Source organism: Apis mellifera, linkage group LG11, assembly GCF_003254395.2.
Source record: "Apis mellifera strain DH4 linkage group LG11, Amel_HAv3.1, whole genome shotgun sequence".
NCBI lineage: Eukaryota > Metazoa > Arthropoda > Insecta > Hymenoptera > Apidae > Apis > Apis mellifera.
The window spans coordinates 11199241-11775956 of record NC_037648.1 but is presented as its reverse complement, the minus strand read 5'-3'; the positions used below and the strand labels follow the sequence as shown (position 1 = coordinate 11775956).

General features: G+C 39.9%; 10 protein-coding genes, 2 long non-coding RNA genes and 1 pseudogene across 20 annotated transcripts; 8 read left to right on the top strand and 5 right to left on the bottom strand.

Annotated features, from left to right (window-relative positions):
* Positions 1-20928: 20928 nt before the first annotated feature.
* LOC113219084 lies at positions 20929-21466 on the bottom strand (annotated as a pseudogene).
* Positions 21467-31537: 10071 nt separating this feature from the next.
* Positions 31538-49939, top strand: LOC726415 (LIM/homeobox protein Lhx9). Of its 2 annotated transcripts, XM_016914845.2 has the most exons (7): positions 31538-31915; positions 32598-32779; positions 34198-34508; positions 39644-39814; positions 40812-41044; positions 46150-46385; positions 46813-49939. In XM_016914845.2, the coding sequence occupies exons 3-7, from the start codon at positions 34231-34233 to the stop codon at positions 47065-47067; spliced, it is 1173 nt and encodes a 390-aa protein (XP_016770334.2). In that variant the 5' UTR covers positions 31538-31915; positions 32598-32779; positions 34198-34230; the 3' UTR covers positions 47068-49939. The 2 variants fall into 2 exon arrangements, with proteins under 2 accessions (XP_016770334.2, XP_016770335.2); XM_016914846.2 differs by lacking the exon at positions 31538-31915 and having other exon boundaries at positions 31922-32779; positions 34173-34508.
* Positions 34352-73502, bottom strand: LOC113219097. Of its 2 annotated transcripts, none has more exons than XR_003305633.1 (3): positions 73074-73490; positions 72574-72663; positions 34352-34484 (listed from the first exon to the last, which is right to left on the bottom strand). It is a non-coding gene; the product is annotated as an uncharacterized LOC113219097 (long non-coding RNA). The 2 variants fall into 2 exon arrangements; XR_003305634.1 differs by having other exon boundaries at positions 34362-34487; positions 73074-73502.
* A 433-nt stretch (positions 73503-73935) lies between these two features.
* LOC410318 (otoferlin-like) lies at positions 73936-90567 on the top strand. The gene is given in 24 exon segments (XM_026443689.1): positions 73936-74262; positions 74354-74495; positions 74593-74746; positions 75478-75925; positions 77417-77611; positions 77643-78014; positions 78336-78887; positions 79634-79871; positions 80622-80716; positions 81589-81705; positions 81962-82096; positions 82237-82398; positions 82928-83200; positions 83910-84129; positions 85076-85497; positions 85500-85637; positions 86051-86195; positions 86261-86390; positions 86743-87071; positions 87150-87280; positions 87472-87659; positions 87741-87976; positions 88174-88714; positions 90114-90567. Coding segments are annotated over 24 exon segments (5787 nt in total). The 5' UTR covers positions 73936-74019; the 3' UTR covers positions 90295-90567.
* Positions 90568-95545: 4978 nt separating this feature from the next.
* LOC113219069 lies at positions 95546-96995 on the bottom strand. The gene is made up of 3 exons (XR_003305574.1): positions 96779-96995; positions 96158-96298; positions 95546-95785 (listed from the first exon to the last, which is right to left on the bottom strand). It is a non-coding gene; the product is annotated as an uncharacterized LOC113219069 (long non-coding RNA).
* A 268-nt stretch (positions 96996-97263) lies between these two features.
* On the top strand, positions 97264-325317 carry LOC410317 (small conductance calcium-activated potassium channel protein). Of its 4 annotated transcripts, none has more exons than XM_006566310.3 (12): positions 97264-97787; positions 161848-162362; positions 170233-170503; positions 183575-183796; positions 250429-250842; positions 281078-281173; positions 306888-307309; positions 311660-311795; positions 314048-314158; positions 316221-316348; positions 316439-316508; positions 317260-325317. In XM_006566310.3, the coding sequence occupies exons 2-12, from the start codon at positions 161890-161892 to the stop codon at positions 317869-317871; spliced, it is 2955 nt and encodes a 984-aa protein (XP_006566373.1). In that variant the 5' UTR covers positions 97264-97787; positions 161848-161889; the 3' UTR covers positions 317872-325317. The 4 variants fall into 4 exon arrangements, with proteins under 4 accessions (XP_006566373.1, XP_393798.4, XP_016770332.1 ...); XM_016914843.2 differs by lacking the exon at positions 97264-97787 and having other exon boundaries at positions 162057-162141; positions 162267-162362; positions 317260-317871; XM_393798.7 differs by lacking the exon at positions 183575-183796 and having other exon boundaries at positions 97271-97787; positions 317260-317871.
* A 5438-nt stretch (positions 325318-330755) lies between these two features.
* Positions 330756-334747, bottom strand: LOC410316 (A-kinase anchor protein 17A). Its single transcript, XM_026443688.1, has 7 exons — positions 334150-334747; positions 333160-333788; positions 332927-333075; positions 332644-332851; positions 332385-332561; positions 332150-332273; positions 330756-332080 (listed from the first exon to the last, which is right to left on the bottom strand). The coding sequence occupies exons 1-7, from the start codon at positions 334322-334324 to the stop codon at positions 331185-331187; spliced, it is 2358 nt and encodes a 785-aa protein (XP_026299473.1). The 5' UTR covers positions 334325-334747; the 3' UTR covers positions 330756-331184.
* Positions 334748-335809: 1062 nt separating this feature from the next.
* Positions 335810-340807, top strand: LOC410315 (G-protein-signaling modulator 2). The gene is made up of 8 exons (XM_393796.7): positions 335810-336188; positions 336734-337099; positions 337184-337326; positions 337414-337653; positions 337747-338218; positions 338316-338521; positions 338601-338745; positions 338844-340807. Exons 1-8 carry the CDS (start codon positions 336144-336146, stop codon positions 339042-339044), a joined length of 1818 nt encoding a protein of 605 aa, XP_393796.4. The 5' UTR covers positions 335810-336143; the 3' UTR covers positions 339045-340807.
* Positions 340808-342305: 1498 nt separating this feature from the next.
* Positions 342306-347195, top strand: LOC102653840. The gene is made up of 2 exons (XM_006566306.3): positions 342306-345734; positions 345822-347195. The coding sequence occupies exons 1-2, from the start codon at positions 343443-343445 to the stop codon at positions 346440-346442; spliced, it is 2913 nt and encodes a 970-aa protein (XP_006566369.2). The 5' UTR covers positions 342306-343442; the 3' UTR covers positions 346443-347195.
* A 4246-nt stretch (positions 347196-351441) lies between these two features.
* On the top strand, positions 351442-378453 carry LOC100577456 (fibrillin-2). 2 transcript variants are annotated; one of them, XM_003250856.4, is made up of 42 exons: positions 351442-351969; positions 354270-354700; positions 363908-363990; positions 364419-364526; positions 364609-364746; positions 364827-364929; positions 365065-365249; positions 365307-365555; positions 365668-365823; positions 366024-366308; positions 366456-366578; positions 366651-366899; positions 366988-367107; positions 367187-367402; positions 367477-367676; positions 367785-367965; positions 368148-368453; positions 368532-368873; positions 368997-369122; positions 369191-369524; positions 369661-369827; positions 369903-370231; positions 370425-370851; positions 371699-372052; positions 372141-372254; positions 372334-372492; positions 372562-372776; positions 372866-373223; positions 373303-373448; positions 373529-373637; positions 373708-373995; positions 374082-374507; positions 374614-374862; positions 375058-375261; positions 375337-375462; positions 375536-375775; positions 375847-376019; positions 376095-376289; positions 376361-376465; positions 376536-376688; positions 376765-376968; positions 377081-377305. In XM_003250856.4, exons 2-42 carry the CDS (start codon positions 354540-354542, stop codon positions 377303-377305), a joined length of 8631 nt encoding a protein of 2876 aa, XP_003250904.3. In that variant the 5' UTR covers positions 351442-351969; positions 354270-354539. The 2 variants fall into 2 exon arrangements, with proteins under 2 accessions (XP_003250904.3, XP_026299688.1); XM_026443903.1 differs by lacking the exon at positions 351442-351969 and having other exon boundaries at positions 354540-354700; positions 377081-378453.
* A 52-nt stretch (positions 378454-378505) lies between these two features.
* LOC726225 (aldose 1-epimerase-like) lies at positions 378506-381234 on the bottom strand. Its single transcript, XM_026443687.1, has 5 exons — positions 381137-381234; positions 380925-381064; positions 380626-380836; positions 380355-380591; positions 378506-378951 (listed from the first exon to the last, which is right to left on the bottom strand). Exons 1-5 carry the CDS (start codon positions 381232-381234, stop codon positions 378783-378785), a joined length of 855 nt encoding a protein of 284 aa, XP_026299472.1. The 3' UTR covers positions 378506-378782.
* Positions 381235-388534: 7300 nt separating this feature from the next.
* LOC102653993 (transcription factor Sox-21-B-like) lies at positions 388535-393039 on the top strand. Its single transcript, XM_016914839.2, has one exon. It carries the CDS (start codon positions 389233-389235, stop codon positions 390202-390204), a length of 972 nt encoding a protein of 323 aa, XP_016770328.1. The 5' UTR covers positions 388535-389232; the 3' UTR covers positions 390205-393039.
* A 5742-nt stretch (positions 393040-398781) lies between these two features.
* LOC726180 (transcription factor Sox-19b-like) lies at positions 398782-510585 on the top strand. Of its 3 annotated transcripts, none has more exons than XM_006566309.3 (6): positions 398782-399602; positions 461563-461652; positions 480452-480717; positions 493746-493940; positions 499295-499452; positions 506265-510585. In XM_006566309.3, the coding sequence occupies exons 1-6, from the start codon at positions 399448-399450 to the stop codon at positions 506820-506822; spliced, it is 1422 nt and encodes a 473-aa protein (XP_006566372.1). In that variant the 5' UTR covers positions 398782-399447; the 3' UTR covers positions 506823-510585. The 3 variants fall into 3 exon arrangements, with proteins under 3 accessions (XP_006566372.1, XP_001121937.1, XP_016770327.1); XM_001121937.5 differs by lacking the exon at positions 398782-399602 and adding an exon at positions 476577-477448; XM_016914838.2 differs by lacking the exon at positions 398782-399602 and adding an exon at positions 477343-477448 and having other exon boundaries at positions 461573-461652.
* Positions 510586-576716: the final 66131 nt, after the last annotated feature.

Sequence of the window (576716 nt, the reverse complement as noted above, 5' to 3'; positions counted from 1 at the left end):
TACTCCAATGATTCTTAGAGTTAATTGATTCGAGGATTTTATTCGGAGGATTTAAATTAAATCGATTAATCGATCTTTTAAAAAAATAATTGAGTAAGGAAATAATTTTAAACGCCTCAAAATTTCCCTTTTCCCTTTGATAAAAATATATCCTTAAATTTTGAAAATCTGCAAACAAATGTACACGAATAAATAATTAATTTTTATTAAAATTAGTTTGAAAATTTCGCCCGCTCGCGAGGCGAAACAATTCGGCAACAATTCTGGGATGTGATATGATCGGCGCGGTTTCCAGCTACAGCACAGTCTCCAAAGTGTTTGCACGATTCTCGAAGCAGCGGTGGAGCGAATCGTATGAGGGGTTGTTTATTCGATTGATCGCAACCGGGGGGTGGCCAGTCAGCGGTAAACTAATGCGCGCCAGTGATGCTCGTTGCCCGCGCTAATTGATTGATTACGCGGCCAAATATTATGCTCATTTCCGTGACGGCTGGCTTGCCAAGCCGTGCAAACATTTCACTCGAAAGCGTAAATCGGTAGCGACTTTGTGCTGCCGCTTTGCAGCTTCCGATGCAACCAAAAATCACTGTTTTTCGAATTGCTCGTTATTACTTCTTTCTCTCTCTCTCTCTTTCTCTCTCTATTCCCTTGCAGACGAGGTGTGCAAACATGGTTGCAAGCAAACAAGTCGTGCTCGTGCAAGTCGATAACGATCGTCCGTTCCACTTTGCGGAGATTCTTCATCGAGATTTTTTTTAATACGGATAAAAAACGAAGGCGATGAACAATTTTGGATGAAGATTTTTTTTTTTGAAACGTTTGTGTTTTTTTAGGTGATACAAATTGATAAATCGTTTAATCTTCAACTATACGATTTCCGATTTTAACAATTTGTTGATGATGTAAAATTCTAAGCTTTGAAAATTTATCGAATAGAAGATTACAAATTTTCAATACTAAAAAAAAAAAAGTTATTTAATTGAATATTAAAATAAGAATTAGAAGGTTGAAATAAATTTTGTATTTTTCTATCTTCCTTTCATATCTTCATATTTTCAAATCTAACATTGCTTTTTTATCTATTATTTTAAGTGAACGATAAAAATAGATGTATCTTTATAAATATGTCGTTCGTTAAAAAACTCGTTAGAAAATACTTATTTCTTTCAGGGGAAGTTATCTCCTACGATCTATCAATCTTATCAATCCCTTTACGTCATCATCGATTCGAAAACTTTTCACTAATTATTGCAATCCTCCACCCTCCAAAAAAAAAAAAATAATAATAAAAACGAAAGGAGAATTAAACTTGAAAACCATCGATCCTCTTTCGTCGCAATCCAAGCAAATCCCTCTCTTTTCGACGAAAAATCGACGATCGACAATCCGAGAGCAAAACTCTGGCCGCGTTTATTCATCATCGCACAGCCATCCTTTGTCGCCGGGGCAACTCCTCGCCCCAGATCTCCTTCGGTTCCAAGTTGAAAAAGCGGGGGGGAGGTCCTCGAGAGAAGGAAGATCTTGGGGGGACAAGCGTTTCGTCCTCGTCCGCCCGAGATCGAAGTGGCTCTTCCGTGGCCAGGAGTCGCCGAGAGAATTGAAAATCCGCGCAATCGGTCACGAAGGAGAGGGTCTGGCCGGTTGAAGAGGAAGAGGCAGAGCTCCGATTTTATCCCCGGGCACCAGTCGTCGTCGTCGTCGTTGTTCCACCCCAATTAGGGTGGAACTTCGCCGACGTTCCCCTCCCCCACTCTCTCTCTTTCTCTCTCTCTTTTTCACCCTCTTTCCTCTTCCTCTCTCTCTCTCTTCGCCACCCACGCGACCCTCGTCGTACGATCCTCGTCCCTTCGAGAAGGGGAGGGGATTTCCTCTCTTTCCTCCTCGTTTTCTGCGGCGACCGTGACGTCGACGACGCTCTCGATTTCACCCAAAGCCGACGCTAACGAGCACATGGAAGTCACGTGGAAATACGACGTGGACGTAGCCAGGAGGGAAAATGGGAAGGGGGGATGAAATGGCCTCGTGAAAAAAGCCGTGACGGTCACGTGGATCTGACAGGTGAGCGCGAGAAAATGCTACGCTTGTGTGTACACGTTTCCGGGATAATAATAGGGCTGCTTCCTGATCGATTGGAAGACATTTCTTTCTTTCTTCCCATTTTACATCCTGTAAATGTAAATTTACATTTGTTTCGAATCGTAATTCGTTAGAAAGAGAAAGAAAGAGAGAGAGAGAATTATAGATGAAAGAAAGAAAAGTAACCGTTTAAATATAAAACGCTCCACCGCAGGAAAAAAGAGGAAATCCTTTCACACCGATTAACCGTGAAACCGGATTACACAATGGACGATAATTGACGAAGGATCAAGGATCACGAGGCGCGACATACGGCGTGGTAAAATCGCGCGGAGGAAAGAAAGAAAAAAAAAGAAAGAAAGAAAGAAAGAAAAAACACGGGGGGCGACAATTGATTGCGGTGCGCATAAATTCCCTTGATGTCTTCATATGGTGACGATCGGGGAAGGGTTGGGGTGCGATAAATTGCCAGGGGTTAAATTCGAGATTCTACGAGTCGATACGGAAAAATAAACAAACCCCTTTGTGCTCCTCCCCGATTTACCTCTTTCCAAGTGTTTGCCGATGGCTTTTCCAACGATCCGACGATATATATATATATCTGGATGTTCGTTAACGAGGCGTCGATTTTATGGAAAAATTTTACGGAAAGTGTTATGTATAGGAGAGGGATAATTGCGCGAGAAAAGATGAGATGCAGATAGACTTGTTGGCAACAACTGTCACGGGGAGGGGGAGCGCGGTTAACGAAGATGAATGATTTCCGAAAGTCCAGCTTTCTGCGCTTCTGGGCAGAGTGAGAGATTTCTCTGATTGAAGGATCGGTAATCGGCTCGTTAAGATATTAAAGAGATGGAGATCTGTATCGAGGTGAATGGATATTGCGCGAATCTTTGCGAAATTCAGATACACGACTATCACCTCTTCATTAACCTCGTGACGTTTCATCATTTCATTTCGTTAATTCTTCATCAATGTTCTTTTCCATATTATTATTATTATTTTCATACACAATTGCACGGTTCAAAAATTTTTCGAAAGAAACGTATCTTTGTTGCTCGATAACGCGCGATCGTTGAAAAATCAGCGCGGAATTTCAACGAATCTATCTCGGAAACCCTGCTGAAAAAACCCACTAGAAATCTCGAAAACCCTTGACACCATTCGCTGCTCACTTCGTCTCCCCACTCGACGCGAAACAGATTTCGGCCGTTCGCTCGCTCCAAGCCTTTATTTATCTATTACACACACACACACACAGGGTTTGAACGGGATTGAGAGATCAGGACGAAGGATTAAGACCAAGCGCCGCAACGTGGGCCGTGCACGGAACGACGAGGGGATAGGTTGTGATCGAGGGTAGCATATGTTAGGGGTTTCTGGTTCCCCCGTGGGGGTTGCGGGTTGCAGTAGTGGGCTACCCCCCCAATTACCGGCTCTGGCCTCTTTCTCCCGGACTGTTAGGCGGGATCGACCCCTCCAGAAAGTACTTCATTACGCAGGCAGCCGTGTTGACTTGTATTGTTCCGGTGCTTCGAGACGAGGAGGAGAAGGAGGAGGGAAGAAAGAGACATCCCCTTCAAATAATATCTGTGACGAATCGCTCGCGCTTCTGCAACCCTAACCGTGCAAAACCCTAAACTCCCCTCCCCTCTTCTAGTTTGTTTCTGCGAAACAACTATCACCGCCGAGACGTTGATTTTTCCTCCAAGGATAAATGTTCCTTTTACATTTGTTCTCTTCTCGGGGCGGCACAACCCGTTTTCGCTCTTCCTTCACCTCCTCGCTGTTTTTCCACCGGGATGAGAGCGAGAACGAGATTTCGAATACGCACGAGAGATCAGAACACCTGCTGCGAAAACGTTTGGAGCGGCGTCGCCTTTAACGCCAAGTGTTGATTCGAAGAATAATCAGTTTTTTTCCAACTGGCTCTTCTGGTCCAGGCTATTTTCCAAGATTGCTTCTCCGTATTCCTGTGTTCTTCTTTCGTTCTACCGATTATGGTAATGTTGCACATATATGTAGAATTTTTATACAAACTTCCACTTCAATAATATAATAAAAGGAAATACAGAATACCGTGTTTAATTTAAGAATTCTCTTCCTCTCTTCCTTCTTTCTTTCCACGTGCCTTACGATTATAAATTCGAAATCGAAATTTAATCTGTACAATAAAATAAAAATGCAACACTTTGATTTCTATGAATCATAATCACAATATGAAAATATATATATATATATATATATGTATATTCCTCTCCTCCCCCCCTCAAATCGAACGCGATCTCGAAAAGCCAACAACGAGCCGCGTAGTCGACGATTCCTCATTGATAAATCGGGCCACGGTTGAACGAGATCGACGAGCGATATACGCGTGGCTTACAAGCATGGCAAACAAGTCTACGACTGCTCGGCCGCGACTAAGTATTTGGCCAAACACACGTTTTAATCCGGCTTGCAAACAGGCCTAAGGGGTTGCTTGTTTAAGGAGCGGACGCCGTGGTAATCGAGATAATCGTCCGCACCTCCGACCGAACGGTTGGAGCAAGGTGTCGGCCACGCCGAGTTATAACACTCGCGATACTTAACGCGCAGGTTGCGATCAGGTGTGGCCGATAGCCCGCGCGCTGCGTGCACGATATAATACCGTGTGCCGTGTGCCGTGTTAATTGTCGATCACGTATTGCACTCCGTGCAACGGCCGTTTTGCTCGTGCACGGCGAATTTTGCGCTCGTTGCCGCAAACTTTACATTTTAATTAAACGGATTTTTCATTTTTCGTGCGCGGATTGAGCGATCAAGGAGGTCGCGCCACTGGTTTCGTCGTTGTTTTTTTTTTTTTTGCCTTAATTCAATAATATCAAATTTGACGATAATTGCGATGTTGTTCTTCCTTTTTTTTCCTTTTCTTTTTTTAATTTATGTTATATAGTTGATTTATATATTGGTCGTTGATAAGAATTGATTGCGCTGGAATGAGAAATAATAGCGGTATAATCTCGATCAATTAACACGCGTGTATTTTTAAACGTATTAATGTAACAATTGTAATAAGAAGAGTTGAACAACAACTCGCGCGCATTAAATTTTAATCACGTTACGCGCAATTCTAAACGCAACGAGTGCACTCCATTTAGGCCTATTACGTTGATAATGATTGTATTTAACGTAATAACAGTATATTACAATTAATTGAGAAATAAGCGCGATTGAAATACGATATCTGTATGAAACACATTCTCTATATATACGCCACAAGCCCAGACAAATTGCAGAATCATGATTTCACGAAGGAAAGAATCTTCGAATAAATCTTCTCGTATATATATATATGAGAATCTACTAACGCAATCTTCATCGATTTCTATGCAAAATCTATGGTATATGCCAATCTGGACAAGTGGCGCAACTGGATCGAGCTGGAACGATTTCGGGGAGGAGGAGGGGAGGGTGAGGAAAGCAGGTGAGGAAGCGAGACGCGACCCAGCTGATTAATGATGCGCAATCAAAAGTCAGCGTGAGAGGATCAGGAGCGGGTCATAAAGGCAGCGTTTAACATCACGCAATGCCTCATCATTCCTTTGCTATAAATCAGTCTAAGCGGATCCCCCCTAGAGCTGGAAAGAGAGAGAGAGGGCATAACGATTTCTTCCCTCTCCCCTCGTTCCATCTCCATTTCCATCACCAACACCTTTCATCCACGGATCTTACGTCACTCCTTTCATTTCGAATAATAATATTGTTGCTCGAAACGAATGGCTCATGAACGGCTAATTAACGATCTCGTCTCCAGGCGATCGCTCGTTACTTCGAATCGCCAATCGCCCAATTTCGTTTCCACGTTTTCACATCAATCCTATGAAACACTTCTCTCGTAATTTATTATTACAGTGACAATCGTGTTAACGATTGTTAGAAAAAGGGAAGAGAACGAGGAAGCGATAATAAATCATAGAGAGGGTTATCATAGAGATGGAGGATAGATTCGTTTGGATCGTTTTGATGTATTATTGGTAACGAGCTTTACGAATTTTATCAATTTTATCGTCAGATGGTAGATTGAAATCGAAATACAGACCGTGGAGAGGATAGATCGTAGGGTGTTGGACAGGTGGGCGAAATGATCGATAGAAGGATGTAGATGGAGATGGATAAATAGATTGGGGGGAGGGATGCAACACGGAGGATGGAGGATATACGTTAATCGGTCAGGGGAGAGAGAGAACTTTCTTATTTCTTACTATGAAACATTCAAAGATTCCTACGGAATAACGTCCGGCTCACAAAGGGACAAAAGTTACAGGAAGAATACTGAATTTCTATGAGTTTCAAAGAAATCCTGTTTCCCTTCCTTTTCTTCCCATCGTGTTCCCTTCTACTCTCCGTTAATCCTTTGATACCCCAAAGAGCAAACCTTCCTTTTTTTTTTTTTAGAATATTCCCTCTCCGAGATTTCTTCTTCGTTCTTTTCAAGAAAAACTTATAATAATTCCACGTTGTCTATCTATTTGCGTAATCATTCCGATTATATCGAAGAATCTTCTATTTTTTCCCTTCTTATGAAAAACAAATCATTCCAAATCAACGAGGATACGCCGCGAAATTGATCCTCGTCCGCGGATTAGTCTCGATTTTGCTCGCCCTTTTGTACACCCTTTCGAATCGATATCGATCGAACACGATTCTTGGTTACGCATCTGCTCCATTGCGTGGTTGCGCAATCGAGCGAACCTCCGAACCGACCGATATTTCGCCTTCGATAATAACATTCACCAACGTGGCGTGTGTTCAGCTCCTCCTCGCGGCGGGTAATCACACACCATTGAGGTTGTACGAGATCGCACAATGGCGGATGCCACGAAGAGAATCCTCGAAATGATTAATGTTCGGGGCGGTGGATCCGCGCTCACGTCTTAATTCCGCGACATAATGGCCTTAACGATTCGACGGGAGCGCGGCTCGACGCGGCTCGACGCGCTTCTCTTCGTCGCCACGACGAAGAAAGCGGAGGCGTGTCGTTCGTTAGACACCTTTTGTCCAACCGAGATGGAGTTGGAGTTTTCGACGCTTTTGCTCCTCACCGACTACCGGCCGCCGTTCCCTCTTTTTAATTTTGCCCTCTCTTCGCGCTCTTGCTTCTTTTTCTCTCTCTCCCTTTCTTTCTTTTTCTCTTCGATGAAGTTTCGGTTCCTTCGGATCGGGATGACTCGTACCAGTCTTTTTCAATTATTCGAGCGTACGGGCTTAAGATTACGATCTCTAATTTTCTTTCTTTATCACACAGATAAATTCCAAATAGAAAGATAATAAAATTTTGAACTATAAATTCTTCCAATTTAAAATTAACCAACTCGAAATCGAATACTTCTTTTTCCAACTATACACAACGATTTAAAAAAGATTATTTTTGCATTCAAGAACATCCAATTTAAAATTCTCGAATTCGCGTAATTATGGAACGATCGATTAAGAAATTTAAAAAAAATATACATATACTCGGAATAACCAGATTAATTGGTACTCGAATCCAATAATAAATCCACTCGGGCAATCAGGAATCGAGAAAACCGGCCGTTTTCTCTTCAACAAACCGTTCCACTCGTCAGCCGTGTTCTCGCGCGTGACAGCGTCGCTTACACGCTTCTATAAGCGTCCAGTACTAACCGCTCTAAATACCAGGACAATTTCGCGAGCGAGAAAGAAGGGAGACGAGAAGAAAGAGAGGAGGAGGAAAGAGAAAAGGAAAAAGAGGACGAGCGATCCCTTGGCGCGCGCGATTTCGAATGAATCAGCGCGACTCTAAGGAAACTGGATCGAGAGGAGAAGCGAACGCGCGCTGCATCCGTGATCGATCGAGCAGGGGCCCAATATCCGACGTCGCGACAACCGCGATCGAATCCCTCGTGGGGAGGAGGAGAAGTAGCTCGGATGAAAGGTAGCCAACATTGTTGGACGGTGAGAGGAGCGCGCGACCCGATTCGCTTTAACGAGGATTGTGTCGCCCGCGATGTCACTTTCGTTCCCTGTGCACGGATTATTATTGCGCCGAATATGGACCATCCAGTCTATGGCGACAGGGCTTGATCGCCAGGAGCTGTGTCGGTCGAGGGACAAAATGGAGAAGGAATGGAGTAGCTCGACGCTCGCTAGGTGAAGGGAGATCTCTGAATTGAAACCGTTCGAGCACCGTTCTTGGAGATGAAAATGGAAGCTTGGCCTATAATAATTATTGACGATTTTTCTTCAAGATTAAATTTTTATGAACTTATGAAAGTGTCTTTTTCGTAGGCTTCCATATAATATTATCGTGTATGAAATTGTTTTTGAAGGACTAGTTCGAAGTTAAATTTCATTAATCGTAAAATTTGCTTAGTTCACGTACGATGATAATTTTATTGATCGTTCCAATTTCGACCAATCCCCTGAAAAAAAATAATAAATTAACGCGAATTAAAACAGGATCTCTAATATCCAATAATCTCGTATCGAATACCGCAATAAGATCTGCGTCCACGCGTCTGCATCAACCACGATCGCAACGAACAAAAAGAAAGAGAGAGAGAGAAAGAAAAGAAAAGAAAAGGAAAAGGCAATCCTAGGCATAGATCGTTGAAGATCGCCGATCACCGTTCGTCTCATCGATATTCGAAGAAGGATCTGGTCACGGTGGTCGCAACAAAGAACAATGGCGCACGGTGGCCAGCGCGGATAGTCCGTCATTGTTCCGTGGCAGGGGGTTCGTTCGAGATCCACCCAGGACGTTTTGACCCCGCAGCGAGATAAGAAACGGTCGGCTCCCTTTGATTCGAGCGGCGGAGAGGAAAGGGGTGCCGCGATGTGGATCATCGGGCAGAAGAGAGGCCGAGGCCTCGATCGGGCCCCGAGTTACAAATGGACCTTTCGATTCGGTCATTTACCGCAGCATGGACACTTACTCGCGGCCACTGATACCACTGATTCGAGCCGGCGATAGCCCCCATCTTCGACCGAATCTCCCTTGTCGGATTCTCTTGTCGGAGATGGAGAGTATTCGCTTCGTTTCTATCGTTCCAACCGAATTGTGAATTAATTCCAAGAGGAGCAGATTTTCTTCTTTCGACGTCTCGCGGGGGAGGGAAAGATTATAATTTATCGTAATCATCGGTCGATCATCGAAGTATATACTTCTCTCTCTGAATTAATAACGTCTGCCGATTTTCAACGGTTCGAAGTTAATTTCTTCGCTTCTTCAAGTTGGAGTGGTTACGTAGAAATAATTCAATAATGCAACTTCATCCAAAGACGCGACAGTCACGAGGACGGCGCATTCGTTCGAATAGAAGGGAGATTGGAGGAGGGAAGCATTTATCCCATCGTCGGGCAAACATAAATTATTACCTTCCTCTTCGAGGAGGAAAAAAGGCTCGACCTTCGATAACAACCTTCCCCTAAGCGGCCAAAAATCGGCGACGATCGAGCTTCCGTGCGCAGGATTCCTCTCTCACGAAGCCATTCTCCCTCGCTCGAATCGTCGTAGTCATCGTCCAGATCCCGGCTGCGACCGAGAGTGACTGGCAAATCCTTCGAGGATGTCAACGAGTCCCGTACAGATCCTCCTCCTTCTTCTCCTCCTTCTTCTTCTCTTTCTCCTCCTCCTCTTTGTTCCTTCCGTTGTATTCTCCCCTCTCTGTCTCTCTCTCTCTCGAAAAGATCCACGTCTATGGCACAAGTGTCATGAGTCATCGTCCAGTCATTCTTAAACTGCCTTTTAATATCTCCACTCGAATCCGTGGTGACACGAAAGAAGGTGAGAGGGCACACACGGTCGATTGTGGCCACGACTACCTGCTCTTCGTGGCGCTTCGTGGCAACGACAATCCTAGCATGGGTTGCCCGTGTGAAAGGAGAGGAGCAGGGAGGAGGGGCGAGGGAGGGAAGTCGACGGTAAACGGGCGGTTTAATAGTCGGAGGCTCGAAGCTATTACTCGGCAAATTCCATCCTCTGGCCCGGGTTCCCGGCCGCGGACCTCGACAATCGGTCAACAGTCATCGGTATGTCCTACCGTCCTGCCACTGTCAGAATGTATCCATTCTGTGACGATATCTCTTCTCTCGACGGATCGAAAATTCGATGACGTTCGATAATTTGTTTTCAATGTTGGAATGACGATACGTGGAAGATCGATTGTTACTTAGTAGATTCTTGATATTATTAAAATGGATAATCGTTCTATTTCTTTTTTTTTTTTTTTTTGGAAATATCGATTATTTGTTGATTCTTCAAGACATTTTGCATCGCAGAAACCGAATCGTATATATTAAAATATTCAAACTCCATCCATCTGTGAAATAAGCTCAATAAGTTTGCTTCTTTAATCGCGTTAATAAAGAAATTTCAAAATCCACGTATACTCGAAAATTTAAAATTTTAAAAGTCGTAGCAGACTATTTGTCTAAATCACGCGGTTTACTCTAACCAGAATCGTGTACCTACACCAAAGCGACACATTAGACGTGCACACGCGATGCACCGCACTGTAATTGAACGTATCGGCGTGTATCATTATCGAACGACTGTTTCTTCCCCACCTAGGCGGCGGTCAATTATCAATCGCGTATTCCGGGAAACTGCACGGCAGAGCTGCTGGAATGGACCTACAGCCGGCAAAAGGTTTTCGGGAAACCGGGCGCCATTTTGTTCGAGAAGCACGCAACGACGATTTCGAGCCCCATTCGCTTCGGGCGGCCCCTGCATCGGCTGCTGGATGGCTAAACAAAAATACGAATACAAGGAACGGGCTGGTCGCTCGCCTTCGTGCGGCGAAACGTATCGCGTAGAAGAGCGAAAGATTGCAACAATGTCGGCGGGATAAGAACAGGTTAGGGCTGTGAAATTGACGAGACCGAATTACCATCACCGTGCGGATCTCCACGCTGCCATCTAGCGGCGGTTATCCGTAATATGGGTCACGGTTTCTTTCTTTTGTCGTTCGAAATTCTGCCTTCGGGATACATATATGTATATTTTTTGATCGTGCGTTTCCCTTATTCGTTATTTCGATAATAGAACTCGCGTTAACATGATTAAGGAAAAAATTTGGAAGATAAATGATAAAAAATATCGTCGAGAATCGCTCTCGAGATTCATTTCTCGTTAATAGCCACTCTCGAAAATCTTACAATCCTAATTGTTTCTCTTTTCTTGGATTTACAACAAGCACCATATACATATATAAATATCTTCTCTGTAACTTTTGTGCACAAAATCACTTGTTCGAGGCCGCTAACCCCGCTACTCTGGTAGCCACGTTGACGAGATCCAACATTGAAGTTCGCCGCACGAAAAGCCGATCGGAATTACCACCGCTGCGGACATAAATAATCGCCTACGAGGCCGAACAGGTTATTTACCATGCCGATTCTTCTCCGGATCGTTTAACAGCGCCCGCGTCCCGCCATCAATATTACCCGTCGAACACTAGAGCCTTGGTATATACGCGTCCTTACCGTTTCCAACACACGAAAGGTGGTACACACGCGTGCGCAGGGTACACATTCGAATCGTATACCGTGTACGCTATTTACGCAAGGTATAGATGGGGAACGCGTATACGCGTTTCCCAACCCCCTTTTGTCAGCATCTTCGCGAGCCAGGGGATATTTAGCGATGGTCGCCCGGAGCAACGGACGGTTAACTAATACACGAGGGCCGGGTGTGATGGGACACGGTGACGTATGGGCGCCGGTAAATAAACTATTAATATTATAGTAACACATTCCTATCCATATTGGCTGGCTCGGCGCCTCGAAAGCCCCGGCCGAGTATCGGGAGGACGGAAGGATCGAGTCGAGAGGAAGATTTACAAGCCGAAGAACAAATACGTAAATTACGGGACGGGCTAATGGCCACGGAGTACCATGGCCACGTTGAACCGCCCGATCCAGTTAAACGCGCCGCGGCACGGAGGGGGGAGGGCACGAGGAATCGAGAAAAGGGGGAGAGTCTGTTGACGAGCGAAGCCCCGATCGCGGTTACAGGTGTCCACCGAGAGATCGCCTGTTAGTTCGTTGTTGTTGGTGCTTTTAATCCTTGTGGCTCGTGCAACGAGTGGGTTCGTTGGTTGGCTTTCGCTTCTGTAAATCCGTAATTCGCTACGGTTATTCTAGTTTCATTCTCTGGTTACTGGATATATTTGCCGCTTAATGCGGATCTCTTGCTTGTGTTTTCCAACTGTATTATAAAAAAACAAATTGTGTATTGTTTAAATAGATGCGACAAGAAGAAACAAAGGTGGGCCGAGTCTAAATTCATCCAGCCAGCGTTAATCTCGAAAGGCCCTCCTTCTCGAGATCTTAGTGGGCAAGTCGCGGGCAGGAGCTTGTCGTAAAAGTAGCGCGGGGACGGTTAAATAGGAATCGTCGGGGCAACGTGGAAACGTTTTCGAGCGTGATGAGATGCGAGGCAATCAATGCGCCATCAACTCGCCTCGATTTACGGCTACATCGTCACGAGGCCTATTCGAGGCGAGCCACGGGATCGTTTTCCTCCTCGGATGCCCCTGCACGACGGCTTCTAGCCCGGCACCGATTCCACCTCGCCTGGCCAAAGGCTATTCTCTTTTGGCCGAGAATTATTTCAATTTACTATCCCGCGTGTCCCCCCTTTTCTTTTTTCTCCATCCTTTTCACCATCCTTCGAACCCTTTTCTTCTTCTTCTTCTTCTTTTCCTTCTTCTTCTTCTTCTTCTTCTTCTTCTTCTCGAACCCGTCGAAAAGAGAGAGATTTATGAAGACGCGTCTATTACCATGGCTCCACGCGATACGTCGTGGCCAATGCTTTATCGTTCGTGGTCGATATCGCGATTGCAATGAGTCTGTTTAGTCAACGAGATCGTTTCTCGAATCGATATGGAACGATGGGTGAACCTTCTCGACTCGTTTATTTTTGAACGCGCTAAAGGAAAGAGTGATTAGATTTACGACGATGAATGTGAAAAATACAATTGGCTAATGGACGAATGTTATCGTGTGAGAAAAAGTTTTTGATCGTGCGAATTCGTGTGAGAAACGTGGAACTGTTATCTGTTGTAGACTGGTATTTAATTTGTAGATAATAATTCAATTCGTCACGATAACTCTCGATACTTTTTGCACAATGTAAATTGTAATTGTGGAATTTCAAGGATTTCCACGATGCTTAATGCTTTCAGATTATATATATTTCTTCGGATTGTATAATTTTACGAATCGACGATGGTATTAGCTTTGAATTAATTTGAATTGATTAAGTTATTTGTTATTACGTTACATATCCTTTCATCATTTCCATCCATATATTATATTGTATTCTTAATAATTTATAGAGTTATTAAATTCGTATTTTTTAACGAAACGATATGCAAATCAAATTCTATTCGCAATTCGACAATTCTCTACGTGTTCTCTGATTCTCAACTTTCCACGCTTTGAATCATCGTCGCACGTTTTCAAACGATCCAGAAAATCCGATTAAAAGAATAAAAAAGAAAGAAAAATCCAAAGGAGAGAAGAGGAAAAGGAAGAAAAGTACGGAACTCGGCAAAAAGTCGCTCGAAACCAAGAAATCGCAACCCCAACAAAAGATCAGTAAAGTTATCGGTGTTATTTCTCGTTCAAGTGGAGATAGGGTCGAAAGGAGGGTGAGGAGTCAGGAATAAAAAGAGAAAGAGCAGGACAGCTTAGAATTTCGTGGCCGCGCGTTAGAGACGCACGGTCTGGTTCGAATAACTCGTGGCGGTGGCGCCTTGACGCATGAATAACTAACCTCTGGCCCCTCCTCGACTCGCGGTGTGGGTGGCGTTGGGGATTTTTTCTCCTTTTTCTTTTTTTCCTTTCTCTCTCTCTCTCTCTTTCTTTCTCTCTCTCTCTTTTTTTTACACGACTGCTCGCCGGCATCGGGCCTGGAAACTGTGAGCCCAGTAGTAATTATTGCTCTGCCCCTCCTCTTCCTTCTACTCTTTTTTTCCTTCCGCTCCTTTTCCTTCCTCGCGCCTCGCCACCCCCCTCGCCACCTTCTCCCCGTCTTCCCGCTTCTTCTTCTTTCTTTCTTTCTTTCCTTCCTTCCTTCTCTTTTTCCTTCCTTTCCTCTTTTTTTCCCTTTCTTTTCTTTTCTTTTTTTTTTTATCTCCTTTCTTTCTTTTCTTCCTTTTATCCACCTTTCTAGCGCCCTCTTTCTCCTCATCGCGCTCTCGGGTCGTTTAATTAAAGGGCGAGAACTTGGTACGGAAACGCATCTGTAGCTTGGATGCTGATTTCTCCTTTTTTTTCTCTTTTCTTTTTTTTTTTATTGATTCTTCTTCTTCTTTCGTTTTTTTGGGAGAGAGAAAGGAAGACGGAGAATCGATCTCTCGACGACATCGACGAGTGGATACTATTCGCGATGGATGGAGAGGAGTACTCGGTGGAGGGGGGAGGAGTGCGTGATTTGTCGTCCACGTTTTCCACGATACAGTTTTTACAGGCAGAAGCGTGTTTTTGCCTCGGGAAGAAAGTTTAGAATTCGCCTCGGGACGAGGCAAGAAATTTCAGGTTAGTGAATTAGAAGCTGGACTGATTTCTCCATTTTTACGAAATTTCTTAACTTCTATGATAAAAAGTATCCTACTATTAGCGTTATAATAAACTTTTCAGAGATTGAATCATGATTCATTTCCTTTTCACCCATACCTCTACTTCAAAAAAATATCAGTCACGCCTTATCGATCGAATTATAAACGCGACTCCCATAAAAGAGCGCGAGGATAATATTTTTCCATGTACACGCTTCGTTGCAGCGTCAGATAAAACGAAAAAGACACGAGCTAGGAATCGAACGAGGAAGCGCCAATTCTCACGAAATTTCCACGCTAGGAAAAAGCTCTTCCCACGCAATCTCTCTCCCACTCCTCCTCCCGTGGACAGCTTTTTAATAACTCGTCGTTTCTATCGGGGACAACACCCGACAACCTCTTCTCCTAGGGCGGATACCGATTCCGATACTTAATTCGCCGTGCACGTAGCCTTTGGAAAGTCCACGGCGCATGGCTGCCGCTGTCAAATAAAAATGCGGCGAGAGCGTCGTCTCGAGAAACAAGATGATTTATATCGTATCTGTGAAGAGAGAGAAAAAGAGAGAGCATCTAAGAAATCGGCGAGGGGAAGGGGGAAAAAAGACGACTCGCCGAACGAGATTATCGACCATCGTTCGCTTCTCCGCGTTATTGGAAATCTGTCCTCGCTAGAAGGCCAAGAATTTCGCTAAACTTTTATCTCTACGCGGAACGAATTATCCCCCGTCGTTTAACTAGAAATCGCGAGCGGAGAGGGAGAGAGAGAGAAGGGGAGACGATCCGCCTCGTCGAGGAATTTCAAATATTCCCGCGCAAACGCGCGTCACCATTGGCCGCCCATTCTTTTTGCCCAGAGAATCGTAATCGCATTTTGCAAAGGGGGATATTTTGTATGGAAAAGAAAAGGGGAGAGGAAGGAGACTATAAGGGGGAAGATAAGCATTGTTGCGCCACGTAAACTCTTTCCTTTCTTCCTCTTCTTTTCTTTCCTTTTCTTTTTTCTCTTTGTCTCGTTTTCCATTTAAAGTAAGGAAACACGAGATTCTTATGTTATGTGGTTTATCCGGTTTCGTGAAACCGCTTGGGGATTTTTCTGTTGTTGCATCGTTTTTCGTCAGAGAAGGATGTTGTTGCGAATAATTTTAAATTTTTCCACCCGTAGAAAAAAGATATCTAATTATTGTCCTCTTCTTCGATTTACTCTTTATTCTTTTCTTTTCCATTTAACCGTTTCTCGCGATGTACGAAGAACTGTACAATCTCTCGTTTCTTATCTCGTTTCTTCAAACGCTGTAACGCATTCCAAATCAAAAGTTGCAAATCGAATTTTCACATCGAATGAAATGATAAATCCTTTTTTGCCCATCTTCGTTCAAACACCACCCGTCAGAATCGACCTCCATCCTCCATCGTTTCCCCATCCGGCGGAAGGTCTTAAATCGACGTAGCGTAAAATTAAATAAGCAGTAAATCGCGAAGGCCGGAGGGGACAGGTGGCAAAAAATTATTCGCTCACGCACATCGTTAAAGAGCGTTTTGCAACTCGGATGGATGGATTTTAATTACTAGACCTCGACGAGGCGCGCGTAGAAGCCCGTAAAATTCGAAACGTTCGATCGTTCCCCTATTTTTCTTTCCCCTTTTCGTAATATATTTTCCATCCGACTTTTTCTTCTTTTCGCGATGTCCACGACGAGGGGAGTCGAGGCTCGAGAAAGGAGAAGAAGGAAAATAAAAAAAAACGCGAGACGACACGACATTTCGGACCCGCGTTTCAATTTGGCGGATGAAAACGAGGCGGAAAAGGAAAGGCGGTGGTTTTCCTCTTTCTTCGCCCTCTTTGTCCGCCACACTGAATCGTATGAATTTTTCAGCCCCGTTTCAACTTTTCACCCGCCTTTTCCCGTGCCGCTTTTCAAACCCTCTCCGCTTCCGCACGCATCAAACGCTCGCGCGGCGGCTTTCAACGCGGACACACGCGGCAAACGCACTATTTCTGTACCCCGCGTTTTGTTTTCTGATACCACGGACGGGGATGAGTGGTGGTTGCGAGGAAACGAGAACCGAGATACGTTTTTTTCCCGCTCGCTTTTTCTGCTCGTTTTCTCTCTCTCTCTTTTTTCTTTTTTTCTTTTTCTTTTTTTGAGATCGGTGAAAATTAACGTTTCGAAGAAGAGCTTGGTGTTGCAATTCCGTTACGGGAGAAAATTTTTCAGTTCGACATGCGAATCTTGGTAATAGTTTAAAACTGAAAAATTAAGTTAATTGTTAGACCGATCGTTGCTGCTTAATTTTCAATTAAAACGATTTTTGATATTTAATTTCTCATATTTCGCGAGAGAAAAAACGTTTTAATTTCTTCATATTTCCTTTCCAAGTACACAACAAAAACTTTCTTCCTTCTGAATCTAACCAATCGGTTTTAGATTTTTGCTTTCTTTCTGGAAAATTAACATTCATAACATAATTACATATTCCGTATATTAATTAAATTATACATTTAATAATACTTGTAATTAAATGCGACCTCTATTAAAAGATCCAGAAAAAAAAAAAAGAAGATTGAAAATAATCGACGCGACGATTCAAAGAGAATAACGATTTAATTTTACATTACGAGTGGCTTGCGAAGAAGGAGAAGAGGGAGAGGGAAGGAGGGAGGGAGGGAAGATACGACGAAACAAAAATAGGAATTTAACTCCGATCCGGAGGAGAGTATCCGGCGGGAATGTAAATTCTGCAGAACAGACTCCTGCGGGTCTGGAATCCCGTGTAAGTGTAACGTGGCGAGGACAACGCCACATATGGTTTCGTATGCGGCATGAATGGGGTCGTGGCGCTAGCTAGCTTTTTGCCAACACGAAAGAAGCGGAGCTATTTATCAGTGGCCCTGCCTCGGGCATACTAAGCGGCCTTTTAATCAGCCCTGCGATTTTTCCCTTACAAAGGAAAGAAAAGGAAAAGCAGTCCGGGGAGGATGAAGGGAGGGAGGGAGGAGGAGGAGGAGGAGGAGCGGGGTTAAGAAGCAAGAAATTGCTGCGGGATTATCGTTTAAACGTCTTCATTGAAAATCGACTGGCTCGAGATACTTTTGTGGATCGCGCGTACGTACGAAATTTCTTTTAGAAATGTTCGAGGGATAAATTGAAAAGGGATGTGATTTCGTGGATGGAAGATCGAAGAACGAAACACAAGAATTACAGAATTATTGGAGATTCGAAAGGAATGAATGGAGTTGTTTGAAAGACGAACGTTCTGGTTTCCTAACTAACAAAGTGTAGCAAGGAATGTAATTTGAGGATGAAAATACAGAAGGATAATATTTTTCCAAGAAATATTAAGAAACTTAATAAGAATATACAAAGGAAGATATCTTCTGGCATTCGAGGGAGATACGCGCGACGCGTGTAATCTCTTATTCAAATTCCATCTAGAATTTAGAGACGTTCCTTTCAACCTTCCACTCGTCATAAGTGAAATTAAAAGCTTACAGCCGGTGATCCATTATCCGTGATTTCAGAGATACGTACGTTTCAAAACGGAAAGAATTCCAGGGTAAAATTAAAAATAATAAATTATCCGCATACTCCTGCATATTCCGCATCCTGTATATCATTAAAATATATATACTTAATCCTTTGAATAACGATACAATCACGATAGAAAAAAAAAAAAAAATAGAAAAATACCAATAGAAAATCCTTCTCCTTATTATATCCAACAAATTTACTTACTTACTAGAAAAAGAAACTAGACCAACTTCATCGTTAATCTCCACGAAACAACTTGATCCAACGAATTTGCGACACTTCAACTCTGTTCAATCGCCTCCAATTAAAACGAATGCGAATGGAAACGCTAAAAAAACAGATTCCCTCGATCCTTCCTTCTTCCTTTCCCGAGGAAAGTGGAAACGCCATCTCTACAAAGGCAACAGTGGCGGTCTTTAATCTTGGCGCGCGCTTATCTGTTCCTAGTCTCTCTCTCCCAGGTTGAGGTTAGAAACCCGAAAGGGTCGACATCCCGCGGCGACGCCATAACAAAGATGATAAAGATGAAGTTGATACTCCGCGGTTAGAAAGGAGGAGGGGAAGGGAGGAGGGGAGGGGAGAGAGGATCAAGGAGGCTAGGAACGCGGACTTTCCAGTGTTACGTGTAACCCTGGCGAGATCTTATCTGTTACGGCCCCGGCCACAGCCGGGACCTTGTGAGAAATTCGGTAAATCGGTGTGCGCAGCGCCGTGTGAAAAACGTTGCCGAGAGTTTTACATTGGTGAAGTTGTTAGCGAAACGTCTGAATGCTACTTGATGGAATCCAGGCTTTTTTTTCCCCCCTTCCTTTTTCGTTCTTTTCTTTTCCTTCGTCGATCGATGATACGAGCGAAGTTGTCGTTTCGTTCTTGCGAATTGGAGAGGAGAGAAGAAACCATGGTAATCTTTTAATTTTGATACACGGTAATTGTAATTGTAGTATTCATTCATTATATCACGCAAATTGGATTTTCTTCGAGAACGAAGACAGTTTAAAAAATTATCACGATTCATACAGTTGTACGTATCAATTGTTCAAGATTGGAAGAGGCATTTTTTTCATTATACTATCGTAGCATAATCAATTGAAACAATTTTTCGTAACGAAACAAAATTTCGTTAGGCGATAAAAAATTGAAGAAGCTACGAGGCAGGGAGAGGAGGTTGAAATCTCAATGTTGGCCGATTCGATGAAACGATCGGAGGTGGTTGGCAAGGTGGTGGGCATTATCGTGGAGCGATGAGAATGGGGCCGGCGGCAGCCGGGCCGATCGTGATAAGAAAAAAATCATCGAGCCGGTCCGGCGGGAGAAAATTCGAAGCTGACGGGGCCTGCCACGGGGATACGGTGGACATTACCATAAAGCCGGGAATTTTACGAGAATTATGCCCGACGTCGAAATCGCGGGTAGCGCCGCGGGATACCCCGTGGCGTCCCCTGTCGTTATCAAAATTCCGTCACAATGGCCACACATCAACTCCCAGCAAGGAGTTTTTCTTCGTGGCCTACTACGCCTCTACTATACGCGTACACGGGGATCCTCCCGTTGTCTTTATACAGGGTGTTTTCGTTTTTTCACAGGGCAGGGAACGCGGATAGGGATGGCTCGAGGATCGTCCGTGCTGATCGTTTGATGCTGATTTAAGGCCCGTTTTTATGGAGATCCTTTGGTTCTTGGGTATAAAGTTAGTGAATCGTGGGATTTAAAAAAGGAGAAGAGAAAAGGATTGTAAACGATTGCGAAAGGTTAACGACGTTAAATAAACGTTGAAGAGAAATTTCTTGAAAGAGGATCATTCCTTCGATGAGATATATATATATATGAAGTTTTGAAGTTTTTCATTAAATTTTTTTCCCTTCTTTAAGATTAAGATTGGATTATATAGGTCGATTTTCTCACGCGTATTTCTCACGCGTCGGGAGAAGAGAAGTTTTTCAAGTTGAGAATAAAAGTAGTGAAAGCAGATCCCCCGTTCAAAAATCCCGCATAAGCTGAAATGGAAACGCGGTGAAAGTTGTAAACATTTTAACCGATATCGACTAAATTTAAAAAAAAAAAAAAAAAAAATTTTAAATTTACATAAATTTTTTATCTCCTCCTTGTGTATCGTTATACATCGTATGAAATTAAATTGAATGAAATGATAAAAAATACACGGAGAGAGATACCTGGATGTCAGGTTTGAGAGGGAGAGAGGAAACGATCGGATCATTGGCGAGGCGGCGAAGTTCGTTTTAGGAATGAGAAACGGCCAAGTTCCACTTGATTCATGGCTACATCTGACGGTGAAGTTCGCAGTTTATTTCTGAAATATTCCTCCGTAAAACGTTGCAGTACGTTAACAGTCAGTTTACGCAGCCTGAGAAGGATTTCACGGAAACTATCCTGCTGTAACAGATTTCTAGATCCGACTATCGCATATCTTATATTTTTAACGAATATAAAATATGTATCTTGCGTATATCTTTAAGTAATATAAAAATTGATGAAGAGAAATCTATCTATAACATAGCCAAACAAAATTTGTGATCTTATCGTATAATATCTCAATTAATTACATTCAAAATTTTATTATTTCCCTCCTTGTGTTTAACGAAATAACAATATAACTTAACAATTAACCCAATTATTATATGAAATAGCGATTAAAATTAATTGATTCCATCATTACGAAATATAAAAATGTATCTTGTCGAATTAATCTTTCAAAGAATTAAAAATTCCGAAATTAAAGAAAATATTAAACCCGGTAATAAAACACATTTATATATACGTATATATATATATACATATATAAAATAATTCAATTCACATCGCGCCACCCGTTACATGAAAGAAAGCTCGTTCAGGGAGCAAGCGTTCAGGTAGCAGCAAAACCGGCGCGGCTGCTGCGTTTTGTCGTCCTTCGTGAGTCGTCCTCGTTCTCCTCCTCGTCATCGTCTTCCACCGCTTCCTCCCTGCTCCACCGTCTCCCGTTGTCTTCCACAAAGTGAACCCGTCAGCGAATCGTACGTCGAATAACCATAAAGTCGTCGCTTTATGCCGGAATCGTATTCCCACCGTTCCCCGTGGACGGCCTCTCCCCGGCCCGGGATTAAAGCCGTCGGTCCTTTAATCGTGCCGAAGGATATGACGCTCCGGAACCATTCCACGGCTCACGATTATGTACGAGGATCCAGCCAGCTCGCACAAAGGTAAAACCTTGGATTCTGCGGCCGCGAAATGGCTACTATGCCATCGATGAACGAGCGTCTCTTGGCGAGGATGGAACGCGAAAAAAGTGGCCGTCAATTATCGACGCCGAGGGAAAAATATTTATTCAAAACGTATCATGTAAAAGCGTCTTCTAAAAAACTTTGATGATAAGAGATAGATAAGTTAGGCGTGTCTAGATAGAACTTGGAATTGGAAACTTTGCGTCGAATTTATCACACTATTAATTTAGTAGACGAAGAAAATTAATCGTGTTGAAACACGATTGAATTCAACATTCCTGCCGACACCAAACTTATAATTTATAAAATTCGTTTAGAAGAGCGGACAAAATTTCCAAAAAAAAAAAAAAAAAAAACGTCCACGGAATTGGTCAACGGAAACAAAATCGCAATAAACACGATTAACGCGCGACAACAAATTGCGTCAAACTCTTGGACCAAAGTTTAATAAAATCATTTAATACCGGTTACTTTTTAATTGCACTCACCTGGCTCCAAACCAATGGCCCCACTCCTTATAACAAACGTTGCAATTAAACCGTAATTGCAAGACAATCGGGGGAGTGGGGGAGCCGATAGAGCCAGCCGCGTCTCTCCCTTTACACCACGAAAAATAATACGAATCTCTCCCTCCCCCTCCTCCACTTATGGAACAACCAAAAATACAAACGACGATATTGTTTGGCCAGAAGACATCAGAGGGAAGCCGCCACTCGCGCTGCCTCGCATCAACTTTCCTTCGCCACGCGACATCCTCGTTTGTCCTCTTTGACAACCCGCCGAATGGGGTGCGGGTTCGACTTGTTTATCCAAGCCTTCCTTTCCTTCTCTCCGACATCGAAAGAAGACGTTCCATCCATCCACACCCGCCCTTAACGACCATCGACCCCGAGTCCTGGGGACGGCCAGGTGAACAAAACAGGGAGACGAAGGGAAGGGATGTTGCCGATATCTTTCGATACGAGGAGGGAATTGTTCGCGTTTAAGAAGGGATGCGACGAGCCTCTCCGATGGTGAAATTATTCATAAGAATTTTCGAGTCAATTTTGAAATCGAAAGATGATTTTGATAGAATTTTCTCTCTTTTCCTTTTTAAAAGGAGAGAAATTGACGATCGAATATCGAAGTATGGAGATAATATAATTTCAACGAGTGGCTGTCCTCTTCTTCCAACAACGCGTCCTCGAATCTAATCTCGAATATCCTGCTAGGTGGCGTTACTGATGAGTCCATTAACGGGTAGCCCGGTTAACGAAACTTCCTCTTTTCCATTCTTTCGCCACACACCGCGAGGAAGAAGAAATATATTTTCGCTAATTACATCTCTACAGGCACGGTATTAAAGGCATTAATGAGCGATTCAGGTTCGTAAAAAAAATAAGAAAAAAAAAAAAAAGAACCGAAGAGTTAAACCATAACCATTCGAGGCTATCGCGGGGAAGGAGGAGGTAAAACACGAGCCTCGTATAAATCACACTCGCAAAACAATTCCGTTCATACCAACTAGGACGAGTCAAAGAAACACGAATCAACTGTTATTATGCCGATAACGTACGTTATATGCGTTCCCATTTTGCCAGCCGGTTAGATTTTCGCGGGGCGAGCTTACATAAATAACGAAGGTGTGCGGGTGCAGCAAGCCAGAAACACTGTTACAATCACACTTGGCGGAATGGCGCGATTCCCCGCCAGTGCCATAACTCACTTTATCATCGAGCCTCTTAATGAGTCTTCACAGTTTATATTCCCTCTTTTCCCTCTCCCTCTCTCTCTATTTTATTCTTCCTCGCCCCCTCCCTGCCCGAACTGTGCGTTCCCTCCCCACCAACTTTTGCCAAGTCGGTTTTCGCGCACAATATAATAGGATACGGGATCCAGGCTGGTGAAGGAAGCCAGCCAACCCAGCGAAGTGGTTATGGTCTATATCCTCTTTCACCCGGTGATCCTGGCCAACGATAAAGACGGAAGCTCAAATAAATCGCGCCGCCGCCGGATGCTAGACACCCAACAGTATACAGAGAGTAACGAGGATTTCATTCCTTCGGGGCTACACCCGCTTAGAATAGCGTTAGGATCCAGCCGTTTTCACCGTCATAAATATGGCGGAAGCCCATGATCGAAAACGATTTTATTTATTTGGTTGTATTATGTACGCTCGCCACTTCTCGTCATCCTTTCCTCTTCCTCTTTCACGAAACAGGTTCTTCATTTCCCTCATCTTCGATCGGGATATTTATTTTTTGAAATTGGGAGGAAAAATTGGATCGGGTTGGATTGGGCGAGAAAGGAAAGGGTTGGTGGCACGGAGAAACGATTTTATTTATTTGGTTGTATTATATACGCTCGTCACTTCTTCTCCTCTTTCACGAACAGGTTCATCCTCTTCATTTCCCTCATCTTCGATCTATCGGGATATTTATTTTTTGAAATTAGGGGGGAAAATTGGATTGGGTTGGATTGGGCGAGAGAGGAAAGGATTGGTGGCACGGAGAAACGCGGGTGATAAATGGCGCGCCAGTTAACTGTTGTGGTCGCGCAGAAACGCGAACCGTGTACACTACTCGGTTGAGTAATGTAAAGGAAGGAGGAAAAAAGAAAAAGGAGATGCATGACGGAAATCTCTTACGGAACTTTTATAATCTCTTTTCGTAAGCTCGACAATGGTTTCTCGAAAGTGGTTACTCGATCATTTTGCGCTTCTTCTTATTCGTGGTGAATAATCAAAGGATGGAATGAGATGGAAGATTTTTTCAACGGTGAAGTCGAAAATTATTCGCCAAGGATTAGGACGATGTACAGGATATTTCTGGTTGAAACGAGATCGATTTCAAAGTGTTTGCCGAGTTTAATGGCTCGCGAAAGAGAAATATTAGACGTTCCAACGACTCGAATTTTCGCATAATTAATCGCGCACGCTCGATTTCCCGCCATGATCATTAACCTGTCGAAATTTCCCGGAATTTCTAGCGTGACTAATGAGCGGCGAGAAGAAACGGACGAGGCGGGAGTTGCCTCGATATTTTCACAAATTTTGGTAAAACAGCGAGCATCAAACGATTCTCGTAGCAAGATTTCGCGTATAATCCAGGCGAATTATTATTATCGGTTGTATAATTGCACGGCAACTATAATCGCTATTTCGAAAATTGGAGGCGCGATGGATACACTTTGAATGCGAATAACGAGAGAAGAATTTTCGTTTCGTTGCTAATGAGCGGCGTTAGTTCACTCGAATTCGAAAATTAATCGAACCTGTAGATACGTAAGATAATTCCATTTTCGTTCTCCTCTTTTTTATTTCATTGTTCTTTCCCCCTCCTCCTTTATATCCTCTTTCTTTTCTCTCTCTCTCTCTCTGGAAAGCCTGGTTCTTTCCTACTGAAACTCGACATGCTCACAGACTGTAACTCCGATATCGGCCGAGGCTAATCTATATTTATGCAATATAGGAGAACGCGGTTCATTCGAAGCACGGATTTATGCATCTAGATTCCATTTTTCTGATGTACGTGCGCGCTCCTTTTCAAACCTTCCTTAGATTCGTTGATATTTTATCGCTTATAATTTCAAATTTGCCGTGCGCACGGGAACGCGCGCTCTCGAATGTTCCTCCTTCCGAACAATACTCTACTCTTGACTATTTAACATTTCTTTCTTTTTTTTTTTTTTTTTTTCTTACAGCCACCTCTAAGATCGATCGCAGAAAGAAGAAAAAAAAAATCAAAGTTCAATTACATTAAACGTACGTAGGAAAGTTTCGCATCACGTTGGGAGAAAAATCGAGAAAAATTCGAGATCACGAGAAACGAAGTTAGAAACGGTGGATTCGAGAATAATTCGACGAGCATGGACGATACACTTTGGCCGATTGTTCGATACGATTGGGAGCAGGTGGGACGATTCCAGGGGAGATATCGCCGGCGCGAAACACGCAGCCCGCTCTCTCGCCACGGGGGGAACTATGCTTTCCTTTCCAGAGTGTGAGATGCATTTTTTTCAGCTTCCATTTGCAGACAATCGACGCGGTAATCACGGGTTGGGCGCCGGAAGCCGAGAAGATATTCGCGCGCTCGCGATCAGATAACCCTACACTGCCTTCGCCTGACCTGCCTTGCTTTCTTATTCCTCCTACCGTGTCTCCTCCGCCTCCACCCGATCGCTCCGTTGCCACAGGCGTCGGCCCCCGTTTCGCCCGACAGGACGAACTCCGTATCGGCGAGGAACAATGAGACGACGGGTTTCAATCCGGGAAGGAAAAGGAAAAGAAAAAATAGTCAGAAGGAGACGCGCGAAACTCACGATCCCCGAGATATTCGATTCGATTCGATTCGATTCGGCGCGAAATCGTCCGTTTTATGAAGCTGCACTTCGTCCTCTTTCAACGAAGGACGGGTTAATTAGATTTCGAAGCGCGCCGCCACGGTGAAAGCTTGCCGCTCGCGCCGAGTTGAATGAAACCCGAGAACCGAGAGGCTTTCTTGCTCGCGTTCGCGTTAACGGTGTGCGTTGTGGCACGCATCGAAACGCGCTTCCTCCTCGCCCTGCCTTTTAATTGCGATTTAAGCCGGTACACGCGGCGGTGCGCGTAGCGTGGGTCGGTCGAGCGGATGGCCGATGCACCGGCCGCGAGCGTTGGATAATTCGGGAAGGACGGTAATTTTTACGGTGGACGAGCATCGTGAAAAAGAGATTCGGATCTCTTCCACTGGCCTGGCTGGAGGAACCGTTCTTCTACGACGTAACACAATTACGAGGAAAGGGAGAGAGAGAGAGGAGATCAGATCCAGAATAGAATAAAATAGATTCAGATTCTAGATTTACGAATTTTTTCTAACATATAAGTTTCGAACGAGAAGAGGATCGTGGCAAGAAAGAAACAATCCCACGTCGCTTATGACGCGGCCACCTATATCGACTCGAAGCCTTCAACCTCTTCGATCTCGAGCTCTCCCACGAGCTCCCGAGACGCTATCATCGACCCATCCCCGTTATTAACAATTCAATCCGCGTTGGTACTCGCCTTCCATCCAGCCGGTACCACGGCGCGGCGTCACGGTCGTGGCGACTCGCTTCCTCCTCCTCCTCCTCCTCCTCCTCCTCCTCCTCGTGCACACACCGATCGGCCGTTGCACGAGGAGTCCAGCAAGAGGCCCGGAAGATCACCGGTTATACGTCTCCCGCGGGGAAACGCACCATTTATCCACGTCAGCCTCATTCACCAACACCGGCGTGTCCCGGCCGCACAATCTACGATCCTTCCCCCACGTGACGGTGCCGCGCATAAATATACTTGATGCACGCGCACACGCACCCACCGTTTTCCCTCGTCTCCACGCCGCCCCCGCTCCCCGTTTCGACCGCCGCCGCCTCCGCTCCTTCTCCCTCCGCGCGCCGCCGTCTCCTCCCTGTCCCTCGCTCGCGGTGCTCCTCGCCCAGCGGCGAGATGCAAGCTCGAGCCTCTTGGTAGCGAGCGCATGGTAACACGCGAGACCGCGTGGAACACACATGTTTCGCGATCAAACGGAGGAAGAGAGAGAGAGAGAGAGAGAAGAGAAGAGGTGGACAGGTGTGTATGCGTGCACACACGGGGCAACATATTCTTGAGGGATGAGCGCATGCGAGGAGGAGAAGGAGGAGGTATTGTGCGTGTCTGAGCGGGTAGAAGACACACGTGGAAGAGGCGACCGCGGCAGATTCACACTGGAAAGAGCACCGGCATCCTGCTGCTTGGGCGGCTCGCCGCGGATAGACGTCGCGATAAAACGCGGTTAACACGGAAATTAACCGTTATATCTTTGCACTTATTTACTCTTACACGGGGGAGATAACCTAGTCGGGAACCGTATTTTACATAATGCGGATCGGAACCCTTGGAACGAGGCTAAACCTGCCCTCGGGCCCGGACCTTTTACTCGCTTATTCCGCTAAACCTTCTCCGATTCTTTTCTTCCCGGTTCACTGTATCGTATACAGATTATCTCCCATCCGATTTATTTCCGATTATTTAATCGAAAGTGAAAAATTTCTTTCGAAAAGTTATCATAGTATTGTTAATTCCGAACCTATTGAACGTTATTGAGCACAATTGTTGAAACAGTGTGTGCAACGAGGGTGTAGGGTAGTTGGAGTATCTTACGATGACGCTTATGCACCATTGTGCTATTGTGAGCGGTGCACCTGGTTTTGGACCAATGCTGTTTGAACAAGTTATTACTCGCGATGACATCACGAGAGAAATGACGAATAGCGTGTATACAACTTTGATACATATATATATATTGATTTTAAAGGGATTATTAAATTATGTACGAAATAAATCTACCGGATTACCTTGAAATTGAATGATATTAGGACAAGTTAGAACGAGTATAACAAGTTTGAAGTTAGTTAACGTACGAGGTTAAGGCACGCGCGTTTTCGAGAAGAAAGTGTTAACGAAGCCCTCGAACAACACCCCGACTCAATTACAACGCTAATTAACACTTCTTTTGCTCCGATTAATGGAACGAGCTCGGACACGAGTTTCAGAGCGAATCGGAATCGAGTTTGAAATTCTGCCAACTTGCGAAATTTAGGACGCTAATATATCGGAATGCCGATCAAACCATCTTTCTCGTTCCAAGATTTATCGTTATTCGACTCGTGCCGATTCATCTTTGATTTCCGAAGCGGCGTTAATTCAACCCCTCGACTCGAAGAGTAGCGCCAATTAACTTTCTTTCTCCGAAAAAAAGTCCTCGCTCTCTTCAACTTCACCTATCCTCGCGCCAAATTTAAATTATCCAATATTCTCCGATCCAGATTCTCCCAAAACCTTGTCAACACCTTGCAAACACATTACAAATTCAAATAAAAAAAAATCCAAAGATCGAGGACGAACCCTCCTCGAATCCACCCCTAAAGAAACTAAAGAAACCCATTCGATCCGAATCCTCCTCCGAGTCGATCTCCGCCGATTCCTCTTCCCTAGGAAGCGGAACGTCGGCAGATCTCGAGGCCTCGAGCGGCATTCGCCAGATGACTCTCGCTCCCGGCACGGTTAATATCCCCCGGATCCGCGGACGGATGCTGGTGGGACCAGTTCCATCTCCACGACGCGCCCGTTGGCTCGCCCGTTTCCCATCACCGCGGTGTCAGTGTGAACGCCACGCCGACCAATCGGGCCACGGCTTTATCTTCTCGCGTTCCTCCCATTGGCTGGAACCGGTCGGGTTTCTATCGAGCGGGCGTCGGAAGGCCGCGCCTAGCGGAGAGAGAGGCTCGCCGCTTCGGATCTGGGGTTAGTGCACCTTCGTTTTCCCCTCCAGCAGGTCGGACGAGGACACGAGCGGAGGACGAGCAGGGGAGAGAGAGAGAGAGAGAGAGGGAGGAATGGGGGAGTAGAGGGGAGGGAGAGAGAGACGTAACTCGAGGAGGGGAGGGAGAGGAGATAGACCTAGTGCTCGTCTTCTTCTTCTTCTTCTTCTTCTTCGTTTCCAACCTCGTCGTCCCTCCGCTAGGCCGTGCAGAAACACCACCCTGATCGATATGACGTCGCATCCCCGGAGAGAACGACACGGGGTTGCTTCTTCACCCGTCTTACGTTTCCTCTCCTCCTATAATCTCTCCTGTAAGATTGCGACAGGCTGCCGTTGATTGAGAGCACTCGGATATCGCTGGGATTTTTCTTCTTTCTTTTTCTTTTTCATTTAGTTTGCTCGGAGTCTAAGAAAAGGGAGAGAACGCAACAACCCCGTTCGTTGCGTAATACGATTCGAGTAGATACGATTGCGATTTTTCGAGTGCGGCGCATCTTCGAGGTAGGTTGGGATAAGACTCGAGAGGATGTCTTGAGGGAGAAACGGGGGATGAATCGAAGGAGGTCTGGTTATCGTCGTCAACGATATTTATTTTGCACGATGATTTCACGCGATTGCCTCGTTAAATACCACTCACTCTCTTCACTTAGAAAGAAATTATACACAGTAGGTGTTTATTATTTTGATTGCAATTTTCGAAACACAATTTCACAACTTAAAACATTTAAGGATCCTACATTTCCATCATACATACGAATCCAAATCTAACGTGCATCGCTCCAACGATTTCATTCAACGTTCCTTTATTTTCGATTACTTTACTCGCTGTACAGAAACGTTGGAAAGAAAGAAAGGAAAATGGATCAATCGCTTCCACGTTCCCTGTATATTGTTCCATACTTCCTTCCGTAAACGGAAGGCAAGAACTGGGGGAAAGCCATCGAGGGTAATTGGCGTGAAAGCTCGAAGAAGCTGTCGAGGTAAGGAAAATCGGCAAGGATTCGTGGTCGACGAATTTAATGGGGGAGGAAGGAGAGCTCTGCGCTCGAGGAGACGCGCAGAGACGGTTCCGTCGGTGAACGGAACGAATTTCCTCCTCCGTGTACGCGCACCGCCGCCGCCGGTTTTCGTGGCCAAATATAGCCGGCCGTTTTCAGGCCATCGAAACTGGCTACGATAACTGTTTAACTGTCGCCGCGATTCGATCACAATTAAAACGGGGAAGAGAAAATCTGAACAGGTGCACGCGATCGCGTGTCTCCGCGAAATGTCTCCTCCTCCACCGTTCGATTTCCATTCGATTCCTTCTTCCGTTCCCGTGTTTCACGAATAACACGGGATTTTATGTACGTAAAATTACCACATTACAAGTTCTCCCTCATGATAAATTATTTAACCGACATAAAATATGAAAAGGAGAATAACGTGTTCTGTAATTTTTCTAAAGCTATGAAAGAAAAAAAAATTAAAAGAATTAGATTTAATCAAAAGTAGGGAAGAATTTACGTAAAAGTTAATAACTAACGATTCTGTATCACGAAACAAGGAAAAGCAAGGAAAATTCGAATCTCCACATCGCCCGAAATCTTCTCACCCTTTCACGATGCGATGACAATTCTCAAACCGATTATAATTCAGACATCCATACTCGATGCACGACAAAACGATGTACACAAAAAAAAAAAATGAAACGTCGTCTCGGTTGGATTATCGTTCGAAAATCGCCGCGTATCGGCCGCCACGCGTTTCTAAACGGGTTGTTCCGCCGAGGCATTCATTATTCATGATTAGCGCCCCCAGCCCCGGTCCACGTCGTTTTCAAAGCGTTTACCGGCGCGTTCGCGTTTCACTCTCAATTAATTTGTAATCGTGTGCGGGCAGAGGGGGGAGGAGGGCCGGGAGGAGGGGCCACTGAATGGGAAGAGGCGCGGGTACCCAAAGAGAAATGACGTGACACGCGAATGGTTAGTCACGCGTCACTCACGCGTACAGGCTACAAATTGCGCCCAGCTCGGAACAGTCCATCGTGGCTGCGGGCGAAAAACGGGTGTCCCGGCAACCATTTTAATATCGCTGACCGTTTGTCACGCCGTTTGTCGAGATATACCCTCGAACGAGCTCGGCACGAGAGCTTCGACGCCTCTTCTGCCCGTCGCGCGAGCTCGTTCCTCCATCGCTTTAATCTCGTTCGATCGCAGCCAGGACCTGCGTGAACATATACCATAGTTCGAGGTATTAAATTTGTCATCGTTCGATGATGGATCGAAGTAGTAATCTGGATACGATTACGTGTTTTAAATACTCTCAGTTATTCCAGAAATCATCATTTCGATTCACCTCTCCTCGTATGAGGATGCGAATTCAAGCGAAATCATACACGTGCGTTTCTCGAAATTCCATCGATCTCGGCTCCGTTCAATCCACCATCCGAATCTAGCATCGAATCATCCCTTCGTGCGCGATCACATCCCTCCATGCAACGAGGGTCCCCTTTACGAGCACAGCACACGAGGCAACGAGCCCTCCACCTCCCGAGCCAGACAGGCGGCAGCAGCGTGCTCAAGAAGCTCGCAACATCCCACAAACCCGATGACATAATTGACACCCGCGAGGCGAGTCGTTCCGAGTGATTCTTGTCATCCGGCTTCGTTGGTCGTCGACTAGACGCGGCGCGGCGCGGCGCGGCGTGGCTCGACGAGGACGGCTCGAGGCGGTAGGCGTCGCGTTGGACGAGGAAGGAGAGGCGGCGCGGCACGGCGCAAACGCCGGCCGTCCCGACGTCTCTACCCCGTGCCAGCCATCCACCCGAGACCCCACCCCGTGGCCCCGACGCCGGTGCACGCCAACCCCTGTTCTTCTGCCATGCCGACGTCCGCCCCTGGCCCTGGCCGGCCAGCCCAGGATTCCTACTGTCGCCGGGCTTCCCTCGCGGCCAACTCGTCCGCCGACCTTCTACGCCCGCGAACCGCCACGATTTTCCCTCTCACGCCGGGCAAAAAGAGGAAAGCTCGAAAGAGACGCCAAAGTGGCGTCTTCCGCCACGGCTCCGCCGCGTATCGCCACGTAACCGCGCGAGCACGTCGTGGCGCGTTCGAGCTGGCGATCCTTGGTGATGATCCTCTGCGGGAGAAGAAGGTGATAGAGAGCGAGTTCGAAGGGGTTGGAGAGGAGGAGGAGGAGGAGGAGGAGGAAGAGGAGGAGGAGGAGGAGGACAAGGAGGAAGACAGGTAGAGGCATAAGAGGAGGAAGATCGAGGTGGATAATTTGGATACGATAATGGTGGTCGAGGAAGAGGAGGTTGGACGATTGGAGAATGGACGTTGGATGAAGTGACAGTGGTTGTAAATGGTGCAATGGATTTTCTCTCTATTGTGCGACTTGTTTTATAATCCTCGTGACGTGGTGGGGTTGAAGATTGTGCGGTAGATTTTGCTCCTTGGCATATTGCAATTTGGGAAAGGGGGGTTTCAAATTTCGTGAAAAATGTTTTTGCGCTCCATGCTCGCGAAAAGTAGCTACGCGATTATGTGTATTGCAATAACGTAATGATTCTTTCACTCTGGAAAATTGGGGATTGGATTCAAACATACGTAGTAGATTCGTAAAATGTTAAATACATTCGTCGTTCGTTAAAATTAAGGAATCAATCGAAAAAAGTAAAATACCTACAGGCAATGCAGTGAATAGTATCCTTCAATATCGAGGAAAAAGAATAACCACAAATTTCTTAAATACTTTTAAATACGTGCTTCAATCGTCCAACGACTTCCGCCTCGACTTTCCAACGGTGTCGCGACACTGTTTCCGACGGACATTGAAACGCCGACACTCGATCGTGCCGACTCTCGTCGTCAACCCCCACCCCCGATCGTCGAGCCTGGAAAACCATCGTGGTGCTCGTGGTTCAAGGTCGCCGCTACCGTCCGGATGGAAATAGCCAGGCTCGAGGCATAAATTCACGAGGTTGTGGGAACGGCTTGACGGGAAGCGACGGCAGACACCGAGCAAGCGAGCGGAGGAAGCGTCGAGGGCGTCGGTAGCATCGGTGAAATCCACCGGCGTGGATCGCGGCTGGTCGAACTAACACTCAGGTGAGCTCAGGGATCGAAAATAAATCGATTTGGAATTAGAATTTCGCGCCAGTTCAGATAAAAAGGTGTTGAGTTTAATCGAAGAATAAGATCGGGCTTGGCGGGACGATTAAAAAGACGTATCTCCTATTTAGAATCTCCATCGAGATCGAATATTTTTACGAGAACAGAGTTCTAAATCCGAGTAAAATTATTCCATCTCATACATTCGCATCCAATCTCCTCTGTTTTTAATTTTAAAAAATACGAAATATAAAGACTACTTATCTCTGCACAAAATCGATAGAGTGAATTAATGATTAATTTAACTTGGATCTAAGAAATTTGAAATAAAGTTTACGGTACGTGCAGCAGATCCGAATAATGTTTTAAAGAATGGTTTCACGCCAAGCCCCGAGCGGAGCGGAGGAGAGATGAGAGAAGAGATCGGGAAGCGGGAAGGGACGGGCGAAACGGTGGTGAAAAAGGAAAAGAGAGGTGGAGTAACAGTTGTAAATCAGCGTGCACACGGTTCGGTCTAATACGGCCGGGTGACAAGCGGCAGCAAAACGGCGTCACCTTGGGTGGAACGAGGTGTACGGTGATTCCAGCCGACGTCACCTTCCATTTAACTTACGGAAATCACGTGCGGCCCGCGCTCGTAAAGGACGTTGAGTTATTGTGGCGATCCGCAAGCTTCTACTAATTAGCTCGCGGCCGATTCGAAACCGAGAGAGCCACTGCCCCGGGAGTCATTCATTAACGGGACAGCAGTCACGAATTGTTTTCATTCATCGGTTCTTGCGTGCGCCGCCGCCGAGAAGTGTCCTGAATGAATGCGGGGCCGCCTCCTCTCCACCTCCTCCTCCCCCACCCCCACCTCATCTTCGCCGCCGCCTCCGCAGGAGGAGAAGGAGGAGGAGGAGGAGGAGGAGGAGTCCTTCGAGATTTCCGAGCTTCATCATCGCGATGACTAGATGGCCAGAGAAAGAGAGAGAGAGAGTAAAAGAGAGAAGTCACGATGAATTTTCACCGTGAAATCGGGGACGAGTGGATTCGTGAATACAATCGTGGGGCCTTGGATCTCGTGGAAAATCGATGGGATCGGTGGCTGCTCTCAAAGCGTCAACCCTCTTTTTTTTTTATAAACCATGCTTCATCATCCCACTGCCCATGTTTTTGTGACACGATAGCAAAGGATTTCGCACAATTGAGAAAATTCGATTTCATCGTTGAAATAAAACGACTCGAAGACGATTATAATCTTTCTCTCTCTCTCTGAATTTACCAATCCAATTCGTCGTACAATTTCAATCGATATTTCACTTCCGTGAAATTCATCCCCAGATGAATCGAGACTATAACTAGAGCTTATACTTTGTTACACACATACCTTGGCGAAATTTCGGCAAAGATCTGAGGAGATTTGCGTGCGGCAGAATGGGCCGGTGGCCGCGGCGGTCCGTCTCGAGATGCTGAAGGAAGTCGGGTGCGGGAGCAGCACACCCCCGCCAGGGGATGGTGCCGTCAGCAACCGGCAGCTCGGAGGCGGCGAGAACAACAACACCGACGGGGTCCTCGGTTGCGGGGGTTGCGGAAGGGAGATAGCCGAGCGATGGTACCTGAGGGCTGCGGACCGCGCGTGGCACTGCGGCTGTCTTCGTTGCTGCCACTGCCGTGTGCCTCTCGCCGCCGAGTTGACGTGCTTCGCCAGGGACGGCAACATCTACTGCAAAGAGGATTATTATAGGTTGGTGCAAGTAGTCGTAAGAGGATTAGGGGGCAGAGCATGCCGGGAGGGAGGGAGGGAGGGAGGGTCCTTAGACCGCGCGGAATTTCGCTTCTGGGGTGTTCGCAATTGCTTCGAAGCGCTTCCCGATATACTCGCGTTGCCTTTCGCCGAGGGGATTGAAAACTTGAGGAGAGTAGTCGGTTTTTGTCTTGGACGCGGTTTCCATGTTTATTTCAATTGTAGAGTTTTCTCGTATTTGTTTGCGTTTCAATTTTCTATATAAGTATAATTTGAAGCCTCGATTTCGAGGGATTCGAGGAATTCTTTCTCGGAAAAATGTTATTCCACGTTTTATATAATTTTTTCTATTCATGCTCCGAACATCGTGCAATTCTAAATAATATATATATGCAGTTTCGAAGGGATTTCTTTGCGATATTTTCGAAATTTTTCCTATTATCGTTGGAATCGTGCAAGATTGTAAAACAACCTCTCTTCTTGTTCGACGTACGGAGCGAAGATCGAATCCAGCCATTCATCGTGGCGTTTTACGTCGAATTATCGGGATGACGCGCGAAATTAATGCAAGATCGTCGATTGGCCGGGCCCGGGCTTCCCGTTTCAGTATTTATTAGGGTATCCGCGAATTTGCATACGAGCGTCCGCCCCGCTCAAAACTCGGTCCAGGACCACACAAAATGTCTACTAATGGCCAGGTCTAAGCCGTTCCTTGTCCTAGGACTAACCTGGTCCCCGAAATTCCTGCAACGGTGATACGTTGGGCGCGATAAAAACAAGCGGTCACGATTTCCAACAGGCACCCCTCTTTCCGCCATTCGGGTGACACTCGGTTTTTCTTCGAGCACCCACCCATTGCCGCAATTTCGATCGATCAAACGCACGCGTTTTCGAACCTCGTTTGCCTCGCATCGTCGCCGATCGTAATCGCTACGTTTCGAAAAAGAAATTCTTCCTTCCCAAGTTTTAGATTCTCAACCGAGAATTTTCCTCGCGATTAGTTACTCGATTTCTAAACAGAGAAATATATGTATGTTTGAAATAGTTTGAAAGAGTTGGAGAAAATTGAAAACTTTCAAAAATTGTTTTAAAATTTTTTTAAGTTTTTTTTTAATCTTCTCGCGAAATTGAGGAATTTTCATCTTGATCTCGATCCCAGAAGGAAAGTAATTTGATAATTTAATTAATACTTCCTGTTTCCTCGAGAAGAAACAGTTGGAAAATATTGTTGAAGAAGATTAGAGAACAATCGGGTGGAGGCTAACGAAAGATATTCTCATATATTGGAAAGGAATATTTGAATCTTCCCTCACAGGGATAAAGGAGAGTACATTTCAAATTTAAACGCGCCGTGCCTAGCGTTCCGATGCTCAACAAAGATAATCACTTATGCGCAAAGCGAAACAAATTTTTCCCCGTGTTCCGTTCCTAGGCGATCCTCGGCCGCACGCATTCGCTTCTTATGCGAAAGCTCTGGAAAGCCGCCTCGTAGATTAAGATATAAAAATGCAAAATCTCGATGAATGAAATTAATTACGTTAAACTTGGCCATTGTGGAAATGGTAATTACACGCGGAGGAATCTGTTATTGTGTTTTTTTTTTTTTTTTTTTTTTACGTTATGAAAACCGTGCTCTCGTTGAAATTCAGAGAGAGAGAGAGAGAGAGAGAGAGAGAGCAGTTAGCGGACTGGTGGCTGGAGGAGCACGCGTTGCATAATTCCGCGTGGCTCTCGAAAGCGTGAGAATCGTTTCTTCTCCTCTCCCGTATCGTGTTTCCCTCCGGTGTTCGTTGTTTCCGTTTCGCATTAACCGGATTGAAATTGTTAAATTGACGAGGTTCGGGAGGCCAGAATACCGGCGTTAAATATTCAATCCCCCATGAATTATTCACCTCCAATGTATATATTCTTGTCCAACAACCGAGTAATAACCGATTTCTTTCCCCGAATATATGAATTAATTGACAAAAAGATTAAAAAAAAAAAGGAATGAAATACCATCCCTTGAAGAAGAAGAAGAAGAAGAAGAAGAATTTTAGAACAAAATTGTGCGAAACGAATAAAATTTTCCTTTCTATCATTATTGTTATCTCGTCGCGTTACATCTTCGAGAATTAATTAAGAAGAGGAAGAAAAAAGAAGAAGAGAAAATTGTGTATGAAGAGAACGAAATTCTCTTTTTTATATACGGTATTATCTTCAAGCATCAGTTTCCTTGTCCTCTCTCTCTCTCTCTCTTTTTTTTTAATGACAGGAAAAAGGGATTAGGTCGCGAGGGTTCCCTCGTCCCCCCCCGATCCTGTAATCATCGCTAATCAGTGGCGCGTAGGCTGCGCGAGCAACCTCGATGAAACGGAATAATTAAAGGGAACAAAGCTAGGTCGGGGAAGAGGACGAGGAAGATTTTTCGTGCAAGCCGGGTTGTTACGGCCGGAAAATTGAAACGTTTTCTTTCCAGAAAGGAAAGACAGCCGGAATAACGAATGCAACGAATGCGGCTTTAGCCGGAAGCTCTCCTTTACGGAAGAAAGCTCTTTTTTTCCAGCGAAATATAATATTGCGCAAACAAAGGGGCTCGTCAAAAAGAATCCACCCTTCTCCTCCCGAAGATGAGGATCCCGCATCCCCTCACGTAAAGCGTACGTACGTCGCGATATATCAACGAATCAACCATCGAGACAAGGCGAAAGAATATATATAACGTAATTTTTCATGTAATTTTCTTCTTTCTTTAAGACAATACTTTCGAGAAATCTTAATAATCAGGAGTGATAGGCAAGCAATAAACAAATATACAACGGTTACGAAATTATATTATATTTTAATAATTCTTTATGAATTAAAATATCCTAAAATCTTTCTTTCCACTCGTTTCATGGTTAAAAAAACATTCCGTCGAATAGTTATTATTATCTCGAAACGCCTCCTCCTCCAAAACTGAGGAGGTGATAAAACGAGGCGGTAAAAGTATATTCAACTAAAAATTATCCCCGTTTTATTAATCGTAAAGATTATCTCGCGACCTTCCTCCGAATAATCAATCCCCCCGTGCCAGCATCCGCATCCCAGCATCGCCCTCCCTCCACTCCTCCCCTCGTCATCCTCGAGGCCGATCCAGACGAGATTCCAGACGAGGGTGCAACACGCCCAAGGCCCGTGTGTCCCCGGCCAGGCCGGGACTCGAGGCTGCCGGTTCGTTAGAGAAGAATACACCGGGCTTCTCCCATGCAATATGCAACGATCCATATCCAGGCCAACCCCTTTGTCTCTATTTGGTTTTCGCGCTTCGAAAACTGTAGTTACCTCGCCTCTCGATCGTCGTCGGCCGATATGAGAGAGAGAGAGAGAGAGAGAGAGAGACCACCAAGGAAACCCTTATCCTCTCCTCTCCTCCTCTCCTCTCACCCATCCGGGGACGCCTCCTCCCTTCGAGGACGTTATGGTGTATTAGTGGAAGAAAAACGCGGACCCAGGCGGAGGCAGGGAGGGAGGCAGCTGCATTGTTCTCCGATTTTGGTTCGAGCCGATAGTCACGAACAACGGGGGTCACGTGCTGCGAGCACGGAGGGGGGAACCGGAGGCGGAGGATCGATGAATTCGAGCGGCGACGATCGGGATCGTTGATTTTGTAATTAGGGGATTCTACGAAGAACGCGTGATCGAGAAACCCGGAGGAGGAACCCGGAACGAGGCTCGCTTCGATTCTAGCCGCTCTCTGGTAGCTAGCTCGATGGTAGCTCGCTCTATTCCTGGATCGAAACCTGGTTTCGTATTAAGAGGGTTGATTGGTGGACAGATAGAGGCGGGATACGTTGTTGTCGTGTGCATCGTTGTGTGCTGGATGTGGGGTAGGTAAGGGATCTTGCAGGATTTTCATCGTGGAGGAATATATATATATATATATCTGTGGTTTCTTTCGTTGTTCGGTATTGGCGAGATTGAATAATTTGTTTCAACGATAATTGATCGTTGAATCGGTGTTTTGGAAAGTTTTGGATGTTGGATTAAAAAAAGTAGGGTATGAATAAGTGATTCACTTTACGAGAAGGAAAATCTCGGTCATCGTAACGTAATGGAATATCTTTGAGAAAAATTATCAATTTTAAGATCGTTGGAATATCATTGCGCGAAAGTTTCTAATAAACATTAACAATAGATATTTCAGAATTATTTAATTAATCGTTGGTTAGAATAACGCGTTATTTTGTTTGCAACGAAATTTTCACGCTCTTGAGATATTGTCAACTAGTGGATGACCAGATAACGTTCTACTTCATCGTGGATGAAAATAATCGAGATTGAAACGATTGGTGGGATCGAGGAAAAAGTAGTAATCGTAAATTGCATTAACTGGGCTAAAACTCATTCGATTATAAAAATGTTCGATCGGGCCGGCGCGCGCCACGCTTTGATTTATTTATTTATTTATTTATCTGTGTATTTGCGCCGGATTATATCCGTTGCTTGGAAAAATGATGCAACAACAACGATATGGAGAATGAAGGTAAATACGCGCGGGATTAACGTAAAAAAAAAAAAAAAGAGAGAGAAGAAAAAAAGAAGAAAAAAACGTGTAAACACACATGCGTGCGGATAATGTATCGCGGAATATCATACACTCGTTAAAAGTTGTCCGAGTGAGGAAAGGATTTTAAAGTTTTAACGATAACGTGTAACTTTTAATAACAATAACAACGTTACAACGACCAAAATCTATTAACATTTTTAGTTCCGTTTCGATCACGAGCTATTTTTTTTTTTTTTTCATAAAATATCATCGCAACAACAACAACAAATATTCTCGAATTCACCTTTTAAATTATTCCCCACAAATTTCTACTTTCTTTCCTCTTTTATTCCCATTATTCCCATCTCAATTTTCACAAAACGTTTGCCATCAATATTTTTAAAGCTCGATCAAAATATTCTTCAAACGTACCACATTTAACCAAATCTTCCATCCATCGATCAAAATTAAATTAAAAAAAAAATACTCGACGAGTAAAAATTATCCAAATATCCTGTCGATTATTATTACCCACCCTAAAAATATCTTGTCGCTATTTCTCCCTATTCCTTCCGAATCCGGGGCCACGTTAATAACATAAAGAGAGAGAATCGATAATCTTGCCCAGGTTGTTTGCCGGAAGATGTTCCCGATGCCGAGCGGGAATCTCCGCCACGGAGCTGGTGATGCGCGCCAGGGATCTGGTGTACCACGTGGCCTGCTTTACATGCGCCTCATGCGGCACCCCGCTGAACAAGGGCGATCATTTCGGGCAGAGGGACGGCCTGGTCTACTGTAGGTGAGAAACACGAGCCCGAATTACCATCCTCGAAATGGCCGTCTCTTTGTTATCAACGAGTTTGATGACGAGAGTGACAGAAACACGAGGCGCGTCGACGTACGACACTTATTATCGTTCGTTCGCGAATAATGACAGCCCTCGGGCGCGGGTGAAATCCGGTTTCTTTTTCTTTTTTTTTTTTTTTTCTTCTTCCTTTCGATTCCCTCAGAGACGAGATCGTGACAGAACGGAAAGAGAGAAAGAAAGGGAGAAAGAGAGGGGGAGAGAAAGAGAGAGAGAATGAGAGAGAGAGAGAGTCGAGATCGACGCGCGCTCTCGTAAAGGGAAAGACGTCGCGGGGCCGCTTGCCGCTTGCGATTCGATCGGTAAGCGTTTCTATCGATCCACGGGAGGAATAAAAATATATATCGCGATCTTTCCTTCGATCGTTATTTTTGTATTCAAGGAGAGAAGAGTATATATCGAGTGGATACAACGCGTTACGTTCGATTCTGTGAACGTGCGCAAGGGGTTGAAACGAAGAAGAGAATTTAAACACGAAACTTTTTGGACGAGCAATACCTTTGTAAATAAACTATCGAAAACGATTTTCAAATCCGAGGATAGCAGATTCAGATACAATTTTAAAAATAATCCAAAATTATCTTACATTTCCTCTAAGCGGAACTATACGATCGAACCAAGATTCAACAAGCTCGATCGGAGTTCCGCTGTATTTATATTTGGAAAACGAAGAAGACGTCCCCGTTACTTTCGAAAAAAGTAAAAAGTGGATGGTGGAAGGAAGGAAAGAGAAAGGAAAAAGACGAGGATCGGTCGATCGATGGACGCCGATCGAGCGGTAAGCGGGCTGGCCCGTTCGTCTATCGCCTCTCGCGAGCGTGTTACGCGCGCGCGCGTATCCGCGCGTTCATCGAACTCGGGGGATAACGCAGGGTCGCCACTCAAATACTCGACAGCAAGGTTCACGAATGACGAGCTGGTCGGTCCCAAGACCCCACTACGAGTTGCTGTGCTGCGCTGGGGATTACGGGGGCGCAGCAACGAGTATCGAGGACATCGGTTCGCCGGGGGTGTCGCCGCTTCCGGCTTATTACAGCGCCGCCGAGCAGAGCCCGATCACCTCGTCCGGCACCGTGCAGAAGGGACGGCCCAGGAAGCGCAAGCTGTCCGAGGTCACCGGATCCGAGCTACCTGTCACCATGAGGCTGGCTGCTGGGGCTCTCGGTAAGACTTTTATTCCCTCTATTTTCATCTTCTCTTCTTTTTTTTATCTATCAGGATGGAATAGGGCGAGGAATTCTTTTCGAAAAAATTGTGGAAAATCGATCGATCGGAGCATTCGGGCGGAGGAGGGGGGAGGGAAGACAGGGCAACAACTAGGCAAGGGACGGAGAAGAAAAACGCCTGCCCCGGGGGCCCTTTGTTCCTCCCGTCGTACAGTCGAGAAACAATAAAGAATTCACAAGAATCGAGTCTCGGCTCTCGGCCTCTCTCCGAGTCGAGGACGCAAATACGTGTAATTGGCAGTGGTGAAATAACGCGAGAACGCAAGAGAGGGATGGAAAGGGTTGCCGGAGGGATAATTGGGCCGGATGGTAAACGGGGGTGCTCGCTTGCTTTCAAACGTAGGTCTTAAAAACCATGGGAACACGTGCTACGCTTCCCTTTCCCCTTCCCTCTAACTCTTTCCCTCCCTTTTCCACCCCCTAACCCAACTCCGTTCAACTCATCTTTCCTCCCATTCTCTCGCTCTCTCGAACAAAGAACAAGGTTAGACATTCTTCTCTCCATCCTTCGAATAAAGAAGATTAGATGTCTCTCTTCCTTCTTTCTCCTCCTCGACGCGAACAGGTCAGACCTCTCTCTCTCTCTCTCTCTTTCTCCTTCCATATTCCATCCACCTCTCGAGAATCGAGTAGAGTTGGACCTCTTCCTCTCTCTCTTTCTCGCTCTCCATCCCTCGAATCGGGTTGGCAGGTTGGCCGGGGTAGTTGTATTATTTGCCGAGCAATGAGTATAATGGGCTGGTTCGTTCGGTGAGCAAACATTTGCACGAGGTTTCGAGAATCGGGCAGAGATTGTTCGCGATCGTTAGCCGTGTTCCCTCATCGACGCACACGCGAGGAATTCTTCGGCGAAATTTCGCCCATGGTTTAATTGATCCACGGGCCCAAGTGGCGCGGGACAACGATCCTTTCGTGCCTGTTCGCGCTCAATGCGCCCGACATGTGACAACCGCGATTTTCCTTTTCGAGAGGAACGCCCGCCCCTCTCGTGCGTACGCGAACGCGTCCTCGCTTTTGGTCGCGGCGGCCGCTTAAATTGGCCCGCTTCGATACGCGGCAAGATGCGGCCACCTTCCTTCTTCGATCCAAGAAACTCGCAAGAGGGAAGGGAAAGGTAGAACGTATAAGGACGAGTCGAGAGACGCGGAGAGACGAGGATTGTGGTGTAAATGTTTGACGTTACTTTTCGATGGACGATTTGTACTCTTTACCCTGAATCCGCTATTTAACCCTCGAGATTAAAATTTTCCAATTATTAATAATTTTTCAAAGTACCAAAAAAAATTATCGCAGTCAATGTTCAATCCTCATATATAAAGATTTCCGTTACTTGTGAAAAATCATATAATTCTCCCTCTCAAAAAAAATTCCCTCTGATCTTTACTTCAGAGATGTTTGCAACGTAAGCGAGATCTCGTCGCGCCATCCGTCGAAGCAACAACTCGTTCTCGTTCACGAGATACACCACCATCCCCTTACTTTCTAATCGACGCGCCGGGATCACGTGGGATCAGTTTCGAGGGAGCGGAATTTACGATCAACGGGCACACAAAATCGGGGCACGAAGGCCTGGCCCAACCTTGGACGGGGTGGGAATCCGCCGGTTGCCTCGCGTTTTATTGTCTTTATATATAATTGGGACACTTTTTGCAAGACGGGTCCGCCCGATCCCTCGAACTATTCTCGTCTGGACGTCGGCAGGCGCGTTCGATGGATCGTTGGAATTGCGACCGCGATAAGCCCACGTCTCTTCGCCTCCGAGAATACCTTCGTCCTCCTCGGTTACGGTTCTTGCGATCCTGAAAAATTACCCTTCTTACGAGGCTGAGAAGCTTGTCCAAGGGATGCTGCTCGATCCTTCTTCAAAAATCCATCTCCGATTTCCCGTGAGAAGAAAAAAAAACGTTTCCTCGACACGATTCAAATCTTCCTTCTCCTCAATTCTTCTCAATAACCCGCTCGTAAAAATACTTTCAATCGAATTTCCATTAGATCCCAAACTTCGAATATTTCTCTCTTATCCAACGTTAAGAAAATAACAAGGAAGAAGGCCGATCGAAACTTGCCGTACTTCAAACGGGGGATATGAAAAAATTGCGAGGGAAAAAGAAGAAGAAGGAAGAAAGGGGGGGAAAAAAATGTGGACGAAAATGTCGTCGGGCGAACGAAAGCACCGGAAGAAAGGATTCACGTGGAAGGTGGATATAGGAGAGATTTGAAACACACGGGGATTCGAGGCACGCCGGTCGCGCGAACGGAGAAAAGGCTAGGCCCCCTCGGACAGTGACAGATGGGTATCGGTGGCGAGATGCATCGATTGGCCGATCTGGCAGGAAAAGAATGCTGCCGCGGCCAATACGTGGCCGCGGCCAGCAGAATGGCCGGCGGAACACTATAATGCCGGCCGCGTGAGTTTCTTGCCTCTGAGAGAACGCTCCCCAACGTCCTCCTCGCTCCATCCAACGTCCGTCCGTCCGCCCGTCCGTGCCATCCGCGTGATTTCGCCCTCTCGACCAGGACCTGACAAATTGTAATCTCATTCTTGAACCACGAAAACCCTCCCCTCGAACCCCCGCCTCCTGCTATTCCGCCTCGCCCTCCTCCCCTCCCTCCTCCCTTCTTTTTCGAGCTCGGAGGAGCTTGGGAACCAGGCCAGCTCGGTGAAAAAACTTGCGTATTCCTTTTGCAGGGCCTCGCATTCGCCCAGCGTTTATTGATAGAGCTGGTTTCTAGGGAAAGCGAACCGTTCGGGAATCGAGCCGGAGCCGTTCGATTTTCTTCGCTTTTTCTCGACCGGAGAGGAGGAAGGGAGACTGGGTGCAATGAATGGATGTACCTTGCGCGGGGAAACTGGGTTCCCCGGGTTGGATTGGGTCGAACGTGACGCTTTTTGTCCACGGTGTTCGAGAATATAGAAAACGTTCGATTTTTCCCCTGCATTGGATATACGGGTTATATAAACTGCTTCTTGTCCCGAACAATACAGCGGTGGTCAACCTTAGAATCGAATAGTTTTCGAAATTGTATCTAATCTGTATCGGGATCTTCTCGAAAATGATCCGCTCGATTTATCCATCCCCATCAGAATTATTCTCATCGCGTTTATAAATAATATCGTAGCAAGATTGAAAACAAATTTCGAAAGAAACGTAGATTACGTAGATTAGAATAATTGTCAATTTCAAATTTATAAATCTTAATGGAGCAAAGGGAAAAAATGGAACCATCCTCCAAAAATTCCCTAAACTGGAAGTAGGAAATTAAAAAAAAGAAAAAAATTCTGCAAGCCCGTCCGATCCTGAGATTGGAAAGAAAAATCGGTGTCGTTCACCCTTTCGCAACAAAACGAATTCCAACGTCGGTGTGGCCGCGTCGCGATTCTTCTCTTTTCTGGATCGCGAGCCAACGTCGCGTCCGCAGGGAATGGAAGTTCGGGACAATAAACAGTAATGGCGGATACGTGCTCGGGGATTTACTTCTGGTCGTGGTCCACCCCCCCTCCGTCCCCCTCCCCGGCCCCCGGTTGGCGCGCAGCGGCTGTCCACGAACGTCGCCTGGAACCCGTTCTTTCTCTCCGATTGAATTCAATGGTTACCCTCGTCGTCTTATTTATTGGATGCGTTCCTTCGCTCCGCCGGCGCGCAACGACTTCGCAACCGTTGCACACCGATGTCGTCCCCCCCCGCCGGATGGGGGGAAGAAGGGGAAAGAAGGGGGCGCTCTGTCTCTACGTAAGAAAATTTCTATTCTTACGCGAGTGAAAATTCGCCTCGTCCATTTGCAGAAAATTTTTCTTCTTGCTTATGGGATGGGGGGATTTGGAGAGATTTCGAGTGAAAGCGTATCGAAGGTTTTTTTGTTCGAATTTAATTGACTTGCGTTATTTAACGATTGAAAAAAGGAAATGAAAACATCTAAACAATATTTAATACTCGTTCGAGGTTAATTAAATGAAATTAAGTATATCTTAATTATGATGGAAATATTGTATCACGTATATTTGCAAATTTCATCGAATTGATTATTGATTATTCCGTCTATAAACGAATAAGAGAGGAATTAATTTAGGAAAATGGAGACGAGGGTAGGGGAGGAGCAGGTAGAAGAGGAGACAAGTCATCTCTCTCGATCCCTATCTCAACTTTTGCTCTCTAATTTGTCGCTGCACCTGTCCGCGCTACAGTTCTTTCAAGATTTCGAAACGAGACACGCCTCGCGTGTTAATTTAAAAATTGAATTATAAGTGGTTTGGCTTTTCAATCCGTTATAAAATCCCACGTTACGATGAAAGATAACTAACTTGAGTTTGAGTTTCTCTCAAAGATCTAATTTCGGCCGTCATCCCGATCGAAAAATTCTTTCCCGCTCATCTTTCTTCTTCCGAGATCAACCAACGTTGCACGATTGTCGCCAAACAGAAGAACAAATCGGGATCGATAGATGGGTTAGATAGTCGGCTAGTAGCCGATTGATGGATCAGCACTGTTCGAACCAACGATCAAAGAGGAATCCTCCTCGTTTACCATCCACCGTTTTGTTTCTATCGTTTCGATCGACGCCTGCCTTTTTTCACCCGATCGCTGTTCCATCTTTTTACGTCAGTTGCGTGTCTCGTAAGCCGATCGGACTCCAACAAACTCGCGCGCATTCCACACTCCCCTGTCTTTATTTTCGCCGTTCGTTAATGCTTCTTAGAAAAATTAGAATCGAATCGATCCACCTTCGCGAATAATTAAAACCTTCAATCTCGATCTTGACATTATTTATTGCGAAGAAAAGAAATTCAATCTTATATAAAAAAATTCGAAATTTAACTCCTGGATTAAATAGTTTCCACGAGAAAAAATTATATCACGTACAATATCTCGATAAGCCTGGTTTTATCTTATTCCTCTCTTATTATTATTCTCTTATTCTCCATGGATGAAATAGATCGAGCTCCCAAGGAGAAGAAAAGATTCGAAGTTTCCCGTTTCGTCCAATTAAAAAAGTAAAGTTTATATCGAAATATCGTAAGAAAGGTGGATAACAATTCGGTTTCAGAGCTTCTCCACCCGACCGAACTGTCCTCGTCCATGGAATCATTGGCGGCGTACGAAGCGTCTGTCGGCTCGCCGGGGCCTGTGCATCAGAGCCAACGGACGAAGCGGATGAGAACGAGCTTCAAGCACCATCAGTTGCGGACGATGAAGAATTATTTTGCTATAAATCAGAATCCGGACGCGAAGGACCTCAAGCAACTGGCGCAGAAGACGGGGCTTTCGAAGAGGGTGCTTCAGGTAGGATAAAATAAATCTCACCCGCCATTTCCTTATTCCCGATATATATTATATCGAGTTCGAGAACCGGCAAACAATCTCGATAATTAGCCGATCGTTTTTTTTTTCTCCCCTTTTTCATTTTATCAAGCGAGATAAATAAAAAAAAGAATGTCGAGAAAACCGATGTTTTTATCGATAATTCGGTATCTCTGTGCTCGTAATATCGAGAGATGAAAATTATAGTATAATTGAGCGTTTAATATTCCAATTTCCATTAATCATAATTTCCTTCTCGATTCGAATCGATCGATATCCTTCGAATCGTCGACCTTCTTCATCTCGTTCATTTTTATTGATGTATCCTCTTCGTCGGTCCATTGCGAAAAAAAGAAAGAAATTCGTCGCGAAAGAAACGAGGCCCTGAAGATTCTCGGTTCCCGCTTAGGTCTGGTTCCAAAACGCCCGCGCGAAATGGCGGCGGAACATGATGAGGCAGGAGGGCAACACGACGACGAGCAACGTGGGGTGTCCAGGCACACCGGTGCCCTCGAACACGGCCGGCTCGCCGAACGTGGGGCCGGCAGCCAGCATCCTGGGGGACAGCAACAGCATGCCGTCGACCTCGATGGAGGAGCTCCACGCTCTTCATCACCTACATTCTGGCGTTTCCTCTCAGGTCTCCTTCTCCGATCTTTACTGACGACGGCTTGAGATGGAGGAAGACAGCTACAGCAGCCTTTCCAGCCATCTTGGATGAAGGATCTTCGGTCTTTCTTCCCCTTTTCTCGTCGATTTTTTTTTTCTTTCGTCCACTTTCAGGAGAAGGAAGAGCCTCCTTCTTCTTCTTCTTCCTCTTTCTTTCCTCTCTTCTGGATCGATTCCAGAAGGGAACGGATCCCTCTCCCTCTCCCCCTCCCTCTCCGTTAACTCGCGAAGAAGGACAAGTTTCTATTTACGATTTATCGAATATTCCTCCTCTGAGATGGCGCTGAGAGTCGAAATCCAGGCGAAGGGGACTGGTTATTGAAAGAAAGAAAGAGACCCGTTGACCAATTTCTTGGCGAGCGATGATCCAGAAGATTGGTTGGAAGATATTAGGAAATCCAGTGAAAGAAAGGAAGGAAGAGGGAACGTGTTCGTTTATTCGAAGAAACGGCGAGAGACAATCTCAATCAAGCTCGTTTCTTAATTAATAAGAAGGGACGATCACGCGGCCGAATGAAGACGTTCACGGTTACTAATAGGGTGGAAACGGTTTCTTCCTTACGAGCTTGTCAAATCCCAGCAATTATCGCATTCGTTTGTATCAGCGAGGCCGATACTATTAAACGCCTTCCAACGATTATACATACATATATATACACTTTCGACAACAATCCGCGTACGTCAATTACAGGTAACAAGAACAAACGAGCGTTCATCGATCACCAGGCTCGATTTACGTGGCGAGCTAAACGCTAAAAACGATCGGTCGATCCATCAACTATCGGCGAACGAACGGACAGTTTTCGTTTGAGCGAGAACGAGAGGTTCAAAAACGAGGCCATCTTCCGCAATTCTAATCTTCGATTGAAATTTATCGATACCTTTTTATTTTATCGATAGCCAATTCGAGAACGAAACGAAGAATTAGAAAAAATTCGCTCGCCAGGAAACGGTCAATGGTTTCTCAACAAATTGGAAACAAACACTGCAGGAGTAGTGAGTGAGATCGGCGGCAAGACGAAACAGCGTTTCGGCTGGATCGGATTTATATTTAAGTAATCAGTGATAATAATCATAGTTCCATGCACATCCGAATTACCAAAGAATTACTTATAGGCGATAGTTTGTCTCGCTAGCGAGAGCGCGAGTCGGGTCCCGGTGTTACGATAATCGAAATAACCTTCCCTTTTTTTCACGACAATGAAATTTTTATTTTTCGTTCGAAGAAGATAAAAAGTATTATTAACAAGGATCGAACGCGTTATTTCTCTTCTCTCCCCTCCCCTCTCTCTTAACTCTCGAGAGTGTATATCAAACGAGCCATTTCAAGGGAGAAGGGATAGATCTTTATCATCGAGGAAAAATTTCTTTTGCGCTATCTTCCTTTTTAAACTTGCATTCGATGGAAGTATAAAAGTATGTACGATCATGATGGATCGATACGATGGTCCCTATCGCTTCGATACCTCCATCTTGCGCGCGCGCGCACACACCGGCCCGACTACGCGCGCTGCTTCACTCCTCCTTTTTAGCCGAGTACCGTGTCACGAAGACACTTTTTGATAACGGCGATTTACGGGCTAGAGAATCGCGAACGAACGAGCGACAGGTGTGGTAAAACGGCGTTCCTCTCCTCGTGCCAAAAAAAAGAAAAAAAAAAAAGGAAGAAAAAAAAAAAGAAAAAGAAGAAACTCGTGCATACGAGTAGGTTAATATTCTTCTTTTGTACGATGTGACGATCGAATTCAATTTCGCCTTCGAAATTGTTACTTTTCCCTTGGCCTCTAATCGATCTTGGATAGATAGATCGATAGATGCGTTTCGCAATCGTTGGAAAAATTCGAAGAAGAAAGAATTAGAAAAGGAAAAAATTTATTCGTTTAAGACGGGGATATGTTGGTTGTTTGAATTCGATCGACATACACACGTTCGACCACCGACGACACACAGTATATGTATATTATAGACAATGAGAATTAGCGGACGGATCGCAAAGTTTTTAGCCAGAGACGCGAGCGACGTATTAAATAATAAGGCTTGGATCATCGAGTAGCAAACTGATCTGGGAAAAAAGGGGGGAAAAAAGAAAACCAAGATGAGAAGAGGAAAAGGAACACGAACTTTCGCGAGAGTATTTAAAAAACGTGAGCGTTTTCGAAGAATGAAGAAGAAAAAAGAAGTAGAAACGTGGATTCCTATGACGAGAAGATGAAAATTTATTCGTAACGCGCGATCGAGAACTTATAATTTTTATATATATACCGTCGTAATTAGGAAAAAAAAAAAATGTTAAATATTTATCGACTGCATTAAGCGACGAGACGTTTTCGAGATTAAAAAAAGATGATCCCGATGGAATTCTAAAATACCGCGATTTATCCTCTTGGGATATATATATATATATGTTCCAATTCGAAAATTTCCACGCTCTTTCGACAAACATCTCGTCAATTATCGCGATTACATAGGACCAGCATAGCGAGCGCGGTCTTTTCCCACATCTTCCCACATTTTGCGAACACGGGCAAACAAATCTCCCCCTCCCTCCCTTCCCCCGGAAGGTGGAGGCTCGACGCGTCGAATCGGAAATAGTGTGCATAGTCGGCGAAGTGGCGGCAGTCGCGTGTTAGGCATGTGTAGCATAGCGATTAATGTACGTCAGCGTCTTAAAAGTCGAAACAAAAAAAAGAAAAAAAAAAAGAAAAAAAGGAAAAAGAAGAAAAAATAATAATAATAATAATAATAATGAAGCGTCGTGGGTGGAACAATTATATTAAAAAAACTGTATAGATGAAATTAATGTGCAGCATTCGAGTGCGGCTATTATCGTACATAATAAATAGTTACGTACATCTGGACTTTGAAAATGGCATTTGATCATTTTCTTATTTCCATTTCGTTTCCTTTTCCCTTTCCAATATCTTTCTTTATTTTTTTATCACGATTATCACTATCAGCTTGTTCTTTTCCCCATCCCGTAAATTTAATTTCAAAATCCAAACGATCATTCGGAAACGGGATCGATATTACTTCAAGATGGAGATCGATCGAGAAGAGAGGAGGACGCAGACTCACAAAGTAGCCCCAAAATCATCCCCAAACCGAACCGTTTCAAAGGATCCCACGAATCTCTTCTTCTTAATTGAATCGCAAATTAAGGTCTCCGAATCCCTTCGCAAAAGGAGACCTCGAAGGAGAGCCTGCCGACCGAGCCGTTTCACGGCCAGCACTCACAAAGTTGTTGGCCGTCGTGTATGCGAATATGCGAGCCGCGCCACGCATCAAACGTGAATTTTATTCCCGCGTTACACCCTCCCCTCCTCCTTAAATCCGAAATCCGTACCGACTCGTGAATTCAAACGGCTCGAAATATGAATAAGCGAGTCGAAAAGAGCGGCCCTCAAACGGTCAATCGTTTGTCTTCCCCGTATTTTTCTCGCCACACGCGAGCCGGCGAGATCGAGCGCCCGTTCAGAGCAAGTGCGAGTTCTAATTAGCATCAAATTAGGTATTTAAGGATTTCACGTTCGTGCGTGAAAGAATCGTGGAAGGAGGGCCCGCCGTGCGAGGGTGGGAGAAGGCTGCAAGCGGCGCAGAAAAGAAGAAGAAGAAGAAGAAGAAGGAGAAGGAGGAGGAGAAGGAGGAGGAGGAGGAAGGTCGAGAGGCGGAAGGAAAAAGAAGACGAAGGCTTCTTCTACTTAGGGGTTATACCAACATAGGGACCTCTCGTGTAAATTGTAGGCCCCTGAGTCGTATAAGTGCAGCGAGCTGTACGGCGCGTATACACATATATTTCGCCGCCGCTCATATAAGTTAATTTTCAATCTATATGCGGGTTCTCGGATGGCGCGCGGCGACTCATCAACGAAATGAAGAAATTGAGACTCTCGTTAATATTTAATGAGCGCGAGGAGGAGGGAGAGGAGAAGGAGGAGGATACAATGGGGCCGGGGCCCATACGCGGCGGCTTCGAAATATCACCTCCGGATCCGTCAAGGATTCGCCGATTTTTGTGTTTTATCGAGGCGACGATCGGGAATGAATCGAATGAGGATTTTTATATTTTCCACTTTACGGATGACGATTCTGGGAAGAACGAGGAATCATTCGGTGTCACTTTTCGGTTTCACTTTTTATAAATACGTGAAATCGATGAAGAATGTGTAGATCAGAAATATCGAATCGAAATAAATAAGTCTGACGACGATTCCCTCTTCTCGAATAAAATAAAATAATCAATTATTGAGGAAAATCGATCCTTGATTTCTAATTACGATAGATATACATTCCTATCCTTCTCTCGATTCTTTTTCAATGCATTTTTCGGCACTTTTTAATACCGATTTCTCGCTCGTGAATAAAAAAATTATTAATATTCGCTCATTGTTCACCGTCTTTCTCCTCCTTTTCTTTTTTTCCTTTTTTTCCAAACGGTGAAACGATGAGTCGCGCGCCTCCGAAAAGAGGATCCAATTTGTGCCCCTTTTGTTGGCTGGCCTATTTACAACTAATTTACGAGCCGGGTCCATCGACAGCGAGGAGGCATATGTGTAAACGGTTAACGAGAAGGGGACGACAGACGAACACGGTCGAACGTAAGAAGCCATCCCAACTCCTCGGTGGCGGAGGGACGCGCGCATCCATGAATTCCGCGTATTTTCTGTCTTGTCGAAAAGCAGCGGTCGTCGCTGGCTCGCCTTTTAAAGCGGCGACAGCTGCATCCAGAATCTGGTTCCTCCCCTTTTCATTCGATGATCGCGAACGTCCGCTTTTGCGCGCTTTATCTCTCCGCGACACGATCCTCGAAAACACTGCGCCCGATACGATTTCGATCCGTGCCTCTTTTTCGCTGATTAACCCGATTCCACGGGCACGAGACGCGGTCAACTGCTTCCTCCGTTTGATCGAAAAGAAATCTCTCTCTCTCTCTCTCTCTCTCTCTCTCTCTTTGCTTCGAACGGTGACATTTCGGTTGCCGTGGTCCAGAAACGTCACCGATCGACAGATATATATTATCTCCGGTTTTTTCTCTTTTTTTCTTCCTTTTCGAGAACGGCTCGAGATATCGAGTAACTCTTCGCCGTAGATCTGGACCCGATGTTTTCGTCCCATTTCCTTGATACAATAAATACACCGAAATAAGTGTGTATCTTTAAATTGTGAATAGGATTTTTTTTCTTAAATACTTGGAAGAGCGAGAGAAATTGAAGAGAAATAATCGGTTTAATCCGAACGAAAAAAAATAAAAATCAACCGCGTGTCTACTTATTTTCGTCCTCTTCATCTTTCTTTTTTTTTTTCACCAGGTGAAATCTACAACGAATATTAATTATATTAGAGATAAAAAAAAAAAAGAGAAGAAGCATATCTCCTCACGTGCGTTCCCCATCGTATCCTGTTCCACTTCATTTCACAACCCACCGCGGTTATCTCGTCCGCTAAATGTCCTCACCTCTATTCGTTAAACGCCGTATCGAAAAATAAAAAAAAGAAAAAAGAAAAAAGAAAAAGAACGGCGCTAATTAGGTCAGGCCCTCCCCCTTTGCATTACCCTCGCATTATCTTCGAATAATTTTCCCGCGTATCGCGTAATTACACAGTACGTTACCGGCCACGCGATTATCGGCAATCTGTACACCGGTCTGAACGGAAGCCGGCGGCAAATTATTCCAACGAGATCGATTTACAACTCTTAATAACCCTTAGCAGCCCGCCACCCCTCCCTCCTCGCCCGGCCAATGTCACGCTCGAATGTCGAAATCGGCTCGAACACCTTCCAATTTTATCGCTATCCGCTCGCTTCGGATCCCGTCATCAACGGAGCAACGAGAAAATTTATCGTTTCCTCGAACGTGGACGAACGGTGGCGGCGATGAATCGCGAAAATGGCCCGTGCACGGCCGGCTAATTTGCGGCCGGTCGCTCCATCTTTCTTTCACAGGTGTTTTACACGCTCGAGCCAACTTCATTTGTCCGTGGAAATCGGCCGACCTTTAACACCGGTCCCCGCCGCGGGACACCAGTGATATTCTTTGCGCGGGAAAGACGAGGTAACGGCTTGTCTGTGTATATATATATATATATGTATGTAGACAGGTGAGGGAACGTGGAATGGTTCTCCATGACCGATCGAATTTTACGTTAATTAGTTAAGCGTGGTTGAGCGCGCACGCGAGGGCGCCCGAGTAACGAAGGTGACGATGTAACCAAAGTACTATGCGTGGAATGAATTGTATTCGCCGGTTACCGGAGGACGAACGCCATTTCAGGATGCTTCGAGGAGGTAGTTATTCGCCTGGGTTGCAAATGAAATTTTCGACGAATTGAACGAAGAAGAAACAGACTTTCCAATCTTTCCCCTTCGTTCTAATAATCCGTACGGTTGACGCTGCTTCCCTATGATTAATCCTCAATTCCTCCCCAATCACTCTCCGTTTCCTGCTCATTCCCGGAATCTGGCCTCGGAATTTTTTCGACTGTACGAGGAATACCGCTTTAAAGATCGGGTCTAGGAGAGCGTAGGCCGCCAATTAGTCTACGCTCCCCTCCATCGCTTCGACGATCATTGAAGTGATTCGGCAAAAGGCAAGAAGGAAAAAGAAGAAAAGGAGGAAGGAAGGAGGGGGAGAACTGTCCGCAAATCGTCGCGTTCTCGGAGGCAACAAGAACGAAAGGGACGGCTGTCATGGAACGGTGGAAAAGATGGAGCCGTGGACGTCTCCAAGGGTCTCGGTATCCGGTCGGTATCCGGCCGGTGTCGAAGCGGCCGGCCGGGTTAAAAAGCGGACCAATTTTCAGTAATTTGTACGCGTTGGAGCCGCGAACGCGCGCGTATTCGTGCCGCCGACACGATCCAACTCCTCGCCTCTCTCCTCTTTGAACCGCATGCCGTGCGCTGGACACGGTAGCGCACTGGTGCCCTCCTCTATTCCCGAGGACATCCGACAGAGCAGGCGAGTAACGACGAAGGACGATCAAGGAGGATCGATGGAGGGGAACAAGGAGGAACAAGAGAGAGAGAGGGTGAGCACGATAATAGAGGACAGGGACGAGGAAAGTCTCGAGAAGGCTAGTTTCGAGGGAAGAAGGAAGGCTTGGACGGTGCGTTCACCGGTTCGGTCGATAGTCTTTTGTTCTGTCAAACGTCGGAACGTGGACCGCGCCCGGTTCCTCCTCGAGGGAGAGAACGAAAGGCGGAGAATCTTCCTCTCCGCTCTCTCTTCCCCGTTCTTCTTTCCTCGAGGAGACGAAGGACGAGAAGAAGAGAGATAGAGAGAGAAAAAGAGAGATAGAGAGAGAAAAAGAGAGAGAGCGAGTACGAGGAGACAACGAGAGAGGACCTCGAGGAGCGGAGTTTTTATTGGGGCGGCTGCTCTTGCGGGAGCCAGGGTCCGGCAATCGTCTCTTGCTTGCCAACTCGATATATACACGACTGTCTCTCCCGGCCAGAGAGAAGCCCTCGTGAACGTGTGTAAGTGACGCGTACGTGTATACACCAGCGGCACAAGGATGAGTCTACGCGGACCGAGTTGGAGCGCAAGAGAGGAGACCGCGACTCGTTTTCTGACTGCAAGAAGGGCAGCCACGTAGAGAGCCAGCTGCTACCAACCACCATCTACCGCCATTGCATTCGATGCTACGCTTCCGCCGATAGCCGAGGGGACCTCGTCTCTCTCTCTCTCTCTATATATATATATATATATATGCTTCTTCTCTCTTCGCTTTTTCTTCTTCTTTTCCCTTCTCTTCGTTCTTTGCTCTCCTCGCGATAAGCTTCGCTGCCGATTCGATTGCCTCTCGGAGTTGGCTCGCTTCGCCGGAAGCTGGGACGGCAGATGGCCGCCGACAGGGTGACAGAGGCACGCGTTACCCGTGTATATCGGTTATACCCGCAAGAAAACCAGTATTCGGTATACCGCGCTCCTCCGGAGATGGACCTACCTGCTGCGGGAACCTCTCCTCCTCCTCCTCCTCTTTCACTCCCTCCCCTTTCCCACTCGTGGAAATGATAAAAACGGAAAGCGACGAAGGGGCGAGGAAGGTTCTCCCTTCTCTCGATGCCGTGTCCACCACGTGGCCGTATGAGAAATTGCGTTTTAATTAGGGGAGAGGAGGGACGAATTACAATGGAGAGCGGAATTACGAAGAGTGGAAGGAACGTCTGCCACGTTGACCAGGTGATTACTCGGGAATCGTAATAAAACGCGGCCGCCGTCGACGAGCTTTCACCGGGGGGAGCAAAAACGCCGTCCAAAGGGATGTGGCGGAACACACCTGCTGAACGGAACGTTACGACCGTTTCTCGCTGAAGGATAGATCGGATGGATAAGATCCGTGATACAGGACAGGAAGCATCATCATCCGTGGCGCGGCCGTGTCCCGGCTAATCATAGCGCATCCGTTGAATCGGAATGAGCCCGCTGTTCCAGCTTGCGCGTCTGCCAGACAATAGATTATTACTCCACCGTTTGAAAAAAAAGAAAGAAAAGAAAAGAAAAGAAGAGGAAGAAATCATAGATTTCGTTCCAAGGGACGAAACGTTACATAAGTTGCATAAGTCAATCGATCAACTTCAAAACTTTGGATACTTTAAATATATATACCTTCAAATATATGTGTCCAGAGGCACGTGTTTCACGATCGATTTCGAAGTTTAAGTCGAGTAGAAGAAATTCGTAGTAGATGTTCGCAGTGGACGGAATCGACGTTGGGGAGGGTGTAGCGAAGAAGAAGAGGTAGGAGTCAGTTGTTCCCTTTTCTCGGTGAAGAGGAGCCCGATAGGATGGTCGGAGCAACGGCAGATGCTGTTGCATATGGAGAACAGAAAAGGAACGAAAGATGGCCGCGGGTACCCCACAAGCATTGTCTACCAAAGCCTCCGTTGTAAATAATGTCTCTCCATGGCGGCGAACCAGAAGGTTGGAGAGTTGGCAAAGTATACACAATCTGGTTGGCCCCTGGGCTCTCTTCCTCTATCTTCTTCTTCCTCCTCCTCCTCCTCCTCCTCCCACCCTCCCTTCTTCCTCTCCCTTTTCTCCCGCTTTCGGCTTCTTTTTCTCTCTTTCCAGAACCTGTCGCGCATAAACTGATTCGGTCCCGATGTCCCCTCGCACGGGACTCCCATTGGCCACCGCAGTCACGCCGTTCGCTTTGTTTCCTTTCTCATTCTCCCCTTCTATCCTTCTCTCTCCATCTCTCCCCTTTCGATCCTTCTTGCTCTTCCTTCCGCGTTTTCGATCACCCTCTTCTCTCTCTCTCTCTCTTGTTCTCTATCGGTACGTCGCCGAATATTTGGCAAAAGTTACGGGGTCCATCAGCAGAGAGGGGGAAGGAAGGTCTATCAGCCGCGTAAATCGCGCGGCCGACACACGATTGCACACACGAGGGTGGACCACGGCCTGACTTTCCTCCCTCCAGGGGTAACGAGTCACTCGTACGCCCTGTCGTTACGATCTGCTGCGCTTTCGAGCCGTGCAGGGGCTTTTGAGCTTTCCAGCTTTTGAAGCACTCCTCGTAGCCCGACCATGAGCAACCCCTCTCTTTCTTCCTCTCTCTCTCTCTCTTTCTCTGACGAACCATGATTTTCGAAAGAAAGATCGAAGAACATGGATGGACAAACTATAGAGAAGAAGAGAGATTGTAAGAAAAAATTTTCGTTCTTACATCGCGTATTTTTTAATTATTATGTTTCCTTTCGAATTCGAGCATTGAAAAGATAGATGTTTAATTTTCCATGTAAAATTTCGTGACTTAATTAATTGGCTGCCAGAATTGAAGGGAATGAATAAATCCCTCTCGATTCGAAGATGGCCGCCACCAAGTTTCCAAAAACTCGTTACACTCGTACTCACCCTCGTGCCACACGTGCACACACACGTTAACTCGGTATCGGGACGATCGAAGGGGGCGAGGAGAGGGAGGAGGGGGGCGGGTGGAAGAGTCGTCGGAGGAAGGAGGAAGGGGGTTGGTTGGTGCGGCACAGTGCGAGTTCACGTTTCGCGGTCTTTTTTCTCGGATTATCCAAGCGGCGCATCGCTTATTCGTGTATCGACCTTTTTCGCCTTTTTGCCCTTTTTCTCGTGGGGGTGCAGGGAGGATTCTTTGTTTGCGACGGTTTCTCCAGGAAGAAGCGGAGAGCCGAGGGAGAAGATAGTGGCCATTGTGGCACGATCCGGACAAAGGTCGCTATAGCGACGGAATTCAAAGGAGCTGAAGAATGGCGGCCGATGCAAATTGAAAGTTTTTTTTTTTCTTTTCTCTCTCTCTCTCTTCCCTCCCCTCCGTACGTGGCTACCGTGACCACGGCAGCTTTTCCACCATAATAGATGCAACGAGAGTTTGATTAAATCGCGCGTATCATCTCCCTTACTCTTGTCTTCTTTACCCTCGAGACAATTTTTACGAAATTACGATTATCCTAAACGCCGTTTCCGTTTCAAACGGAATATCTCGAAAATCGAGTCAACAGACAACTCTATCCACGAGTTATATAGTAGTAAGTTTCCAGTTTGAGTAGGATAGAAGGAACAACGAGTTAACCGAACGCGACACTTGTAATATTCCGATATCTCCATTTATCCCTCTCGAAAGAAGAAGAAGAAGAAGAAGAAGAAGAAGAAGAAGAAGAGGTTCGTTCAATGGGATCGCATACGTCCAAATATGTCCCTCTTCTGATCGAACTTCACTCATTTTCATCCTCAGTATCTTCGTCAGCTTCGTCTCTTCGTGTCCACGCGACTCGGCTAGAAGAGGCGAGAAATCGCGGCGAGGAATCGCGGATCATCTATTTCGAGGCCGCTCGTCAAACGCTCACCTACATAAAATTAATCATTCCCCGGGGTTGAGGTGGAAGGAAGAAGAAGGAGGCGAGGAGGCAAGGAAGAGTGCAGGGGAGAAGAGGGAGGGGCAGGGAGCCTCGGCGAGCAAAGTCCCGCCTTTTGCTTTATCAAGATCATTTGATCCCGCGGCGAGGGGAGAAACCGCGCGGTCTCTTCGAGGGGGTCGAAAAAAACGACGGTCGCGAGATTTTTCCGAGAAGTGGGCGGATTTTTTTTCTTATCCGGGGGCCGGGGTGGAGAAATTTCGTGAATGGAATCTCGTCCTAGGAGGCACCATTTATTCCGGCAGTTAATTCACTATCGTGCCCTGTCGAACGCTCCCTGACAGTGGTCGGGAGATTTACTTCTGATCGGTTGATAACCCGCCAGTGGCCATGTCCGCTGTGTCTACAGTGTGTTTTTCAAGCAAACTTGTATCTGGACTCGAAGCTCGCCGGCCACGAGTGTGCCTCTAGGCCACTTCTCTCTCTCTCTATCTCTCTCTTTCCCTCTCTCCCTCCATCTCTCTGTTTCCCTCTCTCGATGAATGGTCGGTCTTTGTCTCGTGTGCTTTCAGACGAGCTTGATAAATCTTTCTCATTTTTTAATCGGCCGTTTATTGCCGCGAGAAACGCGAAATAAATCACGGGGGCGTCGTTAAACTATACGGCTACGTGACGCTGGATATCTTCCAGCTTATTCCCCCGGCCAAGGGGGGGGGCAAGAGAAGCGAATGAATGACTCTTTCTAGAATCCATTTCACGAGTGAATTTTATTTTCTCGCTGCCTCGTTTCTAAATTTACGACGTGTTATCGCGACAATCGTCGACATAATGCTCGTTCATAACGGAATGTTTGTATCTATACACGGATATATCGAAACGATAATATTTTGAGAGCGAGAGAGAAACTCGTTTCACCTCTTCTTCGATACTTTCGCGAAATATTCCACAACAACGCGCGAATGAATTGACGATCGTCGATAAAACCTTCGCGAAAAAATAATAGAAAAAAAAAATCGAGGAAGAAGCCTATTCGTCGCGCAATATCATCTCGCGTTTCGTTTCGATCTTTCTCGTTTCGAGAAATTTCATTGAAAAAAAAAAACTTTCGAGAATTCAGTCGCGCTTCTTAACGCGCCATAACTCAATCGAACGATGATCTACGATGGCTACGCCCACGTATCGGCTCCTCTTTTCCTTTTCGAGTTTCGAAGTTTCCACGAAGGGGCCACGGGGCCCGGGCCCCGATCACTGAACCCCCCCCCCTCCCCAACGGCTCGTAAACGAGGCCGGCCGCCCGATTAACATTCAAATTGCTTGCGCTGGTCGCGGTTTGGAACAAAGTGGCGCGTCCGGTTCCCAATCTTAATCGGTTTCGATTATTCCATCCTTTTTCCTCGATAATACGGAATAGCGTTGGACGAGGCGGAGGGGAACGCCGAGGAATTAATTTCGTTCGCAGGAGGATTCTATTACGCGCGAACAACTTGGAAGCCGGCACTGCTTCGAGTTATTTATTGCCGAGGATACAGTTCGTTCCTCCCCGATTATTCGACTCTCCTCTCGATTATGCATATTAGATGATCCCAGTATTAAGTATTCCCTGGGAATTATGGGAAATCGAAGAAAAATGGCCGTAGTTATCATATATATATATATTCTCGATCCGGAGAGAAAAAGATTCGCTCGACATTTATCATAACCTCGAAATTCGAAAATTCGTTCGAACTTTAACCTTTAAAAAAAAAAAAGAAGAAAAATCTTCATCAATCACACTCTGCTCTACACTCTTCGTTTTTTCATCGTGCTCAGGAAGGAGGGAAGGACCACGCAGCCACCGCTCTTATCCACGACTTGTAAAAGATCGGGAGAGGGATTTTGGATTCGACGCGGTATAAAAGGGAGGAGGAGGGGAGGGGCGCGCAAAAAGATCGGTCGGTCTAATCGGGCGTGGGAAGCGAGACGGGGCGAAGCGAGGTCTCTCGTTGCTCTCCCCACGAAAGAGGGAGACTCTCCGCCGACTTTTTCCATCGGCGCCGAGAGGTTTCGCGCGAGGTCACGGAGTTTACGCCAGGCCTGGCCGTGATATATACCCGTCGCTCTCGGTCGTCCAACGGGTGTCGCGGGGTGGGGCGGCGGAAAGGGGGGCGGAAAGGGCGCGCGGGCGTAGGTTTGTTTTAACAAGCCGTTTAAAGCGTACTCGGTAAACATTCGACGAGAAATATCGGTTGTTTATGGCGCGGTGATTTATCACCTCGCGCGCCTCCACCGCCAGGCCCGCTAGCGAAACTGGCCCTGGACACGGGGGGAGGGGGCCAGGCTGGAAATAAGTTCAGCCACGGTTCGTGGTGCAGGTCCTGGACGTGGCCGTGGGGCATCGGGGGCCCTCGATGCGGCAGGCGGTTTTAGCGCCGCTTAGAAGGGGGGGGAGAGAGGGTTCCGATGGCGCATTTGTTTCGCGATAACCGCGAATAAATTCCGTCGTGGGTGTAATTATTGCGGCGTCCTCCGCACCGCGTACGAACATTTATCCCTCGTGGCTCGGCTCGAGGAGGAGGAGGAAGGGGGTTAAGTAATGTCTCGTCAGCGTCCGACGACCGTTTCCTCCGGGATAGAGGCTCGAGCCGAGGCCCCGAGCTTGAGTTATCGACGTTTTTTAATTGGGCTCGTTGCGTGGGCGGTGGAGAGAAATTGGCTGTCTGACGACTCGTAGGTCGACCCTTCGCGGCGGCGGCCCCCTTTCACTTTCTTCGGTGTACATTTGAACAGGGTGAGGCGGTGGAGAGAAGAACAGTGGACGAAGTTAGAGGTAGAGGTAGATGAAGAGGATGGGACGATTTCGGAGGGTTAAAGGGAAAACCGATACGATAATAAACTCGAAGAACTACTACGTTCGTTTACGTAGTTCTAGAATCGATCTATCTTAAATTTTTTGAACGATTTCGGGCGAAGTACGATCGATTGAATAAGAAGAAGAAATTTGAATAAAATATCGAAGAGAATATGGTAACAGAAGCACATACGATTTACTATCCATTTTTCTCTCTTTTCATTCCTGCACTTTTTGCAACCCAGTTTCCCCGAGATCTCGTTTCGTTCGTCGGCCATGCGTGAAATACCGACGTCGGAACGGAGAGAAAAGTAAGAATAATCGCGGCGGTGACCGCGTCGTTGTCCGCAGCGGGGGATGATCCCGAACAGAACCTCTTCAGGATTCTGCGCGTGGCACGAGACGGATAATGATGCGGTATCGTACAGAGCTTGTTGACAAACATCACGAGCACATACTTTTTCGCGTGTATATTTATATGATGCCGGCCTCGATAATCCATCGCCTTTCCACGGTTGATTGCCTCTTCACCATCGAATCGTAAAGAAAGCCCGCTACTCGAGATCCTTATTATGATAGATGCATTCCTCGAATTCGCGATATTTCGCGAAAAGAGAAAACTTGGTTACGAGATATATATATTTTAAACGAGAACGGATAAGTTTAATTGGCGTAAAAATATCGCGAAAGTAAAGTATTTTTCGATTTCCCCCGATTCAATGGGAGAAATTAAGGGAAACTTACTTACTGGACGATCCAGAGTAGAGATCTTTCCTCGAACGAGTTTCTTCGAATAAATCTAAACCTAAACTCTAACCCGCTCGTTCGTTAACGGAACATTTCAACAACGAAGTCCCCGAAAATTGAATTATAAAATTCCTACGGAATACCTGTCCCAAAATCGCGGCTATTAACGAGATCCAATAATCTACGACACGCATCCTTGTTGGGTCCTTGTTGCGTCCAACAGGCACATTTATAGACCGACCACCGTCCAAGAGCTGTCGGTGCTTCCCATATTTCTGAGCGGAAGATCCGCCCGTAAATCTCTCTAGTCCTCTCATTAACCCGAAAAACACCGAGCATTACCGGTGCCCCCGTGGCCCAGGAACGTCCCTATTCGCGCCACCAAATTAGGGTCCACGGCGGATCCGTGGAATCGTCGCTGAAATATTACAAAACGATCCCCGGCCTCCACCTTTTCCACGAAGGGATACGTGGAGGAAGCATGCGAGCGAGCGTGGTACGATCTCTCTCCGCTTCTCTCCGCTCCTCCAGAGGACGAGAAAGAGAGAGAGAGAGAGAGAGGAAGGAAGGAAGGAAGGAGGAAAGGAAAGAGAGAAAGAAAAAAAAATTCAAGAAGCTATTAAGAGGGAATCCCTCATAGCACCGCTACCGTGGAAGATGATAATCTCGGTCGGCTACCGGTAACCCCGGACCGGACCCCTCTGGCCCGATGACGGGGTCTCCCCCGTGGCTCCCGATAGATTTTTACCTCATAGTCGCTGAAATTTCGCCGTAGGAGGTCCAGTCGAGTTGACACCGAGTTAAAACCGATACCTCGAGACAATGGCCGCTTCTGCCAGGAATCCCCGTGATCGTGGTCAAGGATAGAGAGGGGGAGAAAAGGAAGGGGGGCAGGATGTTTTCGAAACGAGGCGAACTCCTTCACCAGGGGTATTCTTAATCTTCATTAGTTCGTTTAGAATTTGCATACCAGAGATACTCTCTCCCTCTTTCTCTCTCTCTCCTTCTCACGGTCGTTTAATCTGATCGTAGGCAGCGACAACAGTTGAAGGACCCGTGAGCTTCCTCGTTGTCCTTGCCCCATGTCGCGTGTTCCTGGCCAACGTATCCTTCGATGTACCCGTCCTCGTAACCGAGAATTATGGAGCATGCTCGCTTTAGTATATATATATATATATTCGAATTTTTGGATTTCGAAGAAACGCGAAAAAGTATCGAAACTGATGATTCGTTCCCTCGTTTTCGATCAATTTCGAGTTATCCTGATAATTTTCCGATAATCGCGTTCAAATCAGAAGGAAGAAGCGAGGAATAAAAATTCACTTCGACGTAGAGTTATATTATGGAAAACGTTAATCGAGAAGAAACTCGTTCGGGAGAGGAGATCATGAAGGAGAGGTTGTCGAACGTGAATCCCGCGCACGTGAAATCATTCTTTTAATCCATCAGCTCAGGGAGGACGACGTTCCCTCGGTGAAAGTTCTGCATACAGCACGGTCCCCGGTTATTAGGCCCACCCAATCAGTGCTTAATCGTGACCTAACCTCCAGCGCGGACCGCTTTGGGAAGCGCATCGAGCGAAGGGGGGCCAAGAAGGTCAAGCTTAGCCCTGAGACGCTCAACCTCACCTTATCGCGCTCCCTCGTCCGGGTGGCCTACTCGGCCTTAATTGCGGGCCCATATCACGATCCAATATGGCCGCCCACCGCGAGTATTAGACCCTATGGCGAACGTCAATGTCCGCTTTATGTAAGAAATACGGTATATCGTGGATCGGGGGCCGCTGCCCGCACTTCGCCAAGGACAGCCGCCGCGCGGCCAACGATGGACACAGAAATTACACCTCTCTCTCTCTCTCTCTTTCTCTCTCTCTCTCTCTCTCTCTCTCTCTCTCTCTCTCTCTTTCTCGGCTGGACGTAAAGCGATCTAGATCATCTGGAAACGCGTTCCACGAATGCAGGAACGGGTGGAAATACCATCGATATCGAGAACTCGTCGAAAATTCCTTCTTTTTTTTCCATGTACACAAATCACCTCGTACCAGCGATCTAATTTATCGATCGCGTTCCTTCACCTTCGGTGATCGCGCGAGAGAGAGAGAGAGAGAGAAAGAGAGAAAGAAACACGGCCGCGCTCAATGGGAACGCGCAATCCCATTTGCAGTACATCATTCCACTCCTACTACCCACGATACTACACGCGTATAATCTACTCTCTAAGAGAAGATCGCACAAAGAGATAAACGAGTTCGCCTTATCCTTACCTCGGTCTCGGTTTCCGGGCAAAAATTCGACGAATATTGCACACGCATGCGTACAATGCATGCGTCCGCCGCCGGTGTCCGTTCATTTTTCATATTCCACCAATTCGCCTGAGGGACGCCACTCCGTTGGAAAATCGGCGACCCACGGTTCCCGGCTTCATTTATCAACCAACGGCTTCTCTCCTCTCTCTCTTTCTCGTTCGGTATCGCGCCATTGAAAAATGATCCCTATCTCTCGTGGCAGACCACCACCCCTCCCCTCCCTCTACGCCGCGCCACCAATGTTCATTTTCAACCGTTCCTTGTCTATCGGCGATCGGGTAGCCGTGAGTGTCTCAATCTGCCTCTCTCCGATCCTGGTCGGGTGATCTCAGCCTCGTCGAGAGAGCACAGAAAGAGAAACAGAGAGAGAGAGGGAGGGGAAGAGGGAAGGGTTAGAGGGAGCGCGCGAGGCCGATCGGAAGGGAACGCGTGACCCGTCACTTTTCCAGATCGGTAACGCCGATCCCCAACGCACAAACTTTTTCCACTCGTACGTTTCCTTTTTCTCAGGTAGCCGACCATTAGTAATCCCGCGATATCCTCGATGGCATGCCGATCCGGCATAATCCGTTTCCCTCCGGGGACGATATAACCGATTCTAAGTCTGGTCGGTGAAACCAATCCGTGTCTGTCAGCGTTCGACGTTCTTATCGGTGACGTGATTAATTATTCTCACGGTGGAACCGTTTGCCACTTGACCACGTTCCTCTCCTATATCCTCGCTTCATCATTCCGTTCGACGTCGATTTCCGTTCTCCATCGGTCCAACGATCTCCGTAATCTTTCGTCGATGATCGCCGATTTTTTTCACGATCGAAAAAAGCCGCAACTGTTCGTTCTCTCGTTTCCTCCATCTCTGCTCCTCCCTTTCGAAACAAATTTTGGTGCAATCCACGAGAACAAGTAGAATTCGCGTGGATCATGAAGACTAGTCTCGTAAATTAGTCCAGGACGACGTCTTGTTACACTCGATCGTTATTCGAACGAATAGAGTTCGTTGAATTGGATGACGAGAATCATCGCACGAGTCATTTTTACATTTTTACTCGTGTAATATTCGTTTGACTTTTACATAACCATCATTATCGATTATTCATATCGGGTATAACCTCGTTTCTCTCGTACGTGTTCAAAGGCTATCGCCAATAATTTCTCAACGATGGAGACTTTTTTTTCTCGTGTCCAATCGATCCAAAAGCGCAAGTTACAGATCGTCCAAGGCGATTCGAGAGGACGTAATGAGGCCTAAACGTCCCTTGTCCCCGCACGTACGCACGCACGCACGTTGCCCGACCACCTGTGCCGTTGCAAGTATATACGGATATATCGCCACCGTAATTTCGGCGTAGGTATGATAATCGTCCTTCATGTCCCACGATAACCGGTCATCCCGTGCGAACATCCACCGTGACCATCATCACCGTTGACCACCACCACCACTACCACCACCACCACCACTGCCACCACCACTACCACCAGCGTGCAGCACCGTCCAAACGAACGAACCTTCGTGGCTTTTCCCCTGACACGCGTGTGTGATACACCGAGGAATCGGTCACTGCGAGAGTAAACGGTGATGACGAGAGAAGGGTGGGAGGAAGGGAGAGGGAGAAAAAAGAGGAAGAGAGAGAAAGAGAGAGAGAAAGAGAGATAGTTGCACATTGGATGCCGCGTGCAGCTGCAATTTCGCGTGCTGCACGCATGTCGAATAGCCAAGAGGGGCGATCAGGGCAAACGCACCCTGGAGGACTGGGCGACGAGAACAAACTAGCCTCCGAGCATTGGTGCCCGTTCCGTTCGCTTCTCTCGGCGGCCTCTCAGAGAGCCGAAGAGAAGTCGCCCGGTTATGGCTACGCCTGCTACGCCAGAAGAGGCGGTTAACGAGTCTAATTAGCGACGAAAACGAAAACGAGTTTGACCCTTTTTTCTCTCTTTCCCTCTCTCCGCCCCGAGATTGTCTTTCTCCCTTAAACCCACGCCCCCTAACCCTCGCTTGCTTCTTGCCTCCTTTCCTCCTTCGTTCGCCAAGAGGTTGGCTCCAGAGCCTGGAATCCTCTCCTTTCTTTCTTCTACCGGAGTCGTTTCTCTTCCTTTCCTTCCTTCCTTTTCCACATCCGTCCGTCTCTTCTTCTTCGTCCTTTTTTCACCGGTCAACCGTTTCCTCGTCTCGATAGGATGAATCGCGAACTCACCCGTCGTGCATTTCCTTTTTTTCCTTTTTTTTCTCTCTCTTTTTCGAGCGAGGAAACGAAATCAGGTCAGTGGGACGCGCGAAGGGAGGTCGAGACCGATGGAGAGAAAGAGAGAGAGAGAGAGAGACTTTAATTTGCGTGCTTGCGCTGATTACGCTTAGACTCCGCTCCGCTCGTCGTTGAAATGCGACCTCCGCCGCGCCACGGAATCAGGTTTTCGAGTCTGTGCTCAGATGCTGCACCAGGCTTGCTTAGGTATGGGTTGTAAGGGTTGTTGGTAATCGTAGGCGTGGGTTTTCGGAGAACGAGTATAACTTTTTACGAGTGAGCCTTGTGTGTGAGTTCGTGTCAATTGACATGTCATGGTAAATTTAAAACCTGTATTATATATATTGTATACGTGTGTCGAATGTATGTATGTTTATTCTTATTATTTATTTTTCTTTTCGATAAAAATTTATATATAAACTACTCTCCTATTTTATCCTTTCAATTCTGTTGTCAATTACTATAGTAATAATATCGTTCTTCCTCTAAGAATATGAAAATCAAATACACGAGAACGTTACGAGAATAATATCGTATCGAAAATTTTAAAATATAGATTCGAGAGAGAACATGAACAAAGATCGGAGACGATTTTTTCGAAATAAAAAAAAAAACGAATTATTATATCATATCTGAAATACAAGCGTGTGCGTTCGTACAAGAGAAAGAAGGTAGAAGTGGCGATTGGTATCGGAGAGCAAGAAGGGGCGGAAGAAAACGAGAGTGGCCATTAATTAAAAGGAGTATAACGACCTTAAAGCTTCGTTAGCATACCCGCGGGCGGTTTCCTAAGATATTTGTCCGGTATTCGTAGATTTCAAACCGAATCTCTACTTTCCCTTTTCTTTTCTCTTAACCCCGTTTACACAATTTCTAATCCGTCGAAAGAGTTATCGCCCCATTTGTCTCCTCTCCGGTGATTCGGAGCGAAGCTTCACCGAAATACCCCATTTTTTTTATCCAATTTACCGTTGTTGAAACATTTACTTCTCGATTTTCCCCTTCGTCAAACAAACGAGAAAGAAAGAAGAAATATCCGCGCAAAGTTGTTAAAAAAATCCGTGGATAAATATCGAGAAGAAAAATCGAAAATACTCTTAGAAAGAAAAAGTTCCGATCTTCGACTATGCTCCTAGTTGCGAAGGGGGGTACGTTTCTCGGAACAGATTTGCTTTCGATACACCCTCACGGGCATCGACGTGGCCGTCCACGTTTTTAAGATAATCGCTGGAAAAGACAAAGTTGAGCGCGCGGCATGCCGCGCCGCTGCTTGGCCGGCCGCCGGTTCCTCTAATCGAGATCGTACCCACCGTGGCCATTTTTTCGACTACCGCACGGCTTGATTGAGCTTCGGTGAAAAGCATTCAATTTATACGGGAGATATCTTGATCGGGTCGGGTAGAGCGAAGAATGTACCTTCATTAAGGCGGGTTCGACGAACACGGTTTCGCTTTCGCCTCCAAACCTCCCAATAATAACATTTTTTTCGTCGGAGGGATGGGGGGGGGGGGGTCCTAGAGTCGCGGGCCCCGAAACAGGAATACCATCCCGAAAATTTGTTTAACGACGCCGACCAGCTCGAAATAGGCGCGGACGATCGATAGCGGGACACGTGGAACGATATCCGTCCTCCTCCTAGGACGAGGCTTCTTAATTTTTTTCTAAATTTCTCGGAGGAGGCTTCTGGGGGAATCTTTGCATTTTTGCGTTTATATTCGAAAAATCTTACGGTAATCGAAATTATTCCTTTTTCGTATCTGGAGATCGAGATATCCAAGAGATAATATATTTACAAAAATAAATAAATCGAATCGCAAGAAAAATACGTGGCGTCTTCTCTAAGAAAAGTATAGAGAAAATTCCTCTTCTTCCAATTCAAGTCCATTCAATCGCCCGTATATTAAAAAGTAAAAAAAAAACATTCGACCCATCCATTCTTCCTCCTCCTTCCTTCTCCTCCTCCTTACCCATCCAACATATCCCGATCGAGAATCAAGATCCGCGGAAAGCGAGGAGCAAAACGTCCCCGTCCACCTTTCGCTCGAATACGATTCGACCGAATCGGCGATCTTCCGGCAAGAGTCACGAAGAAGAAGAAGAAGAAGGAGAAGAAGAAGAAGAAGGAGAAGAAGAAGAAGAAGAATAAGAGGAGCGTGGAATACGGGGAGGAGAAGGCGATGCGGCTGGGCCGATGCAAAGCTCGAGCCGGGGGCCCTCGCAGAAACATTGTCGGCTCCGTGGCTGTCGTCGGTGGAGCACAGTGCGGTCCGTTAGTTCGAGAGGCCGTTGTGTCTGGCTAACAAGTCGACCCTCGTGGCCCCTCGAGGGTGGTCGGCCCCGGGAGGTCTGCCGATCACGCGCCCGGTATCGGCTACTCGGACACGCCCGCGGTCCGTCATCCCATCATCCACGCTCGTACCCATGGACACGACACCGGGCGTCGTCGTGCACGAGCGAGGAGAGCATCCTATATACAGCGCGAGGAGCACAGGTACAACGCGTACTCTACCGCGGAGGAGATAGGATAATGTTCCGCTATTTGGACGATGCCAACGCTCGCTTCGAAATAACCGAGAGCCACCCATGGAGAGCGCGAGCCAATCGTTCCGACTTCGCTCCCTCCCCCCCTCTCAGGGGGGATCTATTTCGATTGTTTTATCCAGCGTTGCGAATTGGAAATTGGGAATAGGAGGGAGGGAAGTGTTTCGTCAAGTTTTGAATTCTAGAGATTTCGAGAATCGGAAGGGATTCGGGAACACGAGTGAGATGAAGGATTCTTAACAGCTTTTTTGAAAATAAAGAATTGTTATATAAAATTGTCGATTTCTTTCGAACCGCTGTATCTTTGGGAATGATTATCAAATATTAAAATTTAATTTTAAAACGAGCCAAAAGATTGATTATTGTACGATATTTCTTTCCGAGGTTACAGCAGTTCATTTAAACGGAAATTAAAGATACTTTTTGCTCTGTTAAAAAAGAAAAAAATAAATAAATGAATATTGATAAATATCACTTTTATTATCTTTTGTTTTCGCGTATTCTGTAATTGTAACGTCTATTGTCTCGAGACAACAGAAATTAATTAATAAAATAACGAAAAATAATAATTACAGGGACCAACCAACTCCATCGAATTCCTCCCCCCTCCCTATAAAATCGATCCAGATACACGAGTCGTGTAAACCTCAAAACTTTCTCAAAGACTTCGTTCAAAGCTGACTTCTCTCACGCGCGGTTTATTCGAGAGCATCCCCACATCGATATTCCGATCGAGGGACGAAAAAAGAAAAAAAAACAACGAGAAGGACGAGAATAAAAAGAAAGCAAAAAAAAAAGAGAATAAAGATGAAAAAGAAATAAAAAAAAAAAAAAATAGAAAGAAAGGAATAAAGCGACGACGTTTTCCCACGTGATCCGGCGAAACGAAAGAGCCGGTTCTCTCTTTCTCTCCCCCCACCCCCTCTCTCTCTCTCTCCTCCCCGTCGAGTGGTCCGCCGATCGCGAGTGCCTCATTGTTTCACGGCACAATAATGGGCCTGCGTTTCGCTCGCACAACAAGCCGGTAGGACAAGTGTGCGAAAAGCCGAGAGGGCGCCCGCTCCGCTCCATCGAAAGAAAACGAAGGCGTGTGCGCTCGCGCTCAAAGAGCGCGCAAAACACACAAACAGCCGGATTGCAATAATGGATGCGTGTTGTACAAATACGATATCGGGGCTCGAGGGGGTACGATGTCCCCCCCTCCCCCTCCCTCCCTCTCGGCCACGTGACCCTTTTCAAAAGGACTCGGAATATAACGAACACCCCCAATGGCGCAACCCCCACAGGGTGCACACGCTCCTAGGCTCGTGCCCTCCACCAGTTACCGGGGTTAACTTACATGTCTATCCGCTAATACGCGCTGGAATATGTTGTTTTTCTTTTCTCTCTCCCTTTCCATCTTGCTTCTTCTTTCCTCTATTCACGAGGGTCGCTCTCTTTTCTCTCTTTCTCTTTTTTTGTTCCCTCGGTTTTTTTCTTTCGATCCCGTCGTCGAATCTATTGCTAGTTAGCGCGATAGGTAATAATTTCGTCGCGGATTATATTAGGGTGAAAGGATGGATTCACACGATTTCTATTTTGGAATAAATTTTCCTCTAAGAATCGTAATTTTCGTTTCGAGAGAGAAAGAGTTTCGATGAATCTCGAAATAGAGAATCTATCTATCTAGGAAATTTAAGAAAAAATATTCAAATACTTGTAAAATTACAAATCGAAAAGACTATATGCTTTCGAGGGAGAAAGAGTTTCGATGAATCTCGAAATAGAGAATCTATCTAGGAAATTTAGGAAAAAAACTTTCAAATACTTGTAAAATTACAAATCGAAAAGATTATATGCTTTCGAGGGAGAAAGAGTTTCGATGAATCTCGAAATAGAGAATCTATCTATCTAGGAAATTTAAGAAAAAAACATTCAAATACTTGTAAAATTACAAATCGAAAAGACTATACGCTTCGAATCTCCTCTCGAAACGAAACGAACAATCTAAGAGAAACATGGAAACGAATGGCGAATGGGAATCGTGAGGATGGACGTCTCTCATCGGCATCTCTATCTAACGAAACTTTAGAAAATTTAGGGGGATGGAAATTCGAGAGGTCGGAAATGCGTGATTCTCATTCTCCGAGGTCCCGATCGCTCGCCACCCTCGATAAATCACCGGCCGGGTTACAATTAGAGAAAATGCATGGCGCGATTTGCGGCGACTCGGCCGAATGCCGAGTGCTGAGGAACGGCGGGGATCCGCGTAAAGACACGTGTCGAAATAAACCGCGTGCCTATAATAGCTTCTGAATTGCGCGTGCACGCCCCATGCGATATTCTCGCGCGTTTCTCTTTCGTGCACCACGCCCCATAGAGAAAACCTGGGGTCCACCGAAACGACGTGACGTTTTTATCCTTGCACGCTGTCCACGACGCGTGTCACCGATACCGCTCCATTAGAGGAAAAGTTTATAGTCGATCGTTGGCGGGAAATTGCGTCGTTTCGACAGGAAGACGAACGCGATTATTATGCCACGTTTCACGAACGGGATAAAGAGACATCTTGGACGACGTAACTTCTTTTTTTTTGCACTTTATCCTGTATATGGTTTTTCTTTTTTTAATTTTCCTTCTCCGTTCGTTTCTTTCCTGTATTCGATTTCGTGTATTCGTTCGTTTCAAACTTTTTCTCGATTACGTAAATTATTATGTTTAATTGATCCTCGCTAAATAAGAGGGTGGTTGTAAATCAAGTTCTTACGGGTTTAATTGAAGTGCTTGAATATCTTGTTAAAAAATTCATCTTCTTCGTTATTCAATTCGAATTGATGTATTCGTTCGTGTCTCCTTGATAAAATTATTTATATTTTCATAATTTTTTCATAAAATCGGTTTATCGTCCGGTTAATCGATTGTCGCTGAATTATTCAAAAGGCGAATCTATAATTCAATAAACGGTATGATCGAAACTCGCCGTGGACTAATTTCGATTCACGGATCGATAGCCGTTGCTGTGATAATCGAGGGAATAAGTTGAAGCGCGCCACCATTTTTATTTACACACCGGTACGCAAATTGACGTGTGAAGTACACACTTGTATCTGACAGTTCAGGCCGGTAACATGAAGTAGTTGGTGGAGAAAAGTTGAGTTCGAAAGGAAATTCGTGTATAAATATTAGAAATCACGTGTTATTTCTCACGATATTTAAAACGCCAAGATTATTTTACGATTATCGCGATTTTAATCTATTTGATTTAATTTATTTTTCAAAGAACAGAATTTATTGATTTTTTTCTTTTGATACGATAAAACTCGATGGAGTTTTTTTTTTTTTCTTTTTTGCACGGCAGATAGAAGATTTTTACGAAAATTGTATGGGATCGTTTTAATTGGATTTATTCGATTATCCGGTTCAATAAACAGGAAAAATTACTTTAGAAAAGTCAGCGTTAAATTCGACGCAACGAACGCTCTTGGGGCAATGCAATTCTGCAGATTTGTGATTACCACCAACGCTTCGATGGATAGTTTTTTTTAACACGTTCGAGAAAATTTAGAATAATAAGAACGGTGAAAATTTTATATCGAAACTTTCGTGCAAGTGCAAATTTTGTATTGATTGGACGCGAATGTATTAAAATATTTATAACAGCTGGTAAAGGATCAATAATATTGTCGGTAAAACAGAATAAGGGATCAATTTCTGTTTTACTGTTTTACCCACTGTTATACTGACAGAATTTTTAGAGCTTGAAATTACCGAGAGTGGTTTATACAGAGATTTATCGTTATACTGAGATTTAATATTCCACGAAATATTAAGAAATACGCGAAAAATAAAATTTAAAACGGCAACTTTAAGAATTATATTCAAATTAACTATTAAATTTATAAAAATCCAATAATTATAATAATATAGTTAAAGCAATAAGTAAGTTAAAGTATGTTAAAGCAATATATTCGTGAAAAATAAAAACGACTGTCCCATGCTAAACGACTAACTATCAGAAAAATAAAAATACAATGACTCACCATTAGATGAAAACAAAGAGGCTGTTACGAAGCGATAGCACGTAATATTCCACGAAATGACGACGAACTTCTTACGAAGGTCTTGTAAATCTGCAAAAATAAATTATAAACATACATTATATAAAACTAATGTAAGAAATAAGTAATTAGAAAATTCTAAAATATAATAAGAAATGTATAACAAGAAATTAAATAAAGATTTAAAATATGAAAAAGAAATTAATAAAAAGATTAAATAAATCTATAGATAAAGAAAGCAAATAGTGAGAGAATAATGAAGATTATATTAAAAATTGCGGAATTAGCGCCATCTCTAGAATGCCATATATGAAATTAATATAAAGAAACTAACACAGACAAAGATAGGAAATAGTAAGAGACAGAAATATAGTAAGAATTGACTATCAGCGCCATCTTTTATGTATCAAATACATTTCTCTAAAAGCACTTAAAAAATGGCGCTACTCCTGAACAATTTCCTAACCGTTACGTTAACTTACTCTGTTTTTGAAGAAATCACAGGAGTTTGTGAAGAAATGTCCTCAACATTTACGGATAACACTATCACACCGGCAATTCAATAGCTTCCTTCCGTCCACGACAACGAAATGTACCTTCTCACCGCGAATAAAATGCGCAATATCCTCGCAGTCGTAAATAATCGCGTATATACTATAAATATTCGCAAATAAAACACGTGCACTTTAAACACTCGCGAATATATACACTTTAGACACTCGTAGATAAAACGTGCGTATTTTAAAAACGAAAATTATGCACGATTTGAAATTATATCGAAAATCGACGTGCGTAGTACCAACGCGTGTAAACACTACCGCGGTCGAAACAGAACTGTGCTCTCTCCCCACTCGGTAAGTCGTTCGATGGGTAAGGACACGCGCCGCTTAACAATATCGATAACGACGCAAATCAAATATTTACTAAATATTTAAATATGAAATATTTTGATTTTACGATTTTCAATCTTATACGATTAATTTATTAACTTTGTAATGAAAATTGTTTACGTATAATAATTTACAAATTTATAATTTATTATATTTATCAATTTTATAAATAATTTATCATTAAAATTTATCGTTTTTACATCATCGTTTGATATGTGACGAATAATTATTATTAATTTAATCGTAAACATTAAAAATAAAAAGAATTTATAAATTATCGTGATTATCGATTATTATATCGAAATAATGCAGGAATTTTTCTTACCCTCTCGTACATATTTTTGCACTTTTGATAATATTTTTCTATTGAATCGATTAAATTATTTTAGAATTTCTTTCTTCGAGAAAGATTCGCTAAAAAAAGAAAAAAGAAAAGAGATATAACCTGATTTATTAAATATTTTTTTGCTTTTAAAGATATATAAAATCAAACATCAAGATCGAATATATTATTAATTAGTTATACGCAAACAATCCTATGAAATTTGCCAAACAAACATACGATACATCAAATAGGGAGAAGTACACTACAAACAATCGAGTATATCGAAACGCGATGAGCCCCAGGAAATATCGTCAAAATGCTTATCAGGTTTGCGTAAATATTCTGAAAGCGAGACATTTGCCCCAAAATGCAAATTCAAGGGTGGTGGTCAGAGTGGGGAAGAGGAAGAGGAAGACTGTGATTCGCAAAAAAACGGACTCTCCGATCTTCAATGAGGTGAAATCGAAAAAAAAAAACCTCGTTCCGAACGAGCCTCCCCCGAATCTCTTCCCTATTTATTAAATTCTTTCTAAATTCTGCTTTACAGTACTTCGTGTTCGATCTTTTGTGCGAGTTAGACGAACTATTGAGCACTAAAATTATGATAACCGTGTACGTGAAAACTTTTCTGCGTTACAAATTTCACGGAAACGCGACTTTCGAAGTTGCTCTGGTGTGGGATCAACCAGGTGATGAGTAAAAATTATTCGATCCGCTTCGATTTATTATGATTAAATTGATCGATTCTGATTCTGAAAATTGTCGAATGGATTAAAATCGGTACAGATCATCAATATTTTCACAAATGGGCAATGTTGACAAATCCGAAGGATCTTTCAGCGGGGCCGAAAGGCTACGTTAAATGTAATATAACAATTAATGTAAAGGGAGAGAAGATGAGAGTGCATCCGGAGACAGAGGGCGAGGACGACATCGAGGGGTAATTATTATTTTTTTTTTTTTCTTCACTTTACAAAACTGAACTGTTATCGAAGTCATAGTAATTATTAATTACAAGATATTAAGAAATTTCGAACGGAGGAAGAAACTTTGGACGTGCTTCGACGAATCGTGTTAAAAATTACTGGACCTTTTACCGGACGTTAATATTGTTCGTCATAATCGATACCTTGCCCGAACTTTAATAAAACCCCATCAAAAAGTGCTCTAATATTTATCGCATTAAAATTCAAAATTCTTTTTCAGACACCGTCGCGTCTTATTTCCAATTTACATTTTAAACTGTTATTTCATTACACTCGTGTTTGAAATTATGTTGGGAAATTAATCGGAAAAAATAAAATTCTCAAATACTCGTCGAATTTGAATCGTCCATTTTTTTCAATCCAATATCGATTGTAGTTGGAATAAAAAAAAAATCGAAGATTATTCATATTTCACCATACATTGCACGTAGAATATATTCGCACAGATTTCAAAATTCTCAATGTTCTCGATCTATAAATTTCACTCTTAACCGTTCATTTACATACATATAACCTTCCTTCTCTCGATGATGGAATACAGAGGCACCTCTTTTTTCTTTTTTTTTTAACGTTACACGATTCGTTCACACGCGACGCGTGTTGCGAAATCGATTCGGGAATTGCCTCCGACTCGAAATGCAGGGGCTCGCGCAGGCCGATTAATGGAAATCGAATATAATTACAGGAACCTCTTGCTGCCGGTCGGTGGCGAATTTGTAGCCTACAGGCAACGAGCTTTCTACATTTTTACGATTTATCGGGCCGACGGTTTGCCAGACATGAGCAGTTTCTGTATGAAAAGCGATTACGAGAATATCAACCCGTTTGTGCAGATATCGTTCGCCGGGATGAAGGTTAATTGTGATATTAATTGGATATTTATACATTCTTTATATAAACTTATCTTCTATAATATTTGATGATATTTCCAGCAAACGACGAGGGAGGAGTGGCAAACTTACAGACCATACTTCAATCAGAAGATAATATTCAACGAAATGTTTCCATCTCTTTGCCAACGTGTCAGGATAGCCATTAAACATCGCGTTAACACTTGTCGAACGTGCGTGGTCGCCTCTTACATCCTCAATCTGGCGAAAATTTTCCAATCCGGAAAGTACGGTAAATTCGAATAATCTTTTCTCGTTGTTTATTTTTTTTTGAAAATTATTTTCGAACGATAGACGGACTAGGGTAGCTTTAAGGTAACTTTTGACCCGTGGAATATAAATGATGAAATATTCCCGTTCTGGAAATTAATAATAATAACCGTTGCATCCATTGGAAATATTCGGAAAAAACTCGATCGAAGCATTAAGCGGTAAAATAAACGGGAAAAACGTGTCGAAGAACAACATAGAGGGAAGGGAATAAAGGGAAGAAACGAATTGGAATCGATAAATTAAGAGGGTACGAACGATCGTACATAAACGAAATTCAAATAACCAGTTGCAAACGAAACATTGATTAACCGTGGCCATGTTTGCACCGTTCTATTTGTATTTTAAATTCTTTCTCCATCCTTTTTTCGTGTAACTCGTTTGCATTTAATGCGATATATGCAATGTCGCAAACGTTCCCTCGATTCGATTCCAGTTCGATTTATCGCCTTTTTTTCTTCCCTCCATTTTTCAATTTTATTTCGATATTTCAACTATTTCTTTTTTTTTTTGCAAAATGAAACGTAGAGAGGAAATGGTCGATCCAAATTGTTGTCCCAACAATTTGGATTGAAAGAAATATCGATAAGTCGTTGAATATCGATTACGATTATTTCGATCGGAATAAACGTGGAATAGAAACTTTTGTTCCTTTCGTTTTTTCATTAGATTTCCTCCCGACTTTTGGCCCGTCGTTCCTTCACTTTTACGGATTCGGAGCCGCCGAGAGGAGCACTTGTTTCGGCAAATGTTTCTCAGCTCTCCCTTTGTACCGAGGAAGAGTTCTCGTGTCCTTGAAAACTGAAATCGATGATTCCGAAATGACTTCTGGAATTAGCGTTAAAAGAGAGCTCGCGGTTCCCATTATCGAGGTCTGTACCGACTACATTTTCCATATTAGATTAATTTCCTTCTAAGCTTCAATTCTATCTAAGCTTCAAATTTCAAATGTCTCTTCTTAAAACCCTAACAAATCAAATCGAAAGCAAGAACCTAGCTTTAAGTAGAAACGAATCGTCTCTAGTCAGACGCGACAAATTGTATCTCTGTGTAATTTACGTGCTCGTATAAAATATTGCACGAATTAAAATTCATATTTAAGAAAACGAATTTCTAATAATAATTAAAAAACAAATATATATAAAGAAAAGGATCAATTCGTTCGAAAATCAATGAAGATTAATTTTAAAACCGCGCGCTTCGTATCGTGTCCTTTATAAAGAACGAGCGCATAAATAATACACAAGATAATCCGACGTAATCTCATCGATTTAACGATCTGCTCGCGTGATTCCTGCACGGGACGATTGCTTTCGTTGTAACGTTCAATTTAATGTCAAAACCGTGGTAGATTTCACGAGAATTTTCTCACGAGCGATTCGTTTCAAGAAAAAACATCGACCGATCAAAATTCCTCTATCCTTACTCCATCCCCCGATTCGCAAGCATTAACATCGATCTCTCTCTCTCCCTCCTTTCTCAAAGAAAAGCTTGTGGAGAACGGAAGAATATTATCTGGTCGCAGTGTTGTACGACGCGAGCATGATCGATCGCAGGAGATTTTGGATGAGATCGATAATCTTCGAGATCAGCATCGGGAACGCGGGCAACGTGCAATTCGGCCATAGCCAATGCTTCGAGAACGAGAGAGATAAGGAAGGTATATTGTTACTGTTCGATCAACGGAAATGATTACCACTTGTCAAAACTTGCACGTATATCAGACGCGTATATCAGAGGACAAGAAGCCCTCCCAAATTTCTCGTTAATTAACACGCTCGACGAGTTTGCACGTGGTAGAGCACGCATCGTTGCCCCGTGTAAATCGCGATTAATTCCCGAAGCAGGCAAGCAGACGGCGGATCGGAGGCCGGAGTTCGAGAGTCAGACCGTGCCGCGATACACCGGGACGCTGGACGGGAAATATAATTACGTGCCTCTTGGATCGCGAAAACCCTGCCTCCACGTTAAATCCTGGTGGCCGAATCTCGAGTGGAGGATGCATAACAGTAATTATTTGACTTTCGTCGCTAATTTCCTGGTGAGAATCGATTATGCGAATTAATGAATATTTATTGTTATTTTGTTCTTCTCTGGAAAAGAAATTAAATACAGTGGAATTTCTATGTTCTACATGCAAGGAGGAATAAATTTCTTCTATTTAAAAATTAAGGGGAAGGGAGGGAATGATTGATAGCTTCAATAAATAAATAGTAAAGTAAGTAAGAAATTTTTTTGGCAACGAATATAGAGATTCCACGCGAATAATTTGCGAAATAATTTTAATTAGATAATTTTTAAATGGTAGAATAGAATCGAGACGAGTAAGTGAGATATATATTTCGAATTTCCATGAATTTTCCTTCGAAAATTCAATGTCACGAAATTTTTTTTTCCAAAATTCTCGATAACCGGCCAATTTTGCAAAAGGCAACGCGAGAAACATTTATACTTTCGAAAATTTATGAGAAAAAGTGATGGAAAGTTTGCAACAGCGAAATCTAAAGAAATATTTAATATATCAGGAGCAAGGTTCTCACGGTTTAATCGCGGAGAGGGAGCAAGTTTGTTTCGAAACTGGCACAGCGATTTCCAGAATAATTTTAATTCGTCTCGACAGGAGGAGAAGTTGGAGAAACTGGAAGGCATGGTCGCACTCGAGAGCGCTGACGCTTACATATTCTACAACGCGATGATTTATGACTTGAACAACCATTGCATCCGCTATTTGGATATATTAGACACGGGGCGATACGACGACAGGGGTGGCACCACGAAACTCGATCGGTATCGCGTGAATTTCTGCCGTAACGAGATCGAGAACATTCTGAAGAGGATCAAGATCAACGGCCAACTTCCAAACAACAATTACATCAGGATCGCTATGGTGCACGGATACCAATATCTCGGCAAAGTGAAGAAGCTACAGGAAGATGTGAGTCGTTTTCTTTTCTTACGTCGTTTCTTACGCAAACATTTTATTATTCGAATGAGCGATTGTTTGAAAAAAAGAAAGAAAATAGTCTTAACGGAATGATAGTCTCTCTTTTCTTTTTGTTTAATTTAATTTTAAAAGAAACGATATTTGTTTGCATTTTTTTATTATAAAGCGATTAAGACTCCAAAAAGATTTCGACTGAAGAAATTTCATCGATACTTTCTTTCTTTCAATTACTTTTTGGAATTTTCTCTTTCTAATAGCAACATCTTCCGGATTATATAGAAATTCCTTTCAGAGACGTATTAAATTCATTACATCACAAAAAAAAGGGAGAGACACCCAAAAAGGAAGTTTTAAATACTGCAGTCCGAGACAGTCCAAACTTGGCTGCAGCTTTTTTCCTCCCTTTGACAACTAGTTCAATTTCGCGACAGACGCAAGAAACTGATTCTTGGGGAGAAGGAGAGAGAAGAGAAAAAAGGAACAAAACTCGTTCCAAAACTTTTTATCTTTTTCTCGCCGATCCCTTGTCCTCCTCCCACTCTTTCCTTTTTCTTCTTATTCCACGGAGGATCTTCGACGGTGAATAGGAGACAACGAAAACGCTGACCTCCTCTTCTTTCCCTTGCAAATGGTGAAATATTTAAACGCGCGCGTGTCCTTCCTCCAAGTTTCGTGCACCGTCATGGAAAATTCATTTCACCGCGCGATACAGGACACGTCTTTTATAAATTCACCAGCCCCAGCACAGCCTCCCGGACGTTTTCATTTGGATGATAACCGGGTCGAAGCGGCGGGTGGCGTACGCCCGATTTCCGGCCGAGAAAATTATTTACTCGGAGGAGGCGGCGGAGAAGGGGACGCTTTGCGGCCGTCGGATGGACGTGTTTTTGAGAAATCCATGGGACAAGGAGGAGGCCGATTATATGGCATGCAAGCTTGAAATTTTCCTCTGGCTTGGGAACGCTGATTATGTCGGTGCGTAAGAGTTAAGAATAAAAATAGAGGATCTGATAATTGGAAACTTTTGTTTTGGTAATTCTATATATTCTATATAGGCGAAAGTTTTTTTTTTTTTCGTGTTAAAATCGAGAAAGAGAATGTTAAGAGTCTCAAGTTAAACTAAACTTTCATTTCGTCGCTTTAACTTGCCTATAGACTGAACAATATTCACTGAAATGTGCTCATTCTACTAGTTTTATCATTCATAGCTCTAAATTAATTTGTCTGTTGCTTGTAGTTTTGTTTCTTTCTCAAATTTTCAACCAGCCTATTTCTATCTTTATCAACATGATTTCTAGAACACTGGTGTGAAACTTCAAATCTGCCTTTTAATATAATTTTTATTAATCCATATAACTTTTGCTTCAGTAATCATCCATGCTTCAAAAGAAGAGACTGAACAGACTGCTAACTCTTTCATCATTCTATTAATTTCGTCATTCATAGTTTTACTTTAAATTAAAGTCTCATTCTGTTAATTCTATATGTTGTTCATAACTTTGTTCCTTTCTCAAATTTTCAACCAGTCTATTTCTATACTCTGTTATCAACAAACTTGATTTGAACAAACACTGGTGTAAAATTTCAAATATCTCTTTTGGTATAATTTCTATTAATCTGTCTGTAGTTAACTTTTGCTTCAACAACCATTCATATCCCCAAAACAAGAGACTGAACAGAGACTACTGCTAACTTTTGTCTAATTATTGTTCTTGTTATTTACAGCTGCCTGTTGGTCCTCTATCCCTCCTGGTTACAACGTGAATCACGAACAAACTATCTACACATTCCCGAAATATTTGGAGTACACTCATTCCACGGTAATTTCCATTTCGATGGAAAATTTTTCCGATGAATGGAACAAGGTCAAGCTTGAACGCGTTTATATTGGAGGGGGAGGAGATTTAATTAATTCAAGAGACGGCTAGATAAAACAACAGCTACATATTTTTTTACTCGCCAAGAGTAACTCCTTTTTCTTCGTTTTTTTAACTACTTTCAAATTTAATTAGTTTTGAGTTAAAATATGACACGATCACACGCATCCTTGACAAAAGTAATTATATTATCCTAACGATGCACTCCCATAAACGTACACACCTCTTTTTTTATATACGGAACTGACTATTATACAATAGTTGCTCTTTTCTCTATTACAAACTTGTCGATGCGTGAGACATAGTGTCATATTGCTTTATATAATTTTATCATGCTAACACTAGTCTCTTTCTTTTTTTTCCTCGAATAATTCATGAAAATTAAAAAACAGAAAAAAAAAGAATAATTATAAAAGGAAAAGGAGCTATTTTTGGCTCCTTGAAAGAGAAAGAAAGAAATTAATCGAAACAACATTTTTTTTTTTATATAGCTCCCGTTGAAATATCCACTTTAGAATTCCACGTTGAACGTAGAATACGATATCCTCGTTCTTCAAGTTCGATTAAAACGATTTCACGTAATGACAAAACTTTTTTTCAAAACTTGATCGAGCATCGACGAACGTTGAGGAATAATCCTTTCAAAGAATTCGAACCCCTCCCCCTCCGTAATCCCTCCGCGTAATCGCGATTGTTCAACGAGAAACAAACTTGACGTTGATCCCTCTGGAAACTTTTAGAAAACAGTTCAGCCCCCAATACCATTGGAAATATTTCGAACGAAACGACAAAGTTAGTTTGCCATTCGGTCGCAGATATTTCAGTTGCGTGCTCACATATTCCAAGGTCGCTTTGATCCCGGCATGGACACATCCGGCTTGCTGGATCCGCTGATACGCGTCTGTTTCCACGGTTACTCCATCTCCACCAGGGTAAGTTTTTCAATCCGAATTGAAAATCGACAATTCATTCGTTGAAACTCTCATTATTATTATTATTATTATTAAGATTTGCTTGGATAGTTACTCGGATATTTTCGACTATTTGTTCCTTCCATAAGAAGGAACATTCAAATTTCCATCGATCCATTTGAATTATTTTAGAGCGGATTTTCGAAAGTCTTAGAGTCGAAAGTTCTTCTAAGGTTGAGGTTGCTCGGGGGGATTGAAAGTATTGTAAATTTTTCAGGTTGTTAAGCAGACTCTGGACCCGTTCTGGGATCAAACTTTGATATTGCCGCCGAGAACCGTGCACGGATCGAAAGAGTACATTAAATTAAACCCGCCTATAGTTATATTGGAGGTGTACGACTTGGACATATGCGTGAGTGGATCCTTTTTTCTTTACGCATTTCGCTTATACTTTAGATTGGAATTACTTGTACATCGTTGCAATTTATCGAAACGATCGACGAATCTGAAACGAGTCACGAAATTTCAGTTTCACGGAATCGAAATTTACAGGGCATAAAGGAGTTTTGCGGAAGATGCACGGCGATTCCGTTAGTTAAACTAGCGGAGGAAACTTACTCCCCGCCCGATTTCCCACCGAAACTTGGGTGGTACAAATTTAAATCTCAAAGGGATTTCTCTGGGTCGGTGCTCGCCGCCTTCGAGCTCATAGAGGTAAGGGATGCAACACTCGATCGATATTCGTATCGCGCACCAGAAACAGAGGCTATCCGCGCCTAATCAACCCTCTTGTCATCCTTTTTGCGTGGATTATTTTTTTCCATCCACCATTTACGACGTATCTCTTGCGATAAAAATACAAATGTTGGGGGATATTGTGAAATGATTTGATCGAAATAAAGAATATATACAATGAGAAAGGAATAGAGTATGTTATATACCGATGCTTTTGTTTTACTGCGTTCACTGTGTCATATCGTAGTTCAAAAAAAGAGAACAGTAATAGCGATCCAGTGACACCCAATTCATAACATAAATGTACGAGATCGTACATAAACTCAATATTAGAATATAAAAAATAACGAATAGAATATTATTAAATTAATGTTTCATAATTGAAATTATGTTTTTTGGCGAGGGATAAAGATATGAAAGATTTATTAAAGTTACTTGGTTTTCTGATTGAGCAGAGGTTTCTTCTTTTTCTTCTTTTTAAAAGGAATGATTTAATTTTGATGAACAGGTAAAGGAAGAGGATGAAGATCTGGACAAACCGATCCATCGCTCGATGTTGGATACAATTTACACCATACCTGAAGATATCAGGCCGAAAATGGCAAGTTACAGGCTCGAAATAATATTTTGGGGAGTGAGGGATATGAAAAAGCTGTATTACATGCCCGTGATGAATCCACGGATTATCATAGAGTGCGCCGGTATCGACGTCAAGTCGGAAGTAATGAGAAACGTGAAAAAATTCAGCAACTTCAAGGAACCTCACGTAATCACCGAATTGGTAATGACTTGACATTGACTCATCAGTCCGAAAAAAGTGCTATCAATCGGACTATTTCGTGGATTCTTCCGTTTCGATATTTTTTTCTTTTTTTTTTTTTTAATCTCGAAATGGACGTGATGGACAATAAGAATTCGTAACGAATTGTATTAATTACAATCGTTTCGTATCCATACGAATAATCGTCTGGATCACGATCAAACGCAACACGATGTCTGTGTTGTCAATATATATTAACGGATGTTGCAGAAATTATCGTCCATCTTTGTCAGGAAACGAACGTGATATTCGATCGTCCATTCAGAGATACAGAATATCGGCGATCATGTTATATGACGTCGACTTATGACTCTCTCTCTCTCTCTCTCTCTCTCTCTCTCTCTCTCTCTCTCTTTAACGTATCTCGTATGACAGCTCGTATGCATCCTAATATTAATCTATCTTACCACTAATATATCGACGTTCTGAAAGTCGTGTATATATATATATATATATATATATATATATATATATATATATATATATCGACTTGATATTAACGCTTGACTGCACTCACTTTGGATATTGCAGAAAGAGAGAGAGAAAGAGGGAGAGAGAATCATTCCATTTCTCGTTCCAATGTTGCAAAATAAGGTTTTCGGTTCTCCGAACCGAAACACATCGATGCATTTACGTTAGAAACAGTATATTGATATAAAAATTGTCGAAGGATATGCCAGAGCTCGAAATCTATTATCCAAGCGTGGTAATAAAAGCGTTCGACTCGCGGGGGCTCGGTTGCTTCAAGTACGTTGGAATTTGCATCATACCGAGTATCAACATATTTCTGGAGCAGTTGATAACCGAGGATGATTACGAGGAGCAGATATACGGGACGAGAAAGATCTTCAAACCTGTGAAACCTTTCGTGGAAAAGCCTGAAACCATTCGTAAGTCCCCCTTCGATTCATTTCAAAATTCAAAGATTCTTAAAGTTTACGCAAGTTTATCCAATGGTTAAACGCAAAAATTTCAAAAAGTTCAAATATGAAATGGAAAAGTGTGTAAAAATCTAATTTTCCGTATTTTCTACCATTAATACCGTCTACGCTATATCGATATTATTTCTCTCAATATGTAAAATATACAATATTCTCCGAGTTCAATTATATTGACACGGTCGACACGGTGTAGTAGTTCATGTTCACACCGTGTTCAACCGCTGTTTTCAGGGGTATTTCAAGTAGTTATTAAATATTTGAACGCGGTCGGTTTCAACGGTTTAATAACGCCATGGAATATCCGGTCCCACTCGGCACGCAACGGAAAACTTTGTTAATTAAAGTTGAACAGAATGTTTATACGCTGTGAACAAATATTTTTTACCAACACGGGAGGAATTTGTGCCCGTGTTTCCCGGAAATCGAGATTAATTTCGGATTGAATTTTTAACAGATTTGTCGTTTATTCGACGTTTCGATCTTCGACAACAGTTTTTCGTCGGTCCATTGAAAATTTTTCGACTCAAAATCCTTTTTAAAATAATTTGCACAATATCGTTGTAATAATTTCGACTAACTAAACTTGAAAACTGTGAAAAGTATTCGTACAAACGTTTTATCTCTTTTCGAGATATACGTTTTAAAGTCGTTTACCATCTTGCGTGAAAAATATGTAAGAAAAGTAATAAATTTATTTACTCATAATGAGATTATTCGAATTTATTAAAATTGTTGAAAATGAAAATGAAAAGATTAAATAAAAAAAATAGAAACACGAAGTAAAACTATATCTCATAAATAAGATCAAACAAGAAATTATCTATAAAAATACTTTCCAGTTTTTAATCGTCGACAAATTTGACGAACCGATCGATGATAAAAAATTATTTTCAAGTGCCCCTGCCGATCGATTTCGATCCGAAAAAAGAAGACGAGCAGAAGAAATTAATCCCTTACAAGAAGATGGGAGACAGAATCTCATGGATCAAGAAGATTTTTCGCTGTTTGAAATATTTCTTCACTCATCTGATCCACGCAAGAAGGAAAAAGCGAAAAAAAGAATTTCTCACGAGCGACGACGACGAGTCGCTAGACTGGTGGACCAAATACTTCGCTTCCCTAGAGGTAAGCGTGATGATCAAATATCCACTCGAAATATCACGTAATTGTGAAAATTGTGGACGATTCTTTCCAGGAGGAAAGAAGAAGGGAGCTGAACGGTATTCCACCACCCGAACAGAAGGTCACAGCGACGTTCAAGGTATCCTATTCGCGTTTAGCGAATTTTCACCAGCTCAGGTGTCTCATTGGGCGGGAAACAGGTATACGACGGAGAACTGGAGATGCAGCCGCAATTCTCCGGCTTCCAGGATCGTCTGAGAACGTTCGAGCTGTGGAAGGGGCGGAAAAGCGAGGATCCCGACTACGACAGCGAGAATTACGTTGGAAAATTCAAGGTTTGCCCAATCTCAGCTTTTTCCCTCCCTCCTCGACAGTTTTGTGTTCCTCCTCTCTAAATATTTTACTCGGCGAGATTCGATGGAGGAGAGGAGAGTTTTGCATCCTTAAACGTTCGATCAAGGAAAAATGTTTAAATGTTTGCTCAAACGAGCTATTAATTGGAGGAAAATCCACGTCAGGAGGGAAAAAACGTTTTCTGGTGAATGATTGAAAGATAATTTCCAAAGGCAATTCCTTCTTTTTTTTTATCTTTTTTTTAAATCTTATAATAAAAGAATGAACGTGAAATAATAGCGATTGGATTCGCGTCTCGTTCCGAAAATTTCACTTTAAACTCCGATTCCTTTCTTCTCTTCGTCCGAGAAGAATTAATGAAATGACAAATCCATTAATAAAAGTCCACCGACAGGGTCGTATTTGCGTGTATCGCTGGCCTCACCCAAGCAACCTGCCTTGCAAAACGAGAAGCGGGAGAAGCGCGAGTGACGGCCTGTGCGACGATTATCCGCATTCGGAGTCTATCAAACTCGTGGTTAGACTTTACGTGGTGAAAGGTGCGCGATATATATTTGATTCATCGTGTGACGATGAAGCTCACGGGATCGAATCGATTCCACAGGCATCAACCTGCAGCCTCAGGATCCCCTAACCGGAAAGTCTGATCCGTATATCTGTATCCGGCTTGGTAAAACGTATATCAGCGACCAAAAGAATTACATACCGAACCAGCTAAATCCAACTTTTGGACGGTACGTGCTGACCATTGCATTTTTATCCAATCCTTTGGAACTGGACGTTACAAAGAAATCATCCGTCTATCCGAGATATCGCTTGATATATTGTCTCCCAATTGGGATCCCTTCTAACCTCTTTCAAAGTTTCCTCTACTAATAATTTTGAATTATTATACTGATAAAACTATCAATATCGAAAGAAAAAATACGTATTTATCGGAATAAGACATTATAATTAATATATTTTCATTCCTTTTCTTATTTGTCAACTCTGAAATTGTCCGTCAGTTCCACGAATCTTTTTTTATTTTTATTTTCCATCGAAAAGAGCTCAACTCGAAATTATATCTTCAAAACGCATTTACAGGTTGTTCGAGATAGAGGCAGTTTTCCCTCGCGATTGCACGATGATCGTACAAGTATGGGATTACGACGCGACCACTGCCGACGATCTGATAGGGGAGACGAAAATCGACATCGAGAGTCGATTCTACAGCAAACACCGTGCCACGTGTGGTATATCCAAGATATACGCGTCCGAGGGTTACAATCAGTGGAGGGATCGCGAGAAACCGACCCAGATACTCGAGCAACTCTGCAGGAGGAACAATCTTCCGTTGCCCGAGTACAGGCACCATTACGTGAAAATCGGACGGAAAAGGTTTCCCTTCGACGAAACCGAGCATCCGGAATCCGGTGCGTTTTCAAAATTCGAAACGATTCTTCCGAAAATTTCTCGAGATTAGAATTGCATCCACGACGTTCCTGTTTCAGAATTAAACGAATGCATGGCGTTGAGCGTGCTCCATCGGTGGCAAGACTTCCCCATTTGCGGCTGCTACCTGGTTCCGGAACACGTGGAGAGACGGCCGCTTTTTAATATAGGAAGACCCGGGTTGGAGCAGGTTGTAACCCAAACGATTTCTCTCCTCGAAAAATCGTTATCCTTTCTTCCGGATTCGAACGAATCGGTGTTAATTCGTCCATTTTCGAATCCCGAATCCCCGAATCGAGTGGGAAATTTTCTCGAAGGGGATGACGAACGATACACCGCGTTCTAGAAATCTGATTTGTCGATTTCTCGTGCGATTCTCAGGGTAGATTGGAAATGTGGATCGACATGTTTCAAGTGGGCGAAGTACCTTTGAAACCGCCGGTCGACATCAGCCCTCCCGTGCCCGAGGAATACGAAATTCGCGTGATCGTTTGGAACACGGAAGATATACCACTCGTGGACAGTCAATTTATCACGGGTGAAAAGTGCTCGGATATTTACGTTAAAGGGTAAATTTGAGGATAAGTAGATGCAAGATCTGAGAAGATTATCATCTTCGTCTATTCGTGATATTAAGAAATTGATCGTAGCTGGATCACTTATGACGATTATCAGAAGACCGACATCCATTACAATTCTTTGAACGGGGAAGGCAATTTCAATTGGCGATTCGTGTTTCGTGTGATGTATTGCAAGAGCGAGCGCGTTATAATCGTCCCGAAAAAGATATCCATCTTTTCGTTGACCGACACCGAGGAAAAACTGCCGTGCAGATTGTACCTGCAAGTTTGGGACAGCGATCACTTCTCTCCAGACGATTTTCTCGGTTAATATTAAAATTAATCTACCCCTTCGATCGATTAAATCTTCGTCTATTTTCATATTTTTCTCTTCATTCTTGAATATTATAAATATTATTACAAATACATTATTACCGTTAATGCCATCACTTTTCCTCATAATTTTTGTTAAAGAAAAAGGATGTAGGATCGATTCGATGGAAATAAAAATTTATTTATTTAGGAGCGCTAACGTTGAATCTGTCCGCGATGCCACGAGGAAGTCCGAATTCGAAAAACTGTACTTTGAAATTACTCAACCCGAATCTGCCCACGATTAATTTGTTTAAAGTAACTCGAGTCAAAGCTTGGTGGCCGTTCGAGCAAAGCGTGAACGCTGGCCAATACGTTCAAGCGGTGTGTAACATTATTTTTATCATTAAATCCTTGTTTCGCTGTATCAATCGAAAAATAAAAATATATATCGTTGTCTTCATGGCAGAAATCAAGGTAGTCTCGATTAAAAATCGAAAGCTTTTCGATTCGTCTTTCAAAATCACTCGCTCGAAGTATTTTTTCGATAACAAATACCTCGATTTCTTCCGACTCCATTTTTATTTTGTAACGAGTATCCGTAGAGCATTCGAAGTGGGCTCATGTGATGATGTAATGTGTACGATCCAGGGTAAAATCGAAATGGAGATATCAATATTGAAAGCGGAGGAGGCCGACGAGAATCCCGCGGGCAGAGGAAGAGAGTCGCCTCAAGAACTTCCGCCACCAAAGTATGAAACTTTATTAAAAAAAAAAAATATGGAACTTCGCAGTCAGTCGATGAAAAAACTGAAAAAAAATTCGCATAATATTTGCGCTCGAAAATATCTTTTCGCAAAATTGTATTCTCGTTGAGTGACCAGAAAAATTTTTAACCCTCGACTCGCAGTGATATTCGAGGGTGACGCTTTTGCACAAGACTGATGTCGAGGTTCCAATGAATTTTCAATAACGTGTTACATTATCAAGTATCAAGAAGTTATCATTATACCTCGGCTATAAAGATATTTCGAGGAACGGCATCCGCCTCGAAACGAAATATTTAATTATCGACGAGAAACCAATTCGAAAGGATGTATCATTTATTCATCGATCGTATGAAATCGGCAATCGCGGCTGGATCGAAATAAAACCGTGATACGACGAACGTATCAAAGTTTAATAACATGCTCAGCCACAAATTAAATCAACGTGGATATTGCTCTCCATCAAATTTAAATGGATTAATTTTCGATTTTGATCGTCAATCTGTATAAATGCAAGTAACTAACGAGATTATTAAGTGAACGTAGTTAATTCGGGTACCGGATGACATCGACGCGCATATTTCCGGCTAATCTTCGAGAGATCGGCTCGCCCTATTTAAGGCAATCTGTCCGTCTGCTTCTGCAAAAGAAAGGTTGAAATATATTTGACCCGTCTGCTATTCTATTTCGTTGACAAAAAGCGTTGAACGCTTGTATCTAATTAATAATCCGTGACACGACGAATACGTTCGTCGAATCGTTAAACAATTTTAATTTCACGTAATTTCCGTAAAAATTCCTAGCTTAACGAGTTTTTAAAGCTTGTTCGACGTGTTATGGCAAATATTCAAATTTCTCTCTTTAATTAATTAGTTTTTCTTTTTTTTCTAAGATTATTAAAATTCATTTAAAGAGAACGAGAATATTGATGATTGAATTTAATTTGTTGTTTTAAGGAAGAAATTACTTTTCTATTTAAGTACGATTAATCATAAGAGATTTCTCTCGATATTTAAAAAAAAAAGTAGCTTTCTGTAATTTTATTTACGAATTCATTTACGAAAAAAAAAAAAAGAAAAGATAGATATTTATAGATATTTTTTGTTCGATGGACAAACGAAACAAAATTGTATCAAATTACAATAAACCTTCGAAACTATCTATCCCAGCGAAACGATCGATGAATAACGAGTGTAATTAAATTCAATTAAACATTAAACATGGCCGCGATTAAAACAACATTATATAATTAAATGAATATGAATAATAATAGTGGCCATTAATATCCATCCCTACGTTTGTTAATCCGATCCGGAAACATTGATCATTTTTCACCACACGAGCCAATCACAACCCAGAACGTCCTATTTCCTATAATTTACAGCCGGCCGGAGACTTCCTTCTCCTGGTTCCTGAATCCGTGGAAAGCATTTCGCTACGTGGTCTGCCGCTATTATAGATGGAGGATAATATGCTGCATCGTGTGCTTGCTGTTGCTGGTGTTGGGCGGTTGCGCGATTTACGCCTTCCCTGGCTACATGGTGAAACGTCTTCTCGGCGCTTGAATCGTCGGCGAGAAAGAAAACGAAATCATAGAAGATATATCCATTGGCCGATCCATTGCAGCTGGCCTGCTCGTAAATCAGGAATTGTGGTATGGATGAAATATCGATTCTGACTACTCGACGACAAAACCAGTTCTATATTTCAACACCGATTAATTGCGGAGGGACTCACACACAATGGACTCGCCTATTTAACGAATCGCCTATTTTTCCAATTAATTCTTTATAAATTCGAATCGATAGATCGTTTCGTTTTCTCTATAGTAATTTCGAAATAAGTAATAGTTTAATTAGGATTATTTGTCTTTATTGAATATTAATATTGATATTTCGCGTATAGTAGATTTTATGTAGTTTACGAAATAAAATAATAAAATATATCGTTGTATCGATTAATCAGAATTCTTGTTTCTTTTTTCTATTTTTTTTCTATTTAATTTGAAAATATGGAATCCGCGAATTGACCATGTTTTGGATGGACAAAAGAAGAGAGATTTCTCTGAGAGAAATAAATGGTTCGTGCAATTTTGCATGTCGAACCTATGGAAATGAAAATTGAAACGTTCACAGGTCGAATTCACTCGGCCGATCGGTTCTCTGACGGATGCACAGAACTATTTGCATTAATTCCTTTTTTCTTCTTTTTTTTTTTTTTTTTTTCGAACGTTCACGTTCGCGTATTCTAAAAGATATCGAAAACCCAGTGAACCCAGTGAATAAAAAATTAAACCAGCGAAATAATATTTATTGAAGTATAATCTCGTATATTGAATCATATATGCTATTTATTAAACTTCGTGACGAATGAGGTACGGCTTTCTAAATTTATTGAAGTTTCTTTTAAAATAACTCGTATATAATAAAAATTCATTTGTTTTTCCTTTTCCCCAAAATTACTTCTCTCAAGCTTTTCAATAAATTATTTTATTACTCGTTTAAAATTCATATATTCACGAGTTAAATTGGATTTATATTTCTCTGAAGAGAATTAAAGAATATCGCAAAATTTAAATATTCTATCCACAAAAAAAAAAAGAAAGAAAGAAAGTATTGTTATTGCAAATAAATTATTGATTTAATCATATAATCGTTTTACGATCAATAATTGCCGACATTATTTACTACCTAATATAAATTAACTAGTATAAATAACTATTTAATAATCACGATCAGTAATTTATATTAATAACATTTGCATTAATCGTACAATTTTCACCCGTTATATCTTGTTCCAATCGTATCCATTTATTTATCATATCGCGACACGTCGTTTTTCTGCTAAAAATTCCACGCGAAACTGATCGATATAGCGAGAACACGCGAGGAATAAGAATGCAGAAAATCGTGGCGTGGTTTCATCGACCGTTTCGCTTCTTCTTTCGTGATTCGAGGCACTTTTTAAGGATCATTTGCTCGTCGGTAAATGCGGCGTCTTGGTCTATGCGGTTCGATAGACGAGCTACCAGGTGGAAAAGAGGTAACGTGACGTAACTGGAAGATCAATAACCCAACCGTTTTGTTCGAAAGTTTATTGAACTCGACTTTTCTTAACGGCCGTTGTCTTGTGACCTGGTCATCAGACGAATCCCTGTGAATCTTCCGTGTCTCTTTTACGATATCCGTGAAACAACGGGTTCGTACGGTTCCTTTGTCCCGCCTTTCATCCCTTTTCGTTCTCCCCCTCTGTTAAACCCTTTTACCGTTCAACTCGAGGGGACGCTTCTAATCTTCCTCTTCGATGCGACTCGAGCCGTGACTTCGCGACACTCTTGAGAAAAAAAAAAAGAAAAAAGGAAAAAAAGGAAAAGAAAAGATAAATCCGACTATTGGATTTATACACCCTTGTATACATTGTATACAGCTTTTAAAGTAAAAGAGTGTCGTGAATGGTTATGATATTTGTGTCGAGGCGGGATCAAATAAAATAACGATGAAATTTTTCGTTCCATTCTTTCGAAGAGTGCTCTCCGACAAATCGCATATATTATATTCGATCAAAACGATATCTGAACTTTGAATTTCTTTTTTCTTTTTTTTTTTTTAGACGAAAAGTGATGGAAATTTATACAGAAAATTTTATCGAATCGAGAGAAATAAAGAGAGAGATAAAAGTCGTAAGTCTTCGTTGTAAACGTTGTTGTTGAAACGTGAAACTGCAAATTTCGCGTTGCGTTCGTATTTCTTTCCTCCTGGAGCGAAACGTTCTTATATATAATATTTCCGCTCGTTACTCGTATTAAGATCCGAGGAAAATTTCGAGGAACGCGATGCGAATTCTCGTTGTAATGCAAAACCTATTTTTGCTCGCCGGATTCGACGAATCCATCAAGTGTGACTGACACACGGATGCGCGAGATGGATGTGTCGGGCGATGTCCACGCCGCTAATGAATTTATTTCTTCCTCCCTATTTTTACATTTTAGAGACGCATTAATATCCTAATGTCCAAAAATTTTATCGTTGCCGCGGTAATTATCTTACACCTCGAATGTTTAAATCTGTCGAGTAAAAATTATGGAATGTGGATTTAAAAAAAAAGAAAAATTCCCTTCAATTATCAATTATAATTTTCAAAATTACGAATACAGCAGAAGCGCGAATGCATTACAACGAAAAACACGAGGCAAAATACTTGGAATAAACACGGGCGCGAATCAATGACCGGCGTCAGGCGAAAGGGGTGAACACACGCGAACCTGCATGCGGTGTTCCCTGTGGCGAATCCATAGTTCACGACCGCATTCGCGTTGCATGCTGCCCGTCGAAAAACCAGGTCTCTGGGAAACCGTTAAACAGATTCCAAACAAGCGGGGAGTTTCGCAGGCTGAATGGCCTCGATGCAGCGGGCCGAGGTTTGTCAGCCCAAGTTTTCGGCCCGAGCCAACCTGGTAAATTCACTTATTATAGGAATGAGAGGAACACGGAGTCACGCGAATGCAACGTGGCCCAAGACCCGGCGGTGGTGCATGCACCCGATTGCCCGCCGAGTAAATTCGGTTTTAATGCATCGCGTGCCCTATCCGGCCGAGTATCTCTCGATTGCTGGGGAGGGGGGAGAGGCCAATGACCCCCAACCCGATGAAAAGTTCCCGCCAGTTTCGCGATAACGTCCGGATTTTCGCTCAAGACGCTGCTAGGATCCTCCACCACCGATTACCACTCTCGGATTTTATGATGCAATTATCACGAGGATTAAACGATGAGATAACGGAATTTATGCGATTTTCGAAGATATTAATTTCTGACTTCGTTTGTCTTGATTTCCTGTGTTTCGTGAATGCGAAAGTTAGAATCTGATATTCAAAATTTCTAAAATATTCGACAATAAGTATATATGCGCTTAAATTCGAAAGCTTCTAATATGAAGATCTTGTTGAACGAGATGTTTAAATCGGAATTACAAACGATTAAAGCGTAAAGACGATGAATTAAATCCCAGATCTAATATTTTTTTTTTTTTACTATATATTATATAACGCGTGCAACGTCTTCGATTAAATTATGTCTCCAGAAGACCACGGAGTCATAAATAAGACCGTAAGGTTGTTACCTCTATTCCACCGAGTTATCTCTGGGGCAGTTGCACCGCAAACTGAGGAAGAGCAAGTTTCTGACGACTATTCCGAGGGAAAAAAGAAAAAAAAAAAATATAGGAGAGGTTGGAAATAAGGAACTTGGCCGTTCCCCGGAAGTTTATGAATGGGCGGGGAAAAATTTATTCGTAAGAGGTGAACGAGGAACAAACAAATTTCGCGATGTCAGCTAAATTTTTTAAAACGTCTGAGAAAAATAACGTGGGTTCGTTAATAGTGGTTGAATATACGGGCGGCTAGAGGAACGAGATATTGTTGGCCGATCTTTCACGAGTTCTCATTTTCACGTGAAAACCATACTCGACGCGAAAGTAAATATCAGGGTGAGCGTTAACACGGTGCGAAACAAAACTTGGTGCAATTTTCTTGGGGAATTTCGCGGAATTTCGCAATGAAGCAGAGGCGAGTCGATTGTTGGCCGTTGGCCAGTTATCGAATCCCTATTACATCGTGACCATTAATATCGCAATCGTAGACACACGTTCGTGCCTCGAAAATTTAACGCCGCGAGTTCCTGGAACGGAGGCGGCGGAATAAATTTCGTTACATTATTTAATGACCATAAATCGTCCCTTCTTCCGTGCTACTTCAACGAACGAGGACTTAGAACGAGGACTTCTGCGTCGCGGCTACCAACTCTTTGCATTTACTTTACAACACCTGGCCTCGTGCTGCACGCCAAACAACTTTATGCAGATCGAGTATATAAAACCAAGATAAATAAATTTTAGTTAGCCAATGTATGGTGATAATAGCCATAACGATGGCAATTATGATACTTTATTGCTAATTATAAGAAATATATTCGAAGAACACGTTTGTATTTTCCAATAGTTATTATATTTTGCTGATCTAAATTTCACATCACGGTCCTATTTTTGAAAATTACACAATGATGTATGATATCAGGGCCAACTTTTAAATTTGAATAATTTAACTATAAAACAAGTATGCAAACTAGTCATTAGTATGAGACACTGGTGAGAAAACTCATCAAGTCTTTGAAATTCGAGTAAAGAAACATACCTCTATGAAATCTAACATATGGGTCGCGACAGAACTTTGTGAAAAAGTTTCATAAGACAAATTTCCAGGCATTCGCACCCTGTTGTCAGGAAAGAAGTGTCGTGCATACAAGGTTGCAAACGAGGTCGTGCTGAAGTTTCTGAGAAGTTTTATGAACGACAATAAAACTGGTGAATTATATTTTATCGCAATATCGATGAAAGCAAATTAGAAGATTAATAAATATTTTTAATGGAAAGCACGATTTTCTTGTAAAAAATGTAATAAATTATGTATGTTGATATAAACTTGCTGATAAGTCACAATTTTATTTTTATATTATATTTTAGGATTAAGAATCTTTTTTCAAACAAATGAGAGGAATATAAAGTATAAACGTTAATTTTAATATCCAATTTAACCTACTCTTATAGTTTTTTTTTATGGTTATTTCATAATCATTATACTTTGAAATTTTTTTTTTTATTATCTGAATTATTTTCTACTAAAAATACTCAAGCCTCATTCATTATACAATTCTTTATATAAATGATAATAAAAGAAAGTCTAAATTATAATAACCTTATCCTTTATATAGGTAAAGTTTTTGATTATTATTGGAGAAACTATTGGAGAAATAAAAATTTCTCATAGTAAATTCATAATCGTGTATTGATGTATTCAAGGGATGTATTCAAGGGAACAGTAATTTATAATTTGTTTACAGGCGATTTCATCTAGAGTGCTTTGAGTGCTTTTTACGAGAACCCCCGCATTCTAACGAGAATGTTGATATTTCGATGAAACTCAATATGGTTTAGAAGGTAAAAGCCTTTCTTCGAGATGACGAGCTTCCATCTTCAATTATACTTGATATCTTGCAATTATTTGCCCTATATTCATTTTTATAATGGGAAAAAAACGCAATTATTAGATAAAACAATGACTTCAGAATTTCTCGCATAATTCTTGCAGTTTTTTATTTTTGTCGTATTGTTTCGATAAAATATTTAGTTTGAAACATGATAATTTTATAAACAATTTTACAAAATTCTACTTTTATTAATTTATCTTTTTCAATATATTTATATATAAATAAAATATTTAGGATTTCAGAAAAATTTTGTTATGTATTCATAACCTATAAATTTATAGATCAGAATCTCGATCGAATAAATTACGAAAAAATTCGAACTAACTTAGATTATTATTCTTAGAGCATATTCTCTAGCATAGAACGAATAATATAAATTCAGATACTTTACCTACTATGTAATTGAAGATTGTAGAAATGTATGATTTGAGTTTCTTTTGTTGCACAAGAATTCTTCGTTTCTTACAAATATAGTCTTCCATGAATAGCATCATGGCCGTCGTCTATCGAGAAATCGAATATCGAGAAGATCCTGTTTCATGATACAATATTATTTATGCGACTTATATTATTTATTTACCATAATAAGAATATTTTATAAATAAGTATAATTTTCTATAATATTTTAAATTCTACAAATTCGATAAAAGTTTAACGAATGAATGATGATTTTATTAATATTTTCGATTCCATTCCAAATTTTCTATTGAATATTAACGTTCAATAAGATTATATATATAAAAGTTATGCTTTGAATTACGATAATTCATTTCCATAAAAAGAACAAAAACAAAAAAGGATAGTAAAAGGTAAAAATATGTACGCTTATGTATTCTATTCAAATGAATGCTTGCACGACACTTGCATAATGACAAGTTTGCAAATTATCAACAATAACCATTAAAAAGTGTAGTGATTGACTTATTATACATATATTGCACTTTTATATTCACAGAAATATCCAATAAAATAATTTTGCGATAGGCAATTGTCATTTAACAACATACTTAACCTCATTCTTATAATAACAATTTGAAATACGTTTGAAGTATTGCACAATATTTTCACTATTTTATACACTTCATAATTCGAAACAAAATATCAAACTTATAATACATATTATGTTTTCATTAAAATCGCGCGAAATCAAAACTCGATACTTTGTAACAACGATATTCTTTTATACATATCGTACATTAGGTTAGAAAGAATATGTTCGTAAGAATATAAAGTACCTCCACACATACACACATACACACATATATATATTCACATAATTCTTCGCTGGTAATCAGTATTTTGCAGTCATTCGTCTCTTTTGACTATCCTTTTTTATCGTGAAGTAAAACAAGTAGAAACGGCTGGCAAACATCGAAGCGAGAGAGAGAAAGTCGCGTCGTTCACCCCTCATATGACCACGTGACCCGAATGGCGCCGACGGCGAGTGCGACGGCCCTGAACGCTGAGCGAGACAGTGGTACGCGAAACGTGCCGATGCCGGCCGACTACGCACGAGGGCGTCGCGAAGGCAACCACGTTTTCTACCCTCATTTTCAGTCTGTCGTGGTGTGTCCTGTCGGCCGGCTGGTGCTCTACTACACGCGTCCTTCTCTCGTTTTCTCCCTCCTCCGTTCGTTTCTCTTTCTCTGGTCGGTGTTTTCTTCGTGATTCACTCACTGCGTGATTTTAATTCTCGCGCCAAATTCGTCGTTGTTCCCGTGCAACACCGCGGCGTGGAGGGAGTCATTCGATGGATGTACGGGATCCAGTGAAAAGCCGGCGAACAGTGTTGTGATTTCTTTATTTTTTTTCATGTGAGAACGACGCGTATTCGTAATCGACTTAGTTTTGCCGCGTGTTTTAATCGAGGACCGGCGTGACAACGATAGTGTGCTAAAGGAATCGTCCACGGCGCGGATTTGATCATAGTGAAAACGGAGCGGACATGCATCAGAAGAAACGCCGTTCCACGGACCGATGAACGTGGCTGGCAATTGACTCGATGGCAGAGGGACGCTGAGGTAAGTGAGTTCAATGTACGCCGACGACGATGTTGGCACGCGAGAATCTTCGTCTAGAAAAATAAACTGTGTCGGTTAAAAATTCGACAGGTATTCGATTCGCCGCGATGTGTTGGTACCCCTTGCCCGCCTATTCTGTTAACCGTTCCCCCTCCCCCCTAGTGGCGTCTCGCGCATACTTCGACCGTCGATCCTTCGTTTTATCGTGACATGTTTGAAATACGTTACACTTTGCGCGAAGATTAATTTCCGTACTGTTCGCATGTGTAACGTATCTCGTTATAAATGCGATTTCGATGCGTTCGATACCACGTCACGCTCTTATTGTTTTAATTGGCTAAACTGATCGATGAAAAGTACGAACGATTGCTACGGAAAGTTTCAGTTACGAACGTATACGCTTTTTTTTCTCTAGGTTATGGCTACTTCGCGCGTCCTTGTTTAAATCGTAGTAAATTACGTCTCATCTAATGTTATGTATATCTTATTTTTAATATCGTCGCATATTCATGTTTGTTATGAATACACGAATATTAGCAATTTAGTTATTGTTTCCACGAAACGGAACAAGCGGAAGCATGTTTTGTTTTGAATTTCGAAGTAACCTTTTGATTCGTTGATATATTAGTGAATCATAGAACGTTTAATAATACAATAATCATCGATCACATTGAATATTGTTTCTACACGTCTATAACGTAAAACCACAAGCTTCATAATGCACTTATGTTAGATTATTTATTTATTCATTGCATGGTACATCCATATTGTAAATTATTTTGCAAGTATATATATAAACTTTGTGTGTAGGCGTGTACCGCTTCTCTTTAATTTTACTTGTAAACTGTTCCATTTAATTATGCGCGAGAATAATAAGAAATGCTTGGCAAAAACAAAATACGATATCTGACACGATAATCTGTTTGTTTGAAGATAGAAAGTATGATAAAAATCACTTAACGAATCAATATGAACGAAACGAATAATTATACGGGATAATCTATGAGGGATAATATTTCTTTTTTCAACGCGGATTAATGTTTGTAGATTAATAAAATCTGTTAAGCGATTTTCTTTCATCTTTCTTTCTAACTAAGATAAATATTTATTCAAACAAAAATCAATCGTAATAGATATATTTTATATCTGAAAATTTATATCTATAACTTTAATAATTAATCCATATAAACGTGTTATAAAAATATTTCGCTATATAAATTGAATCCAATTGCATCTAATTCCAATATGTCCACGTTTTTTCCGTAAATTAATTAGAAATCTTTGAGTTGGATGTAATTTAGCGACTGGTTTCCGGGTTAACGTGCCGTAACAGTGGTCGAGAAAAGAGTTAGAGTTTATTAACAGGAGCCACGAATAGATAAACCATGTGCACCACGTATGCAACACGCTACGTGTCTTTCTTCTTGCGGCATCGTTGCAAAGGGTGAAAATAGCGCCGGTTGCGTATAATTTATCTGCTTATACGACCGCGATGATAACGTGGTAAAAAGAACGGGTGAAGAAAAGACGGTGAAAACAAGGGAATAGTTAACGTTCGTTTAACAAGATTATCCAAAGGAAAAGATTAAAATTCACGGAAATTCTTCTCGTGTTAGTTAATTCCTTGTTATTTTTCACGAGAAAGGCGTGAAATTGTTCTCTAATTTCGTGTAAAGATTCAAAGATAACGTTAACGTTTGTGAAAGAATAAATGGAACTTGTGTCTCATTTTATATTTTTTTTTACAAAAAAAATATAAAAGTCAGAAACACCGTGATTATATTACGGATATACATAGGGGTGTAAAAAAGCACGGGGATAAGGATGGATAGATTAAAAGTAATTTCTCCGTTCTTAGAAGCCGATTTATCGATGTAGAAGTAACGTAGTAAGGAACAAAAACGATATAATGGAGGACGAGGCGTAATTCAGCATAGAGCAACGTTTTATGCGATCGTAACAGGCTTGAAGAGGAAGATGTATCGATAAGTGAAACGAACGATACTTTTTATTCGATGGATTACAGGCCTCTAAAAGAGAAACGTGATAACGATAAAGCGAATAGGATACATTTTTTTCACGATAGTGGTAGGATGTAGAATTCTTCTCGATCCTCCAAGGAATTTTATTCTCGAGAAGGGAGATATATCTTCATATAAAAGGAGAGTTGTCGAATGGAGGAGGAACGAAGAATTGACAAACAGTGAATCATGACTCGCAAGTAGTAATAATACCTAATTTGAATATAATACTGTCTAGCTTTTCGGTAAAGAAATTTTGATTTAAGATTTAAACGGAACAATTGAATAAACGGAATGACTCATTGTTGGTATGCGGAAGATATAAGTAAGTTCGAAACGAAATTTTCGCGAAAATTATTTTCCAAGAGCAAGTTGGTGGTCCCTGTATAAAGCAATCTAATTAAGTACACTAATAATATTTAATAAAGAAAGGATATGGGAATAACGAAGTTTCTTATGTATCATGGGAATTTCGTTCGTTCGGGCATAGAATCTTCAATCTTTTGTTACTTTTCCTCATTGTTCCTCTTTTCCAAGTTGTCCTTCCTTTTTTTTCTTCGCTTCACAAAGGATCCTATGAGCATTAATCTTTAAAAAGTTCATCCGTTGCTCAAATTTCCGCAACAGAGATCGTTTCTAATATAAGCGGGGTAAAAAAAAAAAAGAAAGATTTGTAAATTAATATGTTCTCTCATGAGAAAACTCGTGTATCGGAACGATCTCTTAATAATTCTTTAAACTTTTCGTTTAAAGAAATTTCAAAGAAAGATCTTTTTCTTTTTTTTCGGTCGATTTCGATTACATTACTATACAATTTAGTATTTCTCTTACAGTTTTTATTTTTAATCGAAATTCATTTCGCAATTCATTCAAGATTGCATGCAAATTTCACACCCATTGATTTTTCATTTTCTTTATTCTCTTTTTGTCTTTTTATTACGTAAATCCACGTAAATTACGTATGATATTTTTCTCAATTTGTTTTTTTTTTTTAATTATCATCAATTATACGTAAACATCGCACGTGGTGGTCTACGTTTCTTATCCTTTTTTACCAACTCAACGTCTAAAGTTTTCAAAAATTGAATGCTCTGTTGAAACACGATTCGGTGTTTCCACGTTTTCGAGATGGATCGCGGGTGAAATAATGATGCTGTTAACATGCCCTCCTCGTACGTTGAAAGCTCTGTTTATCTTTTGAAAAGAAGCGAAAGCACATTGCAACCGCTATGCTATGTTAATCGCAATATGGTTGTAATATTATATATATATAGATCTGAAAATAGAATGTTACGGAACTAATTTTGAAAAATGTGCCGGCATAGGATTGCTTGGATATTAATAATTGGCAAAAATAGACGGCTAAACACGGATAAATAAAATTCATCGTTGGAAGCAATGAAACGATAGTAGAGCGAACATTAGCTCACCGATGCTGTTGGTAATCTCGTTGCGTAATATCGGTATGGTTTATCGGCGAACTGTTCTACCACTTGTGCGAGGAAAACCGTGTTTTATAATTTACTGGTCGAACTGTGAGAGAAGAAGAATTTATTGCATATCGAGCAGGAAAATTTGAAGTACTTTCGAAAAAGCGGTCGTATATTTTTCCCGTTCCTGTTTTCTATCGATCATATATGGGATTAATACGATTATACATACATACATATATAATACGGATCAAAAGTATATCAAATACTCAAAAAATTAGATTATCCAGTAGAAAAGATTCTTTTATGCATCGAGTTAAAATTACTGATTTCGAATTTACTTTAATAATTTAGAATTAATAAGAAAAGATTAGAAGGAGGTTATGAGAAATAATTAAACAATTTTTTTTTTAATGTAGTGTTGGTAGATAATACGAATAATAGGATTGAAATAGTATAAGTTTGTCTATCAAATATATGTCAAAATGATATTTATGATTCGGAAGAAAAATCGAATCGGGTGAGATAATAGAGTGCATTATTAGAGAATAAGAGAGATTTTTATCCGATTTCGTATTTCGGAAATGGATGCAATGATTTGTCACGTGGAACGATCTTGAGCCTGCTGCATGGTATTTTTCATGCAACCCGACAGACAGAGAATAATATATCGGATTCGAATCCGATGATTGATGAGTTTCTCGCGTTATTTGCTATAAAAGTTATCTTATGCGAAATGGTACAAAACTGTTTCTCGCGAAACATTTTAAGGATTATATCACACTATTTTTAAAAATTAAAATCAATGTTTCCACGCAAAGAACGGGGGAATTTTATATCAGTCTGGCCTGAAAGTTTGAAATTTAAATTACAAATTACAGTAAGATGTTGCGTGTATTGTATTAGGATGAAAGTTTCGATCAAAGAGCTCACGATGTAAGAAGAATCTGATAATGAAAAGTAACGTGTGCAAATATGCGTTTTGTATGCGTTTAAATCAAGTAAAATTGAATTTATGAACGCCGAGCTTTACGATCGACGAATTTCAACGCGATACATTACAAGAGAAGCATAATTGAAAAGATGACAGGAAAATAAAAATATACTTCGTTTCAAGCAACGTTTAAATCAGATTATCGAGCTGCTTTGCATCATTATCATATTTATATCGTTGAACGTCGTGTAATTAAACTTTCGATCGAAAAAAAAGTATTCATACCCTCTTAATTAACCGTCTGCATCTCATTGAGCAACATCTCATCATCGTGGATAATCTCAGATCAGTAGATAATAATCCGCGAGAAAGTGGACGCGGCGTGTAAAAAGTGGATGTGAAAAAACTTCGTAATCTAATTGTTACAACATCTTGAAAGAGCTTTACCATCGGCCGTTGTCTTAGGTGTATGAATATATTTGAGAGTAAGATTCTCGAAGAAATTGCATTTTTTCGCAAGGAGAAACTACCATCTTGAAAAGTGAGAGAATTTCAAACGTATTCATATATCCTCGAAATTCTTTTATTTATTTATTTTTCCTTTTTAATAAAATCATTCGTAGTAGTTGAGATTACAAATACTTTAATATGATATTCACGGGGAGAAATAAATCGATTTCTCAGAAGATGAAAGTTACTTTTTACTCGTGCAAATAGAACAATAGACAAGATCTATGGAACTCTATTTGTATTACGAGAAAGATGTACAAGTTGCGATGTTTTGTCAAATAGAAAATACAAGAGGAATCGTGGTCAGGATCAAACAGAGGCAAAGAAGACAGATTTCGAATTCAACGATTCGTAAAATTCCACCACTCGTAAAATAGTCCAAGCATCGAACGAAATTACCGAGAAAGCAGTTGAGCAAATGGACGTGATACAAAAACGTGTGCCATAAGAAACCCATCTGGGTATATGTCATCGAATATCTCGAAATCGATACGAAATCAAAACATAGCGTTTGAAAGAAGATAATAGCGGTTCCATTCCCATTTGATCGTTCGCGTGAAAACCTAGAACCTAGTTTTGTATCGAAGATCGATAGTCGAAGATCAGGTCGATTTCACCCACCGATTTTTCCTCCTTTCGATGGAAAATTGAAAAAAAAAACCCATCCGTTCGACCACCGATTGATTCTCGATCCCCCCTCTTTCTTATCTTCTTAGACAGCGCGAGTTCTAAGAAAAAAGGAGGGAAAAAGGAAGGAAAAAAAAAAAAAGAATACAAAGAGAAGAAAGGGAAAGAGATCGACTCTTTTGTGAACCATCTCTTCTCTCGGGACAAATTGAATTTCTTCAGAGTTGGAGGGGGAGGAGCGGAGGAGAAAGGGTTGCACAGAGAGCGTGCAAGAGTGAAAGAGGCACGACTTATTTTTATCCCGGACGCAGCACCGGAAGGTACGGTTTTTTTGCTCGATGCAGAAGGTCTCGGGTATCGTGGAGGGCTTTCGAGGGGCGGCGAGGAAGGCGAGGCGGAAAGGAGAGGGAGATGGATATCCGAAGGGATGGAAAGAGAGGCGAAAGGCGTCGCGACTCCGGAAGAAAGTTCAAAGTGCTTCTCGACTTATCCTCGAAAAGGAACGGTATACCGACTTGGTGAGTGTGCAGTGTCTGTCTGTTGTTTCGCATTCGGCCTCCTGAAGATAGGGATGGCTAGGAGATGGCTAGGAACAGACGGCGGATAGACGTTCGTTCTTTGAAATTCGCTCGTCGAGGCTTCCGTCGAATTATTATGTGGGTTTATTATAGAGAGCGCGATCTTTGAATACGACTGTGAAACGTGTCTTTGATGTTTGAAGAATACGCGTTCCGATCCCAAACGAGATGAATTGAAACGACGTGGGTTTGGATCGAGAGAAATTTTGGAAATCTTTAAAATTCGATTCTGAAATTTCTTCTGTCGAAATATTTTTCAGGTTAATCGATTTAGACAGTTCGAATTTAGACTGTATCTTAGTATCTTAGTATCTGTGTGAAAGAGTGATGTGTGGAGAATTGGAGATTTTGACACAAAAGTTTTATATATATATTTTCTCCTATTATGCTCGAACGAAGACGAATAAGATTTCGGGGCTATCTGAGAATTTCGATCCCTTGAGAGTTTCTAACGAGGTATAAAGTGATCAATGCTCGCCGACCTTCCAGATCTCCCAGAGAGTAGTTTGCGAGAGTAGTTAAAAAGCTCTCGAACGAGATAAATTTCTCTCTCTCTTTTTTTTTTTTTTTTTTTCAAGTAACAATTCAGTTATCCACTCGATAATCGTTATTCGTAATTTCCCGTGTAAACTTATCTCGCGAAACACGATATTTCAGAGTGGAAAGAAAATATGATTACTGGGTGCTCAATTATCGTTTCCACTTTGCTATTGTATCAACGTTAATTTCATCCAAGGGAACAATGTAATTTACGGTGATACGTGTTACACCGCCCCCATACGCTACGCGTATTAAATAACCGTATTTGTTGTCGTTTCATTAAATCCTGTTGATTAACATTCGCAAAGTTCAGACATTAACGTCTCGGACACGCTTTTTACGCCACGCTTCTTTTTTCTTTTTTTTCAACGCGAGTTTTCAACGCACCTCCGCCGAAAGGAACACCGAAGCCATTTTAATGAACATTCGAAGCGTTAATCACAAGCGAATTGAAATTTACGACTCCGAGGTGATTAATCGGGGATATTATCGGGCACGGCCCGCCGTGAAATATTAACGCGAGGTAGGCATTGTACTAACAGTTAGCTACCCTTCGAGGTATTGAAAAATTTAGGAAAAATTATCGCCAAGTCCGATTCTCATCGTAAAATATTTCCGTAATTACTTTCGAGCCAATGTGAAAAAGAAAACTCGTCTTGAATTCCTGTCATTTTCTAGAAGAAGACCTAACCATATCCCCCCTCTCTTTGGAAATTGATTAAATTTTCGCAATTTCCAAAGAATCTTTTGAATCTTTTCACGTTCAAAGGAGAAAGCGTAATCAAAGATCGAGATGAAAGGAAAGAGGATTCTAACTGAAATCGGATGATAATGTCGCCAGAGAAAATGAAAATTAAATTTTCGGTCGTACATATATATAATATATACTTTCGAATCAAGATTTTTCATTTCATCAAGATTATTGTCAAAAAATATTGAAATTTCTTGAAAAATCATCGCATCAATTCCCTTAAGCCTTAGCCTCTTATTTTGAAATGCAAAATATGTAAAAGTTTTATTCTTTAAGTCCCGAGAAATCCCGACAAATTAGTTCCTTGCGGTATCAATGAATCTTTAGAGCGATTATTTTTAACGCAACGAATACTCGCAGAATTTAGGAAACACGGAAATAAGCAAACACACAAAGGATGGAAACAGATGGAACACGGTGACTAGAGTGAGAAAGAGAGTCGTAATGGATTCCTTTAAAGCAGAGCATGTAAATCGAGCGAAGCTTCGTACAGGGAGAACGAGGTTAGTCGTAATGAAATTAATTTAATAAGTTTTGCAAAGGTCGGTGAAGAAGGCGTGCAAATAAATTGTGCAATGTTAACGAGCTATTCTAATTACATAAACTTTTTTTTATTCCTTTCTTCCAACGTATCGAATCCTTCCCTAATAACGAAGAAATTTCTAATTTTTCTAATTTTTAATCTCATCACGAATTTCGAGCAATTCGAATATATATTTTTTCTTTTTTTTTAATTAATAATTATTTTATATTCGTTTCGATTCGTTTCCAAGGGAAAATCAAGGAAGAGGTTCGAAATAAGAAAGGAAGGAGAGGGTGTTCGCACGACAAAATGAATATTTCACGTGCCGTTATGTTCGCCTACGATTTTCATCGCGTAAATCATTCCATGGCATCGATCGTTCTAATGGCCACGCCACGGTGAAACCTATTAATTTGCAAATTAGATGCAAAATGAATTATTGATCGAGATCCCACGTTCTAAAGGAGATCACAGTTGATGCGTTTCACGCGCGATCCAAAACGACACAAAACATACGTACGAAACGAAAGTTTTTTTTTTTAAAGCACACAATCTCCAAATTTCTCGTTAATAACGAGATATTAACAATTAACTCGAAGAGAGGAAATTTTTTTCATCTCAAAAGGAAAATCGTATCGTTTTTTTTATTCGTATTTCAATTTTATCATTTACCGTTTTCTTGTTAATCGTGGTCGATCGATTCATTCTGTTAAAAATACACGAAACACACGTAACTCCGCCCGCGTATTTACTTTACCATTTATTTCCATACGGATTTTCGCAACAAAGCGTGCAGGAAATTCCAATTAAATCGTTCCGTTATAAATCTTAATATAAAAATCATTCTCGATTACATTCTTCTGTGTAACAAAAAATTGTAACAATTCCCCTCGCCATCGATACTCCCCAATTAATTATTAATACATGCTGGAAAATATAAATTCGTAACGAGCTTGATATATCAGTATATCAATTATTACCGTATTGGCCTGCGAGTTTTCGTGCATATTTCGAGGCAAAACGTGGCTTCGAGTAGTTTTTTAAATAGAAATATTCCCTTGGAAATTTGCTTGGTATAGAAAGTATAGAAAGTGCGTGGATAAAAATAAAAAATGCATACATAAAGTCGTGAAATTATCGCGCGAGGAAAGAAAGAAAAAAGAAAGAAAAGCAACGAGGAAATGTACATCTTTTTTTCTCTCGTTTTCGATTATCTTGCTTATTTAAATCGCGATAGATCTCGTTGAAAAAATGAATACCCCCAATGGATTTTTCTCCATTTTTCCTCGAAAACGAAACACTCGAACGCGTGATCGATAACAACAACAAAGAATTTGCATTCCTCGAGCAATTCATCTTTCTTTTGTATCCCCTTATCCCATAGAAGTCGTCGCCTCTCTTTTCAGTTTCCAGCCGGGGGCGGTTGCAAATTTCCATCCTCGATTGTTCGTTGAGCATTAGTGTTATCGATGAATTCGTGTTTTGGAACACGTCAACAGGATAAAAAAAAAGAAAAATGAAATTTCAGTAGAAATATTTGGAGAATCGTTTTTTTTCCAGATTTTTCCTCTACCTTCTCATTATTCCATAATATCTCTGCTCCTTTCTTTTTCTTTCATTTCTCTTCTCTTAAAAAGCTATCCTTAACTTTTCCTTTGGAAGTGATCAACTTAATCTTGATCTTGGTTTAGTTTTTCACAAATTTTTTTCTGAGTTGTTCGATCAAAGAGGAGGATGTAATTGTATTCGATTCGTTTCACGATGGTTTAACAGCTCCTTTTTAAGGAGAATATTTTCCTCGATTAGATTTGCGTAAGCTACGCCTTGAACTGTCTTTCATCGAAATTGACGTTTCCGCTCGACGCAACACACAGGGAAGGGTGTGCTACGCGAGACAGGTGTTTACCCTTGTCTGGACCTGCCCTTACGATTACATTACCCATTAGTCAATCGTAGTTAACGGATTAATCGGTTCAGCTTTTTGAAGGAAGGGAAAATTGCTTTGGAAATTTCAATCGAATAGTTGTGATAATGATTTCAATTATTTTTTTTTTCGTTAACAACGATATTTTATTTCTATTTCTTTTTTTTTTTCAATTTTGTCTTTGAATCGTTTCGAATTCATCTCGATCGGCTGCCGTCAATTATTCGAGATCGGTATCGCTTATGGGAGAACGGAATTTTGACAGTATTTTGACAGACTCGTGACGGGACAGAAATCGAATTTATCGAATATTGAAACGATATCGGAAGTTTCAGTTTCTAGCTTCCCGAATATAGAGCTATCGTGATGCAGCTATCATCATGATCGTTTCGATTCTCTCAAAGTGATGACGTTTTTCATTCCTCCTATATTTCCTCCTTCCTTTCTCCCCTCTATTTTTAAAATTATACTTTCGACTTCGTCGAATCTCGGTTCTCTTCGACGAACTGGGGACGGAAAAAAGAAAACCAGAGATTTTCGATCGAGATGGAAATATCGACGTTTCCACTCGTTCATTGACGACACACAAGCGCTTAATAACTCCTAGTTAACTCCACTTATTATCGAAAGTAGTTTAATGGCCCGTTGTTCGAAACCATATCGTGGAAAGCTAAGTCGATGTTCCTTTAATATTCACCGATATTCGCGATAATTAACGAGCGACACTCGTTAAAGTAATTTGAATTAGATTCGCCCGGTGAACGTTATCATTTAATTAAATCCAATTACGAACGCGCGATAAATCGATAAATACGCCGGAGTTCGAACGGGATTCCGCGCAATTTTCCTTTGTCCTTCTAAAAGTAAACGCGCTTATTATTAAATACGTATATATATATACACGCGTGTATACGCACGTGTGTCTCGAATCCAATCGTGGAACAGACTCGAAACACGGTGGACGTATTTCGATGATTTCACAGTGCTGCAAGAATTGTAGTCGAACGTTAGAGCGGCGAACGAAAGACAGAAATATCTGTGTGTATTCGGAATACGTGCCGGATCGAAATAGCCCGCGAAGGATTAAAAGAGAGTGGCGAGAAATATTGGCGAGAAGTTGTCTCGAGATGTTGCACTCTCGAGAGAGAGTCGAGGAAATTATAAATAAACGAACGGTGGTGCAGTCGCGGCAGGGGAGGGTAAAAGCGGATAAATACGCGAGATCGATGGGATTTAAAAAAATTTCTCGGGGAATTCGAGGCGTATATGGGATCGTTCGAGTTCAAGTTCACGGCACTTTTGGAATCTTCGGTGTCGCGATTGAATTTCACGAAGGAATGGGTTTGAAAATTTCCAAGTAATTCGAAAATTATGAGATAAACGTCATTCCTATCTTGGAATTCCGGAGAACGTCGATTAAAGATTTATTAAAGATATTCCAAAATTTATTTAATTTTGAGGATTAAAAATTTCTAAATGAACGATACGAATTCACAGCCATTGCGTCTTTGTAATTTCATCTAATCGTTGCAGAGGATTAAAAATTTCGAAAGGAAGATTTCTAAGATTTCGAAATACACTTCAGAATTTTAAAGGACAACAAAAAGGTTCGATGCAACGGAAGGTTCGATTTCCATCTGATTTCGAAAATTTATATCCGCGAAATATAACGGAAAATCGATATGGAATAAAAATTTCGAATCTTGAAGTAGCTCAAATTCGATAGTTTAGAAACTTTGAACGATCATTAAAAAACTTTTTTTGAGTTTGAATCTCGAGTTGATTTCGAAATTTCGGAATTATATTTAGTTGGTTCGAATTCATTTTCGAATCGATTCAAAAAAATCTTACCCCAGTTACCGGTTCACATTTTCTGATAATTTCGCGAAAATTATCGATGTCCATTTCTGGTTTTACAATCCGCGCATCTGCGAGATGATTTTCGAACGAGCTCGTAAAATTTATCGTTGCTTACCTTTTTGCTTGCCATATTATCGGAGGGAACGCAAATTCTCGTTGTCTAAAAACCGTATAAATTATAATTTCAGATCTCTCTCTCTCTCTCTTTCATTATTACTTCCTCTTAGACGAATAACAAGTTATCAGCGAGATCACACGTGGCACATCGAGCACATTATCGTTTCCATTAATTTGAGAGAGAATTCGATGGACGATTTTACGCAGCATTTAGAACGACTTTTATAACGATCGTAACATCGTGTTTGTGTGTCTTTCTCTTTATTGGACCGATGGATTGTTCTCTTCGTGCTGTTACAGCTCGATAAAATTGCTACTATTATCATGCAAGCCTCTCTCTCTCTCTATTGTGAATTTTGTTTGTACACGCATAGTTTATTTTGAGAGAAAATTCTCGATGTGGATAAACAAACGGGAGAAATCCGAAGAGTGTGGTAACTCACGTAATTCACGTGTGTTACGTTAAATTAATCGAGATTTTTGATAAATATATACGCTGTACGCGTAAATAAAATCTATTTAAATAAGGGGAAATTAATAAGAGGGAGGGAGGGGAGGGAAAAAGTGTTTCAATATTGTCGAATATACGTCGGACGAATAAATTGAATAAATTTTAGTTTCGCGTATTTTGCTGCGGTAACGCGTGTTTTAATAGCGTATATCAGCTTTCGTGTTGCGATTCAAACGTTCTTCCGTCCAATTCGACGATTCCTGGCCCAGAAAAATTTGTCTCTTCGAAGAAAAAACTTTTACCTTCTTATTTACATTATTCCTCTTTTTCTATCCTTGTCAGGAATAATAGTATAAAATTTGGATTTGATTATAAAATCTCGAAAATCTTTCGAGCATTTCGAAATTTTTAAATACGAATTCAGAGAAAACAAGCACTTTGAAAAATTTACGTAATAATTCATTGGAAAACTTAACAACTCGAAATCATTTTGCAAATTTGCCTCGGTTGTTGCATTTATTATTAAAAATTGATTACCTTTCGAGATTCAAATATTACTTCTACATAGTCGAATTCGTCCAAAAATTCTTACGCATTCTAGATTTTCAATCAACTGCTCGTCAATTGTACAATTAAATTCCATCGTTCAAAAATAAAAAAGAAAAAAAAAAAAGAAAGAAAGAACGGTTTACGAATCTCGATTTTCCTCGCAAAATTCTCTAATCTCTTTGTCAATCAGAATCGTTGGAGTGTGTGTGCTCTCTGGATCCCGCGAGAAATACTTTTCCATGGGTATTTCGTACGTCTACTATCGACATTCTGCCAAGATGCTCACCCGCTAAAAGAGCGTCTCGCTTTGGTCGGCGAAAGAGAAACATTTCCAAGAGTCTTGAGCACGCTTCTTCGTATCCCCGGCTGAGGAACGACCTTATTACCAAGCCTTAATAAGCCGTGTCGGCGAGGTCACGTTCACGTTGCACAAGGCCGAGATTCAAGACGCGAACCTTACAATTTGTGAGAGAACGATGCGCTCTTGGATGTTGAGTTATTGGCTCGTTACCTTCCACAGGTTTTCGCGGCTCGGCGAAAGTATTTGCCAAACCCTACCAAAAATGAAATTTCTTCGTATCGATTCTCAATCACGGATCTTTCGATCCGATCTTCTTATTCGAACGCAGATCGATTTAGAACGAGTCGAGTTTATTTCGATATTTATTTCGGTACGTAGTTGATGTTTTTTTTTAAAAGAAGAGGATCATGAAACTTTAGAAATTTTTAGATTTTTCTTTTTATCATTGCAATAATAATAACGATATGGAATAAGAATGTTTCAAATGGTAATCATTGATTAATCTCGTAGAGCAACAAACATTTGTATTTGCATTGCTTAAGAAAAAGGAATGGAGGAAAATTTAAGATACAAAGGATGATAAAACAGATTATTTTTTCGAACGAATACGTGATCAGGAATTCGCTTCGAGTGAATATTATTCGAAGAATCGATCTCTTCCAATGAGATCCTATGTAAATGAGATCGAAATGCAAACAAAGCTCGCCGATAAGAATATTGGAATATTTCTAGGGAGACGAGGGGGAGGAAGGGGGATCTCAACGGCAAACAAATTTCGATCGCAAGTGTTGCTTTGGACGGGGGTTTCGAACAAACAACGGAAAATTGGAAGGATCCAGTGATACGAGACGAGACGCGAATTTTATTTATCCTCTGAAGGGTGGAAAAACGTCAAAACGAAGTGTATGAAACGAAGAGACCAGCCCCGAATGCGAAACGAGCAAGCAACATTTTTTCTCCTTTTCCTTGAGCGGTGTCGCGGGGGAAAAAAACCTTTAGAAACACCCTCTTTTCGCCTTCTTTTCTTCCCTTCCTTCAATTATGCCACGTGATGAGAATTTGCTCGCGCCTACGCTCCGTGGCCGGGAGAACTCTGCCCCATATTCGACAAATGCCTCAAGTTCAAAGAGGAGCGAAAGGGAAATCGATTCGTCTCGATTTAAACCGCGTATACAGGAATTTGCTCGCGCTTAGGATTTTTAATACGAAGCAATTATTTTCTCACGGGTTATTTCATTCTCGTTTCTGCCTCCTCGCTTCGCTCGTTTATTCGGGTGAAGGTGTATAATGAATACGCCTAAGGAATACAGTAAGGAAATACCGTTCAAATTATACTTTCTTGAGATGAATATTTTTTTCGAAGTGACTTTTTTTCTGCGTAATTTTCATTTAATCGAGTTCAATGTGAACTCGTTTTCGTAAATGCAGCGGTTCCTAATCCGATGTTAAACGCGATATCTGGAGTAGATGATGTTTTTAGATGATGAATTAAATTATCTCAAATTTTAAAATTACTTACATGCAATTTCTTTTAGCACCTCGTTCGTTACAGAATATAAGTCACTTAACTAAACCTACTCCATCTTTTTTTCTCTTTTTTTTTTTGAAAATTAAATTAAAATTAATAAAAGATACTTTTCATCAGATCGAACGACCGGTTACGTTAGAATTCATCAACTCGGTTTCTCAATTATTCGATCAAGAATATTTTCGTGTATGCAAATAAAGAAGAACTGGAGGAACGATTGATGCACGAATTTGAATAAAAAAAAAGAAAATTTGTCTTAAAGAATTCAAAGAAAATTTATCGCGAATGTGAAATGTTCCACCACTGTTTGACAAAACCTTGACAAATTTCAATGCTCATTGGGCGATCGCAATCTCGTTGGATTGGAAAACACCGTGGGACATGTTATCTGATAAAAAGGAAGTGCTCAAAGGTCATAGGTGTATGTAGGTCGGCCAGTGGAAAGAAAAACTGCGGTCACTTGCACAGGTTGAACAGATTCCTGCGAAATAGCTTTTAACGAACCCGGCAAAGAATTTTTGTGTTGAACGAGAAGTTTCTATAAAAATTTCACGCAGCTTGGATCAACTAGAGAGGTTAAGAAAAACTTTTCCACTCCGTAGAATTTTCCTAGGATCGAGTTCTTCGACCGGGGAAAAAATGTGAGAACGTTAGATTCGATCTTGACGGTCTCGTTTAAAGGAAGACGAAATTTCGCAGTTAAGAAACGATCTCCTAAACGACCAACACGCTTTTCCTCCCGAAGACGTGACGAAGTGACTCGCCTCGTTTCTCCAACTGTCCCTTCATCCAATCGTACGTCGATCACTTCCTCTTTCTCGAGTTGAGAAAGTTTCCTCGAAGATGAAAGCGCGACATGTTTTCGATACGATTTCAAGATTCTGCTCAACGGATAAAATTATTGAAAATTGTGCTATTAGATAAATTGGTGAATCGTCGCGCAAGAATATTGAGACTTCTCGAAACTTTTTTTAAAATTGAATAATTTGGAAAAATATCTTCTAGATTCGTTTCTTCTAAGATTAAAAAAAATCTCTTTCGAGAGCTTGAAGAAAAAAATGCTCTCACTCTTACTGTATATTTCAGTTTCGTTCGATGAAAAATGATGCAATCGTAAGAGAGTAGCTACACTTCGCTACACTTGTCAAATCGCTCCTATCATTAGTTGTTAGAAGGAAAAGAAAAAAAAATTGTGCAAGAGTGTCCAGATGTCCGACTTTGAAAGAGGAGATATATTTCTATTCTTGAAACTTCTATTTTCAAGATCAGCGAACGATTTTAACATTTTCCCTTTCCCGTTTTCAATTGAATATATCCTGGATGGAAAATTAATAACGGCGGTTCCATTCAGAATTGAAATTTCCTGTTACCTAGTTCAGTTTCTCGCAATAGCGATAGATGAGAATTATAATCGGAGTAAACTTCACGCCTCTCGGACGCCAGAAACGCTTAAAATTCTAAAGACGTCGGTTGTCAATCAATGAAAGTTATTTATTCCACGATGGACCGTTTCCAACTTGTCTATATTCGTAGCCCCGATTTGTACAACAAAACGTGACATTCGCCGTGCCTCGAGCTTTCCAATCGGCCGACGAAAATCTCTCGTTTATCCAATTCCAGATCCTTTTCTTCGTGCAATTACAAAACAAATTCTCGTTTCCTCGAAACAAAAGCTTCGTTCATTTCGCTTTTGACGCGAGAAAATTCAGAGCTTCGAGATTACTTGATAAAATTCTCACCGGCGTTGTAACCGATGTTGCACGAATGATTGAATTTTATCTACGATTCGATATCGCGAATCGAATCAACCATTGGATGAGATTTGCGGAGGAAGATCATCCAATCGATCGAAAAAAAATATATATATATGTGTTCGAGTTTCTTTCAGAGAAAAAGACCTCTCCGGTTATCACGAATCTCGCGTGGTTGATTTATTTCTGGACTTTGCTGCGCGTCTCAACAAATCCCGATATACACTTTGACAGGGCGTAACAACTTGCTGAATACTCACCGCGGTAAATATACTGGACGAGTGTGCGCCAACGTTTGAACTCCGAAACTTCAATGAGACCAACACATAGTTACGCGTATTTGTAGTTATAATATCGCTTCTCTCATAATATGGCGAAATTTCTAAATTAAATCATCGAGTGGTTGAACTAATATTCCGCCTTTAGCAATGGGAAACGTAGCATTGATCGATTGTTATTTTATTTATTTTTAGGAGGAATGAATCGTCATTTTTTTTTTAAATAAATAAAATAAATGCTATAGTTTCGAGTCTAAGAACTTAAGTGACATTATTATTGAAGAACGGCTGTCTCGAGGCTGTGTCAAGGGTGGCACGAAACATTTGGTCGATGATAGGTTCTATTTCAGGTGCATTGTCACTCGTCAAGGACTCGTAAAAGGATGGGTGACCACCACCATCGCTATCGCGACTTTTTCACCGGTTGTTGGTGAAAAAGTTGGTTTCACATGTTTTCAATTAATTTATTATGATATAATAATATGTAATAACTTTGATCTTCTTATTTATAAAAGCTCTGCTTTGTAAAAGCTCGCTATATGTATTATCTAATTATTCCTGCAGCTTAAATGCGATATCTCCGTGTATGGTCAATTAGTGGTCGTCGTTATAGTGCGTGGGTGTTTGGTCACTTTCTCCAAAATTAATAGAGATAAATGTTAAACCGCAAGCTGTGTCATATGTACAGAGATATATTCTGGAGATTCTCTCTTTCATTTCCAATTATTATTCATGGACAAGAATATCCGTGATTCTGTCATTCTCAGATCTCTTTCTCTTTCTCTCTTACATCTATCACAATAAAAATTTGAAACTTTAAAAAGATTTTCATATCAGAGCAATATCGATTTAGTTAGAAAGCGAGGATTTTTTCAGCAAATAAAAGGAATAAAACTTTTTAAAATCTTTCAAAAAAAATAGTAAATGAAAAACGCCAAACATTGCAACGATAGTGGGTGTATAGAAAGAAAAATACACACCAATAAAAAAATATATACATATAATTGGAAAAAACATCACGAAAAAGAGATTGGTAACGCATCAAAGCACCAGGGATAAGTGAAATTTCCGCAAGAAAAAAAGAGCACAAAGAACGAGTTTCAAAAAGGAATATTCTATTACAAGAAAAAAAAAACGAATAAAAAATTGCTTATACGAAAAAGTGACATCGATATATAAAAGTTGGCTGCCTATATGTATGCGTATACGGATAACATTGGAATCGATGTAACATATATTTCGTTTCGCAAATTTTCTATTTCCGTCTGACCACCGAACGCTATTTACAGAGCTTTATTTCGTACGAGACTCAAATTTCTACGCGCTTGAAACAAACGATCTAACTACGTTCCATCCAATGGAAACCCCTGGCTCTTTTAGACATACTCAACCTATACGTCATTAATTCAGATAATCCTTTTTTACTTAAGATCTTCAACTTTTATATCATCCCGAAAGATTTCCAAATCCAATTGAATCATTCGTTATTTGATATATTTATCGTTTTCTTATTACGTTAGATCTTATTAATGTAGAAAAATTATCGAAATCGAAATCGGCATTGAAAAATTTTGATATAATCTTGAATTTGACCATGATACACATGATTTTGAACGATTGTGAACTTGATCGTGAACGGTTACAACGGTTAATCATGTCGAGAATTAGGAAGCCGAATTATTCAGACTCAGCTGAGTCATTCGAGTGTTCGAATTCCGTGGAATTTCTCTCTCTGATCTTTCATGCGACATCCGCTCAGCGACTCGCTCTTCGTGGAAGCCTATAAATTGTCGACAGCTATGAGTGGCAGCTCCCGCAAAATTATTTAGAAACACAGAGTTGGCGGAATCGAGTCGTTCCTGTAAACGAACTATTTTCGACGGGTTAGACGCTTGAAACCATGGTGACAGATAAATCCGTGGTTGGTAACCTCCGAGCTTGCAAGTTTTATCCGATCACCGGAAATGATAGGAGCGCGCTTCCGGCTTGTTTACGCGTGGCAGAAATCGATACATTCCACGAGGCTTTTTTTTCCTTTTTCTCTCTCAACTCGTTCATCAACCTCGTCAGATGATCGCGATGTGACCGCGGCTACGGGAATCGTGAAAAATGGATATCGGGGATTTGGATTGTTTATGGAGCTTTCGATTTTTGGCCCACGTTTCGCGGAGGATTAATTTATCTAGATAAAAAATTTATGGAAATAACAGGGAAAAGAGAGGAATAACGGCGTTTGCCTCTTTCGAAAGAAAAAAGGACGAAGGACTTTTTCTATTCGATTAATCTTAGCATCGAAATTATTCTTTTCCTTTAAACCAGAGACATTTCCTTCTAATTATCGTAATTTCGTTTAATTCTATTTAATTCGATATCTTCTTGGGTTGAAGATCACCCAAAAATATCTTACCCCGTTATAGTCAGAAATATATGAAATTCCAAGGGTATTATTTACGTTTCGAAGTCACGATCGATTTTTACGACAGGGTTATTTGCCTGGCAAATCGATGTCGAACGAACGTTCCACGTTACATTCGAGAAGCTGTTGCTCTTACCGAGATGTTGGGTCCCCGGCCAAGTTCGGGTTGCAGATAAATTCGAAGGGTATCGCTCGCCCGATATTTATGATGCACTTGTCGGATTCTGTTCACTTGTATTCACGGGTGGGAATAAGTATACACGTGTGTACTTGTCCAAGCTCGAAAATACATCAAGTGTATCATCCACGCCAGAATTTCATGGCTGTATAAGGCTCCGTGTGTATTTTCAGGGGAATGATGGACACTTTTCGATCCTTCAAGGTTGTCGAACCTCTTTCTCCTTTTTCTCCTCGAGGTCAATCATTCATATCGCCTCGATTTATTCTCTCGCTTTTAAACTTCAACGTATCGGCGTGAAATTTTGAAATTTCTGATAGCTCTCGTTCGTAGAGATAAGACAAGACGTTATTCGTCGAAAGAAACTTGTATCTTCAAGAGATAAATTAGCTTCGAAACAAGAAGATTCCCCTCGTAATACTGGAATTGTATTTTTACTGCGAGTTTTAATACCGGGGATGAAGCTACTTCATCTAACATGGAAACTCGCTTAATCCACAATAGTGTTGCACCGTATCTTATGCATACAAGTCGTCCTATTCAAAGTTCTATATACTGGGTACGGCAAAAGTCACAAGATACAGGAAAAGTAAGGAAATGCTAGTCGGGAAATACAATTTTTACGTAGAAATTTTAGAATTATTATTCCTTCTTCCTCGTCCCTTAATAATTCGTTTCTCGATCTTTCGAATCGAGATCATCGTCCTCGACAATTATTCTATTTTAATGTATGTAACTTTCAGCACACCCTGTACCTCTATTTTCTTTCCTTCCTCCAGTTCCACCTTGCTTCGAATTGTCTCCGATTCAACCGACAATTTTCTAAACAACCTTTCGACCGCGTTTCCATATATTTTCATTTTCAACGCTAATTTCCCTGAGAAAGGAGAGTCATCGAATTGGTGGCCAATTAACGAAACGATGCCGGTTACTTCGCGTCGTCCCAAAATATTTGAAACAAGTTGTCGTCCCAACGACAAGAATCTTGTATTCGTGGAATTAGGGCAGGGTGAATAGACAGGGGAAGGAAGGAAAAAGGGGATGGATAAATGCGTTAAAAATTCGCCGAGGAAGACGCTCGTTCGTTGTTTAACGTGTTAGAGAGGGGGTGAACTCGATTCTGCGCTTCCTCTTTTATCACACCGATGTGAAACGGTTGCGCAAAACGAGACGAGACGATTTCGAGACGGGCGGCAAAATTAAATTGAAAATGAAATTAAAGGACGGATGGAATTGTGGAAAATAATGCAGTTCTCCAATTAGGAGAAAGGAGGGGGGGAGGGAGAAAGGGAAAGAGAGCGAACTTGTTCAAATCGCGGATACGCGCCGTTAACGAATTCCAGGAAGATTGCCAATCTTTTAAAATAGAGATGGATGATTAACGTTTTGTTTACTTTGTTTCGTCGTGAATTGATTTTGGATTATTTTATTAAGCTGGTGTATACGAAATTTCGTTTCTTTTCGATTTTGAAAGGATAATTGCGAACGATCGATTTTTAATTATAATTGTTTTAAGGTATATTCGATGAAGTCGAGAATAAATAAATTTTCTTTTGGAATAATTAGAATATCGGACAGATTTTCTTGTAATCGGTTTAAATTTAGAAAAGGAATGATAAGAGGAGAGATAAATTTAATATTTGTTTTCCATTAAAAAAAAAAAAATTAGTTTTAAAAAAACTTGAAGAAGAGTTTGAAAATTTTTTTTAATAAATAGAATAACGAGATCAGTTGATTAATTGAAGAAATTTCATACGCGCCAATATTTATTTCATATATTTCGATATTAATTTAATCTTTCCAGCGAGAAGAGTTGAAAAATCTGAAAATTTTGATCGATCGATCGATTATACTTTTTTTCGATCTTTCGCCTTTTGATAATCGCGCGTATAATAAATAAAATTATCAGTCGAACTCAAAGTATCCCGAACAAAAGGTGTAAATTTTACGATAATTGCGTCGATTTAATTATAATTTGCTCGTTTTTGTTTCAACGTTTATGTAACATCATCAAATATCGATATTTAATTAAATATTTATCATGTAAGCACAAGCTTAAACGAAGCTTATAACTGAAACGTAATAAATTCCCTTTCGATCTTAATTTAGAAAATTTTGGTATTTTATTGTTCAATATTTTGCAACGTGTTAAATAACAATGAAAAATATACATATATATATATATTTATTTCCAATTTACACCAGAGAGTATAAACTATAACAAAATATTGTATCATCGATAAAACTTGTTTTCTCGCGAGTTTACTTTTTTTGATGAAATGAATATCGCGTTAAGGAAATTAACTCGAATCGAATGTTTTATCTTAGTTACAACAACCTTGAAGCTCGCCTCATAGTTGCAACTAGAAAGAAGCGAAACGTGACTTCTTTGCGCGAAGAAACCGATGAACACTATCGATAAAATATGCAAAAAGAAAAAAGGAAAAATGATCCAGCCATCCTTATTCAAAATATGATGGAATCACAATTAATCCAATAACGTTGAACAAATGTGAATCTATTATATGCACGTCGTGTGAAAAATTCTGAAAGAAAATATATTTACCTCTACTTTTGACAAAATCGAATGCTCGAAAGAAAATTATAAAAAATTCCATAACTTCAGTTCCCAACAGTTTCACGATACGGAGACGAGAATATTGAATATCCCAAAGGTATGGCATTAATAATGATATTCGTGAACGTCAATTTTAATTCTCGAAAGGTCAAGCGTCGAGAAAAATACGAAGAAGAAAATGCGAAGAAAGCAAGCAACCATTTTTCGCGTCGAAGTGTTTTTAACATTTTTTATCCTCCTCTCGATTAATTTGTAAAAACTTGACCAGAGTTTTAAAAAACGGGACATTTTAACGGCGTATTATTAGTACACAGAGCCATTTGTAAATCGGGAAATTCGCTCGATTGCCTCGTACACGTAAGGCTTCGATCGATCTGTAATGATCGTTGAGCGTGTGCTCGGCCATCAGTTTATTAGCAAAACCGATTAATGAGGCGCGTCGATCAGCGATGGCGTAAAAAATCCGTGTAACGCGATCAACTATCACGGCGACGGCCTCGTTTCGTACACGTTGTATTATCGTGTGCCTCCTCCAATACGTTGCACGAGGTGATGTCGTGTCGATTCGAGTCGTTCGATTCGTGACGTACACTGCTTTTGTGTCGTTTCGATCTTTCAACTCTGCGATAATCGCGACAAACACCTGATCCGCATTCGTGTATTTTTCATTCTTTCATTTCTATTCCTGAACCACACGATTTCTCTCTGTATTTTCGTGTTGAATATTCATCCGTTTCCGTCGCCTTTTTCAATTTTGTCCCTGATTTGAAGAAATTATTTATTCGCCATTTTTTTAAATTATCTTCCTTCTTCTTTTTTTAAAAATCTTTCCTTTTGTTTTGTTTCTTTTCACATCGAAGCAAAGTAAATTATGGGAATTTAAAGGAAAGAAATTTTAACACGTTCTTATAACATTTCAAAAATATCCATTTCTGTATCTTAATTTTAAGAATCTCGTGTATCCTTGAACCCTTCTAATTATTCTTCATTACAATACTTTCTCTTCAACTGAGATTAAAAAAGGGAAAGAAAAAAAAAAGGTGAACTCGTGATATTTTCTCTTGCAGTTTTCACTTATATTCGGTTTATTTTTCAACTTGAGAAAAAAAAAAAGATAAAAAATGGATTTACCACATTTTTCCTCTACACTTTTCTCCACTCATTCCTTCTTCTCTTTTGTTCAGAATTTACATTCCCCTTCCTTCTCTCTTTCTCTTTGGTCCGCTTTCTCGCGTCCGATCTTCGTAACCCTTTCAACCTTCGAAACACACTCCTCTCCCCCTTCTTTTCACCCCTCACATTTTCTTCCCTCCTTTGTGCATCTCTCCTCCGCTATTTGTCTTCCTCTCATCCTCTAGACGCTGTCCATCCACCGAGCTCTCCCTTCCCGTCACCCTTCGTCTCTCATCCTTGACTCGAACTTTACTCCCGCCACCCTAACCCCATTTGTTATCAGCCCTCGTTAATCTCGCTTCCTCTCAACAATGTCAATCCGCGTAACTTTGGAATTTCGATAGATTTATCCGCCATCGAAAATTGCCATTGCGTATTTTATTAACCCTCTTCAATCAATCGAAGAAAACGTGTGTCTGTGTGCGTGCACGTTCTGTTGTCAAGAGTTTTTCTCGAGTCTCGAATGGGATTTGAGATGTACGTGATTAAGAAGCGTGATTTTCCTTCCTTCAATCGATTCTTTTTTTAATTCTTTGCTTTTGATACCATCAAATTTTAATTATTGTCACTTTAGAGAAGAGAGATTAATATCGTTATTATCGTTTCGATTTTATATCATTGAGAAGGAATTTTCTTTTCTATTTTATTCTCTCTTTGCAATATTGTGATTTAGAATCGATGCTTTCTCGGAGTTTAATTGCAGTTATAACGAGAAATGAAATACTTTCGAAAGAAATTCGAAACGATAATTGAATGTCTTGAAGATTTTCTAGTATGATTAATGAAAGATGAAACGAATATCGATTCGCTCGTTCATCGATACGATGATTGTGTAAATCATTTCCCTTAAGGAGACGATATTAATGATAGAAAATTTTCGAAATTGAGAAAAGACAACGATCTTCATCGTTGAAAATCGGATGATCGCGTTTGAACGATCGTGATTAATATTCAACGTTTCACCTTCCATATCACGGGAGCGAAAAAATAAGAGTAGAAGTAACGTTCCACGAGGAAACTGACACGCGAGAAAATTGACTTTTATAATTACAACACGAACCGTTTGTAATTCGCGCTCACCGGGTCTAAATAACACGGTGCCGCGCGTGTAATTGTTTATTCAAACGTAACCGAGCGTAATTGTAATTTACAGCCCCGGACAATATAGAAACCACGAGCAGCAGAGGCTTGTTTTGTGCTCCGTTTTTAAAACTTCGTCGTGATGCGCATGATTAATTCGTGGAAATCGATACACGGATTCGATGAAATATTCACGGTGTCGTGCATCGAAACGGTTCTAAAGTGACACAAAGATCAATTCTATCGACGGAATTCGTCACTTTGCGTAATTCTTACATTTAGAAAAACTAAAAAAACTGATTAAAATTCTTCTTCTTAAAATACATAATACTTGAAAAGGAAAAAGAATACAATTGCATCGAATTACGTAAAAAATATTAATCAGGCGCGTATCGATATTCCAAAGTTTTATCTCCGCATACAATCTCTCAGTCAATCGAGTAAAAAATTTAACTCGACGTTCTCGAGTTGATCAACATTCGAAAACTTGCGAAATTGACAGTACAGGACAAAGTTGACGCAAGATCAACGTTTGAAAATCCTTCTCAAAGCTCGCTATCTAAAGTCCGTGGAAAACCAGACGGTCCAAACTTTACAAACGAGAGAGAGAGAGAGAGAGAGGGAGAGGGAGAGGGAGAGGGAGAGGGCAGTGGAATGGTAACAAAAGTAAAGTCGTCCGAATTTCAGTTTGCCCGCCGCCGAGATCCGTGTGTTTACCTCGCCACTGCAAACATTCCACCGTGTAAATCGTCGAACCCTTTCCCTTTCCTCGCCTCCCTTTCCTTTTCACCCCTTTGGTCTTTTCTTTTTTCTTTATTATTCATTACGCGTCGCCGCGTTGCTATCTTTAAAAAAAAAAAAAAAAAAAGGACGACGAAGGAATTGCTTCAATCGATTCGCCCTTTTTTTTATCTCGCTTATCGTGCATTAATATGACGCGTCCTCGCTTGATATTACGCGAGCAAAGTGACGATTACGAATATTTTTATCAATGTGTGTATTTGTCGGTTCGTTCGATCATAGAGGAACGAAATTGTTTAAATCGACGAACGTGTAATTTGTGAATGAAGGTTTTATCTTAGTCAGACGTTGAATTAATTTTGAGAAGAGAGTAATTTTGGGAAGATTTATATTCAAAATTCTGTCTGAAACAAGTTGGAGTTTGTATATTTTTTTTAATAGTTTATTTTATTCACTTATTTATTTTGAACGAGACAGACGATTGGAATAAGAAAAGGAATTTTTCATATTTTTTTTATTGTGAGGAACAATGATTCACATTTTTGGTACTTGATTTTAATTGATGGAAAATAATGTTAAAAGAAATGTTTGAAAAAAGAGAATGAATGGGACGAGTGAAAGATATGCAAATTAATGAACAAGAAGTTTTGATAAATAATTTTAACTCTTCAATAAAAAAAAGAAAAAGAAAGAAAAACGTTCTGGAATATTGTATAGAAAAGAGAGAGGATAGATTCGAAGTTTAAGATTGAAATATTTCTTGAATGACTCTGAAGAAGAAAGAAGCACGATTAAATAAATAAGTAAAACAATTGCTAATGAGCTACTTATCGCTTATTCAGTTTAATTACTCCTTGAATAGATGTTGGTATTTTTAACGAAAGATATCATAACTTGGAAATTTTAGACTCGTACAACTTGAAACGATATTTCCAGTATCTGTTTCTCTTAAATAATTAATACAGAGCAATCCAAAGAAAAACAAAAAATTAAATTTACGAAAACTAAATTTTAAAATCAATTTCAAAATTCAACTCAACGGAATTTCCGAATTATTTCATCCAAAGGATATAAAAATTTGTTAACGAGTGATTGTGTACTTCGTAAAAAAATTTCAACATTTTTAACCAGAACATTTACGATTCAACTTTCAATTTTCTACGAATTTTTCCTTTCTCGACTTTCGTTCGACTGTTATAACAATTTTTTCAAATATTTCTTCGTTACCATATAAGTCACGTATATAAAATTGTACGAAAAGAGAAGAGAACAGTTCGTTCATTCGAAAAACTTTTTACCTCGATTTCGCGATCAACTCCAAATTTGAGTAAATACGATAATGGAATGGCATTATTTCAACTTGGTTTTAACGCAAAGGCCGTTCAATCACGGCTAACATGGCGCTCGGTCTAATTAGAGAAAGTGGCTTCATTAAAGGAACGACTGCAGTCGGCTCTTGTTTTTGTTTGTTTCAATTACGTTTTCTCTTCTCCGCTCCTCGACTCGTTTTTTTTATTTATTCCAATTTGTAATTTATACGTTATACGCCTCGTCAATCTGATCATCGCAGATTTCAATCGTACCAGTTTCCCAGAATATCGAATATTTCACATCGAATCGCGCGATTTGTACAACGTGTGTAATAATACATCACAAAGAATAAAGTTTCGAGTTGCGATCTGTTGAAAGTTTCAGTAAAATATATCCGGATTTTTAAAGTAGAGGGATGTAATTACACGGAAATGGTATTAATTAATTCGATTGAAAAAAAAAAAAAAGATTATCGAAATTCTATAGGTATCGTATATTTCACTTTTCGCGAAATTGGCATTGGCGCAGTAATCCGTCAAAAAAATTCCACTTAAATTTCAAATTATATTTTTTTGTCGAAAAGAAAAAAAAGGGATGTATAACGTAACAAGCTATTAAAAATTTTTAAATTTTTTTCACAAATTTATAAATTTTAATCCAAGGTCGACGAAAGGTTGACGAGATCGTAGAATAACCCTGAAGCTGAAGCAGCGTGGAGGGAAAACATTTTTAACAAGTGCTTTCTCCTGAAAATGTAAACGCCCCTCGACGAATGGAACGTTAATACTTATAATTGCGTCACGCGTTGTTAAAATCTTTTTCTTTTCTTTTCCTTTTTTCTTTTTTTTCTTTTTTTTTTTAAACATCGTAATATTCCATTTCCAAGTTAATGCTGCGATGATCGATGAAAAATTATCGGTCGTTCATCGTTCCCTTAACTTAATCCGTGCGCATATCCAATTTTCTTTCCAGCCATGCATATGCATAGGGAAATATATCCGGGGGGGAAATTGAATAAATTTTTTAAGAAAAAATCTTGACAAATATTCATTCATAATGAATTAATCATTTGAAATTCTTATTGTTATTCGATCTTTGGGATGAAAAATTTCAATCAAGGTTATTCCACTTCTGTATTAATTGAATCAATAATTAAACATTTCTTCCTTAGATCCTTATTATGCGAGAGTGCCACTCGTTTCAACAACAATATACCCTCGTTTGTTTCATTTCATTCGTTGTGCAAAACCAACGAAATATTTTTCTCCCGTTTCTTGTTTAATTATACGACGACGTAAGTATTTCTCTTTGCGACGATCAAAACGTGATTTTCATCGGAGGAAGGAAGAGAAATTGGAAAATGGCGTTTTTAATCAAAACGCTTTGATGATGATTTCCTCCCGTGACATTTAAACTTACGTGGGAAATATGGAATTCAATTTTCGTTCTCTCTTTAAGTTAACAATAAGGCGTCCTCCTCCTTCTCCTCCTCCCACGACGAGAAGGTATTGGACGGGGCAAAATTAACTCGAGGGCGAGGAGGAATTTCAACGTACGTTGATCTACGATTAATTTTCTAATTTTAATTATCCCCGCGAAAAAAATAAATCTCTCTCCTTTATAAACGGCGATTCTTCTTTTTCTCGAGACCTAATTTTATTCTACGGTTCCTCTTTCAACCGGAGGATACGATTAAAGATACAAAGGTGGGGAGGAGGGAGGCGGTCTATTCGATTAAAATCGATCGATTCGATTCCCCGAACTTCGATATTGCGGATGAAACTTTGTCATCGATCGATAGAGTCGCGCTTGCCAGAGGCCAGAGGGTGTACTTCCATCTCGAGATCCGCAATAGAACGAACACCATCCCTCGGAACCATCCCTCGGATCGAACCCGGTTGAACCCAATTGAAAAAAACAAAAAAAGAATCTCTTCCTCCGTCTTCAATTAGAGGTAAAACGAAACAAACAATCGAAGTTTCGATGTATAACCTTGATCGCAATTTTCAAGTAATTCCAATCGAAGCACGGAACAAACATCGGGGATTCGTGGAAAATTTTCGATCGCAAGTTTATTGCTTATCAATAAGCTTAATTTCGACGCGTCCAGTGTTTATGATGATTTTTCCACGAAGTCAGGGAAGGATAGAAATGTTTTATCTTCCGTATGAACTCGTTGCTTCGATTTTTAAATTCCACGTTCACCATTGTTCGCCATTCTGATCAACTTGAACAGGAAAAATACAATACAATACAAATACATATATAAAGTGTGAAGTTCGAATTTTAACGAATGATTATCTACGATGATTTGATTTAGATCATCTACTTAAAAATTGGCTAAAAAAATTGAAAACGTTAATAAAAGATAACTATAAAAGTATTTTCTTAAAGCAGAGACTGAAATCTTAACCGAGTCATCGTATGATAATATGAAAAGTCATGAAGTTAAAAGCTGAGTATTTTAAGTTTACGAAATTAACTGTGCGCGAAGAAGGAAAAGTAACATCGCCATTTTCTTTGGTGATTCGATGTCGAACGATTTGGAAGAAAAGAGAAAATTCGGAACAAAACGTAGAAGAATCAACTTGATTCGTCGAAATTAAATTATTCGAAAAGAAAATTCTAATTCTTTCGTTGTGCGAACGTATTTCGTTGGCGCAGTTACTTTGCATATTCCGTGTCGGATCCCTTAAGACGTACTCTGCGAATTTTCCAGATTTTCATTGCCTTTGCAATGCTGTGTATCAAAAAAATTATTAACAAAATTCGTCCTCGTGTTGTAAACCCCCAAACACTGTACGTAGTCCGTGCACGCGTTCCACGAATTTTATTATGAAATTTGGTTTACAAATTGGACAGTTGACAGTTGCGATGAAATCTCCGTTTCACGCTTTTACGCGCTCCGTGATTTTTTAATTTCCCATCCAAATTTCTCTCCGTGTCTGTTCAAAGTTTGTGCTTTGTCCAATAAGGAACGTATTGTTAAAGAAGAATTTTCGAGGGAGAAAAGTTAATAAGAGAATTGGAAAAAATTTTTTTTGATCCAAATATCCGATGCACATAAGACTACGGACTAGGATAGAGGGAAGATAGGTGTTGTATATCAATGTCAAAGGCAGAAGTTGGAAGTTCCAAGTTAGGTCTTCGATCCAACTCGGAAATTCGAGCGAGTTTAGCTGTCGAATCGAGTCCGAATTATCCAGAATAAATTGCGAGAAGTGGAATATAGAATTGTCGGGACTCGACGTTTCAAACGAGAATTTTTTCTTTCCTTCAGGCGTTCTTTGCGCAAAGATTACGAGCGAAGCGAGAGAGGGAAAGTGTTCGATCAGCATCGCGTATAATTAGGTCGACCAACAAAAGGCAACGATTCTGAATTATTTATCCCGTTATCTTCGTGGGGCGCGAAGCACTCGCGAGAAATTGTCGTCTCGATCGAGATTATCGATCTGCGAGAAGAATTGCTGTACGAAAAAAAAAAAAAAGAAAGAAAAAAGAAACGGAAAGGCAATTTGGAAATCGATGGGGGTTGGTCGAAATGGTTGGGGGTGTAGAAATGGGGGAAATACAAGTTCCTATGCTCACCCTCGTCGATCGTACGCCTCTTTGTGAACGTGGAGAAAAGCGATTTAAGATCGTTTAGATATTCATAAAGGAATGGTAATCCGTGAAATAGCTCGACAAATGGCCGTGATTATATTCAATGGATATTCGTGCTCCAAGATTGATTTATTCCCTCTAATATTTCGTAATGTTATAGTTGCTGATTTACAAAAATGGAATAATTCGAGGATATCCTCGCAAAGATTGTATATTATTGATTCATCCTCTTTCTTTCTTTCTTCCTTTTTTTTTTCAAAGGATAGAAAAATATTGTACGTACCTCTTTGATCTTGTTCGTTTAACTTTTATCATTTTATTTTATTACAATTTACGAGCCATTTATATATATATGCATACTTTTTGAAAAAGTGAAATTGGACAACAGCCGTTTAATCAGACTTTTTCAAAAAAGTGTCAATTGCATAAAATTAAAATTTAATCGCAGATTTATTCGTTTTCCATTCAACTTTTATATTTCAAACTTTTATTTCCGAATCGAGTATAAAAGCAAACCATCCTTTTTTCCCCCCTCTCCCCTTTGAAAAGAAATAAATCTGCGTTTCGAATTAACAGGGTCAAAAAATAATAAGAGTAAATTTGATTATCGAATTCGAAACACGCGCAGTTCGATTCGATTCGATTATCAAGCTAACCATAAATCAATATCAATACGAGCAGCAATCTGTCGTTCAAGATACCGTGAAATGCTCGATGTGTCTGTTTCTGTCCGTTTCCACGAATATAGAAAATGTCGAAAAAAAATTAATCGTTATTGACAAATCCCTTCTGATGAACGAATCAATTCATCCGTAAGTATTAGTCATTTCTCGATACGAGGTTTCAAGGTTTATCGAGCCTAAAAAAAAAAAATAAACGTCGATCATGTATCGTCGAAACTTACGTGTCTTGGTCGTAGAAATAGAATCGAAAAAATCGTTGGCAAACGTAAATAAACGCCTCTGCGAAGAGACGCTTCAGATTCGACTGTTCACACCTGTTTCTCGATATCGTTCTCTTTATCGTTCACGCGCTTCTTTACTTCCTTTTTTTTTTTTTCTGATGTTCTTAACCCTTGTGCGATTTCATCCTCGTGTTCTCGATTTTTTTCTCCACTTGCATAATTTAACAACTTCTCGACTCGATCTTGTTCGAGTATCACGAGTGAGTAAATCGTGAGTAAATCGTTTAAACGAAACGCGTTTTTCAGAATCGATAGAATCGTAGAGAGTTAATCTAGAATGATGTTTAAAGATTTAAAAGTTCTTCTTCGAAAAAATTTCTTCTTAGAAACCGTGAAAATTATATTGTTTCCAATCTTCGTAACTTTCTTATCCAATCAACCTGTAATTTCTTTCTCTCAAAATGACAATTCTGATGAGATACAGTTTTTAATTCTTCAGAGAGGAAGAAAATTGCATTTTAAATTATTATTCGTTTTTAAGAAATCATTGCTTAAAAAGTGTCATCGAAATTTGCGAATTTGTGATAAGAGATATGCAATTTAAATATCACGAAATGGTGCAATATTGGAACGAAGGGATCTCTTTTTACATTTTGAACGCACTTTCTTTTAAACACAATCCGCGATGTACACTCGTCGAGGACGACTTCCGGGGTTGACCTACATGATGCATCGCCCGATTAAAGCTGGAAATCTCTTTTTACGCTGCAGTCAGGGAAACGGTCGCTTATTAGCGCGACAAGAGGCGGATGATGGAGTGGAAGAGCAAGAGAAGGAGGAGGAGGAGGAGGAGAAGGTGTACCCTTTTCTTCCGGATTAACGTGACGCAATATCGTTCGAACGAAAATTCCGCGATTCACGCAGCTGGATCATTTCGAGACGTTCCCCCTCATAATGAACGCTTTCAACGCGGATTTTCTTGTTTATCAGACAGGTTAAGCTCCCTCCCCCCACACCCGCCCTTCTTTTTTTAATTTTTTTCCGCTTTCGCCTCCACCGCGATTCCACTTTGTCTCCTTGGTCATTTCTCATCAGATTCAATCGCTGTTTTAAGCTTCTTCTCCAAGCGTCGATTGTTTTGAAGCTCGATGAGAGATTGCATGTATTTTTTTCTCTTTTCAAATCTTTCACAAGTCTTTTCAAATTTGTGATGGAACGAGCTACGGTTTTGCAATATATTTTCCAATATTATTTTTTGGAATACGTAACGAATATTGTGAAACGAGTTTCTCGTATTTTTAAATATTTATTGTTTAGCTGGTTGGAAATATTCAAGGCGTTATAAAAATTATTTATTTAGCGTGGATATTTAGCGAATATATGGAATATTTAAACGTTTATGCAAAAGTCTCAATGTAATATCCAAAAATAATCCAGAGTGCAATATTATACGCATTATATTTGGAGGAGTAAAACAACTTTTCATTCGATCTCTCATTTTTAGTCGTGTTCGTAAAAATGTCCAATGTCTAATGATTTATGTATTTTCAGGGACACTGTTGAAACTTTTTGCAGATTTTTTTTTAAACTCAATCCCTTTCGATCTCGATTTCTTTGGATCTTTGTTACAAATGATTAGCAGATACGATTTTTATTCCAAAGACGAGGAGGGGAGGTTTTTTTTTTGACTCGAGCTCAAAGGAGAATTTTGAAGGAATAACCGTTGAAATTTCTGCTTCTTGGATGCAATTCTAGAGGAACTAAATTCCTAATTCAACTGCTTCTTAATATAATCACATCTCGTGCTCCATGTATCTTTCCTGTGCTCACGTTTCCGTGATAAGTTCGCACACATTGACGCACGATCAACGAGAGGTGAAATTATTTTCTTCGTCCTCTGTCTGAGCAATCCAAAGAAAAACTCCAAAAGAAGCGAAAGAATCCGAAAGAAAAGCTCAATGGTAAATGAAAATTGGTAATCAAAATTGGTAATCGACGTATTATTAAAATAATCGAAAATTAATTAAATCACTTGAATTATCATCCATTTTCACCTATGCCGATATGTTATGCTTAGGAAGTAGTAATTATCGAGATCTGGATCAGTATTTCCATAATTAAAACGAGATTCATTTTCAAAATTATATAATTAAAAACTGTAATTAATTGGAAAGGTGGAAAGGATCGCAATCATGTTTTATCTTTGTTAAAGAATACACTACTCTTATATTTTCCTCTTTTCTATCCTACAATTTTCAAGTAACATATGAATAACGTTATAATTTATCTTGCTGCTACTTTATTATTATTATTATTTAATTTCAACTTTGAAATTTTATCATGAGAAAATTATTGGAATTAAGAATAGATAGATGAGCTTTTATCGCGTTGAAAAAAAAAACGTTTTCATTTATATCGAATATATAATGACACGTTGCGTATTTTTAGTGATACGAGATTATATTCGTTGTAAAGAATATCGAAAAGAAAATAACTTTCATAGAGTATACAAAGAAAATACAAATAATTTTCCGAATTACGAAGATCGCGTGTGAAAAAACTAGACCAGGTTATTTATTCTAGCAATCCATACATTTACATGTGGCATGGTCACGAAATTGAACGTGCCAGTTTTATCGATATTTTATTCACATTGTTGCAAAATCGAAATGTTGCAACGTATATCGTTGAAACGAAAAAAGGAAAAAAAAAATAATACCGAGTTCAACTTTAAACTATATGTCACAGTTGAAAAACATTATCGAGGAAACAAATTCACGATTTTCGTTCGTTTCTTTTATCCACGACTTGTTCACCACGCCGTGCTTCATTTTCTACTTGCAACTTCTAACACGATTATATAATCATATTAAGGTAAAGCAAGGTTAAGCAAGTAGACAAAGGTTGAGAAAAGGTAAAGGGATTAACTTGCGCTGGTAGCAACTGATTGATTTAATCCTATTGCACTTTGTCTTATTGAAGTATCTTCTGATGCAATAACAACGTCAAGATTGATCTTTCTTCGAGTATTTCTGCGATTCATTTTCATCGTAGCCAGGTGTTGTTAAAATTTGATTTATGATTCGTGTATTTAAAAAGTGATTTGTTCGATATAATTGATCGATATTCGATAAAGCGTCCAATACGTATCCAATAACAAAGATGATTAATGATAATATATATCGATTCCATTTTTTAAATATCTTTTAATAATTCAAACTTCTGAAAAACAGTTTAAAATTGATAATTTTGAAAATTATTCGAGAGTCAATCGACCTACGAAATAATATCGTCGAAAAAAAATTCTTTCCACTACATTTTCCATCATCATCCGTATTCCATAAGAAATAAAATTCCCTCCTCGAACTCTTCCAATCTTTTCCCCATAAACTCGTAGTTTCGAGAAACCAAGAGATACGAACCCAAACCAATTCATCATATTCGATTCAATCTCTCACACGAACGAATCCTCGTCCCACTTTATCCTCCCCTTTATCTTTATCAATTATTCCCTCAATCTTGGAACCGGATATCTATGCTCTTAATCCCGCGATGAAGATATATATATATATACGCATTAAACATTAAAACATCGAGAAAGCGGAAGTGGAATGATCCAAGGAATCTCGAGAGGGAGAGAAGGGGTGATCGACCTCGGCCTCCCTCGTCTTAACCGCTCCGCTATAAAAAATTTCGTTGCGGCGGGGCAAACTAGAATATAAATATTGAATAGGAGCTGTCGGTGAAATTTGCACGAGGAGGGTGGAGGGCTCGTTCTAAGCGGCGTGAAAACACGCTTCTTAGCGCGAATTCTCCCCGTCCGAAATGGCCAGCCTCAAAGGGACAAAAGGCGCGCGGAGGGGCCGCGAGGAGGCGGCGAAAAGGGGTGTCGTGGACGAAAAGGGGTGTCGCGGACGAAAAAGGGCTTGGCTCGTTTCTCCTTGTCCCTGCGGCTGCTCTTTGTTCGCGCGTACACTTCTGCTAGCAACTCTCTCTCTCTCTCTCTCTCTCTCTCTCTCTCTCTCTCTCTCTCTCTCTCTCTCGTGGAATTAGGAATAAAAGTTTTTTTGTCGATTCTATAGACTCGTTTCTTCTCAGCAGCAGCAGCAGTTCTTTCCGTGTTTCTCTCCATTTCTCGTTCTTTTTCGTACGTTTAGGAGAAAAAGGAGAGAAAGGTTGCTCGCAATTCTTGTGTGATTTATTTTGCGATTTTATTTATTTTTCTCTCTCTTTTTTTTTTTGAAAGTGATACGTGTTTTATTGTTATGGACTCGTGATAGTTTTTTGTGCCTCCATTTTCGTTTTTTTGAAGAGAGAGTTGTTTAGAATTCTTTTCGAGTTCCTGGGAATTTATTCGATGATATTTCTTTCTTTTAAGGATGATTTGTCGCGTATTTTATTATCGATGTTGATGCGATGGTTCTTCGCCTCGAAATTCTATTTTTGGGATAACTGTAACGATGTCGTTTTTTGTTATTGATAAAGAGAGTGATTGTTATAATATATTTAATCGTTTGGATTAATTGCGCTTTTCATTTTTAATAAAATAAATTTATTCGTTATATTTATAATATCAATATTTATTCTATCTACTATTAGTGAATCTCAAAAATTCGCAATATTTTTTCAATACGGAATTTTTCATCAAGTATATCGATACAGGGATCAACAATTTATCCTATTAACAAATATAAATCTTCGGGCGAGAGGGGGAATTGATCAAAAATTTATCCAAATTCATGGGACGCGAAGGTTGAAAATAACATTTCGTTTTAAAACTTAACAAAGAACGATAAATAACTCTTTTGTGCTTCAAATATACGAGAATGATTAAATCATCGCATCAATCACGAGCAGTAATTAGATCTCTCTGATAATTGGAAATCCCTCTCTACGAGACGAGATTTTCAAATTCAAATTCATTTTTTTTTTTAATGCAAATCAGTTGCGCCCGATAGAAAAAAGCGAAATCGACGTAATAACAATAGAGATATAATAACGTCTACGATAGAGAAAGGAGAGAGAGGTTTCGAAACTGTTCCTGGTGGCTGTTCTATTTTCTCCACCGCTTCGACGAATCTATTGGAAAATGTATTTTCAGAAGGCTCTGCGTGAATGGTTTTGAATCGTGCCGCGATTGAAAAGGTTTAGTGGATTTTATTACGGCCTTCGTTATAAGACAGAAGATCAATCATAAATGGAACGATCTTTGCTATTATGTAATTTCAAATTCTTCGTGGAAATTTCTAAGAAGAGTGTCTTCCCATTAGAGAACGTTTCGAAAAGTCAATTGTGAGCGATCCGAAAGAAACTTTTCTTATCTTCAATCTTTTTCTCGAATATATTCCATTCGGAGAAATATCGATCTTCGTCCGATTTTTCGAAAATATGAAAAAGGGGAATCGACAGGCGAAACACGTTAAGTCTACGATTGAATTCCCATGTCTCGACATTCGATACTCTAAAAGGTCGGGGTTTCTATGAAATTTTCAATGCACTGGCCAATTTTTATCCATTTATCGACGTAAGCACGCGCAATTTTCAATTTTTCAATTTTTTTTCTTATGTCTGATCGTTGTAGAAATTCGTTGGATAATGCAAGAAAATTGCATCGATGATTCTCTTGCAAATGATTAATTTATCTTGAATTTTGTCGGGATCGTCGAATCGGAACTGAAATTGTAAAAAGAAATAATGCGATCGAAAGATTGAAGTAAAAATAAACCGAGATTTCAGATTGTAAAGAACCTGTCGTGAAATTAAAAAAAAAAGAAAAAATGGATTAGTAAATAATATCTCGATATCCACGCGAAACAGTTCGTTCTACTTTTACTCGAAGGAAATTCGATCGTCGCGTTTAATCGTGAAAAACCTCGGTTATCGTGGTAAAGAACAAATTTTCAGGAAATTTAAATTAACTTGCCGTCATCTTGGGGCGAATTATGAAGAAAACTGGGATAACCAGTCCTCATTTCCTTCGTGAAATCGTACGAACGATGCCAACCTGTGCATAATCGAAATTAAAATTCGTTCACCCCGTTTTTGAGAACAAAAAAAAAAAAGAATCCAAAGAAAGTTCGATTGCTACATTATAGAATTATTAAATCTATGATGATAGTATTTAATTAGATAGTTTATAATTTTGAGAACAATTTTCAGAATTATCAGATAGCTCTTCTAGAGTTATTATCTAAAAAAACAACTTACAAGATAATAACAATTTCTCAAACATCCATCAGATATAATGCATTATCAATCACTATAATAATTGGATTTTTCTACTCGATTAATTTCATTCTCTATTTCCATCGTTCTAGACAGTTACAATCATTCTATTTGCTCTCATCCATTCTTGATCCCCGAACTTTCATTTCAAAGTAATTCACCTGAAGATAATAATAATTTCTGAGACGTCCATCATACGATACAATTATCAGCCATTTAAACCACTATCCCTTCTATTCGATAATTAACAAAAATTTCGATTCTATTCAATCAATTTCCTTATCTCCAACTAATAATTTTCTAGGCCAATAATCATTAATCCCCTCGTCCAATCTCCAATTTTTAACCAATTTTTAAAATAATTAATAATAACTCGAGTTGTTGACAATCTCGGATATAATTTCATTCATCAGATTATCACAGTCATTAACTACCAGAATTAGATCATTCTATTCGATCGACTCGATGATTGCCTATTCTCAACAGCATTCATTCTAGACACCGATAATCACCCTCCCACCCTCGTTCATCCTCTTCCCCCGACGAATCGACTGACAGAAACGAAGAGAGAGAGAGAGAGAGAGGGGGGATGGTCGCTTGATTGGATTTAGTTCTTGGCGATTGAGCCGATCGCTTCATTGCATTAATCTTGTAGCGCACGATCGAGCGCTACAACTTCTTGAAAAGGTTTATCACTCGATCCTTTCGAGTCACGATCTTATTTATCAGCGAAACACAGGATCGAACACTCACGCGTGCGAAAAATTACGCTCTCGTGACGTGACGGAACGCGGTGTAAAAGGGCAATTTGGTATAAACGATTTCAACGTTCCCTGATATTTATACACACAATTCCACGCGTCCGTTTTTATCCATTTCCCATTTTTTTTGTTGGAATAATCGTGAATTGGATAAGGAATGCATGTTGCTGGTACGTAGATAAGCAGGAGATTATAGTAGCAGATTAGACTTGGAATGTTTTATGAAAATAAGGTTAGATTATAGGGATGCGATTGTATTTTGTGTTAGAGGAAACGTGTTTTAATAAACGTGGAAATTAATTAAATTATTCTGTGAAATAGATATTCTTTTGGATTTTTGCGAACGAAAATTTGGCCATTATTAAAGATTTCGACCATATTATTGACAATCGATTGAGACTAATTTTAAGTTAATTTTAATCGACACAAAATCGTATCTAACAATGCGAATTATTCACAATGATAAAGAAGACATTTCCAAAAGATTACAAGCTTGATTCAAATATTATTCCACGTACCTTTCACGATTTTCCATATTTTAAACGACAATACCCAGCCACGATTTCTCTCAAATAATCTCTGCTATAATCTGCAATCATGGAAACACGCTTCGAAACATATTCATTTCTTCCTCCTGAATCGCAGTACAATCTTCAATCAATTCAAATTTTATTTTCACCTCGAAATCGACTATTCGTTTGAAGACGAAGACTCTCCATCACTCCAACGATTTTCGCACGAGAATTTTCTCTGTGATGTGGGCGAGCCATCAGCGATCGCGAGGGGAAGAGGGGAAACAAAGATAATCGATTTAATAGAGGGAGCGGATAAAAGGCCTTTCACGTCACTTTGGATCACTCTACGTGTATCTACATGTATATATATATATATATATATATATATATATAGGTCTGTCTGATACGTTTGGACGAGCAACCGGATGGATGGGGGTTGGTCGAATCGTTAATTCGAGTCCGATTGGATGGTGGCACGCGCGTGTTTCACTGGAAAACGATCCTCCCTGAATAGAAACAGCGAAAAGGAGCACACGGGATACCCCGTCGTGTTGTATAATTGTACCATTTTACCCGAGCTTGTTTCGCGATTAACGATTAACAAAAGGAGTGAACTCAAGGAAGAAATTATTAATTTCTGGATTTCAGTTCTCTGGATCTTTCTCCTCTCCTTTCACTCGATATTTTATATCTTTTATGAAAAGATAATCATTGGTTTCGAGCTAACTGGCAACTGCGTTTTAATCTATTGGCGAACGTACGCGTGAAAAAGAGAAAGAAAGGAAGAAAGAAGGAAATAAATGGAATGTGAAAGGAAACAAGGGAATAAGAATTCATACCGCGTGGAAACTCGGTTGAAACATTTACGTGTAAGCTGGCACGTTCTTGGGCGAGAAGTTTCCGCGAAATTTCGTCGTGAAATTTCATATCGAATTTAAATTTCGAACGAAAGGGTTGGAGGTGAATTCCGTCGGGGGATCGGGTTGATCCGGTAAAAAAGAAACTGTGTAAAAAGCAAGAAGGAAAAGTTTGTCGTTGACCAACTGCGAAAACTATCCTTTTTATTCCCTCTTATGGAGGAAACGAGTGACGTGTAAACTTTTAAATTGAACCGTTTCACGTCGTCGAGAACTAGTTCCGTTTTTGTTATTAGAGATCGAAATTTCATTTCCTCAGAGATCGATCCTTCGAGATAAATTAGAAAAAGGTGTAGCAGGTTTTTTCCAGAGATTGCCAATTTTCCGATATTAATTTCATTTACTTTTTAAGCTCGATATATCTTTTATAATCGTGTACAGTGTCTTGTTCGCTCGTACTTATTCCATCAGTTAAATTTCATGTACTTAGATAAACGTTCTAAAACGATGATGGAATGAACACTGTTTACAATTTAAATTTATTCAAGTATCGTTAAGAAACTTTATTAATTCAGTTACGATAATCTTAAAAAAATTAACATACAAATTTCCATGAATTTACATTTTATATTTTTTTTTTTTATTCTGATGCTCGACATCCGCGAATTCCACGATGCTCAACAAAGATCTCCGTTTCTGAAATTATTCAAATGATAAATGATAAATAATTTTAATGATTAAATTTGTACGACAAATATTTAGATGTAAGAAAACGTCCGTGCAAATATGTGTTCGAAATTGGCTTTATTTACACCTTTAAACCGTTTTACACGAATGTAAATACGTACACCAAGTCTACACCATATTTGAACAGTCGATTCGAGTTAGACGATGTCGTTTTTAATGTGTCACGAGCGCATTAAGGAAAATCCGATATTCAAAATTGGTCGATAGAGAAGACTTTGCTCGATTGAGGAAAATTGGAAGGAAAATAAGGGAATCGTGGGAAAAGAGAGCGAAGAGTGAAAATTCTCCAGAGATTGAAGGTAAAACGGCGTCCTGTCCACGGGATGGAGAATTTCGACGACGTTGAAATTAAAGTCCTCGTCGTTTAAAATCTCCCTGGGCGATATCCCTCTCCCCCCCCCGTGTTCTCAACCACTGAAGAAAGAAAGAAAGAAAGAAAGAAAGAAAAAAAAAGGGAAAGAGGGAAAAGAAAAAAAGGAAACGAAGAGGTGAAAGAAGCTAAGGAAGGAGATCAGAGGAGGTAGATGCGGGGAAAAGGAAGAATTTGACCAATGGATCGTAATTCAGATTTTCACCGACCTAGATTTTCACCCTCCAGAGACATTCCCTTTGATCCACATCAAAACCTTCGCGAAAATGTTTAGAATCTTTTATGGAAGGTGTTCAAAAAAATCTGTTCAAAATTTTCGCAAGTTGGATAGATCAAGAGAGGCCAATCGTTGGAAACCCTGTTATCATCGTTAATTGCTTTTGATTCTTTTTTTTCTCAAGATTATATTTTTTATTATATTAAAAATTAATTTCGATCAATATACATATCACGAATATGATTTACAATTTCGAGAAATCTCATGAATCCTTAAGAAATTAGAAATTAAAAAAGTAATCTCTATTATTTTCTTCCCTTTGATCAGTGGACCCATCGTTGACCCAGGTTTCGACGCAGTCCTAGATGCACTCAAGGCGAGAGAAACAAGGCGGATGATAAGTTTCCTTCCTCGCGAATGTGTGTACGTGTACGTGTGTGTATGTGTGTGTGCTCTGAAAAGACTTGTCCATTAATAAAAATTACGCGGATGAGATATTTGTCTCAAAAGTGGGTTTTCGCGGTATTTATGGGCGAGAAGCTCGTTTGCTCGGCCTTTCCTAGTTTCTACTCCAGATCCCTCGGACTTGTCCACGTGACAGATGTTGTTCTGGATATTCCAGAAGGTGAGACACTCGCCTCGTTTCACCAGGATTGACATTTTAAACATCCCTCGTGGTTGAAACGTGTAAAAAGTTTGTTTTGCATGCTATATATAACTTTTATATATATAACTTTCAGATTGAGAAAATTGAATTATTTTTAGACATTCATAGCTAGTGATGATCGTAAAAATCGTTGAACGCGAATGAAATTATTCTTTAATCCCTCAAATATAGATTTTCTTTTTTTCTCTCCATGAATTTTACTAACAACTTATCCGAAATATAGCATATTATCTTATCATGAAATTAACGTCTACTATTTGTATTCAATTTTAATTGATGTTGGAAATAATAAAGAAGAAAGTAATAAAGTGAAACACGTTTAGAACATTCGATGCTCGATGCAAAAGTACCATGTTTCCATGCCACCTGTACCGAATCATCTATCACACGAATCCCACGATTAACTGGGCTTCCAGAAAAAATTGTTACATTTTCAGAGCACATCGAATACGTACACTCTTTCTCCCCTTACACCTTTCTAACTAAAAATTTCGTCGTTGAAAAATAAATTTCAATCGATCGAAATTATTATCCGGAATAAATGAATAAATACAGATAAAACAGGAAGGGAAAAAATAAGATTCTAAGAGAAGTTGAGTTCCGTTTATCAGGGAAACGTTGCGTATCTTGGTAAGGGGACTCGAAACGGGGAAACGCGATCTCGGTCGTTCATTCGCGCAACGACTGCTCTTTTCCTGTGCACAGATCCGACCAGGGTAATGCTATCACACCGCGTACAAGTGGCACGCAGCCGACAAAGAGAGAGAGAGAGAGAGGCGGTCTATTTTTATACGCGAGGCCGGGATCGCGTATGATAAAGCATTCTCAGAAATTTCATCCCTCTCCCCTATTTATAAAAGCCCGGGGAGAGAACGTTCGGGTGTCGTAAAAGCAAATGTTCGCGAAAGGCTGAGTTAACCGATGGATATTGCACCGCGAACGGATACGTGAGGTAAACAATGCTGCTTTATGGCGTTCTCTCGATGAGATTGCACGTAAGCGATCTCTTGTGCCCTGCTCTCGCGCGAGAATTGTCTTCTTTTTTTTTTTTTTTTTGCTACGAATCGAACTTTCGCTTCGATCTTATTATCGTTCCAATAATGGAATAATATCTTTCTTCTTACTCGGATTTTTTCCCTTCTGAGACATGATACGATTCGTAATATATATTTCAGAGATATAATCAATATTTATTTTTATTTTACTTAATCCACGAATTCTTTGGAATTATATTGATTCATGGATTCGTTTTTTTTCTTCGAATGGAAAGAATCTTAAAATAATAGTGATAAATAGTTGAACGAGTGTAATTTGGTATAATAGATTTGAAAAAGAAATTTCTATTTTTTATTTTAATGACTTTTACTGGATAATGTCGACTCGATTCGGTATCGACGCTTCAATTTACATAACGGTTATGGGACAGCCGTTTCAAAGTTTGCATTTCTTCTTTCGTTACGAGAATGGATGCTCGACCGAGTATGTGATTCATTCCAAATGAATTGAAATTTTGGAAATTTCTTTTTCCTTATAAATGTATAAACTATGGAATATAATATAATCGTATACATGCATTATATTACGAAATTATCGACGCGCGCATCACTCTAGCGAGACAGCATGGCATACACGATGGCAAGGAAATCCTAGACATTAATTAGTCAATAAAGTTGATGTGCCGCTTGCATACTCGTGGTGTGACGAGTTCCATTCCGATCGATTTCTCCACGAGACGCGTTCAGTTAACCTCGTCGCTCCAACGAAACATTTCTGAGAATCCGTGGTCGGATCCAGCCAAGTTCAAGAACCATTATTACGACGAATTCGACGATAAATTGTACATTGTATCTGTCCTGAACGGAAAAACGATAAATTCGGGGAAATAATCGGATCGAGGTTGAACTCGAGCCAAAAAAACAAACGAGGTGAACACTTGGAGAATACAATGTTGAGAAATTCGAGGGAATGAATGGGCCGGCCGATTGAACGGCCTCTGAAAACCCTCTGTTCCCGTTTTATAAATATTGGAAACTGTATTTTGAATGGAGTTACTGTAATAGCCGCCTATACCGACGAGCCGGGTGACGATGTATTTCGTACGGAGGCGAGTTTATTTTCATATCGTTATTGGCTCGAAAACTCGAGCCTCGATATTGTTATATTTCTGGTTGCTTTGCGTTAATATTTGATTATTATTGTTGTCGTAATATATTGCTTGTCAAAGAAGCTAGGAAACATAGGAGGACGGCAGGCATTAAGACACTCGAAACGCTCGTTTCATTGTGAATCTGAAAGGTTTACGATTTTTTAATTTTAATTGCCTTGAGAGCAATTTTTCATTCGATCTTGATCCAATTTCGTTTGGATTTTTTTCAATAATCTTTCGTATTAGAAAAATTTAATTATATATTTTTGGCGAGCAAAATGTAATTTGTGAAAAATTTAATCGAGTCTTTCTCTAGATGTTGTTTAGAAGATGCGTCTTCGAGACATCATTAAACATTTCTGTGCAAAGAAATTTGGTTACTCTTTAACATTTTCGAAACTCGATGAATAAATTGCCTGCCGTTAAAAACGAACCAGGTGAACATCGTTAGCTAGGCAAAGAGATGACGATTAATTCCGTAGAAACAACCGATTAAAACTTGTCCTTCGCAAACTGAGAGTCCCGAAAGTATGGAAACTCTTTGAGACCACGGAGATCTTTAACGAAGATGGACAGTGGAAGCGAAATGGCAACAAAATTCACCAATGCATTTCGAAAATTTTCTCTTCATTCTTCCTCATCTTTCATTATTTGTTCACGTATCAACTCAACTTATTCGCTCATCGACTATTATCTAAAGATTCTTCGCTTCTCGATTCACATTCTCAAAATATTTTCTCTTCTCCTCGAGAATGTTTTTCCCAAAATGAAAGGATCTATATATCCATGAGTCTGATTACTCACGTCCGAGTTACCAAGAGATAAAAATAATCTCGAAAACTAGCTAGAGATCTTCGATGTATCGTCGAAATACATTCGTTTCCATAAAAATTTTCGAGATCCTTTCTTTTTTTTTCTTTCGCTTTGTTTGAATTCAATTTTATCGGAACGTCGAGGACCACGGTAAACTCATTTAAATAATTTTTGAAGATAATAAATCGAGTGCAACGATTTCCACGGATGGAAGGACCGTTTTTAGATATAATCTGTATCAGGGTGTGTTTGCTTTGTTTCGCCATTGAAACGGCCCTCAAGTTGTTCAATTAATTTTACGTGACGCTTAATGAGATTTCCTGCTGTCTCGGGGATCCATCTTTCAGGGATATGTCTCGTTGGGTCGCCTCGTCTTGCATTAAATTCACGTCCCTGCCTCATGGTGTAACGATCTCTGTTATATATATATATCTAGAGACACGCGTATTATAGCGTTGCAGTAAAAGATGCTCGTGTTATAAATTTGTCCTTGGCATCAGACACGTCGTATGGAATTGAAAAATTTTTATTCCAACTTTCTTTACGCGTTCCCAATGATGTCGCCGTATTCCAGATACTTCTCGTGCGCATTACACGGTTGAATTATAATGATTGCAAAAGTGTATTTGCATATTTTTCCATTTATTTTTACGCGCTTGAAAACACGAGTATTGAAATAAAAAAAATACGATGACGAAATATATACGATTTCCAAGTATAGATTTCGCGAAATCTATCTCCGGTATTTTCTCTCTTTTTTTTTTTAAATCATTTGAAAAGAAAACCAGGCTCGTTGCAAACAAAACGACGAATGAATCGTCGTTGAATCGAAAACGAGACGCTCCGCGTGCAGAGAGAAACATCAAATTTTTAAAACACGGATAATAAAGTGGCGCGTACGATCGTGATCGTTTTCAAGTTGCTTTTCAAATTCCCGGGGGGGATATTTGGTAGTTTTAATCTAGAAATGGATATCGAGGCTCTGAGTTGATAACTGATATTGGATTGAAAAAAATCGGGCGGGGATCGAAACGGGTCGAGAGGGTCATTAGAATTTCATCGTGGAACGCCAGGTTCGATAGATGGAAGGGATATAGGCAAGGTTAAGCTATCCAATATTTTGTTTAACCATGTTATGTGTATATATATATATATATAGGCGCGTGTATGTGTGTGTGTATCGGGTTTCTCGCGTGGATAGACGCTCGAGTATCAGTCAGGATCAAGTTGTCCCGACTTTCCACACGTTGTTCGGGATTCTGATGTTATCGCGTTTCAAAGAGCGCGGCGGCGTGTCACGATTTCGAAATGCGTGGTTAATTTGCGCGCTAACGAGCTCAGGGCCTCCCATGGACCCCGCACTTGAAAGCAATTTACACTTGGCTCACGACGCTACTCCCTTCTCCAATTTTGAAACGATTTTATTCAAAATTTACATCGACGCGTAATCCCATTTCGAATTTGCATCTGTCATTTTCCTGTTGGACGGAACAATGTTTCTCGATCCGTTCGATTTGGCATTGATGAAGAGATGATCGAGGCATCGAGGTGTTGATTTGTAAGGAAAAGGATCAATTGGATCACGTGGATATAGAATATCGTAACTAAATATTCTTTTCTTTGATATATAATGAAATATTTATATGGAAAACTAGGAATAATTATTTCATTCGAAATGATTAATAGATTAATAGATTCGTCTGGATTTATGGAATTTGCATAACAAATTTATTAATCCTAGTTGAATGAATTGAATTTAATCATTGACTTAATAATTGATCCAATTCTTTTATATTTTAATATTAAAAATTGTTAACAGAAATTTTTGCGAATAAAAAATTAGAATGGAAAATGATTTTGTGATCCAATGGAAGTGTTTGGAAGTTACGATTAAGTAGAGTTTTCCCTGTTGAAATTACTGAAATCAAAGGATCGGGCCAATCAAGTGCACCATTGTCCACAACAAAGAGGACCACTAAAGCTCTTCGAAGAGAGGCTACTTTGTAGATGATTCGATCTTTGAGGAACTTGAACGCGTTCTAGAATCGTGAAGTAAGTCGAAACTTATTAACTCAAATCGATTTATCAATGCAGGAATCCACAATTGACTTAAAACGTATAAAATCTAAATCTAGGGATCCCTAGATTCCAAAAATCGACGAATCAAATTTCGGATAATTTCTTTATAATTCAAATGTCTTTGCAATCCTCTTGCCAATATCAAAAACACGCTTTTTTTCTTCTATTATTTTTTTCTTTTTTTTTCATTTTTTCTTCTTGACACCCTAGTCGAACAGAAATAAAATTCCGCAACGTCCTGCGGTTACCCCGATCGATTACTAGCGAAGGCAACGTGCTACAAACACTTTATCGATCAGTGAACCGTGTCGAGATAATTTTCATTCGTTTGAAATACATTCGAAAACAATAGGAGAATGAATTAAATAATTTTATACATATATTTAGTCGACTAGGAGATGTATTTTTTTATTTCATTGCGTCAAAAGATTCATGCGCAGCATTAACTTCACAAGCATAGACTGGAGAATGAAAATTTTTTTGATAAAAGAAAAAGAAAAAAGTTTAAAATCAATGCACGTCAAGTTTTTACTAGATTTTATTTATTAAACACAAGTGGAATATTTAATACATCAAATTCCTTAATAATTTAATGGAAACTCATTATTCTTAATTTCCTGTTCGCAGGGAGATATTTCTAGGAAAATAATCGGACTATCTTGTATCACGTGACTAAAGCTGAGATAATGAAATATCCGCCTCTTTTATCCCCAATTCCATCAATCGATTTCTTTTCCAAATCCTAAAGCAACTCTCCGATTACTCGAAAGATATTATATTTCTCATCCTTCGTTATAGCTCGATCAAACGACGTCCAATAATTTTAACAGACGATAATTGGAATCTAAAGAACAAGATAACGAAAAAAATGAAAAGAAATAGAAATTAATTATTGCTTCGATCAAGATTTATTTTGAAAATAAATAAATCTCCTCGACAGAAAATATATTTTCATTAAAATAAAATAAAATCATTTTCGATCGTGATTGAAATTACACTATGAAACAATTAAAGAGGCATTTAATACAAACTACAAGTATCCCTCAATTCATGCAATTTTTCTTACGTTACAATACACACACTCCAGTATTGACCACTCTCGACAAAGAATCGATCAGAAAATTTTCGATCGTCCCCTTCTGCACTGGAATCAACCACAGCCACTCTGACTCATAATAAATAAGAATAACATCGCAATGCAATTACGTGTGGGGAGGGAGGAAGGGGTGTTGGCCAACAATACGATCAGGGGACCGATACTGGAGACGAAATTGTTAGTCGAAGAAGAGAAAGAGGGATTCCTAGTTACTCACGACGGGAGTGGCACTCGTCTCGTGTTCCAACCTTCTTTCCCCTGCCTCTTCCTCCATTTCCTCCCCTTTTTCGCCAGCCTCGACATGGAGTCTCGGCTCGATTTTCTCGAGAAGTTGTACACAATGTAACTCGCGAGACGAGTGGTTGGCCGTCTGGGCAGGGATTGGCACGAAGTTTAGAAATCGCGAAATACTCTCTGAAAGGGAATTTTAGAAGTGTAATTAATAATAATAATTCTCCCGTTAATTGTTACTCGTAGAGAGAAACAGGAATTTTGGATGCAATTGGCGTGGTGGATGATTTGATCCGATTTGGAAAGGAGCGGAGTATTGTTTGTGAAACATTGATAGATATTGGGTTGGTTTAGGAGATCGATTGGGTTAATTCTTGGTTATGTTTGTAATATTAATCGGAAGTAAATGGTCAGAAGCTTCTGAATTTGCTGTTAAAATTAAACGGAGATCTGTTGTTAACGATCGAGTTAATATCGAGTTTCAAATACGCAGTAACTTCACTGTTGAGCCTCTGTTATACTAGAATAATAATAATTTCGTTTTAGAAAATGATTATTACATGCAAAAATTATATACAGTTCACGATCTATTAAATTCTCTAAAATCTATATTTTCTTGAACTATTTTTTTTATTTATTTCTTGTATATTTCTATGTCGAATAATCTTAGAAATTTTAAATTATGAGAATTGAATCTTGAAAATTATTTCGTGATTTTGATATAAAATAATCACAGCTCGATCGAGAATTTTTAAAAATATCTTATCTTTGATAAAATATATCTCCACAAATTAATTACAAAAATTGCATGCACACACACATACACAAGAAGGGAAGAACACGACTTACATCCAGTGGAATGTCTCGAAAAGAAGAAACATTATGCAAATTGAAAAACGCACGGCACTCGAAAATTGGTTGTCCCTCGATGACTTCGTTCTCCATCCCTCTCCCTCTTTCGTATAATTTCAAGAGAGTGATCGTAGCGAGGGCCATGGATAAAAGAAAGTCGCGAAATCACCGCCGGACGTGAATTTCGTCTCGGTGCACGATTTCCGGTGTATAATGTACGGATGATCGATTCGAGGATTCGATTGCATTCTCCCTTCTCGGCCAGAGAGAACAAAAAGGAAATCCTTTCTCCTTTGTGTACGATACCGAGGCAAAGGAGTTTTGAAAACAACGATAAACGATGGCCGAACGAATCTTGGCTCGAGATATGTCGGTCGAAACGTAACGATATCGTTTTCCTGTGAAGATCCGTATTTTCGAGTAGATGGAATGATAGATTTTTTAATTTCTATCCTTCTTGTTCTATTTTCGTACTTATGCGACATCTGTCGAATTTTTTAACGACTAATAGCAAGGATGGATCTATATAGTTATTACAATATAAACAATTTACAAATAATTTGTAAAAAACTTGTTTCATTAATCAATCTTTAAGAATATTGGAGGATCGATTATACATGAAAATTGTTATGCAAATATGATTGAGACTTTTTAAATATATTAATTAAAGTAGAGAGACGATTTTATTTTCATCTGGTTTTACTCGACACAAATTAATTAATAAATAACTAAAAGTCTTGAATCACTTTTAACAAATATTCAAATATTTAATAAAACAAATCGAAAGGAATAATAATGGAATTAACTCCCCAAAGATGTATGTTCGAATCTCATTTATCTTATTTCTAAAAATAAATCCTCTATCAAAACTATCTCCATGATATCTCCTTAATCTTAAAATTCCTCATCAATGTTCTACGTTCCATAAAATTTAGATGTTTCATTTCCCCATTATCGATAATCGTGATTAAACAGCATTATCGAGTTATTTACACAGTAATGATGTGGACGGGACAAGGAAATTAAGCAAGAAATTTCGAGCATGGAATTCATGAATAACAATAGTTACCCGGATACCGTTTCGACTCGAAACTTGGCGTACGTATCGGTGGCTTGAACGGTGGACAGACAGCTCGTCATTGTGTTTTCGATTAATTGGGAACGCGTCTGGAATTGAGTCGAGCCGTCGAAAATGATCGGGGCGCATCATAACCGAAGTCACATTGCATTATGCACATCCGTTTCTTGCCAAATGATCCCACATGCCGCTTGACAGACGTTAACTCGATTAAGATCGGTCGCCGCCGTGTATTTTAGGCGACATCGACCGATATTGGCGTTATACAAGGCTGGATTATACGCTCGGATATTAAACGAGACGATTCTTAATGAAAATGGACGGGCGGGAGTGGGAAATGGAATTGAAAAATAGAGGAGACGGGAAATTTCGAAATTAACCTTCCCCCCCTCCCCCTCGCATGCTTAACGAAATGGCGCTCGAGCAGGAATGTTCGAAAATAGAGATATCCTTTGTACGTTGGATAACTGGGGATTAATTGAGTTTATAAATAAAATTGATAAAATAATCTGATAAGTTGAAAAGTTGTTCGTCGAAGAATAGGAATATGGAAGAAGCGTAGATTTATTTCAGGATAAGTCTGTTATATTTATGAATATAAAGAATTTTATGGAAGCAGTGTTGTGATAAATAAAGTAAAGAGAATATTTTATTTTGCCTCCCGGCTGTTCTTAATCATAATTTTTTTGTAACAGACGAGAATAGACAAACGAGAGTGTAGGAATTCCAAAATTCTGAATCTTTTCATTTTTCTGTATTTTCTAAAAGTGGAGGGAATGAATAGTGGAAAAATATTTATTCGATTTATGATATTTACGAATTCTCGATTATTCCAAGATGAATCAAAATGCAAAGGGAAACTATACAAATAACTATGGAATCGGAACGATGAGAAATGAAACAAGAATCAATTCTTTTTTGAACATTCAAAAAGTGAAAGTTCACCAAAAATATCCAAAAATATTTAAATTATATTCAATACCAAAAGATTTCAAGACTATCAGAATACCAATTAATCCCTTTACTACTCGTTTTATTCGTCAATTTTACTTTCCATCAATCCTTCCCTTTCCTCAAAAAAACAACAATTTAAGTATAACCGCGGTTCAACAAGCGAAATTAGAAAAGCGAAATATATTTCTTCGATGAATCGTAGGAGCTCGAGGTGGAGATCCGAGGGAGTTCCTCCCTCGATATAAACATCGATTAAACGGGAAGGGGATATGGCGTGAGAAAAAGTGGACGGTCGTTTCCCGTTCGTTCACCGCGAACTTTCTTTCGCGCAATTTCTCGGCCAAGTTATCGGCGCAACCCGAAGGAAGGAAGGAAGGATCGATGAACCTTCGCGAGGGCGCAATTTACGACGCAATCCGCTTTGGCCGGGTTCCCACCCGATGTCGCGAAGGGGTGGGAAGCACAGGTGACTGCCAGCCTTCCCTCCCGCTCCCTATATCGCTTAATTAAGTTAATGGACACTTATTACCGGGGGTTGTCCTGCCAACGGATGCTCCTCTCCACGTCCATCGATCCGTCCTCGCCCGTTTCCGCTTCCGCTTTTTGAAATTCCTCTACCCTTAAGAAGGAAGGAATATTAATTCGAATTAGGAGAAATCTTGGCAGCTTTGATTTTCTTGCTCGATTAATCGATCGAGAGAGAAAGAGTGGCGCGTTTTGCACAATTGCAAGTTTATTCTCTGGCGGAGGAATATTAATTCGAATTAGGAGAAATCTTGGCAGCTTCGATTTTCTTGCTCGATTAATTGATTGAGAGAGAAAGGATGGCGCGTTTTGCACAATTGCAAGTTTATTCTCTGGCGGGATATTTGCTCTTTCGAGGTTGAAAAACTCTGTGAATGAAAAGTGGTTTTTTTCTTCGATGAAAATAATCAGATAATCAGAAGTAAATTATATATAGAATTTTTCGGTTTTCGAGTGGATGAAATTTTTTAATTAATAAGATATTGAGATTGGAGAGGATGAGTGAGTGAGGACAAGTTGTGTAATCTGTATCTCGATTATCAGCTCTGAAATTAATATTTTCGTGCTTGTTATTGGAACAAAAATATCGAAACTCGAATAAATTAATTAATTAGGAAAAAATGAAAGAGAAATTCGCAGCGATTGTGGTCATTGATTTGTGGTATTAGAGCGTATTAATCTGGTTCCTCGCGCTCTCGATACAGATGCTCGTTAATCAAAGCGAATTCCACCAATCCGTGAGCGCCCATTAACTCGAAATTCCACCTGGTTATCGTAGAAAAATTGCGATCCAAGCACGTTCCATCCGTGATTTACGAATCCATGCAACTGTCGCATTATTGTTTCCCCTTCTAATCATTTCGATTCGAACTCTATCATTTTACCAAATTGCAGTAGAATTCTGGTAGAAGAGAAAGTCTAAATATTTATTCAAACTTTGTGTTTCCACGAAATAAAATACTCGTTCAAAAATTCGTGTCGATTTTCCACACGAATCCACGATCACGAAGCTCGAAAAAAATAAAAAAAAGAAAAGACAGGGAACATCTTTGATAGAGGCGTGAATATAGAACTTACAATTCCAGCAAATGGAATGTTTCATTAAAACATTCGTGACCTCGTCACCAGTTCCTTTTTTGCGTTTAGAATATGTTTCTCTTTTTACGCAGACGAACTTCAGCCTTCGATATTGCCTTTATTTTATACCACTTTCGATTTTTCATCAATTAAAATTTAATCTCATAAGGAGATACAAAATGTTTCGATTGAATTTTAATCCCAGTTGTCTTCCATCCATTTCTAAAGGAAATATAAAATTTTTTAATTCGTTCCAGTATCTTTCCAATTTTCAATTTCGCAAAATACAAAAAAATTGCTTTCAAATTCAAATTTTACTCCAATATTTTTCACTCTCAAGAATACTTATTCTTCACTTCCATAATTTCTCAGTCATATTTCGATATGTTTGTTTACGAGTTGAAACGAAATAAAAACAATCGTTACAAATTAATTTCTTCCACTACCAACGTCTGTGGAACACACAAGCTTCTCTATTCCCTTATTCGCCACGCGGAAAGGTTATCGTTACGAAACATTCGTCGTTGTTCGCCCATCGCCAACGAACTTTCTCGTTCGAACGGTCTCGAATATCCATTCGACGTGCCTCCATTGCCTGCGTGATGAGACAGACGCGTATCCACGATCGTCGTCGTGCAATATTACGTAAGTCAGAAACGTAAGAGTGGTATATCGATCGCGCTATTAGACCCGCGTAAACGTGTTTCGTCCACGACATTTCCTCGACGTTGGAAGAAAGGAGATGGTTGGACGAGACTGTTATCGCTGGAAATATGATTTGAATGAACCGATGATTACACGGAACGCGATATTAGGTGTGCGAGAGATTTCCATTTTCCAGGATGTTGTTGTCACGATCTCTGGAGAGAGAGAGAGTTTTGACGTGCGAAAATATTTGCTCGTCATATTATTCTTATTAAAACGTTTGTCTTCGGTTGAGAGACGGGTGCAAGGATTTAGAAAAATATTGAAAATTACGCAGCGAGAGCGTGCGATGTTGGTTTGGTGATTGATATCTGATCGTGCGTGTGTGAATATGTGATTCTGGTATATTTTCGTGTATTTTAATCTGTACATATACATTGGAGAAGAGTGTTGTCTCAAGGAAATTTTGGACAATTTATACGTGCGGTGAATATGGTTATTTATGTTACAAAAGCAATAGAAGTTAAAATATACGATACGTTTGATAGTAGTTGGACTATCAGAACCGTTGTGCGCGTTGTACAATTTTTCGGAAAACATTCGAAAACATTCTGTTTTATCACCGAAATTCCATAGTCGCATTCAACTTTCCGATCTCGTAAATCGAATTTATTCCCAAACTACTTGTACTACTATCGAAACTTTTGTATTTATACATAAATTTATTCTTGCCATGTTTCGTTTCTTGTATAAATTAATCTATGAACTTCTAACGTATAGGTGAGTGCGAGTTAATTATAACTTCGTGATTATACGTTCGTTTTTGAATTGGACGTAATATAAATATAAAGGGTGAAAGGGGAATAGGACACGGAAGAAATAAACCCTCGTACTTTATTTTGTGCTTCGTTTTATATTATATTTTTTAGGTCACCGTTTCTGGATCGTTGACCAAAACTCCACGAGAAGAGATAAATAGATTGTAAACAGTCAGTTCCATCCTTCTTGGATCTTAATCCTGACGGAATACATCCTAAATCATCCTAAATTCTAAATCCAAACCAACACTTTTGAAGAATCGTTGCAAAAACAGATGAAGTTAAAATCAATTCAACTATCCTTTAAACTATTCAATCGCCAAATATCATTGTATTCAGATATACCTTAAATTTCTAATCCCTTAACAGAGAATAACAAATATTATACTCGCTCAAAGCAAATCAAATTTTCAAGGGTGCTAGGGTAAAGGGTTGAAACGGAATTCGAAACGTCGAACTGAATCATTTATCAGGCGATCTTTCACGAAATTTTATTGGCAAGGCGAGTGGAGTGGATTTCCAAGCAACAACGAGCTTGGATCGAGCTTTAATTAGAACCGTTCTAATTAATCCGCGGTGATCTCCTCGAGGAACGATCGATAAATCATAACAACCAAATATTCCGGAAACGCGGCTCGTCGCCATATTGTCGGCTCGTTAAGGCCTCGCTCTGTCGACGCGTCATCAAACGTGTAAACACAACGGGAAACTACCGCAAATTGGCGAGTAACAACCTCCTAGCGAAAGCTTGGAGGGCGAGAAATGGGCTCGTTTCCGATTCTGAGAATCCGCGTATCGTTAATGGAATATTTCCATTATATGTAAGAAATGGTGTAAGAAACGGAGGATAATATCTTTTCGAATTCGAGAATTAAAAATCTTTCCTTCAACTTCGTTAAGGAGTTAATTCGTGTTCGATTGCAGTGATTGGTCAACTCGATGAAATTGATGGAGGAGCATTCTCCAATCGTTGGAGGAAGTGAAAAGAAGAGGGATTTTCTCGTTGGAGATAGTCACTATCGTTGACTTGTTAAGATGGATTAAGTAATTATGATTGATTTTTTTGGAGAATGAATAAATCGTGTTTCCTTTCTTTGCTTTGGTAAAACTAATCAAGAAACAATATTGATTGAATTATAATATTATATTACATATAAAACTTTTAACTTTTAGTTCGTTAATGTTATCAATTGATAAATAGTTTCCAAAAAGAACGAATAATTTATCGTCGTAGCAACTTTCTTCCGACGAATAAATTTTCAAATCATCAAACGAAAGTACAATAGCCACGTATTTCGCCAATGCTTTACAGATAAATTCGTTTAAAAATTGCAAACACGCGTACACCAAATTTAATCGTAGATTTAAATTCAAAACAGATCGCATAATTCGAAAGAATTTCTCGCGAGAATTTCCTTAGGAAAATCGATCGCGGGTAAATCTGGTAGGCAGATTTCTCGAGATTTTTCCAGCATCCCCCTCCCCCTTTGTCGTCTCTCCGTTGACATTTCAACGAGTATATCCGTGCAGAACGGCGTTGCACGCAGTTAGGGTTAGCTCGATTCGATTTCGTTTCGGAAGCGTTTCGCGGTAATCGAGTTTCGAGTGAACGTAGATAGATTGCACCGGTTATATAGTTGCGCGGCCTTGCGTACACTTCGGATCGAATCTGAATAAAGCATGTGTCCATCATTTATTTTTTTTTTTTTATTCCCTCTTTTTCCGCCGGTACGTTTATAGCCACGTGGTGGTTGATCCATCGAAGGATATCGATTCACGCCGCGACCCCGCGATCCAATTTTTCATTGCTCGTGCTCTGTCGTGTTCCTTCGATCGATTTAATCGGGCTACAAGATAGATGCGTGAATTTGAATACATCGAACTCTGAGTATCGATTTAAAAGAAAATGAACGAACAAGATGAAATCTTTTTAATTAATCAATAATATTTAACGTTCGTTTCTTCGAGAGATAAAGAAAAAATCGATTCAAAATTGAGAATTAAAAATGTACAAATTCTATTTCTTTTCAATTCCAAGGTAACTGAATTATCGAACTCGAAATGGAAAACAATATATATGAACAAGAGTAGGAGAAATGGAAAATACGAGTGTTGAGCGAGGAATTTGATTCGATATTCGACGAACAAGCGAGAAACGCGACGATTCTATCTCTAATCGGTGGAAATGTCGTTTCAGATTCGCGAGGAAGAGGGTCGAAAGCGAGAGGCACGAAACAGTGTGCGCTCACGAAACACACGTTATCGACGATGAAATTCCACCGTCTTACATCCGAGACTGCTAGACACGATCGTATCCCATCGTTATCCACCCTCCTCTGTTTCCAACCGGCAACCCTTCGTCGCGCCCTCGTCTCAACCCTCCTTCATTGGCAACCGTATGAAAGGATTTACTTCCGAGACGTTGAGATTTTCTCGTCTTGAGGAGCACGGATTTCCCCCGTTTCTCGGATCACCTTTTTGACAAGTCTGACAAGGGTGTACCGGAAATACTGATAAACTCGATGGAATTAAGTTTCTTCCCTTGGAAAAATATCGAGTGAGATGATTCGTCGGTGGAATATTCTTTTGAAAATCCCACGGAGATCCTTCTTTGTCGCAAGTTACGAACGATCATTGAATATAATTCACTTAGGATAAGTTGTATCTGCTCGTGAACACATTTTTTTACATTTTCGTCTTTTTTTAAAGGAAAGAAGATTTAACTTTCACGACTCTGTGTTTTCAATCAAACATTGAAAATATCATTCGTTTCGATTTTTCATCGACGAGTTTTCTATAATATATATACACAGAGGAAGAGAAAGGGATTTATATTTTTCTCACCAATATTCACAAATATTGAGCGACACGTTCAAAGAAGACATCATTAAGTGTATCTTTGTCATCTTGTAGGATGGCGTTAGTAAAACAATTTTTCTTCTCTATCGTTTCATCGAAATTAATTATAATCCGTGGAGCGAGGTTAATCGAATCTCATTGTCTTCTGAAATCGAAATTCGACGGTAATAAGTCGATCGCCACGGGTATAATTTATCTGTATATCAATCTTGTCGCGACAGGTGCACGAGCATCGTCTACGTTAATAGCGATCTTCATCATGGTTCACGAAGTTTCTTGGAAGTTTACACAAGTTTACACAAGTAAGTCCTGTTTAATGCACAACCTTTCGAACACCAAACTCGCTTCGATTTCTCACCCTTAACTAAATAGGGATGCCAAGAGTTGTAGACTTGACGCCGAGTTATCGAACCTTTATCTTCATCGAGGATGCAACACGTTTGAGCGGTGTCAATGGTACCTAATTAGAGCAACGAGCGGCAACGAGCTGAAACTCGGTGAAAAGTGCTCATTAACTGCGCACGCGGCTTTTTCTTTTTTTCCTTTTTTCCCTTTTTTTTAACAACCTACACCGATGACAGAATTTTTGCGAATCAGGGTCAAGAAATTTTTTATTTCTTTTTTTTTTTTTTCCATTCAGAGAATCCACCAGGTATTTCTTATCGATTTCAAAGTTCAAGTTTTAAAATTTCCTCGACGTTTTCTTGTTGCGTTTAATTAATTAGAAATATTATTGAATTATTAATTGAAACAATTCAACAAATTTTCGAATATTTTCAATTTCAAATGCTGCAATTTCTACAATTTCTCTCGATGATTCCATAAATATTACAATAAAAACGTTTTACAAATAATTTAATAATCGATGAAACGATTCTCCAAGCTTAATCGGAATAATAGCATCGATCAAGGATGAACATAAGAACGTGCGAGATTTTGAAGAGTTGGGTAAGCGAGTGTCGATAAATCAACAGCAAAGAAGTAAATCGCGAATCAACGTCTCTCGAAGATGCTCGAAAACCTCGAAGGCCGTCCTTTCTAATTAATAGACGAGGCGGGCGAACGAGACGGCTTCAAACACGACATCCAAGTGCGCCGCTGCCGCCTGTCCTTCGCGTTTACATGTCCCAATTCCATAATGCCTCGGAGAAGGACCATCCAAGAATACTTCTGGGCTTCAAGGCGAATTAAATCGACCCGTTTCAGCGATTAATTTCTCACTTCTCTGGCTCATCGGTCGCGGAACACACGCTTCGGCACATCGGTCTGCGGAGGGGGTTTGATGGAACTAAATGCTATGGATATAAATGATGATGGACGGGTCAGATGGTGGAATTGATGAAGAAGAAGGAGATTTTCGCTTACTTGAATAATATTTTATTATTATAATAATATTTCATATATTTTTTTCAAATTTTAGATTTCCTTTTCTCCTCGTGTTAGATGAAAGTAATAATAAGAAAGGAAGGAAAAATAGTGGATTTAATGTATGCAAACAGGATGCAAAATTTCGAAATTTGACAGTCGATCTTTAAATGTTAAATGTTATTCGATACAAGCTCCCATTGTTCGTCGCTCAACATCCTTTAACGACGAAAGCAATATCGAACCCTACCCTTTTCTCCCAGAGAGACCTTTGACCTTCCACCATCCAAATTCATTCCATTCGAAATGTAAAGGACCGAATCTCTTCCGCTCGAAGAGAATATTCTGTGAATCAAATGGATAATAACGATTATCTCTTTTTCTCAAAAGAAGAAGCAACGATGCATTGGCCACGCGTTGCCAAAATGTATAATACTGTACGTGTATTTTTATCTTTTAAATTACCATACGATGATCGTTTCTCAGCTTCGACGATGTTTACGTATTTATCAAACTAAAACTCATTCATCGAAATCCTCTTCAAAGAAATGGAATTAATAATATATACACTCGCGTAAATATACGGAAACCTATTTTCGCTCGACCGTGTCGAGGGTAAACACGAGAGATCGACACGGTTTCGACGTTGTTCCTAATGCGTACGGCTTCGTATTTGTGTATAATATTATAAACAGAGGAACTGTCTCCACGGGACTGCTACCAGTTCTGTGTATTCCGGGATAAAAGGCGAACAAGATCGCAAACGCGAATGCGGGGCTTCTTCTATTCTTTCTCGCGGACCGATAACGCGGAGGTAAGAAAAGGATGTAAAGTATGTTTCGATGGAGGAGAACGCGCCTTTCTCTCTTTCCGCTTTTTCTCCGCTTTTCACGGAAAGCGGAGAATTTCGAAGGAATTTTTTTTTTTTAGGGAATGTAGGATTTGAATATCAGCACGGTTTCGATATTTATGGAATTTATGGGTAAAAAGGAAAATTTTTGAGTCTACGATAAGGTTGGTTGGAGAGTTTTAAGAAGTTTAATTGGTATGGGACGATTTTTTCCTTCTCTATGCAGTAGTTGTACATTTCTAAGTCTAAAGAAACGTAGAAAAAGAAAAATAAGTGAGGTGAATTTAGTTATAGGGTTAATGGTTGTCGAGAATGTAGGATTTGAATATTGGCACGGTTTCGATATTTACGGATAAAAGGGGAAATTTTTGAGTCTATGATAGAATTGGTTGGGGAGTTTTAAGAAGTTTAATTGGTATGGGACGATTTTCTTCGATTTTTTTCTTCTCTATGCAGTAGTTGTACATTTCTAAAGAAACGTAGAAAAAAAAAAATAAGTGAGGTGAATTTAGTTATATCATAGGTTAATAGTTGTCAAGAATGTAGGATTTGAATATCGGCACGGTTTCGATATTTATGAAATTTATGGATAAAAAGGGAAATTTTTGAGTCTATGATAAGCTTGGTTGGGGAGTTTTAAGAAGTTTAATTGGTATGGGACGATTTTCTTCGATTTTTTTCTTCTCTGCAGTAGTTGTATATTTCTAAGTCTAAAGAAGTAGAAAAGGAAAATAAGTGAATTTAGTTATATCGTAGATTAATGGTTAATTACTCGAAAAGAAAATATATTTAATTTATTTGTTTGATCTAACAAAAAGTGATTATTGATATTATTGATTCTCGAATAAGAGAGAAATAATTTAGAATTTTTCAAAAATTCATTTATCCAGTATTAAATTTTCTAAATTTTATATATACGTTGAAAAATTTGTTGCTTAATAACGTATTTCTAATGCATGTAAATGTATGTAAATAATATCTGTTACGAATTATTTATTCCATTTTTTCTCACACATTAATAAATATTTAAGAGTATTTTTCGAGGGACAAAAAGTCGGTGTCTAAGAAAAGATTAATCGTTATTCAAAAAGAAACTCAAGCCACGGGTTAATTTATGCAAAATTCTTTTCGACGCGATGAAATTAGTTCTCCAACAGAATCTCGAATTTGTACAGAATTTTTACCAATTAACGAGCAATAATTGTACGATATTCTATTGAATTTTGGTCGAAACGAAATTCCAATTAACAAGTGAAACAAATAACGACATAAGTGAAAAAAAACCTCGTTACAAAGTTTCTATCTTCGTCGAGATAATATACCTCAAATGGAGAATGGATTTCATGGATTTCTTCCGGAGGGAGGAAGAAATTCGCGCAGTTTTACTATCGTTCAAAATCACTTTACATCCCCCATAGTTGTGAAGGGATTCGAATTTTATAGAAGAAGCCTCAAGTCGTTGTTCGTGTATTCAAGGGCTCGTTGTGGAGTTCGTGTTTGGTTGTGTAGATATTTATGAGTTAGACATCTCGCGAGTATCATATCGTTTGATTGGTCGGTCTTTCGTTTCCATTGCTGCAGGAAGGCATGGATATTGGCTGTATAAAATGCATACATCGAGGATTAACTTTAACCCCTTGCGGCGAGTTTTGCTAGAAAGAAAAAAAAAAAAAAAAAAAAAGGGCGGGGAGGACGCGTGAGAGTTCGATTTTATTTGCACATGCAGTATCTGTTTTTTTTTCTGTTGCGCGTTTGTTGGGGATTTGATTTGATTATTGTGGAAACACCGTGGATATACCGTTGCAAAGAAAGAATATCGATTGAAAAATAAAAAAATTCCTTTTTCAAAAGTTGAATTCAATCCTTTAGAATGAATTCGAGAAATTTGTATATTTTTGAAATATGTCTCTCGTGAAGATGTAAATTTTATTTATCGAAGAAATAATTCAATTTGTTTAATTTTTAATTTTTAATTTCAATCTTTTTCAACTTATTTACTTAGATCCAAGTTAGTAAATTATTCTTCCCGTAAGTTGCAGAAAAATAAACTCTATAAAAATAAAAATGGAAATTATTCTGCAATCATGTCGCCCTCGAAAAGAAAAAGGTACGTGTTTTTTCATACACGTTTTTTTTCTCTCGCTGTAGAAGCACATTCTCCCGTGTTTTCCTAATTATTTTCGTGTTCGTGTGTTGTTCGGTACTTGCCTAAATTCGTGGATTTCGTGGAGGCAATTTCGCACCATCCACTTTCCTTCCCTTTCGTCTTTTATTACCCACCGCGTCTCCATTAAATTTTAATTTATTATCCGCGAGGGAGGAGGAGAAGGGCTGTATCCGTATTTTAAAGCTGTCAAGGGTGAAGGGATTTCGCGTTCATTTGGAAGGATTGAAGACGTTTACTCGTCCATACTCGTCGCGCACTCTTTCATCCACTAGGAAAATAACTTTCTTCGAGGATGAAATGGAAATGCGTCGGAAGAGGTGCTTACGAACTTACCACGCATTTGCCGTTGCATCGTGTAAGTGCAAATACAACGAGAGTTTTTTTTTTACGTATTTTTTTTTTTTTTTTTTTGCTAAAAGCTTGTTCTTTAAGCTGCTCTCTTTCCATATGTATATATATATAGATATACGAAGGTATATTCTAATATTTGTTGTGAGTAAAATTTGATGATAAAAATACGCGCGTTAAATTTAAAATAAATCATTCTTACAAAACTTTCAATTCGTTTTTCTTCTTTAATTTTTTAACGCTGGAATTATTTTTCTAGAATTGTATTAATTTTCATTTATCAAAATACACTTTAGCGTTCTCACAAAATTGTATAGAAAGAATACTAAATTTCATCCCCGTCGAAAAGATTCCTTCGTTCGTTATATAAATTTTCATTAAAAATTAATTGAATTTCTCCGCAAAATATTTGTTCACTAAATAAATACTAGGAATATTTTTCAGCATAAATGCGACGATTGTTTAAGCTCGTGGAAAGCTATAGAACGAGCGAAAAGTTCGAAGGTTCAGAGATTCATGACATTTTGGCACGAAAGGCCGGAAACCTGTTTAATTATTGGATCTATCTAGATCGGCTATCTAGATCTATATAAAATCCATGCACGGAAGATGGAAACGTTTATTCATGCTTGCTCGAGGTTTTTGGCGACGCTATCGGCCAAGATTCGAAACGGTCTTACGTTTTCAACGTGCCCCGTTAAACACAGAAAATATATAGAAGCGATTTTCGAGATAAGCTGTCCAAATTTCAACGCGATTAATAGCGTAAAGTGAGAATTGATATCGATATAGGGGAGTATAAATAGAGAAAGCGTTTAATTTATATTTTTGTACAAAAGAAATTTTTTACATTTTCAACAGAATATCCCATTAGAATGGAAATTAATATTATTGTGAGTTACGTGAGAATAAAAGTCATTAAAATATTGGAATACTGTGCAAAGGAAAAGAAAAATAACTTGAAGATTCTTAAATGGAATGAATGAAGTTTGTTCAAAGTACAAATTACGTAGATTTTTTTTATGAAAACAATATTTTTCTTCGATGGAAGGAGTCGAGAAGTCGTTTTGCAATAGATTAAACGATGGAATTGATATACATCCATGGAATTAAAAAAATTTTATCAGCATCTGGAATATAGTTCAAGTTTGTTTCACGAAATTAAATAACAACACTTTGAAACAACTTTCATAATTGAATAATTTTTACAATCAATTAAATGATTATTTAATTTACACGTGTATTTCTCACTTTCATTTTCACTTTCTCGATTTTTACAAGAATAATCATTTCACGCCATATCCCCTTGTATCTGATATTAAAATTAATTCAAGGGCAGATTAAACGCGGCTCAAGTGTGATGTTACACCTAGTTAGCATCCAAGTATTTTTCTCGATGAAAAATATAATTCTCGTTAATATTTCTTGAAAATGCGAAAATGCGAAGGGAATCGGTCAATTTCATTTTTCTTCAAATCTATCACGTTCGAATTTGCGCGCGGTCGGCAATCGACATCTGTACAAATTGCGGTTGCATCTCTGCGGCCATTGCGAAATAGCTCGCAGTTTTTTCAGAGACTGATGGACGAAAAGGAAAAAAAAAAAAAAGAGAAAAGAACCCAGACTATTTCTGGTTCCATCCATTATTCCTCATTTACGTTCTCCGAATTGAAGGGAAACCCGAATTTCATTTCCATGATTCGATCCCGCAGCCCATGCTGCATGTTGATGAAATTTTAACTCTTCTTTTCTTCTCTCGAAAACGCTCTTTTAATACGCCCGTAGAATTTTCAATTTCGGTTCCGCAAGAACAATAGGATATAATCTGGTTTCTTATTATTTATGCTACGTTTCGAAATTAAAATTTTTTTGAAAATTTTTAATAACGAAATTTGACGAAGAAGGAAGAAAAAAGAACACAACGAGAGACAACGTGGAGAATTTTAATAATATAGAGCTGGCTGAAAACAAGGATTGTAGGATTCTATCGAGAGAATTTTAATGAATAAAATTTTGAACGGAAAAATATATACGATTCGAGAATAAAACTCTTATCGTTATTGTCACTTAAAATCTTTTATTCAATTTAATTAATTCTAAAATTTGAAAATTTTAATTCGAGGGAATTAAGACGCGACAACGGTGAAAATCTTTTCAAACAGGGGGATTAAAAAAATTTTCAATTTTGCGTCGAATGAAAGAATAACTGGATATTCGGATTATTAACATAAAACTTAAATAACATGAGGTTTTTATTCACGCTTGTAATTCCGTTACAGTTACCAGAGTTTAAACCGTCGTGTTTAACGAGAAATCGAGTAAGCCCGGACTTGTGAGTTTTAACGTTTTCGAGGAGGAACTGCATTGAGAACGTGAGTGACAACGCGGATAAATCTCTGCGCGAGCGAGTGAACGAGGGAGCGAAAATGACGAATTTCACGACGGGGCGAGTCTCGAAGAGTCAAGGACCGTTTCGTTTGAAGCCAACGACACGTTCAATCGGTTGTCGATACTCGAAGGGTATTTACGTACCCTTGCACAGCGGCTTCGCTCATCCATGTTGAAAATCGATATTCACACGTGGCTTGGAAATTTGGTAACGTCGATCCTTGGATTTCCTCTGAATTTGGCAAAGATTTTCAATCCGCGTAAGACGTCGGTTTTCAATAGACAGGAAATCAATGCAGGTGAAAACGAATTATTTTCAACCACATTGCGTGCACATAGCGTGAAAAGTAATGCGGAAAGTAACTCATTTTGATTTAATCTTATAAATTTATCCTCTTCACACATATTATTTCAATCTTTCCTCGATAAATCCTTACTCATTTATTATAAATAAAATTAGGTTATAAAAAACTTTCATATCTCAGCTCCTTTCGTTTACAAACTTTAAACAAAGTATACGAAATTAAAAACTATCGTGATCAATGATCAAACCTATCATTCATCGCGCAAAAAATTCCAAAAAATGGGACACCCGTGTCTCTAATAAATAAAAGAAGATCCATCTCTTTCCCCTTTAACTTTTCCCTGCCCATCCATCACCGACATCACTTTCCAAGCAATTCCCTCGCGCGATCGAAAATGGAGCGACGTAAGAGAATCTATCCTGAGACGGTTCGCGGTTGGTTGTTGCAGGAGATGGCCACGTGACGCGACAGAAAGGAAGCCGGGCGCAAGATGAACACGAACGGGAATGTGGGCTCGCAAGAGGGTGGGAACGGTACCGATTACGGCTCGAGCGAGGAGACGGCCGCCCTGCTGAGCAGGGCGCCACCCCCGCCGGTCGTTGTTGCCGCGGCGTCTCAGGGCAAGCCGGTGCTCACGCGACAGGATCGAGCAACCTTTTTGGTTGCCTCGCCACAATTGTCCGTCTCGGGGCTCGGCGGCTCCGAGGAGAGCGGCACCACCGAGGATCCGGCCACGAGATCGGTACCGGACATCGAGCTATATTGCAGGCTCGACGGCGAGGCGCAGCAACCACAGCCGCAGCCGCCGCAGCCGCAGCCGCAAGCGCAGCAAGTGCAGCAAACGATCATAGCTACCGTGGGTTACAGGAGCCGGCAGCCTTCCCACCAGCACAGGTGTCGCTGCGATCGTAGAGACTCGTTGGCCCCTTCTTCGGCGCTCCATCTGGCGAGGAGCGTGTCAAGGTAAGACAAATATTTCTTTTCCCGTCTCTTGTTTCTTTTTTTATTTTTGTTCTGAGTGTCGACATCCTTCGTAAGATAAATAATAAATAATTTTTAATACATTTTTATTGAACGCGTGGAGCGTAGGATGATCGTGGGATTTTAAGATATATTGGGTTGGCAACTAAGTAATTGCGGATTTCACTCATAGATGATTTTAGTTGAATTTTTAAGTTTGCTGGCATAGTCCAAATGTAAAACACATTTTGTTATTTGATAGTTGGCAATTCAACTGTCAATCGGTAAAAAAAGTTTTTTGATCGGTTGCGTAGTTTTCGTTTGGCGTTCGTTGAAAAATGGAAAATCAAAAGGAACATTATCGTCATATTTTGCTTTTTTATTTTCGCAAAGGGAGAAACGCATCGCAAGCTCACAAAAAATTATGTGCTGTTTATGGCGACGAAGCCTTAAAAGAACGGCAGTGTCAAAATTGGTTTGACAAATTTCGTTCTGATGATTTTTCACTCAAAGACGAAAAACGCTCTGGTCGTCCAGTTGAAGTTGACGACGACCTAATCGAAGCAATAATCGATTCGGATCGTCACAGTACAACTCGTGAGATTGCAGAGAAGCTTCATGTATCGCATACATGCATTGAAAACCACTTAAAACAACTTGGCTATGTTCAAAAACTCGATACATGGATTCCTCACGAACTGAAAGAAAAGCATTTAACGCAACGTATTAACAGCTGCGATTTGCTAAAGAATGTAATGAAAATGATCCATTTTTAAAACGACTGATAACTGGCGATGAAAAATGGATTGTTTATAACAATATCAAGCAGAAAAGATGGTGGAGCAGGCCACGTGAACCAGCTCAAACAACATCAAAATCAAAATTTTGGTATTCATCAAAAAAAGATTTTGTTATCACTTTGGTGGGATTACAAAGGAATTGTCTATTTTGAACTCTTACCACCCAACTGAACGATCAATTCTATTGTCTACATTGAACAACTAACGAAATTAAACAATGCAGTTGAAGAAAAGTGGTCCGAATTGACAAATCGAAAAGGTGTTGTATTTCATCATGACGATGCAAGGCCACACACATATTTGGTCACTTGGCAAAAATTATTGGAGCTTGGTTGGGATGTTTTGCCACATCCACCATATAGTCCTGACCTTGCACCATCTGATTACTTTTTGTTTCGATCTTTACAAAACTCCTTGAATGATAAAAATTTCAATAACGATGATGATATCAAATCGTACCTGATTCAGATTTTTGCTAATAAAAACCAGAAGTTTTATGAACATGGGATTATGATGCTGCCTGAAAGATGGCAAAAGGTCATTCATCAAAATGGGCAACACATTACAGAATAAAGTTATTTAGTTCCGTGGAAAAATTGTCTTTGATTTTCTAAAAAAAATCCGCAATTACTTAGTTGCCAACCCAATATAATTTTAATTAATAAAGTTAAAAAATTACGTTGTATGTATACCGATTACGTTATAATCATCGAGTCAATGATAAAATATTACGAGAAGTGGAGAAATTAGATGATTTTACTTGCTCATTAAAGTCCCGCGTTCATTGGCTCATCTCAGTGGTTGAATCGAGTCAAAAGTTAAATCCTCGATTACGAAACACGGGAATATTGGCTAACCATAACGGGAAAGTTTGAATTTATATGTAACTGGGAAAGTTACGGGAAACTTGGCGTGCAAATTCGAGTTGAAGAAGAGTCGAAACTCGTAATTTCCAGGATATTACGAGCCCCCGACGCTTTCAAGTTAACGTCTCATCTAGATTATTACGAGCTACTGTTTATCGGATCTTTTAATATCCTCTCTCAAAGTCGTGAACAATGAATTAACGTAGGGGCGTAATTTGGGCGGATTATCCATCCACCCAAGAAAATGATATATTTTCTTTGAAAATTTAGTTTAGAGGTTCATCCCCTTCCCGTAGTTGGCTATCTCTGGCCGCCATAATTCCGAAAAGGGCTTCGCTCGCGAAGGTCTCTGATACAATGTTAAACCCACGACCTCGTTTCAGAATTGGCCACGATCTACTAACCCCTATCACCATTGTAACGCTTTATTCTCTAACTGCAACTTCATGGTAAATTCTATTTCTTTTCTTTTCTTTCTTTTTTTTTATACTTATTATACAACGTGCAATAGAGAGAGAAAAGAGGAATATCGTGTGTAAATATTATCCTAACTGATTATCTGATACTCGTAGAAATTTGTGCAATTTGTGTAATTAGTGTGATAGCTAGATTGTTTTTATGCAGAGTATAAATCTGATGTCCTTTGGATATTTTCTAGTGATTCAAAGCGAAATAAATTCTATCTATATTTAAGAAACTTTTAGTTGTTGAATAAACTAAAAAAAATTCAATTTTTTGATTAAACGACATTCTCCTTGATTTTCTGCTATAATTTCAAGATCAGAATCAGTGGAAAAATACAAATAGTTATAAAATATCTTCGCACATTGATAGATGAATTCTTTCAAAATACATTTTCAAATTAATTGGAAATCGAATTGTGTGTGACATCGTTGTTAAATATGAAGAACGCACAAAGAATAGGAAAGATCGCAAACTGTATTAATTTTCCATTCGAGATAATTTTGTTTATTCGTTGTTCGCTTGCAACAATTTGCATCAACAATCGAATCGTCGATGTAACACCACCTATTCTCTATTTCTGGTTATATATCCTTCGACGGCTATTTCACGCCATTTCCAACCGGTTGAAACTCTATTTACGATATGGTATCCTTCCTTCGTTTTCGAGTATCATTTCTCGCCTTTCTCTTTGCGAGAAACGTATCCTTTTGTCCTCGATGAAAATTCGAAAAAAATTCAGGAAAGATCCATCATCCCGTCGATTCTTCCTTCGACCTCGTTTGACATATCTTTTTGACAATTTCTCGAGCGTGAATAGCGTGAAATTTGTCGTCTTGTATCCCCACAATTCCTTTCCAGAAGTCGTCCTCTTATCTCGTCGTATCTCATAACTTTTAGATGAAATAATACGTGAAATACGTTCTTGAGAAATTTTGAGAGAATCTTCTCAAGAAAAACTTGAGAAGAATCGGTCTTTACGATAAGATTATTATTTTTTTTTTTCTTCAGATCTTTCTTCCTCTCACGATTTGAAAATCGTGAAAGAGAAAATTCTTTTCTTTCTTTCTTTCGTGACAGAAAAATATATATACATATATTCCACGTTTCATTTTCATAGTAATGCTTCCCTCGCCGGTGGTTAAAAAAAGCAAGCTGAAGTAATCTTGTTCTCCATCAGAGATGCTCGAGGAAGGCGCGATAATTGGCCACTTATTCTCTATATCAGGCTTGGCAATTTAGTTTGAAATCACGTTGGAATACACGACTCTATTCTTGGCAAAATGTTTCTTTTCTCCTCCTCGCAATCATTTTTTCCAGTACCAGAAAACCAGATGACCCGAACTCTTCTCGCGCGAGTTTCCGCTCTTGAAACCGTCGTCGGCCTCCGAAATCCAATTCCTGAGAAGAACACGGGATCTCGATTCTTGGAGACAACGAACTTGTTCCATTTTAAGGGGAAGGGGAAGAGGGGCCAGGAAATTGGAGCGTGCGTCCTCGAGGAAGGGATGAGAGATAAGGATACTTCGGCGATGCTCTCTTCGTGTTATCCATCGAGAATCGAGATGTATCGAGAGGATAATCGTTTTTAAAATGAAAATTCTGAATATCCGCCACTGTTATCTACGCGTCACTTTATAAACGGATCGCTATGGTCGAAGATCGCGGAACCCAATTCTGCTTGGAAATGGACTCGTTTTCGAGACGAAGGTTGAAATATAATTTCCTTGTGAGGAAGTTACGTACGACTTGTTTGCAAGCTTCACGATTCGACAGGAGATTATTCGGATGTAACAATGATTCGTTCGAAAGCAAGAGTATCGAATCTTTCGAGAGAAAAAACATATTTTTGAATAGAATTGAGAGAAAAATTCTAAATATGCGAGGGAAAGAAAGAAATTTGAGTATTCGATCAGAATTTCGACTAATTTCGATATTTTATAATTGTTCAAGACAAAGGTATGAAATATGACACAGAATACTTTGTAAACTTTTGTAAACTTTGATTCAAAACTTGTAAGAAGGCTGTATTCAAAAGGAAACTCTTTAAAGCATCTCTGAAAAAACTCTGATATACAGACAGGATATATTTTTCAATTTCCAACTGTTCGAAAGAAACTTTGAACGTATGACAGGTGGCCGTGAATCGCTATAAATTAAATTCTATTAAACGGAGTCGCTGGTTGTTCAGAGACGGTAGCATTATTCCCAACGATGCACGAAGTTGTCGGGCGGGATGCCATGCTAAAGATTTATGGATAAGGCGTTTGCAAAGGGACCAGTCGAAGCCCAGAGAGCATGGAATTTTCATTGGGACAGCATATGGCCTCGGATATAATATCCGAAAGGGGTTAGACGAGAGCTTTCGAGAGCCACCAACCGAGTCCAGCAAAGGATAAAAGCTGCCTCTGAAATTCTTCGTAAAGTGCCACTCTTCCTTAGACCGCGAGGAAATTGAAATAAATGGCTTGACACTTGCACGTTACACGAAACTTTTACACGAAAGATTTTCAAGCTCTAAGGAAATATATAGAATTATTAAAATTATCAAAAAAACAAAAAGAAAAATGTGTGAAATATGTGGAATGGAAAAAAGTTGAAACTTAATTTTCGAATCACGCATCTATGCTATACAGTTAATTGATAAGAAACGAAATACATTGGAAGATTAAAATTACTGCACATTAGAAATGCTTGTATATAGATAAAAATTGACCAAGATTCTTTGATCGAACACTGCAAGGATAATTTATTGCTTTTTTTTTTGGCATCTAAATAACGAATATAAATATAGCCAAATTATTTCGACATTCTGTAATCCAATAATTTATCTCCTTTAACAAGAGAAAATAAATATTCCAAGATAATATCAGAAAAGTTATCCAAGAAAGAAAATTCGGAGAGATTCGCCTCTAGAGAAATCAGATCTTGGGTCCGACAAACTCGGACCAAATGTTAAACCACCTACGTTTTCACGTGTATCAAATTCGTTCAAACTTTTTCATACAAATATATCCATATATTCATATTTACGTGTCCCGCACAATAACGAATCTTCCAACGAATATTCCCTTTTGTACGATTAAAATTGATGTAAAATATCGTTCGAATTCTTGGAATTGGAATTTCGCGATTCTAATTTCGTTCGAACTAGATAAAGCGACTCGTGGAGCCAAAATTGGAATCGCGAATCATTTTCCGTTTAATCGTTCGTGTTCGAGTAAAGTAGCGATTGGCAAACGTCATAATCGCGTTATTTCGCGTGTGTAGGATCTGTCCGACATCGAACGCTTTGACGTTTCGCTTAGCCAGGGTTAACGATATACCTCGAGGCAATATTCTCTCTCTTTGCATCGACAACGTTCGAATCGGAGATGATGGACACGAAGATGACGGACAAAGGTTCGCAGCCTAACTGGGGCACGTTGTGCGCTCGAAAATCGAATTAGCCATCTCGGTGAAGTTCCTCGCTCCTTTTTCTTCGTTCTTTTTTTTCTTCTTTTTCCTCTTCACTCTTGTTACCATTACTCACGGTTTGTTATTGGACATCAAGTTGAAATTAGAACGAGTTAATGTGTATCCTTGCCTTTAATTGGAGATTAAAAGGAAATGGAATCGTGTTAATTGTCGCGGGCATAAAAACGAATAGATACTTTTTTAAATTAAATTTCAGAATATTATGATACATTTAAATTTGGATGTTGTTGAGGATGAAATTTTGTTAAAATTTATACATTGGATTTTTTTCAAATGACAAATTTGTATGAATTATCAATATTTTCATTAAATTTTGATTTACGAAGGCACTTAAATCGGAAAAATTTATTCGCCACGTTCCGTAATTTCAATGTTTTGTTATTAAAGGTGCTTCATTTAATTACTCCAATTAGATTTCGATATGTTTCATATGCACCGACCACGCATCTCGTTCATCTTTGATCGATTCAACCTAGAACTTCTGTCCCTACGTTTTCTTATTTGCAAGTTAATATTTACAGAAAGCTTGGTGAAATAGTAAATAGTACGAATCACGAACAGACTTGCAAATTAGTTTATGAACAACGAAACATTCAAATCATTATACACTGGTGGAATCAAGCAAATAAATCTCTCGACGTTTAACCACGAGGAATGGTAAAATTAGACGAGGAAATTAGAATAAGAGAATAGCTACCCATTTCGAACCAAATGGCAGATTTGAATTCTTCTCGACGCAGATGTGGCGTTGTGATCGATCCCAATCATGCAATCGTGCCGATTGTCAGCTGTACAATATGTCGTTGGCATTGCTCAAATTAACACGTATACGCGTGTATCTATATATATATATATTGAATATATTACATATATAGACAATGCATTGGGAGTGATATAGTTCCATTGACATCCACGTATTTACCAGTCGCATAAGATAATTAACTCCCAATACCGAAACTGACAATATGGTCCCTTGTCCGCCCAATGAAATTTCATTAATGCGATAACGATTGACGTATATATTGAAATGTTTATAATAATATGTTCTTGTGGAATGGCAGCGTGGAGTAATATTATAATGGAATTCGTAATCAAAATGAAAGGATATTTCACTTTTGTAACGAGAACAGATTACGGTGATTATAAACGGGACGTTGAATAATTCGACTCTTAGTAACGAGATATGATGATGATTATATTTCTCAGGTAGAAAGCCTTGGATGTGATTCGATAGGATTTAATTTCTGGCAATTATTAAGCGAGAGAGAGAGAGAATTCTTTTTTTTTTTAAAAAAAATAACGCATTGGAAGGATTGTAAAGTTTTTGAATTTTAAGAAGATTGTATTTATATATATACTTTCTCTTTTTATTTGCAAATAATATAAGATATTAGTTGTGTGGATTTTCTTATTGATTAACACGTTTCAGATAGGGTTGAACTATAATTGACGGGAGTAAACTTGAAAATCCAATCTCAAATTTACAAACTCGATATCTTATCTATTTCTCAATTAAATATTGTCAATTAACATAAGAAAATAAACTCGGAGACAAAATTCTAGGAAAAGTAGGCTATTTTAATAGTTACATCGTTTGTTGTTCACACAACTTTCAGAAATAATTTTTCGTTTAATTTGTGAAAATATATAAGAACGAGTTGTGTCTAGATTCGAGGGTAACAGACTCTAAGATATTTTAGGTTTACGACTTCTGGTAAACGACGGGAGGAGAGAAAAACCCAAAAATATATAACCCGTGTCGAAATGTCTTAACCTTCCGCGAAATCTCTAAGTCGAGGTCATCCTATTATTATCCTAGGTTTGCTCTTATCTTAAACGTTTCATTTCTTTTTTACACCTTTTCCAGAAACCTTTTCCACGACCTAGGCCAAACTAATCTTTCTCTAAAAGAGAAAAAAATATACCAAAATTGTAATAAAATTTCAACAATATTGTAGATTTCAACATTATATATTTAAAAAAAAATAAAATTTCAAAATCTTGTCGAATTCTCAGATTATCTCAATCGAATATAATCTTCAAAGGAAGAGAAAAAGAAAAATAATAAATAATACTTCAATCTACTTTAAAGTGTAACATAATTAAAGAGTATAGGGTGAGAAATAAAATGTAAAAATTTCAAAAAAGATCTACATTTACTGGGAAAATTACGATATTGTCACCAATTTCATTTCAACCCATGCTGGATCGATCCACGATATTGATCGAGCGCAAATCAATAATCAACGTGTCACCTGTGTGTTCCAGGGAGAGCGTGAAGAGCGGCCACCACTGTTGCCCTTGCCAGGCGCCTCCGCCTCCGGTTCTGGTCACAACGTCCCCCAGCGCGCGCATAATACGGCAGAGCTCGCAACCGGAAGCGTCAGCGTGCTGTTGTTCCGGATGTTGTTGCCCGTTGCACACGGCCACGGCGCCGAGTGCTGCCTCCCTGCGGCAGCTGCGCGAGCCAGGCGACGGAATTGCCGGCATCGCGGCCGACTCGTTGCGGATCAATGGAGGGATTCGACAATTCCGCCAGGTAAGCCGAAGGGGCACCCCCCACCCCTCCGGTTCCATTTTACGAATTAGAACCGATCGAACGAAAGAAAAAAAAAAAAAGAAAAGTTTTCGTTTTTTCAAAGTGTGTGGCACATCATCATTCTGCACGTGCACCGCGTCATCGCGTCCCATGGTGTCAGTCAGTTACATTATTATAGATCCATCCACTTGGATTGCACACCCTCCCTCCCCTTGTGTACACGTTTATCATGCTTTGAAACGGGGCGAGAAGGAAATCCGGATGCCTAATTCCACTTTCGAGATTGTTCTGCGTAAAGCGGGTATTATGGGTCCGCTGGTGCGTGGGTCCGAGGAAAGGGTGTTATGAATCTTATGGATGGGCTGGGAGGAAGGGATAAGGAGACTTTAAGACAGATTTATGGAGGGCTGGAGGGAGTCTTGCTCTCCACCGGACTCGTATCGGTAGATTGACTGAGGTGATTTATTCTTGGTAATGGTAGATTAATCGAACTTACGATGGTTTTAAGGAAGGAAAAAGGGGATGATGATATTTGGTCTCTTCGAGTAGATTTCTAAGAACGGAGTGTAATATCGTGATTTTTTTTTAATGAGTTAGCGTATAAATTTTTTTTTCTTGCTATTGCAAGTATTCTTCGAGAAAATTATTATTAATTTCTACGAAAGAAAGAAATAGATATATGTAATGTATGTAATATTTTTGGATAAATTCTATCGTTAAAATCTTTTTCAAAAGATTCTTCAAAATTGAAATATTTTTTAAACGAACTCCGCAACTTTTAATTAAACGTGATATTTGAAGGAATGGAAAGTGAAAATAGGCATCCAGGTTTCCTTTCGCACGATCGTTCGCGATGCCTCGTGCCATCCGCGCGATTGATACCAGAGAAAAAGACAAAATGGAGAGAACGTTCTGTTGTTAGGTGTCGCTGTGTCGTTGTTCATGCTGCTTGTATCGTTGATGATCCGTCCGATTGGTGTGTACCAAATTATCCAAAAGCACGTTGTCGTATCGTGTCTGTATCCGCGTCCACTCACTTTGGTTACAATCCCCTTGTACTCATCGCGTTTTCGATTCTTCCTGTTGCGTCTTCTTTCGAGTTTTTCGCACTCGAACTGTATTTTCCTTGTCTTTCCTTTCTTTACTCTTGAATCCCTTTTTTTAGAGACTTGTCGACGAAAGAATTACTCGTTGAGCTAGGATTCAATTTCAAAGATGAAATAATTTATTATTAATTGAAGAAAATTTTCCCAATTTTCGATTTGAAATCGGAACAGGAATGTATTATTCATTTTCTTTAATTTTTGCATCTCTATTTTTCCTTTCTCTTGAGAAACAAGAAGAATATTTCGATCGCTTCGATTAAAAATCACAATTATCATAGAGTCGAAGAGAAATCATTTAAAAAAAGCAGAACAACAAGAGACGACTTTCAAAGAGACGAAGACGCGTCACATTCAAATTTTTTTCCCGGGAATAATCCTTTTTACCCGGTCAATCGCGTGTGCTGCCATCTAACAGAGGGTTGAAGCATCGACTGGAAAACAACCCTAAGCAACAACGTCCGATACCGACGGACGTGGCGAGGAAAGCGAGAATCGATACTTGATAAGGAGTTTCGTCGAGGGATGTACGAAATGTTCGGTGAACGTTGCTGATCGTAGATGGCACTGCGCGACACAGAGAGAACGATTCGTTTTCCGAAAGTATGTACCGCTCGGAAGGATTGGTAAAGGAGGCTCGACGAGTTGGGCAGAGAATTGTCATCGATTGCTTGGGAATACGGCGGAACAACTCTCGTTGGACGGAATAACGGGCGGAATATCAATACGCCGATACGCGTTCGAAATAATTGATGAGATTTATTAAAACGCAGAAACGAAACGAGAAACATTGTTTGTCTCGTTTGGATGGATTGATTCGAAATGTTTTGGATTTTTCGTTTCATTTGAGATTGATTTACATAAACGGAAGGAAAGTTATGAGGGAGATGGAATTTTTGAAGTGTTTGAAAAAGGAAAAAGGAGATGTGAAAAGTGTTTGATTTGGATTGATAACGATTTGAGGGAAGATTGTTTGGAAAAGTTTTAATGGGATGGAAGATTTTAGATATTGGTCCGTGTCTTTTAAATGTTTTCTTGACAGAGGAAAAAAAGAGGAGGTGAAGTCAAAAGAAGGCAAGGACGAATGATTGTCTTTGAGAAAATTTTTTCGATTCGTTTCAATAAGAATAGAAATATACATAATTATACGCACGTTTGTTAAAAAAATTTTTAACCTTTACAAACCTTGCAAACGAATGAATTTAATTCCATTTATTCTTGTCAAACCATGAAATCAAAATCAATTATTAATTAACAAATTTACTTATCACCGATAAAATGTATAATATTCTGAAAGCGCGTGAATTTAATATTACAACGGAATAATCGGAATATTTGAAACAATTAGAACATCTCCAATACTACAAACGTGTAATTGTATCGACAATAATTATTAATAATAAAACGGATGAGCGCGATCCAAAAACAATCGAGAATCTGCTTATCTGTAATGAAATTTTCATACACACATATACATATATATATAATCACAGAAAGACTCACACTCGCAAAGAGAAAGGTAATTTGTTTATTCCCAAGAATCGTGCCTCGACGAGCGACGAAATGAATCTTCCGTCGTCATTAAACGAGATTCTTGCAAAGAAGAAGAAGAAGAAAAAAAAGCAAAAAGAAAAAAAAATAAAAAGAAAGAAAAGAGAAAGAGTTACATTACAGAGGAAGAGGAAGAAGCAAGCGAGATCTCAACATTGTTAGTTTAATTATCTCTCCTCGATGCGACGACGAAACGCCTCGTATCGTACTTAGTACACTTAGGACAACCACAAGGAATGGAAGGAGCGGAAAAGAAGGGCTTTGTATGCGATTCTGGCCGGAAGCCAACGGATTATAATCATGCTTCTGCATATCGCGCGACGAAGGTTCCCGATATACGGTATATACACAGGGATAATTGAGACTTTTTCTCTTTTTCTTTCTTTCTTGTTTTTCACTTTTCAATTACGTCTCTTTTCGCGATGTGTACAAGTATATTTTTTTGATTGACACATCGAAAAAAAAAATTGAGAAATTTGAAGAGAATAGCACGGGTTAATGAATGCACGAGGGATGTATATTTGGTCTATTTTCGAGGGATGAATCGGGTGAGACTGTTTAGAAAAATGATCCGCAAGGATGAATTATTCATGTCGTATAATATTCCAAGATCGATGCCCTTTTTTGTTCTTATAATGATTTTTTTGCTCGGTCCAACTTATGGCTGACCTGTTCCACTGCGCTCAGTTCGAATTATCGTTGCCTATAATCGTATCTATTTGCCTGATGATATACGAATGTACATCAAAGTTCTTCGTCTTCTAAGCTTCGATAACTTAGAAATTTATCAAACTGCATATTTTTTTTTTTAATCTTTATTCATCTAAACACCGATACGAAGAGTAATTAACGTTCAACTAATGATAAAGGAAAAATGATTGCGCGTTGTGTAAATTTTTAGAAATTGTAGCGTTGAAAAATTTCGAGAAGGACTTCGCCTTCCCCTCCCTTTTCTTTTATTTTCAAGCTAAAGTGCCAATTAAAATCTCGATAATTTTCGTTCTTTTTGTGCCAGTTTCGTACGTATTCTATATTTTTCTTGGGGGACGTGTACGTCAATATAGAATCGTCGAAGGGAAGAAAAATCCCAAGTTTCGTGCCGCGCCGCTATAATAACGTTGTAAATCTGAAACGGTACACGTGTTTCACGTCGGTGTAACTGCATCCTGGGAAATGAAGCGGATGGGATCCGGGATTTTAAAAGCAAGGACAGCGGTTTTTATGTTTTTATCGCGTGCAGACGATCTTAAGCACGCCCCGCTTTGGGGAGTTCTTTTTCATGTTCGTGCAAAATCTATCGGGATGCACTTAAAATGATTCCTGCATCCCCACTATCGATAAATTTCGTCCATCTCGAAGAGTGCTAGAGACAGAGGAAAGGGGAGAGGGAAAAAAGAGAAGAAAGAAAGAAAGAAAGAAAAGTTCGAGTATTCAATATTTGAAAAAATATTTCAGATCTAGCTTTTAATGGATATTTTTTTTTTTTTTTAGTGTACATATATATTACACATATTTGTATATATTTTTATTTTAAATATATCATCAAGAGGAATTTTAAAATTTCGAGAAAGTTTCATTGTACAAAAATTTCCACTTTGATTTTCTTTCTGTAACAACACTAACTTTGTACACAACTTTGAAACACATTTAGTCGGTTGTACCAAACTTTTCCAAGGAAAAGTTCTGTAAAAACACGCTTGCATCCATTATTTTACCGATCGGGATAACATTTCGCTGTTTTCCTCGTGTTTAATATTTTAATCCAATACTTTTCTCGTTTTCTTTTTTTTCCCCCCTTTTCTTATGAATGTATTCCTTATTCTGGTTAATCGAGTATACACACAATTAATTTAAACGTAGCATCAAAATATTCCAAATTTATATTGCAAATTTATATTTATATTTATTACCTTTACATATGAAGCTACATTTTACATATACACTGTACAATTATAACACGATATATAATATTTAACACATTATTATCAAAATGTAAATAGTATAAAATCTTTTTTACAAGAAACTCTATCCATCCTTGATTATATTACACTTTAATAATTCAATTTTTTATTATACAGAATCTACAAGAAATATCGTTATTGAACAAAATGTTTACTCAAGTATAATACTCATCGAATCATTGAAATTTCAAACTTCACTCTCTCAAATTCAAAAGAGATCGAGACAACAATTCTCCGATTATATTCGATCGATAATCAATCATGAATGAATTCTAGAATTTTGCTCGTTGTTCACGGGAGAGCGAATATCGAATACTCTTGGATTTCAATCGATTTCAATCGATCGTCGCATCTTGATCCTTGGATCGAGCAATCGAAGGACGCATCGAGCCTCCTTTCTTAGCTCTCAGTTTTTTCGGGGATAATGATCGAGGATTGACGCGAGATTCGTACGTGCGGAACGTATGCATTCACGTCGCGAATTCTCGTGTCTTTCTTCTTAGAATACCGAACGATTCTGGCAAGTGGAATATCGTGGCGCCACCCCCCTTTCGAAGTGAAATCATCTGTTAAATTTAATATTATAACGTTGAGAGGAATTTGGGCTTTTGAGGTATGCAACTTTTGGGAAGAATTTGAAATGAACGTATTAGAAGATCATTCGTTCAACGTTAATGGCGCAGAAATTTAATAATAATAATACAATTGGAGGAGCGAGGAGCAGAGAACTTTTTATTTTGAAAATTTGTTTCTCATTAATTTTCGGTGGAATTTATATTTTTGATTAAATTTGAATTTCGAAATGAAAATTCGAAATGGAATTGAACGTGGAGAGAATTTACTTCTCATCCTGGATACCTTGCGAAACTTTTATATGAAGAGTATAGAGGAAACGGATTAAATCTAGCGCTTTACCTTAAAAAAAAAAAAAAAAGAAGAAAGAAAGAAAAAAACTAACATTTTTAATTATAGGCTGAAAAATTCCTTCCATCTAGATTATTTTCGACGCGAGTAAAAAAAATACCGATACTATAACGCCGATATTTGAATTCCAATATATATTTTTCCAGGAAAGGAATGTGGAATTCGAAGATCTATAATACACTAGATTTTAGTTAATATACAAAAAAAATCACTTTCAATCTATTATTTAAACTATCCTAAAAATTTAAAAGTTAAACATACACAGACTTCCATAAAAATTTATCGTATCGTTCTTTCGATCGACTTTTGATGCAATACTAAAAAAAAAAAGGAAAAATTTACGAAGCAAAATTTATAGAACGTATTCCATGAAATGGTAGAAATCGCATTGTTCTTTCTGACGGCTAGTTTCTCCGTCAGGTGCGTCACTTGATTCGAATGCATCGTCACGCGGACAGAAAGGAATTTTACACACGTGGTAACAAAGAAACTGTGTTGTGGAATCTCTGTTCCGCCCATGATGGCTCGTAAATGGTGGATCGTTTTGTCGCGCGTTTCACGTGAAGACCCCGAAATTGACAGGATGGATCGTGAGGAATCGAATTGAAACGAGTTTGAGACCTCTGCCCTTTTATCGCGAATTTACCCTTTGATCGATATTTCCTTGCTTCCCAGCATCGTGGAAATTCGTTTTTCCACAAGGATGTACTCTTTCCAATTTTTTTTCTCCCCCTCCCATCTCTTACTTTTTTCTTTCTAAGTAAGATGTTCTTTTCTCTTGGAAGAAATGGCTTCGATTTTTACCAGAGTTCAAATCCAAGAAGGAATTGATCACAAAGATTGTGTTATATTATACGGGGTAAAAGAATGATAGAAAAATCTGATATTTATAAATTTAATCGTATCGATTTATCAATCACCGAATTAAATCTGGAGCGAGAAGAATTTTCACGATTCACATGGGTGATTTTGTGCGACGAACCACTTCGCCCGATTAATAATTCATCGATTTCAATTGAATCACCAATTCAAGCGGGATGATATCAAAATATAATACGACACGCTGCGACAACATTGTTAAATAATCCGCATCCGCCCTTGTAACATCTCGCTCGTGTGGATGACCAAAGGGAATAATGAACGAGAATTGGCAATTTGCAGAGGCGAAGGTCGATATCAATTTCCCTTTCTTCCGTTGAAAGCCCCTCGTTAAAAGGGATTGGATAAAAACCATTGGCGAATTTACCGCCTACGTTCCTTTTTTTCCTCTTTTTTTCTCCCTCCCCCTCCTCTCTCCCTCCCTTTATGCGTAATTGGGGGGAAGAGAATGGAACAGAATCGTCATCATCAACGTTTAATCGTCGATAGATAGTGCTTCGATGAAGAGAACGATCACTTTCACTTTTCATTGTTGGGAATTGAATGAGCTTGGAATTTTTTTTTTTTTTTAGAATGTTTTTTTTTTTTTTTGATCGTTTTCCCTTTGATAGAGATTTTATCGCCATTGAATGGCATGCGACGCGATTTGTTTGTTTGTTTTTTTTTTTATTTATTTGTTTATTTATTTGAAACAAGCTTGAAGACTGAATTGATCGGGGAATGTTGATCCTGTGGGAATGTGTGCTTCTTCTGGGAACATTCTTTAGATGTTTTTTAGCCGCTTTCGCAAATATTTTTTGGAATGTATTTCTTCGATTCGTAAATTTTCACGAGATATCCGAAAGGAAATTTTTCAAGCAAGCTTCTTTTCGAGATATTTATTTAAAATATTATACCGGGGGAAAATGTACGCTCGTTTCAAGAATATCAACATTTTTAACATTTTAACGACGATGATTTCAAACGTTTTCGTATTTCCGTTTTCGAAACGTATCGCAATTTCGATCAAATCCAAATCCAACTTCGAAACTTTTCATCTATCTAGAGATCAGAAAACGTACCATTTTCTATGAAAATGGATTTTCATAGAATTTCGCAATTTAAGCTACGTAGCTTAAATTATAAAAAAAAAAAAAAGAAAAGAGCAAACAAAACTTTTTTCATTCGAATAATCGCGAAACAGTGTAACACTTTGAAAATTTAACGGAAGAGAAAGACAACGACGATTGGAGAAATCCCCTTTCACGATCAGGTGACGAGTGTTCTGGTAATAAATTTCACCGCGGAAATCACGGACAAACGTCGCGACGCCGGTATAACTTCCGATTCCTGGTCGGTGCATTACACTTTCGGAAGCAGACGAGGCAGTCAGTTTCAAATATTTAGGATCCGGCGCCGCCAGACGACCCGGTTCCAATATCCATCCAAACAATGGAACCGAAAACTTTCACCAACAAGAATACATCCAACTTGTTGTTCCAGGAAATACTCGTATCTGTGGGAGGGTGTAAAACGCTCGAGTCCCCTGGAGTCAATGGATTCGTCTTGCTCCAGAAACGTTCAAAGCTCGAGATCGCTATCTTTATTAACGCCAGATTTATTTCCACCTGAATATTATCCTGGAAGGGGAAGTTTGCGCCAGTTCGCGTGATAATTATAGTCGTTATCTTTTCGAACAGCTCGGTGATACACACGTTCGTATTTTCTGTGAGATATATATATATATACATATGTATCGAGAGAATTTGATAAAAGTTTGAGAGAAAGAAATGTAAAAACTAAGTTAATTACGAAGTATAAGAATTATTTGATGTGTAATAAAATCGTAGGGTTTTAAATTTTAGAGAATAGAAATTAGATCCAAAAAAGGATTATTTGAAGTTAAAAAATGAAATTTATGGAATTTAGCGCGGATATGATAATAGTTCAATCTTCATCTTGGAAAAGATATTAATATATATTAATATATATAATAAAATCGTAAAGTTTTAAATTTTACAGAACAGAAATTAGATCCAAAAAAGGATTATTTAAAGTTAAAAAAAAAAAATTAGAAAGATTTGATGAAATTTATTTTATTAATTTTTTGATAATAGTTCAATCTTCATCTTGGAAAAAATATTAATATATATTAATATGTATAATAAAATCGTAGAGTTTTAAATTTTACAGAACAAAAATTAGATCCAAAAAAGGATTATTTGAAGTTAAAAAAGAGAAATTAGAAAGATGAAATTTATGGAATTTAGCGCGGATATGATAATAGTTCAATCTTCATTTTGGAAAAAAATATTCCTTTCGAGGAAAGGATCTTGAAGGGTCAGAGCTTCGTTAAGGGCACATTTTCTACTTCTACCGATCGTAAACTCGTTGTCTCGGATCGTTAATCCTCTACTACCCTCGTAGCCTCGATTATAAGCAAAAAAGTCAACTAATCGTATCTCGAATCCCGTTTGAAGGACCCTTGTAAGATAGTCTAAGCCACGAAAAAAACTCAGATCTCGTAGCTTCTCGTAAGAGATGATCCTTATAGACGATCGGATCGGATTTTATTCGTCTTGACATCTTCGTTTGCCAAGTCACGACACTCGTTTCCGTGAATGCGAAACAGCAAAATAGCTCGATCCTCTTGTATAGGGAAATTTTTAAACGGCTTCCTGATCTTATTCAAATCTTGGCAAATTCTTTTTCTTCATCAGAAATATCTTTCATTCTCGTCTAATTAATTAATTCCTATCACCTGTCCTAATTTTGATCGATTAATTTTCAATACGATGTAATTTTTACTGATTAAGAAGAATAAGTAGAAATCAATCATTTGACTTTGAATAATATTAAATAAGAAATATTCGACTCAATTTCCTTCGCTTTTCAATTTCGATTCTCGTTATTCTTCTTCCTTCCAATTTTCCAAACAGTCTATCAAAAAAAAAAAGAAAAAAAGCTCTGATTGAAAAAAAATCGGACGCTCCAATCGTCCAAACTTTCCTTCCGAAGTCCGTTATCCCCCTCCCCCTCTCAAGTCGAGGAAGAAACCCTTTCCCACCCCTCGGCGCGGTCGCATCGAGCCAACCACGGACTTCGAACCTTTCACCCCCGATGAAGCCAACTCGATAACGTGGATCCAAAGTGACTCGACCGCATTTGAATAGATCCCTTCCTTTGGGTCGCTCCAAGCAGTGTTCCGCGACGGAGTCGCCCCCGTAACCAGCCACTCCCAAGTCTGCAGTTTTGCGGATTTCAGCGGAGTAGCCGCGCTATTATTGGACTGCCGGATTTTCGCGGAATCAGCGTAATCTCGAGCCCGAACACTCTCCGAACCGAATATATTTTCCGCCTTTGCCCCACCCCCTCGTGATCACCTATCCCGTTAAACGGTGTAATTTATAGTGAACCAAGATGATATAATCCCGCTCCTTTCCTCACCTACTCCTACTCCTTCTTTCTGGCTGCGTGCAAGTTGGAAAGCGATTACTTTGCTCGCGGATGGTCGAGTGGGGGAGGAGGATACGATCGATCGAAGTTTTTGGAAATTTGTGCGTCATGGAGGATAATGTCGTTGATTCTTTCGACTCGAGAAGGTGTGCTGTTTTTTTTTTATCTTGAAATGGAATATCGATAAAATTGGAGTACAAGAGGTTGGTTCAAGTTTGTACATAGAACGAAATAATGTGGTGAACGATGTACCAGCGTGTTGAGTGATGTTCAAGCTCAAGTTGGTTGAAAAATCCGTACCAATTACTCGGATCGATAAAGATCGAATATATTCGAATATCGTCGTTCAATTTAACAGCATCAACCCTTTTCATCGCGAACAATATAGACGTTCAAGATGTTTACTCGAATTCGCGAATTCAAGGGGGTTAAATCGAGCTTGAAGAAATCGAGAGGGAGAGATTACATCTCTCGATTGTCGTTGCACGAGCGAGCACAAATTCGAGAATTATCCCTTCGAATCTCCTTAATAGGCAAAGCCTCCCCCTCCCCAGAGTAAAGTCAAAGCTTCCTCGCGGCTAGTAGCGGCTACGTCGTCGTAGATGCACACGAGTAAATAATTAATCGATTTCACAGTGTGAATCGATCATTGGGCCAGGCTTGGTTTCTGCCAATCGGCTTAGGTTTCCAGGAGGAATCCCGACAAGCCGGGATGAGAGATTAGATAGCGTAGAAGCGTAGAGGCGAAACCCAAATGGTGAAATTTCACCAACGATACAAATGTCCACACGCGACACAGTAGCCCTCTGTTGAGCAGCATCTGGTATCTTCGTTCGTTCGATCATCGTCGTCAACGAACAACATCGTGTTCCTCCCCTCCCCTCCCCACTTCTCTCGCCCCGCACTCTCACCACGCTAGCGCATACGTGTACGCAGGCAGCATTGGTATGCGAGTCACCACCGCGTAGATAGATGGCAAGTAGTAGTTGGCAGACCTTTAAGTAGAACGCGATAGGAATAACATCATCAATCTGCAGCAGCGGCGGCGCACCATCTGCTCGCATCATCATCCATTACCAGTTTCTTTTGCATCGTTAAAGACCCTGATTTCACGGCTGGAAAAATAATTTCTGGATAATAATTTCCCTGCGCGCTTCTCATTCGATTGTTCGATTTAGACGACAATCTTATGAAGTATTGCTATTTTGAGGATCGTGCGAGGACGAAGACCTTTTTTTAATCTAGTGCAGCGCTGTTCACCGATTTTAAAGTTTCAAATTTTGTTAATTTTTCTGTTCCTAGATTTGACCTGTGAATTTTAGCAAAAGTGAATCGGGGTTTAAAAAATTCTCGAGTTGTCATTCCGTTCATAGTTCGATTCCGTGAACAGCGCTGCCCTAAATTGAGAAGCCTCGAATTTCATTAGTATCGTTTCCCTGCCTATAGTTTTTGAACCTCGGCATCGTCCATGTAGGAGTAGAACGATTCGAAGATTCCCCATCTAGTTTCTAACATTTTTCACGAGCCTAGAACAGTAGAACAGTTTCAGTAAAAAACCTCCATTCTCCATTCTAGTTTTTGCGCTGAGACGAGTATGCACAGATATCCATGTATGCCTGTAAAAGCTGGACAGCACTATATAACCCCTTTGCTGTAACCCGTATAATAGCTTCGCCATTACTGCCAAGAACGGGCAACCTGTGAACCCTGTTAATCTAATAGTACCAGTAGCTTTCAAGCGTAGAACAAAAAAAAAAAGAAGAACACTACAACAATCAATTCAAATAACGTAGAGAATCATCCGCTTGTCGAATTATTCACTTGCTGCCTCACCCCCTTCTACCCCCATTAGGAAGCACTCCTTTCTTCGCGATGGAAGAGTAAAGAAAGACAGGCCTAGAGAAGGATTTGAGAATTATGAAAATATTTCCAAGACGAGTATGTTGCTATTTGTCTGTGATTTGATTCCATGATTCCATCTGTGTCTCTATGTCCTCTCTCTCTCTCTCTCTCTCTCTCTCTCTCTCTCTCTCTCTCTCTCTGGCTTTCGCACAATGCACCGGGTGATTTTGAAGCGTGGTTTCGAATGGTTTCGTGCGTGTCATTCCATGCTCCGCGAAACTTTTCACGACAATTCAAGGTACATTCAGGAGGAGAAAGACGACGAAAAAGAAAGTTTGACGAAAGTTGCATGATCTCACAAGTCACGGGTGGGATCGCGTAACTTTTTATCGGAGGCATCTTTCTGAACTGAGGTACTTTGTACGATGAAGTTTGGCGGGGAGGTGTATGGCCTTGCCGCGCACTGGCAAACGAATCACCCTGTACATGGATGATTTGAAAGGGAAAATCGATGGCTGGGTAAACGGTGTATCCATCATCTTGGAGTTTGATGAGACACCACGCGTCTCTCTCGATAAAATTCGGATAATAAAAATCTCGAAGAAAAATTTTCAAGATTCACCGGCAAAAAGAATAAAAGTAATTTTTCTCTCGATGTTGAGAGCAAATTCAGGGATTATGGATACTCCTTTGATCTCAAAGACCGGGCCTCTCTGCCCGGATTTTCACGAATTCGTTATTCGATGATGTCTTTGATCGAATAAATAAATCGTGAAGGAGGCAGAATTTTGCGAAAGAAGAGGGGGAGGGGAAGAAGTTTCCATCCTCATGATTATTCAACACGTGGGATGATTCCTAAGTATGTATGTCCATATTTCAAGAGCCGAATCTATTCAAAATAATATATATTCTGCATATTTAGCTCGAAGTTTATACGAAGTTACGAAAAACTCGTATAAACTTCGAACAGGCCTACTACTTTATTCGTTCCGATAAGATCGAAGAAAAAAAAAAGAAATTCAAATTTTTCAATGTACTTCAAATTACTCTAATAAAAACACTTATTAACATATAGATTCATCTCTTCAAATTTGAACATTTTCGTTTACGAATCATCTCACTCATCGAAGCATCAATCTTTCCCTTTAAATGATCCCGTGTGTTGTCTCTTCTCGTGTGTTCCACATTAGAGCCTATTACAGCCTACGAGTCATTCGTTCAACCTCTTGCACCTGTAATAATAAAACCACTTTCTCTCTCTCTCTCTTTCTCTCTCTCTATCTATCTATCTATCTCTATCTCTCTCTCTCCACTGTGTCTAAGCATTACTATAAGAGTGCTGTAGTGGAATAACAAGGTGATAAAAACACGCCCAGTTCCCCTGGTGGTGCAAATCGTCGTCGACGACAATGCCGACGACGCCTCCGCCTCCAATGGCCACGGTACCCGGCCCAGGCTCCGGTTCTGCCTCCGGTTCCGGTTCACAGGGCGCCCAGGGCGTCTTACTCTGCCCACGTACGCTGTCTCAGGTCCGACGATCACGGCTACGAAGGGCCCTCACCGAGGCGACCGCCGAGACCGTCAACTACGTCAAGACGGTGGGCACGACTACTTAAGACTTAAGCCTGATATATATCTTAAACCACCTACACGATTATTATTTAGAGCAATTATTTAGCAATCCGTTCACACAATTCGCACTGACGCACGGTGTTCTTACTGTGTTCTTTTGGAATTCTTTTACTTTTCCCTCCCTCCTTTCTAAGAATATTACATTGCAGGTTTCTTGGATTTTTGTTTTTTATCTGTAAGTGGGATGTGGTTAAATACTTTTTTTTGTTTTTGTTTCTTGGAATTTTGTTCAATCGAATCGATCGAGAAGGTAAGAAAGATTAGACTAGATTAGATAGAAATATAGTTATGTTAGTAGAAATTAAAGTAAGAGGGATCGATGAGGTGTTGATTGTAAACAGTGGTCCAAAAGAACGCAGTTGCGGAAAGGGAAGGAGGAACGACGAGCCTGATCTAATTTCCCGGGGATTTCCTCGCGAAACGTTACGATCTTTCATTTCACGATGACAAAATCCCGTATTCGGGATTCGTCCCCGGGCGTAAAAGATCGAAACGAAAGTTTCCACGTCTTTAACGCGAGGAGTTTCACGAATACGCACAAGAATAATAAAAGTAAATGCTTAAGGCTCGGCTCGCGCAAGACACAAAAACTTGTTTGTAGATCGATCGATAATATGGAATTCATGACGAGAGATTAGTACAAAAAAAATTGAAACTTCGAAGAGACGAAATTATTATTATTTTTCTTTTTTATTACTACGTACGCTGTCGCATCGCGTTGCGCGCACAATTCAACGACCAATTTTCCAGATGATACCTGACTTCGATTAGCTGCCCACGTGAGTATCATACACATCACAGTATTAACTCTTTGACAAGAATATTTCTACGAAACGTATTGTCGCATATAATAGATAGAATTACAAATCAATCTATTATTAACTTGATTTGATTCGATTTAATTTAATTAACCACGTTCGAAGCGAGAGGGATATAATTCACGTGATTAACCATTTAATTTAAAAAGCGATTCGTGTGAGTTAAGCCTTGTCGTAACACGTGTGCCCGAGATATTAATGCATTTTCATCGCGCGTACGTGCGGCCGAGCACAGTAGTTTAGTCTCACTGACTCTTTAATAGATCCACCATGCCTTTCACCATGCTGTTCACCGCTGTGAAGTAATGCCACCAACTTAGCCTGTGTCTCGCACCAATCCGTGACCTGTATTCTCCAACATATCGGGGGAAATCAATCGTTTCGTTGTTTTTATTAAACGTTTATCGAACATTGGCGGGATCGTGATGGATAAGATGGTTCAACAAACAAGCCCTTTTTTTTCTTCGTTCTTCCGTCAATCATCACATTTATCTCTGGAAGAATTTAATCAATCGAGATATCGAGAAGGTGGACGCATCGCGAAATTTTTTTACGATTTTATATGATGGAAGAAGTTTGGAGTTGGAGTTGCATCGATCGGAGTGGAGTTTCGACGCACGGTCGAAATTGCGTTCGATTAATGTATATAATGTTTCCGTGGAGGAAGTATATTAAATGGAGTATATGGATTGATTATTTCGAATGGAATTGAAAGAAGGTGGAAGAGAAAAGAAGGAAGAGAGAGAGAGGGAAGTAAAAGGAAAAGATGAAATGAAAGCACAATGTGATAGAGCGAAAACAGACGGAAAGAGGAGATCAAAGAAGGAAAAGGAAAATAAGAAGGAAAAGTGAAAAAGAAATTAAAAGTAATATTTCCCTTCTTCTTCTTCTTCTTGTTACAACTAAGTGGTTCAAAGTATCAAAACTCTAACATCTGTTTTCTCATCATCTTAATTAAAAACTTTTAACAGTGAAAATCCCAAGTAAATGATAAATAGACTTATAGTACATAAAAATATTATACCGATTAAAGAAAGAATCAAATAAAATCGACAATTTTTCTGGATCACGATAAATGGAATCTTACGACAACGTGATCTTATTCTTCTTTTTCTTCGCAGAAAAATCGCGTACGACGAAGACCAGATTTAATACCGAACCATGCTTATCGCAACAATATCGTTTCCTTCCTGCACTAACACTTTTTTTTTTTTTTTTTTTTACTTCGCGAAAACATTTCTCCGCGGATTTACGATCGAAAATTTTTTACCTTGCAAAAGAGGAGGTCGTAAAATTTCCAAGCATAAAAGGACGCGTATCACGGAAATTCGGCTTCCTTCTCTTTCTTCCCGTCGTCGCCTGCATGTAAGTTTTTTTTTTTACCATCTTTTTTCTTATCCAATTAAACGATTGAATTGTGAAAGGCTTATTACATCGATCGCCATATTTTAAAATATAATTTTACAGAAGATGACAGTGATCGAACTAACCCGCCTTTGCATACAAATTCGGTTCCTTCGGTTTCTTCGAGAAGAGTACATATGGTTGATTTGTTTGACATATGCTAAAGAAAGCAGTAAAATGTTTTATTGAAAAATCGAAGAGACATCTGCCAAAGAAAAACAAAAAAATATTTATTCACCTCTTAAGATTGGAACTTGTTAAGATTTCTCTCTCTTTGTTTATATTCAAAGGATCGAGAAATCTTTTCTAACGAAGACGCGTGATCGAATGATGCAGAAAATCATTAGAAAAATAATAATTGATAAATTGTTATTGTAATATATATAATTTAACGTTATAAAAGTTCTCTTTTAAAGAAGAGAAATTTCCAAGTGTTAAAATTCGAAAAATGTGAAAAATTCCTATCGATTTTTCTTCTCTCTTTTTATTTTTTTTTTAAAAAAAAAAAGGTGATTTCGAGCGGAAGTGCAAGAATAACGCGTGGACGCGGATCCATTCGGTCGCTGGTTGTCATCGACAACGATGAAAATTCAGCCAGGACGCATTATCGGTCCACGAGCGTAACAAACGACGACAATTTGGCTCGTTTGCCCGTGCGTTCCACCGTCCACCGGTCGGAAACAGTGGCTCGAACAAATGCTTTTGCTTTTGGAAATGGGCCTCGAAACATGCCCTCGGTAAATTACAACGATTCCGGAAGACCGAGTCTCGAAAAGACTTTTGGTCTCGACCAGCCAGACGGCGTTAAATTTATCTCGAGAGAATTTATCCTGGTGGACACGCCTCGTCTTTTCCCTCTTCCTCTTCGTCTCGAATTAATCGCGCCGAGTTCGTTGACGATTTCGTGAATTTTCTTTTTTTGCAAAAATAAGTTTGCCATAAGTTGTTGTGGAAAATCTTGAAATTTTATCTCGTATTCAATGAGAATATGATATTTTGATAAAAGGATACGTATAGACATAAGTATAATTTTTCTGTCCACGGGTTAAATTATTTCTTGTAGGAAATTTTTTAGAAATTTCTCTGATTATATGATATATATAGATATATATTCGTGGAGGAAAGAAATATGGTTCGAAACGAGGATGATTCGTGAATAAATCAAAAAATGTAGGATAGAATTTTTCCACGCTATTTTATCTTCAAAGAATATATAGCACATACCCGTCTCCAGCCTTTTCCAGCTTCCATGCGTGGATTAATCCCATGGAACGTCGATTCTTTAGGGAAATTCTCGAATTTTTTTTCTCGACCTCGATATTTGAGGGATACAGAGTGTTTCGTATAGATCGTGATACGAAGATGAAAAGTACGTGCAGACTTGGGAATAAAGATAAGATGAAAATCTTCCATTTCTTAGAATTCGTTTCTAAGAAGATTCGATTTAAAAATTCACTCGCCAATTCAAAGTTCTTCAAGATAAAAAAAATCCAACGATAAGATAAAAATTCCTGTCCCTGTTATCCTCGAAAAAATTTAAAATCCGACTCGAGAAAGATTCAAAGGAGACCAAGTTTAACCAACGTAACCATCGAAAGTGATCTGAAATTTAATTTGGACCTTTCTAATTCGGATTTCGAAGTATCGGTTCCACAGACAGAGGGACTTAATCACAGTTCATGAAGCGAATCGAAATCGAGGCGAAACAGCTTTCGCGATATTATCATACGAAGTAAAACGAAATTACTAATCTGTGCTTCTGCCAGCTGTATAACGGTGACGCAATCTCAACCGCGATATCGTTGCGATACAAGCGACGATCCAAGCGTTGTTATTAAGCGGACCGCGCCTCTGGCATTTAAGACCGTGTCTTGGATAATTGAACGGTGGTTATGAACGTGGGTTCACGATTCGAATTCTATATTCCACGCGAACGAGGGATCGTTAAATTTATAAAACGTCGAAAACACGGTAATCAAAATACCGGTCGCGGTAAAATTTTATTCCCTCCGTTCCGTTCGTCGATCTAATTTATTCGTAGATTCGTTCCGAAGCGGAATGATAATTATAATTATATATTTTCGTTTAATTAAAATTTTTTTAGAATTGTTTTTTTTTTTTTTCCTTTTGAAATCTGTCGATAATTTAAAGGGAACGAGAATTGGAAAGCGAAAAAGAAAAATTTAGTTAGTAGAAATTTCTTTTCGATAAACAAAAGAAAATTTAAACTTGTTTCCTCTTCAAGAAGATTACAAGAAAATAATTATGAGAAACTTCTGTTTCTGAAAGTTGTAGAGAGAGAAAAAAGCTCGTCATCCAAATGATAAAAATTCAAAACGGTGTTGCATCGATTTAAAAATTCATTCAATAGCAAAACGTAACGGGATATTCTCTACGCGCGAATAAACATTGAATCGTTATTTATCTACTATTTCCACCTCTTTCGTACACAACTCTACTCCCAACGTGACAAAATTTACGGTTACGTTGGATCGGCTCGATGGCTCGATTCATAAACAAGAGTCGATTACGCGTGCAAAGCTTACAAAGGCATCAAATTATGTGCTGCACGTTAAATCTTCGAAACAGATTGATTCACAGCATCCTCTCCTAATGCTTCTAATTAATATTCCCTCCCCCTTCTGTTTCATCCTCCCATCGATCCTCGTTCTTCGCGAGGATCAATTACAATTTCGTACTACGCCTTTTCAACGATAATGAAGAGCGCGAATCGAGCGAATCGTTCTAAAAATCGTGCAATGTTACCCGCCAATTAACACTCTGGACCGATCCAGAGATTTGCCAACAGGGCGGCGGCAAGGTTTAATGGCGCAGTTAATCTTGAATAACGATCTGGCGCCGCTGGTTTCGAAGATCCGGCAAACCGCAGGTGAGAGTCGAGGAGACGAGCGCATTGGGACGTTTTATTAGGGAGAGAGATTTCGCGGGGGTGTCGTTTTGAGGTCTATTGCGCGGAAGATGGCCGGTAAAGGATCTGTAAATTCATAAATTCGGAACGTTCGTGCTCGAAGAGGAATTGGAACACGCGCGGATCGATAATAAACGTTTTTGGGTAAGATTAACGCGTGTGCTCGAAGGAAACTTGAGACTGTGTAATCGAAAATTATAATACAATGATAATATAAAAAGATGAAGGAATTCGAGTGAATGCAATGATAATATAAAAAGATGTAAATTCGAGTTAATGATAAAGATATTTCGAATAGATTTTTCGCAACGTGTATGTGTGTGTGTTCGAAGTTGGAACAGTGTGCGAAATTGATAGGGATCTATTTTGCCTTGATTTTCGGTAGATTATGTTCTGATTAATTTTGTAATGGTGGACAGACAGTGGATAGAGGAGTTAATAAGGATACGGGTAGATCGAAATTAATGATTGAAGGTTTTGGTCGAGTTTGTAAATCCGAGGAATAATGAAAGAGGCGATCATCGGTATATCGGAGGATATGCGACGTTAATTTAATTAGGGGATGCGGTTAATTTTATAAAGGAATAATTAGGCCATGAAAATCGTGGTTGATGGAACGGGGTTCGGAGAAACGAAATATACATTTTGTTCGCTTCGAGTGAGAGAAATTTACGAGTATATATATATATATATCTAAATTAATTTAGGAAAAAATCGTGTTACGTTTGTTTCATTGATAATCGAAATCGAAATTCGATATCGATTCTTTTTTCGCGCCACGCTATCGCGTTTTGGCAAAGTGTATATTAATTAAACGGAATATGTACACATCGATCGGTGATTATCAGAAGGGGGATCATGGAATCGCCGTTTAAACTAATCGCCAGACCCATCCGAGTTGTAATTAATCGATTCGTTAATCGTTGTTTCGATAAGCAAAGCAAGTAATGAATTTCGATCGAATTTCGATTTGATTAAATTATCAAATAAATAAACAAATAATCGCGAAACGTAAAAAGTTGGGAAACAAATGGTTGATCAACGTGGCGGCGATCCTACTATTTTTGGAAAAAAATTTGCGAGAATGATTTATTCGGTTTGTCTTTTTATTTCGTTTCACTCTTTATTTGCTTGGAAAACAAACGTTTCAATCATCGCCCCGCTTCACGTTTAAGCGAAATAACAAGCTGGCGTACAATATATATATATATATATATATATATAAAACTCGAATTTACACGAGTGGAGAGAAATGAAAACAGGGAATCGCGACGAAAGTTGAAACTTGGGGATGATAAGGAAGTTTGGGTGTTAATCGCGCGATTCGTGGCCAAATTCCAAGTGCGTGCCAAACTTTCCACCACGATCTTCCAACTAATCCTGTCCTGTATACAAGTTGACGATCTTCACTACTGAAACAAAGATTAATAATCGATTAGCAGTCGTTCTACGTGCAATTTTAATACCTTGATCCAAAATGATTCATCAAAATACGTAAATCAATCTTACACGAAAATCCAAAATATTGTCGATGATGAAGATCTTTTTATTCTTCTTCTTCCTCTTCTTCTTCTTTTTCCATTATTATTAAACAGAGAAATTAATGTTACGGTCTGTTAAAAACGTCTCTCATCAATTTTCGAGATCAATCATGAACTATAAATCACTTCTCGCGTCGAGAATTCGCGTGGAGAAATTTGTATATCGGGAAATTTCACGATTCGAGATAATCCTTGCTCGGCGCGCATTGCAACCGCCGAGTGCAAACCGAATCCTCGAAGCTTTCCATGAATCGACGAGTGAACGATAAAAATCTTGGAGAATCCACTCCGCAAGTTTCTCTACGCGTTCCTCTCCGTGTAATACCGATCGAGGATGGTAAATCTGATGACTCTTCTGGGCGAAGGGGAGAGCTATCGATTCGATCTTCCTCCGTTAGAATCCTCCGATCCGACTGTGGTTAGGATGCGGATAGATTTTCGGGAAGAGAAGTTTTATCTGGAAAATTATAGTTGAAAGATCAACAGTTATCGCAAAGGAATTATTAGGGGATGTAATAAATGTCGTCGAACGTGATGCGTTTACGAATAATGAAAATATAGCATGGCTCGTTTTATTATTTAAGAATTTCTCTCTCTTTTATTGTTAAACGAAATTCTTGAATTCATCTTCAATCTTTTTTTTTTTTTTACTTTTTCAGTTTCATTATGCGATCATGAATGGGTGTGAAACTGTTTGTTTATTATTTGACTAGTTACTTTCAACAGTTGGTTTTCATTATTCGGTTACGCGAGTGTAAATGAGAAATTTGCACAGGGAAGAATATGAAAAATATTTTATCGTGGAATTTATTGCATTTTCGGAACAATATTTTATGATGAATTTTATATGAATTTCCTTTTGAGATTTTTTCTTCTTTTTTTTTGCTTTTCAGATAGAATTATTTTGTAACTCTTAACGCGATATTTTACACGTACACGTGCAGGATTAATATAACGGTTTAAACGGGAAAAATAATAATATAATTACTGCTAAAATGATCGATTCCATTTATCCATGTTTATTATTGTACTTTCTGACTTCAGATACGGGTAAATTTGTTTTATCATATAAAACATACGCACCCCATTTACAATATGAAATAAATAAATTCGATTTATACGCATAATGTATAAAAATAATCAATTTCATCCAATTTTCGTCACTTCCGATATTAAAAATTGAATAGTATCGAAAATTTATTCATTAAAATTTCAACGCTCGAAACACGTCGTGAATAATCATGATTAATAATCGGCTTTATTTAGCTCGCCAACTTAGACGTTCGATCCTGCGTGTCCGGAAAAATATCTGGAAAAAAAGAAACGTCTCTCGAAAGATTTTCATGGATTCAAAAAAAAAAAAGGAAAGCTTCGAAATATAGAGAAGAGATGAAACGAAGAATACAAAACGATCTCTCCACTCCTCGAAAAATCCACTGTTGCGGTTAAATAGAGTAAAAGACTTTTCAAACGCGGATGCAAGAGAAAGGAGATACGTTTTACAGAGATGTTTTATAGAAATTTGTTTGAAACGAATGCACATTTCTATTATCGACCGTTTTCGGCCAGGGAAATGAATAATGTAGTGGAGTATGGTCGAAACTCTGTATATATATATACATGTGTGTGTGTGTATATCTCTTTTGATTTTGATTAAATTTTTGATCCTTTGATGCCTCCTTTTGATGCCTCCTTTGATGCAGTTCAGTTTATATCGTTTAATATTTGGTTAGAATTTGATGAAACCCTGCCTGGGTTGTGGAAAACGACAAGCTCCAATTTTTAAAAGGAGATTTGGCTCCAATGGAAATCGATTTCGAGGGGGCTGCGGTTGACTGACGATAAGTCTTCCTCTCCGCGTTTTTCACGGAGGAGACGTCTCCAAAGGATCGTTCGTTCCCTTAAACCTGTCGTCATCCGTGTTATTCAAGAAACTGTCGGATGGATTCATCAGGAATGGGGGATGTTCATCGAATCATGGAAATTACTTTTTCATCATTTATGAAACAACTCGTTACCTCGAAATGGCCACCGCGAAATGGAAGAATCGAAAGATGGGATGAAAAATTCAGGCCAACTAAAAGCGAACCATTAACCGTATCATATCGTTTCTTTAAAAGTTAACAGCTTCTAATATTTTCTTGAAGTTTCAATGATAAAAAGAAATACCACTTTTATCTTTTTAATAATTAAAGAAATAACATATCGCAACATTAACATGTAATATCTCTTCTATTTTTTTACTTCTTATAAAATTAAAAACTGTCCATTTAAAAAATATCTTAATTCTCACAGGATAAACAAGTTACCAATAAATATATACGTTGATCTCCAGGTTTAATTATTAATTAAATAAAAAAATTACGAAATAATAAAAATGTATTAAAAAAATAATAATAATAATAAACGGATGCAACGATTTCTAACAACTCGCGACTTTATTTGGCACGACGATCTCTTTCTGCCTCGTATGGGCCCCGTAATCGGACTGTTTCTCAGTCGAGGACCATCTTCATTCTTTCGTCGCGTCGGTGCAGTTCCTTCCACGATTATTATCTCGCAGAACGACGCCGCGACGACAAAAGATTTGTGGAAACGGTCTCTCTCTCTCTCTCTCTCTCGAGGCATCGCCCTGGCGGAAACTCGGCCACTTTATCGAGGACAAAGCGACTTCGAGTGGCCTCAAGTCCACACAGGCCTCGATCCCTCGTCGTCTGGCTCTTTTTTTCTTTTTTTTTTCGGCCGAAAACCCGACCGACCGAAACCCGACGTCGAATCAATCGACTCTCTCGCGATTTATCGCGCGATTAATCTTTCGGGACGGATTTATCTCGGATTTGAAAATATTCGCAACGCGCGTGCGTCATTGTTCGACGATCGCAGGAAACGGAAGAGGAGATCTTTTTTTTTTTTTAATTTGGCGAACATCGAATCGATCCCCCTCGACTCTTTTACCGGCTCGATCTTGTTGATTTATCGAAGAGTGATTAATCCATCGGAAGAATTTATCTCATCGCGTAAAAAAAATATTTTCAACGCGCGTAGTTTAACATTTATGTTGATCGCAGGAAACGTAAGAGATTCTTGTCGCAATTCGTATCTCTTAAAAGTATTTTACGCAACGCGTGTATTAATTAATTGATTAATTGATTGTGATGGATCGAATTGGACGTTTTTTCAAATAATTCGTATATGTGAAGCATAAGAGAAGAGTGGCTCTTTCAGCTGCGGATTTTTAAAATTTAAATAAGTCCACTCAAAGGAATCACGATATTTGGAAATTGATAATTGAAGGCTTAAGAAAGCTTATTCATTTTTTCGATGAAATATCGACGCGCGTTCGTTACGATATATTCGCGTCAATGACAATGAACGAGTGCGTCAGCGATTGATCCGAGTTAAACGAAAATAAAACGTGACTCGATCCGCTTTCCAGTTACGTATATACGTCCATTTGCCAAATTACGATATTCACGTTCCCATGGATTATAAAATTCACGAATTTCAATCGTGAGCTCAATAAATGCTCCAATATTTGCTATAATAAAGAAAAGAACATTTAATATTCGGAAATATTAATTAACACGTAAGAAAGAAAAAACGAATCGAACAATTTGTCACGTTTAATAATTCAAGAATTGAAAAACGTAAAACGAAAGCACGAACAAGTGAAGAGCTTCGAACGAAAATGGAGAAGTTTGTTTTACTTCGCTACAGAGCCCTTTACCCTTTTAATCGAAAAACAAATTGTGCAAGTGACAAAAGGAAGATGTTGGAAACACGTTAAGCGATAATGTTGTTGAGTTGTTAGCGATGAATGATAGGGGAGGCCAGGCGTGCATTCGAGACGGATTACGAGTTGTTTCGTGACGGTTGTTCGCGCCAGTGATGCAAAAGTGGCCTGTGCCTGACGCGTTACCACTCGTATACTACCTCGGCTCGGCTAAAAACCGCCTCCTCCACTGCGCCGTCTACGTTTCGACAGCAACCCGAATCGAAATCGTTTAATTTCATCGATCGTGCGCGTTTCAAACAATATATATATCCTTTCTTTTTTCGAATCCTGATAAATCGTATTAAAAAGAAACGATACGAACGATGGGCGGTTTGAAAAAGTGTATATTTTCTTATTGAAATTGCGAGGCTGCTCGTTTCACTTTTTCTTTGAAGTAACGAACGAATTATTCCAGCTTCATCGGATATCGACTCGATGATATCGGTCACTCGAAGATATTTACGGTATTTACCTGTCTTTTTATTATTATTCTCGTTGTTTTTCTTGGATAAAGGATCTTCTCTCCCCCCCTCCTCCTCTCGAGGGATCTTGAACAATGAACGATCGCTTTACTGAAGCCAGTTTACCCAGTTGCTTCCAATAAAGGTTAATCGAGATTGTTATTTGCTTAATAATCCCGTTTCGGGGAGCAAATGCAACGCGAATATTCGCCGAATACCTGCGGCGATTATTGGCGACCGTTTTCGAAATAACCGTTCGTTCCGAATAAATTTCCGTCCAGATATCGCGTTAATACGATCCAATACGTTTCCCGGGATCGAATATACGAGAAGGGAAATCTCTTCGCCTTCTGCTTTTCACTTTCGATGAATTTTAACAACTCGCTCGAAACAAATTGAGGGAGAAATATCTCGATATTTTCGAAAAATCGCGATTCTCGATTGTTGGCCGAGAGATTGACAAAAAAAAAAATAAAAAAGGATGTCCACATCAAAAATTATTACAACAGGTCGGGCCAATAATTTTTAAGCGTAAACGTGTTGTTTGGTCGGCGAAATGTTAGGTTGTGGAAGATACAGGGGTGCAACAGCGTTCCATTACACGCAAAATACTTGGCCCAGCTGCATTCCGAGGAGTACGTGACACTTGTAGTTGAACGTACAACGGCGCGCATAAATCGAATAAATCCAGCGTGTTCTCGCTGGAACGGCGTATTTAACGGGGAATTTAACATTCTTACTTTACGATCGACGTTCGGCCGGATGTTCGTTGCGCATATTTTGGATTTTTTTGAAATTGTTTCTCTTTTTCGATCTTCAAACGTTCGAATTCCTTCTTTTTTTCTTTTTGCCTGTGTGTTTGTTACTTTTTAAAATTTTTTTTAAAATCGTCTGCTGCGATTCAGGACGATAATAAAAGATATTTTCAATTCGATTAGAAAAAGGAGGTATTACGAGATTTTATTTAAAAAAAAAAGGAGGTTGGTACGAGAAAGGATATCGAGAAAGAAACGTGTGGATGGATTAAGAATTGAAGGGGAACGTTCATAATTTACTATTTCGTAAATCGGAACATTTGCTCTTTTCAGAGATCTCTACGGCCACCTTGTCACTGTCTGGCCAAACTCTGATTTATCCGCACCGTCCATTCTATATCTTTTCGCAGTTACATTGAAAATTATATTTCTCTTCGTTGAATCCGTTGCCTGCAATGAAAATCTATGGAATGTGTGAAGTGTACATCTCGCATTATATATAACATCCGTCAAATTTAAAGAATCCACGTTTGGCCAAGAATCGAGGATAAGTCGAACAAGGTGGATCATGATCACTACTTTTTAGTATCAACAGTTCAAGGTATCAAAATTCGAAGGTCTGAAAAAGTTTTCAGTATTTAGAATTGGATCAAGATCAAGTTTTCTTCAACTCAATTATTCCTCCCTGGAATATTTGAATCACAACGACCTTGCGCGCCGAAAGAACATTTTCTAACGTTCTAACTATAGCTGTCATAAGTTGAAGCGTAGAAGTTGTCCAATCGTGTCGCGAAATGCTGGGATTCTGAATTATTAAACATGCTGCTTAAAGTCGTGTCCCGTGTTTTCTTAAAATACCAAGGGAATTGATCGATGAGAATTGAAGAAAGTGGCTGATATATACCCGGCCGTGAAATATTCAACGACGGAATCGTAATTCCACCGCAAGGAGTTCACCAGCCTGGATGGAGCATGCACACGTGACCGTTTGCCTGGAAATTATTCAGGATGATTGATCCTGGTTGCATACCTTCGAGATAATTGCGCGAATCGAACGTATCCTTCTCCTTGATAGCGGGAGAATCCATCTCATATCATCGAGATTTTTGACAAGTCTTGTCAACTTTCTTATTAATTAGTATCCTTTTTTTATAGTGATATTAATGGTACTAATTTTACAGAAAGCATGATACCACTTGGGAGTAGATAACACTTACAAAATTGTGATATAAAATTCTATCACTAATTTGATAAATCCATCGTTTACGCGAATTTCAAATCTGGAACCATCGAATCGAATCTCAAACCATACATTATGGCGAATAATACGTGTAATATATTATAACATAACCTAACAATTTTACATCGAAAGTAACGAATCCAAGATGATACTCCACTTCTCGACAATCCTCTCTTCGAAAGGAATCCTCTATCGAAAAAGAGTTGGAATTGAATATTCGCGCAATGAAAATGAAAAGTTTTCCATCAGGCGGCGCTACACACCCCTTTTCCTCCTGTTGGAGGGTGGTGAAAGTTTCTGAAACGTCCTCACGTGTCTTTATAATCCCCGACAACCGACCAGATCCCCCCGTTTCTACACGGCATCGACACCGGGCCAAGTTGCTCCATTAAAAAAGTTTCCCCATTGGCCCGCGGACCTTCGAGCAAACCAATTTCTTTTCGTTGTGACTAAGTGGCCTCGTTGAAAATGACATCAAAGTTCTCGAACGAGGCAACTTATCGCCGATAAAAGCCTCCTCCTCTCCTCCTCGCGTAATTAATATTTGCGCCCGCGAAACGTTTCCAAGTTTTCGCGATTCTTCACAATCCTCGATACTTTGATTCGCGAGTGAAGTTTGTACGCGAAAGTATCGAAAGATTCCTCAGTTTCTTCTTTTTCGTACACCTCGTTCCCGCTTCCGGATGGAAACGAGTGATAAATAATTCAAGTTTCGTCGTATCGTGTGTCGCCATCTTCGATTTGGAGTTTCGAGTATTATATATTTCATCCACGAATTTGATCAATTTCAATATTTTAATATTAATGGGTTCGAGAGTATGCACGAATGATTTTTAGCAAGATAAGTTTCGTGAAACTGTTGAAATTGACAAGTTTGTGATAATTGATTCAAATCTGTTGTTTTTTTTTTTTTTTCGTTTTAGGAAAGATTGTTTCGAAACTAATTCCTGTGTTTGTCAGAAGTTTAGTATTCATAAGGAATATGTGAATTGCAACTTGAATTTGTTTGACGTCGTTGATTGGTACGTCGATATTAATATAATATTAGATTAAGAAAGAAAGAATTTACAAATAATTCTTGTTTGCCAACTTGTTCCTGTGATACTGCATCGTAAATACAAAAAGAAAAGAGAACTCTTGAGATCTAATACAAATTGAAGAAAAATTTACAAATTTAGAGTTGAACTCCGTTTCAAGCAACTTTCCATAAATATTCTATTCCCAAATTCGAAACGAATCATTAATCTCAAACACCGTGAACACTTCTCTCCTCTCACAAAAAAGAAAAGAAAAAGAAGAAAGAAAGAAAGAAAACGTAATTTATATTACGTGCTATGATAAAGCAGAATTTATGTATAGAAACGTGGAAAAAAGTAGCGATCCAAGATAAATTAGCCGCATCACTCGGCGCCATCTCGTTTCATCGCGACCCACCAAGATGGCCGAGACGAAAATGGCGTGACGTTCATTAATTCTTTTCAAATGTAACGCAGCGTGGAATCGTCACATTGATGAACGCTGTCACATAACGCGGACGAAATGATATATTCGGGCTGCAGATGCATCGTCGTTCCAAACGTTTGGAATATCTGCGCCCGTCTATCAAACTTCGAAGCTCGATCGATCGATCGATCGATCGATAAACCACGGCCTCGAGAAGAGAATAATTCGCCCCTCGGCGAACGAAACTTTGCCTCGATGTTTTCTTTCCCTGTTACGAGACCTACCAGACTTCGTTTCCCGCGGTTTCCAACGTGTACCTTGTTCCTGTTTTTCGCCCGTCTTCTCCTCCCTCAGGAAAGGGAAGAAACCTTAGGGCGGTGGGAATTGAAGTTGAGGAATCGTTCGCCGAGGAGGCCCCTTTGGACTCGTTCAACTTGGACGACACTTTTTTCTTTCTTTTGCTACACTTTGTTGGGTACCTCAATGGCTTTTATTTTGGATAACTCTGCGTACTTTCGTTAATCTGATACATAAATTATATCTTAATTATACGAATAGAAGAAGAAAATCATCAGTCTGAACAAAAATGTCTTTCGTTTGATTTATAAAAATTTAAAAGTTAATCTTAGTCTCTAGTTTCTATCTCAACTTGAATTGCTTAATATATATTTTGAAATTCAAAAGGTAAACATTCGTGCGCGATAGATCACGACAAAAAGGTTGCGATAAATTAAATCGGAAGATTTAGTTCGATTAAAATGGAATACGCGAGGAAAAGTAACGTGTTTTGTGAACCGATTAAAAAGACTTTTTCGCGGCGAGATTTAATTAAGCGGGACGACAATCGTTAATTTTCCGCGGCTTCTTTTTTTTTTTTGTTTCACCGGTGGAAAGGCAGCGGTGTTTCGACTCTGCGATAACCGTATCAATAATTCATGAACGAATCCGACGTATTCGACGCTATATACGTTCGTACAAACTGGATTGTCGCGGGGCCGAAATCTATATCGGGTCGAGGGCTCGTGGAGTATTCGTATTCGATGTCGCGTTCATCGATTTGCATAAGAGACGATGGAAGATGGACGAAATCGATAACGAAGACAGGTGAAGATATTTCGGAATTTTGCGAGACGTTATCCGGATGATGTTGCAATAAAGTGTCGAGTGGCGATGAAAGAATCGACAATTTCGTGTAAATATCGCAGGATATATTATCCTGATGTTGAAATATCGCCGTCAACTGGCGATGAAAGAATTCCAATTTTACGTTTAAATTTTTCATCGAATTTAGAATATTTATATTCACTCGGCCGCGATATAATTTTATTCGAATGATAATGCGTCGACCGAAAAAAATATGTGATAAATAGTGTTACAGAGATCGAATATTATATTACAACATTTACTCGAACGATGTTGAAATAATCCTGAACGAATTTCAATTTTATGCAAATATCGTAGAATTTTGAATATTTATTATGGACACATGGAATGTTATTTGAACGATGTTGGTACAACGTCGATGATGAAAGAAAAAAAAAAAATATCAATTTTGTGATTAACATTGTAGAATTTGAATATTCATTATATAATCGTCGATCGAATTAATCGAAAAATATACTTATTCCTACTATTCTTAAAATTTTAATCTCTCACGAAAACATTATTTGCTTGCTCTCGAACGAAATAACATCGATTAAAATAAATTTGAAACGAGATATCTACCTATTGGGGGATTAAACACGAGATCAAACTTTAAAATATTTTTTTCGCGTATTTCCGAGCCACGATTTATCCCATCCAACTTAACTCGGACGATAGATATAAATTTGTATAAATCAGGATACGTGTGTAAAAAGTTAAATGAAGTTTTCATCCGATACATTATGATCCAATCTTAAAAGAGCGGAAAAATTCATCCGTGCCATACGTTATCGATATTTGTCGATTATTCCAAACTTTGACACCGTAATATCAAAGTATCCCACCGTGAAAGTGCAAATGGAATTTTATCCCCGATAAGTTCTCCAAGTTTGGCAAACGGGATCTCTGCCGTGATATGTGGCAAATACGCTTTTATCCGACGTACGAACATTGCGGATCGCGATAAATTTGTAAATGCATTCCTATTAATCACGCATTGGTTAATATTAACAGGCCAATCATAATTACACGGAAGATCCATATTTCACGCAATTGTTCTCTTCCTATATGTATATATATATATAATCTGTACACGTAGTTCATACATGTTCCGCTTTATAGACATGATTCGAATAAACGCTCGATCATCAGCTTTCCTGAGAACCTTAAATAGGTTATCGTCGCTCGTAAATATTTCAGATAATAATTTTATTAGACGAAAATTATAATAATAGACGTGTACACAATTTAAATGGATCCTCTTTATTTATTTAAAAAACTAATCATGTAGCTATTTATTCTCAATGTTTCGCACGTCGTTAGTATAAAAATTTACAAAAGACGATTTCCTTATTTTCTGCAATTTACTGTTAGTATAAAAATACTATCAAAAAATGATAATTATTGTCCTGATCTACTGAAACTAGAAGAGTCTTTCATCAGATTAATACGAGTCTCCTACAATATTTTCTTTTTTCTAAAATCTGAAATTTAATATTTGGAATTCATTAGAAATGGAACAATTATATTCTATTTGCCACGTCGAGAAGGCGACAATGTTTTTACCACAAAGAGATTCAACAATGGTGTTTTTTCATTTTTTTTCCAAGCTTGCTGAGGAGATTAAAAGAGAGGGGAGTTTTCCCTACGATTTTCCAATTTTGTTTGCCAGCAGCCGATCGGAACCCGTTTCTTGCACGCGATCCACAAGAAAAACAGGGAACTTTATGGAGTGGAGTTCCGCGTTCCATCGTTGCAGATATTCGTCCCTTCCTCCTTACTCTCCTCCTTCTTAGATTTTCTTGCCCAGTTTCTTTTCTCGTGTTTGCCACCGATACGATCTACTCCCGAACGATCGAGCTTCCGTTATCCACGTGGACCATTACTCGTGTTTCTGAGAATAATTTATTTCCCTTCGGAACTTTTTCCCGTGCGAATCATCGTGTGCCCCTCGAAAATTGAATCATAATAATTGTAAAATGAGAAATAATTCTCTTGATTCGAAAAGTTTTAAATGAAAATAATAAACGAATATAAAAGTGTTCGAAGGATGGAAGAATATAGAGAGAAACAAAACATGAATAAATTCTTTTTGGAACACCTTTCATCGTTGCATACGATATTCAATATTCAAGTTACAAAATTACAATGACTTTTATAAAATTACTCGAATTGAAGGATGAGAAGTTAAAAGAGATGAATCAACGAGTCATCATCGTGCTGCATCAACATTCGATTCTTCAAATATATACATATAACTGTTCATCAAATTGAGTGATACGAGATAAGAGAGGTTGGATCGACGACACAGGGATGGAATTTTCATTTAGGCGTTACCCATCCAATATCTTGGCAGGCGAGCGTAGGATAAACGAAGGATCGGCAGATGACGGTCAACGAGCGTCTGGATCGAGGTTCGATCGAGTTTCGATCCTTTTGCAACGCGTCACGCGGCGGGTAACTAACGAAACGCGTTTAAACGGGGCGAACGAGGTTATCGAGAAACAGTGTAACGGCAATTCCCTGGCAAAACTCCCCATTGAGCCACGATGAATACAGGCAGAATCGGGCGTTTGTTGCCCGAGTTTCGGTCAGATATTTCGTGCTTCCGCCGGATTACACCGCGAATCAATGCGCGATACCATGGGAGCCGGCCGGTATCCCTTTTAATGGCGTATCGCGTTCCGATATTGGCCGAAAGTTTTCTCGAAACTGTCCGTGCTCGAGAGCCATCCCCTCTCGTTTTATATTCCCTGGCGTGGATCATTCACGTTGTACGAGCGTAGCTTTTTGAATGATCGTAAATTTTTATACGCACGACCTTTTTTCCCCCAAAGTTTCACGAGAAAAGAAAAGGAAAAGAAGGAAAGTCATGGATGGAAAAATCATACGCCTTTAGAACTAGATTTAATTTCAATCGATTCGAAGATCGGTTTGAGATCGACCACTTTCTCGACAACTATGCACAGATTAAACAAATTTCGTTTCGCTTATCGATGACGTCTTAATCATTTTTCGTAATTGAATTTCCACGTTATCTCGGATCCAAATCCGTCCATTTGTCTCCATCGAATTGGGACGCGGCACGAGAAATCTGGCCACGATTATCATTCCGTGCCGACCCCCGAAAATTTCTCCGCCCCCCCGCGTTATCTGGTCGAGATGTTAATCTGGCCCCGACAACGATATTTTACCCCGTTTCCCGGCGACAAGAGTCACGGCCACGAGTCACGCGAACCGCGTGTTAAACGGATAAATCGTAAATGGAGTAAAAAGTTTTCTCGTAAAATTGAAAACCACCACCCCCGATTATTATTTAACTAACTCTCGTCTCGAATTTACAGAGCAGACGTTTGCATCATCCCGCGTTATAAAACCCTTTACCATGTGGTTTATTACGACGATACCGTGGACATCAGAGGATTTTGCCACCCTCGAGATTAATTAAAAATGGAAGAAGTTGAATCTTTATTCAAATTTTTGCTCGTCAAGATGAATCCACAGAGCAGAGCAGAGTTGCGAGCGATTTTTTTCTTTTTTTCTTTCATCGAGAAGGAAGAATTTACAAGGATATTTTATTTTCCGTTCACGATTGTTGATCGACGATTCTTAGAAGAATTATCGTTTTTCTTTTCCTTTCTTTTTTCTCTCTCTTTTTTCGCGAAGTAAGAGAAGAAATTTTTGATTCGTTCCATTCCGAGGGTTCGTTCCACCACGGCCGAGGTGGAAAACAAGGGAATCATGGCTGTCCCGGGAATTGGTATTTACGACTTTCGGTGGACGGAAGAAAGTGTTTTATAAAAGTGACTGTATTAAAGTGTTCGGAGGTTGGTTCTCTCGGAGAAATAAATATATTACGCTTTCTTGGTGATGGTAGATATTTTATGAACGTTTTTCTTTTTTTTCTTCTTAGTCTGGTACTTCATACGTCTTTTGATTTAACTCCTTTTATTCAAGTGCCCGAGGCAAGTGCTCGCTAGATGGGGTTACCGATGACTCTATAAACAGACATAGATCCAAACCCTCTCTTCTTTTCTCTTCTTTTCCTTTTCCTCCTCTCTCGTTTTTAGTGCTTCTAGATATATTATTCCTTGAATTATCGCAGAGTTTCCGGGCAATTCGGAAGAAATACGACGAGAAATGGGCGAAAGGGAATATCCATCGCGTGCGATAGTTGTAAAAGTTTCGGATTATCGAATAAATATCAAGATCAAAGATTTAAGAAGGGAATTATGAAAGTACACTTGGCGTAATCGATGATCCGGTCATCAGAGAAATCGTACGATGAAATCTCAGCAACGAGATTTCCGCCATTTTCCAAACTCTGCTCGTAGATGTCCGGCCCACGAAACCGGAATTGCTCGTGCACTCGACAGTTGAACGACTATTTATAATACAGCCTATTAGAACAGCCCTTCATCAGACCGTGTTCCTAAGTTCCCCGCGGTCATTATTAAAGTTTATACATTCTCAAAGGGAATTACCATTATTCACCCCATTTCCTGCTCTCATTTTCTAAATCAGCACACGATTCTAACGACACGTGTCGTTAAGGTAGAACAAAATTAAAAAAAGAAAAAAGAATTGAAAAGAAAGAAGGGAGTTGTCCCCTCTGTTTGACATTGCAAGGAATATTTTTATATTTCGAATTTCTCAAGATTCTTTTCTTTTCTATTGTTTTCTTTTAATTAAGAATGACACTAATTGGCCAAGGACTCGCCATTGCGTCTAATTAAGTCGAGAATAGATTTGTTCTCCTATGGGTCAAGTGGTATATAGTATACACATGTTTTTCTACGTTTGATTTTGCGAAGATATTTGATAATATTCGGCTGCTTTGAATAAAAAACTCGATAATATCGAAAGTCGAAAACGAAGTCTTAAAGTTTCGAGTTGCTTTTGTTTGTTTTAACTTTATAAAATCAAGATACAGCGGAACATGGAATATACAAATTTTAGAAAAATCAATCTTCCAGTGAAAGAATATTCGAAAAAAATTATTATTTTCTATTTTTCTTGGGACAACTCGTTGAAACGAAAAAAAGAATGTTTCTGCAACGGAAAGTATCGAAATAAGAATTTTCAACGTTCCCTATTTTCAAGGGATCCGGAATATAATACAGAAATTTTCATTGAGACCGGAATTAAATAAATTCCCTTGACAAGATATTGTTCGAATACGTGTTTGTGCGGCCAATCAGAGCCTGTTTATCCGAAGCAAAGGTATTCCAATTGAAAGGTAAACTAATTTGCATCAAACACTCGGTCGGGAGAATCCTATTAAATCTGACAGCACGTTTAATCTGAATTTAATTCGAAACCAGGTATCCAGGTTAGAAGAGAGTTTCGTAACTGGATGGAAAAATGCGCTATATATAATCCCATCTCCAACTTTTTCCTTTTTTTTTTTCAGATCGTTCGATTTCACGCACGCGCGATTTAATACCCTTTGAATCCTTCCCAAAACAATCTTCTCGAAACGTGAAACTCACGGATTACGGAGGAGGGTTGAATAGCTTTTCGCAATACCATCGCGTATAATAATTTCCCGCGGAAAAAAGCCGGATGAAATTAATCTCACGCGTATCCGGACTTCCTCTTCTTCTTCCTCGTGTCGCCGATTAATTACCCTCGAATATAATTTCAACACAATTGCTGCGTTTCTGCGCGCAAAACAAGGAAAGTTATTCCGTTATTCCGCTCGAAATATCTGTCCGCCAGTCGACAGCATTCGTTCTTTTTTTCCTGTTTTTCTTTTTTTTTTTTCGTCGTCGTTGGATCGTTGGAAAATCGTTTGATCGTTTTTCTTTCACAAAGATTATTTTATAGAAGAAGTAAGACGATTTTATTTATTTATTTATTATTTTTTTTTTAAGGAATTATTGATGATTATTGATGATTGATTTATATTGATTTTCGTTTCGACATTTTCGGTTGAACTGATTTTTCGATCAGAGAAACGTGGTCCTACGTGGTCGAGGGAATATTTATTGTTCGCGAGGGAACGAATTATGCAAATTGCTCGTGCGATGCGTACAACGTAGACAGCCGGTGTTTATGCATTTATGAGAAGTTTAATTGTAGATATGAAACTCCGCGGGACATGTGCAAACACGTGTACGTAAAATATTTAAAGTAAAATATTATGACGCGTGGTATTATTACGTGTATCTATTATCGTGGCGATAAAAATACAAATTTGAATAAATAGATTATCGATCTGTATGAAAAAAAAAAAAAATAATCTCATGAGTCACAAATAACGCTAGATTTTCCATTCAAAATTCCATTTATATTCATTCAGAGAGGATTTCATCGTTATAAATTTTGCGCAATTATCATCCATGATTTAATTATATTAACAGAGGCCATCGTTCAGACAGAAATGATTTGAGTGAAAAGACGAACGAACGAAACCGAGAAGAATCTCAAAGATGGAAAGTCGAGTGATAAATAAAATCGAGGAAATAAAAATAGGAGAAAATGGGAGAGACGATTTTTTTCGAATTTTTTTCCGAATCGAAATTATTAAGCCGCGTCACGAGAGGCAGATAGGCAATTATCTTAGCGATGTGGCCGAGCGGAATCGTTGCTCGTCAAAGGCTGAAAGACATTTTCCAATTTGTTTTACGAAATTGTAACGGTGGACGGATTGCACAAGCCTTGACCCTCGGCTACATTTGTTACTTTGCTCATCTTCGTTTCACGTAACGAATTGGCAAAATCGTTGATCCGATCTCGATGCTTTATTTTTCTACATTTTCGAAACCGTACTCTTTTCCTCCGAATTAGAGAAGTTTAATTCTTTTTTTAAATATTCGAACATCGAAATTTCGTTTGTTTAATATTCAATATCGGGACAACAAATTTAATTCCGTCAATTTTGAATCAAAATTTTAAACCAAAACATGAATTTGATAAAAATTGTATAAATTTATATTATTTTGTGACATTTAATTTCTAGTATAGTATCATATTTTCATCGGGTGTATATTTAAATACAGAATATTTATGATGCTTTCTTTTTTATTTTCGTACGAAAAAATAATAGACAAATATTTATAAACGTTATAATAATTTTCAATCTTCCCATAAATATTTTTATGAAACAAAATATTTCATAACTTAAATGCCAATGAATCTAAAATCCTTAAAGAAAATCCTATCATTTTCCAATCTTTTTATTTTCATAATTCATCAACGAATCCCTCCTTTAACGAGGATTATCAAATTTTCATCTCCAAATTATAAGCATCATACTTTGCATCTAATGCAACAACTTTAATCCAACCTTTATCGACGAGACAGCGAGTTGACAAACCTGCCAACCCCCATATCCATTAACATCCTCCCTCCGACTGTCCATCCAGCCTCAATTGCAATTTATCCCTGTCACGTTGCGTTATCAGCAACCAGCGTACACGCATTATCCCTGCGTTTCCTTATCGATCCGAAGAAAAGATTGCCCCTTATCGTCAATCTCCGAATATCCCCAAACTTTCCGTCCGGGTTTATAGATCATCGCCGAATTTCCTTTCCTACGCTCGTCTTGTATCCATTCTCGAGCAATTTCCCGAGCGAAGATATCGAGAAAATGCGACCAATCCTCCCTCCCCTCCCCTTTCCCGATCCAATATTTGCCCACGGAAACCGTGAATCGTCGATAAAGAGGATAAAGGGGAAAGTGTGAATCGAGATAACCGCCAATTTCCAAAGGGAGGGACGAAGAAATCTGTATGGAGATTAGGGGATGGAAGGGGAATAGAGATGGGGTATGCGGAGAATAGAAAGAAGTATCATATCGGCCAGAAATTTTCTCCCTCCCCTCCCCTTTTCTCCCTTTGTATAAATTTCCTCCTCGATAACGAGCGATAGCAGGCAAATCAGATTTGTGCACAGAGTTTCGTGTAATTGGGCGAAATAGAAATGGAAAATCCTCTCGAGGATTATCCAGTTTATCCGCGATCCTTCGTTCTTTTTTTTTTTTTTTTGAAGTTATCGAGAGACAGAGAGGGGAGATTCGGGACCGATTTTGAATTTATCACGAAATTTTTAAACCGGGGTTAAAAGCATTTCACAAGAGCGTGCTCGAGGGTTAATGGAGAAATTGAGAGGGAAAGGGAAGAAAGAGGGGAGGAGATAATTGTGTGATTACGTTTAATTTCAGTGGCTAATTGCCGAGGTTGAATTTTTATGGGAAAAGTGCGAAATGGAGTTTCGAAGTTGAAGTGGAAGGGTTGAATATCGTTATTATATTGTATATAACACGGTTAACGTATTTCTAGTGAGTTGGAATAAAAGGATTAACGTGACTCGATGTTAGAAAAATAAGTAATTATATTCTGTTCTTTTTTTTTTTTTTTTTATCATAATTGCACACCGTTTTCGAATTATCACACTTTGTTGGAAGAAAATTCTACGATTCTTCGTTAAAATATCTTCTTGTTCTTGTTCCTGTTCTTGGAGATTCTATTTCCACGAACGATATTCTAAAATGTTTTAATAACGCGTATCTTTTAACAATTTTAACTATCCTATGCTTCCAAGAGAAAAGAATATTCAAGAATCTCAATATATATATATTTTTAGATTTTTTAGTTCCAATCATTCCATTTTTTAAATCCATATCTTCAATTGATATTCAATTTTTTAATAAAACAATTATATCCAAGCCTCTGCAAAACGTTTTACAATTTTTTCATAAAATAGCAATAGCAAACAATATTTCAAAATTTTGTAGAAAAATTTTAATAAAGAAACTATTGTACAAACTATTTCGTAATATAATATAATTAAAATATTACGCGTTAAATATCGAAACATACAATAACTTTCCAATCGACTCAATATGTAAATAGAAATTCGTGCGAAAGGAGAAATAAATATTACGCGTATTTATAGTCGATTTTCTCCTTTCTCGAGGGGAGAATCATTTGTGTATATATTTTGTACACGATGCTCAGTTTACGGTGGGACGTTGTGCGATCAACACGTGAGAGAGGTGGATTGCTCGATGATCGTAGCTCTCTCGTGCGATAAAAAAAGGAACGTGATAAACGTGATGGGGCCGAATAAAACGAGAGCTTAGAATTTGTGGAAGGTGGATGCTGCGAATAAGTAATCCATTGTCGAGTGATCGATGCCCCCACGATCCTCCTCCCCTCTGGATAATTCTTCGAATTTTCGTTCGGAAAACATGAGCACAACCGAGAGAGAATCTTGTTAAGAATGATTTATAACGATGGAATGATAAGGAAGGATATGAAGGGACAAGAAAGGAAGAATTTTTCTTCCTTTGGATAAAATTTATCTTTAAATACTTTTGAAAACGAATTCGAATAGATAAAAATGTTCGTTTCAATTTCAACGATGAAAACACGAGGGATTAATTCGTCGTCCAAGTTCTTTAACGATACTTGTCCATAACGTGCGCAAAATATTATAAATTATTTAAATTAATTTCTACTGATAACCATGAATGATTTACGAAGCGGTTTACCAAAACGATACGAACGACACTCTGACACTCGTCGAAATTTCTAATGTACGAGAATTCATTTAAATTATATATTTAAATGGGATTAATTGATTCGTGAATGATTAAAAAAACATGGATATATATTCGATCGAATATCAATTGATTTTCGTCGAAATTGGGAAGAATCATTAAGGAAGAAATTTGATTGAAATTAAGGCCAGAAACAGAAATGTTAATTGTTGAAGAAAGAATAATACGAGGAGTGTAGAAAATGTAAAATATTTCGATAACGGATGATTTATATCGATAAATGGGAAGATGGGCAGAGGCGAGGAAAGGATGAAAGCTGTGATTCGATCGCGAGATTTTTTTCTTCCTTTTTTCCCCCCGATTTGCTCGCGTGACGTTACTTTAAAACTACGAATTACCATTTCACGCGAGAAACCGGAATGGAAGATCGATGGAAGAGCGGTAACTCGAAACTTCAACAAGAAATTCCTGGCGTTTCGTTGCGTGACTCCTCCTCACTGCGGTCATAAATTGTCATTGCTCAACACCTTTTTACCCTCGTTTAATCATCGATTGTGTAGAAGAATCGATTGTTTATTTCTTCTTTTTTCTTTTCAATCTTGAGTGATATTCTTGAACGAATCTCGTTAATTACGTTTTTTAATCGCCGTGATTCGAACTAATAGAAAGAGAATTAGAAGAAGAACTATTCTTCGAGGATCTTTTTAATTATCATCGTATAGTCTCTTGATTACGTTCGAAAAATTAAAATTAAAATTCTTGTTGGAAAATTTCATTTGTTGGAATTTTAAATAGTTTTAAAAAAAGATAACGAGGGCGAAAGGATTTTTAAATTGTTTTTCTTCTTTTCAAGACTTCAATGAACTTCTTCGACGATGTAACTTCGTAACAATACTTCGTTCGATTGTATAATTACAATTCCTCTGTCGAAGCAATTTCACTTAAGACGAATACAATATTTCTTCTTAAGAAGAGAAGAGAAAAAAGGAGGGAGGAAGGTCTTCAACAAACGGAGACTGGATTAGCACAAATAGAATCCCTTACAAAGGTAAATTCGAAATCGATGCATTCTCCTAGAGATGTATTATATATATTATATTATTATATCCGTTACTTTTGTGATTTAATCGTCAATTTTCTTTAAGCAAACAATTTGCTGTAATCATCGAAAATAACAGAGGCAATTGTTATTATTCCTCGTCGTAATCTTCCATCTTTCTAATTTCATTCCGACAACAATTTCGCCCCGACTTCCACGCTTCGTTCGTTCCTGTCATTCATTTCTTCGATCGTTTCTTACACGCGTGTGAGCGTGTAAAAAGAAAAGAGATTAAAATATGGACATATATGAACATTGAGATCGTTGTACATTTAATCGTCGTTTCTTTTTCAAGAGGAAAGAAGAAAAATATATGGAGTCACTGTGCGAAATTTCACTTAAAACATTAATAAGAAATACTGAGAGTTTGGAATGGATTGATTTCGAAGAGATATTTTTATACACAACCTTTCACCCGAAATCGATCAAAATTATCAACTTTAGTTGAATTTCTCTGGGATAAAAGTTTTCAAATACTGTCACGAGCTGTCGTGAACGAGAAACGAGATTTCTCACGAATGGAAACATCAATCGAGCCAAAAAATATTTACAAAAATCCTCGAAGAATACGATATGATAATCGAGAAGAAAGCACAACGAATCTATCTCTCTCTATCTTCCCGTGAAATATCGCCCCGTGGAACTCTTTTATCACCGCACGAACTCTTTTTATTCGGCGGATGTGATAAATGTTGCGCCAAAAGCCCAGAATTCCATCGACGAGGAAAGTTTGCGACAACGGATTGGGCGCACGTCGGTCGCATCGTCGATTGTGCGTCGATTTCGTTTCAAGTTTTTTTTCCTTTTTTTTTTTCTTTCTTTCGTTTTTCTTTTTTTCAAAATGGCGATCTCGCGATAAAAAAATTTGCTCGCGATGAAATTGTTATTTCGTGGATCGTTATTCGAGAAATTTGTTTTGTTCGTCACAGATTTCAAATAATGACGTTGGTTTTTAACCGGTTTTTTTTCATGAGTAAACCTTGTTTCTTATTTAAATAGTTTTTTATCGGACGTTTATTGTTATGAGATTATTAAATTCGATAATTGATAAGAATTATAAAAAGATTAATTTGAGAATTTATTCGGGGAGAAAATACTATGATAAATTCGTTAAATTTTTTCGAAATTAATAAACGAAGAAGAGAAATTAGAATTAAATATACAAATCTGTGAATCGATTCAATGCAATTTTCATTCAGAAATCTAATTCAGATAATCAGATCGGCACTATGAATAAAAATTATTAAACAACATAAATAACAACATTTATATATCAACTCGAGTAATATTCACGACTTTCCTCAAAATTTTCCAAAGAAAACTCGTCCTCGACGAAAAGCCAACAGCTCGTAACGTAACGAGTTTAAACGCATCGGTCGTTGCAACGAAGATCTCAAGTGACATTCGAACAGATTGCAATCGTGGGATCGCAACATGACGTCCTCTCTGAAACTTGTAAAAATTTTTCCAACAGCAATTTTGCTGGAAAAAAAAATCCCGCTCGATTAGAAAACTCCTTCCAATTTTCCCTCCTAAAAGTGTCTCTCGTTGTCGACAAGATCGTCGATAAGATCGATCGATCGGCCACGTAAAAGGCTCGGCGGACGCTGTTGCGTCGAAATGAGACATCGATATACAGGATGATGGTGATCGACAGGATGCTGCCTTACAGCAAATTCTCATGATCCTCGATTAGACCGACAATCTCTTGTAATATCGATCGGCTCTTGTGATACACGCGATATGTACCGAGTTTTGGTGGTGGTAAAGTAGTTGTGCATCAGAAGGGCGTAGTGCTTTTCTCGATAAGCAAACTGTACGAAACTGAGACATGTAATAGACAAACAGTGCGGAATTACGTTGAAACACGACCTTCCCGTATGTACGTATGTTTCGAGAGTCGAGCCATGCGTGTTTTGGATTGAAAAGCACTCGAAACAATGGTCCGTCGAGCGGAAAGAGTTCGTATGGATGAAAAAAAGTTTATCGAATAAAGAATAGTAGCGAGAGAAGAGTGTTAGAAATTTTTGCAAGAAGATTGATACATCTTGACTAAGAGGATATGGTTATACACGTATTGATAAATTAATAGAATAAATTCATTTTTACTTTTAATGCATTCGATCGATTCAAAGATGAGGCGTGTATACCTTCATCAAAGAGAATTGATGGTCCAATAGTTTGATCAAAGTTCGGATAAACAAGGTTGGCCAAAAGCTGGGCGAGCAAGCTATCGTGAACACGTAGCAGGAATAATTACACGTAATCTATAATTTTCAAAATTACATGCCTATAAATAAGCAAAAATGTGATATTGCTAAAGAAGAAAAGAAATAAAAAAAATCCGAAGAATCTTGATTAAAATGGAGAAGAAGAATTAGGAGAAAGGTTACAATAAGGACAAAGTTTTATCCCTTCTTTTTAATCTAAAGTAAAATCATCATCCAAGGACAATAATACTCACGACGAGGTTAATAAATTTCACCAGCGTATCGATCGTTTATTTAAATAGAATTATCAAGCGTTTTAATTCCGTCCGTTTACCCCGCGTGTCGACGAACACGGGGGTTAAATGGGAGAAGGGTAAACCCGGGGTAAGGATTAAAGGAAGAATCCTGATTAGTATGTTGGACGATCGATGTTCGTCCATACGCGAGATATACACCTGAAAAGTTTTCGGCCATCGCGAGGATTAATTTATAGCACGGGCGTGGAATCGAATGGGGGAAAGCAGGGGAAGACGAATGACACTGATAACTTGTTCTCCCCTCGAGGGAGAAGGAATCAGGTGTGGAGGGACACGCCGATAACCGGTGTGATAATTTCGATTTCTCGCAAGGGTTGGAAAAACTGTTGTAAAGAATTTCATGGAACGGAAGAATTAATTCGATATATCAAGGACGAAGAAGCTGGAAAATGCCCCGAGTGGTGGAAATTAAAGCGAATAACCAAGAATGCATGCTGCTGAAAAATTCTTTCCGGGTAGAATTTTAATATAAATAGAATACAAACGCGTAGAGACGCTCGTGCATTCGATGATAGATAAGGACTGTGCCATTAATGATTTGTGCCATTTTTACGATCATTAATTTTTAAAGAATCTGTGTGAAATGTGCAACGAAAGAAGTTGAAAATAATTTTTAAAAATTACGAATTCAGGATGATTGATTAATAATCAGAACGTTGTAATTATTGCACGATTTAAAAATCAATTTCCTCTCTTCTTGAAGAGATTTTACTTACAATAAAATCATTATGAATCCACTTATCGATAATTATCCGATTGAACTATCTTCTTTGCAAAATAAATCTTAGCGATAAATATTCCTTCCCATCCCGAAGCATAATAAATTCGAAGGAAGTAACTTTAATCGTACACCAATTTTTTCATTATCAATTTCCAATTGGAATGGAACAAGGCATATTTTCGAACGAATTATGGAAAAGCAGGGAGCAAATTTACACCGGATTGTACGCAAATCCAACGATAAACCCGTGATCCCCATCCGATATACAATTCCAATCGTCTGCATCCCTCTCAGGAACAATCTCCATTTTCCACTTGCTCGGAGAAAGAAGACGGAAGGGGAATCGGCTCATTAACAGGCACGCCTCCTTCTTAATTCCAATAATCGAGCTACCCTATGGCGGGAACAGCGTCTCAACCCCCGGTTGTAACGTACCCAACGTTTCTCTTCTCTTGGTTCCAGCGAAAGGAAAAAGTAAAGAGGCAATTTCAGAGATGTTTATTAGGCCATTCTCGATTCCAATAATCGACGTACCTCGTGGCGGGGAACGTTTCCATCCGTGGAATCGTTACATCGTTCAGTACCACATTTTCTCCGTTCGATGGGACGGTTGCTGGATAAGATAGAGAAGAAAAAAGGAAAAAGGGGAAAGAGAATTTTACAACATCGTGTATTTTTAATTCCAAGTATCCAATAATCGAAATACTTTTGCGGGAAGTTACATCGTTCTAATTCCCATATACTCGATACAAGATTGGGTGCACGTTTAACGGATAACAAAAAAAAAAGAAGGAAATTCTAAAGGCATCCATATTAATTTGAATAATCGAAATATGGAGTTTTTCGGAAATTACATCATTCTACAATAAACTCTTCCGTTCAACATGATGTACGTACGCCATATTTATTAAGTTATTTCTAATTCCAATAATTGTAAAGTATAAACCTTTCATCCTCAAAAGAATCATTTATTGTTAATCAATTTTTAATTCCAATTACCTGAGACATCTTATGAACATAAGCTCCATCCCTTGAAGTAACATTCTCTCGAATTGCACACCCTCCTCTCCTCCCTCCACTTCCAACTACCGCGCACGCACACACGAAAAAAACAAGAGTGCAATTCGAGAGGGGAAGAGAAGGGCCTTCATTAGCCCATTAACCGACCGTTTGCCCAACCTTTAACCGGCCACTCAGATAAGGAAAATTAACCAGGCACGCAGACGTGTTTACACGCGGTTCGCGAGGAGAATGGAGAGGGGGGGAAAGCATCCTGCTCGATGAAAGGAGGGGAATGACGATGAAGGAAGACAGAGTGGGAAGAGAAACAGACGGAAAATCGTCGTTTTCACGGTTGGAACGTAAGGAGTGAGAAAAAGCGACGACGAAACGGATAGGCGAGCTGTGGAGGGTGGGATAAGGAGGGGAAGCGTAGAAGACGAAACAGAGACGAGGGTGGGGGGAGGGGTGTGCGCGCGATACACAGAGGGGAGAGGAAACACAAAGAGGGGCGAAAGGCGGAGGGCGCGCGAGGTGGCGGCGGGAGGGCAGAGGAGGGGGCTGGTTGTGCGAGGGTGGCCTGCTCGGTAGGCGGTGGTGTGGATCAGGAGGGGGCGGAAGGGAGAGGAGGAATAAATGGGGACCGACGCAGTCCTGTCGGGAGCGTCACAGCGGGCGGACGCTCACCACCGACGCTTCTCTCGCTCGCCTCGCCTCGCCTCGCTCATTCTCTCTCCTTCCCTTGCCCCCCTTCAACTCTCTCTCAAGCCCACCACCTCGTCTCTCTCGTCATCTCCATCCCGCAGCAACACAGAGCCGAGCCGCGCGAGACGGAGACCATCAGCCTCACCCTGTCGGTCGCTCGGGATACGTGTGTACCCCCTGTTCCGCCTGTCAAACGCGCAATCCTCGTCGCTCGCCCTCGTGCGCGAGGCCTTCTCCGTATCATCCGTTTTTTCCAAATTCTTCCCCGTTCCTTCCCACTGTTGTTTCTCGCTGTTTGTTCCCCTTTCTCTCTTTCTCTGAATTAGGTTTCCTCATTTTCTTCTTCTTCTTCTTCTTCTTCGATCCTGCCTCAGTGACATACATATATATACATTTATATATATATGTATATATAGATATATTTCGATTTTCTTCCCGATATTTTTTTTTTCACTTCATTTCCATCACTTCTCACTTGTGTGATTACGAGGCGAAGGAGCCGTAATGCGCGCTCGAAACCGCTTCCGCGACCCCGCAAGGAGGTTACCAGTGAACTTGTTGTGTTATCACGGACCAATAGTGCACGCGTAGAGAGAGAGAGAGAGAGAGAGAGAGAGAGAGAGAGAGGGAAAGAAAGAAAGAAAGAAAGAAAGAAAGATCCTTGATCCTTTCCTCGATGAGGACGAGGGATCGCCGAGGATCCCCTTGGACGCTGGCTGTCGACCGGTGATCAAGAGAAATAAAATTATCCACGTTTCTTAATCGATGTGGTGTTGTTCCCTCCGGATTCCAGGACCTGGATTCGTCTCATGAAGCGTCGTCCACGAACTGAGTGGCCGCGATCCGCAACCGGATATCGTCGATCACTGCCTTGGTGCGCGATAGAGAGGTAGATAGATAAAGAAAGAGAGAAAGAGAGAGAGGGAGGGAAATGGACGGGCAGGATCGAGGGAAGGAACGACCGAAGATACTACTACTACTACTACCACTGAGACTACCGAATAACTACCTGATACACCTGAGTTGAGTGTGCGCATCTCCTCAACCGCGAAAATATATCTCGCGAAACGTGATTCCAAAACGTGAGAGGAAAGGGAATTTTTTTTTTTTAACAGTGCGACGATGTTCGACACGACGACGCGTAGATCGTTTGTGAGACGTTTCTCGACGCCCTTCTTCGACGTGCCCTCGATGACGTGACTCGAGTACCGAGAGTTGCCCCGCTTCACAGGACGGATGATCTCGGAGTGCACGTCAGAGAGGAGTTATGATTTCACCCCCGCTTGGATCCCCTTCTTGCGATCGCGGAACTAGCGAAGGTAATATAATGAAAATGATCAATTGGGGGGTTTATATAAGTGGTGATTATATGGTTGTTCGAATCGTGGAAATTGTTAAGATTAACGTGATGAAAGATAAAGGCGGAAAAAAGAATGGAAAGATCGTTTGTATGATGGTTTAATCTTGAGACGAACTCTTGATGATTGATCGATGAAATTCGATGTTTTCGCGATTATTTTAAGTAACACGTTTGATAGGTGAAAATTTTAAGATTGGAATTACAATAAGTAAACTCAGATTTATGATGAATTGATTAGGAAATAGAAATAATTGCTCGATTAACTCTTGATTAAACTATCGCGTTTTTTTCGCGTGTCATGTATTATCCTTTCGTGTATACAAGTACATTTACACGGTAAATAATCTCGAATAGTTGGTCCAATACCAGATAACCGCAATAAAACGATTGACGAATCCAATCTCACTAGTAGTAAAAATGATAAAAGTAGTAGTCTGCCAGCAATTAAAGACGCGATCAAAGAAATTGTTGGCCAGGCAATGTATCAATTATTCGCAAGGACACAAGACATTTCCTGCTGGTCTCGATTGAAACCTTGAAACGACACTGTGTGTCCGGTTCGTTGGTATTAATAAAACCGAAAGAAACTTTATTTCTGGAAGTGACGAGGAAAGTCAAGATCAGTCCTCGTTCCGTTGAATAATTTCTAAGAAATCCCCTCCCCCTTCGATGAATAAGTAACAGTCTTCAATTAGCTGGCATTTCACTGTCACAACGAACCTGTTGTTATAAAACCTGACATGGAATAACAATGTTCCTTGTATATCGAATAAAATAAACGATGTCGATTGTTCGTCCCTCTTGCGCAATATTTCGCTCTTTGTCTAATTGGCAAAGCGGACAAATCCGATCAATCCGATCAATCGGCAGAATTTCTCCCTTTCTTCCGCTCCGATCCCTCGACGGTTAACCTTTTCACTTGAACTTGTCATTACGATTTAACGAATGGCGAGAGATCAAAGTCGTTTATATCCGTATTATAATGTTTCCTCGATACCTTTCTACGAGAATTGTCTTTGATCCAAACGAAACCTTTCGTATCGTTTATAATCGAGATGTTTAGTCTATTAAATTTCGAGGGAATATCGTGCAGCTAAATAAGCTAAATTATTATCGAGCAGATAAGAGACTTTAACCTTTTATCAGGTTAAAGGATTAATTCGTAGAATTCGTAAATTGTTGTTAAATTCCTTGTAACTTTTTTAACTTACTCTCCTTTCCATTCATCGAAAAACTAGTGAAAAGAAAGGAAAACGTATAGATCAATATCGCGATCGTATTACCATCACTTCTCTCGATTTGTAAGAGCATCAATTTCAACATCGATAACGATAACAGGTAACAACAAACGGGAAGGGATGTTTCGTATCCATCCTTCTCCCGCGATTTTAACAAAATAATTTGCATTGCATTCGTCCACCTTCCAAAATCCTAACCTCTAAGAAATATCCTCGAATCGTGGAAATTTCGAGATCGATTTAAAACTCACCATCTACTACTCACCATTAACCCAACCATTATTTCTCTCTCCTCGCCACGGATGAGATGCAACCCCCGGCCTCCCGATTGTTTTTTTCGCCTCTCGAGAATCGATCCCTCGTTGTATACGGGCAATAGGCGCGTGTATGTTTATTTTTTACCGTGAGAAGTCGAAATCTTCCGTGAAAGAGAAAAAGAGAAATGAGAAATGAGCGGGCAACCGTTCGCCGTTCGCACCGGTTCCAATTGATTTAAAGCGGAATCAAGGTCGACCGCCCGTTTAAATTCAGCCTCTGGACGACGTCCGCCGCTCTAAATAAAGTCCGCCTCGAATCGCGATTTACGGGGAATCGACGAGGAGCCGCGTCATTGCATTACATAACTTAATTGCAGTACCGTAGCCGGCCTTCGGCGAAATTGCACCACCGTCTACTCGCGTCTTTCCATACTCGACGTGTGTGTGTGTATGCGTGTGCACGTGGTGTACGTTGTGTGTGTGTGTGTGTGGCGAAGCGTGTGTGTTTATCCAACGTGGACCTGGTAGAGATTTTAGTAAAATTACCGTCATTGCTAATGGCCCGTCGATTTCCATCCCCGCGACGACGTATCGATGTATCGGGGGTGCATTAACATTAATGAACTCGGGAGACAGGGGTATTATATAGGGTAGATTTAAGCTGCTCGCCTCTTTGATCGCGTGACGTTTTGCAACGATTTGTTTGGAAAACGACGCGAGGAAACTTTACTTTTTCATCGCAGGAAAATTGTGTGTAATTCATTCGTATTTTAGAAAAGTGGTAAAAAGAATATGTTTCTCGAGGATATATCATTTCGTTTTGTTGAAATTTTTCTTTTTCTTTCTTTTTACGCGTTATATCGATTGAAAGGAATTGATAAAATTAATTATTCGATAATTGCAATGAAAAGTGAAAGATGGCTTTGGAATGGTGACATTTTGTTAAAGAGAATTTTATATTTTCGAGAAATTGTAATATTTAAGCAAAAGTAGGATAGGTATCATCCCTTTTTGTTTTTTGTAAAACGAGATCGTGGCTATTATAGTTGTGTAAAAGTAAAATATACCATTTTGAACGGTATTTTTATCGAGGTAGCTAAATTAATTCGGCGCCTTTTAACTAGGTAATAAAGTTTTACTTAGGAATATTGAATTAATCGCTGATAAAAGAATCATCATTGTTAAGCAACGAGGGGTTTACGTTAAAGAGGCGCCCTATCAAAATTTCTACGAGCAAAGAAAATATTATGACTTGAAATAGAGTCCGCTAAATCTAAAGATATACGTTAAAATAACTTTCGCACCTAAGTTGTTTGAGAAGTAAAGATTAATAGACATTCTCGTTTTCAAAAAGTTACATTTCCTTAATTTAAGATCCGTGACAAAGATCTTAGAAATAAGATTGCGATTCAATCGAGATTAAATTATCTCATTAACGAGATTGATCCTTCATATCTGATTTAAATAATTATTTCTCCTACGGATGGATAATTATTTAAATTATACTCTAGCTTTCTGATTCGTGTTAGACTTGTCTGAAAATGAAATTGCTTTGTGAAGCTGTTTTTTTACACAGCGTGATGAAATTCTTCGTTTTCAACCTTTTCACGTGTTATGTGTTATAATTTGTTCGTAATCCTTCTATTCTTGACATTTCGTACATCCTTTTCCAGTACGAAAGAATACAAAATTTCTTCTTTTTCTTCTTCTTCAAAAAAAAAGAATGTATTATATTTTACATTGTTGATTAAAATAGAATATAGAAAAATTTTTAATTTTCTATATGGCGTTTAAAGCGTTTTTCCAGTCTTTTTAAACGGATTTAAACGATTCTGTGACGAGAATCATGATTGTACGTATTCTAATCGGTGACCTAATTTTTTAAAGACAGTTCCAAGATGTCTGGACTACTCTGTCCATTAGTCGCGATGTTTCTATTAGAACGGTGGTTTTTCTTCCATTACTTAACTGGATTATCGTGGAACACAGCTATTACGTTGTTTCTTTTTGGCCAAAGTTGAAATTCTTAGTTAGATTTCAATCTCCTTCCTAAAAGAAAGTATTGAAACACGTTATTTCCAATCTAATTAAGAATTTAGAGAAATTTAGAGCGGAGAAAGAAAAAAAGAAAAAAGCGCGGGGATTTATTAGCTTAATTAGTAACGTTTTCGAGCGAGAAAAGAAGAAAGAAAGGCAAGCGCTAAAACTAGGAGCCACTATATTTTCGAATTTCCATTTTTCCTCGATTTTTTTTTTTTTTTTTAACGCTAGAACAATTGACCTGTGCGTTAGTGAAAAGTCGACTCTTAATTCTGTCAAAAAGTAGGTACGTTTTTTCTAGTAATTGCGGAAAAATGAAAAATTGAAAACCATACCTCGTTTTAATGATGCTACAAATAAATGAATTATTCATTTTCTTGTAGCATCTAGGATAAGATTATTAAAAAATAAATATTTATTACAGAATTAAAAAAAAAAAATTGGTTCATGGGAATTTTCATTTTTGTAATATAATCAATTCAAAGTTATCTCGCATATTTTTGCATGTTATATTTATATTTCTCGATAAATGATATCTAATTATTAAAAAAAAAATTGTCTAATTACAATAATTCATAATAATAAATTCCAGATTATAGTTCTTAAATCGTTAATTTAAGAAAAATATAAGAAAAAAAGAAATGAAATAAAATGAATTTACCACTGGAGTGAAAAAGAAAAAAGAAAAGGAACGCTATGAATCTGAATGAGATACGCTACTATTAAAGAAGAGGGAAAAAATTTAATTTCGTGTAACATTTTGAGCGTAATAATAAAACCAAGACACGAAGAAGGAGACGTGGATTCCTTCTAAAAATAATACAGGATATTGATACGCCATTGATACCCGAAGATTCCAAGGAAGAAGCGAAAGGGACACGAGAGCTCTCTCCTCGTCCCCATTAGGATAAAAACGAGTGGTCGTGTCTCGGGAAATCCTGTCGGCATCTCCCTCCCTTCCTCCTTCCCCTACGTTTACGTTTCAACCAATAAAACGTTCGTTTCGAGACGATTATATCGATTCCCCTTATCGATCCTTAACGCAACATGGGAAAAGGTGACAAATTATTATTAATCTGAATTCACGAGAACTATATAAGCGCAAAAAAAAAAAAGGATAATTTCTAAAAAGACGAAAGGGATGAAATAATTTTTAGAGAAAAGACGAAAGGGATGAAATAATTTCTAGAGAAAAGATGAAAGGGATGAAATAATAATTTCTATTTCTTTTATTTTCCAAATATTCTTGAGTTGCGCAAATTTCGAAAAAATTCCAATATTGTTTAAATAATGCATTAAACTTCGATTCTTTTTTTTTTTTAATTATAAATTCGTTATGTCAAAAGAATCGGTCGTCACACCGAAATACTTTGTGAATCGGCAATTTCATCCCCTTCCCCTATCGTTACTAACCTTATTTTCATCGGTAAAATACATACTCGGATAAAATAACGTGACCGATGAACAATGTAATTCATTCATCCGTGCTCCGTGCAAAACGGTGCATTACGCAAAAAAAAAAAAAAAAAAAGGAGAAGAAAAAAAAGTAAAAAAAGTTTCCCTACACCAGTGTGCACACATGGAGAGGGAAAGTGCACCCTCGTCGTTGAACTCTGACTTTTTCCACGAGTGCTTCCCTCTTCGATCAGCGGTAAAGAAGCTCGTGTTTCTTAAACACCGTTAAGGGATGCGTTTGAAACATAGAAAGGAAATCCATAACGCGTACCCTCTTGTTTGTTGAAACTACTACTCAGGCTTTGAAAGCTTTTTTTAACGATCCTTACACACACATATACACCCCCTCCTCCCCGCGAAATCGATAAACTCGTTATTCTCGGTTTTATTTCCGGAACCGAGGAAGGGGGTGGATGGGTCTTTTCCAGCGAAATAGAGGGAAAGAGAGAGAGAAATTGAAAAATGGCTGAAGGAAGAAAAGGAAACTGTGGTTTGGAAGGGATTGCAGATATCGTTTCGTTGCGACACGAGACGAATTTACGACTGGAACGAAACGACACCGAAGAGGGGGTTGATCCGTGAAAAAAATAAAATGAGGCGAAATTCGGGTGATCAAATATTTATAAAGATAGTTGGTTTCTCTTCTTTTTACGATCGATTCATTATCGATATAGCCCGCTTCGAGCTGCGAGGGGGAAAAAAATTCGATCGATCCAGATGTCATCCACGTCGTGCCAAGATTTCGTCATGGTGATGAAATATAGCGTTGCTATAACGAAAAACCGGCTAGGATTTAATCAAGAGACTATTTTTCCTTGCGAAGAAGGAAAGAACGAGAAGGAGGGAAGAGAGAGAGAGAGATGGATCGTTGCAAACGCGTTAATCGATAGGAGATTGGTGATGAAAAAGTTTGTCGCCCTTCCTTTCTTCTCTATCTATCTTCTTTTCGTCGACGCACACACGTTTCCGACTGTGATTTATCGCTCGTAGATTTTTACCGGTATATTTCCGCGATTCATCTTCCGACTGTATTTTTGGTAATCGTGTTTCAAAGATTTTAATATTGTATCGCGTTGAAATTGATAGATAATCGATCGTCGGTATTTTCTTGCATATACAATCAATCGACAAGTTTTATATAAATTATATTAGAAATAAAATAATCAGATGACGAGCGAGGAAAAATATACAGCAAAAATTTCAAATTCTTTGCAATACGTTTCACAACACCGATCATTTTGGCTCTTCAATTTTTCATTTGTTGACCACTTGTCACCGCTTCAACTTATTTTAATCCCGACTTGTCATATTTACTCTCTCTCTCTCTCCCTCCATATTTCCATTCATAAAAACAAAAATCGAGCATTCAAACGATCAGAAGAGAAGAAGAATAAATTACACTCGAGCTTCGAGCATTCAACAACAACGTTTTCCCCTTGCTCTCGAAAATTCTCATCGTTTTCGCGTTAAAAAATGGGTCTCTCGCAGAGACGCCGGCCAAGCCGTCAAAAAAGAATATTTTATTATCCTCTCCCGAGCGAAAAAACCACAGGGCGCCCCGGAATTGGCGAAGTTATTTTCAGAACCGTCTCTGCCCGAAAAGATAATTCGCACGATTTAAATTTTTCATTCGTCCATCGAACGCCCATATTAAAAGCGATTCAGAATTAATCCTCCGAGATGCTTCTCATAGTACAACGTTTATTATATACATGGATCGTTGTGCACGTGTGTTGGATGGAAAGAGAGGGAGCGGCCGATTCGACACGGAAGAGAGAGTAGGACAGAGGATGAAAAAGGACAATTTATGTCCGGATCACGCAATTTTCCGTTCGACCATTAATAAAAAATAGCCGCACCGGAAGAGAAACGTTGTTTCGTCAACGTGTGACATGGATAGAGAAACGCTCTATCGATCTGTTGAAAATAAATCTCGATCTTTCGCCCTGATCATTATACTAATGATCTTTATATTTTTTTTTAGGGGAACGTGGGATGATTTTGACGCGTTACACTGTTTCGAAAAGTTCAAATGTTTGGAAGGATTTTGATAGAAAATTTGATATAATTTTGTTCTGGATTTTGCACCAGGTAATTATTTCTATTTCGAATCGAATTACGAGATTTTAAAATTAATGTTAACCTAATGCAATTTGTAATATGTCAATTCAATGATATCATTAATTAGTGAGTGTATAATTTATTAATAAATTATTCTGCGATCCATTTAATAGTATTCCAGTTACAATATAATGGTTTCACGGTATATATATTCATTCGTTCCTTTGTTATATTTACGATTGAAATACTTGTTTAATTTTTGTCAATTCAATTCTCACGTGTTTAAAATACTCGTTATTAACTACGAACAAAATATAATCAAAAAATTAATATAATTAACGCGATCGTATGATTATTAGCTACTTTTTCCTTATACATCTTCTTAAACACGCTTCCATTTTCAACAAGGAGAATTTCGAATTAATTCAAAGTGAGGCATAGCGAGTGAATCAATACGTATACAGAATGTTAATCCAATTTATCTGTCAATATCCCTCAACGAATAGGACGAATCTAAACATGCATCCATCACATCCGCTGTTCGCGTATTAAAACTCGCCAAGTAAATCTCATCCATCTTGACGAGACAAAGGGTCTACGACGCAAGCTACGACACAAGCTACAACGCAGCTACCCCCTTATGAACCGCAGAGAGTTGAACCGTGAGTACAATCCTCTCAGACAAGTTTCCGTCAAACATCGTCAAGTTTTAAGCGCACTGTTTCCAAGGCCGCCTCAAATCTTCCCTCTTCTCCCCCGTAACTTGCGCAACTCCGCCCCTCGAGCTCGATCTCGATCTCGATCTCGCAAAATTTCATGGAAAAATAAATTTTCGAAGACCGATCCATTCACTGTGAAGGTCCATCCCTCCTCCTACAGAGTGATCCAAAGAGGATTATTTGAAGGAAAGGAGAATCGCAGAGGCGACACGTTCGCGTGTGAATTCTTCGTGGACGATCGCGTCGACCCGTTGGACGATGCGATGCCAGTCGATAAAATTGTAAAATATTAATCGAGGCGGAACGAAGGGAGCAGCATTGGCATTGGGAGGAAGATAAGGAAGCGGAGGCGGGAAGGAGGAATAAATCGATATCAGCTGCGAGCGTGGAGAGGGAGAGGAAGCTCGATGAAAGTTGATAGGGACGGAAGCGATCGAAAGCGGAAGAGGGTGGAAAGTCGGCGAGAGGGGTGTGGAGGAAATTTTCGAACCGGCTCGCGAGAGAAAAGATGCGAGCCGGTGAGATCGGATCGATCCTCGAAGAAGGGGAAGGGGGCTTTCTCGATTTGGGCCGTGCACGGTTTGATCCTTTCGAGCGATGCACGTATCGTTGGTTTATATTCCTGACGGACGATCAGGAAGAACAGGAGGAGAGGCTACGATGAGGAGATCGATGGGACGCGGCACGTTCAGTGAAGTGCATCATTGCGATAAAGAAACAGAGTTGTCGCGCGCAAGCTGCTGCTGCTACATCCGGGCCTCGACGGATCTGACTTGAGGAGGAAGGGACGAGTAAATGTCACTGAGAAGGTTGGTAATTGTCGGATCTGTTGTGTACCACCATCCTCTCTAACAGTGGATTTGAAAAGAAAAAGAAAAGACGCGGCGCAATCGTGTTTTCGCCGAAGGGATCGATATCCGTTATATCTGTTTTTATCGATTAATGGATATTTTTGTAACGTTTACTTGTTATTTTGAATTATTTTTGAATCCACTGATGAGAGGATCAAAGCAACTAGGACGAAGAAAAAGGACACTTTGAATATCTAGGTTCTCTCGTCGAAAGTCTTTGGATCGAAATCTCGAATAATCTAATATTTCTCTTCGTTAGGTACACTCAAATTGTCGTCACTGCTTTCGAATCCATTGGCAAAAAAATAGAAGGGAGAAGTGACAAGAATAAAGCAACGAAGAACACTGTGAATCATTGATCGAGTCTTCAGATCCCAATCTTGAGTGGGTCTAATATTCCTCTTCGCTTCTGCAAGTATCTTGAGACGCATAGAACCAATTCGAATTCTCATTTTTACGAAAGAAGAACGAATAGAGGTATGATTCGTGTGTATATATACATATAAGATGATATGTTGGTTTATTAGTCGCGATTTGTTCTTGAAAAGATGTAGGTCAGAGGATTCTTCGTTTTAGGAAATAGGAAAGTCCAGAGATTGATTTATGGCCGGCATTTGTTAGGTAGATTTTGAAACTGGGCGACGAAAGGGAGAATCTTGTCGGGAATTCCGATATTTTACTCTTGGAATACGATGGTTTGATTTTACAAATTCAGAACTCCGACTTGAAAAGCAAGATAGCTCAAGTTCGAGAAAGTATAAACTTCTGGATCTCTTAATACAAAAAATTTGTAGTAAAGTGTATATCGATTCTTGCAGAGTAAATGAGACGAAGAAATTTATGATCGATACGAGTGATCATAGCAGGAGAAATAACATTTCGTAGAATCTGATCCTTGAATACTATTTTACTAATTGCGAACTTTGCGAAGAAATGCGAGGACTCGTGAAATTAAAAATTGAAACGAATTCATAATAAAATTAACGATATCGATATTCGTTAAATGAAATACAATATTTTCTGGGAAAACGTCACACGATCACAAAAAAGAACAAAACAATAGAAATATTCTTCTTTTACAATAATTGCGTCTAATAATTTTTGAAGAATTATTCGCTAAAGGTCGATAAAAGTCCCAATTCTTGTTTCCTTTTTTTTTTTTTTTTTTTTGTTTAACTCGAAACACCAAAAAAAAGTTTCATTAAAAAGGATCCAGTGTCCATAGGAAAAAAAAGAAAAAAAGGGGAGGGGGAGAGAGGTTCGAAATTGCCAATGTTTGTACGTCTCTCCGTTTTCGCCAGGCCGTTTCGTGTTTACCTAACTTTTCCACTTTTAATTCGAGGACTGTACCGCCCCTATCGGCTCTTGTATTCATTCAAAACTTGAAAATCCCACTACCCCTTTTTGGTCAGGCGTCGGGTAATTTCCCCAACTCGTTTATTACCGAAATTCGACCAGAGAAGAAACGTGTATAAATTATAAACTTTTTAAACTTACAATCCGAACAATATAAAATTTCCGTCCGATTATTTCGCCTGTATGTTAACCCAATCACGAGTTTCTTAATGATCTCACGATCAAAAGACAAAAAACAATCACATTCTTCTTCTTCTTTGCAACAATTCTATCTACAATAATTTCCAAATATTTTATAATCCGTTATTCCAATAATTAATTGAATCTACGAATTATAAAATCTAAAATAGAGAGAGAGAGAAAAAGAATGGAAAATCGATGAACACTGCATAAACGATGGGCAACGACGAAAATAATTCCACCCAGAAATACGATATACGAATCCTTTACATAACCGCCTATTATCGATTGTCAACCATCTCGCTCGTAGATACTCTTCTATCCTCCTCGATAGAACAACAACAACAACAACAATAACAACAAATACCAAACGAAAGAAAAGAAGAAATTAGAATCTCGACGAACCTCCCTCGCCTATTTATCGCACGTGCGTCGCGCTCTCCCCTTTTCACCCGTGGACAGGCGACAATCAAGGGAACGGATTCGAAATTTCAGCCACGTCCGCCTGTGCTGCAAGGCCGCCGCAAGGAGAGAGGAGGCGAATTATTGGCTCGCGGATCGGCCAACGAGATCGGTCGCGTTGCCAAGCGCTTTTCGGTAATTTGCCTCCGAATGGCCTCTGGTCCGCAGGCTCGGCCGTGTCCGGAGTCAGGGCACGTCCAGGTTTCGTTCCGCGAAACGAAGGAAGGAGGAAGTTTGATGCGAGCCAGGGCGGGCCGCGGGGCTGGAACTGGGACATTTTATCATCTCGCTGCGACACCGAGATGCGAACCGGGTCGCGGAAACAATGTCCGCGTTTATCGGCGAGCAACCCGAGATAGTTGGGGAGAAGTTTACAGGCTTCCTTTCTCCACTTCCTTTCTCTCCGTTTCTGAGGGGAAAGGTTGGACGAGGAAGAACGGACGAGTGGATCTTGGAATATTATCTGTCGCGTTCTTTTTTTTTTCGTGTATTCCGTGTCGGATAGTCGATCGAGGAGTTTTGGCAAAGAGCGTTCGAGGGGAAGAGTAAGTTTCATTTAAGGAATTTCTATTTTTAATTTATGATATAATTAATAATCCGTAATTTGCATTGTCTTTTCGGATTGAATTGTTTCTCTGGAAGTGGAAAAGAGTTGTTGAGGATGTTGGAGATTTTGATTTTTCGGAAATTTCAAAATTTTCTATATTTTCCAAGAAGATCCCGAGAATTCGTATACATATCGATTCGATTTTCTCGTATCTTGGTCGTTGTCGAACCCGATCGAGGCACTTGGAGGAATTAGAAGGGGGCGATACCGAAACTTTCTTTATGAGAAAACTTTTGGTCCTCGGTGATATCGAGGAACGTAGAGGAGAGCATCCTTGCCCGAGGAACGTCTCGTCAACGTCATCTTTAATTATCCAGGACGATTAAATAATAATAACCCGATCTTAAGGATCGATAAATCGTGGGGAACGAGATAAAAATCTCGAAACGTTCTCGCCATTGTAGTCAACGATCCTTAAAAACCACTTCTCGAAAGGACATCTTTCTCTCTCTCTCTTAAATGACAACTCGAGGAAGCGTGGCTAGAAGTGTGCGATATCTTGCAGACCGGCCAAAAGGCTTAAGGGATCAAGGATACTTGTAGAAATAATTCATGAACGAAAAGCCACCCCTCGTTAACGACGATTATCGTATTATCATCCTCGTCTTCCTTGAAAGCAATCCAATTTCAATCGTGATGGAAATAATTGTTGTTTGCACATTCTGCAAATATTCTCCAATCTTGTAAAGTATCTTACTTAAATTAAAATTAATGCCACGATTTTTAACGTTGGGAGGATAATTAAAAAAACTGTATTAAAAATTTTCCAGGAGGAGAGAGTATCGTTCTCACATTTTTTTAATCAGAAGAAGATCATCCACGTCGCACGATTTATTTTGCACACACGACACACCATTCGAAGGCGTGCAACGCGTCATTCGTGTACACAGAACGTGTGCTAACTCTTCTTATTTATCTTTTTCGCGAGAGTTGGTTTCGAGGCTAACGGATTTCATTCGTATGCAAATTAGAGGGCGCACTCGCACAATATCCGCGCACAATGGCGAGGGTTGGCCTTTTTTCGCGCGGTCGGCCGGGGCTCGCGTGGAAAAAGTCGACGGTGGAAAAGAACGGGCAGAGAAATGGCGATTCCTATTCCACGCGCGAGCAAAGGGAAGATTGTGCGCGCTCTCAAAAATGCCAGGCCGTGAATTATTTCGAAGGCGAGTTCCGCCTTCGACTTTCAGGATGCCCTCGTTGCCTTAATGTCTCGGTTCAGAGGGGATGGAGAAAGGAGGATGCTTTGGAAGAGTATTCGGGGGATGATAACTGCGAACGGGAACGTATGTTTGGAATTTTGAGAATTTTCAAAATGTTATTTTTCCATTTTTGGATATTTTATTTTTCGTATTATACATGTCTTTAACTTTTTTGAAGTTTGTATTTATATTTGCAGCGCGTTGAATCAGGGATAGAAGAGATCGTTTTGTATCGAAAGACCTAAAATTTTCGAAATGTTATTTTTCGTTCCAATAAATTTCAAATATTGTTGTTATTATTATTATTATTGGATAGCCATGCACTCAAAATTTCAAATACATTTCCCATTTTTCACACATACGACGCTGTTCATTCGTTTGTCGTTCAACTCGAAGTATATTTGGTTTTAATAAAAATCGTTTATTATTCCGCAACATGATAGAGTCGAGAGAATAAAAACGAATATGTTGGAGATTTCGTGCGATTTTCTTTGATTCGAGAGAAGATGAATACAGTAACAACGTTTGATAAAATTTCACACGACTCTTTTGTCGTTGATATTAAATTGATTCAAAAAAAATGACTCCTCCTTCTGCTGTTTAATGAGAAGAAATGGCTGAGATTTAATGAAAAGAAAGAATGAAAGGGGGAAGAGGTTAATAATAAGAGAGAGTTCTCGTTAATCATGACCAATTTCATCTTACATGAAATTTTCTCTTTCTCTCTCTCTCTCTTTTAAAATCGAATTAAAACTGATAACTTTTCTCGTACTTTACACGAATGAAAATGAATTACACATCTTCGTTAATCAAATCCTTATTAAACATAATTTTGAATTATTATGCATGAAAAATGAAAATTAATCGCCATTGTTGGTATCGTTGGCAACTAGATTACCTAAGCTTGCCAGAATATTTATCACTGCAATGCTGTTAACAGAATTATGGAAAAAATGAATAACTCAATAACTCTTCTCCCTTTTAATAATCCACCAGAAATATATTTCTCGATATTTCATTCTTCTTTATCATCGTTAAAAAAAATCACTTTTTTTCTTACCTCTTAATTTAAATTTAACCCGTGAAAATTTAACATTTTAAAAAATTGCACGAAAACTTCAATTTCTGGAATTGAAAAAAAATTTTCTTCCAAATTAAACTCGAGTCACGATCGAAGAAGCGTCTTCCCACGCCCTGCAAAAAAAAAACTTTGGTTCTTGGTCCAAAAATACGAGTTGAGACCGTATTAAGATTGTATTAAGGTCCTCGGCACAGATTTTCGCTCGTTAAATCGTGAAATTTAATCAATTTAAGAAACGACAGGGCGGGCCGAAATAAGCTACGAATTGCTACTGAAAATAAAGTTTATTTTCCAAAGGTGGAAAAGATGTTTTAACGAGCGAATGCAGCTGAAAACAATCGACTCGCGATATTACGATAATTAAATTTCTCCTTTCCTTTGTAAAACGTGGAAAGTATATCTCTCTCTTGCCTTTAGACAGAAACTCGAAACTTCGAATCGAACTTCTTCGATCCCTTTAATTCGAGGCAAACTTTGTCACTTTGTCATCGAAACAAGCAAGTTTGCTCCTCTTTGGATTCGTTTTCTCCCTCGTTTGAGCCCTTTTTCGATTCGATTAATTCGATTATTCGTTACTGACAACAGTATCCTCGTTTCTCCTTCGTTTTATATATATATGTATATATATATATATATATATATATATATATGTACATATATTTTACAATTTTAAATGATGAGAAAGATCAAATATTTTAATAAACGGAATTACTGTGTATTTCTTTGATAAATAAAATTTCATTCGATGTTTCATTTAAACAAACGTAAAAATTAAATATATATATATGTATCACACGTAACAAGATTCCGGTTATGGATGGAAGAAAATAAGATTTTCAGAGAAAAATATCGAGTTTCAAAATGGAGTCTCGTTTAGACGGTAGATAAACTCGAAGATATTTTTTTTGAATTGCTCGTAACGAATTATAGGAACGTGATTGCAAATATTTATACGAGGAGGAAAGGAAGGTGGAATTTTCGAGTAACTTTTTTTTAATTATTTCTAGGTATTATTACAACGAATCAACAGAGAAACAAAATGAATCCACCCTCGAGTTTTCGATATCCCACTTTGTTCTTTGGGAAGAGGTGGGAAACAAAAGCCACTCAAAAATCCACTTCGAAGCTTTACCAGTAAAAGCAATAGCCATTCCTTCACAAAGACACCCTTTGTATTTTCTTGCCAGTCCCCTTTCTTTATCCTCTATTTGAACGCCAAACACTCGTAACCCCATGTTCGAGGATCCACGCTGTTTCTGATGAAACTTTATATATTGACCGACACGTAAGAAAACTATTCCTATATCTTGTATATAAAAATTACATTCAACGCATCCAAGTAAAATATTTTCTTCGTCAATTCTTCGTAATTCAGAAAACAAAAAATATATTCAACAGCGATAGAATTAAAAAGGAAGAATTAAATTTTATTGGATTAAATAATTGTATATATGTTTATATAAAAATTTTTATTTCTATTAAATATTATAATAGCGATTCATTCGCGTTATAATTTTCTTCCTTTTTATTATTTTTTTTTTCTTCAATACGAATAGAAAGGAAATAAACGAAAGAATCGTGCAACATAACAATTAAATGTAACAATATTCATTTATAAATTTATTTAGAAATAGGAGATTATATAAATATTTTATATTTATGTCCATTTTCATTAAACATTAATATTTTCTATTAACATTAAGTATTACTTTACAGTGATGGTTATCTGGATCCTTTCGCACAATAATTTCGAGCAACAAACGAAACGTAAAGGGAAGGAAAATAAAAATTGATGAAGAAATTTCTAATAGAAATTTCGGATTATAAAGTAGAAGAAGCAATATTTCAATAACAGAAGAAGTATATCAACAGATGACATATCAAGTCATCATACGGGGGCGTATTTGTACGAAGAAGATTATTAGACGAGAGTCTCGATATTAACCCTTTGCCAACCCTTTGCCACGATATTCATCACATTCACAATATCTACACGAAAGATGTGCACACATCTCGATCGAATATCTCCTCTTGGATAACTAGTTCTGTTATTTTCTCTTGATTGCCTTTCTTATTTGCCACGTCCTCGAAGAATTTTTCATCTTCTAATTAGACAAAATATGGATGATAGAAGAAAACTTTGTTGAACAAGCTTACTTTTTTTCTCCACAAATTTACCATCCCTTTTCTTTCAGTTCGACGAAGCGCGACAATAGAAATATAAATAGAAACTTCAAGGGGGAGGGGAAATCGAATTCTCTGGAAGATTTTGAATCGTTAGAAACTCTAAGCAACAGACCGGCGGATCCCTGGGGCTCTCTTGAGTTTAATTAGCCGCGGCTAGTTATTAAGATGATTTCCTGGGTTCGTGGATTACCTCGTCGCGCTGTATAAACTTAATTAAGTGGTTGACGACTCGTCGGTTTGCCTTTTCCAAGAGAGAGAGAGAAAGAAAAAGAGAGAGAAACGTCTGATCGAATAATCTCTTGTGGAGAAAGAGAATTAAAAATCTTCGCTTAATGCAACTTTCGTGACATCCACCCTCCATCCATCGGATATAACTTCATAAATAATTGCAATATTATAATTATTCCAATCGAATTCAATTCAATTCAAGATTTTTCAAGATCCTTTCAATGAAAATAATTCTCAAAATCTTTCGCAAAAATCTACATTACTTCAATATCTTTATATATATTGCTGCAGAAACCGATTAATTGTTTCCTCGTTATTAAAAGGATGTAACATAAATCCTTCCCTTTGGAGAATCATAATTTCCAAGATAATTTCTCTCGATGATTCGTTGAAAATTCCTCACGAAACGAAAGTTTTCATCCTAAATTGTACAAGTTTATCGAAACTTGATCGATGGAACGATGTTCGCGATCACAGAAAACCTGTGATCGTTACGCGCCCCTATAAATCTGGATCCCCGGCATTTACCCTCCTCGAGCCGGAGGCATTAAGATGGCTAATCTAGTCTGAGGTGTAATTTAAGAATCGGAGGAAATTGAATAAATTCGAAGACAAGGATTGAGATAACGCGAGCCGAGCGAGCTTCCGGCCAGAATTTCAATGGCGGCGATATCGATCGGGAGGGGAAAACGAAGGAATAAACGAAATATCGATGAAACCTGGCCGGGGAATCGTATCCCATTTTCCTTCCAATTTGAATACGAAGCATCTCCATTTCGATCGAGCACCCCTCTCTTCGTCCTTATATTCGATCTTCGGGATATTCAATCAACGCACGATATTTGAAATTATATATAATGTTTTATACATCATACATAAAACATTACGTAATGTACATAACACACACGTTATCGTACAATATAAAATTTTACGAATAATTGTAGCCAAAATGGACTATTATTAAATTTTACAATATTCTAAGATAGTAATATGTACACAAGAGAGTTACACGTATCTATCATGTAAAATTTGATGAATATCAATGCTATATACATAACGTTGTAACACACACGTTATCGTGCAATATAAAATTTTACGAATAATTGTAGCCAAAATGGACTATTATTATATTCTACGATATTCTAAGATAGTAATATCTACACAAGAGAGTTACACGTATCTATCATGTAAAATTTGATGAATATCAATGCTATATACATAACGTTGTAACATACATGTTATCGTACAATATAAAATTTTATGAATAATTGTAACCAAATATTCTAAGATAGTAATATCTACAAAAGAGTTACACGTATCTATCATGTAAAATTTGATGAATACCAATGTTATTGAAGAGGACGTCGAAGAAGAAGATTTATTTCTCGTTTAAAATAGCCGAAAGGAGGAAAAATCTTCGAGAAATTATCGAGGAAATGATTTTGATCGCGTGTCTGCTTAAGAACTATTATGGAACGTGATATTCAATGATCCGAAAGGAAAAGGGATGATCGGAAGAGGGGATGAATCAATGGAAGAAGCGCGTATTTATTGTCGTGATCATTTTCTCGGCGAGTGACAATAACGTTTCCGCGTTGAATATTTTTCTCCTCTTGGAATAACAGGCGAAACAATGGAGAGCAAATACGCGGGGACTTGTATTCGAAACGGAAAAGGAAGTCGAGCTGAAAATTAGCTCCCGTCTCGTTCGAACGTGGATAAAAAACGTTCGTTGATTTGATCCTTGTTTTCTTCTGTTCCTTCCCTTTATTTTTGATTCCCTCCAACAATGGTGAATATTACTCGCGCGAGATCGAGCGTGAAGATTAAATTCGCGTCAGAGAAATAAAACATGAGTTGAAAACGATAACTTTCGTGTCGTATCGAAATCGTTAAAAATTCTTTCTTCCATTCTTCATTCGAAGACGATTCAGATGATTATTTGATCATTCGATGATTCATAATTTAAATAGAATCATTTCGATTATATATAATATATTCAAAGGATACAATGTTCGTACGAACGAAACAAGTAAAGTAAAATGGATAAGAGTTTAAAGAAAGGAAAATTTTATCGGAGAAATTGGATTTTATTAGTTGAAATTACGCACGCGTTTAAATTGAAGTCTTGAACCATCTCGATGGTACCAACCAACTCCAGGACTATAAGCGAGGTCATATTAAACGTATTAGAAACTACTTTAACGAAGATGAAACGGATCAGTGTCAAAAGATGGCACCAGAGTTTCGTTGCCGGGAATATGCAATATAGGGGAAAATGTAATAACCGGAGGAGAAGTTGAATAAATATTGCGAAAGAACTCGAAAGTTATAAATTATTCGATCTAATATACGATCGAAATTTTAAATTGTAGAAAACGTTTCCATAAGATATCTTGTTCTCAAATTACTTAATTACTTTTCCTACTTTATCTCCTATAATTATCTCAAAATCAATTCTCGAGAGTTCTACAGGAAGAATACTTCGCGCTGAAAGTAATCATCTGACGGTGCAAAGATTCGACGAATCATTTTTCAAGGAAAACAAAGGAAAAAAAGGAAAAAAAGAACGTATAAAGAAAAAACTTTACTTCTTTCTTTCAACGCAAGAAAAGCTTTAAACTCAAAATTCGTTTTAATTCGATCGATTCACACGCGTTTGGTCCAAAAAGAGAATCTTGTCGATAGTGAAAGTACGCGAAAGTGATTCGCGGCTGGTGTTCTTCTACACCACAGAAGGAAAAGAGAGAATCGCAAAAAGGAAGATAGATGGGGAAAGGTGGCTCGATGATTGCGTCGTCCTGTTCTTGGTTCGTAAGCAATATCTCACGATTCCATTCGGTGACCTAAATTCTTATAACGGGAGACAGGAAGAGAAAGAAGGCGGAAAGAGTGGACAAAATGTGTTACTCGACGAACTGACCAATCCTAGGCTAGGATGGATGTTATTGAATCATATCGTTCCTTCGCGAATCTTTTTTCACTCTCCTCTATGAATTTTTCTCCAGAATATTTTGCGTGGAATTACTTACTGATTGGAGTGCGTGCATATTTCGGATCAAAGTGTAGATTTATTTATTTTCGGTGCCGAATTTTTATTTAATAAGTTTAGAAGAAAGATTCGCTGTGCGCAAAATTGAATAAAAATAGAGGTCTCTTTCTGTTTCTCTCTCTCTATTCTAGATCTCTTTTGTTCGTGAATTTATGGAAAATTTAAATCGTATAAATATGTATGAAATGAATGGAGAAATATTTACAAGATGAAACAAATCTGTATTTAGGTTCTATTTCCTGATATATTCATAAGACAATGCGCATTTGCATACATATACTCAATTTACTGACAAGTGCCGAAGGAATAGGGATCTAGAGATTCGTTTCACTCTCCCCTCTCCATCCCCCAAATATCATAGCGAATCTTTTATTTTGCATATCGTGTATTTTGTGTATCATGTATATTTTCCGCGCGTTTAAATATTATCCATAAATACATAAAGACTGGCAATTTACTTATGGAGCGACTATTTTATGAAATGGAGATTAAGTCAGAGGAGAACAATCGAGGTCACGGTTTCATTCATTCCACGATATGAAAGGTTAGAGGAATTCTGTGTTGATGTAGACGCTTCTGGCATATGCTAATTCGTTTTCTAAAATATATGGTATATACATCACTGTGATCTATGCAAGATTTGTTGTATGTGATACACGGTTGGCTGATCATAAAGCATTTGTACTACTAGGGATCTACGTAAGATCTTGCGATAAAATTAAACGGGGAATTATGGAAATTTTTCTTTTTCTCTCGCAATATTGTCAATATTATTATTAACGCTCACTTGAAGTAAAAAAAAAGAAAAAAAAATATCGTATAATTATAAAATATTTTCACGAAATAATTAAAATAATAACAATGAAAAATTTCGTGAAATTCTTTCTTTCGTTCCGCAAAATGAAATTTTTATTATGAAAATTTAGATGGGATATGAATAACACACGTATATTTTTGAAGTAAAAATCACTCGTTTCAATAATAATAATATTTTACTGGAAATGGGCATTTTATATGTATAAACATTAATTTGATCGCAATTAAACATTATATCAATTATTTATCTTCGCGAACAATTTTCGTTCATCTTTGTTTTCTCTTTCTTTCAGTGTTTTAATTTCTATTGTATTAATAATTGTATAATGCACACTTGCACACTTTGATTATTAATTCGAGCCAAGACCCACGTGGAAAATATTGAACGAATTACGATAAGTGATATAATAAATGTTTCTGATAGATATAAAGAAATTCTGGAAAAGAGATTCACTTTTTCTTTCAGGAAACGAAATATCGCGGATAATTGAGGATAATTCATACTCGAAAGATAGAACTGAAAATAGAAGGAAAAAACAAGCGAATTTTCCAATTAGAAAATAAATCGATTACTCTCGTGATCGTGAGATTCGCATTAAATTTAGTGTTTCAAAATGTATTATTTTTATTTCATTAAATTCGATACATTCCATATACTGAAAGTTTGGATGTCCATTTGCAATTCAAAAATTTATAAAAAAAAAAAGAAAATAAATAAATAAATAAAAACAGATTTTGCTAGTTCAGAAAGTTTATTCGCATACGTTTCAAAATAAATCAAAATCAATTCTTATATCGATAATTTCGAATATCAAAATTGGAAATGGTATTTTTAACTATGTGTAGCGTATACGTGAATTTATTCTTCATCTTTTCCTAACAAATTTCGATAACATTTTATTAAAGAATTTTATTAAAGAATAATATCATTCCACGATCCGAATAATGTGCAAAGTTAATAGAGAGGGAGGGGAGAAGGGGATGTCATTCGAAAAGTTGGTTTAAAAGGCTGTCAAAATTCAATGAACGGGAAATATTCTCGGCGTTAAAATGCAAAGAGGCTCATTGAATTATGGAATATATACATAAAATTAGACGAAGATCTCTCTTAATCTTCGAGAAGATATTCCAAAGAGGAATATCTTGGCCAAATGCTTTCGCTTATTGACTCCGACCTCGGGAATAAGAATCGAGATTTAAAAATTTTTCTCGAATAGGAGAGAAAATTGAAGTTTCCGCTTCATCCTCGATACACTTTCCTCGTAATAATTATCATTTTGAGAAAAGATTAAGAAGATATTGTTCCTTTTCTTGAACACGAAAGAATATAATATCGAGTGAAGAAATCGAATTATCGGTCATCCTCGATGCACTTTCGTCCATTGTCTCGTCATTTCTGAAACTCCACGTTCGACTTCCATTAGCGAGATTATCTTGTCCAAGGATGGCAAATGAAAGATGGAACAAAGTCGAAGATCATCTGTCCGTTTCTATTCATTTCTCTAAATCTGTTTGAAATAACGTTTCAATCCTTAATATCGCAGGTTTTCGAACGAATTATTTTTAGAGAAATGTGGGACAAGGAATGAAATGTCGCATTGTCACGATTGTGTCTTCGATTCTGAGAGGTTAAAAAGAAAAAATTCGCACAAATTCACGTTGTTTCTTCGAATGATTCACGAAGAGAGAAAATAGATTGGAATATTTTTCGTATTCGAGTCAAGGTAAATCGAATGAATTTTCACCATGGTTGTTAGATGGCACGTTTAACGAGAAAGTGATTTGGAACACGATGTTTTCAACGCGTGATTCATTCCAGAAATGAGAATAGTTTTCGGACGGATGTATCGTCGATTCGCGTGAAATTTCATACAATGGAGAACTATGATTATCATCTATTTCTCGAATTGCTTTGTATCAACCAATTGAATTTCAGATCATATTTCATATTAAAAATACTCGAATTTCCGTTTAATCGATCCTTTGATCGATCCAGATTATCAATTTTTTTTTTTTGATAAAATTAAATTTTATGTAGAATTATTTATAACAACGTTACTTATCAACGATGCTCAACCGATCTATTATTAAATTTAAATATTCTTCTAAATTGGCAACGTTTCGTTGAATCATTGTCAATTTTGGTTTTAATTTTCTCTTGATTTTAAATAAATTTCTTCTACCAGAGAAATTCGGGAAAGCAAAAAAGAGAAACGAAAAAATTTTAATTCTCTTCTTTTACGATTTCAATGAATCTCTTTTTCTCTCTCTTTTCAACGACCGAAAGAAAGAAAGAGAAGGAAACACATGGTCCACGCAATTCCTCCAATTAATCCTCGAATTTCCCTGTTAATGAATTATCATCCACCTTTTCCGCCAATAACGTAACGCCAATAAATTCTCTGCCGCAGATGCTCGTAACAATAAAATACCATAAATTCCACTTCCTGTGCGAAGTTAAAAAGACGTGGCGAGAATCTATAAGATAAGAGAATTGCCGAACAATCGAGATTAATCAATTCGAACGAGAATAACGATATTATAACCGCGGTAATTCTGGATCGCCCCGGATTTCTCCCGGAAATCGAGATGCGTTTTCGTGACTTCGACCACCAAAACCGCTCACCGAATTCATGCAAAGTGCGTAATTAACGGAATCCAACGAACCGCGAAACGATTGGACAGAACAACGGCGGTCCCCTGGATTCCAGAATCGTGTGTCGTCCAGCGATAAAATTAAACTTACCCTTCCCCGTCGTTGATTTCGGCTAGCTGGTTCCGTCCGAATATTTGTATCGCGGACGAGAAGAGTGGATAACGAGTTGGATTCGAATGTAATTTATTCGTTCTATTCACGACGAGACAAAGGATCGTATCGTGGCACGGTAAAATTATTATTAATGTAAATTTGATATTTAATATTCGAGGTTTTTCTCATAATTCAAATTGACTTAGATATAAAGTATAATTGTAGTATATCTATTAATTTAATTTTTTTTTTTAGTATTAACTATTAGTTGATTTTTTGAAATTAGAATTATTAGATATGTTTATTTTTCCAGATTTGAGAATATTATTTCTAATATTCGAGATTTAGAAGAAAACGAAATTGCTTGCAAAGCTCACGTTCGTATCAAACACAAGTCAACTCACGTAGACGGTAAATGAATCATTAATAAAGTTCCATCGAAGACGAATCGAATCCCTTCCACGATCGATATCGCAGAAACAGAAAACAGGAACCGAAACGAAGGAATCGCTGCATTTTCTTCCGGAACAAATAATGATTTAATATTCTCGTACATTTGTGTATAATACTCCTCTCAAATTTCGTCCCCTTTATTGCCTACATACGAGGCAAAAGTGGAGCGAAAATTTCGGTCAGAAGAAATCGCGAATCTCACAGTGGCGAGGGTCGATAAATGGCCGGCATATTTGTAATCGCAGTTCACTTAAATGTCGTCCACGCGATTAAATTTACGATCTTCCGTTTCCTTCGATCAAGTTTCGCGAGTGTTGAAGACACTTTGTACCTTTTGGAAAAATTGTAAGATCACAAAAAGGAAAAAAATTCTTTTTTACATTTCCTTCTCGACATTTCGAAATTCCAAATACTTGAATATCGACAATTCAAGCTTACTCATGTTCAAATACTATTATACACATATATATACATTCGATTACTATTTTCAAGCCAGAATTCGGATCGTAATTACTCATGTTTGACCGTTAAATTCCCACGCATCTAGGTCGCTCCAATCGCTTTTTTCCACCCACTCGAGATCGATCTAAATTGTTGGAACACCCATAAGAATACGCAAATCAATTACGAGAAAATGATCTCCTATCCGAGTTAATTAATCGATCATTAGTAAAGAATACACGTCCAAGCGCGAAACATTTCGTCAAATGTTAACAATGATTTATTCGAGTCGAAAGGGGATCGATTATGCGTCTGTTCGATCGATCGAACGGTCCTTGGTTAAGCGCTTATTGGGAAGAAATGGTGATACGCGAGTGGTGAACGTTTCTAAAAGCATGGACGTTTACAAAGGACAGGTGCTCGAGGAAGAAGAGGAGCGAGGGGGAGAGGGAGCACGTTCGAATGACATCCGAGTGTCGGCATTGTTCCCTGCGTGGCACGAGGAGAACGATCCTCTTGGAGTTCGGGAAAGGAAACTGGCTCCATTGAGGATCGTAAGGCGTGAAACTCCGGAAGATGGAGGGTCAACGATAAAATGTTAAAAAGGAAGACGGTTTGGAGGCCCGCCCGAGACTTTTCGCTCGTCCACGATAATTTTAAACGAATTCATCCCCTGTGGAACAAAGCGGCAATCTTTGCTCGAGGAGAGGGAGGAAGAAAGTGGTATGGAGTGTGAAATAAACGGTCGAAAAGGAAGTAAACGTTGTTCGGGATGAAGATGATACACTAAGAAAATAAAATAAGTATTTAATTGAAAGGATCCTAACGAATTGCAACGAATTCGAAACTGATAGAAATTCGAACGTATGGAACATTCTTTTTTTTTTTTTAATACAGAGAAATACAGATACACGAAAGGGACAGTAGATATATATAATATAATAAAACATGCATAGTTGACGAGGAAAAAGAATCTCAAACGAAAAGAGAAAATTGGATAATTTCCTTTTCAAAATTTTCAAATTTCAAATGTTCGACGTTCAAATTTCGTCATTTTACGCGCAATCATATCTCCACCATTATGCATATCAAACGTTTACAGAATTCAAAGAATTCATTGGACGTATTATCATCAACTGGAATCACCCCCATTCGACGTAAAATTTCCGCATTTGTTTCGTTTCGCATCGATTGACGCAAAAAAGGAAACCTCGCCGTCCAAGAAAACGATCGAATCGATCTAACTTTTTCTTTCTCCTCTTTCTCTCGTTCTTTATCCTCGTCGAATAGAAGAGATGAAAGAGGGCAGCGATCGTCTGGGAATTGTCTCAATAAGCTTGGCCAACTAATTATTAACAGGCGCGAAATTTAAGCGATTGAAAATCAGCCTCGGTTGAAATTTAATTAAGTTCTCGCGGCGAGTAATCAGCGATCGATCTGCCCATCCGTGAAATCGCGAGCCCTTACACGCCTCGGTGATCCTTTCACACACACCCTCCTCATCTCCCCTCCGTATCAAGTTATTTCGAATTAAGTTTATACGATTAAGTGCACCCAGCGCGATGGAATTAGACGATTAATCGAGACTCGACGATCTATTTGGCAAAAACTGTTGAGGATTTGTTTAAAATAAATTCAACTTTACACTCAACTTATTCGAGAAAGATTCACAAATGTTGAAAATCTACGAAGCATTAATTAAATATTTTGCAAGTGGACTCGCTTGATAAAGTTTTTCGTCTCATCTTCGTTTAAATTTTAAGGGGAGGAAGATTGATTCGACGAGTATTAATAAGTGAAAAAGTTCAAAGTGGAAAAGGAAGGGAATGTATGTATCGCACGATTTGTTGCGTAATTTGATAGATTAACTGCATAATCTTCCAAGAAGTTGAAAATAGAGCAGAGATCAATTGCAATTCGAATTTTAATCGAGTCGATTCGAAATAGTAAGATATATTCGGAGTGATCGTTGCTCTGGCCTGGATTTTCCTTCAGAAACGTAATTTCTGCGGATCTGAGACGCAGACGAAATTCTCCTTACCAAGGCAAAATGGCGACAATTGTAACTTGCAAGCATTGTTCCAACCCGGATTCCATCTCTCGGGTCAACGATAACACAATCTCCAGAAATCTCTAATAATATCGAACTCGTCTAAACGATGTACTTTGCTGTAACTTGCGAGAGGGATGTGTATGCGTTTCCAAAAATACGGAGATGGGGGAAATAATCGTGGAAATTCAACTTTTTCTCTGGAACTGGTATACCTGTTCTGGAGGGAAAAATCAGGGGGAGCAGTGGCAATCTCGACAACGGTTCAATCTCTTCGCAGAAACTCGCGAAAAACTCGATATTTACTCGACAAGCCGAAACTTGGACCAAGTACAACAAGATTTCTTGCAAACTTTACGAAATTCCAAGAAATTTCTGCTCTCACAATGCCACTTTCGAGTCACGTAACGTTAAATATTGTAACAAAGTTCGATCCCCAAGGAGATATCATACTAAGCCTCGCGATCCATACGGTCTTAAAACGAGTTTAAGCTTTACAATTTGAACGCCGGATCACGAATTCGTGTCCATATACTTTACGAAAAAGGAATTCGAAGTGAATTATACAATTTCCAATAATTGGATCCAGTTCTCAGAATTAATTTTCTAAAACTAGTAATAATTTCTGATCATCCGTTTCGAATGAAACATGAATACATTTATGTATTTTTCTTTTTTTTATGAAACACGCCATTTAAAAATGGAATCAAGATCGTGAAATTATTATCTGGAATAATTATTGTTTCGAACAATACCGGATTCTAGGTAAGATAAGCTGCTTATGCAGTTAGACTCTTGGACTCTCATTATCGTCTACGAGACATATCTTGAGTGAAATTTCATCGCGAAGGTACTTTAGACTTGTCACTGCCACTTTACTTGTGAATGGACCACTCGTGCAATTCATCAAAAGTAGAAACTGGTTCATTTAGCGGTCATCTTGGATGTTCATGTTTCGGATAAAATACAGAACAATCTTACACTTTTTTTTCAATACAAATAATTTGTACTAGTATAATATAATCAACATAAAAGTATAAAATATACGAGATTTTATATCATATCATAATCAAAAATAATCACATATATAATATTAATCTTTTTAACTTTAGGATTAAATTCTTGATTGCTCGAATCGTCTTGCACGACTTTCATGATCGAGAAATGATCGAAACTACGTTTCAAGCTGCGAATTTCGTCAAGTAGATGAGTTTAAGAATACCGTGGACCGATCAAGAGTCGGATTAAGGAAGATGTAGTCTCTCGAGATCGGTTTCCATGACTACCAACCCCATTTCTGTCCTCTCCCAATAACACGACCCGTCTTGCCCCATAGCTGCCGCGAGGAAAGGTCACGAGGTCGATTGTGTCGCGTGATTCTTCGACTGGTATTCCACGATCGTCAGGTATATAATAATTATCCTCGTCGTGTAACTCATCTGCTTCCCGATCGTTGTGAATCTTTCGTTCATTGCACGAAAGATCCAACATAGTACAATTAGAATTGTGATACTAGCTGTAAAAATATTCCATATTTTCCAAGTAAACTCCATAAAACTATAATAGATGAAAATTCCACAGAAGTAATTTTTAAAATTGCCACACTTACGATTTTATTGTTTGACAGAACTGGCCTCCAGTATCCTGGACGAGAAATCTCGAATTTTCTACTTTCTTGCTCGATAAACGATGGAGAATCCAATCTCGTTCTCGAATATATCGCGAGTGTGATAAAATTGCCGTATCTCCTCGGGAAGAGAAACTTTCGCTCGCGTTCCGCGAGCGGAACACGAGAAACGCGGCGAGCGTGGGCGGTATGCTTGATTTAATAACCGAGGGTTCCGCCAACTATTTTAATTATCCCCTGGTAAACCTCCAGATCACTGGCGGATACGGATGCTCGCGGTTTATCTTTGTTGCCACGGAACGAATTGGGAGGGAATTTCGAGACGTTGCTCGAAGATTCGACTGAAATTTAGAAATTAACCTCTTGAGAGGAATTAAGGAATTAACCTGACGGTACAGTAATGGAGAATTAACCTGGCGCAATAATTAGGCAGGCGAAGGTGATAGTGGTAGTTTGTGGAAAGAAAGAGAAATATGTGGACAGTGTTCAGTTGTATGGTGAATTGAAAAAATTGAATGGAGTTGTGATTTATCGTATAAACATTGTGACGAGTATCTTAATTTGAATATTGTTTATATCTCCGTATATTTTTGCATGGATTTGAATTTTCTATGAATGCATAAATATTGGAAGTCTATTTATCAGTGTGTTATTCGATATCTGAAAAAAAAAAGAAAAAAATGATTGCGATTTTATTCTAGGAATATCGAATTGCGTTTATTTTTTTCTTTATGCAAATTTTTTTTTTCGAAATATCAATCTTCCATCTTATATCCTTCCAGGACGTTTACGTTAATGTAACCTCGGTTATATAAACGTGATAATTTCTCTCTGAAAACTCTGGATAATCTCTCGTGAAATGAATATCTATATATAATTTCAGTCTATCATCATCGCGATGAACTCGACAATTCTCGAGTGTAATTGAAAACCGAGCGGGATCGAAAGAGACAGGTTGATATTCTCGAGATTTTAAATGAAGTTGCATCTCGGTCCAATTGCAGCTGTATCTGCCTGCTCATTAGCGAAAAAGGAACGAAAGGATTGTAGGTGAGGAGGAACAGTGGTAGGTGGGAGAAGAAACGTTTAAGCACTTCTGCCGTACCGGTTTTGGAATGAAAATTCATCACTGAGAATTAAGTTTTTAGCTTCGTGAGCTATGCGTTTAATTCGAATTACGAGCCACCAGAAGTGCCATTGTGCACGCTCAACAATTACTACTGCGATTTTCGTGCATTTCACGTTCATTTTCACGTTATAACACATACACACGTAGGATGGATTACGTACAATATAACGTCCATTTTGATTTTTATCGTTAATGAACAAATCAAATTTTTCTTTTCGCAAAAAAGGACATTTACTTTCTCTAAAAAAAAAAAATATTAACCATTTCGTGAACGAGGGAGATTTAATCAATCCAATATTAAAGAAGGAATAATCATAATTACTTGCACATTGGGCGTAATACTTCTGATATATTAGTGAATCTTTTTTTTTCTTTCTTTCTTTTTCTCATTGTAATCCTCTTCGTTTTATCATCGCGAGGAGAATTTTTCTTCTACATTTTTTAAAAAAATGTTAGATTTTACTGTTCGTATGAACAATTTTTGTTATAATCCTACACGATATTTTATTCCATAGAAGAAGAAGAATTCCAATTTGTTTTTTTTTTGTCCCCCCTTATGCACATTTTGTACTCTTCACTTTTTATCGAACATTTCGCTTTTTCAATCGTCTCTCCCTCTTTCACGCGTTCCTCCTTTATCTGTACATCTCTCCCCATATGTGTCCCTTTATCTCCACGAATATCATTCTTTTATGGTATTATATTATATCTTTTTTTTTATTTCCACTTAATCCCAGACTGAACGTGAGCCTGCATTTTGCTTTTATCCTTTTTTGTATATATATATATATATATACGTCCGCAGAGATCTACAGAAATCCCACTAAAAAACAATTCCACCGCTATCTTCTTGGTATCCCATTAGCGAAAAATATGTTTTTTATCCCGGAGGATACGTATTATAAACCCTGGCGCGCTATTATTTTCCTCCCTCTTCTAATACAATATTGTTCATTTTTAGAGTCCAGTCGGTTTATCCGTGGACACGTGATTTCCACGAATACGTTCGAACGAAAGAAAAGAGAATTAGCGTTAAATTTTAATGGTTTATCTAATCTAACGCACGTCACGGTTTAATCTAATTTCCGGAAATGAGATAGCATCGAAAGCTAATAAAACGGGCGAAAGTTCGTGGATGCTAAACCATCTATGCGTTTCGTTGTGCCAAAAACTCGTTTCGAGATTGCATTTTCAAAAATATTACTAAAATTCTAAAATGGAGACATTGGTCTAATTTAGACTGTTTGGTCAAAAAGAATTGGCAAAAATAATCACGTTGAAGAGGGATTGGAATTATTCTAAATTCCGAATATTTTCTATCCCCTAAAAACTCGACGAAGATGATACAAGATTTTATCTATATCTCACTTCGAAGTTTAAGAAATTGGAGATAATTCGTACGCTTCAAAATTCTTCAAAAATTGAACAGGATTAAAACTCTGAACGTTAAAGTTAGCATTATACTTAGGCTAATAATAAATCGACGAAAAATTTATGAGAAACAAGCCACCTTCAGGCAATAACGTAAAGTTGGCAATGGAGCGTCCTAAGCTCCCAAGGAAGCAGTTTAAGTACCTGCTTTCCTAAGAAACACCTTCAGAATACGTTGCAAGCTTCATCTTCCATTTATCGTGCATTCGTACCTCCCAAATCCCTCTACTCTCCTTGTTCTCTCCATTTTTATCTTCACTTTCGCACAATATGAATTTTTTTCTCTTCTTATTCTTCTTTTTTTTTTTTTTCTCCTCGTCGTACATTTCCCATATTGCGCGTGGCGGCGTGCCACGCCGGATTGTATTTCTATTTCCGCCTCGAGTTTCTGCCTTCGCTCGCGGCAAAATCACCATCAACCATTTTCCCAAATTTTATCCGCCTCGCGGCCATGCTCACCCTCGCTCGCCATTTTCTCGCCCCTTTCTCCTCGATAAAAAGTCGATTCGAAGCGGGCGAAAATGTATATGTGTGTGTGTGTGTGACGAGCGTTCGAAGTTCAGCGCCTTCGAATTTTGTAAAAAAAAAAACTCGTTATCACGAATCTGACACGTGATTCGTAAGAAATTGGAATTATAATAGAAAATGTAATAATAATTTGAAAAGGAAATGGAAATATTCGCTCGATTGATGAGCAGAGGAAATAGGAATCTGAAAAAATTCCGGTTGTCACTTCCGAAATTGTAAGAGTCGTTATTAGAAAAAGCGTCGATGAATTGTAGTGGAGAGATAAAAAAAAATCAAGATCAATCTCTTGACGAGTTGTATAATAAAATCAAAGATACGTTAGAGTAGCTTTGATTGTGAGAAGATAAAAGATTTTGTATCCTTCCTTGTTTAAAAATCGAAAAATAAATTACTCGTTTCGATGAAATTAATAAAATTTTGTATTAAAAGAGTTTGTCGATATATTAAAAGAATCCAACCAACCAATTTAATATAAAAATTTTCACACAAGAATGTCGCCAATAGCGTTCAATAGCAAAGGGCTCGAATAAAAGGGAAAAAAAGGAATCCGTCCCTCCTTCTAAAACCTCTACGATCTAATTACAATTTTTATCGGCGCAAACAACGTGAACCGAATATTCCACTCCGCTCCCGTGGAGTATCGATCATCCACCATAAATTCAATTTTCTCGCGAGGTCTCGCGTAATTTCAAGCACGATGAATAAACCACCCCCTCATGGTTCCCATTCGGTGTCAGTCTTAACGTCGACCCGTAATTGTTTCATCGGTATTTCCAGCGTGCGTCGATGCAATTTAAATACGCGCGATACGCTCTCTTGTCTGCTCTGATTTTCTCTTGTCTGATTTCGGCGCATTGTTCTTCCCCTTTGTCGCGAGCTCCGGCCGCGCGCTATTAAAAGCGCAACGATAACTTTTCCACTCGCGTGAGGAATTTTCATCGCGATGTTTCGCGATTAATGAGACGATTAAACGTTTCTCCTCGTTTCTAGGGGTGGAAATGAAAGGGTGGAAAAATTCGAGACGAGTTTGGGATAATTTTGGGAACGGTATTCCGGTCGAAATGAAAATTGAATCAGTTTTCTCGTGTACGAGCACCGCAGTATGACCTCCTTTGTAATTTGTATTACAAAGGAAATTCTTGTTGGTTGAATTAACGTTGTACGGGTTAAATTGTTAATTTTATATTTAACAGGAATGATCTAGTTTTATGATCTAGGTTTATTTTATGATATTCATCGAATGTTTCGTAGTAAATTTTTAATCAATTTTAAATTTTATATCAGAGATTATATTATTGGAGTACATTTAGGTTATTCTTTGATAAAATATATTTTTCATCGGTACTCGTAACAATCTCTCATATTCTCGAAAATATTATTATCTTGGTTTAAAATTTTCTATACTATTTTAAAGAGATATACGTTTCTATATACTTTAGATAACAACAAAAGAAATTTCCAGTTTTCATATAAGAATTTTATCACGAAAATACGCTGATAAAATAGAAAAAACTATCGAGAATGTTTAATCTGTATATTACAATCGATTATAGAAGATATAGACGTTCAAAGTTTCCATAATAATTAAGACAGTGCAAAGATTATGAATGTGATCTACTGACCCATATCTTTTCCTGGAAATACGTATTACGTAGTAAGTATTATATGTATTTCTAGGAATCGTAGTATTACAGCTCTTCCAGGAATCATGTTTGGCATTTGTTTGGAGTTTGGGATAAGTCAGTGAGACGAGGTGTGAGCAAAAGATCCCAGCGACGAGGATCAATAAACGATCAGAAATGACACGATGATATCTCGTCTCGAGATAAATGAAAAAGCGTCTTAAAGGGCAAGATTCCACGCTTTTAATGATCGTTTATTCGTTGACCGGAAGTGGTTATTTTCGAAATTGTACAAAATTTTTCTAATTTTAATACGAATGGTTGGTTCGAGATAAATGATTAAAAATTACACTACTCTTTATACAACGATACACAGCAATTAAAAATTGTGTCGAGATAAATGAAAAAGCGTTTTAAAGGGTTAAACTTCAGCGGTTCTAATGGTCCTTCGTTGATTGACTGAAAGTCATTATCTTGGAAGTTATTATATAGCGGTTCAAAGTTTCCTAATTTTAATAGAGTTTAATCGAGTTTTAAGGTAAATTACGCGATTAATGTGTTTATTTTTGGAAATAGTATCGTATACGACAATCTTAATTACGATAAATTGAAGATATTTTCATCAAAATTTTCAACGAAATTTCATATATCGGAACATTTTCTCTTTTTTTTTTTTTTCGTTTTATATCTTAATGTAATATCATCGTTATATTGCATTTTCGTAGAATTTTATTTTCCACTTATTTTTCGCATTTTTCAGATACTTCGAAGCGTAGAGAATAAACCTATTTTCCGATCGAACTCGTTTGATTTCCGCCCCGAACGCCGCTATCCATTCCCCGCCTCGCACTAAACACAATCGATCTCCGCCAATCGAGATTCCAAGGCGACGCCGATCGCCTCCTTGACCGGATTTCCCCGCGATCCGAATCGACGAGCACTCGTAAACGACGCAGCTTGTCGTCGTTCCGAATTCCACGGTTTTCGACGTTTCCATCCGTTTATTTCGACGATGTACACATATATGTATATATCGACATCCACTTCGATTTCGCAAACGTCCACCTCTTATAAACTTTACCACCGAGATCTTATTTCATTTTTAAACTGGAACAAAGGTTTCGTGCGACTCGACTTTTTCGCGCTCGATACCTCATTGCCTTTGTCTCGTATTTTTATAGTCGCGTTTCAACTTTTTAGATGAAAATAAAACGATAACGATGGCGAGATTCAGTTCATATTTTACCGATATGTGGTGCAAATTTTTTTGTTTCAGTAGGTATTTTTTTATTATATGTTAGAACTTAAAATTAGCAAAATGATTTACTCGATTCTCTTTTTATCTTATTTCTCGATCACAAATTTAATAAAAAAAAAAATAGTTAAATTAAATATAACGAAATAAATTAAGTTAAAGGAAGATTTAATTTGATATTTCTACGATTTCCCAAGATCTTCTTATATTTTCCACACCATCTTCCGTTTCGTTTTAAATAGTCATTTTACGAGAAGGATTCCCGCCACAATGAACGTTGTGCCGCGAAACGATCCACTCTTCTTCCCACCACCATCCAATCATCGAAATCGGCACAATCCTGAATCAATTTCCTTAATCATCCTAACCAACAACTCTTCCAATTCTGTGGAAGTAATCGACACCTTCGATTTTCCAATAATTTTTATTTTTATTCTATTCACACTCTTCTTTCCACTTAATCCAATCATTAATACAAAATTATCGTTAATATTTCATCAATAATTCTTCCAACTATAAAAGTAATCGATATACTTTTTCCTCATCCAATAATCCTAACCAACAACTCTTCCAATTCTACGAAAAAAGTAATTAGCACCATCGATTTTCCAATAATTTTTATTTTTATTTCCGTATACTCTTCTTTCCACCACTATAATCCAATCATTAATCCAAAATTATCATTATTCATCAATAATTCTTGCAATCCAACCAACAACTCTTCCAATTCTACGAAAATAATCGATACAATAATTTTTATTTTTACTTTTTACTCCGTCCACTCTTCTTTCAACTACTATAATCCAATCATCCATAATCCAAAATTATCATTATTCATCAATAATTTTTGCAATCCAACCAACAACTCTTCCAATTCTACGAAAATAATCGATACAATAATTTTTATTTTTACTTTTTACTCCGTCCACTCTCCTTTCCACCTCCAATCAAAATTAATACAAAATCATCATTACCCTATTCCATCAACAATTCTTCCAACCACAAAAAATAATAATCTGCACACTTTTCCCCCATCCGCAATCGCAAAATCCCTCTCCAAAATCTTTAACTGACCCGCCGATCGCAATTGTTCCAGCTACGGAAGCCAGTGTCGACACTCTCGATCCCGGGGGCGATGAAGAACAGCGGCGGCGTGGGCGGCGGGGGCGGCGTGGGGGGCGCCGGGGGTGGCGGCGGTGCTGGTTGCGGTAGCGGCGGCGCAACCGGAACCGGCGAGGAGGCCGGTATCGCCCTTGTCGGCATCCACTCGGAGTACCCGCGCTACGTGGACGAGCGCGTCCTGGCCGGGGGCGGGCAAGTGAAGGGCCCCTCGGGCAGCATCGGGCCGGGCTCGAAGCACAAACCGAACGTCGGCTACCGGCTCGGCAGGCGGAAGGCCCTTTTCGAGAAGCGGAAACGCATCAGCGACTACGCCCTCGTCATGGGGATGTTCGGAATCATCGTGATGGTCATCGAGAACGAACTGTCCAGCGCCGGTGTCTACACCAAGGTGAGCCTGCAAAATTGTTAATCGACGATTATCTGTCGATGCTTTTTTAAGGTTGTTTCTTTGAATTTGGGTTAATTGGAATAACAGAGGCAAGCTTTCTTCTTTTGCTAGGGGATAAAATTTTGGGAGTGAGTTTGAAAATATAAAGAAGACTGCGAGAAGTTTCATGGTATCGAGATTTGGATGAAAAATATATTTGATTTCGAAGAGTTTTGTGAGGAAGGTAGTAGCATTATAAATAATAGATCAACGCGTGATCCCACTTTTTAACGGAGGATAATACAAAATTCTTTGAAGAAGGAAAAGGATTCCTGATTTAATACGAATACCTCGAGTCTCCAGAATGCTATAAACAGATTCGTATTAATTCGTTAAAGATTTTAAAAAGTTGGTTAAGTTTCTCTCATAAATCGAGCTCCCGATAAATTTACTTGAAAACAAAGTACTCTTAATCGAATAGCGATCGTTTGCATAATCAACGGATTTCTTCTTTCGTAGGAGCCTCTTAGAGAATCTTAAAAACGTCCGATTCCTTCGTTTTAATCCCCCAGCATCGCGAAAAACAAATTTCGTTAACAGCAGCCTGGAATTTCAACTAATAAGAATACAAGGGAAGAGCACTTTCTTGGCAACTTTTTAATAGATTCAACCGGCCTACTTCGCGATCAGTTTGTCTCTCGTTCAGTCGATCCCTGAAACCTGACGGCGTTCCAGAACTGGACGAAACTTTTCAAACTCGCAAACTCTCGCGACAGAATTAACAAGAGTACATCCATTCGGATTATAATATAGCGTGATAAGAAAATTTAACCATTTACGACGCTATCCTCCAGTTTTAAACGATTCTTCTGTTAACGCGTTACATTCGTCCGATATTTTCAACAGTTGGACGGATTGTTTTGAAATTATTATGGGTGCTAGGGTGGCTTAAAAAAGGTGGTTAATATTTATTCAGGAAACTGGCCGAGTGTTCTTCGTAAAAAGGCGGAAGAATGAAACCGAATTGCGGCGATGCAAGTTGTATGCTAATGGCGGTGCTTGATGTATTTTCTATGATAATTTGAGAGCAAGAAGAGGAGGGAAGTGAACATTAGGATGCATATTATGAGAAGAATACTAAAGGATAAAATTGCGCGGAACCCATTGGATTTAGCATGTGTCGAGAATAATTTCATGGAGGTATGATGCTTCTTCTTTCTTACAATTTGAACAAAACACGTCGATGAAATATATATTTCGTTGAATTGAATTTCGAAGTTGATTGAAAAAAATGTGAAACATCAACAATATCGAAGAATTTCTTGAAATGATTTTTTTGAAATGAGATGATACTCTCTGTGATATTTAATCAATATTAAGTCAATGATTTCTTTTAATCAATATATATGGAATATATTATGGAATAATTTCAACGATTCCTCGTGGTTTACAAATTGCAAATTTGAATAATAATGATATGAATAATTCGAGCGATATTAAAAGAGTGTGATGCACCTTTTCGTGCAATTTTTTCTCTATTGATAGTCGAGTGCATGTTTGTTAAAAGACAAGAGATAAGCTCGAAAAGCTTTTACGTCTCCTCATTACGAAATCGTTAGATGTACGTGACGATGAATTTTAATCTTACTTCTGAGTATAGCCTTCCATTACCTCTTTCAAGCGATGATCACGCGTTCTTTTTCACAGCGAAACAACACACGTTTAGATCACACGTGCTGTGCTAGTAAATTTAAAAATATCCCATGTATTGGAAGATATTGGTCGAAAAGCGTGCAAGGAATTAATTTCTTGGGAAGAAAAAGAGAGTATCGAGCAACTTTTCTCAACTTCTTTCTTATTACAAAAGTATAAAGGAGGGGGAAAAAAAAAAGATAAAGCAAAAATCACTCGAATTAAACGATCGAAGAAATTTCATTATTTCTTTCATCAAGAATTAGATTATTTCTCGCCCTCGAGATCTTGCCTTTATAAATAGTTCAATTCGAAACTCGTTATTTGCCCATTAATTCAAAGGTTTCTCGCGCCTCGTTCAATTAAACTACTATTCGCCTGCCGGCCTGCGACGACTCGATCAATCGAATGTCTCTGCTTTGAAAGCACCTCTTCTTCCTCCTGAAGGTAATGAAGTGCGTCGCCTTCCTAATTAGATGGCAAATTGATATGTTAATTAACCGTCTACTCCGTGATCAATTGGCAATTCCGAAGAGATAGAGAAATTTCTTGCTCCCTCGTACATATATAGAATAACGAAATATCTGAAGGCTTCCTTTTTGTGGTATTGAGTGTAAACTAATTTCTTGCAACTCTTGTAAATTTTGTAAATTTATATAAGGAAAGGAAGAGAAAGGCGAGAGAAGAAGGATCTCGATAAATAAAAGAAACGAACGATATCGTAGAATAGTAAAGAAAATCTCTTTTGTCCAGGAAATTCGGGAATTCTAGGCGCGGGAAAATTGGGAGGTAAAGCACGAAAGTTTCATTTATTTATTCTATCATTTTATCTTGATGCCTCGCGTCGATCAGACGTTTTCCCGATATATTTCATTCAGGAATACGAAATTGATACATACGAAAGAATTGAACCAGTCAACCGTGACGCTTCCTGTTTCTCATGAAAATATTTGCCTCAATCGCTTATATATCTCATTCTCTTTCAAACGTGATCCCACTTATTTCCCTCAGGAATAATCCTCGAATCAAAGATCAAAGTGATCTTATTAAAGAATAATTGTAGCTTCATATTTCAATTTCTCATCTGAGAATTTCAAATTTCGAATTTTTTCGAAAGATGTTTTCTACGAAACGAACATTGAATGGCTGGTCAAAAATAATATCTACACGAAGATATTTCCACATCAAACACCATATTTTCCATCTATTCTAAAGATGCAAAAATTCGATTCCAATCACTCGATCTGATCCTTCTTTCGCCCCTTTTATTTGAATTAAGTCTTTGACCGATAAATCACCTGTTCACACCGATCGAATAAATAGGATAATGGCAGGAAGTCGGTGCTCGACAGGGCGAATTTATCGCCCTGTTTATCTTCCCAATTCTTTCGCTCGTTGAACGAACCGTGGTAACGATCTGTATTTCCATTCCGCCTATTTCCCACCCCCGTTCCATTCCTAATCATCGTTCGCCGATTTTGGTTAAATCTAGCGTGAGGAAAGGCAAGCACGGTTGACGACTGAATTACGCTGTTGACCGTGGCAACAGTGTGGCTGAACCGGCGCCAAGTACCGATGAATAGATTAACAATATCGGTAATGGGTTGGAGGGAGGGAAATGGTGGTTGTGCGTCTGGTGAAGAAGAAAAGAAGGCCAGGAGGTTGCATTCGATTGCTCCCTTTCTTTCTGCCCTCGAATACTCTCTGCCCGGATTCCGGGCCAAATCTGGGAATGTCTGATCTTAGGGGAATCCTTTATGTATATATAAGGTGTTTTGTGAGTTTTAAAGGTGGGAGTTCTGTTGATGAGAACCGTGAAAGGATAGAATCTAATTATGGAGAAAAGAAGAGAGAAGAAAAATTTTGTAATAAAAAAGAGAAGGGTGCAACGTTGAAGGGTGAAATTTGATTATTCTTTTGTCTCTTTTAAAGTGTTCTGGTTCTTTGATTTTTAGGTTTGGTAGAAGTGTTGGCTGTGAAAAAGAAATAATTTGAAATGAAAGAAAAAGGGAAAAATGTTTGATTAATCATTTATTAAATAAAAAGATGAATTCGTGATATATAATAGAGGGCCCATTTTTGATTGTGAAAAGGTGAAAATGGAATTGTTCTATTGTTTTCCTACATGAAAGGATAATTTGTAATAGTTTGATTAAAGTAAAACTTCCTTTCAAAAATTAATATTTTCGAATTGAAATTTAATATTACAGCCAAGTAACGCGATTGTTTTCAGCTTTATTAATAATTCAAATCAAAAAGTGTAAAAAAAAGAAAGAAATCTATATTATAACACACTTTCTCCTTTCAAGAAATCCACAGAAATATTTAACGTTTGTTTGTTTCTTGATTTGTCGTTTCACGCGACTCTTGGAAATTTGCATTGGGACATAGAATTGCAAATATCTCAAGATAGAGTCTTTCAAAAACGAAATTTGGAAAATCGAACGATCAGTAGCAGCACGGCTAGTCTCATTTTTTATGCATTGCTTTCCTTACATTCGTGCATTCATATATTGTGTGTTTTGCATAAAAAGAAATGGTGAGAATGATATCAATTTTTCTTCAAAGTTTTCGTTTAAATTTTTTATTTTATTCGTTTCTTCACCTGTACGTAGAAGAACTCTAATTCGAAGATGAATCGCTCGAATTCGAATTGAATTTGGAAAAAAATTAGGTAAGAACTTTAAGTCGGGAATATATCAAGAGGATTCTTATTTTCGCGTAAAAGGAAAGATTTCGTTCCAATGTTAAAATTGTAGTTTTAATAATAAAGAAATTCTCGGCGGTTCTTTGTGAAACTAGATTCTTTGTGAAAAACGAACAGAGATTGTACTTTGTATTCTTTCTGGAACAAAAAACAAAAAAAAAAGAATACAGGAGTGAAAGCGCCAACGATGCCAATCTGTAGTTTTATAATGCGAAACAATCTTCCATTGTTACAAAGAAAACAAAAACTTGTAGGAGAAAATTGATATATTTTGAATACAATTTGCACAAAATATCCTTAAGCATTGAAATATTCTTCTTAATATTTGTATCCTCGAGGAAGAGAGACACTAAAATTATCGAACCTATTAAGTTTTCAAATTTCTTTTTTATTTTTGTAATTTACAATTTACGTTACATCGCGACAATAAATCATTTTTTTTTAAAAAAACCATTTTAAAGTTTCTTTTGAACAATATGTTCGAGGAATTATTTTCAATTGGAGGCTAGAGTTATAAATGCATTTGAATTTTAAGTAGAGTACATTTCAGTAAGATAAACGAATTGAATAGGAGACAAAGAAACGGTAATATATCATCTTTCTTGTTGGAAAGATTCTGACTAACATCTCAGAACTTCGATTGCATACTGTTGTTCGCCGATATATTCCATGCTAACTCAACTTTTTTTTTTTTTCTCTCTCCAAACGAACATCGAAATCTGTCTCTTTTAGAACTTTTTCGTGCCCTCATCCCTTCCACGAATAATAAATTATGAACACATACACGTGTAGAATCTAGAAATTATATATCTCGCCTCTTGAAGAAGAAGAAAAATAGACGAATCTCTCTTATTATTCAAAATTTTATCAAAATGTAAATTTAAAATTGGAAAATCATGAAAATATATATATATATATAAATTTGGAAAAAAGGAATATTTCGTCCTTGAAAAGAAGAAGAATGTAAACGAGTTTCTCTTATCTTGTTAAAACAAAATTTACTTGTGTAAATTTCATTCATTAATCATTATCAAAATTTAAAATTAAAAAATTTATTTTCAATAGTATCCAAGTAGTATCCATCCAAGTTTCAAAATAGTAATTATTCATATCATATATCGTGATATAAAAGTGACAAAAGAAACAAACATAAATGAAATCTGTCAAATTACTTACGTTTGATTACTCTTTTCAAATGAAAAATGAGTGGAAACTTGATTGCATCCTGTAATGGTTTCCATGAAACTTGGATATCGGTATATGGCACGTTCAAAGGTGCAGACTTGTATAATTAAATTCAGGAACTCGATATAAACGTTTCACTCGGCTCGATATGCCGATACTTGCTAGACGAAAACGTTGAATTCAAATGTTGCAATTAATATCAGCCCCCCCCCCCCTTCCTCATCCAGACGAAATTAACGAGTTCGAAGAGAACGAATCGAGCCATTAAACATATAAATTGCACCTCTTTCTTTTTTTTTTAAAAATGTTATCAATTTTACGGGGAATTGTTTCAATTTCTATTATCGGAAAATTTATCGTTTTATCATTTATAAATTTCAAAATTTTTAAAGAATACACTTGGAAAAATTAACACATCCTTTCAATCCTCAGATGTAGGAATTATTTTGTCATTTTCCACTCAAATTCGTGATAAATCAAAAAAACATGAAAACAACATTTCTTTGCTATGGATCTCTTTGGAATCAATATTCATTCTGCACGTTGTTGAATCGTCCATCGTTCATTGATGCATTGAAACTTTTCACAAGAAATGTGAAAGTGACAAAAAGAAATTTTCCACATATTTGATTCCTCAGGCATTTCTTTTTTCGATGTTTTACAATTATTTTTTTTTTATGTTTATCAAAATGCTGTACACACACAAATCTTTCATTCCCCTTCGATTTTTAATGCTATATTGAATGAATAAAAATATGCCTTTTTTAAGGCGATGCTTTTCATTTCGAAGCCTCTTCCTCTAATTCTTCAAACTCGAAGACCTTTCGTCTGACTCCTTAACTCGTTTAACATTGTCACAATTATGACAGGTGACTAATGTTATTACGAAGCTAGAGACTCGGGTCATTTTAAAAGAAGCCACACGAGATCGAATACTCCATGTAATAGATTAGAATATCGTAACCTCGTATTCTATTAGATAAACGAGCCGTGTATCGTCTTTCCAATCTAAGGCGATGAAATTTATTCAAATTAAATTTGAAATTTGAACGTATGACAAATTCCATGGAGAAATTGCCGGGTCGGTCAATTTCTCTAATACGTGATGTGTACCCGGTCTCCACGTGTATTTCAACATTTCCCCTGTTTACTCTTCAAGAATTAATTGAAGATTGGAAACACAAATAACTGCATGTGCCAAATTCTAGATTGGGCAAACGATTTCTTTCCTCCTCCCCTCCCCCCAAGAAGTTTATTTATTTATTTAACTTTTCAGTTCGTCATTCGAATATTCGAATTATTTGTATAAAAGGGGCTCGAAAAAAGTATTCTGAATCATTTAGAAGAATTTATTTACTCGAACTTAAACGTATATGAAAAACGCAAATACATTCTTCGTAAATCGAAACGTGTTAAGATAATCATTTTGAATCATTGTTTCTTCAATTTACGTTACCTCCCTTTTTACATTAGCGCAAAATTAAACAAAGAAGGGCGAAACAAGACGAACGTAATGAACACTTTCGTAAGGAAGACGAAAAGTAGTTAATTGCTGAAAAGCAATCCAAACTTTGGAAGTGGTCTTTTCTTATGCATTTTTCGCGAGTGTTGCGCGTTGTATATATACATCCGTGAACAAACAGGCACGCCAATTAACAAAGTCAAACAGTTTAAACGTCTTGCGAAACGAAAATTAATGTTTCACGCAGTTCAAACTCAAACCCTCTTCTCCCCCAGCCCCTTCCCTTTCCCATATAACATCCACGTGCTAGTTATTCGCGCCAAGTCGAAACAAGTTTCTACCCTTGCGATACAATTCCTTAACAATCAAAATATAACGAGATATATACTCCAATAATTTCATTATTATCGTATTAATCTCGTCGATAAATATAAAAATAAAACAAAATTTACCAATTTAATGGAGCAAAAAAAAAAAGAATCGAGCATAGAAGAAGAATATTTTATTCTCTTTTTTTTTTTTTTTTTAATACATTTCACTAATTCACACATTTGTATTCTTGTATTACAGAATGCGCAGAAATATCGTAGAAAAGAAATTTGAAGTATAATCGATCGAGAATTGCAATCGCGACGATTTTTTCTTTCTCCCGCGTGGAAAGAAGCGGGAAATTCGAATATCCAATAATAAGGTCCGCGAGAGGGAGCCGGAGTTATGGAGTACGCCTGTGTAAACCGTTCGCGATACGAACGGAATACACGGCGGATTATTTGTTTGCCGTATCGCGTAACAGTTCAGGAGGCGTTCCATTTCTTGGCGTAGCCGAGGCGGGGGCGAGATGAAGCGAAGTCAATATTCGCCAACGATAAATCCTTGGCGCCTGTTTATGCGGCCCACCTTCTCCAACCGGTTATTATGAATTTTCCCAACCCCTTTTGGGAAAGGAGCAACGTTCGATATAAAGAACCGAAGGTTTTATTAAAGGTTTTCCACGAACAATGCGCAAATATACGATTATTCACGAGAGATATGTGTATTCACGATAAAAGTGCTGTTTAAGAAAATAGTCGGACGGTGAACTCGTTATGGATGAAGTTGAGATGTTTCGAATAATGTTATTACTTTAACAGTTTAATAACTTTATTTGGAAATGCTTGAACGTGTTGAAAAAATTATTAAGGTAACTTTATCCCGTGGCGCGTTAAAATTTTGGCTATCTCTGGAGATAGAATGAAATTGAGGATAAATTTGAGATTTCGTTTTTTTAGTTATTGAATAATTGAAAAGAAATTGGTGGAAAGCTGGTAAACTTGTATCCAGGAATATATTTTCACCGTGATTTTTAATCTTTTATTCCTGTTTCATTTTAACTCGAAGAGTTAACTTTTGAATTTTCGGGCATATGCAGTCGAATTATGAATATTTAATAAAGTTATAAAATTGTGGTGGACTTTGTGATTAAAAGTGATCAAAATTATATATATATAATTTTAAAAGGGAATAGAAGGTATTGTGTAATTCGTGATTTATATTCATGATACAAAGTTAAAAACTGATAATGTTTAAAATAGAGAATTTTCGTATTCAAAATGTACTTAGTTAACGAAATACACGTATACCTGGCTTACTTCCAATTGGATAATGATAAATAATCGATAAGAGGATGCTTTCTAAATGCTTTAAAATAAGTAAATAATAATAACAATAATTTTTTTATTTCCAGAAAAAATTATATTCCATTTATGAAAATATTTTATCAAATGGGTAAATAAATATATTTATGGAATAATAGCGAGCAATTATTATTCAATTATTCCAATATTCGAAATTATCAATTTTATCGCGTAATGATACACGAATATCGAACTACAAAATAATTATATATATAAAAAAAGAAAATCGATTATCGACCGATAATATAACACGCGAAATATAAAAATAGAAGGAATAAAAAAAATACTTGGAATAATTCTAAACGATCAAACATTCCAATAATACTTGACAAATTATCGAACGTCCCATCCCTTTCTCTGTTATATATCCGACCAAAATTCAGTTTCGGGGCGGAAACTTCCCAATAAGATATATTATTATACCGAGATTCCGCGGTAGATGTGCGGCGGCCACACGCGGCACGTATCATTGGCCGGCAGCCAATGACGGACGGGGTGGAGATAGATTTAAGTAACTAGTTCATGTTCGTTGGCGTGCATCCCCCTCGAAACCACCACCCTCTGGCGCCAGGATCGCGTTCAGCTGGCTCGATCCTCGTTTTTCTATTAATTTCCATCGAGAATTCCGGTGGCGATCTTTCGGTAAACGGAAAATTGCAACAATTTCAATCCCTTTATTCTTGATCGAAAACGTTCCTTGTTGCCTCGCTTATTGCGGGCATAAGAGATCCTAATCTCCATTATCGCGTTTAATCTTAACTCTCCCCTGTCTTTTCTTCCAGATACCAGATCTCCTTTCAATCTTGTTTCATTTTAATCGAGGGTTTTACGAGGATGGACAACGTTGATCGTATTACTGTTTTCGAAATTCCCGCTATTCGTTTCCATTTGGAACGGACATTTTTGGAGCGATTTTTATACGCGTTCTGGGAGAATAATGGATTTTCAATTTGTACGGGAGCAGCGTGATAACACGAAAATTTGGGAAGATAATGCGTTTTCGGTGATCGATGAAAATGGAATTATTGGCCACGGTGTCGTTAATTGGATAAAATTGAGGTAATTATATTTTGCACGGTTGCGATGTAAATAAAATTTATGGATCGCGTGTGTGCGATTCAAAGTTTGAATTATTTAATTCGTTGATCTATTAATTCCAATTTAGACGAGTCATACGTGTGAATTGGTCAATGAATGGGTCAAAAATAACATTGTTTCATTCGTTCCGGACAAAAACGTATTCGTAATTATTAATTTTAGCCGGGTAATTAGAACGTGATCAGATTAATTTCACCCGCCTCCGTCGTAAAATTTTTTATCACGCTTTTTCTCTGAAACGAAATACAAAGATACGTTTCTATGAGAAAAAATAACGAAATAAGGAAATAAAATTTGATAAAAATTCTATATATCTGTTCTTACAATTTTCAAATGTATAAAGAAAATATACAACAAATAAAAAAGAAAAAAAAAATATTCAAATAGACATGGAAAAATTTTTCTTTCTTCCAAGAAGATTCCAGAAAATTCCAATGAAAAAAATTCCAAATTCGATTCTCAGACAGAGAAAAGAGGAAACAATTAACAAACAATTAACAGTTAACAGCAAACAAAAGAGAGAAAAAAAAATTCCCTAAACAGACATGGAAAAACTTTTCTTTCTTCCAAGAAGATTCCAGAAAATTCCAATAAAAAAAATTCCAAATTCGACTCTCAGACAGAGAAAAGAGGAAACAATTAATAAACAGTTAACAGTTAACAGCAAACAAAAGAAAAAAAAATTCTCTAAACAGACATGAAAAAACTTTTCTTTCTTCCAAGAAAATTCCAGAGAATTCCAATGAAAAAAATTCCAAATTTGACAGAGAAAAGAGGAAACAGTTAACAAATAATTAACAGTTAACAACAAAAGAGAGAGAAAAAAAAATTCCCTAAAGAGACTTTCCAAATTCTACTCTCGACAAAGAAAAGAGGAAACAGTTAACACCCAACAGTCTTTATACATCGGGTGGTGGCAGTGACAGTCTCAAAGACGAGAGTTCCATTTCCTCTGTCGCGGCGTCTCTCCGTAAAATTCAATCAAAACCGCAAACCATGACCCGCCAAGTAACAGAATGCATTAGCTTTGATCCCGAATTCTGGATCCCTCCTTCGTTCCCCCTTGATTCTCCTCCTCGGCGATAGACAACCGGTAAACAACCATAAGATGCTAATGCTAAAACTGGGGGAGGGGGGATTATTCACGCGGATCTTCGTGAAGCCGCCACTGTTGGTTTCTCCTCTTGAACGATGTTATTAATCACAATTAGACCGGTGCTAATTTCCCTCTCCCTCCCCCTCCATAAGGGAGAATTTTGAGTGATTTATCGCGATGTTGCGAAGTCATCGGGGAATAGCAAGTGTAATTCCATCCATGGACGTGAGAAATGAACAGTTGTTGCGGGTGTGGAACGATGAACAATACGTTGAACGTTGTTACACGACGTCCTGGGATGGGTTATCATGGATACCAGTCGTGTGCATGTACTTGCTGTTTATACGCGCATAATAATAATGGTGGATGAAAAGATTATTAATGGAAATAAATGTAATTTCGTTGTTGGGTTGTGGATTGGATGAGAATTGGAATGGAAATAAAATTTAAAAGATTTGGAGGCTAATAATTACGTTACAGATTAGAAATTTATATTTGTCGATGTATAAATATCAAAGGAAATAGAAAAGTGAAAATCTTTTTAAGGGATGGAATTTTTTTTCTATTATTATTATAATATTCGATGATCTCGGAAAAATCAATGCTTATCCCTCGTTCGTTAAATAAAGTGGGAAATGCTGGGCGAAGCGTGAACTCGGTAAAGAGGATGAATCTATCAAATCGAATATTTTCAGGTCAATTGTTTTTATGCTTGACGCTTATCATTAAATTCGTGATATTCTTTACCTTTTATTATCTCATCGTCCCTTCTGAATTCTGATTCCAAATAATAAAAAAAATCGTGTTTGGAATTCGAAGAATAAAAAAATAATTTTAACAATGGACAAAAATAAACGTGTCTCGATTTTATTTATGTGTTTTAATTAACGATTTATACATAATTATTTATTACTCGTATTATTTTCATTAACCAATGAGATGAAACTATTTTAAGATTTTAAAAAATGAAAAAGATTTGATAAAATAAATAAATGGTTTGATGCTTCAATTTATCGATGATTCAATTTACTTTAAAGAACTAATCTTCAACTCTAATATGCAATATTTCTTATAGAGAAAATTGTTTTCGATAAAAAAAATATTTAAAGTTCGTTCGAAAAGATGATGCTGCATTTTTTCCCAAAACATAATTAAGCATTCAACGTGGAAAAGATTAAGGATTCAATAAACGAAGAATTTTTCCTTGATAAAGTCGCAAAAAAAAAAGAAAGAAAAAAAAGATGAAAGCGACGTTGTTCTGTTCCTTAATCCTTATCACGAGGCAAGGATAAAAGCATTCTGACCCATTTTTATCGGGGCTACAACCACGAATGTGGTATCTGGCGATCCTAATCCTTGCATAACGTGCAAACTCTATACTCGAAACCATCGTGAAGGGGGAAAAAGCTCGTGGCATCCTGAAAGCCTGTATCCGAAACCAAAGTATCCGACGTGAGAACGGAATAAGAAGGTTTCTGCTTCTTCTCCTCGTTATGGACGGTGACGAAAATGTATAAAGGACGATTCGAGGCGAAAAAAAGTTTCTTTAACTATTCAAAAGAGAAAAGACAGAGAGAATTTAAATAATTTCTGAAGAAATATATATATTTTTAGGTGAAAAAGAATTCTTGTGTCAACAGGATAATGGATTTTATTTCATATCTCGGTTACGGGAAGATCAACCGAAAGTCAGTCGGTGAAGTGAAAAGTCTGCAAACACGGTCGCCATTAACACGGTGCCCTCCCTTCGAAGTTAAATCCTCAATTTAAAAAGTACACTAGGATGGAAATAGAAAGTAGAAGATTTACAGTAAGAGTTACGTGATTAAGATAATGGAGAAATTAATGATTTGTGTCTTTGGATATTTAAGAAAAATTGCTTTGGATCAATGCGATTCGATTTTTGATCTGAATAATATTTTAAAAACTTTTAAATTATATAAATTTATCGTCTGGTAAGGAAATTTTGAATCGACGAATTGAAAAAGCGAAAAAATATTGATAATAAAATCGAACGTGAAATTAATTTTTAAAAATCGGAAACAATTTGAAAATTTCTGTTGGGCGTTGGATTAATTCTTTTTTCCCAATGATATTTCGAAAAAAAATTAATTACAAAAAACTATATTCCATCCACGCAACGGCAAATAACACACAGAAAGATATCGTAGGATGCAAATGGAAAGCAATTTCATTCTCTGAATGCGTAATATCCATAAAATTTCAGCATCATTTTGCTTTTTTTCGAAAGGCCAACAACAGAGCTAAAAATCGAATCAACTATCCCTGGATCCTGTTTCTTGTCGTTGTTCCAACGGAAGAAAATGGAGTTTCAGAGTTACGATTGTCATTATTGTCTTGGATGAAACGATTGCTCGTGGATCGTTTAACTAATGGGTATAATGAGTAAAAGTTGAAACGAGAACATTTCCGAATTTCCGAAAGAAAAAGCAAAAAGCAACTCCACAAAGGGATTAGAAAATGTTGAACAAATCTTGGATGAAATTCGAATATTTTTACACGAAGATTAATTCGCTTTTAATCCTTTCTTCACAGATCATCCCTTGTTCACACCTTGTTACAAAGCAATTTAGAAAAGAGCGAATGAAGAAGATATCGATTGTTATTTTGAATATTTTGATCTCTATATAAATGATCTATGTAAAAGATTTTAAAAATTATCTTCGTATATTTTTATAAGTAAATATTTCGTAAATGAAAGACAATTGAAATTAAATATATAATGATAGAATTATAATAACAAGATCATGTTGTTCCATTATTATGATTTTTAAATTCACGTATTGATAAAAATTCGTGCTCGTACATTTTTCAAAATGTATGATCAAAGACATTTATCAATGCAAATAAAATAAGAGCACAAAGAATCAAATTTTGAAAATCAATCCAATTAATATTCGATAGTCTCTCTCTCTCGTCACCGAAAAAAAAAGACTATCGAAAATTTATTCATAAAAAAAAACTCCAGAGATTAAAAATTCGACAATACAATACAAATTTTATTTTTATCGCGAAAGAACTCGAAAAAAAATGTAAAAAAAAAAAAAGAAAGGGAGGAAAAAAAGATATTGGTATTATTATCCTAAAAAAGAAAAAAAGAAAGAAAGAACATTGCAAAAAGAAGAAAGAGAGAAAGAGAAAAGGAGAGAAGAAAAACACTCGATAAAGTTGGAATTCCTATTTCATCCTCTTCTTTCACCCCTTGGCCCGCGGGAATTCGCCTCGATCGATCTCCAAGCATTCGAAACGGTTCAACGCGTACGTGTTCAACTATGATCGATCGCTTACTTACTTCGTTTTGCCATTGAAAACGCAGCGAACCACTTGAAGAACCATGAACAATTTATGATTTTGAACGCGTAATATTCGTTTCGAACGGAAAGGAGAGGAAAGGAAATCTGAATTGGATCCTTTGATGAATATTCTCTCATTTAAGAAATTCGGGGAAGAAATCAACTTTTATTTTAGATTGGACCATTCAGATCTCGATTTTTCATCAAAAATTCACGTAATTTTTCAGAAATCATTGATTGATTTGGAGGATTTTTAGATGAAGAAAGTCGCTAATTTAAAATTTTGGAAAGTTTTTAAGAAAAGAGAATGTTGCACTTCTTCTTATTTTCTTGTCGTAATAGTGTTAGATTGTCGGTGGTGATTCGTCTTTATCTGCCCAAAATCTGGTTAGTGTAATAATTAACTTTAAATTTGGAGGATGGTCGAGCATCTAATGTCCCGGGAAATAGCAGCGCATCAATGGAATTTAAAATGGAACTCGTTGACCTCTCGGACATCATTTTAATTGAAACCATTTTGATCTTAATACGATCTCGTTTTCTCGAAATTATTCCTTTAAAATACATGTGAAAATGTGAACAGTGTGCATTTTCTTTAATGTCATTTACGAATTATTAAGAAATAATATAGAAAAAATATTTATTACACGACTCAAAATAATATTATTATCCACTTCGAACTTTCCAAGATCTTTGACCGTCTTATCGAGTTTCCAATCGAGCTCGAACCGATAAAACTCGAACCTTATTCTCACGTCGCGTTACGAGTTTATAAGAGTTTCCATGGGTCGAAATAACGTTTCACGAATCGTCTCTTCCTCACGAGGAAACCGTGTAAAGATCCTCCAGGGAATCGATCGGCAGCATTTTCTTATCGCGTACTGACGCGTCGGTTCGTGTGTTTTTCGGTATATCAAAAGGGATTAAAGCTTCCTCGAATAATATATATATATTTCTTTATACGATAACAAAAATTTGTCATAAAGTTTTACTTAGAATAAACTGTATTTATATTTAATATGGAAATCGAAAAAGATAATGTTAAAAAGTTGTTCAAAAGTTTGATTGTAACATAAATTGTAATTTTTATAAAAAATTCTATCTTCAATTTCGTCTATTTTTTGTTTGTTTGTCTGTGTTCTTATTCGAAATTATTATTTCATTCGTATTATTATTTCGTGAAAACGAAGTTACCTAAAAATTTATCACATATTTCTGTCTTCACGTTCCACGTCAAAGAAAATAAGAGTGAGACCGGTTTCTATTTTTTTTTCTTCCTATAATTCTTTTCAAGAGCTATGCATGTTTTCATTTGCATACATCTTCTTTGATGCAAACTCTATTTCTTTTTCACCTTTGACGCTCCCGGAATTGTCCCTTATATTGTTGCATCTAGTATATATCGAACTACTGTATTCTTCGCACGATAATTATAAGAAAAATACGTAATATGAAACATATTCTGTTAAATTCGAAATAATTCGTATACTTTTGACAACTTGCACGCTTGAACTTTTTCAATATTTGGAATCTTCTCGATTTACTCGCGTCTTTGGAAAACGGGTTATTGAAGCTTTCTATAAAATTTAATTATTGGAAATTTCTAAATTGAATCATTTTTAAAACCTTTCAGAAAATGAAAGATAGAGATCCTCTTTAGGATTCCTTTTGAAACTTTGCAAATTTTTTAACGCTCCTTTATCATTCGATATTTCAAATCTCGTAGAATCGATTTTCGAAACTTTGTAAAAATCGAAAGGAATTCGAATGAAATAATCGAATTCCCAAGATCGACTTTTATTAATCGTCGCACGACTAAGCCATTACTTTCCATTTAATTCGCATTTAAAATTGCGTACAATTATCCGATCAAACAATCATTAATTCACGTCGCAGGATACTTGAGAATCATTTTCATCCCCCGCCTCGAATAACTTTAACGAGAAATTCGAAAAGCGAGGCGCGATAAAATACGAGCTTGTCACTTTTGATTCGAATCGAATTCCCCTCGGGAAATTATTTAAATATAACGAGAAATATCTTCCCCTCTCTATTGCTCCACAATATCTTCTTATGACAAACATCCTTCGAGCCGGTTCCATCCAATCTTCCAAGATACACGCGGTGCCTTTCCACAATTAATTTCGCGAGTATGGATGGTGTCAATTACATTCCACGTGAACATTTTCCACGGGGAGATGCGAGATTACTACAGAACTAACGTTTTCCAGAAAATTTCCATCTGTTACTCACTTGTGGTCGGCCAACGTGAAATAATATTGACGTTACACGATGATAAATAATGTTAAAATTATGCATCGGGAATGAGGAGGGTGGTGGAGATTTATATTTGCAGTGAAATATTACTTCTACTCGGTTAAAGCGGAAGCAGGATATGCAGAGTGGAATTATCTTTTAGCTGCGAACCCCTCGTCGCACTGGCTCTACATTTCCAAAATATGCGTGCCGGATTTTCAACGTTTCGTCGTAAATCACGGGATTTTTTTTTTCTCTCTCAAATGCGATTATTTGCGCTCGAAACGGAAGAGTGTATAAAAATACAAAAAAAAAAAAATGAGATTGGATTAATATTTGTTCAACAATAGCTGAATCCACAAGATTTAAAATTGAAAAATAAATTAGTTCGTTGTATATAATATATATATATATATATGTATGATACAACGAATTTTTATCATTATTTATGATTAAATTTCGTCGATCAAAATTGTCGATTCGAACAATTTTCAATGAAAAATTTTCTAATTCTCCCTCCGATCTTCCATTCGATTCGACATCGATATAAAAACTCAAAAACACGGTAATAAAAGTATCTACAAATAGATAGGATCGCAATCGATATTAAACAACGCGAATTTCATCAACCACAATTTCACATTCTCTGTCTAAAAAAAAAGAAAAAAATTTCCTGAAAAAATGGAGATAGCCGCGTTTCCGGTTTCAAAACTATCCGCGGCGTTCCCACGTGCGATCATATTTCATCCGATTGGTTGTCGCAATCGCGGGGATAAAAAGGCCGCGAACATGTCACGTTTCCGCAGGCTTATTTTTCCGTGTACTCGGTGTTCGTAAGTTCCGCGATAAAATCTCGGCGGAAACTCGATGGATCGATTCCCAGTTTTTTTTTTTTCACAATATTTCAGAGTGGTTTATATTCCGATATCCAGTAATTAAAGTTTGACATGAAGAGAGGGGGGATTTTTATCGCGACCGATCGTCATTCGTTTCACGGTTGTAAACACGGTTTTTGGAATCGTTTTGTGGATAAAAATTGAGAATGACGAAACATCGAAATGATACGATACGGACACTGATATCGTTGTTTCGCGAGGGCTTTTTGACAAATAGTAAACCGATGAAAAATAATATACGTTGTTTTACACATTGTCGAAAATTCGAAAGTCGAATTGAACTTCCATTAGCTTCGTTATTTCGAATTATTAGCTCGCGAATTATTAATCAAGCAGAAGGGCAGATAAATCGATCGAATTAATTATCGTGCCATCGAGGCCCAAAGGATTATCAGCTTGTTAGGTTGACGTATTATTAAATTAATGGCAAAGGATCGAATAAAAAATAAATGATAATTGAGAGAGAAAAATCAGGAAAACTTCACGAAACATGATGAAATTTTATCTTTAACTTATATACTTATTGAAGTATCGATAATATAAATTACAAATCTTGAATTACTTAATAATCCAGTGACACCGCCAGTTTCGAATCCTTTGGAAACGGAGTACTTTCGCGTCGGGTTCGATTCAAATTTGATAAGTACATATTGAACTTGATCCACCACGTATGTGATCCCACTAATTTCCAAGGGCGTAACCGAATGCCAACCGTTTCTCTTCTCTCGTAGCGGAACCGACATGCGCATAGACAGATCATGTCGTCGCCATAGAAACGTTTGTGAGTCTTAAGGCTTGCAACCCCCTCGGAGCCCGTCAAATGCCTTTATTTATAACGTCCGTGACACGTGCGCCCCGTTATCGGCCCCGACCAATCTCTTTCCCACAAATTGCTGCCCACCTCTATCCCTCCAATGTTTGGGATCAAGGTTGAGAACCTGTTCGTGATCTGGAAATTCTCTCGATCCGTTTTTTCTCTCTCTCTTTTTCTCTCTCTCCCCTTATCTTTCTCTTGATCCAAAATATACCCTTATCTTTCTCTTTTCTCTTCCTCTCTCTCTCTTTCTCTGTTCCTCCTTCCATATTTCTCTGTCTGTCTTTTTCTCTTCTTGATCCAGGATTAAGAAAAAAGTGATTGATATGCAAGGATGAATGGAGGAAAATTCTATTTTCTGTTTGCTATGGGGAGGGAGGGAGGTATTTTTACGAGGTTAGGATACAGCAGGAGGGTTATAATGGAGTGATTAGGATAAAAGTATGATCGCGTGGGCAGGTTCGAAAGCTGTGGTTATACGCGAAATCTTGGTGATTATGTTGCTCACGTGGGTGTAATGTGATCTCTTTATTCTCTTTGCTCTTTCTCCTCTCTGCTCTTTGCTCTCTCTTTCTGAATTATTGAATCAATTTATGACTCGGGTGATTCGTCAATTCTCAACAAATTTTTTTTCCTTTTTTGCAACCGAAGGAAACGATGATATTTTATAAATTACGAATCAGTTAATTTATTTTTTGCATTAAAAAAGATTGCATCGATATGAATTTGTTGATATTATTTAGGTAATTCTAAGATGATGTCGTTTGTTTTTCTACGATTGACATGACACCGGATTTTAGTATCCCGTACGATTGATCCGTATCTGACTATGACCTGCCTTTTCTATTTCGAGAACCTTACGTTTACGACTGTTCCATCATCTCCCTATATCGTATGAAAATCGTATAAATTATACGATCAAACTCGAAGGAACACGATAACTCTCGTGAATCTGCAAATACCGTGCTATTGAACAACAAACATAGTCAGGAACAAATTAACTGTAAAGAATTTGTAAGACAGCAGAAAAGAGTAAATAGAAAAAATTCTCTACTTCCTTTCTTAATAAAATAAAAGGATGAGGGAGAAGTGAATGGAAAAATTTTTTCCCTTCGTTCGAAAATAAAAGAAACAAAATTTCCATGTATTTGGATAGATCTCATCGTTCACATTTGAATCCCAAGAATATTTTCCAAAAGAAGGAAATGAACTCGAACAAGTTGGAAATAAAATCACGAGTGGCCGATACGTGGATACAGAAGTTCGAAATCTGCCGCAAACTGATCACGGAAAATTAACTATTACTCGATTTCGAGGCAGCGTTTCGCTCACGGATGCGTTAGTGGCGCGTTAGAACGTGTCTATCTTCCGGGGAATCCGCGGGCAAATGACCGCGAACGGAATTCAATTTCGTGGATGGTATCGCGAGGGAACAATGGCGAATCCCGACGAATCGATATCAACCCTCGTGTTTCCGCGCAATTTTTCTTCCATGCGACGTGTTAACCATGCTTCAGACTTTAATTTCAGGGATAGAAAAGGTGGTGGTGTATGGAAGGGCAGGATGGTCGATGGACTCGTTGTAAACAGACACTCGTGTGCATCGAGGCTGTGTAACAAGTTGTGTCGAAATTGGGAAAGTTTCCGGTTTTAAACACGGCCAGATTCGAATTAGAAGAAGGAATTTCTCATATGTGCCCTTTTTTTTTTTTTTTTTTTTTGTTGATAATAAAGTTGCCGAGTCAATAAGACGATCAGATTAAACTGCACGTGGCATACAAAAGTCAATACAAATATAAAGTATCCAATAATAGGTATTATTATATTTATACGACAAATCTTTATTTCTTTATTCGTGAAAATTTCATTTTGCAAAATCCGATTAAGTTAAGAAAAAGTAAGGGAAATATTTATTTTATACATTTTTTTTGTAATATTTTTATTTAATAATATTAATTATTATAATATTAATTATTATTATAATATTATAATATTATTATTAATTTTATTTATAATATTTTTTTTAATGTTTTTTTCAAGAAATCATCACTCTATCTCGAAATTATGATTGTCGATCTTTAAATTTGCAAAAGTTAACGAAAGGATTATACGATTTAATGGAAGTGAATGGAATAAATTATAAAATATAAGGTTGATTAATATTTGTTTGGTCGGAATAATGGCGAGAATTCGTTCGAACAATAGTAGGATTGGGGGGTGTAATGATGAAACATAGGGGTTGGAACGATGATAAACGAGGAATTTGTTGGGATGATTGTTTTGGGTGTTTGAGGGGTTGTCCCGGGCTTTGAACGAACGAAATCTTCATGATAAATCTTATGAATGTGATCCCTCGTATACACGAGAAGAAGAAGAAGACTTGGATTTTAATCCTATCCTAATGGCAATGAAATCTCGAAACTGGAAATTAATTGTATCTTTGAGAATAGTTAGAGGAACGCTTTGAAGTGCATTAACAGATTAACACTATCTTAAGTGATAAAATTTACAGAGATTTTCATACATAATTTCGAGGAAGGGTTAAGAGATCGGTAATCAAATTCTGAAGCTTTGATTCTTAACAATTATTTAACGTGAATATTTTGACAGATTATTATTTTTTTTCTTTTTACAGCTTTGAAATTAAATTTGTTTTATTAAAAAGGCAAAAGATCCTCTAATTTAAAGCGAGTTTCACGAGCGAATCACAATGACCCCACGTGACTAGTTCATTAATAATGTTAACGAGTAGATAATTACCTGGAAACGGTTCAACTTCGAAGCCCCAACAAGGTCATCTCTGGACTCTGGCTTCCCTAATTTTTATTAAATTTCCTGTCTTTAGTGTTGTGCATCGTTCGTGTTTCCAAGTTTTCGAATCACGAACCTTTGAAAATAATCTACTGCATGAATATGGACACTGAATCTCTCGACCCCGACTTCCTTAATTTAAGTTTGAAAATATTATCCATCGTGGAAATATCGACAGTGATTGCATCAGCTGGTACATCCAACTTTCCTAATTTTTATTAAATCTTTACCTTTGACGCTGTTCATATTTTCCAAGAATTCTGAATTAAAAATTTAAAAATATTATCGCGTGAAAAATATCGATATTTAGCTTCCTTAATCTTTAAATTAAAAACACACCTACGTTCGTACTTTCAAGATTTCAAATCTTGGAAATATCGATTGAGGTATACCGACGAATTTTTCCACGAGGTCTAATTAATTCAATGTTTGCGTATCATTTCAGCCCTGGAATCGAATAAAATTTTTATATATATATATATATATTTCTATATTAAACACGTGCTGTGAAATTTTCAGCAAACAAAAGGGCTATCATGTTTTTTTTAAAATGAAAACTGAATATTTCTTTTCAGTTTACTTACTAATTCGAATTGTTCGATTATTTAACTGTGAAAAATAGACAATGAAATAATTACTTTTGTTTAACATTTAGATGATATACTTTAAAATATTTTTTAACGGGATTGAAAAATTAATTACGAACGAACTAAATTATAGAAGTTTATGCATCATTAATTGATAATTTACATTTAATTAAAGAGACGATGAAAATATGAATAAAATAAAACGTTGAAAAGAAATTAATTAAATTTTGAATTATCCGCTTCATTTTCATATCATATATTTCCATCTCAATTTATTTAACAAACAATTGAAAGATCGAAATATTAATAGCGCCCAAAATTCGGAGTGATCAATAACTAGTTAAATGTTTCAACAGGTATTAATCGACTAATTATTACATATATACGTAATTACTTAGTTTAAACAGTTAATTAAACTAAACATGTTTGTTATGATACACACACATACAAACACATATATTTTCAAACGATACAAATTGAAATAACTTATTCAATTTTTCATTATATATCTCTCTATTATTGAATTTCTTATAAAGTATTATTCTCAATAAAAATTCCATAGGTATAGTATATTTCTTCAAGAATTTTATGTACGATTTTCGAAATACATATACAATTATCCGTCGAAATCACGATATCGAAATGAGATTATTAGAATGGAACAAAGATAATCAATTCGAAATATACGGTTCAATTGGCAAAATCCATAAATCGCTATATATAGTCGAGGCTTGAAATTGCGAAAAATCGTGTACCGTGTTCTTTGTCGAAACCTTGGAACATTCTTCTTATTTTCGTTGCGAATATCGACAACGTGATGAAAAGGGAAAAAGGAGAAGTAAAAAGTGTGACCGAAAGCGGGAAATACTTTGCAAAGCGAAATTCTCTCGCGAATTCTTTCTTTTGCCTTGTATTTAATATGAAAATTTTTTCGCGGATACAAAATAGGATGAATAGAAAAAATTCTACAAGCTCTGATTAATGCTAAAAGTTAAAAATATAATAAAAATATAAGTTTAACACGTAAGCTTTCCTTTTTTCTATTTCTATTTCTCGTCAAAGTTTATCGCGTAATTCTGAATCTTCGTTCCTGATATTGAAATCAATCGGCATATGATCAGATGTGTTAATACCTCATCGACTGGCAATACGTTGCTGAATAATTACGCAATTATTAACTTGTATTTCATTATTGGAACAGGATAGTAATTAAGCGAGCTTTGCCGGGCATACGTAATGGGATGAATAAAGCGTGGACCAATCAAGCGTTATTGTAACTACTAATAAATTTTATTTGTCATTCGTCGTGTCCTTCCCTCCGATATATTTTATTTAATCCAAAACGTTTGTATCTCTCTATTTCATTAATCGATTGTACAACTTGCTCGAAATAAGAATTTATACAAAGATCGTGGAAAATTGTATTAATTATCAATATCAGAAAAGTAAGTAGATCAATTTTAAATTTAAATTTAAATAATATTTTTCACATTTTTCAATTTCAGATCGCAAATAGTCTTCATGAAAAATCCATCTCAATAGAATTAACGAAGAAAATAACAAAAGTTCCAAAATATCCATTCTCAAACGATATTTCTGCTTAAACACTACAATACTAATCTCAATTAAGGAATTCATAATACGAGGAATCCATACAGAATTGTCAATTAGAAGTTGAAAGAAGGGAGTTACGCGAGGCGTGCAAACAGGCGGAGAGGAAAAGCAACCCGCAGCCTGTGCTCTCGCACGATATGCGCGCAAGCAGCGTGAAGTGCGGGTACGCGAGTATGTACATCGCAAGCGTTTCCGCCTGCAGGCAACCCTTCTATTAAAATGACTGTAAATTGGTGCTCGAGGATTGTGGATTTAACCCCGTGTTCACCAGACGTTTTATCCCCAACGTTTTCGCCAACGCGCCAGGTTAATTTCCTCCGTGATATCGATCGGCGAATCGATACATCGCCCGCTAATATTAATCCGTTTGTACATCATTTGAATTTGCCCGACTTGGAGGAATAATTCAATGCGATCAACAGGTTATTATTATCCATTAAAAATGTTAATGGATACGTTACGATATAGGAATGTTTTGCTTCGTTAATTAATTTCGGTGGAAATAATGGAAATAATGTTTTAACGGAGAATGAATTTAAGTTTACTTTCGATTTTGTATTTAAATTTTAACTCTATTTTCCTTCGTATATATATATATAGAATTTCTCTTTTTGGGAAATGAATCTTCATTCTAATTCTAATTGATTGTTATTCGGATTGAATGATTACCTATTAAAAATTTCCAGATGTAGAATATCGTAAGAAATATTGGAATATCGATGATCCATGAGGAATCGATAAAAGGGAATACGCAGTTGAGTTGATTCGAAAAGGATGGAAGGCATCATCGATTGAACGTGTATGGAATTAGGATTGATTTACACGTGGGATACCGCGGTGTCATGATCGCAGTTAGATTAAATGCTGGAATCGAATATCTGCAAACGAATTTGATGCCCGTGTCGTGATTAGTTGCCGAGCATGATTTTACCGATTTCGAATCATTGTATCTGAGAGATTTAGATTAGGGAGAGGGGAGGGGGCGATGATTCACGCAAAACTGATCGTTTATCAAGGGTTTAGAGGAAATTAGCGACCGTATTTGATTGCTTTGCCCCCGATTATTCGACACGTCTCTTCGCATCCCCGTAATTTAATTCAGGATCATCAAATCTAATCGAATTCCAATTTAGCACAGTTACGGTTACAGTGTAAAGTCAAAAAAAAAAGAAAAAAGAAATACGTAATAAATTAATCGAACAACAAAACTTTGAACGCTTGAATAAAATTTAAATGAAATTAAACGAATTAAAAATTCCTTCTGAACGAGCAAATTGATCGTAAATATTTGTTAAATACAACTTATCTATCGTTCTTCGCTTCCTCTTCGTTCCTTGAAAAATTTTTTCCATGATATAAATTTCAATTAAGAAATAAAACGAACTCGGCCTCGATGAAAGAACTTCCACAAAAGAAATCTTCAATCTCCACGCTACCTTACAACTGCTTCTTATAATAACTAGGTCGAATATTCTTCGATCCTCAATCTGCCCAGAAAATTTTCTTCAAAGACTGAAGAAAATTCCCCCTTTCCGTCTCTTTTCTTCCGCTCAAGTATTGCGAATCTCGTACATCATACGTACTTTGGTCGAACAATCGAAATTATATCAACAAAAAAAATAATCTTTTTTCTGAAATTACGTTTCACCACCAATCCATAATCCTCCTTTGCGATTCCACCTATCGAAGAAACTGCATCATGACGGATTTCATGCTCATCGTTATCGATGAGAGAAAAGAAACATTGGAAAAGCTATCCGTTTGGTCGTCGTCCAAAAAAAGAATTCTTGTAACACGGCGAACGAGCGATTTCTCGTGGATGAATTGGGAGAATCATCGTGGTATTTCCACGAGGAACACCTGGAACATCGGCAATAATCGTTCGTTGAATGGGCCAAGCGATTCTCTGATAAATTGGACCGTTAGCGGGAGGATGCTGATCGCTGTGCATCAATCGCTGAAACGCGATTTCGTAAAGGTGGTTGGTAACTCGATTTTCGGTTAGTTTGTGGCCTTTGCTTCGCGTTGCTCCTCTCTGTTAGTTTTTTATACGTTTGTTGGAACAGTTCGAATAAATACGGAACGTTTCACGGAAATATTTTATTCGGAAATATTATTTGGCTTCGAGTGTAAATAAAAATTCGAGTTTCTCAATCTAACATTGAACATAAAATTCGTATCAATTTATATCTCTTAACATTTTAAATCTCTTAACTTAGAATGATTAAATATTCTGAATAAAAGATTTTATTTATTTTATTCTTGAATAAAAGATGCAGATTAAACATTAAGGAAGTAAATTATATTGGAAATGGAATATAGAATGGAATATAGAAATATAGAAAATGTGGAATAATAGAATACTGAAAAATTACATTGCAAAATATAGAAGAATATAAACACGCTCGTTACATTATTTTTACTTTTGTTGCGCTTTATTCACCGAGGCGAGACAGGGCCGAGACGATTTGCCGTGAACGTGCAATATCGATGATCCAATCGAGGATTATCACCTCCTAAAGACAATTGACCCTTCGCCCAACGTCGAACAATTTCGATCGACAACCATAGACGATAGTGATAACGGCTTCGGCTCCATTCGTATCCGGCGAATTTATTGGAATGGCGATGTTCTCTTGGTTTTCCAACGATATTGGCGAACCCGTTCACCGGTGAAAAATCAGCGAATGAAATACAAATTTTACACATCTTTTATTTTTAAAAACATTTCATAATTAAATATATGTCTCCATGCGACTTTAAATCATTGCAATTGTGCAAAATCATAATGAGACTTGAACATTTCTACAAAAAAAATCGTGAGAAAGGATTACAAATTTTGTCATCAAAACTCACTCAGAAGATGGAGAATACGATGCCATTGAAGCCAGTTTTTGATTTATCCCGATATCTCAATCGGTTGCCGAGATATAAAGATTGAAAGTTTTCATAGTATTTAAGACAGCGCAGCGATATATTATGAATGGACCCTGACCTACGTTTTTTCTTGGAAATGTGTACTACGTTTTTCCAGGAATCGCGTCTGTCGCTTGTCTGGACTTTGGAATAGGTCAGTAAGACGAAGTGCGAGTAAGAGGTCCGAATAAGAGACAAGGACGGGGATAGTAAACGATTAAAAATTACCTTTTTCTTTACACGATGATATCTCGGGAACCGGAAGTCGTATCGAAATAAATAAAAAACCATTTTAAAGAGGAAGATTCAGCGCTTCTAATGATTCTTTATTGATTGACCGGAAGTCATTATCTTCGGAGTTATAACGGTTCAAATTTTTCCTAATTTTAATAGGATTAATCGAATTTAAGATAAATGATTAAAAATTATCTTTTCTTTACACGACGATATCTCGGAAACCGGAAGTCATATCGAAATAAATAAAAAACCATTTTAAAGAGGAAGATTCAGCGCTTCTAATGATTCTTTATTGATTGACCGGAAGTCATTATCTTCGGAGTTATAACGGTTCAAAGTTTTTCTAATTTTAATAAGATTGATCGGTTTTCTTCAACTAAATTATGTGTTTGATATATTTCTTTTCTGAAGAAGTATTGTTCATAACGATCCTTACTAACAATAGACGATATTGTATTAATAAAAATACAAAGTAAAAAATGTACGAGATTAAATTACAACGAAGATAACAATTTCACTCGATTCTTCCTTTTAATTATGCTTCATTGATTAAATGCCTTGTTTTTCGTTCATTTCAATATCAATACATCATCAGGTAGATGAGAGACGTCTCCCTTGAATTTGTATAATGGAATCATATTTACGGAAGCGCGTGCTTCGCACTCCTCTGTGGCTAATTTATATTCCTCTTACGCGTAACTAACTAATTAACCGACTGCCTACCATTATGGAAACCACAGATTCACTGCTGCAAAACCAAAATTTAGTCACTGAACAGCGACGCTTCCTGAACCGATTAAATTGATATATTCATATAAATTTCCATTTTTTTTTCGTCTCGTTAACTTTCTCAATTCTCGACAATTCTTTTAGAAAACAATTTAAAAATTTTACGTGTATAATCATCGTTTGTTTATTCTTCCTCATTCTTATCTGTGTATTTGTAGCGATAAAATTTCTATTTCTATTTATATTTATAATCATAGCACTAAATTGGAATATTATTCGGAGAAATTCCTGTGTATAGGAAATATAGTATGTTATCGACCATATACGTGACATTACATAATGTATAATATTATAGTTCCTCTGTCATTTACATACCATTTGTGTCTTCTATTTGCATAGATTCGATGGTATATGAAATTTCGTTTAAATTGTACGATTTAAAAATAAAAAATGGAGGAAATATATATATATAATTTTCGTAAAAGAAATATGTTCACTACAAAAATATAAAATCATTATTTTAAAAAGATTTATTAGGATCGTCGATTTGTAACTTGTAAAATTTCATTAATAATATTGATTTAATCGTGAAATTTTCTTGACAAGAGAAAAAATTAAACATTAAATAAAAGTTAAGCTAAAAGAATTATCCGATCAAGAGCGAAACAAGCTCAAAGACAAAGCTTAACCTTCGTTCTATATTCGTTCACTTTCGTTCTCAATTATTGGATTATTTATCACGTTTAACGAGCTTCGATCGCTTCAACTTTTATTTTATTCCTCTTCAAACTCTTATTACGTAATTGTTGCGCACAAAATAAAGAGAATAAATTTTATAAAAGAAATATAATTTATATTCATACGTTTACACTTTTCGTCAATTTTCTCATTAAGCAAATTCTTAACCTCTCGAGAAAACAGTTTCTCTTTCGAAAAGATACGAATATTAATTAATCCACATTAATCTAATATTGTTTAATTTACAGAATTCATAAGAATAGAGTGAAACCGTTATTGTTTCTCATTTATTATTTCTTGTTAACCCTTCGCCATATCGATTCCACGTGGTTTTATCCAACTGTTAAATCGCGTCTCGCAGTTTTTTCGGCGAATACAGAGATCAGTCCCAGCTCGACTTGACATTTTCGATTTAATTAACAGAGAGAATACTCGGATTGAAGTGCTTCGAGTGATTCGAGGGTTCTTCATTCGAGACTTAACAATCCTCGTCGTATTAAGATTTTCCGCGTCCTTGGATTTTCATTGTCAATCGTGGGTTACAAATGGCTCACTTTGCATCGGTGAATAGCGGTGAGATCAAAGGGAAAGTTCCAACGAAGCTCGACGGAGTACCATTACGTGCAATTAATAGAATTATTCGATTTAAATAATTAGAAATATAATATATATAGATAGATATTATTTTAGATTAGTAATTGTTACTTTAATTTAAAAAAATTAAATAACAAAAAAATATAAAATTCGCATCTAGCTTGTAAATAATTGCGCAATTACGCGAAGTTAAAACAAATATTCCGAATTAAAAGGGACATAAAAATGTTTGTTTCGACCGAATTAAATGTACGAAATGTGAAAAATGTTCCCGTTATTTGAAGAAAAATCGATCAACTTGTGCAATCGAGATAATGAATGGGCAAATTTGTTTAAATTTTGTTTTAATTGTCAAACGCATTTTTGATACCAAAAATTTCACACGTTTATCACACTTCAGTATTAATTCGTTTTTCAAATTAAAGAATAAATATTATCACGCGATAAAAAAATATTTAAAATGTCGAAAAATTTTCAATAAATAATTATTACTCGAACTTTAATGATACGATAAACTTTAATTTTCGGAATACAATTTTTCTTCTTCGACAAATTGAATCGACCATTTCCTCCTCTACGTCAACAGTAACAAGTAGCAAATTATTCGCGGAATTGGTATGTTGAGTTTGCATTTCTCCTTTCATATTATCCACCACCAGACACGGCACTCGTGGACATTTCGTGAAAGACGAGATCCGTGGATATACGAATTTTTTTTTCTTTTTTTTTTTCCTCTCCACCAGACGCTTTTTACGAGGCTGGAAAATGCAGTCGGAAAAGTTGAACGTCACCTTTAAAAAAGAGCACGGCTCGCGTTTGACTTTTTACGAGCAATAAGTAAGTTTACGCAGACGTTTCAATATTTTATTTTTCTTTGTTTTTACTCCTCTTTTCCTGTCGAACGGGGTTGCAATTAATTCCTCGTGAAAAAATTCTCATTCAAAGTTGTTCATGAGGAGAGGATGAGGAATATGGGCCGATTGATCGAAATGGAAATATTACAATCCTGCTATCAGAAAAATATATTCAAAGAAAATATTATCTTGTTCATGGATTTGTCTTAAATTTCAATATTTAATATCGATCAGTATGTATTTTTAATATATTGATAAATAATCTCGAAATTTTTAAATTGATTTTTATTTGCAGGATGTAGGTATGTAGAGGAGAGTAAAAATTTAAAGGGAACATTAAAAAGAAGTCGAGAATATGAATCATTGCTATCTCTGTGATCGCTATCTCATCGACGGTATGAATCGCACGATGATTTTACTCCTTTGAAATTTCTTGCGTAAAATTTTTACGAATCGTTGATGAAACGCGAGAGCGATTAATCGTGTCGTTAAAAATTGCTTTAAAATGTAAAGCATTTTCTTTCGATTAAAATTTTCCTTTTTAAAATGTAAATTGTTTAATCAATCAAATTCACTATAATTTATATCAATTTATATATATATATATATATATATATATATATATATATATATATATATATAAATTGGATAAAAAAAAGTTTGATATATTTGAATAATTCTTGTCCAGAAGGAAAGAATACAGAAATAGAAACAATTATTATTCTTCAAAAGAAAAATTAAAATTTTTCACTGCATATATTTTCGATGCACTTTTACAAATCAATTCAAAATTCTTCCAGGATATAATATTAATTTCTCATCCCTTCTCCTCCCCGAAAAAACAGAATTTTTACAAATCACAATCCCTTGGAGCAAATTTTCCAGAGACGAAATAAAAATATGAATTTAGAGACGAGAATAAAGGCGAGGTATCGTCTGAATCGCAGAACTGGGATTTACGAGGACGACGTTTTATGTTGCAGGCCTCGTTTTACTCGACAGCACTGAAAACCCTGATCTCTGTGTCTACTGTGATACTGCTTGGCCTCATATTTGCTTACCATGCCTTAGAAGTTCAGGTGCGTATGAAAAAAAAAAAAAAAAATAAAATAAAATAAAATAGAAAAGAAAAAAAGAAAAAAGTCCAATAGGCTCGATGTCTTTGTAGCGTGCATGTAAACAATCTGCCGTGGACGTTACCGCATCCGCGAAACGAGGGTGGGGAAAAAAAGAAGGAAAAAAAAAAAAAAAAAAAAAAGGGCGAATATAAAAGGCTCCGCCGTTTGCACACATCTGTGAGGTTTCATTTCACGGAAACGGAACATGGGTAGACCGTCTTCCACGGCGGAAGAAATATCTCGATCCTCGTGCCGCTCTGTATTATGCAATTCCGCTTTTACTACACTTTTAGCCACCGTTCCCTGTGTCACTGATAAATTTCTTAAATAAACCCGGCGAAATTTTTATTTCCCACTTAGTCAACTGAAATTTGCATGCATGAAAGACGAGATTACTCGTCGAGATTATTTTATCTTAAAATATCGACGATTTTTCTCTTATCAATTTATTGTTTATTTACAGGATGCAGGTCCTTCGATAAATAAAAAATAGGATGACACAATACATGAAATTGTATTGCGTGAATATCGTGATAATTATTATCAATTGTATTAAATTATAATTAAACTATACAAATTATGATTAAATTATTATGACTATTTATTAGAGATGGATAGATTAATAATTACTTCATTAATAATATATCGTTATTATTCGCCATTTAATGCAATTGAGTTGATCTGAAAAGAAAAAAATCCAATATGATTCGATGATGATATTGTAGAGAACGTTGTGGAATAATTTATATTCTCAAAATTTCTCTCGCAGTCTGTTTATCATCTTCATTCATTCCTCTTATTATCGAAATTCTAACGGAACGAGTTCCAAAAGTGATCATAAATCAACTTAAAAGAGACGCTTACGAGCATCGATCGCGCCAATTAGAATGTTTCCAAAGGCGTTTCCGGCTGGATTGCTTGTACGGTTTCTAATTGGCTGTAGACAGAAGGTGTTGGAGCGAATTGTAATCACGTGTGCAAAGGTTCCAGGTGTCGACAAGATCATCGCTTCTTTATTTTTTTCTTCCTCTCTTCTTTAAATTCTTACAGAAGATTTATTATACTCGTTCGCTTGGACAGCGAAATTAAAAAAAAAAATTCATCAACTTGACATTTTATTGAGGAATCATGGTTTATATCGCAATAGTAAAATTTCGTTGGAAATAGAATAGAATAGTTGCTACGATTATAAGTGTACATTTCGATTCACTTATTTTCTTATATTTATATTTTTCGCCTCACTTTCTTTCCATTCGATTATTTAATCGGATTAACTTTTTCTAAAATTCGATCAAAAGAGATCGAGAACATGTAGAAAATCGACATGTCTATCGAGCACGTACGTTACTCCTAATCTCTCCAATGATTAATCGAGCAATTGATACAAAATTAATTTTCTCGGTTTCCGGCTACTTTCTCTTGATTAAATCTGATTAATGGCCGTGAAATTCCACCGGCACAAAAGTGATATTGAGGGGTGGGTCGACGCGCAGTGAATAATGAACTGTTAGCGGGATGGCTAGAGAGAGAACTTTCAATGACTGGCTATCGGAATCGAATTGAATTCTTCATCAACTTTTCAACCCTCTTTCACTCAACCGTAAAGTGACCAAGTGATTTTGCAACTATATTAATCTCTATCGTTACATACGAAAATTACTGTGAGCTAACTAAAGAATTTGTTCGCTTTAATTATTCATCTCTTCACGAAATTGTTTCTTATTAAAAAGGGAATTGAAATAAATTTTTTTCTTAATTTTCATTGTGTATACCAATTTTTATTTAATTAATTATTTCTTCACGTTATAGGAGAAATTTAATTATTATCTAGAATGAGAAGAAGGATTGAGATCATAATGACAATCATAATTCTTTCAAATCTGCAGATCACATTTTCTAACACAATTTCCAACTTCAATCTTGTATTCAAATCAGATCCGATTAAAATATCCCCATCGAACGAAACACGGTGGATTTTATGCCCGAATCAATCACTCGTGAACCAACATTAGCCGGCCATTCGAGCATAACCGAAACACAGGTGAATCGCGCGTTTATTGCAAATCCATATCCATACGACAATAGGGAGGGAGTAACTCGTTAAAATTCTCCAGCAACGTCGATCGCGTAGGGTGCCATGAATTTTCATGAAGGACCATTTTATATCCATTCTCCTCTGATCCAGACTCTCTACTGTAACCGACGATTTTATGGTCCTTCGAATCGTTGGCGACACATTTCCTCGTTATTAACGCGAACCGTGATTATTTCCACCGGATTTTCCGTCCCTCTCTGTTCCGAATCTGTAAAATAGAAGTCCGGCACAATAGCGGTATATCCATCCAATGGCACTGGCTTTTATAGTATTAAAGCAAATCGCCTTGCTGCATTGTTGAACCAGTGTCGTCCACTCGATAAATAAAAATTCGACTGTCATCGCGTGTCGTCCCGTTTCTACTGCTTTTGATTTTTGAGGATGGAAATACGGATTCACTTTATGCTTTAACAAAAAGGGATAACTGGTTTCGATAGCACGATAAGATTGAATTTGGATTGGATTGAAAATATTTGGATAAGATTTCCTTTTTTGTATTGAATGTTGCAGTGGTTGTTTATAAAATAGTAGAGGCTTTAAATGGTAGGAAAAAAATTGTTTTTTCAATAGAATTATTGAAAAGAAATTCTTCATTTTTTTTTCTTCTTTTAACTTATTTCTTAGAATGAAGTGATTTTTGAGGAAATTCAATTTAAAAATATATGAATAGAGGGTTTAAAAGAACCTTATGAAGATTATTATATTTTTACAAAATTACAAAGTAGTTCAAAAATTTATAATCGGCATTCTATCTTTATTTGATATCTTTATTTGATTTTTTCCAAAAGTTTCAATTCATTTTTATATACAATAAAAAAGTTTGACATTTATCTATAAAATAAAAATCTTTGAATTTTTATTTTTTTATTCGAAATCAAAAACTTTCAATTTTTTGCTCCATGCATTTTCTATTATACCATCCTTCCATCGTATTTGCCATAAATAATCGTAAATTTACAATTCCATGAAATCCAAAAAAATGATACTTTATACCTGAACTTTTCAAATTGTAATCATTTTTTACATCCTCCATTCTCCCTATTCTTCCACAAGTTGTGGAAGTTTCTAAATTTATTTCCAACCAACGAAAATCCAATACACACTTTTCTTTCGATCGATTTTCCAGATTTCTTTAACCACTGAAACATTTATTGAAGTGTTACAACTTTTTAAAAAATAATCGATAATGTAATAGAATCATTTTAAACCCTCTATTTTTACATCCTTAAATTGAATTCTCTCAAAGATCACTTTATACTAAAAAAAAAGTAAAAAAATAAATAAAGATATTTTTTTCCAAAAATCCTCTTGAAAAGAAAAGCCTTGACGCGAGTTATGCAGAGATGGCGGCATTACGGTGGAGGAGGAGGGGGAGAAAATGCGCAGCGGCGCGCGATAACGCAATTAACGCGTGGATGCGTTCGTCATCGCGAATAATTCGCAATTTTCTCACAGGCGTAGTGACAATCGAGTTGACCGCGCGATTCTCTATAACACGATAGAAATTCAACCGCGTGAAACGCAGCTGTTACCATATTTACGCATCGTAATCGAGGTATGGACCAGCTATCGACCTGGTTACCATCGACCTGGTTACACCGATTATTAAACGAAATTATCGGGACCTAGCGAAATATCACGAGCTTTCCACCCCTGTTCCAATCATGGGTATGATGCGTGTACGTGAAAAAAGTACAGAAAATACATTTCTTCGGGATAAATCGAGGTTTCGCGACGATTAATTATTATTTGTAAGTAGAAAATTTGAGTACAGATTGAATCCTAATCTATAAATGTAAAAAAAATTGGTTCAGATCGAATGGTTTCGAAGAAGATTTAATTAAATTATAAAAAGTATATATATTGATTATTTAGATGCAATATAATTTACGAAAAAATATTAAAGTTCTTATAGCCTACGTTATTAGTTTAGCAGATATTTTAATCCGTATTTTATAAAACTTATTACACAAAGTTAAGTAAGGAGAAAGTGATATTGAAATTTTTAATTAACTTTCAAAATTTTCATAAAAGTTTATTCACGAAGAGCTTATGTCAATTTCGTATGATCTCTGCAAAAGTTGAAGCATAAATTCACCAAATTACTCGCTTCTGAAACCTTTTCAATCTTTTTTCCGAATGATTTACGAATAATTTATTAGCTTAAAATTAGAACACCGTTTCATTTACTTTAATCCGCTCGTTGCTTAATTTATCGCTCCTTCGATTTAATCCAATTCATATCCATTTACAGATTATTAAATTAAATATCCCGTAACAAAGTGGGTGTACAAAGTTCTCTCTCTCTCTCATTCGTTTCGTATATATCGTAACTCCTCCCCTTATCCGTAAGCCTGATGAATCCTCGCCGACTAATCGGCGATAGAGGCCGCAAGCCGAAAACAGAATTCATCCGTAAGTGGTATAAGCCATCATAAGTCAGACACGTGGCGAGCGCGATAACAGGCCGAATTTCTTCGGATCCCGATCGGGCTTAATCTCTGGGCCGTATATCAAGCACAATGAATTGCATTATCCCCGATGGTCGTTCGTTTAACAGGTCGAGTATCTCGGCCGGCAATGGTCAAACGATATACGCGGGCTCTGGCTCGAGATCTGCGATTTCGATTGCGGTCGAATTGCAGGCATCTGAGAGGCACGTGAAAGCGGAGGGAAGAGGAGGAAGGGGAGTGGCGGTGGTTTCGAGGCGGATCGTTGAATTTAAGTAGGTGGCACGAGTTGTGGAAAGAAGCGTGGCGATTAATTTAATATTGGAATTCGATCGGTGAATCGGTGATCGGCGGTGTTGGTAGCCAAATTCCGATGAAATTTCTTTTATTCCAATGAAATATTTCCAGTGAAATATTCGATAATATTTATGTCGGATAATAATGTAAATATAAAGGGATAGGATATAATATATTGTATGTGCGTAGGTGAAGTAAGACATGATTATAAAAAAAGAATAATAATAATAGCGTAATAAGAAAGAAAATAGAATTTATCGTTAAATTTAAAAAAAAAAAGATAGGAAAAAGTTCAGAATTATATATGAAATATAACGCGTGTAAAATATTCAAAATCTCCGGTATCTCATTTGCCTTTGAAATAAGATAAGTACATCCTAATGGATAATTCACCTTAATTTCCTTAATATAAACTAGTTAAGGAGTTCATAATTCTTAACTCGAAAGTTTATGCATCCACATCAATGCATTCACTCGATTCTTTTGCTTATAATCTCATTTTTCATGCATCAATGATTGCAAATAATAATTTTTTAATACCAAACTTGATCCACGTCTGTATTTAATAAAAAAATTTAAATCTTGGGGATTTTTAGAAAAGAAAATCCTTTTGAGTCGGATATCTTCTCTTGCCGTCGTTGTTTAATTTGATTCTTAATTTTCAAGCTAAATAAAAATAAATAATCGATGTAACATATACCTTTATTTAAAAATTTATCACAAATATTCAATAAGAGAGCAGTAAGCATATTTTCTTAAGATTTAAGTTAAATTTCCCAATACGATATTTAATAGAAGAATTTATCGACTTAACTTGACTTAATAATTAAAATATTCGTTTCGAAAAACTCATTAATTTAAAAAAAAAAAGTGTGATAATTAGCTTGGAAAAGAATCCACGCGTGTTAACGACGTTTATTCCGCTTGCTCGACGAGCGAAATTAAATCTGCCACGGGGATCAATCGTTATGACGTTCTGGCAGATAGACAATCGGTTTAACCGATAAAAACAAAAAAAAAAAAAAGGAAAAAAGATCCGATTCACGGTTCACGGTTGTTTCCTGTTTGCTTTAGTCGGGGAATAATAATCACGAGAATCGCGTTACAGGATAAACCATTTAACTTTGCCACGGATTAATACCAATTAACGATGGCCGACGTCATTTTCCATCCTATTAAACAAACTTTCTCAAACAAAGGGGGATAACAACACATTCTTTAATCCCGTTTTAACTTTTTAACTCGTGACAGTGGAGACACATTTGAAGGGACTCTGACAATAATTTAATGTTTCAAATAATCAAAAGAGAGAAATTTTAATTGGTAACTCGTCATATGTGATATTCATGAGAGATTATATTATAGTAATTATTATTATTTTTTCCTCCATTTCACAAGTTTTGATAATTAATATACGAGATTAACGATTCATGAATTATTGGAATATTTCGTGTTAGGAAATATATTGAATTATTTAGATGTAATGAAGTAAAGAAACTTTTCACAATATTATTTTCTACGTTAAATTTGTCAAATATTTGTTATTTTATTATCAGCTAAGATGCGAAAGAAGAAATTCTTTTTTATCATTTTCCATGATTGTTGAAAATTTTAAATCTTTGAAAACTTTTTTTTAATCAAAAATTATACACATTGCTATTACAAATTAAGATTAAAATTTCAAACAATATTATTTTCATTGTTCGCGAGTATTAAGTTTTGAATTTTTTTTTTTTTCTTTTTTTTCTAATAACGTACGAGCTTCAAGCTTTCTAAAGATAAGCAAACGTTGTCACGATTCGAATCACACGGAATGACACGGACAAAGAATCGATAAACTTTATTATATACTTCTCTGTTCATCCTTTGAAACACAGCAGATGTAATAACGCGCATGACAGCCGCTCTCTCGACCAATCGACCATCTTCACGCCTGTCCATGCGTCGCGTTAAATCGACGAAGAGTGCATGCGGGTGATACGCAGCTCGAATCGACAGGATTTTTATCGTCTTTCACGAGCCCCTTTTACGCCTCGAACCGAATCGAGGGAAGAAAACTTACGTCTTCAAGAAAATTTGCTTGGAAAACTTTACTTCAGCAATTTATTTGATATTCTTTTAATTTTTTTTATTTTACGATTGTTGGAAGATTTAGTAATAAGAAAAAAAGAAAAGTCCAAAAAAATAAAAACCGCGTGTTTTAAATATTGAAAAATCATGGATGTAAATTGATAAAATTCTCAATGTTTTTAATCATAACGATATCAATTTGATCGGTATATGATCAATATGGTAATTTATTGCAATTGTCTAGATTGCAGATGTTGGATATAAAACTTAAAGAAATTTGCTACATTCGATAAATTATTTTGCATATTTATATTTTTCAATATTTAAATTTTCCAACAATGCATAAAATTTAAATTCGTGGATTAATATACGACATTTCATCATTTTTCGTTAAATTTCATAACGAAATTATTTTATTCATCGTTATTGTTTATCGTTCATGATGTTTTATATCCTTCTCAAATTAAAAAAAAAAAAAAGAAAATACATATATATTTGATACTCGTTAAAAAATTATCTCTCTCTCTTTCTCTCTTTCTCTCTTTCTTTCTCTCTCCCCCTCTCTTCTAAATTATTTTTATCATTTCCAAGAAAGGTGGAAAAAAATCAAGAAAACGAAAAAATATGTTTACCACGAATTAAACCCGACGGGATACAACGCAAGGTCGATTCTTCTTCACAGCCGTGTAAGTCCCACGAGTTCTCGTTTCTCGACAAGCTCATGTTTCTTCGCGAAACTAAGCAACATTCCTTTTAAAAGAAACGAATTCCTACCTTTAAATCCATTTCAAGAAAATTCACGAGCCAGTGCTGCATTATTAAAAATCCACAATCCAGCAGTGGCGCAATTTCGCGCAATCTCTCCCCCGTGTTGTTTCGAAGGATGTAATCAAGAGAGAAATATACTTTATTTAATCGAGTTATTCTAAATTCGTTCCTTTTAATAAAGCGGATAGGGAAATTGAAAGTTGATAGTTCTATCATAATCTCGAGGGTCAATTTTCGTTTCCATAAATCTGATTGAAAAAGTAGCGTGAAAAGTGATATGACATGGAGTGAGGTTGGAATTTGAAATAATTTTAAAAGTAGTAAGGGAAAAAAAAAGAAAAGATCGTATTTAACATAATTTCTTTTTATTAATACATTTGTAAATTTTATACATTTTTTAAAATTTAAGAAATTGGCATTCACTTTTCTCGATGCAAATAGCTTATCTTCGTCGATTGCGTTTCTTTTTTTGAATCATTCAGTCGTCAAAGGCTTTTTTAATATTCGTCCTATATATTTGAAAAAAAAGGTTAGCGGATAATGCAACCGAATCTTCGTAAAAAATACGATTTCGTTTATCTGTAGGAAAGAGAAAGTGGAAGGGATTGCATCGTGTTCCCCGTTTCATTTAATCTCGTTGTAACGGACGTGACTTTGTGAAAAAGTTTACAGACACTCCAGCATCGGTATTCAGATCTTGAAATTCACATCAGAAAGTCCAAAACTTTTTGTAAAGAACTCTTTTCAATGAGATATTCCTTCTTGTTGGTATTCTTGCTTGAATTCTAACTAGTTAAAAGTTTGATGATAGAGACTTTTGGAAAAATTGAAAAATTTTAGATATCGATTTCTTGAAATTTATTTTCATTATTAAATATTTAAGTTCAAAAGATATTGGAATGTTTAGTGATTTGTTAATTTTGTTCTAAAATTATATGTTATAAAATTATGTTATAAATTATTTGTTCTAAAATAAGTTTTTAATTTTAATAGAATATTTAATAGAAAAAGTATATTTGATTATATATAGTAAATGATAAAGGGTGACAAATAATGTATCATTCTTGGCAAAGTAAGTTATGTACTTTAAATCGAAGGTCTTCTATAAATTTCTCGAGTTCGAATTTTCGTAAATCAAAAAATTCTTTTATTTCATTCTTCATAAATTTTCTTAAGTCAAAATTAATTATTGTCGTCAATATAATATCTCAACGTGATTATTGAAAAAAATGAATATAATTTAAAATTATAAGAAATTTTCAAATCATCGAATTTAAAGAAAATCTGACTTTAGATAAGAATTTTGACGACGAAAAAATATCATTTAATATAAATTGAATCGATTTAATATAAATTGAAACGATGTAATCTCAAAAATAACATCCAGTACATGATACGTTACTTCTCGCCAATCAGAAATCAATCGACACTCGTTAAATTTCAAACTCGAAATCTCGATTGAAGGTAAAAACGGAATTAGAGCTTCGTGAATTTTGATTGATCAATACACAATTGATAACGATGTTGTCAATTTTCTCTACCATGATTCCTTTTAATGAAAGACCATCGGTCATATGTCGAATTTCAAAATATTCCAATTAAAAATGTTTCAAAGCCTTTCTAATCGCTACGATTAAAACGAAATTGATTTCAGGGAAAGAAACAATTTCGAATTTCACAAGTTAACGAGGAATTAATCTTCCTCGAATCTCCTGAAATAATACTTCGAATATCCAGAGACAAATAATCAACGAAATAGTACTTTATTACGAGCTTTAAGAGTGCTTTTTCATTCAATTTGTCTCGAGGATTACAAGAAATTTCAGATAAGAATCGTCGACACGAATTGCTGCTGCTAGAATATTTATGTTCAGTGATGGTCTTATCAAAAGTGAAAAGTAAAAGAGTTAGTTTCGTTCCATGTTGTATATGAACATCAAATAGAATCTTTTTTCCAACAAATCGGTTTCGTGATTCACATCTTCTTTTCGATTATATCTTTTACGAGTTATCGCTAAATGATCGACAGAGAATTTTCTCGCTTGTCATTTACAATTGTATAGATAAGTATTCCAGATTGATTCAGATGAACATTTCAAAATCCATTGTCATTTATTTTCATCCATTCTCAAACAATTCATTAAATATTTTTCGTTTTGGTTCAGTGTTTTCCAATCTTTTTTAATGTTATTTTGCAATATTCAAATTATTTTTGGAAGTTCCCTTCTTCATACAAGACAATTGATATATGATATTTCTTTAGAGAGAATCACTACACTAGGGATTATCTAAAAAAAATACTTCGCAATCCTTAAATTAGCAACTACAGTCAATTTCTATTGTCATCATTTCTATTGTCATAATACCAGAAATCATTAACTAGAAATAATTTTTAAAGAATTGACATATTGATTGTAATTATAATAAATTCTATCGAATCGTTGAAATATCAAAATAATTAAATAACAATTTTAAGTACCAATGATTTTTTAAAAACTTTAAATAATTCTTATATAAGTTCAAAAAAATCATTGATCTATTAATTAATATCAAAACTCATTAAATAAAATAATAAAATAATAAAAATAATAAAAATAAGTAATTATCTCTTAATAAAAAGAACTTAAGGATATCACTATTTAAAAATAATACTGAAACATTTAAAAATCAGTTTCTTACATGTGTAATTCAGAACAAGAGGATGAAAAAATGCAATCAATGATCAGTCAATTATAAATAATACTTATCGAGTGATTTGAAAAGCTAGATATTAACCACAATTTCTTTCCGATTCATCTTCTTCCTATCCACCGTTAAGTTTTACCCTGTAATCGATGGAAATTCGTCCCAGTTCCTGACCATATGTTCGCGATTTTTTTTCTCGAGTCGAGCTCTCGAGTGCACTCCTTAACTTTGTAATAACCACGTCGAAATGGGCCGTGCACTCTTTCGCTACTCTATCCAAAGTACTTCGTAAATTGCGAAGGTGTTTTTGTGTTTTAACCTGTTAAAATCTTTCCGTCCATTTATCTCTTTTCCTTATCTTTTCTTTTCTTTTTTTTCTTAAGAAAATAATGCTTGGTGAAAATGTTAATAAAAATTATCCAAATTGTATTAACAAATTTTATTATTTTTAAAATTTAAAGAATTTTCTTGAAGTCGAATATATCTTATTATTCATTTTATCAATATCACCTTCGCGCACTTATATAATATATAATACATCCATTTCTCCATTATTCTAAGATTTTCGTTTGACATTTTCTTATAAAATCCGCCTCCTTCAACTAAACATGCCTTTACCCTTCGATTGCTTTATTATTCACTCGCACTAAGATCCCAACAAAATTATAACAATTTATCATATATTTATATCACAACAGTATTATCAATTGTATCACAATAGTATCAAAGCCATCTTCCTCTATTAGACAAATTTTTAGCCAGAAACTGATTTACTAACACCTCTACTAAAAAGTCCCTATGCCACCTACTCTAGAATTATATTCTCCTAATCAAAAATGGAAATCTTAGCTAGAAATTGACTTACTAACACCTCTACTAAAAAGTCCGCGTGCCACCTCCTCTAGAATTATATTCTCCTAATCAAAAATCGAAATTTTAGCTAGAAATTGATTTACTAACACCTCTACTAAAAAGTCCGCGTGCCACCTCCTCTAGAATTATATTCTCCTAATCAAAAATGGAAATCTTAGCTAGAAATTGATTTACTAACACCTCTACTAAAAAGTCCGCGTGCCACCTCCTCTAGAATTATATTCTCCTAATCAAAAATAAAAATCTTAGCTAGAAATTGACTTACTAACACCGCAACTAAAGACTCCGCGTGCCACCTCCTCTAAAATTATATTCTCCTAATCAAAAATAAAAATCTTAGCTAGAAATTGACTTACTAACATCGCAACTAAAGACTCCGCGTGCCACCTCCTCTAAAATTATATTCTCCTAATCAAAAATAAAAATCTTAGCTAGAAATTGACTTACTAACACCGCAACTAAAGACTCCGCGTGCCACCTCCTCTAGAATTATATTCTCCTAATCAAAAATCGAAATTTTAGCTAGAAATTGACTTACTAACACCTCTACTAAAAAGTCCGCGTGCCACCTCCTCTAGAATTATATTCTCCTAATCAAAAATAAAAATCTTAGCTAGAAATTGACTTACTAACACCGCAACTAAAGACTACGCGTGCCACCTCCTCTAGAATTATATTCTCCTAATCAAAAATCGAAATTTTAGCTAGAAATTGACTTACTAACACCTCTACTGAAAAGTCCGCGTGCCACCTCCTCTAGAATTATATTCTCCTAATCAAAAATGGAAATCTTAGCTAGAAATTGACTTACTAACACCGCAACTAAAGACTCCGCGTGCCACCTCCTCTAAAATTATATTCTCCTAATCAAAAATAAAATTTAGCTAGAAATTGACTTACTAACACCGCAACTAAAGACTCCGCGTGCCACCTCCTCTAGAATTATATTCTCCTAATCAAAAATCGAAATTCTAGCTAGAAATTGACTTACTAACACCTCTACTAAAAAGTCCGCGTGCCACCTCCTCTAGAATTATATTCTCCTAATCAAAAATAAAAATCTTAGCTAGAAATTGACTTACTAACACCGCGACTAAAGACTCCGCGTGCCACCTCCTCTAAAATTATATTCTCCTAATCAAAAATAAAAATCTTAGCTAGAAATTGACTTACTAACACCGCAACTAAAGACTCCGCGTGCCACCTCCTCTAGAATTATATTCTCCTAATCAAAAATCGAAATTCTAGCTAGAAATTGACTTACTAACACCTCTACTAAAAAGTCCGCGTGCCACCTCCTCTAGAATTATATTCTCCTAATCAAAAATGGAAATCTTAGCTAGAAATTGACTTACTAACACCGCAACTAAAGACTCCGCGTGCCACCTCCTCTAAATTATATTCTCCTAATCAAAAATCGAAATTTTAGCTAGAAATTGACTTACTAACACCGCAACTAAAGACTCCGCGTGCCACCTCCTCTAGAATTATATTCTCCTAATCAAAAATCGAAATTTTAGCTAGAAATTGACTTACTAACACCTCTACTAAAGACTCCGCGTGCCACCTCCTCTAAAATATATTCTCCTAATCAAAAATCAAATTTTAGCTAGAAATTGACTTACTAACACTCTCACTAAAACTCCGCGTGCCACCTCCTCTAGAATTATATTCTCCTAATCAAAAATCGAAATTTTAGCTAGAAATTGACTTACTAACACCTCTACTAAAGACTCCGCGTGCCACCTCCTCTAGAATTATATTCTCCTAATCAAAAATCGAAATTTTAGCTAGAAATTGACTTACTAACACCGCAACTAAAGACTCCGCGTGCCACCTCCTCTAGAATTATATTCTCCTAATCAAAAATCGAAATTTTAGCTAGAAATTGACTTACTAACACCGCAACTAAAGACTCCGCGTGCCACCTCTCTAGAATTATATTCTCCTAATCAAAAATCGAAATTTTAGCTAGAAATTGATTTACTAACACCTCTACTAAAAAGTCCGCGTGCCACCTCCTCTATAATTATATTCTCCTAATCAAAAATAAAAATCTTAGATAGAAATTGACTTACTAACACCTCTACTAAAAAGTCCGCGTGCCATCTCCTCTAGAATTATATTCTCCTAATCAAAAATGGAAATCTTAGCTAGAAATTGACTTACTAACACCGCAACTAAAGACTCCGCGTGCCACCTCCTCTAGAATTATATTCTCCTAATCAAAAATCGAAATTTTAGCTAGAAATTGATTTACTAACACCTCTACTAAAAAGTCCGCGTGCCACCTACTCTAGAATTATATTCTCCTAATCAAAAATGGAAATCTTAGCTAGAAATTGACTTACTAACACCGCAACTAAAGACACCGCGTGCCACCTCCTCTAGAATTATATTCTCCTAATCAAAAATCGAATTTCTAGCTAGAAATTGACTTACTAACACCGCAACTAGAGACACCACGTGCCACCTCCTCTATAATTATATTCTCCTAATCAAAAATAAAAATCTTAGCTAGAAATTGCCTTACTAACACTGCAACTAAAGAGTCCGCGTGCCACCTCCTCTAGAATTATATTCTCCTAATCAAAAATAAAAATCTTAGCTAGAAATTGACTTACTAACACCGCAACTAAAGACTCCGCGTGCCACCTCCTCTAAAATTATATTCTCCTAATCAAAAATCGAAATTTTAGCTAGAAATTGACTTACTAACACCTCTACTAAAAAGTCCGCGTGCCACCTCCTCTAGAATTATATTCTCCTAATCAAAAATGGAAATCTTAGCTAGAAATTGACTTACTAACACCGCAACTAAAGACTCCGCGTGCCACCTCCTCTAGAATTATATTCTCCTAATGAAAAATAAAAATCTTAGCTAGAAGTTGACTTACTAACACCTCTACTAAAAAGTCCGCGTGCCACCTCCACTAGAATTATATTCTCCTAATCAAAAATCGAAATTCTAGCTAGAAATTGACTTACTAACACCTCTACTAAAAAGTCCGCGTGCCACCTCCTGTAGAATTATATTTTCCTAATCAAAAATAAAAATCTTAGCTAGAAATTGACTTACTAACACCGCAACTAAAGACTCCGCGTGCCACTTCCTCTAGAATTATATTCTCCTAATGAAAAATCCAATTTCTATCTAGAAATTGACTTACTAACACCTCTACTAAAAAGTCCGCGTGCCACCTCCTCTAGAATTATATTCTCCTAATCAAAAATGGAAATCTTAGCTAGAAATTGACTTACTAACACCGCAACTAAAGACTCCGCGTGCCACCTCCTCTAAAATTATATTCTCCTAATCAAAAATAAAAATCTTAGCTAGAAATTGACTTACTAACACCGCAACTAAACACTCCGCTTGCCACCTCCTCTAAAATTATATTGTCCTAATCAAAAATCGAAATTTTAGCTAGAAATTGACTTACTAACACCTCCACTAAAAAGTCCGCGTGCCACCTCCTCTAGAATTATATTCTCCTAATAAAAAATGGAAATCTTAGCTAGAAATTGACTTACTAACACCTCTACTAAAAAGTCCGCGTGCCACCTCCTCTAGAATTATATTCTCCTAATCAAAAATCGAAATTCTAGCTAGAAATTGACTTATTAACACCTCTACTAAAAAGTCCGCGTGTCACCTCCTCTAGAATTATATTCTCCTAATCAAAAATCGAAATTTTAGCTAGAAATTGATTTACTAACACCTCTACTAAAAAGTCCGCGTGCCACCTTCTCTAGAATTATATTCTCCTAGTCAAATATCAAAATTTTAGCTAGAAATTGACTTACTAACACCTCTACTAAAAAGTCCGCGTGCCACCTCCTCTAGAATTATATTCTCCTAATCAAAAATCGAAATTTTAGCTAGAAATTGACTTACTAACACCGCAACTAAAGACTCCGCGTGCCATCTCCTCTAGAATTATATTCTCCTGATCAAAAATCGAAATTTTAGCTAGAAATTGACTTACTAACACCTCTACGAAAAAGTCCGCGTGTCATCTCCTCTAGAATTATATTCTCCTAATCAAAAATGGAAATCTTAGCTAGAAATTGACTTACTAACACCGCAACTAAAGACACCGCGTGCCACCTCCTCTAGAATTATATTCTCCTAATCAAAAATCGAATTTCTAGCTAGAAATTGACTTACTAACACCGCAACTAGAGACACCGCGTGCCACCTCCTCTATAATTATATTCTCCTAATCAAAAATAAAAATCTTAGATAGAAATTGACTTACTAACACCTCTACTAAAAAGTCCGCTTGCCATCTCCTCTAGAATTATATTCTCCTAATCAAAAATGGAAATCTTAGCTAGAAATTGACTTACTAACACCGCAACTAAAGACTCCGCGTGCCACCTCCTCTAGAATTATATTCTCCTAATCAAAAATCGAAATTTTAGCTAGAAATTGATTTACTAACACCTCTACTAAAAAGTCCGCGTGCCACCTACTCTAGAATTATATTCTCCTAATCAAAAATGGAAATCTTAGCTAGAAATTGACTTACTAACACCGCAACTAAAGACACCGCGTGCCACCTCCTCTAGAATTATATTCTCCTAATCAAAAATCGAATTTCTAGCTAGAAATTGACTTACTAACACCGCAACTAGAGACACCACGTGCCACCTCCTCTATAATTATATTCTCCTAATCAAAAATAAAAATCTTAGCTAGAAATTGCCTTACTAACACTGCAACTAAAGAGTCCGCGTGCCACCTCCTCTAGAATTATATTCTCCTAATCAAAAATCGAAATTTTAGCTAGAAATTGACTTACTAACACCGCAACTAAAGACTCTGCGTGCCACCTCCTCTAGAATTATATTCTCCTAATCAAAAATCGAAATTTTAGCTAAAAATTGACTTACTAACACCTCTACTAAAAAGTCCGCGTGCCACCTCCTCTAGAATTATATTCTCCTAATCAAAAATGGAAATCTTAGATAGAAATTGACTTACTAACACCGCAACTAAAGACTCCGCGTGCCACCTCCTCTAAAATTATATTCTCCTAATCAAAAATAAAAATCTTAGCTAGAAATTGACTTACTAACACCGCAACTAAAGACTCCGCGTGCCACCTCCTCTAGAATTATATTCTCCTAATCAAAAATCGAAATTTTAGCTAGAAATTGACTTACTAACACCTCTACTAAAAAGTCCGCGTGCCACCTCCTCTAGAATTATATTCTCCTAATCAAAAATCGAAATTCTAGCTAGAAATTGACTTACTAACACCTCTACTAAAAAGTCCGCGTGCCACCTCCTCTAGAATCATATTCTCCTAATCAAAAATCGAAATTTTAGCTAGAAATTGATTTACTAACACCTCTACTAAAAAGTCCGCGTGCCACCTTCTCTAGAATTATATTCTCCTAGTCAAAAATCAAAATTTTAGCTAGAAATTGACTTACTAACACCTCTACTAAAAAGTCCGCGTGCCACCTCCTCTAGAATTATATTCTCCTAATCAAAAATCGAAATTTTAGCTAGAAATTGATTTACTAACACCTCTACTAAAAAGTCCGCGTGCCACCTACTCTAGAATTATATTCTCCTAATCAAAAATGGAAATCTTAGCTAGAAATTGACTTACTAACACCGCAACTAAAGACTCCGCGTGCCATCTCCTCTAGAATTATATTCTCCTGATCAAAAATCGAAATTTTAGCTAGAAATTGACTTACTAACACCTCTACGAAAAAGTCCGCGTGTCACCTCCTCTAGAATTATATTCTCCTAATCAAAAATGGAAATCTTAGCTAGAAATTGACTTACTAACACCGCAACTAAAGACACCGCGTGCCACCTCCTCTAGAATTATATTCTCCTAATCAAAAATCGAATTTCTAGCTAGAAATTGACTTACTAACACCGCAACTAGAGACACCGCGTGCCACCTCCTCTATAATTATATTCTCCTAATCAAAAATAAAAATCTTAGATAGAAATTGACTTACTAACACCTCTACTAAAAAGTCCGCGTGCCATCTCCTCTAGAATTATATTCTCCTAATCAAAAATGGAAATCTTAGCTAGAAATTGACTTACTAACACCGCAACTAAAGACTCCGCGTGCCACCTCCTCTAAAATTATATTCTCCTAATCAAAAATCGAAATTTTAGCTAGAAATTGACTTACTAACACCTCTACTAAAAAGTCCGCGTGTCACTTCCTCTAGAATTATATTCTCCTAATCAAAAATGGAAATCTTAGCTAGAAATTGACTTACTAACACCGCAACTAAAGACACCGCGTGCCACCTCCTCTAGAATTATATTCTCCTAATCAAAAATCGAATTTCTAGCTAGAAATTGACTTACTAACACCTCTACTAAAAAGTCTGCGTGCCACCTTCTCTAGAATTATATTCTCCTAATCAAAAATCGAAATTCTAGCTAAAAATTGATTTACTAACACCTCTACTAAAGACTCCGCGTGCCACCTCCTCTAGAATTATATTCTCCTATTGATGAATCTAAATTTTTATAGTTAAAATTTTTTCTGTATATTTTCGATTTTGTATGATGTGAATATAATTGGACTGTAAGCACTTCTAATCTTTCCAATAATTTCGATATAGGTTTTTTGTTAATTTTCTTTTTTTTTTTTAATTTTGTATTAGGAGAATATAATTCATTGAGAAGTTGCTTGTGAAGTTTTTTTTGTGTGATATACTTACCTTATACTTACCTTATACTTACCTTATTTTTATTTTATACTTACCTTTTTATTGTGCTATTTTAGTCAGTTTTTTGACATTTTACTTAAATCTAATTATTATATTTAATATACTTACTTTTTCGTACTTACCTTTTTTATGTAATATATATATTTTTTGTGATGATGCCTAAAACATAATTAAAAATTTTAATCAAATTAGAAGTCTTTCACAATATTATATAATATATATTTCACAGAAAATAATTTAATTATACCTTTATATATTGTGACATGGTTCATGTGTAGAACTCTGTACTAGTGTATTGACTAGTGTAATGATAGAGTAATGACTAGTGTATTTGTTTGTCGTTTTCATATCTAGTATTTTGATAAATTTTCTGTGTACAATTAAAATCATGTTTTCCATGAACCAATTTCAGAAATGTTAGTTATCAAAGAACATGATCTTGTGTGACTCTTCGATATTGAAATGACGATTTGAAAATGAGAGAAGCATCAAGTATTCGTAATTATTTGCTCTTTGCAGTTTTGAACAACAATTTTTTTTTGCTCTTTAAATGCTTTTTAAATAAATAATATGTATAATTGCGATATTAATTAATTATTAGATGAAAGAATAATAAATATATTTCTTTCCATAATAGTTTTATTATGGAAGGAATTATATTATAGTTTTCAAATTTTAATACTTAAATTTGAAAATCTTGATTGAAAAATTATAATGATACAACATTTTAAGAAGGAAATATAAATGCACTATGATCCTCAACTCTCCACATTATGTTTACGATAAGTATAACAAAAGAATATTGAAGAATCGTATGCCGTAATATCAATAATTTCAAAATCCAAATTCGAAAGAAATTATATAAACGCGAATGAATAAACAATTAATTGTTTAAAATTTATTTTATAGTTATTTTCTAAAATAGTAGGAATAACTCTCTTGAATTTTCGATATGGAAAAAATTTTTTAAATAAAAATTCTTGAACGTGTTGAACATTCATGGATCAGTGACACGAGAAGTTACGTGTGGACTAGTTTTGGACGATAACATTTAGGAGAGATTTCGTTGAGATTTATTATGCATATTTTTGGTATCGTTTCGATCATAAAAATATAAAAGTTATAAGGATATTTTGTTGGAATATTTAAAAAAAATGGAGAAGTTGTTTTTAATGATAATTTAAAAAATTTAATCAATATTTAATAATATTTTTAGGTTGCTTATTTTTTTATATTTATTTAGAAAAATGATACAAATATGTTCCTAAAATAAGGATGTTGAATTTTAAAATATTTATATTCTCCTTTTAAATTATTGCTTTTCTCGAAGTCTAACGAATCACGAATATAATAAAACGAATAAAAATCTTAAGGAAGAATCAATGTTAAATTTGTTTTCATGATTTAAGGAAACATTTAATACTACGAATTTTTATAAATTATTGCACTTTTTCTTAACATCTTAAAGATCTTCCTTACATATCTTAAAATCCACAAATAAAAAAATGGAGATTAAAAGATTCAGAAAAGAATGTAAAATACAAATCTTTTATCAATGTTTGATAACACGAATTAACTTCGTTTCAAAGTGTGCATTTAGCTTACTAAATTTACATAAGATTCAGTCTAAATAATAAACCGATTTAAAATTAACCACGTAATCGATTCACGAGTTCCTTCCTTCAAAGGTTACGATTAATCCTGCAGAAACTCATGTTGGAAATTATAAATGACATTCCACAATTTAACAACAATATTCCACATTTAAATACCATTAAAAATCTAAAAAAAAATCTAAAAAAAGGAAACGATTAAAAAGAAAACAAATAACTTCATCCCCTTTATTCTTTCAAAATAAATCCACGGATGGAAAAGCAAGGTCAGCACACCATTATTCATAGATCGGTCAAGAGTGTCCATTCCATCGACATCCGCCACGAGGTTAAACCGTCCCCCTGCTGGCCCCAAAGGTATCACGTTTAACCGTTTAATTAAGCGTAATACTCGTGGGCGTTCGGATTTACGCCGGTAATCCTCGTTGAAAGATGGCGGAATGTCGACGAGACGCGCGCACGAAAGCCGATTTGCTCGTGGTCGCCGCATGAACGGGCAACTCCCTGGTTGTCCAACCAACCCTTGTGTATTCACGGATGAGGATGTTCAACCTGAAAAGCTGTCTCCACGATCCTGCTATCCGTTTCTAATTTCGCGGATCCACTTTAAGATCTCGACGGTGTTTGCGGGTTCACCCGGCTAAGGGTTGGCTTCAAAGGAGATGTGTTGTTTTCGACTTCGTTTGTCTTTGCCTGTTTCTCGTTAATCGAGAGGTTAACTGTTGCAGGCTTGCCGAATTTCCAAGATCGAGAAGTTGCTTTCAAGTTGCTTGAAATTTGCACGGTTCCGCTCCTTGTTAAGTTTGGAAAGGGTGAATTCGTGCTCGGTGGAAATATTTGGGTTACGTTTATAAAATATCGTTGCGCGATTGGGGGTGATTTGCGGGATGGATGGTGGAGAATTTTTTGTGAATGTTTGAGGTATAATAAATTTTTTTATGGGTAGTTTGCGAATTACGAGAAAGATAATAATGGAAAAATTTTGTAGATGATGTAAAGGATATTTATCATGTATAAATGTGGCACAGATTATGTAAGGTCGTTGCGTGATCGGGGGTAGTTTACGAAATCATCACGGTTTCATTTATTTCACCATTCTGTTCTGGACTTTTTAATAATATTAAACGATCGATTGGATAAACGAGAGTAGTAAAATTGATTCTATTATACCTTTAATCCTTCTCCATTTTTTGAATCAATTGTTACGATGAATATAAAAATATTCCTTATTCCTTGTTTGAGAATATTCGAATATTGAAATTTCATTTCCCTATTTTCGATTTAAAAAATTGAATCGAAAGAAAAGATTGACGAAGTAAAAGTTATTAACACACGAGTTGTTAATAATAATTTTCGACAAGATTCTCTCCGAAATTCCAGCAAAACAATCTCCAAAAATTTTCTCCATTCAAATTTGATTCCGTGCAAAACTGCGCAACAATTCCACCGGAAGTTTGCAAAGTATCATTAAATCCCCAACGGATTTCCTTTTCGTCCGTCATGTAGCTCGAGCTCAACTATCTCAGAGGTAAATATTGTACATTATAATGATATAAACGTGGCTAGTGGGATAGGAAAAGCAAGCACGGAAACCGCAATGTTTCCCCGAGCATCCGGTTAGCTGGTCCAACAATATGGATATTATCAGAGAGAACAAATTGTTATAATATCGTCGATTAAATTTTTTTGAATGGTGATACAATCTTGACGAAACGATCCTCTCGCTCTGTTATCGGAGAAAAGAAGGGGAGAAACAATGTTGCCATCGGTTACCCGATATCGTACGAAAACCTCGTCGACTTGTCCCCGATATTTTCGCTGGAAATTCGAAACGAAGCCTCGTGACACAGCTGTGTATCGGGGAACGTTGGCTTCGAATGACAGACAGCGTAAGCCGAAAGGAAAGTTTCGGAGAGACGGGAGAGACAATCTCGAAACGAAGACCGAATTTTCTGACGTTTAATATTCGAAACGATCGAATATTCTTGACCGATGATCTAATGCAAAATTTATTTTAACATACGATTCTTTATTTCACGAGTCTCTAATTTAAATATTCTATCGATTTTCGATATTTTTTTTTTTAGAATTGTAATTAAAAAATTAAACCGTGATCTGGAATCTGGTAAAAATTAATTTTTCGTCTGATTGGTATCTAATTTTCTTAGAAACTTAAAACGAAGTTGATTCATTTCTTTTCTTCTATGTGAAATAAAATATGAAAATAATATTTGTATGTTGAGCAAATGAAAGAAGAATGATCGATCGATTCCCAATGAAGAGGCAAGAATCGAATTAATCAAAGATCAAATTCGAGAAAAAAAATAGGAGATTCGAATGAGGATCGCATCACATTATTATCAATATCCAATTACTCTTCATCGACAAACAATCCTCTTCGAACAAAGAATCCCTTTAATACTTGCAAAGCTCGCAAACCAGTTGGCAAACATGAGTAACACCCATTCTATCAACACGAGTGTTAAACTATTGACAGACGCAAGTCACGTATGGTGTGCTACCCGTCAGTTCTCAATGAACATTTTCACACATAGACAGACAGAGAGAGAGAGAGAGAGTGCGCGACAAATAGGGAGTAAGGGAGAGAAGGTCTAATTTTAAGCGAGAGAAAACATGCTCAGAAATCCTCCTGTAAACGAATGAGAACAAGATCCGCGTATTCGTGGAGGCGAACGGTTGGATTCGAGCCTAACGGCCCGTTGACCTTTCAGCACCTGTTGATTGTCGTTTATCAACGATTTGCATGCGCAGATTTGCCGGGATCACCTGACTGCTCGGCGAAACGAAAGGGTTGTCCTCGAGGGGCGCGTTGATCGACGTAGCAATCCCTCTAGAAATCGTGATGCATCGTTGTCCCGTGGCGTAGCGCCGCTCGAATTTATTGATTTTCGATTCGCGGCCACCACTTCCCGTCTCATCCCTTTTGTCTCAGTTTTTTTGCGTTCCCCTGTTTCGCTCTTTGCACGCTGCGAACGAACGAATTGAATTTTTCCCCCGTTTAATTCTGTAGGAAATGTAATTGAAACAATTTGAGGAGATTAAAATTCATGAAAAAATTATTGTCAAATAATTTCAGTTGAGGTGAGGGAGTTCGAATTATTATTATTATTTCAAACAATATGATGGTATTAAAAATTTGACTAGAAGATAGAATAATGTTTAAAACGTTGGAAGATTATTATGATCTAAACTATGGTTTTCAATTGCATATAATTGAATAGAGATGTTAACTGGCGACAAGTGTTCGTCGTTTGACTAACGAATGGGGGAGGGGGATAACAATAGAACGAAGAGAGAAGTTGACGACGATTAATAGATTCGTTCGATTGAATGCAGAGGGAGATTAATCTCTTCCCTTTGAACGATGGTCCCAATGGTACAGAATTCGCTCATGCGATGATGATTTCTCAATGATAAAGATAGATCGGTACAAAGATTAGTTCTATTTTTTCCCCTTTGAGATCTGGATTTTTTATTTCGTGTCTCGAAATTCGGGGGCCGACAAAGTTGTTACGTTAATCGAGATTATACGAGGAGTTTGATATTAATTATCGAGAGCAGTAAAAAATGTCTACTCGAATATTTCAATCAAATGCAAACAGGGAAGAAATTTATTTTTTGCGGAGAAAATTGGTAAATTGTGGATTTTTATATTCAAACACTTATTACAACTTTGAAATCAATTTCTCGTGTTAGTGATTTATTTCAAACTCCAGACAAGTGACAAATGCAATTTCTAGAATTTCCAGAAAAGAAATGTAGATCAGATCGTGGATCCATTCATAATCTTCACGCTGTCTTAAATATATCTCGATTGAGATATTGGGATGAATCGAAAAATAATTTCAATTTCAATATAATTTTTTCTCTCTTCTGAATTTCGATCACAAAATTTTAATTTCTTCTCACGAAAACTTTTGTATTTAATATTGTACAAATTTAAATTTATTTAATTTCATATTGCACGAAGCAGTATGCAACTAGTTCGCTTACATTAAATTCAGTGTTCAATAATTAAATTATAATACATTTGTACATGCATGTAAAAAGAATTATCTCATGATTTTTATCTTTCTGACAAAGCCAGGAATAATTAACGAATAAATTGCTTCTTTTGTTTATCATCGTTTTATGCTTTTACAGACATCGATGTAATAAACTGCAACTGTTTGTACCATTTGGTGGTACAAAACAGCAGAGTGGCAAAGGCTTGAAGCATTCTACGCGATGATACTAAACCAGTATCGTGCCACAAATTGACCGTAAAATGCAGAACACACTCCCAGTGCCAAGAGTTGAATCCAACCGCAAAAAGAGCTGAAATACTCGTCTTCCATCATCGGCCCAACCTTGCTACAATCTCTTCCACCAACCGTCGTAATTCGTTTTATCGATACAAAACCAAAAGAAAGGTAGTTGCGGGATTTCTGGATCCCATAAACGAATTATCTCGTAAAACACAAGAGTCGATGTGAAAAATGTTATCAACGATATTTCGCAGACTTTACGATGGTTGTTTCAACAACTCTTTTGCTCTCCAATGAAATCTGTTTTTTTTTTAGTTCGCTAGATCGAGCGAGAAAATTCTTTTTCTTTTTTCTTTCTTTCCTATTTTTTGAATCTCCTGTTTAAATTATTCTCGATATCAACAATCGATATCGATTTTAAACGATATTAATCTTTGACGATAATAAATTATAACGAGAATATTGTGCGTTACAATAAATTGTTTCTTCTGTTAAAAGTCACACTCATATTGTGATTTATATTTAATGGTTAATAGGGAAATTGTATAATAAACGAGAGAGATACGAGAAATTCAATTATACGAAGAATAGATAGATACAAATATTTTATCTCGTTGATTTATATTCGATAAATTATAATCGCAGAAATTATTCGCAATTCGAGTGCATAATTGCAATTGATTAATTAACAAATTTACCTAATGAATAAAACGAAACGGATGTATCATCGATAGATATCTCCGATTCTTTCCGATCATCGATTCTTTTTTAAAAGGAGCATCAGAAAAAAATTTGGAAGGCGAAAGAAATAAAAAATATTAAAAGCACGAGGTATCAAGCCCGGGTATTAACGCTTAGAGTGAAGAGTAATCTATTTTTCACGTAAAAAAAAAAAAAAAAAAAAAAAAGAAGGAAAAAAAGAACAAAAGAATTTTCTTTTATTTTGTATAAAACAATAATTCAATTTTACTCCTTTAATATATCCTTTTATACATAATACAGTTTTAAATGTTTAAAAGCGGAAATCTCATCTCTTCGACTGCAAAAAAAGTAATTCCCACTCCGACAATGAACCATTTTTATGCATATTTCACCGCGTTTCGCTCTCTTAAAAGTACACTTTCGATCTTTGCGACGCGCTTAACCTTGACGATGAAATATCGTTTGCGCTCGCAAAACGCCATTTACCCATTTACCCACAAATTCCCTATCCCTCGGAGAGGAATAGAAAAATAACGACGGGGTTAAATTATTTATTCTATCGAGCGATGTTGTTCGACATGCCGAGCGATATCGTGGAATCGTGAAAGGATACAAGGTTAACCACGGTTTGAAACCATTTGAAACGAAAAGCACGATAGCAGGAAGTTCGTGCAAATAAATGCAACTTATCTATGCTTCCCCGCGCATTTTTGTATCGCAGCGTTAAGTAATCCCATATCAGAATGTGTCAAAGTGGCGTCTCATCGACGCGGGAATAAGATGTCGAGATGATTTATTGATGGTTACATGTAATAAATTCAACACTTTTTTCTTCATTTCTCTTTCCTTTCCCCAACGTTTTAAAACGTTCGACGAAAACTTTGTAACTCTGATGTAAAATAATTTTAATCTTTTCAATTAAAATTTCTAAATTGAACTTTCCAATTTTTATATCTATATTTTGAAACCATTATTATGATATTTGTATCGAGGATTGAAATTTTATTTTTCTAACTTCTTGGAAATTTGAAAATTCTTAATATCTAGTCTAAGAGAGATTTAATTTTATCATTACGGTCTTCAAAATCATCTTCTTCGCGAATAATGGATCAAGGAATTTTCTGCCAACAGTTGTTCATGATCGATAACTGCGCGGACGATTGGCGGATCGCGATGACCTGGCAGAGGATCGCGCAGATTTCGCTCGAGTTGTTAATCTGTGCGATCCACCCGATCCCAGGGGAGTATTACTTCCTGTGGACGACCAAGCTGGCGAACAAGGGCGGTGACTTCGGCTCGACGTGGGTGCCGTACGACGTCACCCTCTCGCTGCCGATGTTCTTCAGACTCTACCTCATCTGTCGCGTTATGCTGCTCCACTCGAAGCTGTTCACCGACGCGTCGTCGCGCAGCATAGGGGCCTTGAATCGTATTAACTTCAACACCAGATTCGTCCTTAAGACACTGATGACCATCTGCCCGGGCACCGTGTTGCTAGTCTTCATGGTCTCGTTATGGATCATCGCCTCGTGGACGTTACGCCAGTGCGAGAGGTAAGAAATGCCTCGACGTTAAAGAAATTAATAAATATTTATCATCAATTTCTACAAAGATTATTACTTTTAACGTAATACAAATATTTTAAACTCGTTAAATAATTATTAACGAGTTAATATTTAAAATAAAAATTAAATAATTGGTTTAATAGATATTGGAATGGAAAATTAGTCAGAGAAAAACAATTTTAGATTGTTAATTATGGGATATAAGAGAAAAAAAGATTTGTAATGAATGAAACAAGTTAATTAATATTAAAAAAGAATCAACAATTGCAATGTGAATTAAATTTGCGATAAATTCAATATCTATATCAAATCTTTATATAACTTGTTAATAAATTTATAATATTCTAATTTTAATTTTGATTGCATATAAAATGTCACACGATAATACTTCTAAAAAATATTTACAAAACATTTCTCGAAATGAGTTCCAAACATTCAATGAAATAAGAAACAAAAGAATCGAATCGAATTATTTTAATCGTACAAATTAATCCACCAAATAACATAATTAATTATCAAACGATGAATTGACGATACCTAGAAAAGTTATAGACAAGATAAGATAAAGCATTTTAACTATATTAACGTTAACCATTAATCCATTAAAGACAAGAGTCAATAACAAGTGCACGAGTTAATTAATCAATAAACAGATTTCACCGCACACTTCGGCCATCTATAAATAATGCACGAACATCCCTCGATCTCGTGCGATAAACACGGGGCAAACACGTAGATCCTTGTGACGAGATCAATGTTCGAAGAGGCGAAGAGAATGGAACGTGGGGGCGGTTGTTAAAACGACAATGAAGGATTTACTGCGGGCGTCGAGATTGCCGGGCCCTCCTATAATTAAATTCTCTTGTAAATAGCGGAGCCGATTTAGGGAATCGTAAAGGCCATCGAAACGATCAATCTTCGGGGCCAATATATAAGATTCCCGGCCCATCTTTCGCGCGGCCAAGCGCGAACCCTGCACATTTTTCCCCTTTTCTCCCTCTTTTGCTCCCTTCCGACAAAAGCTCTCGCCCGCCTCTCCCTCTTTTTCTCCCTCACCGATGAATACACCCTTTTCGCCCCTCCGCCATTAAATAAGACCACCATTCTTTTCTCTTTCTCTCGCTATCTCGGTGTCCATGCGTTAGAAAAGGAGGAGTACGTTTCGTCCACGTACGTATTGTCGAAGCTCTTTTCAAAGTCCACGCCATGAAAGAGAGAGAGAGAAAGAGAGAGATTCTTTCTAATTATCCTTTAGGTTAGGATCTTTTGAAGATTTATAGGAGCGTGTAAGAGGAAAATTTGTGTGGTCGAGGAACAACAAGTTAAGTTGGATTGAGTTAAAATCTGTTGGAAAAGTCGTGGTTAAAGTCAATTGTGAATTTGTTTGTTTAAAGAATTATATTGAATAAATTTACTTTCTAAATTTAAATTAAGTTGAATATTTCTTGAAAATTGGAGAAACAATTGAAATTGGAAAATCTTATGATCCCAAGGGAATAAATGATGTATATTTGTTTATTAAATTTTTCTCAGAAGAGAAATTAAACAACATTTTCGTCTAACCATCGCTATCATTCGATGCTTATTCCTTCATTTCCGGTTGTTCCGTTTCCCCAAAGCCCCAGTTTCTCTCGAAATTAGAATTTTAGACACGAAGTTCGAACGTGCACTCTCTCGAGGGAAAGGAATGCTTCCCTCGAGAGCAAGCGATTCGCGTGTGAAAAGAACTCAACCGGAAACTCCCGGCACCTCCTTATTTCCGTGCATGGAGAATAGCGATATATTCGCATTTCGTATTTTATCAAGAACAGTCGTTGTAAAATTTCCAAGAACATCGAGGAGGAAGACACGAGCTATTAGATTCGAAATTGATATTCAAACTTTTTACAATTAAATTATTATTTGATTGAAACAAGAAACAAATAAAAGTAATTTTTCTTTGAATTTCCTTTTAAAATTATAATTAAATATCGTGCTTACTATTTTCGCACATTAGAGGGATTGGATCGATTACTCTTCAAATAGGAGATTTTTGAATCTCAAACTACAATATTATCATTTCTTTTCCAGGGTAATCCTCCGTTTCCACCACCTCGTTTTACGATATCAACTGTCTTATCTTTACCACCTTTAACGCCCTTCCATGCTTTTAACGATGTGAGACGTTACGGCCAATAGCCCACCACCTTTTTTCGAGCCTTCGAGGATTATCCCTTTATTTTTTTTTTAAGCCGCTAGATTACACGCCTTTATCGTCGTGTTTTTATGGATGATTCTTGACTTTCCCAAATGATATATTATTCCTCGAATAATTTTTATTTTATGAACGAGGTGGCGAGGGGATTTAATATTGTTGGAGGCATTTGATAGCGATATGAAACCTTTAATGCCGAGATATACAAGCAAAAAGAAATAAAAAGGAGTTATCAAAAGTGTCCTTTTCCCTCGAGATTGAAAAAAAAGAAAAGAAACGTGATAAGATTTAATATTCTGGTATGAAGATTAATGCCGAGATTATGGAAAAAAATTATCAAAAATGTGATTAAGAAAGATTGATTCGTTTATATTATTTAATTCGTTTCACAATTTACGATTGCATTTTATCTTAATAGAGATTCGATTCACGTCCCTAACCTTTTTTGGTAGAAAACTTTTCAAGAAGAACCTTTCAACCGTTCAAGTTCATTTCCTTTCTCGATTTATTGAGAAGTCAGAAGTTGGGTCATTTTCGAAAATTCCGTCCAGAGTTCCACCATTTTTCGTGCGATCGTTTCAATTATTTCGAGTGGAAGCCGCACTTTCAGCGGAAACACCGCGCGATGTAACTGAATTACAAGCCTTAATACCGACAGCTAATTGAAAAAGGTTGCATCAATTGATAAAACGAAACGGCCGGGATTACTTTTAATGGCGTTTAAACTCGTTACTCGTTGGGTAATCTGGAAAAATCGCGGACAGCGAGAATTTGAAAAATTGGAAAGAAAGAAAAGACATCCGTTAAACGGAACAGATAGGCTATTATACGGATTGAAAATATATTAGGTTTTAAAATATCTATAACAGAAATTAAGATAAAATTGTAAAAATGTTCTCCCTAAACGTTCTCCCTAAACAGATTGAAATTATTAAACGTTAATTGAATCTCTAATTAAAACTTGATTAAATTTATCACGAACTTAAATATGATGACATCACAATAAAAACTTCCTTTTATTATTCTTCGAAAAAAATGATCCAATGAATAAATTAACGGCGGTACAAGGACGAACGAAGGAAAGGACGAAATGCAACGAACCGTGATATATCAAACAGAATCGAGGTATCGAATATCGAGAGCCCGGGAGAATTCGATTCGGACAAAATCAACAAGATCTTCTGACGAACCGTAAAAGAGATCTCTCGCCCTAAAAGGAATCTCCTGCAACACTATCAGCCCTATTAGGCTCGATTTAACGAGCAGGATTATTAGTCTGCACGAGTGTTATTTCAATGTTTCAGCTGGTTTTAACGATTTCCAATAATGAATTTCGCTGGCTAGACGTGAAAGAAAGAGCTCTTGTTACACGGTGCACGCATTTATTACGAATCGAACGGAACTCAAAGTGAGACAACAACTCGTGGACTCGTTATCGACTTTGCAAATATTCTGTGTGCAAGTTGCGATGCGATCTCGTGCAATCTCACTTTTTAATCGAAATTTTTGCACTCGCGATGCATATCGAGCGTGTGCATCATCTGGATTAAACAATTAACTTGAATGTATGAAAATATTGAGGCGTATCGATGTTTCTACGAATTGTAAATGTATGTTGAAATGAGAGAAAATTACAAGGAGGAAAGTTTACAATTTATCAAGCAACTGGAAGAAACAGACGTAAGAGAAAGTAGATTAAGACCATCTGTGGTCAGACGTTGCTCGCAAATGTTCTCTTGCGGGACTTTAATAATTACTACAACTTTCACGGCTATTATATGTTTCTCGTTGTACGCAATCTGCATTAATTCAACTTTGCTCAAGTTGAAAAATATGTTTTTTAAAACAACGACTGTCTGCCCATTAACAAAAGAACAAAACTTAAAAAAATTATTCAAATTATTCAATTTACTCTTGTCCATTATCCACTATCTTATCTAAATAAATTTTTATTTGAAGAATTATTAAACGAGTTTTCTCAAAGAGATTCCATTTAATCAGACAGAGGAAGTATTCTGCGCACACTCGGTTAATTATTTTTTAACAAAATCTCGTTAAGAAATTTATAGGCTTACCTGTATCTCGATAACAGCCTGTTGGATATCAACTAATATTTTATCCTGTTTTCCGTTGTACGGCGGCAGGTTTCACGACGAGGAGCACGCGAATCTCCTTAATGCTATGTGGCTCATTGCTATCACGTTTCTGAGCGTCGGTTTCGGTGACATCGTGCCCAACACGTATTGCGGTCGAGGTATAGCCGTTTCCACTGGAATAATGGTAAGGTTAAGATGCAACGTTTAATACAGAAATTCTTGCGTGACTTGCATGCACCTTTCGTATTCCTTGGACACGAAAATTCGAAAAAAAAAAAAAATTATATTTATTATACATTTTTGTCCCCAAAATCTTTCGCTATTTTATTTTTGAACAATGAATTTAACGCGTAGAAATTTTCACTCGATCATTGAAAATATAAATCTTTACATATTTGGTCCTAACAATTTTTTTGACAATTTTTTGTGCAAACTTGTATTCCTCGCCAATTTTATTATATATGTACACAAAAAACTCGATTATTCGAATTTAATAGAATTAAAATTTAATTTTGAATCTTTCATGACAATTGCGTTAAGAAGATAAATCAGTAAATCCTTTCTCGAAATAGATCCGATAGAAAATTCAGTAGGTTTCGACGATACAGAGGGGAAAACCGTGTATTATCGATCGCAGCATCGCGCCAAGTGTAGTTACGATGCATTCGAAACGACACTTCGTGACAATAAACGCGACACCGGCTCTAATCTCTCCATTGGAAATGCGACTGGTTCCTTATTGTTACTGCACTCCGTGTCCAATACTAATTCACCTATTTCGAAGCCTCGTAACCTGCGAATCGTTAATCAATTTGATCGTTATGGTCAATTTTCCATGAAATTTCCTGTGACAAACGTATCCGTCCGCCAGATAATCCAGAAATGCTCGCATTTATCGCTTTGATTCTCGTAATGGATGATTCTTCCGAATTAATCTGGTTCAAAGACAATTATACAGCTAATCTGTATTCATAGAAAGCAGTGTTTGGAAAATAATTATCATAAATTGATTTTTTTTATGAAATTTAGAAATTTTGATTTCTGATTTTCGTGATTCTTAAGTGGATGATGGTTTCAAGTGATTTTTGATTGAAATTTTTCTGCAAGAATTTGCAATTTTTATTTTTTTTACTATGATTAATTAACAATATTAACACAGAAGAGAACTCTCTTGATCATTTCAAAAGGAATTGTGATTCGAAAAAATTCAGAAGAATTATCTTTTATGAGAATCGATCAAACTACGATTCTATTTCATCGACTAATTCCCCTGATACCGAGAAAAATATTAGATTAATCTAATAAAATCGAGTCAATCAGATATAATTCCAAATTGTGAACATATAAATTTAATAAAAATAAAAAAAATCTCGTTTTGAATATCTTATTCGAGAAACGACCTGGCAAAAATTTTTAGCACAGAGCACAGAGGGATGAATATCTTCTTTCGCGACGTAAAATAAACTTTGGCGGAAAGTAGCTTCGAACGTGAGACACGTGACATCCGATGAGTCGTGAAATTTCATCCACTTACGTGTGTAAAATCTGTTTCACAAAGAAGTTTTCCTTGGCTCGAGAATCAGTCGCTTCGGAAACTTTCTATTGGATAAAAAAAAAAAAAAAAAAAAAATCCATCGAATGTTACTATTGGCTTTAGTTAGCGAATAGTGACGAAATGCTCGAGGGAAAGACTTTTTAAAACTCGGTTTACTTTGAACCTTTTTTTTTTTTTTTTGCATCCGATGAAATTCCGCGGTAGAAATACGTCGCCCACTCCCAAGTAATTTTCTGAGAGTAGTTTTTTTTTAATACTGAATATATGGCGCTATGAAATTGTCCTGAAAGAAAGAATATAAGAAATTAATATATATATAATATAACTTTGAATTTAACGACGGTGAGAGAATGAAGGAAATATATTTAATAGAAGATTTATATTGGCAAATGATGGAGTAGCATGCTAATTTCCTGATTGAGATTTAAACCTATTTTCCATTGTGGAAAATTAATTATCGATGTGAAATAATTATTTATACAATTACACAAATATTTCGATTATTGTTAAATAATAAATCTAAAAATAATTATCGAATCTATCTTTCCAATCTATTTGACACAATCTTATATTTAAATGTATCAAATATTTTATTTTGCAACAAATATTCTTCTTTGCTTATTCTTCGGATATTTTAATTTTAATTTAAAAAAATTTTCCAAATTTTTGAAAAAACTTTCATTAATTCATAAATATAATAATAAAAATCAATAAAATATATATACATATTCTGCCTTTTGTTTATCCCTTATTATTTCCTCTTAAATAGAGGCTACGAAGATTTAGTTAAATTAATTTGTAATAATTAGAGATGCTAGTTTCGCAATTAAACGTAGAATGAATAGTTTCCAGTTCACAGATACGTTTGACGGTGTTTTTAGGGCGCCGGATGCACGGCCTTGCTTGTGGCGGTTGTTTCCCGGAAGCTCGAACTCACCAGGGCGGAGAAGCACGTTCACAACTTTATGATGGATACGCAATTAACGAAAAGGGTAAGACGCAATCTGCTCGTACATCTTGCGTGGGATTGTTCTCCTAGACGTTAAGTACGTGTCTCGGTGCTTTCTCCAACGTTGAATAATAATCCGAAGACAAGAATGTGTTGGCCGTTATTATCGTTGGCAAGATACAATTGATGTTGTGGCTTTTGTGCCATCGAGCTCGTATTTAACGAACAATTAACGTTGAAATTTTATTCGTTATTTGATTGTTTATCCTTCGTATTAATCGTCCATTCGTTTTATCATTTAATCAATTTAAATTTTTCACTCTCGTTAAATCTAATTTAATTCATTATTAATTATGAATTATATTATGATTGTTTGAAAGAATTCTTCTAAAATAAAATATTCTTCAAATGACAATTAATTTCATCTTATCTTACCTTCACTAGATGATGAACAAGCGATTAGAACAAACTACACTTGACATTTTCTCATTAACACCGATCTTAATCGAACTAATATCCATCCGCTGTGTTTATTCCATCCTTGTGAAAATGGAAAATTTCGAATAAAAAATGAAAGAATAAGAAATAAATTTGACTTACGATGAAACCGATTACCCCGTACATCACCAATACGTCAAATTTATTCCTTTTATCTTCTTATCCTTTATTCGAAGTAAAAATTCAACGTTAGAATACGATTCGTCGACCAACGATACGAATGTCTGCCAACAAGAGAGTCTCGTGTTTCCTAGTTGGACGCGAAACTCGCCTAATGTGTCATTGTCATTTCTGTCCATTCTTGATGGTCGGAGCATCGCGATCGATCGGTCGGCACGACGTTCCTCGTGCACAGGAAATCGCAGCTTAAAAGGCAAAGACTGCATTCGACCTTGCTTGCCAGCCATTCGAGAAGATAGACGTGAAAAATGAAGAAGAGAAAGAAAAATGACGGAGGTCAGAAACCAGACCTCTTTTTCGACATAACCTGTATGATCGATCCGCTTTTCTCCCTTCGAAGGGAAGGAGGGAAGATATTTCGTCCATGTCAATATAATCGATGGATTGAACGTTTTCGAGTTTTTGGGCGAGATTTTGAGATCTGGACGAGCCAATATCCCGTTTATGAAGTATTCAATTTCGTCGCAGTCGAGAAGCAGCATGTGAACGACAGACGTCAGTATTTGACTCTCGATCGGAAACTTCATCGCGATCGATGAATTACGACTAACTTGGTGATACGTTTAAATCGAAAGAGTAACGGCAATAAGGATGGTTACGTGTCTGTCAATTCAGCTGAAGGGAAAATTCACGATTTAAAATTCGAAATTCGTGTTCCAAGTATACGTGGAACCATTGTTTTCGCGATAACTGGTTGCTAGTTTCGCCATTAGTTGAGATAAATAACTTCTTCAAACGATTATTGGACGTTCGAAATTGCCAACCTATTTTATCGCGAATTCGAGAAATTGGAATTCTTCTCCAATTAACGACGAGTGAAATTGGTTTCAGAAAGTGTACACCGTTCTTTTTACGAGCCTCTATTTTTTTAATTTCGACAGAGATAAAATATATCGGTGGCAATTAGAAATTTAATCAATTTTAATTTCATTCGAATTCCATGGATCATTTAAATCGTGCAATATATAAATCGTGTAATGTACTATGCGAACGATTAAAAGAATTATGACTATGGCAAATAGTATTAGCTCGTCGTGGCTGGATAAGTAGTACAAGTCAATTGTAGTCGAACATCGAATATAGGTTAAGATCAGCAATTTTCGACCAATGCTAAAATAAAATTAGAATAAGAATTAAAATCATTTTTTTCTTTCTTCGTATATTAATCTATGATAATATTTTTGCAGCAACGATTTCCATTCCGTTCATCGATATCTGTATCGATCTTTCGATATTTCACAATAAACGTTCACATTGATTCAACGAGGCAATAAAACGAAACGAATGATTATCATTTACGGAGAATGGAATGGAAATTATTTTGAAAAATGAATATAATTTCCCATAAATCTACCAAAATCGAATACCAAGGCATTAAATTCATACCTATTCGTCAAACACGAGTAACGAGATCTGTTCTGTTCCAGTTGAAGAACGCTGCAGCGAACGTGTTACGCGAGACGTGGCTAATTTACAAGCACACTCGGCTGGTGAAGCGTGTCAATCCGGGACGTGTTCGAACGCATCAGCGGAAATTTCTATTGGCTATATACGCGTAAGTCGACGTACACGCGACATATTTTGATTGGCATTCCCCCATTATAACAGGGAACGATTATAATCCTCGCGTGCACCAACTTTTCAGGCTGAGGAAAGTCAAAATGGATCAGCGAAAATTAATGGACAATGCCAACACCATCACGGATATGGCCAAGGTACCAGCACGCAAGTAACTTAGAATTCAATTAAACTTCCTTGGCCCCGCTCTCCTCGTCCATGGATTCCATCGGTCTGCCACCTTTTGTGCCAACAAACTCTTCCTTTTCACGATCTCTATCCTCCACCGTGAAAAACATTGTTTCCCGTTGCCTCGTAACGATACAATCTATTCCAACTTGTTGTTCGTTAATCCTCCATTCATGCAACTTTTCAATTGTTCGCTACATCGCGAGTCCTGCGAATGCCTGTTATTCTGATCGCTCAACTGGTCGTTCAACTGGTTTTTCTCTATGGATTCGTAGCAAAGCCAATATTCTCAATGTTAAACTTAAAAAGAACAAAACTTATCTTTTCCAACTTTCGATCGATATTGCTTCATAATTTTAAAATCACGCTTCACCTTATAATGTGATACGAGATGAAAAGTTCGTTGATGGAAATCATTTTTTTAAAATTCAGAAATTAATATTCACCTTAGATTAATTAGAAACAAAATATCGTTAAAATGTTATCAAACAAATCTAATCTCCTTCTTCAACGATACCAAAATCTCATAATAATCTTACAATCTAAATAACCTAACCTTCCCCAAATCATTCCCCAAATAAAACGCAATGTATATAAATCGTATGAAACACAATTTTTAAAACGTTATCGATCTAGTTTCCTGCATTCTCATATTCAATCCATATATATATTTCTATAACTATGATACAAACCTAATGGCTTAATCGTTCCCCCGAACAGACGCAGAACACGGTGTACGAGATCGTGTCGGACATGAGCACGCGTCAGGACGCACTGGAGGAACGTCTGGGGGGCATGGAGGATCGGCTGATGAACCTGGAAGAGAAACTGACCGGGCTGCAGGCTCAGCTCGAGCTGCTGCCCGAGGAGTTGACCAGGTGTCTGGCCCAGCACGCCGAGCGTATGGAGCAGAGGCGGAACTTCCTTCACCCCGACACAGCTGTCGCGATGTCGTCGACGGGCGGCGGCGGCGGCGGCGGCGGCGGCGGCGGCGGTGGCGGCGGTGCATCAACCGGGAACAGCCTGACGATGGGCATCTCCGTTTCCGCCCATCACCCTCTGGCCAATCTGTCGAACTCGCTGCCACACTCGAGGAGCGTGCCAAGCGCGCCCAGCACCACGTCCCTTCACCCTTGGCCGGCCAATTCGATCCTGCCGCCAGTCTCGAGTCGTACGCCACACTTGGTGCCCGAGACAGGAAGGCATCACAGTCTGGCACATTCCACGGTGGCCACGACCACGACCTCGCAGTCGGCCACCAGGCTCACCTCGCAATCTGGGATGGGAGGGCTGGGCAACAGTCAGGGGTCGGACACATCTCCACACAGCTGAGTCTCGTCTTTGCAGCCGCAGCACTCGTATTAAAAAGGGGCACGGGACACGTGAACGTCTCCGTGCCCCTGAACGACGCTCGCGTACCATCGAGTCCCTTTCGCCGCGATTAATTGGTTCTCCGAGTCTCTTCTTTCTCTTTTCCTTTCTATATCTCTCTATCTCTATCTCTGCTTCACTTTCTTTCTCCGTGAATCTCTGTCTAACTGTCTGTCCGTTGAACTATCTCTCGGGGATAGGAAGCTTCTTCTTCGGGTTCATATTCGGGTTCGCGCCGAATTTCGTTCGACCAGTGTTCGCGAACTAGTTTAGGTCTCGCATCCGGTTGATGGTAGTTTTAAGGTCGGCCTGGCTGTGATGGTTACGACGTGCATAATTGTTAGACATTCTCGTGTAATTAATATATTCGTTTCGGTTATTCGATTTATAACATGCGCTAAGAGACCTATTTTCGAGAATAGAGCCTTTCGTTCAAGTTTCGCGATTTTAAGGATGCTGTATCGTAGCACGAAGTATAGCGTAGTTGACCGGAGCGGAGAGAGAGACCCAGCGGAGAAATTAACGAGTTGTAACCCCAACTCGTAGACTGCCTAAAGCTCAAGAAACGACACCGTGTACGATGTGTATTAAAACGTTTCGATGTCTGGATCTCTCGTAGCGAATTTAAACAACGATTCCTTTCGAGCGATTTCCACCGAGCCAAATAATCGAGCCGTCTCTCAGCCATCGCCGACTCGAAATCGACTCGCCTACTTTTATAGCCGCGGATAAAATGAAAGTTTTGCTGTAGCATCGACAACGGGTCCAATCCTCTTCCCGATTGACTGCGTCTTCTTACCGAGAAACAAAAAAGAAACAATTAGTGAAAGGGGAACTCTATGTACACTCGCGAACATACACTCAAACACTCGTACACAACACTTACACACACACGCACACGTACATATAGAAGGGAGATCGATCCAATGTTTCCGTGGTGATTAAAAAAAAAAGAACGAATACACAATGAACGAACGAGAGGGAGGGACTCACGGACGCGAGCGTCCTCTTCCAAATCGCTGCGAGCTGCTCCCCTGCCCAACTTGCGTGCCTGAAAACTTTTTTCTTAATATTTAAATATATATTCGACACACACACACACACACGAACTCCATCTTATCTCTGTATACCTCGTGAATTAAGGAAAAAAAAGAAAAAAAGAAAAAAAAAAGAAAAAAAGAGAAAAAATACGAAAGGGAAAAAACAGGTGGAAAAAAGAAGAAGAAAAAGAAGAAGAAGAAGGAGAAAAGGGACAGATATATAATAAGGTGTGTTTTATACATTTACGAGGGAAACGTGCGTGTGGAGAACGTCTCCCCTCGACGAGGACAACAAGAGTGGTTCTTGAGCTGGACGAGCGCACAGAAATAATAATAATAATAATAATAAAAAAGAAAAAAAAAAAAACGTTTTCGAACGCGTTTATAAGGAGATTAAAATATTAATGTTATTAGGAAAAGAGATAAAATACGCGGCACACTGTGTTCGTTACGCGAATTTTCGTTTTCCGCTTCGGATCGCGTGCGAGGGGATGGAAGAGATAGCGTGGAAAATATTTTACAAAAAATATTTTAGAAAAATAAACGATATCGACACACTAATCGAAGATAGATTTTCAAAACAACAAATTTTTTTAAAATCGTACGAGAAATCGTTCCGAACACACACGCTGCTCCACTTATCTCGCTATCTTCTCCTATCCGCGAGCTGATTCTTACTTCGTTTCCTGCTGATAGAGGGAAAAAAAAAAAAAAAAAACATATTTACTATTTTCGGAGCTGTGATTATAATAACGTCGCAAGTTTATTAAGTACAATCACGTGGTGGCGTATCGTGGCGTGAAGTTATAATTAATTCATCAACCCTCGTTGAAAATGTATTTATACTCCAAAGGGGGAGGGGGAAAAAAAAAAAACTCTCTCGAAGAGAGATATTCATAATGAATTGTTCCGTTTGTTCGAGGGAAATATGTTTCGTTGAGATTGGCCAATTTTATCCCCTCCGATTCACTCCTCACTCCCTCACTCTTGTATTATTAATATTAAGTAGAGACCAGTAGCGTATATACCATCTCGTGATTGTACTTGGCGATATAACTTTCTAAAAGACAAGTGAACACGAAGGGAAGAGGAAAAAAAGAACCAGGTCGATCAGAAGAAGAATGGATGAAGGTTATTCGAGGACAAAGAATTTCACCGCACCCTCCCCCCGAATTACGCTGGACGAGCTTGAGGGGCCATCGTTGAGAGACCACGAAGCAAACGATGGATGAATGGTCTGCATGGAAGGAGAACGCAAAGTGATCTTATCTGCTTTAACGTCCGTAGGTTACATAAGATATTATATTGTTAGCGTGTATCAAGTGTATGGGGTACAAAGGTCGTACCTACGAGAGAGGGAGGAAAAAAATTTTTTTTTTTTTTATAAAACGGTCTACGCACGATGGTGAACACGTGTGTACGTGTGTATGTGTATGTGTGTGAGTGTGAGCGTACGATGGTCTAACCATGGTAAATATTGATTTTATCGAAAATTATTGCCGATGAAAATGATGCAGCTCAAAGGGGATGCGACCCTGTAACTTGGTCTTGTTTCGAAGGGATGGTACAGGGAAGTAGTCTGTTTTTCTTAAATGAGAGGTAAAAAAAAAAAACGGAAGATATATTTGATAAAAAAATTCGAAAAAAGCGATCTTGATCTAACGTAACATAAACGAGTTTTTGGTGTATGTAGTTTTCTCTCTTTCTTTTCTTTTCTTTTTTTTTTCTTCTTAAACATTTGAAAACATTGGCGTCAGAAAGAATTGTTATCAGATGTGTTCAGAAATTTTTCGAAGTGTTCCGGAAAGTATCCAGAAAGTGTTCCGTCACCTCTTTTTCAATCGAGGAAAATATGTTAGCAATTTTTCTCGTTAGAAGACGAAATAAATTTTTTACGAGAAAACAATAATCATGGCGATAAATGTTTGAAACGTAGATCGAAGATTTGCGAATAACGAAATTAAAATTTTAAATACGTTATATGAAAATTTTTGGTCATGGAAATAAATATGTTTCCTTTGAATTGTATTATTTTCGATTCAATATTTTAGAGAATTGATATTTGTAAGATCGTATAATTGGGTTAATTCATGCCCAACTCAATGGAAACCATCACCAGATAGGATTATTTGAACAAAAGTACGACTTGAGAACGAAATTTGTAACGAGACTGAATGAAAAGACACTTGAAACAGGAAGTCGTAAGTTATCTTACAGAAAACCTTCAACATTTCTGTATACTCCATTCCCAAACTTCCGTTTCTCAACCTTTATGCTACGACGTTTTATTATGATTGAACGCATGCATATCCATTCACTGCGAAATTCAATTTAATCCTCGTGTCATTAAAATTTAACGTTCTTCACTGGAAGGATCAAACAACGCTATATTTATTATATACATACATATATATATATATATATATATACGCCATAAATAACATAAAAAATACAAAATGAAGAATAAAAAATTCTTTTTTCTAAATTAGAGAAAAATGACTAAGCAGCATAAAGGATAAAGCACCATAGTGTTCCTTGAAATATTTAAAATTAGAAATACTCTTCAATAATTTATAAAAATTCATAGACAAAAAAAGAAATATCCTTAGCCATTAATCCATCCCTCGGCTAAAATTTCTTATAAAATTGAAGCTCCTGAAACATAGTAAAAGAAAAAGAAAAAAAGAAAAAAAAAAAGGTTACACGAATATAATAAAGTTTAAAAACACCATAGTGTTCCTCGAAATATTTTGTATCAAAGTATCTAAATAACCACAATCACTCCTATAAAACCTACAAAAAAAAAAATCTCCTTCTCTCAACTACTACGCATACGAGTCATTTAGAGTAAGGATGAACTCAACAAGAATATATTTATAAAGGAAAAAAACCAAAAACAATTTTTTCTTTCCCAATAAAATCTTTGATTTATATTAAAAAAAGAAAAGAAGAGAAACAAAATTTATAGTAACGTAGTGTAAAAAATAAAAAAAGTTGTTGACAAAACGTTGAATTCACTCTTAATAATACTTCCCTCAACACTATCCTCGCCCATCCTACATTCTAACTTACCACTTCCTGTTCAAGTGACAATTTTCACCGACACCGAGAGGCGCAGACGCCCTTCTTCGCGTGTATTCATTGCGCGTGACCGTGAAAATTGTGCGGGTTCATCAGCGGAAATTCACGCCATCTCGATCTTATCACTCGGTCGATCAATCGAGGAATGGCCGAATTTCCGATCGCGTGACGTTCGACCGAGTTGAATGCGATATCTCTCGATAACGGACCCATTCGCGTCCCCGAATCGAGTTAATTACGTTTTAATTAAGGCTATAACGTTGACGTTGAGTACGTGATCGGGGGGGGGTTAAAAAAAAACGAGGGAAGACATGTTAACGAGCTGCGTCGTCGAAATTAATCGCGTCACGCGATTTGTGGCCGATTCGTTTCTTCGATTTTTATCAGCTGTACACATTATACACATGAATATGTATACAGAGGAGGAATGGTAACATCATCGGTCGTAGCGATGGAATTGTTGGAATATTTTGGAATACAAAAGTATTTGCAATATTTAGTATAACAGATACAAGAAATTTGTTGCTCTTAATCCTTAAAATCATGTTACTTTGAAATATTGATATATTTTCCAATTCTTGTTTGACAACTTTTTACCGTTTAATTAATATTGTTCCCTTTGATTAATATAGTTTACGTTTCTCACTCCAGAATTTGTTTCGAGAGAGCGCTATTTCTTCATCATTTTTAAAAATTATTCCATCGCTATGTATCGTACGAAGACACGCAGAAACAAGGATATACCTACAAAAAAAATACATAAGACACGTAATTATTATTATTATATTATGGATATACCGCGACGCATTGTTTCGTAATATATTGTTGATTTCGCGCGATTATCGGCGATGCTGTTACGTTGTTCGAGGCACTCCGTGTCCAGAGATCCGTTCTATCCAATGTGATCAATCCCGAAGATGTTCACGCCTTCGAGAAACATACAAGTGCGACGACATACATACACGCACGTACCGAGGAGAAACGAGTGTGAAAAGGGATGAAGAGGAGAAGAAGATTGGAATAGCGATAAGATCAATCGAATTGGGGGGGAAAAAATTACAGAAGGGAAGATCTGAGATTTTTTTGGGGGCGGAAGAAAGAAGGAGGAAAGAAAAGGATCGCTTGGCTAATCTTGGCCGTTGTTCCAACGAGAAGAAGAAGAAGAAGAAGAAGAAACGCGCACACATTCATTTTACATTCGCGAAAGAACAAAAGATTGTTTGTTAATATAGGAAGGAAAAGGAAGGCTCGTCTCTCTGCTCTCAGAAGTAATCGAGCATTCATTTCCGCTGAAACATTGGGACCTGGTGTGTCTTGTCCGTGTCATTGTTTCATTTCGAAAGCGTTGTTTCGCGGCCACTCCGAAACGCGAAACGGGACCAAAGAAACAAAAAAAAAAAAAAGAAGAAAAAAAAAGATACAAAACATTCTCTCATTCCCCTTTCCGTCTTCTATCCTCCTTTCTGGCCACGAAGAATTTCTCTCTCTTTTCTCCAAACCGATACGTTCCTATCCTCTTCTTAGACCCAAGATCCTACGTTATGTCCTCCTTTCTCTTCTATTTCATCTTCTGTTCTCCTATTCGTGCCTATCTTTTCTTCCTATTTCTGCCTCTCTTTTTCTACTTCTCTGTCGCGGCTCAACGATATTTTCCTGGACACGACGACTCCACACGATATTTTTATATAGATTTCTTAAAAGTGCATTATAGTGCCAGAAAGACCACGACGCCAAGTTTAAGAGGAAAAAAAATATATGTATATATATATATATAAAAGAAAAACGAAAAAAAATTAAAAATACACGTGCAGTCTCGATATTATTGATGCATTAGGCAGATAGGAGACCGAGATTCTATTATAATGTATGAAACACAGACTCTTGTATGGACGAGACGGCGCATTGGTCATGCGGGACACGTATGAGACAGGTTCGATGGAATGGAACGATACAAGAATCAATATCGATACTTATTAATAAAAAGATCGAAGATCGAGATACACTACTCGACCAAAAAACTTGAGAACCGAGAATTTTCGACTGAGAATTCTCGAGAGGTTGTTTCGCGCTTACAAAATCAAGAGCATCGAATTAAAATTAGAATGGCGAGCATAAGATTGTAAATCGTGAAGCAGCCTCCTACTAGTAGACGCATCGAGGGGAGCGGATAAAGAATCGAAGCGAAGACGAGGGTTCATATCGTGACCATAGCATCATTGGAAGCAAATGATATTCTTTAAACAACTCCAATGTCGTTTTATTTTTTCAAGCTGCCGCAGAGAAAAATGAAGGAAACGTTATTACTTCGTCCAATCATTCGTTAACATGTTTTTTTGAGAACTACGTTGCACATTACCGACGAGAATATAAGGAAGGATCACAATCATCCTTCCATGATTTTATTTCAACGAGAAATACCTCTCCAAAAAATCGTACGACCTAACATCTGAAATACGTAACAATAATCGAGTTAACAGAAGGATAATAAAGAATGGGAACAGAGAAAGGGTGCAGAAGAATCATAGAAATGAATTTCTTGCGAGAAGCAGGTAGACATATCCTCATAACAAAGGTTCCTTTTCGTGAGAAGAGTGGACAGAAAAGAAGAAGAAGAAGAAGAAGAAAAGTAGAAACACAAAGAAGAATCGTCCAAGCGTGATAATCAATGAAAAGGACTTTAAATCGGCGATCTATATATTGCCCGAGTGAAGTTGTTTCATTCGATGACTCTTCTTCATACGTTCATACACACAAATAACTATACCGCGTGTGCATATAGGACGAATTCATCTTTGTCATCATCCGAAATATTTTCGTTATTTTGAACAATATTGACGAGAATAGCCTAGCTTGACGAGTACTGTTTAAAAAAAAAAAAAAAAAAAGAGAACGATCGACAAGGATCCCAGTCTTTCTTTTTCTCTAAAGATAGAAAATTTTTTATGTCGCTTTAATCGAGGGATTAATCGTTCGAACAATTATTTCGATCGTATTGGTCAGAGTAACACGAAATATTTTCAAAGTGACAAAGTGCTCCTACCCCGTCGCAAATATGCCGAGATTGATTTGTATGTTTATACCTGTAAATATGTGTATACTATATTATGTAATATACACGATATTATAGTATATAGTGTATATATATATATATATATATCGAAACGTGTATTATGGCCTTTGTTTCATGCAGAGTTTATATACGTACGTTTTAAGGAAACGAGGAGGACGCTTTTGTGTTCAGGGGCGCGCAAGTTCTCCGACATACACGAACGTGTAAAAAAAAAAAGAAAAAAGAGAGAAGGAGATCGTCATCAAATTTTGCGCCCGTCGAGAGTGTCTCGTGAATGTTTAAATGTTGTGTATTTTACATGTGTACATATGTATTTTGTACGTTCGATAAGCTCGAGAATAATTGGGCGCAAAGTGTGATTGAATCCCCTGGGAGAAGATTTTTGAGGGTGGTTCTCCCCTGTTGTTGATGCGACGTTGATGATAATTCCTTGCGTGTCGAAATTTTTGGATACTGATCGAATGGAATAACGCAAACAGAAAATATATTTTCTTTTCGTTGATAGAAAAATATATATATATATATCGCATTTCTCTTCTTTATTGAAACTATTCCAAATTTTAAATATAACTCGTATTGAAAAATATTCTAAATCTTTGAAAAAGAAACGATGCAAAGAAAATATTTTTAAATTCGAATTGAACATCGATAAAATAATTATTCAAAAAAAAAAAAAAAGAAAAAGAAAGAAAACTTGCGTTATTCCAACCGATCGACGTTTCGAGCCTGTGCTACCTGGGAAAAATAAAAATCGCGCTATGTTCAACGCTGCGCACCGTATAACACAATGGAGCGCGTTCTCGTGTACCTCGGAAAAATATGAGAATAACCGATTGTGCACTCGGTTGCGATGTACTGCGCAATACTGCACGGGGAGTGCGTAACTGCCGCCTTCATTCCGTGAAAATCGTTCGTGCCCGTCAACGCTGACAGTCGTGAAAACGCGTCGTGATTCGAAAAAAATGAAAAAAAAAAACAAAAAAAAACAAAATAAAAAGAAGAAAAAAATAAATGAAAGAGGAACAAGAAAAAAAACGCGCACACGAAATCTACCCAAGAAACACACACACACATACATACACATGTACACATATACATAAATCGCGCTGTGAAAGAAAGAAAAAAAAGAAAAAGATCAGGCGTAATCGGAACGTAGGCTAATAATCGGACTATATCTTTGTACATAAATGTAGTTGAACAGAGACAGAGTTGTTTCCACGTTGACCCTCGTATACTTTCTTCCTTCCTGTTACGATTAATTAGCGAAACTTTCGATCGATGGGCCGACGGATTGGCAATGCACTCGAAGATGGAGGGGAGGGGGAATGGGGGAGAAACAACGTAAGATATTGACGCTTGACACGCGTCAAGATCACAGTGTGATATCGCGGAGGATCGAAAAATCGCAAAATGATTGCGATCGATCGTCTTGAAAATAAAAAAAGAGGGGGAGGAGGGAAACAGAAGGGGGAAGGTGGGAAGAGGGGTAGAAGAGAAGGATAAATGGAACATAAAAAACATAAATCGGAGAAATCGATTTCTCCGTTAACGATTTATATACCGAGAATTACCACGAGTTATTGATACATATTGGTCATTTATTATTGTTGTTATTATTACGGATGATTATTATGATTATTATGATGAATAACGGTAGCGTTTAAACAGTTTTAAACTCTCTCAAACACTTTATTAAGATCTTTACCAAATATTAACTAGCGGGCTGTCGCCATCTAACTGTTACATAAAATGACCAACAAATTACTAAGTAACGTAATACGTATTAATCTATATAGGATGATCTAGCGACCACGAGTTAAAGGGAAACAGTCTTTTTTAATGAGCTCTCTATCCATCTATCTAATCTATCTAATCTATCTAATCTATCTATCTATCTATCTCTTTCTCCCTATTTCTCTATTTTCTCTTATACTATTTACATTACATGTTGACAGGAGACACAAAAGATGAAGCAATATGGAAATGAACTAAATAATTTTCGTTTCACGAATATTGTTCACGAATTTTAAAATTCACTAATGATTATCACGTTCATTCATCACGCATACTCATCGTCACGTCATTTGTTAAATTCAAACAAAAAAACTTGTTTGTATCCGACTTGAAAATAATATTTCGGTAATCGCCTCGTCATAATTGATATAAATGCAGTTTTATTTAGACTAAAAACGATCTTTGATTGATCGACGTTAGGCTCTAATAATCGATAGTTGATGTATCGAACGGATGGTGCATTGAAAGAGATTTATACCAGTCGCTCAATTGTTTACAACGAATCGGTTTTATGAACTTTTAACTTCATATACCTCATCGTTCTAATCGTTATTATAAAAAAGTTCATTATTAATATACAATAAAGAAAAATAGAAAAATAGCAAATTAACAAGTAAAATAAAATTGAAAAGATACCTGAAAATTTCTTTCTAAACGTATATATATATATAAAAAATAATATTAATATTATTAGAAAATTGCATTTACTCAAATTGATCAAACTTTATGACACGATTTATAATATTTTCTTTCACGTACCATGTTATCGACGTTTTCAGAAAGTATCCAAGACAATTTGCTTTCACAATAGCTGCGTCGATGTTTTAATCAACTAGTCGATGAACAACATTTTTATTCACAATGCGATTCGATTGCTTTCGTAAATCTAATGCGAGTGTCGTTGACGTTGCAATTGTACAAGCTGATTATGTAAGTTCACGAAGATTTTTCTTCCCGGACAATCTTTGCATGGAAAATCACTGAAACAAAACGAAAATGTTTCTATAATTCAAATTCAATTGAATGGAAAAGACGTAAAACTACTTCGTCAAATTTTATTTATGGAATAATACATATACTTGAATTTACATTTATTACATAGGATAGAAAAAACTTATTTATGTCCTAAAAAAAAATAATTCTATAAAATTAAAAGTATTTTCAAACCTTATTTATTTAATAAAAAGGAAAACATTAGTCTAGATTGTAAAAATTAGAACAAAAATTTAAATTCATATTTTTCATAAAAATGAATAAAAATTTTATTTATTCAATAATGAATTAAAAATATTTTTAAATTTATTTATCATTGATCATTGTAAAAAAATCATAAAATCTTTTCTGATTAAAAAAAATTTAGCATGATAAATAAATTTAACATCTACATTATACATTTTTTTAGAAAGAAAAAAATAAAAATTTATTCGTATCTCTTATTCTTTTCGAGTTAGATAACACGAAGAAGAAATACTTGGCATCACTTTTACATTTTTTTCCGTGAATATATGGAGTTTTCCAAAGTAGAACTCTCAATACCAGGCTACATCTTATGTGTGTCCTTTCAATGTGACAGCCCATCGGAAAAGTTCTATATAGATAACGAAAGAGAAGTAACCCACAGGGTGTCGCGTTAGCACTTGTACATTATTGGACGATGGCTGGTGATGAAAAAGCATGTAATGCTTGCTCAACTGCGAAACAAAAAAAAAAAAAAAAAAAAAAAAAAATTGTAAATCTTTGGGTCGTTCATTTCCCAAATGTTCGGTGCGTCCACCGTAATTTAGAGAAGCCGAGAAGAAATCTATATATTTCTTGCTAATTTTCTATCGAAAAACTTGTTCAAAATACCGTTGTTACACGAGATACCGATTGTAAAAAAAAAAAAAAAGAAAAGAAAAAAAAAAAGAAAAAATAAAATAAATAAACGAACAATCGCGACGGGAGAATAAAGTGAGAGCTAGATAGAGAAACAAACTTTTTAGAAGAGAATAAAACTTAGCAAAAAAACGCGATAATTGAAAGGGCCAGCGACTTTGTAGCCAAATATAATAATAACGAAATTTAAATATCGAGTGAATGAGAAAAATAAATAAAAAAAATAAATAAATAAAAATAAAAAAAAATTTTAAACAGACGATCGCACCGCCTGTATTCCAAAAAAACAAAAAAAAAAAACTCTAGGCTTTTGTTTCGAAATTTGTTTTTCCACGAGTTCGATTTTCCATTGTGTTTCATAGGATTCTTTGTACCTAGTACTATATGACTGAGTAAATTTTAGAAGCTTCACCATTGGAAAATGGACGATTCACATATAGAATGTAACATCGTGCTGAATGGAACGAGATCGATTGAACGAATAAAAAAAAAAAAGAAAAAATGGTACCTCTGTTGTACTCTGTTACGGCGTGAAACGTGCAATGATGCAGAGTAATTTCTTGAAAAATTTCAAAGAAAAATTGCATCGGTGATACGAAGGGCAAATTGCAGAAATTTTTTTTTTTTTTTCTAAAAAATCGAAGTATCTGAATTTGATTTAGCATTTATCGAATATTAAAAAAAAAAAATATTTTATGTTATAATTTTATAAGTAAAATTTAAAATTAAATAATATTTCATATCATTATTGTCTATCTAATTATTTTTATATAAATTATTTTACTTTATTAATTAAATTTACGATAATTTCATTTTTTATTTATATAATTCCATTTCTACTTCATTCCCTTAATCACCGATTCAATTAACGCGGATGATAGCGCTCGTTCTATAGAAGAGATTATAGAATGAGGATGGAATTTATAATTTTATCAAATTCGCGAATTTTATAAAATGTAAAAAATGTGAAAATGTGAAAATCGTCGCGCGATGAATAAATTTAAAAACAATTCCCACGCAACGAATCTTGAAAGTAGTCAATATCTAATCAATTCCGAAGATACCGTAGCGGTAGATGATTTAAGAAAACAAAAAAAAAAAAAAACGAAAAAAAAATGGTGAAAAAAAAGAGAAACCAGTGTAAACGAGTAATGCCAATAACGTTGAATGAAGAATGGAAAAAGGAAGAAAACATTTATAAAGTGAATGATGTTCAAGCGAATGATGAAGAATCTTCCATTAGATTGAATATCATTATGGAGTATCGAGATTGTAATACTAAAAAAAAAAAAGAAAAAAAAATGAATAGAACAAACTGGTGTTGTTATTCCGAAACATACGAGTAACGATTAAAACGATGCGAGGTGTATATATATATACGTATTATTATATAATTAAACATAGCGATGAGAAGACAAAGAAACAAACAAAAAAAAATGTAGCACATATTTTTAAAGAGGAAAAATAAAAAAGAAAGAAAAGAAATGAATGAAACGAGTTTTCGTGTTTGAGTCGAGCGGACTTGTACACGAGGTGCTAACCACGGCGCTAATAAGTTAAAGAAAGAAAAAGAATAAAAACCTTATTAATCATAGGCGAATTAATTAATATCAAATGAAGCACCAGTCGATAAAACTTTAATCGTAGCGTGTATTTTCGAGGAACGCTGCTAAGAAAGAAAAAAAAAAAAAAAAAACGATCTTCGATCCTTTACGAAGGGATAGGAGTAATAATGACTAATAATGTTTATGAACCAATGCATTTTCATGCCGAAAAACAAATAAAATTTGCAAGTCGAATCTTATTGTCTTTTACTTCGATACATCCTGTACCTTTCCTGAAGAAAAATAAAAAAAGTTAAAACTAATTTATATAACATTTCATTATACATATATATATATATATATTTGGATCAATAAATAATTTACCAAAATAAATATCGGTGTACTACTATATGCAGTATTTTAAGGATGATTCAATACATATTTAATATGTTAATGTTTATATATTTATTCTTAATCTTGAGATAAAAATGCAGCATTCTTATCTATTATTATTTTTTTGACCATTCATAACAATATGTACAATACACATTCAGAGTTCAAATATCCACAGGATTCGAACATTAGCAATACTTTGCGCGTGTATAAGTGATTCACTTACATATTTTCATTCCTATAGATTATACTATAAGAAATCATCTAAAATCAGGAAGAGCCAGTCTGAGAATAAAAATATATATCTCCTTTTATCAAAGAATTACTACGAACGCGAATATACAATTACGAGTACATAATTACGGATTCATACAGATTTCATACAGATTTTGTACAAAGCGTTAATAAATACGCTTCATTTACGTAAAAGTATTAAAGAAATAAAATGGAAGATCTAGATCTTATCTTCGGTTCTTATCAATCGGAAGTTATATTCTCCAAATGAGAAGCTTGTGACAATTCTTTGTTTCCAATTTTTTGCTCCGTTGCACATATCGATTTATCGGTATCCGTTTTGTTGCTAACGATATCCGCATTTTTTGACCAGGAGCAACTTCTTCTACCGGGAGATTTAGGCATAGACCATGTACTACTACGAGATCTTCTCTTAGGAGATCCACTGCGAGATTTAGCTCTTGTGACCTTCACCTTTGATACCGATCTTTCGCGCCTACGTCTATAGCGATGTTTGCTATTGTTCCAAGAATTAGAACGACTTCTCGAACGAGTTCTTTTCTTTGATCTTGATCGTCGTGATCGAGATCTCATCCTTGTTGCAGATTTCGATCTTGACTTTGATCTTCCTCGTCGTTTTTTCGAACGTGATCTACTTTTGCTTCTACTTCGTCTTCTACTTCGAGATCTCGATCTAGTTTTCAATTTCGATCTTGATCGTGATTTCGATCTCGATTTGTCCCGTGATTTTGATCTTGATTTCGAACGAGATCTTGATCTCGTGGATTTCGATCGTGATTTTGACCTAGATCTCGATCTTGATCTTGATCTCGATCTACTACGACTTCGTGACCGTGAACTTCTATAATCGAAAGCGCGATAATCCTGACCTACTAAATGAGCAAAGTACTTGTAATACTGCTCGTTATACAAATGAGGGTTAAACGTATGTAATGTACGATGATTTGCAGCATTACGCCATGAAAATCCTCTACCTCTTCCTCGTAAGAAACGACCACTCCTAGGCATACCTCTTGGCAAACTAGGGTAAATCATAGGTAAAGTAGCATCGTAATACCATGGTTGTGGAAAACGTGGATAAAGCGGTGGATAAGAAAGGGATTCTAAAGGTGCAGGTGCTGAAAAAGATAAAATAATATAAATATATTTAGTGATTCGCATAAATTTTTTTTTCAGCTTATACTCACCTGTTGATGATGATGGATATGTAATATTTTGTTTTAAAACACTTTTTAATTTTTTTGTTTGCTCCTCACCCGATTCTTCACTTTGACTTACAGAATTTTCAGAATTTTTTCCCTTTTTTCGTTTCTTCTATAAAAAAGAAAAAAAAAAGAAAATGAAACTGTTCAATATAAATAAATAAATAAATAAAAATTAGAAAAGAGTATAACAAATAAATACTTTTTTCTTCTTTTCCTTTTTAGATTTTTTCTTCTTTAATTTTTTAATTTTTTTATCTTTTTTTCCATCTTTTGAATCTTCTTCTGAACTTAATATTTCAATTGTACCATCTACTTTATTATTCTTTTTCTCTTCCTTTTTTGCATCTATGTTTGTTACCTCATCTATATTAATTTCATTATTCTCCACTTTTATCTTAATACAAAAAATGAATTTTAGTCAAATTTATTATTATTAAAAAAACTATTATTATAATAAAACTTTCGTTAATATTTACCTTTATTCTATCAAATAATTCATCCAAAAGACGAATGCTTTCAAGCTGTCTTTGTGCTTTTATTAATTTTTGCCCTTCTCTGGCAATTTTCATAGATACTTTATCTTCTTCCTTCTTTCGAAATATAGTTATAGCTTTACGCTTTCGTTTCTCTTCTCGTTTTTTTCGTCTATTTTCTTTAGCTATTGCTTCAGCCTCTTCTTTCTTCCTAATAAAAATAATGTACGAATTATTATATATACTTGAAATTATATTTATGACCATAAATATTATTGCTAATTACTTTAGTTCCTCACGACGTTTCTCTTCAGCTTCTTCTTTTCTACGTAATCGTTCTGCTGCTAATGTATCCTGTGCTATAAGACGTTTTCTTTCAAATTCTCTATGTGCTACAGTACTATCACTCATATGTTTTGTTTTATCAAACGTAATCTGCATAATATAATTAAAACGATATTTTTTTAATTTAATATTAAAATAATAAATTATAAATTAAAATTCTTATCGAAATCGCACCTTAATAGCGGCCGTAAATGCTTTGTCTCCTTCTTTTTTAAGAAGTTTCATGCCACGCAATGCATCCATAGCTCTAACAAAATCCATATATTCAACATATTGAATGTAAGCATCAAAAAATATGCCATCTTCATAACTAAATTTATTTATATTTGTGCCCAGACGCATTCTAGATCTATAGGGATCAGCAGCAGGAACATCTATTCTTCTAAGTATTCCCCATTTTCTAAATATTTTGTTAATCAAGGATTCACTAGGCATTGTTGCTCCATCCTCGGTGAACCATTTAACAGGCAAACCTGTTATATGTATAGTATCTGGCCTTTCTCCAGGCTTTAATTCATTCATATGTTTAGCATCTCTGAAATATGAATCCCAGCTATGCCTTGTAGGAAAATCATCCTTTGCTTCTGCTGCACGGACTTTTAACACATTGGGAAATCCGGATAAATTTAAACGTTGAGAGTCTAATCTTGCAAGTACACGCTGCAGTCTGCATCTGTCTTGCAAGTCTCCTTCCAATCTGATAAATTCCAATGTACTCTTGGCTACCTTCAGAGATGCAAACTCGTCTGGTAGTATAAAGGCACGAATCTTCTCCATTACTTCCCATGTTGATATTGTTTTTCCTGTTTATATCGCAGTTAATTTTCTGTAAAAACCTACTATGCTAAAAATATTGTGTATAATTATAGATTTGCACACAATTTAAAACAATAATGATGTTTCCTGTCACAGAAATCAATATTATTAATAAATGCATTTGCCATTAACCTAAAAGAATCATGAGGTTAAAATATGCAAATGTGATTTCGAAAAATAATTCATATATAAAAAAAAAAAAATTATAAATATGAAGTATATATAGATGAAAGATTTTGACGAAAATTCAATCAAGAATTACAAATAAATTTAGATGCAAATATAAATATAACTTTTAAACAAAAATACAAATGAAAATTGAATATATATCATTTTTAACCATTTTACCTGGAACTTTCAGTTGAGGAAGATTAACAGAAACATTTATCTTTGCAACTGGCTTTAAGTAAAGTGCTCGTGGTGTATATAGAGGTACGATGTCACTAAGATCCCTACAGCTTCGAAATAGGTTAACAACCTCACTACTGGAATTTTCACCTACCTTCTTACCATCACTCATCATTAATCTAATGTACTTTCGTTATAGTAGAAGAAAAAATATAAAATTGTGTAATATAAAGAAAAGTTACAATTGTTAAATATCTATCTTACGACAAAGTAAACCCAGTAAGATGAAAACCATTCAGTAGAGAGGTTGTGTATCCATTCGAAATGACTAAAAATCTTTCTCAGATCTGAAAGATTCTCCTTCTTCACTTCACCGTTTAATATCGTTTCATTCACCACGATTCAAATCACTTTTGCCGAATAACTTTCCGTTTACCGATTAAATTTCATTCACGAGAACGGTTTTAATCCATCGTTTAGGTTCTGTCAAGCTTAACCGATTGAACACTGTAAATATAAAGAGAAGTCCAAAATACACACAAAGCGTCATGATAGTACATCCGCGGTTGAGTCCAAAATCGTTATGTATTGCACATACGTAGAGAACGCCACCTATGGAATTTTGATTAATCATCAAACGAAATTTATTTATTATTATTATTAATTTTTTGTTTCAAAGAATTAAATTGTTTGCAGAATTAAAATAAAGTAATTTAATTAAAGTATATTGTAAAAAATAACATTCATTTAACATTTCATAATATTCTCGTCTGTGGTCATATCAAGATTAAAGAAGGAGAGAAAATAGTGGAAAAAAGATAGAGATAAATTAAAAATTGTGAAATCAGCGCCATCTCTCGAGTATGAAAATGAAACAGATATAAACAAGAATAGCAAATAATAAGAGAAAGATAGAAACAAATAAAGAATTAACTTTTACCGCCATCTCTCGAATATTAAAAATATCATAGTAATATTTTAAAATAAACTTATCCAAAAGATAGCGCTAATAGTCAAATCTTATCTTTATCTTGTAAGCAAGCATACTTTGAAGAAATAGGTCTAGTATTTAAAAGATGGCGATGAAAATCAATTCTTATTCTATCTTTTTCTAATTATTTGCTATCCTTTTTTTACAAGTTTCATTTGCGGCACTCTGAAGATGGCGTTGATTTTAATATTTTTATTCTTTCTCTATCTTTTTCTCACTATCATTTTCTCTTTGTCTATACTTTACGAAATTTATGCATTCGAGAAACAGTATCGATATCTAATTATCTTCATTTTCTTTTTTTCTTTCTTCGTCTTTTTTATCTAATGTATTGATTAAAATATTTTAATACAGTTTAGATATTCTTACTTTCATTGTAATAAAAAATACACGTATAATTTTTAATTCATAAGTAATTCAATTGATACATGATCCATCTATTATTTGTAAAAAATATCTATGAATACAATCCAATACATATAATGCATATTGCACAATAATATTTATGAAAGAATATATTAAAGAAATTATTTTTCAACTTTTATTTCTTTAATTTTTTATGATTGAATTAAATATAATTTCAACACCTTTTTTTATTTTTCGCGCAATCGGTATTTCAGAACATAGGATACAAAGTTTCATAAGATGATAGATCTATTTTATATTTCATCCATGGTTTTATTAGCCACATCGAGCGCCATTTGTTTGGACGCTTAATTTTTGGCCAATTGCATTGTGAAAGTGCCGCGAATAGTTATATATTAGATAGAAAAAGTGACGCGCTTTTTATTCGCAGAAGCATGTGGATATGATTATGCAAAAAGAATAAATTGTAATAGGAAAATAGCAGGACCACAATGCGTGAAAAATTGTACACGCCAAATTATTATCATAATCCGATTAATTGCTTACAATTTATGTAAAATTCGCGTTATTTTACAGTCGAAAAACTTAAAGGATTGATTGTTAATTTCCGAAGAAAGCAAAAACAAAAAGAAACACAATGTCTTTGAGCGCGAGTGCAGAAAATTTATCATCGGAAGGGCAAGTAAGTGAACCATATTAAATGCTATGCTTTTCTATGCGTGACTCATACTCTTCTATCATTGCATTATTGCAAGATTAATTTATTTTTATTTATTTCACTTTTTATTATTTATTGATATGTAATTTTATAAAGATTTTTGTAAACAGTTAACATATTGAGAAAAATGAAAATATTAGATACAATGAATGTTTTTTATTAGATGTATTTATTAATTATTAATTAATGCATTAATTAATCATTTTTAAGATTTTTTATTTATTTTAATTTATTATTCATTTGAAATTATTGATAAATTTAAATTATTAATATAAACTTTGTATATAATCAATTTATTACAGTTGCATGTTCAGCCACTCCCATAATCATTCCATATTCTTTTCACATTTTTTTTTTTAAAGAAAGTATATTGTAATCATATTAAGATTTTATGTTTACAATTCTGTTTTTCTTGTTGAATTGAAATATAATTCTAATATATTTTTATTATTCATAATTTCATTATATAATAAATAATTGTTTTAAACAAAATTTTTTATATTTGACAGAATAGTGAAAGGTGGAACATGTGCCTTGAATTAGCGCTTGAGGGTGAGCGTCTATGTAAGGCTGGAGATTGCAAATCTGGAGTTGCATTTTTTCAAGCTGCAATTCAAGCAGGCACAGATGACTTAAGAATCTTAAGTGCAATTTACAGCCAATTAGGAAATGCTTATTTTTATCTTGGAGATTATGTAAAAGCAATGCAATATCATAAATTGGATTTGACACTTGCACGTAATATGGGAGATAAGTTAGGGGAAGCTAAATCCAGTGGAAATTTGGGCAATACTTTAAAAGTTATGGGAAAGTTTGATGAAGCTATGATTTGTTGCAAAAGACACTTGGAAATTTCAAGAGAAATTGGAGATAAGGTGTGTCTCATAGAATTATTTCTTATAAATTTACACAATGTTAAAATATTTGTTAAAATATTAAACAAAAAATTTCTTTTATAGCTTAGTGAAGGAAGAGCTTTATATAATTTAGGAAATGTTTATCATGCCAAAGGCAAGCAAGCTGGTAGAGTAGGCCATCAAGATCCTGGGGAATTTTCTGAAGATGTCAGACAATGCTTACAACAAGCGGTACATTATTATGAGTAAGAAAATATAAATATAAATATTGTTAATAAAAATAGAAAATATAGAATATATATACATTGATATCATACGAATGCCTTTTATAGAGAAAATTTAGAATTAATGAAAGAATTAGAAGATTCTGCTGCTCAAGGTAGGGCTTGTGGAAATTTAGGGAATACATTTTATCTCCTTGGTGATTTTCAACAAGCAATTTATTATCATAATGAAAGATTAAAAATTGCTAGAGAATTTGGTGATAAAGCTGCTGAAAGAAGAGCAAATAGTAATTTAGGAAATTCTCATATATTTCTTGGCGAATTTGAGAAAGCTGCACAACATTATAAGTATGTATTTATATCAAATTTCTTTTTTTCATCAATATCTAAAAAAATATTTATACATATATATTATAACATATATTATTATATATGTTATAGGAGAACCCTAGTCCTTGCACAAGAATTAGGAGATAGAGAAGTAGAAGCACAAGCATGTTATTCTTTAGGAAATACATATACTTTACTCAGAGATTATCCAACTGCAATAGAATATCATTTGTGGCATCTTGAAATAGCACAACAGCTCAAAGATCGAGTAGGTGAAGGTCGTGCCTGCTGGTCTTTGGGCAATGCATATGCAGCAATGGGTAACCATGAGAAAGCACTACACTATGCTAATTTACATTTAAATATCTCGAAAGAATTGGAAGATCCTATGGGACAAGCTACTGCACAAATGAATGTTGATGATTTGCAAAAAATTTTGGGCTTGGAAAAAGGACAACAAGAGAATAATAAAGAAAATATTGCACAAAAATTATTGACCAATACAGGATCAAATGTTAATATATCATCACCATGTAGATACAGACTTAGACGACAAAGTATGGATAATTTAGATCTCATTAAGGTAATTTAATTATTTAATAATAATTTTGTGCCTTTCATATCTTGAATTTTGAATTATTTATGAAATTATAAATCGTTCACGAAAATCATTTATTTAGCTTACACCGGATGCAAAATTAAAAGAACAAGCTGAATCTCAAATAGATAAAAGTAATAACACGACACCGCAAATTACTCAAAAAGAAGAAGATAGTTTCTTTGATCTTCTCTCTCGTTTCCAATCTGGTAGAATGGATGATCAACGTTGTGCATTAAACATAAATCGCAATCAGAAATTTAAAACTATAACACCTGAAGATGATAAGTAAGTAATTTTATGAAAAAGTATTTTTTTTTTTCTTTAAACGATAACATATGTTAAAATAAATTATTTTTATTTTTAGAGATGGAGAAGATTTATTAGAGCTCATTGCTGGTATGCAGAGTAAAAGAATGGATGAACAACGAGTGACATTGCCTTATTTACCTGGCCTAAATAGTAATCAAGATTCTGATGATTCCTTTATTGAAATGCTAGTTAAATGCCAAGTATGTATTATTATATTATTATATATTATTAAACATGTATCTATTTTTTACTTTAATTTTATTTTATTATATACATTAAATAAATTGCATATGTATAGGGTTCACGTTTAGAAGACCAGCGAAGTCCTTTACCAGCAGCATCAACGGTGCACGATACTGAAGAGGAACACAACCAAAGATCTAATGGGACTCAAGCAGGATCGACAGTTCCTGAGGAAGATCTTTTTGCTTTAATACAAAGACTTCAGGCCGGACGAATGGAAGATCAAAGAGCTTCTGGTCCTGGCAAGACTTGTTAAACCATTAATATGTAATTGTGAAAAATTTTATGATAATTAACTTGCTTAAAATTCTACAACTCGTTCCATACAATTTCTCTTTGTCTTTTTCTGTGACAAGGTTCAGTGCTTAATTTGTACATTCCACTCACAGCCTATGAAATCATTATATGATTCAGACTTTAGAAAATTACAAGGTACTATTATACCGTCCACTGACATTTGTTCTCCATCTTATATTTATAACAAAATAACAATATTGCATTGTTCCAAGCATAAAATACTTTACATATTTTATTAAACTTAAAAATTTTTTCTATTTTTAACTAATAATCCATGACATGGTGCCAAAATCTGTACATACAAACGTATGTTATTCGTGCAATCAATCAGAAAGTATTGCACGATATTGAATAGAAAATAATTTTATATTCTTAAAGTAGAAGGTTATTTGTTTTATAGTGGCAATTAGAAAATGATTAAATAATTCAAGACAAAAAACAATTTATGACATTGTGAACACTGCCAGGTTGAGAATATGAGTCATATAACAAATATATTTCAGAAGAAAATGTTATTAACATTATAAGCACGGAAGATTTATCAATCCTGGCATTATATATATATATATTTTTTTTTTTATATGTTCGATAATGTATAATCTATTTATTTGCTGATTATTTCCGTGAATTGTAAAAAGGTGGTAAGTAATGAGGTTGGTGCCAAACACAATTGATTTGTTGAGATCTAAATATAGAATGTAAAAAACGAAAGAAGAAATTGTTAGTCCTTGTTGTTCGTCTATTTTTCTGCATTTATATTCTCTCTATTATATGTTGATACATATACGTGAATTGTGAAACGCGTATAATAATTTTAAATCAACGTTACCCATTTATCTTACGATATAATTACGATATCAGTTTCCGTCATTCATGTATATTTTACACATTCCAAATAGACGGAGTGTAAATTAACGTATCTGTGGATATAGACTGGATCAATCATGATCATCCTTAATTTCAATAGTACCTAACTAAAAATTCTATATTGATATTATTCCAAAGGGCTAAAATTTTCAAAGGATCTTAATTATATATATATATATACACATACATAAGAGAATTCGATTTATAAGAATTCTCAAAACTTAATAATTTGATACAATACGCTGTATCGTATGATCTCCGTGTGTTCTACAAATCTTGAAAAGATAAGTAGTTGGATAACAATGTTCAAAAGTGGAACGTATTCCAACATTCCATTACATAATCCATTGTATTTATAATCGTTAAGATATCTTACAGATAAATAATTTAAATTAACGCAAATCTTATAAAATCTTGTTTATCCCTGGATGCGATGAGAAGAAGACGCTTTGGTAATGAATTTTTAAATGAAAAAAAAAAAAAACAAGAAAAAATGAAACAATGCCTTAGTAAATTTATGCAATTCTATCGACCTAAAATGCATACATACGTGTACGTGCATTTCGAGGTTAAAATGTTTCACGCCTACATATTATACTTATGTACTAAAATCTAAAACTAATTGTAATATTGACTATAAAATTAAACCGAGCCTGTTAAACGATAAAGCCATATTTGAGTATTGTTGGTAGGAAGATATTATTGATATATCTTGGAAAAAAGAAAAACGAGGAATTAATTGTAATTCGTGTATGTAATGTACGAATCGTAGTATTATTTTTCCTGTTGTTAAGAAAATTGTGTAACTATGTAAATCTGAAGAATGAGAAGTTTGTTAAAAAAAAAAAAAAAAAAGAAAAAAGATAAATAATACTTCGTTCTAATGGCTTAAATGTACAAGCTCATCTAGTTAATCATTGAAAGGAGCGAAATAAATATTGATTCATTATTCAGTTTTATATAACTAAAGATAATACTATTTTTTTGTAAACGTTAAATTTGTACCACATTCTATATCTTTAATATATACTTTAGTTTCATAAGGTTCGCGATAGCGTCGTAGCGAACTAGGTACTAATGAGATAATATAGTTTCTTTAAACTGTAATATTTTTTATGAAGTCTGTTTACCGTAGATTCGCAACTCGTCTTCGTATAGCTATGTATAATACAGAGATTCAATAAATATATATATATATATATACTTTTTCCATAAATTCTAATATTTAATTAATTTCCCATTTGAACATTTTTATCTTTATCTCGATGTAAGAACGATCGTCTTTTACTGAAAGGAAAACATTTTCAAATATGTCCGAGATGTCCAGAAAAGTTTCGGAAAACGTATTCGACGTCTCGTCCACGGATGATTCCACGCTATGGTTAGAATGGAACGACGCAGCGTTAAATAAGGAAAATTGGGCGTTTCCGAAAAGTGATTAATAAATAGAGAACTTTTTCCTTCGTACAACTCCATCCTTCGTGTAATTTATTCTAGACGGACCGGATGGTTTGTTTCTCGACACACAAATCGTGCAATTACCTTCATCTTTGAATGAACCTCATGAATGGATCAGAGCGAAGGATCTACCCAATTTGACTGTACGTTAAAAAATTAATTTCCATTATAAATTTATATTATAAATACAATTCTACAACGTGAAGGTGTAACTTGAATTTAGGAACCGTTGACAGTAATTGTCAACAATTTAAAGTACTCGGACTTCATCATTAACAACAGACACCTATTGCACAGCCAGGTAATTTAAATGATCTGAAATTGTAATTCTTTCTAAAATTATCAAAAAAATGGGGTATACATTGAGAACAAGTCAAAGTACGATCCACGATCGTTGAAAAATTGAGAAACAAATTGATCCATCTATAAAAAGAAATTCGGTAATTGAATTAAGGAACGACTTTCAGTTCGTACGATGGTTTATTTCCGCGATAATAAATCTCCAGTACTGCGGCAGGAATGGATTGGAAATAAATGGCGAGAGCAACAATTTCTTTTGGATTGGACGGAACCAACCTTGGCAGGGTTGGATGAATGTGTATTCGATGAACAAAGCTGGGAAGGGGGTGCAACATCGCCCTGTCATAAATCCAAATGGTACGTTTTATTAATCATCTCTTCTTTTTCTATTCCTTTCCTTTTCTCATTAGATTAAATTATCCGTGTTATTTCGAGAAGCTTTATTTTTTATTTTATTTGTTCGAATAAAAAAAAAAAATCTCTCTCTCTCTTTCTCTATTTTTATTATGTTTATAACTATTATAAATTATCGTCTCTGTTTGTGTATACATATATTCATAATTCGAGGATGATTTATAAAAAAAAGGAAGTTTAAAAAAAAATTGTTGAAAGATTTTTATTTCATCCAAGGGAAATACATCGTGAGATTGTATTTTCTGGGAACTTGGCGGCGGATAGTGGTGGACGATATGATACCAGTGAATAAAGAAAAATTGCCACTTTTGCCCCGTGCTAATAATAATTTCGAATTATGGCCCATGATTCTTTCGAAGGCTTTATTAAAACTTTGCTCCCTCACTTGGAATAACTATGAAATCATAGATTTTCATCCTGTCGCATGTTTAACCGGTAAAGAACGAAGCGCATTATTATAATACGAATCTCAAATTAAGATATAATCTAAGATGTAATTTAATTCCATTTGTTTTTTTTTTTTTTTTTTAGGATGGGTTTGTTTGAAGATCAAGATACATTACCAATCGCCGCAAGACAAGTGGGATTTCTTGAGAAAATACGCGGATCATTTCGAATGGGAGAAAGAGGACGAAAAGCAAGAAAATCAGGGTTGGTCAGGTGTTTTTTTTTTCTCGAGTAGTCTATCGTCCCTATGATCTGTTTACAGTGTTTACAGTGTTCAAAAACAGAGGTGAAAACCAAGAGGGTCAAAGAAGTGAAAAAATCTAAGGAAACGATGAGAACGAAGAAGTCGAAGGATACCGATCGTACGGGGAGGACGGACGAAACGAAGAAATCGAAAAACGATGATTCGAAGATTAAAGCGTTGATTAAACCGCAACCAGTTTCCCTGTTTATCAATTTAAGCGATATAAAAAACGAAATTATCCCGGAATTTTCACCGTGTTTGAGCCACTTCATTTACGTAGATCAGTCGCGTGACATTCCCCTAGATCCCAAAGACGTATGTTGAACAATCCAATCTTAAGCAAAAATATAAATGGTAATTAATTGAAAACACGCACAGGTAAGGCCTCCTCTGGCGAAATGGAAGTTTTACCGATGGTTGAAGTGGGCGATCAGCGAGGAAATAATCGATCCGGTCGAATATTTCGTACCGATCCGATCGTTGAAAATAGTCAGCCCTTTGAAGAAATGCGAGGAGAGCGTGTACAATAAATACGATAAATCGGTGAACAAGGAAAATAATCAGAACAACAAGACAACGTCCAACAGAACGGCGGAGGAGAATAAAATCAACGAAAAGTCGAAGAATATGCAGAAAGACGAGACGACGTTGGACGATATCTGTTTCTGGGCCGACTTCAACAAAATAGAACCGTACATAAAAGAAGTTGATTTCTTCTACAAATTAGATTATTTTCAATACACCATGAGATTGTCGGATCGTTTCGCAACGAAGCCGAGCGACGAGAAATCGGAGACGAAGAAGGACAGTAAGAAGGATAGCAAGAAGGAGAGTAAAAAGAGTTCTCCGTCAAGGCAATACAAAGATCCCGAATTCATCGACACGTATCTGTGGCCCCAAAAAATGTTGAAATCCAGGAACGATCCGTTGTACATTTTCACCGATTCGGTGGAAGAAAAATTCTTCTTGATCAACTTCTCCACGTTTCAAGTCACCGCGGAAATCGTGAAGAACGAGAAGGAGAAGCAGAAGGAGGAGAAGGAGGGCGAGGAGATAGACGAAGGGACAAATCCTAAAACTCTGCTGAGAGCGCACAAGGGTTATCTGGCCGTGGAGAAGAATCATTGGTTTCGAAAATTGGAGAAACCCGACTACTTGATCTTCATTCTAACCGCTGGGACGAAAGCGACTATACTCGAGATAAAACCCGGTAGGCACATCTTGCAAGTCTATTGTCACTCAGACTCGAATTGTTACGTGAGCATCTCCTCGGATACGATCTTCCACGTGGGCGACAGAAGGAAGATGTATCAATTGATGTGCACGGAGTCCGAAATGGTGGAGAAGACTGCGAAGCACATCAGCAACTGTGTGAGTAACGCGTTTCAAGCGTTTGGCACCGAAAGATATCCGAAGGCGTTGAAGCTTTATTACGCCAGTTACATACCGTTCTCCGTCGAGGAAAAGAAAAAGAAGAAAATGCTCTGTCAAAAGGCGCACGAATACTTTATCAAAGAAATGGCGAACTCCGTTACGAAGATTATTCCCGAGAACGAGTTACCGAACGTGTTGAGAGCGTTGAGGATATTTTTCCTGAACCACAAGATCGGTTTGCAATGCTACGACGAGATCTCGATAGTTTTGAGAACTTTGAGATACAAGAGCATACACGGAGAAGATCTACCCATTTCGGACACCAGATACGTTTTCTCTCCGAAGGACGAAGCTGCCAGCGTGATTCAATCGTTTTTCAAGATGATCACTCTGCAGAAGTATTTAAAGATGCATAAACCCCAACACGAAAAGCACAATGAGATTTTGCAAAATTTACTCAAGATCACGGAATTGTTTAATTACAACAAGCAAGAATCGTTGGCCAATAGTATACTGAGAAATATCGTCAAGTATCACGACACATTCTACGACGTTTTCTATTGCTCGAAAGATTTCGAGTACATATTGCAATCGGTAGAGTTCAAAGGTACGTTGACCAACTTGAAGCCGAATCAATGGTTTCCCATTATAAGAATTATAATAAATCCCCCGGTCGGCGAGGTGGTTTTCGCAAATATAAATCTGTTCATCAATCTGCTGAGATACGACGTGCGAGTGTTCGACAACGAGATAGACAAGGAGATATTAAGAATAGTGAACAACGTGGTGCCAACTCGTTACGAGCACACGAAACTGGGCTACACCCTTTTCTGTTACGGATGGACCGACATCGATATCAATCAGATGAAAGAGTTGCCATGGACGTTGAATATAATCACGATGAAAGGCCAGTCCGAGTTTCAATTCTTGATCAATGAAGTGATCTTCACCACGATCACACCACCCGCCTTGGTCATAGAAGAGTTGTGCAACACTTACATCCCCAACTCGAGGAATTACATTTCAAAATGGATCATTCGGGTGATGCAATCCAGTATAGTTTCGTTCAGATTACAAGTATCGTACAGCAGTGCGAAAATAAGACTGAAGGTAAAGGACGAGCATGGAAATTTGATAGCGAGAAACAGAGGTTTCGCGGTGGTCATCTTGCCGGTCGTCTACTTGAAGTTTAAGAAAAAACTTGAAAAATCCCACGAAAGGAAGATGCGCGACTACAAGGAGGAAACCGATATCAAAAAGGACGATAAGTACAGCGCGGTACCCTACACGATTTATTACTTGGAAGGATCGGTCCTCGGCAAAACGTGGCCACTTACGAGGGCGGAATGGAGCATCGTGTCAGAATTTAAAGTGAAACCGAGCGGATCACTGGTTAGAACGAAGTTACCATCTAACAATATAATAAAAAAGAACGAATCGTCGAGATCAAAGAAAAATATCAAGCCATCCGCCGAAAACGTTCAAACTCTCGAATCTCCTTACTGGATTCTTCAAGTGATCACGGATTCTGGAAGTAAAGTGGAGGTATATTTTTGTTTTTTCTCTTTACATAAATAAAATTGCAAAGATATAAATTAAATCAATGAATACGAGTGATCTTACGTTTGACAGATATTCGAGGACAGGACGAAGGAGTTGGAAATAGCCGAGATGAAGGAAATGTGGGCAAAAGAAAATCCCGACAGTTTGGAACGTGGGAAAGAAATCCGTAAAGCTTTCATAAAGAAACACGCGGTCAAGCAGTCGATAGAATGCCTCGAAAAGAAAGCTTCGAACCAGTTTGAAAAATCGTCGATGAAGAAAGACAACGGGACGGACGCGCCGCAAGATATACCTTGCATGGAGGAGAGGACTCTGAGCCCGCCTCCTTCGCTTCGTAGACTTCCACCCTTGGATCTCTCCGTATACGAGGTCAAAGACGACGAGGAGATATTGAAGACCGAATCGAAAGAAGAAATGCAGAGTGTGCTGCGCAAATTGGACGTTACGTGCGCCCAACAGGATTACGTGCATTTTCTCGAAGAATTGGAGAATCTAAACAAATTGCAGAAATTGGAGCACGATATACTTTATCGGATCAAATACACCGAAGCGTTCCGCGAAAGGAAAGCTTTGATGGAGAATTTATACGAGATTCGAAAGAATTACATTGCCATGAAATCCTTGGCGCCGAGCGTCAAGTCCGTTAAAAAGAGTCCCGTAAGCTCTAAAAAAAGCAAGAAGAAAAAATAAGAAGAACTTAGGCTAATTTAAAGTTTATAGAATAGAATAATTTAGCGATAAGAAAGATTAATAATAATCGAACAAAACAAATTTTCTATCTATAATATTTGTCACTTTCTAAACTGTATAAATTGGTTAGAAACATTTATCCATCGTCATTTAATTCACGCTTAATTCCACTATATTACCACAGTATCCCAGTAATCCCCTCTCTTTACGAATAATTTAAGAAGCCAGTATCAGCCCCCCGGTTAATCCATTATACAACTGGATACATACTTGTCAGAGAGATAGCGTATAACTCTACCTTGCGCTATTGAGAAAAAAAAAAAACTGGAGAAAAAACTGGAGAAATATCTACCATCTCCAGCATGCATTACCATCCATACATATTCGCGACTCGAATTCGCAAAAAAGTGTCTCTAATTACCGCTTGAACCTTGTCCTTACTAATCGCTCGTACCGCGGCCAACATGCATAATCCGGTGCAACGACATTCCTCGCTCGGATTCCACAATCCTCGCCAAGCCCTCCTCGATCAAAATATACGATCCATTATCACGTTTCTAAAAGATAGCGATCGATGATTCAGGATCCACTTAAACGGGCACGATTTTTCATCGCCAATTATCTAGAACACATATTCCCAAATACGTTATGCTATTAAACTATCATTATGGAAATAATTAGATTTACGTCATGTTGTTTCAAAACCGTGTATGCGTTAATTTTAATAATTACAAAAAGAAAAATATCTAATAAACTTCGTGGCAAGAAAATTTTGTTTTAATTTTCTTTATACTTCTTCGTCGTCGAATACAAATATTTCCTCGATTCTGAAAAGGATATATTTTCTCAAAGAGATTTAAAAATTATTGTTCAAAAAGAAATATATATAAATTTATATAAATTGAACAGGAAACTTTGAACGAAGATCTCGCAAGTGGCACGCCGATTAAAGACAAAAATCGGCGATCCAGACTCGGTCAGGGACACGAGAGTTCATCGATACACAAATCGCGGTTATCGCGAGGAACTCGAACAGAAGTCGATGTTTGCATACTGGTAGGCTGCGGTGCATCACGAGGAGGAGAGGACCGTCGGCGGGGCACCTTTTAATGACGCGGTTCCCCGCTCAGGCTGTGGAAAAGAAAAGTACGCTGATCCGTTCCGACCATTTTTCATCCGGGACCAGTCCCCGTCGTCTAGCAAGATTATTACAAAACTGCTTGGGGAAGAAGAGGTCTAGGTTAAGCGCAAGAACAGGTACAGCGCAGACCGAGAAGCTAGTATAGAGTTGTGTTGGGGATTTTATCCAACGTGTGGTTTAATGCGCGCTTCTTCCTTCTTCTTCCTTTTTCTTTTTCCTTTTCTTTTTTTCTTTTTGTTCTCCCTCCCTCCCTCTTTTTTTTTCTCCTTTCTTCTTTTTCCATCACGACGAGTCGGCGGTTGGTTTTGCACTCGAGATCGGTCTGGTTTTACAGGGAGAAATTGATTGAGAGAAGTGGATATACGCGACGAAGAAAGGCGAGTTGAAGGTGTTTCGCTTTGGTCGGTTGTATGTGGAGCGAGTTTTTGTCGGTGATGATGATGTAGAAAAAGTGCGGTGGATGATGAATCTTAGCGCGTACGCTATATACACTTTGGTTTACGACTTTTTATTTACGGGTTCACGCTCGCGCACGCCCAACAGAGATAAAGTTTTTCGCGTTTTCTGGAAATTATTATGGTTATGTACGTTTAACGAGGTTACAAGCGTTATTGAAATCCATTGAGTAATTTTTATTTCGTCGTTCAATGATATAAAGACGTCAATAGGGAAATATATCGATGTTACGATTAAATTGAACAAATTGTCATTATATATAAAATCGTAAAATTCTAATTCAAATATATAGAAGATATATTTAACAATTCATTAAACTGATCTCACCGAGTTAAATTTCTATTAATAATTTTTGTAAAACTACACGTATCCATGAAACATGCATATGCTGATTGCAGCTGTATCCAACGTTGGCAATCGTGTCGATCATTTTTGTTGCCGGTTGTCATCGAACGAATTAACGATCGAGCGACAATCGGCCGTTGGTTTTCACGAATTGCGTCGTCGATTCCTTTGTTACTTTTGAATTCATGGATTACAAGAAGAAAGCTTCGAACAAGATTGAGATCTTTAATAAAATTCATTCGATCGAAACATCAATGATCGAAATTAAGAATTCAAAGAATCGTAGAATTGAACGTGTGCGCGTGTGCGCGAACGCGCGCGTGAAGGAATAAAGTGGAGAGATTGAGTCGAGAGAACACGTCATCGTGACTTTTAGTTTAAGATCTTCTTGTCATTCGCGAGCTTCGACAGTTCCTCTACTAAGAATTTCTACACCCAACAAAATAATATCGATGAAATACTCCTTTCCCCTCCCCCCAAAAAGGAAGGAAAGCAAATAAATATTTCCCCACAAATTAAAAATCACCTTACCTTCGAGAAAGAAAGGGAGAATAATAAAACGACAACGAGTAATAAAAATAATAAAAATTACACCGGACTTATTTTCTTCTTCTTTTTTTTTTTTTTTAAATCTTCGTCAATGAATTCCATTTGAAACCCGCAAGGCTACTAGAACACTATCAACCATAAAACGCAGCATGGCGACGCTTGGTTTAACGCTTTCGCGGTAAATGAAGCGGCCTCACAATCACAGTAAAGCTTCCCTATGCTCGTGCGATAGCTCGTTTCTCGTTTTACGGCCGTTAAACGGGCCACTGGCGAGTAGGAAAGAGGGGGAGGGAGGGAAGGAGAGGAGAGAGAGAGAAGAAAAAGAATGGAAAAGAACGAACACGGTCGTCGTTAATCATCGTTGATCTCGGTGGAGAGTCACGACTTGCATTAGGGACGGCCGACAATTTTCATCGTCGTCGCTCAAAATCGTGGCCGTCGATCGGAAAATCGCTCTTTACGAGCGGCTGTTATCGGAAATTTCTCGCTGGTAGAAGCCGCAAAGGCACGACACGGGATTTATGCGTCCCCGTTAGCTCTCTGTGTCATCTTTCGCCTATTCTTTCCCTCCGTGAACGAGCGTTAAGCCTCGTACACGCTGATAATTTGCGAGTATCGAGTATATATAACTCTTCATTAACGTTAACACCATTGAAATTTTAATAATAGATTAAAACGTGAGACGTGATAATCTTCCAAATCTAAAGATCGAAATTTTTTATATCGGTTAATAATTTAAATTCAATTTAAACTCGTAAATGATTCGTAAATTATTTTATCATTTGAAATTTCCCTCCTCTTCCCCCCTTTTGTTTCTCCTTTCTCGATGCATTTAAAACGCGCTGTGTTATTAAAAAAAAAAACGTGCTACCAATCGCGAGTTTACAAATGGAGAATGTCGTAACGAGTAAAATAAGGAAGCTATGTTTCATCTTCTTGAGGTTAACTTTTAACCTCAGTGTCAAGGAAAACATGCATCTCATTGTTATTGCCGCCACCCGCATATAATTCTAAACAGAATTACGTAACGACAATAAAAAGAACGATACGTCTTCGAGAACGACTATGTTTGAAATATTGGATTTTTTCCTTTTTTTATGTATATATATTTATTAAAAGAAGAAGAAGAAGAAAAAAAAGGAGATATATATCGATAAAATGTGAAGATGCAGCGAATTTTTCAAAATAGTTTTTAAGATAAAAATAAACTTTGCTCCATTTTGTTTGATTCTTTTTTTTTTCTTTTCTTTCTGGCCTGAATATCACGAACGAGTGGTCAACTGACAATGGTTGTTTTTAATCGAAGTGACCGGAAACGATGGCTTCTTAATATGCTTATTGGTTCAGAACGCAGAGGCCAATGTCGTTCGCATTTCTCAATCGAAGCCCGAACTTGATAACGTTCATACGTTCATACTTCATTGCGAAAGTTTTCTTTAATTAAAATACTCTTAACCTTTTAAATGTACATATTACATTCATTAAAAACTTGTTATATCTTTAAACCAACTTGTTTTATCTTCGTTACGATGATTAAATTTTAAAATCTACATCTTTCCCGTTCTTTTTCTTTTCTTTTTTTCTTTTTTCTTTTTTGAAATAAAACTTTTAAATTCTTTCAAAAGTAAGAAAAATATTAAAATCCAAAAATCATCATCATCTTAAAGAAATCAAATTCAAGATCACTTCTCTGTATATTATTTCTTCGAAAACAAAATTGTATTAAAACAGTTGTCTTTGAAAAGATCCTTTCCCTCTCTAATCTTCTTTTCTTCGTCTAAGAAATTCAATTTCGAAACATCACTTCCCCAAGCAAAAAAAAGAAAAAAAAAACGTTCAACTTCCGCGTCTCAAAAGACCCAAAGCCAACGACCTTCTTCCAAAATCCAATTGATGGCACGACACCCATGTAAGCTCCTCATCCAATCCCAAAAATAAAAGCCATTCCATCTCCGTTTAATCCCCCTTTCTACATCCAACTTAAAAAAACCTAAATCCCCTTTTAAATCCAAAACTTTGGAATATCTCTCAATTGCAAATATCTTCGATAAATTATAATCTATATCATTTTTCCTTTTATGTGCGACAGTTTTAAGTACTTAAATTCCTCCCACGCCTCGAGAAAAGTGACACTTTGAAATGGAAGAATCGACGAGGATCGGACGCGTCCATTTCCAAATATGGAAAGTGGCACGTGTGAAGCGCGAAATATATTTCGAGAAGAAGCGTGTAAGTGACGAGTGTGTATAAGGTATTTACAAAATTTTGTAAAAGGAGAGAAAAGAAAGAAAAAAAACAAAAAGGAACGAAGGAAAGAAGAGGAGAGACAGGGTGGGACCGAACTCATCTCGGTGTTCTTCTGTTGGGCCGTCAGCTGGACGCGGCCGCTGGAGCAGGGCGAGGAGGGAAAGGACTCGTGGAGGGAAGGAGAGACGAGAAGACGAGGGAAGAGAGCCTCTTCTCTCCGGATGAGCCTTCTCTCGCCGCGGCTCGTTCACAATCTGCTGCTCCAGTCTCGCGTCGAGTCCCGTCGCCGCATCTTTTCGGGGGCTCCTTTCCTCTCGTTCGGCTTCTCTCAATCAACGACTACTTCAAATCCGCGGAAACGGCGTGCAACAAATCCGCGAGAAAAAGTGCATTCGAACTTTTTTTTTATTATTAATCAAAACCGGGCAAATTTTCTCACAGTTCGAGAGGCATTCGTCCAGAGAGACGATATCGAAATTATTCACGCGACATTGAAAATCGTGATCGTTCGAGTATTTTTCCCATTTTTTTGATATTTAAACGAGTAATATTTCGGAGTATTCTGGAGCAATTGGTTTTCGAACAAAGAGTGAATTGGCAGGGATAGGGTTGAATTGACGTTTCTTTTTTTTTTTTTTTTTTTTCGAAGATCGTCGAAAAGTGAAAGGTGATTCAGAATTGGTGATTCGATATTCGAAAGAGATCGCACGGAGGCGCATGGATGAGACTGGAATCGAAGTTTTACGGTCAATTTCGTTGGTGAAGTAATGTTGATGGTTTCGTTGACAGGTATGGGCGATAAGATGAGATTAATTAGAGAGCTCGCGATCAAGGTGTTAGAATGGTTATTGGAAGTTTCTTGGATTATGGTCTAGTTTATGACACTGTTTCGCGTACGTTTTCGTATCGTTACCTTCAAGTTATCGGTCGAGGAGGAAGAATTTTCTAGCGTCAAACTGCTTACGTCGAGATTGTTAAAAAAACGCTACGTTTTAATGAGAAAATGTTTTCTCGATAAATAGACTCGAAGGAAAATCTCGGTATAAAATTCACATACATATAAAATCTTTCTATGATCAATCTTCGTTAAAAAGTTTCGCTTATAATAAAATATCATAACGATTTATCCAAATTTATCAAAAGATAGAAATCTTAAAAATCTCGCGCGCACGAATTGATCAGCGAATAATAATAATTCACAATAGATTCGTTTCCTCGTTAACGCAAGACTAACGAATAATGACTAATTGATTAAATCGGGGATCGATCGAAATAGAAATTGTGCGCGTATTTCTTCATCGTGGAAATAAACGATTAATTAGACGCGTTTTATCAATCCGCCGCTAGCCCTGCTCGTAATAGAACGTGCGAACCAGACCGATCTCTTTTTACACGAGTTTTGCACGAGCATACCAGCCTTTATGGAACTTTAATGATAGCCTCTGCTCGGTCCGCTTTTACGTTATGATAACGAGTGAAAGCGGGAGTGTGTGTATCTCTATCTTGGCGAATTTCTGAGGAACGTGTGCTGGTGGCGTTGATTCCACTTTTCTTTCTCTTCCCCCTTTCTTTTTTCTTTTTCCTTTTTTTTTTTCCCCACCCGAGGAAAGGGTGGACTCGGAACGGACAGAAGAACGAGAGATCTCGATTAAATAAATAACGGACGGCCGCGTGGAATTCTGAGTTGGAAATTTTCTAGCTGGCCGACTAACGATGATAAATCGCGCTAAATCGTTAACTCGATAATTTTTACAGTGGTGAACTGAACTGGTTTCCTCGGAAAATGGAATTTTAATTCGAAACGGGGATTCGAATGATTCGAACTGGTTTTCTCGGTTGGGAAATAAAAGTTGGGAGAAATTCGATATAATTGGAGATCGGTGACGGATTGGATAACAACAATTGGTTTTGTTCCAATGATAATTATACCCTTGAAAGACGATTTATTATTCTTTTCTCGAACTTTGCTTTATACGGATTTAATATATTAGTCGAACGAGACAAGGTATCATATCCCTTGAAGATTGATTCTAAATCTTCGATTATTAATTTCAACGATTCTCCCGAAACGATGAATGGGGGCTGGGATGAAACTTGATAGTTCCAGTCTTTTCGTTCCGACGAGGGAACAGCTATTGTGAATATTTATATCAGAAGATAGTTGCATCTATCTCATCGTACTAATTTGGTGCTTCCGGAAAGGCGTCATAGCCAGCTCGGAATCGCGACAATTATCGCTCATTGTCTCTTCCCTCGGTTTACGTGGCGCGATTTTCGCTCTTCTCGCGAAACGGGCAATCGTAAACTAAACATAATTTCCATAAACGTGACTGTTCTTTAATCTCACGCGTTACTTAACGATAAACTCTACGCGGTAATATTTTTACCATTTAAGGAACTTCCAACGTGCCTTCAGGTTTTTTATTTGAAATCCACGCATACCACGATACTTGTCGAATTATTTGCAAATAAAATAACAATTACCGACAATTTCAATGATTCGTTCAACTTGAAAAGAAGACCTTCAATTTAAAAATAAAAAAGAAGGATTTATGATCCATATATGTATATATATATATATAAAATTTTTTATAGTAAGAAATAGTATATATATATACTATAAAAAATTTGTATACACGATACAATCATTGAGGATTGCAAAGATTCGTTCATTTTCTATAATTGTTTCTTTGAGAATACGAACAAATTTGCAAAGAAAATTTAAAAAGATTTCACTACACGTGTCCTACTATACAATATATAACATACAATAATAACATTTGTAAATAGAATCATTGATAATACCAAAGTTCATTTTTCACAAGAAGATCCAATTTAAATTTACATTTAAAGGAGAAAAATTAAAATTTCTTATGTCCAAATAATAATTCCCTGATAATGATTCGTCGATCTTCCGATAACTCTTGACTAATCCCCTACAAAAATACGCGCACAAATTAAAAAAAAAAAAAAAAAAAGTAAAGGAGGAGGAGGAGGATTTCACGCAAGAGATCATTTTCACCCCAAAGATCCCCGACGAATCGAGTTCAGAGAATCTCTCCGCTGGAACGGAGACGCTTCTATTACAGAATCCCGTGCGCGTCAGATTACCGAGCATCCAGTCGATCGAGTACCATGATCGTGGAACCGATCGTGGTATCGATCTCTATCCGGCGTTGAAATCGTTCGGGAAAGAGAGAAAGAGAGAGAGAGAGAGAGAGAGAGAGAGAGAGAGAGAGAGAGAGAGACTTGGTTTATCCGCGTGTGATCGTCGATTGATCATGAGACGAGCGTACGAGTAACACGCGACGGAACCCCGCTGCTGGACAGTTTTCTCGTTCGACGAGACGTGAAAATCGATGATGCCGCCCGCCAAAATGACCAACGAAATTTCGGCGTTCATCCTTGCCGTCTGGCTCCTCACCACGATTGCCAGAGGTGTGACGAGCACGGGACAACGATACACTACCAGCCCTGCGCAGGATCTGGATAACACTCTGCAATCGGTCCCGCCTCTCGGGTGAGTTATTATCGGGTAATTAATATTTCTTTCTTCCTTCACGTTGTTCATTCAGGAGGAATTGTCTCCCTACGAAATACTAAAACTGTCTCCCTACATCAATTAGTATCTCTATTTTAGATTAAAAGTGTCCGATTCAATCGTCTTCCTTGAAGAATTAATTAATTTTAGATGTTAAGAAATTGAAGTTATCGATCCGCAAAAGAAACTGGAATTATTAGGAAGAAACGGTTTTTCTTTTCTTGAATTTCTTACGAATATCAAATTATCCGAGGCTTTAAAAAAATTGAGTTATAAAAAATATTATAAGCGAAAATAATAATAATATGCGGAGCGGTATAACCAACTATCCTGTTGCAGACTATTCCTGAAACGCGAACCGGCCAATCTGCGGGGCATTTTTCGAGCCCGAGATATCGTTCGATCTTTTGATCGCGATCGATCGATCGATCGCGGGACAGTAATTTTAGAGGGATGAAGCGAGGCGTGATTACCGCAAGGATGTTACCCCGATGTTTCCTTTGAAATTTTAGGACGTTCGATATTTTTACCTCTTCCCTTTTCTTTTTTTTTCTCTCTCCCTCCTCGATCGTTTGCTTCGTGAACTCGTTGCGAACGAATAATTTCGTTTCAATTCCATCGTTCAGGGATCTGGATGTAAAAAAAAACATATTCATCGAAGAACTATTAGAACAATTAAGAATAAAATTTTTGATTCGTGCGAAACGGATCTTTCGCGCACTATTGATAAATCGAATTAGGATATAAAAGAGATATAATTTATCCAGTGGAAAAAAAAAGAAAAAAAAAGAAATATTGAAAGTATCGAGGAATATGATGTCATGGATCGTTGAAGTAACTGTTAGGAGCAGATTAGTGATCGAATTCTCTTTCTCTCGCGCGGCAAGTGGTAGTAGATGTTTGACAGGTCCTCGAGTTCCAGACGTGGGAATACCAGTGATAAAGCTGTTTTCAGCTCGTTTCTATTTTTACTTGCCTGGGGAGGGGGGAGAGGGAAGGATGGAGGGGGACGGGGAGGAGGGGAGGGGAGGGGGGACAGGAACGCGTAATGAAATCGTTCCAGCAAGGAACTTTCTGCTCTAGTTTCTTTTTTCATTCGAATTACGTAATGTCGCGCCTCTTAAGTTCGAACGTAATGTTTATCACGTTCTCCCATGTCTCGTTCTATTCACTCGGGACATGTACCCATTGAAAAACATTCCATAGATTTCGCTAATAAAATATTTAACTTTTCATTCTCTGTATCTTGTAAGGTAAATTATTCGATGAATTATTCATAGATTCATTTAAATTAATTTCTATTCTATGGATATTTAAATTTACTTTGCAAATTCGCGGAATGGTAATGATGGCGCGATGAGAATAGTTCATGTAATGATTCTTTTTCTCTTTTTTTTTCTCATTTTTTTTTTTTAATTGAAAATATCACCCCGAGATCAAGGAAAGTGCAAAGATCATCGAGAAGTCGCTTCTTCTTCTTCTTCTTTTTCTTCTTCTTCTTCTTCTTCATAGAGGCTTAGATCGAAAACTTAGAAAATATGTACGTATAACGTGATAAAGGTCACACTGCGACTCGTTATCAATCGATGCAACGGTCAATCTTGATGCAATCCCGAAATAAAATGTGGCAAGCGTGCACATGTAATTGCGCAACCGAACGCTCGAAATATTGGTTGTTGACCTCGTTGACTAATTGCTCTGAACAAAAAAAGAAAAAAAAAAGATCAGCTAAAAAAATGATTGAAATTAATCGCTTCGAATTTTCTATCTAAATTAGAAAAAAAAAATATTCTATGAAATTTAATCCAATGAAGAAAAGTTTCTTTTCAACTTGATAATTATAAATTCAAAAAAAGGGTAATAAATATTAAAAAAGTTAAATAAAAATTTTCATATACATTGAAGAATCGAGAATTGCAAAAGATTTAAATGAACCTCTTCACTTTTCCAATTTAATTGTAAATGAAAAAGAAATACGTATATAATATATAATAAATAATATAATAATATAATACAAGAGTAGAAAAATAAGGAAAAAGAAAAAAAAGATTCTAATTTAAGGCCTTACGTTCCGTTTAACTTTACACTTCTCGAACTTAATTATACGCCAAAGAAAAGAAAAAAAGAAAGAAAGAAAGAAAAAAAAAAATTGTCACCTCCTCGATTTATTTAACAAATGTGAACGATCCCCAAGCGCAAAGCGGATTAAAGTGGATCTACCAGTCTATAAGAACGATAAAAAAAATATAGTCTCGGACATAAACGACCAAGGCCTAAAATTTATTATTCGACTCCAGAGTTCCAGACTTAATTCGAAGCCTCTTTTTCACTCTCGAAACGACTCCACGCGTCTGGATCGATAAAATATATCCGAGCAAAACGACATACGGCAAAAAAATCGGATCGTCTGTGAGAAAAAATTTTTTCCTTCCGGTTTCCTTCCTGACTGATTATTAAATTAAATTTAATAATAACAATTGTGTCTCAAAATTGATCGTCTCCATCTCGAGATACGATTCTTAAATGATCCGTATGATGACGTGATGAGACGCGTTCCCGTGGCGGATCCGTGAAAAGTGTTTCCTCCTTGAGAAACGGTCCTCCATGGTCAATTGGGCCTAATGGATGGATAATAATGGTCCATCATCTATTTGGATTCGGTTTGAATTGCCGCGGAACGCGAGAAATCGCTCGAGCGCGCGAAACCTTGCCTGCGATGGTGCGAGGAAGAGGGTTGGGGGAAAAAGGAGATGAAAAATGGGGATTGAACCGCGAATGCGTAACGTAACGCGTAGATAACCTAATTAGAGGAGTTATCGCCGGCGTTTCGTCGCGACGCTGCGCTCCTCTGGATCTGACAAAATCTGCGATTTCGCAAAATTCGATATAATAACCAGTGAATCTTTCCGATTATTTTTCCCTCTTTTTTTTCTTTTTCTTTTTATTTATTTATTTATTCTTTCAATTTGCACAGACAACATCGTCTCGAATTGAACGTTCCTCGAATTTTCTCCTAAATTCATAAAATTACAATCGAAAAGAAAAATTTTATCCTATATTTAAAAAAAAATAAATAAAATAATATTAAAATATCGATGCAAAGTAAGATAGAAAGATAGAAAATTTTATCAACGAATGATCGAACACGTGCAATAATTTTATCGACAATTCTTTTTGGATCTCTGCGAAGAGAAACAAACAAACAAAGAGCACCGCGTTATTCTTACCGCGTTATTGAAAAATGGGACGTCTTCCTGATTCCTCATCCATACACGATCCTGCTTGGAAGAAACGGGAGGCACGAGAAAAGGAAGGTGTCGATCGTTGATCGGAATGCTGGCGCAAATGAAGAGAGAGAGAGATGAGATGGTGACGGTTTATTATACAAAAGCCTCGCACAAGTGACGGTATTAGCCAGGCCCCTGCGGAAAAGTATTGGACATTAGCGAGGGTATCGTATAGCGCTGGAGGAGAGCAGATGAACTAGTTTGTTACGGTAAAAGATTCTTGGCAGCTCGTTGCACGCGATAGTGGCACCGCGCGGGATCTCTGCCGGCGTCGCAGCCGGTGGATCTTCTCTCGGATGCGGGGAAATAAGTAAAATCGGAATAAACGGACGAGTCTCGTGATTTCACTTAATACGGGACATTAGCCAAGGCGATAACGTCAATCCACTTCGGTGGTTTCGCGATGAATCAACGGTTGTTGCCGTTTCTTTCCGCGAGAGAAAAATTTCCCCGACATTGTCGCGAATTTCCCGCCGATTTTCATCGATTTGGAACAGAGTTATAATAAAATAATTGAATTTTATCCATCGATATTCGTACAGTGTAATTATAATTTTGGCGAAAAATTTGATCGATTTGCTGCGACGAGAATTATTATATTACGCTTGCAGAGACTCGAACGATCGGTCACGAAACGATTCATCCGGTCGAATCAACGCGTGGTTGGACGTTGGATCGCCGGATGATCGACCTTGAGCGGGAAGGCCGCCGAAAATCGAGGCGAATCGTCCGAGCGAGTCACGCTCGGTCAACTTTTTCATTAATAAAGACGCATTAGCCGGTATCCTGTCACGGCCAATTAGAGCCACGTTTCGCGTTTACCTCCGCTTAACCATCGACGCTCAACCGCGTCATTAATACCGTCGCATCGATTATCATTCCGAAGGAACTGAAGTGCATCTCTGAAGCGGTCAATTAGAGAAGAATAAAGAAAGAAGACCGATCGAATGATGATGATGATACGCTGAACTTGCATTCGACTTTGATTCGTTTCCCTCTGTTTTTAATCATCGACTCGTACGATTTATCTGTAATATTGAATCGTACGAGTTTCCACGATAATGGATTAATTCTTTTATATTTCCACGATTCGAGAATGGTTTATCGGAAGGAAGAACGATACTTTTTTTTCTTTTTTCTTTTTCTTTTTTTATCCTCGACGACGAGGCTCGTTGCAACAGTGCGCGATGATTCTTCCACCGCTCGTTGAGAAAAATCACGATGGGTACAGAAAGAGAAGGATGCGGGTTGGAGGCGTGCGTAATCGGGCGGATAGATAACTCGTGCCCTACAATCGATGAACTTTGTTATTTATCGGTTGTACTTCTTCAAACGAGACGATAACAATGTTCTGGAGCGAATTAATAAAGCCGACCGAGTTACGCGTGACGTTTCGACAAACTGTTTAAAGCTTGACCCGGTTCCCGCCCCTTTTAATCTGCGTTCAATAAATTCGAAGACGATGCTTCGATGTTAATAGACTGTGACGGATTGCGCGAAATTCGTAATTGAATATCGGGAATTTGCGGGCACTCGATGACGCGTTCAACGACGAGATTTGACCCTTTTCTGCCCTCGCTCTTTTTTTCTTTTTTTTTTTCTTTTATCGATGCACCGATACCGAAAGAGGTTTTTCTTCTTTTTCTCTTCTTCTCTTCTTCTATCGGTTAGATCGATTAAAATTGAAAGTGACGTGCTCGAATCTAACGAAGAAAATTTTTAAACGATGCATTTTTTTTTTCTTTTTTTTTTTGTGATGTAATTCGGAAGAAGGATCGAATTCTCGCGCGCGCGCGTTGAAAGCGCGGAATTGGCCAAGGCGAGAAGAAAACGATTCAAACTCCCTTTCTTATCGTCTCTCTGCCCACCAGTGTGGATTTAACAACATTCCTCGGTGACGGATTCATTACTTCATTATTTCAACATTATTTCCTGCACAACCTCCAATGAATATTATCGCCGACTTACTTTCGTCTTTATTAAATAATTTCGTCGAAGAACTCGGTAAGAAATTTACCGATCTCGCGTGAATGAACGATGATAAAAATCTCGAAATATTAGAATTGTTATGTGGATATAAATTTTCCAAAAAAAGAAAAAAGATACTTTAGAAACTAGTATCATCACGTACTACTTACTTCTATATATATATTTTTACAAATTTAAATTAAAAGAAAAAGAAACAAATCAATCGATAAAAACATCTTTTTCTCTTATAATGAAATTTCTTCTGGCGAACGCCCATAACGTCTACAATAATTCTTTTCAATTATTCCTTTGAATTGAAGGGGGAAAAAAATGGTGAATATACGTGTCAACGTTTCTTCTCGATCATTATAAAACTCGCAATATCAAGAATCAACTTTCAAACTTTATTTTCATGTATTATTTATTCGCACCGTCCAACTTCATCATTATTATTATTATTATTATTATTATTATTATTATTAATATCTGAAGAAAACCGACGCGGCTGATTCATACGGCTGGCCGATTCTCACGTCGACTTTGTCCATCCATTCCCCGGACCAACTTTCGAACCGACATCACGGGGCTTCGAATTGCGATTTCGTCGAATCCATGCTACACGTCCGACCCCATTCCCCGAATCGTCGATCCTAATTGGCGGACAATCCACTGGAGACTTTAACTTGAATCGGTGCCGGTATGCGGCAACATTTCAGCGGCAACTTTTCCCTTCCCTCCCAACGCTTCTTCTTTCCTCTTTCACTTCCTCCCGCGTTGCGTTACGTAAAAGGCCCCACCACGCCTTCTCCGCGCGCGCCAACCCGTATGAATAATTGCGATGATCCCATTCCATCATCCCCTCGAAACGGATAATCCTACAATCCTATATTTGACTCAAGTCCCACCCCTCTTCAAATTTTGCAACTCGTTACGCGCTTATTGTAGTAGATGTGCAACACCGTTTATCGCGAGAGAGACGAGAGAGGAGGAATTTACGCCACGTCTTCTCGAGTGGATGTCTAATAATTGATTAGAGAAGAAGGAAAAGTTTGGAAAATTTGCAGTAATAAATTGAATAAAACGTTATGTGTGTTAGGTTACGGGGGATAGAATGTTTAATCGAATAATAAGTAATAATCTCCAATTTGGAAAATTTTCAGCATCGCCAATTGACGCCAATTTTCAACTTCGAATGGTCCAGGATTCCTCCCTTGCCTGAGAGAAATGTCAATTGCCACAATTGGAGGAGGAGGAGGCAGGCCTGAACGTAGAGAGAGAGAGAGAGGTCACCTAACTTCTTGGTGTGGAAGGAACGTTTCGAAACCCCCTTCCTCCCTCTAATTATCACACGGGCAGAGGATAATAGGCGAGACGATAAATTTCTATCATAACCCGTTGATATTATCCCATATTGGTTTCGTAATAACCGCGAGTCTGGCCTCGATAAGCCTCCTTTAATCTCCCGTTGTTGTTTAAAAAGATCGTAAATAATGCCCTCCCCTCCTTGTTTCACCTAATTCCTAAGCGACTTCCTTCTCGTTTTTTTCTTCACTCCGACCATTGTCGTTCCTACGCTCTCTCTCTCTCTCTCTCTCTCTCTCTCTCTCTCTATCCTACTCTGTCGCGATGCTCGCGAGGGAAAAAGGTTGAAGCGCGTGCACGGATCTTAAACAGTTGTTTTGAACGCGTTTTGATCGCGTTTTAACCGTAATGGGCCGTAACCGGCCATCCCGGAGAGATCGTTCCAACGATCGTTTCATATCCATTAAACCGCACTTTCCAATTGAACTTTTATAAAACCCACACCCACCACGCGCGCGCGCCTGTTTAGACACGCATCGGGGTCCGTGCAGTTGGTTTATTGGATTACTGGCCGCGCACGAGCACGCGAACGAGGCGCATCGTTACCGCGAAACCATTTTACGAATTAAAGCGATCCCGCTCCCGAAGGTTAGGTTACAACAACCTATATAAATACTTTTCCCCTCCCGTTTTATTCCTACGCACGTTTTGTTCCGTTGATTGGATTTAATCGAAGCTTCTACTTCCGATGAAGTCGATCCATGTTTTACGAGCGATTCATAGCGTTGCGGGGTTGTTTAAAAAAATTGCGCGGGAAATGGAAAAGAGCTCGTTCAACTCGCTCGTTCCTTTCTTCATGGGAAATTATGACTTTGTTATTATAATCATTGAACTATATCTCGTAGTTCGAGGAAGAAATCGAATTGATATTAAAATTTGTGCTATAAATCCTCTAAAGACACAAAGACGTTGTTTTTTTAGGAAACGAAATATTTTACTTTAAATTAAATTTAATTGAACGAATGCCACGAATTTATTACATCTAGGAAATAACTTTATTATTCATCTTGCGCGATCTCGATCTTTTTTAAAATTTAAACGAAAAGTTCGAAGCAACAATCCAATTAACTCAATCCTTTATATATATAAAAAAGGAAAAGCAAGAAAACTGGGCCTCTCGATGATCGATCTTTATCGTCTCGGTTAATTGGAAGATTACATATTATCGGAACTCGTTGTTCCACAAGGCGAGAATTACACGATGGATGAGAGCTAATCATCGACCCTTTCATAAATTGATTCATTAAAATCGAATTAAAAATTATCTTCTCGTATCGTGAACCTAGAATATTGATCGTCGTTTACAAAATATTCTCACCTCCTAATCTCATCACAAAAATACGAATTTATTAAAATATCGTCGAATTATCCAAAAATGAAAAAAAAAAATTCCAAAGATTCTCTCTAAAAAGAAAAAAATAATTTCCGTAGGAGCAAAATTAATAAAAAAATCCGTTGATTTTTCATCGATTTATCGCGAGCAGAGAAGAAGAAGAAGAAAAAAGAACAAAGGGAAGACAAAGGCAGAGTGAATTTCGCGTGGAAATCCACGCGATTCCGGCGATAAAGCGTTCAAACGAGGTCGCGCGACGCTATCAGAAGACGGAAACGCGATTTTTGCGGGAGCGAGGCGTGCAAACGGAGCGGAGCGCCGGTAACACGGTGCCGCGGCACGCGTTCGGCATGCACGCAACGCCGCGTAAAAGAAAGAATGGGAAGGGAACGCGGTGTGCCACCTCGGAACAAGGCGGCCATTCACATCGAGCCGGCCGTAATTAACGTCAGCTGCTATAGGCGAGCCTCTGAGTACTTCCACTTACGCGCCTCGGCGCCGCGGCTCGCTTCGCGTCGGCGTATTTACACGCCTGTAAACACGACCCCCTTTTTTTTCCCTTTTCCTTTTTTTTTTTTTTTTTTTTTTTCCTCTCCTTTGCGCGCGCGTGGCTGCCCGTTTCGCGGTTTTATCCGCGATCGTGACGACAGCTTCGATCGATGAGATCATCTCGAGCAGCGCTCGAAAAGAGAGGAGAGGAAAAACGGGCGAGGAAGGAGAGGGGGGGGTTGAAAGAGGTCCCCAGTTATATCTCGGCTCCGCGATAATCGATTGTTTCGGAGGGTTTGAACTGATTCGTTTCGATCGTCGTGTGCCTATTTTTTTTCTTCCTTTTTGTGATCGCATAGATCGTTTTAGAAGAAGAAGAGATCTCGGTATTCGATTTGGATTACAGATTCATACGCGGTGCATACTTGAGAATGATTAAAGTAACTTGGATCTCACCTGAACCAGCCATCCTATAAAAATTAACAGTACAGAAAAGTATGAAACAGAACGAGAAAGAAGAAAGTGAGTTCTAATATATATTCGTTCAGCCCTGTACAAATACAACGAAAGACAAATCGAATCTTTTACCAAAGATTCTTGAAAAAGAAAGAAAAAAAACCCAACTTGTTAAGAAAACGCTGGAAAGTATGCAGGAAGAGAGAAATTATCTGTCGAGAAAAAGAACAAGCCGACTTTCACCATCGCCACAATCATAATCAAGCGACGTAAGCTCGTTTAATTTTCCAGGCCGAACGTGTGCAGGTCAAGATACAAGAATTACTGTTGCCCCGGCTGGACTAAGAAGCCCGAGACCGGCCTCTGCGTAATTCGTAAGTACATTGAATACTTCGAGGCTCGATCATAATCGTGCCCCCTAACCGTAATTGGACGTGATCTCACGAGCACCTCGGGATGCATTCAATTTTAGCGTTCATTATCGAAACGGTTCGAGAGCAGCTATAATAATTGCGTTGCGCAACCGGGTGGTGTTCATGCGACACGACCGATCGAAAATTGCTTTAATGGCCCGTTACAACGCTTCCTGTTGATCTTCCTATTGTCCTCGCACGACGGCTCGTGACACGATTGATACCGATCTCGCGTGCGTCCAAATTCTTTACGCTAAGATCTTCTCGATTCTCGTTTCGATTCGTGCGAAGAAATTTAAAGCGTAGAATAAGTAAAATAAGATAAAGAGAACGAAATATAAATACTTACAGGGAATGTAGAATATACATAGAAAATAAATTTCTTTTAGCTATATGCGTGAGACGATGCGGCCCACTGGGCAGATGCATAAGGCCGAACATTTGCTTGTGCGAGGGTGGCACCGTGGCTTCGTCCTGCACCAGCAGTCAAACCAAAGGTGGACAGATTTATTCGAAATATATCTCGTTTTCGAAACATTCTTGTGTTCTTCAATATATCAATTCTATCGCTTGTTGTAGCCACGCCTACGTACGAGACCGGTAACGCGTTGGACAGGGGCGAGTCCGGTAGATGCAGGGTGCACTGCATAAATGGCAACTGCGTCGATGGCAAGTGTCAGTGCCGTAGCGGTTACCAGGGCGAATTTTGCAACGAGCGTGAGTCGTCGATACACTCGATATTCCAACTACTCCTTCTCCTCCCAATTTCGATGTAATGATCCGCCTGTTTGAAATAGCAATCTGTCGAGAGCCGTGCTTGAACCAGGGGAGATGCATCGGTCCAGATCGTTGCGCGTGCATCTATGGATACACGGGCAGGCGATGCGAAACGGATTACAGGTGCGATTACAATTTCCATAAATCTTTCCTCTCGCCAAATATTTCACGAGTATTTAATTAATAGTATAATTAATCGATTAATCGTCGATCAATTAATTGGAATGATAGGTGGTTGTCAATGATTTCCTTTCGCAGAACCGGGCCGTGTTACACGAAAGTGAAGAACGGTCAGTGCTTGGCGAATCTTCAGGGTGTCGTGTGCACGCGGCAGTTGTGCTGCGCCACCGTGGGCAAGGGTTGGGGCCACCCCTGCGAGAGGTGTCCCGCGAGGCTCGACTGCGAGCTTGGTCACTTGAAAACTAACCAAGGCCAGTGCGTCGGTAAGTGTCGATATGTTCCGTCACAAGGAATATTTTTTATATTCTCGATTCGATCAGACATCAACGAGTGCGAGGCGATACCGGGTCTGTGCGAGGGTGGGAAATGCGTCAACACGCAGGGCTCATTCACCTGCGAGTGTCCCGACGGCCAGGCCAGGGATCCCGAAACCAACTCGTGCAAGGACAAAGACGAGTGCCAGGAGGAAGGGATCTGCGCCGACGGCCGATGCATAAACACGAACGGCGGCTACTACTGCCTTTGCAATCCGGGATTCATCCAGAGCCAAGATCGAAGATTCTGCATAGGTAAGCAGAGAGAGCGAAGCGTGTTTAAGCGTGTTTAAGAATCTCGCTTGGAAATTACGTTGAAAAAAAAAAAAGGGGGGTAGTGCAATGATCGAGGAATTACTGGATTTAGATGGAAGGCAGGGCCTCTGTTACACGTCTGTGAACAGGAACGGCCAGTGCAAAAATCGTTTGGCAATGAGGCTGAGCAAGAAAGATTGCTGCTGCGGGAAGAACATGGGACGTGGATGGGGTGACGAGTGTTACATCTGCCCGAATCCCGGAAGTGGTATGTAGAACGGCAAAAAATGCGAGAAAATACGATACGAAACTACCATGCTTACGAGATGTAAATGAAAAAAAAAAAAAAAAAAGAGAGAGAGAGAAACGGTTAAATGTGGAACGAAAGCTAAAGTTCGCCCAGAAAACTGGAGATAATGGTCGTAAGAAACGGGGAGTAACGGGATCCGTGTTATTACTCAATTATAGACGATTACAACAGGCTTTGCTTGCAACAACTGCAACCGATCACCGAGATAAACGAGTGCGCGTTGAGGCCGGACATATGCGGAAACGGGAAGTGCATAGACACCAAGGACGGATACGAGTGCGACTGTTACAATGGATTCACGAAGAAGGGAAACAGATGCGAGGATATCGACGAGTGCCTGTTGGGCTATTGCCAGGGAGGCACTTGTCGAAATTACGAGGGAAGCTTCTCGTGTCAGTGCCCGCCGGGATTCGTCGTGTCTGGCGAAGGCAGATACTGCACGGGTAAGTATAATTTTGCAAGAGAAAAAAGAAAAAAATTGAAAAATTAAAAATTGCTCTAAAAAGAAAATTGTATAAGCGAAATGAGAAATTTTGATTTCGAAAATTATTTCAATTTTTTTTCTTCTTCAAATTCTTTTTTATATATAGATCACGACGAGTGTCAAGACACGGGAATGTGCAACAACGGACACTGCATCAACATGAACGGATCGTTCAAGTGCAAGTGCAACGACGGCTACGTTTTATCACCGACGAGAAATACCTGCATAGGTAAGAGTGATTCATTTCTTCCCCACGTCGATTCGATAAAAAAATTAATTTCTCAACTCGTGGAACGCGTAGACATCAACGAGTGCGCCGAGAATCCGAGAATCTGTTTGAACGGTCGATGCGAGAACACACCGGGATCGTACCACTGCATTTGCCAGCCTGGATTCACCCCCTCGAGAGACAACACGTTTTGCGTGGACATGGACGAGTGTTCCACGAGCGGGATGTGCGAGAACGGAAAGTGCGTGAACATGGAGGGCTCCTTCAAATGCGTCTGCGACTCCGGCTTCCGGATCGGACCTGACCAGAGTCACTGCATAGGTGTGTGTCTCCTTTTATCTCGCTTGTTTTTCGTTCGTTTCACCATTGGGTTCAGGCATTGGGAAAAGCAAAAGTTTTTGATCGTTAGACATCGACGAGTGTCTGAGCGCACCGTGCCAGAATGGCCGCTGCATCAACACCCCCGGCAGCTTTCGATGCGAGTGCAATCCTGGATTTAACTTGGGCCCGGACGGAAGATCTTGCCTAGGTGCGTATCCGATATACTTTCGTATAGACGAGTTTTGATCCAACGGGTCGGATTCGATTAACATTCGAATCGTCATCAGAGACAAGGAGGGATCTGTGTTACTCCCAGTACAGGGACGGCCAATGCTCGAATCCTACGTCGACAGCGGTGACGAAGTCGAGTTGTTGCTGCTGCACGGTAATATTGGGCCAACCGATGGGCTGGGGTACCCCTTGCCAACCGTGCCCACTTCCAAACACCAACGAATTCGACGCCTTGTGCCCACACGGTGCTGGAATGACTTACAGCGGGGATGGTAATTGATAAAGAAAAATTCTCTCTCTCTCTCGACAAATTCTCTCGTCTCTAATCTAATCTCTTTCTACGAAGATATCAACGAGTGTGCACAGAATCCGAACATTTGCGTGAACGGTGGCTGCGAGAATCTCATGGGCACGTATCGTTGCATCTGCGACAGCGGCTACGAGGTGGACGCGACGGGGAAGATATGCAGCGATATAAACGAGTGCGAATTGGAGCAGTCGTTGTGCAGCGGTGGCCAGTGTCGCAACACCCCTGGCAGTTTCCAGGCAAGTAGAAATACCTGGCGTGTCGAATCCTCGATTAGATTTAAGTAGCCGCCAAGAATTGGAGGAATTGGCCGTGACCAATCGAGACGTTTAATAATGTTCGCGCAGTGTATTTGCCCGAGCGGGATGCGATTCAACACGGCGAACCACATGTGCGAGGATATCGACGAGTGCGAGGAGCTTGGCCCGGGCGTATGCTTGAACGGAATATGTATAGACACGCTGGGATCGTACGAGTGCGAGTGTTCACCCGGATACATCCTCGACCACACGGGCCACATTTGCATGGGTATGAATAATCAAACGTAGAATAGACGAATTATATTATTCCTTCGTCAGAAAGATTTTAATAAACTCTCTTTGGAATTAGATCTTTAGTTTGAAGAGATCTCTTTGAAAGAATCGAAGAGCTGTTATTTTACTATTTCTTCTTTTAATATAATAAATCTCTTTCATCGAAATTTCTTTCAGACAACAGGAGAGGCTCCTGTTGGACCAAGATGATAGACGGTCGATGCGAGTACAATCTGCCGAGATTGGCGCTGAAGTCCGAGTGTTGCTGCTCGGTGGGTGTCGCCTGGGGTAGCCCCTGCGAGCTCTGCGACCACTCCATCTGCGAGTGCACCAAAGGCTACGCGAAATTCGGCGGGAAAGAGTGCGTGGACGTGAACGAGTGCGAGTTGAACAGCGACATATGCAAAGGAGGCGGGACCTGCGTCAACACGGATGGATCGTATCGTTGCGAGTGCCCCCCTGGATTGACCTTAGACGCCACCCGTGAGTGAGAATATACAAGGATATCTTCCGTCGAGTTCTTCGATTCTTCTTTTCAATCGTTTCTTTTTTCATGCGCAGATATCACGTGCATAGACACGAGGCAAGAGACCTGTTACCTGGATTATAGACACGGCCAGTGCACGAATCCAATCGAAGGCCAATTTTCAAAGAGCCTGTGCTGCTGTTCCGTGGGGCGTGCGTGGGGTAGCGAGAGATGCGAAGCGTGCCCTAAGCCAGGGACCCACGCGCACAAAGAATTGTGCCCGAGGGGGGGCGGTTTCACGGACAAGCAAGACGTGAACGAGTGCGTCGAGTTTCCCGGGATGTGCTTGAACGGTAGATGCAAGAACACAGTTGGAAGTTTCAGTTGCAAGTGTAACCAGGGTTTCGCGTTGGACGAACACGGGATTAAATGTAACGGTGAGCCCATTCTTCTCCGAAATTCTCTCCAATATCGAATCTTATCTCGTTATTCGATTTGAATCTTTCTCTTCCTCGCTCCTAGACTTTTCTTCTTTCTTCTTTCCTTCTTCTTTTGCACAGACATCGATGAATGCGAGATCATGCGCGGAGTGTGCGGAAACGGGACCTGCAGAAACACGCCCGGCAATTTCCAGTGCGACTGCAATCCTGGATACCTCAGCCACGATATAATGAAGATTTGCATGGGTGCGTTGAAGCTTTAATCAAGGATTCGGGAGAACAGATTTCACTCGTCCACTTTTCCAAATTTCTAGATATAAACGAATGCGAGGAGACGCCAGGTTTGTGTCGAGGAGGGACCTGCATCAATACGGAGGGAAGCTTCAAGTGTCAATGCCCACCCGGCCACGAGCTGGGCCCTGACAAGCAGTCGTGCAAGGATATAGACGAGTGCTCGAGGACCAGCGGAATTTGCTCGAACGGAGTCTGCGAGAACATGATGGGCACCTATCAATGCATATGCGACGATGGTTATCAGCAAACTGGATTGAAGTCCCACTGCGAGGATATAAACGAATGCGCGACGAATAACGGAGGCTGCGAGGACGTTTGCCTCAACACGCCTGGCAGCTTCTCTTGTTCTTGCAGGTAGACGTCAAATATTTCTAAGATCATCGAATTCGTTTCCAAAATTTATAGGAATGCTAATAAAAATAATTGAAAAATCTAAAATCGAAAGATCCACGTGGAAATTTTAATACTGACCCCTTTCTTTTTGAAACAGCACCGGGTTCGCGTTGAATCTCGACGGTAGATCGTGCGTGGACGTCGACGAATGCAAAGAGAATCCACGAATTTGCAATGGAGGGAAATGCACCAACATAGAGGGTGGCTACATATGCACCTGCACCGATGGATTGATATCCGGGAAGGACGGGGCATCCTGTATAGGTAAAGAGCCTATTTGAAATCGATTGAAATCCAAGATGGTTCCTTAACGTTCCTCTGGATAATTATTTATCGCAGACATCGACGAGTGCAACGCGCAGCTGAATATATGCGGCTACGGCGAGTGTTACAACACGATCGGTTCGTACAATTGCCGGTGCGAGGAAGGGTACTCGGTGAAACCTGACCAGGGGCCGGGATGCACCGATGACGACGAGTGTCTTTTGAACGTCTACTCGTGCAGCGAGTTCGCAGAATGCCAGAACACTCAGGGCTCGTACGAGTGCACCTGCCACGAGGGTTTCGTGGGGAACGGCGTCGAATGTCGGGACATCAACGAGTGCCTCACGAACAACGGAGGATGCGATTCCAACGCGCAGTGCATCAACACGGAGGGATCCTTCAAGGTGAGGATTACTCTCCCCTTCGAGACGAAATTATTGAAACTAAAAATTCGACAATAAAAGGGATAATAATAATTAATAATAAAAATTCGTACATCCAAAGGGATAATAATAATTAATAGTAAAAATTTAATATCCAAAAGGATAATTTGTTCATCGAAACGGTAGATGATAGTTGTGACACGCTTGTTCGCAGTGCGATTGCGACGCTGGGTTTAGAGGGGACGGCTACACCTGTAAGGACATCGACGAATGCGCCAACGACAACACTCTTTGCGAGAATGGCCACTGCCTCAATTATCCTGGATCGTTTCGATGCGAGTGCGAGATGGGCTTCATGCACCCCGACGAGAGCAACGAGCAGACGTGCGTCGATATAAACGAGTGCGAGATGTTCAGCAACTTGTGCGTGTTCGGCCGTTGCGAGAATATATTCGGCATGTTCCGTTGCGAGTGCCACGAGGGATACAAGTTGGACGGCTCGGGCGGAAATTGCACGGATATCGACGAATGCGAGAATCCTCAATCGTGCCAGTACGGCACATGTGTAAATACCCAGGGGAAATACATATGCAAGTGCCCGCCTTATTACGAGTTGGTCGAAGCTGGGAACGCTTGCGTAGGTGCGTTGTATTTTGTGAAAAAGAAACAAATTTTGAGAATCATCCTTTCAAGAATTATTCAAAAATTTTGAAGTTTTCAAGAGTTTTTAAGAGTTTTAAATTCTGTAACTTTGATTTGACTTGATTGGAAGGATTATTCTTTTCTATAAAAACTGATTTCTTCGAGAATCATCCTTTCAAGAATTCAACTTTTAAAGATTCTGAAGTTTTCAAGAATTTTTAAGAGTTTTAAATTCTGTAACTTTGATTTGACTTGTTTTGAAGGATTATTCTTTTCTGTAAAAACTGATTTCTTTGAGAATCATCCTTTCAATTCAACTTTTAAAGATTCTGAAGTTTTCAAGAATTTTTAAGAATTTTAAATTCTGTAACTTTGATTTGATTCGATTGGAAGGATTTATTCTTTTCTGTAAAAACTGATTTCTTCGAGAATCATCCTTTCAAGAATTCAACTTTTAAAGATTCTGAAGTTTTCAAGAATTTTTAAGAGTTTTAAATTCTGTAACTTTGATTTGACTTGTTTTGAAGGATTATTCTTTTCTGTAAAAACTGATTTCTTCGAGAATCATCCTTTCAAGAATTCAATTTTTAAAGATTCTGAAGTTTTCAAGAATTTTTAAGAGTTTTAAATTCTGTAACTTTGATTTGACTCGATTGGAAGGATTTATCCTTTTCTTTTAAAAAACTGATTTCTTCGAGAATCATCCTCTTTAAAAATTCAACTTTCTTTCAAGGACTTGAATTTTTAAAAATTCTAAATTTTTCGTGAAAATTTTCAAGAAGAAATTCTTCGATTACGAAACTCGATTGGAACACAGGTTGGTCTACTAGATTGTTTCCATTACAGACAGACGAGAATCGTTCTGCTTCGTCGGTTTCGAACACGGGACCGGAAAGCCTCAGTGCATCTTCGACATGGCATCTTCGGTGACGAAAGCGACGTGTTGCTGCAGCATTGGCAACGCTTGGGGGAATCGTTGCGAGGAGTGTCCCCAAGTTGGGACGAAAGAATTCCAGGAATTGTGCCCGGGCGGTTCCGGGTACAGACCGAATCAGGAGACCGTCATCCTGGAGGATATCAACGAATGCGAGGAATACGAGAATATCTGCCAGAACGGGCATTGCACCAACACGTTCGGCAGTTTCATGTGCTCCTGCAACGAGGGCTTTATTTTGGACGACACTAAAAGCAGTTGCATAGGTGATCGAATTGAACGATTATCCTATCGATTAAAATTAGAAAAATATCTTATATCATATATAATTTTTTTCTTCCTTACTTCCGTTAGACGTGAACGAATGCGCTTTGCATCCGCAAATATGCGGGGTGGGTCACTGCATCAACGATCAAGGGAAATATCACTGCGAGTGTCCGGAAGGGTACATGGCGATGCCGGGAGGAAGTGAGTGAAACTTTACCAAATTCTTCTCTAATTATCATCGTCGTCGAAATTCAAAACTGTATTAACTCTGTACATACAGAGGAATGCGTCGACATGAGGAAGGAATCGTGTTACCTGAACTACGAGTCGGGCGAGTGCTTCAACCCGATGATGCACCCTCAAACGAAAATGTTGTGCTGCTGTTCCATGGGAGCCGCATGGGGTAGCCCTTGCGAAAAGTGTCCAGCCGAGAGGACCCGTGAGTTGAATTGCGAGAAAATAACGTTCTCAAAGAGAATTTCTTAATCAACACACATTTCGTGTTTAGGGGAGCACGAAATTCTTTGCGGGCAGGTGCCAGGCCAGATAATGAATCCCATAACGAATCACACGGAGGAAATCGACGAGTGCGCCCTCATGCCGACCATGTGCACCCACGGCCGTTGCATGAACACTCCTGGAAGTTTCGAGTGCCAGTGCGATCGTGGTTACGTGTACGATCAGGATTCTCATCAGTGCATCGATGAGAACGAGTGTCTACAGGTGAGAGAGAGAGAGAGAAAAAAAGAAATATCTTCTCTCTGACGATTTTAATAACGGATCGGAGATTCGTCCAATTTCTCGTTTTCCAGATTCCAAATCCGTGCAGCGGAAATGCACAGTGCATAAACAAGCAGGGTTACTTCGAATGCGTTTGCCCGGCAGGATACAAACTGGGGCTGAGCCAACGAGACTGCGTCGACATCGACGAATGCTACGAGCGACCAGGGATATGCAACAACGGCGCGTGCAACAATCTGCAAGGCAGTTTCCAGTGCATCTGCCACGGCGGATTCGCCCTCACACGGGACAGGGACAACTGCGTGGATATCGACGAGTGTCAAAGGAATCCGAATATTTGCAACAACGGCACCTGCGTGAACACCCTTGGCTCGTACAAGTGCATCTGCTATCAAGGATTCAAGCTTAGCCCCAATAACGATTGCGCGGGTAAATTTCTTTTCGAAAATTATTCGAAATTAACGATCCAAGATCGAATCATCACCAAGTGAATTTTCTCGCGAAACAGATATCGACGAGTGCAGAATCATGCCGTTCCTATGCCGCAACGGGAGGTGTCGGAACACTATCGGGGCGTTCAACTGCGAATGTGCCGACGGCTACGTGTTGGCTCAGGACGGCCAGCACTGCAGGGACATCGATGAGTGTCACGAGGTAAGTGGATTTTATCAAATTTGAAGCTAGGAAGAAATATTGGAATAAGCCAAAATTGAAATAAATGAATTAATGTTTAGATTCCCGGGCTCTGCCCATCGCCAGGAAAGTGTCAGAACTTAATGGGATCTTACATATGCACTTGTCCTCTCGGTTACGAGTTGGACCACACGAGGAGGAAGTGCGTGGGTGAGTAAAAAAAAAAAAAAGAAAAAAACCCGACGACAAATAATTAACACGATGGAGACGTGCAAATTAGACGTGGACGAATGCGTGACGACCGAGGAAATCTGCGAGAATGGGCGGTGCATCAACACGGAGGGTGGAGTGATCTGCGAGTGCCCTGTCGGATACAGATTGAGCGACAAGCCGAATTCGATGAGGTGCATCGACGTCAGGGAGGATCTGTGTTACGACCGATACGTGGGCCACCTGAGGGGCCGATGCTCCTTCCCGAGGACGGGCGCTATGACGAAGAAACACTGTTGCTGCACCATGGGCAAGGCATGGGGCAAATATTGCGAGCAGTGTCCTCCGGAGGATAGCGGTAATTAAAAAAATATATATATATATCCTTGATCGAACGAATATATCGTCGATCTCGATTTCAATATTCTCTCTCGTCTCGTCCAGAGGAGTTCAAAAGGTTGTGCCCCGAGGGGCCAGGCAGGGACGACACCGGGATCGACTTGAACGAGTGCCTGTTCATGCCGGACGCTTGCGCGGGTGGCGAGTGCATAAACACGGACGGCTCGTTCCGATGCGAGTGCCCGAGTGGCTACATGTTGGACGCGAGTGGGAGGCGGTGCGTGGACAACAACGAATGCCTGTCCCAGCAGAACATATGCGGGAACGGGACGTGCACGAACATCGAAGGGGGTTTCGAGTGCTCGTGCAACGAGGGGTTCACCCCGGGAGTGAACCAGGTCTGCGAGGACGTGAACGAGTGCCTCGAGCTCGGCAACCAATGCGCCTTCCGTTGCCACAACGCCCCTGGCTCGTTCAGATGCATCTGCCCTTACGGCTACACTCTGGCTCCGGACGCGAGACACTGCATAGGTCTCCTATCTTATCCTCTTATCTTCTTTATCATTAGTTTAGAGAATTTCCAATTATATTCAATCACATACATGATACATGAACGTTGTTTATCGTTGTTTTCCAGACGTGGACGAGTGCGCGACACCTGCGAACAATTGCAAGTATCAGTGCAAGAATCTTATCGGCTCCTTCATGTGCATCTGCCCACCTGGATACCAGCAGATCGGTATGACAGACGAGTGCAAAGACGTCGACGAATGCGCGATTAATTCAGGCCTGTGCCGAAATGGCCAATGCGTGAACGTGGAGGGTAGTTACCAGTGCCTTTGCTACGACGGGTTCGAGCAGAGTCCGGATGGAAAATCTTGCATAGGTATAGGAATTAAGAGATAGGAATTAGAGGAGATCGATTCTAAGAATCTCTGTAACAATCTTCACTTTCCTGATTCTCATTGATAATCTTCTTAATTAATCTTCTTAATTGAAGTCTTGAATATTTCTCTACTCTGACTTGTAATAATAGCGAAAGTATGCGCCGCTATGCATTATGTTTTTTTTTTTTTTTCAGACCGTAGGATGGGTTACTGTTTCCTGCAGACGATCGGTGGCAGATGCACAGCAAGAACATCCGATCTGAAGACCGTGACGAAAGCGGACTGTTGCTGCACCATGGGCGCAGCTTGGGGACCCCACTGTGAGATTTGCCCTACGAAAGACTCGGACAATTACAACGAGCTATGCTTGGACAAAGGTTTCTCCGTGAATGGCCAAGGTACCAACGTTCCTTTCTTTATTTTTAATAATAATAATAATGATGATAGATTCATCGTAAAAATTTCTCTTTCAGACATCGACGAGTGCAGAACCATCCCTGACCTGTGCAAAAACGGATTGTGCATCAATACTCTGGGCTCTTATAGATGCGTCTGCAACAAAGGGTACAAGGCGGATAAGTCTGGAACTCAATGCGTCGGCAAGTATTCATTATTCTCGTCCATCGTCAGAAAAATATTCGATCGAATGAGATATATATCGAATTTCGATAGATATAAACGAGTGCGAGTTAACGCCAAGACCGTGCAAGTACAATTGTCAGAACACGGAAGGAAGTTTCATCTGTTCCTGCCCGGCCGGTTTCATCTTGAACCCCGATGGCGTCAGTTGCAGAGATCTGGACGAGTGCGCGACAGGGAATCATCTGTGCCAACAGAACTGCATCAACACTCAAGGAAGCTACACTTGCGGCTGCCAAGAGGGTTACACTCAAGACGGAGACGCTTGCCACGGTTTGTCATGCGTTCAAATGATCAATCATGCTCGTTCAATTCATTACTCGAATCTTGTAATTCGTTTCCAGACATAAACGAGTGCGACCAGCCCGGAACCTGTCCGAAACCGGGCACCTGCATCAATACGCTCGGCAGTTTCCGGTGTATCTGTCCCAGAGGGTTCAAGCTCGATCAGTCTGGAAGATTTTGCATCGATCAGAACGAGTGTGCCGATGACAGCACTTGCGAGCACGGTTGCCAGGTATAATATCATCCAATTCTTTAAAAAAAAACTCTCTTCTTCGCCGCTCTTTCAAACTCGTTAATCTTCCTTTAGAACTTTATGGGAAGCTATCGTTGCGGGTGCCCGGAAGGGTTCGTTCAACATCTTTATTACAACCAGTGCATCGACGAGAACGAGTGCAACACGTCCCCGTGCGGGGACAACACTTGCATCAACACTATTGGCAGTTACAAATGTGGTTGCCCGGATGGTTACCAGTTCGACGGTAATTTGCAAATTTGCGTTCAGGTAAGTAGTTTTCGAATAATTCGTGATTACTTTCTTTCGATGTGGAAAGAAAAGAAAATAATGCGCTTTAGGTGAGCGCTGGATGCATTGGAAGCCCTTGCGCCTTTGGTTGCACCCCTAACGGGGCAAATGGATTCATCTGCGGATGCCCTACCGGATATCAACGAATTGGACAGGTTCGTCATCGATGCACCGACGGATACTTTCGTGTTACTTTTACTTATTTTTCTTTCTTTCGATGATCAGGGTCATTGTTTGTCCACGATCAATCCATTATCGCAAGGACACTTTGGCGAAGACATCAGCAGTGCGCCGACGTTCGTGATAAATCCAGATCCGTATCATATACCGCCTGCGGATGACAAGACAATATCGACGGAAGGTTGCTTTTCTTGCAAGGTATAATCTTATCCCCGACCATCGAGTCAGTCGTTAGTTGGGGTCAATTAAGAAAAAAGAAATTATTTTCGTTAAGGTTAACGGGAAAGGAAGACACAGAAGGTATTTGCGAACGAAATCAATGGATCAAGAATTGATCGCACGGAGGCGCGAAATTATGAAGAGACGATTCGTCAGATCGGCAAAGAGGCACCATCATGGGGAAGAGTATATCCTCAAGATCAGCCTTCGACAGACCAGGCATCGAATGAGAATCATCAAATTACAACCGGCTGTCAAGGTTCGTTGTATATTAATTTCTTTTGCTCGATGTTTCTTTGATATTAAAAATTAAAAGCAATTGATTTTTTTTCGAACAGATAATAATAATAATAATGTATCTCTGTTCGCAGGACGAGAACATGGAGTACACGATAATCAAGGGGAACGACGACAATCATTTCGAGATCGTGAACGAGCACGGAATGATTTCAGCCCTCCACTTCCGCAATCGTTTGAAGGAACCCGGCCAATTCCGATTGATGATACACGGACGTCCACGGAACGGTATAAGCGAGGAGAACGAGGTCTGGGAAAGGCCTCTCACCTTCAGAGTACACTTAATAGTGACCGAGTAATTCTTAGGGAAATCGATAGGTTGCTCGACGTTTCGGTTCTTTTCTTTAGTCAATTTCCACGTTGAACACCGAAACGAAAGCGATTCGGAACGAGAGATTGCTGCCGGGCTGAGTATTATACTATATATATATAGGCACGATTCCATTTCTCGAATTAGGAAACGCTTTGGAAAATTTTTATGTGTTCATTCACACATAAGCCTTGACTTACGTCGTCTCACTGCCAAATAATTACCCTTCTCACTATGTTGCTATGTAAAATAATAAATCTTTAACACTGCCTCTGCTTTACTCCGTTTTACACTTTTATTCGTTTTTCTCTTCTTTTTTTTTTTTTTTTGTTTTCTATACAACGGATATACATATGTATATTTTTCGAAAGTTCGAACTAATGGCACAAGAATATTTTACGAGAAAAAAAATAATAAAAAAAATAAATAAATACAAAAAAATAAAGAAAGACAAGACACATGGAAAATACGAAATCTACTACTCTTCAGAATCTCTGCCTTAATTTTTTTTTTTTTTTAACTGCCCGCAATAATATGTTATTACATTACGTAGAAATAACACTTTTTAGGAATGTACAAAAGAAACGAAACAAACTTTTCTATTTTAAACCTAAGTGAATGGAATGTATACATACACAAACATAGATTTATATATATATATATATATTTTTTTTATATATATATATATATTTATATACGTTTATAGTCTACTAGCAGATAAAACGAAACGGTACGAATAGGTGCGTGGAGATATTATGGATCGTACGATTTATCGAGACTTAAACGAGGAATATCATGAAAAAATTTGATATTTCTCTCAAATCTCCATAAATATCCACATCTCCCCCCTCCCGTATCCACCTCGTTCCACCAAGTGCCTTTCAGGATAATGATGATGATGATGATGATGATGAAAAGAGAATTATATAAGGAAATTAACGTTACAATCGATCCGAGAAAAACATTGTACAATTTAATATAATAGCCCTTAATTAAGCGACCTTATTGCGATCGATTTCTTACGGCATGTAATGTGAATAGAGACTATGACGGATAATTTTGTACAATCGGTGTGGATTACGAAGATTCTAACTTCACCCCGACATGGTTCGCAAATATATGTATTATAAATCTGCACTCTTTTTTCAATCAATCAATCAATGACTAACTCCTATCGAAATTTGTTTAAATTTTTCTCAACAGGCCGAATTTGTACGTTATGTCGTGCGTGTAAATTTGGCCGGGATTAAGTATGCAGGATGGAAAATTCTTAATATTGACCGAGTTGGGATAATTTTGGGGCGACAAAACGAATCCGCCGTGCCTTTGATACCGTACGCCATCCTTGCCCCAAATCTCCTTCTCGATCAGTTTCGGCGCCTGGAACTTATACGTTATTTCGAAGGAAAATTACGAAGGGAAATTCGCAAGGGATCGAGGTTTAGTTTTTTTAAAAAATTTAAAAATTAATGTCTAACTTTGTCCATGCAATCGCAGTATTCCTCAAAGTCGGGTGGATATTTGCGACTCAAGTCCGGCAAATCGTTCCCGGTGGAGAACCGTAACCCCGGATGATTCGAATATAACTCTAAAGTTCTTCCAGACCCGGGATGAATAATTCTTCGACGAGGAAGGGGGGGAAATTAAAATAAACGTGAGATAATACATCCGATAATAATTCAAAATTCAAGAGATAGATCACTGCTACTAAATTTTTTTAACGATCAAGGAAATAAAATTCTAATCTACTGTAAGAAATGTAGCATATAAAAAAAGAAAAAAATTAAAAATTATACTAAATTAAAAATAAATGTGAGATACATCCAATAATAATTCAAAATTCAACGATAGATCACTGCTACTAAATTTTTTTAACGATCAAAGAATTAGGAATTTTAATTTACTGTAAAAAATGTAACATATAAAAAAAGAAAAAATTAAAAATTATACTAAATTAAAAATAAATGTGAGATAGTACATCCAATAATAATTCAAAATTCAACGATAGATCACTGCTACTAAATTTTTTTAACGATCAAGGAAATAAAATTCTAATTTACTGTAAAAAATGTAACATATAAAAAAATTAAAAATTATACTAAATTAAAAATAAATGTGAGATAATACATTTAATAATAATTCAAAATTCAACGATAGATCATTGCTACTAAATTTTTTTAACGATCAAGGAAATAAAATTCTAATTCACTGTAAAAAATGTAGCATATAAAAAAGGAAAAAATTAAAAATTATACTAAATTAAAAATAAATGTGAGATGATATATCCAATAATAATTCAAAATTCAACGTGTTCATAGATAGATCACTGCTACTAAATTTTTTAACGATCAAGGAAATAAAATTAAAAAAAGATAAAAAAGAAAAAATTAAAAATTATACTATTAATTTCTCTTTTCCTTAAAGTCACGTTAAATTAACGATCAATCAGTATCATTCATTCACTGATATTTATATAATCAGAAAGTGGACACAAGATAATCAATAATAATAGAAAAAAAATTGACGAGAAAAGAACTAAGAATTTCTCCTAAAGTTTATCCCTGAATACGTAAAATGTACTTACCTAGCGTGGAAACGATAAAACCAACTGTTGAAGTTGGTTATGCAAAGGTTCTGGTTGTAACCACCCCCCGGTATGATGTAAAGTTTTCTCTTGGTTAACTGAGTCGGTAAGCGTAGGTCGAATACCGTACGATCAACCGGATATATAGCACCTGTCGGCAATTCATTTATAATATCCGTGAATGTCCAGCTAGCAGCGTTCAACGAGATTACGTGTTTTCTCAATTCCTTCGGGCCAGTAGCCTGGAAGAAAGAAATAAAAAATTATTCACCGTTACAATTATATCCTTTGTGTATTATATATAAACGAAAATTCAGGATAAAAAAATTTTACGGCATATTGGAATTTTAATTTAGAAATTTCGTTAATAACTTATCGATTGAAAATCGATGAAAAATATATCAAAGTTGTCGAATCGTTTATAAAATAAAAAAGTGTAAACTATTGTATATACGAGAGAAACGTTTGAGAAATCAAGATAGATAACGACTTTACATGTCCAGCAAGATTCATCAAACAATTATTAGTAATGTTAACAGGTGTCGGTTCGGTAGCGCAAGCGCGGATATTTATGATCAACTGATTATCATCCGTCCAGGAATATTTAATCTGCGTGAGCAGATCACCCGGGTATCCCTCGCTGTTTTTCGTACTCGTGTGGGTCATCACCTGCGCTGTCAAAAATTTATATCGAACAAATCGAAGATCAGCGAAACTGATATCGCCGAATATATTTCCCTACCACGTGCTTCTTGAATACGTAAGAATTCCAATTAACGTTGTCGAACGCGACGAAACCCCCGTTGTAATGGCTCGTGCTATTTTTGTCGTTTATAGTCAGAGAGTAATCCTTGTTGTTGATCTTCATTTTCCCCATAGAAATTTTATTCGCGACACGGCCAATCGTGCTCCCTATGTACCTGTTCTTCAAATATCCTGATTATATTTTTCACGAATATTGTTACAATTGGACAATTGTACAATCCACGGTTGGACCAGATTTGGACGGAAAGATATTGCTCACCCTCCACGTCGTCGAATCCTAGAACAACGTCGCCCAAAATGCCCGCTTGATTCGGTATCTTGATGGCTTGGATAGTAGCGCCCCAAGATATCAATTGCACCGACGCTTTGTGCTTGTTCGTCATCGTGTACCTTTGTGTGCGTGAGAGAGAGAGATAATACGGTTAATGAGAATGTTAAACAACGATGGAATGGTGAAACTGCGATTTTTACCTTCGAACAATTTCGTACGATTGGTTGTGTTTATTGCGGTCAGGCCTAGGAACGAAGCCGAAACCGTCTTCCTCTATAAACGTTTCCGCCACGGACATGGTGCAACACGAGAATTTACCCCCTTTTTCCCCAAACGATTCAATCTATCTTCACGAACAATTTAACCGCGAGCATTTGCACCCACACGCCGTTTCAAATTTCCCGACTTTTAACGAAAAGCCATTTATACACTTTTCCTTTTTCCCACGAAGAATTTTGACCACGGATCGCGCGACGAGGTTACGGGGCCGAAATACCTGTTCTAAACTGGCGCCAACTTCGCGTCGAAGAAAGAAGAAAGCGGAAGTGGCGAGTAAGAGAATTGAACGATCGTTCTCAAAGAAAGGATTCCTTTTTTGAAAAAGAGAAGAGGGGGAGGAAAAAAAATTTTCCCTTCACGGAAAAGGAATTTGTACGCGTCGAAGAATTCGTGAATTCATTCCTGAACCAAACTCTTTTTTTTTTCGGCGATTCTTAATCACCTCCTCACCCTTGAGAGAGAAATCCTCGAAAAGGGAGAAGTGTCTTCTCGAGCGAGGGAAAACGAGGAGAAAGAAGGCGACAAACGTGTCGTCGCAAAAGTGTCATCAATTCCACAGAAGGAGAAGAATTCGTGGAAAGGAGAGAGAGAGAGAAGGAGGGAATCGCGGGCAAAACCCATTACGCGAAATCAGGGTATTATCACGGTTGCAAGCGAGCGACACAAATCCGACACAAACCGCGTCTCTCGTTTTAACGCTTCGTCACCGTTATGACGAGTCATCCATCCCTCCCTCCCTCCCTCCCTTCACGAAGAAGAGAGACAAAGAGAGAGAGCGAAAGAGAGACGAAGAGAAGAAGGAGAAGAAAAATGGAGAGAAGTCTTATCCCCTTAGGAGGATTCTTTTTCTCGGGGTGGGCGGCAGCCGGCTGATCAGTCTCAATTCCCGCGAAACGTTTCGAGGAACCGGTGGAACACTCCGGTGGAAATAATTACATTAATGGCGTCGGGAGAAAGCCACCGTTGGATACATCGGTGGATGCCCACCCCTTCTCCCGCCGTTTGGCTCTTCTTCCTCCGAGGAAGCTTGTCCTCCCCTCGCCCCCCTGCGCCAGTTTCAATAGCGAAACACGGAACCGACCGGAATAATGCTCCACCCACGGGCTAAGGTACACGAAGCCCACCCCACCCCCTACCCTTTGCACCACCTCGCGCCTCCCTCGCGCAACCCACCTCCTCCTCATCCATCCATCCATCCATCCATCCGTATCCACGCACCCCCTCACTTTCTTCGCCGACAATGCATAATGCCATTCTGCCGCGGTAACGGTGACAATGGGCCCCGCACGTCCTGCTGGAAAGTAATTATCTTAATGTCGACGAGACCAGCGGCGACGACGAATGGTGAAACACTCTCGGAACGACGGCTGCCTTCCGTGCGAGGAATCTCTCTCTCTCTCTCTCTCTCTCTCTCTCTCTCTCTCTCTTGGCTTGGTTACTCCAACCTCGCTTTTGCCCTCCCACAACTACCGTTGTATCGCTCCCTTTTCCTTTTGCCCTCCATCCTTCCTTCCTTCCTTCCTTCCTACCTTCCTACCTTTCCAAGCTTGCCTGGTGTGCTTGGAAGGGGCTCGTTGTTTCACTCTTGGATGCGGATTGTGAGGGACAATATCGATGCCGTGAACCGTTCCCGCGATATCGTGACAAATCGCGTCGCAACACGCGGCGGGATTGTCTACTCGTTGATGAATAACGGGTTGGAGGCGGGCGGGACGACGCGTTACTCGGCTTCGGCTTCCTCGGCCCCGGTTAAGACGAACTTTCGTGCCCGTGAGGGGAGCAGGGTTGATCGTTGGCCACCGTTCTGGTCATTTTGGAGTTTAAGGGGTTTAATGCGAGGTAATTTATTCTTTCGTTTCGATTCGTGGATAATATTCTAATATATTTTTCTTCTTTTTTTTTTTTAATTATAGTAGACAAGCGAATTGTTGATTGAACTACACATCTTATTGGCAAAATTAATTTTTCAAGAGTGGAGAATCGATAGATCTTTCGATAATCGAATACACTTCGGAAAATTATTTTTTTATTTCGTTACACGATATACCAGTCGAATATGAATATTTTATTGATGATGATGTGTGAAAGAAGGTGGTATGAATCTAAGAATCGATCAAATCTCACCAATTTCTATATAACATAAAGTAATAATCACCGGAAGGAATTTTGATAAATCTACTCGAGATACTTAAAAACGGACCGATAAATCGATCGTATTAAAATCTATGAGGAGGGAGGGTACGCGACAGCGTATAGCCCCGTAATTCCATTGGTGTGCCTGCAGGCGAGAGATCCTTTGTAATCGACACGGGAGTGGGAATAGGAGCGAGAGAAAAGGGAACGGAAGAGAAGGAAGGAATAAAGAGGAGAAAAAAAAAAGGAGGGGGGATAGGGGGAGAAAGGAAGAAAAGTGCGTTTTACCGTGACCAGCCGGATCGTATTATTCCCTTCTCTCTTCGAATCTCAATTAGTCATTACGTCTCACGGGTTGGCACGGCCTCGATGCCCTCCTCGAAACTCCCCCGTCCGTCCGCGGCTGGTTTCTCCGCATTAATTGCGTCTACGTCGTGCCACCCCCTCCCTCGATCCGTCGCCACTCGGCCCCCTTCCGGTGACGAAGGGGGGTTGTTTCGACAAGGATTAGTGTCGACGCCACGAACCGCATAATTCGCCCCCGCCCCAACGTGGAAAATCAGATCTGCGGCCGCCGACTAACGCGGAGAAATCGCTCCCTCCCTCCCTCCCGCACACGTTGTTTACGCATAGTAAAATCTGGTGTCGCTTTGTAATGATTCCCTAGCGTCTAGCGTTATATGCGCGATAATTGATCGTTACGAGCCCGTTTGTGCGTGAAGCTTTGCTTCCAAGTAGCTACTACGAGAGCTGGATGGTGACTCCGATATTCGGTGTAAGCTGTTCCGATATTCGAAGCGTTTAGCTCAAAATCCTTCTGTTAATAACATTTATCGTTTACGTTTACGTATATTCGTCGCATACTCACTTTGAATTGTTTACACGAGGATATATTTTCACACACGTGTGAATACGTAAATTATTTACTATTCCGTTCAACGTAACTTAAGTTTCATAATTGAAACACCTCGTAACAAAATCTTTTATAAAATAAATCGGTGCGTAACTAATTTAATCCTACATCGTTAAAATGATAATCGAACAATTACAACACCGATTTTTATTTCCGAAATCATTAAAGAAACATATATATATAAATTTATCGTAAACGAATTTCAAGAAACAATATCGCAGGTCCGTTTTTTAAATTATAACCAATTATAACCATTTTCATTTCAATTGCTTTGAAACCTCATTCTACAAGAAGAGAGAGAGAAAAACCGTCTATCGTCGTCTTACATCAAGAACCACCCCGTAGAGTCGCACGTGTGCACGCGATGGGTTTCAGTTACTCGAACGCGTTCTCGGCTGGGTGCCCCAATCCCGATGCACGGTGCGCCCACTTCACCCTCGGCATCCAAGCCGCCCAACAACCCACCCCTTCCCCTCCCCCACCCACCCGCAAAACCGGAGAGGCAGTCGCTAATTACGCAACGCGTTCGAGCGTGTACGTCGAGGGGGGTGGGCGACCGTCACCGTGGGCCCTCGTGTATATGTATCCCTCGCCCACCCCCTCCCTCGTCTCAACCTTCCTTCCTTCCTTCCTTCCTTCCCTCCCCTCGTGCGCCACCCGTCTTGTTCCCTCTTATTAACAGCCGCCTTTCTGGTACTTTCGCTATATTGCCTATAATCGGCCAAAGTACGTTCCGCGATTACGTTTCTGCCCCACCTGATCCACCTTCCCTCTCTTCCTCCCTTTCTCCCCTTATCAGCGCCACCTTTCAACCGTGACGAGAGCCGTTGGATCGAGCAACGCGAGCTTGCGGCCCGTGTCGACTTAATTTGCGAGGATCAACGTTGAAACGTCGCGCGGATAATCCGGCGCATCCGAATTACACGCTCGGCGTCCTGTCTGCCTGAACACCTGCGGATTTAACACCGGAGGACGATTACTAATTAGTCGGGATTTTGCCACCCTTCGGTCAGAGAGAAACTCGGTGTCTCGATCCTTGGTGCGACGATTCGATGGATTATATTTCCGTTGATTATTCTTGGAACAGGTTTTTATCGAATACGATGACTCCTTTGTCTTCCGTGAATCGAAAAGGTGGGGGGGGGAAAGGTTTGCAGGTTCGAGCAAGTTTCGTTTCCGTCCGGGATAGTTTGCTCGATAGTTGGAAGCCGATGGACTAATTTCGCGTACGTATAACATCGACGGCCTCCTCGTTTCGTTAATTAATTTCTCACTCGTTCGAGTGATTGCGATTCGAAACTTGATCGATCGAGTTGTTGAATTGGACATCGGACAAATATCGGTCGAGGAGGAGGAGATGGATGGTTCAGAATAGAAGAATGTAAGAAATTGCAAGAGTGGCGAAGAATTTTTTCGGAAGAACTGAACTCGGAGAGGGAAGGGAAATGAAGAAGGATAAATATATCGCTCGCCGGGTATGCACTCGTGAAATCGTAATCTCTATTAAGACAAAAGCCTTCCATTGTTCGTACCCTCGCGCAATTCTCACGGCACTTCAATTCGGATCGACCTTGGAAATAACTCTCGACAGTGCAAAAAAACAGAGTACCGAAAAAACTCTGGATCTCGGACTCCATTCGATATTCGAGAAGAATTCCTTCCTCCCATTCGGAATTTAAAAAAAAAAAAAGGAATCGCTTTTTCCAACCGAAGACCGTAGTTGAAAGGAAGATAAGAGAGAGTGAGGGAGAAAAGGGGCTGGTTACGAAACGATTCAGTTCGCTAATGGCAATCGTTAAATCGAGGACAACGAGGTTTTTCACGAGGTTTTGCACACCTCGTGGAAGATATACATAACGCTTCCTCGGCAATGGGTCGAAGGTGGAGATGACGCGAAGCAAAATGGTGAAAAGGAGAGGAGATGACGCGGTCGGGGCGGAGGGAAGAGGGTTGGCCATACTTAAATTACCTAGGAAGCATCGGTGGCATTCATACGTGGGATAAGCATTGTCATCCCGGGGGATTGTCTCATAGACACCTCTCGCTGGCACATGCTTTATGTCGTGGAGGGTGGCGGAGAATCGGCGGCGAGAGAGAGAGAGAAGAGAGGGATAGCAGTCGAATCTTTATTAGGCAGATAACCGAGATGCGAGAGCTGCGTTATATAGATGCCCATCCACGCTGAACTGCCTCGTTTTATTCACTTCAATGCTTAATGGAATTGAGTTCTTGTAAGCGCTCTCGCCACCCCCTTCAGTCACCTCGCTCGCCCAGTCACCTCCCTCCCCCTCGAGGGAGGACGGACGGAGGGAATCGAAGGGACAGGCGGAGGCGGAGGACATGAGATAATTGGTATTTTGTCTCGCCAAATCCTTTGTACCCCGAGTTTTAATTGACTTCGAGATTTTTCAATACCAATTTGCACCCAACTGCAATACGGAAAGGGGGGGGCCTTGTGTCGGTGGCGTCGATGACTTGTGTGCGTCCACCGTGCCCGTATATTTCCTCCAGGATCTAGGAATGGCGACCATCGCGAATTCTTTTTTCCCTCCTCCTCCTCCCATCCGGAGGGGGGAAGGGTCCGGCTCCCTCCTTTTTCTCCCTCCTCCTCTCTTTTTCTCTTCCCGTTTTATTTTTCGCGCTTTAATCGCTTCCTCCCTCTGTTTACCGTTCTCTTATTGGCGCCACGTCATCTCCTCCTCCTCCTCCTCCTCCACCGCTGCCGGGTTCCGCCGCTTCGGCGAGCGCCATCGACGATTTTTTTAAACAGCAACGGATTTTGATAGCAGTTTTTTATCCCCGCAGATTCTCGCTATTATTACGAGCAGGACAATAGGGGCGCAGCGATACACGATCTACGGCCGCGCACGAGTAAAATTCAGTGTACGAAACTCTTTAAAAATAATATTTCCTGAAATATTTCCGCAGAACCTTTCTTTGTAACGATAAATACATATATATATATATAAATATACATATATACGTTAAACGGGAGGGAAAAAATTAGCCCCGTTTGTTACGATCCCAGGATGGTATAATAAAGATCGTTAAGTTTGGAAGGAAAACGGAATTGCCGAGCATGGTCGACCGCTTCGTAGCAAAATGCGAGGAGGAAGCTTAATCGATTATTCGAAAATCGAAGTAAAGAGACACCGCGGCGTACGCGCCTCCTCGGGCACAAAAGCACAAACGACTAATGCAGTTCACCACGATGGAGAGAGAGAGAGAGAGGGAGAGGGAGAGAGGGAGGGAGGAGGAGGAGAGGGAGGGGGAGTCAGGAGCTTTTATTCGTTCGCATTGCTGAATGTCCTTTGGGAGCAGAGAGGGCGCGGTGAGTCGAGATTGGGAAAGGGGCACCGCTCGCTCCTTTCGCCGCTGTTGCTTTCCATTCTAATCCAAGTGCCTGTCGTCGAGAGATTTTTTTGCATTGTTCCTCAGATTTCCCACAGGAAAGGAACAGGCAGATTTCAACCCCATCGTTGTTTTTAAGGGGGCCGGGAGAAGGACGGCAACACGCGAATTCTGATTAATTACTCGACAAAACGACCCTTCTCCTCCTCCTCCTCCTCCTCCTCCCCTTGGATTAGTCGGCTGGCAAAGAAACTGGTGTTGATCATTCAATTTCCCGTAATTGTATCGGATCATTGAACTCGATTGAACTCATAACGATTATTAAATTATCCAAGCTTCGTAATTTTTATTAATAATTCTGCCCCAGTCCCAAGAAAGAAAGAAAGAAGAAACTCTCAAACTTGGAATAAAATCAAAGAAACGATAAATTTTTGAATCTTTCGCAAAAAAATCACGCGCAATTTGAGCTCGATTCTTCTCTCGGGATAAAAACGATTCTTCTTCGAATGGATCCAAGATCCTCGAGCTCGTTGACCAAGAATCCTCCTCCTCCTCCTCGTCGTCGTCGTCGTCGTAGACTGGTGGGGGAGGGGGTGCAAGCATAACCAATTATCGCGCGATATCGCGCCGCCGTTGGCGTGCAAAAGCAGCACGAACAGCGAACAGAGGTAGTCAATAACGGGGCGGCCTATACGCTATTTGTACTTCATCGTATCGAGGTAATCGATAATAATAATTGCAGCTCGCGGTCTCCGAGGCAGCGGCACCATCGGCAGCCCTCCTCGCCAGTTGAGCCACGGCGCGGTCGTATTATAGAGGGGTTGCTCGGTGTTGGCCCGCTCGTCGTGTGTCGGTGTATGTTCGCCTATAGTGGGACGGGGGAGGGGGGGGGAGGGGAGGGGAGAAAGGGTAGAAAAGGTAAGCACGCACCGAGGCGACCTCGACGAATGGCGTGAAGAGGGTCGGTTCGTGGGCGCGGCGTACGACGCTCTGCGTCGGTTCCGCCCTCGAAATCCAGGCGAACGGAGACAGTTGCGAGGGTAAAAAGAGAGGGGAAGAGAGAGAGACGAAGAATGGATCCCTCCAGCAGGTCGCGGACCGGTCCTACGGGCAGTCCACGCTCAGTCAACACCGGTACTCCATTCGAGTACGTTCGACTGTTTGCGACGCTCACTTGCACCCAAACGAAGGAATCCTTGGTCTCTTGTGTGTATTTTCCCTTCTCTCTCTCTTTCTCTCTCTCTTCCTCCCTCTTTCTCTCTCACTCTCTCTTCGATTCTCTCTCTCTCTCTCTCTCTTTCTCTCTCGCCCATATATATATATATATATATACGCCTCTGCCGTATGTCGTAATCTCGTAATTACCGTGACGCAATTTCCAAGGAATGGATTATAACAATACAACAAGGGGAATGTAAGAATTTATCGGATATTGAATGAACGTGAGGAGGAGAACTGTCAGCGAGCGCGATACCCGCTCGCTAGTGAGTGAAGTTCGACGGAAAGATCGAATATTTTGTGCAAAGTCGCGTAAAACGACGCGTCGAAAGTCGTATATAATAATAAATAAAATAAGGAGCAAACGTTGATCAAAAAGAAGAAAGTGAAGAAGTTGCAAACATGTTAAACTCTCATCAACAACATCCCGGCTATGGATTCCTCTCCGGTATGGATCTGCACACGGTCCACCACGTGGGCCAGGACATGAACGTGGCCAATCAACCGATAGCGGCGTCGCAGGAGCAGCACATCAAGCGGCCTATGAACGCGTTCATGGTGTGGTCGAGGATACAGAGGAAGAAGATCGCCCTGGAGAATCCCAAGATGCACAATTCCGAGATATCGAAGCGGTTGGGAGCCGAGTGGAAACTCTTATCCGACACGGAGAAGAGACCGTTCATCGACGAGGCGAAACGTCTCCGCGCCATGCACATGAAGGAGCACCCCGACTACAAGTACCGTCCACGAAGGAAGCCGAAGGTGCCCGTCTCCGTGGTTCCAGGATCGAAGACCACCTCCATGAGCCCGGGCGGCTTCCCCAGTTTCCCCCTGCCGCCATATTTCGCCGCACCTGCCGCCCCGGTGTCTCATCATCATCATCACCCTCACCCCCTCGATTATCCACCTCTGCCGTCGTACTTTGGCTCCGCCTTCGACGCCGTCCACCTGAGCAAGCTGGTGGCCGGTGGCGGTGGAACAGGGTCCACGTCGAGCAGCGCGGCCGCCGCGGCCGCCGCCGCGGCAGCGGACGCGGCCAACAACAACGCCGCTTCCGCCGCTGCCGTGGTCAACAGCTTCTACTCGGGCTTCTACTCGACGCCTACCACGCCTGGCAAAGCGTACCCGTCAACGGCCTCCCATCTCGGCCCGCTCTTCCCCCCTGGTGGACACCACACCATGGCCGCCAACGCGCCTCATCCACCCCTCATGTTCTCGTCGTCGACGACCGGGTCGGGAAGCGGAGTGACGACCACCAGCAGCCCGGCAAGCAGCCCGAGATCCACTCCATCGTCCCAACAAGTATCCACGGCAACGTCATCGACCACGCTGGATCTCGAGCAACTACGCCGGCCAGTCTCCGTAATATTCTAGATCATCGATCCGCCTTGCTGTAGATTCCAAAGAACCTTGATCGTGAATGATCCAATGATTTCGTGCTCGTGAAACGAAAATTGCAACATGATCCGTGGTGAACGAATAGGGAACGGGTAGAAGGAGGGGGGGCAAAGAAGGAGAATTCAGACTTGACTCGAATATATATATATATATATATATATATATATATATATATATATATAAGAGATCGAGCATTTCAACGAGCAGATTTAGTTTTTAATATAATATATCGATATTTTAAATATCGTAAACGTGTAGTATCTTGTCGAAGTATGCTCTTCTCGTCGGCAAAATCGTGGACGTTGGTATCGTGCTGCTAGTGCGTTCGAGAAACAACCATCATCGCCGTATGGCGTGCATCGGCGTGCGGGTCGATCTGACGAACGAGGGAAAATCTTGTGGGAATTTTTTTTTTTTCTTTCTTTTCTTCCACTTCGACGAAATTAGCTATGCCTAAGTGGAGAGGGGGGGGACATGGTGATTTTCAAGGCCGATTCATCGATCGATCGAGGTTGTCGCGAAAGGCTTGCCGGCAACCACGCGGATAATTGAATTAGCATATTAATGCCCCGGGACAAAAGAGCCATTTAGAGCCTGGTTTCGTTTTTGTTTTATTATATTCATTGTGCGCTACGATGTTCCGTGAATAGAGATCCCTCCTCCCTCATGGTGATAATCTGTATTGTTTCCAAATAATGTTTTCTAATTACGAATGTGCCTTTTGTATGATTTCTCTCGAAAAAAACAAGGACACGAGCGATGAAAATTCCGTTCATTTTCGTTCATGTACGAAATTTATCCTTATCTCAAGCTCAAAAAAAAAGAAAGAAAAGCTAGGAGCTTTTGAATTAAAATTAAATTTCTTAAGTTTCGTGATACCATGAGTTTAAGAACGCGTTTCTGGATCATAGAATTGATTTCTTCGTGCGATAAGGATAAAATCGAAACACTTTTACGTTAATGTGTTCGAGGATCTGTTTCATTTTTATCTGGAATACCTTACGAGCTAACTCTATCACGACTTCGAACAACTCGGTTCGCTCTGAACGAAATATCCCTAATAGACTTTGTCCGATGCTTTGCACTCCGATGCAGACCTCGTTGCCTTTCTCGAGCATCGTTATCGTTCGTAATGTATCATTTTTACGAATGTAAATAGTTTGTAACGATAGACGATTCGCGCACAGTAAGGAACGAGCCGAACTTTAATTCTGTAGCTTCTAGAAACTAGTTTTTTCTCATGGCTTATATCATATTTCAACGTTATTTGTAAAGTGAGTTTCCTCGACCGTTCTCGACTCGATCACTCGAAAATTTAAGAAATTCTTTAATGAATAAATGTGTTTTGAAGAAGAATACGTTTCGTTGATCAACGAAATTCGCAAAGGATGTTATGTTGTGCGTTTCGTCCAGGGCATAGAACGAGATTTAATTTAGAAAAAAAAGATTAAATCGAATTTACGTTTTTTGTATAAAGAGAATGTACGAATGACGAAGAAGACGAACAGAAAATGGTTCGAGAAATTGATTTATTAATTGAAGACGTAGCATGCGTTAACAATGAACGATCAAACCTCGACGATTTATATTATTTAATTGCATATAATTTATTGTATAATTGAATTGTATATTTATATTTAAAAAAAAAGTGATGAAAAATTTTTTTAAAATATACATATGGTTAAAAAAATATTTCTTGAATTGTTTTATGTTCGTTGTTTGTTATTGTCATTTTATTAAGCTTCTCTCGAAAGCTTCTTTTTTTTTTTTTTTGCATTTTTGTATAAATCGGATCAATTGTTAACTGTGATTTTGTTAGGCCCCATAATAATCGCATTTCATCAAATTTCTTCGCGCTTTCAACGTTAACATTACACGTTTTTGTGTATTTTCTTTCCGTTTAAAAAAAAAAGGAAAAAGAAAAAAAAGAAAAATTACAAATATCACAAATAAAATCGCAAAAAAAAATTATATCTTTTATGTTATAATTTTTTTTTTTAATCTTTTATATTTATTACGCCCTTGAAAAAGGCATTCGATATTGTTGCATCGTGAATAGAATCGTTTGTATCGTGTCTGATATATATTTATTTGTATTGCTGCTTTTATTTAATTTTTATACCGCGTCATTATTGCCTTCCCTCTTTCTCTCTCTGATTTTTTATTTTCATTTCCATTTCCATTTCTATTCTTTTTTTTTTTTTTAAATTACCTTGCAATCTAATTTACACGCAGCATGTAAATGAAGCATGTACTATATAAAGTATATTATTATTATTATTATGTATAAATGTTATTCAAATATAATTATTATAAAAGGAAACCAAAAAAAAAAAAGATGAAAGAAAAGATAAGATTGTCAACGTGGTCATGATAAAAATAAGTTATACATATACATTGTACACATATGTATGCGAGCATGAATGTGTTTAAGCCAGATACAATTAGTATTCCATTATGAATGAATTGTTATTACTTGTTTGTATCACGATCGTGTGTAACGCGTCCATTCGACGCGAACGATGTTTGTTGAACGATCGATCGAAATTTCACGTGAGCGGATTTCATTCTAAAAAGGAAAAAAATGAGAGAGAGGGAGAGAGAGAGAGAGCGCACGAGCGAGCGAGCGAGTGAGCGAGAGGGAGAGAAATTAATCGTGATCTAACGAACAGAGAAAATTTATCACAGAAAGCGACCGATGGGTTGTCGAAATAATAATAAAAAAAAAAAAAAACAACGTATCTTGTCATATATGTGCAAATATTTATTATTATCAACGAATCAAAGTAATAAATGACTCTATCAATTTCACTAATCAACCTCTTCCCATCTTGGCTCCGAATCCAGCAACTGTAATTAATATAATTACCTAATAATATCATCAACATGCCTGATCGAACTAAAGGAATATTTTCGAATTAAAATGAGAATCGTCCAAGATATAACATATCCAACCCCGAATACTGTTGTAAATAATAATTATGGAGCGACTTTCCCTTAAAAATTTCGACCGTCGTGAGTTACCATAGAATGTATCACGAAATAAAGATGGATGACATTCGATCGAGTGGGGAGGGGCGCGGGGAGGTGTCCCCCATTTAGAGATCCGCGCAGATCGATCAGAGTGTCAGGTATCGAATGAATCCAAAGCGATCCGGGAATCGAGATCCTTTCCGACAAGGAGCGGAAGGTTTCGCACGGCAGCGGAACGCGCCAGCTGCATGACAATGGGTCCAAAAGAGGCGGCCCAGGGAGGACGAAATTCGTAACCTCGAATTTCCTTGCGACATAGGAGAAGCGGCGATTCAAAGCCACGGGCCAGCTTAAGGGAAAAGAGAATGGAAAATATAAAAGCGAGAAGAAAGCCGGGAGACGTCAGGTTCTCGTCAAAGGGCCACCATCACCACGACCACCACCACTCCTCTCGTCGTCATACAACACCCTTCGCTGCACCACCTATACAATTATAAAATATAAAAATTTTTTTCCTCCTCTCTCTCTCTTTCTCTCTATGCTCGTTCGGTCGGTGCATTGAAAAAGTCTCTCGGCCCCGAATCGGTCGAAGGTGACCACCCTTTGCTTTCATGGGACACAGAGGTGGGAGAGGGATGGAGAGTCGATCTCCTCGTTCAACGTCACCCCAATGGGCATTGCGTTTCGCTATAACTACCCTCTGTTTAGACGCCAATTGTATTTGGCGCGGGGACCTTTTCACTCTTTTCACCCTGAAGAAACCCCACTGGCTCTGTTGGCCCGTTTCCTCGGTAGGGTGCGCACTTTCCTCTCTCTTTTCTCTTTCCGCTTCTCACCGGGTAGGCCCTCGTGTGTACATTATACGCACTCTTATGCGTTCTCGCGTACCGATAACGGAGCGCCAAACTTCTTCCCCCCTTCTTGACCGCCCTTTTTACCCGCCTCGTTCGATTCCGACGACCCTGTCCACTTTCGCGAAAAATTCGACAACATCTTTCGACGTGAGAGTTCCGATTTTGATCTATTTATTTCGTCATTATTAATTTTGAAAAATTAGAGCTCGAGTTATTCGAGAAAGAAGAGGATTTTTATTAATATTTTCCAAACTGTATACCGGATAAAAATATATATATATATATATACTCGAAACAAGCCGTGGAAGTGACAGTTGCGCCGCAACTTCAACCCTTACGTGCCAACAACATCCGTTGCCGAAAAGTCAAAAGAAGAAACTGACATAGGCCGAGGCTCGACTAGCGGGAAACAATCCATTGGGATTGAGAATCGAGAGACTGGGGTGAAAAGAGGTCGGGAAGAAAGGCATTATCGGGTCGAAAGTGAGGCCGGTCAGGGCCCCCTTTAACGAGATCATTCATCGGCGGATGACTGGGTACGCAAAAGTGTTTCAACGTACAAGCACTCGATCCCCGATTTCCCATTGTTCTCCTCGAACGGGTTGAAACAATGTCCACTCGGACACGAGAACCTTCTCCTCGAGGATGATATAATGCCGTTAACTGTTTTCGCGATCGCTGGGACCCTGCCACTCGACGCTGGTCGCTATCGTAAATGAAAAAGTGGCATCCTCGACCGCGGGAGACGGAGAAAGGGATCTCCTTGATCCCGTAGAGGGTGGTGCGTACGTTTTCTCGATTCGTTTCCTCTTGACTCGGTCTCATATTATTGAAGCGTTAGCTCTTTGTATCTTGTACACCATTGTCGACAGCGTTCCTGGACATTTGGTCCACGAAATGCAGTTCGTGAAATCGTGATACACGCGCGACATATGCCGCGAGAGTTACGACCGCGAGAGGAACAATTTTCAATAGAGAGCAGCCCCGTCAGAGATCGTTACGAGTGGAAACTGGCTTCCACGGCGGGATGATTAGTTAATTAAATGTCGGGCGAAACGATCCCGGTGCTCGAATCCGTTTCGCGTTCGTACAAAGGTGTACCAAGGACGTTTGCAGGGAAAACCAGAAGCCTCTCCGGTGCGGTTGATTGAAAAAGACGATGTCACGTGCTCGCTCCTTACGCCACCCCTTTTTCACCGCTAATGGATGTATTTCACTTTTTAATCGTTGCACGATGGAATATTGTGCAACGATTCGGTTACCGCTGGAGAATTTGCAATGCTTGAATTGAAAGGTTTCTTCAGGGAATGTTTTTTATAATTTTAGAAATCTTATAACTTCGATTTTTAAATTTTCCGATGACTTTTGAAAATACTTTTTATCTTTTGTCATATTCTAATACTTCATGCAAATCCATAGAGGAGAAAAGAATTGAAGAATATTCTTCTAGATTCTTCATTAGATTCTACTTTATGTCAAAAAATATTAATTTTTCAAATATTAATGTAAAGAAGAAAGAAATACATAAAAGATCGAATATTTACTTGTCAAACTAAAGTGATAGATATTGGAGAAATTTAATCACAGGTGTGAAAAATTCGCGTATAACTTAAATAAAAAAATAATGTATAAAAATTCCTTCTCCCCGTAGAGTTGGAACGATATAATTGATACTGGCCAAAAATATTAAGGGGATAAAAAGCGTTCCGAGCGAAAAGTTTAGCCAAGAAGGGGTTAAGGGGACGTGTCGCATCGGGGATCGTCTCTCGGCCGGGCAAAACTTTCGAAACCCCTTCTCCCATTCAAAACGAAACTCCACGAACGGGAACTTCCGAACTAAATAATTAAGAAAACCACTTAGGTGGCCCTCTGTGGCGACACCCATAAAGGGTTCGACATTTATCAAGCGGCAGGCCGCTTTGCCGATCGACTCGCCGATTGTCCCGAGGCGCGTTCGAATAGAGTCGTCGAAAACGCGCGGAAAGTCGGGGGGCTTTCGACGAGTTTTCGGCCTTGTTTCCGTGAAAAACAAGCCTTTCCCATTTCGAACAATAAGGCAGCACCGCCTTATTCCCGCGTGAATTTCTCAACTTCTTCCGCGCCGACTGTTCTCCAACAATTATTTTGCGAGCCCTAGTGTCGCTTGAAAACGACAATCGAATTTATTCCGTGGCAAGAAGTTTTCCCCACGATGAAAAGGAGTAGGGGAGAGGAGGGGAGGGCAAACGTGGAACAACGTCGAGGTATATTTTTTCCTCCCCCTCTTGAAAAGTCCACATCCGCGAGAATCGCGCGAAACACAATCCGATGAATCGCTCGAATAAATTGCGAGTAAATTGCATTCAACTTGTGTGTCAATGCAAGACGTCGTGGTAACCTTTCCAACCTTTGGTCATGGATCCGCGAGAGGAAACAACGGTTTCGAAATTCACCGGCCACGTTTCCACCCCAGTTTTTATCGTGCATACAAAATAACCGGGGACAAACGATTAAAAGATTTTTCATGCTTCTACAAATTGTGCAAGAAAAATAGTATTGTAACGTTCCGATATTTTCACGCTCACGTTCGTAAAACCGACATTGCATCGTCAATAAAATCACGGGAACAACGAAAACTTCTTTGCATAACGAGAAGAAGAAAACGAAAGAAGAGAAGGAAAAAAACAATTATTATTTAAATATATATATAAATTCGAACGGCAGCCTACGCTATTGACTCATCGTTTCGAATAAAGAAAATCGGCGCACAATTAAAAAAATAAAAAGAAAATATTGCTGTTACGCGAGCGGTAACACAATGGGTGGCATGGCATTTATAATAAACGTGGCTCGCGCAGTGAGCGGCTTCGTAAAGATTTCGCGAGCGTTTACACGCCGCGAAACGATGCTTTTTCCTTCCTCACTAATTTCTTCCCGGCGCAGGGGGAACCAGCCGGTTTATTCGTCCCTCGCCCGGCAATCCGTTTTTCCCTTCCGCACGAGGGCCCTCGTGCGACCATTTACGGGATATCTGCCGCGTATCAAGGAGGACCCTTTTCATCCGGGGATGTCGCAGCGAGGTCTGCATTGCACGAAAGTCGGGCGATGCAATGGCCACGTCAAGTGCGTCGGGATGAATGCGAAACCCGTTCCAAACCCGCCGTTTCTATCCGACAATCAAACGCAGCATGATAATTTTCACCGGTGCCGCTCGCGATCCATACGCGACCGTTGATCGGAGCGAGACGGACGCACGAGACCGTTCAAGGGAGGAAGACGAAGACGCTACGGGGGAGGAAGGAGAAGTGAATGAGGGTCGCGCGATGCGGAGCGAAGAGAAAGGGAAAGAGAAAGGGATGGAGGAAAGACACATTCTCCGTGGACACTCGCGGTTCTCGACTCTTCTTTCGGGAAACGCATCATCCCTTGACCCTCGACCGCGGGGGCAGAGAAAGGAGCTCGTGAATGTAAACCTTTTAATGGCCTCTGCGCCGGGACCCTTTTGAGAATTCCGCTTGCTTTTTTTTTTCTTTCTTTTTTCAGATGAATAATCGCGACAGAAACCGCCTATACGCACATCCGCGCGTGTGTCGTGTGGAAGATCAACGATGAGATTATCGTTGGAGAGAAGATGAACCGTATCGTTTTAGAATTTGAGAATCTATTTTATGTTAAGAGAAGAAACGTATTTCTTTCTTTCTTTTAAAATTGATATATAGAGAAAGAAGTACGTGAGAAATAATTTTCCATTTATTATCCAATTTTTTTAAAAATATAAGAAAATTAACGAGGATGGTGTTACCTAGGTTGTATAATGTAAAACCGATAATGCAATTAATAATATAGTATTACAGAAAACGAGCGTTTAGTTGGTGAAAACGACCAGTATCGACGAACAGCACTGTGCCGGGATCGCCCTTTAACCGTATAAAGCTTTGAAAAAACATTCGAGGGTTCGCGCATAAATGTTTCTTTCAGCATTATCGGTGCTCGGTGAAGAAAGGGGAGAGCCGAGGTGAGCTTGGTTTCTCGGCACTTGAAAAATATCGTCGCGAGTCAAGATTCTGCCCGGGCTTTGGCATAATATGACCGAGGTTTTCGAGTGGTCCGTGGGTTCTTGCCTTCTTTCTCGCTCTTTTTTTCACCCTCCCCTATCCCTTCCACCCCTCGCTCGCCCTCGGCCTCTTTTTCTAATTCCTTCCTTTTTTTCGAACGCCATTATACCTCCGTTCTTACATTTTCGCGATGTCGAGTGCGTACAGGCATTGACCTTTGCCCCCCACAAATGAAAACGCGAGGGGGTCCTTTTTCTCCTTTCGAGTGGGTCATACTCTATGGAGAGGTACCGTGTTCCATCGTTGTGATACCACGCTTTTGTCAGTATTACATCGAACTTTTTATTTTTCGAACGCTAAAGAGAGGTTGGAGAGAATCGTAGAGAGTATGCTTTTCAACTGGTTTCGCGGCGATTTGCTATTTTATGTATCGTGATCTTTGGATATACACCCCCATTCTGCGCGTGTTTGTCAAGACTACGATAATGATGTATCGCGAAATGTTTTCGATTCGATTTTTTATTCGACTTTCAATGATAATCGATAGTCGTTATTGTATTTAATTGCATTCGGTTTAATTAGAATAATGATTCGTGTAAATATGTATATGAAATTATTTACATAGTTCAACAACGATTATTTTAATCGTGCAATGTTTGTTAAAAATAATTAAAAAATAAGCGACTTACATTTACGTTTGAAAAATAGCTCCCATTCCGCCATCTATGTCTCATTAACAGCTAGTTTCGTTTGCTTCATATACACACATACACGCTACATACACACACACTACATACGTAAGTATCATTCTTACTTCAAATCTTTGAAATTCCTAATTATAATTTTCGAATAACGATAATGATAATTTTATAAAAGTTTTCTACGAATTAAAATTCACATCAAATAGGCTAACACAATTTCAATCACATATTATGCACTCATTGACCGAAAAGGTTAACTACGCAATAAGTCATTTCCCGTGATACACAGTTTATAATATATTAAAATTGACTTTAATCTATCACAATCGAGAATATTTTCAAATAAAATTATACACAAAATATATTATTGCCACATTTTTATAAAGATTCGATCAAACAAGTAATTATTCACACGATCAAGAGCACCTCGCACGCGAGAACACGAATGGACGTTCGTATCCAACTTCACACTGATCGATTCGCGCGTTCGATACTCTCTCGGTCGATTCGTTAACGAGAAGAAGAATCACGTTGTTCCCGCAAAGCGCTCTGAGCGGTCTCGTGAAAGTCATTAGTCCTGTGAAAGCGTACACGGAAAGAGTGTTACTTCTCTAACGCGAGTGCGGGTGACAATAATGATTAGAAGTGGCTCTCGCAATGGCAGCCTCTCTCTCGAACAATAACGACGGGACGCCAGTGAATAAAGAGGCAGCCCTGTCCAACACCGATTTATCCATTGCGGTTAAAACCAACGTTCCACCTTCGAGATTGGAGGAGGGTATGGAGGGTATGGAGGGTATGGATACGTACTGGTAAGTACCATTGCACGCATATAATCACACGTGTATTCTTTCGCAACCGATTATATCGCATACAATTACCAGCGGCTACGCAAACCTACATTTATTTAGCAGCTGTTGCCAAAATGCGTTACAATGAAAATGTCGCCCTGGTGAGAAAATGCGAGCTTGACAGCAATTCTTTTGTGAGTTTAGAAACGACCTCTGTCGAGCAATCGTGTCGTGTAGCGTTATTTGAAAACGTTTAAACCTTTACTTTCGAGCTAAAATTCTTTTCTCGATTTAACACGTGGATATAATAAAGTAAATTCGTTGTGAATTTGAATTGAATCGTATAGAAAATTGAACTCGTTGTAAACGTTTTGTCCTTCTGTTTCTTGAAATGATGTTTACTACGTAGAATGTGTCGTATATAAACATTCGAAGAACTGTAGAGCGAGAATTTTTTCTCTCGACTTAATACGTAAATATATGAGCAATTCATTGTACACGCGAGGCATACGAAGAATTTTTTCCTTGTTTTTTCTGTAGTATTCAAAACAAATATGTGTCATTTGGAAATTTATGAATTTCTGCGAAAGAATATATTTGTATACATAAATATATAATAAGGTGATAAAATATGAACAATAGAAACTCATTTTTTCTCTTCTTAATTATTTTACTGATCGATATATTATAATTGTCGAGACTTGTTATATAAATACGACTTGATCTCACTCAATTAACATTACGTTATTGTTATATCGTTATGTATTGTTATATCGTTATTATAACAATACAAAATCATGTAAGTAAGAGTTTCTATTGTAAATTAATTATCATTAAGTGACACAAATTCTTAATTACGCCAAAGTACCGATAAAACCGACGACGCCATTTTTTTTTGGCGCGAATTACGAATCGCTTACTCATTCCATCCCAAATTACATAATTATTTAATATTATTTGAATAATTATTCCACATCAAACTTGAAAACAACAAAGAATAAAAATTTTACAACAAAGAATTCAATCAACGATTGTATGGGGGGAAATAGTGTTCCAAAAATTCGAACTGGAAAACGATCGACGACGCGATTATTAATGGCTCGCGATAGACGATTAATAAAGCCGGAGGGGGGGGGGGGGGAGGAAAAAAAGTATTCGCCGGTAGGAAAAGCGATGACGGGAAAAACAGCCGGTGTATTTGGCGACTAGTTGTCCATAAGCCTACACAATTTACAATAGCATTGTTCGCGACCGGCCAGGACCACCGATGATTTATCGAAAATCGTCATTCTGTTCGGCGAAAATTCCTGACTCCCCCCTTCGGCGGTGGGGAGGGGAGGGAGGGATGCCTAACAATGAGCTGCTTGTCAACGTCGGACAAATTAATCGAATCAGTGCGCGGATTTACTGCCGTCTACCCCCCCGTAACCCCTTCTCGCCCCCACTCTACCCCTTGTACACGTTCTCCGGTACCCCTCTCTTTTACTCCACCGCCAAAAAAATGTATATATATGACAGTGTGTCTCCTCGCTCGTTTGAATGCGAATAAATGGCGCTGTATGATGACGATGGGTACGGTGGTTACGGTGAATGGCTTTGGCTGGGACGATGGGAGAGGGGAGACTGGACTGAGAGAGATGGACGTAGGGGCACGCACACGGACGCGAGAAAGAGATGGAAAGAGGGAAGGGAGAAACACGCAGAGATCGTAAAAGCGTATGTTTTGTCTCCGATTGTGCGGCGATGATTGATGATGCGGTTAATGGTATTTTATTAGAGACACTTTGGAGGGTCAATAGACAACGGGCCTGGATGAATAATAACTCTGTTACGGCATTACTTATTAGGATTACTCGGCGACGTTGTTTCTTCTGTCGCGATCATTAGGATGCTCCGCGTCTCGGTCTGCGTCTTTATTTGTTATCGGATGGATATTGTTCGCAATATTCCGTCCCGTATGAATAATTAACGCGTTCACGTGCCCTATAACTCGATTGAATTTACAATATTCTCGCAAACGTGGGAAAATTTCGTCACGCAATATATATTTATTTCGCAAATGATTTTTTTACAAGGTTTTTATTATACTTGAAATATTCGTTTTAATATAACAATAATATATTAGATTTTATATTTTTTTTATATTCAAATTCGTTCCATTTAAATGAAACATATAACAAATATTCTACGTTTAAATAATGAAACAAATTCGATTGTTCAAATTTAAAAATCAAGATTGAATCGTAATGAATATTTCGAGTATACTGATATTGTTGATTATTTTGAGCATAATTAAATTCGAGTATTCGTAAATCCGAGAGAGCTCTACTTGTTGATTAGATTTTGTGAAAACCTTCGGGCAATAATTCTTGATGAAATTAAGTTCCTCGAGAAAGATTTTTATTTGTTTTATGATTACCAGCTATATTTACCTATCTAGGACCAAGGGAAAAATCGATTGACTATCCATAAACTTACGGTTAAGATTATAGCTTGCCGTTAATATAATAAATGTCGATTTACTGCTGTTTGACTTATTACAAGCGAGTTCGGTTTATTGGCCATTTCATCTTGAAATAGCAAGCTTATTGGGATGCCTGTACTTTGCGCGGAATTAATTAGATATCGGTAAAGAAAGGTCGGCACGCGTTTGAATCCTCACAAAATAGTTTTTTTTTTTTTTTATCAATATAATATATAATCTTTTCTTTTGTTTAAAAAAATGCTCGTTTGAATAAGATTTATATGCAAGGTTCGCAAATTAAAAATTTATAAAGCGCGTATAAACATAGTTAAATATTCCGTTATACCTCTCAGCATGACAGTCCTTTGCCTTGACAATGATCTTGCAGCAATAAAATGAATTTCCTTTCATGAATAATGTTATTAACCTTGAAGGTTTTAATGATTAAGTGGACAAAGAATATCTTTTGAATATCAAATTTTACAAAATTTTTCTATCTGAATTATGTTTGAATGTTACCGGTCAGGCCTATGAATTCCATAAATAACGCGTATATTTTAGTAAATTAAGATAGAAAATAATCAGGTAGAGGAATTTAAAGGCAATAGAATATATAAATAATATCCAATTCCAATATTTACGTTCTCGTATAATTGTTTTCTATTAAATAAGGAAAATCGTCCAGTGGCGATGAGCAGCTTACAATCAAACCGATCGACGGATTGATTTTTACTTTTTTCATCAGATTTTAATTTCTTTTTCTTGCGATATAACGCCACGTAATAATTAAACTTATTTTTTATTAAAAAAAAAAAAAAAAAAAAAAAAAAGAAATTTCAATATCTAATGAAAGAAGTGAAAATCAAAAGTGTTGTAAACTGATCGACTCTTTCCTAATCTGATTACGCAAAAAATAGTTATAATTCGTACCCTCGAGTCAATAAAGTTACGAAATTGAGAATAAGACAATTTCTGTCCTTCCCTTCCCCCTCCCTCTCCTTTTTCGACCATTGACTGGACAAAGGACTTGACAAAAAACGATTAGGCCAGGTCGGAATATTATTGCCAAGGTCGGGATGCCATGTTTCGTTATTTACTCAATTTTTCAAATTTATGACACTCGAAGTGATCGGTGTTTAAAGAGCGACAATCCTATTTCAAAAGTGAAAGTTGTAAAATATTTATGGTGGTACGTGTCACGTTTCAAAAGCCAAATAAGCTTTGAACTTTTTATGGGCAATTAATTAATTAATTTAATTAAGGGGAATGAAAAAGTATAGAATAATTGCCCTACGATTCTTTTTTTTTCCCCCTTTTTTTCTTATAAATAAAAATTGTTAAAGGATTTTAATTTGTTTAAATTTATTAGAGGAATATCGGAACGTATCATCGATAAAAATATCAACGGTGGATGTAATTAACGAGGAAGACGATGCTTTCACACGGCGAAAGATCTTGCGTCATAATTACAAGAAATAAATTTATCAAAGAGGAGAAATCATTAAAACGCGAATTTCTCCGAGCCATCCTCTCGTCTCTCGTCTCTCTCTCTCTTTCTCTCGGGTACTTTATTTCTCTCGTAAATACCCCCTCTCCATCCCCTCCGATCTCTGATATATCACGTTGATTTTAATCAACGAATTATAACAGCATCACCGGTGGTAACCGATCAAACGTGTCTGCTCCCCGTACAATAAAGGACGCTCTTTAACCGGAGTCAAATTATTAACACCCTTGCTCGCGATCGAACGAAACTAAATCGTACGTGATAAATCGCGTAACGAAGAGTGAAAGAGAGAGAGATATAAAAAACAAAAATAAAAAAGAAAAACGCGGCACACGATTGCGTTTGAGTTTGAGGGAAAAAAAAAAGAAAAAAAAAAAAAAGAAGGAAAAGGGAATCGGATGCTTCAAAGTATCGGAGTAACAGATAGTCAACTTATCAGAGGCTCCCGAACGGTGAAAAAGGCCACTCGAATCGCGTCGAGGGAACGATATATCGGCGATATTTCAACCGGTGCCTCTAATTAGAAAGAGGTCAGTAATTAATGCTAATTGGACGTCGTAATTATCTGCGGATTGTGCACGCCGGGTTCGTCTGCCGCAATGGCGGCTTCCACGTTTTATTTCGCGCCGTGGGTACCGACTTTCCGCGACAAAGTCGACGTTTGATCCGACGGTTTCAAAGCCGAGGGAGGCGAGAAAGGAAAAAAACGGCGAGGAGAGGAAGAGAGAGAGAGAGAGAGAGAGAGAGAGAGGGGAGAAAAAATGGCAAAAGGTAACGCGAAATAATGAACGATATCGTTCGGCTAATATGGCGGTCGCGCGTCGACTCGGAAAATCGCTGCTTTTTACCCTCTCCCCGAACTGGCTTTGACGCACGAATTAATTTAATTAGCCGATTCTCGACGATGATTTTCCAAAGCTCGTTCCCGCGTTAATATTTATTTTACGTGCCGTTAGTGCCGTTAATCCTTCAATCCAATTTCTCTCTCTCTTTTTCGTTTTTCGTTTTTTTTTTTAAATATTTATATACTTGTAAGTGAAAATTTAACGCGTTACGATTTACGATAAATCGACGAGGAGTGGTTCTTAATTTTCGCAACGATTATTACTGATTTTAATGGATCGAGTTTTGGGAACAAGGGATACATGGATATTCAATCCTTCGTTCTCCATTGTCGATATCCATTCCCCATGTCGATTTCCGCGATAGAGTTAACAGAAGGATTATATATTCGAATAATTATCGCATTGTATCATCTACAGTTTCTTTCATCAACGGTATATTCTCGTCATTGTCGAGAGATTTTGACGTTTTCATTACATCGAGCATTACACCGATATTGGTTTAACGTAGTAACCAATTTTCTGAAACAATGCTATTAACATTCGCGATAATTAATCTACGCATATTCTCAGAATATAACGTGCATTGCTGTAAAATATTCTTCGTTTATCTTCTTTGTTAAATTAAATTTACATTATATCATTTCGAATAATCGCGAGTGATAATCGAGAAAAGAAAATAAACGAAGATAGAAATTTAAAATATATATATATAAACAAATTTTCCTGTTTTTTTTTTTTTTTTTTACTGATAAAACTAATACATTCACCGAAATTTTTAAACCGTTATTCGAACGTTAATTATTTTTTTATACTAAAAAAATTTTAATAACGAAGCAATTCATTTGATCTAATATGTTCGAATATTTATATAACAAAATAAATATGTAAATAAAATAAGCAATAAAGATTTACGATAGAATAATAAATAATAAAATAATATATAAAAGTATATAAAAGTATATATACGAAACAGAAATATATAAGAGCAGAAATAATACGTATTACACGAACGAATGTTGACACACGACTGCCGTGTTTCGACTTTCCCCACTCTTGTTATTATTTCAGTCGTAATCAATCGGTCGTCGCGTCGAGTCGTGTCGTATTGCGTTGTTCGAAATGATTCTAATTAAATTTCGAGAAAAGTAAGAAATTTAATATTTCTCAAGATTATAAAAAGAACAATTCGCTCGATCGATCGTATTTTTTTCTTTCTTTTTAATTTTCACACACACTTGAAGAAAAAGGAAAAAAATAAGATATATTGGACGAACGAAGAAGTCGAATTGCTTTTTCTTCTTCTTTCTCTTTTTTTTGTAATTGAAAAACCATTATTTAAAATTTTGTCACTCCCTCCTCAAACATCAATTTTTCTTTTTCTTCGCCTCGATGTGTGTATATATACGAACGATTGTAACTAATTGCTATTATTCTTTCAGCAAGTATGAACACTTTCTATTTTTATTCCTCTTCTTCAAACATTGTCCGATGACGTTTCGAGTTGCATACATAATGCATGCTCGGCCTGTCGTTTTGGCGCGACAAAAAGAAAAGAGGCGCGACGTTGAATTGGAAGATAAAGGTGGGATCGTTACGGGTCATCAAAATTCTTTCGAACTGTTCCATTGACACGGGGCCAAGTGTAAATGCAGGTTTCTCGGTGTATTTGTTTGTCGAGCAACGCTCACCAGTTAGAACGGCATTGTTTGCGCACGCAGACACGTATACACGGTATGATGGAAAAGCGTTGTTGGAACAGGCGTTGTGTATTTTTCTATTAAAAACTAGGGACCAAAAACTTCCCCGGACGGACGACAAATGTTCAAATCCTCTGCTACCGTTTTCCCCGAACGAAACCTTGCTTCTTTTTACCGAGAAAAAAAGGAACCAAGAAGAAGGTATAAACGTTAACGAGATCGAAGTGGCCGATAATCAATGTTAACCGATCAAATTTACCCACGTAATTTACGCCGATTTAATCTATTGTCAAATTCGAGGATCGATGGATTCTTCTTGAGAAATCGTATTCTTTTCCTCCTTTCTCTCTCTCTCTTTTTCTCTCTCTCTTTCTTTTTTCCTTTTACACTCGATCTCGGTGACACAGGTTGATTTTGAGAATGACACGGTTTCGACCGTGTCTCCTTTTATTCGCGATCAAATTCGTTACACGCATTACACGGTGAGATCGTATTAAATATCGTATATAATAAAATTTCTCCAACAATCCGTGAGATTAATTCGTTCGACTATATTAAGAAAAGCGTAGTTGCGTCCATTGTGAAGGATAAATAGAGTGGCTTCAGGAGGGAGATCACGAGGCGTATCGTCGGCAGATTACGGAAACAAACGTTTCAGGGTATTATCCGAGTATAATAGGCCGTATGACATATGTACGGCGTACAGCTGCTTATGACTTTGGACCTTAGTGGCACGGGATTTATAAATCTAAATACTCGTGGGTACAAGCTCAATCTCGTAAACTTTTCTACCTTCCAGGTGGAACGCCATTTTTAATACCATTGTCACGTTGAAAGTGGAAAATCCATCCTTCAATTTATTCGAACAATTAGGTATGTTAATATTCGTAATCGAATTTTCCAATTTCCCTCTTTATCTCTAAGATATTTTTCTCTACTCGATTTTTCACTCGTTCTTAAATTTTACAGGTAAAAACGAAGGATAAATGGTGACAGAAATTCGAATATATATCCGGAGGATATATTTTCCATCCTCCACCTCGCATTATTCCACGAAACGCGTAACCCAAAATCTAGCAAACAAATGGAATCGCTCGCAAGCCCGTGATTCTAATACCATACATATCCATACATGTATGTACGTACGTATGTATATATATAATATATAAACTCGTTTTATCCCCTTAAGCGCGTTAACCAAACGCGGTTATTCGCGTCTCATTCGAATGCGCATCGATTTATATAACGAGTGAAAACAGCTTATCCTTGGTAACGATCGATACTTTATTTCCCCGGGATCTGGTTGCGCGCCGGTTATCACTGCGAGATATTACATCGTTTCTCGAATTGCGAAACGATCGGGCCCGCGGGAACCTAATGGAACACGTGTAATTCCACGCCGTTCTCAAAAGCGATAAAGCCCAGCGTCCCGATGAGGACGCAACCGGGAATGGATAAGCAATCTTCTTAGCTGTCGTTTTGAACAGCCATGACTGTCAGTCTGGCCCACGCTCGGTTGCCTCGTAAAGTATTAGCGGACAATGCGTGACTGATTCCTCCGTGGCGAGCCCTTTTCTGAGACCAGAGACACAGCCCTCATTAACTCTTTAACAAACCGGCCTGCTAAACTTTTCTCGCGAAACCTTTTACATCTCGATCCTCTTCCCCCCTCCCACCGCAATAATCCACGTCTTCCCTCGTCTCTCTTCGAAAAGACGATTATATGTAGATTTTCGAAGCGATAATTGTTAAGTCGTTCAAGAGATTTGTTAATTTCTCGCGCAATGAGGATCAGGATTTCGAAAGTGTATAGTCAATTTGTTGAATCTGAGGGGATTAAACGAGTTACGTTGAGAATTCTCTGTTCAAATTCATTTATGAAATTTTTATTTTTTCCATGTCTTCCATAAATTTTGATTTATCGCAGAGAGAGGCGCGTATGATTCATTCGAGAGTTCGAAGAAAAGGAATAGGGAAACGTTTTTTTTTTTTTGAGGGTATCGATGATATTTGATGAAAATTCGATCAAGCTCGATCTTCTTTTTTTTTTCACGCGCGCCCAAACTCGAAGATCTTCCCTTTGTCCTTGTGCAAACACAAGACAGGAGCTCTTCGCGTTCGCTAAGTGGAAGAATCATCGCGCCAGAAGGAAACCATCCGCGCGCCATAGCCTACGTTGACGTTCTAATAGTCATTATCATTTACAAACATTACCTATGGTGATTGGTCCCAATGGCGCTGGCTACATCATCTATTTGCATAGGTTGCAAGTGTAGAGGCTCCTCCAGTGGCTAGTGCTTTGTAAACCCATCCTAGCTAACTAGGTACCCCTGTGTACCTAGCGAGTGTTCCTTGGTTTCGCTGCGAAAGGAAAACTGACGCGTTATGTCTATTTATTTGATTTCTACCAGCTTTCGTTTTTTCCCTTTTCCTTTTCTTTTTTCCTTTCTTCTTTTTTCTTTTTTTTTTTTCGACAAACACCGTCGATCGTTTCCGAAAAGGAGGAGAATAGAAGAGAAATTACGAGTCAAAGTTATTCTTTTCTTATTCGCTTGAAATTGTACAAAAAGGGAGAGCATTTAACAACGGATTTCGATTAATTTAAGCAGGCAAGGCCGGAAAAAAAGATAGTCGATGGAAGAGCGAATGAAATGAATAACTTTTGTGGGCGTCGTCAAGTGTGGAGAGGACAAAATTTCTCGAATTTCTCGATTCTATCCGGTTTTTCGATGGAGGGGATCCGGTATTGGATCCCATGTCGCCGTCGCTACGTGACGAATTTTACACGTTGGTGTGAATTATATTAGAACGAATGACTTGACGAATCCCTTCCAATGGCCATTAAAGGACATTTTTTGGACGGGTAGCCGTACACTGTTGCACGAATGTTTACAGGAACAAACAAATCCTACGTGAATCACGGTATCACGGGACAAAGGAGATGCTCTAACGATGTAACATCGGTTTTAATCTAGGCGTAAGCTCGTCGATTATCCCCGCTTGAATCGCGGCCCATCGTTTTCCGACGCGTTCAAGCCAAATTACGCGTCCACGCTTAACGCCGCCTCTCATCCTCTCTGCATCATCACGTCTCCTCTTGTATCGAATTTGCTTCAAAACGATTACAGGAAACACGATTATCCAATTTTAGGTAAAGAAACAAACTCGTTTATTTTTCAAAGAGATATTTATAAGATCTTGAAACGTTTTTTTAGGATATATTTTCCTGCAAAAATTCAAGCGAAACACGCGTGTAAATCTCTCCCCGAACTCTCTCTCTCTCTCCTCCATCGTCGAGCACACTTTTTCCAATTTGGAACCATTGGAAGGAATCGCAGTGGGCGATCGCGTTCACCGAAATTGAAACGGACTTGGCCGCGACCCCGAGGATCTCGAACGAGCACCGAAAAAAGAAAGAAAAGAAAGAAGAAGAAGAAGAAGAGAGAGAGAAAGAAAGGGGGATCGCGGTTTAGAACGTAAACCACGAACGTCTTCTTCGCCATAGGCCGGATCAATAGGCCCTTAATATGAAATTTCGCGCGGACGTGCGGCGACTAATCCCCTCTCCTTTTCCAATCTTATGCCCTCGGCCTCCCTCGCTTGCCCTTCCCCTCCCCTCCCCCTTCCGTGTTCTTTTTCATTCTCTTTGTCTCTCCTCCCGGCCGGCGCGGAGAGGCCTGAAATATTCGCGAATGCATAAAGACGTGAAATATGGCCGCATGAATCAGCTGGTCTTCCTGCGGAGTGAACGGGTCCGCAGGAGGGTTTGACAATATCCTCGCGGCGGCATTCTGCGCGGATTAGCGCCTCCAGGTTTTATGGCCCATTTTGTTTATGCACAGACAGGGCAAGGTTGCCGTTCCATACATCGGCATCTTGAATTTGTGTGCGCACCGCAGCGCCTTGTGGGCGCGAGGCACCTTTGTCAGCCACCACGCACGACACCGAGCTGAATTCTTTTCGAATTGGATAGAGGTTCGATACTATGTTTGCGTCTATTTCCTCTCTCTCTCTCTCTTTGTTAGTTGTTTGGAGAACACATTCCATTGGGAAAATGGAAACTCTGGGCAGGAAGTTGTTGGAATTATTGTAGAATGGAAGCTCGTTTCGAGATAGAAAAATTATTCTCCAATCATCTCCAATCCAGACCAGATTAGAACTCGAATTGAACGAGGATCATAGTATAGATCGATGGATAATTTGGTGGAAATAAAAATAATTTCGTTTGTCAGATTTGTTCCATTGTATTTCTCCATTTAATTCTTGGAGGATAATCGTCGAGATTGACACTAGTTTCTCGAAATATATGAAACACGTGCGTGTTCTCTGAATCTCGAAATCCGAAGAAGGGTGGGGGAGGTTATCGCGTATTCATCCACCGCGTTCAATTTTACACATGTTCAACATGTTCGGAATAATTAGAAACCGATCCGTGCCTCGGCTCGTTGAACACGGGGGCTTTTTGTATCGTTCGTCGAGGATTGAAAAAGAAGAGAGAGAGAGAGAGAGAGAGAGAAGGGGGGAGGGGGAAGAGAAAAAAACTATCGTTCACCGGACCCCTCCTGTTGGATTTCCAGTCGATTGAATCGCGCTGTCTTATCCCGTCGTTAGGAATCAGCGGGGAATCGCAGGGGGTGCGTTGTCGTGCGTGCACAACAAGGGGGAGGGGGGCATGTGTCGCACGGTGCATCCGCCCATTGTGCCCAATTCGGGACGATTAGGAGCCACTAAACAGTTGCTGGCCTGATCCACTCAGCTCGAGACCGAGTCGTTCCGTTTCGTTTCGTTTCGGATCGGAACACCTCTGGCTAATCCCAGCCGAGCGCGGATCCAGCCCCGGATAAATGAAAGAGACAGAAAGGGGAGGCACGAAATGAATAGATCGGCCGATAGATTAAACCTTTGTTTGTCGGAGTTAAAAGGAGCCGAGCAGCTCAAGAATTTTTCTCCTTTTTTTTTTATTATTATCGTTCGATCGAGAAATGATTTTCTTTCTCGTTCGAAATGGAAATTTAAGAAAAAAGAAAGAAAGAAACCGCGCATTACTGATTGGAAATTCGAATTCCAATTTTCTCGTCGACTGATCGATATTTTTTAATCCGATCGTCTTATTTTATTTCGTCAACGCTTAAAGAGAAAGAATGCTTTTCGAAGACGAAGATGGATAGAAACGAGATGGATATAGATAGAAATCGAAGTATATTCTGAAGAGAATATTCGAAAGAGAGAGGAGGAGGAGAATTAAACGGAAAACACTCGATCTATTCGGAGGAGGAAAAGAGGAAAATGAGTAATACGGAATGGAGCGATGTGTGGATACGCGCGTAGATGCGTGGCTCGGCGCAATGGCGCAGGGCCATTGGTGTTGGTAGGTGTACACAATCTGCGAACAATAGACGCCGAATGCGGAACAATGAAGTATACAAGCGACGTCACAATGCGGGGATCAGCGAAACAACGAGCGGTCTCACTACGGATTACAGGCAGATGCGCTTCAGTCCGCGCCAAATCCGCGCTCTGCCTACTGCACGCGATCATCCTCGTGTTTTTTTCCTTTCGTTGTGCACGAGGCGTCTGGTGGATCGCGGTTACCATCGCTGATTTCCGATCTCGTACACCACCACCACATCTCTCCGATATAATCCTTAGAAATAACTTTTCCCCGTCCTGTCCGAGTATAACGGGATATAATTTTTCAACATTTATCAATTGCAATCGTTCACCGTGATATTAAGAACTAATCTTCGAAAAGAAAAGAAAGAGAAAAGAAAAAGAAATCCAAAACTGAATTCAAGATTTCGATGCGTTAACCTCCCACCCCTTTCGAGTAAACACAGCATCGATTCAAGAGCAACAACCCTTAGTTTCCACAAAAAAAGAAAGAAAGAAAGAAGAAAGAAAGAAAGAAAGAAGCAATAATCCACGGTCTTTCTCTCCCTTCTTTTCCACCCATACACCGATCGCGTTACCGATCGTGGTTGGCGGACAATGGCGGGACAATGGGCATCCTTCAAATCGGATATAATGTCGAGTAAGACGGGCCGACGGCAAACAGCAACCGGACGAAACCGTGCCGAATACTGCAAATACAGCGGGTGGGCGTTATTCCCAGTGTATCGAGAGGCGACAATGGGGGACAAACTGCATGCTTGTTCGGTCGGTAATACCTCGTTGGGTCGGCGAACAGACCCACTCCTATTGTCGATGCATCACGGCCGTATATACCCATAGACTTGCGCGCCCGTACATTTCGAGTAGATACGCGCGAACAATGGCATTAATCCGTGATTGTTGGTGGTGTGGATATTACCGGGCGGAGACCGAGGGCTGGCTCGGTCTCGCGATGGTAAATGGTGCCACCGCTGCCCGAGCTGGTTACCACCGCTTCCTGATTCCGCGGCGAGCCCACCCGCGATTCCTCCTCCTCCTTCTCTTTTTCTTTCACATCGAAAAATTTCTCCCTCCTTTTCCGGCCAGGCGAAGAAGAACCTATAATTTTCTTGGATGGATTTTGGATCGAGGAAACGATTGCAACGATCGTAGGATCTAAGGCGATTCGGAAACGGCGTCGTTAAAATCGGGGAACAGCGCGAGAGGCGCAGCGTGACAAGCGTCGGGGATGTCGATTTCCCCGATCGAGTGACTGTTGCGCGCAATTTCCCTTTGAAGGGAGATCGGATCGGTGATTGGCGGAGAGCGAGTGAAAACAGGGGAAAAATGCGAGTCATCGAGCGGGATCGGCCCGTTGCTCTCGCATAGGAACAGTGAAAAGAGGAGAGATATCATCGGTTTCCATAAAAATCCCCCAGACGTAGCGGTGACACGTAGGAAATTAAGAGATACGATTTTAAATTGGAAAAATACAGTGGGCCGGAGAAATGAGAGGTTGGGAGGGGGGAGGGGGTGAATGGGCGGTGGTGGATAGATAGTAAACGAAAAAGGGAGAGAATGTGCCGTGGTGAGGACGGGTGGCCGTCCGCACACACAAGAGGGTGGAGGACTCGAATGAGGGTGGAGGGGGGAGGGGCGGTCTCTGTGGTAATTAACGGTTTAAATTGGATCTCAGTTGGGCGGCTTATTGGCGATTGTCGGGCCCGAAGACGACGTAGAACAAAATTGAGAACAAAATTGCGCCGGGAGCCGGGAGAGAACGCCGATTGTACGCCGAGAACGATAGAAACGGATAAGTGGTGGTACGTTGTACGTCGAAAATAGAGAGGGAGTGAAATGGGTGAGTGAGAGGAGAAGAAAGAGAGAGAGAGATTCGAGCGAGAGCGGAGGAGAGAGGATAGAACGATGGAAGAGGTAAGGGCGGCGTTGCTGTATCCAGGGAGAGTTCATTGTCGAACTGTCTTGAGGGCTGTCTTTGTGGACGTGGCCCGACAAAGAAGATTCATTTAGAGAGAAAAAGAGACGGGGCAACGCGACCGCCGCCGTCAAACGTCAACAACGTCGGGAATATCGATTCTATCGACGAGAGAACCTCGTCTCCCTCGAATGGAGGGAGGGAGGGAGGATTTTTCAGGAAACGATTTTTGCAATTTTTGTTTAGGAACGACGAGGGCGACGATCCAGGCCCCCGGATCTTTGGACACGGGCTTCGCGAAAGAATGAACGACGGCGGTGTTAATTTTTTGCCCGAGCCCCGGACTCGATCCACACGTCGATGGTGAACACGTTCCGTTTGCGATGGGTTTATTCGATCGTCATTCTTACGTTGCATAAACTTAATTGTACGGCTCTCCGCGTTTAAATCTCGTAATCTTATCCCGGACAGGTGTAGCGGAGCGATCGATTGTGCTCCGCCTCGTTTCGGGAACGCGAGGAGCGTTTAAAGGGGGGGGGGGGGGGAAGAAAAAAAGAAAAAAAGTTGACGAGTCGAAACAAGTGTGGAAACAAGTGGAGGGAAACTTCTCGAAACGTTGGCATTGTGAAACGTTCCTTTTTTTCAGAAGAATCAAGATGACCACCCACGGGCCGCGTTAAACGTAACGAATGAACGAGAATGAACAGCCGGGCCCGTTGCTCCTTCGAGGCACGAGACAACGATTTTCTAATTATCCCGGTTTATCGGGAGACCAATTTCCGATAGGGGTGTATCCATCCCTTCCTCCGAATCTCTCTATTCCCCCACCTTTTCGGCCTATTCTCCTCATTCTTCCTTTTTCTCCCTGCAACCCACTGTCGGGGCTTGCAGGTTCCGTTTCGTTTCCAAGCTTCCAAGCCAACTCTGCGAGTATGCGACGATGACGGTGGCGAATACCACCACCACCATCACCACCGACCGACAGAAGATGGTTCGTCGGTGGCTCGTCGGAGGCGGTGGAGGAAGAAGGGGCGGGGGTTGGTTGTATAGGATGGATGAGTTACAATTAAACTCAATCCTATACAAGTTGTTTTTCTTTTGATCCGCCTCGCTCTCCCTCACATGACAATTCCAATTTAACCCGAACAAACCTCTCCGCCCTCTCCTCTCTCTCTCTCTCCTACCGAATCTCCACGAGCCCCTTTTCTCTCTTACCAAACGAAGAGAGAGCAGCAACAACGGCGGACAACAACGACGACGAGGAGCGAGGGAACGGAAACGGTAGAAGGGGGACGAGGAAGAGGAAGAGGAGGAGGAGGAGGAGAAACGGACTTTTCGACGTTTCAATCAGACATGACCGCCGTTCGTACTCCATCCGAACCTGATACCCACCACCCCTTGTCCAGAAGCGGCCAGCTCGAGAGAGTATACTAGTTTGGGATGGGTTTCGGTCCGGGGTCCAGGCTCTCTCGGTTTCAGCCAATTCGTCGGCTCTCTTCAATTCAATGCATGTTTTAATGAAACACTGCTGGCCCGCTGCCCATTGTCAGCTGCATTGTTGCCTAGATGACTGGTCGATCGAAGGCCTCCGCGCTTTTGTAATCCCACCACCCTGTTCCGACTCTCCCTCTCCCTCTCTCCTCTCTCTCTTTCTCCCGCTCTGCTCTCCGGCTCTCGTTTCGTTTCGTTTCGAATCTATCCGGGCATCGTCGTCCACGTGCGGCGGACAAGCGGCGAAGGGCGGCCGAGGCCTATATCAGCATGTTGGAGAACGTCCAAAACAACGTCCAAGAACCACCCCGTTCACTACTTCTTTCAACGGCGTACACCGGCAGCCCGCATCCTCCTCTCCGCGCCTCGCGTACCTCTCCGCGCCGACAAAAGGAGGCCTCTCTCCCGTCGCTTGTCCTACTCCTCTCGTCCTATTCCTGTCGATAGTTTTCAGTTTCGGATTTATCGCGACCTAGGCCCGCCACCCGCCTCTCGCAACCACGCGTCGATTGTTGCAAGCTCCCCGGATTCGCCCGAGGGGCCGTGCACCAATGAGGACCGAACCGGAGAGAGAGAGTCGGTTCCACGGAGTTTCGGTGTGCGTCCTCTCCTCTCGTTCGCCCCACCCATCTCTCTCTCTTTCTGTTTCTTTCTCTCTCCCTCGATAATTTGCATCACTTCGAACTTGGAAACTTAGCAAGGGAATGCGCACACATTTTTTTTTTTTCGACCGCCCTTTCCTTTTCCCCTTTTGATTACCGCCCATTCAAATTCAACGTAACGAAATCCGTCAATCAGTACTCCCCATCTGTGGGATTTCGAAGCGAAACAACACCGCATCGTCGTATGCGTACCTCTCTTCGACCCAGAATCGTGGAACAATGGCCGGCGCGAGATTCGCGGTCGAAACCATTGCGAGAATTCGAGAAACTCGATCGGGTTGCTCGTCCATACAATCAACCAAGTATTTTCAGAAAAAATCATTGGAAATTTCGACCGTCCGCCTCTCCCCCTCTCAGACACTCGCTCCGTGAATATATCGCGGTACATTTAATTACCCCGGTTTGTTCGTACGCATCCACCCGTCCTGTCCGATTGTCCGCCTCTCTTTTTTCCTCCCTCCTTCCTTCTCTCTCTCTTTCTCTCTCTCCGCTGTAAACCAATAGAATGGCGGTGAATGCCTTCGTGCTTGGATTGACGACGATAAGATACGTGGCTTTTCATCCGTGCACGGTTAGCAGCATTCACGTATGCGACTTTTTCCCCGTTTATGAACGCTGCAGCCGTCGCGGCGGCACACCACCAGACAGAGGGGTGGGTTTAGACGGGAGGGTGGTCATTGTGCGGCATTATCGGCCGGCCCTCTCTCTCTCTCTCTTCTTCGGTGCGCCACTGCCTAGGAAAAACCGGGGCGAAAGGGACGTGGACGTGCGCGAGCACGGGGTGGAAAAAGAAGAGAAGGAAAGAGAGAGGGAAGAAGGGGGTGGAAGCGGTTTGTTTCGCTGACGTCGGCGGCGGTGGTGGTGGTGGTGGTGGATCGTGTTTCTTTTTCTGGCGGGGGGGAGGAGTGGGAATTTGTATTCATTGTGTCGGATGGACACCCGCGCGGCATAATAAAAATCTCGGTTTCGAGGAGGAGAGATATTCTTGCGACTCACGTGCCTCTCGCAGGAATCGCGAGCGTTCGACGTTTTTCCTCTCGCGATAGGGGATGAAAGGTGTGTGTTCGGTGCGGGTTTGGGTCAAATGGTACAATGGAGCTTCCTTTTTTTCAAGCCAGGCTCGAAAAAAAAAGGAAGAAGAAGAAGAAGAAGAATAAGAAGAAGAATAAGAATTTTCCCGAGTCGTAAAAGTCAATCCTAATCCACTTGCAAGGACAATTGGTGGGAACAATGGCCAAGGATGCAAATGTTCCTTTCTCTGAAAGTCAGCCTGTCCATGGGTTGATCTATGGCTATCCTGTCTTCTCTTTCGTCTAATCGACCGATCGTTTTTATGATCCTAATAGTCTTCATGAACGGAGTTATTCTTACGATCGAAGAGGGTTGGAGGTCAAGAGGACCTCGACGAAGCATCGGGGAAGAAAGGATTGGAGTTATTCCTCCCCATTGTCTTCGTCCTTTCGCATTCCTCGCCCGTTCCCTCGTCCTTTAAAAGTGAAATTTTCAAGAGTTATGGTCCTCGCCCGAAGTAAAACCCGACTCGACGATTCCCTTGCTCTTGAACGATACGCGTTTCTGGATCGCTAAACGCCATCCCCCCATGCTCCTCTTTATGCCCGTCCTGTTAAACGTCCGTCCAAAGTGGATCTATGGAATTTCCGAGCGTTCGATCATTTCCAGACCAGAATGGTTTGTCCACGAGAGGAGAAAAAGGGAGGGAGAGAGAGAGAAGCCAAAAATTATCCTCGCGTTCGATGCACGTTCCACGATGTTTCGTGGAAGAAGACAGAGGGAAGTGGGAAAAAGAGGAAAGGTTGGATGGATGCTGTCTCGAGGCTTCTCCGGCGAAGTGTCCGCTCACAATGGCGAAACGAGTCCTAGGTCCCGTGAAGGGATAAAGGGACATTATCCCCGGCAATAAAGAAGGTCCAGAAAAAGGAGAGTGCGCGCGAGTTGTGCGAAGCCATGTTTTTCATCCATTGTCACCAAATATAATGCCGCGTAGTCTCGGTGGCGGAATCTCTCGGCCAGGTGCTCTCGGCCTGTGCCCCCTTCCCAACATTCTCTCTCCCTCTCTCTCTCTCTTTCCCTCTTCCTATATTCACCTCATCTCCTTCTGCCCGTCCTTTTCTCCCGTCAAATCAGAGAGACAGCAACACCACTGTGACCATGTCCACTCGCCGCGGGCGTCGAAAACTCCTCTCTGTCGGTATTCCTCGCGCATTGTTGCCACGAAGCGACAAACAAACGACCGAGAAAAGACCTAGGCTAACAGATCAATGCGAGGATATTCTTCGAGGCGGGCCGGTTTAAGAAAAAAAAAAAATAAAAAAGGAAACCGAAAACTTTGTGCCCCGAGTGGAAGTAGGGGTTGCTGCTTTCTGCAGGCTATCTTTCGAGCCGGTTAATTGATCGTTTCCCCATTATTATACGCACAATCGTTCTTGAACTTGAACTCTTCCCCGAATGGAAACGAAGCGTAAATCGCCATTTACACGAGCCGGGGATAAAAGTTGTGTCGGCCAACTTATTCTTATTTCCTCAGCGCGTATGCGTATGGGCCGCCAGAAGAAGAGGAATCCCAATTCTCGAGAATATATAATATCCGAACCTCGAACGGAATTGTCCTCGAAACCGAGGAATGCCAGGCAGTCGAGGTGTCGAGTTGGTAGGATAAAAAAAAAAAAGAAAGAAAGAGAAAAGAAAAAGAAAAAAAAAGAGGAGGAGGAACGCCGCGACGCTCGCCGAGCATCTTTCACTCGCCCTTTCTTCCCTCGGGCATTTTTCTCTCCCTCTAAACGGCAGACGCGTATATACGCGCTTTGGCCTCTAATTAAGTAAATGCCTGCCAGCTTGCACGCGCTGCGGTGAGAGACAATGTTTTGCAGTTTCGCGCCACCCTCTCCCTCCTCCCTCGATGCGGTGGTGGCTGCTCTCGCGCCCCACGGAGAGAGGAGACACACGCGCGCGCGCCAGCCTCCGTCTCTCTCGCCGATCTTCCTTCGTTATCTCGTTCCTTATTCGACTCTCTTCGAATACGGATCCTCCCCTCCACCAGTAGATCCTTCCATCCAGTCGTCGCTCTCTCGCTCCCGGGAGCCCAGTTCTCTCCCTGTTCCATCAGCGAGCGAGCGAGCTCGCTTTAATTAAATGCTTTCAACGGGGCGATTTTCTCTCCTTTTCTCTCCTTTCTTCCTTTTTTCTTCCTTTCTCGAGAGAGAGAGAGAGAGAGAGAGAGAGAGAGAGAGAAAGAGAGCGTTGAGCAAGGCGTGAAAGGTGCGCAAGAATCGCAAGGTGTCAACCTAGAAAGAGAAGTTTGAAGCCCAGTGTGCGCGGCACACAGCCGGAAACAGAGAAGAAACGAACCGCGGCGACGGTTCTGGGAGACACAACGAAAGGGTGGAAGAGATAAGAGAGAGAGAGAGAGGAGAGGAGAGGAGAGGAGAGTCGTGGAAAAAAGATCACAGAGAGAGCGTGAATTCCTGTGCCGCGTCTGCCTTTTTTTTTTTTCTTCTTCACCTTCCTTTCCCGGTACTAACCCCTTCCTTTTTATCTTCGCGCCTCCGACTCTCGCTAGTCTCCTCTTTCTCGTCACTTCAACCGGCTGCCTCTGTTCAAGACGTGCAAAAAGCAGGCGAGAACCGTGTAACTCTAATTGTACGAGACCTCTGCCACTTTGTCGCCTGCATCCCACCACACCTCCCCGTTTTGTCTCGACTCTCTGGCTCTGCTGGCGGAAACCCGCCTGTCTACCAAAATCACCTCTTCCTCGTTGATCCTTGATTATTTGATCAAATTTCAACGATCAGTTTAACAGGGGATGAGAAAAAAAATCGAAAGTGTATCGAAATAACACGATCCAACTTTAAGAGAGATAGAAAAAAGAAAAAGAAAGATGAAATTTTATCTCATCGATGTCTCTTCTCCATGGATCCAATCGCTTGAAGATAAACGAGAAAATTTATATACCACCGAATCCAATTTCGAAATGAAAAAGGGAGAAAAAAGAAGCAATTTCCGTCTTCGCGAAAGAGAAAAATCTCCAACGACTAATTTTCCCTCATCCATCATTCCCCTTTCTCCGGATGACCGAGAACAGTCAAACGGCGAGAGGTGTAGATCCAATCATCGACCTCCTCCTCCCCCTCCCCCCGTCTTTTTTAACCCGCTGAAAAAGAAGGGTCGCTAATTTCTCTAATTTGATCGCGGTCGGCCCACCCTCGTGCGAGTTGACACGAGAACGCGTTATCAAGGGCCGTGATTTCTCGCGCGATTCCAAATCCACCCCGTAGAATTTTAAAATTCCGCTTACGCCGCGTAACATCGATGACAAGAAAAGGGAAAAAGAGGAGAGAGAGAGAAGCGGCGGTGCGGGCGCGGAGAGTGGAGGAGAACGGGAGCGCGCCAGACTTCAAAGGGTTGAACGCCAATTACCATGACGGGAGGGGAGGGCGGAGTTGGGATTTCGCGCCCCCTCTTGGACGGGGCAAAGCACAAAAATCGTTTCGCGCGGGCGAGAAAGGAAGGCTTGACGCCGAGCCGGCATTCGCGTTTACTCGCGCGCGGGCTCGGGCGCGGCTCGACTTATTAACTTGTTAAGCGGCCCTCGTTCGCTCCTGCGAATCGTTTGTCTCCGCGCGAAACACGCGAGGAGTGGGTTTAACTCGTTCATCCTTACCCGGGAGAATATCACTTTTCCCGGTTTTTCTAACAGGTTCAGTCACGGTCACGGGTTGTTTTAAACATCGTTGTTGATGTTTGGAATTTTGTCCGAGGATCGATGGAAATTTCGAAGGATAATTGGATTTTTTCCAAGTCTCTCGTTCACGACGAGATTCGATCCCGTTTCCTTTCGGATCGATTCATTAATAATCCGATAAATTTGCAAATTCTCTTCATTTCCGATTCGAAATTCTTCTGTCGTTCGATGGATCATTCATCCTCCCGGAGGAGGAAATTCATAAAAGTGAAATCTTTGATGGTTGGGATCAGCGAGCCCCCCTTGGCAAAGCACCGAAGTCGGGTTTCACAAGCCGGTGACGAGTGGTTTTGCGCTTATGTGAGCCCGTAGCCACCGTTCACAGCCATAATTCGTCGTTATCGCGGAGGAACAAAGTGACGGGTTGTTCCACAAGGCGGAAGTGGCGGCCCTTTCTCTGAATGGCCTTCCTCCTCTCGCCCCTTTACCTTTACTTTTCCTCTCTCTCTCTCTCTCTGTCCTCTCCTCTCCTCTGGGGATTACGCGCAGTCGGACCAACTGGAGCGTGGGCGACGCTAATTGGCATTGAAAAAAGGTGGTGGTGACGATAGCTAAGTACCCGACCGGGACGACCCTCTGTAAATACTTGGCCGTTTAACGTTTGCGCCCATCCCCCTTCCGCACTTTCTTCTTCTTCTCGGTGAAAAAAAGAGCGGCTGCCTCGGTCTCCTGGAAGGCCTCCTGGATCCACGATTCCACCGCGCGGACCGCGCGTCAAAGGGAGCGAGAAAAGTCTCGCGCGCGAAACTAGCGAGTAATTAATTAAAGCGACCTCGTGGAAGGAAGGGCTGAAGCCCGTTTCCCTCGTAGGGTAGAAATCGCGCCGACACAGCGTCAACTTTTCAAGAAGCAAAGATTTTTCTGGAAGGAGGAGAGATTTTTTTTTCTTCTTCTTGTGTTCATTTTTCAAACGGTTTAATTTTTAGATGACTTGGAAACGCTGCTTTCTCATCTTTCGTTCTCCATCAATTTCGTCTTCCATTTCTTCTCGAGAGTGATAAATCCTGATGATGTTACGATTGTTGGAGGAGGAAAGAAAAGGGATTAGAGATGGTAGGTCAATCAATTATAAAAAATTCCATCCGTGATATTGGAAATAATTAACACATAGCGTGGGATAGCGTCAAAGGGTTGTAAACATGGTGAACGCGAGGGTTGTTTTGTCGGGTGGCGCAATTGCCTACCGCGGCGGTGAAAACGGTCGGTGGTTTGGATCGTTCGTCTGTTCCCTGTTATGTATAACGGACCGTGGAGGGAACGCGCGGAATTTTTACAACGCCTCAACTAATACCCTCTTTGAGCTCGAGTGGTATAAAACGGTGTAATTAGCGCGAATCAACGGTGACCGGGCTCCGAAGGCCTTGCCTTTTCCCTCGCCATCTCGGCATCCCTTTCTCCTCCCCTCGCTTTCCCTCCGAAACGAGATTTGCACGAGGTCCTCGTCTCGATTAAACATCCCCCCTTTCGAAAAATTTTCTCTTAACGTAAGAGAAAATTTTTTTTTAAGTTTGATTTAATAGTTAATCTTCGCGTATTATTTTTTCAAAAGATAAAAAAAGTAATAATTTGAGAGGAATCCAATATTTGTGTCTTTATTTGGATATCATCTTACGAACAAAAATATTTCGATGAAAGAAACAATAGATGTGAAAAAAAATCCTGTCAAGTTAAGTCGAGAAGTTAATAGGCCAGTATCCATTTAAGTTATTAAAAGATATAGCACAGAGGGATATTTATTGCGAGACGCGTCAATGGGGATTCGAGTGTGTTGTTTGGGTATTTACAGTACTGTTGGAAAGTACAGTTTATAGCATAGAAAGCTTCAAGACCGACCATTTCGTTTTACAACTCTAAACGGAAGAGGATCTCGATCGAAGTCATATTTCTCGAAGTCGCTTGCTAAAATTACAGGAAATTTCACGAGTAAATTCCAGCTTTCGTTTTCCACATTTTTCCACGGTCGATGCCATAAATCTTGTTCCGTTCCTCTCTTGTCGACCTTTCTGTTTTCCCCAAACGATCCTCGTATCCCTGCATTGTCTTCTCTCGCTCCGCCCAAACATCCCTTGTTCCAAGATCCGATCAAGATTTTGCAACTGTTAATTAATACATTATCGAAAACTCCGTCTGCTTTGCCGCTGTCGTCGAATACGAATCGATCGAAGAGAAACGAGAGAAGAGAAACGCGCGAAACTCGCAGGTTGCGATCCTAATCCCTAAATCTCTTATATATATAAAATACAGGAACAGTGGCGAGAGAATGGAGCGACTCGACGGATAAAAGAGATAGGTTCCACCAGCATAGGTCATCTGGCGGCGAAGCATTTTCTTTCATTCTCGTCTCGAGGAAGACGATTTTCCCGGGACAAGCGGTTGATACGGCCTCCTCCGTCAAGATCCATTGGGCACACATCCGGGTATTTGTAGCAGGCAGCGGTGTGCAACATGTAGGCACTTAGATCGTTCCTTTGTCCGTCATTGTGCGGCCCAAACATACGTTTCTTCGAATGTCCATTGTCGCGGCCTCCGCCGGTTATGGACACTTTTCCACGCGGCGGCCATTGTCGTCTCGAGGCCGTCGTATAGCGGCGGGTGTGCTTTTTAACGGCAGATTTTTGGCCCACGCCGCGTACACACACACACACGCACACGCACACCTCTTTCCACCGTCCCAGTTTTGTCTCGGGTGTCGCGCTGAAACTGATGATATTCCGGCGCCCTTTTGTCGAACCTCGTCGCGCCCTGCCAGGTACACGCGCGCGTTTCCTCCTCCGACTCCCTTTCTTCACCCTCTCTCCCTTCCTCCCTCTCTCTCTCTCTCTCTCTGAATTGTAAATGAATTGTCCTTTGTAACCGAGTTTTCGAAAAGAAAACCGCGCTTTATTTCCGACGTGTAAGTTGCATAAGCGACACCCCTTTGTCCGCGCTTCCTTCCAAAGCATCCGTCATCGTTTCGGCGACAGTTTTGACAACTGCAGTTTTGAAAACTGATCTAGCTTAATTAATCGTTTGAAAAAAAATTGCTTATATAACATTTCGAAATGTAAGTAAGGAATTTTCGATATTTTTATCCGATGAAATCGATCGAATCTCGAAGATTTCTCGGCTCGCACGCGATGTCAATCAGCGTCCAAGCGGAATATCGTGAACCGGCTCGCGATGCCCATTAATCACCCTGTTCCGGAATTCGAAACGGCGCAATTTCAAGATTGATGGAACGTCTAACTCTCTCCGCCTCTCTCGAATGCCCCGCGCGCGTATTGTGCGTGTAACGGTCGCGTAAAAAAGTCAAAAGAAATTTTCCCTATTTGATATTACCAGCCTCCTCTCCCTTTCCTCCTCCTTCTCTCCTCCACCCTTCGTCTCCCTTCCCGAGTGGAGGGAGGAAGAGAGAGAGAGAGAGCCGTGAACGAATTGTTTACAACGACGTCAGGTCCTACTCAGCCCGTATTGCTTTCCGTGGGATTGAAGTGCTCGTAAAACAAACCCCCCTTGAAATTAGAGCAGTCCTTGCGGCTCCATAGAGGCGCACACGTACAACCGTGCCGCACCACCACTACACACCCCTTCCTCGCGATACGCGCGCGCGATACAATGCCGCCTTCTCCCCCCCCCTCTCCGCCCCTCGAACGAGTGAAACTAACACTGTGCATTACCATCACAATGGCTAGATTAAAAAAAAGAAGGGGAGTGGATACGCGCTCTCCTCCCTCCCTCCCTTCCTTCGACGTGTCTGACACGTATGGACGGGCGAGACACACGTGTGGAAAAACGTGTGGAACGTTTTCAGAAGCGGTCCAACCTTCCATCCAACCTTCTTCCAACTTGATGTAGTGAAGTAAGTAAGAAAGTAAGCGAGTAAGTGAGTAAGTAACCCTTTCCCTCTTTCAGGTGAACCGATTGCGCGCGAGTAATCCGCCCTTTCGTTGTTGGATCGGAAGAAGGAGGCTCCTCCTTTTCGAGGATTATCGATCGATCTTTGATCATCTTTGCGCCCTTTCAAAATATCCCCGTTCGAATCCTTGTTGTTACAGCGTTGTTCGATGTTTTTTTTTCTTCTTTTTTCCCTGCCGATGGATCGAAAATCGATTTGGGATTAGGATTTTCGTGAGGGCGAATATTTTTAAGGGAAAGTGATATGATAATAATAATAATAATAATAATAATAATAGATGGAAAGAAATATTCACTGTTCCACGAAAGGAAAGGAAAGGAGAGATGGCCGGGACAATTTGTTGGGAAATGTTGTGACTTGCCTGGCCCGTTTTATTTTGGGGGAAACGAAGAGAGAGGAAGAGAGAGAGGGAGAGGGTAAGAGAGAAACGCTTGAATGCCGCGCAGGTTGACCCCACAGTCAACAGTTAACGATTTTCAATGGCGATTGGATGTCAGCATCACTCTCTGATTGGCGGAGAGTGATGCTGACATCCGGACAAACGGACAATGGGAAAGCGCTAAATGCTCACGGTGCGCGTTCAATCCGGTGAATACGAGCGGCGTCTATTGGGGGTTCCACCCCGCTATTACAGTCAATGACGGAACATACGAAACACTATTCATCCGCCGCGTTTGTTCCTTACACAGATCGTGTAAGTATAGCGTGGCCCGATGGATCCGGGTTTTGCCGGCGGGGATGCGAATGACGCCTGTCTCCCCACCAGGACCGAACCGATCCATGATTTTCAACCAATATGGAATATATATATATCTTGATAACTTTGTTGGAAAAAATTTAGATTCAGAAAATCGCAAATTGTGACAAGTAATTTAACCCCTTAATCTACAATTATATTAGCGGCGGCGCCCTCTTAAAATTATAAATATTTCTGGAATATGTAATTACTGATGCAATAATTGTGGTAGATGCAAGTACTACAAAAAACGTTTATTTATACAAAAATCAGTGATACAAAATTAATAATCTGTAATGGTATGATATAATTCGAAGCATTCCGGTAGATGTAAAGGAACTTTGCACGTTGTTTTTTATTTTTTTGGCAAACTATACAAGGTTTTGACGATCTTAATTTTGATGCTTAATTTGGATCAATATGCTTTGGAAAATGAGTCCAATGCTTGGCGTGCATCTCCGGAAGATAATTCTCTATATTTTGGCATATTCTTCAGTAGAGATTCGGCTATGTTGATCCTATAGTCGACGTAACATTATTATTTCTTCCCGTTATTTATTTTTTTCCATAAAATGTAAGAGTTAAAAAGACCAACATATATACAAATCGTGCGACTCGAACTTGTTTGCGTTTCCGGTCCAAAATTCTCGAACGTAAATCGTAGGTTAAGGGGTTAAAGAATTTGATTCGAGGATCATTTCATTCATATATTTCGTAAGAGTTGATAATCATCGCAAGATTAGCAATTGTGAAACGAGTTCGATCGGATAACATTGTCGATCGGAAATCGAACGAAGTTGTCCCCTTGCGGCGCCTCCGTCGTGAAATCCGCCGGAAATCCCCTTTCGCAAGGAAAGGATTGCTGTGGGATCGAGGACGGCCGAATGGCTCGTCCCGGAATCGGCGCTGCGTGAAATTCAATTATGTCATTCATTGCCCCTGCTGCCGATTCTCCAACCCCCCTCCATCTCGAAAAAAACCCCGACGGTTCCATCCGGATGATCCGCAGATGCGTGACACAAGGATGCTTGCGGTCCTCGCCGCAGCGATGCCCCACGGACGCGTACATCGCTTTCCACGAGGAGGTCACCGCGATCACTGTCTACCCGAATTAGACAGATCCGCCCCTCCATTCCGCTCCTGTTCGCCCATTATGCGCCGTTTTCCTTCACCGTCCCCCTCGAATTGCCTCCTACCACACTCCTGTATCGTTTGATTTCGAAGCAAGGCGAATCCTTGCACGCGTCGTTGGGCGTCGCGACCACGTCAAAGGAATCCGGTGCACCGGATTCTTTTATTCTCTTCTTCTTACGTTTGATTTCCAAAGGATGGGAGGACAGCCTGTTTGTGCGGGACGTTTAATTGACCGATTTTACGGATTATTACGTCCCTGAGACGGTGGCGGAGCGGTGGTTAAAGAGTAACGGGGTGGTTGGAGGGGAGTGGGACGGGATGGCGAGTTGATAACGCGGAGTGAAATATATTGGTGTATGATGTATATTTGATCCAAATTTTCAGTGTTCTTTTCGATTACAATAAATTTCTTTGGATATTTTGGAATATTTGTTCGAATTATGGAAATTTTTTTGGGAGGACGAAAATCGAAATATTTCAATTAAAAAAAATAAAGAAAAATTTGGATCAATTGAAAAGCAATGGAGGAGTTACGTGATAGGATTTTTCTAGGACAATTACTCCGAATTGTAGGGAAATAATTGATTCGATCAAGTTTGAAAGGGAAGTCGATGGTAAAAATGCTCGAAAACGCGTGAATGGATTGGCAATTAGTCAATGGCAGTTTGTTTTCCCACGCAATCATGGACTACGAGGAAGTGTTACTCGTAACGGTACACCATTGATCGCAACAGTATCCGTGAATGGATGACCATTGTGCCATGAATGGACGATAGTTCCGCTTGGGAAGTAGGTGGGTCTGGCCTTGGGTCTGTTGTTCGGTCGTGCGACAGATTCGCACGCTATAATTTGTCACCCCGACTACGACTGTTGTTTCCTATAAAAGTTCAGCTACGATCCTCGTTCCAACCTTCGTTTCCTTGATACCTATCCGTGATTATAATCAGCAACATCTTCCTTAAAAATAATCCAATTACCTTCATTTCTAACAACTTGCTCGTTAATTTTTTTTCTAATATTCTCTTTTTATATATACAAAAGATATATAACGTAATGAATATCGAACGACCAATCTCCAAACCGAACCACGATTAAATATTACGCAACAGAAGTTCAGTTTCACGCAGAGTTTCCTTTCGAAACGCGTTCCCTTCCACCGAGTTCGGGGCGTGACGCGATAGACGTCGGCGTCCCGAAATTATGGGGCCATTATCGATACCCTCGGCCCTTGTCGCCACCTTTTTTCCTCCACCCTTTCCACTCTCCCTGTCTCCACACCGTTGCACCGCGGCCGAGGGTAATTATTCCCTTCGGCCGCGACGACGAAGGAAACACATGTTCCTCCGGTGCGAAACCCACCACCAATATATATATATATATAATAAATCCAGACCCTCGTTGTAACGCAATTTCGTCTCATTGTGCCCGCGTGGCCCGGTTATGAAACTCAATTCTCATTGTGAATCTCCAGACCAGACCCACCCCTTTCCCCCTTTCGTCCTTTCGAAAAGGTGGGTAACCCATTCCTGGCTTCTGGTTGGAAAAGGAGGAAAAGAAGAAGAAGAAGAAGAAGAAGGGGGAGGAGGAGGGAAAAGAGTGGATGGAAACCAGTTTATCCGAACGTCTCGTGGCTGACTCCGTCCCTGTCGTTTTTCTCAGGGTGCGTGTAGAAGTGTCTCTCGTCCGCAAAACTCGGACGATCCCCATCCATCGGGGCTGGATAGGTCATGAATATTCTCTGCGGAGTAGAGGGGAGGGGAAGGGTGGCCAGGGGAGGGTTATAAACGTCATTCGCAAACGTTAATCGAGGAAATACAAAACCCATTAGAACGGCACCGGAGTGGAAGCGGAGTCCACCGGAGCGAGCGCTGGCTCGAGCCGAGGATCACGCCCATGTCATTTTCGCCATTGTCGAGGGCGCAATTAGAGACGAGGAGTAGAGTCGCCACCGCCGTTTTCCATTTGATTGGTATCCATTGTCAGGGGATCATGGACAATCCCCCATCATCGTCCATCTTCCCGCCGCCGTAACGGATTTCTTTCTCTGGTTAAAGGGGTAGTTGTTGTTGTTCTTATCCTATTCGTTCGGGAAATTAATTCATTGATGGGATCGTTTGACAAACAGCTTCTATAATATTTGCAGAATTTTTTTTTGCGGGTCGATTAATAATTATTAGGATTTCCTTCCTTTTTCTCCAAATTCAAGATTTTATTATACATAAATCATCGGGTACAAGATCGCCCAATTGTTTCAATCGATGATAAATTGAATATATTCGTCTACTCTCCATCTTTCTACCGATTCTTCTCGCGTTTTTCGTCGGATTTAAATCTTTGCGTATACCACTTTTTTCACGTTCCTGATTAAGATACAACGTTCTCTTCCAGTGGCGCGAATGATGCTTCTCTGCAATTCTCCGTATCGCACTGCAAACTTTCGTCATGACTCTTCTAAAAAACGAAGGAACGCTCTTTCAGATGGCGCCACGATTCGAATTCGGTCAAAATTTATGATCGTACAACTCATTCGCGCGCCTAATAGCAATGAAATTAACGCTTCTTGTTCTCTCGATAACTTGTCGAGCCACGGAAGCTCTCCATATATATTTACAATGAACGATGTCCGAACGAAATCTGGACGAAACGACTGCGTTTATTAACATATATATCTACGCATCCTTCCCTCCACGACGTTTATACGCTCGTGTTACGCAATCGTACGATAATGCGAAGGGGGGCAGCGTCGTGTCAGCATTGTCCGCCGACACCTCGGAGACGGTTCAAACAGAAAAACGGTCTCGCGCGCCACGAAACTTTTATTCCATCGAAATGGATGATGACCGTGGAGGTTCGCGGCGGGTGGCTCGCCCCTGTTCCGCCGCCGCGCCGCTGAAAAGATGCTATCTAACACGAGGTGGGCGTATGACGCTTGGCCCGACAGGGAACAGCCATTCTCTTCCTTCTCCTTCCGTACGAAGCCAACGAGAGAGAGAGAGAACGGACGAAGGGGGGCGCTTTTGTACGTATGTGCCACCTGTGTGTGAATTAAGAGGACTCTCCCCTCCCCTTTCTTGACGCTTAGATCGGAGGAACGGTGTCCTCGAGTTGAGCAATAGATACGAAAAAACTCGTTTCCAACGAATTGTGTTTCCCTTCTTTGTTCCAGAGTCAGAGAGAATGTACGAGAATGGAGGTGGAAAATGATTTTTTCTTTTTATTTTCATTTTTCCCGAAGTTAATATTTTCGAGATTGAATGGTAGGAAAGTATATATTTCGAATCTCGATGAAAATTTTTGATGGAATCATTTTTGGAATTTTTCGGAATTGAGTAAGCGAATTCTGTTCTTTCTATTAAAGTTCATGCGTAAAAGTTGGCATTTCGAAGCAAAATACGATGTATGGTAATCTTAAAATGTCTAATATTTTTCTAATCGATTTATACATCAATATACTCTCTTACGATATTTTTATCGAAAAATATTGAAAATTGAAATAATTATTCGATAATAGTTTTCATCTATTCCATGGTCAATCGATAACCACCACCATTTTGTACAATTTCCTCGCTCGAAGGTGTGCCCCGCTCCTGAATTCTCTCTCCACCATTCCACGATCATTTTAGCATTTTAAAAGCGTTCCACTTGATTTTTTCGCGAGCCGATCGGCCGATCTGAAATCTGGTTGCGGGTCGTCCCCACCTTATCCTACGATCTCGAGAGATGTCTGAAACGCGTGTCTCGTGTCCCTACTATCCCCACGATGAGACAGATTTGATAATAAAAAAGGGGATATCTCGTGGATCGATTTCGCGCCCACACTCGACGCGCGCTCGGAAAACAACCGCAACGTTGAAAAAAACCGTTCCAAAAATCGTCATTTGCGTAACAAAGGGTCCAAATAACGAGCCTCCCTCCCCCCCCATAAATCAACGAAACCTTGGATCGATACTCGAACGTGTACCTCCGAATCGAAGAATTTATCATCATCCCTTCGTCATTCCATTCCCGACAAAGAGAATGAACTAAAATCAACGAAAAATAGAAATTTCCTCGATATTTATTATTTTTCCTCGAATTGACCGATAGCTGCCATTCTCCTCCTAAAATTTCAAACGGGTGAAAAAAAGTATCAAGAATCAATCGTAATCAAAGCACAGCCGTCGTTTGTCGCGAAACGCGACAAGGGAAAGGAGAGGAGATGAAGGGGAAAAAAAAAAGTAAAAATACCTCTCTTTCTCTCTCGCGCTATTTAATTTGCAAATTTCACCGGGGACACGGCAATAATTAATCCCTTTCCCTTTCACCCCTCTCGCTCAGCTTTTCCCTTATTATTATTTTTGCGCGCTGACGACGAGGAGAGCAGAGACCTCCCCCTTCCTCTTCCTATACGTTCGTGCGCGCACCTGAAAACGCATCTAACTAGACGCGTCGCAGCGTGGCGATGCATACAAGAAGGCGGGGTGCAACTACTACTTGTTCCTCTCTCTCTCTCTCTCTCTCGTACGGTATAATATATAATGAACATATCAGATGGCCGCCAGCGATGTCTGGGATTACATATTTGGATCCTATGTTAATGCGGGAGTCGCGGCCCTATACATCACGCGGCGCTGTTATTGTGATTCAAAGATTGAATGAGGAAGGCGTACGAAGCCACGATTCCACCGACGAGAAGGGACACGAAAGAGGAAGGGAGGGAGGGAGAAGGAGAAGGACGAAGGGGGACGCGATCGATGCGCTCCTCGCGCTCGGAGATAATATTGCGAAATGCGCGACACAGGGGCCGCGAGCCGCCTGATAGAAATCGCGGAATTTTTCTCTCAAATTTTTCCCCTTCGCGCGTCTGATCCAGCTGGAAAGCTCGTTGTGTGCTCGTTATCGTTGGTGGTGGATCGAGGTGGTCTCCATTGACATACATACATTCTTGGATAATCGAATCGGAAGGGAATTTATCGCACCAGCGTGTACATGTGGTGAGCGTGCAAAAGTAGCTGGTATGAAGCAGTTGAAGATAGGGCGAGTTCTCTCGGATTCGATCTTGAGTTTAATGGAACTCGAGCTTGGATTTGACTCGACTCGATTCGAATAATTTTTGGTCAACTTGGTCGAAAATAAAGTCTCGTTAGGAAGAAAGAACTTGGACGGATTCTGAGATTTTATCCCCTCCGTAAATCTTTTCTCTTCGCCGAGTTTTCCAATCCTCCCTCCAAAAAAAGAAAGAAAATGATTTACAAAAAAGGAGAAATCTCGAATAACTATGTTACGCAACTTGCTATTTTAAACTCTCTCTCTCCAATCGAAGAATCACTCGTTCATCGAATATCATTAGGCAGAGAGTGCATAATAATAATTTCCAATTATTATTCCGATAGAACCAATTTAACATCCCCCCCGGTATAAGTCTGCGATTCTCGTGTTGCGACATTAACGATCGCAAACAAAATTATACCAACGTATCCACGCTCATTTGTTACAACTTGCCACCCCTCCGAAGGCCAAGCCTCGCAAGAAAACTGGTTACGCGATACAACACGTGTAACTGTCTTCGAGGCTGCCTCCATTCGATTATATCCTCCCATATCATTCGTGCACGAACGAACGAAGGAACGAACGCTTGGTATTTTCGCGCGAGTATATATCAATCGTTGCTCGATCGGTCTGTCGAGAGGATAACATGGATATACATCCTAATGTTCATTAATTGTCCGCGCGGACAACGTAATTATTTTGTCAATCATCGGCGGGGAAAAATGATGCTCGCCACGGTGCGTCAATTGTCTTCTCGTTATTCCTGCTCGAGGCTTGCACGAGGATCCGGGGGCGGTCCTCCTCATCGTCATTCTTTATTTTCGCACGGCTTATTAGAGGGGTCAAGGGGGTCGTATCCATCAAACACCATCAGCCTCCATTGTTTCGTTTCACCTGCGTCGAGGCTCGATCGCTTGCGTTTCCTTCCTTTTGTTCCTCGAGAGCGTAGATACACGGATCTTGTCTTGTAGAAAGTGAACGACGCAGTTTGCTTTCTGCTGAAATCGATCCTCGTAATTATCCATACATTTTCGGCCGATTTCTCGAATCAACGCGGAAGTAAAATTCAAGTCGACTTAAATCGATGGACGATCCCTTGGAACGAAATCAAAGGGAGGAAACGTCTCAGAAAGGGGGTTGCAATGAAGTTGTCGGGTGAAGAATTGACGAAGCAATCGAGTCGCGGCAACGCTTTCTCGTTCGGCGAAAGTAAAATTAATGATCCTGGCCTGGCAAGTGTTTTAGGGGGCGTCGAGAAGCGTCCTCTCCGGCCCGGTCGGGGATTCCACGGCGGGGAATCGTCGGCGTATCCCGGCAGCCGATTTTTCGTGGCCACGTCGAAAAAGAGAATTCAATTACTTGGTCGAATCGGCTGCTCGTAACAGAAATGACGTGCCATTCGGGACAAAGGCTCACCTGCCAACGTGCATAATACTGGAACAATCCCGTGGGCGTCCGGCCGAGTAATGCTGCCGCTGCTGCCGTTGTTGTTGTTGCTGCTCTCTTTTTTCTCTTTTCCCCTTCCTTCCCGCTCGCCTTTTCTTTTTCTCGCTCGCCACTCGCTCGCCTCGGCCCACCCGTGGCGAGTCGATCACGAGTCCCCGGCCAAAGATTTCGTTGCATTTCTAACCAGACTCGGACAGACTCGTGCTTCCCATTCCCCCCCAAATAATAATTCGAAGTGGACGGTGAGAGAAAACGGAGGATGGATGGATCGATGGATTTCGGCAGCTCGTTCTATAAGAGCAAGTTAAAAGGAGTCGATTATTCCTCTCTTTGTGATCGTGTGTCTTCAATTTCCCTAGCATTTTTATTTCCTTCTTCTTTCAATTAATTCTTCTGGAATTCTATTGCTCGCTCTTTGAATCATTATAGCTTCCTGGCTATTTAATCTCCATTTTAACTCTTCCAATCCTATCTAATTTTCTTAGTCCTATCCTTAGCAATTTGAATCTTCAACTTCCCTGCAATCTTTCTTCTTTCTTCTTTCTTGTAGATTTCTTGTACATCTAGCTCATAACTCCAATCTAATTTTATCTAATTTTTTTAGTCCTATTCTTAGCAATTTGAATCTCCAACTTCCCTGCAATCTTTCTTCTTTCTTCTTTCTTGTAGATCTTTCTTGTACATCTAGCTCATAACTCCAATTCTATCTAATTTTCTTAGTCCTATTCTTAGCAATTTGAATCTCCAACTTCCCTACAATCTTTCTTCTTTCTTCTTTTTTGTAAATTTCTTGTACATCTAGCTCATAACTCCAATCTTATCTAATTTTCTATCCTTAGGAATTTGAATCTCCAATTTTCCTGCAATCTTTTATTTGTACTTTTTCTTCTTTCTTGTAGATTTCTTGTACATCTAGCTCATAACTCCAATTCTATCTAATTTTCTTAGTCCTATTCTTAGCAATTTGAATCTCCAACTTCCTTGCAATTTTTCTTCTTTCTTCTTTCTTGTAGATTTCTTGTACATCTAACTCATAACTCCAATCTTATCTAATTTTCTTAGTCCTATCCTTAGGAATTTGAATCTCCAACTTCCTTGCAATTTTTCTTCTTTCTTCTTTCTTGTAGATTTCTTGTACATCTAGCTCATAACTCCAATTCTATCTAATTTTCTTAGTCCTGTCCTTAGGAATTTGAATCTCCAACTTCCTTGCAATCTTTCTTCTTTCTTCTTTTTTATAGATTTCTTGTACATCTAACTCATAATTCCAATCTAATTTTATCTAATTTTCTTAGTCCTTAGAAATTTAGAAATTTGAATCTCCAATTTTCCTGCAATCTTTTGTTTGTAGTCTTTCTTCTTTCTTGTAGATTTCTTATACATCTAGCTCATAATTCTAATCTAATTTTATCTAATTTTCTTATTTCTATCCTTAGGCATTTGAATTTCCAATTTTCCTGCAATCTTTTGTTTGTAGTCTTTCTTCTTTCTTGTAGATTTCTTATACATTTAGCTCATAACTCCAATTTTATCTAATTTTCTTAGTCTTTGGCAGTTTGAATCTCCAACTTCCTTGCAATTTTTTAATCTTTATTGTACTCTTTCAACTCTTGTAGATTTCTTATACATCTAGCATTGATTAGCTGACTTTGTATCTTTGAATCTTTTGCTCTAACTCATAGCTCCAATCCTATCTAATTAATTTCCTTAGTGGATTGGACTTTCTGACTCTTGGCTTTTTTACATTTTCATTTCTTTTTGCTTATATGTATTGCTTATTTTCCCTCGAATTTCCCTAACATCAATTAAGCTTCTTCTTGAGATCGATCCCATGGCCCGATTCCCCTCTCAGCTTAACCCGAAAGGAAGATGCAATAAACGAGGCGTCTATCAGCTCTCTGTCCGATCGTGGCGAGCAACGATTAACATTTAAACGCGGCATATCTTTTCGAGGGAAACGGTTACAACACCGGGCGCACAATGGGAAACGAAATGTCGGACAAAAGGCGTCGGCGGACAATGCGCCCGTTCGAACGGTGAATCGATGTAATTTCGAATCGTATCGGGCAGGAAGTGACTGAGCGCGAATCATTCCGAAAACAAAAATATAGTCCGCGTTCCGCGCGCAGCGCGGTTCCACAAGAAAAACAGCCGCACTCTCGCTTCTGCCTTCTCTTTTAATTCACGCATTGTGGGCCACGTTTGCTCGCCACAAAGACGTTCCCACGAAGAGCGGCCAATGAGTTGGCAGATATAACAAAAACATTGGCCCTCCACACGATCTGCCTCCACACCTCGCGTTCCTCCTCCTCCGTTCCTTCTTCGATCTTTCGCCGAATATACCACGCCAATCGAATTTACGACCAGTCGTTGTCGCTCTCCTTTCTAGTTAATGGTCGATCCTTGCTAGAAAATTTACGCCATTTTTCCATCATTCCTCCCCGATAATCTTTCGTCATCGACATTGTTATTCAGGACAAGAGAGAAGAAGAAGAAGGGAGAGATTTTCAATTTTATTTTTCGAGAAGGAAAACGATGGGAAAACGGAGGAAGGAAGCTGTTATTCACTTTTGGGCGGAATTGTGCTACGAAAACAAGAACGTCCGGTAATCGATTTCAATCGAGAACGCTGCAACGACGCGGTTTTGTCTCCCGGTGTCCCAGGCCAACAATCGGACGGCCTCGACCCACCTCATCCGTTCGGTTTTATTAGGTGTGGAATTCAGCGAGCACGAGCCACAACCGACCCTTCCCTCTCCAATCTTCTTCGTTTGCTAAAATCAACCGCAAAACTGTTCCTCCACCTGGAAATCAGGAAGGAACAATTGCAATCATTTATGCATTCCGATCAAATTAAAATTATCCGTGAAATTTTATTATCATGCAAAATATTTATATACGTATATAAAGAAAAAAGAGAAAAGGAATCGTGTTTGAAAAAATTCACGAATTATTCGCGAGTGTCTTCCCGATTCTCAACATGCAAAATGGAGCATAATCGAAGATTTTTGAGTCACGTCTCTCGAGGTTTGTCCGAAGTCGGCCACCGGGAACGGGAATGAAAGATAGCGTCTACTATTCTGGGAAAGCCGAAGAATTCGGCCCGTTCCGAGAATCTTTATGGGACCCCATACCGTAGGGCCCACGGGGCGCTAGCCCATTGTTCGATGGTGCCAAACAGTCTGGCCTGGCCGACTCCTCTCCTCCTCCTCCTCCGCCTCCGCCGCTTCCACCCGCACAAACGAGTGAATGATTTCACCGTTTCCGGAATTTCGTATCGGCCGTATTATTTCGTTATTTATGGAGATTAATGTGGGCCTCCCCCCCCCGCCGGCCACTTTCCTAATTTTTACTTGGAAACGGATTGTTCGAGGCGGCTGGTAATTTATTCCTTTTCTTCTCGAGAACTCGAGAATGGATGTATTCTTGGAGAATCACCGAGAAGGTGTGTATAAATGATTTATAAACCGCGTTTCCTATTATTAAAATTAAACGATATTTTTCTCGAGGATGGATAAATCAAAATTCACAATATTCACCCGCGAATTTATATAAATACATATAATACATATAAAATATAAATACTATGTAAATACTATATAAATACATATGATCGATGAGTCGTGAATACAAGGATCGTTTTTGGAACGAAATCGAGAAGTAAAATCGTTGAAAGTAATCAAATTATTGGTGGTGGTCGAGCAACCCCTTGCGCGAATTCCGAAACGAAGTTGTGCACGTGGAGCCGATTCACCCTCGTTTCTCGTCCTCGGTTTATACCGTTGTCGTGAATCACGTGTCACGGCCGATTTCGAGTCCATTCGTCGCATTCGACAATGGCTCGATGTCGGTTAATTCTCGGCTACGTACACGGGGCCCGTGCACGGCCGATCTGTTCGAAGAACGCTAATACGACTCGGTTGAGAACGGGCTGCTCGTAAATTTCGATGGAAACCCAAAAGAACGGGGGAGGCTTCCAAGAAGCGCAATTTCGTATAAACACCCCGTTATTTACGACCGATCTTTTTGTACTCTTTTATCTTTTTCCCCCTTTTTATTTTCCTTTTTCTCTTTTTTTCCCCCCCTCCTTCTTCTTCTCTCTTCTTCTTTCCTCGCGCGCGTTCAACCACGGTCCAAGACACGGTGGATGGAAAGGTCGAGCAGGGAGACCAACTAATTTGCGTCCCATCTTTTCACGCTTGTGGTCTTGTTAGATTGGACTGCGGTTTTGGAAAGTTGGCCGGTTGGCTTAGCTTGGAGTGGGTTGCGATTTTCGAGGTGATCGTCGCTTAATCCTTTTCGTCCCTAGTGTCGGTTTTGGTTGTTAGCCGTGAAATGGTCAGATGTCTTCCGAAAGGAGAGCTCCTCCCTCGATGTTGAATCACCGCCCGAATTAAATTATTATACGTGTTCCGCTATTTGATCTTTAATATTGTTACATCCTTCTTTTTCCCCTATTCAATTATTGCTTGAAAACGAAAGATACCTGAAAAATCACAATTGCAATTAAAAATGCGACGGAGAGAAATTGTCGAAACCGTGAAATTTGAAACATTTTTATTATACATCGATATCACGTAGAGGAATAATAACGAAGAAATATATATATACTTTTTCCTATTGTTTTCACGAACGAGATCCAAAGCAGTGGACGTCGAGGCGGAAAAGATCGGATTAAAGAGCCGGGCGGGGAAAAATGTTATTAAGATCCCGATCTGAGACGCAGAACGATGTAGAATGAACTCGACTCCTCGCACAATAACTCTGAAAGAGGGAGAAAGAGAAAGAGAGGGAGGGCAGGAGCGTACAAATGGACAAAGCTCCGTTCTCGATTTCTATTAAGCAACCGGAACGCTTGCCACCACTCGACTTCTCGATCTTACGTTCCTCGCCTTCTCCCCCCCCCCCATTATTCCACCCTCCCTCTTCTTCGAATAATGAGAAAACATAAACGCGCAATATGCTCGATCTCGCATATTCCCGCGAGTCATTAACGTACGTTTTCGGCGTGGACCCCTTCTCTCCCCCCTCTCCACCTAAATGATATTCACAATGGAGTTGTTTGGACCCCGGGACAATGGGGGTTGTACACGTACGAAATTTGAAAGAGAATAAGAAAAGAAAGAAGTGTGTTTTGAACGATACTGATCTTTTCTGGCGGACGTCCATTATTTCATTCCCTTCCCTCCCCTTCCTCCTTCGTAATCAGTGGCGAGGAGGAGGGTTTCGAGAATCGAAAGAAGGTGATTTTTTCTTTTAACTGAAGGGTGAATTGGCGGAAGGGTTCGTGAAATTATTCCTCGCTCTCCCGAGTTATTGGAACTCGGGTGACGAATGGACGAATCACGATAATGCCATTGTGCGTTTTCGACTAGCACCGATTCTATCGAGTCAAAGCTAATTTCGTATTAACGCCGTAGCCCGGCCAAATAGACTCAATGTCCCTTTCAACACCTGAAAAGAAAAAAAGAAAAAAGAAAAATGGTATTTCGCTCGTGGAGGCTTCGAGTGGCTTCTTAAAAAAAAAAACAATATTTTGAGAAGGAAATTTTGTCCAAAGCTGAAAATGCAACTTCAATGGAAGACGAGATCTTGCAGATTACTGGCAATCTATGAGTGAGACAATTGAAAAATCTGGAAAGTTCAATTTTACATTATAATCTGTGTTTCACTATTTTTTTCTCGAACAAATCTTCGCGAAACCGATTAAAGACGTTGGCGGGAAAAAGTTGAAAGATTGGAGAAATTCGCCTGCTAATATCCTCTCGCTCGTTTCTCGGCGGAACGCACGCGGGGTTGTTTTTAATCAACTTGCTTCCGCCGAACGAGATCCGCACAACGGGAAGGATAAAAAAGGTTCCCGAATGGGAGGGCGAGTCTTATCGGGAATCGAAGCGATCGAGCCGAGGATAATTCGCACGGGCGAACAAAAGGCCGCGATATTCGAGCGTGGCATAGGTGAGCGTAATTATATCCTTTGAAATCGGGCACAATGGGGCCCGGGGGCAGTCATTGAAAGTCGAGTACCTGTGCCTCTTGTGAACTTCCACCGGTGTGTAGGCCGCCACCGCCTCTGTGCAAGGCGGCTTCCAGGCCAGCCAACCTGGAGGGGGAAACAGAGACAGAGCGAAACAGAGGGGGAAGAGAGAGAGAGAGAGAGAGAGAGCGTATTAATGCGTAATTAAATTCTGCTCGACGCGTAGAATCGGGAGAGCGGAGTCTTCGTTTTGTTTCTTTCCTCGCGATGCTAAGTGTCGCGACGCGTTTTCTTCCTTTTTCCTTCTTTCTTTTTTCTTTCTTTCTTTCTTTTTGGATCCCCTTTCGACGAAAATGGATTGGGATGGAACGCGATCCCCCATGATCCCCTTCCCTATCTTCGACACGAACCGAAGTTTTCGACGACCGATCTCGCTTCGCGCTTTTTAATTAATGCGCGACTTGGAAATTTTTTAATTAACACCGGGGGCAAGGAGCAGTTGGAGAGAGATTTTTCGTTAGACGTTTATTCGAATGGCGATGCCCGTGTCATTGGATTATATCTAGGATTATTTAGGATTAATTAAATTCTATGCCGGTGTCGGAAATTTCTGGTCGAAGAATTATTTTGTTATATTATCGAATAAGAAATAAGAGAGAGAGATTGACTAAAATATCTTGGTATCCAATAATAATTTCCAGAGAATTTATTGTTGTTTAGATCAATCATCCGTTTTATTTATAATTTATATAATCATCGTGATTTGATCTTCCGTTAAAGGAAAACCTGTTCATCAAACGAGATGCTCAAGAAAAGCTTAGATTAGGAAACGGTTAGGAAAAACAAGGCGCGCACAATGCGACTTGACAAAATTCTAATCTCAACGAGGTGCATGCCTATCCCTATATAATAAACGGGAGCTCGGTTTATCCGTCATTTTTCTCAACATCCTGTTTACAGGATAGCTTCCTCCTGTACGCTCGTATACACGTTCTTTTGTTGCGAATAAATTATTATTTGCCCTGAATATTCGGCAAAGGGAGGAGGGGAGACGTGGACAGAAAGGGAAAGCCTTACACGGTAATGTTTGCGAGCATTCTTTACGCTCAATTGAGCGGGCATAAGTTTCGAGAGCGCTCGTTCTCTCCCTCCCTCCCTCTCTCTCTCTACAACGCCAGGATGAGCCAGGAATGGAATAGAGAGTATCTCCTCCTCCTAGGCGAGGCAACATCTGTCGTCCCTCACAAATCATTCCACCGTCCTTTTTTTCTTTTTTTCTCTCTCTTACAGATCGCAAACTAGGCACGAGCAGGCCTAGCGGGGTGACCGCCGATTATTCCAAACTAAAAACTCGTCCGAACGGTCAAGCGATCGCGGCCCCTCGAGGTGACCACTTCTCTCTTCCCTTTGTCTCCTCGCGTGTGACCGGTAGGCACGCCGGCCATTAAGTTGGCAAAGTGAGCGCCGTAATAAACGGGGATTCTTTTAATGGGAGTATAAGTGTCGAGTCGAGGGCGCGAACGAGTTTTGTTCTGGAGAGGGAGAGGGAGAGAGAGAGAGAGTATCCACACACCGTGATGGACGGGTCTGGCCACCGCAGGGAAATCTGTGTAGGTAGCAATGAATTTTCAAACGGCTCGTCGTGGTTTGCGCGCGTGGTTTGTATATTATTACAGGCTCGACGACGAGGAGAGAATTTTCTCAAAATTCGATGGAGACGTGTTGTTTAAACGGGGATAATAAAGTGACAAAGTTCGCCTTTTTCGGGAACAATGATAGATGGTGCGTGGGAACGAAAATGTTGGACGAATCTTCTCGAAGGATTCGACGGTTCCACAAACGAGGATGAGATTCTTTCGAATAAATATTGTTTCGATAATAAAACTGTTGGTCGAAAATATTATATGGAAATGGATGATGATGAATGGAAGAGAAGAGAGAATTCACTCGAATTCCCAAACTCTAGAACCTGTCGTCCCCCTCGAAGGCAATAGAGATTCCAAGGTCAACATAATCCTCGTACAAATCTGAAGTCTTGTCAAGGGGTTGTTCTCGAGGAGAAGACTCGAAGACTTCGAAGGGGGATAGCGAGAAGAAAAGGAAAGAGAGAAAACTAGTAAACCAGAATGGCGGGAAGGAAATGAAAACTGCGAGTGAACGAGATAGAGAGAGAGAGTGGACCATCGTCCAGGCGATGCTGATAAACAACGACCGCGCTATAAAGAGAACCTGATCCGGACAGCGGTCGTTCATTGTCCTGGCGCGGGCTGCACGATGTATTTGGACAGTCAGTTGTTAACGGCAATGAAATCCGCCATTGTGGCACCATTCGCCGGGGACAATTGCCCATTATGGCGGTGACTACCTTCCGTGCTCCGTGTACCATAATTACATTACGCGAGTTGCGCCACTGGCCCCCGTGTGTTAACCCATTGTTGCCACGGACGCGTTCATGGGTGTGCCGCCAGTTTCGACGATCCGTATCTTCGCCTCCGTTCGATCGATACCCTCCCTTTTCCCCCCTCCCCCCTCCCTCCCTTGGATTCACTCGAGAAATTGGATTAGATTCCGACAGATTTAAGCGAGTCGCCTCACCGGATGGATAATGATCGCACAACGAGTTGGAACGATGGACAGGTGAGCGAGAATTAAATAGAAACAAGGTGGAAGGTGGTTAATCCTCGAAAGAGAGAGAGAGAGAGAGAGAGAGGAGAATCGAGGGGGATCGACACTTTCACTTTGTATATTCTGGACCGGAATGGGAGGAAAGAGAGGAGGAGGAGGAGGAGGAGGAGGATTGAATAGGATAGGCAGGATGAAAAAGTTGAATAGTCTACGCCTATGTAGCCGGTGGTGCCAGCCTGTCTGGCCGAGACAGCATCTCCCACTCCCCTCGAGAACTGCTTTCCGCCCAGGGAGCAAAGGAAACGTAACGAAGGCCATCTTAAAAATTCTTGGCACCCCGTCGAGAAACGACTCAACCCCCGACTCAGGGATCCCCTTTATTCCCGCCATTTCCCACCACGCTACCACGACACCTCGTCGTAGGCCGCAACCTATCAATGAACAACGCCTCGGCCTTTTATTTCTCCCCCGAAATCCATCCCGAAAAAAGGATTGCCTCGAGGGACATTACTCACGAAATAATTTCTTCTATTCCTATCTTTTCCAACGAATTTTTCGAAATATTTATCGTCGATTCGCGAGGTTATAGTTTCGTTTTATATTTCTGCGTTTTGAAAGAAATTCTCTCTTTTTTTTTCTTTTTTTTTTCTTTGGAGCATAATCCGTTTCGATATGATTATTTCGATCTTCTTTTCGAATCGAATTTTAAGAAATATTTGTGAAGATTTCGGAAGATTCTTTCTTTTCCATTGTCGGGATTATAGTTAGGACGATCTTAGTAGGCGAGCCTTAGTAGTATTTGGGGGAGAAAGAAAGAAAAAAAATAAGAGAATTCATTGAGGAATAAGTTTTCACGGAAGAGGAAATCCAGGAACAGGGAAATGAGGAAGATTGGTCCGCAAGTTTCCCACAAGCGTGGAGCCGTTTGTGAGAAACGCCGCTGGTAACCGTACTTCCTATGCCATTCGTAGGTTTTTCCTTTGTACGACCGCGTGGACAATGGGCCAACATTTTCAGTATTCGCAACGCTGAATCGGCCATTGTTCAACGTGGACAGGTCAACGTGCGTCCGGAACAGCAACTCTCCTCTTGCGACTCGAAAGCGTCTCGACCCGATCCGTCTTCTCAATGGAAAACTTATTACGCACGAGTTTCGATTTGTGAAAACGAATTAAAATTCCACAACCCTTCCGTCGAAAGAAAAAAGAAACAATAATAATAACAACAATGAAAAGAAAAGAAAAGAAACAGTATCACGAAAATTTGCGTGTTCGCAAATTTTCAATTTCCATTTCAATTTCACGGCATCGAAATACTCAACAACAAGGATGTCTTCGTTTATTTTTCGTATGACCACAACCCCCGTGCAAACACAGGAACGCTTAAACGTATGCGTGTCCTCGTAAAGTCAAGGGGGTAAGCATTGCATACGCAGCATACGTTCTTATTCACGGTACGGCCGAGCGATTCGCGGTCGGCCAGCTTTCGAAGGGTCCGCAAATTGTCGGTTAGGGGTGAAAGGGAATCGGGGGAGGAGAGAACGGGGTCGAAGTGGGCGAGCCGCGATAAGTGACATTAGTCCGTGATCGGTCGACCACGCGAGGAACCACGCGCCGCGCCTCGATTCACCCCCCCGTCAAATCCAGAACCCAAAACTTGTGGTATCGATCCGTTTCCTTGAAACGCGTCCAATATTTTATACCACCTCTCTCTCTCTCTCTCTCTCTTTCTAAAATCTTCTAAAAGCTGTTTCAAAGCTGCTTCTCGTTCCACGGTAAATCGGTTGTCGTTCCTTCGTTTCGATCTTCGAATAAAGGAAAGAGGGAGAAAGAGAATCGATGTAACAAAATTCTAAGCCGACATTCTATCTTAAGCTACTAAGAAAGAGGTGTTTAAGCAATTGTCAAAAGTCAAATTCCTTTCGAAAGTAACCGATCCCCTTGTTCAACGAGTATGACAATATCGTAAATCTTTTCGAGGGATAAACACCAGAATATGTATATATATGTATATATGTATATATACATACATACATACAAATAATTCAATTATCGTAATAAGGAATACCGATTTACAACTTATCCTATCTTACTCCATTGTAATATATACCCTTTCAGAAACGTTAACCGTCCAAGCGATTATCGTCGTCCAAATTCCTCCTTTTTCCTCGAAGAGAAATCGCGAAACTCGATCCTTCGCACTTTTTCCTCGTTTAAGCAGGATTTCCACGGGAAATTTGGACGGGTAAACAATTGGCCCCTGTAGGGCACGTAGCCCTTTCGCCTGCGTTTTTCCATCCGTACTTATACCATGGAGCAGCAGAAATCGTGCGTGGTTTACGTGTACGTGGCAGCGGGGAGTCCCCCAAGGACGTCGGCTGCTCCTCCCTGGACGGGCAGAAGGAACCGCAGAAGGAGCCGCGTACACGCCGCAACGAGGCTACGATCCCCTCCCCTCCCCTCGGCCGTTGTTTGTACGTACACGCGTGTAGTACGTGCGTAGTTTTCGAGAGATGATAAGTTACTCGGCGAGGAAACGAGTTCGAATCCGAGGATCGAGGCACGCCGCCTGTGCATACGACCCTGGCGGTTCGAGTGAATATATACTTGGTTATGTACCGGATGGGACGGACGAGTGGCGTGTTACGTGGGGAAGAGGTTTATTAAATCCTTTGTCGTTGTTAAAAAGGTGGACGCGAGATGGAATTGTTGGTCGATCGTCTGATTTAATTGAGATGTAGGTACTGTTCAATAATATTAAGTTATATATACTATTCTTCTTCGATATTTTCGAGTAATATGATAGGCGAGTTAAATTATTGAGCTTAAATGCGAAAATTTAAGTATATCACGTTTCAAAATTATTGGCTAAAGAATCGTTCGAATTCTCGTCCGGAAAAATAAAGGAGCGGTATTCCACGCGCGCGTCTTTTTTTCCCTCCCCGGAGGAATTCTTCCTCCTCTGGCAATATTATGAAGTAATTGGTGGAACGGCTTGAATTCCTGAAAGGAGGCTAGCCAAACCATCAAAGCGCGCCCTTTTATCCTCGAGCAGGATCGGTTAACGTCCTCCGGATGCAATAACATTTCAGCTATATCGTTATCAATCGTTATCACCTGGATTTAACCATTTCCCTATAGTTTTTCTTTGGAAGAAGAAACCGATTCCTTATATCAGAATTATAAACTCTTTATAATCGTAAAGATCGTTTCCACGTCACATTTTCCCACGATCGAAAAATTACGCCTGATGCAAAAAGGAAAAGAAAAGGAGGAAGAAAAAGTATTGCAAAGTATCTGGCCGAATATCTGTCGTTCAATTACCGATCGAGTCAGGATCCGATTCGAAAGCGCGTATCGAGCGAGCTCCTTTATTTTGTATTAAGTGGTGGATCGTGAGTGTCGCGTTCATTGAATAAACGGCATTGTAAATGTTGGTAGCGGATGGGAAATGGGAGGAGGAGGAGGAGGAGGAGGCCCTGGCCTCGTGTGGAGCTTACGTCTGGATACAATACGATCTACGCACAAATCGATCGCCACGGGCGAAAGATACATCGATCCCCTTTCTGCCCGATCTGTCCTTTTTCCATTCTCTCAATGGGCCTCCTAGCGTAGCTCAAAGGCCGAAAATAAAAGACTGTCGCGGAACACCTTGAAAAGAAACGCCGCCACATAAATGTATTATATATTTATGCCACGTCCCCGTGGATATATACCTGGCATTGTGCCTCGCTTGTCTCTCCTCATTCCCTCTCTCTCTCTCTCTCTCTCGTCGCCTCTCCTCCGAACGATCTCCGCTATTCCTGACACCCTGTCGCCCCTTTTGTTTCGTGGATGATTTCACTCGTGTGGGACACGTTCGTAAGATAAGCCAGACAATGGTTGGTTTCTCGTCTAAGGAAGACAGTATCGCGATCTCATCTCTCGATCGAGTAGAAAGAAATCTCCACACGTCCGTCGCGATCCACTCTTTTATTTCCAAGGATTTATTCCAACCTGGACGACGCTCTTGCGATCGACGGGCCAGCCTCGATGATGATCCAATGTTTTTGCCGCGTCGAGCTTCGTTTTCGAGAGAAACGCTATTTTTCAAGGAACGGGGTGATGGATTCTCCTCTTTAGAACCTGTACCCTGAGATCTACGTTACGAGATCCAAACTTTCGAACTCGTCTCTTATTATCCTCTTTTAATACATAAAAAGTGGGGATTCGTTCAACCCCGAGCGGAAGATGTTCCACCAGCCGGAAAATACGCCGCTCTCGAGCCCAGCTACCTCGTCCGTTGAAGCGTCCTACGCTTGCTCTCGCCGGGCAACTGCGTTTTCACGCTCGAGCCGTGAAGAGGATACATCCTCGATGTAACAATCTGTATATGAATACCGCCGACTTTTTTCTTCCTCTTTTTTTCTTCTTTGCGGCCGATACATGATACTTTCTCGAATCGAAGGGGGCTTGGCAAAAAAAAAAAAAAAGGAAAAGGAGAGAAGGAAGGGAGGAAATAAGAGCGAGATCGAGGCCAGTGGACCATGGATCCCACGAGAGTGGCACCGCTTGGCAAACGAAGGAGGTTTTCGAACGCCGTATACCTCACCTTTTCAAACGAACTGATTGGAATGGAAAAGGACACGGAGGGGTTGGTTGGTTGGTTGGCTGGTTGGTTGGTTGGCTCGTTACCAGACTCGAGGAAGGGGTTGGATCCCTTCCTACGATCAAAAGCCAGATAACATCTAGCGATACGTTGCACCGGCTCGTCGCTTCCTCGTGGCTACCATGTCTAATTCTCTCTCTCTCTATATATATATATATTTGTGGATCAAACTGGTCCACGAACGTATTAAATCCCTGCTCAGAGATAACATTGTAGCGCGCGGAAATTCGTGAAGCCCTCCCTTTTGTTCCTCCTCGTGTCGTGAGAAATTCACTCTCGTCTCAGTCCAAGAGAAACAATGGTTAACGCGTGACTACGCGGATCCTTGGTTACATTTATCGTAGTTTTTTGCGTTGTAACTTTATACTTTGTACGTTTCGTTAAATAATATTCCCTTCGAGGGATGATGCAAATTTAGAAGCGGTCCTCGCCGATGAAAAGTGTATCTTAATAAAATGTTACCTGGAACGGAAATGGGTCATTGTCGTCGATCGTCGATTCATCGGTGACTGACCCTCCGATGATCCACCCGGATCCAGATAAAAGGCATTAAATAGATACTAAGAAGAGAGGAAACGTGTACAATGGAAAGATCAGGTTATACGCATCGCGTAGATGGCGCGCGTTTTAGATTTTAATTACAAATCCGGGTACAAAGAGATTTTTTTGTCGGCCAGAGAAGAGATAGGCGAGAGAAGAGGCGGCTATCGAAGCGTGGTTCCTCGTAGAAGCGAGAGCGGGCCAGATGGGTGCTTCGGATCACTTTAGGCGAGATCCGTTCACGCGTGCTCTTCTTCTTCTTCCACGTTCTTCTTCCATCCCCCTCCCCCCGGATCGGAATCGGGAGTAGCAGAGACCGGTCGACGGGAGAAGATCGTAGAAGGTAACATTCCGCTCTCACCCTTCCGCTGTTATGTTTCCAAAACATCTAATATCTCGCGCTCGAGCGACTCGGTTCAATGCCGAACGATATCCCAACCTTCTTCTTTCGTGTTCACGGGGGCCGTGAATAAATCGGCGCATCCCCCCGCCGATGCAACGATTCTGTTTCCATCTTTTCTTCTCGGGAGAAGGAGATGTTCCCTCGAGAGAAGATCTCTCTCTCTCTCGACCTCGACGGCTTAGGATTACCGTGTTTCGCGTTTCGGCGGATGCGTTGGACGCGGGCCGTTCGAAGCGGCCCGTCGGCGATTGGCAGGCGTGAAGAATCCCTCACAATGCTGTCCCGAAAAATACTGTGTCGATCGGCTCGCGCCCATAATGGAGGACAAACGAGATCCTGCTGAATCAGCTATTAAGCCGCGGCGAATGCGCGGACCCGATTTTTACTGCGCCGTTTATGGCCAAGGGTCGGCAGTTTTTGAAACGTACGCCACGTCGGCCAAATGAAGATGAAAATAGTGTTCCCTCTCGACCAGCTATTCCTCTCCTCTCCTCTCCCCTCCTCCGCTCCCTCGCCTCGTTATTCGCAGAGGCAGAGTAGCTTCTCTCCTCAACTCGGTGGATAAAGATCTTCTCGACTCGAAGGAGAGGAATTGATATTAGTTCGATTCGATTTCTCTTTCTTCCATTCCCTTCCTAAAATTCTTTCTTATCCAAAATTATATATATACACACGATGACTATATATGTATTCTCGAAACACAGCCCTGTTGCAAATGACGAAATCCCTCCTGACACCAAAAAAAAAAGAAATCTTTCGACCAAGACTCCCTTCCAAGAAGCGAGCTCGAAAATCCTCGCCTCGTCTCCACTTGTTTCCTCGCGCCTTAATCCCGCGTTCCACTTGTTCGCCCACCGTTGCATCCAGGGGGCCAAATACGAATCGATCGCTACCGTTTTGCTTTCGTTACATCTCTTCTCCTCTCCTCTCTTCGGGGAATAAAAATAACGAAGGAGGGAACCTGGAGGGACGAGCAGAGAGAGAAAGAGAGAGAGAGAGAGAGGGGTGCGTAAAACACACGCGCGTTCCTTGGTCCACCGGTCGCAGGGCCGTGGCATTCCGATGTCCGAAGTAATATGCAGTTGGACGGGTTCCCGGGTTGGCTTTTCTATTTTTACACCGGCACGCAGGCCGAGAGGTAGGTGCCTGTTCCATCTCGACGGGAGGAGCAGTATATGGGTGTCCACGGACACGAGAACGCCCAGGGATGGTCAGCCTGCTTTTCGAGGCAGACAGCCTGGTGCCTCCGCGTTCCCCTGCTGGGCCACGGGGGGAGGGGTGGAGATCGAGACCCTCTCTTCCAACCCCTCCCTCCACTCCGGAGGGAGCGTTGTACAAGAGGGAGCCCGCGTGGTTACGGTTCCAAGTCGGTTTGATATCGAGATCTGTTTAACCAGCTGGAAAACTCAATTTGGAAAATCCTCGATGAATCCTCGAAGCGATAAGATCGAGGGCCTTGTCCTTTTCTTCTTCTCTCTCCTCCTCGATTAGGAAGAGGATTTTTTTTCTTTTTTTTTTTTCAGTCGGGGGATTCGGAGATTTCTTTGTGTCCATGCTGTTTGACGATATATTTCTCGGTATATTTTCAATTAAATTAAAAGAGAAAAAGTTGAGTTTGACGATCACACGTAAGGTTTGGAAATATTGGCGCGTGATAATCTGAGAAGGTGAAAGAACTCGATTCAGTTTCCCTTTTAAGGCCAACTTGTCCCTCGTGTCTGTACAGCCACCTAAATCGTACAATTCCAACAATTCGAACGGTGGAATCGCCGACGAGCTACCGGTCACTCTCTGTTGTTGCCCGTCCCTCTTGACGCCATTATAATAACACTGTTCCACCCTCGACGTTCGAGAGAAGGGGGAAAGAAAACGGTAAAAGCGGGACTCGGTGTCCTGCGCCAGACTACGTAAACATTTCCTTTCTTCGATCGAACGTGCACACGAAGAATCACACGGAAGAAGAAGAAGAAGAAGAAGAAAAAGAAGAACCTATTCGAGGGTAAGAATGTAACGAGCAGGATCATCGAAAACGGTCGATGAATGGTTAGAAAAATATTTTACGTCCTCTCGAATCACTCTATACCTGGTATCTGGTTATAATATATATATATACATATTTTTCAGAAAAAAATACCTAATACGAGGGCATTATATATGTATATATTCCATAAAGTATATATCAGCGGAACAGCATTGTGTCGACTTAATTCTCTCTAATCTAATTCCACGATGGGTGTATATGTAACCAAGCGGGGGATCAATATATATATATATATATATATATATATCTAGCGCAATAGAGTGGCACACACATCTGTACACACGCGCATAGAAACGTTACGATGTAACCGCTCCCTGAATGGAATTAAGGATAAGCACCGGCCACTGTGGAATTAATAATACAAAATAACATATCAAAGTCCATACGCGTGGATACGCGTATCACAAGTGAAATATAAACTATTAATCTATCAACTTTCTTCAATGGAGAGCGTCCACGTATACATACATACATACATACATACATACATACACGCACAAAAGCGAAGCGCAACAAAGAAATAATATTTCCCAAGCGAGATTCACCCCTTTCGCGCCGAAGGGGTTGAAAAAGAGAGAGAGAGAGAGGCACGAGAAAGCACGAAAAACTCGCGCGTTTACAACAATGCGTTTCAAACAGATGCCACCACGGTTTAATTATCGAATCACGGCGCGCATCTTGAAGCATATCCCCGAGGAGCAAAGGTCAGGTACCGGTGTCCTGCCTCCTCTTCGGAAAAGGACGGATCATAGACAATGATAACCGTCCCGATGCCCGGCTATATAACGTGCATCCGTATAATAATACGTTAACCGTTAAGCCGACTGTCCTCTCAATTCCGGGGTCTGTGTGGTCCGCCATTGAGTCTTAACTCTTTGATGCATCGTGCGTGCATATTCATTCGCTCTCGCTTCGCACAATGCCCATAGTGTCCATACACGGCATTGTGCGACCCGTGCGCCGAGCGTTAAACTCTCTGACACGCACACACGCGCGCACGTACGTACGAGCGTACACGAGCGAGCGTGTGGAAGAAAGTAAGCAAGAGCGAAGAGGAATGGAGAGGAAGAGAGAGAGAGAGACGGCGAGCGAGGTGTGTAAGGGTCTATGGTGGCTTTGGAACGCTTGGAATAATTCATTCTGATTGACTCGGGGCCTCGTCTGTCGTTCGCGGGGACAGAGTTTGTTCAGTTTTTTAGGAAATGGATTTTCTTTGGACGAACGTATGAATGGCGTGTATATTGGTGGGGATATATAATTATAGGTTTCTCTCCTCGTTTACTCGGCGAGTTTTTTTTTTGGATAATTTGATTTAGGTTTAATTTTTTGAAGGATTATTTTGATTTTTGATTCTATGAGTAAGATAAGGTTTTAGAAAGCAATATTTCGAGGAACGTCGGATACGGATTTCCCGGATATTAACGATGCATAGTTGTTAACGCGCCATAGGGCAATTGTTCAACCGCTGTTTCCAATTTGTTGGAATTTAGCTGGATAATGCCAGGTTTCGACCAGTCACTTCCGCCTTTGCTTCTTGCGTCGTGTGTATCTCGTAGAAGATGCTTTTTCCAATTTCTTTTTTTTTTTTTTCTCCAACGTTAATTAAAGTGGGAGAATGGAAGATTTGTATGGACGAGGATAACAATTATTCGATTAATAGTTTTTTTTTTTGTGTAAGGTGAGGTAATATACAATTTATTTTATTCGACGAATATATATATATATATATATATTTTTATGACAGTTGAAAGTTTTTCCTTCAAGAGGGAAAAATTTATCTTAATTGCATCCCTTTTTACGCTTATCGCGAGATTACGTTTCTTTTAAAGTTTCTTTTTCGCCGTTAATGCATTTGAAAAATATATGTTTTCAACTGTGTACTAACTTTATTATCCATTTTCCGTTTCCATTCAAGATTCGTTAAAAAGGACGTAAAAGCTTATCTTCGGACGGAACCGCATTAGAACCCTTATCTTCTTCGTTAGCTGAAAGCATTTTACGAGCATGTTTTCAAGAGTTTTACGAGCGAATCGATATTCGAAAATTAGTCGCTTCCGTCGATTCACAAAAACCATAAAAAAAAAAAAGAAATCTCCGACGATTAAACACCGCTCGGGAGCGTTACTTCAATTATCGATCCCACTCGCATTCCATCTCGAACAACGCTATAAAAATCTCTCTCTCTCTCTCTCTCTCTCTAAAATCTAGAGAGAAGAGGATTCTTCTCGTCGACTCGACTCGATTTTCTTCTTCGAACGGATCTTCACGGGAGGAATTTTCCATATCTCTCGAAACCTCGAAACCTCGAAGAATCTCGAAGAAGAAAATTTACGAAATATCGTGCCATTTCGTAATCCTAATCCTCACTTTACACGTTCGGTTAATCAAGTCGGCAACCGACTTCTCCACGCTTTTCTATCTCCACGCCTCGAGCCTTTTTCGCGAGCACTTGGCCCTGAATAGCAGTTACACGCAGGGGAAACAATGTCCGTGCGATCGGCGAGAAAGGGGTTGCGCGATCCACCCTTTCCGAACGAGTAATTTTTCTCAATACGGTAGCACGAGGTGGATCTTAATCCCGTGGAGAAAGGTGCACGCTTAAAGGAAACCGGGATTCCTCGCGCCGAGAGGTGGTCGGAAACCGGACACGGAGGATGTGTTTCGGACAACACCGTGCACGGTTTGGCGCGTTCCCAAAGGCGTCGCCGGTATTCGCGTCCCTTCGCGATTTCGCCCCGATTCTAATGCAAATCGGGGTCAGTTATGGCGATACCCCGGAGCCCCCCATTGAAATAACATTAATCTAGTGTGGCAGCGAACGCGCCACACGGTTGCCACGTTCGATTATCCCCTGCTCTCTCTCTCTCTCTTTCTCTCTGTCTCGGTTGCCTTCGAAAGTCTAGCGTCAATGGATCGAACCCCTCCTTTCTGTGTATTTTTTCCTTCCCCCTCCCCCCCTCTCTTCTTCTTCTTCCTTCTCTTCTTCTTCTTCTTTTTCTACGTTGCGACGTCAGTTGTTCGACCCCTGGCATACGTTATTTCCTTGCGTGGCGGAAAATGGACCGAGGTTGGACTTGGTTTTTTTTTTTTTTAAGATACCAGATGGAGGGTCGGTACGCAGAAGAGGGTTGTTGAAAGAGAAATGGGTGTACTTCTCGACGAGAAGTTTCGAAGATGATTTTCGAAAAAGTTGCAGTTTTTCTCCAGAAGAGTGTAAGAATTTTTGTACGCGGACGACTTTTGTCGACGGACGGATGGATATAGATGTTTCGTAGTTTTCGTTTTCGTGGATATTTTTATTCTCCTCTTTTCTTCTCTTTATCATTTGGAACATGGAAATGTCGATGATATTAAACGCAAGTCGAAGAAAATAACGCGCGTTTAGTTGGATCGATGACAGAATTCGACGTCTCGCTTGTGAAAGTTGTTGCTTGTCCGCTTCAAAATTTCAATATTTTATTTCCCAGTCTTTGTAACGCGTCGATATAACGTGGCGAAGCGTGGAATAGCGTATAATAGCGTATAATACCAAAACGTCGATAATATATAACCGTGGGGAAAAAAAAGAAGAACGAAACAACTTCACGACTATCACAGTTAGTCAAACAGAACTTTGCAATATTTTGGAACCCACTTCTTCCATCCTAACTAAAAAAAAAAAAAAAAGGAAAAACGAACAACTATCCTCGATCGATTCGAATTCAATACACTCAAAAAAGAAAAAAAACTTCCTTTCCGCAAAATTACTTACTCCAGCGAGTCCCTTATTATTTATTCCCCTTTCTCTCCATTCCACCCGCGAAAACGATTTTCAAATTCTCCGCGCCACATTGTCACGCGCACGCGCGGTTACGTCGAAACACTAACGCGGCAAAAACGGCTAAGTGGAATTTATTGCGGTCTCGACAGGCCACGGCACTGCCAGTGTTATGCGCACACGTATACACGCGTTTATTACAGCCACACGCAACGCGTAAACCCACCACTCCACGCTCCCTCCCTATGATTTACACGGTTTCCGTCGTAACTCTTACCGGGCCATAAAACCGAATTAATCGTTGGAGAACGGGCCCTCCCGCGAATAAAATCGGAGGACCTCGCGCCACACCGCATCCACCTCGCTCTCCTTTTTTTTCTCCCTCCTCCCTTCCTTCCTTCCTTCCTTCCTTCCTTCCTTCCTTCCTTCCTTCCTTCCTTCCTCCTCGACTCCTCCTTCTCTCCCCGTCGACTTCCATCCACGCGGGAATATTTATGCGGGCCCCGTTCACCTTTCCCTCCACGGCGTCTCTCATTTTCTGCCTTTTCTCGCGTTGAATAGCGCGAACGGTTCATTTCTCCGCGTTCGCTTTTTCTTCCTTATTCCTTGTGAGCACCTTCGCTCCGAGAACGTGCAGCGCAACGGCAGAGAAAAGAATACATTATCGAGCGTGTCGCGCTTTAACGCTCGCCAAGAGATTCCTCCTCGGGATCGGGTTAACGATACGAGGAGAGGTTTTTTTTTCCTTTCTTTCTTTCTTTTTTCCCTTTTCTTCTTCTTTTCTTTTCTTTTCTTTTTTCTTTTTTTCTTCTCTCTCTCTCGTTCGAAACGAGGTTTCTGTTTCTTCCACAAGGGGGATAATAATAATAATAATAATATAAGGGAGAAACGTAATATATATTGGGTATCGAGGAGGGAGGGGAGAGGATTAGGAGAAGAGTTTCACACGGATCGGGAAAAAGGGGTGATCTCTCTCGGTGTCGCAACACCTGCGCGAGTTTCTCCTTTCCTGCGTGGAAGAGGTAAGGGTGTTTGGCGATTTTTACGGGGCGAAACCCTTTCCCGGTTTGTTGCTAGCAACAACCGTTGGAATTGGTTTATTTCCGAGGGAAATTTTTTGGGAAAATCGTGGCCGACAGATGCAGACGGGAGGATTGTCGCCGTGCGAGCAACGAATCGAGGAGAACGGATATCGAGTCCTTTTTCAAGCAGCCACGTTGACGTTGCAAGTTCGTTTTAATCCGGTTACGGTTGCGCGCCTCGGGTCGAATAGAAACGGTTAACGGGTTACCCTTCCTCTCCCCCTTTATGATCCCCGAAATTTCGAAAATCTGAAATTTTCCTCGCATATCGAAGGAAAAGAATTCTCTTCGAAAAAAAAGAAAACGAACGAGATCCGTCTCGTTCCGCGAGATGCTCATCCGGGAAACAGAAGAATCCGTTCCCCTCCCTCCCCCGTCGGCAATCATTCTCGCGCGCCGTAAACGCGGCGCTGGTACGCGTCGAAAGTTGAAAGTGAAATAGTTTAGTGGCGCGCGAGCGAGGCAAAGGGGCCCCCTCTGACAAAGCGGGCGTTCCTCTATATTCTATCGGGTGTCCCGGCGAAAAAGCGGGCTCGCCGACGTGCTGGCTCGTAAACTATGCGGCCGGCTCCCCATTGAAAACAGCCGAGCCGTGATATTTCAGGGCCCGGGACGCTTGTCCGCGACGGACGGTGCCCCGCGCACCGTATACGATCCGTATTATGCAAAACAGACGCGCGGAACGTATCGCCTGTTGCGAATCGCTCACGTCTCCGTGCCCATGCCCCGGCCATTTATCCGCACGAAACGCATATATCCTCGGCCTAATTGCCGTGCCATGCGTACCGCGGCCTTTCCTTTCTCCTCGACCGCTTCGGTTCACGGGGAAAATGCGCGTACCCCGTGCGGATGGCAATCGTTCCGTGAACTTTGCGCCCCCAAGACCTGTTTTATATGTATATAAATTACAAGCTGTGCAATGTTCATAAGAACTTGATTTTGAAAGTAGCAGGAAAATTTTAATAAATCTACTCGAGTCGAAAAGAGAAAGAAAGAGAAATATCGGTTCAGGAAGCAGGAAAAAAAAAAATAAGTTATCTCGTCGGAAAGCTCGCGACCGGGATAATGGAGCCCCTCGGATTGCGCGGGGGTACCGGGTGCCCCTTTGATAAGGAGCACAATCGAGGATTCCATTAGAAGGTATTGGGGAAGAAGATAGAGAGAGGGGGAGGGATAGAGAGAGAGAGAGAGCGGGTATCGGTGAATTCGGACACGGGCTATCCATTACGAATCCTCGGCCAGAATTCCGCCCTATCAATCTTCGCGAACGCCACGCTCACCCCTCTTTCTCGATCAACCCTGCACTCGTCTCTCTCTCTCTCTCTCTCTCGAGCGTCCATAGATATCGGGTATTCGGGATGTTGGATGTCCAAGGCACGAATCGGCCCGTTAATGCATACCATCGACGGCCAAGTGCCACGGTCGAAATTAATAGTCATCCAACGCTCGCCTTCTTTCTCACCACGGTTCTTTTTTTCTTTTCCCTCCCCTTTTCGACCATCCCTCCGTCGGATTTCCAGATGCCTAGGAAAAAATAACGAGAGATGGAGAGGGTGGGAGAGTCGCTTTTTGTTGCGAGAGGGGAGTCGGTCACTTTGCATTCGACGAGGGTGATGCGATGCTGGTGCGATAATTCGAGATTCGAAGCGGAGGGTTGATTTGGAGAAGCGTTCGAAGCGTGTTTCCGGATGATCTTTCAATAATTTGGAAGAAAGAGGAGAGGGGGCTATTGTGGAAATCGTTTCCAAGAATTTTCCCGTTGTAATGGAATTTCTCTATCGAGGGTTGTGAAAATTAACAGTCATCGTTAGTCTCTATTGAAGAAATTCCCACGAATATATCATGAGCGATTTCTAAGATAGATTTCTGGAGATCGATTCGTCAACCCTTGAGAGATAGAGATATATAAGAGACGAGGTTCGCAGGCAGGGAGGGAGGGTAGAAACTTTTGCGAGGAATAGGAAAGATATTCGCGGAGCCGCGGTCTAATTATGAGTTCGCGGTATAAAGGTTGCATTATGGGAGGGCGTTCGTGCACGCGCAGGCATTCGCCGTCATCGCGCGAATATAACTGACGGGGGTGAAAGAGAGAGGCGGAGTGATAGAGAGAGAAAGGGAGCTTTTGCCGGGTGACGGTGTATAGAAATCCGGAGACTTGGAATTTCTATCTACCTATCCACTCGCATGGATGCAGGCAGCATGGATGGTTAGGAAGAGGCGTCGAATATATACGCGGCATTGTATCAACCCATATACGAGCGGTTAGGCGCGTTTCTGGCTGTTAGAGAGTCGGATAGAAGGGTGTACATATATATATATGAGTGGGCGGAAAAGAAAGGTGGAACGCGGCAAAATCAAAATGTTATTCGTAATATTCGCGGTGCGCATAGACAACGTGGCGCGTGTACAAAGCGTTTCACGAAAAGTGGGCGTAGAAAATTGATTGGATTCAAATCTTTGAGATTAAATGAAATTTAATAAAATCATTGGACACGGGTAGAGAGAGAGAAGATTGTATTTTAATTTTGAAAATTTCTACATCGTCTTAAGAATGGTGTGAGAGAATACCGGTAAGCATGGAACACCCTGTACACGCTCGGAGTTAATGCGATAATGGGAGTAATATGCGCGTATATATCGTAATTATAAACCGACGAGTCTCCAAGTCTCTATAGTTGCTTCAAAATACCGACCCTCCCCCGCGGTCCTTTCTTCTCTTCACCCTCTCTTTCTCCTTTTCCCTCCATCTGTTTCGTCGCGGCGTCGTCGTTGTTCGCCTCTCTTTCACGCCCAGTTGGTTGGTTGGTTGGTTGGTTGGTTCGACGACCATGATGCCCTCCTCGCAGTCGCGCGACCCGACGTTACGCGCGTCGTCTGCCGACAAAAAAAAATACCATACATTCTCGTATGTCTCTCCCCGACACCTCTGTGTCTTCCTCCTCTCCTCTCTGCGCGCAACATGGCGAAACCAACGACTAACGAGAGCAGAGAGGGGGAGGAAGGGAAGGAGACGGGCGAATAGAAACCCGTTAGATTCGTTTCAATATTTCCTTTGTCCCTTCATTTCGCGCCCCTTTTTACCCCCTTTCGCCGTCTCCTTCTCCCTCTTTTCCCTCCTTTGTCTCTCTCTCTCTCTCTCTCTCTCTTTCCTGCAAACATCGGATGCTCGCTCCTCTCCAACATCTCCACGCTTCTCTCATCGACGATTTACGATTATATTTGTAAATAAACGGCACGTTTCATCGCGATTTTGCCACGGGTTTCATCGTAATTAAGGACAATCTCTCTTTCGCGACGCGTCTGACAAGCTTGTGTATTTTATATCGGCGCGATGATAACCCCGATTCGCGGTTTTCAGCCTCGTTCGTTCTGGATTCGAATGGGATCCACGGGTCCAGAGATGGCAGATGGAAATCTTCAGGGATCCCTGTTCTCTGTTTCGTCCAGGAATTCTTCACGAGCATTCGGAAAAATCGTATTCTCCAATTTCCAATTACTTTCAACAATTTCGATTCCAGATCAGTTTAATACTCGCCAATAATAATAATAAAAAAAGAAAAGGAAAGAAAAATTGAAGAATGAAGAACAACAGGCCTAGAAAAGAATCACGAGGCGAATAGCGAAATAGGAAGGGGTCCGTTCATAAATTACCCTTGCGTTATCGATCCGCACGGTCGAATCGTGATTCCTTGAAACCACGTGATTACCAGCGTGGCGATGACGCGGATCCAAAGGGGGCCACACCGGCCGAGACGTGTCGGCTCGACACGTTTCGGAACTGTTGTTGCCAACGCTAACGAACGCCCATAAATAATAACGTTCCACGGGGCGGCCGTGTATCTACGTGGAAAGGCGGCGGTTGATTTATTGCGGCGTACGAGCTCGGCCTCGACGACGTAGCTGATTGGCGCTCGCAGGTGTTGCGACCATCAGGAGGTGAGCGTCTTCGTGTTCCTTGCCACGCATCCTCGCCTCACCTGTCTCCTCCTCGACTCGTCGATCGATCCTCCTGCCGATATTCTCTCTCTCTCTCTCTCGTGAAAAAATCGAAGAATCGAAGATCGAGGATCATCGTTGATTGATATTGAGTTAATAGTTTTATCAAATCATTGTTTAAGCTTACGTTTAAAAATTAATGATACAAACATTTGTGTACAAGTTGCTTCACGATTACTCGAATTATCGAAGCTAGAGAAGAATCGAAGATCGAGGATCATCGTTGATTGATATTGAGTTAATAGTTTTATCAGATCGTTTAAGCTTACGTTTAAAAATTAATGATACAAACATTTGTGTACAAGTTGCTTCACGATTACTCGAATTATCGAAGCTAGAGAAGAATCGAAGATCGAGGATCATCGTTGATTGATATTGAGTTAATAGTTTTATCAAATCATTGTTTAAGCTTACGTTTAAAAATTAATGATACAAACATTACAAGTTGTTTCACGATTACTCGAATTATCGAAGCTAGAATTATGGAATATATTTTATTCGAAAGATCGGGAGAATAGAAAACGGAATGGAATGGAAAAATGAACAAAATCCAGGGAACGATGGAGTTTGAGCGGATCCGTCGGTTAAGGTCTGTCCAGGGTCAGTTTGATGGCTGTCAGATACGTCGCGATACCGGCAGATCGGATCTCGCCTGTGAGGAGGAACGATAGCTGCTAATGTACGTGCGGAACAACGTGGGGATACGCCACCCAACGAGCGGCCAACACCGATAGGAAGCGCGTTGCCTGCCTTGATCCCGAACGGTTAAAGCGTCCGGTTAAAGCGAACTCGACACGAAGATTTCTGTCCAACCTGTCCATCGACGGGACGCGACTCTCCTCGGGTTTATAATCACGTTGATTAGCGGCGCGCCGCCACCGATCGATGCCGTTACCCTACACTCGTTCGATCGATAAACCGATTTCTTACCAGGTTTCCTGGACGAAGTTCACACCGAGAAACGATATCTGGGAATTTATTCATAAAAATACGTGTAGAATAGGTGATTTGGGGGAGATCGAAATTTAGAATAGTTATTCCTTTTTATTATTTTTTCATCCCCTCGTAAATTGCATATCAATTCCTATCGACGAGGATTTCCATCGTTCTTCTCGCGTCAAATTCGAAAGGATATCGATTTCCATTCTCGCATAATTTCTCGCGGATATACGATTCTCATTGTAATAGGCCTTGCCAGATCTGTATCCGAACGATACCCGTGTAACTATTCGCGTCGAGGAGCCAATCCCCTCGATACCAGACCGATGTCCTTTTCTTCTTCTTCTTCTTCTTCTCCTCCTCCTCCTTCTCCTTCCTTTTCCTCCTCTTCTATGGGGATACGATTGAAATACGCATCGAACACGACGATCGGGGAGAGGATTGGATCGACCTATCGATAACCTTGATCGCGGAGAAAGGAGGAGGGGGGCGCGTAGAAAGGTATATAGGAATTCCAATACAATGCTAATTAAGGGAAAGGGTTTATTCCCGGCCAAAGGGCACGAATGGGAATTTGTAACACACGTGGATCACAATGAGAGCAGTTTAAGGGGGCACAATGTCGAGCCGAGGGTACTCTCCCCCTTTTTTTCTCTCTCTCTCTCGAGTTACCTTCCCTCGAGAATCCGTGGAGTCCACGAGCAGAGAAATGAGATTTCCTCGTTGGCCTCGATTGTCGTCGAAGCTGATCCACTCCGAAGTCGCAACGGATCTTGCTACCCTCTTTGGGGTGGCAGAAGAAAGCTCGGTGCACCTGAGTCGATCCGAGCTGATTATTAGAAAATATTATTTTTGCATAATCGATGCGGCGGGACAGATGTCGATATCGGGGAGAGAAAAGAAGAGAAGAGTGGAGAAAAAATTGTTTTCCGGAAGGAAGAGTTGGAAAGGGAAAAGTGTCGAGTTACCATCGCTGGATTCATCTCGTGAGAACGAGATACGAATCGTGGATTGATTTCTTCGAAGATCGCACAATCGAACTCGATTCAATCGTTAATTATATATTCATCGTTTGGGAATTAATTGATATTATTATTCGAGAGGATGGAATAGAATTTATAATGCGAGATCCTTACGTTGTTCAATTCATTCCTTTTTACATCGATTACCTCGTGAAAAATTTAAACGATACTCATCCGTTTCAACGAACCGCGTCCAATTGATTCGAACTCGCTATTCGAATAGTTATCTCTCTTTTATCAATCTTCCCCAATCGTAACCGTCATTCCTTTTCCCATCCAATAGGATCATCCTCAAGTATATTACGATCGTTGTTTCTTCAAAATGCAAGTTTCGTTCAAGTTTCGAACACAGAGTCGAGCCTCCAACTTTCTTCGAATCTCGCGTAGGGTGTCCAACGTATCCGCCATTGTGCCCGATTTCGAGGCGAAGAAAGGAGAGAAAAGAGGAGGAGGAAAGGAGAAAATGGTCTGTCATGGACATCGAAGAAAATCGAGGAGAGGAAAACCACGAGGAGAAATAAGGGTGTCGAAAGTTTCGACTAACCCCCCTCGCGATCCCTCCTCGAGGCCGGCGCGTACGTGGTTGGCAGGGCGCGCGCGAGTATACAAGTGTCAGGAACACGTGTCACCGTGCTCGAGCGCTACTTTAAAGATGTCATCGCGTGGAAATTGGTCCAGATACGCCTTATAACCCTGTATCCTTCGAGAATCCTTTTACCTGAAAAACGTTTCTTTATCGCGTTCGATTATCGAGAAATGTATTTAAATAAGAATTCTTCGAGGTTCGTTCTCTCCTCGAATCGAATTTTTGAGAAAAAAACTTTTTTAAATCTCTATTTCCAAATATATTATCCCGTTCTTCTTTCTCATTTCGTGCTCTCGTTCGAGGGGTACAATAAACCCCAATCTCCGAGACCACCCCCATGAAATTCTTGTTTCCATCAACGGTCGCGTTAACACCAATCATTTCGAATAAAACGCCTCCTCCCCAGATCCCCCTCCATCTTATTGTTCACCAATGACAGAGAGGTGTCATCGGATCGAATCGCTCGGCGCCAAGCAATCTCGATCCAATCCGGTAATCGGTGTCGAGAGGACACCGATCCTCCTCCCTCCTCCCCGGTAAATTAAACGTCGAATTTAGGCGATTTACGTCGCTCTCGATAAGCCAGAAATAAGGTACGAAAAGATCCCCGAGCAGAAGAAGAAGAAGAAGAAGAAGAAGACGAGAATCCTCCTCCTCCTCCTCTCTCCTCAACTTGAGGATCAATCCGGTATGCAAATCGTCGCGACGGTGGCGACGAACAATCGAACGGGAGATGGCGCGAGGGAAAATAAATCGGCATATCGAGGGTTGGATTCGACGTGGAAATTCCGCCCAGGAATATATCTTAATCACGCCAGTTTCCCCCTCGCCCGTCGCTCCGATCCAATCCCATCCGCGGATAAAAGTGGAAATCTCGTCGGACGGGGTGGCGAGGGGAGGGAGAAGTGGCCGACAAACAGATCGTGGCTGGAAAAACGGATAATTATCCGGGCTGGTGGTCGAGCCCTCTATTTACATATCGGCGGGGCGGACAATGACGGAGCCGGATTTAAATTAAAATGTTGTTTGCTCCGATACTTAAATACCGCGGCCGCACTTTGTCTTTCCCGCGTCGCGTCGAGTCGCGTCGAGTCGCGAGGCGAGTCGTTTCCACTCGGTCGTCGACACTCGATGGATTTCGAAGGAAAAGGATTAAAAGGAGACGTGGAGGATTTTCGACGTTGGTCGAAATGTTGGGGAATTCGTGGATAAATCGCAAAAGCGAAATACGGGGTGGTAAATAAGTGGGTGGGTTCTTGTTTGATCGGTGTTTCGTTTCGAGGGAGAATGAGGAACGAGGAAAGGGAATTTCAATTTTCAAACGATTAAGAAATATTTTTGTATATTTGCTCGCCTTCCTGACGTTTCTTTCTGACGTAACTATTTGTTCCTGCAGGATTCTTTCCCAAATATTGGCCATTCGGTCGAGATGGATGGAAGAAATTCTCCACGCGACAACGACGAACAGCCTGGAAGAAATTGATGAGTAAGTTCGTAAAACAAGCAAATTCTTTCCCACCGAACTCGTGTGTCTCGTTTCGATTGTCGAGAATAATCCCGTTGAGTTCGTTAAAAAATCGTAATCGTCGACTACGTATTTCCGACTCGTTAAATTGAACGAAACGGAATTATAATTCCTAGTTATCGCGCACGAACGGGCCGATAACTCCAGGGGAAGGGGATTTATGATAAAACTCACTGTGGCGGGAGGCACACAGCAGGCACACAGTGCACGGGTGCGTAAAACGGGCGCGAATCCGTCGGGCAAAAGTGCGCGCGATGCGAGCGCTAATTGAAACGTTTGTTTGCCTCGTTTGACGAGCCGCGGCTCTTTTCACAGAAATTTAATGGTCGGTGACAAAAACAACGTGGCACAGCCGCGACGATACACGCGACAATGCCCGCTCCCGTCCGTGTGCAATTGCATTTTGAAAATTGGAGTTCGGTTTTCGCGAGTTAAAGGCAGATTGCGCGGTGTCCGATACAATGAAGAGGAGAAGGAGGGAGGGAGGGAGGAGGGCGCCACGCGTACCACGCCGCCGGTTTGGATCAAGTTAAATAATAAAAAAGTATAACGAGCTATGTTTTTGTCACGCGTCTGCACAGATGTTACAAACTATGATATTGTTGCCCGCGATAGAGAGCGGAACAAACGTGCATTTGATAATTGATGCGGGAACACGGATTTGGATAAATACGTATATTTGGAAATCGTATGTGTGTGTGTGTATAAAGAGAGTTTTTTTTTTCTTTTTTTTTTGGTGAAAAGAACGAAGAATGAAGTTCTATCGAAAATAAAACGTCATAGAAATTATTGTCCCGTCGCGATAATGCGCGTTGCATTCTTTTAATTTAAAAAATAGAAAAATAATTCGGTTTTTCACGTTTCGAGAAAAGGGTTATTCGCGCGCAGAATTTTCCTCTTCTCTTCTACCGCTATTATTTCTTTCATTTTTTTTCCCTTTTTTTCTTTTGTTTTAAGATCGAGACAATGCACCCCTTCCTGTTTCACAATTTTTTAAAAAAAGATCGACAAAGAAACGTGTAAATATAATTTCAACAGGGATTCGATTTGCAATTCTTGTTCTTTTCGAAAGTTCGATTCGAATCCGTATTGGACTGTGAAGTTGAGGGGAAAAATTTCGGAAAAATTCGTGAGAAGAATCTGCATATCCCGTTACGGTGTCACGGTGTTGAGAAGCGGAGGTGAGAACCAGTGCTCGGTCATCCTTGGAAGGGGCGAAAAGCTGGTCTCTCCCATGGGGACCGTGTCCTTTAATAAGCTGTCCGCCATTCATCCCCGCCGATCTCCCTTTTTCAATTTTCATTGACGCCTGTGTGGAGCGTGTCACGGACCATTAGCACCGTAAATCCATTGATAGATTTTTCCTTTCCTTCGAGGAAAGAGAGAAAAAAAAAAAAAAAGGATCAACGACAATGATCTACACCTGCGTTTTTCGCACACACCGTGCGTGCTCACCTGTATGATGCAAATTTATAATATATTCGAGGAGACGAAAAAATTACAGAACGAAGATTCTTACGGAATTTCATCAAATTTTTTATACGAATAACAAGAAATACGTTAAAATATACGTTAAAGAAAGAGATTATTAAAACAACGCTCGAAGAATTCCATTTCTTCAGGAGATACGTTTCTCCTCCCCTGTGCTTTCTTTCTTCAACAACAACAACTTCATTGGAAACCGTTTGAAATCCGGTTTCCAAAAATCATTCATCCACACCTGTCCCAACCGCCGTTCCACAACCCCCGTTCCCCGGAACGCCGCCCACCACTCGACTTTACTTGTTACTCGGGTCACCGACCAACGTCCATCGCCTCACCCTCGCCCGGAGCTCCCTCTTCCTCGCCTCGATAACTAGATGCACGCGTGACAAAACGCTGTTTCTCCGGTTCCTCCATTCACCTCATTGTGCCGTTGCGCCGCGTCGCGGTTGCCGAGACGAATTCCCGAAAACGAAAGCTCATTGTGAAGCGAAGGAACGGCGAGGCTTGTCGACGCGACTTGTTACGCCCGCGTCGACAATCGGCCGGGCGAAAGGCGATCGTTAAATATCGGTGAGAAGAAATATCGGGAGAGAAAAGAATCTTTTGATTTTCTGGTTGGAAAGAACAAGGGATAAGAGTTCGAATAATCGAGTTTGATTCTAATTGAGAAGAGAAAGATGTAAGGAGAAGGAAAATTGATTTTTTGAAGGGAATAATTTTGTCTTTTTTCTCGTCTTTTTGCTCATCGTGGGAAGATTGCCTTCCTTGGCGCGAATCAGAGATCTTTTTTTGATTCTGTGCAGGATTTTGTAAATACAAGTTGAGAGATTCGTTGAGGAGAAGATTGAGACTAGGATTATGGAATGGAATAATATCAGTGAAAATGTATAGAAGGAGCATCTTTTCTAATCTCTGATCGTAAAATGAAACGAATTACAAGCTTGGATAAAAAAAGATCACTAACACAAATGATTTGTCGAATAATAAGAAAGGAGGCTAATTGTAATCTCTGTGCCGAAAAAAAAATTTAATCGAGCGACAAATACGGTTGAATAAAAAAAACGTTGCCCAACGTTTCGTCGAAATCATTCTCGATCGATCCCTCTCCCTCCGAACTTACCCCTTCGACGAAAAAAAAAGAAAGAAAGAAAGAAAGAAATATTCACCCTCACCCTAACGCACGCATTCTCCTTGCAACACTAAATTTTTCACATCGCATCTCTCTCTCTCTCTCTCTCTCCTCTCGCAACGAAGCGACAAAGAAAGTTACGTTAAGAGGAAAGATAACCGTCCCGGCTGGCAAAGGAAAATTGCTTTCCATTCAGATTCAAAGTTGTCCGCGACTTATTACGGCTCGCTCTCGTTGGTTGGCAAAGGTTGGCAGAGAAGGCAGGATCCGGATTCGGTGGTTGCAACGGTGATGGGCGGCGTGAGCCGATTTATTAAACCGTTCGAATGCGAAATCGATCCAAGATGCGGTGGTCCTCGCGCATCGCGTGTGCACCGTCTGCCTCTTTCCCCCTCCCCCCCCCCCTTCTTCTTTTTCCTTCCTTTTTTTCTTTCTTTCCCTCGCGCGATCGAGGCGTGGTTAAAGCCTCGATCTCCTCGTCGAGCAGGCGACGAGGTAATAAACGATTATTTATCGGTAGGCGTGTTTCGCGGCTCGGACCGGGGAGAGATCGATTGAGTCGTTGCTTTCGGGTGTGCGTCGTTTAACGAATGCCAGCCCTGCCTTCCTCTCTCTCTCTCTCTCTTTCTCTTCGATCATCGGTTATGAATTTTATATCGTGCCTCTTTTTAAATGCATTTCGATCGGGAGAACAGATGTCGAGAGGAGATAAATTTATATATTCGTATATTTTTTATCGATGGTCGAAATTGATTCGAGGGGTTGATTCGATAATTGATTTCGATGTTTCCAGGGGTTGAGATCGGTTGATTCGAGTTATTTTAATTAATTGGGTTAGGAAATAGGGTTTGGAATCGATCGAGAGGGAGATTTCTTTTCTTTAGAATGAGTTAGCAGAGAGGCTCGTCAGAAATTTATTTAAAAGCTTTGGAAATGTTGGAGAAATTGGCAAGATTTACATGAAGAATCGGTCGGTAAAATGGGGGAAAATTTCGAGATTAAGCATACACGGGCAGAAGGTAAGCAGACACGGCTAATCCGAACACACGGGTGAACAATGATCAGGCCGGGATCCGGGAGTGTAAAATCAGCGCGAAATTGGCGCGGTTCGAGCGATTTGACATCGCCTATTCTGACGATTGGCGCAGCGTGTGCCATTTGGACGTCGCTTGCACGGGGCCCGGGTCCACTGTCATGCAAAACCGCGACACAAATCTCGAATCCCCCGATTCGATTGCCATTCAACGGGAACTGGGGATGGTGACTGTGGCCTGTCGGGACGCGAAATCGAATCGAGTCGAATCGATGTTTCCAGCCTTCCACTCCTCCGATGCAAATGCATCCATCCATCCTTTTCTTCCCTCCCTTTCCTTTTTTTATCCTCCACGCTTTATCGTTCCATCCCTCTCCGATCGATCGAAATATTCTCTTTTTATTGAGGAGAGAGGGAGAGAGAGAGAGGTATCCTTGGCTGCATACGCCACTTGCCCTATCCGAAGGGCGAAAATCGTGAAAAGGGGTGAAAAAGGGGCGGTGGAGGTCGATGTTGGAGCAGGTAACGCGCACGCTTACGGCCGACGTCGAGAGATCCTGGTGACGGTATGAATAATTTCTAATCGGCCGTTAACCTTCTCCCCCATATGTAATTCGACACGTATTTTCCGCGCCCAACCGGGGATCGAATCGAACGGTTACACGGATGCTCGATTCCATTCGCCCCTGACTCCTTTTCCGCTCCTCTCGAGTTCTCCCGTGTACGTTGCTCTTTCCTTCGGTGATCGACCACCAGCTTATTCTAGGGAATTTTGATTATTCGAAAGAGTTACCCACGGGACGGTTGAAAAGTTGGTAGCTCGAAACCATTGTCGCGAATAAGATTTACGCTTGTTGTTGTTGCTCGCCCAATTTTTTTCTTTCTTTTTCGAGAATGAGATATATTATCTTTATCGTGACAACAGGTGCGAAGGAAAATTTAATCTTCGATCCGTAATAAAAATTAGATCCATTGTTTTGAAAGAAACCAGTCAAAAGTATATTCTCGCAAAAAGAAAAAAGAAAAGTGTATAAATCATTCGTAGATTTCTCGTATCGAGATCTAAAAAGATCGTCCAAGAACATCAGCTTCGATAAACAAGCTCTTCGACCATCAACCACCCGACATTCCCACGCGACATTCCTCCAACGTTTCTTCGTACAAAGCTAAACGAATCGACGAATCATTGCCGGCAAATGCCACGCCACGGTTCGTGGAACGAGAGGTTTTTCCCGAGAAATCGAAAGAAGGAGGGGTGCGCGGAGCAGAAGAGGGTGTGACAATGCCGGTAGCAGCAGGTAACAATGGTTAAGCTCGCTTCCTACAATAAATGCTGCAAAGGGGCCGCCCTCTCTGTATCCTCTCGTTCATCCACGCCTTTGTTGCCGCGGGATCTCTCGGCCGGCAATGGGATTTATTAACAGCACGACGAATTTATTGTTGCCCTGTTAGACGAAACTAAATCTCTTGCCCCATTCGTGCGCGGCCAAGGCGATTGGGGAGAGAGAGAGAAAGAGATTTCATCCTCCTTCCCGCTTTTTATCGCCCTCGTTGTCACCCAATAGAGAGAAACACATATACACATACACCTTTCGTCAACTCATCTTTGTCTGGTAAACCGGATTTTAATTGAACGTGAACTCGCGATCCGATTTGAGGATAAAAGCAGGTGGAGTTTACGAAAGTTCATATCGTAATTGATTTAATTAATTGAAAGACGAAGATTTCAAAGAAGGTGGAAAATTAATATTGATCGAGCGCAATATATTCGAATTACGAAAGAAAATGCAGAAAATAGACTTTTGTACTTTTCATTCAATATTTCTAGAAGATTAAAATCGAAACCGTTTCGATCTCGTTCGAATTTTCATCCGAGGATCGTGAATGGCCACGGTTCCCGCCAAAAATGAGAAGGCGCCCAGCGGTCTGGCCCACGCCGGAATGCGTCCGTGGGTCTGGATTTTCAAGCCATTAGGCCGTTCCTGTCCACAGACTCGTCTCGTTCGACCAGCCACCCTCAATGAAACCTGACGCCTTCCACTCTCTCTCTCTCTCTCTCTCTTTCTCTCTGGATTGAAACACGCGCGGGAAACGTGCGGCTCGGGGTGTTGTGTTTGAAGAGAAAGAAAGGAAAGGTGGAAGCACGCTCGCAGGTAGATAGAGAAGAAGTTGGACGACGTGGTAAAGGTGTTCCACGATTCGAGAGGACAGGTGGTAGTGTGAGACGACACCCCCTCGTAGGAAAACCGATTTCCTTTTCTTTCTTCGTCTCGAAGAAGATGATAAAATTATCATTTTATACTCTCCGAATTATTTCAATAATTCTGCAGCAAACTTTCCACGTGATTGATATTTAATTGGAAGCATATTGAATAGATCTCGAAATCAGATCACGCCTCCGTGTATCTAAACTCACCGCAACCGATTCATCCAATTCTTATCCACGTGACAATCGAAATTAGCAATGGCTCCGGATAAATAAGATTAGAGAGAGAGAGAGAGAGAGAGAGATTCGACATAGGGGTCGAAGCCGCGGAGAGGCACAAAGAGTTCGGCGAAAAAGAAAGGACTTTGCCGGGTCGTTGCACGCTTTTCCGCGAGAGGATCGAACTCGAGATAAGAGATCTACCGAGAAGAATAACCTCCCCTTTGTGGCGAGTCGAGCGACCGTACCCCGCCCCGCTTATGCGCCCCCCCTTTCCACGATTTCGAGTTACACGTACGCGCGAAACGTGTGTACGCGCCGGATAATCCGATCGTGGTCCCATTGTTGCGGATCGGCTCGACGCCCACCACACGCTCCTCGCAAAACTTCGCCTCTCTCTGTCTGTCTATCTCTTTTCACCTCTCTGTTCCTATCCTTTTTTTCTCTTTTCTTTTTTCTTTCCACTCTTTCTACCCCCCTTCTTTGCGGCCTCTTTTAATCGGTAGCCATCAGGGCAGCCTCGACCAGGATTAACGTTGAACGTTTTCTCGATCGTAATCCCGTTACTTCCGCGGATCTGAGCCTGGTTGATTCGCGTTGATACGTCGTTTCGAGCGAGGTATTCTCGGGGGTAAATTAAGCATGGACGGCCCTCCTCCTCTCCGAATCAATGGAATCGGTGAACGAGAGATGAGATCGTCGTGAGAAGATTTCAATCGTGGAAATTCTTCGATCTTTCGTTTATTAAACTCGATGAAATTTGAAACGAAGAGGCGAGGGAAATTATTCAAGATCCTTAGAATCTTTTCCTATTACATCCTACATATTCAAACTTCTCCAATAATATTATATAATAAATATCCTCGCGAAACTGTTCAAAAAAAGAAGAAAACCTGCCCGAATTTAAGGGATAACTCCCTTAAACAATCCCTCTCCTCGAAACTCGGAAAAACTCCTCTCCTAGCTGTAACCAATAATAAACTCCCTTCTTCTTCGCTCCCTGCAGAATGACCGGAGGAAGCGATACATCCCTATTCCGAGCCGAATAATGGATCAATGCGCCAGAGGTTATCCCCTAACATCCTAACCGATCCTCCTAATCTGGAAGATGTGCCGATAACGTCAGTCAATTGGCGATCGGCCTGGACTCGGTTTGACTCTCTCTCTTCCTCTCTCACCCCCCCCTCCTTCTCTCCTCCTTTGTGGGAAAAAAAATGTAGCCAAACAATCGGATAGCAGACGGCCCGGCCCATTGTGCACCGGGGACTAAATGACAGCGGAGGAGCAGATCCTTCACCCTGCGATCTCTCTCTCTCCCTCTTTCTCTCTCTTTCTCGGTGGCTTCGACTTCCTTTCTTCGGGCGTAATGAGATGTCCCGAGATGTGCTCCTCGCGCGCGGATAGATGGAAACGCGTGCGTCTATGACGCACACACACACACGTGCAGGGATATATATATATATAAGGTCGGATGGAAATACAGCGAAGGCGCCCTCTGAATCGGATTTTCCCCGATGCGGGGGGGGGAAGAGAAAAAAAAAAGGAAAATAGGAGATGTATTACGTGGACGGTAAACGCGGTGAAAGCGCCGCCGGGACGGTTTTGTCGTCGTGCGCACCGTTTGCTACGCGTTTTCCACGGTTTTCCACGCGGCGTTCGGGATCGACTAGGATAGGCCGAGGATAGGGGAGGAGGAGGAGGGTAGGGACCGGCATCTAGGTCCGAGAACATTCCGCTCCGCCATTCGCTCCCTGCCATTTGCATTTCGTTCGTTTCCAGAGGAGGGAGGGAGGGGGAGAGACGACGAGATATTTTCGGAATCGGCATTGTGCGTGAGAAAAAAAAGAAAAGAAAAGAGAGAAATTTTTTTTCTTTTTTTTGGTATTTTCAATTCGTCAGGAGTCGCGAATGTTTGTCGAATGTTTGAGTTTACCCCGTTTTTCCCCTTCCTCTGAATGCTGGTTTTACAAGGATAGGATAATTCGGAAGGAGTATATTTCGTTCCTTTTTCCTCGCGAATTGCGATTGATAGTCCCTTTAATTTCTTTTCTCTTTTTTTTCGAAGAAGAGTGTTAATCGGAGTTATACACAGACAGATCATTGTATTTTCAACTCTTAACTCTCTCCATCCGATTTTTCCTGTTTTCCAAACGGTGTACCATCTGCTCGAATCTTTCCTTTCAGAGTCTCTCTCACTCTGTTCTTGAAGCGAAATGAACGTTATCACGATCCTCTTGGGTCGTGGCGGACGAAGAATAAGGGAACGAGGGAGGAGGGAAGGGAGGGTAAAGATCGGCGAGAAACCGGCACGAAAAGGTGGCCGTCCATAGCCGCGAGGATTCGATAATATCGTAAGCGGATCCCGCGGGATACGGGCTTAATTTCGGCCGGGAATCCGGATCGTCGAGAGCCTGTGATCGCACGGCGAAAGGCGGACCGACGTTTTACGTATTACGTAGCCGAGTGACCGACGAAAGAGAAGCCATCCCTCTCCACCCCCGAATTCGGCTTATCCCGGATTTCTTTCTCGGCTAGCACGTGTCTTCGCCCTTCGAACTCTACGAAAAGAAACGGTGATTTTTTTTTTCAGATCTCCAGATCCATAGAGTCTCTACCGTTTCGAAAATTCGCTCGAAATATTTACACGAATATGCACGAATAGAATCTCGATCTCAGTTTTCATTTCAATTTCTATATGATTTCTCCTTCCTTCGATGGGAAAAAATTTCCAAAAACTTGTCGAATTTCTTCTCCAATCAACCAATATCTCCCTTTATCTACCGCTCCCAAATTCTCTCTCAATCCCAAATTCTGAGACCAAACGCACCCCCGACACGTATATGCATACACACATGCACGCACACACGCATACACGTGCGCATACACGTTCCCGTGTATTTGCACAGAAAGCTTCCCCGACCGAAAATTCGACGGAAGCGGCAACAACGGTATGGATCCCTGTGTACACATCCCTGTACACAAATGCGGGGATTCTTGTTCGAGTAGGCGGCACACGTCAGCGCCTCTCGCCAAGGTGTGACACCGGCGCGGGGGGAGGGGGTTGGCTCGCGGAAGGAGCGTGAAAGAAAACGCGCGGCGACGGAAAAAGAGAGAGTTAGGGAGAGGGGACTGGTGGGAAGAATCGAACAGAAGAAGAGGAGAAGGGGGAGGGACGGGGAATTTATCCGAGGTACGTCGCCTCCGTGCAACCCGCGATTTATTTGCCTGGGCTAAAAGCTTGAGAGCCGTTCTTCTGTGTGTATATATATATATATATATTCCGCGTTGGGAATACACCAACCGGTGGGTGGTGTATTCTGAATTCGTGTCGTCGTATTCTCATCCATCAATTCCACGTATCGGGGAAAGAAGAGCGAGGAAAGGAGAGGGGAGAGGGTTGGTTGGCTGAGAGAGAGAGAGAGAGAGAGAGAGGGGGTCGAAGATTTTTTTCCTCATTGTTGACGCGGTTGTCGTAGTCGTCGCCCGCCATTCGTCTGGTTTATTCGCCGTCCCATTGTGTTTCTCGCGGATGCAAGCACGGCCCTTTTCTTCGCGCACCGTGCCGCGAAAATAGGTGAACTTGCCTCCCTCCCTCCCTCTCTCCCTCCCCTACACCTACGATTCTTTTCACGTCGTCGAAACGAACATCGAGTTGAAATGAAGCCGATAAGGAGAAAGAGGGAAGGATCTTCGCCTCGACGCGCTCGTTAACCCGTTAGAAATAGAAATATTTTTACAGGGCGAATAGAATTTCGAAGAGAAAATAATGGAAGAGACGAGTCTCGTTCGTTCGATCGAGTATATTTTTAACAAAAAGGATGACGAGTTTTCGTTATTCTTGGCGGGCAACAATCACGAACAATACATCCTTCGAGATAATCTTCATATTTCTTCATATTCGTTTTATAATAAACTTCTTTTTTCTCGATCCATCGAGAGGCAGATCCGCGAGTTTTTATCGGAGGAAAGCGAGGATAAATCGTGTCGTCTGCGTGCCGTATCATTGTATTCTCCTCTTCATCCTTCTCTTCCGTACAAAGTAAGGGAACAATAAACCGAGCTGAAAAATATATATATATGGAAAGGAAGTCTGTTAAACAGTGAAACATCCGATCCGCCGAAACTGCGGAGAAATATCCTTCGACAACCCTTCCGATTCTCTCGAAATAAAGAATATTTATTCGATTAGCCGGGTCTTTTTTACAAATTCAATTCACTCGAAATCAAGCAAAAAAGAAAGAAAGAAAGAATATATCATCCACCCATTCCTATTTTCCTCGAAAATAGGAAGAAACGAAAAACCCATCGTCTCATTATGCGGGATTAATCGAAGTAAAGGCATGGAGAGAATGGCTACACGCAAGTTGATCGACACCAGCTTTAACTGTAAGGGCGAGAAAAACACACGGACGGTCTCTCCGCTACCAGAAAGAAAGGAGAGATCGGATCGAGAGCCTTTTGTAAGTGCAAATTCGCATGTAAGAAGGCAAGGTGGCACGGAACGGTCCTAAATGGATCCTGGTCCCGCTGTTACTGGACGCTTTTAAAGGGCTTAGCGCGGGCATTAGCCGGTCATTAGCCCTTCTGTTACCCCTTTGTTACCCGTCCGATGCGTACACGTCGCCACTTCCGGGATTTGTCGCTCGGTTGTTATTAATTATTTAAGCGGCCAGCAGGCTTCATAGAACACCTGAACCAGGAGCTAGCCGAGATCATCGTGGATCTCTGCCTCGATCAGAGGTGATTTTCGGCGAACAATATGGCGAAACAATTCTCGGTGATCGGTGATGACGTAGAAAATTTTGGATGGATCGAGTTTGAGATTTTCTGATCTTTCGTCGGTAATCGGAGAAGATTAATAAGAAATATTTGGAAAGATATGAAAATTTCGTGGCTAATCTAATAATCTCGTCGTCGAATGATCCCCGATCTTCCTAAACCTTCTAATAATACTTGGAAGATTGCTCCGAGAAGAATCCGATCTTCCTCCTGCAAGCTTAGTCGAAAAAGCAGCGGCCAATTCCCGGAAAGCCGCTCATTTTTATTAAATTGTTACAACAACCGCGTTGTTGGGGTGCAGGAAACAAGCAAGCCACCGAGTGGTGTAGCAGTACGCCGGGGAAAGGGACGACACCCGCTGCGCGTCCGACAATTCCTCCTAGCCTTTTGAACGAGCCAAGTTTTACCGGTGGCCGTCCATTGTCGCCCATATTCTCTCGCGACACCTGCTCCTTCGCCAAAAAGGAGGAAGACAATAGGGTGGAAAGCCAAGAGGCTCGAAACGACTCGGGGAAGCGAGGCGTCGATTTTGAGTGACGGATCAGCCGCAAGGGAAGAGAAGGGATCTTCCTTGGATACTTCCTTCCGATTAGCCAGCCCTCCCCTCCCGTTCCCCCGATTCTATCTCCTTCACAGACAGAGGAATCCTCATAATAAAGTTCCTTCAAAACTTCGTTAAACATCGCCTCCTCGCTCAAAGGGATTCTGCCCGATACAAGGACTGGTGGCCGTCTTTTGTCCCTCAGCGGGATCTCGTTTACGATTCGACTCATCGCCACAAAACTGAACGGGGAGACAATGGGAATAGGATAACACGGTTGTTTCCACCTTGGAGTTCCACTTGTTCTGGACAGGTGGTGGGATACGGTTTCCAAGGAAAATGGAATGACCGATTCGACCGAGTTGGACGATGACCGGCTGGGTGGATGTTTGGGGAAAGGATACTTTTCGACTGGTGCCTCATTGTTGTCCGAAGAATAAGGATTTCCTAAGGATTTCGTATTCTTTCCGGCCGCTCTGTTTTTAATTCTCAACACTGTTTTTAATAAATCGTTGGCGAGAAGATTGAAATCGCTGCCACTGGAAGAGAAAGTTTCGAATGAATTATCGTGGAGGGGATTTTTGACCGATCAGTTTTAACAGGAAATCGAAAGGTTTTCGATTATAAATCGGAGAGATCGGAGAATACATATATATATATATTGATATATTAGCCAGAGTTGAACAGGTTGCGATTAGACTAACAGGTTTCGCTTTGAATGCTACTTCCTGTACCGCTGCAACGCCGTGTAACGTTAACGGTACTTTGAATCGTACTTATCCCAGTAGCTAATTTCGTGTTCGATTCTATTGCTCGAAATCAAATCCATTTCCCAGTTTCTTTCGATATCACACGTGTAGACAAGAATTTAAAAATTTAGAAATTCGTAGTACGCTTTTTACATTTTTATTGTCTTTTAATATAAAAAAAAAAAGTCTCAAAACTTTCTCTTTTTTTCTAACGTTACTTGCAAAAAAAAAATCATCGATGAAAGAGGATCATCCTCGTCGGTGGTGATCAAGGAATCACGCGACCCAACACGTGGAATTTCGAAGCGAACTGGAGAGGCTGCGGTCTGACGCGATTTGCCCGAAAAGTTATTATCGTGCACTCGTCGTATCGGCGTGTACAGCGTGAGATTTACACTTGGGGCTGTTATTCAACGATGGAGGATCCCCGAAGGGAAAGGACCCTGATTCACCGAACCCCTCTCGAGGCTCCTCGAGGGTGGTTCGCCCCTCCCGAAACAAAACATATTGTCCGAATTTAATTGTGGATAGGGTGCATTAGATATTCATACGTTACATGTTCCAACGACGCGTACAACAATATCTGTCGCGACCCTGGTCCGTGCACAGGGAGTCAGCACGTGCTCGAGGGGAAATAAATCTTGCCCGTGATAAACAGTCGGTGAATCGTCATCGTTGCAATCGCCTCTTGATGAGAATGATTCTTCGTTTTTTTTTTTTTTTCTTTTTTTTAGATTTGCAATTTTCGAAGAAGGTAAAAAAAACTTTTTTGCGAAGCAGGGAAAGCAATAAATTGAATTTTCGTGACTTTCGTTGAAATCTTTTTTGGAAAGGAAGAATATGGTAATTAGAAGGTAATTGCAAAGGGATGTTTCTTGAAAAGTTTGAATGACACGCAAAAGGGATACAATGAATTTATATTGTATCCTCAAATAAACACACTCTTTATTTCACTGTTAACTAATAAATGTTGTAACTTTTTACTTTTCTTTTTTTTTTTCTCTCTTTTTGCGTTAAACTTTACTGGAATTACACCTTATGAATTCTCCATCGTGTTTATTTCTTCTTTCTTTATTTTTTATTTTTTCTTTTCTCTTCTTATTTTTTTCTTTTTTTTTTTTTTTCGAAGATATCCGCACAATCATTATTCATGAATGCAATAGTCGAGTTAAAAGTGAAATCGTTCTAAGAACGTTACAAAACAATCCGCACAATCTTTCTTTACGTGACTCGTTAATTTCTAAAGAAGAAAAGCGACGTCCACCAGGAGCGCAATCGCATCCGTCCTACAAACGAATCAATGGCCGTCTAAGCTAAAGTCGTTTCCAACTCAGGTATTCGACAATTTTCCACGGAAATTACGAATTATGTTTCAACACTCGCGGTCGAAGATCGAAAACGAGCACGCTCGAGCTGCTTGCCCCAACGAAACGATAGGTTCATCGCCCGTTCATCGTCGAGATTCCTTCTGTGATCCATCGTGATCATCGAGCTCGCGAGTCAGAATTGAAATTATCGGATTATCGCGGCCGAAACGCGCCCTCCTTCTCGCCCCATCACTTGGGAATAAACAAGAGGCGATCGATGAGAGAGGGTGGAATCGAGCGGAGAGAAAAGCCGGAGTCCATAAATTCTTTTGTAATCGATGCCACTTCAATTAGAAAAACGATAGAATCCTCGCTCGTCGCGAATCTCGTTCGAGAGATTCTCGAATTGCTCGATTACAATCCATGATTACGTGCCCTTTGAATGCCAGAGAGACTTTGTATACCTTTTCCATAGGAAAAGAATCGATCTATATCCTCCCTCTTCCTAAAAAAAATTTCTAAATTTCTTCTTAAAAGCCGACCGCGATCCGATTCATCGTTACACGCGCCTGAATACTCGAGTTTCCCCGAAACTATCGACGTGGTGCCGCCTCCCCCCGCTACGGTTAAAAGAGCAAAAACGGTGGTCGAGCTACCATTTTGTAGGAGAGCGGGCCGCCTCGTAGATCGAAGCACAATGTTCTCGGATGGAAGCGAGAGAAACACAGCACAAACGCGGAAAGGGGGACCGGAGGCTGCGAGATCGAGGCGAGGCAAAGGGTGGGGGAGGGGGCTGGATGTCGCCGAGAGCGGGGGAGAGGAGAGGAGTATCGAAGAGGGAACTCGCCTTCTTATTTCCATTCTTAGCACCGTTCTTTCGAATTCGACTCGGCAATACCAACGGCCACCATCTCGAAATCGTCCCACCTTCCCTTCACCGCGTCCCCACCACGCATGGGCTGGCTCGGTTGGTACCCGTGGTCGGTGGCCGTGGAGGTGGCGGCAGTAGCTACTCTCTACCTGGCTCTCTAACTCGCCCACCCCCTCATCCCTCTCTCTCTCTTTCTTCTTCGAAACGCGTTTTCCGTCTCCGTTTCTTGCGAGGGTGTGACCCATCCTCGAAAAAACTAGTTGAGCGATGATGGTGTATCAAGTGGATGTAAACCGTGGATGAACTCCAATTATCATCTATGATCGAAGATTGCTGAGAAATTCGACGCGAAATAGGATACTATTTTTGTTATTTTTAACTATAATTTGTGTATCGAAAGTGACAGAAATTTCGATACATTCCTCCCATATGTAATCAATCCATAGATGATATTTTTAACTCATAGAGATTTACTTGAAAACTTTCTACTCCAAACTTTTTCAAATCTAAGGAAGAAAAAAAAAAAGAAACTTTACCCTCATACACTAGTTTAAAAATGTTTGCAGAAATAGACACCGGTGACCACCGGTCCCCAGAAGAAATTCGCGTGGCGGTTGCGAGTTCCAGGAAAGAAAGGCGAAACAAGGAGAACGCGGGAGGGTGAGCGACCGAGGCGAACGAGGACGGAGAATTTAAATCGCGGAAGAGGAGCGCGAGATGTCGGATGGAGGGGAGGCCGATGAACGCAGGACGGTTCGTTATCGACGGCCTCGCGATCCCTGCCAATGGAAATGCTCAACGGTACCGCGAATATCCCATTGGCCCCGCCCCCGGCGCCGTTGGATTGGCCCGGTCGCTCTTCTCCTATTCGAATCCCGGTGGTGGGGGAAGGCTGGCGCGCGGAGTCCGTGGATCGGCAGCAAGGCTTCGGGTCGTGCGTGCACACTCCCAAAACTATCGTCCGTGGAGGCACATTGAGCGCACACCGTGCACACCGTGTTGGTCCTCGTGCTGTGCGCGGCCAGTCGCTTGCGTGGTGCGCCCCCCTCCCCCCCCTCCGGTTTCGCAAATTTCGATCAGTCGAGGAATTGGAAACGACGCCGTTCATACGAAGTACGTGTAACGATGTCGTTGGACTGTGCTCAGTGTCTCGACTCGGTTGTCCGATAAAACAAGGGAAGGAGAGAAGTGTATTTGGGGTGGAGTACAGTGAACAACTAAGAAAGAAAGAAAGAAAGACTCTAGTGGACGGCTATGACAGTGCAGTGACTCGCTGATTTGTTATTTGTTTTTTCTGTTTCGACACTATCACCAAATCCGATCTTCTCTTAGGTTCTTCTTTAATTATTCTTTGTGGAGGAAGACGAGACGAGAGTCTCAACCACGGCACCAAAATTGAGCTGGACTTGCACCAACGGGCCGCCGGCCACTTTATGAGGTGAGTCTGTATGCACCGTTTGCTGGTAGATTTGGCGAGAGTGCTTGAGGAGGATGTTTGAACGCTCGTTTCGAATTTTGTGATCTCTTTTTTTTGTATCGGTATATTTACGATACTTGATAAATGGAGGATTTTTTAAAAATCGATCGAGGTGTTTGTAGATCGTTGAAAAGTAACGTATACAATGGGGAATTTTTCTAAACGAAAGAACAAACGTATAATTGAAATTTCTTTCGAAAGAATCGGTTAAGCTCGCGATAGCTCGAAGCGAACGAGATGGAGGAAATTTTAATAATAAAAAAACAAATTGAATTATCTTTTCAACGAGAAAATTAACGAATTATTAAAAATTCCTCACACATCGATTACACATTGCCTTTATTGCCTGATCGACGCACCTGATCCATTTTCGAATGTAAACACAATCGTCGTTATCATTAATCCAAAACAAAGGCCACAATCTAATCCGATAATTTGTTTTTCAATCGCGCTATCAAGAATCGTTCGTACATAAACACTTGAGCAACTTTACAAATCCATATGTACAAACATCCGACGGTTACCTCCGTTTCGATTCATTTCGCCTCTTCGAACCATTTCCTCGCCATCGTTCAATCACGATTGCGAATCGCCTTTTCCACGGCAATTTTCGCTCGCTTTTAACCCCAACGTCGAGCAAAGTGCATGTGCACTTTGTGCCGTTCCGAGCGCAAACATCCGCTCGAACCATATCTCGAGAGCAATAAATTGCCGCGTGCACACTATCGTCGACCGTTGCCTAAACATTCAATTAGCACTTCCTAATCCCCCGTCGCAGCTTGTCAACACCCATTACTTCCAGCATCTTCTCCTCTCCCCCTCTCTTCGGTGAACCACCCCCGAGCACCCTTGGGGCCTCTCTGGAGCAGCGTGGCTGCTCCATTCCGCCCCCGCCCGCCCTCCCTCGCATCTCTCTAACCAACGTATCTATTAATCCGGGCTGAATGACACTCGAGGGTGGCCCCGCAGGGCCGAGGGTGATTCTAACCCTACAAAATCGTAACTACCGCCCCCGGGGTTAACTCCCTCGGCCACTACAGGTCTTTTTTTTTTTTTTTTTTTTCTTCTTTTTCCTTTCTTAATGAGTGCTCAAGGAGATCCGCGTAATTGTGTTAGCTCGGAGGGAAGGAGGGTATACACGTTACGTCCTCGTCGCTTGCGGAAGGAAAGAGGAAGAGGGAGAACACCCCTGAACGAAGGGTGACATTTAGGGTAAAAAGACGAGGAGAGAGAGGAACGCGGCGAGATTGGTTAATGGCTTTGATACGAGGAAAGGATAAGATTAATTTGCTTATGAATCAAAGAGCAAACGAATAAGCAATTACCGGGACCGTGAGGAGTGGCTGCACGAGTGCCCTCGCTCGGTTCTTCTGCGTGTCGCTGGCGCACAATTAAAAGCCACCGAATATACCGTTGGAATTCCTTTCTGTACGTACGAATTTTGTGTGTGTGTGTGCACGGGCGCGTGTGTGTGTGTGTGTGCACGCGTGGATTATTGCACGGTGAGTACTATTATAGCGGTGACCGGTGGAAATTCGCTTTTGACGGGATTCATAGACGAAGGATTTTAGAGTGCGTGATATCCGGCTAATTATAAGTGTCAACGTTTCGTTTCTTTTAACGAAGATACGTGCTCGTGATACGGAATGATATCCTTGGTGAATATAATACCGATAATCGAAATATTTGATCAGTTCTCTGGCGTAATTTTTTTACTTACTTATTTATTTATTTAATTCTTTTTACTTTTCGTTTTGCGTAGATTTGTTCCTTTCTCGACGAGCCGTGAAAGGTGGATGTTGGCGAGTTTGGTCAAATAACTTGTTGCTTTGGGATGAATGAAACGCGTGATTGATGTAACGAGTCTGTCAATTTGGACGGTTATTCAGCAGTTTCTTAATGATTTTAATCTCCTTCTGACAGGCCGCAACGTTTTGATTCTCGTGGCTCTTTTAGTCACGTTTCGGTAAAGAGAAAATTGCCGTTCGAAAGATTGTTTGTTGCGACGGTACTAATTTTGCCGATAGCTGGCATTCGATTCGAAATTTACGCGTCAACGAAAAACGTAAACGGGGATGGTAAAATTGCATCACGGATGACTGATGTAATATCTGTTCATCGTATTAAATTACGGTGTAAAAAAATATTGTTGTTCAAAAAACGATTTCAATCAAAATTTACATTTTCACATCTGTCGTTAACTTTTCCACAGAGGCTTTTGCATTGTTTCTCGCGAAAAATTTTTGAAAAATTCTAACTCCAATCCACTTTCTAACCCTCGTTCGAAATCTTTCATCAAGACAGAGATTAAATTAAAAATCACTCGATATAATGAGCAAGAAGGCGTCCGATCGAATATCCAAAAAGAAGAAAAAAAACAAACTTTCGAATTATTATATTACTCTCGAGACAAACTTTCTCGTATTTCGTCACCCAACCTCGTGCCTTCCTCCCTCGGAACACGTAGAAAAATTACCAGCCGAAGGATACTCAAACTACCCGATCGGCCGACTAAATGCCCAACAAAACCTTCAAATCACTCCAACAAGACGAACTTTCTCGTGTTTCGTCACCTCAACCTCGGGGACGGGACGTCAGAGAGAGAGAGAGACCGTCATTCACGCCAAGGACGTCCCTTAAACTACCCGAGCCGGGTGACTAAATAACCAAAATAACATCGCGAAGATCGTAAATCACAATGCATAACCCATGGCCGGGGTCCCCGTCGGACTCTGGTGTCGGTCCGTGCCCCGAGACAATAGCGAGCCTCGGCCTCCCATTTCTCTCCTATCTCCCCGACCAACTCTCGAGGAGTTTGGCCGAGGGGATCCGGTCAGTCGGACGTCGTCGTCGTCGTCGTCGTAGTCGTGGTCGTCGTGGTTGTTTTCAACGTGGGCGTGTCCCCCCTCCCCTATTAACGCCTGGCCGCTGGGCTTACTAATTGGTGGCTGCGTTTAATTACAGAGCCGGCGGCAACATGTGCGACGGCTCGTTCACCGAGACCCTGCGCGGTATGCAGGGTATGCCGGGTACGTCGCCACCCGGTGGCGCGGGGGTCGGCCCCATGGGGGTTGGCCTCGGCAGCCCCCTCGGCCCGAGCCCGAAGAAGGCGCAGGTGGAGCACATCAAGAGGCCGATGAACGCGTTCATGGTCTGGTCCCGGCTCCAGCGGCGGAAGATCGCCCAGGAGAATCCCAAGATGCATAATTCAGAGATATCCAAGAGACTCGGTGAGTGGTGGCAAATTTTATTTTTTGGGGATGGAAGGGAAAGGGGTTAGTTGAGGTTTCCTCGAGTAAGTGTTTTTTTTTTTTTTTCTAGTAATCTGTTTGGTTTTGTTTTTTATCCTTAATTTCGTTCGTGTCGAGAGAGATGTGTAAAAATCAGGGAAGGGAAAAAACTTTTTTCTTATGCAAATTTTTATCGACAGCTATAGCGATTCGAATTTTAATGCTACGAACGTATGGTTTCAAGAAGATTTAAGGGAAAAGTATTCGAGATATCAATCGTATGGAGTTATATTGATATATATATTTTTTTTTCTAAAGAATTCGTACAATCTAAAGAAAAAAAGAAGGGGGGAGTATTTCAAGAAAAATAATCCACGCCGCGACGCAAGTATCACGTTCCTCATTATCGAAAACCGAGCCTGCTACACATTCACTTTCCACGTCTCGCGAATGCAATTAGTGAAACCGAACGTGCGACCGTGCAAAAAAAGAGCAGCTTCTTTTTTCCACCCCGGAGAAAAGAAACCTCTCCCTCTCCCCTCTCTCTCTCCTCAGAAAAAAAGAAAAGAGAAAAATCAGACAGCCGAACCAACTCTGTAACGTTTGATCACAAATTCCTCGCGATCAAATACCGGCAAATACAATTTCTCTAAAATCTCTGAAACCTATCTCTCCATCCCTCCCTCCCACCGAGAGAACACGTCGTCCCCCCCCCTTCGCCATTCATCCCTTTCAAAATCGGTTGATCGCGCGGTCGGTTCGGTCGACGCACGAATTACTCGAATTATTCGTTGCTCGCGACGAGTTGCGAACGGGGAGGGAGGAGGGGGCGAGAAGGAGAGGGAAAAGTGGTCGAGGGGGGACGCGAGGCGGGGGTGTGTACCCGGCGGAGAGAAAAAGGAAAAGAGATAAAGGCGACGACGACGACGACGAGCGGGGACGAAGGTATTCCGGTTGGTATTTCCGTTAAATACCCGGGAATCGACAAAGCCCGTACCCGCAGCCACCCCTCGAGAAGCTTCTTTACCCGTCATTTTCTTGCTCGCCTCGGATCTTCCACCCTCCCCGGATCCTCACTTCGGTTCCCTCGGCGACGACGAATAAGGGAAGTGCCTTCTCCTCGGCAAAAATGATGCGCGCACGCCCGAAACCACCTCCCTCTGCCTCCGGATTCCACCTCCCCTCTCCGATCGCTCCCTCCTTCCATCCTCCATGTTTCTCGCTCCGCTCGCGAGCCACCCTCACCTTCCCTCCCCCGCCCTTCTCTCTCCTCTCCTCTCCTCTCCTCTCCAGCTTGCACCCTTTGTCGAAGCGACACTTTTTCGTCGCTCTTTTACCGCCATATCCCTGCCACCGCGCGCATTTCTGCCCGATACACAACGCACCCCTCCACCCCTCCTCTCGCGTAAGCCCCCGGAGCATTTGCAAATTTCATCCCGCTACCAACAACCCCCTTCCATTCCTCGGCCCTGCGCGCCTCTCCTTCCAAGGACTGCTCGTTGTTGTCCTCTTTTCGGTCGGTATTCGGTCTTCTTCTTCTTTCTTTCGGATTCTTTGCACCGTGTATCGATACGTGGCGCATCGAGTCGTCGACAAAGGAAGGAAGGATCGTAGAGGAATCGATGATACTTCCGCGGGAAAAGCGCGGCCACTCGAGGCTCGTTGGAATTTCGCGTGGAATCCCATGTATTCGTCCTCTTCTAGCCAAGGTTCCTCGCGGTTTCCGGGCGAATTGGCTTTCAGGAAGATCGTAACGGGAAGTTCTTTTGGAAAGATTGGTCGGATTTTGAAAGTGGAGTAACGCGGAGAATTCAGAATCTTTCGTTAAATAAAAGTTTTGTCTGATACGAATTTAATCAGATATATAGGATCGATGTCGAAAATTAAAAATTGGTATAATTTTCCCAACGATTTTGACTCAATTTTCTTTTTTATAGTCGATAATGGAATAACGTTCTCGTACAATCGAACGCTTCAATGGGATAAATCGATGCGGGGGGAAAAAGTAAGGGAGTACACAACGGGTAGACGCGCGAAGTGGTCAGTTATTTGCTCGGTCGCATAAGCGCGTTGGAAACGCGAAAGCTGCGCCGCAGTTGACCGACCGTTTAGTTGGCTTGCAACGTAGTGCAAACTTTTTAGTTGCCCAACTAACTAGTTGAATGCACGCGCGGTTTCACGCGCACACACACTCTCTCTCTCTCTTTCTCCCCCTTCCTCCTTCCCTCTCTTTCCCCGTTTCACTTCATTCTCGAACCAACTGAACAGTTAACCAACTAAAAGTTGATGGTGTTTGCAAAGCCTGAGCAAACGCGCGTTCGTCCAACGCCTCGGAATAGATTCTCTAAATGGGAATTTGGATTGGAGGGCGAGGGAAAGAGCGATTTTCTCATCGTCCGAGAGAGATAGACGTAAGGTGGAATTTTATCACGTTGGAGAGAGAGAGCGTATCGTGGATTTTCTTATGGATAGTAAAATAAGAGTCTTATCGCGATCCTTGCTACGAATACGACCGACTTGGGGTGGGGTGTAGGACGGAACTATGGGCCGAGAAGTGATTTAAATTTTCCTGGAAAGATTTTTCCCAAGGAGACAACTTTTTCTCCGATTGTAAACTGTCGTAGCGTATTGATACGCGAACGCCGAGATCGAGTTGGAACGGGAATTGCATAAGGAAATCCAAATATGAGTTTAGGGATACGGCGAATTTATGCGATTGCCGTGATATTTCTTCGATATTTTACAATCCGTTTCTATGTAATATTTATCAAAGTAGATAGAATAATTCTGTCGCGTTATGCAACTATCCAAATTCCCTCGACAATAATAAAATACATAAATATCACTCAACCGTGTATCGTAATCGTATCTCGAATAACCTCTTTTTCTAAACAAAAAAGTTAATAAAAGTAAAACAAGGATGATTATAATAATCGATAAAATAATTAGGATTAAATCATAGATCAAACCTCCATTTCCTTTTTCATTTTTTAACTATTCAACAAAAAAAAGAATTAAATTGTCTTCTTTTAATTAGGATTAAATCATGGATCAAACCTCCATTTCTTTTTTCATTTTTTAACTATTCAACAAAAAAAAGAATTAAATTGTCTTCTTTTTTATGTTGAATAGTTAAAAAATGAAAAAAGAAATGGAGGTTTGATCCATGATTTAATCCTAATTATTTTAACGATTATTATAAAAGAATTAAATTGTCTTGTCTTTCATCAAATCTCGAAATGATATTGCAAGCAAACAAGCTTCCCTCGATCGACTTCCTCCATTTCCATTCCGTACTCGTCCATTCCTCGAGGAAGAGATGCGAGACAGGGACAACGATCGTCGATCAACGAACGAGAGCTGTCGCATTTTCTCGCTGCAGCAGAGAGATTTACTTCGCAATTGCATGCCCTTGCACGATCGCGGCCGATTCAGTGGGACGATTCGCGTGAAACGTCATCGACAGGCAAACGTCGGTTTTACGACGTCGATTAACAGACGAGCGTGTCCGCCGTTTATCTTCCACCCGTTCGAGCGGACACGTTCCTCGAAACGAGCGAAAACTATGGCGGAAGCGAGATTGAGAGCGGCAGCCCCAGTATATCGGCCGCGCGATTCCATTGGGAGAAGCTAATCCGGTTATTGGACGTTCCTGCAACCCCCGCCCCCCTCTCCCGAGAGAGAGAAAACTTTCCTCCGTGAACGAACGATTCTGTCCTTTCCCTTTCCTCGATCGAGCAGCTTGAAAAAGGGGTTGTTCCTTCTCGGCAGACGAGTTGGGGTGGATGTTAATTGAATGAGAATCGATTAGAGATTGGGAGATTTCCTAGAGCAGAAAGAGAGAGAGAGAAAAAGTGGAAATTAAGATATTTTGGATCGTTTTAAGATCTCTTTCACAATTTCTCCTTAGAACAATCGAAAATGAGAAAAGATACAAAGTTTCGAATCACTTCTACGAATAGATTCATAAGTAAAATAATTTAATTTCTTAATAAAGTAACAATTCGTAGAAATTCTTCAATGATCATCAGAGGTGGTGATCTCGTGGATGGGATGGAAACTCGTCATCGATCGTCGTAATTCCCCTCCTTGTATCCTTCCTCTTCCTCTCCAAAATACATCCGCATCCTGCGCATTGTCAAAAAAAAAAAAAAGGAAGAAAAAGGAAACGTCACACGAATACACGTCCTTCCGCAATGCGAGAAACGCATTTTCGCGTGTGCCTGTGCGCCGGTAAGTCGGATAGGAGGCGGGAAGAAAAGTCGACAAAGAGGAAGAGGATTGTGGATGTGGATACCTACATGCGCACGAAAACGTGGAGATTGTGAGGAAACACATGGGCCCCGAAGATAGAGAGAGAGAGAGGGGAGGGAGGGGGTTGAGGGTGAGGAGACTTGAGAAGGTAGGAGCAAAGCTTTCATCGTAATGAAGTATTTCTGCCTGATTCTCGTAGCCTGTCTTTCTATCTGACTCTCTCTCTCTCTCTCTCTCTCTATTTCTCCCTCCCTCTCTCCCTTTCTCCTCCTCGTCCATCCATCGTTCTTTCGCGTGCGTTAAAGAAACGACTTGTCGGTTTTGCGTACTCATCGACGTTAAAGCGGAGCCGAGGGGGGAAAGAGAGAGAGAGAGAGAGTGAATATTCATCCTCCCGCGCCAGGCGAAGGACAACCCCTATTTAACCCTTGGAGGCCGTGGAACGAGCGTTTTCTACGAGCTACCCTCCCTGACGAGAACCCCCTTCGACGAGAAGGAGGAGGAGGAGGAATCCTCTGACGGGCTCAAATTGCTTCGGCGTTTTGTGGCTTATCTGGTTAAACGAGGGAGACGAGACTTCTTCTTTACTGGCCTCCGGTTTGTTCTATTCTTTCTTTCCTTTTCTTCCTCCTTCTTCGTTTATCGTTTTCAGCAAATGATAAACGGATGGTGGTTGGAGAAAAATCGGAAGATTTGGTTTGAAGAATGGATAGTTTTCTGGGATGAAGTTAGAGAGAAAGGAGAAATTGTTTAATGTATAAATCAACTCTCTCTTTCTTCACTGATCTCAATGAGAAATATATCCTTTCGAATAATTTAACGAGTTTATCTGGACTGCATTCGAAAATGTTAAAAAAATATTACAAATAAATAAGAATTTTTCCAAAATAACATAAAAAGTTACGCATAAAGATATATATTAAGATCGTAGAGAAAATCGTATCTGGACTGCATTCGAAAATGTTAAAAAAATACTACAAATAAATAAGAATTTTTCCAAAGTAACATAAAAAGTTACGCATAAAGATATATATTAAGATCGTAGAGAAAATCGTATCTGGACTGCATTCGAAAATGTTAAAAAAATACTACAAATAAATAAGAATTTTTCCAAAGTAACATAAAAAGTTACGCGTAAAGATATATATTAAGATCGTAGAGAAAATCGTATCTGGATTGCATTCGTTAAAAAAATATCACAAATAAATAAGAATTTTTCCAAAATAACATAAAAAGTTACGCGTAAAGATATATATTAAGATCATAGACAAAATCGTATTCAATTTTTCAATTAAACTCACTCCCTCCTCTCCTCATCACCATTGAATCTCTCATTCCCCCGTTACGAACAATTACAAACAATTCCTCGAAACAATTTCCATTACGGGAGGAACGCGATCGTTCCTCCCCGCCAAACACCCGCCATTCGCGCGAAAATTCGTAAGAGGTTGGTGGCGGGAAGGGACAAAGGGGGATGAAGGGAGGGAGGCCACGAAAACTCGGCTCCTCCAAAGACGAGGCATCGTAATCCCGTGGAAAGTGGACGTAATCGTGTCTAGGAGGCGCAGGAGGAGGAGGAGGGAGCAACTCTCTCTCTCTCTCGTACAAGATTCGCGAAGAAAACAATTCGCGGAGGACCCCGACACTGCGATCCTATAGAATCGCGAGAACAATGCCGCCCTCGCGACAAAGGAGGGAGGACAAAACGCCTGCACACAGGTACACGCGCCGCCATCCAGCCCTCCGTCTCCGCGTGATTAAAAATGATCGTCCCCAAGCAAGCTTAAAGCTCTCTCTCTCTCGAATGCTGAAAGCTCGTCGCGTGGATCACGTTCACGGAGAGATTATACGTATTCTCTCGTGCTGATGAATTTGAGAGGAGGAAATAGAGAAAGATTGAAAGTTCGACGGCCAATTTAACGAAGATTCGATCGAGTCTCGATTTTATATCTCGTAGAGTGAGACAATTTTTCAGGGATTCGTATGGGTGGAGATTCGACAAATAATTTTTTGGAAAAAGTAAAGAGCGTAAACACGTGACAACTATAATAAGAGATTAACTTGGTAATTGAATCCTATGAACTTCGTGACACGCATACACTGGCTCACATGTATAAATAATACGCTAATGGGGAGGAGGAGGGGACGGTTGTTGGCACAATAAACCGAGTATAATATCTTAATTCGCTTAATGCAACGTATCAACCGAATGGAAGCGTAGTTTGTACGGTTGTAGAAACCGAAACGATACGATTACCTTCGTACCCGTGGAAAATACGGCCATCAATTAAATCTCTCTCCGCGCGTTCAATTTCCCTTTCAAATAAGAGGCCGCGTCACCTGGTGCTCAGCCATAATCTGCATTTTTCTCTCGTAAAATGCGCGACGCTTGCCACGCACAATAAAGCGCGCGGGGTTCAAAGTCGCGCCAACGCCAGGCGAAGACGGGCGATTTATTGGAAATTGGGTTCTTCGCGCGATGAGAGAGAGAGAGAGAAAAAAGAGAGAGAGAAGGGAAGGAAGAGGATGCACCTTGTTGCGCGGGTATAATAAACGCGACGGTTATTAATCTGCAATGTGTACGGCTCATTAATACGTCCAACAGTCTTCCATGTCGAATAATAGATCGTTGGGGGCCGATAAACGGGGCCATTGTTTCACGTCGACGACCACGTGGATCCATCGTCGAGATAACGTTATTCCTGCCGTTTTCGTTTATATATCGTGGATCGTAGGTAAATTATATTTCGTCTTCGAACAAGAAAGAGGGAGGAAGAAAGGGAGAGGAATAGAAATAGTTTCTCCGTTTTTCTTTTTCTCGACAAATGTTTTTATCACAAAAGATTCTATCAAAAAGTTTCGTTATTGCGTATTATTTACGATAAATAAAAATTAAAAAAAGTAAATAAATAAATAAATAACATCTCGTCAACGTACTTTCGTTTAACAAAATTGTCCTCGCCTTTTTACGTCGCGTCGTTTTTCTTTGTCGTCGAAATAAGTTTGTTTCTGCCCTAGCCCACGTTGCGTCGCGTCTCCGCGCAGACAGGAAATGCAGGAAACGTTTTCCAATTTCCACGTTTCATCGTCGGGAACAGGCTTCTAGATAGAATGGGTCTGTGGATCGATCGACAATGCGGCGACTGCTCTGGCAACGTGCTTCGCCACCCCCCTGTTTTTCTTCCTTCCTCGTCAGAGCAACTATATATCGCGAAAAATATTCTTTTGAACGGATGGCGGTTCACTGTCTTTTGCGAGAAGATTCGCGACATTTGAATCGAGAAAGAAGGTGCCTGTTCCTCTGAATGGTAATTCCTCTAAATGGAATTTCCTCTCTTAAACCGTCTTCTTTCCGTGTGTTCAAAAAAAAAAAAAGAAAAAATTGCATCCTGAATAAAATTCTCCTCCCGTTGAAAAAGAGTTACCGAGAAAATTAGTCTTTCAAGCAAAATTCTTCTTCTCTCGACGAGTATTTTCTTGCCAAAAAAAAAAAAAAAGAAAAGAAACTCACTTTTGCAACAGTTGCAGTTTTTTCCTTGAAGTTGTTTCAACTGAAAATTCGCATTTCGCCTTCTAAAAAGTGTTCTTTAGTTAGTCACGCTTGTCACAAGGATTGGGACAAGACGTAAATTACTTTTCATATTTTTTCCCTGCCCGAAATAAAGTATTAACAAAACAAAACGAAATCCTCGCGAGAAACTTCTAAATAACCACCCCCTCCCCTCCTCTTAATAAATTGAAACGTTGTTTCAAACGTTATTCTTCGTTTCTCTATTCATAATCCAAAGAAAGGAGCCGTTCCCCGTTCGAAACAAAGCGTGTGGATGGTGGAGAACAATCGTGTCATCATCATCGGCGCTAAAATGCGACCGAAAAGTTACAGGAAACTCGTAACCCCGAAACGAGCGGAAAAGAAAAGAAGGCAACCGAGATAATTAATTAACTTAAAATAAAAAAAAAAAAGAACCAACGAGTTACTCCATTCGATTCCACGGAAAGAAAAAAAACGTGGAAGCCGAACAAATTTCGCGCGCGCGCACACTGCGCCCTCTGTGTCCGTTCCGCAACGAGGCACGTTTAACGAGAAACAAAGAGGGGAACAAAGACGCGAGAAAGAGAGAATAAGGGAGGAGAGGAAAAAGGGAGGAAAGAATGAAATTAAAAAAAGAAAAACAGGAAAATAACGTACAGAAGAAAGAAACCTTCAAACGTGAAAATGAGGGAAAGAGAGGGGGAGGGAGAGAACGGTCCACTGATAGTAGCGGCGGTAGTAGCCTAGTTTCGGCCGCGACAATGAAGACGAGCAGAAGAAAGAATGAAAAAAAAAGGAAAAAGAGAGAAAGAGGGGAAAAAGGAGGAGGGGAGGGGGAGGACGAAGGAGGAGGAAGGAGAAGAGAAGAAAGCAAAGGCAGTGGCTTGGTAGCAGCTCTCTGGTGGACTAATAGCAGCTGCCTTCAGAAATAGTAATGCCGGGGCAATAGCGCGTCGTCGTTGGTGTGGTAAAAGCCGCGCAAGCAATGGCTCCCCGTCGCCATGCCTGTCCTCTCCTCCGAGTTCCTCTTCCGCCACCGTTCTCTCTCCCTCTCTTTCTCTCCCTCCACCCTCTCTCTTTCTCTTCTTCGACCCCGTCCATTAATTAACAGGCTTTGTACTTTTAAACGATGTTAAATAAACGGCATTGTTCGCCAGCGAAAGGACTGAAAGGCGGGCGCCATTGTGCTTTAAGCCCGGTCCTCATCGTCGTCGTCGACGACGACGACGACGACGACGACGACGACGACGATGCCGGCGACGACTACGATGACGAAGAGGAGGAGGAGGAGGAGGAGGAGGACGTGGCCGAAAGCGCGGAAAGAGGAGGAAGGAGAGTGGTGGCCGAGAATACCTACCTACTAATACCGACGGTGGCGGGAACCCTTTGTTCTAAACAAATACGCCACCCCCGAGACGAGTCCGTTCGCCACCCTCTCTGTTCCACCTCGCTCCTTGTTCATCCGTGCCACCTGCCTTTCAGACCGAGGAAACGTGTATCGATTGGAATAGGCTATATAATGTAAATAGCGTATACCAGGAAGAAAAGCATCCTTTGGTGAAGAGGTGCATCAGGGTGTGGAAGGATCGATCGAATATTGTCTTTTTCGAATTCGATGCGTTTGATTTCTTTTCGATTCTTTTATCTCGTGATTAATTAATAGCGAGATATTTATCTCGAACGTAGAAGAAAAAAAAGGGGAAAGGAATATCGGTGTATTTTAAGGGAAAGAAATTCGAAACGAGTCAAGCACGGTGCCAAATATCTGTGTATAGATAACAATAACCTGTTCGAATACGAAGTAACCACTTTCCGGTTAAATCGAAATCTCGCCACCCTCGTTCGCCAACAGGCAATATCGCAATAAGCTCAGAAACGGATCGAAGCAGCGCTCCATTGAACTATTATTTCGAAACACTATATTTCCAGCCTCCGAAACCGTATTCAAGACTGGGACGTGGAACAAGGATTAAGAATGGCTCGACACCAGTCGGCTCGGCTCGAATGCGTTATCAGCGCTGCACATTGTGCCGGAAGACAAAAATCTCGTATTCTCTTGTTCCGTTCTCCTCTCCGTGCAACCGTTCCTCGAACTTCATTGTGAACCACCACGTGTCCGTATTGTTTAGCCTGCTCTCTCTCTCTCTCTCTCTCTTTCGTTCCTTCTTTCCCTCTGCCTGTGTGTCTTTCTTCGTCCGTGTGCTCCGCTATACACCGAGCAACTCTTTCCATTGTCGTTGCCTGCTGTCAGCAACAATAACGAGGAGAGTAAAAGATCCATCGGGCAACGTGAATCCCATCCTCTCCCCGAGTGTATCTGCTCCGGTGCGCCTCGAATTTCCGCCACTGTATCTCCGCTCTGTATCGAGAACTTTCATCCCCCTTGAGCGATTCGTTGTATGCCCGGCCGGAACGTGCTCGTTCTTGATATTGCTGTCGAATATTGCGAGCAGCAGCCTCTCCTCTCCTTGGCCTCGTTTCTTATCCTTATTCTTCTTTTCGGATTTCTCCCCGTTCTTGTCCCCGTTTGTTCGCCTTTCGTCGTCGTTTATTACGCCTTTTGTTTGAAAAACAATCCGAGCCCGATTTCTGGAAAGATTTTCTACTGCTCCACAACAATATGATAATAAATGGCAGGAATTTTGGAAACAAAGCAAAACTATATATATCATCATCGGCTCTATTTTTGGCGCTAACGTGTATAATAAATATTAATTTTCATCATCAATTATGCAATTACTCTATCAAACCATATCGAATCAAACGTTCATTATATATTTCATCTAATATTATCCACGACATCGATCTTCATTCAGACACTCGTTACTGGACTCTCAACTAGTTCGAGATTAATTTCACCCTTCGTATTACTGTGCGTGTGCAATTACTCCAACGAATCAAGGCTGTATTGTACATAATTAAGGCAAGGAGCAGGCAGCAAATCGTTTCTTCGTATCTTCGTGCACATCCGTGCAACGTCGAAGATCGACGCGGAAAGACGGCAACCGTCTCGACATCGGCGGCCATTGTTACCGCGAGGCTGGTTGCCTTTGTTTCAGGGGCTGGAATCGCGGACTTGGCGTCGTTTTCTCGTTCGAGCCAGCCTCCGTTTCCGGGATGGCAGGATTTCACGCTTTGTTTACCTCACCGAGCCACAACCACCACCACCCCCGACAACAAGTAGTAATTAATTCTCGACGAAACAATCGGATCGCTCGAAGGAACAACCGAAATGGCGAACATGGAGGACGCGAGAACATTGTTTCAACGATTGCCTGTCTTTTGACGTTGTAAAATAATTTAAAATCGAACGTTTTTTTTTTTTCATATATTTGAGATTTTTGATCGAAGGAAAAAAGGAACAAAGATGGAGTTGGATTGTGAAAGTTTTTAGAAGAATTTTATTTACATTTTATTTACGTCGAGTCTGAGATAAAAATTTTATTCTTGCGATATTTTTGTAATTTTTTTTCCTCGTTGTTTATAATACAGTACAGGTTTTTATTTTATAGATGTAATAGGCTCAATTGTTGTTTAATTATAAAATTCGCTTGATGGTAAAATCATGAATATTTATTGAAAATTACTCGAAAATAATATTTCGTATCTATTAAATCCAGTCTGAAGAAAGTATTTACAGACAATATTTCATCGAACGTTTCATTGTCTGAAATACAAGTTCACTGTACGTCCACTGGATCACTCGGCAGTTTTGCAAATGCCTCTATAATAGACAATAAAAGTTTCATTGTTCAAACCTTTTATTCAAATCTACAATCACTCTCGTGACTCGTTCCTAAAAAATTCACGATAAAAAAATACGATCCCCTGTTCGTCATTTAACAAATAAAATAATTTTCGTATTCGTATATTTATTCGAATTTTTAATAAATCTTTCGATTTTTAATCGTTTCTAATTATTCAACAAAATTTTCTTCTTCCTATTGCTCGAAAAAAACAAATCAGATTTGCCTTTTTCGAATCAATTCAAATAATCGGCGATTAAAAAAAAAATCGATAAAAAGATCCACAAGTTGAAAAGAAGGGGGGAGAAGAAAAAAAAAATGGAAGAAGTTGGCCGGAAAAGAATCGAAAATGCAATTTTCCAGATGGGCCGCCGCGAACAAGGCGGATTTAAATGAGGCGCTATTACGAGCTCGTCGATAATTCAGCCATAACGGCTGGCTGTGCCGCCGGTGGCACACAACACGGCCGTTTCATCGGGTAAACACAGCGTCCGAATGCCTTTTATACTCATTGATCGGACGCGTTATCCAAGTGCCTATCGCTCGTTTACAAACTGCTTTATACGAGCTACAAATACAATACGCGGGAGAGAACGAGCGACGTATGCACGAGTATAACACGTTACCTCATTCTCCTCTCGCAAATTGAAGGCTCGTAGAGAGAGAGAGAGAAAAAATTAGTGGAAAAATTGCAAGATTCGTTTTATCCAGAGAAAACTGAGAGATGATGTTAGTGTTGAAAGACGATATTGATGGCGTGTAAGGAAGCGAGTGGTTAACAAATCGTGCATATTTCCTACTTTTCGTTCGTTAAGATAAATTATGTACACGACAGTCTCGGAGGATCTTCGAGGGAGAAATAGCTTTACATTTGTCTTGGAGATTTGTTTTGATCCCATCATCGGTATATAAATATTTTAACAAGTTGAGTTGATTGATTAGTGCAATTTTTCGTCTCCTATGTTCGTTAATTCGCGAATAATTTTTAAGGTTAGGTTTTTAATCACTGTTGTTTCCTTGAATATTTATTTTTAATTGTATCAATATCAATCGAATTAGTTTAATTATCGGTCAATATTTCGACGAAATATTCGTTTTCTTTTTTTTTTCTTCATGAAAAATTTTAATACTTTTTTCATATTTATTATTATATATTGTTCTTGAAATTAGTTTTCTCTTGACACTTTCACCTGCGAGAAATATTATGTGTATGCAGTTATAAACTATTCGTCGATTTCGAAACTCGTTGACGAGTTTACGAAGGAAGATAGAAATATTTGAACGTGGAAATTAATCATACAAAATCGTACAAGAACTTTTCCGATCGAAATTTTCATTCTCTCGAACTCGAGTATCTCAAAAATTTTTCCTTTTTTTTCCTTTTCTTTCTTTTTTTATACACATTCTTCTAATAAGTATTGGCGAATTCTTCAAGAACGTTATATAACCGATTCGTTATATTAATTCTAACTATCGAAATGATGTATTTGTTCCAGGCGCCGAATGGAAACTCTTAACGGAGGATGAGAAACGACCCTTCATCGATCAGGCAAAAAGGTTACGGGCCCAACACATGAAGGAATATCCAGATTATAAATACAGGCCTAGAAGAAAACCGAAAACTTTACGGAAAGAAGGATATCCTTACAGTATTCCCTACCCTAGCGTGCCTATGGATGCGTTTCGTACCGGTGAGTAGCGATATTTTTAATAAACGCTATCAATCTCCACAAATAGACAACACCTATTCTATTTATTTAACGACGTTACTTCCAAATCGTTATTACATTAACAAAAGAAATTAAAATCACCATTCATCTTTTTCATGATAATTTTTCACGAAGCTCTTTTCAATTCCTTTCACGAACTTCCTTCGAATTTATTTCTGTTTCGAATCAACTGATTCTCACCCTAAATTTTCCAAAAATTCCTCTTCGATCTATCTTATCGTTACTTTATTCCTATTAAAAAAAAAGGAAGAAAAAGAAAAAGAAGAAGAAGAAGAAGAAGATCTCAATATCGCGAGCCACCCATTAATCTTCACCGATCGAGAAAAAGAAAGGATCTTTCACAATCCGCGCGCAATTATCCCTTTTCGAAACGCCCTCCCCCCTCCCGATACCGAAGGAAACAATGCAATTACGATAGGCGGGAACAGAGGAGGCGAGGATCGATCCTTCACGAAAACCACGCGATTCGGAGGTGTGTTGCGGGCGTGGAACAATGGTGGAAGAACAGTTTCGTCTGTTCGTGGCTTTGATATTCTTTATCTTCCCCCTTCCTTTTTTTTCCTTTTTCCTTTTTTTTTTCATTTTCAGCCGCGCATTGTTGGGCGGCGATGCCCCCCAGGTTTCCGTGGTCGGAAGTCTTATAATGGCGATTTCTTCGAGGTTCGACCGACCCTCGTTTCCTCCGCGCCATTTTCTCGCGCCGTCTCTCCACCGGTCTTCTAATGGTTCACGCGTTGCCCGCTTTTGGAAAGAGCTCAAAGAGATTCACACACCCCCCCCCCCCCTCTTCTCGGCCGGCCACCGCCGTTTTCGCATTATCATAATCAAACGAGGAGAATGCAGGGACGATGCACTCGCGGCTACGTTGATGATGGCCTCCCTCTCGTCTGGTCACTTCTTTCCTTATTCTCCTTTTGTCGTTGTTTCACCACCACCCTCTTTGTTCCAACTCGGGGAGGGATAGGTGAATAATAATGAAAAAGTAAGAATTTTTTGAGAGTCTCTTCTCGTTTAATAAAAATTTCGTTTAAACTTGATTCTTACTCGATCAATCGTTAATTGGCAATGAAATCTTGTTTCTCTCGCTTTTAAATTTTTATCCCTCGTTATTTATTCAAACGCGCCGTTCAAGAACGATCCGGATTCGGAACGATTTTATCTTTCATCGTTTTAATTTAAATCAGATTTATCAAAACGAACGATATTCCAATCTTCGAAACCAATGTTCGACCCCCAAACTCCTCCTCCTCCTCCTCCTCCAGCGAGTATCATTCACGTCTCTGCCGTCACTCCCGTTTCGTTGCCGCGACAATGGTACAAGGTTGCGTTCAATTACTAGATCGGCATCTGTCGATTCCCGATCCTCGCTTCCTTATCTATCGCATCCCCGCGAAATCGGCGGGTAACAGATGTTCCGTGAATCCCGGCCGTATCCCCCCTCGATCCTTTGCACAGATTTGTTTGACGTCCCGCCCTCTCCATTGTGCCCATTGTCTCTCGTATTTACGTAATTTTGAATTTCTCAAAAAAAAAAAAAGGGAAAGAAAGAGAGGGATTCGAACAGTCGAGCGTGAAATTATGAATGTTCGGATTCGAAGAAGTTGTTGAAGTTTTACTTTTCTTTATGTTTCTGTGAGACGAATAATCGTTACGTGGTTCCTTATTTTGTAGTCTCTTTAAGTGGAAATTAAAGAATTATTTTTTTTAAAGTCTGATATTTGTACACGAAACAGTATAACATGTTTCTTGACTTTTAAGGCTGTATTTATAATTCTAAAGTAGTATAAAATAGTTAAAAATAAGTATAATATCACGTTAGCTTTGAAACCAAATTATTGAAAACTTCTCATAAAAATAAGAGGAGCATAGACGAAATTGTTTTATGCTCACGCAACGAGCAATTTGATCGAACAATTCAACGTGTAATATCCCCCTATGAATAAATAAGATTATCGCGTAACAAGCATTAACAAAAATTATTTATAACACTACGCGACTTGTTCTTCCATCGTAGGGGGATGGATATGGGGGAAAGGGTTAAAAAATATTTCTATCCCACGTAAAAAAATCGGATCGTAAAAAGAGGAGAGGAAGCGAAGGAGAAATAAGTTAAGTAGTCACGCGACGTGTTTATTTTCGAAAACACGGGTCAAAAGTCGGCGGTGGGGAGTAGTAGTATCGCGGGGAGTATCTTTGCCCGGGGAGGGGATGTGGAATAAATCGTGGAATAATTCCCTTGGGCGCGGAAGGCTCCCTCCCCTCCTCCTCCTCCTCCCCGCCAAACGATTCATTGGCTTTATGCACGCGAGAGCATAAACATGTCGCTTGCCCATTATTTATTCGAATTGTCTTAACCCCCGTGCGTACGATTACGCCCTCCCTCCAGCCCCCCTCAGTCGTTCGAGAAGCTCGATCGAATCTTTTATCTCGCGAGATTTGAACGAGAAAACTCGTTCGTGAGATTCGTGGAATTTTTTTTCTTCTCTTTTCTAATTTGGAAATTTTGTTGGACGAGTAAAAGAGTAAAAGAGGTTGGATTTGAGGGATAAATCGATCATTGAGAAGATTCGATCCTGGATCGAATTTGGAAATTTCGTTCGACGAGTAAAAAGAAAAAAAAGAGGTTGGATTTGAATTTGAGGGATAAATCGATCATCGAGGAGATTGGATCCTCGAAATTCGTAAAATTGTCAGATGCGAAATTGGTAGAGAAAGAGTTGGGCGATAAATAACGTTATAAGCGTCAGGCTTAATGTTTTCAAAAAAAAAGATTTCGTGACTTTCGTAGATAGTTTTCCTCTGCTGTTAAAAGAAGGAAGAAAAAAAGAAGGAGAAAAAGTAGCGCGAATTTCCGGCCAGGGGGAGAGAGAGAGAGAGAGAGAGAGGGAGAGAGAGAGAAAGAGAGAGAGAGAGATTCGCTCTTAAGTTACGGTCTTAAGTCGTGCTATCTGCACGAGCGGAAACCCCTGGCCAGAAATTCCAGTCTAAGCCGATAATTTATCCCAACCACCCACGCACTTGTCTTATGCGCGTGCCACCGTGCCACCTTTTGCTCGCCAACACCTCGCCAAGGTTAAAAGGAGACGGAAGACGAGGGACAAAATCAATATCCTTTACCGATCACCTTTACGAAATTATATATTCCATACGAGAGAATTTCTTTTTTTTTTTTATTCCATTATTCAAGTTTGCAAATTCGAGAGGTTCGATTGTAAATTTATCTTATTATCAATATTATTTGTCATTGTAAAATTCCAAGCAACTTTCCAATGCAACAATTTTTACAATAATTTCTAAACGTGCGTCTTCGATTTATTAATATTTTAACTAAATAAACCGAATCATATATCGAATCGATCTAATTATTGGATAAGTATGGATCGTCTCGAGATGCAAAGATTGTATAAAAATTATCGCGTAAAATAAAATATATATATTCTCTTCTCTCGAAATCTTTTAATGTTTTGCGCGAACGGGGTGGAAATTTCCTCTCATTCTCCTTCCATCCGAGATCTCGCGGCATAACCGAACAAAATTATTAATTCCAGCAATGGGAACGGCCCGATTAAAGCCGAAATTTATCCCACCGCCCACGCGACACCTTGAAACGCGATCGGTAATCCCCGATTTATCGCTAGTGTCCACCTTTTTAGCCCCCTTCTTTATTTCTTCTCCTACTTTTTTTTCACGATCCTTTTTCTGGTCGACGTTAATTTTTTCAAAGATGAGAAGAAGAAGGGAGACTGACTATTATGACGTTTATTATAAATTTTTCATGCATTGAAAATTGTAAGAATTGTATTTACATTATATGAAATAGTATAATCTTCTATAAATCTAGAAATCTAGAAAGCTAGAAAATTGTCAATTGACAAAATTGTTTCACCAAAATGTCGATCCGCCACTGCTCGAATTTGCTCCAATTTCCATCTCCAACGTCCAAGAGTTTTTCTTGGAGTTGGAGTTAATCTTCTATAAATCTAGAAATCTGGAAAGCTAGAAAATTGTCAATTGACAAAATTGTTTCACAAAAATGTCGATCCACCACTGCTCGAATTTGCTCCAATTTCCATCTCCAACGTCCAAGAGTTTTTCTTGGAGTTGGAGTTAATCTTCTATAAATCTAGAAATCTGGAAAGCTAGAAAATTGTCAATTGACAAAATTGTTTCACAAAAATATCGATCCGCCACTGCTCGAATTTGCTCCAATTTCCATCTCCAACGCCCAAGAGTTTTTCTTGGAGTTGGAGTTAATCTTCTATAAATCTAGAAATCTGGAAAGCTAGAAAATTGTCAATTGACAAAATTGTTTCACAAAAATATCGATCCGCCACTGCTCGAATTTGCTCCAATTTCCATCTCCAACGCCCAAGAGTTTTTCTCAAGAGAGAAAAAAGAGAGAGAAAAAATTATTGAACGTCCCATTTCCGTCGTTCCCTCGTTGTCTTCCTCGACACCTGTCTCACGCAACAGAGACAAAAACGCCTTTCCACAATATACCTTTAATCGAGGCTCGCCTCGATCGGCTTTCGATCCACGACCTTTCGTCGATCGACAATACCGATGATTAACCGAACTCGGCTGGGCTCGATCCTTTTTTTTTTCTTTCTTTTTTTTTCTTTTCGTCGAGATTAATATCGCGGCTCCGATCCGTAAGCTTATCGATCATCGTCGCCGAACGACGGAAACGAACGGCGGAAAGAATGGCCAACGAGCCGCTCGTTGCCGGCAAGCATGAAGAACCGATGACGAAGGAAACGTCGCGCGAAAGAAACGCGGGGATGATTGGCGGGGAGATTTATGACCGGCAACGAAGAATTCACGGGGCCGATTATTAATCGCGATTTTGTAACCGGCCGTCCCTCCTCTTCCTCGTCGAGTCGAATCCTTCGTCGTGGGATGCACCACTATGGGGACAAAAGTAGTATTTTTTTTTCCCCCAAGAATTCTTCCTTTTGAAAGAATCGTCGTTTTTTTTTTTTTCTTTGATCAATTGAGCTACGAATTTTTCTGAATTCTTGAATTCTTTATCTACGGAAGATGACTTTTCCAAATTTATCGTCACCGATATACATCTTTAAAATTCTTCCTGATCCTGAAAATTTTTCACTTACACGCAATCACACATCACAAAACCAATTCAACTTTGAACTTCCTTTCGAACGTAAAAACAAAAGGAAAAGATTCTTCGCTTACAATTCGATCGTGTATATATTATGCAAATATTAAATTTTCGAAAATGGCACGTCGCACAAATGTAGTTTGAAATATTCGAAAGATTTTCTTCTGATTTCGTGACAAACTATCTGTTGCAGGAATGGCCGGCAGTATGGGTCAAGCTGGAATGGGCTCGTACTACGGGCCTGCAGCGGCTTACGGTTCGTTGTCAGCGGCCAGCATGGCCGCGGCCGCGGCCGCGGCTGCACAGCAATCCGCGGCGGCGATGTCGGCTGGCCTGGCGGCACCTGCTCAGGTGAGTCGATGCATCTCGTAAACAAACAAACGAGCGCCGGTTTCGCGCCACGGAACCAGTTTACCCTGTTTCCGATCTTATTCGCGCTCGAAATTTGAACCATGTTTCCTCGATAATTCGGGATAAATTTTAATCGCAAAATTTTCATTCGTGATTTATATATATATATCGAAGCGTTTTGGATCGAATAATATTCGAAGAGAAATTTCGTTTGCCTCTTTTTTTTTTTGGAGAATTTAAAACAGATTCTCGATCGAGGAATTTTATTATTACTACGGTGTCACGGTTTTATTAGCCGCGTGTAAATCGTGCGTAGATCTTGGATGATCTTAGAAGGAAGATTTTTCTTTTCTGAACGGGTGCCAGTGACGCAAGAGCGCGTAAAAGGAAAATGTGCAGGGATTGCGACAAGCGACGGTTGCGTGGAATGTTAATTGCGAATCGGTAAGGCAAAGGGAGTGCTTGGTCGCAGATTGGTGACCGAATTCGATGCACGTTGCACGTTTGTTCGGGGAAACGAGGTGTGCCTCGTTACGTAATCGAAACGCAACGTGTTATTACCGTTATTATTCCCTGTGGAAAATGGAAGAGAAAAGTGTTGTTTCCACCGTGAAAATTTTTTCTGCCAACCTGAACGATTCATATTTCTATGGACTTTTTCTTCGTTTCATTTTATTCGTTATTTATTTTTCTTTCTTTTTTTTTCAACATCCATTATTCCAAAAATTGGAAAGTAAAATTTTCATCGGATTACAAGTTGAAAGAGAGGAAAGGAAAAAAATGTAATGATTTCGATCGATATAACGATTTTTTTGGCTCCGAAAAATTTTGAAGATGGAAAAGAGAGAAGAGGGAAGAGATAATAGATATTTGGAGTTGGGAGGGGGGAGCGATTACGATTTGTCAGAGACGAAAAATGCGTGAGACACGGTCGCAGGGAGCGTTATCGAGATGCCGGCGGAAAAGAGCCACCCACGCGGTTATTTCTTGCGCGTCCCTATTCAATAGAATTTGACGTGGAGAGACTCGATCGGGGAATCTCGAGATTTATCGCCGCATTCACGCGTGTCCCTTACCTCGGCAAACAAGCGAAATTCTATTAATCGTTTCGAAACGCGTATCTCATCGCTCGCCAAGGATAAATTCGATTCATTGTTACTCCATCCGTTTCCCTCCTTTTAAAACACAAACACACTTTTTCATCGTCTCCGATTAGTTAGCTATTAATGAACTCGCGCGACAAAATAATACGTTCAAGTTTAATAATATTCTTCAAAAAACCTCTTCAATTTTAAACATAACCCATCCGTTAATCTAATAATCTAATATTCTACCTTTTTCAACTCATCGTCTCCGATTAGTTAGCTATTAATGGACAAAATCACTCGTGCGACAAAATAATACATTCAATAATATGTTTAATAATATTCCGTTAATCTAATAATATAATCCATTCATTAATCTAATAATCCTCAATTATTATATAAAACTTTGAAATTTTCTGAAATATCTTTAAAATTCGAAATAATCCTCCTCTCCACGAACAACGATTCTCCTCACCACTCAAAGTAAAAAAACTGGTCGAAGAAAATCGCCAATTTCCAAACTTTCATTCTCGTGATCCTTGGTGATCTCTCAAAAAGAAAAAGGAACGATCGAATCGAGGAAGCGGGCAGAATCCGAAAAACGTGGCATAGCAAGAGGGGAGGGGGATCTCCTCCTCGCTAAAAGGGAAGATAGGATAGATCGTTGATGAGAGAGGCGACGGTTTGGCGAGCGCGGGAAGAGGAGAAAGAAGAGGAGGAGGAGGAGGAGGAGGACGAGGCGGAGGACGAGCGAGTAGGTACGTTTCATTCGTTGTCGCAACAAAAGGGGCCCCCGGGTGGCTTCGCAAACAGAAACCGGAGACCGTGGTCTGTGTATGAATTTCCGCAGCTGGGTACGGGAGACAAACAGATAGCTAGTTATTTCTGCATTCAACGGCTGAATGGCCGACGCGTCTGGAACGACGCAGCGCCGCGATACAGACCGACTATTATTGGCGAACCGGCGAGCACGAGCGAAGAATTCCAACGCGCGCCGCAACCGAACCCCGATCTCTGTGTGTGTTTCGCTCTGCGTGTGTGCGCGCGCGCGCGTTATCGTCCCAACCAAACGGCACCGTCATCGCCGTCATTTTCTTCTTTGCCATTTAGGACCAGGACGTTCTAACCTCGCTGCTCGCCTTGCCGATCGACCGCGCTTCTCGAGCCAGGCGAAGAAGGAGAGGGGAAGAAAGAGGAAACGGGGTTGCAGGATAATTCGGGGATAAGGGTTTACTTGATGTATTAATATTTTTGTATAATTTTACTCGAGCGTGGAAGAAGAGGAGAATCGAAGGAAACGAAGAATCGTGACGATCATTTGGGGAATTAAAGATTTGAATTTTTAAGATATACATGTATATAAGTTTGAATGAAGTTTGGAAGAGCGAAAGCGAAGAATAATTTTGAAATTTTTGGGAAAAAATTAAATTAAATCTACGCTTCCTCTTTAATTCTTCTTGTAATAATATATATGTGGTTCTTTAAAGAGATTTAATTATCGCGTTAAAGAACGCGTTCAACGACTAATCGTATTGCTAGGCTTTCTTGTCTTCATTAACAAAAGCGGTCAAGCCATGCACGCGTCGTCAAGGATGCATATGAAGGGAAACGGTCGAAGAGAGGAGAAAGGTAGGGAACACGGTGTGTAGAAGGAAGACAGAGGGGGAGAATGGAATGTCTTTTGCTAGGAGAGCACTTTATTTTCCAAATGGCTCCTCTCTCTATTCCCGGGTCAAAAAAGGTTTCTGGCTAAAGCGAGAAAGTCAACCAGGGGCCATTGTTGCACACGGTTCGTCGATATTTCACCCACATCGCGCCCCCCCCTGGATTTTCAGGGCGAACCCGAGACTGGATTTTCAATCGAATACCGGATTTTGTTCTTCCAATTTATGCACATTCCGCTGTATGAAGTTGGATAATGAAAAGAAACTCGACGTATATAATCTCGTGGAATAGTTGGAAAATTTGGGAAAAAGATGATCCAACACCTTTTGCTTCGATGACATCAAACAAAATTTATTTTCTCTTCTGAACAATTTCAAGTCCATCAAAACTGGATTATTCGTCATTTTTACATTCACAAGCTTTAGAATTTTATTATTGACATCATTTAACGATGTCCACCATTTTACTACTTCGGCTTTCAAATTTCCAAGTCTATCAGATTTAAACACGATTCCATTGAAACGAGCATCTATTAAATAAATTTCGGAATAAATTCCCGCAATTAACCCTCACACTAAGATGATACACTATAATCCAAAAATTTATTGCTTATCCCTTCGAAACAATTTCAAGTCCAACATCACAGCTCGCGGATAACTCTCGAATTTCGAAATCCGTCCCGAGGTGAGTTCCGTCGGAGCATCTTCCGATTCCGCGCGGTATCTTTCGAGGCGGGCGAAGAAGAGGAAACCGAGGCGGTAATCAATTGGACGTGTAGCGTCCCGGGGAGGAGAGTGTGAGGGCTAAGACTGGATGTAAATCATCCGGACAAAGCCGCTTAACGATCCGACAAAGGGCCCGCCGCGGTCCACGAATTATAGAATCGGGAATAATCGCGCTTTCTTCTCTCCTTTTTTTCTTTTTTTTTATTTTTTATCTTTCTTCTTCAAGGATCCGTGCCAGTTTCACGCTACGCTCGCGCTACGCCGATCTTTTAACCCCTTCCCCTCCTCCTCTCCCCTCTCCCCGCCCCGTTGCGAAATTTATAGCCATTGGCAGCTTTGTCCTCTCGCGCATAGAACAAATCTCTCTCGCGCCCTCCTCCTTCTCCTTCTCCTTCTCCTCCTCGTCGCGGATGGATCCGCCGATTTCGCGGCCCGCGCCCTCCACTCGAACCGAGTCGAATTCCTCGCACCTCGACGCTGGCCTATCTTTGCCGCTCTCGTTCATTCTCCTTCCTTTTCGGGAGCATCGAGCGCGATTGTTGCGACCCCTTTGTTGCGTGGATTTATTGGAATTGACCGAGGGAGGGATGGTGAATTATGACGAAGGTGGTTCAGGCTTGGGAAATTATTATTAAGATTCGTCGTTGGAAAATCGATGATTAATCGTCGATTTTATTACCAAAGATTCTAAATAATACAACCACTATAATATCATTCTAATATCGTCTTGTATTCGTTTCCGTAAAATTATTATCTTTATATATATAAAATCATATATCTTCATCTTCCAATGAAGCTTACTATACACATACTATTCTATTAATTCTACGCGTTTCTTACACGATGTAATTACATATATATTTATTGGAATTGACCGAGGAAGGGATGGTATTATGGTAAATTATGACGAAGGCGAGGTGGTTCAGGCTTGGGAAATTATTATTAAGATTCGTCGTTGGAAAATCGATGATTAACCGTCGATTTTATTACCAAAGATTCTAAATAATACAACCACTATAATATCATTCTAATATCGTCTTGTATTCGTTTCCGTAAAGAAAATTATTATCTTTATATATATAATCATATATCTTCATCTTCCAATGAAGTTTACTATACACATACTATTCTATTAATTCTACGCGTTTCTTACACGATGTAATTACATATATATTTATTGGAATTGACCGAGGGAGGGATGGTGAATTATGACGAAGGTGGTTCAGGCTTGGGAAATTATTATTAAGATTCGTCGTTGGAAAATCGATGATTAATCGTCGATTTTATTACCAAAGATTCTAAATAATACAACCACTATAATATCATTCTAATATCGTCTTGTATTCGTTTCCGTAAAATTATTATCTTTATATATATAAAATCATATATCTTCATCTTCCAATGAAGCTTACTATACACATACTATTCTATTAATTCTACGCGTTTCTTACACGATGTAATTACATATATATTTATTGGAATTGACCGAGGAAGGGATGGTATTATGGTAAATTATGACGAAGGCGAGGTGGTTCAGGCTTGGGAAATTATTATTAAGATTCGTCGTTGGAAAATCGATGATTAACCGTCGATTTTATTACCAAAGATTCTAAATAATACAACCACTATAATATCATTCTAATATCGTCTTGTATTCGTTTCCGTAAAGAAATTATTATCTTTATATATATAATCATATATCTTCATCTTCCAATGAAGTTTACTATACACATACTATTCTATTAATTCTACGCGTTTCTTACACGATGTAATTACATATATATTTATTGGAATTGACCGAGGGAGGGATGGTGAATTATGACGAAGGTGGTTCAGGCTTGGGAAATTATTATTAAGATTCGTCGTTGGAAAATCGATGATTAATCGTCGATTTTATTACCAAAGATTCTAAATAATACAACCACTATAATATCATTCTAATATCGTCTTGTATTCGTTTCCGTAAAATTATTATCTTTATATATATAAAATCATATATCTTCATCTTCCAATGAAGCTTACTATACACATACTATTCTATTAATTCTACGCGTTTCTTACACGATGTAATTACATATATATTTATTGGAATTGACCGAGGAAGGGATGGTATTATGGTAAATTATGACGAAGGCGAGGTGGTTCAGGCTTGGGAAATTATTATTAAGATTCGTCGTTGGAAAATCGATGATTAACCGTCGATTTTATTACCAAAGATTCTAAATAATACAACCACTATAATATCATTCTAATATCGTCTTGTATTCGTTTCCGTAAAGAAAATTATTATCTTTATATATATAATCATATATCTTCATCTTCCAATGAAGTTTACTATACACATACTATTCTATTAATTCTACGCGTTTCTTACACGATGTAATTACATATATATTTATTGGAATTGACCGAGGGAGGGATGGTGAATTATGACGAAGGTGGTTCAGGCTTGGGAAATTATTATTAAGATTCGTCGTTGGAAAATCGATGATTAATCGTCGATTTTATTACCAAAGATTCTAAATAATACAACCACTATAATATCATTCTAATATCGTCTTGTATTCGTTTCCGTAAAATTATTATCTTTATATATATAAAATCATATATCTTCATCTTCCAATGAAGCTTACTATACACATACTATTCTATTAATTCTACGCGTTTCTTACACGATGTAATTACATATATATTTATTGGAATTGACCGAGGAAGGGATGGTATTATGGTAAATTATGACGAAGGCGAGGTGGTTCAGGCTTGGGAAATTATTATTAAGATTCGTCGTTGGAAAATCGATGATTAACCGTCGATTTTATTACCAAAGATTCTAAATAATACAACCACTATAATATCATTCTAATATCGTCTTGTATTCGTTTCCGTAAAGAAAATTATTATCTTTATATATATAATCATATATCTTCATCTTCCAATGAAGTTTACTATACACATACTATTCTATTAATTCTACGCGTTTCTTACACGATGTAATTACATATATATTTATTGGAATTGACCGAGGGAGGGATGGTGAATTATGACGAAGGTGGTTCAGGCTTGGGAAATTATTATTAAGACTCGTCGTTGGAAAATCGATGATTAATCGTCGATTTTATTACCAAAGATTCTAAATAATACAACCACTATAATATCATTCTAATATCGTCTTGTATTCGTTTCCGTAAAGAAAATTATTATCTTTATATATATAATCATATATCTTCATCTTCCAATGAAGTTTACTATACACATACTATTCTATTAATTCTACGCGTTTCTTACACGATGTAATTACATATATATATTCATAAACCGAATCAATGTCGATTTCCAGGTGGTGAGCTCGATGGACGCGATGAAGTATTCGATGGAAGCGGACAAGTATCGGGCCGCGTACATGCCGCCCAGCACGCTGACGATGAGCATGTACTCGGACCCGAAATACTTGGACTCGAGTCCCAAGTCGTACCTCGACCGAAGTTACCTCGACTCAGCGACCAAGGCGTACTTCGAGCAGTCGAAGCTGTACATGGACCAGAAGCCCGCGATCGCCGATTACAACAGGCCCACTTACGAGCACAACAACAAGCTGTACGACGAGTCGAGCCCGGGGAGCGTGGTGGGCGGTGGAGGAGGGCCGACGAGGTCGCCGGCCGCGGAATCGCCGGACGTGAGCAAGCAGCACGAGAGGACCGAGCAGGGCTCGTCGAGCGCCAGCTCCACGTCCACCTCGTCGGCGGCCAGCCCCGGGGCTAGCCTGCCGGCCTATTATCCGGGCCCGGTGCAAACCGGGGGCATACTCGGCCCCCAGATGAGCCAGTACAGCGGCTACCAGACGGCGCCCGCGCCTGCCAACGAATCCTTCAGACGACCGCTCACTGTCATCTTCTGACCCGATAGAACGTAGCTCTGATCCATCTTCGAGGAGCAATCGCCCTGATTTCTAGGTCATCAACTAGTGTGCTCGTGCTCGTCGTGGTGGTCGTGGTAATGCTCGTGGTCGTGGTGGTGATTGATGACGATCGTGATGCAATGTTTCGTAGGTATATATATATATATATATATATAAATATATTAGGGGTGAGAATTTCTCGTTCTTGGAAATTTATTAGGGAAATTTATTAGGATGCGATTGATCTTTCGAGCTTACGGATACATCTTTTTTTTTTTTTAAAAGGTTATGTTGGATAGATATCTGATACGAGAAGCTTCTTAATTCGGAATATCTTTCTTTCTTGAAGATAATTTTCCGCGATCGAAATCTTGTTTAAGATTCGTTGTCGATTCTTATGTTTGTCTGTGTTTACTTGAAAATTTTGATTTCTTTAATTGGAATGATAAAAGAATCATATCTTTTATTTCTAATTTAAGAGATTAAAAAAATTGGAAAAGAAAAATAATATATACCGTACGTAATTGATTGTATTAATTACATATCTAGTCTTCGAAGCACAATCGCGATAGATTTGATTCTGTTTCTTTCCTTTTTTCAGTCTCTCTCTCTCTAATATTCGAATTATCCAAATTGATTAAACAACTCGAATTATAGCTCTGTTAATCACTCGATGAAATTATAATTAGCTGATAATTATACGTTTAAAGGAAAAAATCTTTTTTTTTTGCTTGAAATGTTCCATTGTATTTTTTTTTTTTTATGAGCAATCATAAGTATGTAAGTTATATCATATGTATAAACTATTTATACATATTTATGTTTAATCATCTAAAATAAAATATAAAAATGTAGCATTTGTATATAATTTCATATGTTTGAACGTGTTTAATTTAATTGCTATCATCATGCAAAAGTTTTATAATTTACCCAACTCTTTTTTTATTCGTCAGATTGTAATTAAATTTTAAACAATTCAATTACACTCCGATGAAATAGAAAAAGAATTGCATCAATTAGAATTAGGGAAATGGAATAATAGATAAAAAATTTTTAACGCAGAAACCGCAGTTTTATCCGTTGAATTATTTTTTTTATCGATTTCTATATAGAAAGAGGCGCAAACAACTTTTCCTTTCAATCATCACGGGATAAATAAAACTCAAAAAAATTTTGATCGAGGAAAAAAAAAATTAATCAAACACATTTGGCACGCGCAAATCTCTATGGAAATTTACGAGCGAATCGTCGATTAAATTTAAAAAATCTTGATAAATTCCAAGAACGAGATCTCAGCGCGAACAGATTCACGAAAAACGGATCTGAAAGATCCTCTTCCCTTTGGATCCGGAAAGAAATTGAAATTGGGTGCGGTACCACGAATAGATCCACCTGTAGATCGAGGTGGAAAAACCAGGACCGTCAACGATACGGGAATCGTTGAAAGCAACAACGAAAGTCGATACTCTCCGTGTTCTAGCCATCCCCGTTCGTCGAGTTTCGACGCGTGACGTGATTATTTATCTCGGATAAATAGGGTTCTTCTTCCATTCTCGAGGTGGAAATTATAAAGAAAAATTGTACATAGCTCCCGTGTAAATAGTGTAGCAAGGATTATTATATCGCGCACGACGCTCGAAAACGGTTTTCCTTGTGTTTCCTTTTCACTCGCAGATATCTTCTCAATCGTCGAAATTCAATAGACCGCGGAATTTATTAAGAAATTTTGCGTGAAAAATTTTTTGAGGACGATGAAATAATTTCATTCGATGCAAAGTGTTTTCTCACGTGTTCTTTTTTTTCACGATATTACTCGAGAGCGAATACGGATTTTATTTTTACATCTTCTTCTTCGTTTATTACAAAATTTAAATATAGAAATTTAAATAATCCTTATCCGCGGTCTATCCGTCGGAGTTCTCGATCACCGAGATTTTAGAAGTTTACAGTTTATATGCACACACGTATTACGTAATTGAAACGATTCACCCCTTTTGATCAATTAATCGAGTTATTCTACGAATGAACAGTAGTGTTAGATTTGTAATCCTACGGTGTTTCGTTTCGAACGAATATATTAGATTGTTGCGTGTGAAATTTCCTTCTTCTTCTTTTTTAAATTTCGTCGATCGATCATTAAAGAGGGAGAAATTTATTACATTTGAACATTGAGAATTTAATTGTGTGACTTGTCAGAAATGATCATTCTTGTGCTTTTATCTTTTGGATAAAAGATTAAGCTTTTAACATTTTATTATTATTTTATATTTTTATTTTATTTTATTTTACTATTTTATTATTTTATATTTTTAATCGATTTGACTTCTGCCGAAAACGAGCAGGATATTCTTTTAGATTTATATTAATTTCGACTTGAAAAAGAAATTTTTTATGTGGACACACTTTACGCGTTAATTCTTTTTTTTTTTTCCAATAATATTTCAAACTATCTTTGAAAACTTGGAATGGATTGTAAATACCGATGCGAAAAAATTCGATAAATTCCTAATTCGAGGAATGAAACGAATTTGGGAATTAATGAGAAACGATGTGGAATGAACTTTAGAGAAAGATTTCTTTTATCCAAAAGATATTTCGCACGCGGCAATCTAATACACAGACACAGATCGGAATAAGAGTTTCGTGCAGCGGAACAGCCAAAAGGAGAACGTGTTTTTCGCGCGGTCGTTTGATTCGTAATCACTGTACATAGATCCCTTTGATTCGTCGAAAGAATACGTCGTCGTAGTCGTCGCGTTTCCCCTTTCCAAACGTTTTCTCGTTTTCTTTTTTTCGCTCTATCCTTTTTAATCGAGGGGAAAAAGTGGAGAAAGGAAGGGAAAAGAATCTCTCCCTTTTCTTCGTCGTTTAATGTATTATTTAAAAGATTAAGAGACACGGCATGTGATGAAATTCTTGGTTAATTAAACGCTCGGTTAAACGATCCTTTCGATTTCTTTTTCTTTTTTAGTTATTTATTACTCAAAAGAATTTTTCTTTTTATTATTATTATTATTATTATTATTGTCACAATTATTATTATTATTTTTTTTTTTTCACTCGAATTAGAAACGTAAAGCTGAAAACGCGCAAACGAAATTTGATAACCGGTGATTAAAGGAAATTACTTAGCTAAAAATCTTTTCAAACAATCGTGTCAGAAAATTTGTCGAATATTTCGTTCTTCCTTATCTCCTTATCTATTATTATTATTATTATAATTATCATTAATATTCATATCATTATTAATACTATTATTATTCGTTTTCATTTTTCGTTTGTTCTTCCGCGAAGAAAATGCTTGCAAATTAGTTTCTCGAGTTCGAGTTTTTCCTTGTTTCCTCCTTGTTTCGTTTTCGTGTTACGACTCACGTGCACGTTCGATCGAATGATCTTTCACGGGGAGAAAGAGCGAGAGTATGTATGTGTGTGTGTGTGTGTGTGTGTAAGTGTGAGAGAGGGAAAGAAAGAAAGGGAAAAATAGCGAGCGAGCGAGCGAGCGAGTGAGAGAGAGAGAATTTTTGTAGACGTTTCGCGAGAGATGACAGGAGGGGGAATGAAAAAATAATAGAAATGAGAATACGCTTTCGTGAAACGTCCATGACCCGCTGTAATCTTTGTACTTGTATCGTTACGATAAAGAACTCTTAAAAAACTGTACCGATTATTCAAGTATTACGACTTTAAAGCGGCAGAAATAATCTATAAATATTGTACTGTAAGTGAAAAAAAGCAAAATAAACGTTAAGTATTATCCTTCGAAGATCGATCGTATAATGAATCGGTATCACGTCGATCATTATTTTCTTCCTACCTTCTATTTTTCTATTTTCGTTTTTCTCCTAATCTTATCGATTACCTTCATTCTTCCTATTTTTTTCCTAGTTCGATTCAGTTAGAATTTTCTGTCTTCCTCCTAATGCTTTCCATTCTTTAATTATCAAGAATTATCTCTATTCTTTAATCATCTATAATAATCAAGAATTTTAAATTGAAAAATGAAATTGTTGAAATTTCGAGACAAAGATCGATTACAAGAAAGTTGCAAAAGGGACAAAGGTGTATAATGAAATTGAAAAATTCTCATTAAGAAGAAAGTTTCGAATGGGAATATTTCCATAGGAGACGAGAGATTACGAAATTTTCGCGTCCCATAATGGATTCATATCGATTCAATGGATCCAATGGATCCCCCGGAAAACACCTCTCGTTCTCCGATTCAATGCGTCCGAACAATGGTTGGGAGGGGATTCGGTCGCGAAAAATCTAAGGATCCGCCTTTTGAAAAGGCTGGAAAATCCCCGAAAACAAAGAGCCACGGCCAAGTAGCTCGTCGCCTATCGAAATTCGACACGCGGTTGGCCGAGGTGCGATGGAAGAACGGTTCCATCCCGAATGTTTCATTGTCGAAGTTCGACAGCTGCGGATCGCCGTTCGAAGATCTCGAGCCCATTCATGCGGCTCCGACGACACCCCTGAAACGACGACACTCCTGAACCTCGTGGAAACACCTCTCGCCTCCGGCACCGTTCGATTTCGATCCTCGATAAAAGAAACATCCGATTCCTGGGAAACTTGTGCGTGTGAGATCTTCCATCTTGAAAATCTTCCATTCTTTTCTCATAGATTCTAATCCGAACAATCGTCGAATCGGGTGTAAGATTTTGGATATCGTTTAAAAATCGTAGAATTTTCGGGATAATATCCGAATCGTTTATTCAAAATTCAATTCAGAGAAAAGTTGTTGCGAATTATGGAAGAGGCGATACAAAAGTTGCGTTTACGATTGCAATTTTTCAACAATTCTTAGAAATGCAAAGACACAAGTATTTCTAATCCTCGAAATTCCATCAAACATGAAATGATTGCAATTTTTCAACATTTCTCAGAAATGTAAAGACACGAATATTTCTAATCCTCGAAATTCCATTAAACTTGGAATGATTGCAATTTTTCAACAATTTTTAAAAATGAAAAGAAATGAACATTTCTAATCCTCGAAATTCCATCAAACATAGAATGATTGTAATTTTTCAACAATTTTTAAAAATGCAAAAATATGAGCATTTCTAATCCTCGAAATTCTATCAAACATGGAATGATTGCAATTTTTCAACAATTTTTAGAAATGCAAAGACACGAACATTTCTAATCCTCGAAACTCCATCAAAGAAGAAATTCATCAAATCGAATAATCGCACAGAATCCATTCCATTCCTCGCGAGGTGTTGAAACCGGATTGAAAGGACACTTTCTACGTTCTTCGCCAGAAGAGGAAGAAGAAACGTGACCAGTAGCATCTCCTCGACGAGAATAATAATAACAATAATAATAATTACCAATTCTTACCCACCTCGCATCTGACAATTTCCTTCCACCTTCATTATCCCCTCGAATATCCCCGCCAACCGCCATTGTTTCTGCCCCCCTTAGAGAGACCCATTATGCGACCTGCTTACGCGGCCGCAAAGGACACGCGGCCCTCGAGAAGGAGGAGGAGGAGGAGGAACGACGATTTCAGAGGTGGCTACCTTCTCATTAAATCCATTATAGCGGGTGAGCAGCGATGAACTCGAGGCGGAGCCCACGACTGACGGGCCCTCACCTCGGTTAGACAGATCGTTTAGGTGGAATCTAAATCATCCAAAGCAAAGGCCGCCCGCCCCTCCCCGCCCCCTTCTTCTCCTCTCTTCTCCTCCTCCTCCTCCTCGAGAGAGAGAGAGAGAGAGGAGAGGACGTTCAACCGCACCGTTCCTCGGCAACCTCTCACGACTTCATTAGTACCTGCTGACTTTGGAATGCCCGCAGTGGACCCCCGGTTTCTGGTCTTACTTTTCGAGTGGAATGACGGGGCCCCTTAGACATTGGCCGGTTATCCCTCGATTTGGATCGAAAGCGATCCAACGTTTTTTGTGGCTTTTCTGATTCTTTCGAAGGGCGATGATGATGGATCAACCCGATCCATCGAAGGGACCCGATCGAAGGGACCCCGTTCCTTCTATCTCTAAAGGCCTTTTGTTCCTCGTTTCACTTTTAAATGGACCGTGTAAGGTGTTGTTAAGGGAGAGTGAAGGTGCGAGAGGGTTTTTGTTTCGCGGGGAATGAAAAGGATGTTTTTTTTTTTCTTCTTCTTCTTGTTCTTCTTCTTCTTGATCGTGAGCCGCCTCGTGGGCCGCTTGCCAGGAGGTCTTCATCTCTGGTGGAGGAGTCCTCCAGGTTTGAAACAAGGGGGACGTGCGCACGTGAGAGAAATTTTTATGGAAAAAGGTATTTCATTCAGAATTTTTCTTTTTAATATAGTTTTAATACAAAAGTAAATTTAATATACATTAATTTTTATAATATAATCAGACGAACAACATTCCTCTCTAAACGATCTGTTCCACGACGAATCATCGATGAAAGAAACAAGTTGTAGGGTTAGAAAAATCGACTACCGAACTCGTCGAATAATTTAACTAGTAATTATACGTGCTGTCAGTCGCGCGGATCGACGAGAAGCGACAGGAGGTCGCGTTTCCGCTATCCAGGTATCAAAAGGCGGTCTCACAGACGTTTTCTCATTAAATTCATTATAGAGCGACGAGCAATCTACGAGCGATCCGAACGAGGATGGCTTTCGCCGGTTTGCCTTAAATCACTTAACCGGAATGTAAATCGGCCGTCCACCACCTCACGGCTTCATTAGCGTGGCTTCGCGGTTGGAATTTCGAGCCTCGAAGAGGTTCCTCCTTCTCTTCCTCCCCCTCCTCTTCACCGTAGCCAAGTCGACGCACATCTACTTCCGGTCGACGATTTTACCTCGACGCGATGCGTTTCATAAAACCGAGGAGGATCGCTGGTCGAATCGTTTCACTTCCCTTCTTAAAAGGATTAATTACTTTCGAGATCGCGTGGCAATGAAAAGAGGAGACGTTGGGAATGGATGGTTCAAGTGGTATCGCGTTAGATCGGGGCTTCCAACGTGGAAAATGTGGAAGGGAATGGAGGCAATCATGGGGATATTTATAATGTATCAACGTTCTTTAAATATTTCAGATTATCAACGCTGCGTTTTATTTTTAATTTTACGAGAAAATTTTAGAGAAATTTAAATTTATAAATTGTAGTTGAGTTTAAGTTATCAATTGGATGATCGTGAAACTTTGTAATTAGATTCGTCTTTCATATATTCCATTAAGTTATCAAAATTTCATCTTACATCAAACCAAGTCAAACCAGATCCAACCCAAAATTTACTCACAATCATTAATTATGAATAATTCAAAAAATTAATATACCATTCTGCATTTACTATCCTCTTCCATCATCAAACCAAGTCAAACCAGATCCAACCCAAAATTTACTCACAATCACTAAGTATGAATAATTCAAAAAAATTAATATACCATTCTGCATTTACTATCCTCTTTCATCACACCATCAAACCAAGTCAAACCAGGTCCAACTCAAAATTTACTCACAATCATTAATTATGAATAATTCAAAAAAATTAATATACCATTCTGCATTTACTATCCTCTTCCATCATCAAATCAAGTCAAACCAGGTCCAACCCAAAATTTACTCACAATCATTAATTATGAATAATTCAAATAAATTAATATATTCTGCATTTACCATCCTCTTCCATCACATCATCAAACCAAGTCAAACCAGGTCCAATCCAAATCTACTTTGTAATTAGATTAGACCTTCCCTTTCTTAAAGCTCGTATACTTTATCTTCACGATATATCCCTTCAACTTGGCTATTATGAATTGTTGTTAAAATTGAATAATTTCCAAACATCTAGGCAAATCATCGCCTCTTAACCACCCCAACCGACATTTCATCGAGTCGAATCAATGTTCCTCGTCAACAAGTGCCGAGAAACCTGACCTACGTAGGAGCGTTTCTCGTTTCGAGGATCGACGAGGCTTGGCAAGCCCGTTGGCAAAGTATTTTCAATCATCACCCTACCAGAAACGAGTCGTCAGCCGAGATTTAACAAAGCGGCGCCCCTTTTGCTCGCGTAATTCCTTGATTGGCGCTTCGCGCATGGCTCGAATGCGCATTTTACACAACCGATCACGATCCCGCCCCCTCTATAATTAATCGTTCATCATTGTTCACGAAGGCAGGCTCGCCGTTCCAACACTCGAGAATCGGGCTCGATACCTTCCTTCTCCTTTTCCTTCGCCTCTTATCCCGCTCCTTTCGTTTTTCTCCCCGTCGCGCGACCCGCCAGAAATTACATCTGCGGATTTTAGAAACGAGGTGTACAGGGTGGTCCATAATTTTGAGATCGTATCTCAGACTCGTAGATCGATATTCACTCGATTGTTCTCTCAATTGTCCTTTCTCTAATTCCAGAATCGCAGGAATTTCTAATTTTTTCGAATTTCTAAATTTGTAAAAACTTAAAAATTTCCTGATTTCTGAATTACAAATCTGATTATTAAGATATTCATCCCCTAAAGTTCTCGAGGATGCATTCGACCTGTGAATCAGCCTGTATGAAATAGAGTAGGTCGGGTTTTTATGCAAAGACCTCTCTCTCTCTCTTTTTCTCTCTCTCCTTCTTCCTCCTCCTCCTTCCTTTTTTCCCTGATTTTTTAATCGATGCGGTGAAAAGGAGTGGAATAACGAGATAGCGTAAGCGAGTGAAATCCATCCTTAATTAGGTGGAGGATTTTTGTGAAAGAAATCTTGGAAGAGATCATTTGCCGGTAATTAAGATTTTCTTCGTTTCAACTTTGAAAATTATGCAAACGTGAAGATTTCATGTGGGTAGAGACACCCTTCTATGGGCATGGAAAATGTAGATTCAGGTACTCTATAGATACTTGATCTCTGAAGAAATATAAACAGTATTCAAAGTTGTATTGAAGTTATACTCGACTTATACACGAAACTTCTTTTATCACTCGTTTATCAAAGACAGAATCCTTTCCCTTCCATCTAAAGAACATCCTTTTCACGTGTCTTGGACACAAACTCCGTCCGTGTTCCCTCGTCCATTCAATCTAATCAAATATTTCAATCTACACTTGTTAAATAAAAATCATAATCTACCTTCTGCTCGTTCTGCAATGCAAAATCCAAGAATCATCGATTTTTCTTTACATCGCTTCTCTCCATCTCGACGAGGGAATAATCTACGCGATCCACTCGAGCGCGATTAACCCAGTTCAAGCTAAAAAGATCCGATTGGCGCGCCACTTAATTCCCTAAACAACCAGGCGGGAAACGACTAGATATCCGCACGGTACCGTAATAATTCCCTAGGCATACTCAACGAATTATCGCCTAATCTCGGTCCAAAGCAAGCCGGCCGGCGGATTGTTTGCCCTGCAATTATTTCGAGCAGCCGGCCGATCCTTCCTCCCTCGGTTGTTTATGCGAGTCAATCGTTCCTATTCCCTGTAACTGTGCAAACATTTGCAGCGTTCGTAAGCGCGCTTCGCCGTCGATAATATCCGCAAAGCAAGGAATTCGGGGGGCGTTTGAGTTAATTTCTTAAAGAAGAAGATCCCAATTCGTGACGACTACAAATTTCCAAAATTCTCCAAGTTTTTTCGACTTCGTAATTTCAATATATTCCAATTATTCGCAACAGCCTGAATTTTTTTTGATCCTTGACTCAACGTTGTAGACTTTGAATAATCGAAATGGAACCACAATTAAATTGGCCAAATTTTGATCTCGTTCACGAAAGAGTTTTGCTTCGAAAAATTATATAAATAAGAATTTGATACGAAAGAGAGAGAGAGAGTAAAGAGGAACTTGTTGCCTCCTCCCTCCTTGCTCTCTCATTGAAGCTAACAGGTAGTGAATTCCTTTTTTTTTTTTTTCTTTTTTCGACGCTGGCAAGATACACCCACCGGATAAAACGAAGAAGCTTTGTTGCCGGGAATTCCAGGTCATCGAGAAGGCTGCGCGTCGGTTTCGGTGTATGTAAATTAGCCGGTGGCCTATTCACACCCGTACACCTGGTCGTGGCCTCCCGCTACACGGATGCTCATACGTGGACGCCTTCCACCTTCGATGCCTGGCCTTCTTTTATCCCGCGCTTTTTCTTTATTACGCGATACGATTTTCCGCCTCGCGACCACTTCTTCTCTCCTTTCCTCCTCGCTTCAACAGAACATTAGCGTTCTTCTTTTTTTTAGAGAAGATCATGATAGAATGATAATTTCCACGGAGTGAATTAGAATTGTGAGGAGGGTGTGTCCATTATTATTGTCCTTTTAAGGAAGTATAAATTTAGATAAGAAATTTGTAAGAAGTGGCATGTACTTTCTTCATCCCTTAATTGGAAGCCATTTGTTAATGTAAGAGAATATAATTTTTGGTAAGTGAAAGCTGTTGCACTTTGAAGGAAATGGAAAAAATGTAAGTAAAGTATATTGGAAAGTAAATTAAGTATTATATATATTATAAGGTAAATATATTATAAAGTATATTTTATTTTAATAGTATAATATTAAAGTATTATATATATATTATATACATTAAGTATAATATATAGTATAATATATTATACTTTATATATTATAAAGTAAATAAAGTAAATTAGGAGGCAACGAAATGATTAAAAATTAAATATGTTTGGAATATGAATGTTTATTACATATAAAAAAAATGTACATGAGATTAAACGAATTATATTTTACATATATGTTATTCAAATAATGCATATTAAGTAAAATACAAATAATTGGTTTAAAGATCGAAGAAAAATTCTCATTCAGAGGAATTTTGATCTCTTGAGAATGGACAGGTATCATTCTCCTCGGGAACGAGGGAATTAATTCCATCGATCGTATCGGGCGAAATCTATCGCCTGTTAGGCGGGCCCCGTGTTCCACACACGGATCGCATTCGATACCGATCCAAGATTGTGTACAACACACAGTATCGATGCCGTTGCATTGTGCAGCTGCATTCCACGCGAGCGAAGGTCTCTTCAACTTGGGTCTCTCCGTTCTCCTCTTTCGTACTTTCGGCTACTCGTATCTTAATTCGGCATCCATTTAAATGGAAATTAATGTCTCGATAAAAAGAGAGAGAAATTTCGATCGTTGAATTTATTAATCGATTAGATTATCCTTTTTTTATCATCAATAAAGGAAACTGAGTTGTTTCAACAGGCGGGTTAACAGAAAATTGGATTGATAGAAGAAACAGTATTTATACAATTTGGGGGGGAAATTTAGAAAATTTAGAAGGAAAGAAGATTCTATTTATATATTTTTTGAATTAATTTTTTAAACTTATATATGTTATTATATTACAATAGAGAATAAATTATTTTTATCAAAATTTCAAGGAAAATTTTCGCTTGTATTTCTTTCTTTCTTTCTTTTTTTTTTTCAATTGTCGACTCGATTATTGATCGTCGTTCTGTCGCGTAAACGATCGATTGTCGAGTCGATTAACCACGAATCGACATCGCAATGAGTCATCCTCGAAGGATCGTTTCGCCGAGGGATGAAGGAGTGGAAAGAGGGATCGATGCCTCGCACGTGACTGTCCATCAAACTGACTAGTTAATCCGGAATAAGGTATAATGAAAATGAGATTTATAAAATTAGAAGATAAATTTAATCAAAGGATAAAAACTGTCCTGTTTATATATATATTTTTTTTAAAACTTTTGGTAGAATAAAATTAATAAAAAAAAAAGGTTCGTTCTGTATTGTAGCTTCCAAAAAGAAAAAAAGAAACAATTCATACGATGAAAATTCTATATCTTTTCGAAATGATTTTAAACTTTTTTTTTTTTTTTTTTGATTATGAAAGCAATCCCTTTCGTGAAAAGAACAGCTCGTAAAACCAAACTTTTGTTTCGTTATATCCAACCACATATCAACGGCCGAGCCGATCTGGTGGGATCCAGATAACAGTTATGAATCGTCATTCATCGAATTCGAAACGCTTCTTCCTCTACCCCCCTAGTTTTACCATCCTCCAACACACGAAGACTACTATTTTTCCAATCGAGTACAATTTTCCTACTCTTTCTCTTTTCTCGTCCCATTCAACTTCCAAAGAAACCACAACTCCCTCTCACAATTTTAATAATTCTTTCTCGAATTCAATATCATTAAACGTTATCTTCAACCCTCGCCTGTTCAACCCTTCGTTACATTCCCCATTACTTTTAACCTTGATCAAACATTTTTTAAAAAAGGAAGAATCACTTTCCACAACATCTCAACTCGATCCCAATTCCAATACTCTCTCTGAAAAAAAACCTCCCTCGACGGGAATATCTCACCCAGTTTTCTCACAAATTCGCGATCATCTCGAACGAACCTCTAAACGGCACAAAGAAATTAGTTCTTCCTCCCGAGAATAATTTTCACCACTGTGCTTGCAACAAAACCTTCCATCGTTCTCTACCATTTTCTCGCTACCCTCATCTCCCCTCCCCCTGTTCCATTAGCGGCTGGAAAAAGCACCTCTCCCTCTCCCTCTCCCTTCCCTCTCTCTCTCTCTCTCTGTCGAAGAACAGAAGAACCGCGCCTTGGAGGGAACGCGGAATGGGAACTTTCTCCTCCTTGGTCTCGGTGTCTTCCTTTCTTTCGTCGATGTAATCGCGTAAACGCGTATCCGTTTTGTAGTGGTCGGCCACCTGGGAGCGATCGAACGTCGAACAATCGTAGCGCAGAGTCACGATCGGCTCCGAGCGAGAAAAAGGCGAGAAGAGAATGAACGGGACGGATAGAAAAGGATCGAGACGAGGGAAGGAAGGAGGGATGGGAGGAGAGAGAGAGAGAGAGAGAGATGGAGAAGGGGGTGGCTGTCATTATAGGCGAAGGGAGGAGCACGAAACGAGGCCGCGCTAAAGAAACTCGTAGGATGACGATCGAATCCAGCGTTCAACGATACTCGATTGTCGGAGATTCCGGCTTGGAAATTGGCCGGCAAGACCACCTGTACTGCTTGCACCGTATGCTGTAGCGGTTCCAGGCTGCGCTCGAGCCGCCGGAAGCTGACTGACACTCTCGAGGATCGAACGGAAACGATTAATTTATTTTTCTTCTCTCTTTTGAAGTTCTATTTCTTTCTTTCCTTTTTTTTCTTTTTCAAGTTGGATGTAGAACCCTGTATACTCTTCTTGTATACTCTGACGAAATGTCAATAATCTTTAGGAAAGTTTTAAGAAAAGAATTTACATATTTATTTCATTGTTCGATTAATTTTAATTTCGTTAAGGAAAAATCTTGTTCGATGTTCAAGAATATTAGAGAAAGATATTTATTCAGCTTAACGCAACGCGAGTGCGCGCGTGAGTCTTCGTTATCGATCCAATCTTTCGATTCTAGAGTGTCGATCACGCGACCGGTTAAACAATCGTCGATCTCGCCTCCAGCGGTGATCCTCCGTTAATTTAGCAGCGATGATTCCTCTGATCGGCTATCGGTATTACCGAGACGATCACGGTGTTGCCGCGTACCAGAAACGGAAGCTTATTTTCGCAGGGTCCAACAATAGAGAGGACGGGTGGAACGTGACCAGCGGGACCGGTCGAAACGATTGGTCTGCGTTTCACCGCGGGCCGAGCGTCGAATTATCGGCCGACGAATTTGATTACGGCTTCTGAAGATGCTGTGGAGATGGGTGACGAGGCAACAAGCATTGTAGATCGTTTAATAACTCCCAGTGGGTGTCTAGCGGAGGCCACCGGTGTTATTCGCCGTCCAGAGGCTTTCATTCCACCGTTGGAATCCGAAAATCGACGCAAAGGCACCGCTTCAAAGGAATCGGCTTCGCCGTTCGAAATCGAGATCGATTCTCGGATCTAATTCGAGTGGAATCGGCGCGATTGGTCATTGAGAGGTGTGACGTTGCTTTTAATTAATATACCGTAAGTATTTTTTGTGGATTATGTGAAAGGATAAAATAAAATTTCAAAATACGCTATACCATGCTCATATTAAATATTTTTACATTTATTCGTTACTAAATAATTTAATCGATTAATTTCAGGTGATCACCCGTGCTGCAAACAAGGATATATCGGGTTTTCCATGTAACTTTATTATTTGGAATATTTTGTTTGCTTTTGTGATTATTAGAAAATAGTTTAGACAAAAGATGAATGTTTTCAAGAGAGGTATCACATGATATAATTATTTTTTTTTCTAAGTTAACGCATAAAAATAAATCAAATTTACTTTTTTAAATAGGATAATATATTTTTTAATATATATAAGTAAATGCAACTATACATGTTATATTTTGTCAAAAAATTATGGAACTATTATTAGCCAAAAATTATTAGTTTCGGGAATATTTAATTATTATTAAATATTTCATGAACTAAGAATTTCTTGACTTATATAGTTTAATAATTTTTTACAGAAAATTTAAGATGCATTCACTTATTATTGAAAGATATATGATTCCATTTTAAAAAGCAAAGTTGATTGTCATATATTCTTTATGCGATAAACAATAAAAAAAATAAAATATATTAAAATATAACCTCCTTGAAACAAATTAATCTTTAGTAGCAGCATTTTTTAATATTATCAAAAACAAATCAAATATTTCGAATATAAAGTTACGTGAGACACCTGCTATATACCGCAATAAACTACAAAGATACACTGCAACAAAAAAAGGTAAGTATAAAAAAGGTAAGTATAATTAGATTTAAGAAAACTGTTGAAAAAACGATTAAAAAAAACAGCTACGAGAGGTAAGTATAAAAAAGGTAAGTATACATGTAAGTATATAAAATTTAATTATAATTTACACAAAAATTTCGCGTGCCACCTCCTTAGTTATCATATTCTCCTAATAAAAAGTCGGACATTTTAGCCAAAAATTTCGAAGAAAGGAATTTTAAGAAAAATTTCGCGTGCCACCTCCTTACTTATCATATTCTCCTAATAGAAAGTCGGAAATTTTAGCCAAAAATTTCGAAGAAACGAGTTTTAAGAAAAATTTCGCGTGCCACCTCTTTAGTTATCATATTCTCCTAATAAACAGTCGAAAAATTTGGCTAGAATTTTCGAAGAAACAAGTTTTAAGAAAAATTTCGCGTGCCACCTCCTTAATTATCATATTCTCCTAATAAAAAGACGGCAATTTTACCCAAAAATTTCGAAGAAACGAGTTTTAAGAAAAATTTCGCGTGCCACCTCTTTAGTTATCATATTCTCCTAATAAAAAGTCGGCAATTTTAGCTAAAAATTTCGAAGAAACGAGTTTTAAGAAAAATTTCGCGTGCCACCTCTTTAGTTATCATATTCTCCTAATAAAAAGTCGGCAATTTTAGCCAAAAATTTCGGAGAAACGAGTTTTAAGAAAAATTTCGCGTGCCACCTCTTTAGTTATCATATTCTCCTAATAAAAAGTCGGCAATTTTAGCCAAAAATTTCGAAGAAACGAGTTTTAAGAAAAATTTCGCGTGCTACCTCTTTAGTTATCATATTCTCCTAATAAAAAGTCGGCAATTTTAGCCAAAAATTTCGGAGAAACGAGTTTTAAGAAAAATTTCGCGTGCCACCTCTTTAGTTATCATATTCTCCTAATAAAAAGTCGGCAATTTTAGCCAAAAATTTCGAAGAAACGAGTTTTAAGAAAAATTTCGCGTGCCACCTCTTTAGTTATCATATTCTCCTAATAAAAAGTCGGCAATTTTAGCCAAAAATTTCGAAGAAACGAGTTTTAAGAAAAATTTCGCGTGCCACCTCTTTAGTTATCATATTCTCCTAATAAAAAGTCGGCAATTTTAGCCAAAAATTTCGAAGAAACGAATTTTAAGAAAAATTTCGCGTGCCACCTCCTTAGCTATCATATTCTCCTAATAGAAAGTCGGAAATTTTAGCCAGAAATTTTCAAGAAACGAGTTTTAAGAAAAATTTCGCGTGCTACCTCTTTAGTTATCATATTCTCCTAATAAAAAGTCGAAAAATTTGGCTAGAATTTTCGAAGAAACAAGTTTCAAGAAAAATTTCGCGTGCCACCTCCTTAGTTATCATATTCTCCTAATAAAAAGTCGAAAAATTTGGCTAGAATTTTCGAAGAAACAAGTTTCAAGAAAAATTTCGCGTGCCACCTCCTTAGTTATCATATTCTCCTAATAAAAAGTCGGCAATTTTAGCCAAAAATTTCGAAGAAACGAATTTTAAGAAAAATTTCGCGTGCCACCTCCTTAGCTATCATATTCTCCTAATAGAAAGTCGGAAATTTTAGCCAGAAATTTTCAAGAAACGAATTTTAAGAAAAATTTCGCGTGCTACCTCCTTAGTTATCATATTCTCCTAATAAAAAGTCGGCAATTTTAGCCAAAAATTTCGGAGAAACGAGTTTTAAGAAAAATTTCGCGTGCCACCTCTTTAGTTATCATATTCTCCTAATAAAAAGTCGGAAATTTTAGCCAAAAAATTCGAAGAAACGAATTTTAAGAAAAATTTCGCGTGCCACCTCCTTAGTTATCATATTCTCCTAATAGAAAGTCGGAAATTTTAGCCAGAAATTTTCAAGAAACGAATTTTAAGAAAAATTTCGCGTGCTACCTCCTTAGTTATCATATTCTCTTAATAAAAAGTCTGAAATTTTGGCTAGAATAGTCGAAGAAACGAATTTTAAGAAAAATTTCGCGTGCCACCTCTTTAGTTATCATATTCTCCTAATAAAAAGTCGGCAATTTTAGCCAAAAATTTCGAAGGAACGAATTTCAATAAAAATTTCGCGTGCCACCTCTTTAGTTATCATATTCTCCTAATAAAAAGTCGGAAATTTTAGCCAAAAATTTCGAAGGAACGAATTTCAATAAACATTTCGCGTGCCACCTCTTTAATTATCATATTCTCCTAATAAAAAGTCGGAAATTTTAGCCAAAAATTTCGAAGAAACGAGTTTTAAGAAAAATTTCGCGTGCCACCTCTTTAGTTATCATATTCTCCTAATAAAAAGTCGGCAATTTTAGCCAAAAATTTCGAAGAAACGAGTTTTAAGAAAAATTTCGCGTGCCACCTCTTTAGTTATCATATTCTCCTAATAAAAAGTCGGAAATTTTAGCCAAAAATTTCGAAGAAACGAATTTTAAGAAAAATTTCGCGTGCCACCTCCTTAGTTATCATATTCTCCTAATAGAAAGTCGGAAATTTTAGCCAGAAATTTTCAAGAAATGAATTTTAAGAAAAATTTCGCGTGCTACCTCCTTAGTTATCATATTCTCTTAATAAAAAGTCTGAAATTTTGGCTAGAATAGTCGAAGAAACGAATTTTAAGAAAAATTTCGCGTGCCACCTCTTTAGTTATCATATTCTCCTAATAAAAAGTCGGCAATTTTAGCCAAAAATTTCGAAGGAACGAATTTCAATAAAAATTTCGCGTGCCACCTCTTTAGTTATCATATTCTCCTAATAAAAAGTCGGAAATTTTAGCCAAAAATTTCGAAGGAACGAATTTCAATAAAAATTTCGCGTGCCACCTCTTTAGTTATCATATTCTCCTAATAAAAAGTCGGAAATTTTAGCCAAAAATTTCGAAGAAACGAGTTTTAAGAAAAATTTCGCGTGCCACCTCTTTAGTTATCATATTCTCCTAATAGAAAGTCGGAAATTTTAGCCAGAAATTTTCAAGAAATGAATTTTAAGAAAAATTTCGCGTGCTACCTCCTTAGTTATCATATTCTCTTAATAAAAAGTCTGAAATTTTGGCTAGAATAGTCGAAGAAACGAATTTTAAGAAAAATTTCGCGTGCCACCTCTTTAGTTATCATATTCTCCTAATAAAAAGTCGGCAATTTTAGCCAAAAATTTCGAAGGAACGAATTTCAATAAAAATTTCGCGTGCCACCTCTTTAGTTATCATATTCTCCTAATAAAAAGTCGGAAATTTTAGCCAAAAATTTCGAAGGAACGAATTTCAATAAAAATTTCGCGTGCCACCTCTTTAGTTATCATATTCTCCTAATAAAAAGTCGGAAATTTTAGCCAAAAATTTCGAAGAAACGAGTTTTAAGAAAAATTTCGCGTGCCACCTCTTTAGTTATCATATTCTCCTAATAAAAAGTCGGCAATTTTAGCCAAAAATTTCGAAGAAACGAGTTTTAAGAAAAATTTCGCGTGCCACCTCTTTAGTTATCATATTCTCCTAATAAAAAGTCGGAAATTTTAGCCAAAAATTTCGAAGAAACGAATTTTAAGAAAAATTTCGCGTGCCACCTCCTTAGTTATCATATTCTCCTAATAAAAAGTCGGAAATTTTGGCTAGAATAGTCGAAGAAACGAATTTTAAGAAAAATTTCGCGTGCCACCTCCTTAGTTATCATATTCTCCTAATAGAAAGTCGGAAATTTTAGCCAGAAATTTTCAAGAAACGAATTTTAAGAAAAATTTCGCGTGCTACCTCCTTAGTTATCATATTCTCTTAATAAAAAGTCTGAAATTTTGGCTAGAATAGTCGAAGAAACGAATTTTAAGAAAAATTTCGCGTGCCACCTCTTTAGTTATCATATTCTCCTAATAAAAAGTCGGCAATTTTAGCCAAAAATTTCGAAGGAACGAATTTCAATAAAAATTTCGCGTGCCACCTCTTTAGTTATCATATTCTCCTAATAAAAAGTCGGAAATTTTAGCCAAAAATTTCGAAGGAACGAATTTCAATAAACATTTCGCGTGCCACCTCTTTAATTATCATATTCTCCTAATAAAAAGTCGGAAATTTTAGCCAAAAATTTCGAAGAAACGAGTTTTAAGAAAAATTTCGCGTGCCACCTCTTTAGTTATCATATTCTCCTAATAAAAAGTCGGCAATTTTAGCCAAAAATTTCGAAGAAACGAGTTTTAAGAAAAATTTCGCGTGCCACCTCTTTAGTTATCATATTCTCCTAATAAAAAGTCGGAAATTTTAGCCAAAAATTTCGAAGAAACGAATTTTAAGAAAAATTTCGCGTGCCACCTCCTTAGTTATCATATTCTCCTAATAGAAAGTCGGAAATTTTAGCCAGAAATTTTCAAGAAATGAATTTTAAGAAAAATTTCGCGTGCTACCTCCTTAGTTATCATATTCTCTTAATAAAAAGTCTGAAATTTTGGCTAGAATAGTCGAAGAAACGAATTTTAAGAAAAATTTCGCGTGCCACCTCTTTAGTTATCATATTCTCCTAATAAAAAGTCGGCAATTTTAGCCAAAAATTTCGAAGGAACGAATTTCAATAAAAATTTCGCGTGCCACCTCTTTAGTTATCATATTCTCCTAATAAAAAGTCGGAAATTTTAGCCAAAAATTTCGAAGGAACGAATTTCAATAAAAATTTCGCGTGCCACCTCTTTAGTTATCATATTCTCCTAATAAAAAGTCGGAAATTTTAGCCAAAAATTTCGAAGAAACGAGTTTTAAGAAAAATTTCGCGTGCCACCTCTTTAGTTATCATATTCTCCTAATAAAAAGTCGGCAATTTTAGCCAAAAATTTCGAAGAAACGAGTTTTAAGAAAAATTTCGCGTGCCACCTCTTTAGTTATCATATTCTCCTAATAAAAAGTCGGAAATTTTAGCCAAAAATTTCGAAGAAACGAATTTTAAGAAAAATTTCGCGTGCCACCTCCTTAGTTATCATATTCTCCTAATAAAAAGTCGGAAATTTTGGCTAGAATAGTCGAAGAAACGAATTTTAAGAAAAATTTCGCGTGCCACCTCTTTAGTTATCATATTCTCCTAATAAAAAGTCGGAAATTTTAGCCAAAAATTTCGAAGAAGCGAGTTTTAAGAAAAATTTCGCGTGCCACCTCTTTAGTTATCATATTCTCCTAATACAAAGTGGTAATTTTGATCAAGAATTTTTGATACCAAATTTTCGATTTTGTATTAGGAGAATATAATTGGATAAGAGGTGGCACATGAAATTTTTCCAAGAATTTAAAAATAAAAATTTTTATGGAATTTTTCTTCTTTTTATCAGAAGAATATAATTCTAGAAGAGGTAGCATATGAAATTTTCTTTAATTTATTATACTTACCTTATACTTACCTCATACTTACCTCATACTTACCTTTTTATTCTGCCATATTATCATTTTTTAACATTTTACTTAATTCTAAGGGACTAAGAATGTGTTGGAGTACATAGGAACATTAGGAATATGTAAAATATGTGAATAGGAATATGTAGGTTGTCTTAATTGAATATTTCATTTATTTTTCATAATATTAAAAAATATTTCGAATAGAAGTTGTGGAGTTTCAAGTGTACTATGTTCTAATATAATTCATTTTTCTGTGGCTTGACGCATAAGAGATGTATGGAAATAAACTTTATTTTTTTAAATGATATTACATGCTTTTTAATATATGAGTAATATATATATTTCAGCATTCTCTATACAAAAGTATTATACCATATATATCAAAAAATTATTAGTTTATCGGATAATTAATTATAATTAGATATCTTTGAAACTAATAATCTTTTGATATAAATGGTCTAGTACTTTTATATACGGAATATTATATTACATATATTTATATATTAAAAAGTATATATTTCTATTTAAAAAAAGAAAGTTAACTTTCATATCACCTCTACGCGTTTACCTAAGAAAAAAGTAATTACACTGTATTATACTTCTCTTGAAACCATTTAACTTTTATTCGAAACATTTTCTAATATATCGAAAAACGAACAAGATATTGCGAGTTATATGAAATATTCAATATATTAAAACAACTATACTCACCCATCTTATTTAACCGACCAATAATGTATAATTCGATCAATATTTCCCTTTAAGATATCCTTAATATGTACGTGTCACGTTCTGAAACATTCCAACTTGATATGTTATTCGTAATAACAGTGAAAAAAAAAGCCTTTAAAGATTTTAAAATATCCGCGAAAATCCGTGCAGGAATTTCTATCCTAAATAAACTTCGTGATATTTTATATAATTCTCAAAAGCACTTACCATTATCACCGTGACTAGATCCTCATTGCTTATTCAACAGCCTAAAAAAAAAAAAAAAAGAAATAGTAATAATAATAATAATAATGACCCATCCTAAATCGAAATTCAACCGACCTAAGCGTCGCCACTTAACCGTTCGAGCCCCAAGGGGGCACGTCCTCGGCCCGTCGTGGCACAAACGCCGCTAATTACAATTAATTCGAGGCCGAGACACTCGTGAAACAGGAAGAAAAAATATAAAAAAGGCGAAGAAGAGTTGCTCGTAGTGGGCAGGAGGATCCAGGATCCGAGTCGCATATTATATCAGGTCGATGAGGTACAGCCATGGCGTCGTTTGTCATCCGGCCTCGGTGTTGCGGACCATTCGTGTTTTCTAAGCGCGTGAAAAAGAGTGGTGGTGAGGAGAAGAGCCCCGGCCCCGCATTGTCGCCTCGCACAAAGACCACAAAGGCGACGTGTGAATCAGCAGTAATGGGGATAATGCAAAACTACGGACACGGAGGGGGGGGGGGGTTGGGGAGAGAGGGAGGGACATCGAACCGATTCGCGGAGAAACGTCCGAGAAGATTGTCCTGCCACTTATGCGATCGATGGGTCTTGGATCGAACACTTGCAAAGACCTTGTAACCCTTTTCACCGGGAACGGAATTTTTCTTGGGGATTTTTATTGTGCTCGAAACTCTTGATGGTGGCTTTTGTTGGGAGAATGGATGTCGAGTTGTTGTAACTCCGATTGGAATGGAATATAAAGGGAAATGTATAATTATGCGCTGTACGCGCGACGCTTAATTAATCAAAAATGAAATATGTAGATATAAATCGTAATTGTAAAATTTATCCTCTTAGAGAATAAATATTTCATGTTGAAGTGATTTTATTATTACCCATTCACTATTGTTGAATTATTTAAATTAAGAAGGAATATAAATAATCGTTAATTCTTGTATTATAATTCCAAATTTATAATCTTATTAACAAAAAACTACTAAATTAAAAGTATCAAGATTCACAATCCTTAAACTTATACAAATTTTGAAACGATCTGAAAAATTTACTTATCCTAAAAAAAGACTTTCTCTAAAATGACATGATAAAACTTCAAAATGCTCTAAAATTTCTGTTAAATCGGAATCGATAAACGAACTACACCTTTACAAATTTAACAAATTTCTCACCCAAACAAACAAACAAACAAACAAACAAACAACAATCCATAATTTCTACGTAGCAAACGGAACGGCAGCGTGACTAAAAAAAAAAAAAAAAAAAAAAAGGGGAAAGGAAAAGAAGAGGGGAAAAAAAAGAAATAGAAAAAGAAGAGCCTTTGACGGCCGAAAAATTCTGCTTCCCTCGGCTCGTAGTTAATTTTCATCGTCGATCGCCGAGTTTTACGCGTCGTAAGCGCGCAGATTCCTGCACGGCCTGACGAGTGTTAATGACGTTTATTGGAAATCCGGCGCGCACTGTCGACAAGCTCGAGGTGCTTCTAGGCGGACTAAGTAGCTGTGTAGAGCCCGTTGAACCGAGGCAATCGATATCTCTATGGCACTGGCGGATGCAAAAGGGGCTTTCCTGATTAATGAACGCAGCCGGTAAACCTATTCGCGCGCGCTACATCCATCTTCGATTCGTTCGTTCTTCGCGTTCCGCTAAACAATCTTTCGATCGGTTCACCCCTTCCTCCTCCTCCTCTCTCCCTCCCTCCTCTTCCACCTCCTGCTTTCTCCTCTCCTCTTTCGTTCTTCTTCTCTCTCTCTCTCTCTTCTTTTTTTCTTCTTCTTTTTCTTTTGCTCGTTTCTTTCTGATTGATTCGCGAACAATTGGTAATACCTCGTTCAGATGATTATGGGGATTTGATGAAAGTGTTTATTCCGCTTCTCGATTAATTTTAAATTGATTGGTTGAGAAGAGGGAGGGGAGATTAGTTGAGCGAAAGATGACTTGGAACTTGTGATGATTTGGAAAAAAAAAAAAAGGAAAGATTTTAAAGAGGTTTAGAAGAATTATAGAGGTATTGAAATATCGTAGGTATAATGAAATAATTTTATTTTCTTTTTTTTTATTTAGAATATCTGAAAAGCTTGAATAAAACTAGTGTACTAAAAAAAGAATATATTTGCAACAATCATTCTTAATTCATATATATTAAATCGTACAGATTCGATAAGATATCGATTTATCATTGCTTCTGTTCGATTCTAATTGCAAGATGACGATAAAATATCATACATCTATCTAAAACGAATATCTATCTTCACGAATCCATCGTCCAATCTATATCTGCTATAACATAAAATTAGCCGACAGAATTTGATCAAGAGTATATGTCGAGCATATACGACAAAAAAAGCCAAGTTTCTTTGCCTCTTTTCGCACAAGGGAAAAGTAAATCCCGATACGAACTTAGAGTGGATTGTTTGTCTCGAGAATCGAGGAGTCTTGGATAGGAAAAGGGTTCTATGGAGAGAAAAGATGGAGAAAAAAAAAAAAGAAAAAAGGGAACAAGGAAATAATATTCTATGTACGTCCTCTCTCTGAACCCCCTGTTTGCCGTTTCTCGAGCTGGATACGTATTCAGGGCAATTGAATGAGGAAAAAAGAAACTCGATCGATCGTGACCAGGGGGGTCCCCAATGTGTCACTGATCGAAATGGAATCATCGAGCGTTTTTCCAGGGCGACTACAATGAGAATCGAGTCACAAAAGAGCACCAAGCAGGTAGTTCAACGTTTAGTTTTCTCCTCTATGAATACCGGAAGAGAAATTCGTATTGATTTTTTTTTTGTGGATTATAACTTTGAATTATATTCAAGATATATCTAATAAGTAGATCCAACTTATTTCAACCAATGAACTTTCTAAATCGATGTAGAGAACGATATGTACGATTAGCAACGTTACGAGCAATATTATTTCACAAACAAATATATTTATCGCGTAATTTATCTTAAAACTCGACTGGAATCATATTAAAAATTAAAAGAAATCTAAACCGCTACAACTCGAGAAGATAATAATTCTCGATCAATGGACGAGAGATCATTGGAAGCGCATAACTTTGCTCTTCGAAATGCTCTCTCATCTATTTCAATACGACTTCCGGTTCACGAGATATCATCGTCCAAAGAAATGTTAATTTCTAACCGCTCGCCTGAAACCCGATTAAACTCTATTAAAATTAGGAAAAGTTTGAACCGCTGTAACTTCGCTGATAATGATCCTCTATCGACGAGTGAAAGACCATTGGAAGCGCGGAACCTTGCCCTTTAAGACGCTTTTCGATTTATCCCGTTACGACTTCCGGTTCCCGAGATATCGTCGTGTAAAGGAAAAGGTAATTTTTTAATCGTTTACTGTCTCCGTTCCTTTCTTTTACTCGGACCTCTCGCTCGCGCCTCCTCTCGCTGACCTATCCCAAAGTCCGGACAAGTGACAGACGCGATTCCTGGAAAAACGTGGTACGCGATTCCTGGAAGGACGTAATACGCGTTTCCAGGGAAAAAAGCCGGGTCACTGGGTCGCGGCCATTCATAATCTCTTTCCAAGCGCTACGAAAACTTTGACCGCCTGTATCTCGGCAACCGATCGAGATATCGGGATAAATCGAAAAGTGATCGCAATGGCACGATTTCCACTATTTTCTAAATTATTTTCCACTCGACGAAACTTTTAATCTCCCCGCGATTGATTTTCACAGGGAAAAGTCAATCGTTTACGATTTCCCATTATTCGTAATAATCGATCTATCCTCGTCATGTAAAATGCATCGAGGTTACAATTTTAGCTTCAAACAAATTTCCAACGAATCCTTTCGCTCACGAAACTCTAAACTCTAAAAAAGAAAAACTCGTTTCAAAAAGACGCTAACCAGCGCGAACGACAAACCTTGCTAATCTCCCTAAAAAAAAAAAAGGAAGAAAAAATTCCATTCCAAAACTCGCACCTTTGCTACAAAAGCTAGGAAACTCGAACTCGTGGCGCGGTTGTACAGGATATCGATAATTGCGTCAAAGGATCGCGGCGCTGTGTAATTGCATCGCGTTGTATCCGCGACTTACAATTACCTAATTTGCACCTGGAAACCCGCCTCTTCCGCTTCCTCTCCCTTTCTCCCTCCCCCTTCGCCTCCTTTTTCGCCTCTCCCCCTTTTTACCGAAGCGAATGACCGCGAGCGAGCGAGCGAGGTGTGTTGACACGTTTGCCGAGGCGAAATCCACGCCTCGGTTGGAGGATTATTTCCCTCTTCGGGGCAACGTCGACGCCGCCCTCCCCTTTCCCTCGCTTATAAACAATTTTCGAGCGGCGAAACGGCGAACGCGTTCAAAGGAAACACGTTGAGCGAGCGTTGAGCGAGCGTGCGCACGCGGACCTCCTCCCTCGCCTCCTCCTCTTGCCGCCAATGCACGTGTGACGCGCACGATAACGAGCGCGAGCGCGTTATTAGCTGGAAATTCTGGTGAAACCCTGTCGAACACCGGGTTAACAGGCGGAGAAAGGAGGAAGGGTGTGAAAAGGAGGGAGGGAGAGAGAGCGGGGAGGCAGGTGAGAATAACGGCGGAAACAATCCAAGCAGGAGCAAGCAGGCATAGGCTGAGTATTGATTTGAATAAAATAATTATTGTCGAGGTATAAAGTATCGTACAGTTTCTTTCGTTATTGTCTTCTCTATTTCTTTTCTTCTTTCAAAGTGGAATTATTATTATTTTCTTCGCTATATTATTCCATATTGTTAAAAAGGGAGGGATGATATTTAATGAATAATGGTCTCATTAACTCGTTGACACGTAAAGGAGACCTTCGATATTCGATGGAGAGCGACTTCACAATTTTAACTTTTCTTTTCGATCGTGTTTTATAGAGCGACGAAGCTTTAGAATAGATAAAAGGCGCCAAAGTGTTCCTTCTTTTCCTTCGACAGGATAAATCTTCCTCCGATTAATAATTTCTTCCCATTTCTTCCCTATCCAGCAATTGCATCTTCGTACGTGCGCAACCTAATAAAATCGTACAATAGAAAGAAAAAGAAAGCAGGAATAAGAATATATAAATATATATATATAGATATACACGACGAGTATACCTTACCTATTCGTAAGGTATAATCGGCGAATAGACGCCGTATATATAGACGTCGAGAACGTTCTATACCGTCGAAAAGAAAAGCGTCGCTCCCCTACCCCCCATAATCCGCGTTTTTATCGAGGTATCCGGTGCAACGTGTGTCGGCCACAATGTGTCCTTTAATTCCACACTTTCGAGCCGGTGGAATCCCATAAATCGGCCGAAAATTCCCACCGGCGGCCAATCCCGTGGCCGCCTCGTGGACGTAAATTACCGGCTTATTTCCGCGGACGCGCCACCACCACGGTCGCGCACGCACGCACGCACACCGACACTGGACGCGACGCTGGCCCCCACGGATAAATAAAAATATTTATACCGGGGGCCGCGTGCACTCGGACACTAAATTAAAACCTCTCCTCCTTACTCCTCCCTACCCCTATTGCCCCGTCCCTTAACTCCATCCACTCCTCCACAATTTTTAATTCTCCCCGAGTTTATTCCCGTTTTCCTAGCTCCGACGCCTCTTCCTTTATCACGAGTCCTCGATAATGCACGCGCTTTCTGGACTCGATTTTTTAATTTCCGCGCCTCTTCCTTCCACTTCCTTCTTTCTTTCTCTCAATGTTATAATTTGTTCGACTGTTGATTGTCGTTGTTCCATCTTTTCTCCCTTGAACGGATCTTTTCTTCACTTTTTATCTCGTTTCTCTTTTTGCTAGTATTTGGGCATGTATCGAGGTTCGATTCTTTTTTTTTTAAAGGAGGAGTATAGTTTTCTTGATTATTGAAGCACTCGTTTATTTTCGTGCTTCTTTGTTCGATTTTATTTTCTCTCTTTTTTCCTCGTCCTCAACGAGCGGAGATTTCACCGTTCTCGCGCTTTTTCGCGCATTCGGGCAAAGTGGATAATTTTCTTCTCCCGCCGCGCATCTCATTCCCTCCCCTTTCGCACCCTTTTCCGCCTCGCAGTCACTCGTGATGCACGCGCGCGTGCACTCTCTGCACTTTGTGCTGGCGACGCCAACCGACGCCAAGTTTATACTGTTGACTGATTACTAATCATTTCGCGAGTTGCAGAATTGTTGGAGAATGTGACACGAACGTGAACACGAACACACGTTTTATCGCGATGCAAATGAGGAAGGAGTTAACCGTTGTGCAAAGTTTGCGCGTAATAATTCGCGCTAATATATTTTCCATTCACCGTGCTTTTTTCTCTTCAGGAAGAATTCAAATTTGCCGAGCACGGTAGTCGAAGAATACGCTTTGTAGAATTTTTACTCGGAATTATTAGACGAACATGCAGGACGTGTTAGGTCTTTTGATCGAGAAGTTCAAGGAAAAATATTCAAAAAACTTCCATATTCCAAAATTCTTGGTACTAAGAAATTGTATGAAATGTATATACACAAAATTTACTTCTTCTACTTACTTATTCCATTCTCAAAATTCCTACTCTCTAAACAAAAAAAAAGAATCAAAACGTTACAAAATATTCGCACATCAAAATCTTTATTTCCATTCTCAAAATCCAAAAAAAAAAGGAAAAAAATCTCGCACGATACTCGTACAAAATTCTCTTCCCATTTACATTCCGCTTCTCAAAAAATTTCCATCCCGAGAAAGAATCCATTCAAAGAAAGATCCGATCCACTGCTCGGATAAAAAATAATAATGAAAAAGAAAGAAAACGCTATAAACCGGGGTAAAAGTTAAAAATTTCTTCTCTCTCAGGATCGGGTCGCGCATCGGGTTGTTGCACGACGGAATCGCGTTTAAGCACGCGAAAACGAAGTCGAAAGGAAGGTGGGACAACAGGGCGCAGCGGTGCGCACCTGTGGCCCGTAATGGCCACTCCGGAAGAATTATATAGAGACGACGATAAGGGCGAAATCGGGGGGGGGGCGTCACGCCGAGTTAATTCTCGACGAGCGCGTGTATATTACGCGTGGCCGTATGGGAGGGAGGGTTCGATAGATTTCGTGGATTCCTGGAAGGCCTGGAGCGGGCCGGGATACGCGATAAATTAGCGTTATTTCAATAAATTAGGCGCGTGGTCGCCCGGTGCAGCCACGCAGCCTAAGCCCGAGGACGGGATCCAAGGCTCGCCCGACCACTTCGGGCTACGCCTTCTGCCGCGCACCATTTCGGGGTCGTGGCCGTCTCTCGGAACGAAACGTTCGAGCGAAAGTGGATCGGGATATGGACGGTGAATTTCGAGTTCTCGTTTCTCACCACGGTGGTGGATTTCGACGAAGTTTCGAAGAATCGAAGAGGAAGAGGAATTTAATGTTCTCCTCGTCAAGATTTCACTGGATGGAACTCTGCGGTAATTTTTCGTTCGTTCTTGTTCCTTCTTTCTTTGCTGCGAAGGTGTAGGGATTGAAAATTGGGGAATTTCGGTGAATGGTATAATTCTTATGCGGATGATCGAGTCCAATCTTTTGCAAACTGGAGATTTACTCGAGAGCACGTGTTAAAATATTTCTGGAAACTGTGGCTTCGGTGTGTACTTTTCAAAAACACTTTCAAAAGTAGATTTTAAACAGCGTGTTTTTTAAACTTGTTTAAAATTAAAATTCTTGTGCTATTCTTACACAAAATTTGAATTAATTTCTCGAATCAATCATTGAACACTTTATCGAGACGAATTATTTTACTTCGCATAAATTTTATGTACAATCAATGTTGATGGACACTTTTTCACATACATTCAAAAGTTCTTCAAAAATTTCTGTTCAATTTAAATCGAACAATTCGATGTAAAAGTGCACAAATTTTAATATACTTTAACACAATTCTAATTAGAAAAGGGCTTCGAGAAATATAAATAACTCTGAAAAAACTGAGAAAACATTTACACGCGAGCGTACCGTGATCCATCGAATATAATCCAAGAGAAGAACGTTTCCAACGCGCTTCAACCCCTTCCTTCTCTCCTCAAACTCGTCTCCCGCAAAAAAAAAAAAAAAAGAAAGAAAAAGAGCGCCAAAAAGATCGCTCTAGAAACTATTATCGCAAACACTCTCTGTTAATCTCAACAACCCCGCCCCGTTCCTTTAATTCGCCTCGAAACGTTCCACGATTCACCATGAAGAGCGCAGCCCCATTGTTCCCGCGGCATGCATGCAAGCCGAGAGTTTCACCGTTTCGTCGACAGAGAGAGAGAGAGAGAGAAAGAAAAAGAGAGAGATTCGTCATCCGGCATTAGTATAGCGGGTACGACACGGGCACAGCAGCTTAGGAAGGTGAAAAACGCGGGGACGAAAATACCGAATTTTCGCCCTCTCCAAGTCTTCTCGAGGCGTGGAACCTCGGTTCTCTCTCTAAAGAGAGAGAGAGAGAGGGAAAGAGAAATGAAGTTGCACCGATGCGTGCACATAATGCCCGGACGTTTTTCCGGCACGACGAGAAATTTCTGTCGCCCTTCTCGCCCGATTCTCTCTCCCTTTCTTCCACCCCTTTTCTCTCCTGCGACTCGCGCAAAATTCTCTCCCCCGTTTTTTCATCCCGCCTTCCTCCTTTCCTTCCTTCCTTCCTTCCTTGCTCACGTTTCTCTCCTCGTGCCATTTTTCAGCCTGCCTCCGTCGAAAGGGCAAACTCTTCTGACTTGATATCGATAATTAATCGTTAATCTTCGATTCCTCTCGTGGCGAAGAATAATAGAGAAGGATTTATATATAGTATCTCCCGAAACAACCGATTTTTCTTTCGATGTAAATACTTACTTTCAATAATTTTACATTTAATGATAAATATAAACCCCCAAAGATGCCGATACAAACTTGCATATACACAACACCACCGTATTGTATACACAATACTTGTTTGAATTATTTTATTTAGTTACACGTATACGTTTCCTTTATCGGCCGGATCTTTATTCCATCTTTTTTATCCTCTCTATTTCTTTCTTTCTTCCTCTCTTTCTCTCTCTCTTTCTTTTCTCTCTTTTTTATATATTCACCTCGCCGGCAGGTTTTGTCGGTTCGTGGTCGTGTTATCGCGGTTATATCGGCGGGGGTGTGGGAGGAGGGAGGGTGGACAATGGCGAAATCCCAATGGCGAAACGGGTTGAATAAGCGTATAATATTCAATGTGTAATAATGAGGCATTGTGGCAGGAGGGAGGGGGGAGGGAATGGGAGGGAGGAGGAGGAGGAGGAGGAGGTAAAAAGAAAACGCGGGTATAGAATGCAATTAGGGAAACAATTCGGTTTATTTTCCGCCGTCGGTGGTATTATGATATTATTTAAGGAAGGTTTCACAGGTTCGGAAGGAAACAGACGTTACGGGTGTGCGCCTGGTACGCGTTTCAAATAATCGCGTTGGGAAGGAGGATGAGGTGAGGATAACAGGGCACCGGGGTAGAAAGTATTTTCGTGGAATATAATAATTAAAACGAGGCCGCACAATGGCCGCGCGTTCAGGGGGGGTTGAACGAGAAAAAGAGAGAGAGAGAGAGGCCGAATGTTGCCGCCCTTCGACGCGCATTGTATCGGGATGCCATTGTGATTCTAGAATTCGTGATTTATTATGGAAATACGTCCGTGCGGGATTGTTAAGGGTGTAGTTTACGATTAACAACGAAACGGTTGATGAAACCGTTCGGATTGGCGAGCGAGAAAAGAAAATAGTCGATCCCCATTGATCGCCCGATGGGCGCGTTTTACGAGCCGGGGGGAGGGAAGAGGATGTATTTGTAACACTCGATGTAGTTTAATTAATTAACTTTTCTAATTTGTTACCACCATTTCGTCAACCGATAATATCCCGATGAAAGTTTCCTTCGCGTCGAAACACCTTCGTCAATCGTCACGAACACACCGCGGTGAGGAAAGGATTATTAAACGCCGATGAATAGCGAAAAGAAAAAAATCACTCGGGATTCCAAAAAAAAAAAAAAAATAGAAATTGCAAAGATACACGAAATTCCCGATTCTTCCCCCGACCTTGCCCTCTTCCACGCCGAGAGATCGCGTTCGAAACCACGTTTTCCCTCGACGAAAGACATCCGACAAGGGAGCAAAGGGACATCGTAGTCGTCGTCGTAGTCGTCGTCTGGCCTTTCTCCTTTTTCGCAGCGAGTCGATTCACGTCCCAGCGAGCACCATCCACATCCGAAGGAGAAAAAGAAAAAGGAAGGAAGAGAAAAGGGGGAGGAAAATATCGGTCGCGGCCGCATCGCGTGAGCGAGCAAGCAAGCAAGCAAGGAGGATCCCGACGTGGAAGAAGATTTTAAGGAACGTCGGTTTCGTCAGCCACTTGGCATCCGTATTTCGAAATGCTTTTTTATTAACTCGCACCTGAATGACTTTCGTCTCCCCTCCTCCGCCCTCCGCCCTCCTCGTCCCTTTCTCTAACGGCTCACCTCTTCCCCTCTCCTCCCATCGGTTGAATACATTCCTCCGCCTCAATAAGGAACCGAGACTACCGCCGCGTTATTCGCGGAGAAACGAAGGACGACGATGTTTCGTCGCCGCCGCCGTTTCTCTCCTCTCGTCGGTAATTATTTGCCGAGTGGTAATAAATTGAAAGCGAAGCAGCGATAAGGCGGCCAACCGGCGAGCAAAAGAGAGAGAGAGAGGGGTTCACCAGAACCCCGAGTTAGTCGCAGCTTTTGGGGGAATAGAGGGAGGAGGGGGAGGAGTGTGACGCGCAACTTTTCGACTTAATAAGTCGGGGCAGGGTGCTCTTTCCGCTTGTGGCGAGGTGTCGAGCTTGCCTCGCTCCCCCTTCCCTCCCCGACTTGGATGCTCCTCTTGTTCCTCTCTGTTTCTTGCTGTTCCACTCGTCGGAGGGAGAAATATGGGATGAGAGAAGATATCCTCGAATGTTTCTTTGAATGGAGAGAGAAAAAGAGGGCGAAACGATTTTTGGCGATCTCTTTTGTAAAGAAGTACGTTTTGATCGATTTCGAATCAAAGTATGGCAATTGTTTCGCAAAATCGATCAAATTCTAACAAATATACGAGAGAAAATTTGGAATATTTCCAAGCAAAAGAATTATAAAGAGGGATGGGATAAAGCGAGATATTAGGAAGGAGAGAAAGATGGCCGTGTCTGAGGGAGAAAAGGGGGCGGCGGCAGCCGGCCGGAAGCCACGGAATTACACGAATTTTCAAATACTTTCCGGTGCGGTTCCTCGAAACGGATCCCGGGAGGATCCCTTTGGCTTGCGGTCGGTCAGTCGGAAAATTCGTTGAATGGAATTATTCTCTATCGAGCACGCGACAAACTTCATCCCTTGCACACGATGCTCGGCTGAGTGCGCCGAGGCAAAGGAGAGAAGCCCACCACCGCGTTACGCGAATCGTACTCGACATCGCAGGCATCCGAGGGAGACGTGGTTTTGGCATGCAGATTCGATCCGGCCCTGTCTATACGTCCACACCACCCTTGCTCTCTCTCCTCAACCCTCGTCGAAATTCTCATTCTTCTCCTAGCCACCCCTTGCACGCGCAAGGTGCCTTGTTTTCCATTTTCCTATATCCCATTGTACTTTGTTTAACTGTGTATCCCGCATCAATATATATATATGTACGCATATACATACATATATTAAATTTGACGAAGGTAATTTGCCATTAACCCGAACATAACGAGAAAAAATGCAACCGAAAGAATGTTTTTTGGATGCTTTTCGAAATCTAGAAGAGTGTAATGTACGATACTTTTTATACTTCAATACTTCCGATATTCTCTAAAAAGAAAAAGAAAAAGGAGAAAGAATATCCACGATTCTCCATAACTAGGAAAACAAGTGGAAGGAAATAAATGAATTCTTTCACCCTCCCACCCCTCGACAATTAATTCTCGCTGCCCCCAACCCTTCGCCTTCTAACCATAGCGTGAAAAGACACGGCAAAGACACGGTTCTACGGAGCTAACAAACGTTGTTGAAAAAAAAGGAAAGAAAGAAAGAAAGCACGAATCCGGCCGCGAATCCGCGAGCGATGTAATTTTTCAATGTAACACAATCCCCTCCCCCTCTTCTGCGTTCTTATTTCAATAGCTTTGTCCGGGGCGCCCGTTCCCCTTCCCATTGTTCCGTTCCCTCCGTGCCCTCCCCCGCACGCTCGTGCATGCGCGACCCCCTCCCCCGAACCCGATTGTACAAAATAACATAAAATGTATGTCGCGTGCATCGAACGAACAATTCGCCGCCGACAAAACCTGCCATTGTTTCTCCTCCTGTATTATGACGCGTTTGTCGCCCCACCCCCCCTCCCTCCCCCCGCCAAGCTTCGTCAAACGCACCCTTTCCGTCTTACACCGCCCTTACGATCCAAGATTCATTTACCTCGAGCAGGAGGAGGAGGTAACAATAAATGTCGCCGCGTTATCACGGTGTTGGCGAGTCCCAAACGAATCCATTTTCGAGCAGGGAGAGGGTGGAGAGTGGAGGGAGGGAGAAAATGTAACGTAGCCGAGAAATACGTAGGAGAATAGGGAATGCGTTCGACAGAAGGATTTTCGCCCGACAATGCGTTGCGTTGGAGAAAGAAAGTCTGAGGGAGAGGAGAAGAGTTTTTCTCTGGTTCCTGAGCCAAGGCAAACGCCGAATGCGCGTTTGTCTTTCGTTCCTTCCGTGCCTTTCATCCCCTTCCCTATGGCGCGGTGATGTATGGGTTTATGAACGGCGGATTTACATATTTTTCTCGACTTAAATGGCGCGAGGGGGGAAGGGAGAGGTTAAAAGGAAAAGCGGGGGTTAAAAGGAAAAGTGGCACGTGCGCGAGCCGTTTCTCTCCTCGTTCGCCGTCCCCAACGGTGAATCGGTCGAGAGAGAAGCGTCACGCAGACGCGCGTAATTAACCATTATCCTGGATACATCTATGAGTTCCTCTCTTGTAGAGAAACCTACTTCCACAGTCTGGGATTCTTCGTTTTCTACGCGTGTAGGAGAAGGTATATATATATATATATATATATATATATATATATATATATATATATAGTATTCGAAGGGGTTGAGAATTTTCGGAGAAATTCCGCTAATTATCCTTTGCCGCCTTGTCGCCCATTGTCCGCGCCTATTTTCGCGACGCGCTTTCGAGATTGTCGGAGGAGGGATTGTTGGTTGTAATTTGCACCGCTTTTGCCGCTTTACTTTCCCCTTTTGTTATCACGAACATTTTCTTTAGCGCAAAATTTCATTCATCTCGGGTCGAGATCCTTAATAAATAATTTTCGTCCTTCTATCTTTCTATAATACTATTTTCAAAAAATAATATTCCATCTCTTTTTTCCAAACTATTAAATAAAATTCTTACATTCTTCGTGAATATAATATCTCCTATTATTTTAATTCAATTTCTTCCTCCCCAAAATTTTTATTCTCATGCACGAAAAACACTCCACTCTTGCCGTACTTTTCCAACCCATCCATTTTCCACCCCTTAAAGCCACTCGATTAAGCTGTTTACGAGGCATTCTGGAACCGAGCTTGATCTTTCTCGAGGAGAATCGTTCCCATTCGCGACGCGCTATCTCAGCCGGCGAGTCGAGGAGCGGAAAGTTGTACGGGCTCGTTCGCATAACGACCGACAAAAGCTCTTCCAGATTCTGCTCTCTCTCTCTCTCTCTCTCTCTCTCTCTCGTTCTCTCTTTCTCCCCGCTTCCGGATCATTTCTGTGAGTTAACAGCGAACGAGTGGTCCGGTGGTGTGGTCCAAGTTGGCTTTCAGCCCTGCATACCTTTCAACCGGACAAACGGACTGAAACTGTTTCCACGACTTACGCGTATTCGAGAAGTTTGTTGAAAATTGTACCCGTTCTGGCGGCAACCTCCTTGATACCTTTTTTCAACTGGGGAATCGAAACTGGGGAGGGAGGGCGCGCTCGATGATTGCCCCTGTTGGCGGTTCCTCGAAATAAAAATCGGTCAAGAGGTTTGCTCGAGGAATTATATATCGAGCTTCTCTTCGCTTTACTTTAGGCGCCAACTTTGGTTTTTTTTCGAAATTTTTCCATGAATATATATAAAAGTTTTTAATCTCGACTAAATTGTTCTTATTTATCATTATTTTAACGTTATCGATCGATAAATTTTTTTTTCCTCGACGAAATGGTGCGACGGTAAAAATGATAAAAAAAAAAAAAAAGAAGAAGAATTCGTAGATGGTAAAAATAATTTGTAAACGTATTAAATTCTTGGAAATTTGTCTAAATATAATTCTACATAATACGATAAATAATAGCGTGTAATTATATTATTACTAATGACATTTCATTGTTGGGAATATAATTAGCGTTGTTGTGAAATAATTGAAATGCAATAACTGAAACGCTATTGTAGACTCGATAATGAGTGGTGGGACAAAGTGTTCACCAAAGGTAATTTTCATGTTAATTTTCGACGCATTGAATGGATCGATTCTATCAGTGACATGCATGGAAACTAAAAAAAAAAAAAAAAAAAGAAAAAAGAAAAAAAAAAACTCGCCTTTTTTATTCCGTTCCTAATTAAAATTCTTGAAAGCCCGCAAATATAAACGCATTGCTACTTCTCTTATATTGTTCGTCCAACTTATTTCCAATTAATTCCTTTGATATTGAAAACAGATTTCTTCCACGGTCTACGCGGGATTCAATTCGAAATTGACTTCGCTTACAGGTTTCTTAATCATAGCAATTTATTATTCTTTTAACCTTTTAACTTATAACTAATTTATAAGTAAATTCATCCAAGTTAATTTAAAATTCCATTAAACCGTGTTTAGATTAATATTTCTATCAATTATTTTTTCAATAATACAAATTTGCCCATTATTATGATTTATTTCTTCTCTCTTTACAATAATAGCAATTCCATTCTTATTTATTTATATGGATGTAGAATTAACTACACCTGTTCATTTACTTTCACATTTACATTCTTCTTTCTCGCATTTATCTTTGATTTTATATTTTTTCCCCTCGATTAACTTTCTTCGATTATTTCTTATCGGGGAAACTGGCCACTTAATACCTTAATATTATATTGCAAAACTCTCCAAACTTTCCAATACATACGTACGTTTTCACCGTCCAAACAATTTTAATTCTATTCCTTAATTTTTATTCTCTCTTTCTCTCCTCTCCATTATCTCATACACTTTCTCCAACCAAGTTATTTACCATCGAGGAAACCGCGCGTCCATTTACACGCTTTTCAAACGAAATTCCCGAACACGAGTATCCTTAACACGATACTTATATTCACGACCGATCCACATTGTCCGAGGATCGTTTCGAAGTAAGTCGACGGTCGCGACGATTTATGTCGTCCGTCTTAGATATAGTTCAGACGAAAGAGAGAGAGAGAGAGAGACTAGGCATAAAAGTCTTGTAGTCCAGGATCCAGGATCCCCGGGAACGTAGCGGGGCACCGTGTCGAGGATTAGGAGCCGCGTGAATGGGAGAAAATGCGAATTGATACGGTCGTGTAGAAGATCGTACCTTTGAACCTTGGATCCTCATGAATGTACGCGTGCAAAGGAGCATAATGTTCGGTGTGGGACCACTTCGATCCTTTATTTATTCCCTTTTCTACCTTTGCCTTCTCCTCCTTGGAACGCGCGACCCCTCTCTCGATTTATCTCCCGCTACCCTTATAGCCCGCGTCTATTTTACGAATAAATACTCGTGACAGGTGACTTTGATATGCAATTTCTTTTTCCACGATCTTCCATCATTATTCCTCGTATGTACGAAAGAAAAAGAAAATCGAATGATCGAATTCGAAACTCGATCCTTTATAGAAAAAAAAATCCTTCTTTGAAACCTTTAAAAAATTTAAAAAAAAGTGTAAAAAGGAAAAAAAAATCGATCTCGAAACGTAATACCATACCGATCATTTGTTTTCGACAAGACGAGACAAAGAGACGGGCAAAAGCGAGATCATCCCTCCCTCTCCCCACGCCTCACCCCTCGCTGGAAACGGGGACGGCGAAAGGGGTGGACGCGGCGCTAGAGGGTAGGTGGATAAGAAAGAGCGGAGCGGAGGCCGAGGAGAAAAGAAAGAAAGAAAGAAAGAAGGAAAGAAAGAGCCGCGGAGAAAGGAGAGAAAAGAAAGAAAGAAAGAAAGAAAGAAAGGAGTAGGCGGTGGGAAGGAGGGAAGAGGGGGAAAGGAGGAATAGGAAAGGAAACAAACTCAGAGAGCCATTCAGGGCCCGGTTTATTCTCGTTCGTCTCGGCGGAGTGCATAATGCTCCGTGTTCCGCGTTTTCTTGCGAGGCGCGGCCATTATGAGCGCACGAAACAAAGAAAGAGCATATCTATTATGCTGGCTGAGTTGCCGCCGCGACGCCGCCGCTAGGATTAATCCGTTCTGTGTCATTATATAATGCAACGCCGACGACGACGCCGTTACGCGTCTTTCTCCCTTTCTCTCTCTCTCTCTCCCTTTCTCTCCCTCTCTCTCTCTCTCTCTCCGCCTTTCGTTCGCCTCCGTCTTGAACGCTAACCGAGCTCATTGTCGATGCACATTGGCGCCATTATACGTTCGTTGCGAATGCGACTCGATGCATCCCCGTGCTCCTTGAAATTAGTCGAAGAAACGAAACGGGAGGGGAGGGGATCGCATCGACGTTTCGCATCGCCGCGGCAAACAGGTGATCGATTGATTTTCGTGTAAAATGAATCCATCTTAAGATTGGCGAAGAGAATTTTGGCTAATCATATGACTGATTGCGAAACGAGTCTCCTTGGAGAAGAGTGAAATTTGAAATTCGTATGCAGGTGGAATAATCGAGGCGCACGTGCGTAATAGGGAATCGAAGTCTCTTTGCCGACGTCACGCCGGTAAACGATGTTTTTCCGGCTCGTAGAGAAGAAGCATTTTCCCTTTTGTCCTGGATAAAACAACCGAAACGGATCATTAATTATATTGACATGCCGTGACCTTTTTTTTTCCGCCCACCCCCCTCTCCTGTTTCCGATTCTGTAGAAAGGAGGTCGCGTATCGCAAAATCATTCCACGTTTCCTGTCCTCCTTTCGATCATTTGATAAATTATTCCCTCCGAGATATTACACAATCGATGTCGACGACGACAGGGTTTCAAAACAAAAACGTTATAGAGGGAGAGAGAGAAAAAAGAAATAGAAATAAAACTTTAAAGTTTCCCCCGTGGGGGAGAAATTCGGAAGGACAGAGGAGGAATAATAAAAAAATAGATTGGAAGGTAAAAAAAATGTCCATCTATCGTTATCTTCGTGTATCACCTTGAATATCACCTTTTTAGACACGCTTCCGAGTACCGTGTAACCCATCCCTCGTTTCCGGAAACAGAGAGAGAAAGAGAGAGAGAGGAGCTTAGCGTAGCAAAAAAGAGTTTGCCTCGTAACGGAATAATACAACTACAAAACACCCCTCCTCCCTCCGAAAACTTGTCCGGAGGAGGAAGAGGGGGGAGGCAGAAGAACCTGACGCCTGAAAAATCCGAACACCAGTTACGCCTTCTAAAAAGTTACGCCACCACCCTCGCGCGCCCCTCGCCGTGCACACGCTCGACTTGCGAGCGAGCGGCGTGCACAGGCTGTACGGGGTTTACAGACGGCGGTGGATCGGAGGGTGGTGAGAGAAGGAAGGGTAGAAGGAGAGAGAGAGAGAAGACGGGGAGAGAAGACGCGTAGAGGGATGAGAGATACGCGGGATAGGAAGGAGCGAGATGGAAGGGAGAGGAGGGAGCGAGGGGGCCTGTTTGCAGGGTGAGTTGATACAACATTAACAACAAGTCGTTAGAGAGATGAGGTACACACGGTGGGGTTGCTGGATCGGTTGTTGGGTGGCTAAGAGGGGGGCGGGGACGGTGGCGCTGTAGTCGTTGGCGGAAGAGGGGGAAAGGTTGGTCGGTGGAGGCGCTGTGTTGGAGCTTGGCGGGTGAGTAGGTGGAGGAAGCGGAGGGGAGCTTTGGGAAGGTGGAGTGAAGGTGGAGGTGGAAGAGAGTGCGGCACAATGGTAGCCATGGCAACCGCGGTACGGGTTCGAACGGTGCGCGGCAAGAGGGAGAGAGAGGGAGAGAGAGAGAGAGAGAGAGGGACGGGTATTCGTAGGTGGAGGAGAAGAAAGGTGGAGGGACGGAGAGGGCAAAGGGATTCGAAGAGAGAGAGAGAGAAAGAGAACTCTGTCTCCGACTCAGGGACTCTATTTCCATAATCTGCCGCTTTGTCGATTCTGAATTATGCGACTACGCTCCTCCTCCTCCTCCTACTTCTTCTTCTTCCTCCACCGTTTTCTGCCTCCCACCTCCCCTCCCGTCCACCAGATCCGACTTCTCTTCTTCCTCCAACCTTCTCCTCCGCCGCCACCCACTCGCGTGTATTCCTCCGCGTATACGTGCATGGGTATTCGCGTTGTGTATGCACACATGCGTGTACACACGTATAGAGGCGATATACATATATATATACGTGGATGCAAAGCGTAGTCTCGTAACCGCCCCTGAACCGAGTATCCGATTATTTGCTTGAAATCGATTTCACGTGTTCGCCTGCCCGCCTTTACATTTGTACAAACGCGCCCGTACAACGAGCACACGTCGCGCGCCGCTTTGTGCAATGTCACGGGGGTGGCCCGTGGGTCCTCTCTCCCTGCCAGCCGTCTTCCTGCCAGCGTTGTCGCCGCTTTGTCGTTCGCGTGCTAGTCGTTGCCAAAGCCTTCGTAGCCGAAACTTCTTGGGTGGAAGAGAGAGTCTCAGAGAGTGGCAGAGACTTCCTCTTCCTCCTCTTCTCTTCTTCTTCGTCATCGTGGTTGCGGTGGACCGATCTCTGATTAGGAATCACGACGACGAGGGGTGTGCTCGTCCCCTTTCACCCGGGACCTTCGTTTCGCAGTAGTAACGAGACCGCGGTTGATTTCCAAGCCGCTTTCTTCCATCCGATTCCTCCTGGGATTCCCCTCCTCCTTCCCCTTCCCAGTAGGAGAGAATTCCTCGTGGAGAAGGGGTTGGACAAGGCTCATGGTTCGTTTGGTATAGGAGGAGATTGATCATTTCGTCGCCGTTTTGAGTGGATATTTTTTTGAAAAATTCACAAAATTACGTCGATCGTAAAATCGATCGATCGTTGATCCTCTTGACTTCTCTTTCCTTTCTTCCTTCACGAAATACTTTGAAAAATTTTTGTTACGTTAATCTCAGATCCTATTTTCATTAAACGGGAAGAAACGAAACAAACAATTTCGTTCAACTCAACTCGAATTGAAAGATATCCTCGAAACTCGAAAAGAGTTAACTTCTCCTATATATATAATCCAGGCTTGATTCATCCGAAAAGCAAAGAATGGGTGAACAAAGGTAGGCAGGTATCCAACCTGAGTTTTTTCACGTGGGAGGATTCCGCTGTGGTAGTGGTGGTGGTTTGACAGTTTTTATCGGACTCTGCTCGGACCAGCCGGTACAGGAGCAACGCGGGGGTATGCTCTCGAGTTCCGGTTCGGCGGGCAACTTTGCCACGCGTATCCTCCTTCCTTCATCCGCGCTCTCCCTCTGTCTCTCTGGACCCTCTCGCCCGAGCCCTCTCATAAACACTCGATCTCCATTAAACTGACTCTTTTCAAGGGACTGACCGGCTACCGATACTCGACTATCGTAACATCCGGCTCGCCTTTCTGTTTATTTTTTTCTCTCCCTCTCCGCTCTGGAATAAATTCGCCTTTTCAAAGAAAAAGTTGCGCGATCCTTATGAAGAGGGCGAAGAGTTCGCGCCTTGTTCCCCCCCTCGATGGTTTTCAGAGGCCACGTTTTTTTATCGATAACGATATAGCATCGATTTTTAAATCCATAATCGATTCGTAAGAAAGGGATCATCAGCGGAGAGTACTCTCCTCCCCTCTTCCCAATAATCGAAAAGAATCAGATTCCACAGAAAAATCCCCCAGAAAAAAGAGAGAAGCTCATCGTTATCGAAAATTCACCGTATGGAAACCGTATCCTGTGTTTTCTTCGAAAATAATAAAACGGAGGGAGGGCGTGATAAATTCGTCCCTTCCCCCTCGCATCCTTTAACAAACGCGATAGGCACGCGTTCATCCCAAGACCTATTAGCTCCCGCGGACTAATTAATTCCTGGCCGGAGAGAAAAAGGAGGAAGAGGGCGAAAGAAAGCATTGTTGTTGTTGTTATTATTATCATTATTATTATCGAGCGGAGTCGGGGTAGTCGGAGGAAGGGAACGGGACACTTTCGATCATCGGTTAAATTTCCAGCATCGGCCCATTGTTCGGCCACCATTGTTCTAGTATCTCGAGGGCGGCGCTTCCCTTTGTCTCCACCCTTTGTACGTTTCCGTGGCCGGATCTCTCGCCTCCTCGCGCGGGCGCGAGACGGCGGTCCAGGCGAAGAGGGAAAGAAGAGGAGAGAGAACGTATAGCGAGATAAAGGGATAAACGGGACACCCTCCTCCTCTCCCCCCGCGTTTCGGTGCGCGCTCCGTGTATGCGCTCCGGGGATCGAGTGAAAAGTTATGCAACCTCCCTCTCTCCCGTCCTCCCCCGCTCCCCTCTCTAATTCTTTCGCGCCCTTTGTTCCCCCCGTAATACGCGGCGCTAATATGTCGGAGAAACTGTTAATTAAATCGGCGGAATTTTCTGCCCGGTTTCTTGCTCTCCCCGTGGAATTTTAATGGCAGATATGATCCACCGGCGATTGTGACTGAAAAGTTGAAAAACGATATAACGCACGAGCGAGCGTTATATTCGCCTCTCCCCGATAAATTATTAAGTTCTTGGATTACAGTTGAAATTTTGCCTCGCATCATCCTTCCGTTTCTTATTCATTTTCTGATTATTGCTTTAAGAATCTTTTTTTTTTTTAATTGTTCCTCGCTCGATATTCGATCGAACTTAATTCGAAATTACGACAAATTCTTCTATCAAATTCACTATTGTTTTTTTTTTTAGAAATGAGGAGGAAGAAACGAAAGACGAAAATGAAAAAAAAATCGATGGATAGTAAGTAAATCCCAGATTTACTTGGATACCAAGATTAACTCGACATCTCTTCTCACGAAGGCCGAGAGAAAATTGCGTGTGCGCGCAGTCGATCGAGTGGTTGGATCGACGCGTGGGAGGACGCATTACCATATCCCATTGTCGTGGTCCCAGCATCGTGGGATTTGCATCGGATTCGCATTCGGCCAGGAAAGTAGATCGCCGCACTTTGTTCTACGAAGACGAATGGCCCTTGCTCCCTTTCCCTTCCCCGGCTCGTAAGGGCGGAAGGCCTTAAAGGGGGATAGGGGGGAGGGTTAGCCGAGGCTTGCAAGTTTCGTCAGCAGGCGAAGAAGAATCGCAGGATGTAGTGGCGGTATTTATTCGAATCCTTGAGTCGCGAGGAGGTCTGAATTTTTAGTGGCGTTTGTCCGGTTAAAGGGGATGGATGGATGGATCTCGCTTCCGTCTTCGCTGGAATGGAAGAAATTTGCGAAATTTTAAACGAAGAATAAAAAGCTATTATTCCTTCTCGATTATCCTCCGATCTTGACGAATGATTATCCCTCTCAAAAATAATTACCAATTTACCGCGAATCACGATTCGTCTTCAATATACCCTTCTCTTTTTCTTTCTGAATAAGAAATTCGATGTAATAATTAACTATGATAATATCGTAATAATATTCACTCGTAAAAGAGAGATGTATAAACGAATCTTCGATAATAAATATTCTCTCTATAATAAAAATCATTGCATTTACGCACGTGAAAACAATGGATGGAACGCTCGATTATCTTCCAAGTAATCTTATATAATACATATATATATGTATATACACTTACCTTATAATCTTAATACTCTATCAAAACGCCAGCTTCTCCCTGCACTTTGATTTAAGCTTCGCATTAAATCAACTCTTCCTCAACAATTTCGACGATTCGACGAGGAGACAAGTCCTTCTATCTCCAACTCGGTAATAGAATCGAACCAATGTCCTGGAACATTATACAGTTATCAGTATATTATGCAGGACCAGTTGTACCACCTACGAACACCACCACCAACAACGTATCGGCATCCCCATCGTATCATCGGTCGTATCACGAACGTGGTCGGCTATATCCGGACGCGGTATAGAGGATCACGCGGTGATAGAGGGAGGAGGCGTGCAACGGGAGTGGACCTGCATCGAGGAACCGAGGAAGCAAGAAAGTCGGTGAAAGCGTCCGTGTTTGGGTGAATGTGTGCCGGCCGGATAGGAGGCAGGGAGGCACGAGGAAAGGCCGATACAATGCTGCCCTCTCCCGCGAGTCGACTTTCCTTGATACATCGCCATTGAGCCATTGTCCGCCTCCCAATGCCCCAACGAAAGACTCCGAGGACGAAAAATTCAATTCAGCTTTTAAATTATTTCTCCCCCTCCCTCCCTCCCTCCCATCACCCCTGTGTCGCCGCCGCCACCCCTATACGCGACCGATCTCTCTTCTTCTCCCTTGCCCGCCACCACTGGGCCTCTGTCAGTCGGCAGGGGAGAGAAGGAAGAGGAGGAGGAGGAAGAAGAAGAAGAAGGAAAAAAGAAAAAAATAACGTTGGTTACCTCGCTCGTCGTCCATTCTGTTAGAGGCGACCGACGACGATTTTGCTCTCTCTCTCTCTCTATCTCTATCTATCCCTCTCTGCTTTCTCTTCCGTCACCGTAATCGTAACGAGATCCATTCGTCTCGCCTCGCGTAATGAGACGTTCCCCGGAGAGAAATGCCACCCCCGGATACTTGACGCGAGGACCCGGCTAGCGGGGTTTGGCTTTCAAGATTTTCTGGACACGGTGTTTCTCGTTGATGATCTGCGTCGGATGCACGTGTATCGAATGGTGAATGAGGGGGTATTGCGTGCGTTTGTCTTTGGAATATTGATTCCGGTGGAGAGTTGGTTAGATTTAAAGCTTGGCGTGAGCGGCTTTGGATATTGCAAAATTTTCTTCTTTCTTTTTTTTTGTAATTACGATAGAATTGCACGTTTGGAGAGTCGTGTAAGAGTGTGATCGATTATGGAGAGTACGAGAGAGATCAATGGAAATATCGTAATGGATTAATTGATTTTTATTTGGATTAAATATATTGGACCACTTGTGAGCCATCCACGTCACAGGTTTGCATATCGTGGGTGAATTTCAGGGTGTCGAATTTAATCTATTTACGACCTGGATGGTTTCCGCGGTCGTGTAACGAGATTCATCCATCCCAACGAACGTAACGAGACTTTCCACGAGAGAAATGGCTCGGGAATATAACCTACTCTGCCTACGCTCTCGCCTACACTCGAGGGGACGACGGAAAAACCTATCGCGTCTACGAAGGCTCGTCCACGAAGATTCCTCGAGATCTTTAATCATACGATTGTCATTAAACGTTTCTTGATCGAACGAAAAATTTACGAGATTTTAAAATTATCCAAATCACAAAAATTCAATTTAAAAATTACGATTCAACGAATTAATTATATATATATTTATATAATTATAACAATAATTATACGTATTTTCCCTTTAATCGAATATATTTTAAAGAAGAAACTCGTCTCTGAAACTTAGAAAAATGAGAAAAAAAAAGAAAAGAAGGAAAGAAGAAAAACTCTCACCTTATCAAAATCCACTCTTCGAAGAAGAACCAGTTTCCATCCACCGCAAATCACCCCCTCGCGCCTCTCAAGATTTTCCACCAGCCAGTTTCAGGCCCGCGGCTGGAGGTTGACCATTGACGCAACCTACATCGTCCTCCTTATCCATCCTCTCCAGCCCGGCTCCAGAGAGGGGTCGAAGGTTGAGAGAGTCGGTGCAAGGGCGTCAATTGATGTCGTCGTGCACGCCGGTGGCACGAGGTAGCACACCGACAGGGGCGTCGGGCGCCACATTGTTTCAGCACAATATCAGCCCCCTCCCTCCCTCCCCCCCCATCGCCAGTTTCCATCGCCACCTCGATTCGCAAACGCGACTCGCTCACCCCTCGCCCCCTCCCCTAGCAGGGGATCTCTGGAGGACACCCTCACTCGCAGCCTCGTTATTTTAATCATCCCCCATTTTATACCCGTAACACGCCGACTATATAGCAATCCAACCCCCCCGAACGAAACGCCTATAGAATCGGGATCCCGCGGTCGACGTCGTCGTCGTCGTCGTCGTAGCGCGATTTCAAACCCGCTTTTATAGCTGGCCCCGATTTCCATCGAGACGATCGAGAACACAGTGGCGGGCCGGGATTGGCTAAGGTGGATCATTAATGGCCGGTGGAGCTGCCTCTTATCGGCCTTCGACAGGGCGAGGGTGGTTTACCTAACCAACGACAATGACAATTAGACGGGTACTCTAGATTATAGTAAGATCGTGTTAAACGGTGTGTTGTGAGAGAGAGGATTGTAAAGTGTGATATATATATATTTTTTCATTTCGAATTATTCAACAAATCTCGGAGGACGAGCATTTCTAATCGAATAATTAATAAAATTCTGTTTTTTTTCCTCCGTCGTCTTTCGCTCCATCCACCCTCGTTCCAGCAACCCTTTTTCTCTACTTTGGTTATTCTTGCCGAGGACCGACCACTCTCTCCTCGTCCATCTCGTTTAGTTTTCTCTCTCTCTCTCTCCCTTTCCCTCGTTCCTTCTCCCCCGCACTGTTCTTGGTGGGTCCTGGCGGGCACCCCGCTCCATTATGACATTATGTTCCCGCCATTGTCTACCGCTGAATGCCTGAACGTTGGCTACATTGTCGCGGCACATTGAAGCCAACCATACAACACTACGAACGCTACTAACTCGTTATCGGGCTGATAGGGAACGTGGGGTAGCAAGCAAGCCTCTCCTCTCGTGGCACAGGACGATGTCTACCATTACTGATATTCCTCACTCCCTTCCACTCTCCCGTGTCCCGTAAACTTATCTTTTATATCGGAACGATCGATCGTGCGAAACTGGTTTACGGAGACAAATCGTCGAGCCCTGTTCATCCCTCTTTTTTAAGAATAATTCCGATGGTGAAACGAATTAAAATCTTAATATTTTTATTCTAATTGGAAAGAAAGGTTTGAGGTAAATTGAACCGATTGAAGAAGAATATTCTTAGAATCCAATAATCCATGTTGTAATTTCAATCAAAATGTTGAAATGATCAAATCTCCTTGACCAATTCTCGATCAAAATTCGTGACGATCTTATTGAAATTACGTTGAGAAGGAAATTATTATCCCCCTTAATTAAAACCTTCTTCTGTTATATCTGTTCCGATATGGAACGGACGAAGGGAGCAACGCCCTGTCGAACGTAGCAACGTCCGCGGCTGGGAAAGAAAAAGCGGAGGCGGAAGTAACTGGTAGAAAATAGGCTGGGTTCGATGAGCAGCCACCGCCCGTTGCCAGGAGAGGGAAGGACGAAGAAAAAGGTGGAAAGACAAAGACGGCTTGTTACGCGAGGCAGGACCTTTGTGGATCGGCTTTGTCTTCGCGCTTTATCGTGCGACAATGTCGCGACAATGGCGAGACAATGGCGGCATTACGACGGCTACCAGGCGGCACAGAGAATGGCCCTCTCTCTTTCCTCCTCTCGTTTTTCGTTCCTCCCTCCGCTCGCCAGGGTGGTGAGGGCAGGAAGGACGCCAGGCGAAAAAATGAGCGTAACAATGGATTTATAATTAGTGGCTTGTACCGCCGCGCTGCCTTCCATTGTTCCACGTCTTTTCTGGCCGTACTGCCTCCTCTCTCTCTCTCTCTCTCCTCTTCTTCTCTACCGGAGGCCTGGAACTTCGTTGAAACGAGCCGAAACTCTTTCGTGCTGCGCCTTTCGTCGCCGCTCCCCCGTTAATTGACACGGGGCAAGAAACCTTTTTCCCTCCCCCTCCCTCCTTTGTCCAAAGGTCATTAGATCGCGGATAGACATCCCTTGCTTCCGGGATGGTAAGCTTCCTTCGCTTCTCCTTCCTTCCTTTTAGGAGAGAAAATCTTTTGAGAATATCGAGAATCAGAGATGGATGACCGAAGGAATGGTTTGGAAAGTTTAAAAAAGAAAAAGTCAGGATGAAACGATCGTTTCATTCCATATCGAGATTATTTTTATTCAAAGTATAAATTGAACGAACGTAGAAGAATCCCTTACCTCGACAACGAATTCTGATTTTTCACAAATTAGCCCAGTTCCCTATCCATCAACCTCCCCTTTCCTCGTCGAACAATGGCCAGATAATGCCATTACGTCCACGTTAACAGCCATAATATCGAGCGGCAACGATACCAAACGTTGGCGTTGTAGCCTGGAATGATAAATGTCAGCGGCCACGAGCCGGAGCTGCTCGTTCTCAGGCTTCAGTGTCAGAGGGAGCGAGACGGGGTGAGATTTTCAGCTGCGACGTAAAGGAAGAGGAAGAGAGAGAGAGAGAGAGGAGGGGGTGGGTTAGGGGAGGGGGAAAAAATAAATACGAGCCAGTGGACCGAACTAAACGCCAACTAAACGGAGGGAAAACTGGGGTAAAACATACGTTTCCGCTTTTCTCCCATAATACGTCATAAGCGTGCGCGAAAACCAGTCCCCATTGTACGGGCCATTGTGCAAGGATAACGAATGGTTGTTCGTGATCCCGCCGAGTGACACCGCCGCCCTTAAACGTCCCTCTTCTCGAGTGTGTGTTTTGATCCCGTGATTTTTATGCGTTTCAAAGAGTTCCACCCTTCCTTCCTTCCTTCCTCGTTCTCTCCACCCTCTTCTGTTCGAAAATTTAATTTCACCATTTGCAACATTTTCACCACCGTTCGGAGATTAACGGTCCCTGTTTAATTCTTTTCTTAAATAGCAGCTAAGAGAAGAATCGAGATGAATATTATTTAGAAAAGAAGGGAAAGAAATAATAGAAGGATTTAGTTGACATTTAGATAGAAAACGCTTTCGTTCTTCTTTACGAAAATATAAAAGTTAAAAAGGACAAGTAGAATGTATCCCTTGCTTATCAGTCTGACCAGACCAGATCCATTCCCCTCTCGACTCACTTCCCAACAAATTAAATTACTTTAACGCAATAATAATTTCTAATTTAAAGAGATCGCTCTTAGATCGATATTCCTTCGAGAAACTCGATCCAATTCGATCGTACCTATATATAACTACGACCTCGATTAACATCTATCCCCACAACTATCCCAAATACCACTCCACTCTAATTACGACACGTCGGAGGGCGAGAAGGGCCAAGTGGACTCGCTCCATTAGAGACTGTTCTGTACCGTTTCACCAAATAATTTGGCCGGTCGGGGGATGGGGGAGGGGAGTTATCAGAAAGGGATCCGTTTTGTCCCGTCGACAAAATCAGCGACATCAAGGAAGGAAGGAAGAAAGGAAGGAAGGAAGGGACGTGAATCGAAGGGAAACAGGTATAGGATTGTGGCGCAAAAAGGAATCGAAGCAACGGAGTAACACATTGTGCCTCGTACAATGCCTGTTTACTGTCTCCACTCCGCGATCTACAATGGCCGCTCGTTCCGCCGTCAGTTTTTGTCGATTGTCGTCCGCCGTGTATATATATACATATATATATATATATATATATATAGATGGATAGAGACAACGAAGGAACAGGGGGAGGGGAGCGAGGGGATGGAGCTGTCCGGGGAGAGCTTCCGCATAATTTATCAGGTTTGTTTAATCGATCGACCGAAAAGGAACGTGCTCGTCTACGCGGCTCTTGTTTTTTATCGAGCTTCTTCGTCCCGATTTAATCCGTCATCGTATCGATATTTCACCTCCCACCTTTTGTTTTGTAGGTTTCGAGACGGTACACGAATTCCTGGATTAATTAAAAAAGTTCGTTGGAGGGGTTTGGGGACAGGTTTGATCGAATTAAATTTTTGATAAAATTAATAAAAAATAATAGTAATTTGTCAAGATAGAAATTGTAAATTTTAGAAAATTTTTTTTCGAGAGAACAAACTATTGGATATTATTTTGAATGAAAATAAAATTAAAATTGTTGTTATAAAATTCGATGGACCAATTATCGAATCAGTTTATTAGGAGGATGATGGCCTCTTAAATGCACGTTATGCATGAAACGGAGTTGCTGTGGTATATCAAATCTTCCGTTTCCATTTTCCGGCCTCTCGCAGGCGAGCACGATTTTCGAGCCCGAGGAATATGTATTCCCCTCGTTCCTTTTCGCCGAGGCATCGTCAAGGTAACAGCACGGTTTCCTGCTCACTGATCGCCGACAAAAGTGTACGTCGAGAGAACCCCTTTTCGACAACGATCCGGTAAACGACGAATCGGCTTTCTCGACAATAACCGTTGTCACCGGTTTCATGGGATTAACATTTGTTAATATCGCGCGGTTTTTCTTCTTCTTTTCAAAAAAAAAGTAATAATAATAAAAATAGAAAAAGAAACAGAGGGGGAAAGGGAAAAAGAGGAAGAAAGAAAAAAGGGAAACGGAGGATTGAGAAAGCTTGACGCTTCTGTTCCAATAGAATCCCCATTTCCTCGCGAACGTAAGAAATTGCCAAATAACTTTGCCGCGATAGATTATATAATAGATTATTTCAAAAAAAAAAGTCCACGAAAAAGAAATTTCATCGTGCTTAGATAAATTTTCCCCTCGAAGAGGGGGAAGGAAAATCCAATTCCAATTTTTCTTTGTTTCCTTTTAAAAATTAATGCTATACTACCAACGATGGTACACCATAGATTCAAGGGATACGATCTGATCCCCGAATCAGAATTAGCCTGTACAACGAATAATCCAGATTGGGAATGATGAATCGCGGCCCGCTCGTTTCCCAACCACCCGCGATCCAAGCATATAAAGATGTTGCATCCGCATTCTTCACGGTTGCCCCGTGTAATTCATATCGCGATTGTACCCAACGAGAACGGATTCTACGGGCCCCGTGTGCACGTGTCTAATGTCCCTCCTATACGTATTCCGATTAGCGTTCCTCGTGTAAAATGGGCGCAGCGTGTCATCCCGCGTGGGTGTGGATTGTAATCACCTGAATACCTCCTCTATCGGAGGATCTCTCCTCGATAGGAGGATCGTTATACACGTATCCTCTTTTCTTATCTTCCAAGCGTATAAATTTTTCTCATCCCCTTCTCCTTCCTTCCTCTCTCTCTCTATTGAAAATCCAATAACTTCGATCGAAAATCTTCGTCGATATTATTTTTAAGATAGGATAGATAGATATTCGGAGGAGGAAAGATTGATACGAATTTGGAATTAACGTGGAGAAAAAATATTTTTAAGCAACGATTGCATACTCGAACGCCACTCGGCCACGTGGCGACGAGTGACTTCTGGCCCCATTAGCGCGATCGTCTTGCAATGAGCCGCGACGCGCGCCCCCGCCAATACCAGCCACGAGAACGCGCTGTCATCCGTGAAACGTTGGATCGCTGTTAACCTTCTTGCGGCGGTGAGTGGCGAGGGTGAGCCCCATTCCCGTCTCGCGTAATGGATGACGGGGGGGACCGGAAGGGTGGACCCTGGTGGCAATATGATCCCTGACTGTCAACCTTCCCTTAACTGCTTAAATGTTATTTCTCTCGTGGCGGATATTTCTCAGGAGAAAGATTTATTCTTCCCTATTTATTCTATTTAGAAATCGGTATCGACAAATGGAGATAAATCATAAAGAAAATTTTATCTCAAACTTATAATTCGTTCCAACTTTAAATCAATTGTTCTTGAAGAAAATCGAATATATATTTTAAAAATTATTGTGAAAATTGTGGGAAAAAAAGAAACGCGTTGTCGTGATAAAGATATCCATCCATCCATCTATGCTTTCGAAAAGGTTTAAAAATAAGGAGGGGAGGGAAACGGGCGCGAGAACGACCCCTTTAATTCGATTGATAATAAATGTTTGCGTTTAACATGTAGCCGAGTGCGCACGCCGGATGCGTGGCATGTGGCAAGGCCAGTATTTGTTCAGGCACGAATGGCAAATACGAGAGGCGCGCGGTTATTCCCCACGGTTTTTTCTCGCGCGCGTATTCGAACCATATTGTATTTTCGTACGCATCGTGCACATCGTGTGACGTAAGAACACATAACGCGTTTTCAAAGGGTGGCGAATGCTTCAACATATTATTTCCTTTGCCTTCGAAAGTGGTCGAGAGCCTATCACGAGCTCGAAGGGTGACAAGGATACCGTGATTAAGTTTACTTTTTCAATGGTTCGCCGCTCTTAATGGCGAGTTGATTTTCAGAATCTATTTTCCTTTGGAAACTTGTTTAAACACTTCCATTCCCATGCATACCAATAACACACACCCCTCCACCGATTATTCTCTTTTCCAACTTATCAAATTCTCTCGACTAAAAGGTATAACAATTCGAAATATTCGATTCTTCTCCATTATTAACCATAGTGTCTCTTAACTTATATTCTGATGATGATTCTCCAAGAATCCAAAAATTCTTAAACTATCCTTTCCTCAAAATTCTCAATTTCGTTCACAGTATCACTTAACATCCCCATAAGCAGCCCCCTCGAAACCCTCCTCTCTATCCTGCAAGGTGCAAGCATTGCATATCGAAGCGCGGGGGAGATAGAAGGATATATATATATATACATATATATATAGGAGGCTGGAACTCGCGTAAACTCGCCCGAAATGTACTCATTCATTTCTATACATGCCAGCAACACGCGCTCCTCCGTATAATCCGCGTGCCGAGCGCATTCAACGCTCTCGAACGCGTTTCTGTAACTTCTCGACGCGCGCGGCGAGGCCTTCTTCTCGAGATCCTCGAGAAATCCCATAAGATCCCCTAGGAGACAAGCCTGAGGCGCGCTTGTGACGTCAACAAAAGCTCATAGAAACGGCGCGTCCTCCTCTGTTCGAAATGTAACGAAACCTCGAACTGTTTCCGGTTTCGTCGCCGCTCCTGTTTACGCATCGAAACGTCGTCGCTCGAGGATGATCTCGGTTGGATCTCGTCGATCGGTGATTCGGGATAGGAGGTTGATCGCGACGGGGAGACCTCGATATTCGAACGCAACGAACCGTTCCCTGTTTTAGGAGCAGACTTCAGGATCGAGCTGTTTGTATCCCCAAATGATACGGGATAGGATTTGCCGATAGCTCCGGGCCTGAATTACCGTCATTGTGAATCCAATATTCGATACACCGTGAGAAATTCTCCGTTCGCAATCGGTTTGCCGATATTTAACGATTTCATTGTAATTCAACTCGACGATCTCATATCTCGTGACTGATAGATGTATTCGACGAGGGAAAGAAAATTTTGAAGCTTTGATTGTTGGAAAAATAGAAGGATCTCGAAAGAAAATGCGAGGGATAAAAGGCTTTTCGTTGATTGACGAAACCTGCTCTCGAAAACACGTTCTCCACTTCGCATCGGAACTTTATATCTATAAAGAGTGACGAATGCAATGGTCGTTTATGGATTCAGCGTGTAACGATTCACCTCGACGGTAACTCGAAAGTAAAAGGAAAAACAGCGTTTTTAAAAAGGAGAGAGAGGAGGAAAGGCTTTGCATTGCATCCTCACGATTCACGAGGACAAAGAGCGCAAACGATATTTGTACAGCAGTTGTGTCGACAACTCGCGAAAAGACACGCGAGACTCGTTTCCATCTTTCTCTCCCTTTATTAACTCGATATCCCGCCGCGAGATGTCGTGGCTGAGTACGGAACCGTATTGGCCGCACGCATCAGTGCCGATTTTCGTTTCCGCGAAAAACTGTGCAAGGATAAGAGAGGTGGAAGAACACAAAAGCGGGGTGAAGGGCGTGGAAAAGCGGGACACACGCTTTCTGTTCAGTGAAATTAGAAGTGCGCCCCGTCCTCATCTGAAAGCAAATAGCACTCGAGCCACGCTCCTTTTCGAGGAACAATGGAAATGTTAAGCTAACAGCGACCGGCAATTGACACAAGTGCCGCCCGCGACTCGCTCTCTTTATCCGTGGAAAACTTTTTCCAGTGCCTGTGTTTTTTTTTCTCTCCTTCCCTTCTCCTACTCCCTCTCTCTCTCTCTTTCTTCTTTCGTCCCTCCACCACCCACTCTTCATTTTCCTGCTGCTCTTCCCTGCCCCCCTCCTTGACAACCCTCTTTCACCTGCAGTCGAGTCTTGCGTTTCCACTCTCCCCCCTCCCTCCCCGTGCTCGCTCGCTCGCTTCTCTCCTCTGCTTGAATTCTTTTTGTCTTTTGTCTCCCCCTTTTCTTCTCTCTCCATTCACCCTTTGTCTACCCTAGGCCTTCTCGTTCTGTCTCCAGCGTTCCCCGTGTCTCTCCCGTCCACCCACACACCGCTACGTTTCTCTTGTTCCCGCTTTTTCTTTCTTTCTTTCTTTCTTTCTTTTTCCTTTTCCTTTCTTCTTCTTCTTCTTCTTCTTCTTCTTTCATTTTTTTTTCTCCCTTTCCTTTTTCCCCTTTTCTCTTTTCTGCCGTCTGTGCACGCTCGTGCGTGCACGCGAGTTCGATGCACTTTGCGCGCGAAACATTCTCTCCGGCTAGCTGTTATTATCGCAGGTGTGCCTCGTGTCGGACACACCGGTGCCGGTGTCTTTGACCCACCGTCGATACCGATACTAGGAGGCTATTCCTGGAATAGCAACTCGCGGACAGGTGGGTGTACGTTTCCAGTCTATATTTATCGACTCAAGAAGAAGAAGAAGAAGAAGAAATGTGTTGTCGACGTGTCACCTCTGTTCGTGTTGCACAGCTTGATCGAGTCGATAAATCGAAGTTGAAGGAAAGAGAGAAAGGAACTCGGTATCGTTAATTAGATATCAATTCTTCGAATCGATTCTTGCATCAGATAAATGTGTGTAAAGATACAAAAGTTGTAGTAAAATATTTTGGAAATTTTAAGGCATATATATATATATATAGAAAAGAATAAATGATAAATAATAATAATAGTTCGCGTTACAAATTACTTTTTCATCGGCAGAATCCGTTCCTGCAAAATTCCTTCTTCTCAACGATCCTTCCCTCGGACTACTTTTCCGAACTTCTTTAATTTACAACAGAGCCATGAAACAGAAGTTACATCTCCAGAGATTTCCAGGCTTCGAGAGTAATAACTACTTACTGAATTAAATCGTTTTTCCCTCTGTGACGAGAAAATGTCACCTGGCTGGGAACAGGAACCCCTTCTTCTTTTTCTTCTTCTTCTTCTTCTTCTTCTTCACGAATCACGCGTTCGTAATCGTTTCCAAGATCAAAGGGCGCAATCGACTTAATCTCGTAACACCGTTCTTCCGCCCCCGCTTCGCAGTTTTTTTATATCCGCAACGCGTATTTCCGGGCTCGAGCCTTTGTCGTGGAAAAACTCGAGCAAGTTGGAACGTCGTTAAAAAACTCTTCCTCGAAAAGATCCTTTTCTTCTTCTTCTTCTTCCTCTTCTTCTTCTTCTTCTCCTCTTCCGTTGTCTTCGAGACTGTCCCTTTATCTCGCGGACCCTTTTCTCGATCGCTTTCTTTACGCGAGATTGCTCCACGTATTGACCGAGTGTTGTTCGCCTCGTGTGTTGTTACTCGCCCCCATTGTCCCCCGCATTGTGCCATTGCGAATCGGGGATGCGCTCGTCGGGGATGTTAATTAAAGTATGGCGACTCGAGAACATTATATTGAGAAAATTCTATCCGATGGAAATAATTACTGTTCATTATTATTATTATTATTATTATTAACTTCTACGATACACATGCATTTCCATTTTATCTCTTCTCTTCTTCTCGATGAGAAGAATAATTTAATGTGATGAGAAGAAAAATGTTTCGTTTCTTTTCTTTTTTTTTGAAGAATTGACAAACATTCGAGAATCGCTTTGTGCAACGAATACACTCGTTTTCATTTGTCGTATCCTTGAATCTAAACGATTCTACTTCGAACTCCACCCCTCGGAAAAGATCCGAAACCTGGCCATTTTCGAGGGGCACAATGGGCGGCATCTCGTATGACGGCCGCGGGGTGACACTTTAAATTTAATTTGAACGCGGCATTGTGTTCAACCACCGACGCCATCTTCCCCCGTGATGACGGTCCCTTCGCGAGATGCACCAGTTCTCAGCCCCCCTTTCCCACCCATTGTCGTCTCTCATAACGCTCGGTCCATTCCCCTTCTTCCCCGCTCCTCTTCTTTCTCGCCTCTTCCTCTGCCGCGGATATCTCTCCCCCCTTCCCCTCGTTGTGTGTTTACCTTAGGAGCAAGGAGGTGTCGATATACACGATTCTGTTACATAAATATTGGCTCGATTTCGAAGTGCACACCTTTTACCGGGCCCTCGCCTCGGATCCTCCACCAGGCATTCCTTGCCACGCAGAGGAGAGGATCCGTTAAGAGCTGTTTAATATCGAGGCAAGGGGTAATTCGAAATCGAGAGACGGGGGAGATCTGGGGATTGATTTTTATTTTAAGGGAAGGGCGACCTCTCCCCCCCTCTCCCTTGCGAGTTCTCGAAGATTGGAAAGAGAATTTGCGATCAATTGACCGTGGGGGGATTCGAAATCTCCAGGGAGGGAGGAAAAAAACGTTGGAATTGTGAATATTAATCGAGGATTAATAGATTTAAGAGAGAGACTTCAGAAGTATTCAGATTTTGGATAAAATTACTATATTTATGAAATTCAATTTAATTCCTACTTGCTTTTATTTACTTTATATATTACTCCATTGCGACGAAAAAAAATTATAATTTCAAAGAAAGGAAATTCCGTTGAGGAAACATCTCCATCGTCAACACGCTGCTCGCGTTTCCTCCACGCCTCGGGAAGGAGGGCGTTTCCTCCTCGATCCCTCGAACGCATTAATCCTCCTCTTTACCCTGCGTGTACAAAAGTGTCTCTCTCTCTCTTTCCCTTCGCATTATCGCAGAATCCACGCACCAACCTGGCCCCACACGTATCGCTCCACAATTGCTCTCCCCATATTTATGACAGAGGCGAATAGAGACCTCGAGAAAACGTTCGATTCCATCCAGGGCCGAATAATGATCGAGAGAGAAGGAGAGAGAGGGGGGGAAAAAGAAAAGAAAGAAAAAATGGAAAAAAGGAACTCGTAAATCGCGCCCTCGGACAATGAGATCGAACGTGCTGCTGCACCATGTATCGTGCGTGCGTAGACGCACGACAGCCTGGCCCATTTTCACCCCGTTTCCTACAAGACTACGGACATCTTTACGACGTGAATTTATAACCCGCGATTGTCTATAGCGTTGTAGCTCTATCGCCCCTCGAAAGGAAAGAGAGAGAGAGGAAAGAAGAACTCGAAGGATCGATCCGGTTCGATCGTGGAACCGCCCCAAGCGTCACCGGCCGATTTATAGGCCGAACGGAAAAAAGGGGTTCGAGGATCTGACTAGAATCGTATGCAAGCTTTATTACCATATTATTGCGTCGCATTAAAGCGTTCGGTACGCGTGTTACCATGAATAGGGGAGGGATACGGCAGCATCTGCTTGGACAGCCTTCCTCTTCCACCCTGTGAGTGATGAGCGAGTGAGATTAAAAGAAGTGGTGGACGGTGGAGATTGATGGTAAGAAAAGTTAAGTTTAAAGTTGGAAGAAATGATTGGAGAATAATTTGTATTGGTATGATGTTAAAAAAGGAAGAAATTCTCTTTAATTTACGTCGCATCGTGTTGTTGAATATAATGATTGAATTCGAACTCGAATAAAACGGCGATAATAATTCGTTGGGATGTGAAATATGGTTGGTAACTCGATAATCCGATGATAAGAGGATCCGGGTGGCAAATTTTGAAGGATTCGCCCCGTAAACTTGTACGGCGAAGGGCTCATCAGTGTCCCCGTTTTCTCGTAAATGCTCGTTAATTAGAATTAGGGGGAGAGAAACGACAGTCGCGCTCTGTAAATCCTCATTAAGCCCGTAATAATTTGCAGAAACTCTGTTCGGAGCAGCTCGCTCCCGATCGCTTTAAGCCACCGCGATTCTTAGGAACAATCGCACCAATCACAGCCACCGCTATCAACCAACCCCTTCTTCCCTCGCGCGTCACCCCTCGCCTTTTGTCGCCCTCCTAACAATATTTCTCGGATAATCACATCCACGATTCACTTATGGCCACGTTTACGTTCTTGTAATCAGCCATCAGACCAACCGCAGCCTCAGCCTCTCCCTTTTGCTTCCCTCCTCTCTTCCTTTTCCTTTTCCTTCCATTCGAGATTATTCCTTTCTTCGTTTCTTTATCCAATAATCCATCGATATTATTTTAATTTTCTTTTTCTTAATTTGTAAACTTCTCTTTCGTTCATAATGCTTAATCATCTTTATTTATTCCAGTAATTGTAATATCGATTTTCCATGTAATAAAAGATGCTGAATTAATATCATGAATTTACATCATGATACGTAACGCACCATGCAAATAATTGAAGATTTCATATTAAAAACTTACTCAAAAATATATATATATTTATCCATATACAATTTTCATCTCACGAAAAATTCCAAATCGAAATTCCTGGAAACAGAAACGGGCGAATATTTTCACTCGAAAACTTACTCGAAAGAATAATGATACGATTCTTCTTTCACCGAAAAGGGAGAAAAAAAGAGAAAAAGGAAAAAATCCAAATTCCAATTCCCCGTTTGAACGAGGAGAGACGAGGATCGCAGAGACGGGCCCGACGTTGTTCACGTAACGAGATTATCGCCCGAAGTGGCTGTTTCTCGCACTGGCCAGCATTCATCCGTAATATTGCCCATAATATACTTCCACCCTCTTAAGCGGCCACGGTTAAGGCTACAAAGCGGCTTACCCGCGGCTTTGCCTTTCACCCAGGAATCTCGAGAGCGCCTACATTCCGGGGATAACCGTGTACCGTTCCACTTTTCAAAAGGGAGTCCACCGCTCGCGTGCTCGGGTCACTGTTTGGTGCACGGACGCTAATCGAGAACCAGGCCTTTCAAGCTGCTCGTATCACCGATATCTACCCCCACAGGGTGAAAAATCCGAGGGCAAGAAGAGCCGCGCTGCGCCCTCCACCGCGAATCCCGTTGCCGTGTTGCAACGTGCAGTGCGCTCTTTTTTTTCCCCTCCCTCCCGCCGCGTTTATTTTGCTCCCTCGTTCCCTGATCATGCTTCCTCGATGAAAAACAACGACGCGTTTCTACCGGATATATTCGTCGAAGGGACTACTCCGACTCGAAACTTTGTTCCTTTCTGGAAAATGAATAAATTTCTTTTTTTGGGGGGGGGATAGAAGATGTCTTTAAATCGATTTTCTATTTTATATATACATTTTGTAAATATTTGTGGAAAAAAACGAAATTCTACGTTGTTGCTAGTCGGTTTCCGTCAACGTTAAATGGAAGTGGATTTTTGTATTTTTGTGAAAAGGAAATTTTTAAAATGGAAATTCCAGGGAATGGAAGTTTTTCAGGGTTTTGATTCTGAAAAAAAATAAGTAATAATAAATTAATAATAAATTTTTCGAATTTTTCGAAAATAGAAACGTAAGATATCTTGTAATTATTGTTATTTAATATTTGATACGTTATAAATTCTTGTAACCGTCCTGTTTAAGAACCGTGTCCCCAACGGAGATAATGGAACAAGTGTATTATTAGCGATTTATTAACGCTGCGACGCGGCCTTTTAGTCGGTCTTTAGAGGGAAGATGATCAGCTGAGCCAGGTTTATAGCGTAAGTTATAGTCCGTGGCTCAGATGCCGCGGCTCAAAGATGATAATTCAGCGTATACGAGCTCTGCCCTCTGTTACTGCCTCGAGCGAATAAGCTACTAATCTTGGATAATGGATCTCGACATCTATAAAAACCCTCGAATTCATTTTCCAAGGATCAACGTTATATCTTGTAATCTCGCGATTCACAATTGATCGATTCTCGCTTTATTCTTTTAAGAAAAAAGAAACCAAATTTCTCGCGGGATCCAATCCCAATTTACAATATAAATACCGCAATATCTCGATCTCGAATTGTCCTCCAAATAAAATCAAAAATAAAAAAGGAAACGCTTCCTGAAATAGATCGGACTATCGAATTTATATAATATAAACTCGAAAAATCCACAGAATGCACGAGATGTGCAAAATTTCTATTAATAACGATTCTCAGGTGAAATTAAAATGTAAAAAAATAAAATGCCTCTACGATCCTTGGCGTCCTCTCCCATCAGAAACACACCAACGATCGGTGCACAATGCACGGGGATTGCAACCCTCTCCCCATGAATTCGCGAAAAAATCGTCCACCGTGTCTAAAAGCCACCCTCTCCCTCCCACTCCAGCGAGTATCTCGAAGAAGTCGAAACTCAGGGCGGAGCGTGCTGCCCCCGTAATGTGTATATTATGTTAACAAATAAGTGGTCGCGGTAATAAAAGCTCCAAGGGCTGCCTCTCCTTTTCGCCCTTCCCTCCTCCTCCTCCCTGACGTAATGTATGCGCGGGACAACACAGCGACTTGAACAATATTCCAACGACTCTTCGCCTGATATATATATATATACGTATAATGCGGCGTATATAAATAACAACGTCTTTACTCGGCCACCCTCCGCATCCCTCGGCCCAGATTCCCCGGATCTCTCTGTCTTTCTCCCACTGCTCCACGTCTCCTTTGTACGGGACACAAGGAGAGGAGAGAAAAGGGTGAGGATAGGGAAGGGAAGGGAAGGGAGGTTGACAGGGGGTAGGGGGTGGATGCGAGACTGAAATATGTACAAACTTGCGGCTCCTTGTTATGAGCGGTGATAAATTACCGCGTTGGAAGGAAGAGAGAGAGAGAGAGAGAGAGAGAGAGAAAGGGGGGTGGAAGGAGAAAAAGATGGAAAAATGTGGGGACGGTTTTGTTATAAGTACACGGATATAGCGGTTCCAGGGAGGAAAGAATGGGCCGTGTCGCGTGTTTCGGTAATTTTTCACGGACGGCACACAAGCGACGATGATTTTATGCAGATCAAGGATGCCGCACGGTAATAAAAGCACGATTATTCGTGCAACGAATAAATTGGAGAGGGAGGGTCGATTGAAACGGCTGTTGGGGAGACAATTGCTTTGATCCTCTTTCTAAAACTGCCTCCTGTCCCATAATCCTTGGAGAAAATACGAGAAAGAAGAAGAAAAAAAAAGTACAAAATCCTTCGACAGAGTGGTGGATAGAAGGAGAGGATCGACAATCGCAAACGCGTAATTACCAGCGGCGGTGCGCTGACAATGCGCGCATGTTGGCCTCGTTAATCAGGCGTCGAAGCTTCGGGAGGCTTCGTAGCTACGATGATTAGATCGATTCACGGATAAATCGATTCGATGATTCTTTGACGGCGGCATTCCTGGAGGAGTGCGCCGAATTCTTCATTAAGCCGGCCCCTTCCGATCTCGTCATCGCCTCTTCATCCTATCCTCGCGCGATCCGTTCTGCACGGTCATCCTTCGCCGTTGCTTTTCTATCCGCTCGGACGAGTCGCGTCTTAAATCATATTCTCGTGTCTCCCGCGACACGCTTCGTTGCTTCCAATCAGGAATCCGTGAGAAAGAATGCAGTGGATCGAGAGAGGGGAGGGAGTGTGAAAGAAGAAGCTCCGGGATAGAGGATGGCAAGATTGAAACTTTTTCCAATGCTTTTCGGAAAAACTGCTTACGATGCGTACGAATGCTTCGTTCGATCAAGAGGATTCGTTTCGATCGATTCGAAGGATTGTGGAATAATTCTTGAGAGATATTCATACAATGTTCAGAGGTCATTAACCCGTTGGAAAAATAAAAATTAAGTTAAAAAATTTTGACCAAAATTACAAGTTGTTACAGTTGATCCGTTTATTCTTATTATTATCTCTCTGAACGACAAATTATTCATGCAACTTATAGAAACAACTTGCAACTATTAAATTTAATAATTCTCCATCACCGAATTTCAACATTTTCAGTTACGAATAGCAATGATTATGCAATGATTACCAAAACAAAAAATACCTTTCTTTCCTCCTCTCACAATTCTCCGAACAAAATCTTTCCTCGTGATCTTTCCAAGAAAATCCATATCACGATACTTTTCCCCGGAACAAAACCCACTCTCCTCCTCTTCTACCCGCTAGTTACTCAACTCTCATACGTATCATACTCCTCTCCTCCGTGTCGCGAATCTACTGTACGTGCCTTCGTTTGCTCCTCTTCCTCTTTCTTCCTTTCTCTTTTTCCTTTTTCTCGTTCCCGATCTCGCCTTTCTTCCCGTCGCCGAAACTTCGCGATTAATTCGCCTGGGATTCCGCCGCGTGATTATCCCTGACGACACCGGTTTTCGGTTCACGATTGGATGGATGACCTCGGAGGAATTCCCCGCGGAGGAGCGCGGGGATTGCGCGAGGAAAAATCGCGGGAGCGGTTGAATCGCGGGACGGGGGGAGGGAGGGAGGGAGGCCTTCCTTTTCTCCAGGAGATTCAATGCGCATTCTGGACGGGCGCAGCATACGTCGAAACGAGGCTGCGGATCATAATGGCAAAGTAGCGGGTTGGAGCGCGCGATATATACGAGGGGGGAGGGAGAGGAGGAATAAAAGAGGAGGAGGAAGAGAAAGGAGAGGCGCTCTTCTGTACGTGGTGCGTGCGATACGTGTGCACGTGTATTTTTCTCCTTCCCTTTGTTCGCGAGGGCGCACGCGCGGGGAGGATAATATTCGAACGGGGCAATGGAGTAATTGAAAGTTACTCCGTTAAAGCCGCTGTCGTCTCGAACGCGAATTAGAATCCCTTTTCCATTGCCGATTCCGATTTGTGGGTTTTATCGAGAAGTTTGATGGATTGGATTTCTTACGGAGAGAGAGTTAAGAAGCATCGATAATTACAATTAGGAACTGGCTAATCATGAAGTATATAGTTTTCTAACGATGTAATTGAAGATTGAAGATGGACACACGAACGATAAACGAGAGGAAAATTTTATATTGTGTCGAGTGTGAACAGAACGGAATAAATACTCCCCTAAAACCGAGCTAGGAGTCGATCAACCGTGAGTATCGATTTGTATCGATACCCATCGAGCCCCCCCCCTCGCGTCTAGCCAGGTATTAACAATAGCCCGGGCTAATGACTACCGGAGACAAGGGTGACATCGTCCGAAACTCCCCATCTGTTTCAGCCACTAAATCTTCCCATGGTCATACGTGCGCGTCCTAATCGATTATGGGCCTCTGTTTATGGGGTAAGTGTCGGGAATAGGAGTTGAAATTCTCCCCTTACGTGAGAGGCTGCGCCCGATCGCTTCCTGCTTCCCGCTCGAAACGTTTTTACAGATTCAATCCTCTATCAACTAACTTTTTTATTCTTCTTTCAAATTCTTTCGTATTGATTCATTCGTTGCAAATTCATAATTTGAAATCGACAAAGTTATATCGTTTCCAACAAATATTCAAAACCAAGGAACTCGAAATCCTCATCCTCATCCTCCAAGATTACATCGTGCCACGCGTCATCTACTTTTATTATCGATAATAAAAAAACAAAAATCAAATTCTTCCGATTACCCCAACTCGAACGAGGAGAGGCTCCATCGAAAGAGGGACAGTCTCTTCAGAAAGGGAGGAGGAAAGGAGGGAAGACCGACCGACCGGCTTGTCTTGGCCGGCTTTGGACAACGGCGGCCGTAATAAGAATAGATGGCTTCCCTCGATTCCTGAATGGCCGACTATTAGCAACGAGCCGTACGGGCGACAATGAGGCCCGACAAACTGATAAATTATACCACGGGCGTATCCGCCGGTGCACCGGCCGCAGGTAAATAGAATTAATCACGCTGTGGAAGCGGGCTACGAGCGCGAACCTACCGGCGCGAGCTACCAGCCAATATAACAACGTGACTACACATTTTCACGTGGCGAGAGGAGGAGGAGGAGGAGATTCTTCGTCACCTTTTCGAGAAAGACAACGAGGGAATAACAAGAGGGAAGAGGAAAAGAAAGGGAGGAGAGGATCGGGATTTACACGAAACAGGAGCGGATCGAGAGCTCGTAGTTTTGATAGGTTCGTTGTACAATTCTGCGATAATCTGTTAGAAGTTAATTGGCAGAAATTGGCGAGGCGTTAAATCGGGGATTTACTTTCTTTCTGGAATCGCGAAGACAGCGATTCGAGTTTACACGCACGGTTGAGACGTTAAAAGAGAGGAGGATTGGGACGAGTTGAATTTTCAATTGAATCGACAAATCTTATATATACAGCGGAATGTTTCAAGTAAATGTATAATAACGTCTCAAATTTGGAAATAATTTCATTATAACTGAAAGTACTGATACTTTGTTTCTTCTGTTATGGATGATAGGCTTTTGAAATATTAAACGTAGATTTACCAATTTTCACAAAGTCAGAGGCCATGATATGACACGGAGAGCCGATGAATCGTGAAAGGTTCTGAACACTAACTCGATATTGAAAATACTTGATAAGTACTGATACTTTGTTTCTTCTGCTATGAATGATAATCTTTTGAAATATTAAACGTAGAGTTACCAGTTTTCACAAAGTCAGAGGCCACGATGCGACAGGGAGAGGCGATGAGCCGTGAAAGGTTCCGAACACCTTTGCACAACACGTTGAATAAGGAATAACACCGTGAAAAACAATTTATTAACCATTGTGGGAACAATGTCAATTTGTTGAGGTCTCGGCGATCCTCTCTCCCTCCTCGATCGTTTCTCGCCACGGATGAAAGCGAGAGGAAGAATTCACGGTTATTCGTGCACCGCATTGACCCTGTATCGATCACTTTCGATTCGATTTTATGCGATTAGCCACGGTGACGGCCGGGGAAAACGTCCCTTTCTACCGGTGCCACGGTATCGAAACTTTCGGATTCATGACACTTTTTCCCTCCCTTCCTTCACGTCCATCAACTTCGTGCCGCAACACGGACGAAGGGATGATGGAAAAAAAACGCACGTTGCGAAGGGAACATCCTCTCCTTTCTCTCTCTCTTTCTTTTTTTTTTGATTCGAAGACGGGGTGCAATTCGAGGGTTGTGGAAAATAAAGTACCTCCGAAAGGGGGGTCCATGTTTACCTGCGTGCGCGTCTCTAATTTGATATTAAATCTCCAACGAACCCAATACAGAAAGTAAAAAAACCTATTCTTTCGCTGATAATTACAAATTCCATAATTACAACGTTTCAACAATTCCATAATTACACAATTTGATATTAAATCTCCAATGAACCTCCTAATATTCCAAACCAAAATACAGAAAATAAAAAACCATAATTACAATATTTCAACAATTCTATAATTACACAATTTGATATTAAATCTCCAACGAACCTAATATTCTAAACCAAAATGCAGAAAGTAAAAAACCTATTCTTTCGCTGATAATTACAAATTCCATAATTACACAATTTGATATTAAATCTCCAACGAACCTCCTAATATTCCAAACCAAAATACAGAAAGTAAAAAACCATAATTACAATATTTCAACAATTCCATAATTACACAATTTGATATTAAATCTCCAACGAACCTCCTAATATTCCAAACCAAAATACAGAAAATAAAAAACCATAATTACAATATTTCAACAATTCTATAATTACACAATTTGATATTAAATCTCCAACGAACCTAATATTCTAAACCAAAATGCAGAAAGTAAAAAACCTATTCTTTCGCTGATAATTACAAATTCCATAATTACACAATTTGATATTAAATCTCCAACGAACTTCCTAATATTCCAAACATAATACAGAAAGTAAAAAAACCTATTCTTTCGCTGAAAATTCCAAATTCCATAATTACAACTCATTACAAAAGAATCTCTAAGAATTCAAGTGTAAACTCACCTCGATATTCTCTTCTCTCAGATTTAAGATAATTCTTCTTCTTCGCAATCCCCGTAACTCTGAACAACTCTTCGATCGGAATGCTTCGTCTCGATCGGATGATCCGCGTGACGCAGCTTCTCCACTCCCGATTTCCGATCGACGATCCCTCTCTCGATAAGGGCATTCAACCAAAGACGACTATCGACGAAACTCGAGGAAAGAAGCGGAGCGTAAGCGCAAGACAGAGCGCTACGGTTACTAATCCGTTGCTTGTAACTCGCAGCATTGTGGATATCGTTGTTTGTACAGCCGCTTGCTGCCGCGAGAGACGACGCGAGAGGAGACGAGGGGAAAAAGGGGGAGAGAGAGAGAGAGAGGAGGAAGACTACGGATCGATGCATTTATGCATGACGCGCGCGCGGATCGAGCAATAATATTTTCATTCTCCTTTCGCGGGCGCACAGCCTCGTGCCAAGGAGCAAGCCGTGGAACCGGGCGACAAAACGCTGCTACAATGGCGGCGTGTACAAATAGAAAGTAAACCGAGCCGAGGAAGATGGGGCACGGTTGCTTGCTGCTTTTCAACCAGGCGCTTCGATATTCTTCCCCAGCTTTCCTAGATAGGGTTCTCTATCTCTAGGATTTGGCTCGATGGCTTCCTTTCTCATTTGGATAGGATAGGGAAAGTGTAATTGAAAGAAAGGGAAAAGAGGATGTGTGGGTTTAACTTAATGAAGAGTTAATGAGTTTGTTGAAAATTTGTTTACACTTCTCACTGTTTGGTTCCATCCGTGAGATACGTAAAAGATATAGATAATTAATAAATTAAAAAAGAATATGATGTATCTAGAAAGATTAGAAACAATAATCTTTTATCAATTTAGAAATCTTTTGAAGAGCAAACAAATTCCTTGGACTTGGAAGAAACGAGCGTAATTACTTTAATACTCCAATTCCCCTGCACAAGAGGAAGGATTCAAGAAACGAGACTCGAGAGAGAGAGAGATGATGATAATAACTATAATATAAAACTGGCTGAACAAAATGTTACAAAGGAGCGTGAGAAAGGAGAGAAAACGGTATAAATTCGGTGGACAGAAGTGGACGAGACGAGGATGGAGGGATAGGAAAGAGGAGGAACCAAGGAAGACGGAGAAAGAGTGTTTCGCCGAGACACGGCGATAGGGATGCATTAACAGGGCGGGGTAAGAAAGAAAAATAGCGGGTCGAGCCTAGGAGGGCTTCTGGGAGGAAGAGACAAAGGGCGAGCAGAGAATTAAAAGTATCGTGGACAAAGCCGCGGGACAAGACGCGGGAGCTCATTTGGTGTCTCCCTGTGAATGGGCGTTCATTATGATGCCTCCTGGACTAACAATCGGGTTCATTTTGTCTCTCCTGCTCGTGGCAACAATGCTGCCCGAGGAGGTGAAGGTTACTCAAGAAGAGGGACAGAGAGAGAGAGAGAGAGAGAGAGGGAGAGAGGGGGAGGCGCTGCTTCGCCCCAAACCTATATAAGAGGGATCCACCAGAGGGATCTTGTCCCTCTCTCCAACTCTCGCCATCTTGAGTCCGCCGCGATGTTCTTTTGTCGACTTCTCCTCCGACCGGGAAAAGAGAAAGATTGTTGGTCGATGAAAAAGAGAGAGAGAGAGAGAAAGCTGAACCGGTGGATTCGAAAATCGTGGAAAAAAGAGAGGGGAGGAGAGAGGAGCGGCGTGAATGAAAGAAAAAAACTGATTATGGAAAGTGGAGAGGAATGGTTGGACGATCTACTTACTTATTGGAGTGGACGAAGAATGGAAGATTGGAAAATGGTGGAACGGAAGGGATAGATGAGTTTCAAAGTTGTCCCTGCAATAATAGGCTCGAATTATTCGGACAAGGTTCGAACGGACGAGATTGTTCGAAGGAATATTTCTCGGTTAATTTTACAATTACGAAGAGTTGGATGGAAATAATTGGTTAGATAATAAATTTTTCCTCTCGCCGCTTGAAAAAGATGTAAAAAGGAAAAAGTATTCCCTAAGTCTATTTTTGCCGAAAGCCGAGAAAAAGGTGAATGTTGCGCCATCGACTCGTATCGATTCAACGTTTTCACGCTCGAACGAGCCGACTAACGAGCCTTCAACGAGCCTTTCTTTTAGCCAACGTCCAAGGCGACGACTCGTAAGAGACCAATATGGCGGCCGGCGGCCACGTGCAAGGAGAATCACTTTGGCGCGCGTGGTTCGGCCACGCTGGGCGGTCGGCACCGGCCGCTTTTCTTTTCTTTTTTGTTTTTTCGTCAGCTGCGCCGTCCAATCGCGGAGAGCCCCGGGTGAAAACTGGCCCCCGGAATCGCGTTGCTCACCGACCACGGGGATAAAAACGGCCGCTTCCAGGGCCGCTCGTTTGGAAGAAGAATGGTGGACAACCAACCGACGTCGACGCCGGTGGGAAAAAAACGCGTGGTGCCGCGTCATGTCGGTTTTAATCACGTTACGCTAATTAAGAGCGAGAATTGGACGCGATTCCTGCGGTTCGTCGCTCGAAATCGAACGAAAGCCGCTTCATTCTCTCGTTAGTCGGAAAAGATCACTCGTTATTTTTCCTCTCCCTCTCTCTTTATTTCCTTCGTGCAAGCGTATATATATTAAGAATTAAAAGATTCAGATAAATAAAAAATAAATAAAAATTCGAAGAATCGAAGGATGAAGATCGTCGATCAGAGGATATAATAACTCTAACGAGAAAAAGGAAAAAGATTCAGATAAAATTTCGAATTCCATTATTTTCGACAAACGTCACGATAATCGAGTTATACAAAAAACACTCCCTCCCCTCGATAAAAAAACAAAAGGAACAAAAGATCCCTGAGAAATCCTTGGAAATCAAATGAACGCGATCCAATCTCCATTTTCACGATCGTGTCAATCATCCGATACAATGCGCTCAAACGCTACCCTCGAAACAATTTCAAAGCCGCCCCTCTAAACGGGAAAATTATCCACGAATGTTTGGCTTGCGCGTAGAAAAACTTATCGAGTCGTTATCCGGAAACACATCGTTAAAAATTTACGAGCTCGAGGAGATCCATCATAAGACACAGAGGAATCGTGGAACGACCTTTCCGCCACTTTTTCCCCGGGCATCTGGCCGAGGCGCATCGCCATTTCTCTCCCTTTTCGCCCCGCGGATTGTTCAATGGAGCGACAATGCGCGGGGCCGGTCCGCCGGTGGTCAATTTGTTTGAATGGACAACGACACAGGCCGGCCGCGCACAATGGCCGCGTCGGCCTGTCAGGGGCATAAATCAATTTCGAGAAAACGCTCGAAGGTGGCAAAGTTGCATTGAAGCGAGAGAAACGGCGGCGCGCCGCGGTTTTCGCAGTTCACGCGCCCTCTCCTCCACCTCCCTTCGACTCCTTCGACGATTCTTCGAGAATCGGAGGGAGGGGAAAAAAATAAAAAGGTTCACGGTTCGACAAGTTTCGAAAGAGAATATTTTCGAAATATTTCGTTGGTAAGAAATATTTCCGCCTTTTGTTGCTTGGATGTTGGGGGTTGCTTTTTCGAGGGATGAATTGTTTCGACGTTGTATCGAGTCGGTCAAATATCAAAGGTTATTATACATCTTCGTATTTCCCGTCCTCGTTGCACGATAATTTATTATCGCACTTGAAAATTTTCACTCGAGCCGTATAAAATTTCAGGAAATAACAGGCAGGAAGGGAACAAAGTGTCCGTTCACAGCTCGTCAAAGATATTGCTTCATCGGTTCAATGTTCGAACGGATAAAAAAAAAAAAAAAAAGAGAGAGAGAAGGGAAAAAAAACAGAAAAAGCGAGAGTGTGACAACGAGCGAATCGAAACGATTGCACCAGCGGCGATCCGTATCCTGGTCACGGTGTTTCGAAATCGGTTTTAATTAGCGGCTGAATCTCGACGGTGAAATCCCGCGGGCGAAACGTTGTTTCGGTCGGAAAAATATTTTCAGAGCAATCTGCGCCGTTTTATAACGGTTGAATTATCTGCGTTTTTTGAATCGTCGCGTCGACAAACGGCCGTGAAACGGCTTTTGGCGTGCGTTTCGTGCGTGCGTGCGTGCGTGCGTGCGTGCGCGCGCGCTGCGCAACCGTGTACAAGCGCGAGCCGCTCGAGCGTGCATTTAAATCCGGCGCCGAGCGATTGTCCGCCTGGCGTGTAATGAAATTCAATTAATATAACGAGCCAATTAAGCACATCGGCACACTGACACGGTGGTCTGGCCCGTTCGAGCCGGAAGAAAGAAAAATAAAAAAAAATGTCGACTTTCGAGAGACTCCATCGTGCAAAACCTTTAATTCGTGCAATTTGTGAAACGCCACTCGGACTCGTTATATTATAAATTGACGCGATTGTGGTGTTACAATTAATGCACGGATTATATCGCGAGTTTTGATCCTGTTTTTCCACGATGTGCTCGGGGTTTCGATTGTACACCGGTTGTTTCAACGCAGACACATTTGACTCTTTGGATGATTTGCTTTGAATTTGCGAGTGCAGCAATTTTTTTTTTAAACGAAAAAACATTTTGATACTTCGAATGGAGTTTTTCGAATTGTTTCGATGGGTTTATTTATTGTGCTGTTGGTTGTTTTTTAAGTGACACGTTGTTGGAAGATAAATTGCGAATTTGAAATAGATTGATTTATATTTTCTTCTATGGATATAGCTTATAGGGACATTATTCGTTTCAACTTCTTTGCTCGCTGTTGATAAGTGTAGAGTCACTAGGTTCGTCGGTAATATCGACTATTCGTAAGGAGGATTCCTGCAATAAAGCAGCTACCTATAAAAACGAGATCGTTTATACATGATGTCGATAACTTTACGTCCGTCGATATTGTAGAAGATATTCAAAATTAACAATGTCAATTCTTGTTAAGAAACTACAGAGTATTGATTGTTGAAAAGAAACTTAACATTGCGGAAATACTTCTGAATAAAAGAATAATGATATATAAAGAAAAACGAAAAAAGATTAATCCTACTCTGAAAATACATCAATTATAATGATGCAAGGAAGAAGAAAGGAAATTGATAAGGAATTAACTATAACGATCAAAGAACGAATATTTAAAAATTGATGTATAATCAAGCTAAAGTACAAGCTGTCTCTTATCCTTCTTTCTTTTTCTTTATATAAGAGAATTTATATAACATTGACAATTTACATGACTTGTAA

Excerpts from the sequence above, each read along its gene's own strand:
- LOC726415 (XM_016914845.2), top strand. The coding sequence starts at position 34,231 with ATGCTGAAGGAAGTCGGGTGCGGGAGCAGCACACCCCCGCCAGGGGAT. Across the intron at positions 39,815-40,811 it reads GACGGCCTGGTCTACTGTAG|ACCCCACTACGAGTTGCTGT; the intron begins GTGAGAAACACG and ends GTCGGTCCCAAG. Across the intron at positions 46,386-46,812 it reads TTTCGAAGAGGGTGCTTCAG|GTCTGGTTCCAAAACGCCCG; the intron begins GTAGGATAAAAT and ends GTTCCCGCTTAG.
- LOC410317 (XM_006566310.3), top strand. The coding sequence starts at position 161,890 with ATGAACACGAACGGGAATGTGGGCTCGCAAGAGGGTGGGAACGGTACC. Across the intron at positions 162,363-170,232 it reads CTGGCGAGGAGCGTGTCAAG|GGAGAGCGTGAAGAGCGGCC; the intron begins GTAAGACAAATA and ends TGTGTGTTCCAG. Across the intron at positions 316,349-316,438 it reads TTTCTATTGGCTATATACGC|GCTGAGGAAAGTCAAAATGG; the intron begins GTAAGTCGACGT and ends CCAACTTTTCAG.
- LOC410316 (XM_026443688.1), bottom strand. The coding sequence starts at position 334,324 with ATGATGAGTGATGGTAAGAAGGTAGGTGAAAATTCCAGTAGTGAGGTT. Across the intron at positions 333,789-334,149 it reads TCCTCAACTGAAAGTTCCAG|GAAAAACAATATCAACATGG; the intron begins GTAAAATGGTTA and ends CGATATAAACAG. Across the intron at positions 333,076-333,159 it reads CATTTACGGCCGCTATTAAG|ATTACGTTTGATAAAACAAA; the intron begins GTGCGATTTCGA and ends TATATTATGCAG.
- LOC410315 (XM_393796.7), top strand. The coding sequence starts at position 336,144 with ATGTCTTTGAGCGCGAGTGCAGAAAATTTATCATCGGAAGGGCAA. Across the intron at positions 337,100-337,183 it reads CAAGAGAAATTGGAGATAAG|CTTAGTGAAGGAAGAGCTTT; the intron begins GTGTGTCTCATA and ends TTTCTTTTATAG. Across the intron at positions 337,654-337,746 it reads AAAGCTGCACAACATTATAA|GAGAACCCTAGTCCTTGCAC; the intron begins GTATGTATTTAT and ends TATATGTTATAG.
- LOC102653840 (XM_006566306.3), top strand. The coding sequence starts at position 343,443 with ATGCAGAAAGACGAGACGACGTTGGACGATATCTGTTTCTGGGCCGAC. Across the intron at positions 345,735-345,821 it reads ATTCTGGAAGTAAAGTGGAG|ATATTCGAGGACAGGACGAA; the intron begins GTATATTTTTGT and ends TACGTTTGACAG.
- LOC100577456 (XM_026443903.1), top strand. The coding sequence starts at position 354,540 with ATGATGCCGCCCGCCAAAATGACCAACGAAATTTCGGCGTTCATCCTT. Across the intron at positions 369,828-369,902 it reads GGACGGGGCATCCTGTATAG|ACATCGACGAGTGCAACGCG; the intron begins GTAAAGAGCCTA and ends TATTTATCGCAG. Across the intron at positions 373,638-373,707 it reads CACGAGGAGGAAGTGCGTGG|ACGTGGACGAATGCGTGACG; the intron begins GTGAGTAAAAAA and ends CGTGCAAATTAG.
- LOC726225 (XM_026443687.1), bottom strand. The coding sequence starts at position 381,234 with ATGTCCGTGGCGGAAACGTTTATAGAGGAAGACGGTTTCGGCTTCGTT. Across the intron at positions 380,837-380,924 it reads AGGATTCGACGACGTGGAGG|GATATTTGAAGAACAGGTAC; the intron begins GTGAGCAATATC and ends AAATATAATCAG. Across the intron at positions 378,952-380,354 it reads ATTTCTCAAACGTTTCTCTC|CCTTCCTCGTCGAAGAATTA; the intron begins GTATATACAATA and ends TTAATTTCCCCC.
- LOC102653993 (XM_016914839.2), top strand. The coding sequence starts at position 389,233 with ATGTTAAACTCTCATCAACAACATCCCGGCTATGGATTCCTCTCCGGT.
- LOC726180 (XM_006566309.3), top strand. The coding sequence starts at position 399,448 with ATGGCAGCCTCTCTCTCGAACAATAACGACGGGACGCCAGTGAATAAA. Across the intron at positions 493,941-499,294 it reads TATGGATGCGTTTCGTACCG|GAATGGCCGGCAGTATGGGT; the intron begins GTGAGTAGCGAT and ends TATCTGTTGCAG. Across the intron at positions 499,453-506,264 it reads GCCTGGCGGCACCTGCTCAG|GTGGTGAGCTCGATGGACGC; the intron begins GTGAGTCGATGC and ends GTCGATTTCCAG.